At 39.7% G+C, this 576,716-nt stretch overlaps 3 protein-coding genes and 1 long non-coding RNA gene across 6 annotated transcripts; 2 read left to right on the forward strand and 2 right to left on the reverse strand.

The window, feature by feature from the left end:
• Positions 1 to 10,113: 10,113 nt before the first annotated feature.
• LARGE1 (LARGE xylosyl- and glucuronyltransferase 1) lies at positions 10,114 to 294,557 on the reverse strand. Of its 3 annotated transcripts, XM_054062449.1 has the most exons (15): positions 294,424 to 294,557; positions 213,201 to 213,387; positions 155,933 to 156,234; positions 148,731 to 148,813; positions 138,134 to 138,257; positions 118,452 to 118,623; positions 78,038 to 78,142; positions 60,007 to 60,119; positions 58,275 to 58,400; positions 48,653 to 48,808; positions 37,734 to 37,897; positions 33,081 to 33,359; positions 25,955 to 26,101; positions 20,787 to 20,982; positions 10,114 to 16,464 (listed from the first exon to the last, which is right to left on the reverse strand). In XM_054062449.1, exons 2-15 carry the CDS (start codon positions 213,304 to 213,306, stop codon positions 16,267 to 16,269), a joined length of 2,271 nt encoding a protein of 756 aa, XP_053918424.1. In that variant the 5' UTR covers positions 213,307 to 213,387; positions 294,424 to 294,557; the 3' UTR covers positions 10,114 to 16,266. The 3 variants fall into 3 exon arrangements, with proteins under 3 accessions (XP_053918424.1, XP_053918432.1, XP_053918441.1); XM_054062457.1 differs by lacking the exon at positions 33,081 to 33,359; XM_054062466.1 differs by lacking the exon at positions 20,787 to 20,982 and having other exon boundaries at positions 16,293 to 16,464.
• On the forward strand, positions 293,928 to 297,700 carry LOC128849178 (translation initiation factor IF-2-like). Its single transcript, XM_054065541.1, has 3 exons — positions 293,928 to 294,293; positions 294,398 to 296,567; positions 297,335 to 297,700. Exons 1-2 carry the CDS (start codon positions 293,928 to 293,930, stop codon positions 295,379 to 295,381), a joined length of 1,350 nt encoding a protein of 449 aa, XP_053921516.1. The 3' UTR covers positions 295,382 to 296,567; positions 297,335 to 297,700.
• A 180,607-nt stretch (positions 297,701 to 478,307) lies between these two features.
• LOC104065897 (target of Myb1 membrane trafficking protein-like) lies at positions 478,308 to 486,291 on the forward strand. The gene is given in 8 exon segments (XM_054065657.1): positions 478,308 to 478,403; positions 483,215 to 483,466; positions 483,609 to 483,758; positions 483,869 to 483,997; positions 484,275 to 484,421; positions 484,467 to 484,583; positions 485,031 to 485,051; positions 485,054 to 486,291. Coding segments are annotated over 8 exon segments (1,224 nt in total). The 3' UTR covers positions 485,366 to 486,291.
• Positions 486,292 to 486,877: 586 nt separating this feature from the next.
• LOC128853375 (uncharacterized) lies at positions 486,878 to 498,840 on the reverse strand. Its single transcript, XR_008451952.1, has 3 exons — positions 498,615 to 498,840; positions 492,317 to 492,406; positions 486,878 to 491,586 (listed from the first exon to the last, which is right to left on the reverse strand). It is a non-coding gene; the product is annotated as an uncharacterized LOC128853375 (long non-coding RNA).
• Positions 498,841 to 576,716: the final 77,876 nt, after the last annotated feature.

Below are 576,716 nucleotides of genomic sequence, written 5' to 3' on the forward strand. Positions count from 1 at the left end.
GCAGGCAGTCCCAGCCTGGCTTGCTGCTCTGGGCTCTTCCTTTCCAGCTGTGGCACTTGGCACTGTTTCATGCTGAATTTCATAAACTTGCTCTTAGGTCATGCCCTCAACCTGTCTAAGTCCTCCTGGATGGCCACCCTGCCAACATTGTACTGACATGTCCAGCTGCCATTGCCAACTTTGTGTCACTTGTGAACATGATGAATATGCACTTTGTCACCTTCTTCAGGTCACCTATAAAGATGCTAAACAGGTCCCTGCCAGGAAAGACCCCTGCATTACTCCACTTGTTTCTGGCCTCTGGGTGAAGTACAATCCATTAACCACAGAATTGCACCAGACTCTCAGTAGAGACTGGCACACAGGAGTGTGGACCTCCTGACCCCAGGTGTCTGGTGAAGACGCAGAACAAGCCCCTTATCAGTTTCCTTCCACCTACTACCTTCCTTTTCTCCCCAGTTTCTTCTGTACAGTAAAGAGAAAGCAACCTTGCTGAGGAAACTTAATAACCCATTAGTAAAGCGTTGTGTGTCCTCCCACCCCTTTTATTTTTTGGTGTAGAACAGCCTGGAGACAATAACATTTAGGAACTCTTAACTCTTGTCATATATGGATTTTAGTATGACCAAGACATATCTGCAGGCCTTTGTTTTATTATTTTTTAATGGGACTTACTGTCACATTTACCAGCCAGTTAACCTTAACCTACTTGAGATAACTCAATTCTAAAATGGGCTAAGCCTCCTTCCCTGTAGGGGTCTGCATACACGGGGGATGGATATTCAGAGGACACTAGTATAGCCTTTAATGCAGGGTATTCAGTCACAACTTTCTCATCTTGATCCCATCTCCCACACTCCACAGTTGTGATAGGTACAGGAAGGAAAATACCTGCAAAGGTCTCATTCATCTACGGAAACCAGCCTTACAGTACTGCCATCCTGGAAGCCACAAGACCGCTACTTCCCCATTTGCCCACAATCAAAGAGAACCAGAAAATTTTGCATGACAGCATTGCCCCCAAAGGAGGGATCCAGTCACATATTTCTCATCTCTTCTCAATCAATACATGCATATGGCCCTACACCTTTCCCTTCTATTCAAAGTCAAGCAGAGATGTGACACAGGATGAAATACTTTCCTTTTCAATAACCAAATGCTCTTCCTCTTGTGCCTTCAGCTCTGCAACAGCTCTCATAAGACAAACTGAAGAGTACTGGAATCAGCGGTGAAATCCCATTTGATTCCCGCCCCCCTAGGGACAGCTGGGTTAAAAAGTCTTTGACTAAGACATTTTCACTGCCATACTCATCACTTTTCTAAATGAAATCAATGAACCATCCAATCTAAATCTGTTTCTCACAAAACACAGATTTCACAAAGATTCAGGTATGATTAATAACTACCACAACTGAGACACTGAGCTGAAAGGGTCCCCCCAGCTCATGGTCTCTGCCTTTCCTGACAGCCAGAGATGTGAAGGGAGCAGTCACTCAGCTCAGGATAAGGGCTGTAACTGTTCCTCACTGTGTTCGGGAGGGCAGAGGAAGTGCCAGACCTCTGATATATTTTGTTGTAGCTGAGAGGAGTAAGTGTAGTACTGTGGCAGAAGAACTTTTATAGGCTCCAGCTCAGAGCTAAAAATCCTGTTGTTATTTTAAAGGACATTTCAAGTTAAGATCCTGTGCCTTACACTTAACTGGAATGAGCAGAGCTGGTGCATTTCTTCCATTGCCTGGAATAAACCCATCCTCTCTGCAGGAGGAACAACTAAATTAAGCCAGACCATGCATAGGCAGATGTCCCTATAGCAAGATGATTCCCTGTCAAAGAAAGCTCTCATCCATAAGCCACTTCAACATACAGTACCAAACACCCATGCTATACTAGAAAGAAAAAGTGTGATGACACTTTGTTAAGGGGTACACTGCGTGAGAACATAATGACACAGATTTGTGCCTCTGCTACCTCTCGTCAGAGTAACCCTAAGGAAACCACTGAGCCTCACTGAAACAACCAGAGATTTTCCAGACTCTCTGCTAGCATGCAGCGCCCCAGAGGGACACTGTGCAAAAATCATCTCTATGAGGGCAACAGCACAGAAAGCAAGGAGATATTTGCCGTGGCAGTACTTCTGCCCACACTTGAAACAGGCTTCCAGCCTTCCTACCCACAGGAAAGCATACATGTAGCCTTACTACCTGAAGAGCCACTGAGTGATGGAAAGATACAATGAGAATTGAAGAAAGGCTGAAGACAGTGTCACTAAAACAATAACAACTGAGCTTCAAGGGGGAATGTTACTTAAGGCTTGAGAATGGGCAGTATTGGGGTTTTTTTAAAAAATCTTAATAGATAAGTAAATGCTATCATTATGAAGTCATGTTTCTCGTCCTTGAAAGCTGTCTCTGCTCTTTGATGGAGCAGTGTGGCAGCTTTCTGAGCTGTGGTGCTTATTTAAGTCATTTTGGAACCAAGCTGAGTGATATGTGTTAGCAGAGCATCTCATTTTCGCTTTCCTTTAGTCGAACTGAGGATTGAGTTTCCCTGCAGAAGCCTCTGAAGACACCAGTACAGGACCATCCAGCTGATTCCCAAAGAGACACAAAGTACAGAACTTCCTGAGACGCATAGGATTTCTCAGCAAAGTATTGCTGGCTAGACCAAAGCATAAAGGATCACCTCAGTCCTGGGCGAAAGGAGAAAAAACATGTAATTGCTGGATGCCTTGTGACTCAGCTGATGCATGACATGTTGTCACTATGTGCTCTTAGACGACACCACCACCCATCCCCAACCCTGTTCCCCGAGATACAGCCACACTGAGCACTCTGCCAAGTGCTACTCAAAAACCCTAACTGCCTTAACATGAGCAGCTCCTAAAGTCCTTGCAACTAATGTTTCATGCATGCCAGGAGGCAAGCACTCTATTTAGGGAAATATGACATTAATCAAAGAATTAGTTACGGGATATTAGGTTCACTAAGGTGCTGTTACCAAATACGTAAGGCAAACAACATTCTGGGAAATTAACAGAAATCTGTGATGAGGCTGCAATCTGAATAAGGGGTTTGGCTGTAAGTCTCTGGATGTTGCTTTGTTCTTTAAAGATTCCTAATGATTTGTCCAGGTAACCATGACGGAAAGCCTGACTTTACAAATTTACCCTGGATTATTCCAAACCAATAGATCAGGAAGATGTAGCAGTAGTAGTACAGTTCTCCCACTTTCTTTACTATAAACCTAAGTAAAGGTTTCTCACTTGCTGAAAACATTGCTCAAGCTGAGCACCTAATGAGCAAGTGTGGGTATGTGCGTGTGCTCTACCAGCACTGAGAAAGAGTTTAATCAGTTGAAGAAGGGACAAGTACTTGGGTCTTTCCAGAAGCAGTACTGAGACTAACAGGGTGGTAAGAGGTGGGCCGCTCCCTGAAAACAACATGAAAGAGCTATTCTCAGCAAGAAATATCTGGGAGTCCTCAAGCGAAAGAATAATTCAAGGGCACAGTAAGGGAAAGGCAACTGTGTATGGGCATGCACACTTGCTTATGCAATTCAGAAAATAGGAACAATTGCTTCCAAGAACTGTTGTTATGCCCTGAAGCGGAGGATGAACTGAACCCATTACAGTTGTTTCTCCTTCTCCCCAGTGGCCACTTCAAAATACCTGCTTTTGTTAAAAAAAAACGTGTATAGCACTTATAATTGCAAAATTAACCTTCAAAATCAGAACTCAACATAAACAAAGAAGTTGTATCAGCAAAAGTCTGAAACAGGAGCTCTGAGAGTTTGTTGCCATTTACTACCTGAAGTTGCCAGCTCTGGAGCTAGACCAGGGGGAGTATGTCAACACAATGTTATTTCTCTCCTGGAATACAAAGGCTATTTACTGACCAGCTGATGCCACATATTTCATGACAGGCATTATTTGGATTGCTAACACTTCCACTCTCTCTATTTGTCTTTATTGGGAATAAACGGATGCTTTGTATTTATTTTTGTTCAGATACAAAATTACCAAGACTAAAGTTTTCAGAAACTCCCAGTGCCTGGCCTGTGAAATCCAAACTTTGACGTGTAAATTTCCTTTTGTTTGTTCTTTTCCCCGCAGACACTGAGTACCTTACAGATACATTGACCATACAAGGCATGTGATTCACAGTGCCATCATGCAAAAGTTATTCGTGAGGTATAATTTGGGTGGAGGGAGAAAGGAAGGAAATAGTAGACTGTGGTTTTGTGGCATATATAGGAAAGTGAAGAAATGGCAGCCAGATCTGTTCTGTGGAAACCTGAAACAGAAACTGAAGCAGCATACTAGGGAGATAGATAGCCTTCATTTTTAATGTCATTTTAATGGCTAAATCTGTGGCAGAACTCTCATTAACATCTCCAGCCCAACACCTGGCTCTTAAGGTGCATAACGTATCCCAAGCAGCAAACACACACATCCTACATCTGTCCATACAATTCAGTCCCTTGCTAACTCATCTTTTAAAGCAGCTTGAAGGTGAATGCCATTATGTAAAGACTATCAGGAATCACACAGAGAGCCTAGAGGAGGGCTGGTACAGAGCTCGGTAATGTTCCATCCCTACTTCAGTCTTGGGAACTCAACTTGCCCCCTTTTGAGGAAACATAACTTCTGACCCCAGGGTAAACATAGCATAATCTGCCCTATTGAATCTATCCTGAATCTTTAATAATTGACAGAAATCCTAAAGGAAGCTCTGTTCTTTACTACTGATTTGTCAGAGGTTGATGGATAGGAAAGCTTGTGGCTGATATGGAAATGGCATAGGAAGAGGATCCCTTCTGGGAGCCCGATTATTGAAAATCAGCTGCTATTTACACAGTTAATGCCACTCACTTCTTGCACCTGCTCAATCATTCATTTCCCAGTGCAAGCCAGATTTGCCCTGCTGCAAAGTCAGGGAATTTAAGGGAGTTACACCTGCAGGTTTTCTCTTTCTCTCCAATGACTGCAGAGTTCAGCTTATAAAATGCCTACTTGTACATTTCCAGCCTTTTATCTTCCTTTTCTGTGAATTCTTTTTCTAACTATTTATATGTATATATATATATGTGCATTTCCAAGTATTTATGTTTCTGGTAATGAATCTGAAATTCTCTAGCTCTTGTTGAACACCCAGACTGTTCCTGTGCCACACAAAACACATTTGCTTCTTTAATCATCTGAAAAAAAAACCAGAAAGTCTGAACTTCCCAACTTTCAATAGTTTCTGTTTATATTCAGCTCAATCTTTGAAAAAGTCTCAATACTCTACAGCCAGGGGCATCCTATTCTTTATGATGCCCCCAGAAATGTAAATTCTGTGCTGACATGTGCAGCAAACACACTTTTATAGTACACTGTCCTTTGAATTTGGTTAAAAAACCCTCCAAAACAAACCACAAAGGATTGACCCATCTTCCCACTCATGCCACCATCTCCTTTCTTGATAATGAAGTTCTGCAGAGAAGCTTCAGGCCGCTAAGTAAAAAGAGAGAAGGGAAAAAGCTGTAGCCTATACAGTTCTACTAACTGGTGTTAAAAGGTGTACCGGCTGTAAGCGAGATGAGAGGCGCGATTGCAGCTCTGAGCAGCTGGAAAACCTTATCAGCAAAGGTTAATTAATAGGAAAGAGAAGGCGCGCTTTTTTTTTTGTACAGTTTTTTCTATTATGAAGAGAAGGACTTTGTATAATGGAAAATCCCTGCTTGTGCCTAGCAGCTAGAGCATTTACAATACTAACCTGTAAGTTGGGTTGACTTCTGTGGTGTTGGTGAGGTGTGAGTCACTGTAGAGCATCCATCTGTTTGTTGTCTTACTTAAATACAAACTGAATGAACTCCCTCCCACCTGCCAAAGTCTTGTCTTTGATTCCAGAAAGACGACAGCAGGAAGAAGGTCAAGTACGCGTGATTAACGGAGCAGATGAGGACTCACTTGTATTCTGTGGCAACAGACTTGTACCAATGTGTTTGATTGAACCAGGGTTGGAGGAATTAACCAGTTAGAAAGAATGACAATGCAAAATTTAAAAGTAATAAAAAACTTGAAGAAAACAAAACAGTCCATGACCTCCTTTTTTTTCCTTTCCATCTGAAGAAACAACAGCTGGTATGCTCCTGAAATCAGTACATGTCAAGTCAGACACAGGAAAGGAATTGAGAGGATTATTTCACAATTTTATTGCACAATTGAAAATTAACTTTTTTTTTTTCCTAATATTTACAAGCCATTTATTTTGCACACACAATCTAAACAGCATTTTCCCCAATAAAATTGTCACCTAGAAAACTTACACACAGACTGAAGCATACAAGTAAACTAAGTGGTTTGTGTTAAATGCAGTCTAACCCTGGAGGGGGAAACACTGGGAAGATGGGGCAGCAGGAGGAAAAAAAGACTTACTTTTCTTTTTTTCTTTCCTGAAATGTTAATTAAAGACCTTTCCCCAACCTGAGGAAAGAAATGAGGGTTCAGTATTAGTTCAAGTAGAAGGCCAGCCAGTCAGGTAAAGTACTGACAAGGTGGTGAGTTGAAGATTCAAAACTCTTCAGTGCCACAAGCCTTGCAAGAAAATGACAAGTCTTGTTTCATGCGTGGTTTATCTTAAAGGCTGCAACATCCCAGTTTTCCCCTGGAGAATGTAGAGTCACCTTGGTCATGACAGAAAAAGAATGCAATTTGAGTCATAAGAAGAAAGGCCACGAAAGGCTGTGATTGTTGTGTGTTTATCCACCCCATCCCATTCCATCCCATTCCATTCTTTTGCAAAGATTTCTCACCTGCACTTTTGGAAAAGCATGGGCTGACACCTTGCAAATGCTACCCCTGCTCTTCAGGGGTATTATAAGAGCTTCACACTTATAATACAGTGCAACAAACATTGCATAATCTGACCAGCAATGCTGGGGGCAATATTTTAACCATGATTATGAAGTCCACAACTTTGGGCTGAAAACAAGTCATTCCTGGTTGTCAAAATGCATATCACAGCCTCTGGAGTACACAAATCACTCTCCTCCTATGGCTGATCTGCCCACACATTTTCCATTATATAGACTGTTATTTTCAAGTTTGTCAGCTCATATTCAGCATATGGCATTACAGCACTTACTGTTTAGTTTCCAGGAGATTTTGACACCTGCAATCTTAAATGAGTAGGTGGTAGCTCTAAAACTGATGCTTACTGGCCCAGATTCATCTTGTGTTACTTTGGGCAGGTGTACACCTGAGGCACATGCATGGGGACCATCAGCACTGCAACCTTTTCTGCTGGTCAGAGAGCAAAGGGTGACGGAGGGCTGAGGTGAAGAGAAATGCCCTCTCCAGAAGTCTTGCTCGTTCCACTGACTATTGAAGGAAATAAGAAGACCAACTCTGACATTGCAGGTTTACAACAGCTGCCAAGTTGCATAGGATGAATCTGGGCCTGAATGCTTCCAGTTGGGCACCTAAAAACCTAGAGTTTCTGTCATTGCAAGGTACATTTGGTATATAGATCACTTTAGTGCTACCTTTCATCAGGTTTTGGATGCTCTGCTGTAGAGTGGAGAAACAGTAGGGGATGCCACCATGATCTATAGTGAGGTTGGAAGGAAAGGGAGTATTTATAGACTTGCTATACTAGCTGCTCCTTGTTCATTGGGAACCATGCTACTGGAAGATAGCTTTATGAAATGCAATTCAAATGCATAGAAAAAGCAAATCCTATGACCTCAGACCATACTCAGACCATTACTTCTAAAGTAATTGTTTCTTCCAGAGCTACACAGTCACCATCACCATCTTATGCGTGATGCAAACTTGGAATAATGTGTCAGGTCCTAAGCGACCTCATCTTATTTTGGTATTAACCTTACGAAAGGCTGAAGTCTCCCATCCACCTTGCCCCCAGCAGCCAAGTATTTGTTTCTCTCTCATTTTTAAAATAAGTTCTTTTTGGTTTAAGGGAGCCAGCGATGGAGAGATGTCTTTTTCTATGTAGTAGTTATAACTAGACCTCAACGCTAGGTTGAGGTCTCTCAAGCTCTCTATACATCTCTAAAATATTTGCCAGCACTTACCTAAAGCTGGTGTAAATGCAGATTTAGGAATGTAGCAGATTGGGAATGTGGAGAAAAAGCTGAAAATCTGACAATGGACTGCCTGAGGAAGGATTGTGAAATTGAGCCCTGAGGAAATTGTAGCAAATTTGTAAATTGGAGAAGTTTGTGCTAAAACTTTTGGCTTAAGCAGGTTATTTATCTTCATAAATGCTGCTGGTTTTAGGCCCATTGGATCACTTACAATGACTATATTCCTCCCAAACCAATATTTCTCTGGAAGTTATATGAGTGACAGAAAAGTTTGAACAATATGAATATGTTCAAAATAAAACAGAACACCATGATCTCATTCTTACACCAAATTGCTGAATTCTTCCCTCAGGTGCAGCCTTGAAGACTGAAATTGGACACCCTGCCAAGAAATTTGTGTGGAGGCGCAGGTGCCATGCCAAAGCCAGTGTGTTGATACTGCTTTAGTGATGATTTCACACAACAGTCTAGCACAAACCAGCTGTCTTTCATACTTATGGGAAGAGACACAGCTAAGATAGATAGAAATTAAACCTGTGATGGCACAAAGAAAGAAGAATCCCCCAGGCTTCAGGGAAGGCTCTCCCTGCACTAAAGCGATGCTGAGGACATTGCAACAGCACCTCATTTCTATGCTTCAACCCAGACAATAGTGCAATATTTGCAAGTCTGATTGATGTGGAATAAAGCTGTATCAGCTTAAGAAAATAAAAAGGTTTTGCAAACTGTAGGTTCCACATGTGAAAATGGAAATGCAAGTAACAGAAATGATAATATACTTGGGTCTTGAGTGATCTGAATCAGAAAATTGCTTTTATAACAAGTACTTGTTTTGCTCTATGGAGTGTAATCAGAAAGAAGATGATGGTGCCTGTATTCTCTGCATTCTTGACAAAAGCTGGTAGGTTAACTTGGTAAGTATTTTGTATTGATGAATCTCTGTGAATGTTAATCCTTGTGGGTCCTTATATCATTGGGTTTTTTATTTTTTTTTAATTGTGTTTGCTGTTCTTTGATTAAATCCTAATAGTGAAAAGTAAAATTGTAAACTCATCATGAACCATGTGAACCCATATGGCAATATTCATTGATGTCACAGACAAAAAGCATAATTTCATTTATGTGTCTTGTTCTCTTATCAACACAGCCAGCAGAAGCTGACTGCCCACCCTGAACACTGAGCCACAGGCCAGCTAGATTAATTGGTGCTGACATAATTAGTAAAAACTGGGCAAGGTGTTGAGGGACAATACACACATCTTGTGTTCTTTCTGAACCAGCAAACTGCTAAGCCCCATCTCTTCCTAACCCTAAGGGGCCTCTGTAACTCACAGCGAGTATACATCTAAAATGCAGAAAAGATCAGCAAAATCTATCTTCACAAAAATAGATTTCATATTGAACTCACTACTGGTATATAAAAAACCTCAAAGCAGAGAGCGGTGCAGCTTCCTTCATGCTGCTGGTGGTTAGTTCAGACTGGATGAAGAGCTCATGGATCAATCAGCATTGGATAGCTTTTCCTTATAGCATTGCTGGAGAGCACCACTGGAACAACAGATCCACAGGCAGATCAAAAGAAGAAATTCTGTGAACTTCACTCACTCCAGCTTTGCCCCAATCATTGACCCCAGTGCTGACAATTTAAAAAGGCTGGGTCATCAGACTCCTACTGTTATCAAGCTGTTACCATCTTTTTTATTTTTCTTTTTCTTATGAGCACCAAAGGAGCAATGTGGGAATCCAAAGAATTGGAACAAATTAAACATCACATCTTTGAGCTGAGAATGGTTTGATCTCAATGCTGACTTAATGAATTTTACAACCCATAGAAATTACTACAGGTGAGCCACATTGGCCTGTGTTAGATAAGAAATACCACAAAGCCAGAATGAGATCAGTTCGATTCACAGATGCTACCAACAGATTTTCTGAGGCACCTCAGATTGCGTTTGACTTACTCATTCCTCTCACCCCCCTTCCCAGTCATTCACTGTATCTTTTCATTGCATACCCACCAGGAAAAACTCAGTGTGAGCACAAGTGAAAAGAAGTATCACCCATCTGCTTGCTTCCCCGAGTACCATCCACTCAGTGCACAAAATGAAAGAAGAGTCCTCTAAAAAATCCTCAGCAAATGATTATGTAGAGGTTATGTTCTATTACGTATGTGCCAGGGGACAAAAAGAAGTTGTGTGAGCAAATCACCAGCTCCACCAGCAACTTGAAATTTCAGATCCTCTAACTTTCACATGACTGATTTTGCAGCCTTAGCAGGAGTCTTGTGATATAATGGTTAATGCTGAAAACTCACACATCCATCATCTGAGAATTATGGTGCCATAAAACTGAGGAATAGGCTTAGCTTGGCCTGAATTACTTGGTCTTGCATGTTTGAGGGGATTCTCCTTGAATATATTTGGTGAGAGTGATTGGAGCATTATCCCCAGGGGTTAGTACTGTATCATTTGGAGTGAAGTCTTATATCTCATGGCAATGGAACAAGGAGCTCAAACGAAGCCTTTGTCACCTCCACAGCAACTTCACATGAATCCACGCTGCAGAGGTTTAGGATATTTTAACCCTACTGAAACTGTAATTAGCCAGGAGACATGAAACTGTTCTCATCCTATGAGAGGAAAACATAGCACAGAATGACTGAAAAGATACTAAGCCTGGATTTCAGATCTTTTGCATCTTGACCCCCTCAATGACCTAACATTTCTATTGCAGTACCCATTAACATGTCTGGACAAATACATTCATATGATCCATCACACAAATAAATACTTGGCTGGCTTTCTAATTCCCAGATTGTTTTTTTTCAAATGATGATACCAGTTCTACTCTGCAGATCAAACAAACCCCAGATACTAAGTAATTGTAACAGGAAAATGTTCCAGCCAACTGACACAGATGTAGCTCCTTTTGAAATTCTCAGTGATTTCGTGTCTTGTTTTGGGCATGTATAACTACTGACGAAAACAAATTCCTATAGAAGCAAGGCATTTATAAATCCAAGCTTGTAAGCATTTCCTGAGCCATGATTTGCTCTGCAAGGCCAGAAGCTTTTCCAGATTTAATTTTATATTGTGAACCAAAGTAACAATTTTCACACAATCCCCGTTCACCCAAGTGTTTGGATAGAAATATAGTGGCTAAACACACATTATGAATTACTACTGTAAAAATGACTTCGTTTAGCTGTCAATGCTCCCGCATTTTCAATGCTACAGTGGAAACACTACATTATTGGCTGTCATTGTCTACTAGTGTCTTATTTTTTCCAGTCTCACTTGCTGGAGTTGCAGAAACTTAGCTCGTTTCTTTTCCTAAAACTGAAATATTTTTTGAGCTAACAATTGCACATTCTTTTGTTTGCACTCCCACCGTCTAATGTATTAGACTTTGTTGAAAATCATAAATAATGACGCTCACCCCACTTGCTGACCTTGCAGTGGTTTCCTGTCACTGCCCTGAAACGTAAGGAACACCCATACAGTATCTGGCAGAGCAAGAAGGAATGTCTTTTGCAATACCTAAGAGTGATATCTCTGCTGATTTGCCAGGACTCCCAGTGCTGCTGGTCATTAATCTTTCTCAGCCAAAAACAGATGGGGCTATTAGACAGGCTGGAGTAATAAGGGAAACTGGCAAGATACAGAGGAAATGTATTATCTTCTGGATAGAATTGCATGTAAAAATGAGAACATTAAAAACGTATTTTTCGTATTTAATTGGACGATGTATGATTATACCTACCAGAAAATAATGTGCAATGTGTTTTGTGCAGGGCATTTATAAAACTGTCCATCTGTGCTAGGGCCTTATTTTCTCCTGCAGAGAGAAACTGTAGCTACAATTCTGACAAGTTTTTTGTGCTTTTTTCTCTAACAATGGGCTTACTCTGCTGCAACAGCTACTGCAAATAACACTACAAAGTGCCTCCACTTGGTGCAGTGAAAGGAAAATGCATTTTATGATTTACATATAAACCACACAAATCCTACTAGGTAAAAAAATAGTACTTCAGGAATAATGTGACCATATCTGATATTACATCTAAGGGAAGCAATGGAACTGGAGGTACAGCTGCTAATTCCTTTATGTCACTGAGTCCATGATGACGCTTACAAACAGAATAAAAAATGGAAATTGTGAAGTGGAACCAGATTGCTCATGTAGGAAAATACCGAGGCTGGAAGGAATTACTGAAAGTGGGGCTTGGAAAAAAAATCTGATCAATACTAAGGACTACTCGGGATAAACAAAGATATTTTCTAGATCTGTCAGGTAGGCAAATGGTAGATGACTCTTAGTCAGAAAATGATAAGATGGAAACTACAGCCAAACATTTGAAGCTATATACTGTGACAACAGAGAGAAATCATGGAAACATACTGGAGGGTTACAATAAAGCATTAAATATATGGAAGTGCTTTGCCTGAAACTTAAACTTGCAAAGCCTCTTATATCAAAGGGAAAAGCATGAAAATAAAAATAAGAGGATTGGTTGCCAGCCAGCAGATTATTATTTGGAATAATAATTATGCCTGAAATATGGCACCTGGGAAATGCAAAGTTCAGGCTCTGGTGCTGGAAGGGGCTTATGGGTCTGAAAAGTTTGTAGTGACTAATGTGTGTCCATGTTTTGGAGTGGAGGGAGAAAAGGGAGCCACGGAACAAAACACATCAAGATAAGAGCCCAAATTAGAAGAACAAAAGAATTTTGTAGGATTTTATTTCTGATCTCTTGACTAAGAAAAGTCTAGCATTTAGGAAAGAAGAAAACACAGCCCCCCAAAACCTAATGAGGCAGTATTTGATATAAAAAATTAAAACCAAAGCACTCTTTTCTAATTTAAAGAAAGAATCAGTGGCCCTAAATAAAATGAAAAAAAAAATCTGAAATCCTTAAGATTAAAAATGGAAAGGGCTTATGAGCAACCATGGAGTATGATATTTTCTTAGATAAATAGAAGACAAGGACAAGGTAATGACTGAACTGGAAATTTTAGAAGTTGTCCTGGCCAAATAGGAAATCTTCAGAGAACAGAATTCAAAACTTGGTAAAGCCAAAAGCAAGGGTTGTAATAGTTGAGATGGAGTTTGGCAAGCTAAGAGGGAATTTGAAGAATTAATAGAAGGAACTTAAACCTGAAAATACACATTTGTTCAGTACACCGAAAGCAAAAAACTGGAGATAACCAGTAGGCCACCCAAAACAATAAGTAGAAAAAAAAATTAAAGACAATAAGGACATTGCCAAGAATCTAAATGATTTATTTGCATCAGTCCTCACCAGGGAGGGTGCTGGAGTGATATCTAAATGAAAGACTCACACTTTCCAAATATCAAAGATAAGGAGTGGTCTTAGACTGAAGACTCAAAAGAGAAGTTGATGGAACAAACCAGTAAATCAAAGGCATTAAGTCACCAGCATTATCTGATATTTCTTGAAGACTTCAGGAGAAAACTGAGAATTAAGTAACAAAGTTTCTAGGAAATACCTACTACAAAGAGAACTGGAAGACAGTCAGAATTATAACTGAGTTGGAGATTTTTTATTGTTGTCTGTGGTGTTTTTCTCGCAGTGTTGGAGGAGCCCTGGCAGTTACAGACTCTTACCATGTATATTGGCTGAAATGTGTTAAAAAAATCCCAAGACCAAATTATGAAGCAGACAAACATAACGTGACAGATACCAGTAAGTACAGTGTTTATGAGGGTAAAAAAGGGGCTCTTTGAAGCTAATACCAGTCCTTGGGCTGATTACACCAACCAGCACACCTAAGCCTACCTAGGAGTTTCCATGACAGACAGGCAAGTAGCAAGTGATTACCTGCCCGCTCTCCCATCTGCATTTCATGACCACAGATGAGAGAATTATGTCCACGTTGACAATGGCACGTCCAATTAATGCACAGGTCCAGGTTACAGGCTATGCTGCTGCAGGGCAATACAGTGCTTCCTTGGGCAACATTGTTAAGCCAAGAAGGAATGCACATCTGGAAGTTTTTAACATACATGAAACATAATAATGGCAACACTGACGATCTGACTGGAGATTTTATGTAGGTATAACCCATGTTAGCCACTCTTGGGATCAGGTTTTGATAGCTTCTGCACACTGGCTAATCGACAGGATGCTCTGCTGCAGGGTTCTTCTCATTCTGAATAGGCACGGTGACCTGGGCCCTTAATGGTGAGTAATATGCGACTTGGGGAGTTAAGATTTTGTTTTATTTTTTAAAAATATCTCTTAGCTAGGACTAATCATTCATTTCACTTCTTTCCAGCTCTTCTCAGATTTTTACGTAAATCTTTACTTAAAAGTCATTAACAAAAGAAGAAAAGCACTTTGGAAAATTATGCAGTGATTTATTCCTGTACAGCCAACACTCCTGGGGGAAAAGTAAAATTACACATAGCCTCCTGCCCCGTTTTATTTCTTGTCAAAGATGTTGCCTTTTTTGGCTTTTCTTATATATACACAGCATGATGAACTGATATTTGTAGTTTAAATGTCTGGTTTAACTGCGTGGTTTCCACTGTAACAGAAAGCTCTCACAAAATGTCAAGTTAGAAATAAAAGCAAGCTCTAGAGGGATGAGGTGAAGAGAGAAAGAGAAGATCCAGTGGCTGAAAAAAAGGGGAAAAAGTGGTCATAATGCAATGTGGATACATTTCCAAACTCAGGCAGTGGTATTGGTACGTGTGGTTGTATGGGAATCTGGGGTAGGCAGATAGATGCTTTTCTCACTGAGTTGTTTCTGCTTTCTCTATTAACATTGCAACATAAATTACAAATAGCCCTGCAAGGGGTAGTGCATTAAATCTCATCTCTTCATCCCATGTAAACACAACATTAATACTGAAGAATAAAGAACATGGTAAGAAGTCCAGTGTCTTGTTTTCTGCATTTCGATTGTTAGGTTTCCTGTCTGCCCTCCAGCATACTTCTGTGTGTATCAAGGTTGTGAACTTGACCAGCCCATGTTCAAGCAAACACTCACACTCAGATTCCCAACACATTCTTTTCTCCCCCCTGAATGGGGAGTTTATTCCTAACAGTTCTGCTCCTTTTAATTATAAACTCCTTTAACGAAGTAGTTCTGAGACCTTGCAGCAGGCAGCAGGAGAGCACCAAGGCTAGTAATTGCCATGTCTATAATCCCTGTTCAGCAAAGAAGTCCACTTAAAGCCCAAGGCTCAATGCCTTCATGGATGGGCATGCACTGAAATAAGCCTACAAATCAATATCCCCCTGCACAACATGCCTTAAAGGCAAAATCCAATTCTAGCCTAAAAAAGATAAAAAGTTACAGCCAGGCCCTTTATTCTACAAGACACACATGAACAAGTTGCTCCGGTGAAAACAGATATACACTGACAAGTATTTTTCACTTTCTGGCAGAGCTGCTGATCTTTACTGGACCACCAGAACTGAAGTTGGGGAGGAAACACAAGGGAGACATTTCCTTGGCAAGGAAAGGAGCAGCGTTTATGACTGGGGAAAAGGCAGGGTGGGGTATAGGGGACTTTCCTGATAAAACAACCAGTCTGAGAAAAAAAAGACCCATTGATATCATGTATACACCTAAACCAGTAACACATCTTTTCTGGAGTGCAGTATAGTATAAGAGTCCACTTCATCTTCAAGGCTAATTCAGACCTTTGGCTCATCCTGCATTAACAAGGTCAACCATGTTAAGAGGGGCCCTGTGAAAGTTCACAGGTGAAAGTTCCCTTTTAGATTAGTGCAGATTTGAAATTCACAGGACAGCGATCCGAAGATCTTCCTTTACAGATAAAAAGCATGTCAAATTATTAAATAGCAACATGAAATCCTATATTCTGAAGATCTGTCTTTGCTCTGCAGTTAGGAGAGCAGCGTGCATTCCCAGCCCCTGCCCAGTCCCCACCTCCGGTGGCACGGTGGGTGCGTGGCTGGCCCCTCTTGTTGACAGCTCAGGAATGTTAAAGCTGAAAGGCCTGGGGTAGTTGGGGAAGGGATGAATGAGCATAGTCCAAAGACATGTCACTTCAAATTTCTACTGTTAGAACTGCTGGGTATGGATGGTATAAAAACAGAAAGTATTTCTCAGTTTGAAGTTTGAAGACTGGGCGCCAAATGTTAAGTGGTGTCCGTATTTCCTGCACACAGGCTCCGTTGTGCTAGCTGTTGTTCCCTGCCGTGAGATATTTAAGGGCTGCAAAGCCATAGTGGCGCGACATATCCTGCTGGAACTCCTCCTTCAGGGTCTTGAGACAGATGCGGTATTGCTTGTTGGAGCGGAACTTGGTGATGTCAAAGCTGGGGGCGTGTGGCATGTGGATCATGTAGGCGTTGGGCAGCACTGTGAACTCATACTCCTGTGGGAGAAAGAGATTGCTTGTGAGGGTGTTCCCAAGACTTTTTGCAATGCATCTCTCCTGTACCTCTACAGTCAAACATGTTTCATCATGTGATAATGCAGTGTAGGTCTCAAACACCACAAATCCATACAGATATGCCAAATTTATGAAAGATTGACTTTCCTTTTAATTATGTTTTATTCCATATAATCCAAAAAGATGAGGCAGCAGTATAAAAGGCATGCCTGAAGCCATGTCAGCAGTACAGATTTTGCAGTAATGTGCTTGCAACCAACACAGCTGTGACCACACAGTATGAGGGTCTCCAGTGTCCATGTGAAAGTACACCTTTTCTCCTACCACTTATCTTTCTTGGGAAGCTGGAATAAGCTATATTTTCAAAGGCATCCATTGCACTATATATGCTTGCTTTGCCTGTATACTAAGACACTTACAGTGACAAAACTGTCCAAAACTTATTTATAAATCTGAAATAAGGGGAGAATATGGTATCTTTTATAGGCGATGTGTGAATATGGACCTGCTAATTCCATATGCCTCAGGGATTTATGCAAATTAAGCTCTTCACAAAGTATGAGATACTGTGCTAATTCCCCTTGTCCTCTAAAACTACTTTGCTAATTCTCTTTATTTATTTCTAAGTTCGTTGACTGTTTTTGTTGTTCAAAAATGATGGTTCATTTAAGTCTCAATTATTTCTTTTAGATTTGCTCCATTTCTATAATTAAATATATATTTTTATAAATAAATATATGATCATTAGAGGAAAGGTAGACAAAGACTGATTCTTAGACAAGCTGGAAGGCAACTAGTGCAGGATGTGCAAGAATCATATACGTGCTCCTACAAGGAACAGGGCTGAAAAGGCACATGAACCTTAGTATTCAGTAGCAAAGTGAAGTACACTAAGTACTAGGACACTACCCATTTTTTCATATGACATTTAAAGAAATATGACTTGTATGGGATGCAAATGACAAAAAAACTTTGAAGACTCCAAGGCAGATTTTCTATTGTTCTCATCCACTTTCTATTTACATCTGTTGCTGTATTGACTCATTAACCATTCTGCAGAAGACAGTGGGCAGGGAAGGAATAGCCACAGAGCATGCTGGCTTTAAAAGAAATGGTGCACAACTTCCCCTGGTTTGCAAAGTCCAGTTGCTTCGAGGTTTAAGAGTCTGTGCAGAGACACAGAGTATCTACAGCACAGAAGCTGAATATTCCAAACTCATGTTCTTAGGAAAAGAGATATATGGGAAAGAGTACACCTGTGCTAATAAACATGAGTGTTTCACCTATAAATCTTTCCTAACCTGACGAAAAATGATCAGCCTGGAGAAGAGTGAAAACTGCTGGGTTGTGATGCTACCAGAAACCAAGTATTTGAGCAACACAGCTCAAAATGAAGCCCAAACAAAGCGGAAAGTGAGCAGGACGCAATGTGAATGCACTTCCCAACTCAGGCAGTGATATTGGTTAAGCACAAAGTGCAGCAAAGGCTGCAGTGCTGTCCCAGAGACACCTATGGAACAGTTGTACGTGTTGGACAGCTAGAGGCAAATGGAGATGCACGGCGACTTTTCTCCTTAAGGGTATGCCTGTTCCTTGCCAGACACTGCGAAAGTGGTAAACCTTTGTGCCAAATTACAAAGCTGTCATATATGGGAATGGGCCTCACAGAGCTTATGCTTGGGGTGATAAATGTGCAGCCAGAGGAAAATAATCTGATGCTCACAGGCAAAACTCACTTAGAACTAATGGGGAATCAAATGCATAAAACAAAGGCTGGTGTGATAGACTGAGGAGAACTGATAAACTACAAACTACAAAGTATGTCTCTATGGGACCTTAAAACTAAAGGCTGAAGCTGCAGAAGAAAATACATCCCCTTCATGCAATCTTTTCTTTGTTCTCTGTTTGCATCTCAAGTCTGTAATTCTAGAGGTCAGGGAGCACCTACACTCTGCGGTGTAAACTGTTCAGCACAGCGGTGCTCCCATCCCCCCAAAAGGCCTTCCAAAACTTTACAAAGTCTTCTGCTAATAAGCCCCTTTGAAAGCTGCTGTGCTGGGGTTCTGGAAAAAGCATTGCTCACAATCTAGTTCCACAGTCACCAGAAGAGCAGGGAAAGATTTCCGAATAGCCCATCTCTACTACAAGGAAATGTCAGTTGAGAAAGCAATGCACTTGCAGGAACTTTGGTCCTTATCTCACAGATTATAAATTCTTCAGAGACCATCATTATCGACAGCATCCAGCTCAGTGGACATCTGCATGCCCCCAGAATAATAATGATGATTATGTCCACCCTGTGTGCTGCTCTGAAGGACAGTAGTGGCGCAGGGCCTTGGTAAGGAGTCTGAAACAGTTCTCTTGACAGATGCTGCAGCTGTGAGGAGCAGTGAAATAATTCAATTGAGAAGCTGCTCTGCCTGCTGATAACGAAGCCAGCCGAGCAGCTGGCAGAAACCTAGTCAGTGGACACCTTGAAGCTGAGAAATGCCACAGGGGGAAGTAGCTGTGCCATCCCGCATTCCCTCTAGGCTGATTTTCTGGGAGAACTGCCTATTATACATGTTACTACAGATGAAAGCGAAACCTCTTTTCAATGTGAGGACTTTTCTAAGGCTGGTAGAGTGAGAAATAGAATTCCCCAGAGTGTTCCAGCCCAGTTGCCATTTAAAATATCTGCACTACGATCAACTTTGAAAAATGCTCCAGTTCCTGATGTGTGAATCTGTATGCTGGGGAAATGTTTCTGAACAGAAGAGTTAAATTGTGAGTATTAGATGAGAGCTGCTGGTGGGAACATAACCCTTCTTACATAGATTAACAAATAATAAATCATTACACTGGCACTGTCCCCAGCTGATGGTTAATTGATTACTGTTTCAGAAGTGCATTGGAAAATTAAAGTGCTATAGCAGAGCAAAGTATTATTATTAATGATAATGATAATATAATTTATAATTAATAATAATATAATTTATAGTCTGTAATATTTTTTTCTCAACCTAAATAGGTACAAATTTGTTGGGAATGCTCTTCTACAAACAGAGGGCAAGTGTTAGCCAGCCCAAGGTGACTGTGTGGTTTTGTAAGCAGAAGCAGAAAACAACCCTCCCACCTAAGTGGCAGCACACAAATACACCGTAGCCCACACCCCAGAGTCACAACCTCCAAGTAACTTGCTTCATGCCTTGTGCTACTGTGCTTCACATAAACTGGTAAGAGGTGGGCAGAAAAGGATCAGCTCTATTCCAAACCTATAGCAGAAGCTAGCATAGGAGGATACAGATGGTCATAAAGTATGGGGTTTGGTCAGCATGAAATGCTACTAGTCAAAAACTGGTAATGAAATTAAACTAGAAAAAAAAAAAACCCAACCTCCAAAAGGAAAAGGAATGCCATTACCTAGACCTTACTAATTAACAAAGTGGTTAGCTTCACATCCAAGAACAGCAGAAAGCTGCAAATCCTGCCATTTCAGCAAGCAGCAGCACCAGGCTCACATGGAGCCATAGTCACTGTCATTCTAAGATATAGGTTGATGACAGGGACCATGGTAACTTTGAGAGCTCTAGTGCCACTCTGCATCTCTCGAGCTTTCTCTGCAATCTTATTCCTATAGGTCTGCCCAGCAATCCCATTCCAAGTCACAGATCTGGGAGGCAGGTAGCCCAAGGGTCAAAGCCAGGATGCTCTAGAGTCTGCCTCACAGCTAGACTTTGGAAAAGTAAAGTCCTTGTCTTTGCAGAGATGCACCATAAATCCAGGCCAAAAATTGAAGATGCTTGCCTCGGATTCAATTTAAGATTGCTTTTTGAATCCTAGTTAGTATTTGGGACCTTATCTCACAGATTATAAATTCTTCAGAGACCATCATTATCGACAGCATCCAGCTCAGTGGACATCTGCATGCCCCCAGAATAATAATAATGATTATGTCCACCAACCTCTATTTAACTGAAAAACTTCCAGCTTGGTCTACAGAACCCATAGCAGGTGACCTGCAACAAGTGCAGCAATGCTTGGGACGCTTTGGGAAAGGGGTGGGCGCTGCAGGGATTGTGGCACTGCGAGATAACAATTTCTCAGCACTGACAAATAAACTAACTCAGACTCAGTTCTCCTTTTAATGCTTGACAAGGACTAAACTAAGTGTTCCCAACTCCGTAAGCACTCATTAAGGAGCTCAGTAACGCCAGATGAACACTTTGGTGATGCAGTGCCTGGAGCTTTTTTACAGAATACAGATTTAATTTAATGACCTGCTGCCCAGCCCTGGGTGAGATTTGCAGGTGTTGTCTCCTCACCTGTGCATCCAGTTCCATGATGTGAGCTACTTTGTTCCAGCCAAATCCAACAAACCGCCTGTCATATTCCGGGCAGTCCTTCCTCACAACAACGTATGGCTCAAAGTCTGCTTCCCACTCAACGCGGTAGGGGGTGGTGGCTGTTCGCCACTTGGCAAAGTTTGTTGGCGCATGCCCTTTTGTCCAGACGTGATACCTTAAACAGACATAAATGGCATGGATGTGGGGAGACAATTAGATAGAATGCATCTGGGCCAGGCAATGAAATGTTACTCGTTAGATGAAATGCTCAAAAATAAGGACATTAGCTTACAGTTCACATCATCAGTTTCAGGACACATTGGAGGCAATATCTAGGACTATTTCCAGAATGCTTTTCAGAGCCTCTATGTGCTCAATGCTTAAACACATCTAGTTGGTGAAGGATAGTGTGAAAACACTCCTTAATGCTAATGTGAGAAGCTATTACAAAGTACACAGACAGTTCATCTGCACTGCAAATGGCTGTATCACTGCTCTAAAATCAGTATGAAATTCTGCATCTCAGATAAGGTCCCTAAAATTAGCTATGCTACACCACAGTGACATTCAGGATCTGGTTTATATGCAATCATAACTTTTATGAGAGACACCTGCAGCTCTGGATAGATGTTCCGTTTTATTAATGACTGTTACTACTATGGCAGAAGCTAAAGTGGATAATTAAATTAATAAGTAAAATATTACATAAAGGCTTTCTGACGCACTTTCTACATTGTGGGGAGTACCCACGTGATCCTGAGTAAGACAATAAATCTGATTTACAGAAAAAAAACCCTTTTATATTTTGCTAATCTTGTTTAGGTCACAGTAGGTCTCTTCCAAGCACAACTTGAATCCACCCCATTAGTTCCAGGGTCAATGACTCTCTCACCCACTTATTCTTCTCACACCTTTCCAAAAATCAATGAAACAGTCTCTTGCTGCAGATTCATAGATTAAATAATGAAACAAAAGCATAGCAGGTCATCTGTATTAAAATGCTCTCAGATGTGTAACAGAAGAGGCAAAACAAACATCCTGCCAGTTTGTAATGTAAGGTATATTGAATTCACAGGGATGACTCATGTGCTAAAGTAAAGGGATTTGAGTATTAAATATTTGCAGACTAGGACCTGAGGTAATGTTTCAACCCCAGAAATTCTCATAACATTGCAAGCCATGGCTAAAAACAGGGACATAAAATGACAACCTAGGAGTTTCCACTTTGTATATTCATAGGACATAACAGGGAATACAGAGAGGTGTTCAGCTTTATTGACTCTCCTCGTTCAGAGGCAGTGCTGGAGAACAGAATTATTAGGATAACACTGGGGTCTCAGATAATGCATTGTCCTTTGAAGGCTGCATTTCTAAACTTTAAACAGGTTGCATCACCTTCAGATATCTGGGTGGGGAACCTGGAAAAAAAAAGCCCTTCTGTATGAAAAAAAATGTCAGTGAAATAATTCTCTAGAGTTTATTAGAAAGCAGTGCCAGATTCACAAAGATGCTTACAATTCTTACTGCTTTTTGGAATCATGTTCAAAAAGCCTATCCCTTTTCTTTGTCTCTTTTGGAAATGGTTGGTAACCTACTCACTCACTAACGGGCAGCTATCTATCTGGAAAAACACACAATCACAAGGTGGGGTTTGAAATGATATGGGATTGGAGAGGATGCTGTATCTTCCAATGTCCTACCTCCAGCATTTTGAAATTAATTATGATAATAATAATGACTACTAAACACTTATGAAGTGATTTGCATCTTCAAAGCTCCATACAAACTTTGGTTAATTAAGAGACTCCTGCAGAGAAGCAGTCAAATGCTGCTGCTATTCTAGTATTCCAGTAATGCTCTCTCACTGATTTAAACAGGAGGGGAACATGACACTGACCATGAAAACATCAATTTTTTCCCACCCTCTTTGGTGAAAGCAGTGTAAGCAGGTACAGCAGCTCAGGTGTAACCTTTGTGAGCTGAGACAGACGAGCAGCAGGAAAAATAAATGAGGAAGAGACAATGAGGAGAAAATACGGAAGCAAGATTGGAAAGATAAAGAAGAACAGAAGGAACAGACATGACTGCAAAAAATCAAAATAATACCACAGATGATCTGCTTGCCTCTTCAGGGTCACTAATGCGAGTGGGGGGTAAGAGGAAGACAAAAAGATGGCTCAGGTCAGGATAAATTGGAAAATGAGTACAAGACTCCCAGATAAGGTGTGCAACACTAATCACAAAGAAATAATTAGACTGGAAACAAGAACTGTGAGAGCTCAGGATTCCATATATATCTGTAAATACAACATATAGGGATCTGCACACATACATACACACATATAATATGCTGGAGCTAGGTCTTGGCCAACAGCTGATCATCACACCTTTTTACTCGTGGTGATACAGTTACAAGAAGTGGTTCACTATCTGTGTTGCTCTTCCATCTCACAGGACAAACGAAGAAATCTAACTCCCCTGTTCTGGTCCTTCTCACTCAAGATTTAAATGCACTTTGGATTTTATGGCCACACCCCATCTCACTGACTTCCATAAGAACTTTGTGAATACTGTTAACAATATATTTTTCACTACACTGTCGATTTTGACAAATTGAAACCAAATAATTTGATCTTTGGAAAATGATGATGAGTTTCTTTCCCATGGTTAATGGAAAACAACTTCACACCCCACCTCCCGTTTTGGGTCAAATGTTCATTTTACTTTCATTATCAATTCCATTTATTTAAAATAAAATTCCAAAACTATAGTAAACTTCACTACGGTTAGCAAAATGAAATCATTCTTCTTCTCAAAGTGTTCTTTCTCCCTGCCTTTTCCCTCAGTGCTTCCTGTTTCAGTGAGAAAGATGGTTTGGTAAAAGAAAAACATTCCCAGTTCTGTTCTTAGATGCTTAGATTGCGGATGCAATCAGTTAATTAGTTAATTAGTTGTTGCTGGTTATGTTGTCTCAGTACGATGCATCTTCTACCAGCTGTGGTTTCCCTTGTGCCTGAAAGCTGTGTCGACAGTACATTTTGTGGTTCATCGGCCATTAACCAGGCATTGAGCGTGCACATCCTCATGAGGCACAGTCACAGCCAGCACCTGCAAATGAGTCCAGTGAGCTGGCAAACAGAAACCCAAAATCCAAAGTGCCATGGAGGGTTTCCACACAGCACATCATGAGAGCCATAGATGCTCACATGTCTTCCCTTTTCTTCTGGTGGTGACTGAGGATGTAATTGAGAGCCATTTTGTACTTCTTAGCTGCCCAGAGGTAGAAAGAGTCAGCATTTGGAAAAGAGGTGACAAAAGCAATTTCAGTGAGGGAAAGACTGTAATCTACCGTGTGGTGTGAGGGACTGGGATGCTGCAGGCACTCTCAGCAATCACTGTCATAGCAGTCCTCCCCAGCTCACTCCCACTCGCTCAGACTCGAATTGCAGCATTATTAAAGCACCTCGAAGGTGCAGGTGGGAATTCTCAGCCCAGATCACAGCTGTTTTGTAGCTGTTGACAAATTTGAGCAATGAAATGAGCCAAAGTAAACTGGGGAAGCATTTACAAAATGTGTTTTGCATTAATATGCACACCAGCTAAAAAACACATGTCCTTCAGTTTTCACTTAACCTAGCCCTGGCAGAAGTCCCACTGATGTTGAAGAGATTTTTGAGACTTGAGAAAGGACCTGCAAATCCAGCTGTGTGCATAACATGCCTGTATGCCGTATAGCTTGAAGATGAAATCTGTAGCAGAAGGCCACTGCTGTGTAAACTGAAAATTTGACTGTTGGCAGAGTGCAACATCTGAAAATCCTGAGGGTGTTATTTTCCACTGGAAGGATAATTTCTTTCAACTCTAGGAGAAACAATTATTTTCTATCAACAAATCTCTTTTTAATTTGTATGTCTTTGAAGAATGATGAGAGTGAAAGGCACTTGCTGTATTGACATCCTTAAGTAATTTTCCAGAGAGAGGCATGCCTCTCTCAGTCACCTCAAGTTTCTATTTCAAGGCAGTCACTGATAGAGGTTGTGTCAGAATTATGTTTTCCCAACACATACAGTCTCTGTGCTATGACATGTGCATGAGGAAAGTGTGGCTGCTGCAGTGAGAGGTGTGTAATACAGGGAGTGGGAGAAGTGTGAGGAAATCTCTAAAAGTAAGGGAAGGATGAGAGAGGTGACATAGAGCTCCACCAGCCACGGATAATACCTAGTTTTTTAATAGTTTGTTATCTCTGGATTTCAAACTACCATAAAAAGGAGAGGTGAACATCATTACTTCAGAGATGGAGAACACAGATATATAAAAAAGCAAACTGATTTGCGTACCACCTCCCAGCAGAGCAGTAATGGAGCTCAGAAGAGAACACGGGTCTCCTAAGCCCCTCTCTGTGCCATATCATAAGGCCATATGGTGCTCTTCCCATCACTGAGATGCCTTACAAATGTCTGTTAATCAGACCTTACCACACACCCTCAAGAGACAGTTAATCCCTGGTAGTTGGATTTTAAAACTGAAGAGTCTGGCAGATAATCAGTGACTTGTTCATAGCCACAGAAAGAGTATGCTCCAGAATGGAGCTCCATATCTAGGTGTTCTTTGTTTCTCAACTTCTAGTCAGAGTACACTTTTACCGCTGCATTAAAAAACTCTAGCTATATAAGCAGCCAATTCACACGTTATAACAGCACAGGACAAGCCCACATTTGTTTTTTTCAGTAAGTCAGTAAGGAAACAAACCAATGAGCAGAGAGAAATTATTTTTTGTCACATGAGGGACACAGCTATCCAGATACTACTTGGCAGCCAAAAAGCAAATTACACGCACATGAGTGTAATAGTTATGCTTGATTTTGTAGCGCAATAAAAAATGATGAAAATAAAACAAATTCAATTTAACAACTAAAGTCCTTCAGTAGAGGACTATAACACTAGATAAAATGCTGAGCTTACAGATGGAATATATCCACATACGATTCTGTTCACTGCCTCTCTATGAAAAGGGAAAAAATAAATCCAAAAGGTTTCTTAATGGAGCTAGTTAGCTGACAGTGAGAGGGAAAAATCAAACATCCACAAAACACCAAAAAAGTCTTTAAAGGTAATTACACAGGTTTAACAAACGTGCTATCAATTACCTGAATGTGAAGAGGGTTCCCATGTCCAACATAGATAGCAGCTCTGCTTTTGACTTGGGGAACGAAAGGCGGTAGCGTAGGGTCTCAAAAGCAGGTACAATGAGAGCTTTCTTGCTGTTAGCCAGGTCTAGTTGGATGACAGACTTCCTGGCAAACAGAAACAATGAATACAAGCAGGAAAATTTTATACTGACCAAATCACTTGGCTTTTCAAAGTAAAGAGCAGAGTCTAGGCAGTTTGATACTGTAAATGTAACTATGGCCAATATTTTTTCCCAGGGGTGTTAAGTTTTCCTCTCCTTTTGAATCTGCTGTTCTAAGAGCAGGGAGAACAATCACAGTTCAAAAAGAGTTTGCGTGTTTGACTGATCAACGCTGTCCTGCATGTCCAGGGGTGTACAGAGCTGAACTAGCGCTCTGAGCATCGTTAATTGACCACATCTGTAAAAGAAACATAGTTGAATGTTACTACATCCTGTTACTACATTTTGCGGATGACACTAAGCTGGGTAGAAGTCTGGATCTGCTGGAGGGTAGGGAGGCTCTGCAAAGGGATCTGAACAGGCTGGACCGCTGGGCTGAGGCCAATGGCATGAGGTTTAACAAGGCCAAATGCCGGGTCCTGCACTTGGGGCACAAAACCCTATGCAGTGCTACAGACTGGGGGAAGAGTGGCTGGAGAGCTGTACGGTGGAGAGGGACCTGGGGGTAATGGTTGACAGCCCACTGAACATGAGCCAGCAGTGTGCCCAGGTGGCCAAGAAGGCCAATGGCATCTTGGCTTGTATCAGAAATGGCGTGACCAGCAGGTCCAGGGAGGTTATTCTCCCTCTGTACTCAGCACTGGTGAGACCGCACCTTGAGTACTGTGTTCAGTTCTGGGCCCCTCACCACAAGAAGGATGCTGAGGCTCTGGAGTGTGTCCAGAGAAGAGCAACGAAGCTGATGAGGGGGCTGGAGAACAAGTCTTACCAGGAGCGGCTGAGAGAGCTGGGGTTGTTTAGCGTGGAGAAGAGGAGGCTGAGGAGAGACCTTATTACTCTCTACAACTACCTGAACAGAGGTTGTGGAGAGGAGGGTGTTGGCCTCTTCTCCCAAGTGACTGAGGACAGGACAAGGGGGAATGGCCTGAAGCTCTGCCAGGGGAGGTTCAGGCTGGATATCAGAAAAAAATTCTTCACAGAAAGAGTCATCAGGCACTGGAACAGGCTGCCCAGGGAGGTGGTCGAGTCACCTTCCCCGGAGGTGTTCAAGGAACAGTTTGATGAAGTGCTTAGAGACATGGTTTAAGGGAGTGTTACGAACGGTTGGACTCGATGATGCAGTGGGTCCTTTCCAACCTGGTGATTCTATGATTCTATGATACATATGTGGTAAAGAGCTGCTGAGTCAATGGCACTTCTATAAAGATGAGATTTATCCAGGACTCAGTGGGACTTTACAAGGTGAGGAGCTGTAAAGTTTGGTTGCATTTCAGCCTAGCTATTTTCTGTGCTATGCCGTGCCATCATACTTGCTTTCCAACTCTTCTTTAGAGCTCTCTGTATTCTACAAGGTGTGTGTTACCTTAACATCACTACTGACCAGATACTTGCTCTCAAGAACACTGTTGCCATGATGGTTGAGCTTTGTTCATGGCAAGGCACAGACCTACTACAAGACAACATGGTGCAAATCAGTGAAACTGTAAATTAATATTTTTCTGATAGTTGTTAATCATGCATGGTTGTGCACACAGATCAGCACTCTTTTGTGCTTGGCTGTATTTGTAAGGCAAACATGCTCTCTTCTGCAGAGAAGAGCTGTGTGCTACATGTGTTGAGATATTTCTTGCCTTCTTTTGCTGCAAGTTGTTCAGTGCAGAGACTGTTCTGTTGTGTGAGTGTGCGCGTGTGCACCTACTGCATTTGGCACAGAAGGGCCCTTCTGCAGACAGGGGCCTTAGGACGACTGCTGCAGAAGAGTTACAGCTTAGCAATCTTATGCACTGCCTGCCAGAGGTATTCAGTCTGTTCTTTCCTAACAAACCAAAACCCAAAGGCAAAGAAGTTACTTTTCCATCCTCAAACGGTATCTTACTATGCTTGTCATTAGAAATAGCTCTGTCTTGATTTTCCTTTCATTATCTTCATATTTCATATGAGAAATATGTCTTTCTCTCCCTGTCAAACTTAGTTCCCCTTAACAGGATTCATTGTCCTGACTTTTATATCCCTGCAACAAGCAATCAAAGGCAATGTTGACAAGCAGCAAATTCTCACCAGCCTTATAAGGTGAAGGAATTGGGATCACTGTCATAATACTAGAAGGACCAAATAAACCACTTTTCTAGGCCCAAAATACCTAAAATTCATTTGTATTGCCATGAGAGAAAAAGAAGAAGAGCGGGGCTATTTAATAAAATCTGAATTTTAGAGAATTCACACTACCTTATAGGCCTGTTCTATTAAAAGAAATCTATTCCCAGTGCCTTACTGCAAAGCTTGCATCGTTTAAGGACATTCTAGTGAATTTTTTACAACTGAAGGATTCTAACAGCATCTTATTGTAAATTTTCTGTAATTTAGTCACTAACTTCTCCCTCACCATCACCAATATCCAAGATATCTACATATAAATAGAAGACTTCTTCACAATCAGCCTTCATGACCTTCCAGAATCATTGAGGAGTGCCAGCATCCATTCTTTAGAACTCCCTTAATGTTTCTTCCCTTTTGCACCTTCTTTGCAAGCAGGGCATACTAAAAAAGTTTCTCTGATATCATCTCAGGCTTTCTGGACTCTGTGCCATCTATCAGCCTTGAGCAGTACAGCCTTGGGGATTCAGTTCTACCATGGAGCAGGTAATGTTTACAGTGATGCTTACTCTTTGGGCAAGGAAACAGCAGCTTCTATTTATGGCTTTTGCAATCTCTTCATTTGATGGAGAGCTCAAAAGTCTCAGGCAAAATTCCCTGCTGTGCTTGGCACTGTCAAAGAGTAGGAGACAATACTTCCCACCAAAGTTCACAGTCTGAAGCTGAACAAAGGTGAAGCAACTATAGTTATCAAGCAAGGATAGCAGCAGAAATAGTCAAAAGAGCAAGTTGTGTGGAAATCAGTGTTGAACATGACTCATTTTGCAAGATATAGGATACATGAACAAAAATGATGTGGATATCAATAATCCTTTTCGCATGCTCCCTCTTCTTGTCATCTGCAAATTTAACACAGGTGTCAATGGCAGAACTGTTGGAAAGAATAGATGACAGTGCCTTCATGAAGAAATACAAAAGACAAAGGGGACAAACTGATATGAGAAGCTGAAATCACTTGCACCATCAAAAGTCAACAAGGAAAGCTAGTAAATGGAGAGAAGCAGAGGTCTGAAATCTGCTTGTAATGGATACAGTCAAACCCAGAGAACTGGTGGAGGTAGTTCAGGAGTAAAATAAAACAGTGGGACAATCTCTGCAGAAATAATTGCAAGACATATATGAACATCTGAGATGCATGTTGTAAGGTCAAAATAGAGGGGTTCACTAAAACTGAGACAGGAGTTAAGACACGCTCAGTCAAGAAGTCCAGCAGCATTGACCTCCTGCATAGAACAGGCCGCTTTTGATGTGGAACAGATGACGTAAGGTAAGGTGAAGGTAAGGTGAAGGACTAAGGTGAAGGACTAAGGTAAGGTGAAGAATGAATCAGTGCTGACATCCAGGTGTTGAACCTGAGTGACAAAGGGCAACAGAGGCCATGTATGTTGTGATAAAGGCAGGGAGGATTTGCTAGAGACAAAACCACTTTCTATTTTCTTCTGATAACTGGCAGTCCGCTCCTTGGACAACCAGCTGAAAATCTAACCTCTTCCTATTAGAAGCAAATCTACTTTTCCTTTTCTAAGGAGTCACTTTTTTCCTGTTATGAGTGGAATTGCCATTTGCTGATTGACTGCTTCAGTGATACTTCACATAGGAAAATTTTCAGTATTGGTGTTGTAAGATATGTAGAACATAATGAAGGGAACATATTTCATTACTTTCCAGACTAGCACTGGGTAAGGTGTTTAATTCCTGCATTATCCTTATGAGGACTGGGTTTTTGTTTTTTTGGGTTTTTTTTTTTGATTCAGTAATATTGATTCAGTACCTATTTTCCTTTATTTCCTCTTTTTCTGCAAACCCCAAAATAAGGATCTATGACTTTATGAAGAGTTTTCTCTTTGTTAGTGTTGTCCAGGAAAGTTTCCCAAGCATCTTTGTGTTCAGACCTGATGTATGTCATTCTGACACATTGAAGGTTGGGTTAAATTTCTAAATCTATTAATCAAACTTGGTGGTTTTGCAAAGCATGGAAGAAAAGAATCTTAAACCACAAGAGCCTCCTCGTACATGAACTCCAGCATGTTGATACCAATCTTTTAATCTACATAGTACTTTCCAAAAATTAATACAAAATTCTCATCCTCACAGGGGCACATAGTAATATCGCTGCCATTTCGGGACAACAGAGAAGTTCAGATGCAGAAAGGTTAGCAATCTAATCCCAAAGCATTGAATTTATTAAAAAACCCTATAAAATAATCCATTAATTCAAATTAGCTTCCACCATCAGGACTTGGTAAATGCTTGGCTAGAGATTAATGAATACAGTAGCCACAGTTTGTGGTAACAATTGAAGCCTACCTAGTTATTTTGTGTTAGAAGAACCTTTAGGATGATCTGCACACCTTACTTATAGCAACCAGAAAGAGCCTTTACATCTGAGGCAAGGACAAGATGACCTCAGTAACTAACAAGGGAAGGTGACAGAAGGCTCAGCACAGACCATGAAACTGTTTGAGTTTTGTAAGCAGGAAATTTCTAAATGATACATTTCTTTCCTTTTGTACTTAGAAGAAGAGTAAAGTAGGACAAAAAGAGGGTTTGATGGAGATTAAAAGCATTAAAATACTCTTACTTGGCAGCCATGAAAAAGCTCAATTAACACAAATCTAAGTGCTAGTAACAGATACCTAGAGGGATAGGTAACTATCAGCTCCATCAGCTTGTCCTTCAAAACTGGCTGAAATCTTTCACACACAGCACTTTCAAAATATGTTGAAAAAGTTTTTCAAAATTCCTTTCTTTTTGAGAATATATTGTCTGAAGAGACACAATACAAAATACATGTAAAAAAGCAAGCTCATAGTGAGAGGGATTTATTTGGCTCATCCTATACAAAGCAAGCGTGAAACAGCACACTCTTTCTATTTGCTTATGGTTGTTCTGTCTGAGGAAATGAAGATGAAAATGCTCATACATCTCTCTAACAAACAATCGCTGTCATTCAGACAGATAGCAGTAATCAGCTACTTGCAGAGGCAGTGGAAACAGTCAATGCAGAAAGATTCAGGATATCCATATTTAAAATAATCTCACTACCTCCCTGCTATTTTGCTGAGGAAAGTCATTATTGAAAAAGCAACATAAATCCCCCCCCTCCAAAAAAAAATCCCATTTTAAAGAGTTGGTAGTAGTAGATTAGCAATTTCGATATTCCCTCACAACAGAGAATCACAGAGTTAAGGTGGTACAAGCCTCACAAAAGGCTAGTAGAACAACACAAGGTCTCAGATGCAACAATTTTTAGTGTGAATCCGTTATTTTTTTCTGAAACAGCACCAATGAGTGGCATTGCTGTGAATTTAGTCCTATTATAAATGATCATTATAGAGGAATTATTCCTAAGGTGGTAATATCTTAAGTGTATTGTGATATATCGTTTTGTCTGCTCCCCTCTGTTCCTCTCAGTGCTGGCTCCCACCGGTGCACTGTGAAGCAGCACGGAGGAACAAGTTGCTTTTTTAGTACTATATGCCAGAATTAACGACTGCTACTCTTACTGTGTCCAGCATTGATCTGAAGAAACATGAATATGCAATACTAACATCAAATAACAGAAAAGCTAATGACTACTGTCCCTACATGTATCTTGAGACAGCTAATGTGCGTAAGGGACAAAATTATTTTGGAGTCATCATAACACAAGTCAAAAAAGAAATATCCCTAAAATAAGTGGGAAACAAGCTGACACAGTGCGATAAAACTTCAATGACATTACTGAATTCCAGTGTCTTAAAAGCCATAGTGAACTTGGCCCCCTACATGGATGCAGAAATTGAAAAAGGCAATTAATTCTCCACATGAGGGAGACATGAGAAGATGCTTACTGAATTGTTAAGCCTGAAACAAAATAATTCCTCCATAAGTTTATGGTACTGGAAGGTATATTTCCCTTTACACTCCAAAATCCTGGGCCTATGGACTGAAAGGGATTGCCTACAGGCAGACCCTCCTTGGAACAGTTTGATCAACTTTTACCAAATTTGAACAGAGATGAACAAAACTGGTCAGGACTAAGGAACTGAAATCCTCCTGTCTGGCCACAGGGTGTCCTCCTTGCTCTACGCTTTGGCTCAGATGACCAGCCTCTGCAGGGGAAAAAGGTCTTTATTAAAAAAGCTCAGTTAGTGGATCAGAGGTCTGTAGTTTGCTCAGCCCAGCCTGCTCATATTCATTATGATACAATACACACTGTGGTTACTCTTCCCAGTTTCTTTATGCTATTAATTTTGCCTTGACAGCTGCTGGTGTTGCAGTCGTATCTTTGAGGTAGTTAGACTATCACGCTCTTTTCAAACTTTGGAACTGGGTTAAGAGTGTGTCACAGAGACAAGAAGTTCAGTAATGCTTTGCATGTTTTTTCTGTAACTGACATTAAGAACCAGGGATGTTCAGGGAGATCACCCATTTCACATCTCTGCTAATACAGGATGCACTTGCACATGTAATAATACTTAGTCCAGTTCAATTTTCAAATTGATTCTTCTGCTGCTCTGAGGGAATTATTCTCATGGCTAACAGGGCTTATATTTAGAGTTGAATTTTTTCTTTCATAACCATATTGCTTTACTTTCAGTTACAGCCCCTTCCTCTACCCTACGAAGCCTTGTGCCTTGCTGGGCATTGTCACACCTTAAACATTTATAAAGCTGCCTCTTTCAGAACTCCTCAAACTGCATTGTTTTAGGAATATGTGGGAAGGAAGGGGGGTGGAGGGGCTGAAAACATGGGTGTTGGTGAGAATCATTCCACTATCCATTTACCTGAGGTACTCGTAGAGTCCATACATAGGCAAGAAGTCAATGTCGGACAGAAACATGTATGGTGTGCTGATATGCTTCATGGCCACATTCCTTAGCAGATTCACAGGGTAGAACTGCCCCTCCTTGTACACGATATGGTAGCCAACATTGTGGCGGCTCATAAGTACTTCTGAGCCTTGGGCATAGCGCAGAAATTGCTGGGCTTCTGCATCAGAAAGATAGAGTGCCAGGCTGATTGGACCTTCCCAGTGTTTGCAGATAGCTTCAAGCATCTGGAGCCTGAAAGAGGAAGGGTGAGAATAAGAAAAGGCTGCCTCCCTCTCTGGAACTCTTTGCCTGGGTTTATCTGATCAAATGCAGATATCTATCTCTAAGTGAGACAGATTGGGGTCACTTCATATGCTGTGGAAAGCAATGGATATTTCTACAGCACAATTCAGCACATCTAAGTTGATGCCTCCTTCTGGACAGACGGATTGCACCCTAGATATGCCTACTTCTTTGAATACAAGGGAGCCTCAGACAGCCCTAGCTCAGATATGCAAAACCACAGCTCAGATACGTACGGCTAGGTGAAATCAACATCACCCTTTCTGCCTAAAGCATTGAGGCTGCAGGAGAAAACACATGGATGATGGGAGCTTTGAGCAGTTGCAGTGATCTGTCCATGTGGATTTATTTACAGGATAAAAGGGCTCGTACTCTTAAACAGTGTCTACTACCCAATTCACACTTCAGGTCAAGCGATTCTCACACACTAACATGCTACAGTGCTCTTCAACAAGATTGTGGAAGAAAAAGAGACTCGCAGATCATTTTACCTCCTGTTCAGGAAAACCTTCCCCAAATTTTCGGAAGGCGGTTAGTCAGTCTCAAAAGCTGTTAAAAGTGACAGGTCAAGGGATTACTGACTAGAACAAAACACACTGTCAGGGAAAGAACAAAAGGATGACACATCAATAGAGATGGGATTTACTATGTGTAGGGAGTAAGCAGAGAAGGAAGGAGAGACATGGTATTGTTGTGGAATATCAAAAGAACATTTCAGATAAAACTATAATTTAAAGTACTAATTTGCATATATTTTAACAGAATCTCAAATTTCATGAAATAATTTTTAAAACAGGTTGTATCAATTTTAGGTTTTTTTAAACACCCAGCAGTTACAATACTACTGATGAAAATGACAACAAAAAACCTCATACGCAAACATAAATCAAACCCAGCTTGGTCAAAATTGTTTAAGCACTTTGAGTAATTTATAGAGAATTGCCTAGAGATTAAGACATGCCATCCAAAAACACAGCAAGGACTGATTACAAAGCCTCTTGAGTTAATACAAAGGGAAATGAACCTATGCAGCTTAGCCAGATATTCTATTAAAAATTAGGAAAGTAGACTATGCCACATGATTATCTTCTTTCTAAATACACATTACTAGATTTTCCCATTAATATTTATACAGAACACAAGAAAACTTTTTCTGCATCATCGTAATCAGGAAAATAATTTCCCCCTCCTACTATCTCCCTAAGCTCTGCAGCAGAAAGGAATGATATACTTATACCAGCAAACACACATTCTGATTTAACATTAATAGCTTTTTCCTGCATTTCTGAATGCTCATGATGACATCCAAGGCAATATAATAATTTTATCTTAAGATATGAGATACTACATTTAATAGTCTCCACCTGGTACATTATTTTCTTTTTATCTATTACTGAAATAAAGTTCATTATCAGCAAGAATTAGCCAAATTAGAAACACAAATAAATAAAAAAGATCTAAAAAGTATGTGAAGAGTTTAGGCTCTTGATTGTATAAATAATAAATAGAGAATAATATTTTTTTTTCCCCTTTTCCAACACAGTGGAAACCTATTAATTGGGAGACATCAATTTATCAGCATTCAGATTTAGGGCAGCCTTCTAAAAATGGAATATTTGCCTAGCAAGAAATACAGCAAAATGCCTTTCAAGGACTCTATGAAGTGGACAAATGGCACACATAACTTATTTAAACACACACCTGATAATGCCTGCAAAGCTTTTCACAATAGTTTAGCGGGCTTTGCTGGTATAAATTTCCAGCTGGACAGCTTAGTGCCCTTCAGAATGTTCCATTTTGCTGTGTTGTTCTCACTGACAGGCTCCATTTCCACAATTTTGATAGAGGCACTGCTAGTGACGCTCCATGATCTGCTCTCTGTAGATTGTTACATTAGTTTCCTTCAACCATAAAACTTAGAATTACAAGTTTCTAAGCACATCATGACCAAGTTATTTTAGTTTTGTTAGCAGTCTTGAGGTATGTACTCTCTTAAGGACTCTAGAGAAAATGAATATGCTCTTGTACTGCATTATGATGAGTTCATCATTCAGCTAGTCATTTTTTTAGAGGTCTGTTTCAGTCAAGAGAATTTAACTGGAATTCAACAGTATTGTGAGATTGTTTGTTTTCACTTTTCTTCTTAAGAATACCCAGCCAGTTTACCACTCATTCTCACCCCAACTTCAAGCACTGTAATGCTAATCAATGTCTTTCCTTGTCCATATCCTGATCTCACATTTTTGTAACTCCCAGTCTGATTTCTGAACCCCAGGTACCCACTGTGCCTCTTAAAAAGGCTGCCTATCCAAAACACATGCATGAAAAACACAGTGACACAGCCAAGCCATTACTGAAGAAAATGTCACATCAATATAAAAGGCGACAGTTAACCAGTAATGAACCAACAGTGGACAAGGACGGTATCAAAGCTTTTATCTAAAGACATTATCTAATGTTAGCTCATAAACTGCATCGCATTGTTGCATTCTTCCAGCTTATAGCACAGGCAAACATAAGCCTGTCACGATAGTAATGTCAGTCTCATCTCCAGCAGGGCTATAACTGGAGACATTGGGAGTTGCCTTTCTGCCTTTCCACTTCTCAGATGTTCGTTTGAAAGAACGGTGCGGCCATGTAGCTTATAGTGCATTGTTTATGTACATGTCACCTTACATCTGAGACACTACTCTTAAATGTCTGCAGCTATGCTGGAGGAATTTAATAAAAGTGGTTTAAAGAAGCTATAAAAAAAAAATAAGGCAGTAACTGAAAGAAGTGAAAGAAAACAAAGCAGCTAAAGAGTTCTTTGGTATCATATTATTTATTGATTTTAGCTGAAAGAAAGTATTTCCAACTCAAATCAATAATTTATAGCAACACACCAATGAAGTCGGGAAGATTTTCCCTGCACAGTACCAGGAGGGCTGTTCTTCCTGAATAAAAATGTGTGCTTCTGTCTATCAATAAAAACACATGCCCCAGTGAGGACCCAGAAAGGGAAACAGATGCTTAGACTTTGCATCAGTGCCAGTGAATCAGCACTGAGCCCCAGCTCATTCTTTTGAATTAAATTCTGGGGGGAAAATCCACCATGTGCACACATCAGGTTTACTAATTCACTGTGGCACTCACTCAGGGTCTGGCTTAATTTATTTCTTTAGTTTTTCACCCAAAGGTTTGTGAATACTTAAGAAATGTTTCCTCAATTAAAAATCAATAGAACAGACACCAATGCACATAGCAAATCGTGACACAATGTGCAGGATACAGTGCTGAGGCACTGGTGAAACAGAATAGCCCTCATTCGTTCATGTTTATTTTTAAAACAGGTGGTGTATGTTTTGTTGATCTGATTTCCTCTGACTCTCCTGGAATACTGTTGACCTTCCACTGGTGTAGCAGTGGTGATATACAAGGGTCGTGTTGTACCATTTATGTGCTCTGCTAAATGAAATATCAGTTTCTGGTTAATATTCAAGGAGTTCTGACTTGTTTCATAACCCACTCTGATAGCAGTAAACACAAAGTTTGGATTTGAATTGAGAAGTGGTAGGATAAAGGAGACTGACAATTCAAAATTTCACAAAGCTGGCTCATACAGACTGCACTTTAAGAGCTGTGAAAAATGACCACTAATTGCAATGGTGGGAGTCAGAAAGGGGCGTGTGGAACTTGTCACGAAATAGATTTTTTCCCCAAATCAAATACCAGTTAAATTCCACTTCACATCAGAACTGAAAGTTGAAAAGAGTTAAACTAGAAATGCTATTCTGAAAATCAACACTTGTATAAAAATTACTCCTATCAACAGGAGATTTTTTATTTCACAGTAGCACATAAAAAAAATAAAGTTTTGTTTTCAACTTCCCAATTTGAAACTATAACATTTAGTTTTGACTTTCACTATAGGAAAGATCTCTAATTGAAATTTTATGCAAGGGAAATACCAATGAAAGCAAAACTATCATTGTATAAGGAGGATATATGCATAAAAACTCAGTCAACTACAACTGCTTGCATAGGTCTATTACAAATATCTCCTCTTTTTTCCTAAGTTGCAGCAAAACTCCCATGAATTAATAATGCCTGACAATCTCATGAACTCTACCAACACTTGCGTGTGCACTGCAGAGCTGAAGTCTGGATGCATGTATGATATCCACATGTACTTCCACTAATTCAAGAAAGGTCTTACAGTATGACATACAAGTTTCTACGAAAGTGAGTTTTTTCTTTCCCCGAAGCATAACACACTTGGGTTTCTCAATAAGAAGATATTCATTGTCTCACACTTCCAGATGAACTAGAGATTTTCCCTACCTGTCCATTGAAAGTTGAGCCACCAGAGTTACATCAGTATTGTCTGAAGCAGGCTCATATTCATAATGTAGAAAATACAAATGAGTGCGATGGACGGTGAAACGTTCTCGACGAAATTCATAGCATAAATCATCCTCATCCAGCTCAGACAGCTGTTTCTGGAGCTGTAAGGAAAGAGGGGACATAAAGATAAGTTCTTTATAATTATTTTAGCAAATCAGAGAGAATGAGGAGGTTGGGAACTTGCAGCATAATGCAACGGGAAGTGGAACGTAGAGAGTATCAGGGTTTTCCCAAGCCTCACTCCCAGAAGTCACTGGACAAGCGATTAGAAGAAAGAACTTGTAAATAAATTGATAAGGCAGACAGAGCATTGTATTACAGTCTATACATTGCACATATTATCTGTATTACATACTTTCAACATCCAGACTAGCAACGAAACAGTATCACAAGTTTAATAATCACCACGTTTCAGAGTTAATGCTCCAACGTGATGCATAATGCCATTCCTTATTACAGTAGAAGCAGTGTTTCAAACTACTTGTATGCATACAGCTCCAGCAGATAAGACTCAGCAGCAGATTAAGCTTGTACACGCTGGACCAAGCAATTCTTGTTCTGCTGCCTCTCTTGGAGAATAGTAACTGCTGCTAGCACTAAGGACAGACAGCTGGAAAAGTAACATCTTGAACTGATTATTATTCCATTTCTTGAGATTTATGTATCTGCACCAGTTCCATTTTGCAATGAAAATATTCTTTCAAATGCAGAGGTGCCAGAATTAAGCCTACTCTTTTAATGGGATTTATGCTTCTGGATATCTAGTTTGAGAAATCCAAAGGATGGCAGATTAGCAAAGAACAGATATTTTTTTGGCTCCCTTGGAAACCAAGCCCCTTCAAAGTCAAAACGGGCATCTCAAAGCAATTCAGTCCCGAGTCACTTAGACATGTAACTTTAAGAGAACAGAAGTTTAGCTCTGGGGAAAGAAGGAAGAGGAAAACTGCTTATGCAGCTGACCAATTCCATTCCTGAATCGTATTATTTTAAAGCCAAACATCTGGCTAGATTATTTAACATGTACTAATTTAAAAGGAAAAATCAATTATACCTGCTGTAAAAAGTACTACAAAATATAATGAAGATGAAAATAAGATATGGTCTTAACATGTCAAATAAGAAGTTCAATTTGTGTTACTCTAAAATGAAGGTTATTAAAAAAAGGTATCATTTTTACATTTTATTTCTTAAAACCATCCTATTAGAAGAATACAACTGTATTCTTGTCAAAAAATAAGAAAGAAAAGAATATCATAGAAATTTTACAAGTTTTCATAAAAATCACAGTGTACTTCAAAACTGTTTCATGTAACAAACAGATTATTGAATACAGACATTCACTTAGATCTAAAAACCTCTTCTTTTTGTTCTGTCCAGAATGCAGTAACAGTTTCACCATCTTCAAGAAAAAAATGGAAAAAGTAGGTGTTTCTTGTTCTAATGCTGTCTTAAGAACCATTGTTCTTGGAACTATAAGCATAACGGTTGCCGTCAACAATAATGCTTACTGCCAAATGTTTTCCTGTGAAGACTGATGGAATAATTTCCTGATGTTTTGCTGTACGTCACTCTATAATGTTCTTCTAAAAAACAGAAAAACCTCCTTTGATTTCAATGCATTTTGGATCAGGCTTTCATTCTTCTGTGCTATTGTTCTGCACAGATTTTAAAACATCTCTCAAGAGAGATTGCTTTTAGAAAGACAAGAGTCCGAATCTGACCCTCTAAGTCTTTACTCAGACAAAACTTGTATTGAAATCAAGATCTCTTTGGGTGGAATAGAAATCAGGAGTTCTTTTATGTATTCTTGGAGTTCCACTCATTCAGCTTTACAAATCATCATTCAGGTGAGCCTGTACTTTATTTTCCAAGTCATATTCAAACAATATTTGAATTGAACTCAGTATTTACAACAATGACTAGAAAGAATATTGTATCTTTCTATTTCTTCCTTGAAAAGAGATATTAGCAAGCCCTTAATAGAATTATCAAGGAGACGATTGACATTCAAATGGTTAAAACAATAGCTAAGCACATTTCAGGGACACCTTACTATCCTGCTATACGCAAAAATGACCAGGGTAGCAGTTTATAATTGCACAGCAGCTATTAACCAGGCAGTCACTGAATGATTATCAAATTACATTCAGGTTGCAAGCTAAGATGATATAATTATGAATGAAGAATAACATTTGGAGCTAAATTATGGCTTTGCTCACTACAGAGCCCTGTGAGGGGGAAGAGGAGGAGACAAAACTTCTTAGAGGTCCCAGTATTTTGATGTTGAAACTCACCAAGTCACAAAGTTGGGGATTGAGGTGAAAGAGACCAGCAAACACAGAAGATCCCTTCTGCTGCAGGGGAAGGGAAATGTTTCTTTTTTGTGCTGCATTTCACAGATTTTGCCTCTGTCTTATCAGGCTTTTTCTGAGTCTGCAGCTATGCTGATAGTCTGCGAGGTTCTCCCTGGCACTTCCCATGACTCATGCTCAATACTGTATGTAGTGTTGGGACCCAAGAGAAGACCCAAGAGAAGAGATGGGATAGCTGTGTTCATACCTCTTGGAGAGAACAGTCCCCAGAAGGACCGTGGGAGTGGTATGCTCTGACTCTTCCCCCAGCACCCTCCACTTGAGTGCAGGCAGGCTGTTGGGGGAAACCCGAGAACATGCTGTCTGATAGTCTCAGCTAATATGCAGGCATCACTTGGCAGGATCAGACAACACACCTCCATCAACACTTTGCATGAATGCTTGTGCAATCCTTGACTCTGCATACCACGAGTCTAAACTGCCAGGCAGCCTTAGGAGCCACCCTCTGCAGGCTGGGCAAACACACCTTACTTAAAGTATGCTCCCTTGGGTAGGACAACCGGCACAGGACAGGCTATGATTTGGCCTGTAGCATTTCATAGCTATCTGGCAAGCAGTCTGCTTTAAGGACAGACCCATCCTGTAACGGATAGGCAAAAGGCACTTTAATGCAATAGCATGTGATTATCCACATGAAAGCTCCTCTCCGACTGGAAGCAATCCTGAATATGCTAGGCACTCCGGGTTTGGTCTGGCAAAACTCATCAGCTCACAAGCTATCTCACTGAAGCTGACGGTATGACATGGACAAATTATTAGGACCAACAGCTGGGGGCTCACAGTTAATGCAATTTAAGAGCCCTTTTCCCCTCTCTCACTTTCTTTGTTCCCCACATTCCTATATACATTCAGATACCTATGCCCTAGTATCCCATACACACATAAAGGCTGCTTCCTCTTTACTATGAAGAGACTCACCCAACCTATAAATACATATTGCACACAGTCATACAGCATTTTTTACACACTAGTTATCATGAAGAATGTTAAAGATGCATGACATTCAAGAGACAGGGAACTGTCTAAGACAGACACGTATTGATCCTTAAATTTATCTCTTTCCAAGTTACTTCATATTGTTTTTCAGTTACATGACCACATAAAATTTCTCCAATGAAATAACCTTCTCTACAGCAGGCGTATTGCATGGATCCATTATTTACAGACAAAGAAATTATAGCTTGGTTTAAGGCTTGCTCCTACATTATGTCTTGTTGAAAAGATGGGTTTATAATGGGAATGCTGAAAGATCTATGAAAACAGATGCTTACTTAGACAGAGTGTGACATCAAAATGAGGACCTTAATTTCATTTGGATTTGATAAGAATATGGCATCTCTTTTACGAACCCCTCCATTATACTTAGAACATGCCTAATATACCAAAGTCTTCTCGGCTGTAGTGTGACAGCATATACTCTCATAAGTGAAAATCTGCTCAGCATAGGATTCACTGTTTATACAAGATTGTCAACTCTAAGGCTACATGCGACTGACCATTTGGGAAATGTCACCTCTAGGGAACACCTTCACAGTTGAAAATTGTATTATTTTCAGACTGTGTATGGTAGATGTTCTCTTAGGGAATATAGTGGGAAACAAGTGCTTTCATTAACATCATGATGTTAATTGTTTCAAAAATAAAAATGGCAGCCGTGACATGCATAATACCAAAACAAATAGGGAAATATATTAAAAAAATATATGCCAAGTTACTTCTCTGTGCAACCAGCTCTGGCAGGTGATCAGACTTCATCTCAGGAAAAGCAGTCTTTGAAGCTAGGCTGGCCAGAGAGTCACAGGCAGGCCAGAAAGTATTCAAAGTATTCATCTTCATGATTTACCAGATCTACTTGTCTGACAAATACATTTGTATTAGATGAGGTGCTCTTTTCTATCCATGTGACAGATGGTAGACCCATATGATACATGACACACAGCATGTACCTTTCACCAGCAAACTGGTTAGTCTCCCTTACTAAGGCTGTTTCTACTGTAAACAAATTTGTGATTGGGTTTGGGTATTTTTACCTGCTCTATCAGAGAAGCAAATTACTTCCTACCAAAATCTCCAGGATTTCATCTCAGATGAGATCAATCCAAAATCCAGAATCAGAATTACGTTCTTAGGGATTAGAGATATTTTAAAAAACCTGCAAACAAACAATGGTTTGTGTCTAGAGTCTATTTAGATGTTGGGGAAAGAGATAAAATCCCTAACACAGGCATCTTTCATAAAATGTTTAAGATGAGGTGAGATGACACTAGGCTTAAGTCACTCACTCAATATCATGCTAATACATGAGTAGCTTGGCTGAAAACTTTTAACTTTCACATCTTCTTTTCTTCTCCCAGGTGTGTGCAGTTAAGATTCACAGCACAATATCAACTCAGCTTAGTCACTGAGATGAGAACTAACACCAGCCCAGGATGAAACAATAATCTAGTTATAAACTGCAGCATTTTCATTTCCTCCTGTGTAGCTCTCCCAGTTCCCACCAGTAGGCAATTTGGATTGCAAAATTTAGCATTTTCAAAGTGTGTGAATTAACTGTTGCCTTTAGTATGGCATAAACAAAGCAGGTGGTGATGTAGGGAGGAAAAACATTCACTGAGTCTTGTTTGGGATGACCTGTATAAAGTGCTTCTGGCTTCTCCAAAGATTAGTAATAAAAGCCAGACTAATCCCATGCCAACTAAACCTTCTTTTCTCCCATGCCACAAAATTTTGCACATTTGTTATGGGTCAAATTGAACCTTATGTGCTAAGGACAAAGCTGTGCTAAGGACAAAGAGGATAGTGTCTGAGCAAGCTTACCTAGCAAGAGGCGTTTTGCTGCAGCATATGAAAGTAGCTAATCTGGCTAAATGGAAGTAATGGTTTATAGAGACCGCAAACAATCATCACAATTAAAAGCCCAATTTTTAGGCATGCGTATATACAGACAGTTCTGCATATATAAAGTACAACTTCCCTTGACCTCAGCTGCAGGAGTCAGATCTTGGTAGTCTTCTGCATCTCCTTTCCTCAGGTCCCTGCCAAACCTTCTTGGCTGAGCTGTTTCCAGATCTCCCTTGCAAAACAGTGCCTTGACAGGTTGGTCTTCCTGCTTTTGTTTCCCCTCTGTCTCAATTAACTCTTTCCTTTCTGCCTTTGAACTAGCTTTCAACCTTTTTATATGTGAATCTGGAATTTTTTCTCCTCCATACTGTCTGGATATCAGTGAGCACAATGCATTCCCCTCAGAACAGAGATCAAACAAGTTCCTGCTCTCAACTCTACTGTCCAGTCAGAACCTGGCATGGAGCTTTCAGAAAAAACAGCCACAGAAAATACCAGTCTCTGTCCAGGTCCCCTGTGCAAAGCATGCTCAACTCTGCTGTGTCACTTGGATATATATAATCTGGTCAGACATATCCATGCACACTCCTAAGAAAGAGTCTCCAGAGATCTAAGCCTCCTAAGGTCAAAGAAAACACCACTGAAGATGTGTAATCTATGTTTTTTCAGCATTATAATTTGCCTAAGTCTTCACCAGACTGGCAAAAGACATGTTCCTGACCCTGAAGTCCGTTTCTTCCCTGAGGTATAGTGTATTCCATGAAGAGAACTTGTGGTGTGGGCAACTCCATTAAGCTTTTCCCCACGTTTCACTTTAAAAAATCAGGAAAAAGAAAAAAAGAGATATACCAGCATGACCAAAAAAAATCCTAGCCCACGTGATCCCCCATCTAGCAATATTATAAGTAGTTGAAGGTGGTATAATGGCAATTTTCAGGAAACTAAGAGGATGGGCTACCAGCTCAGCATTTAATAACAATAACAGCTATAATAATAGAAACAACACAGCTGGGCGAGCCAGGATTTCACCTCAAAACTCCCATATGCATCTGAAAGACTATGTCATGACAAAATAGAAACTTTAAATCCCAATTCTACAGTGTTCTGAAATCCTGCGGGAGCAAAAGATACTCAAAGCATCAGCCTGACTGCAAGTGCAGAACCCTGATACTGACTTGGAAGGTCCCTTTGCACGCTCTTTTTAGAGACTGAAAAATTGCTAAATTTGTTAGTAGAGATAATACTATGTGTCAGGTTGCTAAAATCTCTTGTTCTTCTGGTGGATGTTGCAAGCTGGCATGCACAGCTGTTTACTAATATTAAGAATCTCTGGTTTTGCACCAAAAAAGTAAATATAAAAACGCACATTTAGTGAGTAAGTATACACCTAAGCAAGTTTCGGATTTAATGCTGTGGCAGAAGTACCTGGTGAGAAGCTGTCTGCAGGAAAGAAGTTTTATGAGAATACTAAAAGGTTGAGTGTGTGCTTGTGTGCTACAATCAGGCTTACAATGTCTATCTAAGTGTAGAGACAGGCTGGTACACAGAAGATCCTGTTGTAATATTTTAGGCTTTATAGTAGGTCCTTTAGAATGAAACACTGGGCATAAGCATTAAAAGCCAATAGGAAATGTTTATATTAGAGATTACTGTGAGCTTTGGCTTTGTGGTTTTGCTAAAATCTTCTGCATTGCATTAAATTAAGAAAGAATGAGTGAGAATGGGGAAACAGCATAGCATAAGTAGGATGGAGTGACTGAGGACGTGCTCCAAAGACCACTTCAGTCAATGGCTGTGTTTACACGAGGACTTGGTTCATATTCTGAACTTCCCATCCAGAATACGCATATAATGCAAAGGGGTGATTGTAATATCAATTTGCAGAGAAGAGTCTGCTCTGTGTAATCTCATTTTGTTATTGAATAAAGGAGATTTACAGTACTGCTCTATGGCACAGTGCATGTGAGAGCCTCCTGTCCACAGCCTGCCCCTGTAACACACAGGGTCTTTCAGCTTGAATATTTCAAGTAAAGGATGAAACATGTATATACACACAGATATACAAATTTTAATATATAAACAGAAAAATTACCACTGTCTGTATTTCTTTGCCTCAAATTCTTCAGTTCCGACCCCTATCTATTCTGTTCATTCCCATTTGTAACATTTTGGAACCTAATAACAATGCTGTTTGGTACAGCTGAAGATCAACAACTGACTAGATCAGGACTATGCAGTACAGGATCCAAAGACTATCTTTATACCTCTGAAAATTCAGTCTGTGATACTATATGTCCTTAGCAAACATTAAAAAAAGAGAAATACTAATCCTTCCATATATAAATAGATATATATATTTAAGCATACATGCATGCACACATATGCACAGAGGAAGAATAAGCGAGATTAATGTAAGGTCTAATTACCTTTTAAGCTAATGCCTTTTACATCTCTCTGGCACTGTAAAAAGTCCTTAAAAGGGGAAGTTACACAATTTACATTCATTTTAAGGCCATCTCGATACTGATGAGAAGTGTAAAGGGGCCTTAGAGTAACAGAACCAGCCCAATGTTACCCACTGCCACACTTTCTTTTCACATTTCACAGATATTTGCATTACAAATGAGATTCCCTAATTAAAAGCTGCATTCTAAATAAAACATCCTTATAAATATTAAACTGTTGAGAAGCAATGGCTGGCATATTGGAGCAGTACCTTAAGGGCAGACGCTGATATAGCCACACTGTGAGTGACAGGACTCACGGCAAGCTGCTGCTTCTTCCACAACAGGTCTCAGTGCATTTACTGCTTAAGTAATTCTGATTATAAAAATCAGCAGAGCTATTCTAACATTTTGTCCACTGGTCCACATTGCAGAGAATCACTGGGAGCTGAAGGAACACCTTTTGCCCACATGAAAAACCTAGCATAATAAAGCCCTATTATGTTTTGGGGCTGTTGATCTCAATTCAGAAAAGAAAGAAAAAAAAATAGGTCTTAAATCAAACAGCCATTTCTACTTCATACATACTTGACTTGACATAAATTATAGCCTTCTATGTAACATGTATGCTTACGAATCCTAAAGTAAATGTAGCTGCATCTTGTCAGATTAAAGGTCCATTTAAAGCAGGCTGGCTGCCTAGAGAGGTATGTATAACCAGGATAAGTGTAGAGAGATGCTTTCTCAGAACACTCCTGTAGTCCTGAACCTGTGTATAAGGACTTTTTGCACCAAAGCTTAACAGCTCCTAATTGATTTTCTCTCCATGAAGAGTCACTTTTGAACATATGTACATTTTTAGGAACATTACCTCCTGCTCAAAGCTTCATTACATCATGGGTAAAACGTCTATCTTTGTTTCGAACCTGCTTCTTGCTATTTCCATCTCATGCCCCCTAGTTCTTGTACTGGGATGAATGAAAACCAGCAGTTCTTTGCTCACCCTACAAGATTGTCTGCTTATGATTAGCCTGCAATAGATCATGGCAATGTACTGTATTTTTGTAGGACACCTGTGACACTGTACGTGCTACGTCAGACAGTGATAGAAAGCCATTCTCATGATAATCCTATTTTTAAGGTCTCATAACTTCAAAGATGAAACTTGCTTTTTGTATTCGAAAAGGACATAGTCAAGTTTAGAGAGGAGCTTACATCAAGGGTAGCTAATAAAAAAAAAGTCTCAAGTGACTTCTCAAGCTATCTGAAGGTAGACTTTTTTTCTATGTGTGATTGTTTAGATAGAACGCTGTTAACTTTTTGGTGCCTTTTGGAAAGTTAGGACTCATGTGCATGTCTAGCTCATTCTTTTCCAGTATCTCTTTTTTTTTTTTTTTTTATTTATAAATGGAAGAATGACTTAGATTTCTTTTTCAGACACAAGCCATACCATATACCATATTGCGTTCTACTTGTCTTGAATAAGAAACAGGCTTGAACAGTTAGTCATTTCCAGTGTCTATCAACTAGACACAAGTTCAGTAAAATGAACCATTTTAAACTTTCAGGATTGCCATTTTCAGAAGCAAGAACTTGCATTCATTGTGCATTGCTCTACAGCAACTTTTCATCTGGAATAAATCTGTTTATTTAGGATTTACGGAGCTATGGAAAATATAGCACCAAATCTGTGACTGCATTCATGCTCTTTGAACCCACATAACCTATTGTGAATTCAGTATAATTTTAACCTGCATTCCTAAAGTGTGATGAAGGTGCGTTTTGTTCTGTGGTCTGTTATTTTATTTTTTATAATGTCTCACTCCCCTTTTCTCTTCCTATCCTACCCTCTACTCGGTCTATTGTATCTTGATGTCTCCAACTGTTAGACTCCTAGTGGTCTTTCATCACGTTCAGTTCACTTGATTGTCTAAAAGCCTCTCACTCTGGCAGAGGATTTGCTTTCACTGTGTACTTGCTCTCTTCCTTATCTCTGCTTCAGTCTCTCCCACTTAAAGTTTATCTCCAGTTTCTCATCATTACCCACTCCATCCAGAAGACAGTGGATGATCAAATAAGTACCTGGGAAGCCATGCCTTGGGCTAAAATATATCTATTCAATCTCTGAGTGCTATAGTTAAAAAATTGGAATGGCATCTCCTGTGGTCATTTTATCAACAGACTAAATGGAAACACTACAAGACTCAGCGATGCTATTGATTGCAAATTACCTCCTAACTGCTAATGTGTACATGATACTGGCTTTGCTTTATTGATTTTTATATAAAGAATGTTGTATATTTTAGATTTTCTTTCTTGCAGATAACATAAAAATGTTACAGATCCCTCTTTATTTCCTTTCAGGCTATATAGCCAAAACTGGTACTTCGTCTAGAAATCTCCATAGACCATATTATACCCATGAGTTCATATACCTCTGTGTATAAACCTTTCAGTTAACAGGTTCTTACATTGGAATTATATGCACTAAGACATACACATCCACAAGAACATCTGTATATAAACATCCTTGATTTCAAGCATTTTCGAAGGATTTGCTTCATCTGAAAGGATCTGATTGCAACTTTTCTGCGGATAAACATAAATGCTGCTGTGTTTGGTTAGGGGTAGTATAGAAAAAAAAATGCAGTCTGACAGCCTATGTATACCTTGGAGTACTAACTCATTCTACAGTTTGCAGTACGGTAAAAACTCACAGATCTAAATTCAGCAGTCCTGATATTTTCTTCTCTATTATTTGAGCATTACTATCCATGCCAAAACTGACATCACTGTATGCTGAACAAACATGCAGCAAGAAACAAACCCTTCTGGAAAGTTTTCAGTCTAGAGGTGAGATGTGCAAAATTGTGTAACGGAATTAAGAGCCCAAATCCTCATTTTCAGCTTGTGACGTTACCTTTGTTGGGGATTTTTAAAAGGCAAGGTAGACAAAAAAAAAGCAACAAAAACCAAGGGAAAGGCAGGATTAATAGGATGGTTTTACAGGCAAGGAACTGAGGTACAGAGAGATTAAATAAATTGCACAGCATCACTCCTGGAATCTGAGCACTGACCTCAATTCTCCTGAGTCTCTTCGCACTGCACTACCTGCACCACCAACTCTCCAGGTCTCCATATATCCTGTGCTTTCTATGAACCACCCTTTAAATCTCCAAGAGCGAGACATCCCACTTACATTTTCACTGTTAACGTCTGCCTCACTGGGGCAGCCAAAGAGTTCCCGTCTTAGCAAATTCCCATCATATTCCAGGAATGTCAGGTAGAGGTTGCGGAAAAACTCCACGTGCTTGTTTTTCACTCGCAGCTTCTTTGGTGAGTTCCAGTGAATCACCTCAAAGGGAAAAGAAAATACATCCTGTGGTTAGAATACAGACTTGCTTTATCTGCTCTTTTTATGTGTGTTCAGTTCACTGTCCTCTTACAAACAAACAAACAAAAAACTCCAACCTCAAAACTACAAAGCCTTCCTTCCTTTTTATCAGGAAGCCGTTGCCACATATTCTGCAAGGAACTGATGCTCTGCAGGTGATGTGAAACTCCTCCATAGGATAACCTGCACATTTGAGTGGGTGTGCTGCTCTAGTTTGTGATGCATCACCTCATAAACACTGCCACAATTCTAATCCCAGACCTGACAGGCTCTGGACTCCGTTGAAGAAGGTAGCAGGACGAGTGACACAGTATTAAGTATTAAACATTAATCTCAGATTTCCACATGACTGTTTCAACTAATGAAATTAATTCACTCTTTCAGGCCAGGCAGACTCTTCTCTGGTTAGGTATTGAGAAGAAAAACCTTGAAATTAATTCCTTTATCCATTTACTCCTTTCAAAAAGGACTGAATTTAATCTGTCTTCCTTTTTGCCATTGCTTCATTTAAACAAGACTGATCTCAGTTGTGTTATACAACACAGCAATGCAGTACAATGCTTCATCTTTGAATTCCAGTTTCTAGCAGGTATTTAGCCTCTGCTAATGGGAGATGACTCTCACGCTGGCCTAGATTTAACTCTAACATAAAGGGCCTGATTCTCCTTTACATCAAGGCAACTCTGTACTGCTGCCAGTGTGAATGAGACCCTAAGGAAAAACTAAGAGGGAGCCAAAAATGGCTTGCAGGAATAATTTCATTTTATAGTGGCTATATTTTAGGCATAAGGAAAAGAAAAACACCAAATGCTTTCTATTCAGTTTTATTCCTGTGACTTCTAAAGAGATTAGGGAAAAAGTCTCCCTGGGAATATTTCCAGGCTAGGAGCTCTGGAGGTTCTCTGAATCCATTAACTTAATTGCAAGAAGGCACCGTGTCACTCACACGCAGCCACAGAGCTGCAATGCCAGCTGCTGAGCCGTCTGCGTGGTAAGCTTTGCTCATTGCATCTGTGGGAGAGAATGCACAGAGCTGAAGCACAGTACGTAGAACAGACACAGCCCAGAGCAGATGAATGCATCTCCCTTGGTGTCAGCAACACATCTCCACAGGAACAGGGAGCCCTCTGAAATCATGCTATCTGTTGCTGAATCAGTGGACTGAATTCTTCCTGTACTAACTTCAGCAAACAACAAACTCTCTTCACTTGAGTAGTCATACTGCCATAAAAGCTATGGCACTCTCTTTTACGTATCCAACAACAATGAAAATATCTTCTGACAGGGAAAGCTTTGTCCCTTCCTGGGAATTCCACTGCTGAGGCTACTAAGATATCAGAAAGCCATATATGCAATTACAGAAAAGCAACTGTAGGGAAATAAAGATCATTTTGAAAGTAGGCAAATCATTTTTTCCAGTTACAGGAACAATTTAAGTCAAGATCACGATCCATATATACACTGTATAAATCTGAGAAATCATTTGGGCAAAAATAATTGGTGTAGGTATTTTTGAAAACAACTTGACATATTTTATTTAACTTCAGCAAAAGGCATTAAATGCATAAAAAAATGTCAACAACTGAATGATACCTCAGGGAAATGGGCACGTGTAACAGAATCACAGGGTTGAGGGAACCCAAAGGGCTGCTGAACAGTTTTACAGGGTACTAGTATGTATTTTTACAAGCAGGCATAGAATGGAAACTGTCTGCCTATAACTTGCACTTATTTAAGAGTGGATTAAGGAAAGCTGAGAAGCAGGCAAATGGGGCAAAAAATACTTGCTAAGAAAAATCTTCTTGGTGTTCTCCCTACACTTCATGAGAGTTTCCTTTTGGATGTCTTCATGAGCGTCCCATTTCCCTGCTGACCACTCACCCTGGGGACCATGAACATATAAGTGGCGAATGATTATAAAGACAGTAACTGTTATGGGACAAGCTCCTCAGTGCTGCAGGAATTTCCCATCAACATATACTATGTCACATCGTAGCCAAGTACTGGTGTTGACGCCTGTACCCAGTTGCGTGGGGGGTGATGTCAAAGGCAGACAACTGCAGTTGTCAGCACAGAAGCTCTTTGCTGCTGTGTTTCAAAATCTGTTGTGTGTGTAAAAGCTGGTAAGTGTCAAGAGCCTAGCTGGTGGTTTAGATCTGATCAGATTTGAAACGTGTCAGGATGCTGCATGTGTACAGATGTCAGAGGAGCCTGGAGTGAACTGAAGAAAACTGAATGAAGCTGATGACTATTCAGAAAAGCTGATTTTTTAATCAAGGAAGACAGCTCATGTCAATGCAGCTAAAGAACATCAAGGAACTATGCAACCATCTGGATGACCTGAGGTAAGAAAACCACAAAACAGGTCTAGCAAAAAAGCAGGCTTCTATTCAAATATAACACGATTAGATAAATATTAAATGATTTATGAAAGTATAAAAAAGAACAGCAGGTTTCAAAAAGAAAAGGAAGACTCTTAGCCACTGACATGCAACACTGCATTCAAAGAGAGTATTCTTCTTTTGCTATCAGCCCACAAACTTACCTTCAGCTCTGACTGTAGCTGTCTGATTTGGTCTATTGCACAGCAGAAACTGTACAGGCCACAACATCCTCGCATAGGCTGTCATGGACATCAGTGAAGTACACAATAAAGACAGTGGGCTGCACAGGTAAAGCTATGGCCATTTTGTTAGAAACTTTAATGTGGCCAACAGTGACTTTATTGGAGAAACAAAAAAAAATTAGTTGGAAAAAGACCAAAGGGAAATAAAAATACGCCCCCTACAAACTTAGAATTTAATTTGCAAACTGAGCAACTGTTATCTCAGCATTAAAAAGAGTAAATGAATCCGAAAACTAAAAATGTGTTTCTTTCTCTGTTTTCCTTCCCAATTTCTAAGTTTTTGCAAAGTTCTGTTGGCTTACAGAAGGAATTGCAGCTAAAACATACGAAATTCCAGTGCCATTATCTAGGTGGACACCCCAGGAACAGTGCCAGCCTTCAGGCTGTCCCATGAATCCTTCCCGCTCTTGATGAAGACTGCCTGAGAACTAAGAAAAATGTGGTCCTTAATCTTCATTTAGCAATTTAAGTACTGAAAGATCAGAACTTAAATTTCCACATCTATTTAACACTTGGTTAGTTGTCATTAAGCAACTTGGCACTATCTACATTTCTGTTAATGCCATCCTAGTTAATCAACAACCGTTACCACTCACTGATTAGGCTCAGCCAGCCTCCTGGAATACTTCCATATACTTGTAACCTAGTGAAACAGGCTAACTATGCTGATAGTTCTTGTTTATTCACCAGGTTCTGACCCATAGCAGTCAAATGATGACACAGTTGGAGCCTCAGAGAGAGGCAATGGGATCCAAGATGGAAGGTAAAAGAGGATGTTACATACTGATGGAATGTAGGAGAGGGCTCTAAGGTCAGTTATCTGCATGGAAGTACACTTAAAATTCACAGAAAACTTCCTTAGGTTTCCAGCTGCATTGTCCTCTCTGGTGAGACAAAATATTTCAAATCTGATATTCAAATCACTGAACAATAAGCTTTGACACAACATTATTTCTATAGGTACCATTATCCATTTTTCCCCTAAATCATCTTCTCTCTCTAAAAGAAGGATTTAGCCAAATGTTTTTTTTAACCACAACCTCTTCCAATTTTTACCCAAGGACACATCTTGGTAATTTCCCACTCTGCTTCAGCACTTACAAAATCAGAGAATACAGGGTATCCCGTATACCCATATACCTACTTTCCAGGCTTAAGGGGCAAAATGTAAGAAAAAATTTAAGCCTAAAGAGGTTTAATTTTGCATAGCACTGAACAGATATTCTGAATTAAGCCCATGAACGCTTTACAATTTAGTGAGATAAGTGGAAGTAGTATTTTGCAGATGGGGAGCTTTCCTTCTTAAAAACTAGACTCCTTATTTAGGTAACTAGGCAGTTTCCAGTAATATCTGCACAGTAAAGCCACCTATATATGCCACTTTAACGCCATCTGAATAGGCTATTTTTCAGGCACATATTACTGAAAAGTTTAAATACACCCCAAGTCATGCTATGAACAAGCACCACATGTTTAACTTATGCCTCAATTAGAGATGTCAGGAAACTTTATTTTAAACTGTCTTTTATCAGCAATTGATAGCTTAATAAAAGAACTAATTTCCTCAGAAAGGATCAAATACTTCACAAAAATGTCATTAGGGAGGTTTCAGAGTGGTATTTCTGAACTGCATAAGTGAAGGAGACTCATTTTGGAGTAGAGTGCAACCCAGAATTCCAGGCACTGCTTTAAGATGTGGGATTAAAACCTTTGCCCTTCCTGATCTGGTGCTCATGGCCCCATGGATTACTTTACCCCACTGCTTACTGCCTGTGCTGTATTGAAACATGTTGACAGGCCATCCCTGTCTTGTCATTTTCACCAGAGTTCTCAGTTCTTCCTTTTTGCAGCTCTCCTTTCAACTCATGTTTAATAAGAGGCCTCCTGACTGAAAAAAAACCCACTCCTATTAATATCGCAGTGCTCCCTGTTTGCAGAGCGGAAGCACCTTACTGACTGACATGTTCATTGAAGGGAGGAGTCTATGCTCAACCCTGTTGAGTCCTTACTCCTCTCAGCGTAGCCCTTCCTTCGTATTAAAAGGTGCAAGGCAGCAGAATGCCAGAGCTGCTTCAGATCAGTGCTGAGGCTGTTGGACAGCATGGAGGGCTCAGGGACTGGAATAGAAAGAGGTGCAATAGGTCAGATTCAAGGCAGATCTGAAATGATGCATTTGGGGACGTGGAAAAGATGTTTAAACTCTTGTAAATGATTTCACAAAGTCATTCTAGTGTGGAGGACATTCCCAGGGAGGACACAGTGAATCATACAACACAATTTCAGAACAGGGAATTTATGAAGTTAATTATTTATCTCACTGCCAATTTTGCAGTAGCTGTGTTAGAAACCAGTTTGAAAAGCTGTCACACGTTCTAAATAATTTTCCTGTTTTGGAAGGGGGCTAAATTCTAATAATTTCATACATTTCCATTGAAGAGTCCAGCATCTGATTTTTGTGATTGTGAACTACCAGGTTCTCTGTGTGTAAATAGCATCTGTATCCTTGACAACCAGACTTCTCTTCATGACTGACTCATTCAATGAGGTCATGATTCATTGTCAGAGCCATCACAATTCATTACCTTCTTTCATAGGATTTTTCTTGCCATTTGGTTGGTGCCAGATCATAGTAATTGAGATTTCCTTACAGACAGGAACAAACTATTAAGCAAAAAGGAAAGCAAACACAGGGCTCAACCCTGCAAAAACAATGCATAAATGAACATTATTTCCAGGCAGATCCGCATAGGCTTTGAAGACCAGCAAGGCATCGTCCTAAAGCACACGTGCTTGTCCACTGACATTGCACGTTGCTGGAGACCATGTGAAGAGCTGAAATAAGCAAGACAGACAGTGGATGCCTACACAGAATAACTACTAGCACTTCCACATCTTTTGGCAAGTCTTCAATAACAACTCCTGAGTATTTCTCCAAGGTGTAACAAATAAACACCTTTAACCTCTACAGAGACTGCATTTGTCACACTTGGCAAAAGGGTGTTCACTTCCTCTCAGCCCACTTTTATTTTCTATTTAAATTTTCCATTTCAAGACATTCTTGATTAATGCAAAGCATCATTAAAGCAGGTGCCCTCAGGGTGGGGAAAATAAGATCTCTATAAGTGTAATTGTTTACATAAGTTTTCGTTCCATACACCATGGACAGAAGAACAAAGCCCATGGACTTCAGTCTAGTTGTGTACAGTGTGGCCTCTAGCACTACACAGTATGACACAGGAGGTTAAGTAAGCATTTAGATGAATGAAAAAAACAAAGTAGTCTTATTTTGATGTTGCTGTAGATGGATATAAAATTAGTGGTCATTAACAATGCAGAACTTGATTTTAAATAATTCTGGTTTTCTTCTGCAACTTCTTAAAGACCCTCACATGCGAGTTCTCCCAAATTTGTATGCACTGCTCAGCTACAGTAAGAAAGTAGAGTTCAGCAGTAGTCAAACATCTGATTTTCTCCAACATAAGACAGTACTAAGAAAAACTAAAAAAATGGAGATTCAAATTAATGAATGAGGCTTACAAACTGAAAAAAGTAATTAGAAACCTCTGCAAGCCATATGAACTATTCAAGTGCTCCACAGGCCTGCAAAAAACAAGCTTATCATCGTGTGTTTACACAAATGTGAGCAAAGCAGCGAAGAAGTGCGTATATAAACGTACACATACGTACACACACACACCTGAACAGCAACCAGCCCTGGGAATGTAAGTTTATTTGACATAATATTGTGTGAAAGAGATGACAAATCCTCAAATTCCATGGACTTTGAGGCCAGATGGAATTAAATCAGTGCCTTTTTGGCCTGACGTGAGGAATGCAGTCTGACTTGATGGAGGAATACTTGACTGGGCCAGCTTTACCTTGGAATTCAAATATCTCCCTGCATTTCCTACTTTTCTATGCTATCTTTCTTAAGCCTCTAGTACAAACTTCACAATCTGTCTTTCTCTCCCTCTTACCCCGGAGGATTCTCTTGCCTCGTTTCTTATTCCAGTCTTACCATGAAATACATGATGTGCCAAATACGCTGTGTCATACCATTTATATTAAATGCCATGGAACTGACTAACTGGCAATTTTAAGAGAATATATTCTTACATTTTCTAACTTGGGCTAATGACATTTGTTGCTTTTTTTGAGAAGACCACATACTAAACTAGCTAGCTTCTTTTCAGTACTAGAATTGTGCTAATTTTCATACTGCAAACTCACAACTTAAATTTATTTAAATCGTAAGGAGAATTTTAAACATTGCTGCCTGAGGGCCAGTTGTTTAAGTGCTGAATATGGGAAGAGCTTTATTGAAACCAGGGGGCTTATATGCACTAGTTAAGGCTCTGGTCTCTCTTTCAAAGCCAAGAATTTCAGCCCCGATTCAGTATTTAGAGGATAATTTTAGCAGTGTGAATAAGTCCAGTTCAGTTGAATAAATTGCTTATCTGTCTGCAACCCTTGTTGAGTTAAATACCTCAGACCAGAAAGCCAGTGGAGGTCACCATGCATCTTAGGTTTTGTCCCCAATGCTGTCATGGAGTTGACAGTGTGATACAATATACAGTATAAACAACCAAACCTAAGTTATACCTGTAAACATAAATTTGTTAATCAACAAAAAGAAAGGATTCAATTTATTTTTAAGATTTTATACTTCTGTTAAATGCTTGCTTATAGCATTTGATCTACATGTCCCTCACCTGATGGGTATTAGTCAATGCAGTCACTGTAGCCTAAAAAGTGGTTTGCTTGATTAGTTGTCAGTTGACTACTCCGAGGTGAGCTTAACGAGTCACAAAAACCAGTAATGAAGAGAACAATTTTGTTGTCCAAACAGAGATGTGTAGTAACACTGAAAGCACCTTAGGGTTATCCTGCCTGCCCATTAGCTGCCTTGCCAAAAGGGTATCGTCTCCTGCAGGTTTGTATTGTATTTGCCAGTCCCATACAGATATCCAAAAGCACCTCTGGTGGCTCAAACTGTGTTCAGCAAATTAAACCAAGCCCTAGATCTTCAGTTATTATCTTCACTATCTTTTGATACATATAAATGTATGTGTCAAGCTTGTCCTGAACCCTATCTGGCTGCCTCTGTGGATTATGAGAATTAAAGTAAGCCCCTAATTCAGAGAAAAATACTGGGACATCTCACAGGTAGTAGGTGTATTTTTCTAAAATTCACGTTTTAGAAAATACTTTCCCTGCTACTACATCTCTCCTCTCATTTCAGGCCTTGCAATTGCTGTTACACATGATTCTCAACATGCGCGCAGAACTATAACCTCTACCAGCACTCTGTTGCACGGTATAAAACCATGATGCTTTAAGTCCCTGTGTGGATCCTGCCTTACAAACATCTATCAGAAAACATTTACTGATCTATGTAGTGACCAGTATACTGATCTAACTTTAAAGGTGCCTTCCACAGACCACATCAGAATAGCTGATTGTGAATATTTCATGTACAAAATTCAAGAAATACTGGCTGGCTTTGACAGGTTAGTTAACCCATGTAATAGATCTGTCTTTTGGGAAGCGCAGCTTTTGAAATCAGTGTGTTGAGGGTGATTAATTTTCTATATTTATCCAGTATCTGGTGTTTATACAGAACATTCCTGCCGTTACTCTAGAAATTGTTGCAATGGAAAATTTTGTTAGATTTAGGAAATATATTGAACCATGATAGTGGTCAAACTCTGGAAAAAGGTGCCAGAGAGGTTGTGGAATCTCAGTCTTCAGAGACCTAACACTCAAATGCACAAGACACTGAGCAACATGATCTAAGCTGGTCCTGCTTTGAGTGGGGTTTGGTTGACTTCCATAAGTCCCTCACAACCTCTTCTATGGTTCTGTTGGTTGTGGTTATTTTATTTTTTTTTTAAACACCATTTACTAAAGCATTCTTAAAACACAAATTGAGTATATGAACCTTAACTGAATTTTAAAATAAATTGCCAAACCCTACCTAATATTTACTGTGTTCTGATGCCACTAGTCTGCTCTTATGGAATCCATTTAGCCAGAAAGTTCTATTCTACACCTTGCAGAAGCTCAATCAGCTTCAATTCTGAACTCCCTTCATGCTACATTTGAGTCTGTCCATTCAAAATGATGATGGCACAACTGGCAGTAATTTACCCATATCTGTTCAAATCCATCCTGCTTTTATATTCTACTTGACAACAGTGAAAAACATGATATTGAACAGATACTATAGCTTAATTTTATTAAATTAATAGGTTTCTAGTCAGCCCTTTTTTTCAGGACAAATCTTGGAAAAATGACTTGGCAGTGTGACCAGGTTAAGTATATGCTAATGCTAAATAGGTAGTGTGTAAGGTCTTTAAATTTTGCCTTGTGTATTTCTGGCTAGGGTCTGCCTAACCCTCTTTGTGAATTTCACTCCAATAAATGATGTTGACTAAAAAGTTTCCAATTTGTCCAGTACAGAAAAGAAGGTTTTGTGTTCTTTGGCTAGGAAGAGTTAAGAAGTGAGTAGGAATAGGAACTCAGCAGTAATGTGCAGTGGCATAGGTGACAGGTAGGGAATGTAAGGTGAAGCATTTCTCTAACACTTTGCCAATCAACAAAGGAGCATCCATCTTTGACTTTTCTGCAGTCCAAATGCACAAAGCCAAAGCCGTATTTGCCACCCTTGTTTGGGTTTGGGTGTCCTCATAAATTATACATGTTAGTTTCCCCCCTATTTAATACATCTTTCTGTCACAATGGAGTCCTGCATTCTCCGTCCCAAAGGATACCACTCATCCAACCTCCTGTGAAACATACCTTCAGGTCAGACACATCTCTGTAGCACTGCTCAGAACGGGTGTGATCAGACAGCTGCACATTCCAGAAACATGGGAGCTGGTAGACAAGGAAAGGATTTTGTTTGATGACCGCATTGAAGATATCCTAGCAGACAAAACCAGAGAAACAGTTGTATACATTAATGCGAGCTGAACTTTGCAAACCTTGTGTCATAATTCCATAGAGGGTGCTATCAATCTAAGGGGCAACATATAGATCTGAACTAGACAAACCGGTTCTCTTGACACACAGAGGTAATGGACTCCAGCAAAGTTTTAAAAACATTTATCTTGTCCTGCTGGCAAGAGATGTGTTCTTCATCTAGTCACCAGAGAGAGTAACATGCAGTAAATGACAAACTGCCTGCCGTTAGCAAGTACTGCATCACTTCTCAATAAAGGGGATGAAAGTGATCCCAGCAGTTGCACTGCTTCAAGGTGAATTACTATGTGAGATTTTTCACCAAAAGGGATGCCAAGCATTGGAACGTGCTGCCCAAGGAAGTCATTGAGTCACTATCCCTGAAGGAGGTGTAAAAGATGTGTGGACATGGCACTTAGGGATATGTTTTAGTGGTGGACTTGGTAGTGATTAGGTTAATGGTTGGGCTCAATAATCTTGAGGGTCTTTTCCAACCTAAATGATTCTACGATTCCATTTTAGCTAGCAGTTTATTGTTGCAACAAGTATTCAACGCATTTCATGGAGAGGACGTGTAAGGCCAATATGCAGAACAGTCTACACCACAGGAGACAGAATGCATCGATGCTGCCATCTAGTTGGAGAAGTAAGTTACAAGGACAGTCTGATGGTTAAGGCACTAGGCTAAGACATGAGCAACCTTGGTCCACTCTGCAAAATTCTGTCCCTTACAGGTATTAGCCAGTGACTCAGGACCTGATTGAAAACACAGTGAAATTGAAAGAACCATTATAGTGAATTTCAGTAGCCTTTGGATCAACATGGCAAGGATACTGCATGCAAGCGTATCTCTTTATGTGCACAGTAAGCAGCATGCTTACTTAGTGGTGACTGGTAATTAGCCAGATATATCTCAGAAGCAGTAGAAATATCTAAATATGATGCTGTATTGAGTCAATACACTCAAGATGTTGGGCAAGACTTATTGGTTCAGGTCCAGTACCACATTAACAGGGTTTCTGGATTTAAAACTGAGAGCTGGCAGGAAGCACAAGGAGGGTAAATATGCATTTCTGTGTATAGGCACACAATTTCTTCTCCTCAGCCTCAGTTTCCCATCTGTGGCAGGGAGATAGCAGCACTTTTGTCTTCGCACAGGATTTGTGGCAAGGAATACATCAAAAGACTGTCGGGACTCATCTGCCAGAAACAGTAAAGAAATATTTGGAGACTCAAACTGAAGTCTGCTTAGACCACAACCAGTAGGAAAAGACATAGTATATTTGGAATTCTAGTGTCTGGAGAGTTTCATGTTAAAGAAAGGAGGACTGACAATTAAAGCTTGAGAATCCCATTTGCCTATCTTATGAATCATCTGTGACGAGGAGGTAAAAAAAAAGAAAATTTATGAGTAAATATCCACTCCTTCATGTTTTCCCCTGAACTATCCAACAAATGGTGTGCTATTACCCTCTCTCCTGTTTTCCCACATCTCATCCCCATTCCCTTTCTTACCTTCTTCAATCCATGGAGCAAAGGATATACCACTCTGCTGCAATCACTCACTCACCTGGTCAGCCAGTGAAGTGGATAGCATGCTCATTAACTCCCGCTCTGCCGTGAGTCTCCACATCTGTTCCCATTTCATCTTCCGTAACTTATCAAGAAGTAGCAAGATAACCCCTGAAGGAAAACACAGTGCAGACAACAAGAAAAGCCATGATGTAGCATGTCACTTTAGGCCCTTTCTGTCTATGTGCTGATTCTACAGTTAAAACCAGTTCATGAGCTGAGGTCTATCACTGGAAACTACAGCTCTTACCCTGCGCTGACACAGCAAGTTGGCTAAAAAACGTTTTGCGTTTCAAGTTGCCTCTATCTTAGGTTTTTCTAAACCCCTGAAACTGCAGAGAAGAAAGGGAGAGATGGTATACAGACAAATGCTAGGTTATACAAGACTTGCAAGAAGGCTAAATTAGACAAAGGGGAGTGAAACTGCAAAGAGCAGAAGCAAGAGATGGATGCTTTATTTCTAGTAGCCTCCTTAATTGCTAAACTTGATTTTATTATGATATGATTAGCATTGGGATTATTCCTTAAAAAATGAAGTAATGAACAATCACTAAATGTGATTCACATGGCGGAGGTTAACTCCATCCAAAGGTCACTATCATTCTAAAGAGAATTAGACAATATCCTATAAGAAAGAAAGAAGGAATCTCCTAACACTCAGAAGTGACTCTCTCCAATCCTTTTTTCTGAAAAGCTACGCAATCCAAGAGGACATTCTACCAAGTTACTGTCTGCTAAGGAAAGGGTAAAGACAATCCTAATCTAGTATGATTCCATTTCTGCCAGCTCACACTGAACAGAGATCTGCTTCTCCCAAAATCCCACTGTTCAGATAAGCTTCTACCTGTCCTGAAATCAAGATCATCCTGAGACTAAGAATTTTGTTACTCCTAAAATATTTTACTCAATGTGCATAGGGTGAAATCTGTCCCTTAATACTTATCACGTAGGATGCAATACATATACTGCCTAAGATGAAATTGCAGCCCTTCATCTCCTAATAAGAAGTTAATCACACACCTGATTTAAATGCCTGAAACTTTTCTGAATAAGAGATAACCAAAGCTGTTTACAACCTAGCCCTCGAGAGAGCCCACCATTAGGGCTGCAAGTGTGCATAGAGCAGGATCGTCACATTGGAAAGTTATACATGAAGGAGGGAAACAGGCATCCCAACATGTATTGCTATTCCTCAGTTGTTTTTTGCCTGGACAAAATCACTAGTGTAGAAGAAGAGAGAGCAGCGGAAGCAATGAAGCTGGGGTGAAGCATCACCAAAATGCTTGCCAGCAGTGTCTCAGAAAATTTGAATTGAAAAATTAATTCAGGAAGACTTAGGTAAGAGCAATGTCATGGGGAGGGAATGCAAACTGGAGGACCGTAAAGGAAAGTACCGATAAACAGCAGCCTAGCAGGTTGACAGGAAGTATCTAGTAAGAGCAATGATAGGTTCTGTGTTGTTTCACGTCTTCATTAGTGGAAGGGGGAAGTGAACAGAATAGTAATGAGATCTGCAAGTGACATTACAAGAGGTCTTAAAAAAAATAAAAATCATGGCAACTGTAGAGAAACATAACATCTATGCAGAGGGATATGAAACACCAAAAAGCAGACACTGGGAAAAAGTGCCCGAGGGAGTCTAAGATGATAAAAGTAAAAGTACTGAGAACAAGAAAGGAAATGTAGACTGAATACTTGAAAAATTCTCCTAGATCCTTTGTGGTGAAATAACTTAAAAACGGCAGATTATATGCATTATGACCTGAATCTTTAAAAATTAAGTCTATACAACCATTAGCAATTATACCTGGAACAATCCTGCACTAATCGGGAAAGAACGAAGGATGGTGCAGGTTATTCCTATCTTCAGTTTTATGACATGGCAAATTTATTTCTAGTAAAACTTGGAACTGCCATGAAACCTCTTCTGGCAGTGAATTTTGTGGCCTGTTTTAGTTCTGTTTTCCATTTCAGTCCATCTGGTTCCCAAGAATGCTGGAACCTGTACTGCAGGGATCCCCTTTCATCTTCAGTCAACCTTTCTGCTTCCAGCTGTTGGATTGGAAAGGGACTTATTGTCAAAACATGCTACAATGTATTTCTGCCACTGTGTTTGTCTTCTCTCCAGCAAAATCGAAGCCTATTTGGAGTTTGTAGTATGCGTGCATCAGTTTCTAAGAGAGCTGTTGTGCATTGTCTGAAATTCAAGATCGATGTGAAGCAGATTCCTTGCACTGCGGCTATAAACTGGGTTGGATAAACTCCACTCTGGCAGTGGATTTTTTTCCAGCTGGCGAGAACTCTCAGCTTTGTTTCAACAGTGAAATACAACTAAGGAGATTCTTTATTAAGAAAAATAAAGACTAATTGCAAGATTCAGTTAACTCTAATATAATAGCATTTATAATTTGTAGACAATAAAACATTTTTTATTAATTTCTTTAAGCCTCCAGTCTGAGGAGGAAAAGGAGAAATGTGCAATATTCTCCAATTTTTTTGTCTTCCACTCATGCTAGCAGCAGATTATGGCATCACAGCTAAAGAGATTATGCTGTCCTGAGGGCCTATCATGGTAGCAGCTGAGAGTAAAAGAGGCAGATGGGGTGGAAAAACTGGAATATACGTGAGAAATAATGCATTAAGTTATGAGGCATTCATGGCTACTAAAAATATTCACAATCTTTTAATGTTCTACCATCAAGATTAATTTCGGTGTGATTTCTGTTTTAATTCATCTACAGGCTTGGGTTTAACACCTTTGCATAGCCTGTCAGGGCTTCTCAGGCTGTGGAATTCTAATTTACTGCTACTATAAAAAAAAACTGCTAGAGGATATTTACAGCAAGTTTAAATATTTACTCATTAGTACTAGTGAGAATAAGAGTTTTCTACTAAGAGGAGAATTTAATACTATTCACCTAATTAACGTGCTTTAGTGTAAAAGCAAAGCAAGAGAACATGTTTCAGGAACTTTTAAATAGTTCGTGCAGAGGAAAAATTACATTTTCTTGAGAACAGAGCAGTTCAGTTTTACTTCTATAACATTTTGTTACCAAAAGCAAACATAACAAATGAACTAACTCCAATCTGTGCAATTAGTCTGCAGGCAAAGTGTCTGAAATAAGGAAAGGGAAATATTTGCCTGAGGAGCCCCTTCCCTCAGAGTCAAACCGACTGAAATCACAGACTAAATTCAAGATGACATACAGCTGAACACAAGGGGAAAAGGGACTTACCCTCAGCTGCTGTGCTGGGGGAGGAAGAGACTGGAGGAAAAAAAAAAAATAATCAAAGGAATATTTCATGAACATCTGGCCCCAGGCAGTGGGATTTCTCATCTTTAGATGAGTGCAGCATTTTCCTGCCCTAACCTACCTGAGAAAAACAAAGGGAAAGCTTGGCAGCAAATAAACAAAGAGAAAAAAGTGGCAACGCAAATGTCTCATGAGTATTAAACAAACTATGATCAGTCACAGAACAATGTATTTTCCTTATCCTGAGGATATAGTTCAGACATATACAGAGATGCAAAAATCTCAGAGCTCTTGGAAAAATAATATCTTATTGCTAAATACATGGAACACATCCTGGTCCAGTTTTTACTTAAATGACATTTTCTGCCCCTGCTTGGTGAGATTTTGCTTGAACTACCAAAATCTGAACAGATTCTGAATTGCTCAAACAAACCAGAAAACAAGAAAAAACAAAAAAAGGATTTTCTACAAAAGTGTACTTTCAGAACACACAGAACCACCCCACCTTCAAAACCTAAAAAGAAAAAAAAAAGAGATTTTGGGGAATAGCTTGGAGAACACAAGGCAATAATTCTGAATTAACATATCTAGATGAAAACATTTCAGTTGCGAAATACTGCAAATTTTTTTTGGCACATTTTAAAAACCTACTCACTCCTAAATAACGTTTCTTACTTCAGAAATAATACAAATTAAAAATATTATTTGAAATGGTTATATGACCTGAAAACGAAAATAAATGTATCATCCTGGCTCTAACAAAACTTTGGGGAGTCACCTGAATGTTCTGTATTTTTCCCATTATTTTCACTCAACTAGAATGAATTTTTTTTGTCTTTCCTATATTTTGACTAAGCAATGGTTTCAGCAGGTGCATCTCAGCAAAAATACTCTGGATTGGTTTTTTTTTTTTTTTTTTTTTTTTTTTTTGTGGTTAATCTGCTCCAGAACAAAATGTTGGATTTTAATCTTCTGAATAGTAAATGGAATGTTTGCAGAAACATCAGCAATTTCCCTTGGAATGCTACCAGGCATCCCCACTTCTTGCTTCAGGAACACAGGCTATGGCTTTTCCTGAAACTCAGAGAGGAAGATAGAGTAGAGTAGAAAGTAATAAACAACATTTTAAGATATAACAGAATCACTTACAGAAGTTACAGAAAAGCTGGACAAGCTTTCAAATTCAATCAGTTTATTACAATGGCCCTTTTAAGGTGATTGAAAAAAACCTAAATGCCACTGGCGAAAAAAATGCAGCTACTAAGAGATCATTTTCTGTAAGCATTACCCTGCCTGTTTCTCTCAGGTGGAACAGGATGCTTTTGTGAGCTGTTGAGGCAACACCACATTATGTGAGCAGCATCTCAGAGCCTATTCTTGTCAGGTTTTAAAAAAAATTGTTCTCAAAACTAAGCTTATAACAGTGGAACATCCAGACAGATAGCAAATAGATACCATTACAATACCTACAAAAAAAGAGGCAAGACATCCTTCAAAATAAAGCGGTAGTGAGTTTTAAAAATATTATGGGGCTTTTGGAGTACCTACCCAGCATGTCAAAGACCGTGCACCAAACCACTTAGTCTTGGATGCTGTGAGAAATAATTCTAAATAGGGCTGACATTATGGAGATTTGCTGCAATAAATAACTGACCGAGAGACTTAAGGCAGTATAAAACCAGTAAGATACCATGTTTAGTGAAGCAGATTTGGCACTAAAAAGCCGAGTTCAGTCTTAGGTGTTATGGAAGGGAGTTGTAGCTTTGCAGTCCCAGGAGAAGCACTATAATAGTGCTGACTGCTTAGCAGTCTAGCACATACTTATGCAAGTTCTTTCAATTCCAGTTTATTGTACCTGAAATCAATGGAAGTGATCACAGTGGATAATGCTAGGAATGTGACTATACCTCTACTGGACCACAGTTCAAATGACCGCTTTTGCTAAGAACTGCATTTGGAATTCACTGGGCTACCCCTCTGCACCAATTGTGGCCTCTGCCCTCCACCCACAGCATCAAGAGTAAATAGAAAACCAGAAGTATATGACTGCTAGGGGTTAAAAACTGAATTAAAGCTGCAATTCCACAAGTCACTGCACACATTTTTAAATCTTCATTTTAAGTTTTGTGTGGATGAAAATCACTGCATTTATTTAACTTGATTTATAGACCACTATCTAATTGCTGCTCATAATTTGATTAGCTGTATCATTAGTATAATAAAACCATAGCTTATATCTATAGCTTTTAACACAGTATGATCAAAGGACTGTCATTCTAACACATTTTTTAAGTATCCTGATACATTATTTAACTATGAACTTACATCCACCAGCCTTTTTCTCCAAAAAAGCCTTCTGCAATGTAAAAAAAAACCCAAAACCCAAACCCTTGTAGAGATGAACAATGTGTTAATCGAGAATAAATGATGGCTCCACATTTGAACTTTTCTCTGAGAAAACAGATCAGGACTGAGAAGCTGTTTTGAAAGGGGAAGTGGATGCCCCCCTGGGCACGGAGACAGAATGCAATAGCCCTTGTTTTCTCAGCACATGAATTGAAAGTGAAACCGTGATAGAGTGCATGTTGAAATGTAGTGCAGTCACTCTGTTGGGAGCCTAGTTCCTCTTGGAGCATTATAAACATTTTGTTTATGCTTCCTGATGACCATTTAATGGAATGGAACACTTTTATTTCCTTTGTTCTCCTCTTCCAAAGTATGCTGTTTCTCCTTAGGCAGAGTTAAGATGGATGTACTGGAGAACGATTCAAACTTCTTACAGAGCTACTGATGGTAGCTCAGAATTTCCTGGTTTCCTAATTGTTTCTTTATTGTTCAGATGCTATTCTTCCTGAGCAACTGGAAAAAAAAAATAAATAAAAAAGGATTCTGGGGGAATTTCTCTAACTTTCTCAAAGCCCCAAAGGCTGCTACAGAAAAATGTCCTTGAATCAGAGGTCAAAATGGTGCACGGGAGAGTTGTCATGATGCACAAGACTTTTACAAAGTCTACAGAGAAAAACCTCGCTACTTAAAGACCATCCTGCCAAGTAACGTGCTTCCCTCCTATCTTCTAGGGTCTTGTGAAGAAAAGCAGCAATTCTACAGGTCTCTGAGGTCAGCAAAGAAAAAAAATCGTCTGTATCTCTGGAGCAATTGGCCTTCTCTTGCACAGATTTCAGTCAGTGCAAAGTCATACACTTTCCTGCCCAAACTGCTAATAAAATTTTCTTAAATCCTATAAAGGAAAACAACGTGGCTGGCAGAAAGACAAATATTAGCAAAATCAGAAAGGGAAGGTAGAATTTTACCCAGCTGCTCTACTTGGTTTGGGCATCAAGGAAGACAGGAAGGACAGTAACCATTCTTGTATCCCTGCGTTTCCTGAATCCCACGCAAAGCGTTGCAGATTAAACGCATCTGTGAAGAAGCTCTTTATGTGGGTTTTAAACACCTCATTTTTCTTATAGCTTTTGTGCTCCATAAACCCTGTGAGCATTAGGGTGCAGAGATTACATTTTAAAGGCAGTGGAGAGCAAATATTTGAAGGACTTCTCAGTTGGTAAACTAAGGCGATGGCTTCAAAGAGGGAAAAAAAACCCAACAGGAGACTAATCATTAAATTTTCTTGATATTCAAAAGATTGGGAAAGGTTTTGCTCAGAAAAACCCCAGAAGTTGTAAACCTCAGGTAACACAGCTAACTTCAGATCAGCAAAGGGAGAAAGGAGGGAGGTTCCAGCTTATATTTGCTGTAGCACAATGGCAATGACCAATCTAAATGGAGCAGAGGAGAGCTGTCTCAAAGATGTGTCTCATCACTGCCTTACACAAGTATCACCCAAGAGCTACTCAGCATGCATCTCTGAACCTATCTGCAAGTCATTAAGGAGGTGCTAAAAGCTGAAACTAACAAAAAGATGACCAGGTACATATCTTATTATAAAGCACTTTGAAATAGGAGACTTAAACAGAAAAGTGACAAGGGGAAATGTGGAAAATTTCTGCAAAGTTTTAAAGAAATTTTCCTCTCTTCAATGCTAATAATGCAGGAAATCCTTACACAGCAGGTTATTTGTGATTTCATTTGCCTGGGTGTTTAGGTGATTTCATTTAAGACGAAAACAAAGTCCTGGCTAAATACATATTTAAGTGATAGAGTCAGAAAGGATAATTTTTACCTCTTGCATAACAGAGGCGATAGGATTTTTCAATGTCAATTTGTGCCTTAAATAGAGCATAACCTCTAGAAAAACATTCATTCTTGATTTAAAAATTTACAATAATGGATAATCTATCACAAACTTTGATAAGTTATTCCAATGCATAAATATCCTGACGAAGGATACTTCCCATATTTCTAATTTGAACACATCTTTGAACTTGCAGTCATTTGATCTTGCTGAACCTTTGTTAAATTAGCAAGCCCTCTATTAAAAAATGTTATTTCCTCCTGCAGATACTAATAAGCTATGTCAAACTATCTCTTGACTTGCTCCCAACTTTATGGGAAATCTTTCTGTATTTTCTTTGAACTTTGTTAATTTAGAAGTCCTCATCTTTGACCTGTGGAAATTAGACATGGACAAGTAGCTAAATCTACATTTTAAAATATATCCACTCCAACCAAGGTTCCCTAGTAACAGATGAGGGACTATGGAGTGGCTGTACACACAATGGTCAGAGTTTAGCTCTCATTGAACAGGGTGGCCACACTCTTGCTACATAGTAGTACATAGTACTTGTCTCTAAGGGCCTAGTTTGATTTCCTTCAGTTTTCAGACAAAAATTTTTTTTTTGCATTTCTCAGTGTCCAATATTATGAGAGAGAGATGTTGCAATTTTCTAGATCAGAGAGTTTTTAGCGTGGAACTGAGGATCTGTGTTGTGCGCACTGGAGAACGTCATCAGGGCATGTGGGAATATTACAGTGTGAAGTCTTCTGATGCAGTGCTGAAGTATTGGAAAGGGGTGCCAGACAGAGTGCAGTCCTATACAAACCACCTTCCAGGAGTAGTTCCTGGATTGAACTATAAACTAATTACATTCAAATTTTTTTTTTTCTTGACAAGAGACAAGTTGCTCCCTGAGAAAGATAAGGTGCTGACTGATTTCTGTGCCCAGTGGATGATCAAGGAGCCAAAGGTGAAGAATGAACTAGGGAGCTATGTTATCTCACAGCATAGACATCCAGTATGTCAGAATTAGAGGGTCCACACACAACAAAAAAGAAACATAACTCCTGTACCCATACTTAAAATGTCCATCTTTATACATCCAATAACCACGCAAAGTATTTTGTCAACCATATTAAACCTGGAGCTTATATTCCTTTGATTAACCTTCATAGACTGATTCTCATGTTCATGAACACTCTCCATTATTTCCGAGTGTACAGTTTTACATGTCAGTGCCTCAAAACATGAAAGTGCGAGAGAGTGTCACAACTCTACATCAGGTCAGAATAAATGGACTTTGAGTGAGCTGTCCTGAACAGGAATCACAGAATAGTACAGACTCTACAAGGTTACCATGCGGGTGATCCAGTCATTGAATCTCCTTGTGCAGGCAAGTTTGGAAAAAGGGATCACACAAAGTCTGTTTTCCGTGGTTAAAATCTGAGGAGGTCTCCGGGAATTTGCTGAATATTTGCCCTGAGGAAAGCAAGTACATCTTCCAAAACGAATCTGTCTTGGACTCTCCAGCAAAGGATCATCCACCTTTGAAGGAAAAAGACCTTATTTCTTGATCCTCAGCTCCTGTAAATCAGCTTAGGTCTATTTAATTCAAGGGTCAGCCATTTATATCAGATCTGGACCGTATTCATGATGTCATCTATGGTTTTTTCCTTCCTCAGAAAGCACCAAAAAGTGAAAGCTAACAGGGAACATTGCTTTAAATTATGTCGGGTTCTTTTTGGTTTTGTTTTGATTCTCTCAAAAGCATCATATTTAATAGCGATTGAAATGTCAACAAGTTTTCTACTTTGGATACATGAAGAGGAGAAACACATCCTGCACTGGTGGTAAATATTTATTATAATATGAACAGTATTTCCCAAGTCTAATTGTAGGGATGGGCATAATGAGTAAACATCAATCCAAGCTTTTCCTAGTTTGGTGTTCAGTCAATGTGGTAGCAACAGTGGAGGAAATATGGTTCATGGGCTGAATAGCCTCTTAGGTGTTTTTTTATAGTTGCATGTAGACAAGAGGTTTGGGGTTTTACATTCAGAAGCAGCCAGACAACTTTCTTTTTCTCCTCTTAATGGGCAGTTTATTGACTGAATGAGATTCAGGAGGAATAGAACGTTCTAGGAAATGGATTAGGGGAAGGAAAGCAGCAGAACAGAATGAACAGGCTTAAAAATTAACCATAGCATCCTTTAAAAAAAGAAGTATAATGTACTTTTATGCAATGATTTCACCCAATGGTCAGCTGCAGGTCAATCCTTCCTCCACTTCTCTTCCAGTAATGGAGGTACAAGCTTAGATTCACAACAGAAATACAGGGATGCCTTTGCATAAGGAGTAAATATACCCGGAGCTGTTTTGAGTGCTCACAGCCAAACTCAGATTTACTTTGGATAGGTGGACTAAGGTGCCTGGAAATTCAGTTGGACTTTTAAGCTCAAAGGGTTCTGTTCAGCAATAAAAGTTTCAGATGGTTGCCATTACAAGTGGTATTCCACAAGAGTGGATACTGGGGCTGATATTGTTGAACATCTTGATGAATGAGCTGGAGATGAGATAGAATGCATCCTCAGCAAAGTCACATATGATACCAAACTGGGGGCTCTAGCCCTGGGGATAGGACTGCTATCCACAGGCACCTTGACAGGCTGGACAAGTGGTCTAAGAGAAAGCTCACAATTTTCAACAAAAAGTCCTGCATGAGGCTATTCCTGAATGGACAGTACAGGCTGGGTGCAACAGTGTGGTTAGCAGGATCAGGGAAGTGATTCTGCCCCTGTACTCTGCACCGGTGAGGCTGCACCTCGAACACTGTGTTCAGTTTTGGGCCTCTCACTATAAGAAAGACATTTCTCTGGAGCGTGTCCAGAGAAGAATGATGAAACTGGTGAAGGGGCTGGAAAACAAGTCTTATGAGGAGCAACTGAGGGAGCTGGGGTTGTTCAGCCTGGAGAAGAGGAGGCTAAAGGGAGACCTTATTGCTCTCTACAACTACCTGAAAGAAGGTTGTAGAGAGGTGAGTGTTGGTCTCTTCGCCCAACTGATTGGTGACATGACAAGAGACAATGGCTTCAAGCTGTGTCAGAGGAAGTTTAGATTGTCCATCAGGAAAAAATATTCACCAGAAGGTTTATCAGGCACTGGTTTATCAGTGCCCAGGGAGGTGGTTGAGTCACCATCCCTGGAGGTGTTTAAAAAGGGGGTAGATGTGGTGCCTGGGGACATGATTTAGTAGTAGACAGGTATGGTTGGAGTTGATGGTCTCTAAGGTCTTTTCCAGCCTAATGATTCTATGAAAAGTGGATAAAAAGGAGTTTTTCAGGAATAGTCCTAGGGAGCTTGGTGGACAGCAAGTTGAACATAAACTAGCAGTGCGACCTTGTTGCACAGAAGACCAATCACACCCTGGGCTATAGCAGCCCCTTAGGTCAAGGAAAGTGATTATCACTCTTTACTCAGCGTTTGTAAAACCACATCGGAAGCACTGTTTTGGATTCCTCAGTCAAATAAGAAACAGACATGCTGGAGTAAGCCCAGTGGAGAGCAATCAAAGCACTCAGAGGCCTGGAGAACATATATGAGGAGAAGCTGAGAGAAACAGGCTTGTTCAGCCTGGAGAAGAGAAGGCTAAGGGAATCTTTTGTTGCTGTCTACAGCTACCTAATGGAGCTAAACTTTACTAGGAGACACACAGAGACAGAATGAGAGTTAACTGACACAAATCGCAGCAGAAGGAAGTCTAATTACAAATTAGGATTTTTTACTTTTAGTTTTTATTTTTCTCAACAAGAAGTAGCCAAATAAAGCAACATGCTGCCCTGAGAGGTATCCCTGGAGAACTCAACTGGAAAAAAAACCTCAGTTGGAAAGGGCCTGTAGAAACCTGAGTTGGCTTTCAGTGGGAAAAGTACCAGAAGACCTCTGGAGAACCTTTCTTATATAAACTGCCCATAATTCTACGATCCTATTTGGGGCAGCTTCTCTTCACCATTTCTGCTAGGCCTTGGGAACAACAGTGTAGGAACTATCTGTATGTATAAAGTATTGCAGTGATCCTGCCCTCCCCCAAGCTCAGTTCAATACAGACTGGTGGAGGAGGGAGGGTTGAGGAGCTACAGCAGGAACAATTAAAATCAGGTTGTAGCTGAACATAAACAGAAGAAAGACAATGGGGGATGGAAAGAATTGGGCTGCTCCTCGTGGGATCTGTGTCTACTCTGTTTTGCAGATTCTTCTTCCTCAAAACAGCTTCAACTCAAAGAATATAGTCTCTTGATACTTTTTTAAAAATGAAACGTTTGTCCTGAATCTAGTTTGTCCGGTCACTAAAATGATCAAAGCAGAGAGATTTCTATAGCCAATAACAACTAAGGGCGTGATCTGACTATGACCAAATTCAATTGTTTTTTGCAGACACTCTAAGAGGTGACAGCTTTGACACAAAGGTGTAGAAAGACATCAGAGTTACTCTGCTACTTTCTGTGATGGGCATCAGGGTACCTGTTAAGAGTCCCAAGATGGTGTCCAACTGTGATGCTTCTTTTTTTGCTTTGGGACTACGGCCAAAACCTCTGTTTCTGTATCTACAAAAAGGAACTGTCTTTACACTATCACTTTTATGACCATAATGAGAAACTGGAAAGTAAACTTGCACTTCAGAAGAAAAAGTACTGGTTTTACTATTACTATACATTTGTCTGGATTGCTCCTGCTATATAATAGAAGTTTTTGTTCTCAGTTTAGGCACCTGGATGCCTTTACTAAGCTTTTATCTGTGAGTCTTTTATCTAAATTTAACCTGCTAATGATGGTCTCTCTACAATAAAGAGAGGGCATTTCAGAGTGCTGGACAACATACTTACTCATCAAGCTATGTATGTTCACATAAAGAACTATCTCCATCAAGCTAAAAATACCACATTTCAGAGTTATTCTTTAAATCATTAGATTGGAATAGGGCATGTATAGGTCCTATTTATGTACATTACATGAAGATAGACTTTATGAACTAAGGTCAGACTAAAAAAGCCCAGAACAATTTAATCAACTAAAAAGAAATACTTTTTATTTAATGCAATACAATGACAACTAGGATCTGGTATAGACTGTCTGAATGCCATTGTTTTCTTATCACAGAGTTCTTAGGAGATGAAAGTTTTTGGTGCTTCGAAGAATGTCAGGTATTGTTTTTTAAAAAAAGAGTTATTGCATGGTCTGATAGATTCAACTGCCAAGGAGCGAAGGATGTATCTCAGAGAAAGCAATGAACAGTAGACTAATTCAGTTGCAGCAATGCCATTATTGTGTGGACAGGCCTCTCAAACTAAAGGCACCATTTTCAAAATCAAATATATATTGACCTGCATTTCAGAAATGTCAAGCATGTTGTAAACAAGTTCTCAGTACATCACATGCTTTAGAAACTGCATGAGAAAGACTGGAAAAGAATCTGGTTTTTTTGAGGGTGGTCAGCTTTAAGATAGCTTATATTTAAGTGCAAGCTACAGACTAGAGCCAACAAAGACAGGGATGTGGTCATCAAAAGCGGAATTATCATTTTAACTTCCCACCATGGATACAAATCACTTTTCCTGTTGAGCCTGAAAGCAGCCGACACTGTGTTGGCACTTCCTAAAACACTATCTGTAGAATGTGCATGAAGCCTGTACTTCAAATGCATCTTTATGAATTACATAATCACATATGTATTAGTATGCTTTGCACTGATAACTATATTTGCTGAACGAGCTCACAGTTATCTTGAAGAAGGAACAATCTAATCCAAGCAACTGTACACTGTGAATCTGAGTAGATGAAGAAACTGCTACTTTTTGCCTCGACATTGCTGTTGGACTTCATTATTTCTTTCTTTTTTTTTTTTTTTTTTTTTAACCACTGAAATGCATTTTTCATTTGTTTGCAAGGCTCCTAACCTAACAATATCAGTTCCTGTACCAAAAGTGACTAATGTTTTACGTACTGGGAGGTAGGAATATTGCAAAGCCCTTTAGAGAGTACATGGCTAAACTGAGTCAGGCCCCAGTGATGAGTATTAAAAGGTTCTGTAAACCTTGAGTTCTCTGACTTCTTCATTCATTGAGACAACTCAGAAAAATCTCCTTTCTCAAGCAACCACTATACTTCTTTCTTTACACCATGGAGAAGAGTGCCACTATTAGTCAGCATCTATGGAATACAATTTGTAAATTAGTGCTGTATTGCGATGGCTGTTACGGGAATCTGACTCTTCCAGGGAGAAAAAAGGCATTTTGGTAACAGATCTACCCAGAATTAGGCAATAATAACTATTTAAAGCATTAATTGTGAGGATTTCTGAAAAACAGACATGTCTGATTGAATTAAATGTGCTCAACACTTCTTAACATCAGATCCATTATCATAATGTCATGAGCAGAAGCCCACAGAGCTTAGATAAAAATGGTTATTGTGTTTCTGGAGCAGGATCGCAGGCTGTTTTGTGACCTCCCCCACCCCCCATTTTCTGTGGCTTTTCTTGTCATTTACTTTCTGCACTGGAGATGCATAATGTCATCATGAAAAAGCATGAGATGTGATCCAGTCTAATTTTACATAAACAGTCTACCCGTGCTTGTCTTTAGCATTCACGATTGTTAAATAATATGCAAAAATGGCATAACATATGCTTCCCACTTCCAATTAATCTTCCATAGGTCCTTTTTTTCAAGGAAATAATAAAGGAAAGAGATTCATTCTAGCATTCTTCCAGTAATTACAACCATGGGAGTAACAACACACAGAGAACACATAGCCTGGTAATCGTTAGGTGCTAGCCATTCCCTTCTGTTCTCAATCCACAAATCCAGTAACGTGACATCTCTCGGTGTGGGAGTATGAATCTTCAGTTCAAGCTGTTGAGACACCTCCTTACAGTATCTAGTAGTTGTACTCAGGCAGCATATTTTAGATATGCCTCAAATCCTCAGGACTGGCTTCTGAAATCCAAAAGTCTGAAATCCCCATGTGGCAAAGTTTTTATAAATGCCTCCCTGGCACCCAAATTACAGGCACAAATCTATCCTAAAGCTCCACGTGAAAGGCGTGGAGTCCATCCTCAGCTGATATAAGTTAGCCAGGCTGCACTAAAGCCAGAGAAGCCAGGAGTGATTCACACCAGCTGAGGAAGCAGCCTGAAATCATGGTGAGTGTGACCAGAATCCGCTTTTAAAAGCTATCCCCCACCACGATAGAAAGTATATGGCAGATAAGGTACTAAAAGCTTGTATGTTGAGAATTTCTTTGACAAGGTATTTTTCTGAGGACTAAGATGACTATTACTTCAGACATGAACATCAAATCATACAGTGCAATTCTGAAGCTGTCAGTTTGACACCTGTAAAGAGAAAAATCATAGTGCAAATCAGGTGATACTCACAAAAACACAGTCTGGCCAGTGAAAGACAATAAAAATTACATAGAAGGAAAAGAGTGCTTAATTAATGTATGATGAATCTGTAAGAGTTAATCTCACCGTAAACAAGCAAAATGGTATGGCTGATTAAGCGGTTTAGTGAGTTTTGGGCAATAAGGTACAGGAAAAAAGCCTGGGTACCTTTGTGGTACAGAAGGAACTATGTTTAAAATGGTTTGAGAAAGGGAATGTTATCTCAAATAAGGAATAGTCTTAACTAAGAACATTCCAAACACCACTTAAATTGTCACTGAACTGACTTCTGATTTTGGTCTGGTTTTCGTATGATTATATCATCATGGACTAAAGTATGACTTGGATTATCTGCCCGTGCAAATGAGGAAGAAGGATGAAAAACAACCAAATAAAATCTTTCCTCAAAACTCTGTATTGGCTGTCAGGAAACTTGGCCTGGGCATACAGGAACAGGAGAATGCACGTGTTTACTGAGTTTAAAGAGGTACCAGAGAAGGAATAAACATAGTTCTTGCTTTAATGTATCTGCCTTCTGAGACTCCTCCAATCTATATGTTGTTCAGAGTGACGTGGACATAAAAAGACCTGAGTAGAAGATAAATTATTTGCTTCAGAAACTGGGATGAAGCAGTGGAAGAATTTTGACTTTGAGGACTGCTTCTGCACCAAATCTGCCAGGCTTGGGTCTGGCTGAAGAGATTTTCCATGAAAATCTCTTTTCTTAGGATTGCATCCTAGGACTGTAATAAACATGCTCCCAAGAGCAAAAGTAAAGCCTGCTTGAGACCTTCCTCCTGATCCAGCTTTGTTTACCTCATTCAGGTTTTAGGGGCCTGTTTTAGTGTTCCTAAGTACAACTCTAAGCACCTGAATTTCTGAGTCTTCCCTTCCCTGGCCCACTGCCTTTCATGTGTGTTTTACTTAGAGTTATTGCCACTCTTCCCCCTCTCCACCCTGCTTTAGCTTTCTGAATTCTCCTTGGTCACAGTGTTGCTTTCAGTGTAAATTATTTTAATTTGCTGAACATATCAAACAAGCTCCAGTTTCACTTGATATTTCATCTCACTTGAGAGATTTATACCTCCAATTTCTGCCAGATTACTGAGGAAAACAATGAATTAAATTAAGAAAATTATAGTAAATGATGTTGATTCTGTCAATAACATTTTCTATTTCTCAGGTTTTGCACTGTTTTACTCAGTAACTTCATGTTGACATACTTGAAAAAACACCACTCCCCTTCTTATTTGTCAATCTTCCATTAATTATCTACCTTCTATTTTCTTTCTTAAGAAAGGGAAGTTTTTATAACTACAGGTGAGTCATCTGAAGAAAGAAATTGTGAGCAGACTAAAATCACGGGCAGGATTATATACATATCAACACATGCCAGGAATTAACACATGCAGTGTATCTGAAGGACTGCAGGCATTCAATTGTTTTTGCTTTCAGTGGAAGATTTTTGTGATGTACTGACATTTGGAACAGTAAATTAAGACAATATAAATTAAAGCTTTGCAGCATTTTTGTTTACATAACTGCATTTTAGATACTACCCACCATACACTCCTGGGTTATTCTAATGTTGTATGGTTGTGATACATTTCTCTCTGTCAGCATTAAAGTGGTAGAAAGGAAAAGGCAAAAATGCAGCAGAAAGACAGTAACTATAAAAGGCGGTCATCTCTCAGTAGAACAAAATATATTGCTTTTTGGTGTAACACTGAACAGAACTGAAATAAAAAAAAGTTTAGTTGTGAATAATTTAAGCTTTTGCAGGGGTTTGGGGCGATGGAGTAGGCAGCCCAAGCCTTTATATATGCAATTCTTCTCAGGCACTTTTTACAAGGACATGTAGTGACAGGAAGTAGGGGAGAGTGCCTTTATATGGGAAGGGGGAAGAATTGGATTAGACATTAGGAAGAAATTCTTCAGAACGAGTGTGGTGAGGCACCAGAATAGGTTGCCCAGGGAAGCTGTGGATGCCCCATCCCTGGAATTGTTCATGGCTAGCTGGATGGGCTGTTGAGCAGCCTGATCTAGTGGCAGGTGTCCTTCCCCATGGCAGCAGAGTTGGAATTAGATGATCTTTAAGGTCCCGTCCAACTCAAAGCATTCTATGATTCTGTAAGTGGAGAACCAGGAAAAAAAAAATCTCTTTTGCCAAAATCTTGTATCCATATCTATCTGTGTTCTGTTAGGCTATTCTTTTGAACATTTTTGCGGAACATAGTTGATCTGCAGACCCTGTGAATTTGTATTGCTATTAAAAAAACCTAGCATGCTTGCTCCAAATATACAAAATATAGACATACAGATGACACAAGCACAACTTATGCAATCCTTTTTCCAGTTACTGTTTAATTCAATATAATATATTTCTGCGAAATGAAACCACTATTAAGGTGAATAATTTCCTGATAGCGCAATGACATTTAAATGGACTCATCTTTTCTAAATGGAGGCTTCACCATCTGTTCTGCCCTTTTATTACAAACAGAGAGGCGACCTAACTGACTGTATCAGCATATAAAGCCTAGCATCAAAATTATTTAGATATATGTGTGTGTGCTTTATGCACCTGGTATGGTTTCTCACATACCAAACACAAATCAGTGTGAAGACCTGTCTCTAGTAATCTAAAAAATTCTCTGATCTACTGCCTTTATTTCTTTCTCACAGCAGCAGAAATTGATGGCCAGTAGTTTGCATTTTATTAGGACAATTATGACACTATTGCTGTCCTGAAGGAGTTATATCTTTATCGGGCTGACATTTTGTGATACCGTTTACCTCTCAAAACAAAATGAGCTTTGATTCCTACTGTTCCCCCCTTGCTGGGCCTACATATGCTTCATCATGCAGAGAAATCTTGTAGGAGATGTGCTGAGGATGTGTCAGACTGCTGAAAAGCTCTGTCCTTCCCCAAAGGATGTCACACAATCTCCTTGAGACCATTTAGAGAAGGAATATATACTCCTCAGAGTTGCACAGGACCAGAAACTCCAAAATACATCATTTTTACTGCTTTAAATGTCAAATTTTGCAGTAGATTAGGAAGGGAAGTGAAAGTTATCACATCTCATATTCTCTGTACGAGGAGACTGATTCCACACTCAATACAAACATTAATTCAAAGAAAATCCTCTGGGCCTACCTGTATTGTAGCCCCTCCCAAGCGCTGGCCAGGGTCGATGATTCTTCCAAAGGTTGCCCAAATACCAATCACTCTGATTCTCAACCAAGCCAAGAACCTGCTGCCCTGGAAATGAGCACATTACAAATAGCTGATGAGACAAAAGACAGTCAATAAATAGAAAACAGACATAAAATCTGGAGAAGGAGAAAGAAGACAGAAGTTCAGGTGCTGACTTCCTTTCATGCATTCGGAAGATGCCTACTTCTGAAACAGACAGCACGTGTGGCACAGCAGGCTCAGCATGGCTCATTTCTTTTCTTCTCCCCTGGCTAGTCTGAGTAATTAAACACTGTGGGAACCTTTGTCATGCTGACAAGAATGTATCACCCAGACAAATCTGAATGCTGCCTGATTTTGGAATGCAATGATGGAGAATCCTCCTAGTGAGAACTGAGTGTTGGTAAAATGATCATCAAATATGAAGATCTGTTTATACTCTGATGGAGATAATATAATCGAAGAAAAAGGCTCAGTATAACAAATCATTCTCTTCCCATGACCCCCCCCCCACCAAGTTACGGCATTTTTTTCTTGGTCTCAAAGGGAATCCTTTTTGCTGAGGAAAATATTGGATTGCAAGAGTTTACCTACATAAGAACGTTACACTGTTATAATTTAAGACAGTAATTTAAAAGTCATTTAGGTAAGGTTGTGTGGAATGCTGCATAGAAATTATGATTTCCGTTTTAGATGGGCTTATTTTGGTTTAGCTTACATTGATTAGCAGCTGGCTTCAGCTACAGTAAAACGCGTTTTAAATCAAATGTGTCTAGAACGTTTGCACTGCTTAAAAATCAACTGAAAAGTGAATGTTTGTATAGATAAGGACTTAATTATCTATCCTGAAACATGCTGTAGAAAATGTAAATAGGAGAAGTGACTGAAATGATGCCTTGGTGATGGAGGATGGAGGAAAGGGAAAGCTGCATTTGGCTTTAGTGAAAGAAAAGAAAAGGAATGCTGTTTTGGCAGAAGGACTCACTCAGTGAGGACACTATGACTGGGATTGGAAATTATTTTGCAACATTTTGAGAAAGCAATTAAGCACCACGCTCTTATGTCATACTTTCAAATCCCAGACGGCTCAAAAACTGGGTGTATGGTTATAGCAGTGCACTGAAAGAATTAAATTATCATTATATGTTGTATATGTAGGACTGTAGCTGTATTAGTAAACTTCAGTATGGCCCAAGACAAGATTGGGCTGAGAAGCAAAACCTCTAACTCCATTAAATGTCTGTAACCGCCACATACGTCTTGAATGCTGATTCAAAGAGTGTGACCAGCAATGAGTGGCCAATGCATATAACAAATACATTAGAACATTACAAAAGCATTCAAGGAATGAATGGAAATCAATCTAGAAATAACCTTGAGAGATTATCAAGTTCACTCTAAACCACTGTTCAGGATCACCCTACTCTATCCTAATAACAACGTGCCAGTGTCAGTCCTCACAGACCTCATTTTCTAATGATGTTTTTCCTTTTCCATTATGTATTAAATGTATTACACAATATATAATATATATATAAAATATCATTTTTTCACATTGTACTCCATGATTCCTTTTTTAAGATGATGGAAAATCAGGGTAATAGAGGAACGAACCATATAAAGGACCACCACATATTTATCACCCCATTGGCGATACTGAAAACTGGTAGTATTAACAAAATGCAATGTACAAGAGAATGAGGGAAGTTACAAGTGAGAGAGGCTGACGCATCCTAAGCAATTGATCTTTTGTCCATGCAAATGAACTGTAGCATCTTTTAACCTATAAGACCCATGGAACATACTGGAGAGCAAATGAGGTGCCATGAGCTATACATTGTGAGGATCTCAACTGATTGAAACAAGCCAAAAAAGGCTGAAGGGCACAATTTAAATCAACACTGGATGGTTCTGTGTTGGAAGACTGCCTGTTCTTTATAACCATTTACTTACTACAACTACAGTAGGATAGACCAAATAAAGAAACTACCATGGCTAGCAAAGGATAAGGAAAAAACCCAAACAAAACCAACAAGAAAAAAATGCAGGTGCAGCTGGGCTGGAATGGATCGACACAGGTGGTAGGAAGAAAGTGACCCTGCCCATAATCTAACAGCACATTTCACAACTCAGCAGTTCACAGATTCTTCTCAGGATAGTACTGCTAACAGCAAAAGAAATGTTAGAATTCCATTTGCACGAAGCAGATACTGAACTGCCTTACCATGGAGCACCAACAATCTGCTTTCATTATTTTAGCCCCATGCATTTCCCAACAAGCCACAGAGTTCAGCCTTCAAGCTAATGAATAATGAAAAATGAGCAAACCATACTGCTTGTTAATGGTTTTTCTTTCCCACCTATCAGTCCAAAATCTCAGCTCTGAAAATGTATCCCTGAAATACTTATTTCTCAGTTATTATTTCTCATGCTAAGACAAACTGAAATGGCTCAGGAAACTATGTTTGCAATTATTTATTGTAGCTGTACTATTTCCTCCCCCTTTTCCCCTTTGCTTTTGAAGAAACCAGAACAGATCAAACCAATATTCCATGAGGTTCAATATGGGATATGGATGGAGGCAGAAATGAACATCATGAAAACTCTAGGGCTTAGATACATGGATCGGATAATGTAACTTACTGTGTATGAACTGAGCTGGAATAAGTGCTTGTACATGCACTTTTAGCTTGTCACAAAGTAAAATGCATTAGCTAACACACTCTAGTTTCCTTTTGCGATGGCCTAGGAACATGCACATGTTCATGTACTGTCCTAGAACAGAACATTACGCAACTTGTCAGGCTGTTGTAACTCTTGCTAGTGTCTAAAAGCCTTCCAGGCAGATGTGGTGGCTTGTCTGCCAAGCCACATTGGAGAAAGTTATGAAGATACATTTTGTATCTTCTATAGCTATATTTCTGTTTTCTTTAGCCTGGTATACTGTTGCTGTCCCTGCCAAAGAAGAAAATATTTTTACTTCCCTTTACACTGTCTCTGTGATCTTAACTTAGGGTAGAAGTGATGAGGGGAATGGAACTTCAACTGCACAGCAAATATTGATGGTTCAAAAAAACATTTCTGAATCAGTATTAAAAAAATCAAATTCAAAAATATTATCTGGAAAAAATCCCAAATATTTTAATCAGAAGATATCAAGTAACCACATCAAGTGCATAATGCTCACAATTTTCAAGAATATCAAACAATACAACATGTAATACATGTGCATAAAATATACCATATATGCCACGTTATTCTATGTATCTAAAGTTTCAAGCAAAATAAAAACATCAAGTTGTGCCCTTCCAATTTCAAACAACTAAAAATGTTTTACTCAAAATCATAAAACCCATTTTTTAGATTAATGAATCGTTGTGAGAATATCTGGCCAGTGTATTTAAGTATTACCGGTTATTTAATTTACTTATTTACTTTTTCAAATGCATTACAAGGTAACAGAAACGAGGCACTGGCCAAAGCAATGCTTGGTGTCGAGCAGGCACAATGAAAGTTTCCCTTGCCCGCCGTGCTCTGACTAGCCATCAACCCCAACGTGTCCCTTTGCCACCCTTCATGCCTTCCCTGCAAGGTGCATGCAGTTCTGCAGAAACTTTGAGCAGCTTCATTTCACCTTCAAATATACCAGAATCTGAATTCAGATTTTCTGAGGAGAAAGACTAGAGTTCCTTGCCACCATGGCCTTTTGTAAAAGGCAAGTGTAAAAGAATTTTATGAGTTATTCTTCAAGCAGATAAGAACACTGTGGCTACCAAAATGAATTTGAATTGGTCAGCATTCTCAGCTGCCTGTTTCTTCTACCTAAGAGTTACTATAATACAATACCATCACTAGCAGCAGAAGCTTTGTCATTGTTTTTTGTTCTGGCCCTACGGTTACGATTAAGAGTGCTCTTCTCACTCTCTGTTACTCCAGGCACAAGTTAGCTTATGAAAATGAAGCTGGCTTTCTTGCTTATTCATACATCACCACTAAAAGCCAGACAACAGAAAAGAAGGCTATGATTCTGGCATGAGTATGGTGAAAAATTATTGAGCCCACAGAATTACAGCTGGATTGTCAGGCTGTGGGATGAGACTTCTCCAGAAGGCAGTTGCACAACTACAGCATCTTGCACAGTACAACTCCCTAATGGCTCTCGCATGATGAGAAGTTCTTCTCTCCTTGCAAAAGCTTAGCTGTCACTGGGAAAAGGTTTCCACGGAAAAAAAAGATACTTCTAAGCCTGACAACTCAATGATTGGATTCTGTTTTGACTTCAAAGATTTTTGGTGGTTAACAGAGAGGAAAGCATGACCCTCTAATTCAGACACTGAAGGGGACTCCAGATCTCAGCTTCTAGGTCAGATACTGATTTCTCGAGGTCGCATAACAACCTCTTGCTCGATTCTCCCTTGATAAAATTGAGAATAACAATAACTTTTTACGCCTCTCTGATTTTGCCTGTCTCACATGTTGCAAGTACAAGCTCTCTAAGGTGTGTTAGTTTGCACTGAAAGCACAGTAGCAGTTGCATGTGGCCAAGCTGAAGCTCTATCCAGCAGTGTAGCATCTCCAGCAGCAGAGAGTAGAAGCTCTACAGCAATGCAGCACAACTGGGTAGCTGTACGGTGGTACTGCTTCATAGTGGTCTTCCAGCTCCCAGCAACTTGTGGCACATGGTATATCTGAAAAAATATCAGCTTTTAGTTATTTATGTCTGGTATTTCCTAGTTCATTTGGTGCCCAGTACAATCTCGGTGCCCGTGAATGGTATTTTCCTATTCTGCCCTGGTTTTTTCCCCATTTTTAGAGAATTATAGGTTCTCTTAGAGTCTTGGGTACAAAGGACCTGAACGTCATCTCTTGCCTTGAGATATTCAGCTATTACAAACAATAACAGTAGTAAAGAATTATAGTTAATACAATTACTTTCAAAATCTTTAGTGGAAGCTTTATTTCTTGGGTTTTTCCTTTTTGTTTTGTTTCCTCCTCTTTTTTTTTTTTTTTTGTCTTGGAAACTACAGTGGCTTTCACATAACTCCACTGCAATCACAATAATGGGCCCACATCAAATACTCCAGGTGAGTTGCACTTTCTGTGGCTCTTAGTACACCAGGTTCTTTCCACAAATAGAAAACAAAAAGGCAAGTTAGAGGGCTGGGAGGGAGTGGGATGGCACCTTTTGATAGCCCACAGCCAAAGGGTGAGATGATATCATGGGAGAGATCAGTTTCAGCACAGTTCTCCTAGTTGTTACATTCACAAGGTTTAGTTGTATTTGCTATGGGCCTCCAAAGTAGAAAGTAAATGCAAAATATTTTTCAGCCTTTAAAACCATAGCAAGTAAGTAATTTCTACATTGAGGACGTTATTGAAGGAGGACTGACCAGAACGCTGTCTTGCTACCTCTAACTACTTCAACAGCCATAGTTTAGATGATTAGGAATTTAATACAAATGCTGGAGCCACAGCCAAGTACTGCCAAATCCATGCACATCTTCAGTATAAAGCTGAAAGAACAGGAGAAGGACTCAACTAGACTTTAGGACTCAAGCTATGCAGGAAACAGGAGAACTGCAGAGTTCTGCTTCCAGAAAGTGAAAGGAGTAAAGGAAGACACTGGCAATGCTGGAATAAGGATCTAAAGCAATGGTATCAACTGACTTAGGGGTGTACTCAGAGGTGGTGATATGGCCAGAGCAAAAGGAGTTACAGCAACTTGGGCCAAAGAAGAATAATAACTCAGCAAGAGTTTGTACAGAAAGAAACGTGACAAGTGTGTTGCAGGTGGCAGGATTCAAAAGGCGCAATCATACACAAAAGGTGATCGAGAGGATGAAATACACAGAATAGGACTGAGAAAGGCTGTGGTTAAGAGCTAAATCTCTGATTCATCTTTATAGAGAAAGATGAAAGAATGAAATCAATCAAAAGAAGAGAATATATTTGGTTTCCGTGCATCTTCTCCTCTCCTCCAAGGAGCTTGTTAGAAAAATGAAGCGGACAGTGAGGAGTCCAGCAAACTACAGCAAAGTTAGCAAATCTATCATTAATGTTTGCAGCACTTTCATCTGCAGAATTTCAGGGAAATGGATTCTCAGCAGCCAAGCATAAGACAGTAAGTGTAGAAAAATCCTTTCACTTTGAAACAAAACTTTTTGAGATTTTCTGCAACAATGGCAAAGCTTTGCAAGCCCATGACAACAGGGTTCTTGTGTTGCCAGCAACTTAAGAAGAATTTGAAGACGTTATAATTGGAACACATGCAGAAGTTTTTCGTAGTTTCTACCTGTTGGAAAAGGTTGTGCCTGATACTTTTTCAAGAAAAGTGCTCTAGCATGAGATTTAGGGAAGAATGAGTCTGTCCACAGAAACTGTTGTGAAATTGTAAGCCAGGCCAGAAGGGACGCCCATATCAGCTTCATCTGCTGCTGAGCCTGTCCTTCTTCGCTTCAGTTTTTATGTCACTGTTTACAGCACAAAATACCCCAGGAGCAGAACTGACATCTCATTAACAGCAATAGGAAACTTGACTTGCACCCTTTCTCAGGTGATGGGTATTGTCTCCTGACCAAGCTGCAGGACGTCAGGTGTTCACTGCTCTGACTAAACACTTAAATTTTTTATCCACACCAAAGGCAGCTGAAAGATTGTGTGCCCTGATGCTGCTTTTTTCTCATCACGATCTCCTTTTTAATTTTTAATTTAGTCAATATAAAAACCCACTCTTACAAAATCTATAACTTCTTGCTCTGAAAGCAGGAAAACGTCCTCATGAACACAGTGAATTCCAGTCCACTAGTTCTAATATTCAGGCATTCATCTGAGAGAAAAGATGACCGTGCTCAGTGTTTCAGGAACGTACAAGGTATTAAAACTATGGCTTGAATTTGCGTGATGCAGGAATATGTGATCACTGAACAAAAATGCCTTCTTTATTGTGTCAAAGTTAATGCAATAAAACTGCCTCAGAGAAGTGTGTGAAGAGCATGAAAGTAACTCCATGCCCCTCGGACTCTGCCTGTTGCAAAGGGATCAATTTTATAAAGGGGGTAAGGTCCTGATATGCACATTTTGGTTGGCACAAACCCCATCTGTGAAACACATCTCAGTGGTGGGGAGCTGAGCAGCAGGCTGCCATGTGTCATCAGTAAACAAACTCTCACGCAATGCCTGTCAATAGTAGCACTTTAAAAAGGACAGGAGAGACCTCCTTACAGCAGGAGAAACTGACGCACATGGTGATGAAGTAACATTCCCAAACTCATCAGGGCAGCGAGTGGTAATCTATGAACAGGCTTCAGGACTTGTGAGACCCAGAGCACTGCTCTTGGATACTGAGAGTCATGGTCCTTCTTAGTAGCCTAATACCTATACTGCTACTGCCAGATAGTAACCATTTAGAAATCCTCACTGAGCCAATTTTTCGAGGAGCTGTCAGCTTACTGGGTCCACTGATAGCTCAGTTTTTCTCACCACATCCCTGAATGCTATATTCTGCAACCATAGATTTAGTCTGGGTACATCCCTTGGGATTCTGGGCATGTCTCTTCACTTTTCTCTTGACGTTCAGGCAGCTGCTGTAGGGACGTAAACATTTAGCAGCCTCCATTAACTGAACAGAAAACTCAGATTCACACCAGGGTATGGAGGTTAGCAGCTGGCGGTTCCTTCCTCACTTTTCTTCTGTAAAATGAGGATAATACCAATGATTCACTACATTTTAGTAGGTTTCAGTAAGCAGTGTTTGAGGTTGTTGGAATAGTAAACTGCTGTTTATTAACAAAAAATTAGAGGCAGAGGGTAAGAGCTTTCTAATATTCCAGAGACTGTTCATGGAAATCATGCACAGCTTCCTACATCATAGACTTTCTGGCAGTTACTGTATATAAATAGCAAGATATTAAGCCCCTTCCTTTTTATTTAAAAGAAACAAATCTTCTAAATCAATGGACACATTGTATGAAAGCAAGAAATGAGTAGGTATGTATCGTCTTTCTCTGAGCATCATAGAAATCCCAGCATGTGAAAGCAGTGACAGAAAAACACCCAAGATGAACAAAATGAAAAAGATTGGTTTTCTGGTATCTAGTAAAAAATCCAACCCAAACCAGAAAAAAAACCCAGTGCCATATTTAGTGGAAAAGGGCTGCAGTTACCCACTTAAAGTGAAAAAAGTTGCCAAGTTATTTTAAATGGTGTTGAAATCTAACTATGTTGACATTATTTTTTCCCTTTGTTGGCTTCAATTCTGTTAGAAAACAAACAAGCTCTGCATTTCCCTTTGGGTATGTAGCTATACCAGTCTATGCAAATTTTTCAGGATGAAAGTTCAGAAGTTGCCTCTTCAGTAGACACAGATTGCAGTAAGATGCTGCAACCTGCCTAGCACTTCTTGCCAATGCTGTTAATGGCACTTACTATACTGACTATCAGTTTATCCTTTTAATTATGAGCTCTAAGAGAGGTTAGAGCTCACGAACACTACAGCTAAGAATTATTTTTGCATCAGGAAGATCAGATGGGAAGACAACACAGCAAACATTTGTTTACATCTAACGACTAAGTGCAATTAGTACTGCATGTGGAAATGCAATAGAGCTCTGATATCAGAAAACAAGCTGCTCTTTTGCATATTGAGCCTTTAGAGCAAGAGATGCTTCTGCCTAACAAAACATCGGGTTTATCAGAAGCCACATGCTTTAGTGATGAGCTCAAGAGTCTTAGGATCTGTTCCTCATTCTGATGTTGACCGGCTGTGCAATCACAGATGGGTCACCTCTTTGTTGAACTTCAGAATCTCTAAGTAGGGCATGATTCTGCAGTCAGGCTAAATAGTGGCTCTTCATATAAGAAGAAAAAACAACCTGGAGAACAGAATGGAAAATTTTATCCTGACACAGTGTTGGAGGTTAGTTATTTTGTTGGCAAGAGATGGAGCACTACAAATATCTATCAAATGTGCAGAGAGAATTGGTCTTAAATTTGAACACAGGCATTGTTTCTCTATGTCCTTCTCTGTCTTTTAACCTGTACCCTGGAGACATCTGGACTTACAGGGGAAAGTGGTTGAGATGTTCCCTTGCTGAAAACGTGTCTACTCATAAATTCAACTTGAAATCATATATAGCATTGACTCAGATTTGCCAGTATGTAATAACCTTGTCCAATACTACAGAATCAAGACTGGCACAAAGATAAAATCACAAAGCTGCCACTGACACAGTACCTTGAGGTCCAAGGTTGAATAGTACAATATGTCTCGTGGATTGCTTGTACACATTAGTTACTGTTTATCAGTTTTCAGATATACGTGCATGACACATTTTTCTAGTATGACAGTGAAGTGGTTAATAGTCTTGATGGAGAATCCCACAAGGCCTGGAAAAAGCAATGAGAAAAAAAAGCACTCTTTAGGCTTTTGCTGAACAATCTTTGTGGATAGTTCCAGAAGTTTTAGGGTGCTTAACTTAAGTCCACCTCAGCGCTGACATTTCCCTTTTTTTCCTGTTTATTAGCTTAGCACTGAGTGATTACTGTTGTTCTGAAGAGAACTTCAGAGTAAAGGGATAAGATAACTGTTAAGAAAATCAGCTTAAGCTCCTTCTCTCTCTGTTGTTTAATTATTTAGTTAGTGCAGGCCTGGCTTTAATTGAGACAAACAGATGAAAAATGTGAGCCCAACAGTACACAGAGAGTGCAGAATTTTAGTACACAGCCCTGAGACAGAGAGACTTTAAAGTCTTACAAAAGAGTTAAAGTCTAAAAGCAAAGAGGTGAGAAACTAGCAGAAGGTGCCAGTTTCATTAAGTAGATATGTTGATGATAACGGGAAGAAAGGGCAAGACTTGCTGTCCACTGAAACACAACTCCCATAATGTATTCTGCACATCATATTGTTCAAGCTTCTAATATTTCATTCATTGATTTTATTGTCAAATGAAAAGGCGCTTGTTCCAAGTGGCATTTAGTGAGACAGATGGAGAGAGACCCAGACTTCATTACTGGGAGTTTGCTCTCTGGGTAACGTTAACATAATATGGCTAAAAAGCAAAAAAGAATGCAAAAATCTACCAGTCCTAATGCTTAGAAAAATATCTTAGGTTTTCTTCCAGGAAGCTGTAGGGCTTTTCACCTGGTCAGACTGTAGCCTGCCTCACATGTCATCTGCACCAGTGAAAAAGTGTCACTCAAACTTCTTACACAGGTGCTTTGAGATAAGCTCCATTAGCCTAGGATTCAGCTTTTGTGTTGACTGCTGGTTTCTGTTATAGGAAGAGAGAAGATCAGAAGAGAAGTCTATGAACTATTAAACTTTCTGTCATCCTGTTTTAAGGAAATATTCTGCATTGTACTTACAAAACAGAGAGGGCATACATATATGTATGAGCCTGTTCTGCTTAGCCTCAGGAGCAAATATCGTCAGAGAAACCTTGGAAGTTTATTTACTGACACTCAATAGTTGCAAATGGTTGCACTGAGAGGCAAAGAAGAGCTCAGAGTTCCTTTCAGGCACTGAAATAAATGTACAGAAAAGCCAAGCACCAGAAAGAAGGAACCACAAATATGTGTGGAGTTCAGAAAGGACCCCAAAACAACCTGCCAGTTCCCAAATCCACCTAGTAGGGGCTAAGAAAATACTGAAGCAGTGTTGGTGAGAAAAAGCACCCCAAACCTTGCTCTCTCTGTAAAGAACTAGAGGAGGAAAATGCAAAAAGTAAAAGCACTTTCTGGAATAAAACCTAGAACTTTCCTTCTTAGAGAGGTACCCTCTTCAGTGAATGATCATTCCAGCTTATACTCTTCCTTTTCTAGCCTCATTAATTTAGCATTTCTGATGCACAGCAGCATAGTCTCACCAATAAGCTGCCTACAGCCAGATGTTACAGATACTTTCTTAAGCAACAGGAGAAGTTGGTTCAAACCTTTACAGGCTGAAGAAGAACCTGCAAGCAGGCCCTCCCTTTTCTTAATCTGTGTTCCTTTCCCCACATTAGTATGTATACTGTAGCGCTGGCACCCCACAAACTCTCCTTTGTACTCTTCTCCTGTAACGAGGTCAATCTGTTTGGATCTTCTGAAAGGTTAGGTGCAGGAGAGTCAAGATGCAAAATGGATTTAGGCTGAAAGTAGCTGGCAGTTGTCTGGCTTGACCAAAATGACAGCATCTCTAGGTAGGCACAGCAGCAGAACTTGAACTGCCTGTGCATTGAGAATAAAAGCAAGGTGCCTGTCAGTGGCTTCGAAAAGCTTTTGTGAACTACTTTGTTAGTTATGTGTATAAAATCCACCTAGATTTAAATTTAAACAACGGTGTCCCTTTGTTAATCTGAGCCTAATTTAAATACTTTTATTTCCAGTGATTTTTATAGCAAGGCTTAAGGTATAAGCTTTACTTCAAAAACACTACAGAGAAGAATCAAAATGATCAGCTCAAATACTGCAAATATCTAGAGAAGATAAACCATACTTCCACAATAAAGCAAGAGAGGCATGGTAGTATTAAGAATTCTGAGGACATCAAAACGCAGTAAGCCAGCTGTGCAACCACTGCAGGAAAGCATGCAAAGGGCAGGAAGTTACAGCACCGGTTAATCCCCTTAATCTCTACTAATGCACGAAGTGTAGGCAACATTTCTTTTATGAAGCAGTAAAATGCTGCTATGAGTTCTAAATCTATCTTGCATCTCAATGAATTCTGTAATCAAAAGGCTAAGAACAGCAAGTCAAACATGAGTAAATTTTTCTTTACTTATTTTCCTCTTTACCTGCCTAGGGACAAGATGGAAAATAATATAAAAATCGAAAGTTCTAAAATGGACTTGGCTAACTCACTCCTTCATAACCACAGACACAGACACTAGATGACACACTGGACTTGCTGTTAAAAACGGAGAGAATGTATGAGATAAGTAAGATAAAGAAAATTATATGCAACCTATCTGTATGATAAGATTCTTTTGTGTATAAAGGTATTACAAAACAATGGGCTTCTTTCTCTGTCTTCCTTGGGGAGAAAAAAAAAATGAAATCCCTCACCTACCAGATGATCACTAGACAGACCCTTTATCGGCTTGTGGTTCAATGTAGTGGAAAGTGATGTCACCTTTTTGTCAGTCATGCCGCAGATCTATTAAGCACCATAATAAATACAAATTACAATAGAAACACATTTAATACTTTAGCAAATTAAAAATAATTGCCTTTCAAGCAGTGAAGAATAGCAACAAATTAATATGCATTTGCAGATCAGAAAGGTAATAAGTCAAAAAAAGGGTTATGTAGATTTTTGGCTGCATATTGGGAAGATCAGTAAGATTCAGTTAAATCTAGTGATGAAATCTTGGCTTCCATCAGATTTAACACTGCAAGAATTAACTCAGACTTCAGTCACATAAATGCTGTAGAAGCAAGCACACTATTTTGGGAAGCTATCATCCCATAGCAGGAGTTTCTGCCTACCTAGTTTATCTCAGTGTACAGCCATCTGGATTAGCTGCAGTCCTCTTCACTGGCCCTCTATAATGGCTGTATGGAGAGTCAGAGGGACAATGAGTCCCCATAAAATCTGTTAATGCAGCTCATGGAAAAGTAATGAAAAGATGATGGCAATAATTTCTTAAATCACTCCAAGCTAAATTGTCAGGACATCAGTTTATGCCTCCAAAAGCATCCAGTAAGTGGGACATTTACAGCTAATCTTTTCTAATCTCTAGGAAAGGTAAATCCTTTGTTACCACTGAGGACAGATTCTATAACCTGGTAGTTTCAGGAAAGTCGCCCTTCAGGACCTCATATTAGCTTTCATGTCTGCCCCTTTAAAAGATAAAACTCATCCTCTTTCTCTAGGATTCTTTCTTGGAGGTGCACAAATATTGTACTCACTCATAAAATCCAACTCTGTAGTCCCAAACAGATGACCCTGCCTAGGATTTACTCTTCACAAAGAAAAGATAATGTAGGTGGCTCTGAGTAACTCTTGTGAAATCATCTGTGCACAGTTTTTTTTTTTTTTTCAAATGCATCCTAATTAACTCTTATTTTAGCCCATCCAGTTCCAGTCTCCTATTACAGTGACTTAAGCATCCCCCTGGGGCATTTAACTCCCCACTTCATTAGTGCTACTTTTAGCCTGGACCTACACTTGTGCTTTATGATACTGTAAGGGTTTTCAGAAATTACCTTCTTTTTCACAAGATTGTTTTATTTATAATTTCTGTGATTTTCTGTCTGTGTACAATGTTGTAAAATACATATTGTCAACAATGCTTTGCAAATCAGTATAAGAAATGTAGGGATCATTTTCAATGATACATACATACTCAAAACAACAACAACAAAAAAGAACACAACACCCCCTCTACAACACGTGAAATGACAGTTTATTTCCTTCTAGAATAAGATATGACTTTCCGACTGAATTTGATGCTCTTATTCTGTCACTTAGGCTTGGCCCATTAATTGCAGGAGGAAATAAACTCCAAGGCATAAATCAAATTCTGGGACAGCCTTCCATTTGTTATGAAGAGGAACTCATCTTCTGCCTTTCCATGAAAGGAAAATAAACAATTTTCCATTTAAGCTCATAAGATCAATGCTGCAAGAAGAGAAATGTGTGAGTTCACATGCACTGAAGGAAAGGAAGATTTATGCAAGATGTGACTTAAGACACAGAGGCATAAAAAAGAGATCATTATCTCTTTTGGACATGGAGGAAAGTTCTTCTATATATCATTATCAGTTTCTGATCAGCTCTAGAAACTGAAAAGTACTAATGTTATTTCATTTCACGACAGATGGGAAGGTTCACCCCTCAGAAAGGCTGAATGAGGGCTGACTCAACAGCAATCATAAATTATTAACTAATTTAAAGGATTTTCCCCCTCCTCTTTTTCTCCAAGTCCTCTAAGCTAATTTTCTAGCTAATGCAAGGACAGATCTGAGGGAGTAATTATCAAGCAGGTACGACAGGATTAAGTAAATGCTCTATGACAAGACAATGCTGGGCTTCTCTCACCGAAACACTACATAAATTATTTGTGGTCAGGATTAAAGTATTTAATTAAATCATCTTTATGTAGATGAAACATGAAAATTATTTTTTAAATTGCTGCAAGAGAGGAAAAGGAACTTCCCCTCATTTCTTGCAATCTATTATTGAGCCCGTAGTTCAAAAAACAAAATGATCAAACCAGCAGTGACTCACTGGCAAGAGCATTAGGATAAATCAACCTACCTTGATTATCTTCTTGCATTCTCTTATCCCCAAACCAAGATGACTGCAGTGTTATACGAATGTGTTACTGGAACAAGGACATCTTCCAGACCAGAAAGATAGTGTCCCTCAATCGGCTGAGTGCTTTATACACAAGAACTCTCCAGAATGGGAAGTTATCAGTCCCTTCAATAAGCTCTTACTAAATATTATCAGTCTGTTAGCAGACTCAAAGAGAAAAGGGATTGTCAAATTTTTTGTTTTACACAAATAAGGGAAGTAAGGAAAGGCTTGCTTTTTAAGAAAAGAAGAAGCCTGTATAGAACAGAGGATTTTTTTGACCCCTGAGAACTACCAATGGGAACCCCCCTCAAATTTAATACATATCTCTTCCTCCTGAGATTTGTTTTCTGCAGTACCAGAAAGGAGAACAAACATCATGGATAGAGTTGCTCAGTTAAGTTCAGTAGGTCTGAAACATCCTCTGCTTCTCTTATTGCTCACAACAGCAACTGTGAGACACAGCTAGCCTAGTACAGGAGAACTGAGAGAGACGTACCTAGACTTTTATGGATTGTACTGAAGAACATCTTACGTTGTAGCTAAGTTCAGGCAGGGAAAAATTTCTTTGCTTCCATGAAAATGTTTTTTGAAGTTATAGTTAGCAAACTGTTCTGAGAAATGCACATCTGAACTTGGTTTGCCTCCATTTGGCTGCAGATTTGAATGAAATAATCTAGTCGGTGGAGAAGATGCAAGGATTTGGATTTAATTCTGTAGTCACTGTCATCTAGGATGGAAGGACTTCAAGCTGTTTCTTGTTATTTGGACTAGTATCTTCTCTGGAAGAAAACCCAGTGGGGAAGAACTGAGTTGGTTATTAATGCAAATCCTTAACATCTCCCCTCAGAAGATAAAGGTGTTGCCATTTTTCATAATGGACACCTACTTACTGCAGAAAGCAAATCAATCCTTTTGGGTTTTTTTCTGTTAGTTTCAAGCCATTACAAAAAGTAGAAAAAAATAATAATTTGTACAAAATCATTACAGATGCATCAAATAACAAAGTACTATGAATTGATTTTTAGGTGTAACAAACCTTGTCAGAGTCCCTTTAAATGACAGCTAAGAGGGAAAATCTACCTCCAGTTAAAATTCATTATTCCCTCAGCAGTATGGAGGGTAAAAAATAACTTTCTGAAGGGGAAAAGAAAGTAAGCTAGGTAGAATAAATACTCTGCATTTTTATTATTATTATTTGTTTGCAACTCTACTGTCTGGGAAATAGCATATGTATACTTTGTTCTCAAGAATAGCAAAACCAGACACCAAATGTTCTACGCAAACAGTCACTAAATGGAAAGTCTGTATTAATATATGTGCAGTAAAACCCATGATCTAACACTCCGTAATTGTATTGACCTTTGCATCACCTAACTATACACATGCACATATATGCATGTGTGGCTGCATACATTTACGCAGCATAGCTGAAGCCAGATAAACACTGCTGAACAATGCAACAAAGAAAGCAGCTTCTTTTAATAACTTTAATATTTTCTGGATATCCCCTATCAGCAAGTCACTGTGAATGAGAAACTAACACAAAAAATATGCCTGCAACTGTATCATGTACCAATGCAGGGAAAAAAATGGAAACAAGCATATGGAACTGCTAATGGAAATCACTTTAATTCTATATAAAGATTATAGAGTGGAGGTATGAATTAAACTATAAGGCATATGATGTTACACATATTAAAATGTTTCCACAGTATAATCCAAAAGTGATTTAAATACTTGCAGTAGCTTTCGTAAGACATTTGATGTTTTTCTTCTGGACCACTTAACAATCATGAGCTGCTGCTTAATTTCTTTTCCCATCATTACTTACTGTCAATAGATGTGTATGTTAAATTTAATTTTTCTCCTTCATAATTACTCTGGGTCTACTTGCTTGACATATTAACTGATTCTACAGTCTCATATTTATGACATCAAATGATCTCCATGGTGACAGATTGAGATACATTCCTGAATAAGACTGGTAAGTGGGTCATATTTGACTGGAAAGGGGAAAAATAACAACAGTCCTCCTTTATATATGCTTGCTTTGTTTAGGCTGATCAGTAAATAAGGGAAGACAGAGTCTAACAAAAAAGTCCAAAATGTTGCAGTTAAATTTCCTTGGGAACTGATAACCATCGAGACTTGTGAAAAAGTTTTTAAGCTTATTGTGGTAATCTAGATTTTCAGAATGTATCAATCACTTTTTTGAAGACTAACTAATTTGATTCACAACTTCAGACTTAGTTCAGTACATAACCAAGATGGATGATTTTTTATTTTGTTTATAGTGGACGATTCTGTAGAATATGAAACTTTATGGCCATAGTGCGGCAGCTTTGATCATTAAGTTCTGTCTAGATTTCACATTACAAAATCTCTAGTCCTTGTGCCTTGAGGACTTCACTCTCTTCCAGGTTTATTTCTGTTTGTTAACTTCAATTTGTACTGCAAACCATACTCAAACAATGAAACTGTTTCTGAGTCTGGATTAAAATTTGATATATTCTGATGCATGGGCACCTGCATTCTTGGATGCTATCTGTCAAGGGTGCTCCAGCAAACACCAGAACCCCCAAGCCCTCGAAACACACCATTGCTGGCTTTGAATGGCAGCTGAATATAGAATACTCAACAGAGTGGTCTTAGATGTCAGCAGTAATAGCTGCTGTGGTTCCTGATAAAATTGATTCAGTGGTGTGAGACAGTGTAATAGGGAATAAGACCCTCTGTTTACACACATTGACTTGAAGGAGTCGATATAGAGATATGGTAAGCAGGTATGACTCTTTTTATAGCAAATGGAGCCATTCCAACTTGTAGCAGGTCGGAATTCAGCTCACTAAATTTATATTACAGAAGAATGAAGCATTTTTCATACATTTTCTCATAAAACCACCGGCTGTTGGCTTTGCTGCTGATTAACAACCTCCCACTTTCCCATTTTGGGCAAGTTGGTGAGGAAAGCTGTCAGACCAAGAACAGGATTGCTGGCAAGCTGTCCTCTGGCCAAGGCACGCTCCATAGAGCACGCGGCTGTGTAGGAGAGGCTTTGCCATTTGGGAAATGGGGCTTCATGAATTCTAATCCATAGGAGCCCGGGTTCAGTTCCTTGGAAGAACAAGCTAAATTAAAACTAACAATTCTCCCAAATGCAAAGGGATCCAATCACTATTTTTTAAATTATACTAGGATGGCAAAGCAGGATGTGTAAATTCCTGCTTCATCGCTGTGAAAGTACATTTAATTTGATGCTTTCATGGGCAGAAACTCTTTGAGAAGAAAGTATCGGAATCATGTGTGGCAGTAAACATTGAAATTCAGAGAAGACAGTATTTGCCCTCTAAAGCTTCTGACAGTTATCACTCAGGAGTGCATGCAACAGCATCTGAGCAACCACAAAGAAATGAGAAAGCTATAACATCAGGTATTCACAGTTAATCTTGCACAATTACTCCACTGAGACTAAATGTGAGATAAATCAGAGGGAAATGTGAAATCCCAGCGTAAAAAGGGCTCAGTGTGGAAAATATTTATTCCTACAGACAATTTATTTGTACAGGGGGAGATTATCCAGTGCTCTGCAGTGTAAGGTGCTGTACAAATACACAGGTTATAACGACTAGGCAAGACAGATCATGAGAAGGAGAAAGGAAACATTACTTCTGCCTGCCACAAACAGGTCCCGGGACTGCAGAGGCAGCAGTAAGGTGCCCATGCATGACTGCGGCAGAGCTGGGAAGCAGAGCCCAGATCCCTGCCATTCCACCTGGTGGAAATGCTCTTCTCATTCTCAACCCAGCTATGGATTTTTAACAACTTATTTCACGAGCAACAAAGTTTGTCAATACACCAACAACATTAATGTGCATAAACCACTAACCTTTTTCCTTGTTTCAGCAGAAGAGTCTAAATAGTTTTTAAGATTGCAAATTAGTTCAGCTCCGCTTAAAGGATTAATTTGTTAGATCTTTTGCAAATCAGTTAATTTGAAAGACAAAACTTAAAGAAAGATATACAATGTTTTCCCAGAGGGTCCAAAGTAAATTCCCAGGGATGTTGCTTTCAACTCCAAGTTCTGCTAGCCAAGTTTAGAAGGAAAAGACTTTTACACTAGCTTATTCATGTCATACGTGACTTTGGGAAATGTTTTGTAACATATCAGGACACTAAGAATATATAATTCAGTAATTAGCAAGCATGCAGAGAGATTACATTCACATTTAATATGTATTAGTGGGTAGATAAACAAAGGAGGGACAGCAAACAGGAGTACTGAAATCATAGAGGGCTGGACAGCCAGTTTGATGAGAGTAGTTAAGAAGATTAATGTATACCCTAAACTGAACTCCCCTAGTCAGCCAGCGCTCAATAATTTAAAAGACAATGCCAGAGCCTTCATTTCAAGGTGACAGAAAATTCTGATGATGAAAGAGGTAGCTGAAAACTTACTTTTAATTAAAAAGTAAACAGACTGAAGCTCCCATGTGCCTAACAGGAAGTAATACCACGTAGGAAACCGTGGGGAGGGATGATTATTTAGATAGTTCATTTTATTACATAAAAGAACTCAAAGACAACCAGTAACAACTTTTCCGCTCCAGTATCCTTAATAATATAAGATGATTACTTGTCATCTTAATGAGAAAAAGTTTGAGGCTAAAGAGAAAGCAATTAAACTGACACATTTATTGCTACCAAGAACAGATACCCACAAAATGCAGAGCTTGGATGCATTAAATGAGCAGAATAATTAATGAACATTCCAAGGAAAATGAATAAGTGGACGACAAAGCTCACATCTTTTACATGATACAAACAAGTGACAAGCAAACTGATAGGTGCACATTCAGATGGACACAGAGGTTACATATTGATAAATCATTAAAAATTATCAGAATTATTATATGAACAGTTTATGACATGTGAGAGCTCAGAAACTGGGCAAAAGAGGCCAGATTAAAACTCAGTTTCTACTAGAAACACTTTTAACCTGCTGAAGTTTAGTTACGAAACTATTTTAGTGTTAAGAACTTATGAATTGTGGGCAAGAGCTTTTTTTTCCTAAGGATTGCTGAGCTCTGTAGCCTCAGGCATGCATCATCTGCCACCGCACATACCAGTGGGGAGCAGCAGTTCATCATGGTCACCTGTGACATTTTGCTGACTGCTCCATCTTTTTTCCCCAATGCTAAACCAAATGGTCTTAAACTTCTGCTTAAATTTCAGCATCAAAGGGCTAATAGGAAGTCAGTACATCACACTTCTCCTCTGCAATTGGAAAGACCACATTTGACAGATACTGTTCAATGAGGGGGATAAAAGAGGATGCTGGTGGGGAGCAGCACTTGGCATTGAATCTATTAGCCAGGACAGGCTCAGACGTTATCAGCCCTAACTCAATGCTGTTATCCCAGTACATCATCATTTTCAATCTTGCTGAAGTCAATGAGACTACTCATGAGCTTTTACACTTCAGCCTATGATTAAGTACTTCACTAAATAAGGTCATTAAATTTAAATTGTAGATGCTTGCTAGGGTACTCCTGAAGGCTGTTCTTTCACCTGCAACATATTCCCTTTGGGCTCATCACTGGCAAAACAAGTGGCAAAATAACATTCCAATCTGCATGTCAGCAATCCTCCCACTAAACTTCAGACATGGGAAATTGATTGATTCAGGAGGGAGCTGTATTTACCCTACTGCTGATGTAGGGAAGAACAGTAGTATGTTATGGCTCTCAGAAAAGGATGAGGTACACAGAAAAGTGTATTAAACCTGGCATACTGCAGTGTCTTGCAGAGATATCTCAGTGTGTTTGAGTAGCAGAAGCCATATAACTGTGTTAATGCAGCATTTTGCCACTGTGTATTTTTGCCACTTCTCAGTAGGACTAAGCAGCTAAGACAGTACTTTGCTAGTGCAGTTGACTAGCTTAGGGACACTCCCATGTGTTGGCCCCCACAGAGACATATCCTGAAGGATTCACACAGCACTTCCAGAAGCTTCAAGCTATTTTCACCTCTCTCTCTGTTCAGTGTGTACACCTCAAAGCAGCCCTCTACCCTGCTTCCGAATCCCAAACAGGCTATCAATCATGCTGAAGTGTATGCTAAAGCCATAATACGGATAACAGACCATTTAAAGCTCAAATGAGACTGCTAAACACATTTCATTAATCATAGCACAATCTAGTCTTGAATCAGGAGCTAGAGCTTTGGCAGGCTGGTAACAGAAGGCTTCCTTCTACCCATTTCTAGTGACTGGAAAAGAGAAAAGGGCTCCTGAGCTGGTAACCTTAAACCTTTATCCCTTCCTCCTCTTCCTCAGGTGCACATGGCCTCTGAGGGTTTCGTTGTGATGGAGAGTGACTAGAGAATAAAGAATAAAAATAAGAAACCTGCTAAGAAGAGTGTGAATGCCTTTCAGAGAGCCTGGATTCTCAAAGGAGACAGAAAACATGCAAGTCACACAGATTTTAATAAGAGTACTTCTGAAAAACTGGCCAAACTGGCTCCCTTTCCCTGGCAAGGGGTCTTTATTTAGGGATTTGACAGGATACCAGAAAAAGGACTTTTCTACCTAGGAGCCCAGACGCAGTACTGATTCTACCAGTATAAAAACATAGCACGTAAAAGCTAAAGAAAACATTGTGAAAAACAGACGCCCCCTTTGCACCACTTCTTGTTGTTACATCTCAGGCTTTTCTCAGTAGCTTCCCAAGCCGTTCCCAGGGAAAGTCAGCAGGTTACTCATTTCCTGCTCGACAACTGGCAGGTTAAAAAGAGTTACCTGCCAAGCACATCTGGCAGTTTAAGACCCCCCCCCACCCTCCAACTAAAAGGATCTAACAGGAGTGAGTTTTACTTTAATCGTAGTGGAGGAATCAACAAACTTCTTGCAAGGAGGCAAGGTTTCTGACCTAAGTTTCACCTCATTGCAGCCATGCCAAACTCCCCAGTTTAGACTTCTAGGCTCCTCCGAAAGAGTAGAGAGATCAGTTACTGACATCGCTGGAAGGAGTTTACTGTACAATGTACAAAACATATAAAACGTATAAAAAAGGGAAAGAAGTGTTGAACAAGATCTTTCAAAACACAGTAGCAGAGGCTAGATTATGTCAGACATCAGATAGCCTTATTTTTGAGCTATTCCTGGTCACAGAGGCATGTATTCAATATGTTATCACATAATTCCCGTATACTAAAATCGCATAACTCCTATTCCTTTGTCATGGGTAGGACTCTGAAGCAGTACCAATTAAAAGACAAAAATAATATCCTATTTTAATGATCCCCCGATTCCTGTTCTTTGTTGGGAAAAGAGTGGTATTATAACCATGGTAATGCTTTTGTTGTTTAATGCTGTCTCTTGGATATTTTAAGATTTGTAGTACCTATTGCTTTTACTTGTGCCCCGCGAAATAGAATTGGGTTTAGAGGATCAAAACATCGCTGCAATATCTGCCAAAGAACTTGGACTCTACTGTGAAATTTGTTGAACACACTTTATGTGTGCTTTATGGCAGGGGCAGCAAACATTCCTAAGAATGTGGAAAATGAAATTCCTGTAAATTAATTGTGTTCCTACAGTCCAACATCATTCTTACCCTGTAGGGGTAGACAGCAGGAGCCATACCACATCTTGGGGTGGTTTATTAGTACTGTATATTCTAGAAATTTCTAATAATGTGAAAACTTGCTTTTCTTCTACTTTTTTTTATAAGAGTAAGATTTTTGCTCTTATTATCGTTCTAGAACATTAGAGTACTATCAGTACTGTTTTGGTCAAAAATCTAATGAACAGCACCATATGAGCTGCTATAAAGAAACTTAACTCTGTTCTAGCCAGGCCCAGTACAATATATGTTTAAGAGAAAAAAAAAAAAACACAAACAAATAAAATTCACTCAACTACCATGAAGAGTAACTACCAAAAAGAGTAACTGAACTTCTTGCTAATAGAATGTTACTTCTGTCAATTGGGTAACTTAACCTATTCCTCTTATCTTCTGTCTAATAAGAGGGAAAATATGTAACGCTACCAGAAGGTAAGATAATTGCCTGTAAATATCACTTTTGTTTCGCCCATCGAAAGTACTTGCATGCTGTAAAGGTTTGCCTAAATTCCAGCCACCAGTGTTGTTGTACCAATGCAAAGCACTGCACTAGGCAAAGCCAGATGGGCATCGTATGAAACAACTCTTCACTTTCAAGCAAATGCAAGATGCAGTTCACCTTATTGAGACTACATACAGGTAACATCAAATATTGATGATCAGACTTCAAGTAAATTCCCAATGTGAGAAAGTTGAAATACTTTCACAGACATAAATAAGGTTGGTATCAAAAGGTAAGTCACACTATACACTTCAGATGGGAGAGTATCCAAAGGAAAAACAGGTGACAGCATCAGACGTACCCTCTCTTGGACATTTTTTTTTCCTTATGTTTTGCTGCAGTATGACCTCTTCGGGACACCTGCCATATTACATGGACGCAACATCTCCCCATCAGCAGCTGCCCATCTTTGAAACTGTCAGCTTTCTCTTTCTACAGGTTCTCTTCTGGAGAGAAGGAGAGATACCTGCTCTGTTCAGCCATCACAAACTACTACAGGTGGGTTTCTTTGTTATACTCTTTTGCTAGACATTTCACAGATCGTCATGTAAATGAGACCTAGGCTTTGAGAAAGGGAGAAAAAAAATGTTAAGGGAGGTTAGGAAAATGCAGGAAAAATCTCACCACTACAAGGCTGCATGAGTCGGGAAAGGTTTAGCGATAATTAAACATTAAAAAGAAAGAAGCAGAACGAGTATGGATTAGAGGTGCTTCCTAAATATGGGCTGGAACTAATGAGGCTTTTCTTTTTATCATCAGAGAAAGTTTATTACACGTACTTCAAAGGCAGTTGACTTAGTGAGCAGTGGAGGTGGGTCAGAGATACATTCCAGTGATGCTCAGCATAAAAGCAGAAGCATTCATAATAGAATGGCTGAACTGGCTATGAGAATAATAACCATGACTTGGGAAAATTTTAAGGAGAGGATTAATCCTTAAAATAAAGAAAGGGAAGGAAGGAATGGCATATAATACAAACTGAATCCTGCAGTTATTTCACATCTACAAAAAGCGTGTGCTGATGCCATACGTGCTTCTCATTTGGACCTCTGGTCGGGTTCATAAATCCTGACCTGTGATACACTGGGCTGTTAAAATTCCTCTACTTTCTTTAGCTGAGGCTGCCCAACTGAATTTTAACAGTACTGAAAGTCGGGTAAAGAGCATCCTGATTACCAGTGTGGGTGACACTAAACTGAGAACCACTGCACACACTGCCAGATCAGAAATGTCACAGAGACTTGGAGGAACAACAGTGAGGATGGGGAAATCTTGAAATTTTAAGTGATGTGGAGAAAAAAAAATCTGGTCAGTGCTGCCATTAAGCAGGCTCAGCAGAGCACCTACACATCTACAGTACTGGATATCTAAAATGACCTTGTAACAGCAGTGTACAGCCAGAAAAATCTAGTGTTTTTTTTTTTTTGCCACTCTGTAGCTAGACATTGTGATTCACAAGGCATCACATCAGTTTGGCAAGTAATTATCAACAGTCATTCATACTGCAATGGGATTTCAGGAACAGGGCTATGCCACCATGACATGGACTGTAGTGTATGGAATAAATAAAGGAGGCTCTTAAACTACAGCTCAGGCATAAGCAGACAAATCCCACGATATTCAGAACTAAATGAAAGCTATCAAACTTTCTCTTTCACAATCACCAATTCATATACATATCAGTTTCCAAAAGTTTGGTTCCTGAATTTTTTCTTGAATTTTAACACAGTTTCTATTTTTCAGAAAAAGATATATCTGAATCAACTCTTTTCCTGGGTTTATGTTGAGCATAGATACTACATCTGGGAGACCTCTGCTGCTCACTGAAGTCTGCTATCACAGGAAAAAAATCCCACAGTGTATCTCACATATGCACTGTTTTCTAATTACAAGCTGGATTCTAATCTCATTTTCATGAATATAAATCCAAGGATAACTTAAATGAAAATAATGGAGTTAGTCTGGATTCAGTCTAAGGTAAATGAGACGAGGATCTTGGCCTAATCTCATAAATGTCTCCCTTAAGATCTCCATTAGTAACACCGGGGTTTTAATGAAAAATGCACCACATTTTTGCAAGATCCCCTGGTGGGGAAAAGTATTTTTTAGCACATTAATTCTACACAATTGCATTAAGAATTTTGGTGAGATCTCAGGGGACATGGTTACAATGTCCTGCTATCTCAGTATACTTCCTCACCAACTGCAGTAGAAATACACAAAGAAACTCCGCAAAAATCTTAACATAAAATCAAATAACTAGTTTCAGTTTGTTTATACTGTAAGTCTATAAGGAGAAAGCATGATTCAACCACACCTGGTTTTCCTCATAAGTATCGTTAGTAATTATCACTTACAACTTCACTCATGGCAATCGCTGGATGATATTCAATTGCATCCAATATATTGCTAAGAGACCCTAATGCAACTTGCAAGGCACGAAATAGGTATCGGTAATCAGTAGAGGTGCTTCAAGCTTTTGGGTTAATAATACAATTGTGATAGCACTTTATCCTGATTCATCTGGAAGAGTTTGCCTCCTCTTTGCTTTTTCACAACGCACCCACTATGAGCAAGGTATCAGAGCTACAAAGCTCTAGCTCTCATACAAAGCTCATAGGAAAAAGCTCATGTTTTGCTTGACAGCTAGGCCAGACAGAGGCAGTCTTTGGAGAGTAGAAGAAAATGTATTAGCTGTTTTGGAAGTCTTAAGAAGCATATCCTCAGTGCATTTTTGTAGAGATGGATATGTAAGCATGACTTCTTTTTTTCCCCCCAAAGCTCTCAGCCTTAAATCATAGCTCTCCAGTCTGTTTCAAACTCTAGTTGCAACTTCCTTCAGTTTATCATTGCTTTTTCAAGCACTAGTCACAAGGGGATGAAAATAATGAAAGGTGTTCTCCAGGTCTCAACACACTTTCTAGAGATTTCTAACTCAATCTTTAGTTCTTAATTTTGACAACCTGGAGACCTTATGCATTGTTAGAGAAATGATTAAACATCTTTGTCTTCTATGAGTAGATAAATTAAGACTAATTATAGTATAGTCTTAATTTATATAAATATTTTCTACTTTAAATTATTCTGCCTTGCAAACTTCATCCCAAGAAATTAGCATTCCCACCTACCTGCAATGTGAAAGTCAGATCTATATAGCAAGGTGCCCTAGAGCAATATATTTCAAGAAAGTTAGTCCAAGCCTTACTCCAGAGGTGGCTCTATGTTCCTTAGTATACAAGATCTGTTCATGGCTGAGTCACCCAGCAAAGCAAATCTGATACATGATCAAGTGTGGGTACAGAATGACATTTCTATTTCATTAGCCAGAAAACATGATTTGGAGTTTATGCTGACTTTAAGCTTTCTATGGAAAGTCAAATGGTATCTGATCCAGGTTTGTCACAACAGTTAATTCATTAACATTTTGGTACAGAAAAGAATCAATGAATTTATACCAGATTACCACATAGTACTAGGTGTTTATAACATTTTGATCCAGTCCCAAGAACTCTAGTTTTTTAATTTACTCTCACTAAAGAACAGTCATTATCAATAAGTCTATGCACCTTGTAATTTTGTGCCTTCTAGAGAAAGGTTAATTACAGACCCGCATATCTGGTGAAGTGTACCTCTCCAGTTCAGAGAGAGTGAGTTCCAGCAGGGAACTGCAGATGGACCTCACATGTAGGCTGCTAATGTTCTCAATGCTCTGTTGAAAACACATGGTGATGAGAAGATAGGAAAAGGTTTGTAAGCCAAACGTGAAAAACAAGGCATTGGTGTCACAGCTGCAATGACAAAACAGCCCTGAAGCACATGAAGAACTATTGTCACTGAAACTCTGCTATTCAATGGTAGTGTTTGCTGTTCACACTTAAGTGGTAGTGACTGGCTAGGTCAGGCTAATGCTGATTGTGTGTTCTGTATTGCTAATATACTGAGACTCCCAGGGGATTACGGTGGGTTAGGCTAACTTCTGTCTTGTTACAGAGCTGACAAAGAGTGTATTGCAACCTGCAGCTCTTCTTTATCTTTGCTTCACTTTAAAAGGTAATCTCCACAAATTCTCTTTCTGCACAGGTACAAATCCCAGATCCCAATCCTTCCCTGACATGCTCCCTGTGACTGCAATTTCACTTCTTTATCCGAGCACAGCTCATAAAACAATCTCAGTCAAGTAAGAAAGGAAAAAAATAAAATAAAGTCATGAAACTGAAGGAAGAATTATTTATTGATACAGAAGGCTCCACTAAAAATGAAGCTCATATAAGGGATAACAGCTATCTTAGCATTAGTACTGGGTAAGGTAGAAGCAATTTTAAAAGCTTAGGATATGTCTGTTATTTGGGTTGATATTATTGCTCTTTAAGAACCCATACAAGTGTATGTCCTGCTCAACAGTGGGTTTTCTAATTATTAAACAAGTGGAAAACATGGTGGTTTTGAGCATCTGTGCATAGGCCAGCTCTTAAAAAAATGAATATCTTCCAATTCAGCCATAAAATCCAACCATGACCCACGGAGTTTACAGCAAGAGTGGCAAAAAGAAGAGGCTGTAGCAGCATTTTCTGCATTAGAGGCAGAAGGACTGTTCTGAGAGCAGATTTACACTGAATGTAGCTACTTAGTAAGATTAATGAGTAGAAACCACATTGCACGGTGGTCAGTCTTAAGTAATTTAATTGAAACAGGAACTAATTTCAAGGTGATCCAAAGTCCCTCTGAAGTTTGGCTACAGAATTTTTTCATGGAGTAGAAGTAAAAGTGTTATCAGGATGTAAAGGAAAAGGAGAAGCTCTTATTTAGATTTAACTTTAACCTCTGATTTATTCATTTGAAACCTCTTGACTTTCCCAGAGAAAGGAAGTCAAGAAGAGAACAGAGGAAAAACTGTCCCCAACACATCTTGATTAGATTAGATGGAACAGGTCTCATCTGGAAACATCAAGATCATGGAGGGGACTTCCATTACCATAAAAAAGAAGTATGTCATGTCTCTGAGCAAGTTAGAGGGAGGCATTCAGAAAGCAGGAAAGAAATCCTGTTTCTCACCAATCATCACATCCAGAAATGGATGAAATCCAGAACGGAGCCTGGAGAACTGAGGGTCAAAGGAGAAAAAATAAGAACAGACTTATCTGGGATCACAGAGGGGTCAGTAACCATAAAGCATGTCTGAACTTCATGGCATTCCCTGCTGCCTGCTTGATCTTGGCAAGGGGAACTCTTGTAAGATCTTAGCTGGAAGCTTTTGGTTCTTTACAACATGCATATCAGGAACGAAAAGTTTTTTTATCACTGATGTGAATTATCACAGGAAACTGATAGCCTTTGCAGAATCACAGAATTGTTTAGGTTGGATAAGACCTTTAAGATCATTGAGACCAGCCTCATGCCTCCTCATAAAAATACTATCAATAACAATCTCAACAGCTTTCTGGTTATGTGTGTCTATACTCTTTCCAAATAAGTTGTGTGGCTTGTCATAAAAATATAAACCTGTAACAGCATGCTCTGTACTACGAAGGTTTGCTGGGACAGAGTAAATGGTCTGCGACTGGTCCATAACTTCAATTTTAAGCTTCATAATAAAAATGCACAGCAATATTTCAGAAGTTAGGAGAGCAGATATGCTCCAGTGGTCCACTGTTTTGGGAGGGCCAAGTAACAAAGTAACAAGTAGATCAAGATGCAGATTCGTGGATGGAAAAGTTCTACCATCATTCTTTACAAACCCAAGAGACTTTGCAAAGCACAACTGTTCATATCACACAGGCAAAGGGAAATCTCTCAATATAGAGAGACCCCAAACGTTTTTGGACTTTTCGGGTCACAACCAACACCCTGAAGCTAGCAGGCTATCAGTATGCAGCTGGAACTGGCTCTCAGCATGAAGCAGTGCTATATAAGAGGGCCGACTCATTCAGGACTGCTTAACTTCACCCTCTGAATAGTCTCAAGGAGCAGCCCCATACAGCGAACACTAAAGTAGTCCTGTCTTTTGATAACTACAACTATCATGACAAGCTGTTTTTATACTGACTCCCTGGAACTTAATCTAAAACCTAACTCCTGTTTTGCTGTGTTTTGATTTGAGTATTTACCCATGTGGACTGATTAGCCAGCCCCGCTCTAAGCTCAGTACTTTTAACCTCCAATATAAGCAACAGCAATTTACTTTTACTCTTTCTCTCTTCTCAGTGAACCGGGACCACAGATTTTCTTCCCAGATTTAAGTATAGGCTTCATTTTTGTTATTCATTACGTCATTCTGACACTTTATGGGTAGTGTACTGTCATATACCTGCAAAAAGGCCAGTGTTAAAGACACTATGTGAAGAGGAGAGGAAAAAAAAAATAAGATTCTTGTAAAAACTATCACCCACAACAGCACGTTTCTATGGTAATACAAGACTGCTTTGGGTTACCGTGGCAACTAAACCTTTAAAAGCAACAGCACAAAACCAAAGCAAAAAAAAAAAAACCTCACAAAAATTTGGCTTCATCACTGCTCTTCCCATTTTTACAAATCATTCTCAGCACTTCTACCCTACACAAAGACTTGATTGGGTGTTACAGTGATCAAAGCTCTTCAGGAAGAGGAAGAAAAACATTTGGCTTCACAGCCATGGGTGGGCTGAGCCTCCTTACCACTCACTTTTAGAAACAAGGACTAGAAGTGCTGGTCCATAGAATCATAGAAACATAGAATCATAGAACAGCTTGGGTTGGAAGGCACTTTAAAGAACATCTAGTTCCAACTCCTCTGCCATGGGCAGGAATACCTCCCACCAAATCAGGGTGCCCAAGGCCCCATCCAACCTGGTCCTGAACACCTCCAGGGATGGGGCAGCCACAACTTCCCTGTGCTTGTGCATCACCATTCTCATTGTGAATAAATTCCTCCTTATGTCTAGCCTAAATCTGTGCCTCTCCAGTTCATACCCATTGCCCCTAGTCCTATCACTACAAGCCTTTGTAAAAAGTCCCTCCCCAGCTTTCCTGTAGGCCTCCTTCAGGCACTGGGAGGTCGCTCTTCGGGTAATGGAATGTCACTGCATATATCTTGCACCATACAGTAAAACAAATAAAAAGGTGATAACAATAACATTAGGACTAATTGCTAACTGCAGCCTAGCGGGAATGACACCTGCACTACCCACCTTGTGCATGGCATGGGCCAAAATTACACTGAATCAAATGCTGTGTTAGCTCCTTAATGCTAATTTGTACTTCATTATTTCCTTGGTAAGTTTCTTCTTATAGACTGATGCTGCTGCCAAGGACATGCAGAAAATTTCTAGATATATACACTTGCTTCTATATAGCTTCACAGAAATTTACTGTGGTATATGATGTTCCCAGCTACTCTCTGATGGGTTTCAAGACAAATAATCTTGACTAACTTGGCATGTGTCTCCACTTCTACCCTTTCCTATTTTCTCTTTCTTGCTCTGTATGCTGTATATTCACTTGCACTTTCCAACTCCACACTGTTTTCTCATTTACCTACCAATTATGTCCACTTCCTATTATTATATTTGAAAGAATTATATGATCATGGAACGGAATTGACCATGTGCAAACATCTTCTAATTCTGATAAGGTACCTCAAAACTTGTACCTCAGTAGCGCATCCCTTTGCTGACCTCCCAATGCACTTCAGCCTTCATGCACGTCACAACCTGGCTGAGGTCATCCAACTCTTTTTACTTGTGACCCATACCACAGAGTTGAAAGGAGACCATATTTAAAGATTACTCTTCCAACTATTCACATCTTTTTTTAGTTAGCCTATAAAAGAAGCTGTAAGTTCAAAGCAGAAATATTTATGTAAATCAAGGCATACAGGGACCAGACTTCTTTACTGACATAAGTCAGTGTCACCTTGTTCCCTGCAACATCTTATCAAGCTAGTTTATAGCAGCTGGAGTGTGCTCTCTCAGGATTTTAGGCCACCAGTGTAGCAATATTCAGATCATCATTTCCTAGTAGTATGAGAAAGGACTTGAATCTCTAAGTACTGTAAAAATTGGTGCTAATGTCACTCCAAAGCAGGCTGGCAAAAAGCCTGTACACAGCCCTGCAGAATGCCACTAGGCACCCGCAATAATCGTATCCTGAAGCACACAAGGAAGGAAGTAATACGACTGTCTAGTAAATGTAACATGTGCGGGAAGACATGATAATGCCATGAATTAATGATGTTCAGGAGATCCTGAGCCAGTTTCAGAGATGATGTGCTTTTCACTAAGCTCCTCTGAGCATAAACTGGCAGATATTTTGTGTTGATGACAGAAGAGTAGTAGCATCGAGTCAGCCAAGAAAAATTCTGTATGAGAAAAAGTACAACAGCTCACTTTACTGTAGGGTTCTGCTCAAAGTTACCAGTGTCTCAGCAGGGCAGAAGCAGTAAGCATGTCCTCAGTCTTGGGATGGTTCACGGTCTTGCCTATTTGTCAAGACCATCACTGAACATTATAACACCCTCTTTGCTATACACTGCCACCTCTGTTCCCATAAGACAAATTCTCTTGGCGTGTCACAATTCCACTTATTTGACAGTTTTGCCACTTCCTAAGCAGACAGAAAACAACACAACATACTCAAAGTTTCAGGGTAGCACTTAATTGTGCCAGTATTAAATGGCTCTCAGGAAGCTGTTCTGCTGACATGTCCTAGGTCCAGGATGAATCCCAGAACCATGAGGACCAGAAACAGCTGACACAGGGCTCATTTTACACCCAGGCAGGAACAGCATTTGCTTAGATCTTGAGATTCTTTTGAGCACTTAGGCAGTGCAAAGGAAAAATAAATTGGCCTGGCTCTTCAGCAGAAAACACTGAATGTGTATCTCGCTGACATGAACTTGCATGCCATCTACCATAACTACGAATTTTGCACTTCAGGTCCAAATTCTTTTCAAGACAATCCCTAGTACAATGGAGGTTGTTATAAATCACCATATTTGATACTTAAGCCCAAACTATGAATTTCACTATGACTAAATGCAGGAAATAAATAAAAATACAGAAAAGTTGTGGACACACTTGGTTCCTGAATTTTACTGTAAATTTATCAATCACCTTTTTGTATGTATCTAGACTAGGACAAATATCTTTTTGTTGTTAGCAGCGTCTCAAAGCACAGAAGATTTACTTTGGGGAAAGGATCACAGGGAGAAAAGCTCCTTCGTCTAATTGAACTCCTTGGCCCATGCTGAATGCAAGATAGCGATTACAGCAGAGAATATGCAGTACAGCAAACTTGAGATTTAAGTAAAATAAAAGCACTTGGTAAATGCAGAATGAAAGGGGCCATTACTGATATACCTGCTGCTGTCATTTAGCTAGGGGATTAAAATAAGGGGTTCAAACATCCCCGATTCTCTAGATTGCTTGGGAAAAGAAATCTGTGAGGTTTCTACTATTTCCACAACATTGGATAGATTATTGATTTCATTTACATGTCTAACTTTTAGTTCATGTAAGCGTCCACTGATTTTGCTCACGGTGCATTTATACATAGACTTAGTTCAGTTATGTAAAAGATTGGTTTAATTTTCTACACCCTTTTCCCTCTGCCGGGATTGTTTAGAGAGCAATACCATGCACTCAACTGCTGATGGGACGATCATACCATTGACCTCTGGGAAACACATTCTACCTTTCAGCTTGAGCCTGTGAGACAGATATTCCTTATGCCACTTTACCCTATGCAAACCTAGGTGCTGCCAAGGACAGTATTACAGACATGATTTGCAGCACAAAACCAAAAAGCACAAAAAAAGGTGAAACCTTGAATGAGAGCTTTCTAATTGGAAATGGGGCCTCAGGTCCTTAAAAATATAGATTGCTAATACAGAACAGGGAAAGCTCAGAGAATATGCCTGGTTCAGAGAGAGAGAAAACAGAATATCATGTTATTACAATGCATGTCACAGAGAACTGTGAAAAGCATATTTGCTTGATAGATTGCATGCGATTAGAACGAAGGCCTTAGGCACGGAAACCTACCTATTAAATATCTTTCTTCCTTTGGTCCTTGTAATCTAACTATCAAACCTTAGACTAAACTTTATTTGTTAGGTGAATGACCTATGTGTCTCTTCTGCTTGGCTTTTTCACACATCCAGAGGTGAATCATAATTCCACATTATTAATTGGAATGATGGACAGGTTGCCACTCCCTCAATATTCACTGCTTGCTAATACAGTTGCTCTGCTTTACTGTCACCTAGGAAATGCAGAGTGACTTGCCAAAGCAATTAGTATATGGACTTAATTTGTGTGCTACACTCAAGACAACTGACAGACTGGGGTTTGGGGCTTTTTAATAGCTCTCTAGAAATAAACTAAACAAATTGTGATGGGACAGGGTTACCAAATGTATCTAAGAGGGAACATGTCTGTAATTGTATGAGAAGGTAAACAGATTGCAGGAGAAAATGATGAACCCCAAACATTTATCAGTGGACAGCAACTCCTGGCTGTTTTCTCCTTTTTAGTAGAGATGGTGGTGGTGGTGGTGTTATTATTTTCCCCCTCAGTTTGTTCTCTCCCACTGTTCTCATAGATTTTCATTTCAGCACAGCCTACTGGCATGCCGTTCCCAGAAATACACTTTTCCTCTGCCAAGAACAAACACAGAAAGCAGAAATATTCCTTCTCCAAGCATCTACCGTCTGGGAGCTGGATCTTCCAGGTTCTGGAAAGTCACAGCTTCTGCTAGTCAAGGGAGATGGGGATATGCAGTTTGCTCCTCTAATGCTGCACTCTGCCCAGATTTCTCTCAAGAAACACTTGCAAGGAAATTCAAAAAGCTGTAGGTCCATTATCCATGGTTGGAGTACTTGAGATTAATAGAATTAAAGTCTCTTTTAAGTCCTGAAGAAAGAGCTCAGAAGAGACAGAAACTTTTTTTTTTTCTTTTTGCTTTAACATTGTGTGAGTCATACAATATTTATTTTAGGTGTTTGATACATCATAGCATCTAAGCCAAAAAAGACAGTTGTAGAATGAGTGACAGGTTAACAAAGACTGGAGAAAAATAATGCAGAAAAAGCTTTAGATTGATGTTGAGAAGGTAGAAAGAAGTCCTCAAAATTTCAGTGTTGTTAACAAGACGTTGTTATAAATCTTGTAGTATGGGTAGGTTTTATTTTGAAAATGGCAGTTGTGGTCTCGGAAGACAACAAAAGAATATCACCTTTCATTTTTAATTAAAATATTCTTAGCCGCCATAGGACAAACCTGAAAAAGTGACCAAAGGGCACTCCTTAGATATCAAAACAGAAAAAATAAAGAATTCCAATATTTTATTTTATTTTACTTTATTTTAGAATTTCCCACACCATGAATTACACCCAATTTCTATGCACTGTTGGCCTTCACCCCTAAATATTTCTGCCTGGTGGCAGAAACAGACAAAGAGCCATTCAGCTGAAAAAGAACTACAGATATTTCAGAAACTGCAGCCACTCTGTTTTGGGAGCAATTCATAATCAGAATTTTCTGATTATGTCCCTTGTCACATTAAAACCCACAAACTAGAATGTGCACATGCTGATCCATACAATAAACTCTCTCCTCTGGAGCTCATTTACTGAGGTCAACTTTCTTACATACTGCCTCCTCAATAAAGAAATATCACGGAAAAGCAATCTGCAATTAGGAAAAAAAAAAAAAAAAAAAGAGCTTCCAGCCAGTCACCTTATCTGACATGAGTGGAGAAGTGTTTTTTCCCCAGGCCTACAGCATCTGTAAGCCTTATGTCTTTGTTTGAAGCCCTCATAATTAAAATCAGAAAAACTAATGTCCAATCACAAACTTGTCTTCTCTGCGAATATCATCATAAATCCTTACTTTCTTTGGCTCTTCACCAAGATAAATCTATGCCCACTCCTGTAGATTCACACACAGATGATAACAACAGCATCATGAGACAGAGGAGCACGACACACCCCGACATTTCTATCAGCTATAGCTAACAAATAGGATTCTTTATCAATGAGGCTTCAAAGCTTCTGCAGCAGAAAAGAAGAAAATACCACGATATAACAATCAGGGATAGAAAATCTTAAGCAGATAGAGTCTCCACAGGGACCTTTTCAAAGAGAAAATGTATTTCATTTGAAGAATAACCCTAGAGTGAGCTATATACTGTAGTCTAACCATTAAAAACTTACACAAGACTTGCAGAAACTAACAGATGTTCCTTTTATGAGCAAAGACAAGTGCCATTCGGCCTTTTCAGACACCTATAAAAATTCAGATAATTTTAAGGTATTTTAATAGCTGCCTGACAATTTTATTAATGCACTCTCCTACACTATGATTCTGTTACCTTCACAAAAAGATTGACTCAAACCATAGATTTTTACACGCACTAAGGTACATGGTGCTAATGTCTTCCTCTTGATTATTAAGAAGAGAAAAGCAACTGTACTGACCAGAAGGAACAGAAAGATCTCTGCAGGATTTAACACAAACAGTGTGTCAGCCTGTAGAGATCCTATCTCAAAACGATCTGCGGAAGCTTTAATGATTTACTCAGTGTAAACTGTTAGACTGAACTATAGAACCTCCTCAGAATCAATTCTGTGGCTCAAATCCTGGCTTCAGCCATAGGTGACAATGAATTTTCAATTTTAATCTTGGCAACAACCGAATATTTTACATCATCATCATAAGAACATACCTATAAAAAGTACGGTCTTTGCAGAAGAAAAGCCTAGGTCTATGACAGGTATAGTTTAAATGGTGCTTCTCTGATAGAGCCAAATTCAGGGAAATTTATACAGCACCTGCTGACTCTCCCTGGCTCTCACTGGTGCCATCAGCATCCTACTTTCTGGCACACTAAATTCACACACAAATGAAAAGTTATGCATGCATTTGATATTACAACCTTATGCATAACAGTTCTTGTAGGAATATCATTACTAAACCACCTACACAAGATGTTGAATTTTGTGAAGACTGTGATTTTTTTTTGTTGTTTGCTCTTTTTCCTGAAGAAGCTGCAAAAATAGAATGAACCTAGATTGTTACCTCAGGCATTCTGCAGAGCAATATGCCAAAGCACCCACATACTGAGTGTTTGCAGATTTTAAGTTTGGGATTGACTATGTGCCAATCCCTCTTCAGCTGTGGGCACTTGATTCTGCACCAAAATTGCTGTTGACCTTTTCTGGTATTTATGATGTCAGTATGGATTTGTATGATTGTTTGAACTCCTGACACAAAGAAAACAGCTTCTATAGCCTGTTTTTATTCATGCAAAGTATAAATATAGGGATCTCAGTCTTCTTATCAAGCCTGCCACTTCTCCTTGGATGCTTAGTTAATGGAGGTAGGCGATTCTGCCTTAACACCTTCATCAGTTACCAGAGAAGACTTATCTGAACAGATGAACGCTAATTGTAGCTTCTATTCTCTAGATGACTTAATCTACAGGTAGAGTTATTTGAAATACACTAGTCATGTACTACCCAGGCTCTATTGTTAAAACATTCATCACACCAGCTAGCTGGATTGTGAGACTAACATGTTGTAGCAGTAGGACATCACTGTTCAGTATAGCCTCTGAGTTACTATAGGTCCTTAGAAATACTTAATACAGAGGCCCTCAATACCGACCTCTGCAGGGATTATTCAGGTCACATTTGTGCGTCCCAGCCGTAACTCATAACTAGATAGCCTAAAGGAACCAGGCAGACAGAAGAATTGTCATTTGACACCAGGTAAAGCACAAAGACTGTCTTTTGCTATGTCTATGTACAGCAGCCAGCACAAAGAGGCTGTGATCCTGACTGGAACTGCAGCTTATAACACAAATAGTTATGACAACTGTTATAGTCAGGTCCCAAATAAATTCACCATACAATTTACAATGAATGTTCTTGAGAATCCATATTTAACATACAGTTCAAGTAAAAATCAGAAGTTTGGAAAAAGACCCCACATTTCAATACCAAAAGTTTTCGTGAGCAAGAATAATAAAACAATTAGCTAATGTGGCCTTTAAAAGAACTTTAAGATTGATGGCAAAGAGCATAGCTGTGGACAGCTTATTCTCTCAGAAGAATTCACTCAATTTCTGCAATAAAAGCATATTGGTTACACTAATCCTTGCTGTCTGAAACGCTTTGCAGCACTTCATCCCAGAATGCATATGATCTCCAGTCCCAATCTTTTGCCCTCAGGCTAGGTGCTTTCTTGAGTGTAGAACTGCCAAAATCCAGTGAAAGATGAATAGAAAACATAATCAATGTCAACTAAGTCACACAAAACATGCATGACAGGTTATCTTCACCAGTCTGGCTGTGGACTTACACCTTTGAAGTAAGTATTTTGGGGATATATATATATCTGTCTTAGAGAAACAGGCTGCTTATCTTTGGGAGAGCAAGAGAGAATGAGGCTAAAGCAGAAATGTCCAAATTCGAGCTGAATAGCTGGATCTGAATCTTGAAATTTAAGTTATTGATTCCAAAAAACATATTTATGCATAGAGATTGAAACCTGCATATAAAAGGAATAATAATCATACAACCTCCAGTAATGGCTAAGAGAAATTTTTAAATGCTACATTGGTTGAGAGACACTTTTTCAGACTACTGAAGAGAGGTGTGAATTTCTTCCAGAGCCTAAGGTTGCCACTTCAAAGAAGAGATTTTTAAATAAAATCACATACGTACAGCCCCAATTTGTGCAGTCAGTTACAGAATAGTTGGATCATTTATTGTAAGGGCATATGCAAGTAGCTTATCTGAAAAGGGCAGAAGAGCAATAATTTATAAAGGAATCATAGTCCTTTTTTTTTCCATCTACAGAGCGAACGTAATAGTAGCTTTACTATTGAAAATACTAAGTTACTATGGAAGGGTCTGATCATTTCAGCAACTCTTAAGATGACTGGAAGAAGAACCTTTGCAGAAGAAAGTATTGTAGGTGACATTTAAAACTTATCATGGGCCATTCTACACAGCAAATTGAACCTGGTTAAACTGTAAGACAATCTTGAATCTGAGTTTCTTCCAAGCATGGTGTCCTATAAAAATGGAATCTGAGCTATTGGTCTATCTTTGTCACTGGTTTGGTTGAGAAGTCTTCTGGGCACAGAAAGTACCCTAGGCTCTAGCACCTTCTCTCTCTTTAACCGATCTGTGTGGCTGTAAATTGGAAGAGGCTGCACTGGACTGTCTTATTGATTATCCTGCAGCAACCTGCTGCCTTTTCTGAACGATTGTCAAAAATTCTTCTACTTGCTCAAACAACATCCTTAGTGCAAACGTGCAAGCAGGTTGATAACAGCTACTTCTAACTAACAACTGGGTGTTTGAACATTTCTAGAAGGAGAGTCTGTGGTTCTAAAGCTGCCCTCCAGGCTGGGGTTGGTCATAGTGTCAGGTTCCTTTGGAAACTAGAACTTCCCTTCATAGGAGTTTTATTTCTCTTCTGTTTAAGTAATATTTCAACAAACACAGTAGATTTGTCCCAAAGAAATCTTCATAAACTTACTTGGGACTTGTGAGGGAGAAACAAGGAGAGGATTGAAACATTAGTTTAAAAACAGATCCTTTAGAGGAATATTTGGAGCTAACGACATGAGACATCCTTTTAATCTTTCTCAGTGCTGGAGGAGAAATAAAGAGAAACTGAGGACAAACTGAAAATCACCATATGATTTAAACCAGTCTTTTACAAACCAGAAAAAGAGCAACAGCATCCCTCCAACTGACTTGCCTTTGTTTTCCAGAATAATCCATTTCCATCGAGTCTTTGCCGGATGGGACTATGCCCTATGACATAGGCTGGAGAACAAGCTCTTGCTCTTGCTTAGACACTTTAATTTCCCCCTCCTCCTCAACATTTAGGATCACTACTTTGGGTGTACATGCCTTCCAAAACCCTCTCCCATTTTGCTGGACTCCTGAGGCTATGAGATTGTGCCATTAATTCTTTCTTTGTGCATGACCATCTGGGAGATGAGCAGATGTAGACACCGACCGATCTATTGCCAGGATTAAAAAAACTGTGGTGAAACAGGTGGTCAGCCAGAATTAAAAAGACAGACCAGACAACTTACAAAATCATACATTTGGGAGTTGTGATACGCATGTTATGAGGGCTGGCAGTAGCACAGGAATTCTGTTGCCATATGTATGTTAGAGCTTTTCATAGCTCTAATCACCAGGAAAACCTTGCCCAGCTCTGTGAAGTTGGACTTACACCCACTTTTTTACTTCAAATAATTACCCTTCTTAATGCTTCCACATTTTTTGTCTGTATATATTTTCAGTCTTAGGCCTGCCTATCCTCCATAGTTCTTTCATTACAAACAGTCTTTATGCTTAGTTTCTTTCCCCAATAAAAAATAAAGGAACTTCATTTAAACTATGGCAGAAAATATAAGCAATGAGATGATCCCCCTCGTTGCTTCAATTTGGACTTTCCTGTCTTTGACCATGCACTACTCTATGCCCAAATTCCATTCATACACATTTCTTTACCTGCTACATCATGCTAATACACAATATTCAGTGAAATATTACTATTAATGGGACAGCAGCACACAGTGAGACACTACAATAGCACAGCATTACTCCTTCTGCATACATTTATGTAAATTATGGCTGTCAAGGTATGTGTTTATATGAAGCTCAAGGTTCAGTGTAGGAAAAAGCTTGGTGAAGAGGTCTGAAAAACACTTGAAGAGGAGGAAAAACTTTATATTCCTTCATGAAGCAAATTTGTGAATAGTTCAGTTAAGTAAGGTGATTCTTTTGGCCTGCTGAAGGGACACCAATGTATCCAGAGAAGGGAAAGGAAGCAAATGTACTGAGAAGCAGTTACTAGCACCCAGTCCTTGACTGCAGAGATGAAGATAATAGCTCCTGCCCGTTAGCTGGATACTGGGAAAGGCAAAGAGGCCTTGTGGATGTCAGCATGGGATAAATATAATAAAAGTGCTCTTTTTTCTGTCACCTTTCTAACAGAGTAGTTTATTTTGGCTTCTGTAAATAAATAGTACCATTTGCTTAGGCTGACTTTGCTTGAGGTGATTTTAAGAGTGCTGATGATATGCATCAAAGCTACACTTTTACGGGCCTGTAAACCTTCAAACCAGAATACTGGAATGCCTCTGCACTTACCAGCGTGTCATTATATATCTGAGGGCAAGGGGAGAACAGTAGGGCATGTCTCTGACTCTGAAAAGCCGGCAACACTGGAGCCTGGGAGAATTAAATGGTTTTAGCAGTGTGTTAGCCAGGAAAGTGCTCTGTTTTGTGGCAGGTTAGTAGGGGACTTTTTACGTGACCATATTCTTACACAGTTACTCTGAAAGTGGCCTTTCTTGGTTAAATTATCAAGGAGTTTTTCAAAGAGCTATGGGAAATGGGGGCAGGTAGAGAAAACTACTTTAGGTAGATACTTCAAATCCAGCACTCTTTATCAACTCATTAAAAGGCACAAGAGTAACTCATTTATATTCACATGTATAAATCTGCTCTCTTCATCCTCCTCCCTGATCCAAGTATGATCCTAACTTCATTAATTTTCAATGGTTACATGGAAAAATTATACTGAAAGTAATAATTAGGCTTTATTAATAAAAAGCAATATAAAACAAGTTATTCCAAGTATTGAATACCAATAGGTGTTTGAATGGTAGGTCACTATAGCATCATCATGATTTTCTTTATCACCTGAGGTATTGTCAAGTTCTCACGTGTCCCAAATAATTGGACCAATAAAACCAGCTACATCAATAACCAGTGTTGTCGATCATTCCATATGGAACATTCTTGAGGACAGAGCTTGTAATTATAAGAATTATATGCAAAGACCAAAAGATTGAAAACATTTAACAAATCTCAGATAGCCCTTTTACCCCCACTGTACTGTTTGCTTTACCATTCTCCCTCCCCTACAAGTAACGACAGTGAAAAAATTGTTAGAATACCTTTGAACTTGTGAAAGACGGCCCATAGCTCAGCAATGTCAGTGGCAAAAGTTATGTCTGTGTCGAGGACAATGACTCGCTCAAGATTGGAAGGTAGAGTCTTAGTCAGAACCAACTTCATCAGCCCGTAAATCCCAGAGTAGTGTTTGTTGGGGATCCAAGACACTTCCGACTAACAGGAAATGGAAAGTAGGAAAGAGGAAGAAAAAATAATCTTCATTAGAGAGAGAAAATCTTCCTGCAACTAGTTTCTTGTAACAGTGTAAGATCTCTGAGTATCAGCAATATAAAACCATAAAATGCCAGGGAAAGAAACATCTAAAATCCTGGTTTTAAATTAACTTCAGGAGCTCTGAAGTATTTCAAGTGTCTGAAAGCTTGAAATAAAAAAGTTCTTTGAGGCAACCACTTTACACAATATAATTAAAATTATTTCAGTCTTTCCAACTTGGTACAATCCATTCTGAGACATCAATGTATCCTGATAAAAATGAAATACATTTTTAATACAAAACTTCAGGTATATTGTACATAGCTTTCACTTTCAAATGAAACAAAAGCTTTTACATCTGCCATTCCAGAATTTTCTGATTCTGAAGTAGAAGCAATAAATATAATTTTTTTTTTCTTGTATATCTTAAAGATTTTTGAAAGGCCAGTCATTTGGAATAATGGGACAGAAAAATGCAAAAAATTTGTTTCTTAAACACTCAAATTTTCCTTAAGCCTAACATATTTAATTTATAACTACTGACATCACACAGACTTAATCAAAAGTGGAAGAACGTGTTTAGATAAGTGGTTTTCTTTGTTATGTATTGAAAGGTCAAACGCAAACTTTTACATTTCTTCAGTGAGGTCTAAATAAAACATTTGTACAGCTTCTAGGTGGAAAGACTAAACTCAGTCTTTCTTTGTGCTACTAGCATGTTCCATGGGCTACGTTTCATTTTCTTTCTGTGAGACTCAAGTTCTCAAATACAAAAAGTCACTGCTGAAAGTGACCAGGGCAGGGCTTTCTCCCACTGCGACATTCATTAAAAAGACTGAGGGTACTAGAGCAAACCTTTAAGGAGAAAGGTAAAACTTTTAAGAAAAAAGGCAGAAAAAACAAGTTATCTTAAAACAACCCAAACAAAAGGGCAAACTTATGTGTGAATTTTTGGTTTTCTTCTTAGAAATACATTTGTATGTTTCCTTGCCTGTGCATATAATTCATATGTAATCATTTGCATGTACAATCTGGCTGGCATTGTCACCTACACACATATACGTATTATATACTTGTGCTCTTTATATGTTGTGCACTGTAGAATGCCAGAAGTAGCACAAGCAAGGAATCCTAGGACACTGCTATAAACCACTAGAAAGGAAATTAGAGAGTAAAGTAACACACGGTGTGGTTTAATATATGGGTCTGACGAGTCATCATCCTTATTTCATTCTTCCTTGCTTGCCCTCTCTGCAATTTCCATGGTGCTTAGAAGAGAAATCTAGTTTCTATCTCCCATATAGAAACAACAGCATTATGTTTCTAGTTATACAAATTTATCTCCAGAAATGTCTTCTCTGTGTGTAGCAGGGATAATTCCAAATCCCCACCATCAAAGCCCTAGTTTCTTGCAGTCCTAGCTTTCTCCCTACAAAGGGATTAACACAACAAGGTGTCAGCAAAGCAGCATTTGCCCTGCTTCCCTAAACTCTGCATATCATTCTGAATCTGCTACTTGACATCCTTGTGCTTAGACCAGCCATGGAGATAGTTCTCTAGTCATACTGACACAGTAAAAGAGTTAAAGTAATTCTAGACTTGAGCTTGCTTTTATTATTACCTATTCCTATGTTATTAATTTTGGATGGCATGTTCTTCATCTAATTAGTCTAAAAGCAATATTGCTCCAGAAAATGTCCTAATGTGCTTACGGAAATAAGCCTAATAAGGCAGGGGTTCAGATGTTAAATGGATAGCCTGAGACAAGCAGGCAAAGTATAAGGTGGCTGGAAAAGTAAGAGTCACTTTCAAAGAGCCATTACTTTCCTTGCTCTCAGGATTTCCAATATCTAACACCATGGTAAAGCATCACTGCAGGGAGGAGACTGTTGCCTTCCTGTTCCTTCTGTCTGGCACAAAGAACCCAAAAGCCTCCCCTCCTAAAGCCTGATGTCTGCAAGAATTGCTTCTGAAAATTGAGGGAGCAGTCCCTATTCCAAATGCTCCATTACAGCTGGCTAGCACGTGTTTGATTTGAGCATATGTTGAAGCTTGAAATGTCAATTGGTTCAATATACCTGAAATTTTCTCTCCTCTGACACAGACTTGACTAAGACATAAACAGAGGTCCTAATTAGGTCCAAGCATAATTTCTTCATGGCTTTGCTGTTCATGAATAAGTAACCATTCCAAATGCGTGGCAAGGAAAACTCTTTACGCTACTCAACAGCACTGTGAAGGCTCACTCTTTTTGGGTATTACATGTAGTCTTACTAACAGGAATACAGGAACACTGTGAATAATAGGTGCTTAGTATTGTGCCAGATTGAGATAGCTAAGGTGGCTTAATCACAAACTGTTGCAAAATTCTGCAAGCTCCAAGTGTCTCTACTTTTATATAACTGGTAACATTTAGCCATTTCATTTATCTAAAAATTGTCTAAATACTTTCTATAAGTCTTAATATTTTTTTTTTCTCTAGCCTAGTTAAAATGGCCCATATGCAGAATGTTTGTGAATGACTGGCTTTACAAGCTCTATCTGAGTTGCCTTCAGAGAACAAATATTCCTAGAAGATACAGCAGGAAAAAAAACCAAAACACAACAGTAAAAGAGGAAAGTGACACAAAATAGTGTGACATCCTTTGCCCCTTGTATAGTTCCCCATTCTGCAGAAATAGTACACCTCAGATCTCTAGCTCTCAGGATCTGTATTTTTGTTCATGAGAGAAGAGTATAGAAAGGCATTTAGGTGATGCTGACTGATTCTTTCAAGTAAGCTAAGTGAAATAGTAAGTTCTCACTTAAGATCTTTCATGAAAACTCTTCTTTATTCTTTCCATAATTAAAGAATGAAAATATATTAAATTATCTAAATTGTTCAGTGCTTCTGGCTATGAATAAAGAAATTACATGCCTATGAGCCTGCACGCTGTACACAGCTGATCACTCTGGTAAACACCAGAGAAGCAAGAGCAACAGCCTCCACGTCCAGTGATACTTTACCAGAGAGTTGTCTTCCCTAACTATGCACTGACTATTTCTGGAAAAGCTGGCTAAAACACAGTGGCTGCGCACAGCCTAACTCAGCTTTCTCACAGTTGCTACCACTGTATAAAACGTTCGTTAGAGTTAGCAGAAGCATCTCTTTGAGGAGAGAAGTCTAATATAGAAATATCACTTAAAATCAAGTTTCCCTGCTTCTGTGATACAGAGGGAACAAAACAAAACATTAGCTTCTTCTCTGTTGGTGAATTAATTGAATAGTGACTACCTTCCCAAGTAGGCAGGTATTTTTAATCTTAAAAACACCTGAGTCTGGTTTATATATATATTGAGATGAAAGAGCGCAGCTCTTCTACCAAGTCATCACAAATATCCTCAGCCAGACTTCAGTTCTTATACTGTATATCTTTAGGTAACAGTAGTGATTTTTTTTCCCCCCAAGTATGCTATTTTTCCCCTCTAAACAAGTGATAGGGAAATTTGCCCATGCTTCCCAGGTGATTACTGATTGCTCTGTAGCTGTAAGTGAAATCTGTATGTTGAGTCTCTCTGAAGGGGTTGAAGACTTGGTCTTGTAGACTTAGCAGAGAGCAAATTTGGAAAACACTACTGGCATGAACAGAATGACAGTGGGAACACTGGCCAACAAGATAGGACAAACAACTTATGAGTGCCTGTATTATTTCAGATCAAAAGTCCATCAGGCTCAGTAGCCAGCATCTGATAGTGGGTGGTGGCAAGTGACTACTGAAGAACATAAAACCAGGCAAATTCTACAGCAATACCACCCACGTATGTACTTCCATGATCTGGCACTGAAATTCAGAGATAGAGGTGGTATTTTTTTCATTAAAAGCTTTTGATGCATTTTTCATCTGTGAATTTTGTTGATTTTTGAACTCCTCTAAGTTTTTAGCAACCACAACCGCATTTTGCAGCAGAGCATGCCACAGTTTATTTACTACTCCTGTTTGTTTGGACCTGGCTATCTACCAAGTTAATTTGGGTCACATTTGTTTTCACAGAACTACCAGTACAGCAAACTTATTTCCCTGAGCAGTTGTGGCTAATTCAGAACCCATTACTGTACACCTAAACTTAGGATTCTTTTTTCACATGTGTCTTACTCTGCAATTACTAACAGCTGCCACCTAATCCTCATTGGGATAAAGGCAAAGAAAGCAGCTCTTAGAAAGTTAATTGTGGGAAGTAGGGTGCCGGGATGGGTGCCAGTCATGAGCATAATTGTGGAACAGAACAGGGCAAGTGCTCTGGATGAGCGAGGAGAAAAATGCATTTTGAAGTTATGTGCCAGGATGAGATATGGTTTCATATTAGTTAAAAGCCCAGTTAATTAAATTAAATTATTGTTACATTTCCATTTAAACCTCATGCTCTGGAAGGTCATCAGTCTTACAGGCTAAGATACATTGTTTGCAAATAGATTTTGCTGCACTCGCCTTTCTCTTTGGTGCATCACTAAATTATGGCAAACAGCAATAAGGTGAAGCACATGAAAAGAGATAATGCATTTGCTGTCTTATCTTATTGCTGGGTTATGTATACACAGACTGGAGCATAAAAACAGTCAAGCACAGAAGCAGAGGAAAGTCAAACTAACATTCTGTAGGACTGTTACTGTTATTACTTACCATCTTCTCTTAAGTAGTGGAGGTTGACAGAAAACTTAACAACCTGGCTTGCTATACGCTTCCTGGACTGGGAGAGGGTGTACAACAGTACCGTTAAACAAAGCACTCAAGTTGTAGCTAGACAACTACACAAACCTGAGGGATTGCATTTCTCTTCCAAATGCAGCTCTTCCCCTGTTGGCCAGCTCTGGTTACCTCCCTACAAGGAGAAAATTTATCCTGACTTCTCCTGTTAAACAGATTGCAGTCCATAGAGCATCAGGAATCACAGAATGGTTGAGAGGAATTTCTGGAGGTCACCTGGTCACCCCCTCTTCTCAAGCAGGGCCACCTAGAGCTGGTTGCCCAGGACCACGTCCAGATGTCTCACTATCCCACAAAACATATAGCAATGCAGCAGCCCCTAAGCTACAAAAACTGTTTCCTGTGCAGTGCAATAAAATGAGGGAAGTTTGGCTGATGAAGCGTTTTCCCCGGCAGCATGTCCTTAAAGACTTCACACTGGAAAAATGCAAACTTCAATACTGCATTGATTTTCACACTACATTCACTGCATCTTTCCTCGAGTAAAAAATCAATCCAAATAATCCTCAGCTATGACATAATATCCTCAACCCCCTCCAAATAAAAGATGCCCTTTCTGCTCATCTGACTTCACAAAAGCACCACTAAGGCCTGTATCTTGCAAGAGCCTGAAGGTCAGACAGTCTGTGTTGATACACCAGGCAGAGAAACAGCACGTGTGGAAGCAGAAGTTGTCACTTGTGTGCACCTCTCTCAGAGGTGGGTTAGACTTAAATCTCACTGTTAGACTTAAATCCCACTGTCACCCAGACTTAATGACTGCAGTTCACTGTGGTGCGGAAACAGCCAGCAGCAAACAGGAGTTAGAGAATAGAAATGTCTGGGAGAAGTTGAAAAGGCAGACCATATGTAATACTGCTTCTGTAGAGCTTTCACGCAGGGTTTTGCTATAAAAAATATCCAGCATCTAGAATACACTGATTAAAATAATGAGAACTATGAGTCAGGCTTTGTAATGAATGACTGGATAGAAGCTTGGATTTCCGAAAGTCTTCAGCACCTACTTGCTCTCACCAACTTCGATGTAGGAGCTGTCTTCCTGAAGATTAGATTAGTCAGGAGATAAACTAACTTCAGAATCTTAAAAAAAAAAAAGGCAAAGCAAAAAAAAACAAAACAAAAAAAACCACTTCCAGGACACAGCACAACGAATGTTGTAGATCTGCACAAATTTTATCTGAATTGTTCTGAATTGTATCTGACACTGATCTGAAAACCAGTGCAATCTACATGGTGCAAAAACTTACAGCTGGATCTCAGTGATCTCAGTGAAGGAAGACCATCTAAATTCTTTGGTAGCTGCTGGTTTCAGGCAGCCCTTACAAATGGCCCAGGCATGGGAAACAGCCCTGGAAATTCTGATATATGAATCAGACAACAATAAAAAATGTTATTTCCTGAAACCCGATAAATAACTTCCTAGACACAGTTGATAACATGTTTTCACAGCTTTTTCATTACTTGTTCAGTGCTTTGCTGCTGCTTTGCTGCTTCTATGAACACTAGAAGTAGCAAGATTTTATTTTTTTTTCTTAATCACATGATCCTTACTTAAGACTAAGCTAATAGAACTGGGACTTTCATGTCATTTCTGAAGTGGAGAAAAATAATGTTGCCACTATTACTAATTTTTTTTTGTAACACAAAGCATAAAAAGAGGGAGAAAACAAACTATTGTATTGGTGACGTAGGACAGGAACTTTCCTTGATGCATAGCTTTTTTGAGCACTTTTTTTCTGTTTAACACAGGGAGAAATTTGTACTGCTGTGAATTTTGGACGTACTTCTTCTCACATTCATCAATACCGAGTCACAATTCCAGCAGCACTAGCACAGATCAGGGTTAGTTTCAGGATAATCTTTCCCATTTCACATCGACCTTATCTCACAACACATAAACTCATTGCAGGGCGCATCTCACTCATCCCCTTTCTTACTGTCTTGCTTCAAGGAGAGCAGCATCAAGATCTTATTGCTGTGATTGGGTTAAGTGAATCATTGAGAAAGGAGGGGAACAGCAGGTTAATGTTTAAATATGGGTAACATTCATGCCTGTCTTTAGCACACCGTATTTTTTTTTTTACAGATAATAATAAAAAAAATAATTGAAAGGGAGAGAGAGACCAATTCCAAGTGACCAAAGAGCCTGGGAGAAGGAAGGTGACTGTCACTTACAATAGTTTCCTCAGGAGGAATGCCAAAAGGAATCTCCTTGCGTTTCACCTTCGAAAATCACTGCCTTTGCTCAATACTTGTCAGCTATCCAATAAACATTAACAGAAGAGCTTTATTTGAATGAAAACAGACACTTCTCTTAATGTTTGGGGGACACCTTGTAACTTCCACCTTGAATTTAATTTTTTCCTGAGTGATTCACAGGTTTCGATTATACTGATGCTCCACCCTGCCCCAAAGGACCTTACTATTTATATGAATGGTTGTCAAGGAAACCCGAAATCCAGCAATGCTGGGTAACTTTTCTAGATTCAGAATTTCTGGTGCCTGAGTATTTAAAGAAATAATAATAATTCATAGTGAATAACAATTATAAGGAGATAGGAATTTATACATTTTTGCTAAAATTATTTTTCCATTTCTGCTGGCCTTTTCTGCTGTTGTTCCTACTCATCACAGAAGCAGTGGTGACTTTAATAGAATTCTGCCTCATCTCTCGCTTTATGAACAGATGATATCTTCCACACATACATGCAACAAGTCTGGATACAAATAGCGGTAAGCAAAAAAGGTTGAGATAGAAATGGATGATTATCTGAACCTCTGGGTCCTGGATAATGTAGAGCAAATGCAGAAACCATGGAGCTAGTCGCAACTGGAAATGAAGATTAGATATTAAAAAGGCAGAACAAACAAAACCTCCCAATTCAGCATCAGCATACAGCAAAGGAGAATAACTGCAAATTAATTCTCATCTCTCTAGCAAAGTCTGTAACATAGTCTGACTGATTCTGATGCTTGTTTTCCTTGCTTTCTAAATCTCTCACCAATACACACATATGCACAAAGGGCAGTAAAGTGGGAAAAACCTGATATAAGAGCGCTTCTTCAAAACAACTTCCTTAATAATAAAACTAACTGAGGGTGCCAAGAGTTAAGCCACACTCTGCATTTGGAACCAACATGCTTTATACAGATGAAACTCCAGGCTGTTACATAAAGTAAAATGGACGCTTTTTTTTGTCTTAGCCATTTAGGTAACAAGACATTCAGCTACACAGGTTCTTCAGAAAAGGAATGACAAAAGGTAATTCACCTCCTGGGATCTTTGAAAATTATGTCCCTCCCCTTAAGTATTTGGCTAGCTTTTTTTCCACAAGGTTTCCATTCCTCCCTCCTTGCTTAGCCCTACCAAATGCAAATGACCAGTTTCCACTAGATCGAGTCCTTTTTTCACTACCATTTCAGACATTCTTCATTTTTCTGCTGTTTCTTGCTACTTCAAAAAGGCTGAATGCTTCCTTTGTTTTTCTCTATTCATTTGTGCAAGAAGAGACTGTAGCACAGAAAAGTCTGGCCAGTCTCAATTAGTGCTGTTTCTTGTTCCTTTGGGTCCTATTGCCTCAACTCCAGCTGTTTTCAGTGTGGCAGTCAAGGTCAGAGGACCTACAAGAGACAGACCATCCTGGGAGAGGTCAGTGAGAATACACCAGCCTCCCAGTCCAACATCTCCAGCAGAGACAAAAGTGCAAATCCTCCCTAGAAGATAAGATAAAATAAGTCCTTCCCTCCGCCCGCCCTTCTTGATGGCAGTGAATGAGTGAAAAGAGACACACAATCAAGACTAGATAAAATGGCAGGAAGCCAGAGCTTTCTACTAAAAACTGACTGACAGGTAGATCTGGCTAGAATTTGGCCAGTGGTCAAAAGCAACTCATGTCTACCATTCTCACTTCACCTGTATGGAAAGATAAGAAAGATCAATTGCAAGCTTTAATTGCTAGTGAACTCAATCAACAAGCTCTTTGTACTAATTCACAAGGGAAGATACAAATCCATGAAAATATTATCACTGCCAGCTTTTTAATTTGAGTAACTATGCAAATACATGCACATTAGCTGCAGCCCTTATAATTGCCATGCAGCTCTTGGGGTCAAAGTCCAGAGGCACCCAATCTGTATTTTGCATAACGATAGGATATTAAACAGGTGCCATCAAAACGCACTGTCCAGAATAAAAGCAACACCATCTCCCTCATAAACACATGCAATATTGGACAGTCAACAGCCTCAGTTCAGTGACAAAAATGTATCTGAAGTGGGATTCTTCTTCCTACCCAATTTCATGCAGGCTTTCTTTTTTTAAGGATGATGAAAGAAGGCAGCAGAACAGTTACAGTTACTATTATTAACCAAGTAATGCCTGGCAGGAGACCACAGGTCTAAAATATCAGTTATTACGTGCAAAAAAATCACCAACCAAAACCCAAAATATTGAGGGAAGGACTTCTCACATTTCTATGACTGAAAGGTATTATCCTGTTTGTGTCCAATACAAAACAGAAAGTACTTCAATACAACAGCCAGAGTTGCAGAAGATGATAATTCATGGGAAGGATATGGGAATGCAGCAGATCTCTGGCATCCTAATATGAAGTCAAAACATAGCAAATATATGGGAGAAAAAAAAGGATTAATTTTTCTATTTAGAACAAAATCACTAGCTGCTATATGGCATCTCAACAGTCAAATCACTTCTCTTCAGACCTGAACTTTTACTGTTTCTACCTTCAGAACAACAATGGTGAAACTTCATCAGCTGAAAATGCTGCACCGAGAAAGAGACCATCAGTAGGTGAGACACACATCCAGATGGTGGAATAAATGCCATATCCCATAAAGAACTATTGATTCTCTTATTTCCAGCAAAATCAAAGATTTTGCAGGAAAATAAATCATCCTCCATCCTCCAGAGTTGGAGGCCAGGTGAATGGGAACTTCTTATATAGCAATTATTGCTCCAAGAGAACAAAAATTACATGAAGCAGTGCTTTTCTCCAATGGTAAGTATTATTATAGATAAAATCTCCTGGAAACTAAAAAGCTCCAGGAATACATCTAGGATAAAAAGGATAATAAAGGATAAAAAGCATTACAATTATGAACAAGCAATACTAACAATAACCTAGTATAAGGAGCACTGAATGCAACAGAGGGAATAAAAGTATTATTTTTCTTTGTTATTAGAAAGAGATAAGATGTCTCTCAAACAATGCAACATTAACTAGAGAAACAATCTGAAGAAAATAAAGACATTATTGCGAAAGCTGGCCTCCTCCAAAGCAAGAAATATTGAGCTTGATGACACCCGTCTAGCTTCTTGCTGAGGTTCTGGTTAAATATTGGTCCAATACTTCAGCTGACAGTGAATTCGTGTGGGTACTGTTTAAACAAAGTGTCCATATAGCAGGCATGTATGTCTTGCACTTCTCGAAAATTTTGTCTGTGGGCTAAGGCTATCAATGTCACCCTGATTTTAGATAAATTTGTAGCTTCACTCTAAGGACCATCAGATAAAAAAAATGCAGTCAGATAGACAGGTGAACACAGATCCTAAATGGCTGATTAAAACAATACAACTGGAAACATTTTATAAAGACTTTCAACTGTATCAGCTAAAAACTGTAGAATCCATTCAACTGTGAAAGAGGTCAAACCTGAAGTAATGGAATAGTATATGAGGAAATTATCAAGAGATCAAAAGACTGCTGAGTTTTCATCTTTGTTGCTGAAAGGGTGAGACCCAGACCCCATCATCTTACACTCAAAAAAAAGAAATATTTGCAGGATTAAGTCAGTTTGATCTGAAAAGTGTTATCTTCACTAACAGAAATGAAATTTCACAATGTAGAAATTCTCATATCAAGTTGACTCAAAAAGAGGTGCCATCAGTGGCATCTAATTAAAAACATTATATATCTTTCCCTCGAAGCATGTACTTAAACTCCAAATCGGACCGATGCCCTTACCCAGGCTGAGATGGTTTCGGAAGACCTATGAGAACCATAGAATCACAGAATGGTAGGAAATGGAAGGCCCTCTGAAGATCATCTAGTCCACCCTCCTTGCTAAAAAGTAGCTTCATTTCGCTGTGTGCTTGTGCTGCATCAGATGCACAGCATGGCCTGTAATTTCCAGTGCTGTCAAATATTACTGTAGGAAGAGGTGTGCCCAAGTAACATGAACATAATTTTTCACAAGATTGACCATTTCAGCCCTAGTCCTTCAGAATACTTTCAGGCTACACTGCCTGCTGGACCGCTGTAGGATTTTCACATCTGAATTATCATTCAACACTTCCCTGAATCCCAGTGGTTTCTCAGAAACAAGACAACTCCAAGTACTTTATGAAAGATAAATCCTAACAATTCCAGCTCCCTGATGGTGCATCAAGGATATTCTCGGAGTCCTTCCAACCTGCTATCTTTTTTCAGCCTATCAATCAGACATGGAAATGTATACATCTCAGTGCTTTATAAATCTAAAAGCAAGGATCACTGAAGATTTTTATGAGATGCTCACACCAATACCAATCCAGAACAGGAATGCCTTGAACAGCAACTGCTATTCTTCTATCAGTAATTGAATGCGCTATAACAGAGAGGTGTCCTTATGAGCAAGTGAAAAGCCATTAAGATATAAGACCACAGCCATTATCTGTCTTCCCAGCTTCTTACCTTTAGTGTGAAGAAAAGAAATTGTGCTGGAACACAGGATGACCATTAATTGTCCCCAGCAAGTATAGGGGATATACAATCTATAACCCTTATGCAGACCAAAGTGATAAATAATTGACACAAGTCCAAGATTAGGACAGCAAAATGGTTGCATTTCCCATGGATGGGTCATAAAGTTCTGAGAAATCCATTGCTGTAATGAGGATAGATAGCACAAACAATAGTTCAGTTACAGGAACTGCCTGGTTTTAACTTCTCTTTTTTTCCAGGGCACATTGGATAATTTTTGTCAAACTAAGTATTTTTTTGAAAATCTTATGTCATCTTTTTCTCATTCTCTGCTAAAATAGCCTTTTCTGGGGGTGCAAGCACGTGTTCTGCAATAAGAATGATGTTTAAGAAGCTGCATGCCAAATAGGAATCCTTGCTGTTCAAATGTCACAGTCAGCTACTGTGACACAAATGTGGGTGATGTCAGTAGAAGAGGGTTGGTTCCTCATTCTTCACTTCACATATGTTACAAAGAGCAGCTACCCTGGCTTCCTGGTAGAGGTAGTACATAGTGATGTACTGCTGTTCCCTAGGATCACGAAAAAGGTGGAATTACAGAGAAGCCCACAACAGTTAGAGATAAATTATGAAATTAACAAAGGCCACCAGTGTTTCCAAAACACCAGCAACAGTAGGAAAGAACAAGGGGTTTATAAAGTCAGGCATGAGGCTTGCTTTTGGAACAGCTGGTTGGGTAGTAGAAGCTCTGCGCAATATAACATAGCAGGCAGACCAGGACCCTTTAAAGAGCCCCAGGAAATACTGGACCTTCTTGCATCACACTGGGCTTCATCCTAATATACTAAATTCTTACAGTTCCAAATCTTAAAGTAACTGACAACACTTGTAAATCCAAAGAAAAATTGCACAAAAATCTTCAAAAAGCTAATCCACCTTTTGCATCTTGCCTGCCTCCACAAAGTCAGAGGTGAGGCTGCTCATGAAAGCTAGATGTCACTAAGCAGATGACAACAGCTCAAAGTCAGTAATGGCACCATGACTTCCATTCTCACGACCACCTTCTGACTAGCCTCTCTGATTTTCACAGTATTTCTTGATCATCACCTATTTTGAACAGGCATAAATGTAAGACCCAGTGTAATTTTTTGTAAAATTACCTTTTTTCATATTCTAGGCCCAAATAATAATGAAAAACACATCTAACAATAATTTGTAATGTTGCATGGCTTTTTTTTTGTGCAGAAGAGGGATCAGGAGGGCAGAGGAAGTACTGCTTAGGCTACTCAGTCTGCATGGATAGATTCTGACCACGTTACAAAGATTCCACTGTGCTGAGGAGTTTGAATTGCTATCTGTTTCTTGGTGGATACTCATTTCCTCCCAAGCAGTCTGAAGAAAAATATCTTAGCTTACAAAACCTGGTCTGTTAATGTCATCTGTACTGAAAACAATGCATAAAAGACCCTGTTCTTAGCAGGGCAGCATTGTGTCATAACAACAAGCACATTTTACCACCTGAGACCTCACGTCTCAAGTATTCAATATATTCATTAGCAAATACACAAAATCTCAATTATAATGTGGAAATTTAGTTTAGAGCTAAGCTGTGCAAGTTATGAAAATCTGTACCATATTTTGATTGTAGACTTTGGTTTTCAAAATCTTAAATTTGCACTTTTTTTAATTCATTCTTTAAAAGAGAAAGGGATAGGGCAGAAAGAGATGGCAGTCTACGCTATTATCTTCCTGACATGTGCAGCAGCTGGCCAGTTTACAAAAAGAAAAAAGTGTGATGAAATGCAGGAGCACTGCAAACCCACCATAACATGTGACCACGGCACTGTAGAAATGCTTTAATTGAATACCCACCGCTGCGTAAATGAATGTAAACATAAACAGATGCCGTGTTTCACATCCTGTATTGCATTAAGAGCAATTAGATCTTGCATATGAAGTGGAAAAGAAAGGAAGGAAAGTAACGTACGTCTGCTTCTAACTTTGAGTGTCTGCCTGTGAGGCATACAGTGAACTACTTAACAGATAAACAATCATGCACCGCCCTTGCATGATTTATAAGTGTGTGCAGTGCAATGCAAATACAGTCTAGCCATTACAATTCATGACAGTTAGTAGCCAGTCACTAGTCTTGTGAAAATAAATCACTATGGATGGCTGCTTCTGCAACATCCAGTGGAACTGCTTGACCAGGAAGATGGTGGAATGCAGGAGAATGATGACCAGTGTTTTGTTGAAGTTTTTGAAGGAAGGAATTATTTGTTATAAGATATTAACTTATTATATATTTGAATATTATGTATAGTTTTTGTGATTTTAGAACTATAATAGAGGATTAGCTTGAATAATAACTTTCAGCCAGCCTGTGCCTGGTTGCTTACGCTTAAATAAATAATTTTAACAAGGCTGCAGCTAGAAAGAATGAGAAAAAATGTGACTGTATCTAACCAAGCCAGATAACAAGGACCAGTGCAATTGTAAGAAAAAGAAGAACCAGCTAGGACCAGATACAGCCTTGAAAAGGTGCCCAAGGAGTCTAAGACCATGCGCGAGAAGGAGAGTTGAAAAGTTCAGCTGTGAGGAAAATCTATGGCCTTCATCCAGAGACCCCTGAAGAAGACCCCCGGAGGGCAGAGCACGCACGCCAAGCCAGGGAAACTTATGTAAATAAATTCTAGGAACTGATTATAATAGACACACCTGTTCCAGGAATAGTGATGAATATGTATGCTTTGACTGTATATAGCCTTCGTGAATTGTACTGAACGTTGCACACATGTTAGGTGGAGCCATCCCTCGCATGCCTGGCATCGCATTGAATATCTTACTTAATAATCAAATTGGTATTGATTGTTGAGTCTGGCTTTTCACGGCATCACTTTATCAACACTACCAGTGTTGTTACTCTCTGCAGTTGATGTGACTGACACTAAGCTAATAGTATGTTCATTAAATACCATCTCACACCTTCCCAGTTGTCAATCAAGTCCCTCTCTCCCATGTTCAACAGCTGGTATCTGCAGTTCTGTTGGAGGTATTTGCTTGAACATAGTTCCAGAACTGGTATATGACCATGTACAATACAAACATTCCCACCAATGCTACCAACCATTGGGAAAGCCTCCACTGGTAGCAAAAAGTTTCATGGCATCTGATTTGCTTTTGGTGGCATTTGTTGCACACTTACAAACATAGCATACTTTAGAACAGCTAACATTACTGTGATATAGGCTAAAGGTAACTCTTGTATGGACATATAATCTGTCAAACAGGACACTTGGTTGCTATCTGGATGGTGAAGGGAGTCTCCATGGTAAGGGTCCATGCAGAGGCATGTTAGTTGGATTTGGTCAGACTCTCGAAAACACTGTTCTGTCCAAATTTTGTAAGTCAGCTGTCCCATGGTCCTACATGACCACTGCAAGAGATGCATAATCCATCATTGCAGATTACTTTAACCTATATACAAACCACCTCCTAACTATCTTAAGTATGTACAAAAGGTTTTGCTATGTGATCACTTCTACACATGGAGGAGTTGTTTCTACTGATTTTCTTACCCTTATACAATTAATGAATTTTGCAGAAGGAACTGCCTGGGAAGGTGGGACAACCAGATCCTCCACCAAGGATGTTAATCAACACATTTAAGCATACAAATTGGTCTAGGAACAGCGGAGACCGCTGGGGAAATCTCAAGAACTGTCTGAAATTGCCACTGGGACAGCTCCTATAACAATGTCGCAAATACTTGTGCAGATGGCCAGAAGTTCAGTCACTCACCTAGTTTGAACTTGGTTGTCTGTCTCAAACCAGCCCTACATCTCATCTATGCTGCTGACTAGCCTGGGAGTTGGGATTGCGCACAGGCATGGTCCTGAGACCCAGCTACACTACAATTACAATTAAAGAATTAAACTTTATTTTTCTGCTTAAATCTCATAGCCCTTGCCCATCCATCTGAACAAATGATGTCAACGTTTGACCTAGCGAACTACCTTTGCAGTCCAGATGGAAGTGGCTAAGGTGTGACTCATCTCATGCTTAAATAAATGCCTAATGTTAGGTGATATTTATGTCACTCATTATCCAAGCTTGGTTTTGCTCTCTGAATCACACCACTGATTTTGACTGAGTGTTCAGACTACATCAACATTTCTGATACGAAATCTCCTAAGGCAGCGCTGGTTGTGAGATTTGTGGTCTGTTGCTTCTGGGAACAGTGAAAGCTGAAATATTGTACATATATGCAGCAAAGTATGGAGCTTTATACATTTTACTTTCAGGTCAAATGCTCATCTATTGCAAAAACCTATTCACTATCTCCACCCATAAGTTCATATGTTAGTTTAACCACGTTTGTGGGCTGATCTATTTAAAGGACATGTCTTTTCTGCTTTACCAGTGATGAAGAGACTATGTTTATCTGGACATCAACACACACAGCAGAGCAGGCAACTGGTCATTCTACCTTCGGCTTCTCTCAGTTCACCTGATGTTATCAGCAGTCTGTCAGGCAAGGTCTGGGAAAACAAACTCACCTGATCCATATTCCATACATCATACACACTGTACTCCTTTATCAGGTGCTCCTTTTGCTCTGGGCCAATGCAGATTGCAATGGGTTTAACACCTGTACTTCCTTGTGAGCAAAATGATATGAGATTCCACCTTAAATAATGAAAGTAGAAGCTAAGCACTCCCATTGCACAGTCTCAACAATTAACTCTGGAGTTTCTTCATTTAAGACTGAACTGAAAAACACATAATATCCTGCAGCCTAGTATTTGCAAGCCACAGCTGTAACGGGTCTTTCAGATCAATGTTTCATAGGTATGTTTTGGTATTTTTATTTAATGTTCAAAGGAAGCAATATCCGTTTTCCAGATTTTATGGGATGTAATGCTGTAATAGCTACATCTACTCCACTAAGACCAAAGCTGAATAACACGACTAATGTGACCCTATAAAGCTGCCCTCACTTCAAGGATGCTTATTGCTGATTACTAACTGCATGCAGCAAGTTTAGTTAGCGGGATACAGTTGCACTGGCAGTACAGTTCACAATTTGAACAGCTTCTAAGTTCAGGGAGAGCTTTCAAGTACAGAGCTCCCTTGTGGTTATTGGCAAGGCAACGAGAAGACAGGCCACATTATGCTAGCGGAGGTTACAAGCATCTTAGTAAAACTGGCTATTAAAATTGTCAAATTAGATGTTTATAAGAAATATATCCAGAAGGCTCTCATCTCAACTGCGTCTGACCCTCTTCCTGGAAATGCTGTTATCTTGGCTCAGCTCCACAGCCAAGGCTCCTCCTCTTTCACCCCATCCCTTATCACGCGCCTCAAGCAAAGATAGACCTACTTCTAGCCAACCTTTCCTGTGCTCCATCCCTCTTCCAAGAAAGCTGGTATTAGTTTGGCAGCACCCGCCTCAAGGCAGAGAATGAATGTAGGCTCTTTGTGGTACAAGGTGAACATGAACAGCTGTGTCACCTAGCAAAAGCAAAAATAAGTCATCTATGAATTTTAAAAAGAACATCTGACATGCTCAATTCACAGCAGCAGACAAAGTAGATATGTCAGTTTGCTGGCAGTAGGAATTCTGGAATAATCAGTGGTACCTTGTCTTCCCTTTCTTCTAATGAAGCATTCAGTTCTCCTCCAAAACCCGAGAGAAAACAACATCTACTGCAGTCTTATTTTGCATGTCTTCCTTCAGGACACCGGTTGGTCTAACTCTAAGATAAACAGCAAGTATTTTAAGAACTGACGGACATCTTAAAAAGCATACGCCAAATATTTCAGTCTCTAAATTCTGCCTTTAAAAAAACAATACTCTAGTGGAAACTGTTGCCTAAATTCTAAATAGCTACTTGAAAAGAAAAAAAAAAAATGGCCATACTATTTATGGAGTATCTAACTATATGTGCTCCCTTCCACTGTCTGAGCAGGAACAGGAGCAAGGGCAGAAGCAGGACTTTTCCCAGGACTTAAAGGCTTAAGCTAACATGCCAGCTCCTGCTGTATTGGAAATAAGAGGCTGGAATCTCATGTATATCCAAAGGGAAAAAGACAAAAAAGAGATAAAATGTTTTCTGCAGCAGCTAAAGCATGTTCCAAAACAATGAAACATTGGTGAATGGAAGCTAAGCAGAAAATTCTCAAGCTATTGTTCAGTCTAAACTCTTTTAAATGTCAGCAATTTGTATTGATTACAGGTTTAAAAAAGAAATCTGAAGGGTCATTAAAACTGAAACATAATGTATACTGTAATGCTGGATTCATAGATCATTTTAGAGAAAGGTAGACTTTCTAGTAAACATTTCAGCATCAGCTCTATATTTTCCCAACACTGGACAGCATAATGTAGCTCCCAAGAGTACAGGTGAAATACATGAACCCAAAACAATCATTAAATCCTCTCTAGACGCTATGTAGGAAACAAATGAGATGAGGTCCTACACCTGTCTGTAAACAGCTCCTCTCTCTTTGCTAAAACTTGTAGAATGATCTGGATATGAGCCAGCATCATACCTGGCTTTTTAAAACTCTATTTATTTTGCAACTCTTTGTTGTTCTTTGGCTGTCACATTCACCTATTCTGAGTACTACTTTATAGTGTGTTTTTTTGGCTATTGAAATCAGTAAAATTGTTTGATATGCAGTATGGTGAGCTCTGACGTAGAATGGGAGATCTGGAAAGATGTATTTACTCATTAATACCTGCCTCCATTAAGAAAGTGTTCCCCGATTTAAACTCTGTGGATTACGTAAAAGATAGACCAGTGTTGCTTTAGGTCACCAGCCACACAAAAATTAAAATTGAGTGAAGAGGGAGGGACAAAACAGGACTTTGCTCTGTATCCTCATATCTGCACAATGTTTTGCCTATAAATCAGCAAGTTGGGGATCACTGAAGTAAGCTCTCTTGGTTATTATTTACTTAACTAGATTGGACTGTACCCAAATGACCAGAAGGAAAACACTTAGAGGTCTGTCTTCCCCAGCTGAGAGGCTAATTAAGCAATGTAAAACCCTGCAATTTGCAGAAAAGTGCATGTAATATAGACACGCACAAGATTTACAAGAACAAACCTCCTTCTCTCTATGAAGCTATAAAGAACAGAAGGGAGATCTCTAGCTAATTAGGTTAATATCAGCTTATGGCTTCATGTAGAAGGAACAAAAAAACAATTTAAAAAAAGCTAGAAACAAAATACTTTTCTCAAGGATGATTTTTTCCCTTTTCCATCTCTTTCTAAAAATTTTTGTACTGAAGATTCTGCAAGATGGTGTGCTTTGAATTTAATCCTTAATTAACACAGCAATTTGCTAAATTTTGTTTTTAACTTTTTTCAGGGTGCTGTTCAGAATAGTCTGATAAGTCATACAAATTATTGCCACCAACTCCAAATGGTAAAATCTGAATATTTCATTCTACCTCCACAGCTAAAAAACGTGCAGCTCAAACTCAGTGCTGTGCCTCTGTGACCTAATTTAAACTTTCTAACTATGAAAAGATAATTACTTTATGCTTTGAGTAAGTGATTTTTTTTCATCATTCAACTCTGCTTCTTAATATTCATTCATTTCGAAAGGGCATCCAGATAAAAAGGTAGCTATTTCAAAATGTAATACTGATACTTTGTTAGAGTGTGTGCACTTATGATAGTAACACGCCCATGCTTAAGGAACGCAGGGAAGTTGAGTTTTTCTACTAATAGACTTGGACTTATCAAACAAGATATTTAAGATTCCAGCATCGCTACTAGAAAGAAGTATCCTTAGAAAAACATAATGTGATCAAATTCAACCTGTGCAGCCAGAATCCTCCTTCTAGCTAAGTGTAATTGGCGTTACAATCATGTGGGTTAGAACTAGTTATAGCCAGGGAGAATATTTTAGCCAGCAGTTCTCCCACAAATCACCAATCCAGAGTGATGAATAAAAGAGGGATGACATGAAACCAGAAGTATATGGGAAACATTTGTGTTTGTCTTTCTTTACCTTAAGCTCATCTGCATCGTAGAAGTCTATGCGCACAGCAGGGACCATCCACGTCTGGAATAGAGTTGCCAGGATCTGTTTGGCAATGGCATCTGCGATGAGGTGGAAGTGGAGCGGGTTTCGCCTAATATGAAAAAGGAGAGAAATGCATTAATTCAAAGATTTGTAAAAGGACAGCATCAGAACTTACAAAGCTTTCCCTGTGTTTAAGGTCTCAAGATAAAGAGTACAGCATGTTCAGTGGAGCTTTGCTGAGTGGCCAAAATGGTGAGATAAAAGTTGAATAAACATGACAACAATAGAAATACTCAATCCGTTTCTGGGTGGCTGTAAAGAAATGTAGTTCCTTTGACTTCAATGGCATGTGATGATTTAGAACGGCTAAGGATCTAGTCCCTTCTACCAGCTCCTTAAAAGAAGGCCAAGTTAATCTCCCTTTGGGGACTTGAGCTTTGAAAGGGATTGCTTTTCCTTTCTAGGTCAACCCGGTAATTTATCTTTATGGTAGGAACAGTTGTCTGTGGAAGAGTGGGGGTGGAAGGAAAGGTTAAAATATCATCATCTGAATGAGATGAAATTCCAGGATGATTGAGTTTACAAGCTTCTTTTGTACAAAGCAAACTTGAGGTATCAACAGCTGTCCCATCGGAAACCAGAATTAGATGTTTCAGATGAGTGTCTTCTAGGTATTGGTACAGTGATTGCTGGTAGAGTGAATAGAATGGAGATCATGAAACCATCCCCTTGTTCCTAAGAGGAAGGAAGGGTTGAAGAAAAGCAGGAAGAAAGAAAATATTTAATTCAAAACACCGGTTTTGTGTTCACCTCTGTAGCTGTAGGATTTGGCTAAGTGAAAAGCTTCAAAACAAGATGAGTGAAGCCAGTATCAGCAAGAATGGCAAGGTTTGACAAAGTGTATGGATTTTTCTATAGTGATGTGAAATTGGATGTTACAAATACCATGTTTAAATCCCTTAACATTGCTTCATTCTTTGAGGGACAGTAAGCAATAAAGTTCAGTCTGAACTCAACCTTCATATTCAGGAGTATGAAAACCTGCCAGTGGAAGTTAGTCACAACTTGTAGTCTTCTATGTCAATCCCTAGATTAGCAACTTTCCCTGTCAGCAGAGAAGGACAGAGTTTGCAAAAGCCACTAAAGAAGACAGACGGTTCATTTGGACTCGATGTTCCTTGTGGGTTCCTTCCAACCTAGGACATTCTATGATTGTACTTAGGTTTTAGCATTAGTTCAACCTTTATTTGATTCTTAGGGTGGAATAGTGCAGTCTCATTTCTGTGAAATTTATAAAGGTAAATGTATGTACTTGTTAACTGATATTTTTCATTAAAGAAGAGGAGCATTTAGTTTCAGATACTGGTTAAAGCATAAGATGACTGATGTTAGTACATTCTGTTGTGTGAAAGGGAAGTGAGGACATCTATATTAGTTCAGGCCAATGTACTTTCCATTACACTTAACCCAGAAGATGAAGGTTATCTCTCTCTGCACTTCCTGCATTAATGAATAATATATGCCCCTCTCTTTTATGTTACTCTTCTTGCTTTGATGAGTAATACTATTTATCACTGAACAAAGTCCACATGAAAACTTAAAACTACATATAATGGTTTATAATATCACAACACACATCTCAGCAGAAATAGCAGACTGTTCTGAGAAGTAATGTATGGCTGGATTTTGCAGTGATAGAAATTCTGCAAGTAAGATCCAATTCAATATCCAGGGATGCCAGTGAAGCTGTTGTATTGGCTTCAAGGGCACTGTGGATCAAATTACTTGCTTACAAGATAATCAGAAAAGGGCTGGTTAGAAACCTTATATATGAGATCAAGATGGCAGAACAAACTCACAGCCGACTGACATTTAAAAACATCCAAAACACTAAGCGACAACATGCTTTCCAAAAAGACAAAGGTCTTTCAATCTCCAGGTTGCCCCAGAGAGAGGAGGGAAGGAAAGGTGTAGGCTGCCAGCTGCTGAGCATCCCATTACCAAGCTGAAGAGATCACAGCAATTATATCTGCTTCACCAGCCCAGCAGGAGAGAAGAGGACATCCTGGCTCATGCAGATTCCGCAGTAACCAGGCACCATGCCAAGAAAGGATCGGGAAATAGCAGCCATCAGGAAATACATTTCATTAGCAGAGAAAAGGCCAAGAGAAACAAAGTACAACACCAGTGGCTTTAAGTACAAGCAAAGCAATATCTCAAGGCAAACAGGTGTTGAATGTCAACATATACATTCCACATAGGTCCCTCTGCTTAGCAGAGGCTTTTCTTTTTTTTCATTGTCATTTATCTATATATTGCAAAATAGAATAAGAAGAGTAAAAAATCAGTTAAGACCAAGAAAACTACATCTTGTTTCAAGCCATCATTTAGTTAAATGGAATTGATATAAAATATTTGAAGATGAAACTTCACTAGTTGAAAAGAAAAAAATCTGATACAAATACAGATGTTCCGTAGCAGTTCATACTTATCTGAATGACCCAGAGTGTCTGAAACTTAATTGGGAACAAGTGAGTGACATTTTCTTTAGTTCAGCTCCTACTGGGAAAAGAAAAAAAGGAGTAGTTGTACTCCTACACAGAAATCTCTTTCAAGTTGTTAGTTTCATGGTAAAGATTCAGCTGGAAGGAAAGCATGTGTCAGAGGCAAAGCAGAAGATTAGCACATACTGAAATATATCCCCAAAACAGAAGAGTGATCTGCTGACATCTATAACTAAATGTCCATCCGTCACAGAAAATGTTACTCCAGACAAGATTTTATGTGAAATGTGAGGTTTAGCATGGTACTGGAAGCCAACAGAGCACAGACTCGAACCTGGAAGCCCTTCTGATGGTAAGAGCACTAGCATACACACAGATGACATCATTTACCTCTTCTGGTGTTTGCAATATGCAAAGCCTAAAAGATATGGATTGCCTCAATGTGTTTATGCAACAAGCCAAGAAGCTTAAAGATCAACTAGCATCCATTGTAAAAAACAAAGAAGAGCTTCTGTAAGATAAGAAATCTTTCTCAAGAGATATGAGAAAGGGATGTAATCTTTCCTCTTAATTATTTGCCAACACGACTGAATCACTGGCTGTAAGAATAAGGGATGACATTCAAGATATTGTGAAGGATTCCACTGCAAGCCACATTTCATGAGACTCTTGACGTTTTACTGTATCATTTTGTGTCGGTGAAAGCTTTTCTGTTCTTCAGATTGGTCTTTTTCCAGGACTGAGACATTTTGGGATATAAGGTTTCTAAAACTGAAAACAAACTGTTCCTATAAGTGAAGGGATACCCACATGGAGAGCTATCCTTCAGAGGCATTTAGCAGCTACAGTTTACAAAGTCAAAGAGATAATGTAGTCTTCCAGAAAGAGGCTTGGGAGCCTCTCACTTGGGTGACAAGGAAGGGTGGCATGGCCTTTGAAGAATTTTAACAAGCAGCTGAAGACACTGATTTTACTAGTGGAAGTTGAGTGGCATGAAACTGAAAAAGATGATGCTCTGGTTAAAGAAAAACCTGAGTTCTTTCTGTTGTGAAGGTAGATCAAGGATTTGAATGCTGTGTTTTTTTCTGCCATAGCAGGGGAGTTAATGAGATGGCCCAACATGTTCTTTCCAACTTCCTGAGCCTCGGGACTTTAGGGCAGGACACCTTTCTTGGATTGAAGAGAATCTGGAATAAAGTCTCAGAGACAGCAACAACCAACACAAACATCGTCCTCTCTCATTCTAAAAGTGAGATGCACTTGAACTTCAACTTCTCTAACCACCTCAAAGCACAGCTGTGTGTTGTGTTTATTGTTAAATTATGTATTATGCCACATAATTTATTTTCCAGTGGGCAAATTAAGAGAGAAATACACATGGTAGAGGCTGGTTATCTCTTGTACTGCTAGAAAGCACTATACTGTAAATGGTGACAGTATATGCAACTATGGAATAATACAGGTAAATATATGACAATTTTGATAAACATCTCTTACAAAATTAATAGGTTTTGAAATTTCCCACTATTATGTGAATGAGTATGTTTGGAAGTAAAGGTTTCTAGTGTCCTGAGTTTCAGAACAGACAGCCCTTGAACTCTGAGCCCTAGGTCTTCCAGACTCCTCACCACAGAAGCAGGTATTGAAACAACCAGATAATTTCTCCCAAGATCCAGAAATCACTTAATCTTATTTACCTCAAAGATTTTGAACATTTGAATTTCTGGCAGCTATATCTTTTCACAGTTTCTGGTACAAAGAAAATGCTGATATGCTAGTGCCTTAATGCAGAAGAATGCCATTTAGAAACATGGGCATTTTACATCAAGTGGAGACTCAAGGTTTTAATCACTGTACTTAAAAAACTGCAGATCTTCATATATTAAATTATTTCCACTTATCTTAAGATTAGAACATTATCTGACAAAGTAAACCACACATAAAGAGCACACATTTATTTTCCTAAATTGCTTTCCTCAAAAGTGAACGAAGACAGATTCTGGCCAAGATTGTCAAGCATGAATGCTTAAATATAGGCTCTTAGGCCTAAATATAGGAGCTTAAATGAATGCTCTCATTTTCAAAATTGCTGAGGTCCTATAAAGTTTAGTAAAATGAAAAGAAGTCAGTAATTTTAAAAGTCAGGCTATGAGTTTAAAAGCCCATTCCATGGTACCTGTTTCTATATATATTTTTAATCATAATGTCTTATTTTTACATTTCAAAACATTATTTTTCATCAGAGTTTTGATCCGCTTGCTAAAGCATCTGTAGCCCATTCTTTTTGAACAGCCACTGCCACAGAGTTAAATACAAAACTCTACAATTGAAAAGGGAGTAGTGAACCAAGACTCACTCTTTCTTCCTGTATTACTCCATAGCACAATTGTTAGCAATTCAAAAAGCAACTGCTTGGTTGCACAGTTCTCTCTCTGCAACAGAGGAATTTTATTTTCTAAGAATATAAAAAGGTCAGTAGCCCAGGGGGTTTATTTCCAAAACCTATACTTTATTAAGGGAAGCACAACAAGGTAATACCTTTTATATCTGTAACAAATGGTTACAAGAACTTCAAAAAGAAATTACAAAAGGCAGCTTGGGGATTATTTTTTGTCCTAATGCCCAGATGACAATCCCTCTCTTGTACAGGGAGAATTTTAATGTGAAAATCATTACAAATTTTTCATACGCCTACACATCCAGTATTGATTAAAATGCTCCCCAAACTATAGGGAGATCTTAAAGATGTACTACCTGCCTCATTCATGGTTCTTTCCTTGTTCTGTGCTAACTTATGGAAGCACTTTGGGAAACAATAGTAGATTTCATAGGCAGATTTTTTAAAACACTGCTTTCTGCATTATGCCTCCATTATTAAGACAAATAGAAAATATAAAAAGAAGTGTGTATTATTGATGCATGTATATGGATCACAGAAACTAGTTCATGCTTTACAGGTTTTGCCAGAAGAATCTCCCACAGAATAGACTGACACATTAGAAAAGCTGGAAACAATGACAGAGGTTTTAAACTCTCAAATTAACTCTATTAAGGCAAAGTGGTCTCCATGGAATACAGCCATTAGATTACATAAGCTTTAATTACCAGCCAGTGTTGACTTGTAACTTTTACTTGGAAATTACATGTCATTCTTTTTATTTAATTTAGATTTTCATTTGGCTTGCCTTATTCTACTTGTTCTAAGAAAAAAATGTTTATTATTCATACAGAAATCTATAACACAGCTTAATATCCTGATTTTAAAAAAGCTTAGGCATATCTTAACCTTAAAGTTATAAGCAGCCTTCTCAAAGCAAAGATTCTACTCCAGATTAGAAAGCGTTTGTCTAGTTTACTGGTTATGTTTACGCTATGATAACCTATCACCATTACTATGCCACCAGTGCTGTATGGATGGATGGAGGTTACAGCTAAAGAAGTAACCACAATGACTTCTCTGAAGAAGAGGTATTAACATAGGAAAAAAAAAAACAAAAAGGCAGTATGAACTGGCACAAAAGAGCAGTTAATTTTTCACAGATTCTCAGTTGACCTAACCGCCAGCAACATGTTAAAATTGTCTAATTTTGGCCTTTCTTTGTTCCCAAATGAAATATGGTGTTTAGTGTGTCTTTGGAAAAGAGACGTGCACATTAAAAGTCCTTTTATCTCTTACTCAAGTTAAGGCTTTCATGAAAGGAGAGAGAAACTACTACTGAATATAAAACTGTTACTCATGGGCTGTTTCTGTAGCACTCTCAAGCTTTACAATTTTCAGACATGTAGTAAAACATTGAAAATAACTAATGTAACTCGGACCAGTAGTTGCAAAAGTTTCAAGGAGAGTTAATAGCTGCAGGACACTACTTCAGTTTTGAAAAACAAATGTAGGTGCTTTTTTCATACTACTATATACACTGTTTCCAAAAGCACCTGCATTTGGTTTTGCCCATTTGACCCAGTATCTTTAATTTTTAGTGTTTAGCCTTTTGCTTTGGAAAAACTAAAGTTAAGTTGCACTTAGGACACAATGATATGAGCTTGGCTGTGTTAAACTACATCAGAAAGAAGATTTTTTTGCCCCTGCAACAGATTTATAAAATCTGTCATAATTAGGTACTAGATGCCCAAGAGAAAAAAAGTAGGAAAGTTGGAGACTAGGACTACGTACTCACTTCTACAAGCTTCCCTCTGTGCGGCACTGCCAATGCATATTTATCACAGTCTGCAAACCCTGCACTATCCCAGCTCTGCTGAGACTTCTCCTGAGAACAGGCTGTCATTTATGTCAAACTGGGTGTTAAAAGCTGCTGGGATTTTGTGGTTTGAGCATATGTTTTCTAAAGACTACAGTGGAATCAAGCTCCTTTTCCATTGGGAATGAAACACGTTTCTGAACTGTAGTGTTCTTACAAGAAATCAACCACACCACCACTTCCCTATCCTCTTTCCACTTTCTGGAACCCAAAGATAGACATATTTTCTCAAATGATTTGAACAAGTAGCTTGCCTAAGTCTCCTAGTAGATATGGTATAACTAGGATCAGCAACTTACTTTTTTAGACCTGAGGAGAGCCAAGATGTTGAATATGTAGGATTTGCTGTACAATCATGCAACAGAGACAGCACAGAACATCTACAGAAACTGTAGTTTTTATTCTTAATGACCCAGCACACCTGCTGGTTTGCATCTCTCTATCTAGCACTCTAGCTCAAAGTTGGGGTATAATAAATAAATTATTGCATGGAGGGAAGATTATTAGACTGACATGGCCTCCTTTTCTCAGAATGTTTCTATTAGAGAAGCAGGGATTCCCTACAGAAGCAGGGAATTTAGTTACCTCTTTTTGTATCAAAATGCAGAGCTAAAATATGCTTCAATTAGTAAATTAGATGGAAATTCCAATAAAAGCTTGTGACATCTCCATGAATTCCAGAAAGATTAGCTGCCATCAGTGCTGTTACAACAAACATCAAATGATTTTCAGCAGGAACACATGAGGATATCAAGTGTGATTGCTTTGAGGAGCCAGTTGTTTAACCAGTAGATTGCGTTCGAGGTGTGGCAGGGCAGGATAGGGGTGTAATGGTACAGCTGCCCAAGCAGAACTCACAGCGTGCCTGGCTACATAAAAACAGCTGTGATTTCTACACAAGCCTGTATCAATCATAGAATACGCTCTCTTACACTCCGGTCACAGGTAAATTCTGCACTTGCTGTACCAGGTTTGGTTGAACATCGATCATCAGAAACTTGAAGAAAAGGGAAAAAAATCTTTGACAATATGTTTGGTGTTATGTTCATTCTGTTCTTGCAAAACTTGATTTGAGATCAAATGTGGTGGTTCTACAAAAGAAGGACCAGTAGCCTAACCTTAGAGATTAGGATAGAAAATGAAAACTTCTCCTCTGGAAACATATAGCCCTTGCAAAAGTCTGTTTTCCCTGGCTTAAGCTCGTATGTATTCCCTGATGCACATTTAGGGGATAGAAGAAGAGACATTTCCATGCCGGTTTTCACTGATGAACCTCAAGTCAGACAGTGAATTTGCTACCGATGCCATGAAGCAGCCACCATCTGAACAATCACTTCCAACCTTTTTAACTCATTCCTGCTAATGCAGTATCATGACCTGTCTCCACCCTTCTTTCCTACAATTGAACAGATCCTAGCAACTAAAAGAAGGCTTCTTTCCAGTCATCATGATTTTTGGAATGCATACTAGTCTCCAAGATGACATTTGCACCTGGCAACCAATGCAAGGAATCTTGGTTCTACACCAATTTTCAACTGAGTTTGTTGTTTCTTTGTTGTTTATTTTCCAGTCTTTTTTCACCACTGCCACTCAAAAGACAGAGATCCATGAAAACAGTGTTTCTGAGGCATGACACTTTGCATAGGTAGCCATAGCATCCATGGATGCTTAAGAAGCTTGTGTTTTCTAGAAAAAAAAAAGGGAAAACATAGTGGTAAGAAGCATTTGTCTTCTACATGCAAATGCTCTGCCTCTTCTTTGAGAACATCTTTCCTTTCCAGTGAACAATTTTAATGCCTAGTGAGAAAAGCTAGTTCTAGACAGGAATGTTCTTAGATTTGTCTTTAAGTATGTTTTAAGCAAAAAAGCGAGTTAGGTTATCTTGAATGTAACTAAATGTACTAAAGAACACTGGACTTAATGTTGATCATCCCTGGTGAGATAGGTACATCCTCTGAGATGAGCAGCAAGACTATCCGAACATCAAGTGCATTCTTTACAAGGGCAGAGTCCCTTGTAAACCAGACGTAGAAATACCATGTTACTTCCCTTTGGTTTTGTTTCATATTTTTAATTAACTGCATTTCCAAATTACGTAATTCTGCCATATGTAGAATTATGTAATTTGGAAATAGAGTTAATTAAAAATATGCGATTCTATGGCAGAATTGTTTATAAGTTTGATAATTGTTCAGATAAGTGGCTTATGCAAAACAGGGACATCTCCTTTAAGTAACAGAAGAAGACTGCTTAAACCTTAGAGCTGTGAGATCCTTATTATTTACAGTACATTTGGAAAAATACAGAATATTAGAGTCTTCTCAAAATGGAAGCACAACAAAATGCTGAGAATCTAAGCACTAGGATAACTCATGTCACCAAAAGAATGCATATATGCAAGAAATCCCTTAGAAACTACAATCAAAATAGACAAAACACCCCACATCTTTGCAATATAAAGCCAGTTCACACTGAATAATTCAGAGGTCTAATTGGAAATAGATATAGTTTTAAAATTTAACAGGATTTTAACATTCCGAAAAATTCTGCACAGAGCAGAATACAGAATTTTACTGCTGTTTTTCTTTTGTTATGTTTATTTTAGCATTGTTTTTCCTGCTTCTAGCCCCCATCTAACATGAACATGCTACTTCTGGAAAGACCTGCAAAGACTATGTAGCAGCCTGCACTCTAGTGTTTTTCCACATTGTACAAGGTGAGCATTTACATTATTTTACAAAGCTTACAAAAAATGGGTAAAAGATAAAATAGTCTACTAAAACCAGTGAGAGAATGCTTATTAAGACCGTTCAGCAGAGTAATGAAGGCGAATGTAAGAGTAATGTGGGGGACTGGAATGCACCACTCCAATTAGCTATAAGAAGATACTATAAGATACTAGCACGTGACATAAACAAGAGTCATCCTCCCTGGTATAAAGTATCATTCAGTATAATGCATCATATTGAAACTAACTCATTAGTAAACTCTTTATATTCCATACATGCTTTATCAGTCTATTTGTCCTGTTTGGGTCAAAGAGTCTGATTAGTCTCTCACTTCCCTATTTTGACTCACTTTCTGCAGCCGCATTGGAAAACATCTCTGAGAGACATTACTAAACTGGACAAAGGATATACACATTTATGTCCGCACACAGTTTAACATAATTTCTCTTTTTATGCTTTCTATTAAGAGATTGTTTCTTTTCTCTTCACTGTACATTCATGACTCTCAGTTTTGGGATCTAATTGTGCTCCATGTGCTAAAACCAGGTTGCAAAGCCTTCTGAGGGGCTGCAAGTAGCTATTCCAAAGCCAGAATAAATAATCTGTCTTTAATGAAATAATACCGACTATAGTAATAGGTTTACTTTGAAAAATGAATGTCTAAATAGGAAGCTGGGACAGTCAAGTAACCAGTGTGCATTGCTTACAAATGTGTATAGCTTACAAATTACCATCTACACCTGTGCCATAAATGATACCAGAAACAAGCTAAATGAATACAATGCTGTTAGTACTATTATTATGATTTTACAACATTCAGGAGCATGCAGATGCTTTACAGTACAGATAGATACTGTCTCTATTCCCACAATGCTACAGGGGTAGCAGGTGGATCTCTAATTTCTCTGTTTCACTGTAGGAATCATTACACAGGTGAATCTATTTATGGTGGTCATAAATTTTGTGTTTCCTTCCTTCGAAAGAAAAAACAATCAGGGATGGGAATCCGACTTTCTTCTGAAGTAAGAAAGTAAATGTTAAAAGAGCTTATTTAGCCATAATCAGATACACAACAAAAGAAAGATACCTTTACCTGTGAAATAAGACAGACTTGACAAGTGTGACAACATCCCGACTGGCATTGTACCCTGCACAAACAATGGCAACATGGATGGTCTGTGGGAGAAAGAGAACAAAAAGAACAAAAATTAAAGCTTGCTCCTGTGTTGCATCATTCATTAAAGAAAGCACATACGTGACAGTACTATTATTTAGTGTGGTGATTGTTAAAGATTTGAGTGGGTGTTTTGCAGCTGTTTGCAGCCCACTTGAGGTAGCTTTTTTAAAAACATCTTAATTGAGTTATAACACCATCATCATTCCGAAGTCATTACTATCCCTAAATTACATCAGACGTCTGAACAGAACTGCATTTATTGGCTAAGAGCATATGTATGTACTTGTGTACATGCACACACACATTTAGCAGCACACAAAATTCTGAGTATGCAAACACGCAGGCACTTCAACCCTCTAAACTGAAATTTAAGATTATGTCTGATAATTAGAAGCAGAAATGCTTTAGAAATTTTGCATCATTTCTGTCAGAGGGACAGCTACTAAAGAGAAGGTGAGCATCCTCTGATGGATGAGCACGAGTAGGACAATCGGTTTGCCAGGGGCTGGATACATTTCAGTGATAAGACGGGACACAAGCTGTGCAGGCAGGTGGTGCTTCCTTGCTTAATCACTACCAGTATGGGCTGTACCGGCCAGTGTTAATGTGAAGTTAAATAAAGCCCCCCACTCCGGCCCTGACACATTCTCCCCACCCCTGCACCTCATAAATTATCACTTACTCTATACCTTCTTACCTCCCTTTTATTATGAGGCAGAGGTTTACTCATCCCCTCAAGAGGAAAGGGAAAATTGAAAAAGTGCTACCAGTCATTATTATGAAGGTGCTAAGTAATAATTTGAAAAATGCCATTAAGTTATTCTTGTCTGGTTTTAAAATTAGCCACTGCTATTCCCTGGGGATAAAAGAAAATGAATCTTAGCAAGTTTTGACTCCAGCTTCCATATTTTTCTGTTTCCTAGTGGTTACAGAAATGAAGGACAGTTCACCATGCTGGCAGCACAAAGCTGCTGATTGGGGACACAGCTGTGAAACTGCAGGGAAGCCTCATTTGGCTTCCATTTGAAGCTTGGTTAGCTGGTTTCTCACACACACACAGCTCTCATTTTCCACAGAAAGCCCACTACGCAGAGAACAAATGAGGAATTCTATCTCCTCACATAGTGATAGATTCCCAAAGTCTGTCTTGTTACAGAAGCAGATTTACACAAGAAGTGGCATGTGTTGGGCACGTCTAAAGAGTGCATAGCCCCATCCATTAACTTCACCTGGTACAGGGCACAATTTCAATCATATAATTACCAAGTGGCTGTGCCATTGTGCTACCCCTACATGAACACTGCACCTGCCTCCAGCCCTAGTGTGCCTCACAAGCTGAGGCACAATGAAGATGTGAGGTTTTAAGAGGACTTGAATTAATAAGGCAACTGTCTGTTCAGAGAGGTGTGAGAAAGAAAAGATATAGCAGTACATTTTGGCAGCATCTCTGTGAGGTGTTCAGCACTTCAAATTTATGATAAAGTCAATGGGAGATGAACATGCTCAGCACTTAGCAAAAAATTGTGTTTGTCTCTAGTAATAACAATAGGGGCGAATAGAGGCTGCTTATTAATGACTTTTATTGCAGCAGCGGTTTGTACCATACTTACAGGCCTGGGTTCCTGTGAATGCAGATTCCTGACACTGCACACACTGTTTCCTCTCTGTTTGCCACCTGGTCTTTTTCAGGCTTCCGGAAGACCTCAGAACCTTTCCTTCAATGCCAATTAAAATCAAATTAACTGAGAATGGTTTCATGCTTGCTTTAAACACTTCTCCTGAAGATGCTGGACCAGAAACAAACATTTTTTGGATTCTGAATGAATAGGACTGCCATGTCTCTGTCAACATCATTTCATACTGCCTCTCCTTGCCAGAAAAAAACATCTACTCAAAGCTTCTTTACACCCACAAAATCAGAGTTTATTTGTCAAGGACTTAGAGAATCACAGAAACATAGAATAGTTTGGGTTGGAAGGGACCTTAAAGATCATGCGGTATCAAACCCCTTGCCATGGGCAGGGACACCTCCCACTAGATCAGGCTGCCCAAGGCCCCATCCAATCTGGCCTTGAACACCTCCAAGGGATGGGGCAGCCATGATTTCTCTGGGCAACCTGTGCCTCACCACTCTCATGGTGAAGAAATTCTTCCTTGTGTCTAGTCTAAATCTGCCCCTCTTCAGTTTACACCCACTGCCCCTAGTCCTATCACTTACAAGCATTTGTGAACAGTCCCTCCCCAGCTTTCTTGTACCCCCCTTCACATACTGGAAGGTCACTATAAGATCTCCTCTGAGACGTCTCTTCTCCAAGCTCAACAACTCCAACTCTCTCAGCCTGTCTTCATGTGGGAGGTGCTCCAGCCCTCTGATCATCTTTGTAGTCCTCCTCTGGACCTGTTCCAACAGTTCCATATCTTTCTTATGTTGAGGATTCCAGAACTGGACACAATACTCCAGCTGGGGTCTCACAGAAGAGGAATAGAGGGGCAGAATCACCTCCCTCCACCTGCTGGCCACGCTTCTTTTGATGCAGCCCAGGATACAGTTGGCCTTCTGGGCTGCAAGCACACATTTCCAGCTCATGTCAAGCTTCTCATCAACCATCACCCCCAAGTTCTTCTCGACAGGGCTGCTCTCAATCACATCATCCGCCATCCTGTATTTAAACTGCACACTGCTCCAGCCCAGGTGCAGGACCTTGCACTTGGCCTTGTTGAACCTCATGAAGTTCTCAGAGGCCCCCCTCTCCAGCCTGTCCAGGTCCCTCTGGATTACATCCCGTCCTTCTGGTGTGGCAACTGCACCACTCAGCTTGGTGTCATGGGCAATCTCGCTGAGTGTGAACTCAATCTTGCTGTCTGTATCATTGATGAAGATATTAAACAGCACTGGTCCCAGTAGGGACCCCTGAGAGACTCCACTTGTCACAGAACTCCGTCTGGTCTTCGAGCTATTGACAACCACTCTCTGAATATGACCATCCAACCAATTTCTTATCCACTGAACCATCCATCATATCCATATCCATATCCATATCCATATCCATACCATATCCATATCCATCTCTCCAATTGAGAGAGAAAGATGTTGTGGAGGACCGTGTCAAAGGTTTTACAGAAGTCCAGATAGATCACATCCATCAGTTTACCTGTGTACACTGCTGTGGTTACCCCATCATAGAAAGCCACTAAGCTGGTCATACAGGACTTGCCCCTGGTGAAGCCATACTGGCTATCATTAATCACTTCCCCATCCACCATGTGCTTTAGCATGTCTTCTAGGAGGATCTGTTCCATGATCTTCACAGGCACAGAGGTGAGGCTGACAGGTCGGTAGTTCCCAGGGTCACCTTTTCTACCCTTTTTAAAAATGGGGATGTTACCCTTCTTCCAGTCACCAGGGACTTCTCCTTATTGTCACGACTGTGTGACTGGAAGAAGGAAGCCCTTCAAAGAACTTGCATCCTCCTGAGTATACTACTGTAAGAATCAGTTCCCAGATTATGACACTGGTCAGCAGTTTCACAGCTCCCTCAAAGGCCCCATTTTCTGTCTGCAGATGGCTAGACGACTGTATCCCCATGCCACCAGAAGTGTTCACTGCGATACAACCTCCAGACTTGTTGACTGCAGCAACACCCAGAAGTGAAGGCACATAAGCCAAGAATGTTCCAGCTTTCACAACCTGTGACAGCCTATCTGCTTTGTTCTACATTTCTCTCCAAACATCTTACACCAAGGCTCTGCATGCTACGCTTGCTCTTCACTGTTTATAATTTGTAATAAATCTAGTTGTCAGACTTTAGCCTGGATATTCAGAAGTCACTGTGGGACTGAATTGAGCTCCTTGAAAATGTTTACCATCCTACAATCTCTTTTTAAGTTGAATGGTAGGTATGTTCATCACTAGTAGATGTAGCAAGAAGTCTGGACACAGGCCGTTCACTGGAGCTGCTTTAAGATAATGGAACTGATTGGAGAAACAGATTAAATGATGAAATATCTTGTTTTCCAGACTCAATGAATCCTTCCTCTGCTTATATATGAAGATATGAATAGCTAATTAAACATTGTGAAAGTTAACCAAGCTGTTCTTCCTATAGATTAGGGATCAGGGACACAAAGAGAACTACTTTTTAGTTTAGATAGCTTAAGGAGCACTCATGCCCAGATACTGAAAGACATTTAAGAATAGCCTTAGCAGTTAAGTAAGTTAAATTTCCTGTGGAAGTGGAGTTTAAATAATCCAAGGTGCATGCTAATATGATATAAAAAATATTACTTCAGCCACTACAGACCAGGAAAGACTGTTTCTGAAAGGAGTATTTTGTATTAGTCCACTCTGGAGTAACACTCATGGGATGAAAATATCCAAAACCACATGAAGAAATCAGCCTTAGATCCAATGCTGATGAGGAGTATAAGGTACCTAGATAAACAGATGTTATTTTTTTCCCCCACAGGCTACTTTTCTAATGGTGAAATAATGAACCTAACAAACTCTAATTAGTTCTTACATCTAAAAATAATCTTTGGTAAAACATTTCAAACTTCAATAATTTTCCAGTAGTACTAGCCAGGCCTTCTATTGCAGTTACTTACTTCTTCATAAATAATTGTTGAATGTGGTTAAGAGATATTAAACAAAAATGTAAATATGCTACAAATGTTTCCCTGAGGCAGGTAACATCTGCCATTCCCTGTGTTTTACAGCGCTTCAGTTGTTGGGGCCTGTTCTTGGTGGTTATTACTTAACCTTATTGAGCAACTCTGTCGAGAATAGTAACAACACAAATGTGACTGTCAAAATGCTTCAGATGCTAAATATTCTGCTAACCTACTAAATGCTATAATGCTAATTAACACTTTTCTACTACATAATGTCGTTTAAAAATATTTATAAATGCACATTTAAACCAAACTAAAGGCCCAATTTATGGAGGCACAAACTGGAAGGATACTGAGATAACATTGTATGGAAGTGTCATATAATTCTGTTAGCTTCAAAGAACATTATGCTTTTCTACTGAAGCCTGTTATTTGTTATGTCTCTGTAAGGACTACTCTTACTTATATTTCCAAGGTTTGTTTTGAAATTGACTCCTATTGGGAAAGTATGACAGGGTTCTGCTCCCTCCAGGGAGAATATCCTTGGCTCAAACTTCTGGCTTTTTCTTGCAATGTATTGCTGGTCCATTTTATAATATCAGAAGAGCTCTTCTGCAAAGCAACAGAGTAGGAAGTGGTGGCTGGAATGAAATAAACCCACTATTTTTTTTTAATACAGATCACACTTATTGTCACACAGATTATGCTTTATCAGTTATTTAATGTTAATTCATTGTAACTGCATTTTCAAATGTTTTAATCATCACTAATCTCAGAGAACTGCCTCAATGAAACAAACAACGAATATCTAGCTCTCTTTGTCTTTCCCTAGAGCCCCAGTCTTCTTCCAAGGACGCTTGTCTCTCTACCCAAGCTGTTGACCCTTGCTGTGATATATTCCAGGGTCAGAGGCTAAAAAAAGATTTAGTTTACACCACTAAAACACTTAAAACAGAGGGTGAATGCAGTCAAGATACCACTCACACAAACATGGAACCAGAATCTACAGTAATAGGATAAATGATGAGACCTCTGGCAAATCTGATAATAAGGAAGTTTAATTTTAACTTCCATTGCTGTTACTGAATTACTGAGTGAATTCCATAAGAAAAAGAAGAAATAGCTGTTTTGTTATCAAAACAGTGTGCGGTGAGATAGGGAGTTGGCAAATAAAGTGAGGTTTCCTATTTTATATAATCATTGCCTCCAGCACAATGCTAAACCCCACTGAGTAAGTAAATTCATTGGCAAAACACATTATAAACTGAAAGACCACTTAAACTTTTCTTCCTTTAAGCTGCTATTTTTGTGTCCAAAATTGGTTTGTACATTGAACAACCAAGAGCTGAGATTCAACTCATCACTGCTTGGCATGATAATAGGGGAGAAATGAGGTTTGCTTATTGATGGCCTGAACTTTCCCTTATTGAAAGAAATGCCAAAATACTCACAGGGAGGAAAATCAGACCTTCATTAATTGGAGGAGGGAGAATGAAAAACAGAGTCCTCTTGTTCTCTCTCCTTAAAATAACATTGGTACCTTTTTCCACACTGATGGACAAAGATGTCCAACTGGAAAGCAATAATTCATTTTTAAATTATATTTAATATTTGCCCATTAAATAGACTTTATTTGAAGAGATAATTAGGACATCTTTTTCTCTCCTACTTATTTTCTTTCAACTTCTATCTTCCTAGTAGCAGAAAGCAAGATAAAAGGTGATACGGTATTACTGTCTTTGTAGAAACACACGGAGGAATTATTTTTGATATCTTCACCAGCTGGGATTGGCACAAGGCCTTTAAGCAAGACTTTCTGGTCTGGTTCTATCCATACTTGGAACTGTCACCACTCAGATATCTGACGACTAAACAGCTGGATGACAGCGACAGAAGTACTTGCATAAAATGGGGAAAACCAAACCAAAACAACCTCCAAAACCTTCTCTGAAACACATCTCCTGTTCCCTGCAGCTAACCACACCTTTTGTGCATGGCCCACGCAAAGCAGGAGGCTCCACAGTAGCATCCAGATACACTCCTGAAAGTGACTCAAAAGCACAGGCCACAACTTAATAAATGGTAAATACTGAACTATTCTAATATAGACACACAAATAAAGGAATAAGGCTTTTCAAAGCACTGTGGCGCTTTAATTTAGAAGCACAAGGGGTCAGTTTGCTGCAGGTCTTCATCAGCACAGCTGTACTGAAGTTAGCTTGGAACGTGACTTTGATTTTTACACCAGGCTTGGGACATGAGAACGAACAAGACAAAGAACTCTGATCAAATAACCACTCAAAATATATTCAGGTGATTAAATATTTAAAAGTTTTTTAAAAAAAGAATCATTAAAAACTATCTAAAAAGTTGCACCCAGTAGTTCTTTAAGAGGCTAGTTTCTGAGCAGAAAGTTTCAGGGGTAAGGAGATAGAGGGATCTGCAATGTCCTGTGAGGACCGAACCTATCAAGCTTTGTTTCTGGCAGGTTCCTTTTGTTTATTTACCTCACATTTTTCCACTGCTGGCTGCTGCCCACACTCAGAGCTGTTCCCCGCCACAATGCCAGCACGCAGGCTCTCACTGTCACCTGTCCCCTCTTCCATGGAGTAGGTTTTGGAGTGATTGCCACGGTGGTGCGAGGGGCTGCGACTCTGTGCCAGGCTGAGCTGCTTGCGAAGCACACGGTTCTCCTCCTCCACCTCTCGCATGCGAACTTCCAAGCTCTCACGCTCCCGCTGGCTCGACGCTGTGTACCGAGGACTGTGGGGCTGGGATTCAAGTGGAGACAGTGACACTGGCTTCCCATCTGCCAGACAAGGAAAGAAAACACTTCTGTCAGAATATACTTGAAGCTGTGTTTTCCTTTAACATGAGCATTGTGAGGCAGAAATGTGTTTCAAATTCACCCAGGTTCTATGCAGAGATGGCACTTCAAGGCAATGCTTAAGAGCATGGTAAGCTTGGACAAATGCTGAAATTCTATGATCTACAGGTCCAACTAATTTTAAAAACACACAAAAAGATAAGTAGGTGTTTATTTTTTTCTGGATAAGGCTGCCTGCCAGTCTCTAGTCTGGGAAGACAGTCAAGAAGAGAAGGATTTAATTCTAAAGACAGTTAATATATAGTCAGATATATTTTAGAAATGTATGCAAGACAAAATAATTTTTCAGCTCCCCATTTTCTCCACAGTCAAGCTACAGCATTTTGATTACCACTTTGTGCCAAACAGTAGCCCCAGCTGAATCACATGTGAGGAATAGATGTTTTTTATTCAGCAACAAAGTTTGACATACTCGCCGAGAAATAGAAGGTCAGAAGGACAGAAACATTCAATACACATGGGTCAAATTCTAGAAAGTATTTTGGCTGAAAAAGACCAGAAAGGAATTTTGAGAAAAGCAAAATGGTTCAATAAAACACTTTTAGTTGAAAAGTTATATTCCATAAATATGAAACACTTCATTTTTACATTTTCAAAAGATATCTCCAGCATTGTTTATTTGCAAGAAGAGGGATTGAAGCAGTGGAATATTCTTACATACAACCTAAAGGATAAGCATTAACACCAAGTTCCTAGTTATGTAGTTATCAGACTTGGAGAAGTGATAGTCTTGGAAAGGACCCAGTGACATTAGAGAAAAAGCCACAGAGAAAACAAAGTTTAGCCAAAGGTTAACTGCAGGGATAACGGAGAAAATAACACAGTGTAGGAAAGAAAAATTCACCCTTTTTTCAGACAACTCTGATCTTAACTCCAGTATTTAAAGTTTTGTTAGGAACTAACAGGCAGGTAAATTTATATAGTATGTTGAGGGATTATTTTACTTTATTTTTCACATTTCTTTTGCTATCTTAAGTACAAACTTAAGATGTCATTTTTTGACATCTTTACAAGGTCTAGACGTTATTATGTGTTTTAGCTATTATTCATCCCCTGCCTAATAGTATGTAATAACTTTATAATGAATTAACTGATGACAGTGAACTCTAGGCTGCCTCTGAGATAAGAGGAAGTCTTGTTGCTTACAGAAAATTTTCAGTCTGACTACAGATACAAGAAAACAGCACTCCTCCATTTCACATCTGTTCACATTTGAAAATTTACATTATCAGTGCACCCTCTCAGGACTAGAAGTGTAAGAATTTTAACCAAAACCAACATTCTGCAGAAAGAACTGCGATAGCCAGCAACCACCCTCATGAATTTTCCCATTAAGGCCATGAGCAAAATCATCTGAAGTTCATTCCACAATTATTTTTTCCTCCATAAAAACCTTTGTAGAGAACTCCATCGACCCAAAGAAAAAGAAAAATATGACAACTGCAGTCAGGACTATGGAGACATAAAAGCTCTGTGTAAGCAGATAAACTATCCCTTTGCTTTTGGAGCTCTAGCCCAGCTTTAATCATCTAAAACCTTAGTACTCTATCCACTTCTGCTCAGCTGGATGCTCTGGTAGGTATCGGTTAGGTAGGAACTACGAATGAAGTCCTTTATGTTAACAGTTCAGTCCTTTAAGATATATGCCTCCACAAGTAGGTGCTAAGGCATCCCAAGGTGTCTATTCTCGCGCTCAGTAAGGCACTTTTCTCTTTGATGCCTTTTTGTGAATCACTGCAGTGTGATCTCGGCTGGAAGCAGAAAACCTTGCCCAAATAACCATATTAACAGTGGAATATAGTCTAAGAAATTTACTCCAGATCTATGAACACAGAACTTCTTCATTCTAACATGACATGAAGCAATTATGTGCATATGCTTCCAAGTTTCAGTGGTAGAAAGCTGTGCCATTGAAAGATGACACAAGAACATTGAACATGGTCTACACTAGACAGAGACAGTACAAGAAATCAACGCTATGCCTTTCCACATGCTGTGGTTTGAGGTAAATTAGAGTCAGTTTTCTGACTAACCCAGTTGCTCTAACTTCATTCTCTGGAAACTAACTGCACATTTTTGAGACAGCGTTCTTCTCTAAAACTGGTAACACAGGGCATTGGTATGCAAAAAGGCCAAGGCCATCCTCAAGCTGGTGGAAGGGGGCCACACCTGTGAGGAGGGGCAAATAGGGCAGGTGACCCTAAACTAACCAACAGATCCCACTCCATACACATCATATTCGGTATAAAACTGAGAGATCACAAGGTTCTCTCTCTCGTCTGCGATGGCCAGCATCCAGTGAGGAACTAGTCTGTCTGGTTGTTCCTGATCCCAGATCCATGTGTTCTTGAATCCAGTCCTTGAGTCCAGCTACCTCCCAGCCATGGACCCATTCCCGCATGTCTGCTCTAGAGTATTTGTGGTGACATATAGTCATCGAGGGGTGGGGGCGCAATCTCATATATTTCTATATATTTTAGTACTTTCTAATTATGATGATGATCATCATTTTGTTAAAGCTGTAGTTTTATTTTCCAACCCACAAGTCTTTTTCCTCTCATTTCCCCCTCTGCTTTTCCTGCAGGGAAGAGATTTGGGAGCTCAACTGCACAGTTATAGCTGCTGAAATTTGGTTGGGTGGGGCTAAACCATGACACCATACTGCCCAGTCTGTTTCCTCAGCTCTGACAGAAAAGCTGCTCCCATCAGTATTAAGCACAAACCCTTCTTGGGATTTGGCACAGGTAACATACATGCTATATTACACGTTCTTTGTAAGAACGGAGTGCTTCCACATGAGTTGCCAATCAACCATCAGCATTGGACTTAGGCAACAGCAACTGCAATTAGGCACTTAGGCACTTAGGCAATTAGGCATGTGCTTTTAGTGCTGAGTTTGTGCTCACTTCCACTCCACTGCTGTTAACGGTACTTAAGAACAAACTGCCATGTTTTATTGAACCCAAACCCGAACCATTCAATTCCACTGCATGTCAGCCTTGCTTAAAGGATCGCATTATTGCCTGCTGCTCATACACAGTGAGATGACCTCCCACTGTCCTTTCCTTGAACAAAATAGCCCTCTACAATCAGTGGATTTGGAAATTAAATGTTACACAAAAACCCAACCCCTACAGAACATCTGGTTTGCAAAGCGTATTGGGTTTGTGCCGCAAGGTTTTGGTAGCAGTGGAGCTATAGAGGTGGCTTTCATGTGAAGCTGCTAGAAACTTCCCCCATGGCCTAACATGGAGACAAAGCCAAACAGCTCCAAAACCGAGCCAGCTGGCAATGGTGGTAGCACCTCAGTGATAACATATTAAGAAGGGGGGAAAACCCAAAAGCCAGAAGAGAGGAATGAGAGTTGTGTGAGAGAAACAAATTTGCAGACTCCAAGGTCAGTGCAGAAGGAGAGTCAAGGAAGTGCCAGGTGCCAAAGCTGGGATTCCCCTGCAGCTCATGGTGAAGACCATGGTGAGGCAGCCTGTTGCCCTGCAGCCAATGGAAGTTGACAGTAGAGCAGATATCCACCTGCAGCCAACAGAGGACCCCATATTGGAGCAGGTGGATGCCTGAAGGAGACTGTAACCCTGTGGGAAGCCCATGCTGGAGCACGCTCCTGGCAGGACCTGTGGACCCCATGGAGAGAGAAGAGCATGTTGGAGAAGATTTGCAGGCAGAACTTGTGATCCTGTGGGACAGATGCTGGAGCAGTCTGTTCCTGAAGGTGTGCATCCAGTGGAAGGGCCCTGTATAGAAGTAGTTTGGGAAGAACTGAAGCTTGTGGGAAGAACTCACATTGGAGAAATTCGTGGAGGACTGTCTATGGGAGTGACCTCATGATGGAGAATGGGAAAAACCCATTCTCTTCCCATGTGAGGAGGAGGAGCAGCAGAGACAATGTGTGATGAAGTGACTGCAACTCCCATTCCCTGTTCCCTTGTGCCACTTGGGGGGAGGAAGTAGAAAAATTGGGAATAAATTTGAGCATGGGAGAAGGGAGGGGTGGAGAAAAAGTGTTTAAAGATTTGATTTTATTTCTCATTACCATACTCTGAACTGATAGACAATAAAGTAAAATAACTTTCCTGAGTCAAGTCTGTTTTTCCCATCATGGTAACTCATGAATGATCACCCTGTCCTTATCTCAACCCACAAGCTTTTAATCATATTTTCTTTCTCCTGCCCACCTGAGGAGGGGGAATGATAGAGTAGCTCTAGTAAGTACCTGGCATTTAGCCAAGGTCAACCCACAACAAAAGTCAAACACTCAGAAGTTTGGAAATGTGAGAATAAGTGTCTTCTCTCTAATCTTTGTTGTCATTCCTTTGTGCCTGATGACAGGATCATTAATTGCATGATCACCACTTTATTTCCAAAGAACTTTAGCATCATTGCATGCATAGAATAGATGGTGCTCACAGCTGTTCAGCGGCTTATTTCAGCTTATCATTCAGTTCATGACCACACATACCCTGCTCTGAAAAAAAGTCCTATTTATTCCCTCATTGGCCTATGACGCTCATCACTATAATACCTGAATATGCCATAGCGATCAGTGACTTATTTTTTGAAGTTATCTGAGGGAAAGGTGGTACTATCAGTCCCTTTTCACAGGCAGGTTTGGAGTCATTAACACCAAAATAAAATACCAGTTTTAGATGCACAATTAAGATAGTTCTGATGTAGTTTTTCAAAAAGCACCTTTTCTGCACTCCATTTGTTCAGAGAACAGACCTCAACACCTGCATACGCAACAGGATACACTTAAGATTTCTGTAATGCAAGAGTCTGAAAGCTGGAAACCCAGAAAATGAGAAAAAGAATAGTTAGCAGTCACTCATAATAGCTTTGTTTTATGAACATCATGTAATGAATCCAGTGGTAGAGATAGAAACAATTTTCCAGGGTAGATTAGATGTCATAAACTACAAAGCTTTCCTTATTCTTTCTACAATTCCCAGCCTTGTTCATGACACACCTTCCGGTCTCTTTAATTAATTACACTGAGTGATCCAAGAATGATTTACTGCATTGCTGCATTTGGTCTGCACACAAAATGAGGAAGGGGTTGTGACAAAGAGTTAGCTACTGTGCTGTCAATGATGGCATCACATGGCAGAGCTGCAGACAAATGCTGATGTGATGTCTGAATGAATGTAATTCTGGTACCTCTAACAGGAATAATAGTGATGGTAAACAGTAAAAGACTCTAGGTAAAGAAAAAGTATTTAGCGATAGAATGCAGGAAGAAAGAGCGAAAGAAAATCGTAACATATCATACACCTTTCCTGAAAATGGATGTGACTTTTTAAAAAACGTTATATTTTTAAATGAAATATTTGCTTATCAGCTGATGTTATGGTTGTTAGTTTATTAGCAAATTTAAAACAACAGCCCATAAGTCTTAAAATGATTTGTTCATTTCCTTGTCCCCAATACAATGACTTTTTTTTGCTTTCTTCTTTTGTCTTCTCATTCTTCCTTTGCCTGCTTTGCACTGCCTTGGTAAAATATACAACTCTCCAAGAAAAGGACTAAAAATTACATTTCCCCACTTTACACTGGGAGTGGAGATGTAAGAAAATAATGTCTATCACAGTAAGCACTGAGTAAAACTAAGATTTTATCAGTGACTTGGCTTGGTGAAGATAACATGTTATCAAGAGGCGAACTTGGCAAAGATAACGCATTATCAATATCAGGAGTAAAGCTTGGGGAAAATAATGTTTTAATACCTATTAGATTCTAAATAAGCCATCTGTGCTCTTGATGAATTGTTATTTTCTCCAAGCACCATCCCTATAAAGATGCTGAATTTTTGGCAAACCACTTCTGTAGCAGTTGGGGAAGAGAGGAAAAAAAAAAGGAATCTCTTATCTCCATCAAGCTAGAGGGATATCCTCTTTTCAAAAGCTTTTCATACAGGTAAAGCCTGCCAATGTGACAACTCAGAAGACTCAAATGTTCAGACACCAAACAAGTATTGCAGGGGAAACTCCTACAATAACACTCTGCAAGTATACTGCAGAAAATCCCGTAACAGGAGAAGAAAGTAAATACCCCTTCTGTCCTTGACCACCCTATCCAGGCTCAGAGGTGCTGCCTAAAGTATTTTTGGCAGAAGCCAATGACCAGCCATCACTTAGCAATGACTTTTTTGTCATAAACAACCACATCGCAATTAGCAGTGATCACTTGGGGCACAAATAAATGACCCCTTTTAGATCAGTTGCAGGCCTTATCACCGTTCAGTTAGAGGTCATTCCCACAGCTTAGCTAACCCGAAGGGTCATGGAACACTTCCTACCTCCTGCAGTGCAAAGCATCCAGCTCAGTTTAAACAGTCAGTGGACCTGTTTTGAGCTAGCCCGATTGCCTCTGCTCTGAAGCATCCCCCTCTGCTACCTTCACTACGGAAGCAGAGACAAACCACTGTGTTGTGGGTGCATGTGCCCTGAAGCTGAAACCTTCTGCAAATCAATTATAAATCTTCCGAGTTACAACATGGGTGAATTTAAATAAACTGTGGCACCTCCTGGATAACAAGAAATCCCATTCATAGAAGTATGGACTACTAACTGCCTTAAATGGTAGAATGTGGGTGAATGCTCTGGTTATTCAGAGGAAGGGGCAAGCAGGGAATAATTAGAAGGGAAGCTGTGGAGGGACTGTAGGAGTGCGATGTGAATAATACAGCACGCTTAGGAAAAGGCATATGAATGATATCTGCAGGGTAAGTATTTGTAGCCAGCTGAATTTCCCTGGTGTACAGTAGGAGTGGGAGAGAAGACAATGGGATCTGTTAATCTGAAGATTTCCGATGGAGGAGCTGCATCTCCTTTTTTTTTTTCATTAACTACTTGGATATCTTACGCCCAGAGATTTCTCTGTGTTCAAACGTGAGCTGGATGTGAGCTTGGTGTTAAGGTGACTTCTGAGGCCCTGATATAGCAGAAAACATAACCAAGAGCAGACAGCCATTACAGCTCTCTAAGGTAAAGCACGTGCCCAAATGCATCCCTGTAGCTGTACTGTGACTAACAGTCATGGCAGTGGGATATAAAGATTGAAAGTCTTCTGTGGAGCTCCTGCTCCATAAAACCCTGTGGAAAAGACTGGACTGGAAAAGTCTAAAATACAGCATTCTAAAGTGTTTTCTAAGAGTACAGAAAGTACAAGAAATAAGTATCTATAAGCTCAGAAATGGTTATAAAAATACCCATAGGTTTCTACAATTGCCACAGTAACCACAAGTATGAAACAAGTACGCTCAATCAGAGCCTAGTAGTGGTTAATTCAGATTCTGTTGCTGATGATTAGCCTCAGCTGCTCATCAATACAGCCTCCAGCTGATAATTATTAAGTTAAACTTCTAGGCAGTATTTGCATATGTAAAGCATGCTTTCCCTGCCGAAGCAACAATGGATGCTATAATGCATTTCCGATGGTACAGCACTTGGATTTGGGGAACCTGGGCAAGAGAGTCTGCTTTGCATATCCTTCCTTAGCCTCATCAGTCCAACCATTCAGAAGAGATGCACTTCTACATACTGACATCTACAAACTAGAGCAAAAAACAGCCCTAACCCTGCATAACATGAAAAATAGCAAAATTCATCTCAACCAAAATATCTCTAATAGGAAAAATATAAGACAGAGCTTCGCATATTTCTTCAAAACATTTACCTAAGCTTTATTACAACCTGAAAAATGTGTCACAGCTCTCTGTGATAAGACAGCTTGGTCACCTTAAAAGACATGCAGAAACTCCAGCGGACAGATTCAGCCTATTAATTCCAAGTGACCTCCAAATTTGACCCCCTCTTCCAAAGGAATATTATCATTATGGAGTTCTATGTATAGCCTTTTCTCATCTTGCTTTCTCCAGATGAGAACTTAATTTCCTGAGTGTGATTTTTTGATCATCAATCATAGCCATGCCCTGCTCTGGTTACCTGTAGCATCGAGAATACACACAATGTGTAGATTACACTAATGTGTGCAATTCTGCATGTTTTCATAATTATAAGACAGACAGGGCACGCACAGATCTGCTTAATGCCAGAGGAGTTCAGAGGCACATTTGCATCAGGAGTAAGAAAACGTTGAAGAGTTGAGAAAACCTTTATGGAATCCATAACACAACTACCTGCCCCCATGCAGATATTGTATCACTTTGGTTTAAGAGTCCATCATAGGCTTACTATTAGCAGACACAAATGTTTTCTTATCAGACAGCAATGAATAGTAAAACAAAAGATGAATGAGGTTGGCTTTGGTTAAACATGTGAGATGGGTTGAAAAAAGGAGGTCTGAGGGAACACAGGTGGTCAGCCTCTCTGAAAGCCAGCATTTGGGCTCTTCAGTCGAGGTTTAAAATTTAGCTATAGCAAAATTTATATGTATTGCTAGAAGCCACCTGGTAGCACTGTTACACACTATCTCAAAAGTTGGTATTTTAACACATCTATAGAAATGCTGCAGTATTAATTCAGGCTGGTTGATGCTGCTGAAACCTGCTTGTTATATCCCTTACTCTCCCGGGGCACAGAGATGCCATCAGAAAACCACGTGGTGGTAATTTGATTGAGGCCGCTGAAAAGGAGGTTGTCTGAATACTGACTGACCATCAAGGATTGTTCAAGGAAAAATAAGTAAACTAAAAAAAAATGAAAATTCTGCACCACATTGTTTCTTCCTTAGCAGGAACCAGATCTGTAAGAACCTTCAAATCTTATAGAGCTCTAGCCAAGAACAGATATGAGCATATAGATAGCAGCAAAGCAAAGAAACTTTGCTTTTGCAAAGCAGCAAAGAAGAAATTTTCAAGAGAATGATTTCTTTTCTTTTGAAATGTATCTGAAAATTATGTATGCAGACAGAAATATTGCAAGTTTATATTTCTAATTTAATATGATGTTAGGAAATAAAATGTTATTTTACTGGTGACATAGCAGTGTATAAGTTATTAATATCTTTCAGGATTGAGTCTTCTATTTTCCCTACATATTCCCAGTACTTTTCATTTGCAGCACCTGTCATTTCAGCCACTTCAGTCCTGAAGAACAGTGAGGGGAAAATGTGAATAACTGCACATTCAGAACTCATGAAGGCTGATCAGTGTTATGACATTTATCTTCACTTACAACAAGAAGTAAAATAACTCATGAGTTAGTTTCTGAACCTCCTCATGAAGAAAAATGTCACAACAGATTGTCATGTGCTACATATAGAAAGATTTCTAATACACCTTGCAGATTAAAAGAACATCACAGCAGTGATGCAAATGGTAGGTTACATGTCATGGCTATGACATCAGAAAGGAAACACAGACTATTTTATAATGGTAGAAATAAAAATAAGTCATAAAAAAAACCCAAGCACAACAGTTCGCAAATTAGTTAAAGGCAACTAGTTTAATAATTTGCAAAGGTTATAGTTCCATTAAATAGCTATGAGTTGTCCATGCAGTTCAGTAGAAGTCTAAATAGATTTTCTAACTTTCCCAACATTTTCCAAATAGAAAGCCACAGCCAGTCAATATATTGTGTTTGACAAAATAATACTTTTCTCCTTAAAATCTTTAAACCCTTTCATATATACAAAAGGGAGTAATGAAATGAAAAGGAACAAACAAACTAGAAAATACATTCTTAATTCTCATGACAAAAGTAGTATCTTTATCCTGTGGAAGTCAGCAGTAGTTTCAGAATTAGCTTCAGTGTGGCCATATATCTACCCCGCGACTACAATCTGATTTTGGTGATCAGACTCCATTGGCATGTAGTATGGAACCTCTTTCTTTGCATTAACTTACTTAACATTTACCTTTAATATATAAGAGATGCTCCTTCTACAAAGACAGGGTAAGTGTGTACAGAACTAATTTTGTATCAGATAGATCGTATCAAGTAGATAGATTTTATTTCTATCAGTGACCTAGGGTTCTGGTGAAACATGAGGAATTAGTCTTTTTTAATGATATCCTTTTTTTTTTTTAACAAAAGTGAAGAAAGCGTATCAGAAACATAATTCTATTTCAAGTGAGCCAAAGGAATAAACAAGCATAGGTCTAATATTTCATTATATGTATACAGCAGAGTGTTCTAAGTCATTTTTATGTTGTACCATAAAGGTACACAGTGCTGTACTGTGGTAGGTCAGAATGTGGGCCAAATCCTCTGTGCCCCATTTCACATTTGACAAGCTTCCTGTGTAGCAAGCAAATGAAAATTCTCATTTTTGAGCAGCCACAAGTTTATTAAGGTTAAATATCATCAAGTGACAGGAAGATTTACATGTTCTGCCTACTAAGATTTTGTCTTATAGTAGATGACGTATATCTTTGAGACTAATTCACATATCTAATCCAGTGCACAGAAATATCTTAATGTATGTTTAGCATCCTGAAGAATATGCCTATTCTTCTGTAAGCTGACACTGAGGTTAAGCCCCACTGACATGCTTACTATTCTAAAATAATGTTACTTAACTCAATCAGGGCAACAGTGTTCAATATCTGTGGGATCCATGTGTATTTAAATAAACACTTCCTCTTTCTTTATCAAGTAGATCTCTTGTATTCTAAGTTTTCATTATCTCCAGGAATTTCTTTCAAAAGCAGAATATACTGTGGGACACCTCTTCAATGAGTACAAATTCAATACCACAGTGTGGCATTTTTAATTATGCTTTTTTGGGGTAGCCTGACATCAGGGCTGACAGCTATTGGCTTTACAGACTCATGTATACCATGAACTGGTTGATGATGGTAACAAGTATTTTTGTTGCAGTAAAAGGAAGATGGAAGTGGAAGCATTTACAAAACAATCTTGTAGTGTTTTTAAAAACAAATAAGTTTTGTGTAGTGGTCAATTACAGTTTTGCAATTGCCTCATTTCTGTGGATAGACTTTCATTAAGATATCTATTCATCTCCCTTTGTTAGTGCAATTATAGATTTATTAATTTCTACAATTTGAAATCTATTTTGTATCTTAAATTCTAAGCTGAATAGATGGAGATGACCAAAATAGTTTCACACGAAAAAAAACAAACCAACAAATTGACACACCTCATGCCTGCAGAACAACCAGACATAGAAAAAAACCCAGTAGGTCAGCTACATAAAATCATGTTAGAACTGGGAAAGTTCTTTAAAATTTGTGCTAAGGAAGAAATAACAACGGTAAAAAAACCACACACAAACCAAAAAAAGCCTGAGAAAAAGTAACTTCCCTTCCCGTCAACTCCCATCTTGTTCTAGGAAAAGGGAGGAATCTTAATCATTATTTTTAATTACACATTCCATATTAATTTGCATAAATGTTGACAGAGGAATTTGCTGTTCAGAACTGGTGTAAGATAGGGTTGAGAAGTGAATGCTAAGAGGACATTGCTTACTTCACCAGGATGTTGCAATACATACCCCTTAGAGCAAATAATAAAACATGCCCTTCTCTCTTCTAAATTATGACAATCTGCCCAGGAAAAGCTGAGGCAGACAACGGAACAAGAATACTTTATTGCGGTACTACTATCAAGTCTACTTTTTAAAGTATGCCTTCTTCTGGTCATAACTATAATTAAATAGTATATATATATTATTTAATATATACTATATATATACTATTTAATATATATATACTATTATACTATATTATATAAATATAATTAAAATAGTACAGATATTGAGTTATTCCAGCTCTGACTTCATGTCCTCCTCTGAAGAGAATCCTACATTTCTACCAATATATAATATGCATTTTGTCCCTTATGGTTAAATTCTACTTGGCAGGACTTCTGAAAATGATTTCTTATGTTCTGAGAGTCAGTCTTTCCTCTTTTGAGAAACTATAACTTCACCAGATGTATTTAAAATTCATACTAGCACCTTATCATAGTACCTATTATAGAAACTATTCAGTTTCTCCCTTGATAATCACAAATTTGTATTTTAGATTCTGACAGACTATGTTTTCCTTTCTTTTCCTGAATAGTCTGACTGAATCCAATCAACAGGGAAAATAAAATTCTTTGCATGAAGATCATATAGGTCTATTCTACTCTAATATCATATGACGGTCATTAAATCTCATTCCAACCTGGAATATTAGGAAGCCCACAAGATGTAGGAATGAGCAAAGAATTTGATACTTGTGTTCAGTATTTCCAGTTCTTAAAATTGTTTTTGAAGTCTTGCAATACTTATATTTATTGGAAAGTCAAATCTTGAAGTGCTTTTTTCTTGTTTGTTTCCTTTGCAGTAAGATCTCATTTTTGTCTCTGCAGGAGAAAGCTGAAAAAAAGTGACCTATTATGATGAAAAAAATGGAGACAAAGCTCATAAAACCTGATAATTTTAGCTATAATGAATGATGATCTTTTAACACTTCAAACTAACAATGCCAGTTTTCTATTATGACTGTTCAAATGACTTGTGCTTTACTCTGAAGGATACATTCTGTAATGACAGACGTATTAGCCAGGATGAGTAAATTGAAGGGCCAACACTCTTGTGACAGCTGTGGTGCAGCCATCAACTTAGCTCCAAAAGTGCTTACTAAGACAATTGTGTTGTTGGGCATTTTAAGGAGCACTAACTATCCTGTGGTCATCTTCAGCAGAACTTCCAAGACAAAAGTACTGCACCACATAAATACACAAAATTAATACGGATTTATCATCAATTATCTGAATTACTGGTTTTTAGTTTATTTTTGTTGGAATTATCCTAGAGAGGGCTCTGCAGGCAAAGTTTTCACTGATAACATCCCAGTATACATAACAGGGTTTTCTCCTTCTGCATAGTGGGGAGTCAAAAGGTGTCCAGATCTCAGGAAAAATTGTTCAGAGAAAAGTACAGTGATATCAGTTCCACCTTGTCACTTTATAGCATTTTGAAAGCAGAAGTTTAATTCTGACGAGAGTATAAACCCCCAAATCTGTTAGGTATCAATTACTACGTATTTAATTTCACAGCTGTGCCTTTTCCCTTCCTGATTTTTCCCCTCTTTTTATGCTTCTCTTGTTCGAGCATTTTGGATCTGGTTCTTAATCGGGTCCTGATGAAACTTAATGCCTTAATTTCTGAGCCCAGCATTCCCCAATTCCCTTCTTCATTTTGAAATTTCTGCAAATTCTATATTCATCATCTGCGTAGCTGTGCAGACTGTAATCCCTCATAATAGGCTGATGCTGATCCTGCTGTATGGATTAACCAGTGTAAAATGCTTATCTAATGACTTTTCATCAATTCATGCCTTCCAAACTCATCCCTAAGCAGCCCAGGTATATCTAATCTAACCGACTGGCTTTTATCAGCTGCAAACAAGAGATGTGAAAATAAGCCTCATTTCAAGCCTCAGTCGCATAGCTACAACCATGTTATTATTTATTTTACTTCACAAAATGAGTATATGTGAGGAATTCTAAGGTACGCTGTATAGTTAGACATGCACCACACCAAATCCGGTGATGTTTCTTTAAAAATTGCACATGTACAATATTTCCATGTCTAGCTTTTCATTATTTCTCTGAAAATGAGAGAGGAAAAAATATTGCTGAACTTCAAGTGTAATTCTGCTGCTTTCTTCTTGTGAAATCTATATTCCCATGCCAGATGGTGTCTGAGTTATCAAAGTTATTATCCTAAACTCAATTAGTGAAGAATGAAAGTAATTAAGTAGGGGATGAAGTGACAGGAGCATTCAAGATATAAAGCATCTAATATAGGTGAGGATTCTCTAAATTAGATAGAAACTAATCTATAAATTCAGCCTAAACCGTAACCGCTTGAGCCTTCATTTTACAATATTCTAAGAAATTGTGCAAAATTCAGTACTTGATCAAGGAGGCCCAATTCCCAGTGAAACAGTGGTCTATAAAGGTGAGAGTTGTTTTTATATTCTGGAGGAGCTATCACTAGCAATCATCAAATGCACTCTGAGGCAGTTGTTCTTCAAATGTTCCTGTAACTGTCGTGGGATGATTTTTCAGACTGTTGTGTGACCTCAGAAATTATTGTTTCCTTTCTTAATCCTGGCTGGTTTGTACCCACCACGGCAAAAAAACAATTACAGTAAATACTTTTTACCATAAACCCTGTAAAGCAGACACCATGGAGGTGCTGCTAACATTTAGTTTATCTTACATTTGCTTTTTCTGTCTCTATTTGTTTTTCTTTCAGTGAAATAAATCTAAGCGAGTTGACATTGAGCTACAGGCATGACTGAGAGCTACCACTACAAGTTTTAAATGCAGTGGCAAAGTAGCTAAAAAATACTCCTTAATTTCCTAATGACAATCTACTTATAGGAGAAATATGTAAAAAACCCTACTGAAAAATCTCTTTTATTTATCAAAACACATTTCTGTAGTTTTTATTGAGAAGAATCATGCATTTATGGATAAAACTAATCAGGATAATTTGTTAAAGCTCTGCAGGCTGTTCACTCATTTTCTCCTGTCACTCATTTTCTCTTTAATGTAGATATATATAGTCAGATTCACAAGGTATGTATACGTGAAGACAGATGGTACGGAAAATACCATTATGTTCTGGAATGCTCCGAATTGGGACTGCACAGCTGAAAGAAAAGAAACATCTATCAATTTGGAGAACATGGATGTAAGCTTGTGCTACTGGTACAGGAAAAATCCCTGGCCAGAAAGGGAAAAAATTAAATTCTAGGAATGCATGCACCTCTTGTTCCTGCACTGGCGATAGATGTAGTAGGAGGGAAAGGGCCTTTAAGAACATATGCTGTACTAGGACCATACGATACCATACCACACCACATCATACCATACTGTACAGCGTGGAAAGTATTTTTAATTTTAAGCACTGAAAAGTTAGGAAATGCCAGAAATACTCCTGCCCTTTTTTGCCTTGTGCAGGTAAGGCACAAAGCTCTCCTGCATGTACGAGCAGCTGAGGTGCAAATACGAACAATGGTCCCAGTTTGCAGAGGCGATGACCTGATAAACTGAAGCATCGTGATACACGTGCTTAAGGTACCCTCAGCCTCTTTTCCCCACTGCCATAAAGAACTGGCTATTTTTAATGCAGACTACTTAAATCTTGTTTTTAGCAAAGCCTCACAAAGGTTACAAATTTATGCAAGAAGGGAACAGTGAGAACGAGTACTTGCTTAGGAGAAAGAGTAGAAACACAAGCAGGGAGTGTGAATGTCAAAACCAGCTGGGCCAGGGTCTCGGGGAGATCCACATTTGGATACCTCCTTTCAAAACCAGTGGTACACAACCTTTCTGAGCACGGCTGCTTTCAGAGGCTTTATCAGGACCAAAAGAATGTATATTTAAAAGACTCAGATTTCTGCAGCTTAGGAAAGAGCAGGAAGGGTTGGAGTATGGCCACAGCAGAGGCCCCACGCAGAAGTCCTAGTAAATAGGATGCGTGAGGAGAAGTCAAGCTGATTTATGCCACAAGAAATTACAAATCATTGCTGACAAGAGTAAGTTTTCAACTGTATCTGGAAGCACAAGATTTGGTTTGTATTCTGAATCATATGGGTTTTGAATTTTTACAGAAGAACTTTTCAGGGAGATAAAAAAGAAGCTACCGAGCTCAGTTGGTGATTAAACAAGAACCAAAAAGAACTCACATAAATCCTTGCAGGCAGGAAGTTCAACAAAAAGATGGTGACAAGGGTGACAGTGTTCTGCTTGCCTGGGTAATATCACTTCCTATCCTTTATTGCTCATACTAAGCACTTTTGTCTCACCTGGAAACTGAAAGATCTCTGCTTAGTGGACTAAAATTTGCAAGACCTCTGAAGACTTATACAGTCCGTGATCACAGTTAAAATGGATCATGAAGAAAATGAGAACAATTGACTCTGGGGAAGTGATCCACTACCGTCATGTATGGGATGTTAGGGTACATACAGGACTGGCACATGCACATTATATGCACAGCTATGAAAGTGTTCTAGAGCAAAAAAGATCTCATCTGGAACTATAAGTTCAGCTGCAACTTTACTGAAAATACAGTAAAATATCATGAGCCATGATATTTTAATGACCATTGCAGGTCAGGGTAGGTGAGGCAATGGCACTTCCAGGTGGTGTATGAACACTCGTTTTATGTCACATCAGTAGCATAAAGGGCAGACCGTAAATTGTTCCCTTTTTGACCACTCCTACCCTATGAATTTAATCCACCAATTGACCACAATGAGTGTATCTTGCTGATTGAATTCCAATGTATGGAGAACTTTGAACCTGAGGCATGGTATGATGACTGGTTTATATACGTCTTAATGAAAAGGAGCTTAAACTATTAGGGCAATGGAGTATGCAGAGAGCAGTGAAGTGTTGCTCCAAGAAATATGAAAATCAGTAACTTAAGGTCACATTTCACACATGACACTGTAAAATGAAAATAGCAAAAAAATGAGAGGCAAAAAGCCAATTTAGAATAGAGAACACATGAACCAGAAAAAGAGTGTAATGAAACCCCAGAAATGGAGCTTTTAATGTGACGATGTCAAAAATATCTCTCGAGTTTAAGACAAGCATAGCAGATGCTGACTTTAGTTTAAATTTTACTAAGAAAAAGAATGTCTAGCAGACTTTTGGTCAATTTGTTAAAGAAAAAGTGATCATGCACTCTTAAAACTATGAAATTTTGGGGAAATCTAAAAAGCATATATATTACTCTTACCAAAGTTACCTACCCCAATTTCAGCTGACAATGAAACTCTAGAGAACTATTAAATGAGTTTTTTAATGTTGACTTACTCAGACGTATGAGAAATAAATCTAAGCCAATGTACGTGTCTACATAGCAATTCTCCATAAGCAGTGACATATCCACCAATACTTAGTTTGAAAGAAAATTACCAACTTCAGTAAAAGAAGCAGTGGTGATTTCCTTTGTAATACAGATGAAGGTGAATCCCACCACTCATTTAGCAGGCCAAAATTAAGACAGTTGATTCAGAGCTCTTTCCTAGAACAGCTTGCTGTATGAAAGCTACTTTTTTATCTTAATTTGAAATTAATTTATTCCTCAGCTATCAAGAAAAGGCTAGCAATCAAAAACTTCTTAATTTTCATTTTTCCCTGTTTCTCATTCCTTTTTCCAGTGTAGACTGGGGGACGGAAGAATTTTTTAAAAAACACCTATATTGATACTTTCAAAGGAAATACTATTCTCTGGAATATGTCTTCCTATTGTTTTGACAGAAAATAAGGTCTTACAGATCATTTAGGTGATTTAGAAATATATTCTATTAAATGAAACAGTCACTGAGGAGCCTCAAAGGCTTGAGAGGACCAGATTTTCAAAGAAAAGTAGGCGTCTACAATGCAGGCAGGTATAACTTTCAGCATCAAACTTTACTCAGATTGCTTAAATGACTTTAAAAAGAAAGTCCTAACAGACTAACTTTGCTCTTGAATATAGGACTTCTTTGAAAATGCTACCCCAAGACTAATTATGAATCCATTCTGCCAGTGCCCTGTAAGCAGACGAGCCTCAGGCAATGCAAGGGATATTTAAAGAAGAAAACCCACAAACCTGGAACATGCTTTGCATATGTCAGTGGCTTCTGCTAAAGGATTTGACCATATCCACTTCAAATTTCTGTGCCATACTGCAACAGTTTGGCTTTGAACATGTTGTTAACTTCTGCTTTACATATATTACATTTATAATGACAATGCTGCCAAAATTGAAATTTGAGGTCCCTTTCTTATTTTAATAAATGAGAAAGAGTATTGCTTTGTGCTACATAGTGAAGATTTGCTTTGTGCAGTTAACAGAACAAAGCATTCGAGTCAGGTCTTAAATATGAGTTTTGATAAATGTAACTAGTTTTAGGCTGATCAGTTCATCGCAGTGACTCTAAGGCTGTCTATACTCAGAAATCTCAGAATCAGAACAAAACTTATTGTGCTACTAATTCAAAGCCACTATGCAGCAGCTAAGCCAAATTTGAGAGAATTATGCTGAGCACAATATTGTATATATCCAACACCTTTATGTGGATGTGTAATGTGGATACAGAAACCTAACAGAAAGATTTTTTGAAAAACAACTCATTAATTTCTTTTTAAGTAAGATCATATTGATGAAAATGAAAATGTTCCCCATTTGCTTCACTAGCTCCATATAGAATAGGAGGTACTAAGATTACTTTTTTCACAGCAGAGTTCAGGAAAATTAAAACAAAACAAAACCAATATTACGTTATATTAAAAGCCTTGTTATCTAAGAAACAAGCTAACAACGAAATTGTTGTTCAGGGGATTTTTCAGGCTTTCAGGCAGCACACCTAAGCTTCCAAGGAGACTTCTTGAGCCATGAAATGAGGTATGAAAATGTTTAATCCTTGACTGAACTCTTATCCTTGTGGAAGCACTGTGAGTACATACAATTACACCAGAAATAACTCATATTCACCAGCAGTACACTTCATTGTTGGGAAGCAGCTTATATCGATATAGAGTCTTCTTTTACTGGTACTGTTCCCTCCGTGCCAGAGATGCATGTTACAGGAAAAATCTTGCCAGAGCATACGTACCACAAGGTTAGTCACATTCACTCCACCCAAGACTTCAACCGCTAGGACCAAGGTCTATACACAGTGGGCGGCTCCAGTGAAGTGACTTCTGGCTCTCTTTACCACTCACTTGCTCACTTTCTGTCAAATTTCTCCTGTTAGCTTAGCCCTAGGTTACCCGAGGCACAGTCTAGAACACTTAACCCTCCAGGCTACTTTGTTCATGGTACAGCATTGTCAGGTTACAGCTCGAGCTGGGTGCCTCAAGAGAGGGACCTCCAACACAGAAATCCCTGGCAATTATACTCTCACAATCTAAGATCCCCCTCCCCATATGCTCTTCCTCCGCTGTCCACATGAAATTTGGTCCAATGGTGTCTTAGGGGCCGGGGTCTTCTCCTTTTTCATTGAGTTCTTTCCTTGTCTCTAGGCAGGCTGCCTCTTTTCCTTTTTGTGAGGTTTGCAGCTGGATTAGCTTCTTTATCTTCTGTCTTGAACAGGTTCTAGGGTGAGGCTTTTGGTGTAACTCAGTAAAAGTTCAACATACGTTTAAGGCGTCTACGTGAAAGTCCTCAGCTTGGGGCCTCAGGCTTCACAGATTCAGCTACCCACGCTAAGCAAGTTCTGCTGTGTTACGCCTCTCTGCAGTTTCAAATGCTTCATCTGTAGTTCATTCTTACAGCTCAGTACTAAGCAACTAACATGAGAATGTTGGACCGGTTATATTCCAGACTAAAATGATTACTATTCTTCAACACCAATGTAATATACAAATGGTTTTATACTGGTGAAGTGTCTAGAAAAGACAATGTTTAGGCCACTGCAGTTTTGTGTGATTCCTTTACCACTTTCTCTCCTTTACAACTCTATAAATAGCATTTTTCAATTGCCAGCAATTTAACATATATGTAAAATTTGGGAGATGGAGTGGGATTTTCAGAACGGCATTCATTAGTTATAAGAACAAATAGTATGTGCTCACCTTCCTAACCCTCTCGGATACTTTTGAAACAGTCATGTAGGCCCATTTCCCTAGATTCCAAATAATATATGGACAATTGAAAAACTTACCCCTGGTCAAAGTAAATTGTCTTCAGGACTCTCTAAATAAGATGACAAGATTCAGCTTTTAAGTCAATATTTAAATTCTGATATGAACTGAAAATATATTTAAAATTGTTTAGTTGCTGTAGCTTTCTAAACCTATCAAAATATAAAAATTAATTTTGGTATTAACAGAATTTAGTTTGGTATTAACAGAATTTAGTCCAAATACTTACAAAAAATTAGTAGTTACCCAAAATAATGGATTTGGTTTTTTCTTCAAATTATAAATTTTGCAAAATTTTTAGGCCTTAGAAATTGTTTTTGTCTTTCCATTGGAAGTTGGAAGACTACAATTTTTTACTTCAATTAAAAAAAGAAGCTGACCAACAATCATGTTAGTATGTGAAGGCTTTTTTTTTTTTTAAAGCATATATCAGAAACAGATGGGTTTACACTGATTGGTTTCAGGCAGCCATATGAACAGTAGGAAAGAAGATCGTTCTTGCTAGAAAAACAGCATAGCTTTTTGGCATTTCTTGCTGTTACCTATATGAACCTATTTTATAAACAAAACTACTAGCTGTATAGGAATACCAGATTCTGTAAGGCTCAGTTTAGTATTAAAACAGTATAAATTGGACGTCTTCTATATTGTCCTTCTTTTGTTGTTTTTTTTTCTGGTAGCTCTATAGAAGAAAAGCTGGAAGAGAGACTACATTAAGCACATGCTATTTTGCAGCAAGGTGCCATACACTTTTACTCAGGTAATGCAATGTAATTCTATTTTGATGATGGAATCAGTTCCCAAAATAAAGATATGGAAGAGTAAATAAAACACATCAAGAAAACGTGACTTCAAAATTTCCTAAGCTGCAATCCACTTGAAAAAGTTCTGTTAACACCTATAGTGAATATAGAAAATCCTCCTTCGATGTCACTGAAAAAAGCAAGAAAACTTTACTCACTTTTGTAGGTTTATGATGGTGAGCTATGGAGGGGGATATATGTAACATTTGGATTCTCGACTGTAATTTTGAAATTCACTACTTATAAAATCAGTCTACAAGGAGTCTCATTTTCCTGTAATGAATCAGCTAGAAGTATAATACTCCATCTTTTTAGTTAAAATTAATTTCATGGCACAATTGGACAAAGCCATCTGCTGCCAATTGTCTTGGCAACTAATAGCATTGCTGCTGGCAGCTGCCACAGAACAGCACATTGCCATACAGCTGTTACAGTCACTATAAAGCAGTTAGCTAGCTTCATTGCTCCTCTCCATTGCTTGCTCCTCACAAATCCCCGAGGGCTAGGTCATGGACAAAGTACCACCAGCGTGTCAGAGCAGAAAGGAAGAGGCCACATCCCCATCCAGAATTCTAGCTATACTGGTAAGTATGCAGCATCTGTCTCTTAGCTTTGTCCATCCCTCCTGACTGCTGTGAAGGCAGAGAAAAACTGTGCTATTATGCCCAGAAGTTATAGCTTCCCTTCCGATACTTATTATTTGTTGATGTGCTAAAAGGCTGCTGGTAGTCATAGGCTATTTCGGATTGCCAGCTCTGGTCTGCTGAATTTAGGTCGTGTGTCTTCCTCCTTCTAGCAGCTATACAGGGAACTGGGGTCAAGCTGCTCAGACAGATGATCTGAGACGTTCATTTCTCTCTTTAACTTCGATGCTGTGATTTAGGCACCTAGGCAGCTAAGGTGAACTTAGCTCGTGTTTTTAATGAGGATTTTGATTGGTACCTTTTGAAGCATGCTGAGAAGACCCCTGAAAACTTCTTCAGGAACAAATTTGTGAACAAATTCGTGAAATTTTAATTTGCAGTGCAGCCAAGAGTGGGAAGATACATACCCAGTCCATGTGTCAAACACCATCAATCATTCAGGAGAACCAGATTATAAAGAACTGTCATAACAGGAAACAATGGTGAAGTATCTAGACATTACAAACACTGCATGAAATTCATACCACGAGTTTCAAAATATTTGCTGATGTTCCCTACTGTCTCACAACAGCCATAATGGAGCTATGTAGGATCTTCAGCCCAAAATGAGCCCAAAAACACACTTGGCCCTGCTAAAGGTAGAAAAAGCCTGAAAAGTAGGTCACTAAGTTTATAAAAATGAAAGAGTAAATAAACCTTCTCCCTCATCACCCACTAAGGTTTTCTGAAAGAAGTCCTAATTCACTGATACCAGTGGTAAAACTTCTAATTTTCTGACACTATCTCTTTCAGTGTTTGCTAAATGACAAAAAAAAATACTAAAGAAAAAAAAACAAAACAAAACAAAAACCTCAATATGCAGTCACAGCTGCTTCTTTTCACATCACTACATTTACTAAATATAGACAAAGAGGCCAGACAAAGTTCCCTACATTTTACAGCTTTGATGTGTTCTTAAAAGTTTCACAACAAAACAAGCATCAGCAGAAAGGTCATTGAAGACTTGAAGAAATATCCATTTGTTCTCAGACTATACATAGTTTAAAAAGGAGAAATAATTTCTTACTGGTCAGGCTGATTTGCTGCATTAGAAGAAAATGGAAGTCAATTCAATGTATTTATAAACTGGCCAGCTAAACATGTCAGAAATGAATGCAAAAATGTGTTGGCCTGACATTTAACAGAGAATGAATCAAGTGGGCACAGATTATTTTATAATACACATGCTCTGAGCAGCAAAGGGATGAATGATAGGTTAAGGAGAGAGTATAAAACAGAATACTTATTACTCTTTATTATAAACTACTATGACTGCAGGGAACAAACACTTTGCACGGGTAATAGTAGAGACATCAGCACTACATGATCTACAGGCTGTAAAGGCCCTTAGTATTAAGTGAATTAACTGGATTTTAGCCAGTATTGTTAGCTAAAAGTAAAAATTGTCCTTGATCTCCTCTGCTGCTCAAGATGGGGAGTTCAGGAAGCTAAGGCCATACTGACAAACGAGCAAAAACCTTAGCCTAGCTGGCTGGAGAGAGAAAATATATTTTGAGGAGCAGGGGCAGAGGGAAGGGGGGAAGGCTACTGTCTTTCAAGAAAATGTACAGTGCCTTTCAAAGCCACTGGGAAGATGGTGTATATCTTTGCTCCTCGCAGCACAAACAGAATTTGCTGGTGACCACAGAGGCAGTCTTTAACCCCACAGGATCTTCTATCCTTCCAACCACACATGAGATGACTTAGACAACTATTTTTCTATAATTCAGTGGCCCTTCCCTCATCATGCCACAGACCAAGGACTCATGCTCTTTGCATCGCAGTGCCCAAGGGTGACTATGAGAGCTACTTAGATTAGTTATGCTGGGAACACGCACTGTTCAAGTCACATTTACCCCACTCCAGACAAAATACCAATGCTGCAACTTGTCTGTGCATCAGAACTTCAAAACTCTGGCCATTCTGCTCTACCTAAGGACAGTGGGAATCTGTGAGCTCCAAAGTTGAGTGATTCTGAAAACATACAAGCTCCAACTTTGCGTATTTTGTTCATTTTCAATTCTCGGTTTAAATTGTTTCTATGAGGCCGGTAACTGAGCCAAGTAAAAACTTGTACGCATGTTAATCACATGAGGAAGCTACAACAGGCAGCATGGTTACTTAGATGCCTGAATTTATGTAAGCACTTAAGTTTATGCAGAATCAGGGTCTTGTATTTTAGAACAGGACATAATTCATTCTATACCTTACATATGCAGTGGGAAAACAGCTGCGAATGAGTGCAGTCTGGGGGTTCTGAATTTCAAGTCCAGAAATTCAAAGTCATACATGGTTCCCACAGCTTCCATTACTCTCTCCACTGGCACATATGTAGTGTTTTGCATTGCTGTTTATGCTAAGAAATTTATGCCCTGAAGTCTACGTAAAACATTACCAACTTATGTTTCCCACAGCTGCTGTAACTCTAAAGTTCTTTGTTTCTGTGCATTTAAATTAACAGTCGTAACAATACACTAAAGCCTTTTCTTCCACTGAAATTCAATTCAAGATATTTTTTTCTTACAGTATATAACCAAAACACTCATATTGATCTCTTGCTGAAATAGCTCTCCTTCTCATTATCTTCTGAAATAACTGCAACAGGTCATTTACTTCTGCACAATATCTGATTTTCATACCAAACATTTTCTCAACGTGTGTCTTTTTTGCCAATGTCATGGTCACTTGCCCTTGTGAAAGGTCATACTCATAGCATATATGAAGTTTTCCAGTTAAGCCTTTTTGAAATCATCCACTCACAGCATATAACTTAAGAACAAAGCAGTTCACGTACCGTTTCATCCCCTATCACGTGCCAATCTGCATAGCATGAGTTAACTCTTTCGTACCTGTCCCCTCCTCAACATGAAATCAATAACCTTGAAGTGAAGAAATACTAGAAATCTCAGTTCAATGGGTAACTACCTTTAAGTCAGAATTAAAAAATGGGGACAAAGAATGGAAGTAGTTACTGTTACAATTAAACAACAATTGAATAATATTTGAAAAATTAACTTTCTTACCAGAAGGACCACCCTCCCCATGTTACTACAACTTCCACAAGGAAGAAAAGAAGAGTCATACTTGTAGGAGACTCCCTGCTGAGCGGAACAAAGGGTCCAATACTTTGAGCAGATGCTACTCATAGGGAAGTCGTCTGCCTCCCAGGAGCCCGGGTTAGGGATATCACTAAGAAACTCCCCAGTCTGGTAGAGCCCTCAGGTTACTACCCATTACTGCTCTTCCACGAAGCAGGTGACAATGCTGCAGTATGTATCCCAAGGATGATCAAAAGAGACTTCAGGACCTTGGGATGGATAGTGAAAGAATCTGGAGCACAGGTGACTTTTTCCTCCTTCCTGTTGTGGGCAGCGACATTGGAAGGAACAGACAGACCCAGTCTATTAATAAGTGATTCCATGGCTGATGTTACCATAACAACGTTGGGGTTTTGACAATGGGATAGCCTTCAAAGCATCAGCTTACAGGCATCAAATAGGAGCCACCTTTCTCAAAGTGGGAGGAAGGTCTTTGCTCAAGAGCTTGCAGGGCTCATTGATAGAGCTTTAAACTAGATGTGAAGTGGGAGGGCTTGTCTATGACAAGCTGCAGGAGAACACACAATGGTTAGAGGGATGGGGTGCTGATATGGGCCCTCCACCTGTTGCACCAGAGCATGCTGGGGATGCTGAAGCACAGTTGATATCTTGTGGAGATGAAGGGGTGGCTCCTGAGGTATTAGGAGCCAATAAGGAAACTTCCATGGAACACCTTAAGGGATATAAGGGGCATTCCACTAAGAAGGTGGTACAGTCAGCAACCAAGATGATGTGCTTCTGCACAAAGGCATGCAGCTCAGGTAGCAAACAGGAGGAGCTGGAAACTACCATGCTGCTCATAAGTTATGACCTGACTGCTGTTGCTGAAACTTGGTGGGATGAATCTCATGACTGGAGTGTGGCTATCGATGGCTACAGGCTGTTCAGAAGGGACAGACCAGGATGGAGGGGCAGAGGTGTTGCCCTCTATATCAGGAAATAGATAAGAATGTGAAAAGCTGTCCCTGAAGAATAGCCATGGACAGGTCAAAAGCTTATGGGTAAGGATAAAAGGCTGAGGCAACAAAAGGAATCTTGTGGTTGGTGTATACTACAGGCCACCGGATCATGAGGAACCTACTGATGAAGCCTTCTTTCTCCATCTAGAGAAGCCTTCAGACTCATAAGTTCTCACCCTACTCGGGGGCTTCAGCCACCCTGACATCTGCTGGAAAGCAGCACGGCAAGCTTTAGGCAATCCAGGAGACTCCTGGAGTCCATCAAAGATTTTTTCTTAACCAAGGTAAGTATTGCACCCCCTCTGCCTAAGGGGGTGCAATACTGGACCTGATCACCACCAACGCAAGAGAGCTCATCAGTAACATCAAGACTAGAAGCAGCCTGAGCTATAGTGATCATGCATTGGTGGAGTTCAAGGTCCTGAGGGACATGGGACAGGTGAGGAGACACCAAGCTCTTAGAAAATGTCAATCTGCTTGAGGGTAGGGAGGCTCTGCAAAGGGATCTGAACAGGCTGGACCAATGGGCTACAGACAGCTGGATGAGGTGCAGAGTCCTGAGTTTGGGACACAACCCCACGCAGCACTACAGGCTTGAGGAAGAATGGCTGGAAAGCTGCCTGGCAGAGACGGACCCAGGGGTGTTGGTCATCAGCTGGCTGAACATGAGCCAGCGGTGTGCCCAGGTGGCCAAGAAGGCCAACGGCATCTTGGCCTCTATCAGAAACAGCGTGGCCAGCAGGACCAGGGAAGTGATTGTCTCCCTGTACTCGGCACCAGTGAGGCCATACCTCGAATACTGTGTTCAGTCTTGTGCCCCTCAATAAAAGAAAGACACTGAGGTCCTGGAGCGTGTCTGGAGAAGAGCTATGAAGCTGGTGAAGGGGCTGGAGAACGTGTGTTATGAGGAGGGTGAGGGAACTGGGGTTGTTCAGCCTAGAGAAGATGAGGCTGAGGGGAGACCTCACTCTCTGCAACTACCGGTTGTAGTGAGGTGCCTGGTGGTGTCTTCTCCCAAGTGGTAGGTGATAGGAAGAGAAGGAATGGCCTTAAGATACACCAGGGGAGGTTCAGACTGAACATCAGGAAAACAAAAGGGTTATTAGGCACTGGCACAGACTGCCCAGGGAGGTGCTTGAGTCACCATTCCTGGAGGCATTTAAAAGATGTGTAGATGAGGTGCTTAGGGATATGGTTCAGTAGTGGACAAGTATGTTTGGACTCAATCTCAAAGGTCTTTTCCAACCTACTGATTTTATGACTCTATGGAAAAGAATATCTGTTTGAATGATGGAGGTTTAAATAGATCATCAGAGTTTGAAGTGCGTTTTACTTTGGGAGCAGGGCTTGAGAGGGGAAAAAATGTAATTCCCTGTATGTAATACTTTCCTTGGAGTCTTGGGTTGTTTGAATTGCAGACAATGCCTGTGTGACAAATGTCTTCCCAGAGCAGGAGTGCATGTTACCTGAGGAGTAATGAGTGGTTTGAGCTTGATAAACAGCAAACAAAACTCTTTGTGTGTGTGTTATGCCACAGTTGCAAACAAGTAGATTCTATGTACAGATAGAAAACAATACTAAATGTACTGTATATGAAATGGCAGGACACAGTCTTGTCCTAGCTTGACAACTGGTTTGGTTATAGAGGGATTTCTTCAAGCCGGGATATGAAATGTAGCTACGCTACTGCAGAGCCTGACATCGGATCCCCCTTCTTGTCACAGAACTGTGCCACTTTCTTCCAGGCATCTTTCTGAGATACTGAAGCAAAAATGGACATGTGGCAAGACACCCGGTTTTAGAGAAAGCTGACTGACAGCTCTGTATTTGCAATTAAGTTTTTCACAAGTCAGTATCTGTAAAAATGTAACTGTTGCTTATTTCCTAGTCTGTAGCATCAAATGAGTGTAAGACTTCTTGATTGGAACGAGTTATCAGATCACTTGAGGCAAGGAAGGGAGGACACAGAGATACATTTTACCAAATAAATCCAAGTCGCCTCTTTATTTTCTTGAAATTTATCAGAAAATTCAGTACTACTTTTTTTTTAAAAAAAAACCAACCTCAGTTCCATTAATTTCTTTAATAAGGCTTTGAAAATCTTCAAACTTCAAGGGTAATTATTCTCTAACTCTTATCCATTCTTTCCATTTTCTAGATATTTTTCTTCCTTTAAAAAAAGAAAAAACTGATTCATTATAAGAAGATGGATACTTAACTAAGCTTCAGGTTTCTTGGTGAATCCCAGCCTGAGCTGATAAATGTTATCTCTGGCAATTTAAAGAGTTTTTTTAATTTTAATTGAGTTTTTAAAAAATGAGGATATGTTAAAAATTGCAAGACAAGGTGATACATAACTGTCATGAATGAATTAAACTCACTGTTAGGAAAGCTTCCTTACATACCCATTTTCAATACCAGCAAAATAAATAAAGATTATATCTGTCTATCTCTTTGTGAACAGAAAACCTTCCTCTTTTCTTAGTCTGTAAAATAAGAAAATCTAGTAGTAAAATCACAAAAATAGGCAGGAAGAGAAAAAAAATGATGTAACTTTTAAATATTTTAAATATTCTCAATTCCTAAAGATGTAAGAGAATTTAATTTGACTGATGGTGTCTCTTTTGCTAGAAAAAATATCATTATAGTCTTGCCAATTCCAAATGTCCTAATATCATGAGTTCTGGATCACAAAAATCATGACATTCAATTTTCAGTTTTGTTTCTAAAGCAACTCTGCATCTGTTCTCCTAAAAATAAAAGTGCTCATTAGTTGCCATTTGGGTTATGAATTATTAGATCAGAATTTATAACTAGATAACAATTTCAAGCTTTGCTTTGGTGTTCTATGGAACAAGAAATCTACTTGCTATAAAATAAAAAGCAAACCACGACTCTTTGAGTCCACATATGCATTCATATTAATGGAGATTGTATACTCTAAGCAGTACTCATAAGGCAGGTAATATGGGCTTGTCATCTAAATGATTGCTGAATTTTCTTCTTTAATCTTTCATACAGCCCCAAGGAAGATTTGTTGAAGAATGATGATGAGTCTCAAGTAGTACTTGGGATGTGCATCATTTTTCCTGTTCACTATGCTTACCACCCTACTGCATGAGAGTGCTGAGTGCTGCATTTGTCTTTCTCTAACTCCAAAACAGACTTAAGAATCATTAGTTTTCATATGAAAGGTCCAGGGAGTGGGAGCTCTAAGGAAATTCTGTGACATTCTGTGCCAATTTGCACTGCAATGTGCAGCTACCAATGGCTATGCTGACATCTGGCAGCTCAGTAGGTTCTATGGAACTTGGCCACAGATGCATGTGGCAATTGCCTGCTTGTTTACTTAGCAAAAAGGTTGTGAAGTATCTGCTTCCTCTCTTGATAGGTTGCCTTCCAATTAAAATGTGGCAAGAGGGACGCTTGGAGATGGACAGCATGGAATTAGTTAGACCTTGTATGCAGTGGTGGTGGAGTAGGTAGCACAGAGCCTGGTCCTCCTGACAGCAGCAAAATCTTTAGGGAGGTTTTTCAGCATGCACATCTCAGAATCAACTATAAACCTTGATGGAAACCATACGTTCCTTGAGTTCAAGGCTATTAAGGACCTCCCAGTTGTCTGAGCTGGTCTTTGTGTCACGTCATTGTATGTTACCTCGAAGTTTATTGTAGTGAGGCTGACTACTTGGGTTTCGCTGCAGTGTTACTTCTGTGAGGCTAAAGCCTATCCTTCAGAAATGTAGTAATGATTCAAAACACAGAAAATTTTCAGCCCCATGGGAAACTTGTGCAATGATTAGTCATGTTTAATGACAAAAATATGTACCCCACTTGTAATTTCGAATTGTCCAACTGCAGCTTCCCATCGCTGGTTCTTGCTATATCATTTGCCACTAGATTAAAGAGCTCTTCAGTACCTGCTATTTTCTCCCTGTGAGGGAGCTTATACCATTTAATCAACTCACTTCTCCGTTTTCTTTTTTGTAAGCTAAGCAGATTGATCTCTTTCAATTGTGGGGCATTATCTCTAGTCTTCAACTAATTTTCTGGCTCTCTTCTGAACCCTCTCCCATTTTTCAGCATGCTTTTAAAAATGCATGTGACAGAAGTCACAGCGGTACGAAGTATCATTCTTGTCAGAACTACATACATATGTTTCTCTCCTCCTACTCTTTACTCTCCCAATTATACTTGCAAAGATCTTAATACTTATACTCCCTTTTATTTTATAGCTTCAGCGCTTGAAGCTCTTTTTCAATTGACTCCTTATCTACTCTGATTTTTAAGTCCCTTCCATGATTCTTGTTCTCCAAAATACACAATTCTGTTTTATAGATATGGTCTGCATTGTTTGTTCTTAAAAGTATACTTTTGCAATTGGACATACTCAACTCATTTTGTTTGAGAGCAATAGGATTGCCCTGTCTTCAGCATAATTCACGCTATTAACTTTGTGTCCTATGTAAAGTTTGTTTTTTTTTTTTATTTCCAAAGCATAAGTGAAACATTAAAGAGGAACCAGCAGAGTACTGATGCCTTTGAGATCCCAACAGATACTCTTCTTTCAGTATTTGACACCCATTACTTGCATTCTGTTTAGATAGCCAGTTTTTAGTTCATAAAATAGAATATCCTGGTGCAGTATCTTTTCAACACAAAAATTTGTTACTAGATCAGACACCTTGCAGATGCCTTAATATATTACATTTATGCATAATCCTTATTTTCCAACTTTAAATCTGATCAAAAGATCAATCAGAATCGATCAATACTAAAAAAAAGAGAAAAAAAATCCAACTATGTAGCTTTAATTGTATTCCTATCAATTAATTTTCTATCTACTGATTTCTGGATTAACTTTTTCATTACTTTAAGTGCATTTGGCATCAGCCTAACAGGCCCAAGACTCATCACGATCATTTTGTTTCCCCTTTTTGGGAACTGGCAGAAAGTAAACACTCAAGTCAATAAATCAGTGTATCCTTTCTGATACGTATTATGTAGTGTTCTTGGCTGTTCCCTGGACAAATTCCCTCCCTTATTATTGAGCACACTGTCTTTCCCTGCTTATTTAGTATGGACCACTGGATAGAAGATTTCCCGGTTCGTGTTCCTGTTAACAAAAGTCAAGTTTTAAAGTTGCCTGTAACACAATACTTGTATTATGTAAAATTAGAGTCCTTATTGTGTTAGAAAATTACAGGTTTTCTAAAATTTTTAAGTAAGCAAAAAGGTCAGATTCAATGTGACTTCAAGTACATTTAGTTTTCCAAGCATGCAGTGCTTTCCAAAAGTTCAGTGTGTGACGAGTAGATATATTCATATTCCTCCTTCCCCATCAGCACATTAGTTTCCTTCATTTTTTTTCAGTTATCTTTCAAAAGCTTTGCTTGAGGGAATATTCTAGCTTGAATCATCTGGCTTCAAGACCCTTTTTGAAATTTTGCCAAAGCCCCATTTTAAGACTGTACTGGAGCATCATGGGCTGAGTTTACACAAGGGGATACTGCATTACAAAGAACTGAATGGATGTATCTTTGCTCAATAATTCTACTTCAGTATGACAAAAATGACACTTCCAACTATGTACCACAATAAGGCTTCACAAGGGAAAAATTATGAACTCCTTTTAATCATCTCTTCTTTGTCTTTCTAGTTCTCCATATTTCTGTTTTGTTAATGAGCACCTTTAAATCTTGCAACTATCACTGGAACTCAATGGATGACATTTTTTTATAGCTCTTAAAATAAATAAACCACAGAAATTTAGAAAGGAAAATGGAAGAATCTTTAAGCTTTGTTACCAAACTGCTCTTCCTCCTACTACATTGTAGTATATTCACCTGACTTCTCTGCTCACTGTGTTGTGACAATTTCTCTTGAAAATGAAAGTGAATATCTCTAAAACCAATAGGTGCTACTTTTTGCAGTCAAGTCAGTCTTCGAACACCTCCACTAGTACGTCTGTCATAGTTTTCCTTGAGTCTCAGACTTTCACAGGAATTTAGCTTGTAATTCCCCTTGTTCTTGTTACCCACAGACAGACATCATCTGGACACTGTTATGTTGTAATTGTGGAGAGCCTGATGTTTTGGTTTGTTAGGATTAGGGGATTAGTCTGGCTTTTAAATGATGTGAAATAGACATCTTCTCAATAACATTTATATTGCTTCTTTCCTTCTTTTGTTGCAGCCAATAATATTAAAGCATAAGGTTCGTCTAATTTAGTACATTTTTGAAACAACCTCGCCAGTTTGCTGCCGTGAGATATGGCAGCAGATTAATGCAGAGTTTGGCTTTGGCTAGCTTCACAGTGGAAGTGTGGTAGAACTGCATTAGTTCCCATGCCCTAGACCTTTGAATTCTCATACTTGCAAATTCCTCTTTGAAATTGCAGAAATGTTGTCCTCCAGGCAGGGGCTAACATGCAGTGGAGATCACTGAGCTTTGAGGTGCACATTCTTGAGCTCTGATAGTACTCTCAGTCCTTCACCAAAATCACCGATATAAGATAAATTTCTAGCATACCAAGCAAAAAGACACAGTTGCAGTTTTCCGCACGGCACAGGCCACAGGATTTTTTTTTTTATTGCCCTTTACAAACACTTCTTGATTTTAAAATTTACTGAGACAGAAAACTGGTAGTGATGCTTGCCTAGTTATTTCAATACTTAATTACTTGCCTTGCTCAAAATTTGTACCTTGCTTATGTCACATTTTTGAAAATTACCCACTGGTTCTTGTGCCATTCTCTTACAACTGGAACAGTCTTCCTGGAATTAGTTTTAGTATTTCTCATAAGTACTTAACATTATAAGCAAATCGCTTGTTTTGCATACTTTTGTTTATCTGAAAAGATTTCTTTACTTCAGCAGTTCTTTCTGAAATATGTTTTCTAGCACTCGGGCCATTCTGCAGCTCTTATAATCCTTCTTATCAAGTTCCTTGTTTAATGAAGATCACCAGAACAGTGTTCCATATTCTTTGTGTAAGTATACTTGTTTATATGCAGATAGGAAAATACTGAAGTTAAAAGAATAAAGATTGTCAACTTTTTCCATTCTAAAAGTCCTTTTTAAAGAGCCTTATGGCTTTTCAAAGACTACGACTGTTCAGGCTAAAATTTTACATTTTTGATGCAAAGCCAATGCAAGACTTTTTTAATTATTTGAGAGAACTGATTATTTTTCAGAAGATCATAGAATCATGGACTTGCAGAACAGTTTGGGTTGGAAGAGACCTTGAATATCACGCAGTTCCAATCCTCCTGACACAGGCAAGGACATTTCCTGCTAGATCAGGCAGCCCAAGGCGTCATCCAACCCAGCCTTGAATACTTCCAGGGAGGGCGTATCCACAACTTCCCTGGGCAACCTGTTGCAGTGCCTAACCACCCTCATCGTGAAGAATTCCCTCCTAATGTCTAATCTAAATATTCCCCCTTCCAATTTAAAGCCATTCCCCCTTGTCCTCCTCGGATTTCCTGTAGCCCACTTCAGGCACTGGAAGGCAGCTACAGGATCTTCCCTTCCCTCTCAATCTCCTACATCTGGGGACTGAGCGCTCTTGCACTTGATGGAAAGCACCCTTAAGTATTTGCCAGCTCTGTTCTGCTCCCTTATCCCTGAGGACTTTTTCCCAGGGCGTCCTACCGACTAACTCCTTGAAGAGCTGGAAATTTGCTTTCCTAAAATTTAGGTTGCTGGCTATACTCCTCACCTGTCCCATATCCTTCAGGACCTTGAACTTCACCAATGCATGATAGTTGTAGCCCAGACTGCTTCTGGTCTTGACGTCACTGGTGAGCTGACTTCCACTGATGATGATCAAGTCCAGCATTGCATCCCCTCAGGTAGGGGTGTCTGTTACCTAGGTTAAGAAATTATCTCTAATGCACTCCGGGATTCTTCCAGACATTATGTATGAAAGTGGTTAAATCAAATCAACTTTCTTTTAGACTCACTTCCCTTTTACTATGCTTTCTCTGATGCTCATGAAATGATTTTTATTAGCTCTGGACACCTATTCCATGTATAAGGGGATGAGTAGGAAACTATCCTGAATTGAATATCAGCAGAATTACTAACAGCATTCTGATAAGCAATAAATTTATTGTTGCTGAAAAGAGAACTCTTTTGTGATGCAGGTTGAGTTTTTGGTATTTCTAGTTCCTGAAACTAATTTGTATGTAAACCAAATTTCTGAAACAACAATTGAGGATCAAAAAGCATTTAAAAAAGTATGTCTAAGTGTGTATTCATAAAATATGAAGACATGTTCCTATTTGTTCAGCTGTCTTTGAAAGAAAAGGTCATTCCCATTTAAAACTGAAATAGAGAAAATTTTACTTTAATTGTATTTAATTAATATTTATAATATATCCTGTAATTATTTTTTTAGAAAGCTACTGATGAAATGTAGTCTATTAGATCCAAATTTGAGACTGGTTAGGTACAAGTAAGGCATTTATTCACCACATAGATCTTCAATAACCTTCAAAATACAAATGAAACTATAGGAATCTTTTATTATAGCTTTTCAAGATTTTGTCATGAATATGACAAATTGGATTTTTCATAAAATAAATATGACTGTAGAAAGGTTAAATGAAATCAGTATTTTTGAGAGTTTGAATGTTCACAGGGAAGTCATCCAACCTTTTTGCTTTAATACTCTTATACTCTAATAATCTTGAGGCTGTCTTTGAAAGAACAAAACAAGCAGTTTCTCTGTCATTAAACACACAAAATTAAATAGCTCCCCATCTCTTTTACTTGTCATTTTGCATAGGTGGAAATTGTTTTAAAACTCTTGGAAAGAATACTTATATTAAAAAGAGGCATTCTGTAGTCTAGATATGAAAAAAAATGTGCAGGAGATCCAACAAGGCTGTTACTAGGATAAGCAGAGCAATTTGAGCACCATAAGTGTTGTTATCCAGAGAAATATTTGAATACCTGTGTTTCTTTCAGGGCTTTTTTATGTGAATGGAGAAACATTTCCTGGTTTCATATATTTCTGTAATTACAGCTGTGCAGTAGCTCTTTTATTTAGCTATCTCTTACAGGTAGTTGTGCCTACTGTCTGTAGTCCCTAATGTTTCTGTCCCTAATTATTTGCTTAAGATTTTTTTATTGTGATCCTATACATATGTTTGGCTTCACAGTGGACTTGTGACAGTTTATCACATTAATGAGAAAACATTCAACTACTCAGCTGCAATTTGGAAGTTATTGGTTTCCCTTTCTTCTAGTTTTCTGTTTTGCAAAGGACATGCTGAATGGTCCTTCTGACCATCTCAGCTTGGTGGACAAAATTGAGCGTAATTTCAAATTTCTTGTTTATTCAGTTTTTTTTCTTTGTAGTTACCAAGTCTCTTGTTTCTTGGCTACATCGCTGTGTTTCTGAGTAACAGTCTCTCTTCTGAAAAATGACGAAGTAAATGCAACCAAAAAAAGTAATTCATCATTAAAACACTTCTCTGTTTTTCACACTTTTTCCATCTCTTACTGCATCACATCCTGTCACCCTGCCATGCTCTATTGCTCACTTGTATGCTCATTCATATCCCTATTTGTTCTTTCAAGTTTATGCTTGATTTCCCTCTATCACTTTCAGCCTCACTCAAAATCCTGCTCCTGTTTTCTTCTTGCGCTTGCACTGGTTCACACATCCCTCACACTCTTACTCTTTCCTCAGTGTTTTCACACCTTGAGCCCTTTTAAGCCTTTTGTGTTTTGCTTCTTTTTCATGCTTCATTTCACCCTGACTCTGTCACACATGTTCAGTTTTCTCTATTTTGTCACTGAATTCCTGGGGGTATATTTGCAGTGCTGCCTAGTGGGAATAAGGGCTGTTATTCTAGTACTTCTCTAATTGCCTTTATGTTTCTTGTTCAGCACCAATGATGATGTGATCAGAAAATCTTAATGGCTGCTAGTTTCCCTCCACATGTACATCATTAATTTCCTTTCTCTCTCTTTTTGAAGGAAAAAAAAAAAAAAGACACAATGTCATTTTCTTCCTCTTTTTAAAATTGATTTTCACTAGAAAAACAAGTTTACTTTGGAGATAGGAAACAAAGCAACATTGTATAGCAAAGTTATAATGCTGCAAAAGTCTCAAGAAGCCTGGAAATAGAGCTAAAATAGTAGATCATTGCTTCCTCCGAGTTATAACAGGCAAGATCCAACATGCTCAGATACTCCTTTCTATATAACAGTGACTTTTAAGAATGGAGAATTTGTACGAATCAGTTGTGCACGGTCCACCTGTCTATTTTTTCCTTATCCCATATATTCCACCATACCTGCTTAGCTATGCTTAATATAAAATCCCCACTGACTGCAGTTTCTGTTACTGTACTGGGACTCCTTCTTATATGATAATTAATCTTGCTCCTAATGAGTAAACCTCTCCTAACCAACTTAGCTTTCTGTTCTTTTTTTTGTAACGTACACTTAAGCTGTATAGTTTTTTTGCATCTTGTTTATTTGCACAAACTTAAATGCTGGTTAGGAAGATTTATATTTAGGGCTTCCTCTGCAGAACATGTGATTTGAAATTGTACTGCCAGCCAAGAGTAACTAGAAAAGTACAAGATTTTCAGATAGTTTAAATTTTTTTCACAAATTCATGTACTGCTTCTCTTTGCTTAGAGTTCATGACTTAGCATGTTGGGTAATGGTGGTGATGTTGGAGGGTGTTTGTACTTACAGTTAATTGCTAGATGGTTTTAGCATTATTTCACTGTAACTGATGCAACTAGGAATAAAAAGGCAAAATATGATCTTCCTTTAGAAAGAGAAGAATCTCTGTCTGCTTTTCAGTCATTTATGATAGGATCCCAGGCTTGGAGAGGAAGAGGTGCTCAGAGAGAGATGTCCAGATGTTTTATAGAAATAAGCAAAGCAATTTACTCTGACAGGATAGTGAAACTCAAAGTATATCTGTGTTGCATTTAAAAGCACAGTTGGAGCATTGCTGTTGCATTTCCAGTATCTTCACTGCTGTTGGTACCATGGCAGCATGGATATTTTGGGATTCTGTGAGCAGCCCGAGCTGATACAACCTCACTGTCGTCAGTGTCTGAATTAGTTAATGAAATCATTGTTGGTGTCCGCACTTCACGAATGCCATTACCCATCACCAAAGTTACAGACATAATGATTTGTGCCATAGGAGAAGGGGCAAAAAGGGAGCCTAAGAGTAGCGGGACTGAAAAAAAACGGTGGAGAACGAGGCCTTTCAAAGTGATCAGAACCACTGATGCATCCAGTTATGTCCCGAGTCTGAGCCAGCACTGTCTTGCTTCCAGGAAAGTTCAGATCTGCTGAAAATAAGCTCAGAGAGGGCATTTCCCCTCCTACCCCCTAGTTCCCACTGTCAGAAGTTTGCAAAGGCTTGAGACAAAGTTTCAACGAACCTCTCAAATTATTAATTAGTAACTATTGGAGTAATTCCTGTTAGTAAATGCTGGGCATTATATTGGTGTGGTTTTTGTAGTCAAAATAGAATTTTGGAAGTTTGAAAAGCAATTTAATTTAGAAGATAGTTAAGGAGCCACCAATGGAGGACGTACAGATATGTCTACTTTTGTACAGTGAAGCAGTTACTGCGTGAGCAACTGGCTACCACCAGCCTGGACAGGCACACCCTCCGCTGAGTTAAAAACTGTCTTGATGGCCAGGCCCAAAGAATGGTGGTAAACGGAGTTAAACCGAGCTGGAGGTCAGTCGCAAGTGGTGTTCCTCAGGGCTCAGTGGTGGGTCCAGTTCTGTTCAATATCTTTATCAATAACCTGGATGAAGGGACTGAATGTAGAAACAGTCCTCAGGAAAAAGAGAGCAGAACAGAGCTGGCAAATACTTAAGGGTTCTTTCCATCAAGTGCAAGAGCGCTCAGTCTGCAGATGTAGGAAATCAGGCAGGGAAGGAAAGAGACCAGTGTGGCTGTGTTGAGACCTGCTGGTCAAACTGAAGAGCAAGGGGGAACTGCATAGGCAGTGCAAGCAGGGACGGGGAAGCTGGGAAGAGTATAGGGATGCTCCCTGGTTGTGTAGCGAGGGGATCAGGAAGGACAAGGCGCAGCTGGAGCTGAACTTGGCAAGGGAAGCAAAGAATAACAAGAAGGGCTTCTGTAGGTATGTCAACCAGAAAACGAAGAGAACATACCCCCAATGATGGACGAAAATGGTGACCTCATATCAACAGATGAGGAGAAGGCTGAGGTACTAAACAACATTTTTGCCTCAGTCTTCACCAACAACTGCTCTCCTCACCCCTCGTGGGTCAATGGACAACAAGATGGGAACTAGGGCAGTAAAGCCCCTCCCACTGTAGGGGAAGATCAGGTTCGTGACCACCTGAGGAACCTAAACATATATAAGTCTATGCAACCTGATGAGATGCATCCCAGAGTCCTGAAGGAATTGGCTGATGTAATTGCCAAGCCACTCTCCATAACATCTGAAAAGTCATGGCAGTCACGGGAAATCCTGGTGACTGGAAGAAGAGTAATATTGTGCCCATTTTTAAAAAGGGTAGAAAAGATGACCCTCAGAACTACTGACCTATCAGCCTCAGCTCTGTGCCTGGGAAGGTCATGAAACAGATCCTCCTAGAAGCTTTGCTGAAACACATGGAAGATGGGGACGTGATTCAAGACAGTCAGCATGGCTTCCCCAAGGGCAATTCCAGCCTTACCAACCTAGTCGCTTTCTATGATTCAATGACCACATCAGTGGACACGGGAAAAACAACGGATGTAATCTATCTGGACTTTCTGTAGAGTCTTTGACACAGTCCCCCACAACTGCCTTCTCTCTAAATTGGAGAGATATGGATTTGATGGGTGGACTGTTTGGTGGATAGGGGCCTGGTTGAATGGTCACATTCAGAGAGTAGTGGTCAAAAGCTTGGTGTCCAGATAGAAATCCGTGACAAGTGGTGTTCCTCAGGGGCTCATACTGGCACCAGTGCTGTTTAAAATTTTCATTGATGGTATAGACAGCGAGATCGAGTGTACCCTCAGCAAGTCTGCAGATGACACCAAGCTGAGTGGTGCAGTTGTCACACCAGAAGATTGGGATGTCACCTGCAGGGACCTGGACAAACTGGAGCAGTGGGCCTGTGTGAACCTCATGAAGTTCAACAAGGCCAAGTGCAAGGTCCTACATCTGGGTTGGGGCAGTCTGCGTTTTCAATACAGGATCGGGGATGACATGACTGAGAGCAGCTCTGTGGTGCAGGACTTGGGTGCTGGTTGATGAGAAGCTCAACATGAGCCAGCAATGTGCGCTTGCAGCCCAGAGGGCCAACTGTATCCTGGGCTACAGCAAAAGATGTGTTGACAGCAGGTTGAGGGAGCTGATTCTCCCCCTCTTCTCCCATGAGACTCCACCACCTGGAGTACTGTGTCCAGTTCTGGAACCCCCAACATAAGAAGGATATAGAGCTGTTGAAAGGGGTCCAGAAGAGGGCTACAAAGATGACCAGAGGGCTGGAGCACCTCCCACATGAGGACAGGCTGAGAGAATTGGTGTTGTTCAGCCTGGAGAAGAAAAGGCTCTGGGAGATCCTGTAGCAGCCTTCTAATACCTGAAGGGGGCTACAGGAAAGCTGGGGAGGAACTTTCTAAAAGGGCATATAGTGATAGGATGAGTTGGAATGGCTTTAAATTGGAGGGGGGGAAGATTTAGATTAGACTTTAGGAAGAAATTTTTCACAATGAGAGTGGTGAGGCACTGGCACAGGTTGCTCAGATAAGTTATGGATGCCCCATCCCTCGAAGTGTTCAAGGCCAGGCTGGATGGCGCCTTGAGCAGTCTGGTCTAGTGGGAGGTGTCCCTGCCTATGGCAGGGGGTTCGAAGAACTATAGGATCTTTAAGGTCCTTCCCAACCCAAACTATTCTGCAATTCTATGATAATATACAGTTATACTTCAACAAAACTACCTTCTCTTTCTGTTAAAAATCTATAGACTGTGGACAGCATAAATTTAGTTCTATGATTGCATAAAAAATGCAACATGAGCCTGGGTCTAGACTTTAGGGTCACCTGACTTGAACAAGCAATAAAATATATGAGCGCTACATCAGTGGACAGGTGCCCTATATCTTATAAATCCAAGTTGGATCAAACAAGAGACATGCAATTGCACCTAAGGAAATGAGAGACTCAGTTAGCAACAGTATGTTCAGTCAATATAACTCAGTGGGGTTCAGACAATCTCACTGTATTTTTTGAAGGACTGAGATGTTTGCCCCTGCATTTTTGTCTAATCTTAAAATAACAACTTTACTCATCTTTAAAATTCCTTCTTCTATGTCAGTGTGCTATAGTTTTACTACTCACACCTATTCTCTTTTGCAATGCTTCCAAGGGGCTTTTTATGTTTGATAATGATGAACACTAACTCCCCACAAATAAAATCTAAGTCATGGGGAGCAAAGGTTCTCCGCATCTCTCAGGATGAAGTCTGTATTTTGCAGAACATTTCTGTGTCCTTCAGGGCAGGAAGCATAGTAGGAGGATAATCAATGTGCCAAGCAAGGAAATAACAGGTAGATCAGAGCTTTTTCAACACATGCTGTGTGTTTCTTTACAAATTCCAGTCCCTGAACCACCCACTTTGAAAGAAATCCACTTTCCCACACAAGTGCTTTGAGTAGTTCAGGTTACACAGAGAGACTGTCAGTCAAAAGAAGACTTACAAGCAGCACTCCTGAAGCTTAACAGCATTCCTTTTTCTCCACCCACGCTTCTTTTCCTTTGCCTAAAAAGGCTGGTGCAAATAATTAGTCTCCAACACTCTATTATAATTACAATAATATTACCTAGCTACACAGTGTTTTTCATCAGTAGATCAAAAAGTACTTAGTAAAGAAGGCAAGTGTCATTACCTCATCAAGTAATACCCACTAAATAATCAGCTCTGCTGTTGCTTTAATCCCTAAAAATGGTGCTTTAAAACCATGAAGAAACCAAAAACATAATCTCCAAATAATACACCTTCTCTAGCAAAGGAGATTATTGCCTGTTCAGTGGAATCCAAGAGCATTCCACAAAGCAAAAAGGGAACATATTTGCAAAGATACCACACAGGATTAGAAGGGACCTTTTCAGTTATTAAGGTAAGGCCCAGTTGTCCCATGCTGATATACTACATAAGCTCTTTCTTAAACAGCTCGAGTTTTGCCTGAGAAGTAGTGAGAGCTTTATGCCTTTCATTAATCCCACTGAGAGGCTGTGCCAGAAGTGTACTGATCTGATGAACAGATATTTTCCTCCCATTTCCATCCTAAATGGATCTGATAAAGGTCATTTGTTTTGGTAGTAACAGTATCTGTTCATCTGGAAAGCTCTGCCCTGCCTTGTGTATTTAGAAAGCTATCAATTTGGTAAAGGAATGGAAAAATACAATTAAGTCTCCCATTCTAATAACTAGCAAGGTCTATCAGTTTTGCCTGTGGCTGTTGACATATGGGGTCTGACACAAAAACACTCCAAGATTGTGCCTGTAACACTTTTTATTGAACAAATTAATAAAATCAACTATGACAACCTTCAAAATAGTTGACACACAGCTGCATTTGATGTTGCCAATATTGAAAGGAATTCTGCTCATCATTTTGTGAAAGGCTGTTGACGTTCTGTGCTGTTTTTGCTTTCACATCTTCTACCAACAAAAAAATGGGTTACTTTGAGCACCAACTTGATCTTTCGTATCTCTTCACTGTAAGCCTCAGCCAATAATTGAAAAGTTTCCATCACGGATTTCTTCAGTTTCACAAGAAACTTGATGTTAACTTGCCATTTATTCTTGCACACTGACATTTTCTAACCAAGGGTAAGAAAACTTCCATATTTGAACACGCACGCGCTCATACTGAGAGAAGCAATCGAGTTGAGCCTTGTCTCACTGTGACAGGTTAGAATATCTTCTATATCCATCTCTTTGTCTCTCCCCTTCCACTTTTGGTTCCTGAGCTATGGGGTTAGTGTTGTTTTTTTTCTGTTGAACCTTGTATGCACATTTTACCTACTACCTCCCAGTGTCAAATTCAGCCTTCTTAGGAATGTTTATTAGAAGTCCAAGATCTAGTTTTGGAGCAGTGACAATCACTTGAAAGTCCACTGTACTGAATTAAGATTATTCTTAAAGTGCCTTACTTTGCACTTACGGACAATGAAAGTAATTTGCCATTGTATTGTCCTGCTTTAAAGATCTCATGGTAGAGATTCCGTAACTCTTGTTAGTGATCTATTAAGACACTTCACACTCCTTATTCTTAGAGCCACTTTTCCTCCTGTCAAACTCTACCTGAATCCCCCATTGCTGCAATTTAAGGCTGTAACTTGTTATGTTCTGATCAAATCCTCCTCTGTATGCAATGAAAAGTCTAGTCAGCTTGCAGCACTGAATACAAATGTGCAGTCCTCATCTTCATGAGAATTTCACTACTTTTCAACCTGTTTTCTCTTTCAACAGCCATGGAAGAGGTTTGACCTTCCACCATATGCTTTAGGACAGCACTAAGATACATTTCTTTCTCAACAAACATCTTCAGAAACAATTCTTCAAATGTCTTGTGCTACTGCATCTGTGAATTTTTACTCGTTTTTACTCTATTTCTGCTGCCTGAAAAAGACAAGACCTCTTCATATACTTTTTCCTCCTGTATCCTTGGCTGATATTGACATCAACTTGTTAACAGTTCTCTGCTGTTTTCTTTGGAGATAAATGATCAATAGTATTAAGCAGGAATGTGGTTTTGCCTGTATTCTGGATTCTCACAGCCATTATCTTATGTTCCTGCTCAATCAGCCATCTTGAAATAATGACAAAGCTGACTCTTTCAGTTCAGTCTCTAAATTTTTCTTCCTTTTCTTCAGATTCAGCATCCAGAAGTGTACCTGCCCTTTAATATATGCGGAGAAAACATTACCCAGAACTTAAGTGTTCTAATTACTTCTGAGGTAGATTATTTTGTGATACAGTGGAACTGTTGATTACTGTACAGAGGTAGAATACAACCTCCTTATCGAATTTCAGTCATTGTCTTTCAATTATTTTATTATTCACATTTTTTTAGCTACATAACCACCTGTTGTCTTGCTGAGGGTGGGTGATGTAAAACTCTTCTCTTGAGCTAGACTGATAATAAAAAGAAGCTGGGAAATCTAGAGACACTTAATCAGCCTTAAATAATCCTTGCACCATCAACCATCACCAAAAATGCCACACCTGCAGGATCACATTTCTGTTTCTCTTGAATATATTGTTCATTCATGAGAGGGCCAAATAGGTGGGTTTTATGTATTTCTTGTAACAGTAAATTCTCTGTTAACAATACTTAATGATTTCCTTCACCACACTGATTCAGTTAAATCTACAACTAACGCTTGATAACTACCAAATATCAACTATCCATTTGCAAGCTTGAAGCTTGACTGGTATCTTTCATGTTTAGGATTAATTTCAGATACAAAAAGTCATTGTAATTTTAAAAGATTGAAGCCTAAATAAATAATTTTGAATGAATAATAACATACATGCTTCCATGGTGTTGAATCCTTTCACACATATGTGACGTTCAAATACAATAATGAGGTTAGTGTGAGGCATGATGACACTGCTTTTAGTAACACTGCAAATTATGCTCTCATAAAGGAACTCAGTGGCTTCCTCACTCCTCAAGATAATACCCTCTTTTTTCCATATGAATTCACTTTCCTACTACATAGCAGTATTTGCAATGCATGTACATCTTTTCCTTTGCCTTCTCTCCCCACCCAGATTATCACAAAAAAGCTAGCTCTCAGTACTCCATTCAGCTTCATACCAAGAAATTGTTAATGACAAATGACCATATTACCTGATCACCATTCTTTCCTCACTCTCATTCATAAGATTCTCTATGCCATTTTAAGCCCTCACATCCTCAGTTTTTACCTTGCCATTAGAACATCTCTTTTTTGAGACCCACTAAAAACACCGCTCCCAACCTTCATCCATTAATTTTGCAATTCCTACTCTCACTCACTGAAAATCAGGCTCTTTCAACAAGCACCACCTAAAATTACCATGGATAATTTTTCCACCAGTAGAAGCTTTCCATTTCCTGTCTGCTTCTAAGCAGAGTCTCTGTTCTTTCACAGCTCCTAAATCAAGTATGTTACTTCGTGCAACCAGACTGTAATTAGCACAGAAACATCCCCTGCTCAGTAATGGCTCAGATTTTTCCATTACTTCTCTGCAGTCAAACTATTACAGAAGTACCAAGAGTTTAGTGGAATATTTCTAAGCAATATCCAAATAATATAATATAATATCTTTCTACTCCTTGTGATTTACTGCTGGATACATAAGATAAACAATCCTTTAGTTATTAAAAATATAACAGTCTTTTTATATATGAAAATATTTTCCCAAACAGTATGTTTCCAGGGGCAATACTTTATCCTTTAAAACATAAAGGAAATTACACGTCCTCCTCTTTACATCAGATATGTTCATAGAGTGCATTCCAGTATGCTGTAAATATTTTTTCCCCAAATAACATCCTTATGCTTTGCTTCAGGTTGATAATGTTATTTTAGATCTGTGTCCCCTTTGTCAACCTGTAAAAAAAAAGTAACATGTCCATTAAAAGAAAAACAGTACTAATTGTCAGTTTGTTGGAGGAGGAGGGTCTGCCTTTTCTTTAGTTGTGGCAACTACAACAGCATTTTTTTCTAAACTAATGTCATTTTGTCTTGATTTAGTAGCCTATTTGTGTTTTCAGTCCCCAAAGTGGAAAAAGTGGCTATTGATAGACAAAAAGTTTTTAAACAGCCATTTTTAATACAGGTCATGAAGGTTCCGTGACTAGAAAACTTAGAGTTCTGCTGTAGTTATAAGGCATATCCCAAGTGAGCAGTGTAGATAGATACGTCTCTGGAAGCTTTTGCAGTTAAACACGAATCTTCCTGCTAAGAGGGAATAAATCACACAAACACCAGTACAACAAAGTATCAGGCTGGCGAATCATCTTTTATGCAGAGATTTTTAAAAGTGATGACTGATTCTGGGTGAAAGTTCTTGGGTGCTCAACTCTTCAAATTTGAAGGGGCCTGTTTTTTAAAGAGGAGAAACACTGACACATTCAGAGCCAGCACACCAAGCAGGGTAGCATCCACAATTATGAACTGCTTAATTTTTTACTTAAGTGCTTTCACAGCATGGGCTGTACAAATCAATCAGCTACATCACTGTTCAAATAACAAATTCACTTTCTAATAAATAAGACTATTTTGCTGTTGAGCTCCCTGTGTTGCTTTGTCTTAGTCTGATCTATTCTTTTCTAACTTACAGACCCGTAACCTGATGCTCCTAATGGAGAGCTTCTGCATTTAACATCACTTAGAAGCTGATAAAACAAGCCCTCACGTAGATGGGATATGCAAACTGCACAGTAACACCTTTGCAGACAGTACTTCACTGTCTTATTGTATTGAACAAGTGACAGTAGTAGCATAATCTCAGTAAAGAATTTTGCTACGTTTAGGACTTCTGTACAAGATAAGCCTCTGCTAGTCCAAGATATGCCATTTTAAAAAGCTGTTGCTTTGTCAACTAACATAGTATCCCACCCGACTACTTTTATTGGTACATATGTCATTTTGGAAGCTGTTTTCACCTAGCTGGTAAAAGCTATCCCTACACTGCAATAATGCTAGCTATGACAATGACATAGACTAGTATAATTGTACTGGTGTAATTTATGAAGTTTTCTATGTGGATTCTTCCTTGTTATTGCCTGATTCAATATGCTGCACATCCTACTGGCACCACAAATCTAACCATACTTCTGAGGCATGAATAAATAAATGCATACAAATAGGAGCTGGGGACAGAGAAGGTATGACGTTCTTTAAGGGAACAGTTAGTGAGTCACATACCAAAACAAAAATTCCCATAGTTCAATATCTTGATTTAACCCATCTTTCTCCTGAAGCCAATAAAACCCATGAGTCCCTGAACTAGTTTTGTTCAAGAAAGCATTTTCTTCTCCCCATTTCCTGACAGTGGTCTTCAGTTAAAGCCTGCAATGATGAAACTCACTGAGATCGACAGAGGAAATAAAAGGAGAGAAACCACTGAAATGCATCTCCAGAAACAGATTATTAAATGTCCCACAGACACTGGTGCGAGTGACAGCAGCCAGAGCTTAGTGAAAAAAAGAGAAGCAGAAAATTAAACTTCTCATTGGGCCTGATGATGATTAATATCTTGTCTCTGATGAGCTGAAACTGCTTAATCTTTGCTATTAATACCAAATCACTGAGGTGCAAGTACGGTAGCTGAAGAAAAAGGGGGCTATATGAGAATGTTTAAAATTGGGGAGAGGAAAAAAAGACAAAAATAACTGAGGTACGTTTTGCTCTTAAATCTCCTAAATCAAGAAACTCTGAATGAAGCTGAGAGTCACCATCAGCGGCTCTGAAGTAAGGTTACTACAAGACAGCTCTTGGACAAACAAAGTCATACAAATTGGAGGAGATAAATAGTAGATTTTAACTGTTTGGTTAAAGGTATTCGAATTCTGCAAGAAGACTATTTAATTCATCACATCTCCATTCAAGTGTATGTGAACAAGCAACTAATACCTTCAGTCAACTCAGATATGTTAGATAATTGTTATTTTCAGATTTACTTACCTCTGCATATATTGGCAAAGCTTTAAAGAGAGTTGGAATTCTTTGGAAACCAATAATTACACATAGCTGTGCAGACTGATTTTTATACTTCGTTCCTATAAGAATGTCCTCCAAACTATAACCTTTCTGTTGAGATTTTTGCCTTAAACCCTTGGGTTTGTAATGCACTGAAGCAAGAGGTAAAAAAGCTAAATCAATTATAGTTAATACTCCTAGAAAACATCCTGGGTGTATTAAATTTTCAGACCAAAAGAAACCTCTGTTAAAGTCAGTGTAGATCACTTGAGATACACATTAGAATAGTTTGATTAGTAGAGAACAAAAAGCAGACTTTTATAGCACCCATTTGTTGGAAAACATTATTCCTGCTAAAGTTAACAAGCAAAATCATGGAGTTAGTTTAAATTAAATCCAGTGTCAGGCAGGAGATTTACTGATTGTGAAATATTAAAGCTGTGGTATTAGTTCAATATGATTCTAGAATACAGAAGATCCTAATGCAATAAAAAAAATTGAAGAGAAATCTTTCATTTCCTAATGTTGTAAAGGCAAATTGTAAACACTGTACTTTATGTTTTATTTGGAGAATCAAGATTACAAGATTGATACAATATAAGTTTATGAGCCTTGAACTCAATAATAATTAGCTCTCAAATTAGTGCTCAAATAAATCTTAATTTAATTCTTAAATTTAATAATAATACTTAAATTGTAGTTGAAACCGTGTTTGATTTGATCCTTTCTGAAGGGCTTTTATTCACAAGTGAAAAGGTACAGTAACTTGGAACTCAAACCAAAAATCTTGGGAAATAAGGTTTTATGGCCTAGGATGGCAAAAATCATCCTGATAAGTACTTTCTATTAGCTATGGTAAGATTAGTAATTATAACACAAATTTATCTCTTTTTGAAAGAACTATACGTTCTGTTAACTGCAGCACAGTAGCCCTCTCATCTACAGTTCTCAAGGTGGTAACTCTTGCTGTGCACTTTATGTACTGCAATATCATAGTCATGAATGCTCTTTTTACACAAAACTGAAACTGTTAAAATTATCCTTTTTTAATTATTTTTTTCCTAATCTACCTCTCATCTTTCACTTCCTACCTTGAAGCCAGAAAAATCTGGGCAAGGATTAAAGCATGCATTTTTTAACAAGGTGGAATAATTTATTCAGAGATGTGCTAAAACCCTCCACCAGTTTTAAAATCAAGTTCAGAAATCTGACTAGGAAAAAAGCTTTAGTGTATCTAGAGAAGGCATGGGTCAGATGCAGGAATTGCCAGCCAGTATTACTCTATCAACTCTACAATAGAATACAGCCTGTGCTATGCAAGATGTTAGAGAAATTGATTGTTCTAAGTCTCTCTGATGGCAAAAATCTGCAAATCTTCACAAGTCAACAAAATATCAGTAACTTTTCTGTGTGATTTTGGGAGAATCTACAAATCTGTCTGCCAGTTCCATTTTGAAACAGAAATTAATCAAAACACTGCTGCAACTACGCTAGAGGAAATGTACTGACATGTAAAGAAGGAAAAATGATTGATAAAATAGGGAAAAAAGGAAAGGAAGAAAATGGTGGTGAGAAAAACAACTATTTTTGGATATTTTTTTTTAACTTAATCACCTAACAAACAGATAGCTCTTTCATGTTTTTTATTCCAAAGCAATTTCTTCAAGACCTTTCCAGCATATAAGAATACTTCTATCTTATTAGCTATGGCTTTATTTCAGCTCCAGAAATAATCCTCTATATGTTACACGAATGCTACATAACATTCTTTGATACTGAACCACACCATGACAACCTCAATCCTGTGTCTAGAGAGCTAAATGAAGATGTTATTGTAGCACCAACAGCCATAAATGCACTAGTTTTAATCTACTTAGGAAGAACAATAAACATTTTGAAGATTCTGAGGCCCAGGCTTCACTGCCTGAAAAACAGTTTACATGCTGACCAGGCTTCATCTGCTTCTCATAGTGGCCCATCTTTAATCCTAACACTATCTGTGCTCACTTAATTACAGCAAACAAAAAGAGGTCTGTCTGTACTACAATCACACTTCCAGTTTATTTTGTAAATATACATTTTGGGTTTTCTAATTCAGGGCCTTAATATGTTAAATTCAATCTTGGTGTCTGAAAGTGTACACTGGTGAGAGTGATTTCATCGGACAGCTACAAAAGTTTAGGAATCAGTAGGCGGACAGCAGATCATCCATCTTTTCTTTACAGTAGGTATAGACATTATTACAACCTCACTCAGAAGTATCTCACTGTGAAGAACATAATTTAGACAGTAGTCTCTTTTAACTTGGTCCTTAAGTTGTCCTCTTTTATATATATATATATATATATATATGAAGAAGAAGAAAAAAAGTAAATATATCAAAGAGAAGCGCATTGTGTAATGGGTTGTTAATTTAACTTAGGAAAGTGTAATGAATCCATTATTTTCTCTAATTTTAGCTTCACTACTTTAAAATCTACCCCCTTATTACTGATCTCTGCAAACTCTGACATTTAGAAATTTAAAAGCAGTTTAATAGAATTGTAAAGAAAAAAAAAATGGAGGAGCTTTAAAACACTGATGTTTACATCTTGGATTTTGATTCATGTTCTACAAACCAATGGAGAAGTACAGTCATGCTACAGGTTACAAATAATTACTACAGTACAATATGTCAAATGGTTTGAACATCATTAAACTAGAAGGGAATCTCAGGCTAAAAACATAGAATTCTGCAGGTCATCAACTTTTCTTCCTGTTGTTGGTATCTACAAAGTTGAGTGAACAAAGATGATTGCTGTCAGCCGACGTGTTTTGAAGTTTGCTGTGGATTTCACTCAATTCTCCAAGGGTATCTAGATACATTTTTAAAAAATCTCCTAAATTCAAGTCTCAAAGCAAGAACTGTATATGACAAAGCAACACAAGAGAGGTGAAACTCCAAAGGATGGAAATAACTACTCAACTGGACAATACAATGGTTATCATGACTGAAAAACATTTGAAAAGAGTAAAGAGGCAATAAAGACTGCTGAAAATACTGGTATTCTTAAGCTAAGCATGCCTAAAACATGTCCATCCAATATCAGAATATTAACCTACCCCTCAGTTGCTTTTCCTAAACCATATCAGAGAAATTATCTGCAGAATATAAGAATAACTATACATGATGTGTGAAGTGCTTTGAATTTATTTTTAACTTAACTCCATCTTCCGCTATAACACACATTGAAATAAGTATTCAAAATATAAGTTTCAAAAGTAATAGAAGACACTACAGACATAATTTGCTGCCTGATTTCAACCTTTTTACCGATCTGAAAAAAACCCCAACAAATTTTTACACAAAAACTCCAAAAAATGAAATATAAAAACTTCATTGTTCTGATTTAAACATTCAGCAGAATCAAATTACCAAATATTCACCTCCATCTTTTGAAACATTAATATTTCAGGTATTTTTTCGATCCTGTACATATACATTTGTTGACCTGCTTGCCTGTTTGCCCTCAAAGCTCATTGGTTAATTTTAAATTACCTTGTTAGAGGGAAAGAAGTCAGAGGTAACGAAGCTTCCACAATCATCAGGAACACAGAGAGATTACAGATGCTATATATTTTACCATTGTGAAATACACTGCAGCATATGCTAAGGATTTATTTCAATATCAGGAGACCTGCATGGGAGCTAGATTTCATAAATGCCCTAACTGTAGGAAAAGCAACTTCAACATCAGTCAGCTGCATGACATCACAGCAAGTCAGGCTACATTAGTTCCAGCACTCAAGGAAGGTCTTGTGCACTAATAAACCACATATTTTGTTTCAAAAAGCCAAAAGAAGCGTTTAGGCTCATCTTGTTTTTCTCTTTTTCTGCAGAAAAATATATTTTTACTATGAAATGTATCTTTACTATGAAGATAGTAAGTAGCTATCTTTGAAACAGAGAAAGAAGAATAATCAGGAAATAGCTTTCCTACTGCTAGTCTTCCACACAGCCTTAAAAAAATTTAGGCATCCAAATGTCTCTTCTTATTGGAAGGAATACACTCACCTTTGCAAAATGCAACTTTTATAGACTGTATTTTTCAAAAAAGTTTGTTCAAAGAATGAGGAAGACAAAGATGAAACAAAACCCTTGAGAAATCCCATAGATTATATTGAAAGTAAGCTGCTGTCCCAAAGAAGCTGGGAACGTATTCCCCTTCAAAGACTTCCTTTTCATCCTGACCTTTATGCTTCTGCCAGAAATGACAAACTAAGAAACAACTAGAAGAAAAAAGCCAAGATAAAACTGGCTGACATATGTTTAGAAATAAAATAAAATACTCTATCCAACCAAGAAATGTACAGAGAGGAAAGAAGGAAAGCCTAAAGCTTACTTTACTTTAATGAAAGAATAAGCTTATACTTAAAAATGTGAGTGTCAAAAAAGAACGTGTGTCCCCTGTACTGGAATTCAAAGAGCAATATGGACTTGCTTTCATTTGACACAACTCACTTGACAAAGGTAGTGGCTTTTGCAAGATTCATGATTTTTCCTGAGACAGTATTATGTTGGTTTAAGGATGTGAATTCCTGGCAAGCTAAGGAAGAAACAGCATTGACACCAGCATTTAGGTGTTGAGCTATTCAGTGGACATTATTTGTTAAGGATAAAATTGTATTGCAGGATTGTAAGCATTTAGTTTAATTGACAGAATGGTTGGGAAGAAAAAAAAAACAAAACAGTCCTCACTAACTCTGCAGTTTGACCTCCAAAAGCTTCTCAAGACCATGTTACATTTTGGCTCACATTCTTTGTTTGAAGGCCATTCTCATTTTGCTGCAGGCACTCCTTCAAATTTCCAGTCACTGCTCATAACAGACTGTTTCTTTATATGAAGGGGAGTAAAAGTCTATTTCCTTACATTTACTTCCTAATTTTATTTTCTTAGATGATGGACAGACAAGGGTTCTCATGTCTGTAAACATAATCATAATGTAATACATAATTATGTATCATACATAATTGCGGTAACACTGACTTGCAAGCTAAAGTTGAACAGAGAACCAGACTCAGCTTCCACAGAAGTGACCTTTTGGTCAACAGCATATTTCAACCAAAGTTTGTTAGTACTTTGTATATCCAGATCACAAGAGTTTCACAGAAAGAAGTTTTCCAGGATAAAGCAACAAAACTTGTCCTAAATCTCATGTCTTTTCTATTGTGACTGAGTTTATTCCTGTAGGATCCCCAAGTGAAAACTGCAAACATGCTTAAAAAGCTGTCTCAATTGCAGATGAGAGAGAGGTGCTTAATTGACAATTCTCAGCATATCTCCAAAAAAAAAAAAAAAAAAAAAAGAGAGGAGTAGATGACCACCATTTACTCCAGAATGGAAATGTACACAGAAGTAGCTTTCATGAAGGAGTTGCTACAAAGCCAATCTTAACTAAAACACACCGCCTGTAAACCCGTTCAGGCACTCATCGCTGCAACATTGTGGTTATATGCAGAGGTACCCTTTCAGGACCTCTTTTCTCAGAACTTTATTAAAATGACAGGATCAATACAGAGGTTGAAATTTCTGCTTTAAGTGGATTCTGGATTAAGTGTTCTTGTTTAATCCTGTTGAGACACACAGCAGATAAAATTCAGGCAAACTGAGTGAATCGTAATGAAAAAAGCAATTTTAGATTTTGCCCCTTTCTGATTACATTGTCTGTGAAAGGATTATTTTCAGATGTTTGTTCATCAGTTGCAAGTATCTGATAGACATTTTAGCAATTAATTATTTGTTTGCCTCTTCCTATGTGCATCTTATTGCAAGCATTAAAAATTGAGGCAGTTTTCATCATGCACATAGATCACATGATAAACTTTTGGCACTTAACTGGATAAAGATAAACTCTCAGAATCAGTTTTCTGATTCAAGCATTCACAAATATGATTTCAAAATCTGCTTCCCATGAATATTAAAACTGGATATTCATTGTTTCTGTAGACAGTCTTCCCAATTAACATATTCACTAGAATATTTATGGAAAGCATACACAAAAAGAGTGTGAACAGCATCAAAGTGAATCCATTTAAATACTAAGATGAGTATTTTCAGCCTTCCTTCATTTTATATTATCGTATTTTATGAGGTGTTTGCCCAACTCTGGCTTCAATCATGTCTCTACAGATTACTTGGACTAAAATATGCTGTCAGGGAATGGTAGTCATACAACACTGGAGTGTAAAGAGGACAATCGAGGAAAGCAAGTCCCAGGAAAGAAGGCAGGCTCTATTTTTAAAATGTTACCCTGGCAGTGAAGAAAAAGAAGAGTCAACTTCTTGCTCTCTCACAGACTCCCTGCAAGATTTCACATAGCTTCACAAGTTTTCATCTTAAGGTTACATTACTGACTTTTCCTTTCATCTTAATTATGTTCTACACAGGAGCCCTACACAGACACTTTAAGGCTTTCAACCTCAAGTGGATCTACCACGAAGAATCTGATAACTCTTGCATTTTTATCCTGTAAAAGTGGGGGTGACTGAGAATCTGCTAAAGGACACATAGCCACAGTGGGTATTTTTTTGAGAAATCAGTAATCAAGAGAGCATGTGTCAAATTACAGTTCCAAGTTTCCATTTTAAATTACCTTCATGGTAAAGGAGATAGAAAACTGCTACATATAACTTGGAAAATTATGCTGTTTCTGGAGCTGCTGTTGGCTAGTGGAACTGCTATTTTTTTTGTAATGAAAATTCATCATTTATTATTTGGTTATTTCCTCTTCTCTGTTTTAAATGCAATCCACCCTCCCTACTCTATTACCTCGACTTTTGAATGTAATTGAAGAATGCTGAACAATTAGCTTTTTCAGTCAAAGTAACTGATAACTGAAATTATGCTGTCCTTCTGAATTATTAAAAACAACAACAGTAGCCAGATATGTTCAAAGGCCATACAATATTCAAATTCCTCTTTAATATTCTGGTTCATAACCTTAATAGACATTTATACTTGATTAATGAGGCTTTTAGTAGCTGTTGCTGTCACAACTTGAGTAATGCCACCTCCAATGAATATTCCAAGGGAAAGGACTTTCTGGCAGCATCTGATTGACAACTATGAAGTAGCAGGCTGCAATGTAATTTCTGACAAGAGAAACAAAATCCCAAATGAAACAAAATTCTGTCCTAAAGAATTGCAAAGTATTTGAAAAGTAGAACATGGGAATTGACTATATTAGAGCATATTTCGTATAACAGATTGACTAACAAAGAGCTTATGACTGGTTTCTAAATGTGATCCCATTGTCATGCAATAGCAAATAACTTTATTTCTTAGATATAAACACATGGATGAGTAAAGCAATTCCTAATTACATCAAGAACACATAATTTTCAAACACAGCACTGCAGATAACAGTACCGAAAAAGAGATATTTGATTCTAAATCCCCAAAACATACAAACTGCAAAAGATTTTAAAAAGAGCACAATATTTGCTATAGCAACTCAGTTAGCTCAACCTTTTTAACTTAGTGAAAAAAAGACTGAGAGGTGATTATGACTATATTTAAGTACATGGAAACATACCTAGGCCTGACAGGGAAATAATTAGCATTGATTTGCCAAGGGTAAATCATGCTTGACCAACCTGACTGCCTTCTGTGATGAAATTACTAGGTCTGTGAATAAGAGAGGACCAGTAGATGTTATCTCCCTTGAATTTAGCACAGCATTCAACATGGTCCCCCACAGTATCCTTACATTCAAGCTGGGATTTTACAGACTATATGGATGGACTACTAGACAGGTGAAAAACTAGCTGGAATGTTGGGTTCAAAGGGTGCTGGTTCATGCTCTGTCTGGAATTCAGTTACATGTGGAGTTCCTCAGCAATAGGCCTGCTGGGAAGGACCGGTAGTCCTGGAGGACAGAAAATTAAACATGAGCCAGCAGCATGCCTGGACAGTGATGAAGGCCAATAGCATCCTGGGCTGTTTCAACAGGAACATAGCAAACAGACTCAGGGAAGTGACCATTTACTTGGTACTCATTAGACTACATCTGGAACACTGTGTCAGGTTTGGGGAATATAAGAATACATTATAAGAATACAAATACAGGAATTACATTAATGAAGTTCAGTGTAGGGCTATCAAGTGGTGTGGCGGTTGAAGTGCTTACCATGGGCTTGTTCAGAAGAGAAGGCTCCATGGGACTTACCAGCAGCGCCTCAGTACCTACAAGCAAGTTGCAAGAAGACAGAGCCAAGCTCTTCACAGTGATATGTGGTAAGGGGATGAGAGACATCATACATAAATTGAAGCAAAAAAGGTTCAAAACAGATATAAGGAGAAACTCTTCCACCTGAGGACAGTCAAGCAGTGGCACACATTGCCCAGAAAGGCCCCGTAGTCTCTATCCTTGGAGGCTGTCAAGACACGACTGGATAAAAGCCTAAGAAATCTTGTCTGACCCAAAAGCCCATCCTGAATTAAGCAGGAGTTGAACCAGTGCACTCTTGACGTCCCTGGCACCCTGAGTAATTAAATGAGTCTATGCAGATAACGGGTACTGACAACTTCTTGAGAGAAGTACGAGAACCATTTACCTGAATCTAAACCCAGGTGAACTGAAAACTACTAGCACTGCCAGTGGTTAACCAAAGAAATGAGTGCTAGAATTCTGGCAGAGAGGACTCTCCACTCCCGCTGGTTTCAAATCAAGGCACAATGCTGTTGTGAGACATTTTTCACTCAAGTATACACAGAGAGGTTAAAAGATAAGTAAACTGTGTGAACCATAGTGGAATATGAAACAAGAAGTCAGACAAAATGACAAAATGGCTTTAACTCTCTGTGCATAATACCTACAACTTAGGGAAAAAAACAACTATTATTTGATTAAATAAATATTTTAATTGATTTTTTTTAACCAGCAAAGATTATATCATGTTTTTCCAAAAATTAAAAGGAAAAGAAAACAGATACAGTAAAATGACAGAAAGAATTACTAACTTTATGTAACTTCCCATCTTTTTTCCATTGTAAGGCTTCTTAATAGGTAATGGGCTTTGCTCCTTGGTTTGCATTTAAGATTAATACACACTGAGAGCTTTAAGTCACTTCAAATACCATGTAGCAGCAAATTTCAGGATTTGTATTGAGCCCTCTGTACAAACAAAGCGTTCTACACATACAGGAATTTAAAGCAGCATGCCGTTATCAACCGTGGATATAATTAAAATAGTCATTACAACAAGCCAGCATAATATTCTTCTAAAACTGAAAAGGTGAAGATTGCATTTGCTCAGCTTTTAAAAATCAAACAAAATCAGTACCGTCCTGCCTGCCAGATCATTAGTTTTCAAGTACGTAGCCAGCAGCCCTTATATTTCCAATTTAACACAAATCCCATATCTGTTTCATTCTAGAATAAGCTCATAGACTTACTGCCCATTAAGGCAGAATTTTAAGTAACCAAATAAATTTGCATAAGTAAATATTTTACCTGGCACGTTACTAATTCAGCAATATATGCAATATACAGTGAAAATCTTTACATGTTCTTACCTGTAATTTAACTTGGAATCCAATTCTATTTTGAAACAAAGCACGAATTTGTTCAGCCAAGGTTACATGAAAGAAGCTTGACATTTAAACAATGCCTTTTTAAAATTATCAGACTGTAAACTAGTATTTGAACAGTTTTTAAAAGGCTGAAACACCTTTGTTTGTACTAAGATAACTACAAAGGCTGAACAGCTTTTTTACTCCTGCCAAAATAACACACCTATTGCCAAACACAAAAAGTTCCACCTCAAAAAAAATACAACCAAAACCAACAAAACCAAACCCCCCACCACAATCACCAAAATCTCCCACCACAAAGTAAGAAAAAATAGCCAGCATCTTCAAACTACATATAACTGAAGTATCACTGCTGAAATCCTCTAAGGCCATAAAAAAACTTCATCAGATAGATAATTTAAAAAACATAGAGGTTATTCCAAGTCTGATTATAAAAAGTGTTAGTTATATAGCTGCAAGTCAATAAACCTATAAACTTGAGGATCTCCACCTGAAGAAAGAAGAGGACTGAAAGATATTCCAGCAACCCACTGCCATCCAGACGGACATGGATTCAAACTGATTTTATATAAAGAGGTTTTATATAGGAATTCATTGATTTGTTCTGTAACAATAAGCATAGAATCTGTGGCCAAAACTAATGAACTTAACACAAAGGCAAGAACAGAACCTCAGGTGCTTGCAGGTTTTGGCCAAGTAGGCATCTATATAACTAAATCAAGAACCCATTAAACATTTCACAGAATTCTTTGCTGATGCATTTACACCTCATAGATCAGAGTCCCACCACTGTCCAACATTCCACAAACTAGGTACTACTATGTCCTCCCTGGTCCAGTGAGCAGCAGCACACAGGGCCACAGGACAAGAGAAAGCGTGCAGCTGAGTGACCATGACTTAGTTGATCTCACTGTGCAACGAACCACTCCAGACATACATTTCCCTGACTTGTACTGTAGGCTAGATACAATTCCTGCTTCAAGTCCTAAAATCAGACTCAGTGGTCCATGTCATCCATACATATGAGGTCTAACACACATGTCCATAAAAACAAGATCTGTATGAGAGTGCCCGAAACACGTAAGGACGCTTTTTAAAACACTTTTAAATAATATTAAGGGAAGATCTGCAATAAGATGTTAGTTGGAAGTAAAATCTTACACAGCATAGAATAGATGAACTACTAAAAATTAGAAAACACAGACAAGAAATGAGTAAGTCAGGGGGTTTGCTGCATTTCTTAAAGATGAGAAGAAAATCAAATAAATGGGGCCAACAATTAATTCCTCTTCAGCAGTGAGAATATGGCAACGATGGCCCTTCATTGAAATCTGTACTTTGGGAACTACTTCCTGTGCAAGCAAAAAACTATTTATTTAAGTAAAAACAGTGATCACTGATCTGCACTTGTCTGCTTTGATACAAATCATTCAACATCCCAACTCCAGCCATTATTCCCCTCCTACCTTCAAAACTCCCAGCAAACAGATAAATCCATGTGATGGCTGGGACAAAAAGGACGGTCAGAGAAGCAGCCAGGAATTTCCGTCGCCCTCTGCAGATTCCCAGCATTCTCTCAGGAGTGCAGATTCCCAACCCAGTGCTGTTCCTATGTTGGAAGCAAATAGTCCACAGCCTCCCACATATTACTCCCTGAAAAAGAAAGGAAAAAAATATTTTAACAGCTCATCTTTCTATAGAAAGGCAGACTACATCACTGCTCCTAAAGAGTTAAAAAAACAAAGCTAAATATAGGGTTACCACAATTGCAAAGCAGTACCTATTTCAATATTATCCATGAATATTTAATAATGAAGCAAGCTTTAGAAGTCAGACCAAGTCAGTAAATTCATAAGTCAATAAAACACATCATATCACCTAAAAACACACAGAGCTAATCTTACAAAGAGACATCACCTTAATTTGTTTTTCACTACCCTTTTACTCTACAAAACTCTGGGTTCTTTGATGCCTACGTGTGGTGGTGCCCCTGGGCAGATAAAAGAAAGCCACCCATTTTTCTTCACCTGCTCCCAAAGAACAAAATTCATACCAGTGGATCAATGAGCTGGCTGTAGGTGGTCATGCACTCAAGAGAGTGAACTGAAAAATTACTAGTAAAGTTTGGGGGCAGAAAGATGTTATCAAAATGACCCACTTTGCTAATCAAAAGCAATGCTGATGAATTGCTGTATAAAGAAGAGAAAGACCAAAATAGGCAAAATAGGCAACTTAGTCACAAAAGGGGATATCAGTAACTTTAGACTGTGTGCTATGAGAAAAGAAGAGAGAGTACCACAGTTTTTTATGAGAGGAAAAAAAATCTCTGACCTTAATTTGTTTAAAATAATTGTTCTGCATTTCACAGAGGCCAAGATGGCACAATAATCTTATAGTTTTTATTCACAGAAGACGAATACTCCCACACCAGTGCAGGCATGCCGGCCACAAAGATAATGTTTCACATTTTTTGTGAAGGTTAGTGTTAGACTGAGAAGTTAGAGAAGGAAAGAGAAGTATTAAGTCCACGCAAATCTAGTTTGGTTTTGTGTGAAAGGGCTTATGTTTTCTAATTAAAAAAAAAAAAAAGATTTGGTCTACAGGAATGATAGCGAAAGAAACACACTCTGGCAGTACAAGGTGTTTAATAACAGAGCCCTTTGCTTAGACAAGCACTTGAGGTGAAATGAGCAACTAAAGCATTTCTGCACTAACATTAACAATGACTACTGCGTGTCTTGAAAATATATTTGAGCTCTATAACTCCATGTGTATTGCAGTGAAAGTCAATTCTGAAATCAAATTACAGCAAAAATGAGAATTGTAGACAAGAAAATTGTATTCAGACAAAGAACTGTTTCTGGAGATACCTGGCTGCAGTAATCAGGCAAACTTACAGCTGTTCCTTGAGCATTCAATAGAGCCCGCTTTATGACACTACAGTTTAAGAGTCATGATAGTACTCCTGACCTTGGAACCGATAAAATGGACTATAATTTGTCCAGAGCCAGCACAAAAAGCATTCCATTGTGTCGGCTTTTCAAGGCAATGAATGCCTCACCACAGCGATTTTGAAAAAAATATGTGGACAGACTTAATACTAACAACTGTAGTAGTAGAGTCACTGTGTTAGAGAGAGACACACATTCGGTAGCTATGTTGTGGAGAACTCTTATCTTTATTTGGATAACAATTACATTTCATTTTTTTTCCTTACATCACATAGCTTGTACGCCTATTCTGAAAAGAGTCCTTTACATGCCTACTTGAAAAAAAAACAGATAATATTCCTGGCTTCTGGGTTTCAGAGTTGCTATCTGCATGTATATTACAAAGTAATACAGCGTTAAGCACAGAATTAAGTAGACTTTTTTTTTTCTCCTTTAACATCATAGTGTGCACCATTGATAACTGTGCATGGCAAAATAAATCTATGAAAAAATAAACTCACAAGCAGGGTCATTCTCAAATATCCACATCTTATAACGCAACATGTACTTGATATGTACTGCTCCTATCAATGATACCTGTAAAAAACCTACAAGTAGCAAAGTAATAGTGAGCACTACATGTTTCTGAAATCAGGCTATTACAAGGACACTGATATAATTTTTGGGGATAAAGACATAGACTCTGAAGCTTGTTATGGTAGTGGATTACTTCATCCTGAGACTGCAAATTTAGGAAATAATTCATTTATTCCTATATACTCTATTAAATATCCATGCAAGTTAAGTTTCTGAACAGGTCCAAGATGGAGGATGAAATCCAGCTTTTCTGCCCCATAAATGTAAAGTACCTTAACAAATAAGAGAGTATAACGAGCAACACTGAAGTCCCAATTCAGCGACAAAGGAAAACTAGGATGCAGCAAATTCAGTTTTCTACAATTTGTGACAATTCAGACAAAAAAAGTCAAATCACTCTGCACATTCATGCACATCTTGGGAAAATCTTAGTCAGCTTGTGATAGATTACCCTAGGTAATGGTGAAATATTTCTTTTAATGGTGCATTAAGAGAGAAAAGAGTCATAAACTATTTTAAAGGAAATTTCTACTATGTCCCCACTTTCCCAAAGTTGTAAATAGCTTCCCTTGAGTCTTATTCATTTTCAATGTATAAAGTTACCACACCTGCTGAGTATTTTCTTCCAAACTAGGCACTGAATCATATACAAACCCTACACAAGCAATTGTACAAAAGGTTAATGAATAGTAATAAAGATACTCAGCTTAAAGTAAAAGCTTTGGACTCGTTCGTGTATTTATTTTTGGGTTCATTTGTAAACACAACAGACCATTATCAAATAAATTTAAAGAAGACACTGCAGTTCTTTGACTTGGTTTTCCTTTCAATTCAACAGGTGCCAGATTGATATCAATCATGAAAGGAGCGTGACTGACAACACTGGCTGGAGCAAGGGCCAAGCACAGAACAAAACAGCACTGTGCACATTTCTGCCATGTGAGCCTGCCATTTCTATCCGCCTTCTCCTACAGCATCCACCCCTCCTTAAGCCACAGTGGTACTGAGTCAGACTGCCACCCGCCTAAATTGTCTTGGAAAGCGGTTTCATGGTATAGGTTAAAAATGAAGCTTCTCTGGATGTGACATTGCTAGCTATATTAATCTTTTCAGTAATAACCTACTCCATAAGATGGTCCACTTCACTTACACAAATCCATGCAGCGTTGCTCCTGATAGCTTTCAGTCTTAACATACAGGCTAACTAAACACCTGCCCTCAGAAATACATAGCATGAAATATGCTGGGGAAAAAAAAGAAAAAAAGAAAGGGTGAGGAAATAACTGGCCAATTGAAGGTATGTTTTAATAAAAATACAGCTAATGGCCCCTCTTAATCTCTTGCTCAATGTTAGTACCTTCAGATATATCTGAGTCACACTGAACATCTGCAACTTTAGCCACATTGACTGGATTTATCTCAAAGCAAGGATGATCGAAATCAGGCCAGGAGTGAAAAGGAACAGTGGGGGGAAATTTATGGTAAGGGGGTTGTAAATTGAAATACAGCCTCAGCTTCACTTCTCCAGATACAATTTGATTTTCTACCTGTGTCACAGAACTACAGAAGGTGTATGCCTTTCAGGATATACTTCTGCCTTGGTCTTCACGTTTAAAAACATTGAATGTGCTCAAAGAGCATGATATAATTATATTTCAGAAATCTGATTAAATAAGTAATATCCACAAAAAGTTAGCTGTATGTACATCCTGCACATACCTCTTGCTGCCATAAGTCAGATGCTCTACACTTTTAAAATATACCTAGTTCAAGATTTATAAAACCTACTGCACATGTACAGATCAACAGACATTAATACAGTAACCTCAGGCCAGCTCATCCTTGATTACTGCTAATGGTGCTGTAAAAGGCTACTAGGTAGGACAAAGCCTGTGTGAGGGGTCACAGTGGGAATTAAAATAAATTGGGTTTCTCATCACAAAGACTCACTCATGACCTCCTTACCACACGGCAACGGAGAATGAAATGATTTTCATTACTTACACACACAGCCAAATGCTTCCATTAACTACACTACCTTGTCAGAGTGGTTGCTTTGTTTTAAATCAAGGATCATCTCCTTAGTTAAATATGAAGCAGTTCTCAACCAGTATGAGCAGCACATATATTAAAACATGTAACACAACACTAATTACAATGGTATTCAGTTTCTATTCATTTATTTTTTTAATTATGTCATGACAGCTCAACTATGTCGGACATTCCGCAGTTCAGTGGAACAATGGAAGTAATTATGAAAACAAAAATCAAACACAATTAACTAGATTTAACTGCTCTACTATAAAAACCTTTTCCAATTGCTTCATACATTTCCTTGCATTCGTTTCAGTTAATTTTATCCCAGTAATCTCCCATTTGTTTTCAGAGCCCCTGAAATGAATATATACAGTTAAAGCTGTCTATACACCAATCCCATGCCTTGTCTTTGTTGTGTTCCTTGAATTAATATTATCTAATTCTTTCTGCTTTTCCACACTTACAGTCACAGAGTCAATGAACAATTTCTACTGTAAAGCTTTTCCCTTGGCTCTGTGTCAATCTCCCTTATGAGAGATTTTTCACAGTTTTTTGCCAGACTCAAAATATAAATAACCTAAAGAAAAAAGTAGTATCTTAGCCAGTATTTTCTGTTTTTCTTTAAAATGTTGCTAACATGGCATTATAATGAGTTTAGCACTTGAGAGTCAGGTTTTTATCTTGCAGTTTTCCAATTATGGAAGTTAGTTGTCATGTGGCAGATTTTTTGTCGTATTAGACAAAAGTTTAGTACCATAAAGGCAAAGTGTGGAATAAACCCAAAATTAGGAAATAAAAGATTAAATAGTCACATGACAAATCTTTATTTAAATAAACAGTCCTTTGAAACATACTTCATTTCTCACGTTCTTAAAACAGAAATAGCATTTTGAAGGCAAATGCCATCTCCTCTCTCAATCAACCTTTTCTTCTCCCACATGACAGAACGTGCTGGAGAAACAAATCTAAGGCTCCCTTTGCTTCCAGACTCTGAGTTTTCTGGTATTGGAGACCCCCCAAATTAAACTCCTTAATCCTATGGAATTGTGATTCTATCCTGACAATGGAATAGTCACAGACAGAGAGAATTAAATAGATATTCTTTCACATCTTTCCTTTTCATTCCCATATATTCCATTTTAAGTATATACATGTATTTATATACACATTTTTAACGGCATTCCTTTTTCCTTTCAAGTCTAGACTGCTCAAAATAAGGAAAGCCTGCAATTCTAAAAATTATTATCAAGGAATAACACAATTTAAGATCAATATCTTAAGAATCTTTTGCTAAGCCTGCACTAAAATGTCGCTGTTAATATGAAAGGGGGGGGGGGGAACAAAACACAATCATCACAGAAAGATCAATCTTGCCTATTATTCACATTTCATTTGTGACCCAAAAGTTATTCTTATTTTCAAAGTAGCTACTGACCTGTTTTTCAATGAGTTCTCCAAATCCAGCTTTACTTTACCCCCTCACCTATATGGGCATTTATGCCCTGACTCCCCAGTCTATCTCAGGACTTGGCACAGTTCTAAATGAAACAGAGTCTGATTCAGTTTGTGTATGGCAGAAGACTAACAAGCTACTACACATATGTACTAAAATTATCTTGGAACTGGAGATTTCAATGTAATTAAATTATAAACATACAAGAGACCATGGCCAAATAGCAGTAGTAACTGTGAATTTTTCAGTAGTTACTATTGAGCAATTCTGCTCCAGGATCGTGGTTTACACACAGACCACAGCATTATTACCTGTATGATTTTCAGGCTTAAAAAAAGGACAAAGATACACATATTTCCAAATCCAGTCCTCTCCACTTGAAATAATGGCAGGAAGAAAAAGTAACTTACTACCTGTTCTTGGCTGGAAGAAAACATGAGTATGTTGTTGCATCACTGCTCTCTGCCTCTATACCAAGGCATCCTTCTCCCTTATAATCAAATATCTAAAAGTCAGGGGTTTGTCTGTTCATTAATTCCCTTTCTTAGGTATTGTGTCCATGCAACCACATAGAAAACAAAATGGTGTTTAAATCAGAAGTAAGGTACTATGTGCGATATACATAACTCTCAAGAATTTTGATGCTAACACCCTGCTTCTCAGCTAAAGTTCCTGGATGCTTATTCAGAAGCAGTGTTTACCTTCACAAGAATCCTCTACTTACAAAGCTGCTCTAACAAGGAAATTGATTAAAGAATCATAAGTAAGTTTTACACAGGAGGAAACAATTATGGCTTGAAGTGTTCATTCCTGACAACAGAATCCATGTCCCTCTGTGAAGCAAAGTCCTATTATTATTAGAAAAAAAACAATAAGGAAGCTCTTATTTTACCTCATAGATCTCAAACTACACGTTATTATAGTTTTAAGTGGGGATTTGTAACACACTTAGAGCAGCTACTTGCTTGTCAGATGGAAACAGAAGTTGGTATCATACTCACAAATCACTCTTTATGAAATACACACAATAAATTAAAAAATAAAAAGAGACATAAATAGGCCGAGGTGGCTCTCTCCTCAGCCCCGACAGGGAAGAAGCTGAGGAGGAATGGATGGATCTTACAGCTCAAAAATTGTTCACGCAGCTGGTATTGAGAAGCGATATTCTGATTTTACAACCACAGGACCCCCTTGAGAATGGACTACTGCTAACAAGAGACATTGAATGATGTGGACAGATACTAGTCTGCAGTAACTAGGCAATGGATGGTAACAGGCTTTCTTAGGAAGGACTGGCCATGAAGGCAAGGAGGAGGAATTGTCCTGTATGTGAGAGCAGCAGAGATGCATGCAGCTCTCCTTGGGACGCTTCCTCTCTAGCTATCTCTAATGAGAAACATAGAGAGTGCTGTGTCCAATTCTGGAGTCCCAAGTGCAAGGAAACAGAGAAATTGTGGAGGTTTCATCCTTGGAGATATTCAAAATACAACTGGACATGGCCCTCAGCAACCTGCTTTGAGCAGGGAGTTGAAATAGACGATGTCCAAAGGTCCCTTCCAAACTCAATTCCATAATTCCATGATTCTACAGTTTCGTACTGTAGTTTTACATTTACGTAAATTTACATCTACATCACTATGCATGGACAACAACGTGCATGAACAATTATACTGAAATGCAGAGAATCTCAGGTTAATTTTTTAGTTAGTATAAATAAATATAGCTTTACTAAATTAAATTCAACCTGCATCAATACACAAAAAAATATGGACTAAGTCTCTCATCATTAATAGACAAGAATTTGAATTTCTATATAAGCACCAAAGTTCTCACCTCATCACAACATATTGCTGAAATATTATGAAACCCACAAATATTTCTACCAACTTATATAAAATTAAATTAAATTATGTAATGAAACTTCCACGAATTGCTGGGAATTTCATATGAGTAATCAAGGAGTAAGCAAAAAGGAAAAAAATGTAATATATATGGCCATGATCAAAAGCAGAAGACAAATCCTTCACTACGATTGCAGTGGTGCTTTACTATGCACATTACATATTCTCAATATTTCTTTGATGCTACCACAGAACATCAAATAGCACCATGAGTTCTGAGCCACATTTTTCAGTCAGTTTCCTGCTAAAATCCCTGTGTGTCAAGGTCCAATATTTATTTCTTCTTAAATATTATACCATCCAGGCAGCTTACAAGGACTATCCATTTCTCTAGGCTTTCCCAGGGCTGAGTGGGTTCCATACAAGTTGATGAGAAAGGGGATTCCCCTTCATACTCCTCGTTTTTACTTGACATAGAAGCAAAGCTCTTGTAGAATAATTTGGTGTCAGGCACGTCTTCAAGTAGCTGAGGCAGCTGTGGATTTAGGTTATTTCACACAGGACTATTGTTGAACACTGGAACACTGCAAAATGGATTGATAAACTGGACTTTATAAATACAGATTTCTGATGGCTTCTAATCTGGCACTACACAGAATAATGTGGGTATTGGACAAGAAGAGCATGGGATTTTAATACAATTATAAAAGGCGTATGAAAAGTGTTGTCAAAGCAGAACAAAGCTTTAGAAACTAGTCTGAAGAGGAGACACTGGCAAAAGCATGTACTAAAGAATCCAAATTTTCCATGTATGGAGTTAGCATTTCAATAGAGTCATAGAATCATGGACTAGTTCAGGTTGGAAGGGACACCTGGAGGTCATCTTGTCTGACTCTGCACAAAGTAGGTTAAATACTGTTCTTTCACACCAATCTGTAATTTGGATTGCTCTTTACTCTTCATTTAAAAACTATCATCTGCCTAGAGCAAAAGGGCAGAGGGCTAAGGGTTTCTACGTTCTCTCCATTTCCTCAAATTGTAGTGATTTTCACTGAATGTTTCATTATTCTTCTGCATGAGAACTTCAGTCTTTGTAATCTCTTCTGGATCTCATTATCTTTGTCATTGTTCTCTGAAGTTCCTATAATCCTGCAATTAGATGAAAGTGCAGAAATAATAAATATAAAATATTTAGCAGGTCCTTTGTAAAGAACATGAATATACTGAAAAGAATGACCTTAATCAAATGCACATAAATAACACTTCCTTTTTAAATTTGATTATAATTCATCATTTTCAGGGCAAAAGAGAGGCTGACAGATTTTTTCTAGCAAAACAAAAAGAGGATTATGATGATGCTGAGGATCATCAAGGGTATTGAGAACTGTGTAGTCATGGACATGTCATATAGAGCATGCTTTGCACTGGCTAGTGTTTTGAAATGAGGGGAAGCAAAGAGAGGAAGAATGCCTCTTACTGTCTCTGCTAACGGTGCTTCTACACTTTGGTATCTTTTAAGACAGTTGGACTCTTTCAGTATTGTAACGGCAATCAATAATTTCAATCCAGAGTAAAGGTAGGACTAACATCTAGTAACTTCAACAGTGGATCTTCTGAGAGCAGGACAAAGGTTGGGTAAGAGTCTCAAAGAATGAAGGGGAAGGAGTTCCTCACTCTCTAGTCTGAGACTGTTGTTTGCTGGATGGAAATACTTTACCAGAGCCAATCAAGTAGGAAGGACTGAAAGTGAATTATAAATATTCACACTATTGAAGGGAATTCTGAAAGACACCTGAGCTTTCTGTACAGAAGACTTATTCCTGCAACAATTCTGCATATTAGATCTTAATAACAGTTTAAAAGCAAAAGTTCATCAAATATATCTTTATATCAGTGCATACATAAAACCACATGTATACAAACACATACATAAATGTAATTTCAACTGATACCAGAGTCAAAATGATACATATGATTTGAAATGTATTTTTAAGTAAAGATAGTCTAACCAATGGAGTTGCAGTTAAAATAACCTCATGTGTACCAATACTGGTTAATACTTTGCTCCCTTGCTTGTTAAAGATCTGTGATCTGATATGGTTCTCCACATATCTCTTGTTGCTGGGCTCGCTTTCAGGGTGAGGCCCCTAGGTCTTTCTGATACAGAATCAGAGGAACTTTGAAGAAGATTCACTAGATGGATCATTCCCTACACAGATCATGAATAAGACCATTCTCTGTGCACTATGACAACCCCTCAACATTGCCTCAGCACGTTTGCTACTTTCAGCCACTGCCATCAAGCAAGACCTCAAGAAATGCAACACACTCCCTTTACAACATGTCATGATTTGGGTGAACTGTGGCAGTTCTCATATTAAGAAAGAAAAATAGCAACATCTTGGGATCTAAGCAAACCATGTCACACAACACAAATGCAGCCACTCCTGTCTACAGGGCTGGGTACCGTGATTAATGGCCTTTCTCCACTTCTTGGGCTGCAGATCAGGATATCCTCTCTGGAGGCAATGCCTTTGGCAGTATAAGTGTCGACACTATAATGTCTGGTTTGTTATCTACAGTCTACTCTGTTCTTGCATCGTAAGAATTATCTTCTAACACAAATATAACGATATTTAGAAACTACTGGATTACGTAAACTGCAGGTACACAGGAGAAACAATGATTACAAATTATAAGGGAGTCAATTCAGTTACACAAGTACAGAGACTCAGATCATGATAGTGACCCCAAAGCCAATGTTTCACCAACAACATAAGAAATACTTCAACACATATTGCAATAGACGACAATGATTACTATAGATCACTGTATTTCATGCAGAATTTTCCCAGTTGCTCATGTGGAACTGTCAGCAAGACAGCATGAAAATATAATGATTGTGAAAACAATTCTTTCACACTTCTAAAAAACAAAACTTTTTAGAACTTCTTTTGTTGCTAAGAGATACAAAAACATAGGACATAACAGTGCAGTTATTGGAAGGTCAACAAAAGTAGTCCACAGTATTATCAAAAATTATCAAAACATTATTGTTAGCTACCATGACTTACACACATCAGTTGATTTTGACAATAAACTAGATAACATTGTTTTTCCAAGATGCACCCATAGCTATGAGGATACATGTTGGCAGGACAAATTTTGCACACTGCCAAGGTAATGTCACCTACTTTTTCAACTGACGAAAAGATTTAAAGAAAGTGCTGAAAAGGGTTTGGGTGTCTTTTTTTCTTCAGAGAACATGCTCAAATCAAATAGTTTGAACTTTGATAATAAGTCATCGTTCACACATCATAGTGCTAGGAGTATTTTTTTCACTATCAATGACTAAGAAAAAATAAACATTGCATATATTTAACAGGCAAATTATAATTTGGTCTTGAGATTTCTGAAGTTAAGTTTTGAATTACATTTCCTTATTTGTCCAAAAATAAGGAAAAAAAGAATTGTAAGACATATTTTGTCTGCCTTGTTTTATGGAAATGTCAAGGCAGACTTTGTAGTGACTACATTTTTTATACCACGCGATTAAAAGAAACTTAAATGTATTCCAGTTATTAGAAGTTGTTCTTCTGTACATCAGGTGAAGACAGCTCAAATGCCTGGTTTGAGCGTGTTAAGAATGACAAAGCTGGAGATGGGGAACAGATCTAGACAGTGATGTAAGGCTATTTATAACTTTCTATAATACGCTAAAAATGTCTTGTACGGTCTTAAAAATAGCTTCATCTTATGGGTTTTGATATTTAGACATAAATTTGTAATTACAGGGTAAATCATGACCTCTGTGGCTGATTCTTCAGCCGTAACTGTATTTCTTATATAATCTAAAACATTCCCTGTGAAAGCAGAAAAAAATGTGAAGGCGTTTCTTTCAGTAATATACATTAGCTCTAAATGCATACCACTGAATTTGAATTTCAATGGCACTAAGCAAAGTCTTCTTTATTCGATTCAATTTCTCTAAAATTATGTATTTTTTTAAAAGAAAACACAAATATTCCTGGATGGTTTTAACTTGATATAATGCTAAATATTGATTTTGTTTGTATTTTCCTTAAGTTAATGTACTCTTTTAGCATTGTGTAAGGAAATGGAGCAATGTTTATCATTTGAATACTTGTGAATTGTATTCATTTCTAGCTCATATACAGTAGTCAAAAGAAATTTTACTTTTTAAACAGACCTGAACTAATTAAAGAAACCTGTCAATATTGATTGTTACAGCTGACCTTAAAATTGTATTTCATCTCTACAAGTAAAGACTAAACCGATTTTGAAAGAGAGACAGTGAAATATATTAAAAGTGACAATGAGTAGCATTTTAAATAAACTGAAGCTTTAGATAATTCAATAGTAGGGCTGAAGGCTGTAAAAAATTATAGTTGAGTGAAGAATATGCTAGAGAAAATGGTGTTTGTAAAATGCCCCTTAAGTGCTGGCAATATGTCTTATCTCTGCCTAAGTGGCCATTTTAACAACAAGCACTAGCATCCTGACAACCTCAGGTGTCTCAGAATTGAAAAGAGGCCTCACCAGCTGGATGAGAGGGAGAAGGGGCTGCTCTTCTCATTTTCTTAAATAGCATCTTCAGATTGGAAAGCTTTAAAAGTTCATATCTCAAATTATACTTGCAACTATGAAAGCCTAGAACTTTTCATTATTTTAAATGAAACCTGAAGTTATATTAGAATTTCAAGAATTGAACTTGACATAAATGCAACCTTCTTGTGGCTCCCAAGAAATCTGTACGGGTTAGCAATACTGTTGTAGGTATTACTGAAAATGCACATGCCTGTTGCAAGAGGCTTCAAGCCATTACTGGATATTGATCACAAATTCAGGTTGTTATGCAGCTCTTGAAATTTCTGAGTCCGATTCAGGCAGATACACATCAGCTGGGTCTGCTATGTTGCACTGTCTTCCAAATACACATTATAGTGAAAACCTGTTTAATAAACAGATGTGTGGAGTAGTCCAGTCAAGATAGAGGTACTTTAATACTTCAACAGTTCAGAAGACTTTACCAAGTACTCACATGGAAATAAGACTCCAAGTTAAGACCTTTTCAGATCAATATTACACATGGGTAGCATGAAGTAAAGTAGAACTTAATAAGTTGAATCATGCCCTTTTGGTGTCTAAACGCTTCAGAAGAAGTAATGTTGAATGTGCAATATTTCTTGAGGTATTCTTTGTCATCTTCAAAGCTATATTCAATAATATGATCAAACACTCTGTGTGTCATTCTTCTAATACTTACAGCGATGCTGGCAAATGATTACACAAAAGAGTTCAGGAGGAAAACTGGCTTTTGCACAGAAATGATGGCAGGATTTTATCAGGCTTTAAAAATTGTGAAACACTCAGTTCTTTGGGAGAATATAATTTCACTACTTGTGATATTAAAATAGTTTAGCAGTAGAAATGCGGGGGGAGGGAGGTACCTATTCTCAGCCTTCATTTGAAGGTCTCAACTTTTCTATGTCATTCCTGTAACGTACCCTGATAATAAGACAGCAGGATCTCTAAATTAAATGTCATAATATTTACATGTCTTTGGGAGTCCTTGGGTGTTTAAAGTAAAAAATTTAAGAATGTAAGGAAAATTGAGTTTACTAGTTACACATCAAGTCAATGATAAAGTCAGAAGAAACATCAAAACATCCAAGAACCTAACTGCACTGAAAATATCTAATCTAAGCAATACCTCAGTGCTCATTAATATTTTCCCACAGTAGCTCAATAATATTGCCTAAGTGCCACTAACAAAGATTAATGAATCAGATCTACACATCTGAGGACTGTTTTTTGGGGTTTTATTTTAATTTAGGTTTTTTTCATAATGACATGCTGGATTTTCTGTTTACTTTTTAGTGCCATCTGTGAGGTTAGGAGATTTTGGATAAGAGCATCTAAAACTGTTTCTCTGTGTGAGTAATATGAAAGACTTGGAAGCATTAAATTCTAAAAGTTTATGGGGAAAAAAGTTCAATCAGCATGCTAATAGCAGTAACATTATCAATTGAAACCCTACGGCTACCATGACATATGTCCCAGAAATTCAATTTCCATTCCTTTTGGTGAATCAATGTGTAAAAAAAAAAAAAAAAAAAAAAGGCAGGGAAACAGGCAGTTTCAGATCCAACTGAGAAAGAAGTCAGTAAGCGAGTTTACATCAGTGTTTTAATTCAGAAGAGGAATACCTTCATCCATTTGACAGAATCTCCCCAAGCGTTCCTGCTTATTTTAGGCTGAGCTGATTGAGGAATCTGAGAAGGCACAAACTGGATACCCTGAGGATGAAACAAAACCAGAAGATGCATTCCAGAGTGCATGCCAAAGGATGCTACGCATGCTTAGCTGTTGGGACAAGACTGTAACTAGCCTACTGTAAAAACCTTGAATGAATGCAGCCTGTGTATCAGGTCCTCGGCACCAACTATTTCATTGTACAGATCCACTCCTGCTGGGCCTCAGTATTTGCTAACATGGACAAAGCTGTACCACATCAAGCTACAGAAAAAGGCAAAGCCACACAAAATGTGATGTGAACTGAAAAAACCCAGTTTCATACAGCTGTATTAATGAGGAACAATTCACAGGCTGTGGCACTGTCAGGAAAATCAACAGCTGTGATCAAATGCAAGTTTTTTCTTCATCTAAAAATTAGGCTATAAAAGAATGCCTTTTTTATCATCCTATTCATAACCTGTCTCATGTCGAAGCATAAGAGCACAGCTAATTAGGTTCTTGATAAAGGTAGCTTATTTGGGGCATTTTCCTGCTTTTGCACTTACAATAGGTAAAGGAAGTAAGATAAATTAGTTATTTAATGTCCCTCAAATGTCACTTTTTTCCCCTCAAATCTACAATTCTAAGCAGTTATTTCCTCAAAGGTGGTAATGAAAGGAATTAGATGTATTCTAACTTTCGGTGCTTCAGAGAAATTTTTTAACTAAGACAGGCTGAAATTACACATCCTGATGTTGTTGTTCTAAATGCTTCAAAGAAAATAAATGTGTTTCAACTAAAAGAGCGCTTCATTTGAAAGTCAGCTATATAATTCCATAAAGTGCTTGCATTTTTCAGCAAAGCACACTGAAGCGCTGCAATGCCACAGTAAGACAGCAGATGTCACATTGTTTAGCAAGATGACTACTAGAGAGGAGCCGTCCCTGATGCCTCAAGGAAAGGGGAGAGGTGAGTGAGAATTAATCTCTCTGACAATGGTAGGCAATAAAAAGTAATGACACACATTTGCCAGTTGCAGAAAAATATATAGTAGCCAGGCAATGAAGAAAAGGTTCCACTGAATCCTAGAAGAGAGTGGCTGTCTTACCTATATAGTTCAAATACCAGTAATAATGTGCAAACAAAAACTTACTGGCAGTCAAAATGGCAAAAAAATTTTGACATTTTTCCTCCACACAGTGCAGAAGCTTCTTGGACAACTATGCTGTGGGCTTTACCACGGGAGGCTCATGCCTGACAAGTGACCTGCAAACACAGTAAGTTCTTGTTCTGCTTAGGGAAATGGTTTTTTGGTGGAATTGGGAGTGTTGGTTTACAGTTGGACTCCATGATCTTAAAGAGCTTTTCCAACATAAATGATTCTATGATTCTACAGACCTTACATTCTAAAAGTACCCAGAAAGAGAGTATCAAGGCAGACCGATCAAGTGCCTTGGGTATCAACAGACTAAATCTGAAACATGAGCTGAAAAATGGATTCTGAAGATCAAACCCATCACTTTTACTGGGAGTTCTCCCTCTCTAAAAACATTATTACTACAGAATTCTTCAATGCCATAATCAGTCCCTACCTCCCAGTCGACTGCAGGCTCAGGCTGTCTCTCTCACTTACTGACAGTCTTTAGCAGCACAGTTGAACACCACATGAAGAGAAAAGCTAACAATTGAGAAGACACCTTTTAATAATTCTCCTTTGGTTTTTTTTGCATTTAACTAACCTTTTGAAGTCATGACCATCTGAGGGTGAATTTTTTTGGAAGTTCTCAGTGTCACACTTGAAGACTCAATACATTTTTTTTCTCACAAACATTTTAAAACACAGGAAGGTCTAAGGCTTTTTTTCAAAAGTCAATTTTGCATTCCTGTGATCTGGCATGTGCCCAGTACTTAGTGCTGAATTACAGCTCTGGGAAATAAATGAAACTCCATTTCCAAAAGCAATGGCAAATTTCACAGCAGTTTACAGATATATTGAGTCTAGCTTTAATGAGCTGGTCAAAGTCCATCGCAAAACAGCAAACTCCAACACTATTCTATACTTGCAGTCAAAAAAATCCAAAAAACAAAAAAAAAAACCAAAAATTCTTCTACAGCAGAAAACACTTGCAAAACAGCTCTGCATCATATCATTCAAATAGCAAAAGAAAAATGTTCTTTCTGTGCTGGGGGACAGGCAGGGCTACAGCCTCTACCCTAAGGATCATAAAGGTCTGACCTTTTCTTGTCTGTCTTGTCTCTAGCTACGTATGAAGCCAGTGCAGACCTGGATTTTACCTACCTATTCATATTCTTTCCACTGACAATGCACATTCTTTTAATATTTAAAAATTGATATTACAATAATTGTCTTGTTCTTTCCTTCCAATTTTATGTGGGTTGATTTAAGTTAACATTGGTCACATTATGCATATGAATAGCAACACAAGCAGCTATGTCATGCCTATGCGCATGAAGAATTTTTGTTTTACAGTTACTGAAGGAAACGATTCTCATTTATGAGTTCTGAGGCTGACTTTCACAATCTAAATCCTAGGAAACTACACACATAAATTACCTTGTTTGGTTAAAAGTCTCATGTTTTTAGGACATGGCAACAGAGTTGTGGTCACAGAGGGAGAAAGTAGTGAAGTCTCACACAGGAGCTATGTACAATCCTAAACTCTTGATCTAGCATTACTTTTCTTGTGATAGCATCTGACTTTGCTTTGCAGAGAATTACAGAAAGGGAGATTACAGCCCGAATAGGAGTTTTGCAAATAAAACACTAGAGTAATGTTAGCACTGTCTTTCATTACCCAAATAGGGTAAAGGAAAAGGGACAAGTCCACTGACGAGGCTGATAGGAATGACCTTATAAGCTGCTGCTAAGTCAAAAAGATCATCTCTGTAATGTCCGTGCATTGTTAGAAATCACTACTTTTCTTGGTAACTGGCAACTGCAAAGCAGAGAGACGTCCTTACATGCTAACACAGTTCATACTTTTTGCCCGCTCACACGTAAGTCTGACACTATGATTATTATTTTAGATCCCCATAATTCTCACATTTAGGCAGCATGAAAATGTTATCTGGCAGAGTGAGGGCATCATTCATCTTCAAATCCTTCACAGATAGAAAACACTGGCTGAGATACATCATTGCTTATTAGGAAGGCAGCAGAAAAATCAAAATCCAAACCAAAGAAATAGAATAAAGATGGAAATCTATATTCAAATTATACAAGACAGACTATTATTTACTTATTGAAGACAGTCTTCCTGCTATCCTTTACACAGTCCCTAAAATATAGTACCTTAAAAGTGGCCTATTCATTTTGCCAGTCTTTGGCTTTGTAGAAACAGACAGTGGTAAAAATAGTTTAGGTCAAAAATGAACTATTTTTTCAAAGGTTGTATCAAGAGGCAAATAGTGTCTGAAGTCCAAAAATAAATATATATTTCTTAAAAAAATCTGCTTTGCGATTGTGGGATGTCCACGTTTAGCAAACCCACTTTTGAGAAGATTCAACAAGACGCAACTGGAAAAGGTGCTAGATAATCTCATCTAGGCTCGTTTTTCCACAAAATGTTGGACCAGGCAATCCTTTGAGGTCCCTTCCAATCTGGGGTGTTCTATGATTCTATGAACAAAAATGCCCGTTTTGTATTCAATACCACAAGTTCTAGACTTAGAGACATTCATAGAAGTTATGTGTACTCAATACTTTTGTAAAACAAGGTCTTATGATGTTTCAAATTCTTAATTAAAATTAATACCACTAGAATTAGCAACTAGCTTCAGAAATGTAGGTTCTAAAAAGTTATGACCTAAATTATAATGCAAAAATAGTCCCAGAAGGGAAAGGTCATAACAATGAGCCACCCATTCTGCCTGTAAAAAGAAGGCAGAGCTCACAGAAGCACTAAAAATATATTTTACTATTTTATATTAATTTTAGTATTTTTTTCATGCACTGTTTTCAATAATTTCTGTGTTGTTTGGCAAATACCAATAGTTTGGGAAAGGAAATGAAAGACCTTTCCCCTACCTGAGCTCCAATAAAAGAAAGGTGGCATCAACACTTGCTAGCTATGATCTTAGCCCTGGAAAAGCAAAGGCTAATCATAATAGATAAGATTCTGTAAACAGGAAAGAAACATGATCTACTATCACACATACATATTAACAAGACACAAAAATCCTCTATAAAAAGGAACATAACTTTAAATGATAACTCCCTTCTCTTTTTTTTTTTACTTAAGCGGCAATTCATAATTTATTTCACTTCATCATCACCACAAATTTCTTTAGGAAAACATTTAACCAGCTCACACAAACCAACAAAAGATACAGAATACCCGCAACCCCAACAAAAAGCCAAAGCCAAAATATCACATCATTGTAGATGTCTGAGCCAGCTACTCTCAAATGATTAGCTGTTATTGAAGAATAGGTATGACGACTCACATTTCTATCACTGATAACATCTTTTAGGAAAATAAATAAACATCTTTCAACCTCACAAGAGAAGTTAATTTTCCATATAACACATTCTCTACATTGCCTATTGTGTATGTCATACGCTTCCTCTCTCAGATCATTTAATTGCAATATAAGCTAATGAAGTGAGTATCTTCTAGTTTTTTCTTCATTCATGATGCTTTTACAAGGAGCATAAAGCTCCTGTTTTTCAGGGAAAGATTTCAAATTTTAAAAAAAGCACCAGAAAAGATAAACATAGAAGGCACGACATGGAAATTTCTGCATGTGCACTGCTTGTCATAAGGAAACATGGACTTTTAAGTTCATTGGACGCTCCACACAATTGAAGTGGTATTTTCTAATTGTATGGAGGACAGGGTAAAAGGGGAATGCAGTAGTGACTCCTCATGCTGAGAGTCAACTATACAGAACAACTACATAGCTCTTATGATATATCTCTTCTCTTCGAGGACCAGAGAATTCAAAGGAATTATGGAATTTTCCTGTACTTTGGCAAAGGATGTTGTATCCTGCGAATCAATTAAATGTGTAGAGATCTGCAATAGAACTATTAAACATAGTTTGAGTGAAGTATCGATGGAAATGTATGTGCTGTGAAAGCACAAAAAGAAATAGTCAAAGAAGGAATACGAGATGTCACGTATTGATGGGCACCTCCAAATACACCCGTTATCAACTGCAGTTCGGTACGCAGTTTCTCAAGAAGTCTGGTTTTGTCTGGTAAGGACAAAATCAAATCATTAAAAGAAGGTGACAGGAATGTAAAGAACAGGACTGGAGATATAAACCACCTAGACAAGGCAGTGGGCACAGGGACAGTGAGTAAATCAGCATTGCTGCCTACTGACTTATGGAGATGGTACAGGATGAAAAGCCTAAGATTGCAATCATTGCTAACTCCTAAAGAGCACAAAAGGTGCAGTCAAAAAACATAACATGAACAGAAATCAAGAAAAAAACAGCAGATACAATGAGGACTGACATCTTTTACTCTCCCTGCCACTGTAAGTAATCCTAGCCCCATCACTTGGTAACATCTTGGTGCTTCCAAATATGTGAGTAATATGAGTGAAATTAGTGAAAGAATGAGCGTGAGAAAGAAAAATACGTTTTCTGAAAGCAAAATTATCTTCTCCTTCCATACATTCTCCACATTAAACTTTGCTACACTAGTTGCAAAAATGATAATCACTTATGGTCCCAGACCAGGGCGCTGAAAGAAGTAACAGAATGCTTAGCTCCCAGCAATGAGCTTAGTACTTACTGTCCCTTTCTGCACTAGTCAACGTTTGGAGATGGTGAATAGTATGATCCTACTCACAAATGCATGCTTACCACATAGTCTCATGTGAAAACATATATCACATGTGATCGACTAACTATCCCTAAGCATCTTATATGCTGGAATTTTAATAATTAGGAAAATCTGTTTATAAAAAGGAAAAAAAATGAGCTCTCTCTCACTGAAGTATAAACACCCTTGTCATCCAAGTCTTTTCTTGCTGTCTTCTGTAAAATGAACCACCGGGAAAGCATAAAGCAATTTAATGTTCTAGAGCCAAAAAAAGCCACCAGTTCTACTGTTATTACTGGTATTGATGCAGTGAATTAATTACTTTTTCTCACACATGGTAGACTCTGCTAGTAGAACCCCATACAAGAATACCAAACCCAGGCAGAGTCCCTCTTCCAGTGGCGATGGGCTGGGATTTGAGATGATGGAGATCCAAGTCCTACCCCTGCTGTTGCTGTGAAATTCCATGTGGTCATGGTGAACAACAGAGTGACAACCATGAAGCAGTTGCAGATTTGTTACACTTCAGCAATCTGAGAAATATTTCTGCTCACCCTTCCAGTTCATACTTTTCACAGAATGAACCATGCTGACAAACATAACATCACAGACACTGACTTGATGCTAATGTTTAACTTATTCCCGTTGTTAGCACCTACAGAGAATGGATGAATTCTCCACTGCCTACATGGGACAGTAGTGACTTTTAAGTAACCAATAATGATAGCCCCAGAGAGCTTTGAAAACTGAAAGGCAAAACAAAGGGAGTCAATTTTCCATATCTGAAAAAGCAGTAGTATGCAAAATTGTTGAAACATTGATAAATAAAGGATGTTATTATATAAGTAGCCTTATACACTGTAAATACTTGATGCATGGTTAGTACTTTAACAGCATGCACATTAAGTATTACTGTTTGAAGTTTTAACTCAATAAACTGCAGCTCCACCACTCTGCCTCTTTAAAGAGGGATTCTTCCTTCACAACATTTCATTAACATGCAAGTGTTGAAAATAATAATGAGTCAACACAGTCACAGTTTGAAACACAGACAGACATTTTTATTTTATTTAAATTAAAAAAAAAAAAGGTTGGACAGGAAAAAAGAGCCTTAAGAGAAAAGAAGCAGACTATGTTTGCTCTAACGGGAGGTAAAGAAAGAACAAAGGAACTTCTGACCCCAGGCACAGCCAAAAATAAAAGGAGTAATGTGGCTTCTTTCTTCATACAATTGCTGACTCTGTATTCACTTATTCCCATTACAAATCATTCAGATATGCAAAGGAGCTGGTAATTTCTTCAGGGGAGATTTTTGCCATGTTATTTATTAGCTAGAAAAAAATTTCCTGACACATGCTGAATTTCTGACAGACTTGCTCAGTTTTGACTCAGCCTTTTGGTAATTACACAGCAACGGTGCCTATGAGTACAAGTAATTTCTGTTTGCTTCTTATGCTGTGATTATTCCAGAGTTCTCCTCATAGCACTTACTGAGTCATTTCAAATACCATTCATTTTTTAAAACTTCCACCTATTCATACTACTAGGGGTTTTTTAGCCTGTTTGTTTGTGTTCTCTTAATTTCAAAGAATGGTTAGATTTTTAAAATCCATGAAAACAGCCGTGTAGTGATTAATGGTATTGTATAAATCCTCTGTAAGCAGGAATTCTCTGGTTTTCTTCATGAATTATACCTCAACTAGCATGCCTCTGTCTGACCTCAATATTCTCTGCTACTCCATTCCCTCAATACAATTCCTAAGGTGACAAGGCTTTTTGAAACACTGCTTGCCAGCATCTAACTTGAGACATCCTAGTGGGAGGCCTCATTTTCATCAAGTAGAATACAATATTCCATGAAAATGAGGCCCCTTTCAGGCTGCCTAGCAGCAATGACTTTGGATGGGGGAGAAGGAAGCACACACAGGATGAGAAATAGTCATTTAAGTACGTAATGGTGCAATATCAGTTCTCTTAAGACTCAAAGACAGATTTCTGTTTTTAAATCACCTAGTTTAGGCCAACCTGGAAATGAGATTGTCTTGACATCTTTTATGCCTCTTCTGGACCTGCATATCTCATAGTCTTAGATGCTAGATTTGTAATATTAAGTCACTTCTCACAATTACCCAAAGATATGGTAATACTTGGCTTTTTTGTAGAAGAGCAGCTTGCCTCTTCCCACTTGTGCCAGACATTGACAGTTGGTGGGTCATCTAATCTGATGTATTTAGTAAAGGAAACAAAAAACTTGGACACTGCACTGCACATGGAGTAGATCCCTTCCAGAGCCCAGTACAACACTGCCAGAAATGACACTGCCCACTTGCTAACTGGGATTGAAGCCATTCTGCCAATTCTAGTAAGCTGACTTTGGGCCCTCCATTTTCACAGGAAGACATGTAGCAGACAGGCTGCTCACTACACAACTTGACACAACAGTCTGACATGTCAAAACCAAACATTTCAGTTGTTTGCTCTTAAGGACTTCGGTGCAAATCTGAAGCTGCATGAATGTGAGGCTTCCCAAGATGAATATGTCTCATATGCAACTGTTTAAAAACTAGGCTGATTATTACTTGTTCTGTATTTATCTCAAAAAATGAACTCCAAACTAATATTTCTATTGATCCATTACCTAGCACAGCACCCAGTGAATCTCTAGCAAAACACTGTGGTATGTAAACTAACTGATAAATCTCATAGCTCTACATCAGGCTTAGTTAAACTCACATGCCTGACAGGATCAAAACAAATGCAAGAAAATCAGAGCTCTGTGCAAAGGAACACACTTGCATTATTGTTGACAGAAAATGCCTCACACCTCTAACACACTATGCCACTAAATCTGAACTATTGTCATGAAATGTTGAACCTAAGCCCTGTCCTTGATCACTTTGAGTCTGTAGGCTGCGTATTTTCTTTGATCTCTGCTTGCTTACTTTTGCATCAAAATTTTATTTATTGGAAAGCACATCAGAATTAAAACATAACAGAAGAGTTCAAGTTTCTTTTCAAAGCATCACTGAGAAATCAGCATGAGCACTTGAAGGAAAACGAAGTACTCTAGCATGCAGTTAGGTAATTTAAAGACTAGAACATGACTGAGAAAGGTATAACCACTTGGTCATTTACTTGAGAACAGCATTGTAAACAACCTTTTTTCTTTTACTTTTTTTCTTTTTGGCATAAGCAAACGTCTTCTAACTCCAACGGTGCAGTGGAAGGAAACACAGCTGAGAGAGCAATAAGAGAAGACAGAGAGAAACCTGAACAGAAGTAGGATATCGAAAAGGGCTTGACAGATGCTCTAGCCCTTTGCCAGCAATCCCACTCTGGGTACAGAGACTGAGAGGCAAGGACACGCTAGGTATGACACACAAGCACTGCAGCTAGCTACAGCATTGACAGAGTGACTTTTGAAACAGTCAGTGTTCTATGATTTCCCAGCAGATACGAAATTGTTTTCAAAGGCAGCTCAGCGTTCTGGGAATGGAGAAGAACTGACAGACCAGAGCCATAATGACCCTACTCTAGCTGCCTTCATTGTGATAGGCATAGTTGCACTGCACAGTGGAAGAATACATTTGAACAGACCAGAATCTTTGTTACTCTTACACAGCGATTTAAAGGCTTAACTATTTCTCACATTAGTGGTGAAACCTTCGGCAACAATGGCATATAGCAGATTTCTTTAATATTACAGAAATTATACAACAATATCTCCTAATGTTTAGCATGGGTAAGCTTTGATGACTCTTAAGAGTTTACTGCAATCCATCCTCAGGTAGCTCCTGCATTTCTTACTTAACCTTCAGTTCTGTCTATCCTAAGTAAAGGAAGAAATTACGTACTCTCTCACAGTACTCATGGCGGTGTTAAGCATTCGTATGATGTTGATGCAAGATTGTTGTATGGCAACAATCTCAAAGGGCAGACTTAAAATTGTTTTGCACTGGTAGCAAAAGTCTTAACATTAAATTCTGGAAATTCAGATCTAATACTATCTACTGCAGTTATATATTATAGGGTTAACTTGCAAGATCAGAATTTTTAGGAGGCTGGCTGCATTATATTTATCATGGACATTAAAGCAGCCTCAGCTTGTATCATAGAATACCAGACAGTTATTTTTGATTCCAAATTCTTTTTTAAATGGTGGGAAGAAAAATGGGTAACACAGGCACAGTTGTTTCAACTTGCAGTACTCTTCCATTATGCCCATTGCAGTGAGATCGGCAGGCAGCTGTCTGCACTGAGCACAAGACTTCTGCCATCCCTCTTCTCCTTCTCTGCATAAGCTCTCTGTAGCAAGAAGATGATGGTGCATTCTGCTGATGGCAGCTTCTGGGAGAAACTGCCTGCTGCTTTGTGTCGGTTCAGCAGGCAGTACAACCACCATTACAGAGATCGCAAAACGTAGATACCACTTCCACAGCTACTGAAGTTAGATCACTGTGATCAAAAAAAGGCTGGTAACTGCATACAAATCTTTTTCACTAAAATTTTTGGGTGATTACTAGCTCAGTTCAGTAACTGCTGGAAGGCCATTACTTTCAACAGCTGTTAAGATGCTTTTTGTTTTATTTTGGTTTAAAAGCTTTCAAACAGTAAAACTAACTCATATGAGCATTTTGACTAAGGTTATGTCTGTACATTATGGGAAGCAACTTCCACTGACAAAAATCAGTGACTGCAGCTACACTAGTGTACATCAGAAGAACTTGTTCTTTTTTACTGCATGTTTCCTGTGCTTCTACCCTTCAGTCTTGCAAGTAGCAGTAATAAATGTAGCCATTACTCTCTTTGACAGCATCATATTTAAAGTTGCACCCTTCCAAAATGTGTCTTGGAGAAATGATATATTAAACAAAGTACTTCTGGCAAGGATGGAGCTGTTGGTCCTTCTTAGTTGAGGGAACAGAACAGCATTTGGAACATAAAACTCCCTGAGCACAGGAGAACCCTGTTTCAGTATTCCATGATGAGACAGGGAGCACGAATCATAAATTGCAAACTACTGGGCATGCTGTTGCATCATGGGTGTGTGCTGAACGGGGATGGCATTGCAACATGCAAGAAAACAGGCAGTGTAACTGTGGACTCATTTGTATTTAGAGTCTCTGTTCCAGAGAAATACCACACCATTTTAATAAATGCTGCATCTTCAACGAGGTCTATAACCATGAATTCTCAAATTGATCCAATCTGTCTCCTATGGCAGTTTCAACTGTTCAGACTTTCAGTGGAAAAAGTAATGGCCTCACAAGCATGAACACAGTTCAAAGTGTTGGCCTTGAACCTGCAAATAAAACTGTGCATGAGTTTTCTTCATCTCCTACCTAAATTAAAGGACTCAGGATCCCCATGGATCATGAAAACAAGCCCGCAAATGCACTAGAACTGGCTCTACACAGCTATACTTTCCAACAATGCAACTACAGATTGAGACCAGTCCTTGAGAACATGCTTTCTTACCACTGAGCCAATTCCACTGTTGTAGTAAAGCCAAGTTAAAGACAAAAGAATAAAAAGCCCAGGCAGGGAAGAAAGCATTGCTAAATTCATAACATATTGTGATTTACTCCAAAATCATGTCTGATATTTTACACGTTTTTTACAACCATGTTGTGATGCAGTTTGAAATTTGCTTTTTTTTTGGTATGGATTGCAAACCTCAATAAAATCTAGGTTATTTTTTCCTCCACTGTTAACAAGATTGTCAGTTCTAGAACAAGAATCAGAAGCAGGTACACCCATCCCAGTACCTGTAGTGTTAGCTAAAAAGATAATGAATGGACCAACATTCCATGAAAATCCCAGAGCTTCTCTTGTAGCAGCCAGATGAAGAGCTGAAAGAGCATCAGCTGCCCAACAGTTATTTTGGGGATTAACAGAGCTTGTTTACCATATGCAGAGACCAGATAAATGACCATCCAACCGAACTTTCAGTCACCTGGTTTCAAACCTGTCACTCTTACCATGCTTCCTACGAACAGCTCATTACAGCAATTATCTGTTGCTACTACAGTCAGTTGAATATTGCTAAGTCAAAAAGCCCTAAGAAAGTAACGGTCAGCAAAACTAATGCATGCATAAAAATCACCTGGATTCCTTCAAGATGCTGCTGTACTTGGAAGGCACTATATTGAAAGGCATGAAATAATATATTGAAATAATGTCTGTGTAGTTATTCTCTTCCCTCCAAATGTACTCCAGCCCTCTGCACTTGTGACACAAACATTAAGACTTAAGTGGAGAACAGAAGGGCTGCATGCTTAGCTCCCATTCCTTCTTTCCATGTATTTCAAACAACGGAGTTACATATGAAAGGGGTAAAATCTTGTAAAGTCAATAGTATAATTCCCAGTATAGGAGCTGGGAGGATGCATTTACCCGGTCATTGCTGACATAGTTTAACATGCCTATGGAGTCTTAAGTTGCTGGGAAATCAAATAATATTATTTATATCTAATCAAAGTGGAACGACCAATGCCTATTTAAAATCTCATATTTCACAGCAAAACTACTAAACATTTCAAAAAACAACAAAAAAAACCCATAAAAATCATCCTCTTTTGCAAGAAAATTTGTATACATAGTCTACTGAAAGAATAGTTCTTTGTTGACAGTTTCTGAGGCAAAGCAATTTCATATCCACTGAATTTCCTCATTATGCTTTTGGTATATTAGTAGATAAGAGCGCAAATGTGGAAGCATCAATATTGACAAGGAGAAAAATACTTTGTATATACAATTAAACATATATAATTTTTGTATTAATCACCTCTCACATTACATGATCTTGCCTCTGGCAGCAGATTATATATGGTGCGTATTTTTAAATATTCACTCCAATAAGTGTCATGATTAAAAAGTCTGGTTGCATAAACAATTAGGTCTCTATGTAATCCAAAGTGTTTACAAGCTCCACACACATTCCAGTTTACAAAGACAATAAATGATGAACTAGCACAAATGAAGCCAATTTTAGCTATTTATAAAAACAGTAAAGAACTTAATGGGATTCCCAGGGGAAAAAAAAAAAGAATTATGGTGGAATAAGGTTCAACAAACAGGCAAAAAATTCTTCCATAACAGAAAATGGAACTACAATAACACTTTCAGGAAGGTATTACAATGTTCTCACCCTTAGAAAACACATGCCATGAGCAAAATACACCTTGCTACCTTGTTAAAACTGAACTTCACCTGTGTTTTTAATTAGTTTTCCTAAAGAAACTAAGCTTCTGCAATTACTCTTTGTTGTCCCTAATAATTTCTGCATCTATTGGGCAACTTCTACCAATTCGAAAGAACACACATTTCATTCATTCTCATATCATTCAAAATCAATAACTACCAAGAGGGAGGAACATCTTATGCATGACCATGCAGGGGGAAGCTTGCCTGCTTCTGAAACTGTCTGTTGAAAGGGTTCAGTTAGCCATTTGTTTTTTAATTTTTGGACCAGCTACCCTAAAATTTTAACAAGGCCATAATAGGAAAGGTTTTGCACTGTACTTCTATAGTTTGCACATGCTTCTCAGGGTACACAGATTAAATAGCACTGTGAAGCAGGTAGTGAAGAACATTGAAAATAAAACGTGCATATTGCCAATACACATTTTGTACAAATTGTTGCATACAGTGCACGAAAACTAAAGTGACTTTTCCAATTTTAGATGTTTACAATCTTAGAAAAATTTCATTTCAATCTTTGTAAACCCCTCCAGTGGAGAGTTGCTATCCAAAACAAGTACCAAAGGATCAGCTATGTGGGACATGAGAAGCTGGCAGCACTGCACTGACAGAGTAAAGGTTATCCAAGTAACCTTCACTGTATTTGGCCAGTTTCGTGAAAAATATGAAGAGAGGATTTATTTGGATTGTCCTTCTTTGAAAATCTGCCATTTCCACCCTAATATTTCTTCAAACAACAAATAAAAGTGAGGTGTTCCGAAGTGCCCACTACACGCCTAGCCTTCCTCTCACTGAAAAGGATGACATCTTGCTATTAACTTAGAGGAAAAAAAAAACAATAATGAGCACTCTTCAAAAATACTGTTCTGAAAACAGCATTTTGCTCTCAGTTTTATTCCAAAAGTGTTATTTGATTTCCAATCTTAATTTTTAAGTTGAAGCTTTCCATTAGAAACATAAATACATAACTCAGTGACTATTTTAAGCATTCCTATGGAGAAGAGACACCTTTAACATTTAATTGTTCTTATTCCTAGAATCATTCAGAGCTGTCCATTACATCAAAGAAAAGGTTAAGTATGAAAAAGCACATAAGATCTACAATGCAATGCATGTATATATGTCCTTCAGTTTATAATTACATATTGTTATATTAATAAAAAATAAAGCCTCCTAAATAAAAAGTAGCCTAAGCCAAAGTCTCTTTTCTCCATGTATCAACAAAGCCAGTGGAAGAAAAATTGCAAGTCTAGATTTTAACCAATGCTTCAGTTCTATCCACATTCAATACTGACAGACTTGCCATCTTCTTAAATGCAAGTGAATTTTTAAAGACTAATTTTCTGCAATAGCTGTTCTATGCTTACCTAGAGACTACAGAACACGGCTTCCTTCCCATTGTAACATACATGTTGCTTAAAAATGAAACTTCAGTTTCTGTGCTTACCCCTGAGCCCGTCTTATTTACTCTCCCGTTACTGCTGCTCATCATCCCCCATACAGAAGAGAAACCTGAGATAGAGTTCATTTAGAACCATCAGTGAATCTATAGGAGAGGTCAGATGAGAATTCAGGAGAACATGAATCATGTCCTACAAATGGTAGGACAAATACCCGTTTTCTTTGCAGCCAAAACAACTGTTATTATCATCAATATTGGTTATGTGAATTCTGTAGGGAAGCATAGGAAGACTACCACGAACTCTCCTGCTTGTTCAACTGTTCCACATCCAGCTTACACTCAGTCAAAAGAATGAGGTCTCCATTTAGTCACATTCTCTGTCTCCTCTTTCCTGTTTTTCTGATTCCGGATGCAACCAGCGCTTGGAAAGAAAAATTACTCAAACTGGGTAAATCACTACTAATCACTTGGTAATTTCATTAAGTTTAAAACATGCAGGAAAAGCAGGATTTATTTGCTGTTATTACTGATTTCTGCTAAGATAGGAATATTTCCAATTCAGCAAAATCTACAAAAATCAAGTAACCAAAATTAAACCTTAAATCTCATTTCCAAATAATACACAATTTCAAAAATAGGAACCTTTTATATAGCATCCCATTACTGGGGAACATAATGCAAATTAAAATTTTGTCTGTGTATTAGCCTCTAACATCATCAATCCCACCTACTGAATCACAGAATTACGCACAGAGGAGATACAGAAAAACATACACACTTGATATTCTGTATATACACAGTTTGCATTCATATTAAATAAAACACACACAACATGTTTAAGTCTACTGTATTCACCTTTATATAAAAAAATGTCCTGGCATTTTAAACACTATACGTGTTGTACTCTTAGGAGCAGGTAGTGTAATTCCAAATGGCTTTAGTTATTCCATGTATTATAAGCTCTCTTAAGAGAACATCAACAGCTCATCTACTTTGTGGGAAAAAAAAGAGAAAGCAAGCCTCCTGAGCCCAGTTATCTCAAAATTTGTCTTCTTTCATTCAATTTTATCATTCAATTAGCTTAGAGAAAGATAAATAAATTGGTGAGATTCTGTCAACCAAATGCTAAGACAGTACCTGATTCTTCCTTTAGTTTTCACCAATTGCAGAGTAGATCCAGTAGAATCAGTGAAATCGGTGTAATGCAGTAACAATGTAAGTAAGAAAAGATTCAGATCCTGACTATGTAATTCAGGCTCAGGAAAAAGTAAGTTCTTTATCAGTCCCCAGAGTCTTTCTCATTTGCATTTTCCAATTGGCGCGGAATACCTAAAGTCTGTTAGCTCTTTACTCCTATCATCTGAAACAGGATTTGAAAAAGCTGGATGTCTGAATGCCTCCAAATAAATGTTTTTTACCTGCAGATATCTAGCACAGACAAAAGGACAGCTCTGCTTTTATGTGGATTGAGATGGAAAGACATAATCAGAACTTGTCCCTCCTGCAACACACAGCTTTCTGCATCACCTTTTTTCCTCATGGGACTTCTCAGAGCTGTGTTTGTTAAATTATTTGTGATGGAAAAAACATAGGGGCTTCCACCTTTTCTATTAGGTATGATTGAGACCTGAAGTGACTTCAGATTTGTTTCCTCTGAAGGTGTTTATCTTCATTTCTTGTGAAAAGGAATGTTTGTCTCTCTGGGTATTTCCCATTCATAACTTCTGACTAATTTCATCTAAATTTGATGGAGTGTCAGCAGTTTCAATAGATAAAATGCTTGCTAGTTTTGTGGAAATCAGCAACTAAGGAAGCATAGGAAGAGGCACAAAGTGAGTTTTCTCAGTGAAGGAAGGTAATTACACCTCAATCTTCATCCCACACTTTAGCATGTGAATAGGTTTGCACTAGCCACCCTGTCTGCTAATTCTCCAGCAAGTAAGTAGGTGATATGAGAGGGATCTGAGAATGTTTTGTAGAGAGGTAAATTAGAATAATGGGATACATTTCAATAGAAAATCAGTCCTCATTAGTTCAACTGTTTATGAAACAACCTGTTTTACATCTAAATTCCATGTTCAGTGTGCTCTTCAGAGCTGTGGTTAGCAGAACAAATAGTGTTTTGACATTAGAAGAGATTGAAAACCGAACCATTGAAAAAGAGGGAGAAATTCAGTCAGAATTATGCCAACTCTTTTCTGATATAAACCCCAGAACATCTGTAAAGAGGTATCAGACAGCAGTCTGAAAGGCAACTAGTTGAGGGGTGTTATTATGGAAGTAGAGATCTGAGCTTCCTTGCAGTCCTGAATGAATGCCATATCAGAACATCAGGAACTCTTCGGTTCCGTTTACAGTCTGGGGTTTAAAACAGAGTCCCTGATACCTTCTCAGAAGATGACATTTATGTTACAAAGAAGAGCTTAATCACATCAAATTAAATAACCCAACTATCCAGATAATGCCCTAAACATTTAGTTTCTCTAGCCAAGTAACATAGTAACTTTGTAGCTGTAATTTTTCCTGTTACCAGGTCAAGTGGGGGAAAAAAGATAAGAAACCTCTTATTCTCCAAATGCAGCAATACTCATCCATTCTACGAAGACATGCAACCTTACCAGGGAGTTTCTATGACAGCAGTCTCCAAACAGACCTGAAAAATATGTTCTTGAATCTTTTAGTGAATAATTTGCTCATTTGACGGTAAGGATCAAATATTTAAATGTCCCATAGTCCAACAAAGTATTGGGCAACATGTTTTAGATGTCAAGCATGGCACTGTAATTCCCTTCAACATATCTAACTCTTCCCAGTGCTGTGCCTATTCTCTCCACAATACATTCACAGAGAACAGCGTACCACTCCTTTGCCTCTATTTCAATAGCCAGACAAGCCACAGCAGTACCTTCCCTCTACTTATTTTCTGAATTACATTCACCTTTGCTAAACAGGTTATTTAGAGTTCTGGACGTATAGCACTGCAGATAAGTATTGCACTACAGAAATATAATGGTTTCAGCATTTCCCTATTTTGCAAAAATACCTTTCCTGGTCCTTTTTTGAGATCACATTTGCTCTCCTTCAGCAAAAAAAGCTCTCCTTTACATCACAGTCATAGTTCATAATCAGCTTGCAGTTGACAGCCATTCTATTCCTCAGTCATTTTCAAGCAATAGCATTTCCAAAATATAAAAGAGAGTGTTACAATTGCATGTTATGGGCATGATCTTTCACTTCATGCTGTGCATCTTATTTTTCTGTCCAGTGCTCCTGCCCGCTATTTCAGAGCTCCACATCATCAGCCACTTCAGTTTTCTTATTTTTCATGGTGATTTCCTTAACAGGAAAGCATTAAAATTCTTTCAAATCTGATCTTTAAAGTACTCCAGCATTATTCTCCCTCCCATCTAGAATTCTCTTCAGCTTTACCTATTGATTCATTGCAGCCATTTCTCTTGCCCACCTTTCATTCCTTATTCTAAACTTAGTTTTATCTTGACTAGTATTTCCCCATGTAACTGGGCATCAGAAGTTTTACTGAAATCAAGATAAGTAAGGGCTCCCGCCCCTTTCTAAAAAATCAGTTGTAATGTTAGATAGCAGGTTAGTGTAGCAGAACCTCTCTGTAATAAACTCATGATGCATTTTATCTCATTTGCTGTTCACTGTCATGCCTGTAAGCATTCCCTCCCTTAAATTAATGTTCTAAACCAATACACTGAGATCAAAATTAACAAGTTTGTAGTCAGGCAGATTTCTCTGCCCCATTTAAAAAAGAGACACCACAGGTACCCTTTTCCAGCTATACAAAACAACCTCTTATTTGATAAATTTGAAAAAAAATCCTAACTAGCGGATTTACAATTTCATGTGCTGGTTGCTTCAATATTCTGAGGTAGGGATTATCAGGTCTGTTGAATTTCAACACATTAAGTTCTTTGCGGTTTGCTTCCACCTCAGAAACGGTAATTTCCATTTCTATATATACTCCTTCCCAAGAGCTATCCTGCCTTCCCTACACGCCCTACATTATCATCTTTACTGAAAACAACAGCAGAGTATTCATTTAGCTCTCAAGCCAGACACAGATTACCTTTAATCACCACCCAATCATTTCTGTATGGTGTTTTCAGTTTTCCTTTCTCATCCTCTCATTACATTTAGAGCTTCAGAGCTGTTTACTATGTGTTTTGACTTTCTAAAACAGATCTTCTCTTCTGCATTGGTGACAAACTTGAGCGCTGAGTGTATTGAAGGATACTCTATAAATAGGAGCAGTTTAATTTACCAGTGGGAATCACTGAATTAATCCCAGAAAAGAGAAGAAAGTTTAAGAACTTGTGAAACTGGCACACCCTTCAACCTGAAATCCAGGCTATGGAGATCTAGTAAAGAAGTAACAGAGGAGGTCCATGCAGTGGCTGTGGAGCTTTTAAATTCAATGGATATTTTCACAAATAAAATTGTAGACATGAAAATTCATATTACTAGCTTTTCACAGATTTTGTTCATTCCTTCACGGCAGTGAATATATGAGGAAAATACTAACAGGTGAATTTGAATGATTCGGAAAGTAGCTGTGTTGCTGCAAGATACAACTAAATAGGTTAACTCAGAACTGTGAGGTATGCACAGTCTACCACTAGGCAGGTAGTTAACTTGTAACAACTGCTAATTAACAACCAGTACACGTTTGCATCCTATGCTAAAATGCATTTTAAGCATTAATGCTAAAAGTCATTTTGCCCCTCAGCTGAAAAAGGGATAGGCTACTACACAGATACTCTGTTAAGGACTCAGGGTAAGCGTGTGGACAATCAACATAGGTAGCTGGCATATGGCATCTTGTTATCCATATTAACCTGCTAAGTATCTGAATCCTCTAAATCTCCAAGAAGGTTATTCCCCCCTCCAAACCATTTTGGTAGCTCTCTGCTGGATATAGGTAAATATGGCCTTCTTTACTGGGGAGCCCAAAACCAGGCACAGTACTGTACGCGCTGTCTCATGACCATCTAATAGAGAGGAATAATCACCTATCTCATCCTAATGGCTACACTCTTTCTAACACAACCCTGTATGTAATTGGTCTTCTTTACTTCAAGGGGAAAGTGTTGATGGATGTTCAATCTGCTGTCAAGCAGGGCCGCCAAGCTTTTTTATGCAAAGTTACTTTCTATTCAGTCTGCACCCATCCTATACTTACTGCATTAATTCCACCCCAGGCACAGGACTTTGTATTTGCCTTTCATTCTTCCCCTCTTGATTTTCTTGTTTTGGGTTCGTTCTCATCTCCTGCTACACATCTAGATTGGGAGCCACAGCTAAATATGGCAGGAATACAGAATTTCCAAGAGAAAGATATTGAGGTGTGACCCTTTCCTCCTTCCTCAGCTTCATAATCAAGGAATTCTTACTGACTACATGACTATTCCATACAAAAAATGCACACAGCATAACAACTTATTCCAAACTCTTAATCTATCAGAACACTGCCTGTATCTACTTTTACCAATCTTACTTTTCCCTTTCAGAAGCTCTTAGGTTTTATTGCAAGATAAATAATGTTCCAAGAGAAAGAAAAACAGAAACCCTCTGTCCATCTACTATCAGTCTTCCTGGCATTGTGTCTTAGTCATCCTTATATCTTTATTTTCCCTTTATCTCCTAGATGACAACTAGTAATTTGACTTATTGTCAGGATGTGGAAATAAATTTGGTCCCTTACTTCAGAATACAATTCTAGATTGCCACTGGTGCTGAAATTTCAACTGCTTTGTTTTAAATCGAATTGCTACATTACCTTGATTTCATAGCTAATGGGGGTGGGAGGTGTCCTATTTCTGAACATGTGCTATTTACAGAACAGTCTCATGTCAGTGCTAAAACACAGAAGGAGTGAGTCATCTGTATACTGTACACGAAAAACTAAAATGATTGCTTCAGTACTTATAAACCCTTTGACCAGCTCGTCTATTCTAGCAACACAGCAAGAGCAGCACAGTTATGCATCACTCGCGTAAGGAGTGAAGATGAATTTTTACCCTACGAGGCATGCCATATGTAGGGCAGTAACTTAAACTGGGGCAAAGAAGATTTACATAATAGCTTTATACGCTAATCGTATAGTCTTCGGACCTCTACAGTTGGCAAATAAAAAAAAAAATGGTGCCCTATTTATCAGGATAATTACTTAGGGGATCCCACAACACAAGAGAAAACCTATATAAAATAAGTATAAACTTTTTTCCCAATTCCCAAAATATCTGTCAGAATCTAGATACTACCATTATGGGAAATTCTTGTGTCTTTCACACTGTCATCCAAATATCCTGTAGCATACACCGCAGGAACATGTAGACTAATTTGAAGCAGTTCAAAGAAGGTAAGTGGGAAGAATGGATGTACTGTCTAACGGCTTAAGTTTGCTTGTTTAAGATTACTTGTTTGGGGAGGAGAAATACTGTCAGTGAGGAATACAGCAGTGCTAATACAACCCAAATTAAGGGAACCAGGTTGAAAACAGTGCAAAATCCCTGGTAAATACTCATCACAATTATGCTAAAAACAATGCCGTAATCTCCAAGGCTGAAAAGATTGTATTTATTTATTTATCTTTAAATTGATTTGTTGGTTACATAAAATGAGGAAACTGCAGCATTGCCTGAAGAAAAAAATCCTGCAGTATGCTGCTTACTACCTCTGTCCTGATCCTCAATAACTCTTCATTTCAGTTACAGACAACTCTCAAAAAGGGGTTCTCAGTTACGCCACACAACATAGCAGACTAAGGTTGGGAAAAGAGGCTCAACAGGATAAGAACACCTAACTCTCTTGCTTGGAGACTCTTCTGGAGTTCAACATTGAGTTATTGATCTCTTCCCAAAGACATTTATAGCATTGAAGGCAAAAGCTAAAATTTAACAGGAGCCTATTACTATTTACTAAGCACAATCAACTTACATGACACTTGGCAAACCACTGAACTCTGTCCGAGCAAATTTAAAATATGCAATAAAATGAGAGAATATGAATTAGGTATTCAATACAGTACAGGCAGTAAAACTGAGAGATTTTAGTTTAATGTATGTAACATTATTCTTTTATTTCATGCACACAGTGACAGGGAGTTGCAAAGGATGTGTGTTTTAAGGAAGGATCTGGTCAAAAGAAATAGGTTACTGTCTGGAATATGTAATAAGTGAGAACAGCATTCTGATGCTTTAGGAGAGAAATTCTAAGCATAATGGTCAGCATCAAAAAACAGGTTAATAAGCAAGAAGAATCTACAACAAGGCTGTAATGCAGAGAGGGAGAGAAGAATGGAGACTAAAGCTACAGGCAAAACTCCTGCCAGCATCCTGGAATACTGCTGTCAGATGTCTTGATGACTGTTGTGTAGCTCTGAGCATGGACAACAATTAGCTCAATAATCAAGGTATTTCAGGACATGAATGGTTGTTCTTTTTACACGATTTGGACCAGTCAGGGACTTAGAGGTAAGCATAAAATAAATTATATGTGAATGAGGTAGAAATCAATCAGATGACATCACAAGTGTTTCTTCAATTGAGACAACACAACTCCCCCACACTGATACCCATCCACAGAAAAAGCAGGAGATTGTTCAAAAGTCTTGCAGGAATCATCTCCAGTGTAAAGTCAGGTGGTTATTCTTTATTCAGGTAAAGACCTTCCTTCCCTTATCTACACCACTGTTGATTTCAGATTAGATTCTGCAAGCCACAATTTACAGAATCATAACTTAAATCTTCATTATCTAATTTGTAGCTATACAACCAGATCATAACTATGAGACCCCTATGCCCCAGTCGTGAGCTGTGACCACAGCAGCCAAGATGTGGATAGTGACAGGCATGACACCATTTAATCCCCATTACTTCTTATACAATGCTGCTGTGGTGGCAGGTCTTGCTCCAAGTAGCTGCCCACATATACAGAGAGAGTCATTTGGCTTTCAAGCCCTAAAGAGTCACTGTCCACCTTCTCTGACGAAAATGTGAAAGGATGAATGAAGCCATGATACAGGCCAAGTCTAGCCCATAAGCTGCCATTTGGATGAAGCTGCTGCAAATAAGAGTCACAGATGAGATGGAAAATTTATCACTGAGCATATTTAGCATCTTTCTCCTGTCCGCCTGCTGATGTTGGAAAAAAGTCCTAGACAGTCAAACCCCTACTTATTCTAAAGAGCACTTCACCACACAAGACAGGTTGCATATGCAGGATGTTCACCTTAAGGGGATTTTTGTTATCACCCTTTGGGATTTTCCTTCCTGTTTTCCCACACCTTGCTGCTGGAAAGCTCTCTTTTGTTCTACCACAACCCACAGAGCAGACACTTTTGAGCTAGCATTTTTGCAAAGATGAGACTCTTAAAGAAGGTTAAATTGGGCTCTTAAATCCAATACCTTGACAATCTTGAGTTGGGAGCAGCTACTGACTGGATTTGGGTGGCCTGTACTTACGCTTCATGGAATAAAACAGAGAAAAAAAGATATCTAAACCAAAATGAATACTTTTAAAATAGTCCGTATTTATTTTTTATTTAGAAAGTCAAGATATCCAGGTGATGAAATGCTACGTACTAGTATGCATAGAAGTGAAGTCCTCCAAAGTGCAGAAACTGCAACTAAAGCTCAGTGAAAAACTACAAAACTTGTGAAAACTTATTTTCCCATTTTTTCATTATTTTATTATATCATAGCCCTTCTTTACAAATTTGGTTACATACACAGACCTCAACAAGCACTAACTTCATGTCAATGACTGCCATTTCTTTGTTACCCACAAAGAAAAGATCAAAATTTACTGTACTTTCTATTCCACTTATTACTGTGGAAAAAGTATGTTTTTATTAAGACTCATGTTTCATCATAGAATCATAGAACAGCCCAGGCTGGAAGGGACCTCAAAAGACTAGCTGGTGCAAACTTTTGTGGGAAAAGGAGCCTAGATGAGATTATCTAGCATCCTGTCCAGTCACAGTATATAACTAAAAAAGTCACATATCTGAAACATTTTAAGAAATGTCACCCAATAAGATCAATGAGGAGCAAAACATATTTTTCTGAAAATTTATAAGTAAATGAGAACAGGGAGCAATATTTATTATGTTTCCCTTCTGTCATTATCTTATGCATTACCAATAATGCCATGATGGATTCAATAGTATTTACAAATCAATTAGAGACTTTAGAAACTGGTACAGGATAAAATATCAAAACAAATTACTAGATAAAGTGAGAGTAACAAGAAATCCCTGTGACTAACTTTTTGGTTAAAAATCAATCCCCATTATAAAAGAATTTAGGTAACGTGCTAAATGTGGATAAAGTGTGCTATATTGACTATCCTCATTAAAAAAACAAACAGCAGATCTAATAAACAGCAATACTAGTAATTGGCTGGATGGTTTCAAACCAATTAAGAGCATATCAGAAAATCCCCCTGAAAGGAATGTAGGGTGCCTGGATCTGGAATCTGGCAGGGAAGCTCATTCCATGAGAGAAAGTAAAATTGCCTTCTCTTGCAAAATGCAGTATGACAGAATTGGTGATAAATAAGTAAGTTCTGTTTTGCAAATTATTGGATGCAAAGCGAAGTACTTTGGGCATGTCCTGCAGTGGTTTACATCCCACTTCACTGACTATGTTGATTACCATTTTATGAGCATAGACAAGTCCTTTACTTGTCCACATTTTCTTAGAATAATTCTGCTTCTCACTCCAAGATATAACTGAGCTCCTAGTCGCTGCTCTGCATAATAGTCTCTTTTATTAGCTTTGTACTGTTTAGTTTTGCAGCTACTCAAGCAGCAGGACATTCTAGAGATTGCTATTTATCCCAAGGTTAAAATAACCTGCATTAGGAAAAATGAAAAACTTCCCCAGAAATCCTGGATAAACTGAATGTGCCAAGCAAGTGTTGCTGTATTATAATGAAATATTAAGTTAAGTAAGACCTTACATAGCTCAGCCAATTATCTTCCCATCTTATCCACAATCACGTAGCTTCCCAGAATCAGTTTCTATGCTTAAATACATTTTTTCCAAGTAGAAAATCATCCAGGCACAAGATAAAATTTGTATTTTGCCCATTTGTCAAACTTTTTTAGAAAGCCTTGGATGACCAAATATTAATTTCTCTGTTCATCTCTCTTACTATGAAGATTGGGGTTTTCTTGTGTGAGTAAACAATGAACAAGCTAAAGAATTCTCCTTTCCTTTCTCCTTTTTTTTTTTTTCATTGAAAAAAAATCTAAAATAAGGAAGAGTTACCCATGGGAGAATTAGACTGCCACCTGACTAACTGAGGGCCCTCCTGTTGCATGCCCTCCACATGCAACATTCTCACGCTGGTAACACAGAGAAAAATAATATGCATTCGACATGACAAGTTTCTAGGAGATGGGAATGCTGCTGCTTAACTCCTTCAAAAGCAAGGATACTAGAAACATGCATGAAGCCGCCCTGCTACCATACACTCCTGGGCATAATTAGTCAGACAGAACCTTTTCCTTGGGAATGACAAACAAGAAGAGAACGTAATGATTGCATAAAATTGGAATGAATAATCATGTCAGTAAAATAAGGAAATAACAAACTTCCTGACCTGCCAGGCATTTTTACTTCTGCAATGTAACAGAAAAAGTGCAAGAAATAGATGTGCAAGGATGAACGAGTGATGATGCACCTGTTTTTTTTCACAACTACAAAAGTTCATTTGGGCTGGGATACAGGAATGATGTTAGTTGACTAAGATTTCCACAGCTCTTTTACAATTTTTGAAGCTCAGAGTAGGTTCCTGCCTAGGGTCATGAATAATAAAGGATTAAAATACGGAAAATTAAACACATTCCTGATGAATGGCAATTAGTGCTTGGCCACCCCATAAGCTGGTCTAACATGTCACACCTCAAGCTGCCCCAAATTTTCGAGTAATTCCCGTTATAGTTAGATCCCTACAACAGACAAATACAAACACAACACCACTCAGTATTCAGTTCTTCTACATCTAAAACCGAACAGTTCCTGCCAGCAGAAAATTTCAAAGGTTTTTAAGCCAAAGCAAGCAGCTCTGAGCACAGCCTGCAAGGTCCAGCAGGCCTAAGAGTTTTGTCAGTGGTAGCTAGTTAAAAGATATGCTAAGAATCACTGAATTCATTATTGTCCATTAAGGTACCTTCGAGATTTATCAGCTGAGAAGAGGAGAACTTCAGGGCTACAATTCAGAATTAGGATGAAAACTTTTAAACACAGGCACAAGATATATATATTCATGACTAATGTTGAGGAAACCAAACTGATCCCTTTAACATTTCTCACGTTCTTCTTTGAAGTCTTCATATATTTATTCACTTGAGCTCCATTCTCCTACCCAACAAAAAGCTTTGCACCTGCTGTCTTAGATTCCACACCCCTGCAGAGAAAGGTGTGTTATCACTGACTTGCTAACTTGCATTTCCTCCTGGGATTGCTGACCAACTTAAAATCATAGAATCATAAAACGCTTTACATTGGAAGAGACCTTAAAGATCATCCAGTTCCAACCCCCCTGCTATGGGCAGGGGCACCTTACACTAGATCAGGTTCCTCTAAGTCCCATCCAACCTGGCCTTGAACATCTCCAGGAAGGGGACATCCACGACTTCTCTGGGCAACCTGTGCCAGTGCCTCACCACCATCACACTAAAAAATTTCTTCCTAACATCTAATCTAAATCTATTCTCTTTCAGTTACGTATTATCCCTTGTCCTGTCACTACATGCCCTTGTAAGAAGTCCCACTCCAGCTTTCCTGTAGGTCTCCTTTAGGTACTGGAAGGCTGCTATGAGGTCTCTCTGGAGTCTTCTATTTTCTAGGCTAAACAACCCCAACTCTCAGCCCATCTTCACCAGAGAGGCTCTCCAGTCCTCTGATCATCTCCATGGCCCTCCTCTGGACTTGTTTCAACAGGTTCACGTCCTTCTTATGCTGGGGACACCAGACCCAAACGCAACACTCACAAGAGCAGAGGAGGAGAATCACCTCCCTCAACCTCCTGGTCACATTTCTTTGTTGAAGTCCAGGATATGTTTGGCTTTCTGGGCTGCAAGTGCACGCTGCCAGCTCATCATGAGCTTCTCATCAACCAACACCCTCAAATCCCTCTCTTCAGTGTTGCCCTCAATCCACTCTCTGCTCAGGCTGTGCTTGGTATTGGCCCAATCCAAGTGCAGGACTTTGCACTTGGACTTGTTGAACTTTATGAGGTTCATACAGGCCCACCTCTCAAGTCTGTCAACTTCATACACAGGACGTTTGGGAATTGGTCTATCATGTGGCCTGTCCTCTTTTCCTAGAAATTATTTTTGATGTCTGCAAGGGCACTTGCTTCTCCAAGACAGGAGTTAACTCATGTATACTAGATGGGATTTAGTTTCTTCAGTTTTTGCAGTTGTAAAATGTGGTTTTCTCTTTCTTGCCCTTTCATATCACCTCTTTTTAGGGCAATCAGATTTTTAAATCAGATATACAGAAAGGATATTCAATAAATCTAGAGCATGGGCTCAAAGCACGGTAGTGTTCATGGCAGATGACTAACAGGTAAATGGGGGAAGCTGCCCAAGAAAAATTGTTGAAATCATGGCTTTCTGAAAAATAAAAATAAGTTATTTTCTTTTACAGTAAAATACTCAAGCAATCAGTTTAATGTTCAATCTCAGTTTTATTTATATTTATATGATATATTATTTATATATATTATTATTTAATATATATTTAATATTTATTAAATATTTAATATATATTTATTATATACATTATTTATTTATATTTATATGATATTATTCTAAAGATATCATGAGAGTGTAACCCATGTGTCCCATAAGAACTCAGAACTAGCCTACTTTAAAAGCAAGTGAACAAACCTACATGACACTGTAAGGTATGGCTCAATATTTTTATTTTTTTATTTTTTAAGTAACTGATGCTGTTGTAAGAGTTGTGTGAATAATTGATACTTGGTTAAGTATATGAGCTTCAGAAGATAAGTTCACACGTGATGAAAGAAAAAAAAATTGAAAAGGTCACATTGAATGGAAGATACACTTGATGCTTCTGCATCAAATATACGGAGCCTTTTTGTCCAGTAGCCCAGTGCATTCATAAAGGATGCTGGAGACACTCACAGCTGATTTCTTCAGTTGAAGCATTCTGACCATTTGGCTTCTATTGCACACACCTGCTTAATATACTAGAGCATCCCATGTTGATGGGATATTGAGTAGCTTCCATTCAAGTAGGAAAGGAAACCGAGGCGTTCAACTTTATAAAAGAGCAACACAAACCGTGGGGAAATCTTTCTACCGTTCTTGGTACAGTAAAGAGAAACAATCTGCTCCACAACAGCTACGACACTAATACTGGCTGCTACCTTAAATCGGTTTAAGGTAATCTAAAACTGAACCATCACCAAGAACTGCATTGTTGCCTTCCTTCTTGCTGAATATTTCCTATTTCTGCAAATATTCTGTGAATGGAAACAAAGCGGCCTATTTGGAGTTTGGCAGAGTACACTTCAAAAGGAAGTGACATGACAGAGATGCATGGCCCTATTTGACTGACAAATTTGCACCCAAAGTTGCTGCCACCAAATGCTAATGAACCACTGCCTCAGTCACCAATTGAGGAATCTGAGCCTCAGTCAACTGAGGCTGAAATAAAATGGGTCAAAACTCCTTGTCATACTTACCCACCGTCTACTAGGATACTATGAAAAACTTCAAAACCAGAAGAATACAGATTTTCAGAAACACTATCCATAAATCAGCTCTAAAGGCTCAAATAGAAATAGTTATTTCTCTTTCCAATTTTATTCTTTGCTTTTGACAAAGTTATTTTTCTCCTCTGTAATAAAAATTGAAATTAACTCAGCCCGATTTTATATACTTCCTCATTCACGCTTTACCAAAATGATTATATCAACCACAGAACAATAAATGTCTACTTGTTTCTGTGAGTGATAGTGGTCTAGAATTCACATTTGTTAAATATGCAAGCAGAAAGAACATAAATTCTGTGTGGATGCTACAGCAAGCTTTATTTTATGTGATTCAATAATGATATTTTTCAACAACTGAGCGGCAGGAAGGAAAAACAGATACATACACACACAAACACATTATATGTATACACCCACAAGCACACACAAACAGGCATATACTATACGGAATCCAAAGAATTCCATGTATATATATTCCACTTCAGAATACTCCACTTCAGTTAATAACAATTAGGTTAGTATAGCTATTGAGACTATTTAACTAGTAAATCTAATAGTGTTACCTCTAAACTAGCTGAATGTAAGAAAAATGCATGAGAACTGCACCAAGAGCTTAAGTAATACAGAACAAGAGAGGTCTACAGATCACATATTTTTCTCAAAAAAAAAAAAATCTATACATGCCAGGAGGAGGGACAGTGATTTTTCAACTTAAAAGTGTCTTCTATTTGCCCTTCTCAATCCCTCTCTCTTCCTGTTTTTGTTTGCTACCAAGTCTAATAACTTTTTCACGCTCTTCCTTCCCCCTTGCACTATATCTATTATTTTCTTTATATGACATCCCCCAGCCTCTCCAAGATTACATCCACAAGTCTACCAGAAGTTCTTAATAAGCAATTTAATGAGCTTTTTCTCAGTTTTGAGAAGGGACAAAACTTAACTTGTTCCTGAGGTTTGACCCGAACAGAAACACCCAGAACCCATATGAGCCTTTATTTCCTCCTCCCTCCCCAACTTCAGCCTCTCTTGCCCTCAAGCATGGGCCTTGAATCAGAAACCTCCTCCCTGGTGTCACAAAGAAGAGCTACAACTGAAAAATGGAAGTACCTACACTTCAAAGATCACATTGTTATTTGACATCTCCACTGCTGTACTTGGAAAAACATTTATATTATTCTTAAGTCTCCTAGGTGGTGGCAATGTTCAACCCTGACCCTCAGTTTCTACAAATCATACAAAAACACTAACTGAAAATCTATACTTGTATTAAGAAGTAACCACTAGCATTTCCCATAGTAAAGAAAAGCTTAAAATTTGAATCTTAAAAGATTAAGAAAAGACGGCAACTAAAAAAGGACAAGCACTTGCACATTTTCATGTTTTTTTGCTGGAGCATTTCTGTATATTACATTGATTAACTTGTCAGCTTAACAAACTTGTTCTAGAACTCATTAAGGAAAAAGTATAAACCTGTTAATATCATTTTTAGAGTAATTTTTTTAATTTGTCTTCAATTTGCAATGTTTATTCCCCAGACTTCTTACCATAGATTCACATATTCTTAAATGAGATTATTGTTTAACAGTTCTCCTGGACTTTCTAGAAACAAAACAAATATTAGATTTCCAACACTTCCTATGTTACAATTTGTCTTCCATCAGGTCAGTGTACACTGAATAGTGGCTGTCTTAAAGAAATACCCACAAGTCCTTGAAATTAAATGCTAGATAGCTACATCTTTGATCCTGGCAACACATTTTCAAATGCTTACCTTCATCATCTAGAGTCATCCATTCTCTAGAGTCCATTCTCCACAAGATTACTTGCTTTACTGAAGTGAATGCACGGTTTATGAGTTTGCAGAACTACGGCCTAAGTGAAGAGGAACTGCATTCTGAATATTTTGTTATCTCAGTGTTGCAGCTCTTGCAATTACTATAAGTTGCCTGATATTTGTTTTTCTTCTTCCAAATCACAAGAGCTTTAAGAGCTTGAAGAATTGAACCATAACAGCTCAAACCCCCAGATGTAAATAAGAAGAATCTATTTAAAAATTCTACCTTTTTTTAGCAACTTTCTGATTTTAAAATTGACACAGGAGTGTGCTGCAGGGACTGAGCTCATTTCTCAGTTTGCACATGGATTCTGAGATCAGCTGGGGAACTTCCATGAAGTGTAGTATTTAATATTTTCCCTAGCTATCATTAACCCTTTAAATAAACAAAACATTACAAAACCTTAAATAGAATTTCCTAGCACAATGGAAAATTGTGTTTCTTTTTTCAGTTAAAAAAAGGAAAAAAGATACGTACTGGAACAGGAGCAAAAGCAAGCATGGCCTACAGTAGTATTTGTTCAAACATTACCTTTTCCAATAAAAAAAAGAAAACATATATTACCCTACATTACGCTATTTTACACTGCCATTACTGACTAATACAGACAAAATACTGAACTCGACTAGCTATTTCCCCCTAAATCCAATACTGTCCCCACTTCATTACACTCCTACAGTTCATTGGGCATGTGGAAACAACGGCTGCTCTTGAGACCACAAGGAATTCGAACAGCTCTTTTAGACTTTGAGAGGTGGAATCCTCCACAGAAGTAATAAACATACAGATATTTCATTGGAAATTTTCACACTTGTCAAATTAAATATTCAATAACAAAATATGAAACATCAGACGCAGTCAATCAAGACTTTTTTGTCCAGTGTTCTGTGACTAGCCAAGTCTAGCAACATTCAGCAAGAGTATGAACACACTTGAGACAAACTTTTCCAAGGCCTCCTACCAGTCTTGAAACTGGGAAGACAACTCAGATTAACATTAATCAAAGCTATTCAAAATTTAGCTTTCTCTGAGGCTGCAATTGCTAACACTCCAACAAAAATTTAAATATTGACAGGGAACTACTCAAAACAGATTTATGAAGACAGCTGATGAGATATTAGCAATGAATGACAATTTCAGAGCCTAGTTTTTGCTCATTCTGCATTAACAATTCCAAGAAGAGTGGCACCAATTCAAGTTCCAAGGGATCAAAGGAAGAAATAGAAATATATATCATATTCTAGGTGGGAAAATAAGAATGGGCAAAGAAAACTGACCTTTTCTGCAGGCACTTCTTTTCCATACCAGTTTTAGCTTTTAGACAAGCTCCCCCAGAACCCAGAGACAGGATACAACCAAAAGCCATAAGCTTTCCCATCATTGTAGATCCCTTCAGTGCTCCAGAAACAGATTTAAAGTCTGGACAATTTTTTTCCTTCCTTTTCCCCCACACACCTTTTTCTCCCATGTGCACAGTCTTGCTGAATCCTCTGTATTTGAAATAGATTCAGAATCTCCCTTGTGAATTCCCCTATGATAGGAAGAAAATAAAAAGCTATTCCATGAATCTTTAACCGAGTATTGTTGCTATGGCAACAAACATAATTCAGAACTTTTAAAGTATTTTCTAATGGAAAGTATTTACACGGACAAGTTAGTACATGACTTTAAAACACTCAGAAATGTGTAATCAATCAGGAGGGATTACTTGCTAAAAAAAAGACAAAATGAATTTCAAATATAACATTGGAAGGTTTAAACCACTACTGTTTGACCTAGTACTTAGATAGGACAGTGACGATTATAAAAATGCTTGCTTGACCAGGTAAACGAACAAGCATGGCTTTGGGCACTGAAGTATAGAAATTTCTACAATGATCAGGTAATGAATTCAAATGAAAGAGCTGTAAAATGGCTCCTTCTCTGGTTTGATTTTCCATACAATTTTTACAATTGTACTTTATTGCAAGTTTCAGTGGCACAGAAACTCCTCATTAGCTTTCTTAACTGACAGATTACGATGGTCTTCTAGGAAAAGCAATGGTCTGTGACTCAAGAGATATGAGTTCTATCGATAATTCTGGGTCAAGACCTACACAATTTGGTCAAATAACAGTTGTTTCAGTTTCCCATCTATATAATGAGATAATACTAGCTTTCTCCAATTTTTGGTCCAACTTTCCTTTTTATTAGGTCATAAAATTTTCCAGGCCAGAAATGTTTTTATGACATGGTTGTAGAAGGACAGCGCACAGATTTCAGTCAAGATTCCTAAATGCTACAATCAGCAGGTTTCAAACTGTGTATCATAGTTAAAAGACTGGAAGTAAACTAAAGTGTTGGTGGTGGCCCTAATGATCCAAGAGTCTGTGGCTGCAGTACCACCACATCTAAACATTATTTGGAACTGGAACTGAGAGGAAAAGGTAACAACAGAGATAATCGCAATTGGGTTTGATCAATAAGTTTCATCTGTGCTACAGAGAGCACAGTGACCACCTGTCTGTAAACTGCTCATGATAGGTGGAGCTGAGAAACAAGCTGTGCTATTACTGTTTTTTTCTGTTCTCCCCCTCCTTTCCTTTCTGTTTTCAGAAGAGCTAAGTCTAAAAATATGGTGATCGGCACATGGCACAGCACTGCTTATATGGGATTTAGTTTAGAGAAACAAACAAAAATGTTCTGAGAAACTCTTTATTACAGTTACCACAAGTTGAGTTCATAGACTTGAGATCACCTGTTTTTCTACTAAATATTTTATACATTATTACATATATTACGGTTTCTGATTCAACTGTGTAATTATTTTAGAAGACAGAAAAGCTGATCTTTCAACACTCATTCTAACCTTATAAAGGACAATTGAAATACTTCAGTAAAACCAGATATCAAGACCTACATGTGATAAAATGCACTTAATTCCCCTACTTTAACCTAGCAAGGCAATTCTAGTACAGCTAACTGTATCAGAAGGATGAAGGGAATGCAATGCTTTGAAGAATGCGATTTATAGAGACTCTAAGTTCACTTAACAGTATATGGAGGGTGGAATTTTACCAGTGCAAATCTAGTTAGAATTCACACCAAGAAATAGCCCAAAGAACAATATCTGCTGCAGCAAACCATTGTACGATCAGCATGTATTTTCTTGAACTACCAGATGAATTACATTTCTATCACTAATCTAACAAAGTCGAAAACTAAAACATGCCCAATGCTTTAATTGCAGCAAGTTTGTAACTCATTCTGACCTAGATATGCAGCACTGGGCACTTGCTCAGTTGCACTTATCTGACAACAGTGCTTGTTATGGTGGTCATTCATAGTCTTCCCTTTCACAACTAACACAGTAAGCAATGGTTAAAATAACACCACTTTTAAATGCCTTAAATAACAACTGTAAAAAAATGTAGTGGGAAAAATTTTTTGGACTCCAGAAATCTGCTTTTAAAAGAAAATAATTCTCTTGTGTTACAACAACTGCTGAGAAATGGATTTTTTTTTAAAGCCCGTTTACATAGGACACACGCAAATACATTTTTTTTTACTTCCTCTGCAGCTGCAGCTAAGAAACTATTCCCAGATCTTTGCTGAGATAGTTGGTGATTATCACGTGCAAATAAAAGAAACAAACATAAACATACTGTATGCTACATCAAGTTCTACGCCTGACAAAAACTTTGGGGGACAGAAACATAGTCAAATGAAAAAAAAGAAAAAGATACAATCTGAATGGAACAAAGTAGAAGTTATTTTACAGTACTGAAAAAAGCATTACAAATGAAGCCTAGTAAAGACAGTGCCAACTAGACATTACTGCCACTGTTCGTGGTTCTCTTGTCAATTCTACATGATTAGCATTCATCACTGTAGAGTTCTGGCTTTCAGCATTTCATCACTTTTATTTAAGAAAACTTAGCCAAATGAGTCCATGTTTTATAATTTTATGCAAGTCTGAATCTAAATTTCTAATTTGACCTCACTGTATGAAGAGAAAGAATATTCTCTATCTTTTTAATTTAAAAATAAAACCAACCACCAGTTTAAGAGCACACAACTGCAATGAAGCCTTGATTAAGCACTGTTATGTTCAGCACATGAAAAGAATAAACAGAAATTAAAAAATAATAATAACAAAAGAAAGTCCCAAACACTTCCATCCCCTCCTGAAAAGCACAACCTTCTAAAGGTTAATCTGACAAACTTCAGTGTATGAGATGCAAATACTGAATAGTGGAGATGGCCACTGGCCATTAGTAATATTTACCAATAAAGCAATGTCTTCACATACCTCCTTCCTTCTTGCTCACATACAGATACTGTCCTTGATATCACCACAACAATCTAGTCTAGAATTACTGCAGAATAAAAAGACCACATTGGGGAAAAAAAAAAAAAAAAAAGGCATAACTTAACAAAAAAACACAAATGCAACATTTGCAAATAAGGAGCCTATGCTGCTCTTCCCCTTTTCTTCCATACGGAAGGCCTTCAGCCCTAGAGCAATCGGGTACTGTGTGGGCTGCTTATCGTACTTCTGTAAGTGTATCAAACACGAGTCTGCTTCATTTTGTGCTTCAAAGAATCTTTCATGCTCACATTGTTTATTTTTAAAGCATGTGGCTGGACTTGTATAAAGAAAATTAAGAAGAAAGTTACCCCATAGGAATATCTACTTTGGAATAAATTTTACTTTGCATCTTCCATCTAGCCTTTCACCACCCATTTTTACCCTGGGAAGTTTGTGAGGAAAGGTCAGTGAGCATGGGAGCAAATTTAGTATTCTCAGTTGAGCACCACATTAAAGGCAAAACTGACAGATGCAAGAAGATAAAAGGTAACTCATTTTCATTTGGTTAACTTCTGTGGACAAGGGCTGGTATAGGGTACAGAAGAAACACTAACTTTCTTCACTGCTCATCAGACAGGCATTCAAGAATCAGTGCTAGCAGTAAATAGAAGACAGTCAGTAAGAATGGCTTGTCTACTTAGGGACATTCAGAAAAATTAAACCATGTTACCTACATTATGTGGAATTCAAATATATTAGCTAGACTACATTTAGCGGCTGTGTGAACACCCTTGCTCAGAATCAAGAGAGCTCTACTTGGTTTGATGTAATTCAGTTGGGAAGAGAAGGCCTCCACGTTAAAGATCTGATCAAGTTCAACTAACTCATCTTAAACTCATATGTTTAAAAATACATCTCATTTTTCCAGTGTCTCCATGTATGTAATCCTTGACTTTATATACAAAACTATTACAGAAGCTTAGGCGCAAGGGGATACTTTTTGTTACGTTCATGTGCTGGAGTTCTTATTTACAACCCCCGAAATAAAACCCAGAAAATAATCAAGCGTTCTCACTCACTGCTTGGAAATTAAAACAAATTGCAGTCCGCTATTTGAAGCCTCTCAAGTGAGTATCTAATTGTGAGGGAGAGACAGATTTGGTGCTCATAAGCTAATTGCCTAACCTTTATTGCTCACTGTTGTAGGGCATGGAATTGGAACTCATGGAATGGGAGTAAAATTCACATCCAGCCACCACGCTTAGCTAAAGAACACCAGGAACATTTGCACCTCTAGAAGGAAAAAAAAACTGCACCAAATAAATCTCCATGTGGGTTGCAACAGTCCTTAACTGTTTTGCAAACAGACGCAACACGGTTGTAGCAAAGTGACTGACATACATTTGGTACATGCATATTGAGGTTTTATTGGCCAACTACACAGGAACCAGGACCCCTGGACTAGTCAGTGCCATCACTGCTGAAACCTACAGACTGCACTCTGTTAGTTCCTACACTAGCTAGGTTAAATCTAGTTTTGTTTATCCACAGAAGCTGCGATCACACCTCCTAACTGTAGCTTACATCTGCCATGGCTTTGCGTAACTTCACTCATGCAATCACTTGTATGTGGTTTAGATTCCATAAGGCTCTACCCAGCAATTTCCATATGCAGCCAGAAGAGCCAAATTATGTTCTCACATGTTGGCTTGGATGTGAAAGACTGGTAAACATGTACATTTTTAAATTTCTTATATTTACATATGCATGGATGCTTGCAACCGTATGCATGTAATTAAAGGCATGGCATCACAGTGGCACCTTCAACTGTACCTTTTTTCCTCACAGAGAGATTTCAAGCCTCACAATATAGAGTCTAGATGACAAATGAATCCTGTATTTCTCACAAATACAACTTATGGCTTCAAGACTCCAGTTACTGGCGGGGAGGGCAAAGAAGTGAGTTCAAATTTGCCTCCCAAAAATTTTGATTTTTCTTCCTCTACATTAATATAAAGGACAAGGTAATTCCTTCAACTATACTTAATTTCCAACTACCAGAATGGCAGCTACCTATTTGATTGTTAATTATCCACTTTCACTGTTTTAAAGAATTTCTACTTTAATGATTTATCCTATTTTTTTTATTAGATTCAGTAGTTTTAAAAAAAAAATCCCACCTATGAAACACTACATTTTTATTTTAAGCTTAAACAAGGGGGGATTTTCAAAGGCATAGACATAAATCAAGAATTCAATTCCTACTGAAAGTCACTGGGAATTAGTCTCCTGTCTGAGGTCAGTATCTACGTAATTTCAGTGAAATTTTTAAGCAAGAACCCAAAACATTAGTCTGAGCAGTAATCTATTTCAGACAGCATTAGTCTAGGCACTAAGGGCCATATTTGGATCACTGACTGTACTTGGTGACTTAGTTGTCGTTACTACTATAGCATGTCTCTTGAAGAGAGCAGCAAAGGGTTCAGACACCAGCTATCCAATAGTGTCAGGTCATGGCTTAAGCAACTGAGAAGAGAAGGAAACATCTCCCCAGCTTAAACACAGATTTTCCTCCACACATGGCAAAGAAACACGGGCTTCTAGAACTGATTGAGACAATCTTTGTGACACAAGATAACATGTGAATTTGACTTCTTTAAGGTACTGACATTATTTCAAAAGAATCGTTTCCCATCTAAACTTGGTTTGGAGATTCTGTTAAGAGATAACTGCTGTAACTTCAGAGCATGTAAAATGTATACTGAAAACTCCCCCAAAACCTATACAATCCTAGTAGCATCCTCTTATCAACATTTTACTAAAAACGAAGCATTCACATACATCCTCAAAAGAGCTGACATTATTAAGGATGCATCACTCAGTTCCTATGCACATAAAATTTCCTTCTTCAAAAACTCATCCCTGGTTGAGAAAACACAGTTAAATTTATCTGTTCTTGTCCTGCTCCACTAAGTGCAGACCCTCAGGATATTATCAGAATAAGAACAAATTTCTCCCTCTTCCTCAGCCACTTCCAGCCCTTCTATAATGAAGGCATCCTTTTCGGAGGAAGAAGAGAAAGCTCACAGGGAAGCCTGGATTCACTGACAAAGAATTAATAGTAGTATCCATTTGGAATGAATCACAGTAGGATAAGGAACCGCAGTAGAGCAGAGTAGGCAAAACACAATATATGACCATTTATGAAGGCATGTAAGTATTCCAAGGTACAGAACAAAGATTTTGCTAGGCATTTTTCCAAATCCTGAGAGTACGATAGAATTACTGACAACATTTTCCTCCTCTAGGAATCAATGGAGTAGGTCAAAATGAGGCAATCTACTTGCTAACTACTATGTCAATGCATATGACTAAATGATAAAACTCATCAAGATGTAGCAGAGCCATCACAGGTCAGAAAGACAAATGACTTTTTTTTTGGATGCCTATGGCATGGTAAAATGAACTACTAATATAATTCCTAACCATATCTGGCTGCACAGGACAGAATTAAGCTTCATCACTGAAAACACTCAACCTCCTGCAGCAAGGAATAAACACAAAATCTTCAATGTAATGAAGAATTGCAAATATATGACTGATCATCTGCAGACAATCATATTTGATAGATATGTATGAGAAGAAATTTTGTGTTGTGAGACAATTCCTTGGTGTTACATACCATCTATATAAATAATTTCCCCTCTAAGAAACTGTGGTAAACAGCTTCTAGAGCACATGCATACTGCAGCTACATACATAAGCACAGGACGAAGCAGATTAGGTTGCCAGCTTCAAAGAAGAGAGAGCAGAAATGGAAGCTTACTCACAAGTCACACATACTGGAGGTGTGAGGTAGGAGGAAAGAATAACAGCTCATCCTAAAAACAAGGATCACTGCACATTCCCAAAATTAATTTAACAGTGAATATAAAAATAATAATAAATATATACATAAAGAGAGCATCTAGAAAGTTGTCTTTGATCTTACTAAAAAGGTTACATCATATACTGCTGAGACAGGCAAGCTAGAAAGGCATGTCAAAATTTTCCACATAAAGAGATCTGGGGAAATAGTTTCAGTGACTAAAAGAACTTTGCAGTACACCATCAGTAGAATGAATATCTACTAACAGATATAAGCCTGCCAGCTCCCAGCCAGGAAAACTGATTTTGGCAAAATCTCTAAACTAGTCTAAACCAGAAGTATTTTTTAAAAAACTTTTAGTACTGGGAAACATTCTAGAAAGTTGGATTATAATATCACTTTCTTTAAAACAATTGTGTATTATAGATTTGACAGGCTCTGCCAGTAACAAATACACTCTCCCACTCACCAACTGTGGATAAGAAATTTTGCAAGGCAAATGGACACAAGATTTATTGCCTTCTGCAAATCTTAAACTTTCATTTGCATACATATCTATATACATCATAAGCCAGCAAATATACTCCAAGCCTTGCTGTAAGACTGTCTCTCCCTGAAGCTAGAAAGGCAGTCTGAGACAACAGAAAGAAAGAGGTGTGAGGGAGTTTTTTTGCTTATTGAAGCAGCTTTAGCTTTGCCTTTTCAAATCAGATAGAGGCCTACAACTTTCACAAAGCTTCAGCTATGCTTTTTATCTCCTGAATTAGAGTGTTTAGCTAAACGGCCATCAGTACTTGATGAAGTTTCTACTTCCTAAGGGGATTTGGCTGGCTGAAGGACAGAACTTTAGAACTCACATAAGAGGGATGAAAGAACCTACGCCACAGTACTCTGTCAAAGGTGTTACAGAGATATCTCCTGCTGCATCAATATTTCATGTCTCTTGGCCCCTGAGAGATGGGAGGTTGCACAGCATTCCCTCACAGTGCAAAAAACACTTTTTTTTTTTTTTTGGTTAAAACAAACTGACTACTTTAAGAATCCATTATAAAATCAGGAAGCTTCCCACAATTATTTCTTTAGCTTCCCATCCTTTAACACCTCCATGAATCATACAGTAACAGTTAAATCCTTCCTTTAGATGTCACATATAGCTCCAAGATTAGCAATTATTTCTGTTCTTGCTTGCTTTATTATGAAGCTTCACAGAGTGTGGCATATGTGTGGTTAATGTTTTCCACTTCAGCTTAGTTGACCAAGTACTGAATCTTTTAAAAGCATTCTACTGACAAACATCACCTCAATGGCACAGGTGATAAGTTCTTTATTTTTCCTTTTAGGCTTCTGTAAAAGTAGTTTCTTTATTACAAATACTGGCAACTTTGCTTTGTCTAGTAATTGAAATACTAAAACAACTCGCTTGGTTTCCTCTAAAGCACAAGCAAGTTTTAGTGCTCATAAAAGAGGCAGTAGTACCGAAAAGTCTAAGTATACTGTGAAAAGACATCAGGCCAACATCCTCACACACACCTTGAAACATCATAGGGAACTTTCACTTCCCAACAACTACAAAAAAATCCACCTTCTTAGAGAACTGCCAGATGTCCTGTAGCTGGCAGCACTTTCCCCTTCCTCACTGCAGGAGTTATCTTCTTCATCCTTTAGTACTGTAAGCCTAAATCTTTATACTCACAGAGTCTTTACACACTCTGCCAGCATATGCTACTGAATGCAGTTTCCCCAAATACATTTTGAAAAGGTATCAAACACACTGCCATGCATAAAGATGTTACATGAGTTCGATATCTCCCGTCTCACTTCTCCGTTTCATTTTCCACTGTAAGTCTTGTACCCCCTCCCCTTTTTATCAGTATTGGCAGAGAAAAGCAATCATGGTTCCAGCCGCCTGCAACTTAATAAAGGTCATTAGGCAAAAGCACATCTTTCCATTGCTGCAAAGAGAATAATTAATCACAGAAACAGAACATTCAAGAAAGCATTGCTTGAAAGGGGAGAAAATTAAGGAAGGGAAGAGAAGGAGGCCCATAATACAACAGAGGAGAAGTAAAACATTTTTAAGGCATAGTTTTAAAGTTTTCAGGGATTTTACTGTAAAAATATTCTTGATGTGTAATACAATCGTGACCTAGCAGTCAAATAGTAAAAAGGCTGCTTCTCTGATTGGCTCAATGTAAGTACACCATGAGCCCTGAGGTTCCTTCCAACCTGAATTATTCAAAGAATCAATGATAAAGATTGAGGGAGTCATAAGATTTGCTGTTGGACATCTGGAGACCTGGGAGTAAAAGACAATCAACATTTCTACAGCAGTTTCAAAATGACTTTGCAGGAGGAATGGAAGACAAGGCAGTTTTAGGAAGCTCTTACAGGAATCTCACCAGGTTGACAGGAAGATACGTACAGCTTGCTAGATAAAGTTGTACCCATCTAGATATGATGCTTAAGACCACAAGTAGTCTTGCAGACTAGTAGTTACTTTAAAAATACTTCTTGCCTTCTACTTTTGCTCTATACTCAAAATTGTTCAAGAAAATAAATACACTACTAGCCACATATTTCTGAAGAAAAGGATCAAAGTATGAGAACTTAGTTCAACATAGTGTTTAAAACACAATAATACCAAAGGCTACATAGCTAAGGCTCAGGGGATTTTGAAATTTTACCAAAGGTAAATATATGGGATTGAACTTCTGAAACAAGAAAGGGAACAGAGGTACATATGCCCCTCAAGCCATGAAAGCCAGCTGTCAGGAAAGACAGTAGAAATCTGGTTCATGGTTAGTACAGTCAAGTACAATACAAGATTGTGATATATAGTTTCTTTCTCCCTTTCTGAAAAGCAGCATTGCTGTGTTTATATTCAGGAAGCCATAAAGGAACAACAGAATCAGCATTACTTCTGACTTGTTTGTCTACCTAAAATCATGAGGTCAACTTACCCATCTGTTGCAAAGTAATTTATTAATCTAAGGCCAATTCATAAGATATATCTTAAAAGTCCATTTCTTGCTCTTTGCTACTCTCTGAAGATGGATAATAAGACTCAGTCAAGTCAGATTAACTTTCATATCATCAGTGTGGCAGTGTTTGGGTTTCAGGCAATAATAATTTTGTCATCCTCTAAAATAAGTTTATCACTATCACAATTTTTTTACAATTCTGTGGGCTTTTGTGCTTCTTATTTTAAGGAAAACAGCTACTTCTGTAGCACTTACATAGAGGCTTATTTTAAAGCACTGACATAGAGGCCCATTTTAAAGCTCACACATTCCCTTGGCTTACTTTAGGGACAGATGAAGTTGGCAGTTGTCCACCAAGAGAGTTAGGGGCAATAAAAAAAATTCACAACTTAGTGTTTATTATTCCCTAAACACCATTATCACCCAACAGAAAATGGGCAGACTAGCGGGAATGATGATATTAATTCTTTAATAGTCTGCTGGAGATGTAGGAAGCATTCCTTTCTACTCCAGGAAGTAAGCTAAAACCTTGTGGTACATTCTCCCATGCTGAGAAACACTGTCAAGAGCTGCAGCAAATTCCTGTTAAGACTGACCAGAAAAAAAGATGGCATGATGCCTATCAATTCGTATGAAAAGGAAAAGCACAAATCCTGGCAATAGAACTCACTTTTTGGTATCCTGCACTTAGATACTGACATGGCTGATAGAAACCCCTGGTATATAGAAACCAAAAACTTAAGGAGTTGTAGATGACTGGTCCCACTATTTTGCTACCTGTGCACTGAAGTTTTACAGTGTTGAACCATGGGCAATATCTTCAAAAACATTTCTAAAGTATTGGGTACTATCCCAGACTTCTTGGAAAAAAAAAGTCAAGCAAACTTTTAACATGGAAAAATGAATTTCCAACGCAGGTCTTAAAAGTATTTACATTCATACTTTTGTACTGCATGAATATGGGGACCAAACAGACTCAACTTTTCCTCTAAATGGGCTTCCACTGGCATCTATGCATCTTCCAGGACAAGCCAAAAATGCTATAGTGTTTTTAATACTGCATAACAACAAAGCTTTTAAGTGTAGCCTTGTAGATCAAGATGATCACAAGCTTTAGCCCTCCTTGGCTACATCTACCTTGGCTTTTATTTTACCACTTCCTTTATTCCTTATTTTCCCATTCACCTCACCATCAGTATCACCAAAGGAAAAAAAAAAAATCAGTTTAGTTATGAACAATATCTGTATATCTCTGACAATAAAAAAAAAATTTGATGAAGGAATCCTGAAGTCAGTTACTTAGCTCTTCCCCAGTGCTAGTAATATATTCTGCATACTGTTACAATTCATTTAGATGGCTTGGTATAACTGGCAGAAAGAGAAACTCTCTTACCATGTCAGGCTTAGATCTGGAGAGATCAGTCAGGACCAATTTGTATTATAATTCTGAATTTAAACTGTATTCTGTATTTAAAACACCATTTAAAACACTGAAAAAGAGGAGAAAATGTGATAAATACAGTAATGTTTTTTGCAAAAGACAGCAATAAAAACTTCCTTATCTAATAATGAGGATCACACGTGCTGACTCTTAGGTTGAAAAGTATCACAGAACCTTTAATGCAAGGTCCTGTTTCCATGCATTTATATCTCTCCTAAAACCTCCAAATCGGAGGGGTTTTCTATGCTGTCTGCCTCCATGCACACAGATTTTGTTCCAATTGTTAGACTATGCTTTGCAATTTGAAATCTAGCACAAGGAGTTCACTTGTATAATTTCATTGCTAATGGCTGAGCTTTATACATCTTCTGTCATGAATCACTGAGCAACAAGCATTTGTATGACCGCTTTGCATCAGACAACATGCAATCTAACCAATGAAGTCGATCAACACGCCATTTTTCAAGTGTCTCGGGATGTTTCAAGAAAAGACATGGATTAGGGTCACAGCCACCTGAGTGCCAAAAAGGAAACATTCTGGCCCGTAAAAGAGAAAATTACATTTGCAATTGAGAAGTACCACAGAGGTTCATTCTTAAGCGTCAAAGCATTCTACAGAACAGTGTGTTCCATTGAATTTTCAAGCTGTCAAGTCATATTGTAAGATAAAATATCTGCTTACTGTCTCCTCCAAGAAATGACTGTGCAATAGGTTTTACCAACAGCCGCATAGGAAACCGTAATTCTGATGTATCTTAGAGTGTTTAATTTTTAATTTTATGGTCTTTCACATTTTCTGGGTGATGCATCTTTAAGCAACTTAACAGTTCAACAGTTAAGATCCACTACCTCTATTACTACTAGATACCTAAACACCTATGTTTATTGATTCATTAATTTTAGTGGCACTGAAGTGTTCCAATAAAGATGAGAATTTCACTGTGCTAAACTCAACGTAAACACTCCACGACAAAGTGGATTGTCATTTTTACTCTCTGTTCTGTATAAATTTCAGTAACTATTAATAATAAAATCACAAAAGACAGAAAAATATCCAAGAAATTTCAACACTGATTTCCCTCTTTCACTTAGCTGATATTTCCTCTCTCATAGCTTGGCATCAATATGCTTTTTCAACAGCAGTTTCTACCAGTACAGCATAGTTCTGGCTCAGACTGTCAGTCACAGTGCTAAGATCTCAGAGGTCCATCAGATGGACCTACATTATCTTTCAAGCTCTGTGTCCCCTATGTGGAAATCTGGACAGAATCAAAGCTGCTACACAAACCTGAGGAGGGGGACACATTTTCTCCTGCAACATGGGGGTGAATCACTGTCACATAACATTAAAAGTGAGGGAACGGAGATCCTGGAGCTGCATTTAGCCCCATTGCTTGAACAGTGCCCTCTCTTACAATGCCTAAGGGAAATAATAGTTGCTATTGGTGTGGTTTTCCACCGTGTCTGCATTTCTGAAGGAATAAACTCAGAAAACCCTGCAACAGCGTGTGCTGGAACTACTGCAAAATGTGAAGAGATAGAGTAAAAAAACTTACAATCTAGAGCAGTGGGTCTCATATTCTGAAAAGGCAAAAGTTTCTGAAGAATATACCAGTCACACACACAAGCAGTCAGAAATCTTTTATGCAACACTAGCATACTAGGAAACATCGGCCTTTTCTCTCAGACGAGAACACGGCCACATCACATTGACCCCTGCATCAATCACTTCTAGGCAAAATTATCCTAATTAACTGCAATTAGGTCAGAAAATGGAAACAACTTCTCCAAAATCTCTATTCCAGCTTGGCAGAATACAGCAGCCTTCTTGACTGCAAGAGGCTTGCCTGCTGTGAGTTCACAGCCCAGGTGCAATGGAGTCTCTCCCAGAGTTCCCCAAATCTGTCTCTGCCACTGCCTCAAGGCCCTGGCAGACTAGCAATGGGACAAACATGGTTCTACCGTATTTTATCATCCTTGAGCTGGTTGTGGTCTACCCCCAAAAAAATTATTTCCTTCATCCAATGGAAATGGCAAAAAAAGACCCTAAATAACAACAGAGAGGAATGAAACACTCATGGGACTCATGGGAATTGGCTATGTACTAGTCATTCAAAGGAGATTGTGCCGATTTTACCTTTACTCCTCACTATTAGGATCCATATAATTTATAACACTTCCCAAGATGCCTAAAAGGGGCTGTAAATGTAAAACCAAACAGATAAGAGCCAAAAAAATCCAAACAACCCCAAACAAACTAACACCAAAATAAACTGCCTTCCGTCAAGGTACAAAAATTCCAGAAAGACTCTTATGGGCTTCCTTATGGATTTCATTATACAGACGAATCAATCTCAAGAGTGTTTGCATATGACAGTGACCAGCAGTACAAAAAGTCCAAAGATTAGGAAAAAATGTTGAGTGACGTGCAGAAATAGGAAGCTATTGAACATAGTAAGCACTTTCCTGTCATATTTTTCAGACTTGCATACAATGGATGGTCAAGAGTACACAAACAGTTGAATCGATTACAATAGTCAAGAATGAAGAAAGAAACAAAAACCTGAATTTCTCTAAAAGGAAAGGAAATTAAGTTAAAAAAAAAAAATCCAAGGAAATCAACAAAAACTTCCAAAGCAAATTTCAAGACAATAATTGTATCCACAGAAACACATTGGTTTTATGTCTGAAAAATAACAACTCAAGTCTTACTAAATGTAGCAGTCATTCTCGATGTCAAGTTCCCCAGATCCTTCTTCTTCTGTTGGCACAGGCTGCCTTCTTGGAAATTACCACATCATCTAGGTAACAAACTAGGATGAAACAACCACTCTAATGACAGAAATTTTGAGAGATGGGCCATATATTCTATATAGAGAAATTACTGTAAAATACAGGAACTCCTGGAAGGGAAAGGTGGTATTTGCTTACAAAGTGTCTAAATAAATTGGGTTTATCCACTAACACTCCTTCTCTCATAGATTTTATCCACTTGCATGCTCAAGCCTACTTCCTCACAAGCACCAAGATATATGTGCCCAAGAAGTTCACAGAGAGAAGAGAAGAGATCACAGCTGTTGAGTCTGCACCATGTGTCCGGGGTTCCTTTTCAATGACAAGCCAGCTTTCGGACAGACCCTTTTAAACTACTTAGGCAACATCAGCTGTTCTGAGGTGGTTCTTAGTCTAAAAGTCTCACTTAATTCAGTTTCCAAAAATCTTACTTCAGTTGATCCACACTGCCTGTTTTTTTCTTCACTTGGAATACGTCTGTTTCCCCCATGACCTAACAGGAAGAGGAATGGTACACATGGTATGTCAAAGCCTTTTTCAGTCTTCCTTGTGATAGGATGAGGGTCTTCTGCTGACAAGTCATCCATGCATCTGCTTTATCCAAGCACAGGTCTTTTGGTCTAGAAAACTACATTCCTCAGTTTTACTGATGGGAATATTGTCCTGGTGTTCTCTGTTATCAATAGAAGCCATGATTTAAGTGTTCCACTTAGTTCAGCTGTTTCTTCTGGTGCCTACAGATACATGCATTTCCACTCATACTGCTTTCATAAAATCTTAGTATTTTTTTTTTTTTACAAAGCTCCACTTCTACACCAGCAGTGATCAAGTGTATGTAACAGTGCTGTAATCAATCACTTTCTGGACATGCATTGATACTTACCAGTTTTCACAGATGGATCTGAGGTTTTAACAATCCTCTAATCATCATAGTCTGCCCATGATTTTAAAATAAAGTGTAAGAAGTCAATAACCTGTTTGCTTTGTCATCAGATTTCCACTGGGCATGGATGCATGCGCAAACTGTTGCTTTTCCCCTGCAACAGTCTCAGTGCTTTGAGGAAATTAGTAGGCATAGCTTGTCCAAGAAGACAACATTTCAGTTATCCAAGCAGGATCATAGAATTTACTCAGTCTACAATTTGACAGCAGCAGGTATCAGCTTTTTGAAATTTATATTGCCAACAGCTGAAAAATGCACAATTGGCTAAAAACGTGCTTTCTTTTGTGTTTTACAAGAATCCTTCAGACGTTCCCACTCAGGAATCCAAGGAATATTTACATACTTAATGTCCAGGTCAGCTGTCACCCCAGCAGACCACCTTCCCTTAAGCTATAGTGCTTATTATCTTGGGTCTAATATCGACTTGCAAGTGAATTTATAGCAATGAATTATCTCCCACGTCTCATATCAACTTGCAGTGGAGATAGAGCCCATGCAATGAAGGCAGTACTTTAGTCATGAACCTTTACCAATACACTAGGGAGTAGAACTTTGAACTTGTGGCTAATTACTAACTGGTAGGCTGGTTCTGCATGTAAAAATCACTATCACTTCAGCATGCACAGCAACAGCTCCAATTAATAGATAGAAAAACAATTCTTGGCAGAGAAAGCAAAAACATGGTCCAACATGCTAATGTAGCAGTCTGTTCTTGAATTCACAAGCCTGGACTAAGTAAATGTTTTTAAGCCTACATCAGGTTAAAAGAAGAAAAATACCAAAAAAAAAAAAAGAAAAAAAAAGGAAAAAAAAGGAAAAAGAAAAGAAAAAAAGCAGTAATTTACAGCCATTGAGGCTCTAAACTTCTTTAAGATGAAGCAACTAAACTCATCCTTATTCCTTCATTTGAGTTCACAAATTTTACAGAGAAGGTGCAAAGTAATCCTTGTTCCGTAATTTACTATACCATCTCTCATGACAGAGAAAATACATGGAATGGCTCTAGCACACAATATATGAAGATATAAGATATGCCAAAGAGTATTTTTCACTTGGTCCAGGAGTTACTCCATTTCTGAAACAAACTTGTTCCTTTGCTGGCCCTTTAGATTTTTAAACAAACCAAAACACAGCTTAACGTTTCCCACTTCTGTGCAGACAAAATTAAATACATTTTTTTTTATAACATGAACAGTGCGACTGTTTTGATTAGAAGGAGATCGATTTGGGAAAAAAAAAATAAAATATCTCCATTAGAGGGTATCACCTACTGCCATTCCTAGAAAATACTCATATGGCTTGTTTAGAGAAGACTCCCAAATATGACGAAAAGTTATACACGTGCTGGGAAAAAGAGTTGCGTAATAGACCACTTCATGAAAAGCTCAAGTAAGAACTTGTGGGGTTTTTAATCCTCTATATTCTGAAGTTTTTAACAGTGCTAGGAGGTAGTTAATGGCATTGGTGATCTGAAGAGAATTCCACAGAAATGTGCCTTAGTGCAGTTTTACCTGCTACTAAGTCTCTTGAGGGTAACAGATGATACCAAGATTGAGACTGACTGATATCTTTGCTTCAGCAGTGAGTTTCAGGGAAAGCTGAAAGCTGATCACACACTCCACAGATGTCAGCTGGGGGTGGCTCTAGTCAGATGCCTACCCCAAAACCAGAACACTTAATACTGAAATGCTTTGGGATCTAGCCAGTCTTGCATTCTCCCTTCTTTCTCCTCTCCCCTCATTTATCTCATGCTCCTATAAAAATCATTCGCACAACCATAGAGATGAAGTGACCAATCATTATAAAATCTCCCTAAAAACTCATTTGAAATTACAAAAGAACTTCTATTATAACAAGAAAAAGACCTGTATTGGTAATCGGGTTTTACTTTGTTCAGAAAAATATCAGGTTATTGCATGGGTTAGAGAAGAAATAGGTTAGCTTTACAGGTAAAAAGAATTTGCTTATTTCCAGAGACAGGACAGCTTAGATTAAATCTATATAAAAAAAAAAAAATTAAGAACTCCTATTGGAATATCACCTGTGCTTTTCCTTTAAATATACGTCATCTTGGGGAAAGATAAAGTTATTTAACTGGTAGTACTAAATCTTGGGCCAGGCAAGAAGCAACAAGGAATTTTAAAGTTCAGCAGGGAAAAGAATAATTCCAAATAGCGTATAGTTTTTAATCTTGCTAGAGAAGTTGATTTGAAACTTTTAGCTGGCTCCCATTGTTTGAACATCTGTTGGATATAGTCACCTTTTGTTTTGTTAAGAAATGTGAAGTCTTTTCCTGTTTCAACAGACCTACTGTATTCAGAGGGCTACTGATAAAATGTGTTACCATATTCTTAAGATTCTTTGAAAAACTCTGATCATTTGTGCCATTCAAGATTTGCTACTATTAACCTCAGCATAGGTATAGCCATCCAGTTTTCTAAGCTCCCATGATTTTTGTTTTGATTCATGCTCTTTAAATATATTCTCAAAGTGAGATAGGCACTTGTGCGCAATATTTTTTGACTGGTCTGTGCTTTGAGTCTATACAGATCAATAGGCATTCTACAGAAATATATGGAGAAGAAAGCAGGAAACACAATTCACAATACAAAATAAAACAATCAGTGGGTTAAAATGTGAAATGTGATATCTTCTTTATTACTCAAAATCTTAAAAATAAAGATTGAAAATTTCAGCATTAGATATATCTCAGCTGTTACTTATAGATTATTAATTCCTGGAACCAGGATACCTGTTGGAATTCTACAGCCTGATTCCATCAGGCTAGATGATCAGATTAATTCCTCCGGCATTAGGAAACTTCTCATTATGAAAAAAAAGAAAAATAAGAAGACTAAGAAATTAAGAGCAAAATTTTGAACCCTACTTTCTTGACAAACAAAACAAAACATACCAAACCCATCCCCTATTATATCTCTACAGGATGTCCATCTGGAAAGTCTTACCATCCAGATGCTTTCCCTACTATTTCATTGTTCTGCTAATTTCTCCAACTACCCTACGGGGAAAACGAAACACTGCACAATTTACTGTCAGGCTAACATTCTGATTGATGGACATTACAAAAGGAAATACACTCTGGGCAACAGTCAGTTTCGATATCACAATTGTAAGAAGCAGAAAAACAGAAGTGGATCAATTTGAAAAACACTGAATGCAAAAAAATGTCTCAAAATAAATTAATAGAAACAAAAAGCATCTTACATGGACACAACAGTAAAGAAGTGCATTTGAGGGAAGTAAAAATCACAAGTCAATGAGGAAGCCTATCAACCTCTTCCCCTCAAATAATCAGAGTTTAATCAGAGTTTAATCACAGTAATGTGGTCAAATGTTAAGAAAACTAATATTTTTTTAACACAGAAGCATGAAGTCAATTAAATCAGACTACTGTTATAGCAATTTAAAGAAGTCCGGAAAACTTTCTCCCCAGACTTCAGCAGGATGGTCAGGTTTCTTTCTTAACAAGAGTTAGCCATCTGTACACTGAAGAACTCTGTCAGTGAAGCAAAGGAGAGTCCTTTTATTAAGTTACGTGGGGGTTAGACAGACTTTTAAATTAAGTCCTTTAAAATGGAAAGTCAGCTCTCCTAGCCATTTGTGTGAAATGCTTGGGCTTTGAGTAGCTCACCTATCTACTTGGACCACTTTTTTGTTCCACTGAAGCTGCGTGGCTAGAAACTCTACTGCCTGGTAAGATTGAAACAGATCGAATGAAGGGTTCAGGTGCAGAGATAACCTTCCACTGCTACAGAATATTAATCATTTTAGTCTGAAATATAACAAGTCCAACCTTTTAGAGTTAGTTGCTTAGCATTAGGGTGTAAGAATGAAGCCTCTTGAAACTGCAGAGAAGCGTGACACAGCAAAACTCGCTTAGCTTAGCATGAGTAGCTAAATTCCTGAAGGCTGGGTCTGCAAGCTGAGAACTTTCACATATATACCTTGAACTTTTGTGTTGAACTTTTGCTGAGTTACACAAAAGAAGGCTCCAGAGCCTGTTCAAGCCAGAAGATAATGAAGCTACTCTAGCTGCGAACCTTGCAGATAAGAAAAGAAACGGCCTGCTTAGAGACAAGGAAAGAACCCAATGAAAAAGGACAAGACCCCATCTGCTAAAACACCATTGGACCAACTGTCTCACAGACAGAAACTCTTGTGTCAGAAACTCTCTACCTAGGATCAAGGAAACAAACTTTTTTAACACCAACAAGTTAACACAGTTCTCACAATAAACATGTCTACCAGGTGCTTGACAAAGGATGAGTTTTATTACTATCAGCTTCTTTTGTTTGAAAGATTTTAAGAGTGATCGAACTGACATGGCATCTCTTTCCAACTTCAGGTTGCATTATAACAGTACAAACAAGCAAAGAGTTGAATTAAAATATAAGTAGAACAATAACATACTTCAGGTATATAAATGTGAAAGGACACTCATTGAAGAATAATTTAAAAAAAAAAAAGCACCAGTTTAAACATTTGCCATTCTTTTACTGTTTTGTGATTCTGCAGTCTCAAAAAAACCCTTTGCAAGCCAGCAGCATGCAACTTGCACAACATACTTGTTTCCTATACAATATTTCTGCTTCCCCAGCATCCTCATCCCATGTCAGCTTTACAAATTTTTTTGCTTATGAGCTGCTGAAAATATGAAAATCTGGACAAATATAAGCAAATAAAATGGATACAGAAGATACCAGTAAGAATTCATTCTGTTTTACCCTACTAAGCCAGGCACATCAACACATGAATAAACTAAACACCAATAGCCAACTTAATTATGTCTTGGATATTATTCCAGAATTCCCCAGTACTTCTTGGCTCTCGTTTTTGTCAGTTTCTTACCAGACACAAACAACTATTAGATCCAATTAAAGTAAGTACAATCTTCAAATTCCATGAAGTTAGCTAAATTATTTTAAGGCTTCATCTATTCTATAAATAGTACTGTTACTTATAAAAGATTTGGGTGTGTTTTCAAAGCACACTATTTCATTATTTTCAGTTATGAACATTACCTAAAAAACTCCTTAGACCAGTGGAGCAACATATAAAATCATTGCAGCAAGTTCACATAACAAAATAGAATGTAGAGGTTCAAACTGCTTTTATTCTCCCATGTTGTACAGCATACACGTGTTCCAAGAAGTAAAGCAATAAATGTATGATGCATATTTAGAAAACTGCTATACATTAGTATGAATTTCTGTATGTCATCAGTCTTTCCTCCAGATGGAAAAGGTTTCAGACATAATTCCTACCTGCAAATATACAATGTCTGGAATTTTATAAATAAAACCATTTGAGTTGTCATAACATGATCGTAATCTTGAAACTGAAAAACTTCCTCCCTTATATAGCATTCAGATAACTCAAATGATAGAATATATTTTTACGAAACCTTACAAAAAGAAAAGCATCTTCTAACTTCTCTGAAGAATACAGGCCAAAATCCTCTGCTTTTTTTTTTTTTAAGTTGTAAGTGGCTGTTATAAATTTAGAGATGCTGTAACTTCAGTAGAGCTTGAGAACACAGATTAATTTGTTGTGGAAACATTTACTACAGAAATATTTTTATTTGCCATAGTATCACCCTCTATTGCACAAGTAGCTATCTAGTAAGGTGAAACTACTTGTATTTCTCACCACTGTTATTTCATCTCATAGGTTTTCCAAAGATCTCTGTTCATAAAATGTTTGTCAAACTGCACTCACACATAGCACCAGGCAAGGAGCAGATGAGAGACAGATGCTTCTGCATGTTAATGGGTGGGATGGAAAAGAAGCTGGGGAATTGGCTTTGCATCCAATACAGTATAGCTATTTTCAATCGTCTAACAGCAACTCACAAATTCATCCGAAATGCATTAAATCCTCTGAACTTACAAAATGATGCGTTATTGAAGTCACAGCAGGGAAACCAACACAGTTTAGAGGACATAAAAGACTAGCTCTAGAACAACTTTTTTCATTACAAGGGTGTGGATAAAAAACACAGGTAACGGTTTAATGTAGCGAGAAGATGCACAGCCACAGAAGCAGTAAGGTAAAAGCACTATTTGTACATCTTTCCAGAAAAGTTTCTTCCCAGAAAAATCCCTCACAGATTTTCTATACCCAAAACAGCAAAACAGAACAGCAATGGCTTAATCTCTTCATTCCCTGTTCCAGAATGGTACATCTCTTCCACACATGCTCTCTTCAGCTATCTGAGTGCATGCCTCTTGCAATAAGCTGGCTGCCTAAGCTCTGAAACTCACTTCTGCCCTTTATAGTTTCTATCACTGCCATGTTTACTGCTGTATAACTGAGGCTACAGTAAAGTCTGCAAGTTAAAGAAACAAATTCTGTTTTTCCAATTTTTTCCTTTGTTTTAGATCGCTTCTCTTATGATAGACCTTTACCAGTTAAAATATTTGTTGAAAGTACACCAAGCAGCAAATTCTACCAACTCATATTCACATATGCCAACTACACATATATACACTGCAGGTACAGTACATGCATATCTTATTTGTGTTCCATTATATCAAAACACAAAATGGAAGATACTTCTATGTTGCATCATCATGGGACAGAATTAAGTGAGCAGGAAGTCCTTATCCACCTCCATCCAAGCTACCAATAGTGAAATCAGAGGTACGATGCATATAGCAAGAATGACTAACCCCATAAATGATCCGAAGTTATTTGTTGTATTACATAAATGCAAGGTACTACAATCATATTGAACAGGCTGTTATCAAATCTCTTCAGTGACAAAGCTTTCTGTAGAAGAGGACAAATATAAACAAATGCATAAATCACAAGGACATGTGGCTTAAGGCCATCATCCCAGGGGATTACAGAATAGCTTTTGCATCCTCCCTCTTTGCTTTTAGTACCTCCATCTTCATTTCAATATTGTAGTTATTTATTTCAATACTGTAGTCTTCAGTGCTACCTGAAGACTAGAGCCCCCTGTAGTTGTGAATAGCAAACAGAAAAACCCTCTCACTTGTTAAAAGAGAATCTAGGGTACGCTTTAAAGGCACATTCAGTAACTTTAGGTTAAGAGTGTGGTTTTAACGACCACTGCCAGTCTCATCCAAGTATGTAATGCTTTAGTTACTGAGCACTATAGTAGGCACTATGGACTGCGGTTGTCAGGCACCACCTAAGACCCATGGTTTTGCTGTGCTAAGCATGATGCAAATACCTAACAAAGAAACTATGCCTGTCCCAAGGTTCTTGCACAATCCAAAGGTATGATTAGGGAAAACAAGCGACTGAACCAGGCAATTATAGCTGAAATATAGAGGAAACTGGTCAAGCATGGCAATCAGTGTTCACCACACATCTGGGGATGCAACAATGGTGTAATCACTCCACTGCTTCCACTGATGATATTCAGAGCATTCACTACAGACTACAGTGTGTAAACATCTCATAGTCTAACTCAAAATGAAAACCAGAGGTAAGGAAAACCGCTCAATTCATACATAGTACAAATTAGGATAGCATGTAGTATTAATTAGGATTTTAACCTGGATACCAGATAAAATGAGAAACTGATGCTCTGTGCTACCCTAAGGAAACAATTCAAAGATGTTACCAAGTAGCTCATATATCTCACATAGGTAATCACGTCACCTCACCTCTGTTGAAATTGCAGACATCACTACAGACACACACACACTTCTCAATTTTTTAGACCACTTTTCAGAATATATTCTTATGCACAAATAAGAAAAAATCTCCAAACATGTAGCTTACTATCAATTTTTTTTCTTTTTTTTTTTTTTTTTTTTTTCAGTCAGCAACTGCAAGCTTTTGGTCTCAAGGCAACCCCTCTTTCCCAGAGAAACATACACACATTTGATCCAAAGTGTGGATCAAAACTTGATTAGTCAAAAAATGCAGCTTCTAAGTGGAAGGTGGAGTTCAAACACTAGATACAAAACTGAAAGTGAGAGAGCCAATAAGGAGATTGAGGAGAAACAAAAACATGCTGTTTTAATTAACTAATACAGAAATGTGAATAGTGTTTATAAAACCAGAATGCTCTTCTTCCTGACTACTAAACCACTATTCTCTTAATGATGAGGAAGAAAGAAGTTGATTTAAAATCTTCAGTCCTAAATTTCTGCTTCAAAATTATGGTACTTCTCAGCGAGGCAGTTGCTGACTCAAGTAAAAAGCTTAGCAAAGCTGAGCAGTAATTAAGAGATTTCATTTACAACACAATTTCACATTTGTACAGGGGAAAATGTGCTTCTTATGACATGAAATTTCCCATAATACTGAAAAGATGCACAGAGGTATAATACCATCTAAGTCTTTCATTTGCTCTGTGAAGTAAGCCATAACTTCTTACAGTAACTGAATATGCACTTGTACAATGACAACCACTGAAGGCAAAACTTAAGAGGTAATGAATTCCACTCGGAACCAAAGAAAACAATTCTTGGAGCTTTTTAGGATCATGTATTCAAGTTCTGTTCCAAAATTTAAATCAACAGACATCATGCCCTTACATTCTTAGACAGTTGGAGGGAGCCTCAATGGCTCTGCAATATGCCTAATACAATTTTCTAAGTTTTACTTACAGAAATTAGAACCAAATCAGTTTACACTTTACTACAAATCAGTGGTTTCAGTTTGTGAACCTCTGAATGTTCTACAGATGCACATGTAAATGTATATTGAAAAATAACATATATGAGTTTCCATTTCCTAGTCAATCAAGAACTAAGAACCTTATAAACTGTCTACAGATGAACATTTGTTCCAAATAATTTCATAGGAGTTAAAGATTCTCACCTTAAAGATGAGAATTTTGACTATGTAACATCCCATACTTGCACCTTCACCTCAAAGGGAGTTTTTCCTAATAGATCCAAAGCTTCAACAAATTTTTGGGATTTCACATATAAGCATGTGATGTAAAGTTAGATGTTTCAGTGTTTTAATTAGGTTCTTGCAGAACTTCTTCCTCCTATGTGTAGTTTAACAACATCAAGAAACTCTGCACTACCATGGCCAAGTCTGGGTAAAGAATCTCTCCTTTATTTGAGTATTCAATGTTTTTAAAGAAATAAATATCTATGAATCCAAACCTTCAGTCTACCTGCTAGCTACAGACATGCAGGGAGAAAGGGAAAAAAAAAAACACAAAACCCCTACAAGTCTGACAGCACTTCGGACGTTGAGTGACACTTAGAGAGATGAATAAAATGCACAGAGCACATCCCAATCTGCATTCTAGATGTAACAAGTAGTCTAAGATACACTTCCATGGCAGCCCTTTGCAAAGCAGCGTCTAGAATACAGATACTAGTCTGCATCAAAAAGCTACTCCTGAGCCACAGAATTAGAGCAAAACCTCATATACGTATTTGTTTTGCTAGCAGAGCACAAATATAAGTCCAAAATTCTTAAGATCACAGCATCCCCTTCAGTTTTCACACCAAGTATAAGGCATGACAAGAACATCTTGAATGAAAATTAGTTCCAAATGAAAGCAAGAATACTTAGCACCTTTCTGGTGCGTTTCATCTTCCAAAAACACTTTACAAATATTAACGTGCCAAGAGATAAAAGAACCATTGTTTCAGTGAAAGGAAGCAAGGAAAGAGGATGCAGAATTTGGCAGCGAAATGGATGGGTGGCTGGCTGATACTTTAGTTTTGCATACTGTGATTTCATTCCCATCTTAGTAACGCATCAAAACAAGTTCTGCAGTACTAGAACAGCAAAGGAAAACTACATCACTGTATCCTGAGGGATCCTAGTAGACCTGGGTTACTTTCAACACTAACACTTTTTCAACTGAAATTTGTGTTGCTTTTCTTATGTTAAGACTTCAAAGGTATTTTATTCTGTATCGCCATAAGAAAATCTTTTATATCCTTATTGAGAATAAAGTGTTTTTCCTTTGTTTCTCTTTCATGGTTCCCAGTACTGCATTTCCAAAGGCACATATGCTCAGCACAATCAAACTGCTAGATACAAAGCCATAATGTGTTTAAGTTTGTCCATTGAATGCCCTGCTGAATTAATTTTCTTTTTTTAGGGTGCTTTGTGGATCCTTACCCACAGCTAACAGGAAAGACTAATGCAAAATGATCCATTATGAAGCATTGTCTACTACATTCATGTTCACTTGGAGTGCCTAATACTACTAATGTAGACCAATGCGAGGATGCCTACTGAGAACTCCATGCCATCCAGAAGCACCACTGTATGCTTGCCAATATTCTACTATAGCAAACACTTTTAGTTGATGGATAGAAAGCCAGTATCAAAGATTCGGACTCTGACAGATCCTCATCTATATTGTTTAGCTCCTCACTCACGCCACTATTAGCAGCACTGATTTTGGTGAGATAGCTCATAGGACGAGTAAAGCAGGAACAGCAAAGTTTTTCACTTTCCTAATTAATGTTCAGCTCATTAAAGAGCCAGCTTTGAAGCCCTGCAAACCTGGCAGAAACATCCCTGCTGGGGTTTTGAGCAGGGCCTTGAAAAATTAGGGGCTTGAACTTGATAGAGAAAGGAATAGGAGATAGTTATGAGCAAGGGGCACAGGTTCCATGTCCTCCTGTTGTTCAGCCTAGTTTAGCAGGCTTGGTTACTAGTGGGAATTTGCACTGGGTTACTATAGTCAACTCAGATAAGAGCTCCAGTCAGCAAAAAAAGCATGGATGTTGGCTGCCAGGTCAACATTTGACAGCACTATCGAACTGGAAACATTAGAGGGTATAATCTAACAATCTCCTTGGCTAAAAGCAGAGGATTTGAAAATGGACCTGAGATAGCCTGAACAATTAGAGAGTGATTTCTCACTACAAAGATTGAAGTTGGCATTACAGACAGCTCCTGAAAATGCTTCTCACTCTTAATAATGTTCTCTCTGGTCTGATAGAATACCAGCACTCAATCCACTACAACTTCAACAGAAATTCCATTTTGCTCTGATTAATCAAAGTCCTAAAAATGATAGCTGTACCTGACTCAAAACAAACCAAATAGAACAAGTTCTTAGGGATCAAAAAAGTTGTATCATGAAGTCAGATGATTCACATGGTGAAAACAGGTAAAGAAAAAGACACAAAACCACAAGGGGACCTGGATTTCTTGCTGTCTGTGATGAATGTTTCAGTTCCTGTCATGTTAGATACATTTCACCTTCATAAATTAACATCACATGGCAGATGCAGTGGGATCTGTCTCCATCCTGCTAAAGGTTTCTGTTTGGCTAATCAAAAAATTTGTTATATGCTATTGTATGCTTTTACTTTAGCACTTTCAAGACAAATATTGAAATGTACTTAAAATATCACATCAATTAAAACCCAACACAACCTGATAGAGAAAACCACATATGCCCTAGAACGACCATGACTTTTTTCAGAATTGTACCATCTTGCTGCTTCCAGTGGATCACAACACAAGACTTTAGGGGTTGTTTTTCAAATACATTTAACAAACAAAACTATCAATAAGTAAGCCAGTACTATACAAACGACAAATTCTTGAGATTAAAAGTACAATATAAGAGAAAAAAATAAAAAAAAGACAAGTACAAACTATCTGTTTTCAAACACACTTCGGCACACTCTTACTTCTCTCTGTTTTGTAAGCTTTTTTGGGAAAGAATGGTTTCTTACTTCGGGGAATTTCAGACACTCCAGCTATGTTGGTTGACAGTGTGAAGACTGACTTTTGATTGATATAACTTAGCTAGCAGAAGCTGCCACAGCAGACACTGTTATATTGACAAAACCAGTGCTTTTATCTGAATTGCTTCCATCATTTCTGGAATTTTGTTTTGTATGAACAAACACGAGGAGAATAAACAAAAGGAATCGCAGATCTGTGTGCAGTTGCACAGCTATGATCTTGTTGAGACCTCCCACCAGACTAGGGATGGTGGGATGGCTTGAGTGAGTGCTGCAATGGAGGGACACAGGCTCTTTAGGAAGGACATTTCAGAAAGACAAGGAGATAGAGTTGCTCTTTACATGAGAGAGGAGCTGGAAAGCATGAAGCTTCGTCTGGGCATGAATCATAAAATGAGATCTTATGGGTAAGGATTAAAGGATTAAAGAGAAAACAAGTACGGGTGACATTGTAGTGGGCATCTGCTATAGGCCATCTGACCAGTCAAAACAAGTGGATAAGACCTTCTACAGACAGGTAGAAGCAATCTCACACTCACAGGCCCTGGTCCTCATGAGAGACTTAACCCATCCTGGTATCCCAGCAGGGACAACACAGTCGAGCACTGATGACAAATTCCTGACCCAAGTGGTAGAGGAGCCAACAATGAGAGAAGTTCTGCTGGACCTTACACTTACAAACAAGTGAGGGCTCCTTGGGGTCATGAAGGTCAAATACAGCATTGAGTTGCAGTGACCACTGTGGCATTGAGGATCCTGACAGGAGGGAGCAGGGAAAAAAAAACAAGATCACAGCCCTGGACTTCAAGGAGAGCAGACTTTGGTCTCTTCAGGGATCTGTGTGCAAGGATCCCATACGATAGGGTCTTGGGGAGGTCCAAGAAAGTTAGCTGACACTCAAGGATCACCTCCTCTGAGTTCAAGAACAGTTCATCCCAATAAGAAGGAAGTCAGGCAAATGGCCAGGAGGCCTACATGGTTGAACAAGGAAACCCTGGCAAAGCTCAGACACAAAAAGAAAGTATACAAAAGGTGGAAGAAGGGATGGGTAACCTGGGAGGAATACAGAGACGCTGCTTTAGCCTGCATAACACTACACCACCTTCAGACACTTGTTGAATACAGATTTAGCCAAGTGCTATTTCTCTCTCTCCTCTCCATGTCTCTCCACTCCCTTCACGCTTAACAAATTTGCCCAGCAGCACAGTGGGATACATGTCATACAAACATGGTTGTAGCCTCCTATTCAGACAGATCCTGTGCCTGCCCCTGCTTATCACTGGTCAAAAATGATGTCATCAATGAAAGTGTGTAACATTTTTAACCCAGACAGCATATGTCAATAATACAGTGGAGACTCTGTTCTCCTTAATGCTCACTTACAGTGACTTCTGCTAAATGGTAGCGGGCTGTGCCAGTTTCCCTTCTCCAGGTTCTCAGCATGGCCTGCCCATAGATAAAACTCCATGTATTTAAAGAACATTAACCTACAGCCTTTAAAGACCAAGCTATATTTGTTTACTCCATCAAGGATTCTCCTATTTCCTTCTCCTTTAAATGTTGTACTAGTTTCTATTTTTGAGAAGTAAAACACAGTTTTCTTCCTTTGCTTACAGCACAGCTACTAAATCAACAAAGACTATCTGTAAATTCTACTATGATGAGTTTATTTTGTCATTTATTCAGTTGTCATTTAACTTTTTTTTTTTGGTTTAAGACACACAGATGTTCAGTATATTCACAGAAAAATAATTGTTATATGCCGAGTATCATCAGGGACTTGGGTTTATCATCCAAGGCACAACTATATTAAGCAATAGTTCTTGCTAAAGACAGTGGGGTTTTCACATGCTTAAAGCATAGGACAGTGACGCACTCAGGAAACCAGAGTTCTGCTCTTTGCTTTTTCACTAACCGATCATGCAACTTTGCTCAAATCACTTCACCTGTAGTGTATCAGTTTATTTTTCTACACTGTCATTTTCTTCTCTCTTACACGCTCTGCGAAGCACTCAAGAAATTACAGATTTATTTCCACAACATGCCTGAAACTAGAGAACTGGCGAAGTTATTCTGCATATGAAAAGTGCCATCAATTTCAGTTCTTTACATACTAGTGGCACAATATTACTATTTTTGTTCATCCTGATGAATAAAAAATGTTAAGAACATATTTCTTCTCAGCCCATTCACCAAAGCAGCTGACACTGGCAGTATGAAAAAGCTGAGATGTTACATTCAGCTGCCCCAGCAAGGCATCCAAAATAACGGGGCAAGGTTCTGGGCAACAGCAGTAAAGATGTAAATTCCAAGTTTGATAACCACTTTGCAAGGCAGTACCATACATGGTTCTCCACTGTCCAAAACAGCTGACAAGTGACCTGATTTTAGCCACACAAGATTCATAGAATCATAGAATCACCAAGTTGGAAAAGATCTCTTGGATCATCAAGTCCAACCATTCCTATCTGTCACTAAACCATGTCCTTGAGCACCTCGTCTACCTGTCTTTTAAATACCTCCAGGGATGGTGATTCCACCACCTCCCTGGGCAGCCTCTGCCAGTGCCCGATGACCCTTTGTGTGAAATTTTTTTTTTTCTGATATCCAGTCTGAACCTTCCCTGGTGCAGTTTGAGGCCATTCCCCCTTGTCCTATCACCTGACACTTGCCAGCACCCACCTCTCTACAACCTCCTTTCAGGTAGTTGTAGAGAGCAATAAGGTCTCCCCTCAGCCTTCTCAAGGCTAAACAACCCCAGCTCCCTCAGCCGTTCCTCGTAAGATTTGTTCTCCAAATCTTCCACTCATTCCCAAAGGAATGCCTTTAAATGGGACGGAGGTGTTCCAGCAATGAAGGACCTGCACCACTATCTATACAATGTGAGCCTGAATGACCTCAGAAGTTTGGTAGAAGCTACTATTTAAATCTAGCATCCTTTAAGCTGTACTAGGACTATAATGAGAACAAGAGAGAAGGGAGGCAGAATGCAAAGTTTCTAAGGAAATGTAGTAACCTAAGCCATACTCTCCTCTTCAAAACTAAGGTCTGACAGCAACTATGGAAGGATGTGAATTTATTCCTTTACACGTCACTTCTTCATTAAAGTCATCTAAACTGCAAGACAACTGTTGGACAATGAGTTTTACAGTTGCATCTATTTCTCAGTCTGTACATTTAATTGTTAGTCTCTGAGGTAATAGCACAGACAAAATTATTGGTTTGGTTGCATTCCAGATAGTCTGAAAAACTTAACAAAAAAAAACCAACAAGTACAAAATCCTCCCTTTCCTGCCCATCACCAGATGGTTTGGTTTAGCCACTAGCAAGTCCTATCTTCCAGTGGACACATAATATCTCTGCAATATCAGAACTGATTTTTCCCCCTTTTTCTCCATTTTTAGCATCTCACATTTTGTCAGCTTGGGACAAACTAAAAGCTTCTACCATGTCTTTAAACTGATCAGTTTTTTGCTTTGTGGAAGCTAATGTCAAAATACAACTTTACTACTGTTTACAACATTATCACCTACTGATTTCAACTACTTAGAAGAGTCACTGAAGAGGAACAGATTTCTCATAAATGTAGTTGATATTTAAGAGCTCTGGAAGACTAAGAAAAAAAGACATCAGTTGTAAGGTATTTCAATAATAACACTATAAAATGTCCCCTTTTTCAGGGTTCTCATTCTTCAGTGCTCCAATTCTTTACTTTGATAAAACAGCATCTAGTTGTATGGTACACTAAACACTGAAGGATCCAAAAATACTGATAATTGTACCCTTTTAAAGAGGTAAGAACTGTATCTTATTTAAGAATTCACAAGCACACCAGACAATAGTTTATCTCAGAGGACTCGTCCTATATGAATGATAACCTCCCTGTGTTTAAATCTGAGTCACACTCTAGAACCAGTCTTAAGATTGAAAAAAAGACAGAACAACAGAAATACAGAATTTAACTCCTGCTTGCAGAGCCTCAGAGCTAACATCAATTCATTTCCTATAAAAAAACAGGAAGCCTATGAGTCCCTTCTGTGAAACCTAATATTCTTAAGAAAAACATGATCTAAAGAACATACAATAATGCTAGAATCAATGGGTTTAATTTCTTATTTCTATCCAATGGCACACACTTTTCTAGTATCTTTGGCCTGGAGAACTGAATTAAGCAGATTCATACATTGAAGTCCAGTAACTTCTGAGCATAAAATTCAATTTGTAGTATTGATTAGCAGCAGCATTAACTGAAGAAAGAAGGAAAACCAATCACCAATGGAATTTGTACTGAGGTAGCTGAGGTTCAGGGGCACAGACAGGAAGTTGGAGAGTGGAAGAGAGTGAAACCCAGTCAGGAGGAGCTGAGTTAAGAAACTTGAGTATCAGCTGGAAACAGTATCCGCTGAACAGCTCCCAGTTCTTCTTCATCCCTCTATTTCACCATTCAGAAACACTTTTTATTCACGGAAGGCAAGTATTCTTTTCTCCAAATAAACAAATACATTTCCAAGTTCCTAAATAGGGACTAAAGTCCATCTAGAAATTGTAGGAAAACAAAGAGTTTCATACTTAAATTTTTTTAAAAAAAAATCAAATTTCACAGTTCCTTTCCTCTGCTTCTCTGACTTTTTGCTCCTCTCCTCCCTGCCAAAGAAAAAGCAGAATTCTTCATTCTGTTTTTAAATGAAGACTGCTCAATAACATACTTCCATAGTTTTTCCCTAGTCATAAGTCTTAGCTGTCAAATGCCTACAAGGAGATAAAAGCCAAAAGCTAATGATACAACTGAAATGACAGCATTCTGCATGTAAGTATCAAACTGTGGGATAAACTTTAGAGTACCTATTGAACGATGCAACTGAAACTGACAATTCAACTTCCCTGCAAGTTTTAAGCAGGATAAATTTTCTGGTGAAGGAAGCAAGGGGGTGCTGAGAAAGCTCTCTTTTTGCTGAAGGTAAGTTTTCTTGTAAAAGTGAAACAGCGCCAGAAGGTGAAAAGCCAGTTTAAACTGACGTGAGTGTGATCCTGATTTAAGAATGCTATAGTTTTGGTGTCAGCCTTGCTACTTGCGGTTTTGCCAAATAGCAGCAGATCAAAAATTGCTACTGTCTCTACCATTTTCACAGATACCTGGGAAAACAGTAAAGCCATCCTCTGTTAACTGATGTGACCCTTGACTAGCTGCCCCTGGGAAAACAGTAAAGCCATCCTCTGTTAACTGATGTGACCCTTGACTAGCTGCCCCTCATTCAGCATGCACAGGGGCTGAGTCAACACGTGCAGCTCTTTCCTGAAGACTGAAAACTGTCATAGACATGGAGTAATAGTACTCAGATATCAGTACTCAGATATTCATGGGAGAAGAGTAGAGAGGTGGTGGCATTTATCCCCTCAGAAGAGTGGTCAAGAGATTGGAAGCATTAAGACAAGGAACTCTTTCTTTAAAGAGTCATCTATTTCTTTTTAACATATTCAAGGGTAACTATTTTACGTGCAGGTTAGCAAAAAAGACTGCATTCTGCCTGCACCATCTGAGATTTCCAGCTTCCTCCATCATCAGGCTTAAGTGATTAGATCTGGCTTTTTGCTGCAGCAGTGGATAGACGTTGCTAGGGTTGTTCTTGCCAATTTTAAGGGTAGCTTTTACACAGTTAACTCCATTGTTATAGAAATAGTAGCTATATCCCAGAGAGAACACTAATGTGGATATTACTGTAAGCATTGTTAGATCAGACCTAGTCTGATCTGCAAATTAAAAAAGGTAATGGAACTCTTCTTACACGGTTTGCTTCTAATTCTGACACAGACAACACTTAAACAAGGATTCCAGACTTGGCAGTTTTGCTTCAGTGTCAAGGCCAGGATAATCCTTTCTAGCAATTTTCTCCTTGATTTTTGAGCCACCAAATTCTGTATAAATAGAATTTGTTATCAGCTGCTCCCATTAAACAGCCATGCATTGAACAAGCTTTGACAAGGCATGGGATAGGCCTTCAAATACCGAGCCAAGTGACACCAAAGACAGTCATGAATCCCTACAAGGTACAAAGCTCATTTCTTAACCCTTATCTTCAGGTGGGTGTACCACAAAGAAGAGAAAAGTAGTGATCCAATGAAAAAGCAAAAAAAGGAAAAGTAAAATTTTATTCTTTGATCGCAGTTCTGAATCTCCAGATCTTAAATTATGCAAGGTGTGGGATAATGAACAATGATTGTTTTTTAAAGCCATCATTCACTACGAAAAGGAAGATAAGCCAAACCCAGGCATCTAACAGAGCAAAAATTGTGCATGTGCTTGTATGCGTATATTTCCTATATTTCCCATATACCACTTTTCAGAAAGCTCTTTAGCCCCAGTATTAAGCAAATAATCAAAACAGCTAACTCTGGAGAGAATGGAAACAAACTCATGAAGAATGGCCAGCTGTAAACTTGCATTGGCCAATTTGTCCTCTTCTCATTTATGTCTTTATCTTAATGTTATCAGTGCACATAGGTTATTGGAGAAATAGATATACCATAAATCTCATAACCTTAAAATGGATTTTTTTTTAATCTATTCTAACACAGATGATGAAAGGTCTTCAATCAAAAGCTAGCAAGAGCTCATTAACATAGGCTTTCAACATAGGCTTTTCTGGATCCAGACAAGCACTCCAATCCATGTTGATAGAAGTTTGCATGTAGACCAAGTCTAGCATATAGTGCAAAGACTTTGTAGCCAGGTTAAGAATTTTACCCATTATTAGCCTTCAGTCTATAAATATCAAGCAAAATGGCTTGGATTTTGTTGGCTTTGTGCATGTGTGTGTCTTTTTAAGACTGCTCTTATAAAGACACACATACTAAAAAGAAATCAAACAGAGGATGAAAGTATTCCAGTAAGGGTCTATTGATAACTGATTGTTCACTACAAATGAAAACAATAAATACACATTTAAGCAAGAAATAGTCACACGAGTAATAGTTTGGAGGACTATTCCTTCAAAATCATTACATTTATGAACACTTCAGTGATTTAAGTGCACAAGGGAGATGTCTAGTTTTACCAGCTTTTCTAAAGTAATTCATTCAGAAGGAATACTACTTCTGCTAAAAAAAAAAGTCCTACACACTGAAATTTCAGATCAAACCTCTGACAGATCTTTATGTCGCCAACAGGCATGCAGTTACCCACCACTGCTCTACACTTTGGCTTTCTGAGGACTGTACTTTGAAATTCCAGTAAATTCAATAGCTGGCACAGAGGATTCAATGTATTAGGAATACTGTTTTCATTGTTCCTTCAAAGAAAGCCAGCGCATATTTCTCCAGACCTGAGAAAACTTATTATCATTTTGCTTCATCTGAACAGAGAAGGAAAAAAGTTGTCATGAATATTTCAGATATTAAAATAAATATATATCTATTGCTACATACTGCCATCCAAATACCTCCAAGCTATGCTTTCCTTTCCAGCAACTGACAAGGGTGTATGTACTTTGAACAGGAAAGATGCAACACAACATAAATAAAAACCTGCGAGAATTAAACATTGACAGGATGGAGAAAAGGAACTTGCTACCACAGCGGGCAATTAGAAAACCAAAAAAAAAAAAAAAACAAAAAACTACCAACCTACCAATCCAATTATCCATCAGAGACTCTGCAGTTACTGCGGCTTCTACATGACTTGCAGCCTTGCTGATCAAGGGCCGTCACAGGACAACTAAGCAGTAAGAATTTCACATCTCAAACTTGGAATACTTATCAGTAATTTGCAATTTTTGAGAAGACTAGGGATACCTGTTCCATCTGGTAATTTCTCCAATTCAAAGAAATGCAACACAGTGAAGGTGTTTGAAGGAGAGGTTTTCTGATAACTTGTTCTGATCTTACACGTAAACTAAGCTTTGATAATCTGTCCCTATTTGCAGCACGGAGCAGAATGACTTTGTTAAGAGTCCTCCTACCCTGAACTCATCACTTGATTTTATACACGACATTTTACCACTAAATTTACGGTATAATGATGGAGCTCTATAAGGAAAAAAAAGCCTTTGTTTCATAGGTCCTATTACAACAGTCTGTGCATTTTCACCACTGAATGGGGGGGAAAAAAATCAACCCAAACTAGTCCCCCTAGTGTACCTTTGCAGTAGAAGTCTAAAGAATACGTGGCAAAATCACCAACTACTCTGTCATTCTGTGTGAAGCTAGCTTTTTTTTTTTGTTTTAGTAAAAGACATAGCCACTTACAGAAACTGCAGGAAAACAAGACAACCTTTTAACCCATTTATCAATTTCTCACTGAACAAGCTAAAAAAATAACTGTTGTACAAAGAAAACTGATCTGTATCCAGAATATTTCATTAGGTGAAACCTGCTGACCTGTTGGCAATTGTCAGGTGTGGTTTTAACTTTATACTTTGTTTAGCATGGTGCTTTCTGTTCCTTCTACCACTGAAATAGCATGAAAAAATAAGTTAACGGTGTTTAAAAGACATTTGATTCACTGTCATTTCCATCCTGGCATCCACACCTTTCAGAATACATAAGTGACAATCAGTGCTGTGAAAATGTTTCCTGTAGTAATTTTAAGAGTGCTATAAAAGAAACCAGTACAACACACACACAAAAAGGTATGACCCTGTAACAACTGTTCAGATACCTCCTCTGGCTACTCTTCAGTTAAAAAAAAATAGATGTTGGGAAAAAAAAGTAGGCTTTATCTGCTGTCTAGCAGTACCCCTGTTCCCAGTTGAACGCAGCAGAAGAAAATATTGCACTTAGGTGAAAAAAAAATAAATAAATACTGCTCGTCTGATACTTTACAAAGAAGAGAAATCACTCGCTTTCGGAAAACAAAACCGGACACAGCAGAAGAGCCAGGAATCTCTCCAAAAAGTGTTACATAAGGCATTGTCAAACTTCATGTCACCTCCACAGAGGCCGCAAGTTGCTATTTCCCCCTCCACTCGGTGAGCAGGGATTAATGATCTAATGGGAAATGATAGCAGGAGCCTTCCCAAAGGAGAACTTCCCGGGCTGAGGGCTGGATGCGGAGGGATGGGGAAGCCACCCTCCCGGCCGCAGCGTCCCAGACCAACTCCAGCACCGCCCCGAGCTGCCGCCGGGTCCCGTCCCGTTCGGGCAAGGCGCTCACACACCCCACGGCTCTCCCGGGCTCCTCGGCGGCTCCGTCCCGTCTCTGCCCCACGGCTGGAGCCCCTTTGGAAAGGCAGCGCATCGCGGCCGGAGGAGGAACGAGCGGAGTCGGGAGGGGAACGAACCACGCAGAGTAACGTCCCTCGGCTGAGGGAGCGCGGGGAGGTGCCCCTCTGTGCCAGCGGAGCGTGCCTCCGCCTCAGCATCTCTCCAACTCCAGCTCTGATGGGGATTCAAATGCAGGAAGACAAAAACCACCACCACCACGCGAGCCCTCCCGGACTCGGGTGCCTCCCCTCCCTCCCCGGGCTGCTGGAAGGGAGACACTCACCGATTGTTTCTCGCCCTCCCCCTCCCCTCGCCTCTAAAAGCGGCAGCGACCCGAACCGGCACTTACCTTCTCCGGGACGGGCGCTTTCCCCCCGCAGCCGAGCGGTCCTTCCTTCGCCCCGTCGCTCCGGGCGAGCGGCTCCCGCTCCGTCCCCGCGGCGGCTCCGCTTCTCGGCGGGACAGGGAGCTGCCGAGCGCTGGGAGGAGGCGGGCGGCGGGGAAGGTCCCCGCTCTTCCCGGGATGCGCCGGGGAGGTGGCTGCCTCCCCCCCTCGCTGTCCGGAGGAGCAGCCCCTCTGTCCCGTTCTCCTTCTCCTCACGCCGCTCTCCGCGGCGCCGCGCACCGGCCCCGCCGGGCGGCCGGGAGGACCCGGGGGCGACAGGAGATTCCGCCGGGGGCCTCCTGTCCTCCCCCCGGGGCCTCTCCGCGGGGAGAGGAGGCCCTGCCCCGGCCTGCCGGGCGGCGAGCAGCCCCGGGAAGGTCAACGGCACCGCGGAGCCGGGCGCGGAGAGGCTCCCCCCGGCCCCGCCGCCGCTACCGCCGCCGCCAGCCCGGCCTCAGCGGCCGCTGGGTGCCGCGCTGCGCCCGCTCCGTGCCGGTGCCCGGCGGCCGCCTCCGACTCCGAGTGCCAGGCTGCCCCCTTCCCTTTCCTTCCTTCCTTCCTTCCTTCCTTGTCTCCCGCCCCTTCCCCGCTGCCGGGCTCCCTCCGGTGCCAGGCTGCCCCCCTGCGGGTCTCGCCGCCGCGCACGCCCTGTCAGCCGAGCCGGAGCGCGGCCGTGAGACCGGCTGCCGTGCCGCTCCGAAGGTGCCGGGGAGCGGGATGCTCGGCACCGCTCTGCCCCGGGCTCAGCTGCAGTGCCTGTGTGTCTGTGTCATGTCTGTGCATGGGCGGGCGGAGGCGCGGCGCCGAGGCGGAGCCAGCCCGCTCACACGCCGCCCAGCGACAGGCGCTGAGCGCCCAACCAGCGGCGGCCGCTAACGCGGCAAAGCCCGCTCACCGCCGCCACCGGCGATGCTACGCCTAGGGTCGGGCGGACGGGGCAGCGAGAGCGTCCCGCGGGAGGGGGCTGTGCGAGCAGAGCCGGCTCCGCGCAGGGTAAAGCGGGCCGAGCACCCCGTGCCGCGCATCCCTCGCCGAGCATCCCGTGTCGCTCATCCCGTGCCGCTCATCCGTCGCCGAGCACCCCTCGCCGCGCATCCCGTGCCGAGCACCCCTCGCCGCGCACCCCCCGCCTCGCATCCCGTGCCTCGCGCCCCTTGCGGAGCATCTCTGGCCGCGCACCCCGCGCAGCCGCCGGAGCGCCCCGCCGGGAGTGCGGGAGCAGCGAGCGGCGCTGGCCCGGAGCGAGCCCCCAGGTGCCGCGCAGGAAGGCGCAATCTTCGAACGTCAGCGCTCAGCGATGAAAGACCCAGCTCAGTACCCTCTGGCCGGCAGGAACGAACGCCGCTTCTTTTCTCTTAAAAGCAGCGGAACGTGTCCCTTTGTGATTTCCCTGGGCGCTGGTAACTGCTGGGAGCGAAGTGATAAAGGCAGCTTTTTGGGTTTTGTTTTTGTTTTCCTGCCGTGGGCATAGAACAACCATCCACTCTCGGTTTTTTGTTTGTTTGTTTGTTTGTTTTTATTCATCATCTTTCTTTCACTTCATTATCAGTGTAAAATGAGTCGATGCGATACATTATCATACCGAGAGGACCGCGTGATGAACTGTGTGCGTGAGCGGAGAGGGTGCCTGGCGTGGTGAGGGGAGTGCTAGGAGAACGGGAGTTAGAGGAGGAGAGAAAACGTGCATACCATTCGGTTTAAAAAGGCATTGATACGTTGTTAGAAGAGGAAGGAAAGTATACACGTGCTTTGAGTAACAATGTAAATAATCCGAAGTAGAAATAATAGGGGTACTCTTCAGTACTTACTGTTTCCTTCTTCCAGAGTGATAAGTGAATGAACTTACAGAAAAGTGTTCTATAAAACATGCCACAGGTGCTAATTTCTCTTGTTATATAAACTGCTGAAATACCATGGCTTATTCAGAAGTTGCTTTATTGCAGGCAGAAATCATCTTCTGAGGTACGCTATACCAAAACGTTGTGAATTCTGGAACAGGTTATCCGTGGCAAAAGAGCGTTTGCCAGACTGGATTAAGGCACTGGTCCGTCCTGGAGCTGAGGCCAGAACCACCAGCTTCCTGGTGCTTCAGTCAAGAGTGGTGTCAGGTGAGCTGAAGTAAATCATGAAGTTCAACATGCCAGTGATGTCATATGTAAGTGTTACTAAGTGCAATTTTTGACATTTTACCACAACTAAGAAAGCTTTTTTGGGGAGGAAAAAAAACCAAAAACCAAAAAAAAAAAAAACCCACTCCAGCCCTCTGCATATCTGTAAATAGTTTGATTCTGACATGAAAGATATTCTGGAGAAGCTACAGGTAACATACAGATCCATCTCAAATGTGCTACTTATTTTCATGAGCAAATCAAAGTCAGAAATTAGCTATATTGAAGTGACTTATTCTCTCTGTTCTCCTAAATTAAGCTAAAGGATCAGCCTTCATGTAATAATGTTTTCTTGCTCTGTTGAAGGGTTGTATCTGCTTTGGTGACAGTGTCACAATGAAAAAATTGCTGGGGATGTATGGAGGAGAAAACAGGATTGTGTGTGCAGCATTATTAATAAAACCAGATTGTCTACTGCCTGTTACTGGAATTCTCAGCAGTCCCACATTTTTCAGTCTCATGCTATGTTTAAAAAAAAAATTGGCAAATTGTCAGAGTCTGATTCTACAAAACGTTGAACACCTTTTACAGGTTCTTAATGTTCTTATCTGCTATTAGAGCAAAGAACCCTCAGCATTCACAAAAATTCTTAGGTTAAGAGCAGCATGGATTTTTAGGATTATCTGATGTGCCAGCGAACATGACCAATGATGGAACCTCATACTGAAACAAAGTGTCTTTACTTAAAATTGCTCTGCCTCTGTCAGGTTGGTGACCTACTCGCGAAATGGACAACAGTTGTCCAAAGCCAGAAAAGTGTTTGTCAGAAGCTTTAGCCAAGAATGATTACTGTGAGATCAGGAAAAGAGGGACAGCAGGAGTGACTACCGACGAAGATAGAGTTTTTCAGAAATTGTGTTTATAAGCACGTAATCTTTTCACGTTCATCATAAAATCACTCCGTCAGTCTTTGTCCTTGAAAATTCTGAAGTGGCAATTGCTTTGGACATAGAGTAAACAAGCAACGCAGAAGGATCCTTATGCCAAGGACAGGTTGAAGAAATTAGATGCAAATATTTGCACTTGGGCTTTTGTTCAGCTAGGAGGAAGATTTCTCTAGAAGCTGCACAGTTTCTGGAGTGAGTTGTCTATTTACATTTAAAAAAACAAAACAAAGCAAAATCTATAGTCATGTCGAGTACATAATTTTGAACAAATTGACAGTTATATACTGTTGGAAATCTTTAAGTTTTAACAGTTCTATTATTAAAAAAATATGTAAATCAGACCTTTCTTTTTTAATAGGAACTTTTTATTCCTATTGTCGATTTTGAGATAGTACAATATGATCAAGTTATATTGATTTAAAATGATTGCACAAGTGTTTGCTCTCATTTTTTCCTTATTGAGAGAAGAAATAAAGGAGTAACAGCATACAACTTTAAATATGTCATGGTAAATGGTAAAATATGTATTAAAATATGATTAAAAATATGTAAAAATATGATTAAGCCGGTTTATAAGACCCCAAACACTTAGATATTATCTTGATGAAAAGAACAAAATCATTTCCAATGTAAACATTTTCGATGAAGGGGAGGTGTAAGGCCCACAAGTATTCAAACTTATAAAAGGCATGAAGTTCATCTGCTATTTAACACCAGTGAAATCCTTTTTACTTTCCTACAATTGCTTCATTGTTCTAGTTTATTCAACCACTATGAGGTCTTTTGAGGGAAAAGACCGTGCTTTGTTCGGGAGGTTAATGAAAAGTGCTTTACCACTGTAAAAGTGCTATCTGCCGGCTGCGATAGAAGCTAAAATACTCCTGAAAACCAGGAAGGTGCTCTTGTCTCCATTTCTCTACGCTCCTGTTAATCAGTGATTTGAATACCTGGAGAGGCTGATGCTGCTGTGTCTTATTCAAGATATGGGATATTAATGGACAAAGCTAAGTTCTCCATGATATGATTTTCTGTGGAGTTGATGAAATAGCTACATTTCATAAAATCAGCCATTCAGCGTGTTTTCATGGTGAACAGAAATGGGAATCTGATTTAGCTGTCTGGCTGGGTTATATTAACTAATCAACTTTAACACAGAAGTTTGTGACTCTGTTTATAAACTGCCGCTCTTAACTTCTGGATGCTCAGTTGCACAGGTGTTAATAATATCAGGGCATGAAGAGCAAGACCAAAAGTCTGAAGCAAGTCCTAACCCTTGAGATCCTTGTTATCACTTGCCATTGCAGTGAACACAGGGCTACTGCAGAACAGGCTGCCTAGCATGTTTTGTAGTAGGAAAAGTCTTTCAGACAACAAATAAGTGAAATTTTCTCTACTCTGGAAAAATAAATTGAGTGTGAAGTGGAAGCTCTATTACATATGCTGTCCACAATAGGCACTAAATTAAAATTTAATGGAGATTTTTCTGTGCACGTAACAGAAAACTCAAGAAAACCCGAGAAAGTCAGAGCAAGATCCAGGTTATCTGAAGTTATAGGAACTGGCAAAAAAAAAAAGTACTGGTGGACTGAATGCCTTTAGGTATCTAGAAACAATCATGAGAACCTAAAACTTGGAGAATGGAAATTAAATTAAGTTACTAAACCAGAAAGTATTTCTCTTTTATGCCAAAATAGATTTCAGATGATAAACTGATTTTTCTGTGTTGACTTATTTTGATTTTCACATGGGTTTCTTCCAGAATTCAATTGTACTTCTAGACACAAAAAGGTAAACACCCATGCTAGAATCTTAAATAATATTATACCCTATGTAAAGAAGACTTGAACTAAAAGGTTATTTCCTATTTGTTTACTTTATACCTCTGTCAGAACTTTCTGTGTATTTTTGTTTTCATTGCTGCCAATTACTACTTTCCCTTTGTCGTCACTTGGTCACTTAGAGAATAGCTGGGTGTTTTTTTGTGGTTGGTTGATTGGTCTTGTTTAAGCAACAGTGCTTTTAGACCCATAAAAACTATTGAAGCTATGTAGAATCAATATGCTGCAACTTTAATTTTATGAAATTAATCTGATTTCATTTTGATAGTACTTCTTTAAGTTTGGACTTTGTGCAGTCGAGTCCTGTATTTCTACTTACAGTTATAGTTGATTACTATTTTGTTAATATGAATTACGTAACTCAGAAAAGACTTTATTTTGTACTCCATAAAGTCAATGCCAATGTTTCTGGAGCTTTTAGTAATGTACAACTGCATCCTAAAAAAAAGTAACAAGTGCAATGTTTGATGTTTCTTGCTTTTTTATGAAGGAATCTTCACACTTATGTTATTTGCAGTGACATTCTGGGTAATGTAGAATAGCATAACTATTCTGTGTTAACATGCATCATTCTCTTTACAGAATCTTCTGGGAAAGGAAAGCAGTATTGGACAAATTTTAAAATAATTTTAAACTTCAGTATCTGCGAAGGTGAAACTGACCCAGGCATTCTTAAGCCTAAATCAAGGCATGCTGAGGTCAGTGGAGCAACTGCACTGATTTCAGTGTTATTCCATCTAAACTATCTTTTATGTGCCAGTCTGTGTTCTGGGGAAGTATATATATACATATATCAGTATACATACACATATACAAGTATATATACATATATACACTTTTTTGTCATTTTAGTAATCATTTCCATTTGACTACTTCACCTCAATCCCAGGCAAACAGCTAATATAGTGTCTCTCTCTTCTTACTCTGTTTATTTTGTTACACTTCTCTATTTATTGCCCTGCAGTATGAATGCTAAATAAGACTATGAAAAGCCTTAAATGAATTGTAGACCTGTATAATTTATAAATGCTGTCCTTTCTAGAAGTTTTAAAGAACAGGATGTATCACTCCTCCACTCTTTGCCTTACACATTTTGATTTTAATTCATCTAAGGACACATTTCACTACTCTGGTGAAAAAGAGGATACGCTACCTGATCAAAAGAAGACCTTTTGTTTCTATTAGAAACACCTGTCTTATACATGGAACATTTAATTGTTTTCAGGATAGCTTCATTAACTTCTGAAAATGTCACCAATACAGGCCTCCTCAGAGCCAGAATGCTAATTAGAAGGAAAACTGGCCTTACACTAGTTGAAGAATTGTATCTTCTTTAAGAGAGCTGGAAGGCTCTTCAATCATTGACTGAGTATTTCTGCCAGAACGAAGGAATAACTCAGAGAATACCTGTGACAAATTAGTTATTCTCACAGTCAAATAGACTTTTCATACAACCAACAACAGTAAGCCTAATAATGATTAGGTAAACAATGTTAAGATGTCCATTAAGTTCCACACAGCTAAGCAATGTCCTTTATGGCCAGCATCATTTTTCAGCTCCAATGTCCCTAACTCAGTGGGTTAGGCATTTTTGAAGGTTGTCATATGAATGCTTTGATTGCTTCCTTAGGCAGCCAGAGTGTCTGCAGTAACACTTCTGGCTTTCATCACATTTATGCTGATAATATATTAAAGCTCTTGCAAGTCTCACCAAAAAAATTTACACAGGACTAAAGAGTAAATGTAAATATAAGCACAATATTTTTGACCAAAAATAAATGACCATTGCTATCAGTGAGATAGAACTTCTGTATTTTTTCCCAATAAGGGCCATTCTTTTAAGAATTTTCTAGAGAATTTCTCTAGAAAACAGAAAAGTATTATAACTGCTACTATCCAATAAAGGGAGGGTAAAATAAACCCTAGATCTTGTCTAATAACTCAGGTTTATTTGCTTTTTGGCTATCACAAGTAAGAATCTTTTTTGGCAGTTCAACAAAATTGACAAAAGAAAGGCCACTTTCATGTTCTTGTCAGACAAAGCACAATGGAAATATGTGTGCACGCATCAGAATGTAAATAGGGAACATAGTACAAACAGGCAAGCATACAGACGTGAACTCGTTTAGAGGCCATAAGTGGTTGCATATCTCAGAACTGTGCTGTAAATAAACTAAGCTGTTCCTTGGCACTGACTGAGATGCTACTGTGAGCTGTATCCATGTCTCTGGCCAAGACTGTCAATGCTAAAAGAAAGTTTTTGTGTTCTTGCTGGCGTTTGAGAAGTTCTGAGTTATGATTTGGACTGGCTACGTTGGCAAAAGAAAAGGAAAGGTCACCTCATCTCAGCAGTGAAACTGTCAGTCACAAAAGGATAATCCTCCTCAGTCTCAATAACGGTTACAGGGAAGTTGATGCTAAGGTCAAGCAACAAGGCAAGACCAATACTAGTGCCAATGAACCTGTCAACATTAAACGCCTCTTTTCAGAGAAGTACTTTGAGACTTCAATATTCTATGATTCAGACTGTATCTTGACATGGTTAGTTTTTTTCCATTGATTCTTAGGTGAAGCTAAAGCTGTCAGACATACTAGAGGCCAAGTAGACAAGGCTAGACCCAGAAAAAGGAGAGTCCTTCAAAGTCTGAAGGTGACATTGAAGGAACCCAGCAACAGATACAAAAAAGCTCAAACAGTTCATTTTACACTTTGTGTGTGTTTACTTGCATTCTGGAGCTTGGCAGCCACACAGGTGCTGGCATTGCTACTTGCTCTAAAATTGCAATTTGCATCAGATTATGTACTAAGAAAAGGAATAATCTTTTACTGCCATGGATGGCATCAGAATTCACAGTTCCTGAAGTACCTAAAAGAAATGACCAGATGAAATGAAGTTTCCAAAGAAATTTGCATTTGTTTAAGTCAATTAAAAGAAGAATTTAATCTACAGAGAGGGAAAATAGTTTTAAACATCACTTCCCCAAACAACACACAAGATTTCAGTGCTGGAATTGGAAATTCTGCTGGCATGGTGCCCTTTCCCAGTCTTGATAGTATTTCCAAGTGTGTTGCCTTATTATTTCTATGCCAGCTTGATATTACAGCAATTCCAGTAAGCGGGAATAACTTTAGAGATTTTTCCAGTACCAAGCTTGATGCCAAGAGCTTTTTTGAAACTTTTCCCCACCTTCTTCCACTCACCAAATGCAAAATAAGTGGAACCAAGAAAAATGATCAGCAGCAGGAGGTACTGTATTTCCTTACCTAGTCCCAGATCGAGGTGATAAATATACCACTCCTTGAGAATGGGATTTAGTGGTACAGTGGTAGCTTTGCTATGGCAATTACCAGGCTGTAATATAGGAGTCTTACCCTGGTTTTATCAATTAGATCTTTAAAAAGAAGGACTAGTTGCAAGTCCTCTTTCTGCAGGCTAATCTGTGAACGAGTTTGAGAGGTGGTGGGCCCCGGATTACTGGATGGTCAGCAACTGAAGCCTCAAAGCTAGTGATAGATTAAGAAATCCTCTCAGAATTCTGCTATAGAAAAATATCACCAGTATGTGCACGTAAAAAAAATTGATTTTACTTCTGTAAGCCTTTAAAAATCTGTATGTGCTTAGTAGAGACTTGATAAAAGGGAAGAGCTGCATCTTTAAAGAATCTATGCCTGTAAAGGGAGCTCAGGCCTCTTACTCTTCCTTGACTAACACAACAGCTAAGAAAGCGCACTCTCCTTTCAGTCATTACCAGGCTTTGCACCTGCTGATCGCTGACAGCAAATTATTATGTTATTTTTTTTCTTCTTCTCTGTCAGCCAATGCAGGAGCAAAACTGAGTTTTTCTAAATTGTTTACCCCACTCTACTCACACCCAGGTGGGAATGAAGACTGGAATTAAAAATGGTGAGTTTATTTCTTCCACAGGAGACAGAGTATGAAAGAGATTTGATGGGGAGCTGGGATACAAGATGAAAGACAGAATTGTCTGGATGATGAAATCAGACATTGCTAAGAGGGGTGAGGATACTAAAAAGTGCTGTGAAGTCTGCACTTGATCTTATTTCACATCAAATAAAGTAAGGATTGGATAGAAATCACTTTATGATCATGTAATTAGGAATTGTATCATAACCTGAAAAAAAGTGGTATCAAATTCTTATTGCAAATGAGAATTTAGTTGCCACTTCCTGACTTTGTGTACTTGAGTTTGCCACTACAGTGAGGTTCTGTTAATGTATTTTTCATGTGTAGGGCTGAATACTATAGAAAAAGAACAGAGAAGATGAAGTCTTAATGGATTTATTTTTTTTTTGCTTCAAGCTTGCACTGACTGAATTCCTCACAAGTGCTTATATGAACAGGAAGCTTTTTTGCCTAGTTCATTTCTAGTGGCAACATTTATAGAAAAAAACCTAATATGCTCAAATAAGGATCATGTCTTTTGTACCGTTGAAGGTCTCACAATGTTATGACACAGCAAACCATTTACATCTGTTGTAGGCTACATTTAGAATAGGATTCTGCTATCAGATTTGGGGGGGGGGTCTCCCTGGAATAATACAACTGATTTTCTCCCTTCTGAGCATTTTTGAAGAAACTGGGTCACTAATGAATTACATTTTTTGAAGAATATTTCGACAGCATTAGTATAACAGAGAGAACAGGAAGACAATCCTGTCCACCAGCATACAGATGGTAAGGGCTTAGATGCAAACGATGATTGCATGACAGATTGGGTGCTATAAGAGAGCTGTTGTTGCTTGGTTTCCATCCATCTACCCCATTACCTCCGTAGATAAATTGTTTTATATACCAGTAATCAGTTGCACACAATGATTCTTTTGATAATCTCTCTCACTACTGTTGAGCAGATTTAGACTCAGAACAAAGGAAGTTGTGGCCCCCTCCTTCCTGCAGCAACTTGTAGCAGAATGTCTGTATAACTAACTTCAGGTGACACAAAGTCAAAACCAGCAAAGGTGCAAGCAAAGCGTACCGTCTTAAGACATTAGAAGGCTGACTTGAAAGACAAATTACACCAGCTGAGTTAATATTATGTTCCAGTTGATTTTCTAGATGTTCTTTCTTGCAGGAAAGTAGGTAACCTTTGGGAAAATATAGATTTTGAGTTTCCTCTGCTGCACAGAATAGCCTCAGAAGAAGAATACGGTTGAAGCCAACTATCACGATATGTTTGGGTTGGCCAGAGAGCTTGAGACTTCGGAAATGTGCCTCAGATATGCAGTTCGGTAGAGTTTCCGCATAATATAAATCTCTGATATTATTCATGCTTAACATGCTACTTCAGGGACATTCTTTGGAGAAAATTTCAGTAGACACAGTCTGCAATTCCATGCCAAATCTAGTGAGCCATTCTTCCCTAGAATCTTAACGTGTGTTGGACTGATTAATATCACTTGAATGACAGGATTACACAACAAGGTCAGTATCCCCACAACTTCGTACTTGCCAATTACTTCTGATGCAGACATGTAGATTCCTTTTCATTTTTGATATCTTCTTCCTCCCTTAGCTTTGCAAACAAAAGTTTAAAACTCAGAAGAGAACATTTGCGGCCCCTGGAGCATATGCCTTTCTCTGGAGACTGAAGATGGTTATTTCAAAAGGATAAGTCATCAACCTCTTAGCAGACTGCTGCTAACTCTGAGTGTCTAAAAGCAATATGCGTGCTTCCATTAGGTGTGTGTCATTTCACCAGGGACGGAAAGATATGGACTCTATCTCTAAAATTGGATTAAGTGGGAAAAGTAAATGCAGGAGGACAAGTAGTTAATAGAAATTACTAAGAAATACAACACTAAAAATATCCTCTCCTCACCAGTTTAAATTCACACCTACTTCTCTCTAAGCAGGAAAGAGAAAAGAGAAAATTCCATCTTCAACTTTTGAAACTTTCATCTGTCTCCTGGGTACTGAGCACCAAATCTTCAGCTGGCAAATAGGACTGAAACCTTACCATATTTATGAAGAATCCATTCTTCAACACTACACTGCCAACTTGAGTGTCAAAATCTCAAATGATTCTGAGCACTACTTCAGGGGAAACAGTTGCTTGGGGATCTTGCACAGTATTGTCAGCATGACAAAGCTAAACTGGGTAGTACAGCAAACCATTCTGTAGGCAAGTGGAGTGTACACTTCATTCTTTAGTCTCTTCCTGTAGATACTACAGCTGTTACCAGCTCTGCCTCCAGTAGTGCTGCTCAAACTTACTCCCTTACAGAGACACAGACATCGGTTCCTGGTGAGCCACATCCACAGTACATTGGCAATATATGACAATGACAAAGAAAACCAGACACCATAAATAACACCACAGAAAGGGCTTGGAGGGGCCGGTGAGCAAAGAGGAAGGAACGAAAGAGTTGCATCTGGTGCTTACAAAGTTTGGGTGAAATTAACACAACAATACACCAGACCAAAGTGTAATTGGTAGAAATGTGGGCATAAATGTCTTTTTGACTGGTTAAGACTATTAATGAGAAAAATTACATAGCTTCTAGTTGGCACATATGTTAAAAAATATGTACCAAACAAATGGAAATTAGATAGGATTCTGAACATGCTGTGTAATAAGAGCCGAACAAGACTGAGAGGGGAAATTACAAGTGGATTTCAACAGTCACTGCAAATTATCTTAAATATGTTCTTTATATTTACCTTTTTTTGTGATGTCAAGCAGCAGGGGTGCAGGAATTTTCCAGAGCTTGTTGCAGGTGCTGTTGCTCATTGGAGGTCTGAGACTTTTTGGGACAAGATTGAAGATTCCATCTCCAGCGTCGATGAGTCACCAAAGACTATGGGTGCTGAAATGACAACTCTGAAAAAGCTATGCAGAACTGTTGAACACTGCATGCTGCCAGTTTTCCCAGAGAAATCAAGATGGATTTTATAGGAACATGTAAACCTTGCAGCAGACCAGCCCGAGATGCTGACCAGGTAGGCATTGATCTAGGACAAATGCTTTGTTTATGCCAAGGCCATGGAAAACCAAGTTGACAGCTGTCACTGTAGTTGTTACCACCCAGAGGATAAACAGGATGTCTGCTGTGATGTCCCCTGCAGGGGTTTGGAGGCCTCTCCAGCAGTTCTGTGTCTAGCAACATGCTACCCATCCTCTCAGAGATGCTGGAGTTTGGATAATTTCCACATAGTCTACAGCCAGTCTCTTTCCATTTCCTTTCCCATAGCAGTAGCATCTCCATCCTTGATCCCTCTGCTTTGAGGCAGAACCATTACATTTTGCATATGTTGAGAGAAGTGTTGAGCTGGCTCCTCTTGGCAGACATGGGGCTTACATATATGCCAGAAATCTTCTCTGACTTAATTATAAAAATTGGTGGGCCCTGTTCACCACTTTGGTAGGTTTTGTCAACCAAAAAAAAGGAAAGGTAGCTTCTTGAGAGATTTGAAATGATAGAAGGTGACCCAGTCTGGGACAATACAGGAACAGAAGGTGAGTGGAAATCAAGTGTGGATGAACCATTTATCATTATTAGACATTATCAGGTAGTACTCTACATATATTTGTACACTTAAATGCTTTTTTTCTTTTTAATTCTAGGAAAAGCTTACCACATTTTTCTCTATCAAGAAATACTATCTAAAGGTATTACTTCTACTAGTTCTGTGTGAGAGATACATAATTTTATACAGTGCTATTCACATTCCATTCAACTGAACTCACAACCTTTCTAAAAACAACGGTCAAAAGAACCCCACCTCCTAGTCAGATAGATCCATACATTCTTTAAAACCTTTTCTCACGTTCACATATATACAAAATAAGGGTGACACTGTGTTCTGAACTGTGAAACTCAGTGAATGAGTGATGCAGAATCCCCTCCCAGAGTAGCAAGGTCTCCACTAAATGCTCTTGAGGTATGTCTCATCGAGCACTGAATTTCTCCACTGATTTTTGCAGGAACCTGCCCTGTTCCCCTACGTTTACCAGTCTCTTCATTAAAAAAAATGAACTAAACAGTCTGAATTCATTATCACATAAGTTACTGTTTCAGGGAGAACCAAAAGTAGTAAAGAAGCACTAGTTAGGTGGAATCTACTACTGGTGTTATGAAAACATTGCTTTAGGAAATAGGTTCTTAATTAGTAATCTGTATGTGATGCAGAGGTAGTTTGTCAGCTTGACACAAGTTCTCTTCAGAGGGGAAAAAAGAAATCTACTTGAGTTATGTACTCCTGTAGTGATAAGTACCTCTTTTCTAAATTTGTGATCTATTCACTTCATATGTTTCTAGATTCCCTCGATTTGTTAAAGCAGTAATTCACGGTGCAAGTGGAAATGTCAGGGCAGTGGGAGGGACTAAAAGGTAGCCAGAATACAGAACAATTATATGGAACAGAGACAAGGCATTGAAGAACTTTTCTGCTTATTTCTTGGTTTCATTCCCATGTCCTCCCTCCCCCCAACACATTGGTGGGATTTGCAGTTTAAAGCTTTAACTCACTGCTAATGCTGGTTCTCATCTGGGTGTATATACATTTATATGTTCTGAAAATAAGCAATCGTTTGGGTTTTTTGCATTGCTATTCTATAAAAAGCATAGGGAATGCCCGTAAGAGGATGTTTTCCTTTAGCAAAAGACACAGCCTGGTTAGAACTTTATGCTAATATGCATTTGGTATCTTCAGTATGGAATTTGGAACTCAGAACTCAATTCCTAAGATTCTAGTGGTAACAGCATGCTGGAAAATATACAGTTGCCAGCCTGATGAATTTTTCATGGGTTGTCCAGAACTGATGAGTATTGGTAGGTGAGAAAGAGCGCATGGAAAGGGAAGAAGGATGGCTGCCAGCAGTACAAGAGGCACTGTTGCTCCTTCCTCTACAGCTATGACAAGAAGCCGATGGTCCAGTCATAAACAGGGACAGGTTGGTGGACGATCAGGAACACTGACGGATACCTGGTGTCCAGAGGAGGCTGGGAATGTCTGAGCAAGATGATTTTTGAATGTTAATCCCAAGATGTGAGAACATGTGAGGGGGTAAAAAGAGGTAGAGGAGTATAGCAAGAAGAAGAGATAGCAGCTTGGTGAAAGAAAATGTGGAGGTGGACAATGGACCCAGAGGCCTGTGCAGAAGTAAACACAAAGGATAAGGGTAAAAGATACTTTGCTGTTTCAGAGAACTGAAGAAAGTAATTGAAATGAAATCTGGGGGAAGATCATAGAGGATAAACAGGGAAGATTGAAAACATCTTCTGAATTGCAGCCCATATATTTCCCAGTGTGCTGAATGGGTAGCACAACAAATCTCATCCATTTTATGGAACATTCAAAAAAACCTGTACTTAATTTTGTAACCTCCTCCCTGGAAATGCAGTACACTTTCTACACCACTAAAGATGTGTCTCACAAGTGGAAGTAGTGATTAATTTGACAAGTAATTAACTATTGAGCCCAACTGTCCCATCAGTAGCCAACTTGAATAGAGACAACAGTGAATGTGATGACAGGCAGTGGAATGTTAATAAGTGAAATAATGATAAACCTATAGAGGTTAAGTGGGAATGACAAAACAGCTATGTTGGCTCTTGCCAACTCTGAGTTTCTGCACTAAAGAGATGTATTCATTCAATCTCCAAATGTTACATACTGAAGCACAAGTTAAAATAAGAGGGCTGAGCCTGTCCCTGATCTGATCTTCTATAAAGAAAGGATAGGGCATTTTATGCATATCCACTCTGAGTACAAATGAACTTGGAATTTAAACAAGAACTACTATATTTGATTTATAAATACAGTGTAGAGAACAATCCCTAATTTTTTAAGTTTTTTGCATCTTTCAAGGACTCCTGTGCCTTTTTACTATCCAATATGGATCATACTGAAACTAAATTCCTCTATTAAATGTCAGCATGTCCAAAAAATGCATTAACATCTTATCCAAGCAGATTGTTCTGAGAGATTTTTAAATGGTTAGTACATTTTATATGTAGCAAAGGTCTTTAGAGATGTCTGTTTATCTCATTTCCTTTTAATTTGTCAAGGTCTGAAGTGCTAGCGGCTTCATCACAGACCAGGACTGTGTCAGATAGGATGAACTTCTAATGAACGTTGACCACTGAGACTAATAATATCTAATTATGGCAACTGTTTCTTCCACATGGGCATTCACAATTTGTCACTCAGCAGACACTGAGAATATGCGCAGCTGCTTTTGTACCTTGCTGTAAACTGATGAAGCCCCCAACAAAATGCAAATGAAAATGTTGTCTTCTTCATAGCACTAAGGTCTCATCCTTTCTTCTTCCAGCTTTATTAATAGAAATACTGTTTGGAAAACAAAAAAAAAAATGAACTGTACTAACAACTGATACACTAAAGCAAAGAAACACAGGGCAAGAATTTAGGCTTAGCTGTTGCTGGCTTTCCTTCTTCTAGAACTTCCTCCCAAATACTCTTAAGTCTAACAGTACACATCTGCCTCCAGCAGGCAGCAGGAGACTCTGTCAGGTTCCAGTCTCTTAAAATTCTGGGACAGCAAGAGGCTTCTGCTCATTTGACACTCAGCTAAAGATTTTTGTGTTTCACAGCCCCCTGCCACAGAATGAAATGCAGATGAAACATTTGAATTAGCAAAAGGATATTGCAGAGTTTGTAATGCAAAATTAGACCAGATGATAGAATTGTGGAGGGAGCATTTTTAAGGGAAAGAGAAATAAATGTCACATTGGGGTTAGAGTCCTCAGACAGATAAAATTAGAAGAGCAACTCTGTGACTTCAAGGGTCTTTGGAAAATGGCAACTTATTCCTTGGAGAATGCAGCAACAAACCAGCTGGTAGGGAGGGGTGATGCCAGATGCTGAAGTGTCTTCATTGAGATAGGAAGGGAGCAAATGAAGTAAAGAGAATGTGTTCCTGTATAATAGGCAGCTAGAGGAATATTACTGCAGAAAATAAATTAATAAGAAAGAAATACAACGGTCCAGTATACAGGAGACTGGAGGTTAATGTATATCTGTCCCAAAGATAGAGACATTTTTCTCTTAATGACGATTTTATTATTGTTGCTCATCTCTGTGACAAAGCTGACCATGGTTCTGCAGTCTCATGGAGACAAAGTTACAGCCAGACAGCAACTGTCCCAGAGAGTGACAGAAGAGAAGACATTGTGGTGCCAGTGACAGGGTTTCCATGAAGGATGCTGAGAGGGGAAAAAAAAAAATGCTTTCAAGATGCTGTACACAATCATTTAAGTTTCAGGCTAGAACTGATGTAAATCTTACACTGAGAATGAAGGGTGCAAGGGTTGCTGTGGTACTAGCAGCCAGGAAGGGACGACCCCAAGAAGGCGGTTTTTCACTTTCACATTAACTTCACAATAAGAAGTTTTCAGTCCTGTTGATGGTGATGCATCCTTGTGTTTTTAGCAGCTGTCTGTGCACAGTATGTCTTACGGTAGAGGAATAACGAATCAGAGAATGCTTTCTCATGAGACTAAGCTAAGCAAGATACCTGTCTGGTGGTAGCCAGCTTCTTTACTAATAAAAAATTCAAACCATTACCTCGCCTTCATTCTAGGACTCTCTCCAACAGTCAGTCAGCCTCTGCCTTACAGAGAAGCTGACAATTAGACCAGTTTTAAAGCATATAAATCTCAGACTGGACTGCATTTCTACCAAAAGAAGCAGAACTGAGCTTAAAAAACAGAACAATATACCCTGAAACCACTAGTTTTAGGAGGAGCTTGTCACTAGACAGGTAACCGATGGAATGTTTTAAACCACTTTTCTCTGGCATCCTTTTAACTTAAGACTCTCAACCTGAAAATTGGCACACAGGAGCGCTACCATCATTGAAGCAACAATATCAAGTCCTGATCCCTCTTTTTGGCAAACATGACCAAGGGGATAGCTGAGAACATCATTTGTTGAGGTAGAAGCAGCAATATTGAAAACTTTCATTTCCTTAGCAACTAGGACAACCGCTTCCTTAATTAGCACGTCATGGTCTGAACTTTGCTAATAAACCCTTCCTACACTTTGTGCTAACCATGGGTTAGGTAATCTTCTGCTTGCCAACATATGGCAGCCTACCAAGCTTCTGACATTCTCCACACTAGCACTGTGTTCTCAGGTCCCACATCTGCAGGCATGCTGTGGGTGGCAGTAATGAATGATACATCTTTGCAGGTTTCTCACCCTGGACTCGTGATCCCACATCTCATCACACATTTCTTGGGGCTGGCAGGCACAGGATGCTGTGGAACATCCTCTGCAAACTCTTTTGGAATTTGGGATGATGCTGTCTATGCCAAAGGAATTAATTTCCTGACATTAACTTAGCTGTTACTGTATCAGAATAAGATAGCTACCTCACTGCCCAAGCTCACCCCTTTGACTTTTCCTCCCTGATTACTAGTCTGTGCCATCCTCTTCTGGGGCTTCTTTCCCATAAGCATCACTGGCCAATAGATTTCTGTAGGAAGTCACCAAGATGCAGTGGCACCAGCAATTATAGAATACACTCTTCTAGAAGACACATCATATGGGTTTGTGGTGTGGTTGTGTTCTGCTTCTGCCTCAATATTACAGGGAAAAGGTACTTAAATAAAGACTCAGTTAAGGAAAACTAAGTATCTGTATGAGAGAGTTTTTGAGAAAAAAATAAAAATGAGGGTTTAGTAAACCTTTGTCATAGCTTTAACTACAGCTCAAATAGAGCCATTGGAACTTCTGTGTAGCAATGTTAGTGATAAGTTTAAAACAGACAGCAAAACTGGCCTGAGATACCACATGCTCAGATATTTATTCTGAGCCGAGTTCTATACAGCCATGGATATTGAAGAGGTAGAGTCCAAACCTGGCATGAGTATGCCTTTGTGGAATCGTACCACTTCAGTGGAATAAGTTGCGCTTTAAGACAACAGGTCTCACAGATGAGAGAAACAGTGCATTCAAAAGAGGAGAAAACTAAATTTTGATTTTTTTTAAATTTATTATTTAATAACAATATGAACTAAGGAAACAAACTCTTCTTTTTCTTTGTCTTCATGAATTAACCTTTGGGATTAGTGAAAGAACATAAGACTATGTGCTGTGTTTAGAGACTCTGCTCAGCAGAACAATTGATGAGGCTGTGAGTACTTGTGGGATCAACTTTGGTATGGTTTTACCTACAGTTTACATAAAAGTATATGTCAGGAGGTTTCTTAATTACAAGATTTATATGTTGGAAATGTCAAAGGAGAGTGTTTCACAATAAAGCAGAGATGATTTCTGGAGGTGTTTGGGTTTTCATTTTGTTTGTTGGTTTTTTTTTAATGTTGAACAATTATGAACTGAAAGAAAAAGCTGCTACCATCCTACAAGAATAGCGATACCTATTCAAGATACGAGATATTCCTCATAAATGTACTCTGTGAAAGCCAAGAAATTGCAACTCGGGATCAGTAAAACATCTGAGTGCTCATATATACCGTACAGTATCATGTACATATGTGGTATCAAGCCTATGTCTCAAATATGGATAATACTTGGAACACAAGCAAAAATGTGCGTTTCTTCTGTGTTTGAAAATTTCAGATTTTTAATAGATCATTGTCCCAACAGAATCAGAGATTCAGAGAAGTGAAGTGCTGTGGTCAAATACACACACAGTGCTTGTGAAGAGGAATTCAGGAAACGTAACTTCAGGTGGTATAAAGAACTGTCACTTCTTTGCTCTGGTTATGTGCATCCTTAAATTAGCCGTTAGATAATTCTGCCACTTCAGTGAACTTTTGCACATTCTGCATTGAAAGTATTTATTCTTCCTTATCCAGGAGGAAAGGCTTTAGTGGTAGTTTTGGAAAGAAAGAGGCAGGTAAAGCTCCCATGCAAATCTTATGTTTTGAGCATTTACTATTATTTTACTATAGAAGTGATATTCCCAAAGTTGTAGAGTCAGGGATATTTTAAAAATTCTGATGAGCATCATCGCATTGCTAGCTTAATTAAATACTAGTGATTTACTCATTATAAAGGACAGTTTGTTCCGGTACAAAATCCTTTCTAGTCAATGAAGGCATAACAGGGAAGTGTAAGATCAACTGCATCAACTCTTTCTATAAAACAGAAACAGTGACGCTTACTTTTTCTTGCAAAGTGTTTTGAGATCTACTGATGGAAAGCACAGTGGGGGCAAGTAATTTCATTATTACTCTAAAAGCCTGTTGTTCCTCTCTACACTGGTAGATATTCCTCTCAGCTAATTAAGATGTGGGATTAAAAGGATGCAATCAATTTAGGATATTTTTCCTTTAGCTGGAATAGTAGTAACAGCTTGGAAACCACATGATAATATTGTTTTCCAAATGAAATCTTACATTCTTGAGTACTACCATTTGTTTTCGTGCACTGATCCCTCTACCTGTGGAGAGAGACTGATGACAGTTCCTGCTGCACTCCTGCCCCAGGATACTGATGATGATACCACACTGAACATCTCCTTGGAAGCCAGGAAGCCTCTGTTGCTTCTGTAAGCATGCCTGGCAATCACAGCCACCTCTTGTGTTACTATGCAACAGAAGCGTGCAGGTATATCTCTTGCTTATTGCATCTTTTGTTTCATAACTGGAGACTTAATCATCAAAAGAAGATGCTTACCCCTGTTCAGTTTAAGCCTGTTTCTTTCACATCCTGAGTACAACCGTCACTTCCAGGTGATCCTACATAGAAAGTCTTCTGTCAGCCCACACACTCCAGGGCACCAGCAAGACGAGCACACACAAAAAAGTTGAGGTACTTTGTACATAACTAGAGTCCTGGCTGCTCTAACATAGAGCTTTGGAGATCTGTTGCAAACTTTTATGGGATTTTGGAGCTGTGTTGCTGACTAAGACATGGGAATCTGGGGTCTTGTCAATTGCAATCTGAAATTTCTGCAGCATTTTGCCTTCCACAGATATTTGCCTCTGGAATAGGAGAGCCTTCCCATATTATGATGACTAGTAGGAGAAAGGGTAGAAGGAACATAGCAGATATTTGCTGTGAGGCTTTTCTTGCACTATTTCTGTTGTGGATAGATATCCAGGAGACAGTTTTCAGAGCTCTCCTTATTCTCCAAGTCTCTCTTGTCCTTTCAGAAAAGTCTTAAAGGTGTTAGCACCTGAGACCTGAGGAATTTGGGGTCACTATACCCAGGTTAGGGTGCTTGAGAAGATTTATGAGGTAATTTTATGTTTGCTTGTTAGAGGACACACCTTTTGGGGGTGGATGGAGGGGAAGCCAAAAACAAATAAGTGGTTTGCATTAAAAATAGTTTTAGAACTGTAAACTTAGTTATGAGGGCTCCTGTCAGCAATTTGCTTTAGCACGTAGGTAGTGAATGGGCTAAACCAGGTAACTTTCAGAAGGTTTTCTGGACAATGGACAAATCATATGTGTCTTAAAATGTTCTCTTTCACTGTTAGTGTACACAGGTTTGCCTTTAGCTCCACTAGTTAGAGTCTGACTTGCTGGAGAAAGAGCACTGTGCATTCAATACTTATTTGCCATTGTCATAAAACCCTCTATAATGAAATTGTATAACGTGAAAAACTGGTGAAGCAATGCTAAAAAAAAACATGTTGGTGCTATAATTGGTTGACATGTTTAAAACTTATCCCTGAAATGGATTCCTTAGAGTGATGAACTAACTGCACAGAAGCCACAACTCTTGCCTGAAGCCTCTTTTTTGCTGAAGTGGAAGATGAAAGGCCCCAAAATGTTGTTTTACATTCATTCGCTGCACAGTCTTAGCAGGAGGCCCTCTTTTTTGTACAGTCATGGCACACACATTTGGCCAGTCAAAGGGACTCTTGGGTTCAGTATTCTTGATAGTTTTATAATTGGATTCTTTGTTGGGCCACTTTGTGTGCATTTATCAGCAAAGTCCAGATCAAGAGAGGTTAAGCAAAGCCCAATCAAAATTGCCGCTGGCCTTTCCACAGTTGAGATCATTCCTTCAAACTTTAAAAGACCAACATTTTTCTTTATGGCATCTATGGACTAAGGTAATATTTACTTCAGGTGAAACGTATTTCCATAACATTGACAGAAGGCCCCTGTAGTCTTGCTTGCCTGTGGGAGCAGGGCAAGAGGAAATGCCAAGGGCAAGTCTCTCTCAGACCTGCAGTCATGTTTCTTTTTGATCCAGTGCGTGTTTCTTTTTAATTCTTCCCTTAAGCAATGGATTAAGCTGCTGCAGCAGAGGAATGATTGTTGACTTATAAAGTACGTACATAGTGGAAAGGTTACTTAAATCAGAGAGTGGGGAAGAAAAAAAGAAAGAGAAAATGGTCCCCAAATTGTATGTGTGCAGCTAGAAAAGGAAGCCCTTCTGCTCATAAACAAATGGATCAAAAGAGATCTCCTTTAAGACAGCCCCAGAAATCCTAGACTTTTCTTATGATTTTTAACAGTAACATGAGCACACTTGAGAATCCCACTCCTAGATCACAATATCAATTTCATCCCAGGTACACAAATAGTCCCAGAGTGCCCCTCAGTAGGGGATCTTACAGGTCTTTGGAAAAGCACAGAGACCAATTATCAGGCAAAACAAATATTTGTTTCTAGTTCACCAAGAGGATCATGCAATAAGTATATATCTCAGCTAGACATAGAATAATAAGCTATTGACCCCTCATTAAAGGTTCTGTATGAAGAAAGTTCCTACCTTTTATCTCCAAAATTGCTTGTGAAAATACAGTGTGAGGATGAAGGGTTGATCTTAATTCCTCAGTATGAATATGAACTGTCCTCCTGGTTCTGGGGAAAGCTCAGATGGGAAGAGTCACACAGAAAGTACAGATCTTTAGTAATTATGTCTGTGGATGAGAAAGAATGTAGTAACAACAAGACATTAATGGACTTCGGTAGTGTTTGCAGTCAAAGTATATGAGCCTTGTATCAGCCAGAGTCTGGGAGTGCTAAGGCAATTTTTCCAGCTATGTGATATTCCTTTGACTAGAGCAAGAGGTATATGGGTGGGAACTCAGTTATGAGAACGCAGACTCCCTTGAAGAGTCTCGTGTACACAAGTGTACACAAAAGTTTGAGGTCCTTCCAAGAGCAGGAACAGTGAAAGCCATTAATAACAACCCTTTGATGGGAGCACACATGCTTTAGGACATTTCAAAGGAACAACCACATCTTGGATGAAATCAGTTCTCTCCAATGTTTCTGAATGGTGAAGAGGATGGGTGAGGTGGGTGTGCATGGTGTAGCCAAAAGAAGAAATGATAAAAAGAAGATTTTTAATTAGCTCTTAAAATAGCTAGGGTTAAAATATTTCATATCAACCCTGACAATTTATGTCTGACTCGCTGTCCTTTGAGACAACCTGCCACAGCACTAGTTTTTACATTCCAGAAAGAAATTTAAGGCTGTTGAAAGAGTCCTTAAGCCACAATGAAATACTCATGCAGTCTGGCTATAACTGTGTTCTCAAGCCTGTGTGTATAATTAGTACATTTAAAGTCACCTGTATTTATTTGTATCTGAGTTTTCCAAGACAAATTCAGTCTTTTGTTCACGCAATCCAAAATTCTTCTCAGAGTTGCACGCCCATTGCTTTTCACATAGCAGAGGTATTTTATTTCCCTGTTGCATCGTTTTGGAACTGTGGTTGTTTCTGGAATGATATTGAGTCAAATAGTTTAGGTATCTGCCAAGAGTAAGTCTGTGAAGTTGGAGCAAGTAAGAGTTCAATTCAGAGCCAGAAGCTCAAATAGCTGTATTTTACAAATTCACCTAGTACTTTCCTTATATGAGGCAGACCTTCTCTTCATCTGTCCTTGGACCTTTTAGTTGGGTACCATTTTGCTAGTGCTTTGTAACATGCTAAAGGTGTGTTGGCACATTTCATATATGATTTTGCACCAGGCCATGAAGCAGCCCTTTGCTCAAAAGCAGTCTGTGGCTGCACAGAGGTAAGCAAAGCTTGCAGTCTCTATACTGAATGGGGCTGTTGAATGAAATCTCCATCCACAGATATAGAGAAAACTTATCTGGACAAGACCTTGAGATACCTGATGTAAGTTTGAAATCAGTTTAGAATTAAAGTGTTGGACCAGATGACCTACTGCGATTCCTTCCAATCTAAACTTTTCCACTATTTTCCCAAGGCATGACAATAAGCATGATGCAAAGTAGAATTAAAAGCAGACTGCTGTGGCCAGGCCACAAAACAATGTCACTCCAGCTCACTCACACAAATGTTTGATGAGAGTTGCTATGTAGTGGGGACACTACCCTCTGTGAGTGCTGATCTTAGCTCTTGCGTGAACAGCAGTAATGTACATTCAGCCACATAAAAACACCTCCTCCCTGTAGACTTCAAAGCATCCCCACTCCCACTTCAGGTGCTAAACGGAGTAGTAGTTCCCTGATCGGATGGACCTTAAGCGTATGCAAGAAAGTCTTGTCCTTGTGAAAGAAGTCTTCTGACTTATAGGGCTTGTCTTTCTAAAATCAGTGTCACTGTCCCAAGAAACTGCCAATATAACAGAGTTTAGGACTGCTGTCAGAACAACTATCAGCAGCAAGACTCTTTCCATTTTCTAAGCAAACACAGGTACACTAGCAAATTCTGGAGGTGGCTCTGATTCTTATCACTTGTCGGAGAACCTTATTGGAGGTGGTCTAACTTAGGGAATTTAGAGCAACCCCTAGAAACTCTGCTGCAGTTTCAACAAGAGTTCAGAGCAGTATAGACACGATAGGTATGATTCACTTCTCCAGATTCATCTTGTCTTAGTGTAGGTGTCTAAAATAGGTCAAATGAATCACAGCTTAAAATTCCTGCTTAAAAGGGAGTCTAGTTGCCTTGCTCGAACACACGTCTCTATTATGAATGACTCTCACCAGATATTTCTAACACTAGACCTGCTATAGGAATGGTGCATGTATGTTGCTATTTCAATATACCAAGTAATGAATATAATGACACAAGATATTTTAATACATTCAAAATAATTGGCAATTTTTCTTAACATATCCCAGATTAGAATTTCATCATTTCTGGGGTCCAGAACGAAGGTAAGTTTCAGGATGTGCATTTCTCTGAAGAGCTCCAGACATCAGTCACTTGCAGGTGACCAAAGCCTTCTGCATCTTCCAGATCCCAAGGTCTCTCTTCTATCTTTAGAGTGACCAAATGACAGGAGCTGTGGTTTTTATGTTCAGAAAAAAACAGCTGTAGATATGACAGAAAACTACCTGGCATTCTTCTAAATCTGGTAAATCTTTTCACTAATCTGGTAACAGTCTCTCTTATCTTAGCTGAGAAAGGATTCATTAAGTTGTCTCAAGACAAACAGCAGATAGCTTTTTCACAATGTTCAAACGTCCCATTGCTTATATTAATTTCATTCATAGGTCTAGCCAAATAAATCTAATCACACTGCACTGGTCCCTCATTTAACCTCATTATTCTAGTTTGGTCTTTACTAGCGTGTTTTTAAAGCTGGAGAGAACAGCTGACACACATACATAGAGTCCATCTCCCTTGAAAGCAAGTAGTGTTAGCAATTGCAAGCTTTTACTTCTTGCTTGAACAATTAGTAGTCTACAAAAATGACGTCTTTAACTTCGATCACAACATACCCCCATGCTCGCCCATCACAGCATAAAGGTTTTATGCAGTTGTCTCAGCACTCTGAAACAGTCCTACGCAGGACCAAGAAAAATTTGGGATTACTGCTGAGCAGAGTCTATCAGAACATAATTCCCTTCCTGGAATTCCATTCTGGATGTTTGGTTTACCCAGCTTTGAAACAATCCAGTAAGGTGTGTTAAATGTTCATATGCATATATACCTGCACAATGGAGATAAGAGAAAATAATACCATAAAATAGAGATGCTAATGATTGTGTCTTCATATTTTAGCAATTTCTGTTGTGAAAGACAAAGACCAAGACTCTGGTGATCATCTGTGATTCAGCATTTCAAAGCACACACCACAAAGATTCCTTAAGTCTCAAAGAATTCACTCTGACAATATTCCTGTAAGATATTTCAAACAAAAACAAGCAGAAAAATCACAGTATATACTATATGACTATTCATTTGTTCATTTATTTTTGCCACAAGCTCATAAATTTCACTATTAAACACCTAGATATGTACCAAGAAATCACTATTCACTGGTCAAATATGTCCCCATTAAGCAGAGTTTATGCTTATACTGTCTCAGTTAAGTAACAGTTATTCATTATCCTCAGGCTAAATTGTTTCACTGGCAGATGTCTCATTAAAACAGCTGTTCTTAGAAACCACAACCATGCAAAATATGGGATACTCTACTGTCATTATTGTTGCTGTTATTATTAACAGTGAGCATTTACATAAATGCTTCAGATGTACCTAACTCACTATTACTCTCTACATACTCCTTTACCCTGCAAATAAGGTGATTCAGAGACGATTTGTCACAGTGGAAGCAATTGCTAATTGGTGGTAACACAACATGGCATAGTTTCTTTTGGTAATACTGTTATCCTGGAGCAAGTATTTGACCTTACTTCATGCTATTTTGGAACTTTTCCTCCACAATCTAAAGAAAAGCATAATGAATTTAGAAATGAGAGCAGCATTATCATTGGCTAGAAGAGGGTCGGGGAAGTTTATCTCATTTCTTCTTTTCTTTTTTCTCTTCCTTCCCTCTCTCTTTGGCTTTCAGACTCCTCTCTCTACACATTTATTCCCCTTGGAACCTCATAAACTCCTTTCCTAGCAGTGTACTGTGTCACACTGCTCTCTCCTTCTCCTTGGTGGAGGAATCTCCATGCTGGGAAGGCAGGAAAAACTGACTTCTAACCCTCTGCTTCATGCCCATCTGCCTGCTTAGCCTCTCCTGCCAGGAAGGGAGCCCACACAGGTCTTCCTGGGCACTGGAACAGGCTGCCCAGAGAGGTGGTTGAGTCACCTTCCCTGGAGGTGTTTAAGGGACGGTGGACGAGGTGCTGAGAGGCATGGTTTAGGGAGTGTTAGGAATGGTTGGACTCGATGATCCAGTGGGTCCCTTCCAACCTTGTGATTCTATGATCTATTCTATGATTCCTCGAGGACAATACTTACAGAGCTGAGCTGGTCTCTGCAACTCCCTCAAATATTTAGCAGCCAAGCTCTAACAAGGTTGTAATAAAATGTTTAAAATGCTCAACTTTGCAAAGTAAAAGCAGTTTTCTGTAGCAACACTAAAAGGGGGAACGACCACTTCTACCAAGTATTATGTCCATGCTCCAGAGGATTAGGGCACTACAGTTTCTAAAAGTTTTGCCTACATACTGTTATGGCAAAATAGTGCTGTCTCCTCCCCTAGTCTCATTTCTGGGAATTTCTCAACCATTTTTGCTAAGACTTAAAAAATGTGTATCTTCATTCTGAGATAAAAATCCCACGTGGGAAACATTTGTGCAATTGAAGCAACTAAAAGTTAAAAATAAAGACTTATAAAGTGAAGTGTCAGGAAATCCTTCTAAATGATATTTCTAATGCTGCTGGCAAAACATCAGAAATTGGGAAAGAAGCAGGAATGTGTGCCTGCACTTTCACCTTTCCTAATGGAATAGAGAGTACTCAAGTAGCCCAGATCCTCTGTGACAGGTTAGCAATCAGGAACAAGTAAAGCAGGACCATGCTACTTTTCTCCAGATCAAAATCTGTGCAATCATTCAGGCAGCCTTTGCAAGGTACCATGAGCCTGGGAGGATGTGGACCACCAGAGGATCAGGTCTGAGTTACTATAGAGACATGGGAGCAGGATAACCCAACATGGCCACACAGGCCAGGCAGGGGAGGAGTGGGATGGCAAAAGGAGACAACCAGCAGAGAGGGTCAGCAGCCTGAAAAGGAGCAGAGCTGCCCTGCTTTGCATTAATAGATTCTTATTCTCAAATGTCAGCATGTCAGCTTCATCAGTGAAGAGGCAGATGAGCGAGCAATTGCCTGATATTCGTGGGGGCTGTGGGGTGTGATTCAGTTGTGCGCAGCAGAAATGTTGCCACCTCACCTCTAATGAACTAACACGGTAATGACACAGCTCCCTTTACAGAACACTTGTTTTATCTGTTGAATTAAGCTTGTTAGACAAACCCTAGAGAGGTTTTTCTTGTATTTTTTTTTTCTCTTCTTTTCATAATCTGTGAAAGTTAAAAGCTTGTTGTTCTTTCATACAGTCACAGTTTTGTCTTTTTGCCATTTCATAAAGATGTATTTTGACTGCCTGAAATGTCATATCACCAGCAGTGTCAATGTGAACGCAAGGATCACTGAGAGGACAATTAATTAAGACCATTAGCAAGGTCTCAAGTAAGGCATTAAATACTGGTTTGGGGAAATTTAACTGTGTGGTAATAAACACAACAGGTAAAATCATGATGCTGGTGCTCTGGTTAGTGCAGGAAGAGGTATCTGAAGTTTATATCGCTCTGTTACACATGAGTAAATCAGTTCTGCTCTTTCTGTCTTCAATGATGTGAGTGGAAACTACTTCAAATCCCACAAAATTTGTTGACATTTCAGATTTTTTCCTAAGCTAAGAAAAAAACAGGTAAAGAAATGTCTTGAAAATATTGGTAATGAAAAACCCTCCCCATACACAAAAACTAGTTCAAGTAAAAGAAAAAAGTAATAATTTTCACTGTAATTATTTTTTTTTTTTAAATTTTTACTATCTTATCTCTTATGTAGGCCTGGTATTGTGACTCTACTCTTTCACTAAACAATACTTAAGTAATTTTTTTGAACTTGTACCTTTTGATGCAAAGATTAAAAAAATGTTTTCTGATAATTTTCAGTTAAATATATTAATAGTGACAGATCCCCCCCGACCAACTCTCATTACAGCCATTAACAATTTGCATTATTAAGAGAGAAAAGGGAACCCTGGAGTCAGATCCCATCTCTTTTGTCAGGAGCTGTGAGTCTTATCTATACACATGATGAGCTAGATGCAGCTGACAAGATCTAAAGAAGCTTTTAAACTAATAATTCCTCAGGCAGCTTGGAATCTGGGTGAGAGCCAGCGGGAGTCTGGCATGAAGTCTGATAAATTTTGGTAGCAATATAGTGTCTTTTCAAGCTTTGATGAACCTTGCATCAGAGTATGTCTAAGAGATAGCATCTTCATCTTTACACAGATTTCCCCCAGAAAATCAGCACCCATAGCACAATAAGAATGCAGGAGTTGCTTCTGCCTGACCTTAATTATTTCTCTTTACTTCATTTTTACTTCATTTTTTTGTCCAGGGGGATTCTCCGGTTATTTTGCTGAAGTACAATTTCACCTGCAGATAGAGAGACTGGAGGGAAGAAAGTATGTGTCATGGTGAGCATGACACAAAGGATGTGACAGTCAGGAGCAGGAGCTGCCCATCAAGGTGCCCGCTGAAGCCTGCCGCAGGTCTGCCTGCTCAGATGCCTCCCAGACACCATGACAGAGGCTTCTAATGCCATGATTCGGTGTGGGGGGAGAGGGACACACACAAGGAAACCAGAGACAGCAAAAAGGTATTTTGCTTTGATCTGGCTTTGTTCATGACCCAGATGGGAGATGCACACTGATGTTACTGCAGCAGTGCCGAGGCCTCTGGAGGCATGGGACCTGAGTGACTTTAATGAAGAAGTCTCATAACCCACATCTGTTAAATGATTTCTATTTCTTTCCAAAACTGATCCTACACAGGGTGGCATGGGTTAGTGCAGGATGAGTGCGTGAACCTGATTTACACCTGGACAGATGCACCCCTGCTTCAGAGGAGCCATAGTCAGAGTGGCTGAGAGGCAGATTTTCCCACAAAGCTGGTCACCAAGAGGGAATTTGTCCTACTTAACATGGACATTTACAGTTATTGGAGAGACACAAACATTCTTCTCACCTTTCATTTGATAGGATGAACTTTTCTCTGGAGGAACTCGTCTGATTCCATCAATAATGGAATGAAGTGTAGGATGTGATTAAATTAGGTGCCTAATTTTTATGTGTCTGTGACATGAATTCTGTGCCTAACCACATCAAGAACATTAAAAAGTCCTATTAAGCATTTCCTTGAATCTTGTAATGCCTATAAATACTTGCAAATCCAGTCCCAGCTATTAACCTAAAGAAATGAAATTCGAACTTAACCTTTGTGTTTAGGGTACTCCAAAATTAAAGCATTGTGACTCATGATGAATCATGAGTACTCTAAGAGATCTCAAAAGTTTCTTCATTGTTTTTACTTTCTGAAAGGGAAAAGCTTTTGTAGGAAGAGACAGGCCTAAGAAGCTGTAATGTGGTATAAGAAGAGGAACCAAGAGGGCAGAAGGCAATAAACCGTGGTTAGGGAATTTTTTGTCCTTGCAAATCAAGAGGGTCACATAGAGGTTAAATCCCTGGATAAGCACTTATTTTATTTTCTTCAGCACTGAGGAGTGAAAATAGACAAAATGAGAACTTCTATCATTGCCAGAGTGGGTCAAACTGTTCTGGCACAGTCCGGCACAGAAGTATATACATACTTATTCATTAATTTAGACTAGCCCAGCAAATAGCCTGATTTGTGGCTACTTTTTGCAATTACTTTCAGGAAAAAAAATCTTCCACCGTCTTACAGTAAATAATTCATGAGAGTATTTATTTAAAACTCCCTGTCTCATGGCCCCATAATTACTTGCTCTTCAAACAATTCCTGTGGTTTGTATACATGTAACTGACTGTGTCTCAACTGCCTATGACAATATAATACAGGTAATTTTATTTGGCTGCATTACTCTATCATTACTTTGGCTCTCGCTTAATATGTCACAGTAATGAATGCATAACAATGTCTGGTAACTGCTCTTCTACTAGTTATTTAAAGCAAAGGAAGGGGGTAGAGACTGAAGTCTAATTAATAATATATTCATTTCAGCTTTGTAATGAGACAGAGAAAGAAAAAATATGAAGATGGCTGTTTAATTCTTAAGCCAATACAGCTTCAATCCAAGGTTATGGCTGGCAATGTTACTCTATGTGTCTATTCACTGTGGGTACGTAAAAAACAGTAAAGAAAGTGAAGAGTAAAAAAACCAGGCAAGACGCAGGAGGAAAACATTTCATCTTGTACACAACTAAATGGAAAAAGAGACAAGCAGGCAACAGATGACAGATGAATGGGCCTATGATGGACTGCATTTCTGTGTCAAAACAGAGCCAACTGTCTAACAGTCATTCAGACGGTAGGAGAGGCACCACACAGCATGATTTCCAGTTCAGCTGGCACTTAGAGGTTTAATTATGTACATGGTAAATATTCTGCAAGGACAATATCCTGGCTTCAGATATGAGCACCCAAAGCCAAGGCTTCTTTCTAGCTCTGCTTTTCCTACTGTTTTTAGTTTTCACTTTGGACAGATATAAAACTGTTCTGTGAATTCCCAGAGACGAGGGAAGCTGTCACGAATGCCACAACACCCTTTCCCATGCCTGCTGCATGAAAAACATAAATTCCCCTGTTTGTTCCTTGCAGTGGTCCTGTGCTCTGACATGAGCCCTGCTATCTGTCATGAAGTGGTTTGCAAAGTCAAATAAGGCTGACTTGGCATTAGATATTATGTTGGCAGGTGGATATAACCTGCACAGTCCGCTTGTTTCCTGCTCTTCTCTCTGACTATCCTATGGCCTGAGCAACATAGGTCAGCACAGACGCTTTTCTTAAAACTGAATTGACACCAGGAGTGTCAGATAGAGTCTAACGATGAGGAGCAAGGATTTCTGACCAGTCAGCTTCCAACTTGGAAGGAAAAGCAAGAAGCTTTCTGCAAAGCACAGCAAGAAAAAAATTATTAGTTATGAATACATAATAATACTGTACAACTAGTACTATATGATTAACAGTAAATGGTTTTGTTAAATATATTAGAGTATTCCTGTACACACAACTGTCATTGGTTGATAGAAGGCCATCAAATGGCAGATTGATCAATCACTTCCCATTACTGCTGATTTCTTTCACATTGCCTCTAACTCTGCTTTTGCTGGTGTAAAACCAGCAGTAACTTCACTGAAGTTAGTGAAGCTAAACTTTGTAAGGCCAGTGTTCAACTAGAATCCCTTCAGCTGACTAAGCCCCACAGAGGGTCTGACACCCAGACCCTTTGGTGGGCTTCACGCTTCATTGCTTTCCACAGAGCAATGTTCAGACCAAGAAGAACGAGTTTGGTGTAATGTTTAGAAATATTCTGCTTTGGCTGTTTCAAACCTAAGAAGAGCTTTTCTTCTTATTGGCCATAATCACTGTGAGGCTTTGACCAGTGGAAATATTTGGTCTGCTATTAAATTCAAGATGCTGCTTGTAAGAAATAGGTATCTTCCTAATACAGTTCTAGTCTTTGAACAAGTAGCCTCAGAGTAGGGATGAAAGGACTGGCTCTGCAAGAGCAGAACGATGTCATGCCTTCCCCAGGATGAGTTTCCTTCTGGCTTTTCTTTTTAAGGTTTTCAGGTAGTAGGAGAGTGATGAACCCTGCAGATTAGACTGCTCACAGTGTGTATAGACTGAAGTCATGTGCATACCCCTCAGACCTTGGACTAGGATACTCTTTGGGGCTCTGTAAATCTTTCACTCTTTGCAAAATAACTTTCAGTACTTGAGATCTCACAGATTTTTTCAATTTTGTGCCTCTTAACAAATGTGGCAGATCATTTTTCTATCCTGATTTTTTGAGATCATGTTCCTCCTGTGTCCTGACTGATACTGACAAGAATGGGCAGGAGTTGTCCTTCAGTAGCTCCTTTTCTTCCTTGTTAATAAACACCAACGAAAGCTTCAGGTAGATGATCATTTGTGTCAATGACCTCCAGGGGTATTCCCCAGCTGCAGAGCAGATGTGAGGGCCGTAAAAGTATCTCTAGTTCTTTTTCCAAAGACAAGTTTTCCAGAAATGAGGACTTTCCTATGAATTTACAAAAAAATTCTCATCTTCCTCTTGGCAGTATTTTCCTTCCCATTTTAGTAATCAGAATTACAAAATTACCTCCCTCAGTTCACTGATTCCTTCCTTGGCAGCCTTTCAGTTTTCCTGGAGTTCGATTGATCTATGAAATGTAAAACTCAAGGAAAGCATTCACTTTCTACCTATGCTCTTTGCTTCATTAAAATAAACTGAACCAACTCAAACTGTGATTCTTCCAATACAAAACTATTTAAGTGGAAAATTGTCATCTGGTCCTACTAAAGCTGGTGTGTCTGCATATAGGGCCTAGAGGATGTAGGGGGTGATGAGAGGGGCAAGAAGGATGGCTATCCGACACATGGCCTGCTACCACTTCCTTACACGTTCAACTAAATCTGCTTCTAACAGATATTCTTCCTCTTTTGCCCTTGTGGCTATCCTGCCAAGCTGTTTCCCTCTGGGATAGGGCATGGCTGCCTGTTAATTCCCTTGCTGTTGGCAGAGGAAATAGAAGATCCCTTCTGTACTTGTGCAGTTTTCTCATAGCTTTTAACAACAATTTGAGAAACTGTCTCTGATTTACAAAGACTTTCTAGCTTCCTAAGACTATTTTTATTCATTACAGCAACTGGAAAAAAGCTTGGGGTTTTCTGCCTGTAGTCTCCTGGAGATCTGGCTCTTCTGGCTGCATGTTATTTTTTGTTGGTGCTCTTAAACTCTAGAATTTCCTTTTCTGCTAGTCTAATAGAAGCAAAACATATTGACTCTCACAGCACGTGGCAGTCCCTAAGGGTCACAGGTAAATGGACTTTTAATTGCCCTTCTGTTTGTGTGTGCAGTCGGAGATGCAGAGACAGGAAAAGATACAATGTACTTGCCAAATAAGTGGTTAATTATTTAGCAATCATAGATGAGCTGGAGGAGCAGAAATTGATCTGACAAAGCCGAATAGGAGCTGATTTTTCTAAAGGGAGCAAACAGCTGCTGGCAATCCCACCTTATGCAGCAGTCTGGATGCCTAACTGGGGTAAGGTAATCTGTGCCAGTCTTCCAGTGTCTTCTTAGGGAAAAAAGCAGTGAGGCCAAGCTCTGCTGTCGTTTACTCTGGGCTTCCTCTTAGGACCCTTGCCTGTTCTGTATCCAGAAACACTGCTGCCAGTTTCCCCTATGGCTAGGCAGCTGTGTGAGATTTCATGATGTATTCCCATGGTTACAGATTCTTCCTTCTATATTCAGCATAAGAAGAGACAGACGGAGAGAGCAAGAGGCCTGTATACCTTTAATGTACTTTGCTTTATTGCTGAACTGCATTATCCAAGCTGCCCAGATCGAATATGCAATTTCAGTGAGTTCACAACCGATGATTTCTCTTTATTTGTCAGTTGTTTTCCTGTCACGTGATTCTAAGAGGGTATGAGGGTTGCTGAGGTGTCAGGAGCCAAGGAAATAAATATGCTGATAAAATGACTTATTAGGTCGCAGTAACAGAAACTGTCTAAATTCCTTGCTGACAAAACCTAGTCATGATAAATTACATCCCTGCATTTGAAAACAGTTCCCCAGTTCCCTAATAATATCCTCTCCAGATGAATCTGTGCAGCACCAGCTATGTTTCAGTTTATAGGAGACTCATGCAATGTCCATTTGAAGAATTGATGACCCCGTGTATCTGTTTCAAATCCAATTTGTCCCACACACTGTGACATAAAGATTTTCACTTGTGTTGAGTGTTAACCCAGAGAGTGCTGAACTTCTGCAGCCTTCTCAGAAAATGAGAGCTGAGGAGAAAAGGGGTGTAGAGCTCTGATGGGAGCAGAGTAGAGGTGCAGAAATATGAACACTGTAGAAGCACTGAGTACACATTTCAATACTGTCCTTATAAATTCCATATTAAAATGAAATCATAAGTGTAGTCACTATACTACAGGAAATGCTTATGTTTTAGAAGTTCAGAAAATCCCGAGACAGAACACATTACTGAGACTGTAGAGAAAATTATATGTGCAAGAAAGCTGCCAAAATACTATTACTAGAGCTTCCCAAAGGATAAAGGGAATCTTCCAGTACATGGAAACTTCTTTACAAGGATTTTAACCCCCTCTTTAGTGGCTTAAACAGAAAAGCCTAGGCTAGCACATACGATTATGCCAGTGGCTTTTGTTTGTTACAGAATCACAGAATGCTTGAGGCTGATCTCTGGAGGTCATTTTGTCCAATGCCCCTGTTCAAGTAGGGTACTTAGAGCAGGTTCCCCAGGACCATGTCTAGGTGGCTTTTGGATATCTCCAAGGATAGAGACTCCATGATCACCCTGGGCAACCTATGCCAGTGCTCGGTCATCCTCATAAGGGTTGACTTATGATGTTCAGAGGGACCCTTCTGTGTTTCAGTTAGTGCCTATTGGCCCTTGTTCTGTCATTGGACATCAGTGAAAGAGCATGGCTCCATCTTCTTTGCACCCTCTTTTCAGATATTTATATAAATTGAAGAGGTCTCTCCTGAGCCTTCTCTTCTCCAGACTAAAGAATACCAGCGCTCTCAACTTTTACTCATATGTGAGGTTCTCCAATGCCTTAATCATCTTAGTGAACTTCACTGGTGTCTCTCCATGTCTCTCTTGTATTGAGGAGCCTAGAACTGGAACCAGCACTCCAGCTGTGGCCTGATCAGTGCTGACTGGAGTTGAAGGATCACCTCTCTCAACCTGCTGGTAATGTTCCTTCTAATGCAGCCCAGGATATCGTTAGCCTCCTTTGCCACAAGGACACATCGCTGGCTAATCTTCAGCCTAATCTCCACTGGGAACCCCAGGCTCTTTTCTGCCATGCTGCTTTCCAGCCAGGCCACCCCCAGCATGTACAGGTGCCTGGGGTCCCTTGTAGGACTTCATGAGGTTTCTGTCAAATAATTTCTCCAGCCTGTTGAGGTCATCTCAGACAGGTGCACAATACTCTGGTGTATCAGCCACTACTCCCAGTTTCATGTCACCTGCAAACTTGCTAAGGGTACACTCTGCCCCACCATCCAGATCATTAATGAAGATGTTAAACTGGATCAAACCCTGGGGGACACTGCTAGTTACTGGCCTCCAACTAGAATTTATGTCACTAATGAACACCCTTTAGGCCCATCTATTCAGCCAGTTTTTAATCCACATCACTGTTTGCTTATCCAGCCCATACTTAACAGCTTGTCTATGAGGAACTTATGGGAGACAGTGTTGAAAACCTTACTGAAGACAATTCCCACTACTCTTCCCTCATCTATCAAATCAGTTGTTTCATCATAGAAGTTTATCACCTCGTTCAGGCACCATGTTGGCTACCTTCTCAACACTGAACTAGAAATTACTTAGTAGAACAGATTTACAGAGAACATCTGCTTAACTCTTCCTGCAAGTTAGGATTTTATAGGTGTCTAGGATGTGCATTTAAACTAAGCAGTTTAAATTTTATCTCAAATGAAGTTGGAAACAAATAGCAATTCAAGATGCATGTCTGTCTATAGTAGAAAACATCCTTGCTTTTATGTTTGACGATCAGGGGAAGAAAAATGCTATTAAAGAAAAATCATTCAATTTATGGTTTTCCTTATTAGCACAGATCTATAATATCTACATATGGAGACTGAAAATTATGCCTTTCTGTGTGCTATTAAGTGCTGATTCTTAAGTGTTAGAGACCTACATAAGGTATGATTTAATTATTTAGTATTCCATAAAGTCCTAGTTCCAGCTCCTCTATAAGTCATTGAAAATGTTCTCTTGATCTCAATGTGTAGGTCTCTATGAGTGTTGCTCAGGCTGAAGGCTCAGCTTTTGGAAGGAAGAATTACTGCTTACTGCACATTGCTGAAGCTCTCTCCATCACTCTGAGTGAGTTGCCACAGCCCCTCTGCAACGAGCTGTCGGTCTAATGAGGAAAACAGGGAAGACAGAGCCACAGGAGAAGAATCTCTCCCATCATTATGGCAATAGTTTAAGCAGCCTTTCAACTGACCAACTCAACGGTCTACAAAAGCCCATTTTTTGGGAGGATATTTATCCTTCAGCCACATCCGTTGCCCTCACCTCCTGTATCTGTCAAACCCTTTAACCACCTATCAGCAACGTCTGAGAAGGACTGTGAATAACACATAGACTTGTGTTTATACTTCCATATGACCTTCCTTGGGTGAGAAAACATTCCTCTTTCCACATGGGGAATGTTTACTATGTCCTGACTCTGTAGACAGATCATATTGGCGCTGCGTTTCCACTGTATTCAGAGCCCTGCTACTAACTCTGAAAGACTGTTGAGATTGAGTGGTATCTCCTTTCAGAAGAAAGGAAGATAAAAAGGGGTGGGCTTCAAAGTTTAAAGTGAAACTTAAAACTCCAAAGAGATCTTCAATGCCTGGCCACTGCCCTACCTGGAACTGCAGGATGAACCAGTAGGAAGCAAATATGCGTGAGGATGCTATAGCAGATAGCAAAGTTCATTTTATTTACACCAGACAGCCCAAGTATGAAGACACTAACTGTTCTTTATATGCATATTGGATTATCTGTGTGAATAACTGAAGAGCTACAGCCACAAATTCATGGAATTTTGAGATGGAAGGTTGAAGTCTTTTAGAACATGCAACATGCTGTTTTACGCAGTTTCTGCAAAGTCAGTTGATAACATATGAGATACAGTAAGTTCTACTGTTTTTGCATGTGTGATTTGGGCACTGAAACATCAGTGAAGAACCAAAACCCACTTCAATATTTCTAAAAATTTAAGTAGCTTCTTAACATATCTGTTCTGGAAAGCACTAAATTGTGCACTTGCATCCATGCACATGTTTAAGTTCTATTGATTTCAAAATGGTATTTAAGCACACTCCTAAATGCTTCATTGATTTGCGATATGGAGGAAAAAAAGAATTGTATAGTGGCACAGATTAAAGGGCGATCTAATAAAGCATCCAATACCCATCGATGCCCAATAATGCACTTTACTTTTTAGTGCTATACCATGAAGAAATTTCTTCCTGACCTCAGCAGGTAATAATGTCCTGAAGCATGAGGATTGATAGCCCTTGCAATTGTATTTAGCTAGTGTCCTTGCAGATGTTCTTTTTATTTAGATAAATGCTGAATCACTTCTTGAACCTGGAAAGCCATCCGTCGCAATCTCTGGAGCAGTGGATATCATGGTTTAATTATACCTTTTGTAAATAACATTGCCTTTCACCCACTCACAATGTGTTGCTTTGTAATTTTACTCAATGGCCACCAATTTATTTTTGATTACTGAGAAGTCTGACTAGCAGTGCTCTCTTTGCCTTCCTTTTGTCATCCATAATTCTCTCCACCTTTACTCTAGCTGCCTTTAGTTCTCAAATTATGATTTTCCTTCTTCCAAAGTGTCCTAAACTCAAGTACCTCATTCACATAGAAAATAAATTTCTCAGAACCCTCCTAAGTGCCTGGTCTAGGGACTCAGTTACAGCTTTGGCATAAACTCCAGCTGAGGAACAATGCATGCAGGAGTAGACCAAGAGCTTGGCATCATCCCAGTGTACGTATATGCTGTCAGCTAAGCTGTCACCTCTTGCTCTCTTTACAGACCAGCATTACTGATCATCTAAAGACCTGCATGAAGAAGCTGACACCACGGTTTGTAGAGGAGAAGCCCCAAACATGCTCAGTACTTCAGTGTATGCCCAGGTTCCTCCCCAGGGAGTTTAAGTGCATGAAAAATGATCCAGGCCCATCAACAGTTCTTCTGGTCCTAAACAGAGACCTGATCATTTGAGGTCTTATGAAGCCTTGGCTAAAAGCTATTATGATGGGCAGCAAGCAAATGTCTCAAACGGTTCAATGTGTTCATAGCCTGCTTCTTTGTCTTGCTATACACATACAGCCTCAGAAAGTCACAACTTGGTAATTGCTTCTAGCAAGGGAATAATGAGAGGCAGGAATTCTCTTGCAAAAGCATCTTCTGCAATAGGCTTAGAAAACTTGAATTTTGTGTGGCGGGAAGCAATAAAACCTCTGACTATACTTCTGTCTTCCTTACGTGGAGAGGGAGATAGCAGCCATTTGTTGTCAATTATTCTTCACTGTGTTGCTGTGAGCCAGTGGCACAAATGAATAAAAGTATACTATTTCTTTGCTACTTCATTTCTTCGTCAATGTGTAGAATGACCATATCTTCTTCAAGGCTGATTTCTGACATTCTCTCATACCTGTATTACACATGTTGGTTCACTGACTCAGTGGAGACTTCACTTGGTGGAGACATCTAAAATTCACCATGAGAGGTTATCTGCATCTGGTCCCACGTAGGATCTTTTTGCAGTGAAGGTGCAAAAAGGTAGGAGGATAGGAAAGGAGGAGGAGACGAGGTGATCAGATCCCACATCATCTTTTGCAATTATTAAAGTGCAACATGAAGCGTTTTTAATCCTTTATTCACTTCCTTCAGTTTTTAAAACAGTGAATAATCTGTAAAATGGGACTGTCTTGCTTGATACGAGTGTAATGTTTCCTATGGGTCTTAGTGGATAAGATTGGGATACAGAAATACTGACAGTCTAGAGAGCCTGATTGGAAAAGGCTCCTGTGATAGAGGCAGCTGCTCGCATGTGAAGTGAAGAGACAGGCTGATGTCACTTGGGGAGAAACAAAGTCACAGCAGAGACTGCTAATGAAGATTGGTCAAGGACACTGGATGCAGGAATAGACCCTTCACATTGGAGAGATGATATTCTTGGAGATGAACACGACAAGCACGAGAGGTGGGAAACAGCAAGAATCTGGCGCAAAATAGTTGGGAAAGGCTAAAAAAAAAAGTTGCCAATGGGGACACCAGGTTACAGGTCAAGCCAAGAGGGAAGAAACTGATTCAGAAAGGAAAAATGAAAAGCTTTTAAAAGGGAAAATAAGTAACTTCTGCTACGTCCAATATGACAAAATTAAATAATCTTAGGCATTTCTAATCTTCCTTTCAACGGAAACTCTCCAAGGCTTCCCTGGCCTCTGCAGGCAATCACTTTAGGCTCTGGAGCATGAGATATGATTACCATTGTAATTATCTTAGCTTGTATAGATACAAATGTTACTAATGGTCATAAAATTATCCAGTGTGGGCTCTTTTTTCCTTTCCTTTTAGGCAGCCTCTGCATTAGTGTCCTTAACTTCCTAGGGCTGTGAATTTGAAGGGGAATACATGCTGCACAAGTCAGTCCGCTCCTTGGATTTGTTCTAAATATATAGCCTTTTACAATCCCCAGCCCACAGCTTCCCTTGGGTTTCTAAAGGATTTCAAATAATAAAAAGTAAATTGGGAAATGAACTATTGTTATGGGTGAATTTTATCAGATAGTTTTATGGAAATTGGTGGATTATTTATATATAGTAATTGTAACATAATTCACTAAATAAATTTGAACGTTAAATGTTCTGCTTATTAATTTACATTTTAAGGCTCCCCTTGTTCCTGCATTATGTGGCAATATAAAAAGCACAGACTGATTAGTTTTCACTATTTCTCATATAATTATGAATACCTCAATCAAGTCCCTCCTAGCTCCTTTTTTCTTTCAGGCAAAATACAATAGAGCCCTTAAAATTTTCAGGTTTTACTTTTGACAAGCAGATAAGATTGCCTCATTATCTGACATGTTGCCCTGTTCTTCTCTAAATTGTTATTGGAACTATCAACATGCTATTTAAGTGCATAGGCTTGCGTTGCTACCCCAGGCATCCAAATAGGTTTAATGGCCACTTATGCCTGCGCGGGGTAATTTCCACAAAGCCACCTCACTCCTCACTTTGCTCTGCAAGTCTTTGATTCAACAAGATGTGCATCCAACCTTGTGCCTGGTTTGGGAAACAGCCCAGCTGAAGACAATGGGTTTCTTCAAATGATTTTTATTGGTGATAATCTTAAACTCTGGATAGAAGAAGGCTTAAATGACTCCACAAAAATGGCATGCAAGGTTTTGATGGGCAGTTCTTTGGGGTAGGGGCTGTCTTTCAGCCAGTGCTCTTATGGCTGAGATGCAGTTAGTGCTGCTAACACCGCTATATATATCATGCTCTGAGAGCAGTTTAATTAGTAAAGCTTTGTTTTGCCTATATTTATACACCTGCTTCTAAGCATCCTCCCCTAACTCTCTGTCTTCCCAATTCCTGTACGATGTCTTGCTTGCAGGGCTTTCCACAGACTACCCACCCACCTGGTTGCATCATGGGACTTGCATCCCCCTCCCATGTCCCTAATTCAGCAACTACCCAGAGGAAAGATTTTTCTGCACCAGACTTGCATGGGCAGGCTGAGCGAAGCAAATAACTGTGGAGCTCACTTTGAAACCTTTCCTTCTGTGATGACGTTGATTTGTATCCCTTTCTTTATCCAGCACCAATTTTTACAAAGGCATAGGAGTTTCATATCTCTTGGACCTGCCTTAAAGGTTGATTGAAATTAGGTGATGACTTAAAGCTATGCAGGGAAAAATGTGGGGAAGCAGCAGGCAAAGAGACAGTTTCATAAGACTTGTTTCCTCAGGAAATGAGGATAATAAATAAATAATACAGAGTAAGGCTGCAGATCTTTGTGATTGTATGATCAAAATTAGTTTACTTTTTTTCCTTCATAATCATACACTTTTTAGGATTCTTGCTCTGGGCTTCTTAGACGGCTAAAAGAATTTCATAAACCTGTCTGTAAAAAGAATACAAAAAGTAGTTAACCTGTCAGTTCTTGGATTTCTCTTTGCTGTTTCCATTCAAACTTTGTAGCAAAGAAGTTCAGTTCTACAGAGGGAGAACAAACAGCGCCACCCAGGAGGTGGGAAAGATTGACGGTCTTTCACACACCTTTGAGTCACACTGCAGGTCATGGCTGCCTGGATCTCCTCCTTTCTCAGCAGGATTATTCCATTTGGTCCATGGAGACCTTCCAGGATGGTAATGAGAAAATATTATTCCTGGTATTATACAGCATATAACTGCTAAGGGAACCTCACCATAATGTTAGAGAAAATGCTCTGAGTGAGAATGGGCCCAGTTGGGGAACCAGCTGTGGTGTCCTGCAGGGCAGATGGAGACTCGAGGGCCCTTTCTGCTTTTGGCTTTGTTCTGATTTCAGCCACTCTCGAAAAGCCATTTGGACAAAGAAGGCCAGTTTCCACCATGATCCCTGTTAAAGTTGAAACTCCGGCTGTAGCAGCTATGCTGCAAAGGGCTAAAGCTATAGCACCACACACACCTGTGCCTTTTATGTAGGTCTTTGGTGCTTTCCGCCTCCCTTCTGCTAAGACTTTCAGAAGAGAGTGAGTGAGTGAGTGAGTGTGTGTGTGTCTGTGTGTGTGTGTGTACAAGAGAGACGGACACCTTGAGCTGGACTCTTCCCTGCTGCTGACACCACACTTCTACCTCAGGAAGATGCTGCCCTGTCGGGAGCTGCCAGCCTTCCAGTGAAGCGTCATCCATCAGGTGGAGCATTAAGCTGTTCACTATGGAAGCCAAGCCTATTAGAATACAATCCATCTCAGGGACATAGTGAGAAATGCATTGACCGGTTTCAACATTAAGAGCAGCAGCAGACTTCCTGCAATCAGCATTTCTACCTGAAAATAAGCTTGCTGAACGATTCCTTTGCACACTCCTTAGCTTGCATCCACAGGCCGGTATGTTTACTGTACCTCCTGGCTGCATCCTTAGCCAATTTTTCCTCTTGTGATAAAAAAAATATGAAACTTTACCAAAGAGATGAATAATTCTGATGGACTATAAATGATTAGATACCAGAGGTGTCCCTGTGGCGCAATTATCCAGTCCGCCTTTGCTGCAACAAAAGAGCATCTCTTTATATTTCTGTCAGACGATAATACTGCAGTAATTTAGTGCTCTGCAGGCAAATACTGTGTCTCCGCCCTGCTCACCTCCACCCAGCTCACCCTAGTGGCACATCTCACAGCTGGACTGAGGAGCAAAGCATTATAAGGAATTTCCCCACGTTATCTGGCAGACAAACCAGCAACTGCTACCGTGGATTAACCCAAGAACTCTTCCCTGATACTGCTGAGTCTCTTAAAGCCCAGGATATGGATGTACTTACAGACACTAGCTAAGTTTCATCACTTGCATTCTTAGCAATGCTATTATGCTGGAGTGGTGCTGCTCACACCTCTTTCTGTACCCCTCATTATCAGCTCTCTAGCAAGCCAAAGGTTTTATGAGCACTAGCTAATCACAGCCTGGTTTCCAGTCTTCATCCAGCCATCAGAGGTTGGTTGCTTTTTTAACCACACAAAGGCAGCAGTGGTGGCTCCTCTATCCTCTTATTATCTGTTAATAAATTGGCTGGAGAAATCTGTTACTGATATCTCTGCTGTAGTGAAAGCTTCAGTTGAGGAACAACTTATCTTCCTGCATGCTCAGACCCTTTTTTTTTTTTTTCTCTCTTTTTGTCTTTCATAGGAAACGTGTACACAAATCAACGGAACTCAGGGCAAGCATATTCCAAGCCAGCATCAGATTCATAAGTGGCAGGAGAGAGCTGGGGACAGCTGAGGAGCTGGCCACTCGGGCTTGGAGTGGTGTTGGGGGTATCTGGCTATCCTGCTGCTGGGACCTGAGCTGGTGTGAACATGTTTCTTATCCCTGTCTCTGTGTGAGAAGGGACATCATAAGAACACAGATTACAGCATTACAGAGCCATGTTACAAGCAAGACGATTTTATTTTTGTTTGTATAGTATGTTGTCCTGCAAGTGCCTGCTACAGAATGTGTGTTTGTACTGCTGATGCTGGTGTGCTGGTGGTGTTAGGTAGAAATATCAGAGTGACCATTACTAGGGAAACTATAATAGCTTAGGAGGCAGAAAAGTCTGGCCACAGAAAACGGAGTTTAAAGCATGCTTATTTACCCTGTTTCTTGTAGCAGAGATCTCAGGACCTCACCTGGCTGGTGCCAGCTTTCTATACCCTCAAATACAAGGAATTTAATAGCTACCTCTCGCGACAGCATGTACATTTCTTGAAGATTCAGCAGGAGTGTTACCCATGGCCATTGCACATCCTGCCTATAGCTCCAGGCTTTGGTGATATGGGTTTGATTTGCGATCAAGCTAGGCCTGCAAGCTTATGCTGTTTCAGCTGTAAGACTAGACTTAATCTTCCTTCCACTGGGCCTGAACCTGTGCTCTGCATCTCCATCTATCGACAAATTTCTTACAAAATGAAATAGATCTAACAGGATTTGTGGAGAGATATTCACCACCATGCTTCAGTGAAAGGACATTCCTAAAGGAAATTAATTAAGGGATGTTCTCCATGCCCTCCTCAGATCAAGATATTCAGCATAGGCCTTACCTGTAGTCTACAGAGTATTCAGGAATTACATTAACTCATAACCTCTTCTGGATCTGCTTCCTTTATAAGGAAATATATTTAAATACTCATTGGGATAGAATAACTCTCTGTTGCAGAAGAGAGGAGCAACAGGAATTTCAGGTTCTGCTTAAGTGAGTTTTTACTCAAAGCTAAATCTCATTTAGGCAGAAGCCAAATATTGGCACTTTCCTTTGGCAAGCACTGCCTTGTCTCACCAGCATCTCCCTGGGATCCCCCTTATGCCCACTGGTGCCTGGTGCTTCAGCAGGGCCCTCATACAACAATGAAGGAGGTCCTTCTCACTCCAAATTCACACATCAGTTTTAGTTAGAGTGGCTCCCCAAAAGCCGCTTCATGGATATCCATGCTCAAGAACTTCGCAGATGAAGATCTCTTTCCCAGATCTACACCAGAAAAAGTGAGAGAGAACTGAGAAAAAGACTTGGAGCAAACCCAGCCGTCCCTGTCTGCAGCTGGAAAAGCCTGCCAGGACACAAAGTATAAGTGAAGGGGCTGCCCTGGTGCCCAGTGCAGGTTATCTACCTGAAGTGCTCTCAGAGATGACATCCCTAGCCTATCTCAAATCTTTCAGATTTCCTTGTACTCAACTATGTATGCTTGTGCGTCATCTCTGTCATAAAAAAAATAGGGTCAGTTTCTGTAAATATGGTCACAGACACAGAACTCAGCATTTAACTACTTCCATTCCCCCAAAGAAAATGTTTGGAGTTACCATGGAGCTTTAATTAAAAAATGTAATTAAAAGATTTTACGCAAATTCAGGAGGGGTAGAGATTCTCTCCCTTCCTCCCAAATGCTTATTCAAGCTTTTAATTTTGGGAAATTTCAATCTTTAAATTTTTTTGTTCTTTATGCGTGTTTAGTACAATTTAGCAAGAAACCTTTTGTATGATTATTCTGAAAAGTAGGCTGTGTTTCTTCTTAAAAATCCCACAGACCCCAAATTAACTCTGGAATGTCGTAGGAGGTTAAATTTAATACCACCCTTCTGGCATGCATAGATTGGCAATGCAGCTATTTCTGCTGTATATTTTCCTTCTTTTCAATCTCATTTGTTTTTTTCTAATGTGGGAGGATCTATACATCCTACCTAATTCTGAACTAGGACTCCGCTGTGCTCAGTGTTGTACAAGCACAAAAGAAAACCGCAGTTCTTAGTCCAAGCGTGCAAGGTTGTGAGACAGCAACAAAGAGCTCAGTAACAACATTCCGAAAACACACAGCAACTGTTGTGCCAGAGTAAAGGATTTTGGGGGTGTCACAGCACTAATAGCTTTAATGTGATTTTGGAGGAAGATAATGTAAAGGCAACTGAAGATTTTAATGGAGACTTACAGAAAGTTGAAGGTGCCAGGCAGGGAAAAGTGCAAAGGTATTTATCAGAAATGGTAACATAAGCAGAAAAAGGACCATCACCAAAAGAACAGAGACAGTTACCATCCTGCTCGTTTTGCTTTAACTCTGCTGCTGATGAAGGGAGCTTTGCTCCTTTGATTAGCTCAGGCATGTTGTTATTTCAAAACTCACTATGAGGATGCAACACCAGTAAATTATGAATCAACACATTATCTGAGCAAGTATGGATAAGAGAAATCCCAATATCTAGAGGACAAAATCACTGCTAGCAGCAACAGCTGATTCACATAGAGTGTTTCTCTACACCAGCGTCAACACAAAGCCAGCAAAATCCCATTTAAACCTTTGGATAAAACAGATGAAGGACAACTAAGAAACAGGCCTTAAATTGTAGTCCTGGTCTAGGTAATTTTCATGCTTATGTGTATCATTTTGAAGATATGAGATCTCTGGACTCCCAGTGTCCCAACACCTACACTGCTTTCATTTTTGATAAGCTGAAAAGCTTCTCCAGTACTCCAGACAGCAGAGAGAATGGCTGCATCTATATCCTGCTGGTGTAGTTCTTCAGAGGTTGTGGGAATGCCTGCAAAATTTGCAGGTCATCATTTCACAGTAATGAGTAGATAGAAACTGTAAATTACTTCCCACACTCAAGTTATGTGACTTGCCCTCCACAAGAGTTAATAATCAGATCCGTTGAAAAAACCCAAACAAGAAGCCAAATAGAAAACAACAACGACATTACTTGGGCTTTGTCCTTCACAGCTGCTTTAGTGCAAGCGTGAGTATCTGAACAATCACACTGGTGGTTTCTCAGACTTGAGAGGGATACTAAGGTTCAAGGGGGCAGATGGTAACAATTAGCTGCTGGGAAGTAGGAGCAAGCTTTGCTTCAACAGAACACAGAGTGAACAGGAAGATAGTTATGCAATTGGTAAAAGCCAACCTAATCTTTTTGAAATTGAGACTATGGTAATTTCCATCACCATTCACAGAGAGGCCACTGGACACCCTGTAATGGAAGTGACTCTGCACCAGCAGATTTATGGCATTCTTTGCTCTTTCACTCTTGCTCCTGTGCTCCTGGTGACAGATACTCCCTAAGCTGTAGAAGCAATTGACAATAGAATGTCTCTGGTAATGCTTAGAGGCCACTCTAAGTTTTAGTGCTTCCAAGCAATCCCAAAAGGATGCTACATAGCTATGTGAAGATCAGAACACCAAAAAAAAAAGAAAAAAAAAGAAAAAAGAGAAAAATATAGCTGTAACCCTCCATACTCACTGTGTAAGGCAAAATAAGCTGCTTAAAGTGATCTTCCCAAAGATGTGCCTAAACAAGAGGAAACACCCAGGACTGCCTTATGTTGTCTTCCTCCTGGTGAATCAGGCCTGTTGTATTTATTTATTTCCCTGATTTATAGACTATCTACTGCCATGGCAGCAAGGCGTTTATTTACAAGTAGAAGAACATAAATTCTGACAAATTCCATAAAACCTGGAGAAAAAACAAAGCTTAAGAAAAATCAAAAACTCTAGCTAACACTAAACATCTTGTATTGTATTCTGAGTTACTACACAGGCTATTGAGAGCTCCAGGGTGTTAACAGAACTGACTGATAAAATAAAACACTCTGAGGATTTTATAGAAGGCATTGAAATAAAGGTCAGTGAACATGTTTTCAAAAGAACATACACAATTTAGAAGAAAAAGTCTTATTTTTGAAAGACAATTAAATACAGAATATTATTGGCATTTAACATCTTGTTCTAGTGAAGCCATTGGAGATTAAATAAGATGGTCTCATCTTAGACCATCTGTGCCTAAAATGTCTTGTATTCTTTCTAAATCCTTTAGATGTAGGACTTTAGGTTTAAATTGCTTTTGCAATTAAGCCTTAGGTGCCTCAGTCATTTGGATTGTGTAAAACTATCTTGGAAAACCTAAATGACTTTAGAAATATGAACCTTGGGAAATCAATGTCTCTTGATGTTGGATAAAAATACAGGCCTGAAGGCCACATTCTTTGAGACTGAATCAAGTTAAGTGCCGTGGTTTTGTCAAGGACCTTAGGACCATTGGTCCAAGGAAGAACCTTTCAAAGGCACAAAGAGCTTTAAGGCCCTCAGTGTCGTCTGATATGGCTTAGGAGATGAGTTTTCAAAGGAAATATATCAATAAGGAAATTAAGTTTCACAAAAAGGAGAGAGGATTCCAAATCATATACAACCACATCTTCCAACCTCAGACTATTGTTAAGGAAGAATTTCAACTGTGAATTTTCTTAGCATTTCTTCTCCAAATCTCTTGGAGAACAGAATAATTCTATGAAGACCTGCAGTGAAGCAGGAAACCTATAGTAATGCTTTGCTATCCTTACTGTTAGCAATTTCCCTAATGTTTAATCTGATGTGATCTTCCTTTAAGATTTTCCCCATTATTTCTCATCCTTACCACCATGTACATGGATGAAACCTAATTCCCTTCTTTGCAGCAGTTTTCTTTATATCCGGAGACAGACCATTATGATTTTGCTCAATCCTCTCTTCTTTACAATAAATAAACAAAATTCTTTCGATCTATCCTCGAAGAAATTAAAATTCTCATCTCATCTGTGACTCAAATGATGGGTACGAATCAGTCATAACTGGTGTTAAAGATGGATATCCTCTGCGCTGACCTGGGTTAACAAAAATCTCCCTCAAAAGATGTGGTGGAAAACTGAAACGTATACCGGTGTGAGACTCAATGGCATAGGTAAAGCAGCATCAATCTTTTAGGCTCATAGATCCAGACTACTGGCTGATCTGCATGCCCAACCAGGCAGCAATTCTTTTGACACACTTGCAAGTAGGGCAAACCTGTGAGGCCTAATATTTATGTGAAGGGAACAATGATAAACAATGGCTTTTCTTTTTTTTTCTTCCTGAGACTGCTGAAGCATTGGAGTTTGCGCCTAGTTTCTTCAGAAGTGACAGGGAGACTTGCTGCCTTTAAAAATGGAGTCTCTGATGTCTGTGAGTTTCATTATCAGAATTCCATGTCAAAAGGAATGGATCTGACTCAAATCAGCTTTCACCATACAAGACAAACCCAGTTTGTCCTGTGTGCAAATCTTCAGGGAGGGTTTTGGTGAGGATCTGTGCACTGTGAACTCATTGTTCTCAGTATGTTGAGTTAGGAGGGAACAAGAGATATAAATAAATGTGGTCTTGATGACTTGGTCACAAACACCTCCAGCAATTTTGGGGCTTAGGTAATGTAATTGAGTTTACTCTTCTGATAACTTAGGAAGTATTTTTGAATGGAATGTCTGAGAGATATGCTGGTTTAAAACATAAGATAGATGAACAAGTCATGAAGAAGAGAAAAATATTCATCACCATTTCAGGAAGCACTTGGAGTAGGAAGAGGTGAATTAATATATTGCTTGAAATATATATCCCCAGTTTTTAAAGCATCTAAATGCTTTAACCAAGAGAAAATATTATGTTATGTGATTATGGTACTTTTGAATAGGGAATGTAATTTGTTAGATACATTATATTAAACTCTCCTTTTGGCTAAAAAATATACAACAATTCTGTAAACTGTTATAATGGAAAAATATATTTATAATACGTGGGTAAGCTGTTGGCTTTAAGAACATAATTACTGTTACTAAGCTGTCATTCAGTGGAAGTTATCATATCTAAACAAAATCTATAGTCATAGAGTCATATTAGGATTTGCCATCTAAGGTTGTACAAGTAACTGCAGCTCTTGAAGTTGGTTCACTGACAACTGAGCAAAACAGAAGGATTATTTTGTGGGCTTGGCAAACTATCCTTTTGTTTATACAGCTCAGCAGGATGTTTGCTTTCTTCACAACAGCAGGACACTGTGGATTCATGTTCAGTTTGTGATCTGCTCTAACTACTTTCTGACAGTCCTGCTGTATATCTCTGTTCTGTACTCATTCATACTCCGTGCATGGCTGTCCACTTCCATGTGGCTTCCTCTCTCACATCTTCCTCTTGTTCATTTCTGCTTTTGCCTCCCATTTGAGAATGTATTCATATGTTCTTATCAACAGTGTCAACACCCTTTCTAGGCAGACTTTCTCTGTCTTTGCCAGATGCAGTTCATGAATCTATTTGAAATCATGCCTTCCTAGAAATATCTGCACCAGACTGCTGCAAAGCACTCTGGAGCTCTCAGGCATCCTCAGATTTTCTTTTTCTTCCTGTCTCTTTTAGCAGGGAGTGAGATCAGGAAAAAACAAACATCTTCCTTGGTTGTGAGGACTGGACGACACCTGGCCCTTGGGAGAGTCCACAGAACAGGCTGGGGAGAAAGTCATAACGGTTTCTTTTCTTGTGTGTGGTATGGGCAGAGAGTAAGTCATGGGGTGGTTTCCAGCAGCAGACAATAATGGCTATTGCGTATGGCCTCTCTATTTGTTTCAGCAAGTCCAGAGGTCTGCAAGTCTGATCAGGCTATTTCTGTTGCCATAAAGGGGAGACTAAGAGTTTGTGTTATAAGAAGGAGCAACCTAATCTAGGGTCAGTAAGCCACTGCTCCAAACTCCTTCCAGCCAGGGAAACCAAGCATGTTTCTCCATTGCTTTCTGTCTCAGCTCATTATCTTCTGCCCCAGGCTCAGTCCCTTTACATGATCAGTCTGGTCTTGGAACAGATCTTGTCATTCATCCATGGGCTACAAAAAAAATGCAATTTTGTCTCCCTTCTTAAGAAGCCAGGGCCTGAGGTGAAGGTAATTCCAGCAAGGACATGAGAGGATGGGAGATTCCCATGTGGGCATGGTACCATCCTGCCAGGCAGGCTCCTGGGATGGGAGGGCAACACAACTGGAGCTGTCTCCTAGCCAGGAAGTAAGGTGTCTACATGCTGTGGGGGCAGACATGGTGAAGCTCTGCGTGCTGTGTGACAGAAGAGAATGTCAAAACTTGGGAGAAACTTTCTTGCTGCCTAGACACACCCTACATCTGCATTTGTAACCCCTTGTAGTCTAAAGCCAGTTTAATCTGCCTAAATGTATCCTGACAGATTTATAATTTACATACCCACAAGACTAAGTTTTTGCTGCCACAAGGGAAAAGTGAGCACCAGAATAGAAACACCAGGCAAAAAACCCAACAAGCCCTCAACCTTATTTATTTTCTGAGGAACACTGGAAAGGGGGCAAAGCCTCTCATAGCCTCTGTCCATGTTGCTATGTTGCCATGTTGCTATCCACACAGCTTGTGGATCTGAGATGGAATGAGCAGTAGATTGGATTCGCTATTCGTACCAACACTGGCAAACATTTTTTAAGAATGAAAGTTTTATCTCGTATCGAGCTGAATGCTACATTTGGGAGTTAAACCTGTCTTCTTTTTAGAAAAAAATATAAGGAATTCACCAAACAAAATTATTTTTTAATAAAAAGCAAATTAAATATTTGATTTACAAAAGTCCAAGACACACTGCTTCAACTTCATACTTCTGTATTTATTTTCTTAAGTGTTTTTGTGACACATTAAAATGCAATTGAATCAGTGGGCAAAAATAAAAGAAGGTGCAAATGAAAAATATATCTGTGCCCTATTCACAATGTAAGAAGGCATTTTCTACCTATAAACTGCTCCCCTCAGGTGCAGACAGCAGTCTCTGTGGCAGGCCCAGCTCACCCCAAGTGTTTTGCCTCTTCCCTGCTACTCTCAAACACCACTTTCATGTGGAAAAATGTTAGAGTAGTTACAATCCTAAACCTTCATAGGTCTTACTGTTTTCTTTATGTTTCTCTCTCCCTCTCACTGATTTTTCTTCTATCACATCTATTTCTTTCCTGCATACATTTTTTTCACAGGTTGTAAAAACAACCTTTCTTTCTCTCTTGCCTTCTATATCTGATACTTTTGGCTTTTCTGGCCCTCTTTCAGTTAGTCTTGATATTTTCTGTAAAGAAAACTCAGAACTGTATCTTTTACAGGTAGAGCTCTTCTGCTACCTCTTAAATTCTTCTAGCAACTCACTGCTAAATAGTGAAGATGACAAATGGAGTCTCAGCACCTTCGATTATAATGGCAGACATATTTTCGTCTCCTGACTGGGCACACTACAACCGATGTATCACAGGATCACATTTGTTAGTCATGGATACCTTGTGACTGTTATTTCAGGTAGGTCTCTGTCATTCTCCCTTGTTCTCAAGTGCTGAATTTCTACTTCATAGGAGAAATTTCTCAATGATGTGGTGTTGGGAAATATTGTCAATATACAGGAGAAGAAAGCAACCCTACAGGGAGAAGTGGCTAGCTTTGAGGACTGAAATAATAGAAACAGGATGACAGTCACTACCTTAAAATAAAACATCATGTGCTTAGGGACTAATAAGAATTTCTGCTATGGAGTTTATCAGTTGGAAACAATGTATTGGAAGCAAGATAAAGTTAAAGATTCTTCTTTTCTTCACAAAAAAGATTCCAACTGCAGTGAAAATAGCATTGCCATCAAAACTTTTCAATGACAAATTTACCCTTCTCTATGCACCTACTACTTAGAGGGTCTTTTTCCCAACCTGGAAGATGGCATCGCGTCACTAAATCAACCATTTTTCTCATTATAATGGTGAAGAGGCAAAGAGGCTTTTCTAACCTTATCAGTAAGTTTCTGGCCACAAAGAACATGACAATGGGCAATGGCAGACCCCCACAAACGCTTCTCACACTGCTGTCTCACAACTTCAAGGCCAGGGAGATGCCTTATAAAAACTGGCCCCAAGACAGCTAAACCCCACGGAGGGTATGGGATAAGCTCTGGGCAGTAGTAGCTTCTTTCATTTCCACCACACAGATACTAATTTTCTTCCTGTTAGATCATCATGGTCCTGTTTCATCACAACCTTTTAGTCTTTTCCCTTTTTCTCATGATGTTCTGACTACTGTGCAGCTCACCCTTCTCTTTCAAATCCTCTTAATTTTCATTTGTTTTGCCAGCTACAAGAGCATTATATCCAAGGGAACAGGATGACATAGTCTGGGACTGTTCTGTGAAGCAGACCACGAGAGATGGGCCAGCTTCACTGATCTTTCAAGCTACACTGTAGAATTTTGTTAAGCCCTGACACACATTGCAGCTCACAGAGAACTATGAGGAGTGGAAGGGTACATCAAAGCAACTCACAGGTGGGTAGTTCACAGGGCATCCCATTTCTTTGTGGGTAGTGAGCTGGATCCCTGGTAGACCAGTGATACTGGCTTTAGTTCTCTACGTTCCTTTCAGATAATCCACAAGACAGAGAGTGAGTAGTTCTCTCTTCTTCCTCTCCCTTTTAGTTATGTTATATAGTCCTGGCAAAGACCTATTTGAACTACTTGTGAACAGCACATGACTCAAGACCAACCAGTTCAGTGCACTTGACTTATATCACTACTTCTTTGCTTGATGTTAAGAAATTCTGGTGGTGGTTGATTTTTATATGAATTTACTGCCACTATGCCCCTTGAAAATTAATTTGTAGGACAGGTGGGATCCTAGAAGAGCAGTATCACTGTGGCCAAAAAAACACTTGAATAAACTGGTACAGATCCCATCCTCATGTGGAACAGCAAGCCCCCTTTTTTCATAGCATCAAGAGAATTCAAATACTATTTTTTTTTCTCTTTCTAGGGCCAATAGATCTAATTCCTTCTGATCCATGTTTTACCTCTTGCTTTTCTAGGAATTATCATCAAAGTTTATAGTCACCAACACCCTGAGAGTAAACTATGCTGTAGGTCTGAGAGTTCAGAGAATCTCAGAGACTTGGGACCACGTTCAGATTGCTTTTTAAAAGTCTGAAATTAGACTTTAGAAGTTCTTTTCTTCTTTGAGTGTTTAGGAAGTGAGGTTTCAGCAAACCTAGGTAATGATAGAAAGTCTAAACTGTTCATCTTGAAATCAAATGGTGAGGTAGCTGTGAAGTCTAATTTACATACCTCTAGCACATAGTCTGATAATGACTGTCAGTACTAAAGTTCTATAGAGGCAGCAGACCACACGCATATGTTATTTCCTTACTTTGTGCAAGCAACTTGCCAAACAGCAGAAGAAAGTATCATTCCAGAGGCTCTTTAAACAGTAAGGTTAGGAAAGGAAATTTTAAAGCATAAGTGTCTCAACACAGATGAGTCTTGCTATGGATGAAGTCTGTCCTTGAGTAAAATGTACTATTTGCATGCCTCTCTGAACTCTTCAGTCCTTATTGCATTACTCATTCTTTTCTCCCTCAAAGCTCTTTCACTTGGTGCTGAATTCCAGAAATTCAATAGCCAAGCCATTCCTGTTAATATACTGTCTGTCTCCTTAACTGTGTTTCCTACACATGTCTATAAATAGACTTAGGCACTACATTTTCACTGTGTTCTTTAAAGCTGAGAAATTCTGTTACCATAGAGATTTAAAAAAAAATATTTAGCCACAAAAATACCAATATAGGTTCTTTGGGTCAGGGATCTCCTTTCTGTTCGTGTACTGTCCTTAGCCAGACATGTTGTCAACATCAGATGTTCTATAGGTAAATCTGGTTTATGAGCTTTTCCATAGATAAGAATCTTTCCCATCCTCTGAACTTCCACCACTCTAAGGCAAAGGAATCTTTTCTGTGTGTAATGGGAAAATCCATGGGTGAACAGGTGGTTAGTTGTGCATCTGGGCTGGGTCACACACACACAGGCCCTTTTCTTGTATGAATAACTGAGCCTTTATCTGCATCATTTTTTTTTGTTGTTGTTGCTTCTGTGAGAATTAGACCTAGAAGAACCCATCTGGCTTACATTCAGTACTGGACTAATCTGAATGACGTAGGGATTTGCATACATTTACCCTGTGTGCTATGAAAACCACTGCTATCATGTGCCTCTAGTATGGCACATCTCAAGGGAACTGGAAGACATCTACATTATTAAGACTGAATTGAACATTGACTTCAATTACTCCATCATAATAAATTCTTCACTAGGCAGAAGGAAAGCCTTTATCAAGCTTGAGTATGTACTTAACTTCTGGAAGCAAAAGAAATTAAGATGTTCACCTCCTTTTTACCCTCCTACCTTTGAGAGGACGATAGGAAGGGATCTTCATAAGCTTTCAGACGATTCAGAAGTCAAATGAATCATTCTGTGGGTGTAAAGTTGAAAATCATCCTATGTTTTAGATGAAAACGTAATTGACAGGGTTTTAAACAAAGGAGATGCCACAGAAGCAAAGCTTGTCAAACCATGTCAGTATCTGACTGGTTTCATCTGTTGTGACTTAAAATGCTGTGAGGCTCAAGGAGTGGATAGGAAAAGGACAAGTGAAAGGATAACTCTGCTGCTCTGCTAAGTTCAATAGCTCTAATGAAGTGATTTGTTGAAAGGAATGGAACTGTTAAGGGGAAGCATGTGTAATATGTGCAATACCCAAATTTAGTGAAATTGGTGGCAACTACATTTTTTCACCTCTGGAAACTGCTTAAATACTGAATAAGTTCTGAAAGCATGGGAGACTGACTTACTTTTTCTTAATCCTAACCAAAACCCACTTGCCACAACAGAGTTGGTGATATGTGGTCTTCTCTGCTCTAGAGAAGACTTGGACTGGTATAACTGAGGAATCTCTTAGTTTGGGACTGAGATGTATGAGCACATCCACGTGCTGAAATCTTATTTTTTTTTCACAAAATGATTCAAAAGGGACAGCAGTAATGTGAACAGTTCCATTGTCCCCTGCCAAAGGGCTCTGTAGCAGCCTTTCTTTTGAGGATCAAAAGTTGCTGTGAATGTGCAGATTAGGGCTTCACACGTAAATAATCTGAGGGACACCAAGTTTAAGACTTGAGAGGTAGTAAGGAAGATTTCTTGAGAGGTAGGCACATGACTGAGACCTGTCTTCTCATCACCATGAACTCCTTCCAGTCAATAGTAGGAGATGGACAGTCTGAATTCCCCCCAAAGGTACCCTCTCACTAGCCATTGATTACAGAGTGGTTTTAAGGCAATGCTATTCCAGCTTTTAAGTAGCACAGTCAGGAATCTAACTACCAGCAGGATGAACCTGAGACTGAAAGGGAAGCAAACTGTCTGTCCAACCATACGTTTTTGTCTGCCTATTTGTCTGTTTTACAAGATACTGACATTAGTTGTTCTGTACCGTGAAACAACCAAAAGTGATGTGCTTATTCTGCCTCAATTGCTTTAGGTCTTTCTTTTCCTTCCTCTTACTTTTTTCCCGCTTTATGTCTGTTTCCATTATATACTGTACTATTTCTTCCTTAGCCTACTGTCTTTGTATTTAATGTGACTTCCCTGTGATGTAAAACTATTTGAACACATTTCTCTCAGCATTTTACCTCTAGCAACCTGTCTAGGTTTTTTTTTGTTTACTTCTGCATTTGATATTTCCAACTCTTTTTTGCTGCTCTATTTATCTTTATTCCTTTCCTCGTCGTCAGTGGTTTTCTATGTTTCATCTTTTTCTTACATGGAGAATCTTCTTCATTTACTCCCTTCACTCTTCTATCATCTCTGTTTGCTTTCCTGCTCTCCTTTAGATCCTTATTTCTCTTTACCTTTTCTCCTGCTTAACTCCCTTTCTGTACACATATTCAGATCCTCAGGGATTTGGATTCCTTTTCTTTGTCTTAATCTCCACCTAAAGGAAAACCTTTTCCAGGTGTCAACAAGTCTGAAATCAGTACCAGTCCTGATCATCATGTTGTCCATCTATTCAATGAACAGTAGTATTTATTTCTATTCCTTTTACACAGCAATTTGCTCTTCATCAATGGCAAAGGTTTATGCTAAGCAATCCTCCCTCATCAGCATCATCTTCCAGGGTAGGAAGAAGAAAACAGGCTTTGTAATCCATATCCAAGGCCCACGCAGACTCAGTCATGTCAAACTTGAAGAAGAACTGTATAATTCAGGGTTTTTCACTAATAACATGCTGACACCAGTCTAACCTGTACTGAAAGGTAGGAATCAAGTAGCTCAGCTAACACTACTTACCGTGGTGTACTACAGGATGAAAGATGGTCACTCAAGCAGCCAAAACTAATTGGTAAAAACTTATGTAAAGAAAATCTAAGACTTGAACTGGAACTGGAGGTGAAAAGGAAGCCAACATCTATATATGAGAACCACTAAGTGTTAAGCCTCAGATATGCACATATATGGGAGAATGATGTAATGCATGTTCAGTGGCTGAAGCAGCAGACTCCCCAGCATGTTCTACATCATCTGATGGTCCAGAAAGCAAGCAAGAACAGACTGCCAAGGTAAACGCTGCTACTAGAGAGAAAGACCACTTGGCCAGACGGAGACTGGAGCAAAGATCTCCTAGACACTACTGCTAGCTGAGTTTCTAGGGATGAATGTAAATCCAAAAGAGCTCTAACTTTCTCTGGGAACAGTACAAAAAATGTGAACAAAGGTGATTGGTGCCTGTTCCAGACCCTGAAAAATCTTTTCCTCAAGTTACTATCTACAACCATATTCCATCTACTGGCATTAGTAAAGTAACCTTTATCTTACCGTTGCCCTGGCTAGACACCTGGGAAATACCACATCATATCAACCAGATCTGATGACATGAAATCATATTCATATGTCACCCTTATGGTTTCTCGGTAAAATCACCTCAGCAGTTTCTTCACCAGTTTTACTTTCTCCTCAGTTCAGACCTACTTCTCAGGTGAAAAAATCCCTTTTCTTGATTGGGATCAAATATACTTACAAATACATGCATAAAGAGGGCAAGGGACAGTTTTGCAGAGCTGTGTACACAAGCCCCTTCAGCTGAGATTACTGTCATGAGTCTGCTTCCCAGCTTCAGAGAAAACAATGTGATGGAGCCTTTCACAGTAACCTTTAATTTCTTTCTTCAAAGTCCAGAGAACACCCAGGGAAATAATGCCAGGGTCTTCTGAGAGCCATCAGCAGGGACAGATGGCATTTCCCACAGTTAGGAATTAGTATTAAGGGGAGCAGAACAACCTCCCCTCAACAACTCTGACATTACAAGGTTACAGTGTGGCTGCAGGGCCACTGGGTTTGGTTAGTCCCTGTGACTGAACCCAAGACATAGCAGACATACAGACAAGACAGAGGAAAATGAGTCCTCAGTCCCAGGTGATTGTGCACCTTTGCCTCCTTGTTCTGGTTTCTTGAGGACAAGTGTGCCGCAGGCTCCGTCTGGTTCTGTAATAAAGTATAAATTATTAAAATAAATAAAATATTGATGAAGTGTTCTATAAAACAGAAGGCTTTTAAAGTATTGATTAAGAATTGAGAAAGTCATAATGACTTTTATCTGCAGAAATGATTAGAATTTTTTCTGTTTTGTGTGGTAAGCCTCTTCATGGAGCAGGTGAAAGGCAGTATTCAATCTCTGGATTTGACTGTCATCTATATGGCTTACACATCATCTTACAATAATTTTTACCATGTCATTGTGTTGTCCATCCAAGAATCCTGTGGCAACTCATAAGCAATAACAAACCAATTTCATTACAGCAGTAAGAAATAGATAATCATCACTATAGCAAGGGTAGCATGAAGTAGGAAGATTCAGTTTCCATGCCCTGCAGTGTATATTTAAACCAACAATGTTCAAGAAATCATAGCATCAACAGAGAAAGCTATGTAAAGGAAAAAAATGCTGATCTCTTCAATAGTTAAAAACAACTAAATAATTCTCCCTTAAATAAAGGGTGAATAATTATTATTGGTTTTGGACTTAGCAAGGTATCTTATTCCAAGTTGATTCCTCAGAGCCAGCCAAAAGAGACATGCTTAGTAATAGCTATAAAATTGCCAATTGCACACGGCAATTTTGTTATTCATGCATTTCTTGTAATCTGCTCCTAGTGGCACTCTCTGCAGGCTGGTGCATTTAGGTATCTGCAAGTTTCATCATGTGCTTCCTTCGGTTGAGATCCAACTTCTTCGGACTTTCCCTTGCCATGGCTTTGTCTCACAGGAAAGCACAGCGTTCTCTCACTCAGCACTTGCACACACCCTTTCCCAGAGTCCCACCGTGAAAGCCACTTCAGGCTCAGTTTGCAATGAAAAACACCTGTGGCCAGACACAGTTCTTCCACGTAGCTTTTAGCCCCTGCTGTGCTGTAGGTTCTCTATAGCCTTTGGAGAAAGGCACCTTCAGGGAGTGAGTCAATCTTACCTAAGATCTAAATCAAAAGCTTGGCACTTCCAGAGGGTGAATCAGACCTTAGCTGGAGCTATCTATCAGTCTGACCAGTTGGCTAAGTCTCCTGACTGTGGTGCCTCTGAACTGAATCCAGACTAGTTTATTTTGAGCTAGTGGGATTAATTTTTGTGGGATTTTTAGTCCCACAGTTAATCAAAGGCTCATCTATAAAATCTGGCATTTCTTCTTTCTCACTCTAACCTAAAGATTACTGGCCTGCCTGTGAATCACTTGATTTTGTATATTCCACCATGAATTTCTGGATCTTTAATTTTACTTCTGAGGTTTTCTAGCTTCTACCTCATCCACCTGCAGAGCCTCAAAGGAACTAGTTCTTCTAGCAGGTTTCTGTCAAATAATCCTCTTAGGGTATTTCCATTTCAATAGGCTATTACTTCAGTTAATGACCCACTCTTGCCCCATCTGGCAGATCCACAGTAGTGCCTGTCAATTTTTGGTGGTTTGCTACACGTTGTGGTGGTTCCCAAAACAGCAGTACTTTAATGGGATCCACAAAATTTGTAGAAACCCAACCTGTCAGTGATCTGAAACTGAACATCGATGAATCTGATGCCACTGCATCCATTCATAACATGTCAGAATTTACTTCACCTTCCTCTCTTCATAATCCATTATCTCCTGTCTATGGTATATTATCTAGTAGTCTATTAGAACAGCTCTAGATATGCCCTCTACGTAACTTGCAATGCGATGTCATGTACCACAAGGGCTCAGATTTAGAGGAACAGTGTATCACAGGCAATAAGGTACTCCTGAAATATTAGTGTAGAGATGCCAAGATCCATACAGTAGGATCCATTGGTATAGTTAAGGTTTGCTCTGTTTAGAGTTGTAAAGCCTGGGACACAGATCCATTGCAGTGCTTGCCTCTCAAACTCTTCATTCCTGATTTAATGACACTTTGGAGGGTTGGGTGCTAAGGAACAGAATTCACTAGAGCCAGCATGCTGAGAAGGAAGCTGCTTAAATTAACCAATAGGAGAAAACAACAGGAGGGATGAGTTTTAAATCACATCTCTCTTGGGGACTGAATGCCTTAATTTGACTTCATGGAGATTAACTTGCAGGCTGCATTGCCTATGCAGGGAAGAAAGTATTTGAAGACTCTTTAGAAAAGGTATGATGAAGCCCAATCGTTAGAAGACAAGTGGGAAAAAAATCAAACTGGAAGGAAAGTGTGTATTAAAGAATCAAGATAATTAACTGCTGAATTAACTTATCAAGAGATGTAACACATTTTCCACCGAGGGTCATCACACATTCTGAACCTCTCTGTCAATGCTCAAAAGCAACTAAAATGCATGTTTGATTCAGAAATAGCTGCGTGATAATATTTATCAGGAGCTCAGGGTATATCGGCATGATATACCATTTCCTGTCTTTTTAATAGATTAATCTGCTTTTACCAGAGCTTAATTTGGCCCCACTCCTCTTCCTGAGTACTCAGTGATGTTTTGATATAGAATAATGTGAGTTAGAGATGATATCAGTTTGGCTTGTCTTCTCTCTGCAGCCTTTGCAGAATTGTCCTTTATTTTCTGCTCATTAGTACTTTGACCTGGAGAGTTTTATATACCTGAACTGTTTCTATTGCTTCCCTAGGGATTATTAATCACTCTACCAGAGCTCACTGCTAGGATACTTTTCACATGTGAATTGTCCTTTAAATCCTCTGTTCACCTACATGTACCCTTTGGGTACAGCTCTCCCTCTCTTTTTCATGTTTATTTTTGCTTAGACTTATACTGGCCTTGGTTAGCCAGCCTGGCCCTCTTATTTTACCTCACGTTCTGTATCTGTGAGCCTGGTCTACATGCATCCTCCAGTTTGCAGCTCCACAACAGGATCCCCGGGAAAACTCTAACACCAGATGTCTGTGGTTCACTCTCGGTGTTTCCCAACCCTTTACTCTGCAAGGTTCAAGGAATATGTGCTGCCAGTTGTGACCACCTGATGCTTTGAGTTGTGTGATACAGAGGATCAGGAGAATTGGCCATGCTTAGTGGATGCTGCTTTCCTCATGGTTTAACTAAGCTTGGTATGCTAGTGCACACATTTGGACCAATAGAAACCCTACAAAACCCAACAACCTGATTTCGACCAAGTTAGATCTTTTCATCTTTCCTGCATGACTGCATAACCTCAGATGGAAGAAACGTGTAATCATGTTGGCTTTTCCCTTCAGCACATTGCATCGCAGACTCATAACTCATTTATTCATTCTCACCATCCATCTCTCACTAGTGAGCTCTTCAAGTATCTTTCCTCCAAAAAATTTAGTTTAAGATGAGTTTTCCCCTGTGTGTATTTTCCCAGACTGAATCTAATTTTGTTTTATTTTCAAACTCTATTTCCTTCTCAGCTTTGACAGTTACGGGGCAAGTACAAGAAGCTACATGGAATTAAATGAAATCTACATTACTTCTCTATTCTCCTTGGGATTTGCAACACCTCCTAATTTCGTATCACCTGTGAATGTAATAAGTTGACTCTTTATTTTGGATCAGGGATATAGCTGCTCAGTGAAGAAATCGCTGTGGTGAGATCTGAATAGATTAAAACTCAAAACTAAGAAATTATTTTGGTAGTAGTGTTTATTTACTTGAGATTATTAGGTCTGTTGTAACGCCACACGGTATTTTATGTGTGAACTGAGCATAAACTTCATCTCCTCTTTTCACTAATTTTGCCTTGAAGTGAGAAGTGATTAGATTTATAAGCCTGATGCTTATAAAACCCACAATATTCATTATTTCTTATGACTTTGTTATCAGATATGTGCTTCCACGTTTTCTTTTTTTTTTTTTTCCCCTGAAGGCAAAGGAAGGTACAATATGAACAATGCCAACAGACAGCAGCTAATCCCACAGGCGATGCCCTGCTACAGCAGCGCACTGTGCCCCAGTCCCACTAGCAGATTGCTTAGGCAGACGCCTGTTGCTGATCTGCTATTTCAGAGCCACCAGAGGGAGCAAAAAACATTGTGTTAAGGAGAAGAAAAAAAGTAAAAGAGCTGCTAGTCCTTTGCTTATTTAGGATTTTACTCGTTAAGTATCATCTATTTAAGTGAATAGTTTTCTCTTTTGCTCTCACAGGGATATTTCTCTTGCTCTTATACCTAAACCAGAATCATCTGACCTATAAACTTCCTACTTCTTCTGTGAGACTGTCCCAACCTTTAAGGATATTGCCTGTAGAAAATCAGTCCCAGCTATATCCCATCTTAGGTCTGTTGTAGCAACGTGAAATGAAAGCAGCACTGCAGTAGTGGTGGCAAACGTTACATGGCAGGTGCTGAGAAGCAAGAATATGTGGAGATTGGGGAAGAAGATGACTGAGCATATTGCAAAGTGCAGCTTCATGTCCCAGATTCTCTTTGGTGTTCCTCGGGAACTCCATGTATATAAGCAATAATAAATGAGCTGAGCAGTGCTGGGGCATGCTGAAACTCTAATTCCTCTTACTTACTAGATTTTCAGTAGCTGGGGAGAGAGGCAGCTTGCCGTGCAGCACTGGACAATACCAGTAAACTGAGTGGAGGTCCTGTGCTTATGTCTTGTCATACAGCTACAACAGCCTGGATTTCGTTTTGTGGTCCCTATTGTGCATGTTGCAGCCATTTGTCTCACATCTTGGACAGCTCTTTGAGCCTGGGGTCACCTTGCTGCCTTACTGTGTAATGCTGAAGTCAGCAGGATCCCAATGTCTATTGGGGAAATAATTATTGCAATTAAGAGCATCCAATCACCAGCTTGGTTACCTTCACGGGAGGTCATCCTCAGAGCCTAAGATTCATGATAGTCCTGGTAATTAGTAAACTCATATACTCAGTAAACAGCTGTGCTCTTTGCTCTCTTCGTGAGAACTGGTGGCTAAAGGCTACTACCTATTATGTGGCATGAGGTAAACACAAGTACTGTTTCTCTAAATTTTCAAACAAATTCATTGAAGGAGCAGAAAGTCAAGCCTGGTAAAGTGTAGGATGCATAGGACCCTACAAGTAATTACCTTAAAGTTTCTTATTTCCCATTCAGCACTCTGGACGCAAATGTTGTGTATATACTTTACATTTATTTGTCTTTCTGCTAAATACCATATTCTATTGATTGGAGCCATAAATAAATAATAAAACTGGTCTTAGAAAGAACAGAACAAGCGCTTGAGATTTCTTCATGAATGCAGATGCAGAATTTTGCCACATAATTAAGAAAAGCCAAACCTCGGATTGAGTTAAAAGGCCATTTTTTGCCTAGATATGGTCATGGTGGAGGGATTACTGGGAGAATTTAGGAAAGCTGATATTGGTTAAACAAAAATATGCACTAGAAAGGTACGCAGGAGAAAACCTGGCCTTCTAAATGAAAGAAGGGTTGGATGTCCTAATAATGCAATATTGAACAAAGCTATTGTCTGTTTCCTCAGGAGAATTTCCACTGTCCAAATGGTTTCTAAAGCTTTAGTGCAGTCAGCAAAGATTCTGAAAGGTGACCTGGAGAAGACTTTCTGAACTGAAGCTCTGGGTTCAGACTGCAAATTCGGGTACCAAGTAAATATCCTATATGATTACAGCTCAACACAATTCACTAAAAAGCTTCTTTTCTATCTCTACAAGGCTCTGTAAAATGGCCCAAGAGAAGGTAGGATGGGGTAGGCATATCTATACTTCATTTTGGTTTCCCTGGTTTTGTCATCGCTGTTCTGTTTGCCTCAGAATAATCCACTTCTGCTTTGTTGAAGAAGTGCATAAAATAGAGTATAAAATGAAGAATGCATTGCTCTAAGAGAGAATGGTGGTAAATAGCAGTCAAGCAGAATGGATAGAGATTACAGACACAGAAACAGTACAGGATAACCTAGTCCCTAAATAGAGAGACATCAATAGAAATACTGAATGCAAAGCAAAATCCAAATGTGACAAAACATTTGGCAATCTTCTTGCATCCTGCCTTTAAAAAAAAAAAAAGCTTGTACCTCTCTTCAAGAAAAAGCCACATGAAATATCTCACAACCTTCAGCTTTTCAGAATACATTTGGAGGATGGAACTGAATGAACATATTCAAAGTACAGAGTGCTTGGCACAGAAGCAATTAACGTAGGTTTTTCTTAGTATCTAGAAATGTGAAATGTGTAACAAAACAGGCAAATTAACTTCCACAGCCCATATGAAAAACACTGTAGAAAAACTTAATTGTATTATTAATAAAATTAATTTAAGCAAGATCAGTAGCAGGAGTAGAAGAAATCAAATCAATAAGATAAAGATTTTTTCAGCCATCCTGTACACTGCATTCATATGAGTTTGGATGGAGAGCCATCTCTGAAACATTTGATGGGATAACTGGAAAAAGAACAAATAAGAAACAACTATAGCTTTTGATCTCTGCAAAATCGACTCAAACTCGATTCATAACTTGATATGGTCCTGGTTACTGCTTCGAGGGAAATAAAGCAATTAAATGAAGCTTCTGCATTCAAAAATGACCAAATTGAACAAATCATTACCTATGCCCGTGAGAGTGGGACTGCACATTCTAACTTTAACCATTAGCTCCTACAGGCTTTCTGGGTTTGTGTCTGTCATCTTTCGAAGCATTGTATTTTAGACTGGTAATAGTGATTTTTTTTTTATAAATCTATGGTATGGGTTGCCACAAGGACTTCAATGAGATCAGGATTTCACAGTGTTTGCATGGCGTTCACAAGACTGACTTGAGTCCTGAGTAATGCTGCTTGAGCTCGCTTTGAACTTGGTATATTGGGTGTCAGAAATGACCTTGTCAAGGAGATCCACATCTTAGTACTGAGTGTTTCACACATGCAGCCAAGCAATGAGATTCTCACTGCCTGATTCCTCAAGGTATAAGTGCTTTATTCCCACTGACTTCAACACAAATGAGGTACCTACCAGAGAAGAGCGCCCTCCCTTCCTGCTGTTGTGGAATATGGAAAAAAGCTGGAAGGGATTTGGCAGTGTCTTCAAAATAATTTCCTGTGCCCTGTACCTCTAAAGGGGCTTCCTGAGGCTCTGCTCTGTGATAGAGCTGGTCTGCGGCTGCTTTGCCTTCCCAGACAAAGGTCATGAGAAAAAGAGCTGTAGCACACAGCAAGCCATCCTTCCATCCCAGCATTCAGGCTGGCAAAACCCCTGAGCTCCAAGTTACTTGTCAAGTGTACTTGGATACCTGAGTCCTGGAAGGTCAGAGCCACTCAGTGCAGGTCAGAACCAAGCTGCAGTGTGACACAGGCTTATCTCTGGATGTAAAGGCGAGCACAGCCCTGGGCTTCAAGGTCTGATTTTGCATCTAAGTTCTTCGATGTCTTAAGTTTGTCTTTGTATCTCAAAACCCATTAGGATGCCGGCACTGATAAACCTTCCCGTTTGGCCTTGAATTTCATATCCTTGCCTGGGTGTCGCTTTTGTGATCATTTTCCTGTGCATGCCTTTTATCCTGTCTTCTAACCCTCACTCTGGGGTGTCATAACAGCCAAGGAACAGACAGTGTGCTGTGCTTTACTACCTGCTTAAAATTCACATAGGGTAAACCTAATCACAACGAAAGATTTTGTCTTCAAATACATTAAAGTCTTTAAGAGCAACTATTGCTGCTGAATCCCCCAATTTTCTGAAATATTTAATTCCAGTTGAGTGAAATTCATTAAGGAGACTGTGCTTTTGGAAAAGGCTCCATAAGCTTTTAAAGACTTAGAAATCACTACAAAGCAATGGGCTCTCACAGGGTCATACACACACGCACACATCAACACACGCGCATGCTCAACCAAGCCTGTACTACCAAGGGAAAAGAAAATTTTCAAAAGCTTTGAAAGTTTGTTTTTGGAACTGATATAGCAGGTCATGAAAGGAAGGCAAAACAGAAGGTCCATGGAAGAGTTTAAAGTACGTCTTAAAACCTGCTTCTGATTCCTTCAAGAGGCCCAACACATGTAACATCCACAGCTCAGCTACTCATGCATGAGTTGAAAACCAAGTACTCGGAAACCAGGATGAAGCAGGAGGCTATGAGGATTATTTACATTAACTAACCTTTCTAATTTCCATAATTTCTGCTGCTTAGAGGGCTGACCCCTGACTCTTTTCCTTAACCAGGATTCAGAGTTAATATCTCTGCAATTAAAGCAGTTACAGAGGGACATTTGAAATGCAGGTTTTTTTGAATTATTGCTAATAGAAATATTGAGGAGCTCTGTTAGCTTTGATCTCTTATCACATCATGCACAGAGCTCACTCCTGTCTCTCTCTCCCTCCCACTCTCTCTCCAAGCATGGCTGCTCCCATCATCTCTGTGTGTAATCAGACGTGTCATACCTCCAGAGGTAAATTGGTTTTATTGAAAAAGGAAAATTAAATTAAAAGTGTTTCAGAATTAATTTTGACTGCTTTGGCTTAATATATCATATTATCCCATTGTGGGCACATCAGGGCAAAATATCAGCTAACCCAGTTTTGGATTGAGAGGAGGATGGAACACATTCACATGCACCAAAAGAGGCATCAGTACCTTTTTGGATAGAAATTATTTATTCTTATGAAGTTATTATTCTTTTGAAATAATAAAGTATGTTGCATCAGCTGCTCCTTTTTAACAGCAGAATCTGTCATTTTATTTATGGAAAGACTCACTGTGTTGTTTCTATGTCAGCAAAAAGATGTTATGCATTGCCTGCCTGACAAACTCTTGTGCACTTACATAAAGTGGTCAATGTGCCTGAGCCAGGGAGTTAACTATCTCCACTAAAAATAAAAACCACTAAGGCATAGGTTATAATATGCAGGCAAAAGAGAAATAACATTGCAGCGTAAGTGCTATGAAGGGAAAAAAAACCCCAATTTTCAACAACACAGTTGTTGTGGAAGTGAAATACTTTCTCCTCAGAATGTTATCGTCTTTCTATGCCATGGCCAGGGTCTTGACGACACGCTTTTAATGACAGATGGAAAGTATCACTCCACGGGGAATTGTAACAGCTCAAAGAAAACTCAGTTTCACAAGTGCTTATCAAAATGTTTCTTGAAGCAACAAGAAAATGAAGTCAATAAACTGTCCTCAAAAATTAATGTTAGCTCCATTGCTGTAATTACTTAATTACTTCATCTATTTAATGTATTGCAGTTTGTAAACTCAGAATTCTAACAAGAAAAATAGCATAGTTCGTTGAGTTAAAACCATTTTTGAGAGTCATTTACCTTAGTTGACCTAGTATGCATGGCTTTGGTCAAGTCACCTTTCCAGGTACCAGCTTCCACACCTGTAAAGTAGATTTGATGTACTTGAGGTGACACCACAAGCCTGAATCCAGTGCCATACCTCTGACACTCTGAAGATATCAGTGGTACATAAATACACAGGTCTGCCTGAAATACTAATGCTTCTCTGGTAATGGCAACACAACCTACTTTCTTGACTTCTTGTCCATAAGCACCTCAATGAGAACAGGGCATTTAGGGTGGTTGTAACAGCTCAGTATTCAGAGTGACCTACTACCATGCAGTGATTTAGGACTGGCTCGATTACAGCTGAAGAGCAATCCCCATCACTTCCAGATGTCTAAGATACCAGAGTCTGTTGCATACTGGTGGTGAGTGGAAGAAAATCAGTGCAGAACTTTTCTGTCGTTAGTGAGGCTATAATAGAATAAGGCAGCTTTATTGGTGGTAGAAAATAAGCAGGCGCTCTTGTTCTAGGGAGAGGATAAATCTCTTTTGTTTTCATGTAGGAAAATGACACTTTAGCTGCAGCCTTTTGTGTGGGAACAATAGTCTACAGCAATGAGAAATAAGGAAATAATTCTATGGAGTGCCTTAAAAATTCTCTGCAGTCCAAGTGAAATTGTAATATAAAGCTTGGGAAAGAGAGACAGGAACGGGATACTGAAAATCTGTTTTAACAATGCAAACTGTGCAATTCTTCCCTGTTACATCAGATGTCTTGTGACTGGGACATTATACACACAAAACCTGTGATCTGTGTAGACCACTAAATCAGGGTCAGTCTTTGCAACACAAGATTTTTTTTTCTTTAAAGTAATCTAGTCAATTAAACCTGAATAAAGTGAACCACAAAGAGAATGGAATTAACCTCTTACTGAAGTCTGGATCTACATAGATGTATTTCTACAAATTTGCAAGAAAATTGTAAACTTTGCTTTGAATCTCACTGAGCTAAACTTGAATGTGACAAATTAACTTTGGATGCAGTCCCAGAAAAGAGTCAAAATTAAATTAGCGTCTCATACCTGATTAAAATGGATTTAATGTCACCCTTGGAAGGAGGAGAAAGAGCCCGACTCTGTGATTAGCTGGAATAGATGAAGATACTTATCCATCTGTGTGCCTCAGGAACTTCAAGACAAGCTTCTTCACATTATCAAAACAGTGCAGTACTGGATCGATAGAGCTGGTGAGTATTCATCTTTAAGTTATCAACTGTATTATATTCTTGGTTCTCTGTCACATCAGGTCATATGTGATGTTGATCTTGACCAAGGGGAATAAGTAGAAAGGATGGATGAAATTAGAAGGGGCTAATGACACAACCCATTTTGAGATCGGCTTAGATCAGCTGAAGGGAATGGATCAGCATTTTTTGACCAGAGGCAATCAGGATATCTGCTAGTAGAAGGTAATTAGACATCCTACAATCATGTTGCCCAGCTGGAAGCTAATGAGTTATGGAGCCCAAATGAAGGAGAAACAGAGCCTAATTAGGCTAAATAGAAATTCCCTCAAGAACAAGGAAATGTCAAGGAGCAGAGAGGAAAATCGTCTTCCAGTGGTTTTTAACCATTTTTTTTAAAAAAATGTAATATCTAGCATAATTATTTCTATTTCTATTGCAAAATTGAAACCACCTTCTGTCTTTCTCTCCCACCATCATCTTATATCATCCAACCCGTGTCCTCCTTTTTCTCAATGTAGAAGATCCATCAGTAACTTTCCAGTTGGGCATCACAATGTCCTATCACGGAGATTATGGTTGGATTCGATGATCCAGTGGGTCCTTTCCAACCTAGTGATTCTATGATTCTATGATTTACCTCACAGAGAATGGAAACAGAAGGGGAGTATAACGGCAGGTATCAGTGAGGACTGACTCTCCTTGAACACAGAAATCAGAACTTTACCATTCCTGAAGGGAGTCTTATACTAAACTGTGAAAGACATCCTGTTTGGAACTATAATTCTGCCTTCATGTTTTATAGTCTCTTAGGCTCTTTCCAAACCTGCTGTCTCAATACTTACTGCATAAATCTAGACAACTGTGAAACTTGGATAAGGTTTAGTTTGGATCCAAATGGCTTAGAAAGGAGACGTTTGGACCCAAGTAAATCTTCAAGTGGTGTGTTGAACTTTGAATGTGGATGCTGGTCCCAAATTACCTCCAGACCATGCATATATTTAAATAAGTAAGTATAAAGCAGAAACTACGCTCTCTGGGAATATACTAACCTGTTCTCTAGCCACAGTTCCTTAATAGGCAGCATCACAAATCCCTGCACAGCAATAACCTGCATGGGAAGAAAGAAGGGAGCTGAGAATGCCCATACACTACTGACAGTGATGCCTTCAGCTGCGTTGTGGTGTTGTACGAGGCTGAAAGATGGTTGAGAGACAATGGCGAGAGAGTAGCAGCTGCACCAACAGATAACACCTATATTCAAGGATGCTAACATTTTCAAAATGATTGCTTAAAATGAAATACATAAATAAGTGGCCTTGATTAATTTTTTCAGTAACAGATGGTTCCCTTGACGTGGTCTATTGATTTACTTATGTTGACCGGAATGTAAGAACTAAACTTCAGTCAGCAAGTTTTGAAACTGCTAGACTTCCCTGTGGAAAAGTGTAGTGGAGTGAATGAGAGCTCTCCGGCATTCTGCGTGTGACAGCTAGTCTCACTGAGGTGCATGCGTGACCAGAGAATGTAGGAACAACCTAGGTCAGAGGGCATTCTTGAATGTCTCCTGATCTAAGACCCTTCTCAAGGGAGGGCTAATATCCAAGGCAGAGCAGGGTGAGTTCAAACACAAGCCATGAAGGGATGGCTTCTGCTTCCCTTGGCCAGAGACACACATGCATTGCATGCATGGTGCAGTGCTGTTGCCACTGCTGTGATTTGCAATCCCATGTCACCACAGGCCAAGGGTGATGTTGCCTTCATTCCCAGCCTAGACATGAACACTCACTCTGGTCACTTGGTCCAACGCACCATTTTCTCACGTTTAAATTGAAGGTGTTCTAGAATTCAGTATAGAAAGTCTGATGGATTATTTTGGGGGTCCCTATCTGGGCTGACTCATCAGTTTAATGTTGCACATGACCGCGTCTACAAGGGCTCTGCTGAATCTGATGGCAAAAGCAGGTCTACAAAAAGAAATAAATGAAATATAAAAACCTTGCTGAAAAGAAAGTAGATTTTTCCTTTGCCATATTTATTCACCTTGCTAAGAAATGGGAGAGAGCTTGAAGTTTTCAGTGAAACTCGGTGGACAGCACAGACAAATGGCAAAATGACAAAGCTTGCGTATGAGAGAATACAAATGACAATCCTTTCTCAAGTTTAGCCTGCTAATAACACAGACATAAGGCAGGTCCCAATGTGAGAAAATTTCATGGTGTATATTCAATTCCAGATAAGTCTTCAGATGTTGATGACAAAGAAAAAAACCAAACCAAACCAAATCTAACAAAAGAATCTGCTAAGAAAGTATTGTGAAATCCCTCTCAGTGCAAAAAGAGGAAGAAATGTTAAAAGGGAGGAGAGAGAAATCTGAGATCAACTGTGTAATATGTAAAACTCACAGGTGTAGCCTATCCTTTCCTCCAAGAGGACAAAGAGGGATAAGATGGACCAAAACTTTTTTTTCCTGGGCTCCCCCTTCTGTATTTGCTCCCACTGAGAGGGAACATTTATCCAAGATAGTTTCATGGCTACCCTAGGACAGCCAATTTGAAATTTCTAGTTTCTGTTCCACAAGTTCAGAGCTGGAGAAGGAGTGGCTGCATGTCACTATTTTCCATTTTACAGTGAGGAATGGAAACAAAAGAGTATCAACAGCTTTAGTATGGTCTTTTTGTATGGTGTTTGGGAAACCTGGTACTTAGCCTATCCTCCTGAGTTTAGTAGCACAATGACTTAATTTCAGGGTCAACCATGTTATTAATTTACCTGGTGGGATATTGTCAAGGCAGCGGAAACTTAGACTACTGGACAGGACCTCCTGTTTGTGCTTGCAGGACAGACCTGCAGTAAATATAAGACCTATATATGAACTGTTCTGTTAGAAAGGTTAGCAAGAATGATATGAATTTCCTAATGCAGCCAGCAAAGACGATTGTATTTTTCTGTGAAAGTGCAAATTCAACAGGCTGTTTGTCTTTATGAGGAGGCTGGTGATAGCAGCTTGAAAGACAAGTATAATTTCTTCCCTGAGGTGAGGGAAGTAGAAGGGAAGAGCATGGCTCATAGCAAGTATCTTTGATGAGGGAGATATAACATTCCTTCTTTTTGTTTTGGGGGTTTGTTTTTCCTGTTCACTTGTATCATCCCCTTCATCCAAAGTCCCTCTTTCCATGGTTGTTCATCTGTTCATCCCTCTTTTCCTCCTCTTCACATATCTCAGTAACACTATGCACCCAAACTCAAACTCTGAGCTTGCCCCACCGGCTCCCCAGAGCTCTTGAGCTGAAGCCGAGGCCTGGATTTTTTGCTCTCACCCTGCCAAATCCACTTGCTTTCTTGCCTTCATATGTCTGTGAGCTGTCACCAGTGCTTCTCAGATGCCCCAGCCAGCTGTGTATACAAACCTGTCAATCATACTGACATGGCTCGGTCATAACGCCTGTTGGGATTCCCAAACAGCAGGAAAGACAGCCACCAGCAGTGGTGACAAGAATTGTCAGCCTGCAAGCAGGCTGTTGGAAACCACACATGGGAGGGAAAAGAATCAAAGTAGAGCCCAGGGCCGGACGGTGCCGTAATCTAACTGCAAAACTGTTCCTACACTCTTCCAGCGTGCACCAGCTGCCTCCTGTAGGGAGCAATGACACTTCCGTGCCTACTTGGGCTTATCAGCTTGCATTCGGCCCCAACACCAGTCTGCTGACTGACTATTTGAACACTGCTCCCTAGCAATCACTGCCTCATACTATGGAGAGGTCCCTAGATGTCATTTGCCAGATGGGAACATCATGCAAATTAAGCTTCACCACTCATGGATGAACCAACATTGAGGCTGACTTACTAAACATCAGTAGTGCAGATAAATGCCTCTCATATTCCTGCTTAATTTAAATGCAAAAATGCACTTCCTTTAGCCAAAAGCTAATGCTGATAGGCCAAACTCAGACCTGAGTGGTTTTGAAGAAACTTAGCTGACTTCTACTGTTGTCAGATCTGTTGTGCGCAGATGATTTTCCCCTGTATCTCATCATCGTCAGATGCAAGCATGCCCACGAATGCATATTAATTTATCTTCACTACCTCCTTTATGCTCCTTTATCCTTCCTGGATATACCATAAAGGAAAAACAAAAAAGCAAAAGAAAATGGGAATGCTGTGGAAAAACAGAGATGAAAGTGGAAGGAAGGGTACCAAGAACACAAGTTGTGAAATACTAAAGCCTATTTTCTCAATGACAAGTTGATCTGGACCTATTATTGGCAGGATGAAAGGTGACAGCAAAGGCAACATCACCTACTGGATTTGAAACAGGACTCTGGCAACTGATTATCAGTATGCTGTCAAAACAACAATAGTAAGCAAACATTCAGGGAAATCCCTGGGTTCATATTAAAGTGAAAAAAACCCTGTCACTACATATATTTCATATGGCACTCTGTCTTCTTCTCATGGTATGCCTTTCACACTATTTCTATTCAGAGAAATTTGTAGACTGGTTGATCCAATTCCTCTAGTGTGGTGTTCCTGGAAAGATCAGAAGGACCCGTAACTGGTATATCACCATCTTAGCAGCTTAGGCTAAAAGACCTACATGATACCCCAGGTTTTGGTAAATCCAACAGCATCTAAGCTGGATGTAGAAGCCACTGCTGGGGTGCTCTGAGCAGCATGAGGAGCTATTTGGATTGCATGGAGTAGGTCTTTTATTTTATCTTGAATCCTGCGGAGTTCTGGAGTCATATTCCTCTTGACCAGATGCAAGCACATCTTCACTTCCCCTAAGACTTCAGAATAAGGAAAGAATGAGATTTTGCACAGCTTTTTGGCTATTTTCAATTAAAGATAGCGTATACACCATGAAACATTTTTTTTCCTACTGTTTTTCATTCCTTTCCCTATCTCTACTCTATTTTTTCCTTGTTTTGTTTCTCAGGTGAAACCCACACTTTCATTTTCAGTGTTCCAAAAAGGATCTGAAATAAAACCATACTCAGCAAATTACAGCTGCATGGTACATAGGATCTGTGGGATCTTTGCTGCATTTATTACAAGGTTTATATCAAAGTGTTAAATGCAGCCATGTAAGTAAGCTAGTGAACCTGCTAAGCTGAAGATGTAAGATCTTACTTTTTTTTTAAGGTATACGACTTCCCACCAGAGTTATTATACACTTTCCCTAGTGTGATCCTTCTTAAAGAAACTCAGAAACAACCTATAAGTATTTTGAAAAAGGCCCAGTGAATCTTTGAATCTTTCTCTTACACGTATGCTAACAGGGATAAAAGTGTTAGGGCAAGTTGTTTATGGATTTTGAACACTTTCTTTCTATTCTCTATTGAAAAGATGAGCCTCATGTACACAAAGAGTAGCAACACTTTCCCACTGAAGTCATATGAATATTTAACTGTAAGAAGTTTATCTTTGCCTAGTCTGGAAAAGCAATCTCTGGGGGTAAAACCTGCAAGGACTAGAGACTCCTGAGCAGGGACATACAGTGCATTCATACACAGGATGCTCTTCCCACCTATCCCTGGAGAATTGTCCCTGGAGAAGTTGATCTGAGTGCAGGTCTGGGGACAGCTAGTCACGTGCGGAACAGAGAGACTGTGCAAAGTATGACATATCAGCTCTGGAGTCATCTCAGAATTGCATTGACATGAAGTGACATAGAAGGGTTTATGTGCTGAAATCTCTGAGTGAAATCTTAGTACTGCTCATGATCTACCGGCTTCATTCAAAGAAACAAACTGTTGCCAGCTGTGCTGATCAGTGCCTGGGGACTGTCGAAATATGAACCTCAGAAGTCTCTGCTGTATCACACAGCTTTTTTTTCCTCAATTCTACCTCCTGTACCTACCTCTGTGATTTCTGTCTCTTCTTCCTCAAGCCCTGAAAGAAGGCACAAAGACTTCGAAAACATGTCCTGTTAGGTGAAGAAGATCAAGAATCAAAATATAAAATGCATCAGAGGCTCTGAAGTGTAGAGTCTGAAATTTTCCCTGCAAAGGCACAAGTCGTTGTTGGAAAACGACTCTCAAATCCACATTTTCATGCAGTTTGATGACACTGACAGCTAATGCTGATGCCACAGGAGCTGGGTATTAACTGCACCACAGGTGTGAGGCTGTTGCTGTGGGCCAAAAAACTAACACCTCAGTGGGTTTCACAGAACAAGCAAGCTTGCTAAGGTACCAGGCAAGCAAGGAGCTGGTGGCAGTGGCTGCACCCTGCCTGAAATCTGTGCAGTTCTACATCAAGTTTGAAAGAAGAAGTTGTAAGATAACAGACAGTTACCTTCGATTTTCTCTGAGTTTTATACCAGCTGATCTGGTTCAGCTTTGTCAGTTCATCTCAATCCTGAATGCCAGAACCATTTTTGTTATGCTGGCCTCTAATCTAATGTACTGCTCCCTAGGTGATATTAAGTTGCTTATGCCATGCCAGTCTTGTTTCTCTCTTGTGTGTACCACAGTTTCTCAAGCTCCCCAAGTTCAAGTCCAAGACTTAACCGTACCTCATAGACCTGTGTCAGTAAATGCCTGCACCTTTGCTATTCTTGTTCTCTGTCTCTGCCAAGGAAAGTTGTTGATTGCACAAAACCATTTTGTGATTTTCTCTAGTGAAGGGTAAACAATTTCTTGCACAGTAACTGAAAGACGGAAGGAAACTACTTTACTAAGGATGATAACTTGAAACTAAGAAAAAATAGATGTCTTTGCCAAAACATGCTCTTGATTTTTCTCTCCACCCAGATAAAACATTCAATAACTATCACTATATTTAAAACTGGAAATAAAAATAGGGAAAAGTGTTCCACTTGGTCTCAATATAGTCATCAAGATTTTTTAAAAAACAAAACATATTTCTGGGGAAAATGTTGAAGTGAAATATTTCAGCTTTACCTGCCCTCCCTCTCTTACATAATTCTTTTATTCATTGTGACTAAAGCAGTCCGCAAATCTAAACTGAATTTGCAAAAAGCCTCAGTCATTTTCAAACTGCATTTTTTAGTTAGAGCATAATCATATATTTGAGAAATGTCTCTGACTCAGGCTTTGTAAAGACAGGCCAAAGAAGAAACATTAGATTCGTCTTTATTCCTGACAAAAATATTTTCTTGGGATTCTTGCTCATCGCAGTCAATATACTTCTCTGGACTTCTTTGCTATTCTGCGTTTCCTGGCTACTTCTGGGTGAAAGGAAAAAGGAGGGATAAGTCGTTTAGTGAATTGGATGCCCTTGTTGGATGACTGAGTCCAGAGAGTGTTAAATCCAGCTGGTGGGTGGTCACAAGTGGTCTTCCCCAGAGGTCAGTACTGGGGCTGGTTCTGGTTAGTACCTTTATCAATGGATGACGAGATCGAGTGCACCCTCAGTAAGTTTGCAGATGACACCAACTTGGGTGGGAATGTTGACCTGCTTGAGGCAAGGAAGGGTCTACAGAGGCATCCAGACAGGCTGGATCGATGGGCTAAGGCCGGTTGTATGAGATTCAATAAGTCTAATTGTCAGGTCCTGTACGTGGGTCAAAACAGCATGCAGAGCTACAGGCTTGGGAACAAATGACAGGAAAGGAACTGCCTTTTTCACTGCCTGGTGGAAAAGAACCTGGAGGTATTGGTCAATAGCAGGCTGAATATGAGCCAGCAGTGTGCCCAGGTGGCCAAGAAGGCCAACAGCATCCTGGCTTGCATCAGAACTAGTGTGTCCAGAAGGGCAAGGGAGTTGATTTCCCCCTGTACCTGGCACTGGTGATGCTGCATCTGGAATACTACGTTCAGTTTTGGGTTCCTTGCTACAAGAAAGACCTTGAAGTGCTGGAGCATGTCCAAAGAAGAACAGTGAAGCTGGTGAGGGGTCTGAAGAACAAGTCTTCTAAGGAATGACTGTGGGAACTGGGGTTGTTTATCTTGGAGGAAAGGAGGCGGAAAGGAGACCTTATCATTCTTTACAACTATGTGAAAGGCGGATGTAGTGGGGCAAATGTCGGTCTTCTCTCCCAAGTACCCTCAAAGTTTTTTTCCAACTAAGAAATTCTGTGATTCTGTAACATCGGTTTGTTTTATTTGTGTAAATATTAAACAACAACAACAACAAAAATGTCAGATACCCTTTTTTAAAGGATAAAAAGGAAAAAAATCCATGAGGTATCATGGAAAAACAATGGTGGCAAGACAAAAATATTCGGTTTAAATGTTCCTTGCACTTAGTGGATGCTTTGCTTTAACTTCTGACTTTAGCCACAGAGGTACGCATTTACAGATACCCGAATTTAGGCACTTGATAAAAAATAATCAGAATCTACAGAAGCAGATAAGATTGAAGAGTGAGATGTGAAAGAAAATGCTTCTCTCCACAGTGTTGGTGGAGAAAGTGTCAGCTGCGGCTGAGATGTCATCCCTGGAAGGTGTGAGAGATCTAATTGTCTGTCATTCACATGTGAACTAACCTATGAGAACCAGTGTTATGATTTATTGTATGTGCTGTATTGATGTGGGAAAGCTGCAGTTTCTGCAAGCAGTGCTAGGTGTTCTGCAATTGGAAATTTGTCTGTCTAGGCAGGGTTAAAATTCACCTGAAGCAAAGCAAGGCAGAAAGATTACAACACTATCCTTCAGTGAAGCAGAGGAGCAAGCATTCTTCTTAAGTACCCTGATGGTATATTTCCTTGTACGTTTCACATTATACACAAATATATAGGGAATGTTGTCAGTAGATGTGTTGAAAAATAGTTGCCGGTCAAGCCAAAACAAAATTTGCCTTGGTCTCTAGATCTGACAGGGATCCCTGCTGGTAACCACTCAAGGGCCTTGATAGTCCAAGTACTTCTTCATACTAACAACTAGTGGCTGTTCAGTAGATGGGCCATGGGAGATTATCACATGAGATTGGGCACAATCAAATCCTCCTAATTGAATAAAGGGGCTTACACAGAGGATTAAACTCATAAACTTTCTAATTTGCTGATCTGCTTCTAATAATGACCTTAGAAAGATGTGTGGAGATCTCCAGAGTGGGCAGAATATCTTCTTGGTATTGGCCTACTTTCAAAAATCTACAGATCTAATGCTGGAGCGTATGAGGCAGTTTGGAGATGCTGAATTAGGAACTCAACTGTTCCAGAATAATGGCCCTGCAGAACCATTTCCATTTAACCATTATAACCTGGAAAGAAGGGCAGAGGGAAGGAACCCACCCTCAATCTTGCATCTATAATTACTTTTTTGCATTTTCAGTGTCAGTAGGATACAGGGTGAAACATGCATGGACACACTGAATTCAGTTTTGCATGTCTAAATCCCAGTTTGTGAGGATTTACAAAAATATCACCTTTTCAACACATCTTATGGCAGAATTAAACTAAAGTTTTCCAGAGTAACTGTCAAATCCAGAAGAGTGATTGAGTGACAAAAGGGTAGTAGAAATCAGTATTAGAGTAAGGCATGCAAGAACAAAACTACACTGTGATATAAATTGATGTTTTAGTATAACGGCTGGTTATACTAAAGTATACTAAAGTAAGTGCTGATTCATTATCTGTTGTTGCACGTATTTAAGAGCTTGCAGATCCTTTGTCCTCATGTAGTCAATGTAGCATATTGATACCTTTTTTCCCTTGATTAACAAATTGTTCAATTTACATGTCTAGCTCTGGAAGCAACGCTTTGATGTAGTAGCCAAACCTAAATGTAGAGGGATGGAGGAATGCAAAGTACATATAACCTAGCATAAAGCCCACAAGGGTTAATGTGATAAGCTACCTGTGTTGGTGCAGAAAGACTGACACTGACAATGGTTTTACCTCTTAATTTTCCCCATCAACAAATAGCAGCTACCTTCGCTCATCCAACCTTCAGCATACTGCAGTGGTTATACGGGTTAATATGCATAACACATTCAAGGAATGTACAGTATGTAAAGTTCAGGACTGGAAGCTTCTGGAAACAATGTTTGCCTTTCTGTTGCGTGGCAGTACAACACAGAACAGTAGCACCAGTGTGGAACAGGGCCGGGTTGCTAGGCACTGTGTCCATATAAAAATTAAGTCCTAATGAAATAGTAGCAACATACATCACTAAATGTTTAAAACGCATTTGCTTCAGCATGCCCTTAAGTGCTTTTCTGAACCGAAGCCATGAGTACTAAATGGCTAATATGAATAGGAAAATGCCAGAGGATAGTGGTCTTAAAAGAATAAACTCAGATTGTTATTGCAAATGATAAACAAACATATATAAAATGAACCACAAAACCAGTTGTAATAATGTTGTGAGTGGAGTGAAGATAAAGGATAGGAAGTTATAAACACTAATGCAGCTCTGCGAACTTCGGTGGATACAAATTTATTCTCAGTGAGGATTTGCTTTGATCTGGGCCTCCCACCCCACTGGCAAGCATGATTCAGAACTCACAGGGCATCAGGTACCCCATTGCTAAGAGCAACAACAGAAATCCCTTTCTGAGCTGAATACAGTATGCAGAGCTACTGTGACAGGGCATAATGCTCATTGCTCTGAATTTCCAGCTGGGAATCCAAGAGTACAACCCATATGGTCAAGGATAACTCAGAGGAAGCCCACAGAAATGAGCCTGACTCTAAGGTCTCATGCATAAATAAATATTGTAAGGGAGCCAGATAGCATTATCACTTTTAGTTGTATTAAATATTGCTCTGCCAAGGTGTGGGGACAGAGTGGGAGATGCATAGTTACTGTTCAGGATGTAAAAAGGAGGGAAATAGAAGGCAGCCCCAGAAGAAATGGACAAGCAGTAGTAAAGTCCTGACTCTGACACCACAGGGAAAGACTTGTGAGAGAGAAAGACTTATGTCCTAGGCCAAATCACCCTTCCAAACTTGTTAGCAGAAAGGCTAAGCAATAATAATTTATAGATAGTACTTTATGCCTAATATACATACTCTCCCCTACATTTTTCTCTCTTTTCTGTCCTTCTTTCTTTTTTCTCATTTTCATTAACACTAGAAACTCAACAAGACATTGCTACTTCTGAAAGTGAATCAGAGTATAAAAAAGATCTCATAAAAGTCACTCTCTCAGCCCTTATTATCAACTCCCAATCCTAAACTTATTCATTGCTCCAGTCTGAAAATTAGTTGCAAAATTTAAATGAAGCAAAAGAAAAAAAGATTGTAGAGATAACTGAAGTCTCTTCAGGAAGCAAAGACTACTCACTAGAAAGTGAAGTTTTGGGAGTGACTGAACCTGCAAGAAAATCAATTGAACTAAACTGCTTACTATGGAAGTGCTCAAACAAAAGGCAATGGAGGAAACTCTGATACTATTAATTTCAAAAGGTTAAAAAAGTCAATGATCACTCCAGAGAATGTGGGTAAAATCCAAAGCCAGCCTGACTGCCTACTGAAGGAAATGGTAGAAAGATAGATAATAGGCTTACAGTTTTTTTGGATCTCACACCTCTGTGGGACTGAAATAGCCAGAGCGGATGACAACCAGTTGTGGAACTACAGCGTGAAACCACATGTCAAGAAGGAGTGGAAATCCAATGAGATTACAGAACTTGTTCTCATGCTTTGAGTAATAGTCATAGTCTAAAACCAGATCATTATTAAATACAAAAAAAAAAGCTCTTTTAAAGAATTTTCAGAGTTATCTAATGTTAATTGGTGGTAAATGTACTTCCCAGCTAGCAGTGCTATAGAATTTATGTTAACATGGTTGTTTGCTTTCCATTTGTGTGGAAGGACACAAATCATTGGGCGATCCTTTCTTTCTAGTACTTCTGTAAAATGTACATTTTCCTTTGGAATTAGAAATAGTATATAGAGAATATGTAATTTCTTCTAAGATGATTAGCAGAATTTAGTCTTAATTTCATTTTGTTATGAGTTGTAAATGTTTATACCACTAAGATATGTTCATTGTATTGTGTTTTTCCATATCTTACATTTTGACACTACATAGAAATCCTAGAAGAAACTCTGAGTCAGAGGTAGCTGCTGGGTGCAAAGTTCATTCCATGTGCTGTGCTGGAAGGCATTGGTAGTACATCTGCACTGTCTTCTCTCTCAAATCTCACTTCCCACATGTCCTCACTGCAGTCTGTCTGTTTACTGTCATTTTGGTGTCTTCTAGCATCTTTTGCTGAGGTATGAATTTCTACAGAAACAGTCTTTCTTACTTCTTACATAGTGCATTTCATGTTGTCCTTTCACACCTTTTTCCTATTTTTGAGGGTTTTTTTTCTTTTTTTTCCTTTTAGATCTTCTTTCTGGTATCTCTTCTCTCTGCTCTTCCTTCTCTACTTGTCTATCTTCCTTTTCCTTCCTATTTACATGCTTTTATATTCCCTGTTCATTGTGGCCTCTGAATAATCTGTGCTATAATATTTTCTTCTGTATCTCTTTCCTTTCAGTCTCCTTTCATTCCATCCTCCTTTTTTTTTTTTGTTTCTTTGTATGCTCCTGTCTCTCATATGTTTCACCTTTTTCTCCCTATGTCATTCCTTTGAGGATTTTTATTTTGACTTCTCCCTTTCCCATCACGCACACACGTGTCTCTCGTCCTTTATTTCTTTTCTCTTGGTTATGTCAAGTCCGGGACACTCATTCCTCTCTTTCATCAGCTTCACTGACAATTTTTGGAAAGGGGGAGAACTGTCCAAATTCATTTGTGGATTAAAATATAGAGTACGATGTCAATTCTCAGTAGAAAGATCTCCAACACTGAGAGATTAGTGAGCGTTGTTCATGGAGGAGCAAGGGTGCTGCAGGTTTCTTGGAGATATCTGCGTAGATCCAGGAGCTAGTCTAGCAGGAAGGACTGATTCTCAGTGCTAGAGACTAAAATCTTGAATGAATAAAACTCTAAGATCCTGTGTGTGATGGAGTCATTCTCTCTCTCGTTAACAGCAGCGGTTTAGTTCAAGTGCCCCGAGGCATGCAGATATTTCAGACATTGATATTTTATCTGAATTTAAAAAATTTTAGTCCAATCTCTCTCTTCACCTTTTCTTATAAGGGACTTAGTCTTATTTATAGGAAGGCATGTTCAGAGCACTGCTGCAATGGCTGTGGGATCCTCTTGTAAATGGTAGTCACTATCATTAATGGCTGATAAGGACATGAATCCTCTTGCTGAAACTTTATCCTTCTTCCCAGGGCATTACAAGCTATTTTACTCTGTATACAATGATATTTCACTGTGTTCTTTTAAAGCCTGCTGTTCTTCAGAGACCATTCTTTGAACATACATACATCATAGAAAATAGAGGCAGTAATATATGCTTTGCTCTGTTTCTACACCATATGGTATTTTAGAGAGTTTTCCTACCATACTTCACTTTTTTCCTTGCCAGATTAAGGGATTGGATTCTTTTATATCTTATTCCTATGTGAAATATTCCCTTGTTATTCTAATAATTTTCACTTGCCTTTCTCAACATCTCTTCCAATTTCTCTCGTGGCTTCTTTGAGCTGAGATGACCGAAAGTAAATGTAGTGTTCAAAGTAAGGACACGATGTACAGCAGGTTTTATACAATGGCATTATGTAATTTTGTCCATGCTATTCAACATCTCCTTTTTCATGCAGCCAAACATCTTATTCGGTGCTTCTGCAGGCGGAGCAGATGTCTTCATTGAATGATCTGTAATGATGCCTAGAACACTTTTGCGAAGAAATAACAGCTAATTCTGAATCCATCAGTATCTATCAGTAGCTTGAATTGTTCCTTCCAGTTTTCATTACCTTGTACTTGTCTAAAATGAATCTAATCTGCCCTTGTGTTGCCAATTTTTCTAGATTGATAGGTCTTTTTGGAATTTTTCACCAGACAATACTGCAGTTTGCTTTAGTCATCCTCTCTTCCCAGTACTTAGCATTAACACAGTGGGGTGAATTCATTGCCCATGTCCATAGGTCAACATCTGATACAAAGGCTTGTTTGGAGGTGGTGTGAGAAGTAAAACCATCTGTCATGCCAGAGAGGAAAGAAATGTCTGTCGTCATGCAATGGTGTGCAGCTGTCTCAGGAAGCATTATTATGGGGCAATACTCTAATTAATTTCCTCTCTTAATTGAGCAGATCCTGCATTATCTTCATGAAATTCAGAACAGCACAACCCTGGAGCAACTCTGCTCCGCAGAAACAGAAGTCACTCTGGGCTGTGAGCATGAGGGAACATGCTGCAGTTACAGCAGTCCTGGTCTCTATGTTTTTTGCCATTGCCTGATGGTGTTGACAATCCAGGGTTTCTGATCTGCTTGTTATTTTTAACCCACAGCGAGATTCTGTCCAACAGCAATTGTCATCTCATTATCTCTTGTGAAGGTCAAAACAGGACAACAAAACCGTGTAAGAACTTTATCCCAAATACCGTAATTATCCTATTCTCTTACACTTAGCATTCATTACAGGAAGAGAACGTACAGAAATGGACTGAACCTATAGGATGGAGAAACCTGTTGATGATAAAGCCATGAAGTAAGGCAGGGCCTGGTAGCCACAGCCCATCCTACAGCTCCAACCAGAGAGCAGGGCTTTAGAGGCAACTCCAGCTCCAGGCATTGACCTCGGGTCAGAGATGGGCCACGGGCAAGGGTGAGCACTCAAATGAAACATGAAGCTGTGTTTGGTGGTAGGTTATGACACAAGGACAGCCTAGAAACACTTAAGAGTACCCACAGAGGCAACAGGGCTGTACAGGTTTGTATGTAGATGTAACATTGCAAAACGACGGGGAAAAAAACAAAAATCCCTCACATTATTTTATACCAGAGAAGGTTCCTGACACTGGGATCTCTTACACTGTGGAGCAGTTATGGCAATGGGGAAGACTTGATGTCCTGTCTCTTGGGACATTTAAAATTAACCTGATCAAAGCCAGAGCAAGCGCACTGTGGGGAAGTCTCCAAGTATAGATACATAATGTAGTGATTAACAGGGGTTTTCAGTCTCTTCTTACTATGAAATTAGAACTTGCTTTGCCAAGTAAGAAGTCACACAGTTTCATTATGTACAACTTAAATATTTCAATTTTGTTACATACTCAAGTAACAAATTAAATTCCAACAGGATGTCACCATACAGTACCCATGCCAAACAGCTAAGCTTGTATGAACAGCATCCAAAGTCATGTTCATAATGAATAAGGAACAGAACAATAGCTTGTCAGTTTGCTAAACTGGACTTTCTCCCAGCCAGAATGATGTATTTCATTATTACACTAGACATTTTTACTAGTTGATCCACAAGAAAGGAAAAAAAAGAACTCTTGGTGAACTATTAATTACAAGTGGGCTTAAAATACTCTATCACTAAAAATATAGGGCAAAACCTTGCCCTGGGATATGCATGTAAAACTCCTGTCGTCTTCAGAGTGACTTGCATGCATATATCCAAGGGCAATGATTAGGGTATTATTTTTTGCTCAAAGAAATAAGCCAGTTAATAATGAAGAAGGACCGTATTAGTGGTTTCACCCATAACACTGCAACCTTGAGCCACATAGATTTTCAGATTTAACCTGAAATCTTTTATAGCATGCAATTAGCCTGACAAAATACTGTTTCAAGTCTCATTCATTATGAGATTCCTCAGGGTCTTGATATTTTGCCTTTTTTTAAAAAAGTCATTATTTCAGAGAGTAAAAAGCAACTTTTCAACAAAGAGAAGATCTTGGAATAAATGAGAGAGAGAAGGGAAAGGAAAGGAAAGGAAAGGAAAGGAAAGGAAAGGAAAGGAAAGGAAAGGAAAGGAAAGGAAAGGAAAGGAAAGGAAAGGAAAGGAAAGGAAAGGAAAGGAAAGGAAAGGAAAGGAAAGGAAAGGAAAGGAAAGGAAAGGAAAGGAAAGGAAAGGAAAGGAAAGGAAAGGAAAGGAAAGGAGAAAGGGAGAAAGGAAAAGTAGTGGAAGAGAGGCAAGGAGAGGAGACAAAACAAATATAACCATTGAGGTTTGTAGAGTTGAAATGACACCTCTGTTCTCCTTTGCATCCATGAAATGCGCTCTTGAACTCACATGTGTATAACTGGAAGGTTCTTATTTCTAGAATGGTTTCTTGGATTCTGTTGTGTTTAAAAGATTCTAACAGCAGTTGCCGGAAAGCCATGATAGAATACTAGCTAATTACTAATTACTGAAATATTTCTAAATTGCTACAAAATATTTCTCCACATACTAGGAGAACATACCAAGTTCTAGTTCTGTCAGGATTTACACATGCGCTGACTTATACTAGGTGGTTTGTAGTTCTGCAGTTAAAAAATTCAAGCCTATGTTAAGTATTTCAAGAAAGGTACTGAGAAAATATTAATCTTTTTTTCTTTTTTAACATTAAAAGATCTGATTCCTGAGGAATGGATTAAGTACTTGTTTAACTCCAATTAAGTTGCTGTCGGATCTGGCCTTAGCATATGAAGTAAAGAAACTAGAGACAGTTGTGGTGTCAGTATCAAGTGACAATATAGAATATCACAATACAAATAAAAATATATTCTACAGACAGCAGAATAAAGCACTGTTTTCCTAATTGCCTCTGGAATGCTGAGGCTGACAAGAAAATATATCACATAGGTGTTTGTAGGCAGAATGTGGGGAAAAAAGACAGAACTTGCACAAAAAAAAAAAAAGCAGTGGAAACCTCCTGCCTCATCTTCCTGTCCCTCTGTCCTCAGATATGAGTATCTTATCTTGTTATAGATCACCTAGTTATACTTCATTTGTTAAACAGCTGATGCCAGACACTGCATAGTAGAAGCTATTTGCAGTCTGTGTAAGTCTTAATGGACCTTTAAACCCTAGGGAAGATGCTAAATCTTCTGGACTTCACTATACTTGACTTGTACAAGAACATATCATGTCTGAAAAATCTTAACTCCAGCTTTACCAGCTGTTTGGTCTACCTGTGATACCTCCAGGCTTAGCCTAAGACATATTGACTAAGGTAGCAGCCCTCACATGCTCTTACCTCGGTGCCAAGCATGTCCATGATGTGGTGTGAAATGCTCCTGTTCCATTTTCTGTTGTCCTGTCCAGTTCAGAAGGCATAAGTTAGGGTAAGACTCAGAGAAGCAGGATGCATAGGAGCATGCCTGTGGAATGGAGGGGAGAGATGGCGCTTCACATCACTCTGGCTGCTCAAGTCCAGCAAGGCCTCTGCTCTGCCTTGGCTTCACTGCCTTTTCAGAGAAACACACAATTTTCACTCCTTTTAAGGACACGTTTCTATTTCCAGGGCAGTACAAAAAGCCTCAGGACAACTAGCAATTCATTTATTGATCTATTTTTCACTTCTGTGTAAACAGGATATTAAGAATGGAAAAGCAAGGTCTCTTCATCTTTTCTTTAAATAGCCAAATCATGACACTTGGCAGAATATGAAAATCAAGGAGTAACACCCATTAATACCTTTTTGTTAAATTATTTTAAATTTTCTTTTGTTTCTGCTGTAATACTTTGGAAAAATCACTGACTTTTCACCGGCTTCTGACTTCTGATGCTCTTTTTTGGTCAGCAGAAACTCACACCTACCTTTTTATTAGTTTTTCAAGGTTGACCTTTCACATACTCCGGTCAAAGTGAATGATGAAACTTAATGCATAGACTTCATGTGGAAAACCTTCCATAGGCACTAGCATGATGTGACATCTCAAGCACTGTGCTATCTGAATAATCCTTTCCTGATTTCTGGCTGGGTTCTCAGGTATCAGGGAGGTGATTGCATGACTACAGTAAGAGATTTCAAGTTTTATTAAAGAGTATTGTGAAACTTAAAACCATTTAACTATCTGAAGCTATTTCATGTCCTTACATTGCCTCTTGCATTTTTCCCCAGTTTTAGTGAACTAAGGGTTAAAGAAAACAAAAGTTTTTCCTCAAGGTGCTGTTGAGGTTATGCCTTGCCACTCCCATTCTTGCTGAAGATCTCATAAAGCTTGTCCTGAACCACTGGAGTTTATAGCTTGGTTTTGCTTTGCCATAAAACGTCAGGCTTTAGGCTGTGTCTGTAAATAATAGGAGAAGCTCAGCTATCCATTGTGCCAACCAAGAGTAGAAGCCTTGGCAGCCCCTGCAGTGTCACTGGCAAGCTCAATGTTTCTCATAATTTTGTTTTGCGGAGAGAAGCTGTAAAACACAAGTCAGTGTGCACCAAAGACTCCAAGAACCTAATTCTACTCAAAAGGCATAAAAAGCAACTCAAGATTTATAAGGGAACCATGTCATTTTAGCACATATTTTTTTGATTTACAGGACTAGCAGCTGGAGTTAAGCAGAAGTTGCAAGTGAGACTCAAAACAATTAATTTCACCAACACAGGAGAAGATGCTCTTTCTGGTTTGCGACTGGTATGTACCTGAAAGGACTCTGCACTGGCAGAGTTGCTGTTTTCGTCAGGCAGGTGAGGAGTCTAACACTTGCTGTTAGACTCACAAACCTACAAGCTAGTTTGCAGTGCTTGATTTCCTGTAGGCGATGATCATTCCCAGAGCAAAAGTGCAGAGAAGAAAGTAATCCATAAAAACAGGGTGCAGTGTGTTTGAAGAATTCACAGATGTTGGAATGGCAGCAATGGAATTTGAAGCTCCAGCCTGCTGTCACAGGGAGTAGGAATAGGCTTTGCTTGAAAGGTTATTCTCTCTTCTTCTTCCAGCACCCACTGGTGACCATGTCCGAGCCTGAGCCAACATACTTCATACAGGCACAATTGTGGGTTCTTATGAAGTGAGAAGGGTCAGAAGTGGGTGAGGGGGTTCAGGCTAGCTTTATGCTAGCCCTCAAGGCTCTCGCTGTGGGGACCAGCAGATTTCCTGAGGGAGGCCACTGACAACTGTGAAGGTAGTGCTGAAGGAGGTTTGTTTTTTTTTCCAGTGGTAGCAAACTGCTTGGGCTCACTTTCCTACTGCCCCAGCGGGACAGTTATAAGTCACTCACATGCTTTGTTTCTGGTTCAGATAACCCCCTGGCATCAATACAAGTAACCTCCAGGGCTGGATGAACTGCTGTGCCTCTTCCCTCGTGTGAGAGGCAGTCAGGATAATAAGTGGCTTGGCACTAGCTATATCTGTGGGAAACATCACCTACCCCTTCAAGGGGAGTTTCCCAGACATTTCTTTATTTCAAATGCATAAATGGAAGTGGCAGGGAGAACAAAGCTAAACATCAATGCACACTGCTTAATGTAAGAGAAGGAGCCATGGAGAACACCTTTAAATCTTGAAGATTAAAGCCCTTATTATAAGGGTAATTTAATGGAGGAAGCCTACTTTATTTCACCTTCAGTTCAGAGGAGTAAAACTGCAATGCATAGCTTTCTAGTAGGTTAGTGACTACTTGCCTTTATACACTGTACAGCCTATGGGACTGGAGAGGAAAAGGTGCTTTTTTTCTCATCAAGTTTAGGAAAATAACTTTGAAAGAAATTAACAAGTATGGGCCTTCACTGACATCAATCATGCCTCTCTAAAACAGATACGTGCCAGCGGAAAGCTAGCCATCTCCAAAGCTAAAATAGGTCACAAAACATACAGCTTATGCAGATTTGCATCTGAAATATGCAATGAGTCTTCTCCACAGAATCACTAGATATTATGAAAAAGGCTTGAGATGCTTTTTTGGCAACTTAATTTTAAATTTTAGGGATCTTATGAGCATTCCTTTATGATCATGATGGCTCAGTAAAGGCTTAGTTTTTAAGGAAATATGGTTGAAATCTGTTCCCATCAGTCGCTTGCCTCACACTCTTGAACAAGCTGGCTGGTCCTACCAGAGTCAGCAAAAGAGCAAAAGATCTTCAAGTTACAGATGTTTGACAATTTCACAGAAACTGGCAGCTGTGAAAAAAAATAGATTAGTACTGTCATTGAGGTGCACAAACGCAAGAGCCATCAGCATGGGCTGAACTGACCGCAGTAGTTACATAGCACACAGCAATCGCCCTGAAGTTAGGGACGCGGCAGGGAGTTGAGGGCTTGCAGAGCAGTAGCTGAGGTAATTGTGGTAAGGGCAGGCAGAAAGAGGAGCAAATGTAGGATGTAAATGGATAAAAAAACAGTCACTATTTGTTCTGCTATTACCATAACTGTTTCTTTTTAATGCAAATTAGAATTCCCAAATAGTCATAGACCTCCAGGACTTGCAGAATGAAGTGAAACTCCAAGTTTCATGACACTTGTAATGTATCAAGAGATCTGCAAATATTGCAGTGCTAGAGCTTATTCTTACATCCCCACAGAGTTCACCAGATACAGTAATACTGATCTCATTAAAAGCGTTTTTCATAAGCAGTCCCTATTGCTGGTGTAAGGACCTCATTAAAGAAAACACAGCTTACTAGTGTGACAGTTCACTGCATGCTAGATTTTCAGCAAGAGAAGGCTTATAATCTGTGACCCGCAAAAGACCTTATCTTTCACAAAGAAATCCAAAATTAAGTTCCTGATTAAGTTAACCTGATTAAGTTAACCTGGTTAAGTTAATCCAAAATTAAGTTCCAACCAAAATGGGGCAAAAAGTATTAGAATGAGAAGTATCTATTGTTCTACTTTCTACCATAGATCCCACTTCTGGAGCACTTGTTGCTGCTTTGAATAAAAATTATTATGTTGATACAAAATCCCACAGAGGATGTTTTTGCACCATCTACCAATCTCAAATACCTAGCAACTAGTTCTGATCAGCCTGAGAAGAGAGTCAGCTGATTATAACACAAAGAGAATCTCTCAGACATAGCCCTTGTTTTGCAGAATCGCAGGAGAAGAGAATTTTTTTCCTCAGTAATGCGTATTATCCTTGTGAAAGGAAATGCTCTTCTTGCATTGCTATAGTGCTGAGCTGCCCTTCTGCTGGAGCCTGAAGAGAAAATTGAGTTCTGCAGCTGGTGCCTGGCAGTAACCATGCTTCCAAGGGACTAAAGCCCCACCCAATTAAAATTCTGATCTGTTGCATGAAGCCACATAACTCTTGCTTGCTAGCCCAATCTTGGCTATGGTTTTTGTCCTTGTCGTGCCCTCTCATCATCACAAATGCCTGTTCCTCATCTTTGTCCCAGCCTTTGACTATCTTCTTGCCAGACTATCTTAGTCTGTCTTCAAAGAACTACAGAATAGTTAGGGTTCAAAGTGACCTCTTGAGATCATCTATTCCATTCTTCCCCTTCTAAAGCAGGTTCACCTAGAGCAGGTTGCACAGGAACACATCCAGGCAGGGTTTGAATATCTCCAGAGAAGGAGACTCCACAGCCTGCCTGGTCAGCCTGTTCCAGTGCTCCATCACCTTTACAGTAAAGAAGTTTTTCCACGTGTTCAGGTGGTACTTTCTGTGCTCCCATTTGTGCCTGTTGCCCCTTGTCCTGTTGTTGGGAACCACTGAAAAGAGTCATCCCATTCTCCTGACATCCACGATTTACTCACCTTCTTCCATCCCACACCTGCACACTAATTTCTGACTGTGTCCCTTCTTGATATTGCTGTCTAGGTACTTTTTTATCTTCTCCAGGCCAGACATCAACTTGTACTTTGTTCCAGTGCATCATATTCCTAACCTGTCTACTCTCATCCTGTTTATGCCTTCCTCACACTGAGGATCATGACTGTGTCTAAAAGACAGGGATATCCACTGCGTATAAGCAGAGGTGTAGCTGATCAAATTATTATTCTCTCCATCTTTTTTTCTACTGTTTATTATTGAATTGACCAGCTTCCATCCATTATTTCTCCCTCAGCTCCCTGAACTATGCCAATAGCCCATGTCACTTTCAGTAACAATTCCGGATAAATGAGTTAATTTTGTACTGAAGAAGACTATAAATGCTCATACAACCTCATAATGCAGGTTGGTTACAAAGATGGGGGAAGGCCCTTAACAAATAGCTGGTGAGTAGAAACATCTTAATATACTACAAGCTATTTCCAAGGATATTGTATGTCTATATCATTGTATATATTTGTATATTACAGATAGTCAAAGAGACTAAGGCTGTACATAGAAAATCCTTTCAAAAGAAGCAAAGCTTCAACTATCTCTTAAATCTCAACTTGTGTGCCTTCCTTAGAGACACAGAAGCAATCTGTGATGGAGCAGGAAATTGAACTAAGCTTCCCAGGTAGCAAGTCTAAATTACATTTTTTTTAAAGTAGAAAGTCAAGTTAGAAAAATAATTTGCAACTAAGCACTGTACACTACTGGAATACGAAAGGAATTATTCTGTTTGTTTCAAAGTACAGAAACTTCTGTGAATTGCAGGTGTCACAGATTAACACTTTAATAGGAGCCACTTGCAATGCATCCTTTATGTCTGACTCCAACTCAGGCTGAGAGAGAAAATTATTTTGACACCTGAGGAGGGTATAATGTTCTTTCTGAATATAGATCAGGTTGTTTGTGACATGTAAATTAAACTAATCTGAGTAAATTTTTTAAAAGAAATATTATCAAAAAGAAAAGGCACAACATTTTTCATGCATATCTGCTATCCTGGGAGTCTGCTTCTGATCACATAGTCCCTTTGAATGGACAGCGGCATTGCTTTAACATTGTTTTTTTGTTGAAACATGTGCTTAGGTGTGGCTGCATTCAGAATACCATATAAGAAATATCTAGCCCACAATGCTTTTGCCTAGTACTGGCTGTAATTTCTATTCATTGATTCTGCCAGTCTTGTCTGGTCTAGTTTTTGGAAGATGTTTACGTATATATTCACATGCCTTAGCATTAATGTACACTATTTTTCCCCTTGTCTGTTTAATCGACTTCCTGTTCTTCCAATTAAATATTTCTAAACTTGCTTCATACTACTTCTATAAATTTCCATTTTTGTTTTTCTTTTCATTCTGTTCCTAGCTAATTTTCTCATTTGAAGAAAAAATATTCTGTACTCTAAAGTTTTGTGTAGGAGACAACTATTCTAAACTCTGTAGACAAACAGAAGAAGGCATGCCAGGCAAATGCATCTAGTAGACTCCACTTCCTTCCAACAAACACCATCTTCCCTTCACAGCACTGTCACTTCTCGGACTCTACAAACTTCTGCAATACTGTGCAATGTTCTGCCTCTGTGCACCCTTTTCTCCCTTTTGTGGTAGAATGGTTTGCTTTCCAGCATTAGCCTCTGTGTTAACATGTGTCTTCTTCTCAATGTCAAGTTCTATCTCCTGCTGATGAGCAGCCTGCCCCTCACTAGTTGTCATTTGGTCCTACCCATGCTTTCTTCCACTCTACTGCAACACTCAGGAACAGCATGGAAGTCGTGGACTCAGATGCTCACATCTATACTTGCACAGCATTCTCCCTTTGTCTTATGTAAATCCCTGCATGTTCAGCACTTGGGTACCAACACTTGTCTGTGCAAATCTAGTATTTGTGTACACAGAAACCACATGAAGCAAATTTGTATTTGTCAAAGAGATTGTACACATTCACTAATTCAGTTTCCCAAAAATTATAATGGAAACATGAGATTCTTGGTTTTGAAGAGCTCTTGTAACTTTTCCATTCACAGGTTAGTGGTCCCATCCCTGGGAAAGTCCTTGATTCAGAATGCCATGTGTAGAGACAAGCACCTGGTTTTGTGATATCTCTTGGAGGAGAAGATGGAGCATGACAAAGTTCCAGAATGTGGTGAGACAAAGATGCTTGAGTAGATGGTGTTAAGGAAAATAAAGAAGTATGATGAACATAACTATGTAAAAGTTAGATATCATTGTTAATGAGTTGTGGTAAATAGAGTATTGTGTTAGAGTATAATCAGAACCAGTGTTGGGAAAGTAATCTTGATGGCAGCTATAAGAATACTGCTCAGTTATGCACAGCCTTTTCCATGGCTGTTTTAAAGCCCAGGCCAGCTGAATAAACAGGTTGTGCAAGAAATGTCAGACCTAGAATAGGTATTTGATTTAATGATAATTGATGATTAAAAGGTTAAACTACTTTGAGTATAGGCATAGATTAAGTGTAGGTATAAATTAGTGTAAGTGTAGGTATAAGTTAGTGTAAGTGCTTCAGGTTTTCTTTAAAAGTTTTTAAGAATAAAAAGAAGTGTCTCAAGAAGATAAATGATTTTTATGATCAGTGGAGAAACACGAAGCATCACTTCTGAGGGAGAACTGAAATGAGGCAGTGGAGATGAATTATCAAGGTGGACTTTAAAGAAGAATAATGATCAATTGAGAACTGAGAGCCCATGGAAAAACACCAAGAAATATTCAAAGAAGGAATCCCTGTTGTATAATGTATATAAATATCTGATGACTTTGCTACTTACTGAGGGGATGGCCCAACTCTGAGTTCTTAATAAAGCAATTCTAGAGTTACCTACAGTCTGGTGAAAATCCTTTAATAGACGGGGACCTTCCAGGTTATTCAGAAAAAGAAATATCTGTATTCTGTTCTAAGCCTTGATGCTCTGGTTCTTTTATGAGTATTTGGCAACTAATTCCCCGAGCACTGTGATTTCAGTGCCTTTCTTTTTCTTTCTGTTGCATTTACGAGGGGACCAAAAAAGCTCCCACAAAACACTCCAGATGTTCTGAAACATAAATGCAGGGGATGTACAACATTCAACAATTAACAGAGGTTTGCTTTGCTTTGTAATTTATGTTTATAGAAGCAAAAAACTCTTAAAACAAGGCCACTATTCTCATTATTCTCTGCTTTCCCTCAGGCACATTCTGTGTGGGTGGGAAAAAGGAAGCCTCATAGTCAGACACTGGCTACTTTTTTCTCTCCCCTAGTCTGCCTCAAATTTAAGGTTTTAACAGACCAAGGTGATACATCAGGTGGAATAATCCTGCAGTAGCTTTATCCTGGAATCCAGCTCAGGTGGTTAGGAGCAGAGAGAGAGAGAGAGAGAGAGAGAGCGTTCATGGAGGAAGCACCAGTGATCATAGAAATTTCAGTAACAGACTGATTGTCTTTGGCTGAAGTATCTTCCTTGCAGAGTTGATACAATATGCCATTGTACACTCCTCAGCCCCTGCCAGCACGAGAAAGCCATGTTAGCCATGCTTGAGCAAAGCTTAAAATGCCTTGTGTTCAAAGCATCCAAGGAACCCTGGTAACTGCAGAGATAATGATTTACTCTGCCTTCCTTTTGTTCTCTTGACAGCTTGGTAAGTGTATAACTGTGTTTATGGCATTCAGGGGAGTCTGACACACTCATGCTAAAAGATGTAATGGATAATAAAAGAGGTCATAGCCTCAGTCTCTCCATGAAAGGGAGAGCTCCGTTTGTGTTTACAACAACCTTGCAATATGAAAAATCATCCTAGGGAATGGAATATTTCTCATCAGTCATAGACTGAGCTGCATATGGGATCAGAAAATATTTAACTGCTATTGACAGGTTTAAATTCCTTCTTTGGTCTTTCAAATAGCTTCTCAGAATGAAAACAGGAGAAGGTACACATCAGATTTGTGTCCTATGTTCTCCTGTTCAGTTGGAGAGGGTATGGACAAGCTAAGTTACATATTTGTGATTCGTAAAAGATTCTGCTGCTCTTGTGCTTATCCTCTTCTTTCAGTTTCTGCATCTATTAACAGGGAAGTTTGTGAGGTGAACGCCACTTTATAAATGACCAAGGATAACTTCCATGAATCTGTGGGAATATTACTCATTTCACAGAATCACAAAATCTTTCAGGTTGGAAAAGACCTTTAAGATAGAGTCCAACTGTAAACCTAACACTGCCAACTCCACCACTAAACCATATCCCTAAGTGCCACATTGACATGTCACACGGACTCCACAGTGGAATAGTTAGGGAAGGCCAACAGATATCATTAAACCTAAATGCTCTTTGGACATCTTGCAGCTGAATTTTGGGATCAAAATAAGAGAAGATTTCCCTTCATTTGTGTTTCTGGCATTTAGATTTCATAAGAATAGTTTCTTTTTTATCTTGTTCAAAAGTTAGCTAAAATGACAAGAAATCAGAATGTGAGACTTCTGTAAAATCATGACATTGGGCAGCGCAATGTTCAGCTTTAATTTCACTCTTTTGACTGGGGACAAGGCAGCTTCATGTTAAAAGAAAAAAAACCCATACACAGATATCAGGAGAAAAGTGTCTCATAGGAGAATTAGAAGCAAGTGGCCTCAGAATAGCCACCATCTCTCAGGAATTCAGTTCTCGTTCCAGCTTAGGTCAAACAAATCAATGTAAGGATTTGTCCCAATTCCAATTAGTCCACATCATAGATCAGTACATTTAGCAGGTCCGAAAAAGATCTAAATCACGTATTTCAGGAGTCTGAGCAACCTCTGTTTCTGTTCAGTTAAATGCCAACTGAGCATAGCTGGCACTTTGCAAGAATTGCTTCCCTGGAGAAGATGAAGGCTGACTCTGATAGAGAAGTAAAGGGTGAGAAAGGAGAGACACAAGCAGCTGAATCCCTTAAATATTCCTGAGCATCATTAAAAATAAGGGTGCCCAAGGAATGTAAATGTAAAAGACATCAAGGTCAAAACTTCAAGTGTGATTTTGCAGAGGTAAAAAACAGTTTCTTGGTGCATTATTTAGATGTCGCCCAAGACAGAAGAATTAAAAAAGATTTACAACATGCTAGAGATGGTTTAACATCCATTCATTTGGATGTTTTATTTTTGCACTGAGGATATGGGGCAAAATTTACTCACTGGAAAAGTAAAGTCATTGCTTTTACAAAAGAGAAAAAGGAAAACTTTGAACAAGTTCTGGTCAAGTTTATACCAAAGGTGCTGAACTCTCCTCTGTGAAGAGATCTCATGCAGCAGAGATCATTTTGTACTGCATGCTGGTGTTTCCTCCAAATTAACTTAAACTGGCATTCTGCCTCAAAAGCTGAAAAATATTAAACCTGACAATCTGCTTGTTTGTTCTCAGTTCAGAATGTCTACAGCTACCCCTTTTGTGACTTCCCTGTTGCTGCTGGGTTTCCACTTAGATTGCTTAGATGTCCTTTCCCACTATTCTCAAAATCTCTGATGGCCCCCAAGTGACTTCTGAGCTGTGAGTCATGGGCCTCTTTCATCAGGAGGCAAACTAATGGTCTCCTTTGACACATGCTGGATGCGTTTTGCAAAGCTCCAGGGTTTCTTCGGCTGCTAATGAGATTTTCTGGAGGCTGGTGAAAGATCATTAAGAAGTGGTTTCTGAAAGCCCAATATTAGTTTTTCACTGTTTAACCAGGGGTGCCTCCTCACTGCTCAATGCTAATAATGGCAGAACGGTTGCTTTGCTGGCAGGATGGTCAAGGGTCAGCTCACTCATGTCAACACACAGGTCTATCTGCTAGATTGGGTGGTTTTGAACTTTTGGAGTGATGAATAAAGGAGTGATACTTTCCGGTTTATATCAAGGTGAGTTGTGGAGCTGAGTGGGGAGTGAAACACTTGTCAGAAGATAGTGGTATAACCTGGCTGCACCTAAAGGAAATTCCTACCTTTGTTAGGCATCCCGTACAGCGGAGGGAACAGAGAGAAATACTGAGGAGAGGTGCCTCATGAGAAACTCCTGTTCTTGAAGACAAATTGGATGGTACTAGGTGGTGATGGGCTGGGGAAAATAGAAATTATGCTTGGAAGACAGCCGTGTAGACTACTGTTTGTGGGGTTAGTTAGAGAACAGGAAGCATGGGAAACAGAGCATCCGCTCCTGAAACAGCAACTGTGGAGAGTTCTAGAAGAACTAAGGGGCAGAAAGCACATAAGGGTTGGGGAAGAAAAAGGAAAAGCTCCTTGAGACGCTATTATTAATATGGTCAGAAAAGATTCAAGATGATTGTGGGTAAGAGACCTGACCAAAAGAACAAGTAGAAAGCGGTACAGGGAGACAGAAAAATGCACAATGAAAAATTCTGTTGCTCTAGACTACATCCTTTCCTCACAATCCAGAGCTGACAAAGAACTTAGGTTTCCCTAGTTGCTACTTGGGAAAATGGCATGAAGATCCTTAATTCAGGGAACTGGAAATGCTGAGACACAGAGTTTACTGAGCTAGCTGGAAAATTGAAGACAGTAGGTGAATTGCTGTTTGCAGGACTTCCTTTTATCTAGGAGGGAGTAACACTGAAAGGCATCACTGACAGGGAATGCTTTATAACGTTTTCAAGAGCATGAGATAAGATGACCCTGGTGGGGGCACTGTGTCTTTAAGAAGACCTCGGCAGGAAAAAATTATATTTCAGTTTAAGAGGAAGCTTATATTCTGACATGCTGATCTATTAAGCTTCAAAAACAGGTACACAGTTCACAGAGCTTTCCCAGAACAACGGCAGAACAGTGGCAGAATTGTCCAAAGGCTCAGTGCCAAGGGATTTCTGAATACCACATCTGAAACAAAACAGAGATGTGTCCTTCTTTGTGAAGTGGCTCAAGTAAAATCACTACAGTGCTAAAATACTGGGATTGTAGATGAAAGGTGAAAGTTTGAATTCTGCCTCAGCTTATGTAAAGTAATGGACAAAAGCTGATAAATATTACGCGGTTGCAATATTTTGACAATAGTCTGTTGTCAAACACTTAGCACTTATAAAACTTTAACTGAAGAGGTGGGTAATTATGAAACTGTAATATAGACATGTGCATATTTTCATATCAAAAATTAAAAGCATAAGTAATCATATTTTTTACTTAAAAAAAATACAAAAAAAAAAAAGTGAAAGATCTCAGAAGAATCCAGGGTCATAGAGCTATTTTTACGATTTCTGGGTATTAATGATGTTCCTGTTAAGATACCAGATGGTCATTATCTAATAACAAGGATAAATGTATAAATGATCTTACTGGCAAGAGCAGGGGCCAGAATGGTTACATATGAGGATGTCTTCAGGGACATCAGCTTCAGAGAATCTCTGAGCTTAGTTTAGAGTGGAAGGATCCCAAATGCCCCAGCATAATTGCTGTTGAGACTGTTTTCTCTCCTCCTGTTAAGCCAGAAGATCCTGGAAGGGTTTTAAACTCAGGTGAGCAGAAGTGCTGACAGAAAGGTTATATGCACATGTCAGACAAGGGAGGAGTAAGCCTCTTCTTTGGGATTTACATCTGCACATAAAACAAATTTCCATTAAAATGGAAACACTTCTCATCACTTAGAGATCTTTTTTATTGTTTGCATCAAATATTTTCTTGTCTCCCTGCTGTGTCAGCTCTGTTTCTGCTCTGGATTTCTCAGAGTACTTATGTTTGCCTACATTTAATTCTTGCCTTAGGATATGGTTTTGGCAAACTGACAGTTGGCATGTGTTGGGTACCCAGGGCATTTCCCTGGGAAACAGACTCTCCAATAAAATCTGTTCCACACCGATAACATTTAGATCTGAGGAAAAACAGCAGAAAAGTATGTCTGGGGGCCTTTGGCAACTTTGGAGAGAGCCAGAGCTCCTGGCTACAGCTGCTCAAAAGAGCTTAAATTAACTAAAACAGAGGGAGGCTTTCTGCAAGCCTTTAGCCTTGGAGAAAAACTAAGGCAGTGAGATGTTCAGGTAGTTGGAAATCATCACCTGCAAGCCTGTAGGTAAGGGAAAGAAGGAACCTTTAATGAGACAGTTGCTGTGGAGAAACTCATCTTTAGCCTAGCGATGTGAATCAGCAATTAGAGAGTGCTGCTGTGTGTGTATGCACAGTAGACGAGGGTTGCAAATGTGAGGGGTGAAGAGGGGGACTGGACAAGCTGCACTGTTTGGATGCTGTATCCCACACTTCCATCGGGAGGCAAAGCTGAGTCTGCTTTCAGCAAGTCTTTCTGTGAGCAGCAGATGAAAGGCAATATGGTTACCCAATGAAACCTTGTGGGTCATTTTCTAAAGGTGTGAATCTCTACTGACTTTTCCTCTTGGAGGTGACACCTTTCTCCTGTCTGTATACTAACGGTATCTTTCTCTTCTTCAGAACCATCAACAGCAGTTTAAATGAGTTTAAAATATTCCAGAGGAGTGATTCTCTGTTAATTTAGCTGAAATCCGCCAAAGAGTTCAAAAGTTAGAGGTGCTAAAGGCACAGAGAGAATAAACAAGTCGACTTGCAGAGTGTGATTGTGTAGGTATGATTGTTTTTTCACTTCAGAAAGCAGCCTGAAGTCTGCATAGTGGCAGATGAAAGGCAGACTGTGATTGCCTCAACAAGCTGCTCAGGATGAATCCTGTAGAAAGTAAGTATGGCTATTAGAATAAGAAACCTAGGACATAACTTGTTTCTTTCACTAGTGTAGGAGGCACCTTGCAGAGGTGGGATACAGCTACCAGGCTGATGATTCTTACTGTCATATAAAAAAACAACCCAGGAGTCCAAGGAGTAAGACACGTTGTTTACTGGTAGAAAATTCAAGAAAGAGACTAAAGATATCTTTATACAGGGCTCAAAATCACTGACATTGAAGAAACAAAGACTTGTCACACAAACGAGAAATATCTGTCAATTTAAATAGAGCCTACACCCACTACTTTCAAAAAAAGAAGTTCCCTGGAGCAAAGCCAGCATAGATTTGCGTGGGCTGGAAGAACTATATACCTTTTTTTTTTTTAACTGTATTATTCTCACTTGGCTGTAAGAACTTAGAGACACAAAACAAAAACGCCTGTTTAATCAGACACCGGTTATAAAGTAGAAGGCTAACAGAGGGAAAACGAAAAACAAAACCCAGTTCTGCACTGGATCTCAAGCTCAAGTATGACTTTGTGGACGGGATATTACATCTCTTGAAGGAAAAGAGTGGCTGCATTTCTTAGCCCTGTCACTGCATTCTCCCCACCATCTGGCCACATACAAAGAAATCAGGTGCCACCTTTCTTTGCAGACCAGGAACAAGTGAGATAAGCAGCCATATATTGACCATTCCCGTTCCATCCCGCCCCCCCCGCAGAAGGACTAATAGAAGAAGAAGCATAGCAGTTTGAGAGGTTGTGTACCTGCTGTGTTGGGGCACATAGGGGGGTTTACCCACTTTCTGACAACTAATGTGCTTAGACAAACTATATTCTTATTCCCAGAGCCTCATCGATGTTACTGGTAGACATAAAACACAACTGATGTTTTCTGTCTTCATTTTTGAAGCAGCCTTCCTTTGACTCACTGGCCTTTCATCATCAGCTAAGCAGTTCTCTGTTCCCTGTGTTTAGATATTGCAAATTTTGACAATTTGGTGGGGTTTTCTGGTGATCAATTATCTATGAGTAAGGAGCTCAATCCAAGATATCGCTCACAATCCATTTTTTTTTTTTTTCAGGTTGAGTATAAATCTCAGGTTCTTAAAACAACGGAAAGGCTATGTGCAGTTCCAGTCTAAACTGCCTGTCAGGTGAATAGTTCAGGATATATTTTAGGCCTATGGCGGTTAATGGGTAAAACTTACTGGAAGTAAAATTTAGCCCATGGCAAAATATCAAGAGGAGTAAGGATTGCATGCCTGAAAAATGAGGTTCTTTGTGCTTTGAGATCCTCATCTCAGTCAATGTCCGGTCATCCAGTATCATAAGGTACTTTGGAGAAAATAAGGCCTTCCTTCCTGGTATTCTTACCATTCCCTTGAAGGTACAGATAGTTGAACAAATAAGAAAAAGTTGTGGAGTTTTTGATGCCTTCTGGTTTTGCTAGATTCAGCTGAACCATTCTGCAATATGTGGAAGACCACTGAGTTATTTTTGAATACATTTTAGAAGTTGTAGCTAAAATGTTTTTCCTAAGAGTATTATTGAAAATACAATGTAATTTGAAAGGCTGAAACTTTCAACAAGCTAAACTGGTAAAGTCATCTTTCCAGAAAGAAGAAAATGACAAATACATAATAAATCTGAACCATCTCTTCCAGGCAGAAACTGGTCCCAAAAGTCCTACTGCCCAGGACTGGCACTTGGTTCTCTGGGATCACTTTTTCTAAGGCTTTACACAGCAGTGTGGGAAGATGTTGTCCTTTTTGAGGACAACCAAATTACCTCTAAAGTGCTTTGTGAAGCCTCTTGTGCCAACTATGTCATTTTAACACTTCATGAGAGTGGGCTTCCTCATGGCCTATGGATGGGGCTCACTGCCCAGGCAGTGCAAGCCTGCTGTGGCTCTCAGCGCTTTTTCAGAGCTTGTTGCTCTCCTCCAGTGAGCAGGTTGGGTGGAGGCTTTTGAAGACCATTAAAGTGAACCCCTGAGGCACAGTGGGAGCCAAATGTTCATGTTTGTTAGCAGTGTACAACAGCGTGAAGCCTGGCTGTACATATGTACAACTGTAGACTGTTGAGTGTGTCTTGCGTTCAGTGGTTAATACCTGCATGGATTGCTCCTTTTATTTCCATGCCCTTTGGAGCTTTTCATTTTGACCAAAGTCTTGCATCTCCAAACCTGCCCTGCAGTCAGGCTATATTAGTTTTTTTCTCTTGTAAAGTCATTTTATGTATAAAGTCATATCAGGCTGTGTTGGGGATCCAATAGGATAGGATAGGATAGGATAGAATAGAATAGAATAGAATAGAATAGAATAGAATAGAATAGAATAGAATAGAATAGAATAGAATAGAATAGAATAGAATCACCACGTTGGAAAGGACCCACTGGATCATCGAGTCCAAACCATTCCTAACACTCCCTTAAACCATGTCCCTAAGAACTTCATCCACCCGTTCCTTAAACACCTCCAGGGAAGGTGACTCGACCACCTCCCTGGGCAGCCTGTTCCAGTGCCCGATGACTCCTTCCGTGAAAAATTTTTTCTGATATCCAGCCTGAACCTCCCCTGGCAGAACTTCAGGCCATTTCCCCTTGTCCTGCCCACTGTCACTTGGGAGACAATGTTGATCCTTCACCTCACGGATTGCTGTAGCTATTGTCAGTCACTGCCTTTCAAAGCAAGTGTGATGTTCTCAGTCTTGTCTGTGAGTTTTACACCATATTTGCCTCCTATGTCTACGGTAAACCCATGAATCCTGATTTCCAATATACTCCTGCTGCCTTGCAAATTAGCATTTAACCTACTACCTGTGAGCCAAATCCTTACTTAACAGCTATTCCCTGGAGAAAACAACTGTTTTGTCAACAATTCAGTGACAGAAGTGTCTTCTCAGGACCAAAGGTCTTAATTTAAACATTTCAAAAGACCTATCCTGAAGGCAGTGCAAAGTCTGTGGTATGTAAATCATGTGAACAGTTTTCTTATGAAAGGGAAGAAGCAATGGAAAATTAATTTATTTAATACACGTGGTGTGGAAAAGTAGACTTTAAGGAAACATGGCAGCTGGCAGGTATCCAGCCACTGCCATTCAATAGGGATACCTTACAGTTTCAACACTGCTGTCCCATGCTGATAAGTTCAAAGCTCCAATGTCATCTTAAACATAGGCACCACTGGGCAGTCACTAGTAAGTAAAGGTGGGCAGCACTGCAAAGACTGCCTTTGCTTGAAGCTAGAATGAAACTGAATCCTTGCGAAGAAAAGCTATTCTTTCTGTGTTCATTATGGGACTGAAACACAAAGCTCTACCCCAGGTCCCTGTTGCTCCCTAAAATCAATGCGTCTCCAGGGGATGTCCTGTCTTCCATAAGAACCACCATCTTGATCAGTGCACTGCAAATTGAACCAGGGAATCACTGCAACTAAAAGTATACTTTGGTGCAGCTTGTGTTGGTGCACAGGTCCACATTCAGAGAGGAGGTGCACGTTTTATGATTTCCTTCTGAGCCAGCGGTCACAGAATCTACAAGGAAAGTTTTTATTCTCTGTAGTGCCAGGGAAGCTGGGAAAATACTTGGGGGAAAAGGTCAATAGGCTATTTGCAGAAATGCTGAAAAGTTGTTTTTTACAGTCTCGGTCCTGCAAATGTTGAAGAAGCAACACAGTCTGAAGCACTGAATTGTCAGAGGTTTCATATGTACTTTTAAAGGTGCTGGCTCTGTGGGAGGCATGCATTCATTAAGCCGGTCACTGTACAGTCTGCAGCATGTTTGAGCTCTTAGTCTGAAGTGTCCTGCAGCTACCTGGGTAGAAGGGCTGCACTGGAAAATATCAGTACTTTCTAAAACAGGAAAAAAAAAAGAAAGCACTGTGGGAGAAATTATGATTAAAAATAGTGTTTGCACCCTCAGTACAAAATACAGGTAAAAATTAAATTCATCACTTCCTGCCTTTCTGTACCCCTTGTTGACTGCCAGGTATGAGTCTATCTTGCTGCTAGAAAAAATGCAAAACAATGACCACTTCTGCATTTATGTTTAGTTCACCTCATTAAATTCTGTGGTTCATAGTTAGGTTAGATTTGGCCTTGAGAACTGCTTTGTCCTCAGAAGTCTGCTGTAACTAACAATGGATTTATATTCGCATATCTTGTTTTAAAATGTAAATGGGATTAATGGGTTTTCATTGTGAAACTTTTTCCAGAGAAATGTGATTTTTTTGAGTAAAGCAAGGATTTTTATTTTTTAGTAAATCCCTCCATTTAAAACAAACAAAACAACCATAGAGATATAATAAGATTGAAAATTTTTCTTGTTTTTCAGAAAGAAAAAGAGGAGATAATTTTCTGGCAATGAAATATCTGTTCATATTTATATATGAATCTTAGTTTTGAAAATTGAATATATGACTATTTTTTTTTGTTAGAGATCTTTAGTAAGTCTGTTTTCTTTCGTTTTATTTCTGAAACATGCCTATGTGGAAACTTTAGATGTCCCATTAAGTGAGGGTTATCCCTCCTAGGCTTTGTGCAGAATACAATTGTGGGCCCTTTTGTTTCATTAATTCCCCACACAAATATACATTCTACTCAATTTAGGATCATGAAAGACACAGGGATGAAAAGCTTATTTAGGCTGACTAAATCCTGTGGAAATTTGAAATGGAAAATATTATCACAGCTTGGGTGTTAGAGCTAACAAATTTTTGTCTAAATTTTTGTCAAATTTTTGTCTGGTTAATTATTTGCTTGCGAGGATCCGTTAACCTTCTTGTGAAAGCAGGGAGCTATGGCAATGATTGAAATCTCCAAATCAGAAAGGCAAGCACAGAGTGTTTGTAGTGTAGAATGAGGGGAAATGCAAAGCAGCTGAGGAATAATGAATTTTTTTGTCAGGAAGTTTTTGCTGAAAGGACAGGAACACATGCATAATTAGGAGGAGCAGCACAAGAAGAGAGCTCAGGAAAAATCGTGGGAAGTGATCGAGCACAATTCCTTTGTATAAAAAATGTGTCTGAAGACCAGGTAAAAATGTCTAAAGAAAAGGTGAAAGGTGAGAAAGAAAGAGTGTTGGATGGGTTGTGAGAAGGTGCACAGCCAAATGGCACTGGTGCAGTGGACAGATAAACTCAGGGTTTGCTTCCTTCTGCCTTTAAAGCAGCAGAACTGTGATACTGTAGTTACAGGAGCCTGTCTAAAGTGACCGACTTCCATCACCCAAATGTTTCTGTTCCTGACAACAGTAACCTGCAAGACCCCGGTGGCTGCTGGCTGTTATTTTGTAAGGGGAGCATTAAACATAGCAAGGAAGAGAGAACTTTGCAGGAGGAAGTGAGAAAGGGTAAACCTTGTTCATAAAAATAAATCTGTGCTGCCAGATGTAAATAGGATGGATGAATTTTCTGATCAGCAAAAGACATCTGGCTTGGTGTAATGCTCTCTATGCCTCTTCAGTCAGCAAAAAAGCCTATCTAAAATGTGATAGCATGGCATCTATGAGAGTCTGGAGTTGAGAAATGACCACTTAAATGTTTGTAAAGGTGTTAAAATCACTTGGAACTATTATTGTTTTAGATAACCTAGCTTTAAAAGCTTTTTTTTTTTTTTTTTTTTTTTTTTAGTTTTTAGTGACTGTTTTCTTCTGTCTGAAATAGGGCCTTGATAGCTATTTTTAAGTTATAATGTTATGATTACCTTGACTCGTCTAGCAGCAAGCAGGGATAAACTTGACTGTAAGGGAAGGGTCTTCTTTGGCCAGGGAGTAAAAAGCATGGGTGTGAAAGCCAAAAGACAGAAGAAAGAGCAGGAAGGTACAGGACCAGTTAGAATAAGAGTCTGAGGAGGATGTGTGGGGGCATTTTTTCATGATTATTTACCTGTCTGTCACAGCAGACTTTCCAGTCATCTCTGCAAAATATACAGCGTATAAAATCTGTGAAGGAAAAGTAATTATCCCTTATCAGTAACTCTAACCTTTTACAGAAGTCAGTTAGTTTGAATTATTTTCTGTTCAAAATTAGAAGGCTTTTCAAAGCAACTGAACTGCTGAACGTCTCAGTATGATTCCACACCCATGTGTTTTTTGGCATGCAGTTGACGTTATTCACAGCCTTTCTGAAACAAAAGGCCTCCTTCTGGATATTTTTTCCTCCAAAATCCCACCTCAAATCCTTGTAGTATTTTGAATTTCCAAGCTAATTTCTTTTTTCTTTCTTTCTTTTTATTTTTTTTAAAGGCTAGTGTCTGTGTTAACAATGCAGCCAGCTATTAAAGAAGTGAAAAATTATATGTGTTGAGGGGAATGATAGATGGAATCAGCTTGGGCTATTGTTTTTGAAATTGAGAGATAACGTAATACAACAAGCTTCGATAGGGATAAGATCTTTCTAACATATCTGCTTTCATCAGAATGTGATGTATGACTAGCAGGAGACACGTGTCTAAGAAAGGGGGGAGGAAAGTAAGGGACTACATCACTATCTTCTCTGTACGTGCTTTTCAACTTTATGTATTGTGTAGTTTTGAGTCTATTTAACTATCAATCTGTGTGCTCAGGCCTGGCTTGACACAAATATGTATCTTCAACTCTTCTCTCTCCCCTCTGGGATCATGGAAGGATTTCAGGTGTGTGAAGGTCTCCTTAAGAAAACAAATAAAGCACCAGGGTACTGTTTCTGAAATGGAAATGTACCCAGCAGCAGGTAAAAATCTAAATTTAATTGCTTTAACATTTCTCTCACAGGGGAAAAGAGCCCTGTATCAGGATTTCCTCATCTGCTAGCATGGCAGGGGACTGATGTATTCCAAACTTGTAATTTTGTCTTTGGGGGGGGGGGAGGTGTTTGTTTCTATATGCTTTTCTTCTCTCTGTTGGCCAGAGGATGCTTCTTTCAGGGCTGAAGAGGGCCATTAGCATTCCTGGGAATAGATTCACAGAGGCAGAATGAAAATGGGACATAGCCCTCTATTTCCTTATTAGTGCTGCATGAAGAAAGTCGTGTGCTCCTGATTGTGAGATAGGGAAGGTATTGTGCTGCCAGGTAGCCAGTGCCTCCACATCAGGGCTTCATCTGGTGCAGCTTACGTGTTACTCTCATTTTAAAGAAGCTCATTTGCTTGCCCTTTGTTTTTCAGATGCATCACTGCAGATGTGAAAAGCTGGATTATGCCTGGTTTTCTTGCGCTAGGATTTTCTCTCTGCTGCTTTGTTGAGGTGAAGTGAAAATATTCTCCCCTTTCTTCTCTTTCTGCCACCAAGATTCTCAGGCCAGGTCTCAACCTAAGCAGGTACTTAACAGAAGTAGTTAATGTTTTAACTAATAAGGGATTTTGTTGTCCAAGGAGACTATTAAACAAAACATGTCTTGCTTGTCAACAGTTTTTGAATAAAAGCACAGTGGATGACAGTCTTCTACTGGGGGTAGTCACTGGGAAAGTCTTTTCTTTCTTCTCCATAAGTAAAGGTAGTAAAATCAGGCATCAGTCCTTGAGGGGATGCTGGTGAGGAATAAGAACTGACATTTGGATTGAGGTCTCTATAAATGGCTGGTTGTCATTACATGATGTGCATTGTTTAAGATTTTGCAAATGCCCCTAGAGTCTGTGAGAATCTGACATTTCATGTAACAATGAGTGAGCTTTCCGAAGTGGATTATATGAATTACAATATTTCAAGCTAATTTTAAGCACTGTGTTTACTTTGGAAGGTTGCAAGCTCTTTAAATCCACTTTAAAATGGTTAAACTAGAGCTATCTGATGAAATGTTTTAAGCTTTCTGAAACAGAATCACATGAGAAATTGCTTTTACAAAAAGTCAACAAAAATGTTTTGCCATGCACTGTGTAGAAATATTTACTTACTGCAGATGCCGGGAACAAAAATAACTTCATAGCTCAGACAGCCACATATGTAGATGTTTTTCCTCAGCACCGTTTCTTGCAGAAGGGCAGCATCACTTTCTAACAGAGTATTACACTGCCTGCAATAAGTAACAGCCTGTCACTAAACCAGGGATCCAGGTGAAGGCACTGGGACTGCTGAACTTCCTTGGCAGCTCAAATGAACTGTGTCTTTATTTCCTGGTTGTATAACTATTTCTTTTTCTTTCTCTCCCCTCTCCTCTCCTCTTTCCATCAATAAAAGTTAAGCAAGTACCCTACTGAAAATGTTAGGAAACAAACAAAAAACAGAGTTAATAATGTAGCTCATTTTTTCTCTTTAATAAATAGTTTCCTCTTCTTTGGGATGTCCCTACTACATCTGTAACCTGACCCCAGTTTATAGGCTGTGTTAGCACTGTGAGTTTGGTTAGAGGACTGCATGGATGTGGGTAAAAGAGCTGCATGAATGTGCCTGTTGCCCTGTATCGTGGTCAGGATTGGTGCTGGTTTCATGGCAGTGGGGCAGAGACCAGGGCAGGTGATGCTGCACACCAGGAAGGAGGGGCAAAGGCAAATGTTGTGTACATAAAACTCACCCAGTGTCTCCTGGCTGTCAGGCAGGCTTTTGTCAGTGCTGACAGCCTGTCTCTTTCATGAGCATCAAAATAATCCCAGCACTAAAATAAATCTCAAATTGAGCTGTAGCTGATAAAGGATCCACAACCTGTCCTTGTTCCCTTCTACGTGAGTCTGTCTCTTGTCTCTGCTGGAAGGGCTCCTTAACCAGCTCTCTGAGCAAACAGATGGGAAGCGAGCAAATCTAGCAGTTGTCTCTCCCTCTGGTGCCTCAGCCGCTCTAGGCTGTGACACATGGAGGCTCCCAATGGTGGGTTTTACATGACAATTTAATTTTAAAGAAAGAAGACACGTATGTTTCTGGCAGTTGTGTAATTAGTGCAGTTCCTCAGCAAACCAACCACTGTTTCTTATGCTTCTTATTGAGAAAGTTAGAAACAACACACGGGTTTTAGCAGACAGTGTCTTTCCAGGGTAGGAGTCAAAGCTCTTGCTGGAGTTGGTAAAAGTTCATCCAAAAGATGACTTCAGCTTCATTCCCTGCCTTCAGGCTTATGTGGTCTTTGATTTCCTCACCCAGCTGATGTACCCTATGGACCCTATGGACTGGCTCAGGAAAGGATGTGGGGAATGTGGTCAGTGGGCTCTTATTTGTAGACTGGCTACATATTGACTACGCCCGTGTGTTGTTCTGTTTTGAGCTGACTTAATTATGCTTTCATCCCAAATCTTCATACCTCTACTATATTTGTGTAAAAAAGACTTTTGAAAAGTTGCAGAAAATATTGAGAGAGCAGAAGGAAAGACCTTGCATAATTTAAAATTTCTGATTTTTACTGTTTCTTATGTCAGCACTTCTTGAGGAGCACTAAACAGGGTGGGAGAAATCTGCGTCTTATACCTTGTGTAGGGCAAGGGAGCAATGAGAATAAAAGTAACAAGGCAGAGAAAGCATCTAGTGTAATTCTGAGAAATGGCCTGAATTACAAGAGTTACACCTCTGCTTTCAGTCTTTCAGTCTCCCGAAACCAGGGAGATAAGTTCTGACAAACACCAGCCCACTAGACAGTTTGCACTTCAGAAAATCATAATCATGTGAACTAAATATTTGTAGCTACCTGGTGCTCATCCTGACTTGACTATTGATGAGGTGTTTTGCTGGCCTGGAATGACCACACGTAACAAATAAATACATCTGCATTCAGTCCATTTAGTCCTGAGACATTCTTTTCGGGAGGCTAAAGAGAAAACAGAAAACTGTCTTTGTGTGTAAGTGCTTTCATCTCTTCTCAAGTTGATAAGCCCCCTTTATTTACACCCAACCCATGGTTTGGACTACCCCAAACTATCCCTGCTGATCTGACTTGATTGGAAGAGTTATAGAATAGAGTGTAAAATTTGGCTGCAGATGACCCAGCTTTCTTGCTGTTGTTCTTACTTTCATGCTTTTTTCTTTTTTTTTTTTTTAATTAAATTCTATGGTGAGACTGTGTGTCTCTGCCTCTTTAATCTTCCACTTTGAATTCATTTGCAATGTGATAGATCGAGTTTGTGTTTCAGAATGTGTCAATGGGACCATGATAATGCATCTCAAATGGTATAAGTCTGCATCTTAATTGATTACCCGTGATCCTCCTTGACCAAGTCCTCTACTACAAATTCAGCACCATGGGGCAAAGAGAGAAGGGGCCAGGAAGGGGGAAGGGAATGGAGAAGACACTGATGAGTTTTAAAAGGATTTGTGTTAATTCCTGTAAGACGTCCCTGTGTGATGTTTCTCAGTCAATGGGAGATTAGATTGAAGAGAGGATAGCCACTGCTAATCCTCTTCTAACTATTCCCACAATGGGTATTAATACAGGAAAAAACACACACAAACTTACTGAAGACTATTTTTGTTGTTCTTTTCCCTTTTCAGTACACATCAAGGAGAGCACTGAAGATCAGTCTTTTTTGTTTCATTTTTCCCGGGAAGGTAGTAGTCAAAGAGGAATTTCATATGAGTACCAGACTGTGAGACTCTCAGGCTCCCTCTGCAGCTGCAGACCTCTCGGCCCACAGCTGTAATCGTATCTTCATGCTTTGCTTGAAATTACTTTAGAGAGCTCCTGTATTCCTGCTGTCTTATGCATCTTCCCCAGAGTAAGAATATATGCTCTAAAATAGGTCACTGTGCGTGTATTTTCTTAGGCAGCAGATTGGCAGTGAAGAGGGGACCGAGTGAAGAGGGTAGTGAAGTGGGGAGAAAGAAGAGATTGACTTTCTTTCTTCATTCCTCTACCTCCTATTTTTTCCCTATTGACATTTTTTTTTAAAAAAAAGGAAATTAATGAAATATTAATGTAAGATGCAAGCCTGATCTTTCAGTAGGCTCTGCCTAGATTTTAACATGCTGATCCTTCATGGCAAATTCCCCACATTCTGCCACTATTAACCTTTGAAGAAGACTGAGGTTATGATAATAAGCATTTCTACAGTAACTTTCATCATAAGTTACTGAAGCACTAGCATAACCTTGGAATAACCTTCTAAAACATTTATTTATCAGTTCTCCTCTTTTACATATGGAAAAGCACGGTTGAAGAGCATTGAAAAAACCTTCCCAACGTCATTGTCATTCAGAGCCTGTGGCATAACTCAGAACCAAGACACAAATCTCTAGGCTCCAAAAGCCATGCTTTGAGCACAGGACAGCTCTTCTTAAAACAGACCACTGCTGGGCAAAGTGACAAGTGGAACTTAATTTCTCATTTCCAGTCAGCACCATAGCAGTGGAGAGTCTCTGCTTCCTTTGCTTTGGTCCAAACCTTTTCCCTGCAGGAAAATAAATAATCCATCTGCTGTTTCTGTCTGACATGTCATCTAACATGCACGGCTCAGACATCTAAAACATAGGTGACCAGAAATAGAATCTGTTTTAAATATATAATTGTCCAATTTCTTTCAAGATTCTAGAAAAATATTCCCTATGACACACAGGAACTTTGAGTAGGTTTCATAGGCACCACCTGTCATTTTCAAGCAGAAGACTGATAAGGCCTGGTATCAACTTTATCCGTGGTCTCCTTCCCTCTCCCCTCCTCGGATATGCTTTTATCCTTTTCTGAAAAGGATCTGACTTTGATGAGCTTTCTGTCAGTCTCCAGACTAGGCCGTCCAACACATAATATGTGAGCTACCAACAAAGCAGAGCATGTGAAGAGTAGACCAGCTCAGGGATTATTTCAGTCTGCCGTTCCTAGCCCTGCTCTGCTTCTGCTCTCTAGCAGGGGCTGGAGCTGAGAAGGGAGCATGATCAGCCTCAACACGCTGACCTTTTCGGGCTGGGCTTGAGCTTCTCCTTTGGTTGCAAGCAACCTTGTCTGAACTCAGTGTTTAGCCCAAGTATATAATAAAAATCCCTTCCTGTGTCCCAAACTACGTTGTTTTATTTGCCTTTCTTCCCTTCTACCTCTGTGTAGGTCACAATTGGACAATTCTTCACCATGAAAGTACCAGCCAAGCCTTGAAAACCAACCCTTTTTTATTGTAGACATTGGTGTGCTTTCAGAGACAAGGCAGTTAAGGAATGTTCTCCATGAAAGAAGCATGTCCACACCTTGACAGAGCTCATGTCACCCAAAGCAGCCTTCCCAAAAGGCGCAGAGCTCTTGGGAAGATCAGCAGACTGGATTTGCTGTAATTATTTGTGGTTACTCTTGCATCTATGTTCAACACTTTTTCACTTTTTCCTTTTACCCTGTCAGAGTTTTTATCCACTCCTTGTTTAATCAGGTATAGTTACCACATTCCTCCAGGGAGCTCAGATATATTTCCTTTCAGGTGCAGCTTTACTGAACAATAAATTTAACTCCAGTCACCCATAAAACTCTTAACCAACTTAAACTCTTCCTTCCCTAAATTCAGGAGCTACTCTAGGAAAAACTCTCCTGCATATTGCCTGTCACTCCCAAACCAAGGTCTCTTCCACATGGATTGATTCACTATTCCCTCTCACATTACAGCTGGAGCTGAAAACCTCCGTCTGCTGCTATTACTCAGCAGTAACTGCATTGCACTTTCATGCAGGCTTCAAGCACTTATCATCAGGATGACTCAATAGGGCAGCCCTGCATTGATGAAGAGCCTTATAGCCTCGATCTCTCTTGCACATGCAATAGCCACCTTCTGGATAAACTCTGGTATGTGTTAGGAAGGAGGGGAGAACATGATTTATGATGAATAACTCACTTGCCAAAATTTCTCCTCTCCTCAATATTCTCAGGCTGTCTGAATACCAATCAAGTAATCCTTACAGTCATACATTATTCCTTGAATACCCCAGGGAACATTCAAAATCAAAGCTGTGCGTTTGCTGTGTGGAGTTCAACCTGCAAGTAGCAACTTGGTGCTTCCCAAGAGGCCCAAATTCACTGGCTCTTTCATGTCTGCTACTGGCTACACAGTTTGGGACTCTTCATTTGGGCTTGAGCTCTCAGTGTGGCTACACATACACCCAGGCTTTAACCTGATGTGCTTAAACTCCTCCTCAGCTGCAGCCCCATCTCTGGTCAGGTACACATGCAAGTCCCCACCTTCACCTCCTCATTTGTCTAAAACGGACCAAAGGACCAGGCACCACGTGACACTAATTATCCTCAGGGACAAACAAGAGGAAAAGAAATAGCTGGAGATAAAATGTCCACTTGTTTTACTCCAAAGCCAGTTTCCTTGCTGCTGCAGGAACAACTGTGCACATATGGCATGGAGAGACAGAAATATTGATTGGTTACCAGGTGGGTATTTCTGTTCCTGTGCTCGGCAAATATAACTCCTGGATGAAGTTCTCTAGAGTGCTAAAAATTCACTTTTTATGACCATTATGCAATATTCCCTTGCAGCCGTCTGGCAGAATATTTATGCTAACTAAATCACCAGAATGTATCTGGAAAGCACGCAGAACATATACATGCAGGGTCATTCAACATTTATTTACCACTTGCAGGTTGTTGGTTTGTTTTTTTTTTTTTCATTTTGTTGTGGAATATCATTTATTCAGCTTTAAGAAAGTGCAACTGACTTGTCAGGAGGCAAATTCAGAACCAAGAAACAAAGTACTACCCTTGGCATTGCCACAAGCTCTGTCTGTAGCACCCCATCACCTCCTTCGGTGCCTCAGATCACTCTGGCACTGGACTTTTCTGACCACTGAGGGGCAGTGAGCATGAGGGCGTTGATGGGTACGTTGTGTCAGATGGCATGATGGTATAGCTGAATAAGTGTCGCTCCTTCACTTCTATGGGCTTTCTTTGATCTCCCTTGTGCAGGCTGTGGAACACATCCATAGGTATTTTTAGCCATTTACAGTTACATACATATATATATATATATATATATATAAAAGTGTCTTTAAATATGCATATATAAATCTATATATAGCCCCATGCTGATAATCCTTAACAGTATGAGGAGAAAAGTTTCAAATCGGAAACACTGCAGACATGCATGCTTGTGCCAGTGGGATTGCATCAAAGCTGGCTGAGAATATAAACAGACTTCTTTTTTCCCCCCAAGTATCAACACTTTGAAAATTCAGCCTATTCTGTAACTGATATAACATGCAATGAAAAAAGTATAGCTGCCAAATCTTTCAGGTTGGGAAATTTGAAGGATTTTGTTGTCTTTCAAACTAAAAAATTTAATTGAAAATGTGATAAAATTTTACCTCCTCTAATTGGGAAACACTGATGTCTCTTAACCATTTCAGTCCCAAGTTTTCTAAAACACTTAGAAGCTATTTTGTCTGGAGTTTTAAAGGCATTGCACCTTAAATGTGCCTAAAGATGCAGAGAGGTGTAGATAGTTTTGAAAAATAAAACTAAATTAGTGTTAGGTACAAAAGCATCCTTAGAAACATGGCCTATTTCTCCTCTGTAAGTGGGTGTCACAAGTGTTAGAGTAATTAATGATTCAATGTGTCAGCTGTCATTGAGGCACAGAATTTCTTGATCTTAGCAACTCCAGAATTCTTTAGAGACTTGGTCCTGATTTCCAGAGAGAGAAAAAAAGTAAAAATTCTCCTTCAGTTTTCCTATTTTATACATTTTAATTGTAAAATTTGTACACACTAAATCAAATAGTTAAGCAGAAGTGTAACACAAAATAAATATTAAACCATTTTTTTTAAAATGTATTTGATATGAACAAAACCAATCTAATTTACAGGTTAATCAAACCATTCTAAATAAATTAACAACTTTATGAACTTTATCTGACATACTGGAAGACAGCAGCTCGCTGCCAGCAAAATGCAAAGTAGCATTATCAGCACCAACTGAAACATCTCATTCCGTCTGAATGCCAGAATTAGCAAGTTGCGCTCTCAGATCAAAGGTGATACTGCTGTTCATTAAGATAGTCTGTTCAAATTACAGCTGGTCCAGTGGTAGCCAATATCTCTACTTCACCAACAGAGGTCACAAAAAACCCCTTTCTGGTGTGTGTCAAAATGATACAGGTTTTTACATGCAAAATTAAAATAGAGTTGTACAGAGAAATACTTTCAGGATTAATCACACAACGTTCCCGATCTGAAATTTCATGTATGCATGATTCTGGAAAGTGGCCTTTTAGTTTAGGGGTGCCTTAGGTGTTCAGAGTTTATTAGTTAGCTGTCAATAACAGGAAAATCCTTGGATTATCTGCACGCACACTTGCACACACACAGAGTGAGAATCATCAAGTATCAGAAGTCCTCTTTTATTGAGATTGATATTAGAACCATTCTTCTAAGACAAGTATCACAAAGAGACAACCCCTTAAAGCGTTTTCTGCTTTGCAATATGGTTCCTGTAACTTCTCTCTGAGAGTTTCAGGAATCTAGTGTACTATTCAGAAAATTACTTGGTGGTTTCTTTAAACTACCTATTTCATGTTGATAGCTTTCCTTAAGCAGATTAACCAGGTGTCAGGTCTAATGGTCCCGTGTATTGCAGCACACCTTCCCACCCTTGAGCAACGCCTAGGAAGGCAGAGAAAACACCAACTTCATTAGGAGTGGTGGTTATGTGACTTCAGCACCAGGCACAACCACTTTCATTTTCTCAGGAGCAGAAACAAAGATTTTTTATTTTCAGAAGGAATAGTGTGGCTTATACCACTTCCTCAAAACTCTTGCTTACCAGTTTCTTGGCAAATAGGGGTCTGCAAGAAAGCTGGGAAAGGTCTCTTCATCAGGAAGTGCAGTGATAGGAAGTGGGGGTAAGAGTTTTTAAGCTGGAAGAGGGGATTCTTAGATCATATATTAGAAAGAAATTTTTTACTGTGAGAGTGGTGAATTACTGGAACAGGTTGCCCAGAGAAGTGGTGGATGGCACATCCCTGGAGGTGTTCAGTACCAGGTTGGATGAGGCTTTGAGCAGCCTCATGGGGGGTATCACTACCTATGGCATAGGGGTTGGAACTGGATGATCTTTGAGGTCCCTTTTGATCCAAACTATTTAATGATTCTTTGAATTTGCCAGCATTGCTTAATATATTCTGCCCCTCTATGTAAAAGACAACCCCATATGCTCATAGGGGAAACAAAAATCCATCCCATCAGACAAAACATTTATAAAAGTTTTAATATTTCAGATCATGGCTTAATGGATAGATTAACTTATTGTATCCTACAAAAGCAGCAGTTAAAAATTGCTTGGAAGTGCAAAGCTAGCAGAATGCTGTTCGTAAAGACAGTAATTCTGCCAGCTCTACAGGACTGTTGCAAATCTGGAGAGACCACAGGACTTCTTCTTGACAATTCAGTGCTTGTTTCCAGCTACATTTTGACCCAGGCAAATTTAAGGGAAAATATTACCTTTTTTCATTACCAAATCAAGAGGATTTCCCTGTAAACTCTTTGCTTTTTAAGCAAAGTTCCCTAGGCACAGATCTGTCTCTGCCTCCCAGCACAGTGTCTAGGCCTGGTCCCAGATGGATTACCTTATCCTAACTAGATTACGACGTGTATTAAAAATTGATAATCATAATAATTAATTAGTGAATAGCCCAGATTATATGGTAAAGGGGCAGTATTTGTGAAAATTTCTGCAAGCAGCAAAGGTTCTGCTGTTCTCAATAATGATACTGGGGACCACTGAGTCCTGCTGCATTATAGAGAGTCTTCCTTCCTCCCTTGAAGATAAACCAGACTCATGACAGAACAAGGCTTAAGCTCCACCAGGGGAGGTTCAGGCTGGACATCAGAAGAAAATTTTTCATGGAGAGGGTCATTGGGCACTGGAACAGGCTGCCCAGGGAGGTGGTTGAGACACTTTCCCTGGAGGTGTTTAAAGGATGGGTGGATGAGGTGCTGAGGGGCATGGTTTAGGGATTGATAGGAATGGTTGGACTCAATGATCCGGTAGGTCCTTCTCAACCTAGTGATTCTATGATTCTACAATTATGTGATTCATGTGAAAGGCTACAACAGTCCCTCCCATACAGCTTAGATGTACAGGGTGGTAATGAGGCATGTGGGAGATCACCCAGGCTTTCCCTAGTAGTGCTGCAGGTGGTCTCAGTAAACAAAAAGCAGTGGCATTCTGCGATACAAAGCACAGCTGGACTGTAGCAGTGGTCTCCATGGAGTTTTCTTCAGCATTATTTCCAGAGTTTTTTTCTGTTGCTGGCTGCCCTTGGCACTGCATGTCTTGAGGTGATGACTTTCTTGTGTGGTGAAATATTTCCAGACTGATTGTGAGGCTGGTCAGGTTCCTCCTTCTTCCTCTCACCCTGAAAATATTTGTTCATCAAGAGAAAGCATCTTCCTATATGCATTACAGCTCCTGATTGACAGGCCAGGCAGATAGTGTAATTTGTGAAGCTGAAGTGAAATTGACAGGAATAAACTAGCAGTCTAATTTTTTTTGCTTTGCAACTATGTTAAAAGATAAATTGTTCTGGCTTCTCCATTGTTTTAGCTATACAAGCAGAAGGACTGCTGTGTTTTCCCACAGTATGCAAGTGGAACAGTTAGAATAAGGTTTCACTAGCCGAAGCCAAAGACAGAGAGTAGATCCATATGCAGAGAAGATGAACAAGGTTTTAAGTAGTAACTATCTCTCAAAAAAAGCCTTTAGGAAGATTAGGAGGGGTGTACTTGTGCCATTATCACATTTACAGTAATTTATGATTAGTTTGAAACCTTTATCTGCAGTCTAAAGTCTGCTTCACATTTAAGACAACAGAGGATATGTAGTGATTAAAGGCCAGGATTGGGAATCCAAGACTCCAGGGTCCTACACTCACCTGTACTGAATTACTTAACTTAGGGTGCATCCTTTAGCTTCCAAACACATCTCTCTGTGTGTTGAATTTCCCAGTAAAACATCTCTCTTCCTGTGACCATCATCTGAATTACTTATGCATGGCCATTAGAGGAAGGCATAAAAATGTATGAAAGGCTGTAAAGAGCCCAGAAAAAGAAAAACCGAAGACAAGGTGTGGGTAAACTCCATTACTGAAAAAGCTCACACTCTGAATATCAAAACCCACTATCACTCTGGAAGTTCTTCTAAATGGTGAACATGGGCCTCACAAGCTTTGAAGGCCAAGAGGTGCTCTTTTGTACGGCACCATCTTTGCAGAGTCCAGCGGCACCTAAAAAACGTAGGTGGGAGCTGTGCTACTTTTGCGACTATGTGAGTGTAGGCAAAGAGCGTGTATGAAGGTAAGGGGAAAGGAATAGAGTTCATGCCTGCATAGAAGTGGTAGCAAGAGACTAGCTGGAGAGAGAGCACCAAGTGCAGAAGCTACTGAGGTGAGTCTCTGGTGGGGCTGCTATACCCCAACATTACGCTAGGACCCACAGCTTGGAGGAGGAACCTTGGCTACAGTTTGTATCTTCAGCTTCTGCTATCAAAGGGAATGCTTCAAGAAAAGAAATCTTGGAGTGGTAGTCTTCCTCCAACCCCATAATGATTCCTTCCCCATGGTCTCTTCTTAGAAAGTTATGGGGCTAAGGACATTTTCACCCTGTAGAATATCAACACCTTCACCAGACCTGTCTTACAGCCCCTTCCCATCCTTACATCAATACAGTTAGTTCTACCTCTGTTCCTTCCCTGGACCTTTCTAGCTCTGGAAGATATTGGAGACAGAGGAACATGAGTGGAATTTGACCTTGACATTTGGAGGTGGATAGAAGTAATGGAGAGGGATGGTCACGTTCCAGTGCCTCAGTGGGAGGTGGACAGCTGAAGAGATATGTATGAGCAATGTTCTTTCAGCCTGCCCATACACTGGGATAGAGCACATGGGTCAACTTTAACCTACTGGGCTCCTAAGAAGGGCCACTATAGATCTTCACCAGTTCTTGTTGGACAAAAATATAGCTGCTTCAGACAGGTAATAAGAAAAACTGAGAAAAGAACTTGGCTCTCATGATGTGCTCCAAGGAGTTTGTGGTCTTTTTCTTTACCCCCTTGGCTGCAAATGAAAAGGTGTCTCTCTGAAGAATTCTGTGTGCTTTTTATAATTTATTTAGTTAGTTTATAAATAAGCCTCATTTCTCAGCGCCCCTTATTCTGGATGGAGAGTAGAGAGTTGGAGCATTTATTGAGGCACTGCCATTTCTCTCTCTGTGTATAAACCCACAGACAGGGAGGATAATAATCACCTGCAAGGTCAGGCAGAGGAGGGAAGCAGTGAAACTGAGGACAGTACTGACAGGGAGGGAGAAAGGGAGGGAGGAAGGGAGGGAGGAAGGGAGGGAGGAAGGGAGGGAGGGAAGAAGGAAGGAAGGAAGGAAGGTTGAAGGAAGGAAGGAAGGAAGGAAGGAAGGAAGGAAGGAAGGAAGGAAGGAAGGGAGGAAGGAAGGAAGGAAGGAAGGTTGAAGGAAGGAAGGAAGGAAGGAAGGAAGGAAGGAAGGAAGGAAGGAAGGAAGGAAGTGCGGAGATGTGGTTTATGCTCAGGTGAACAGAGATGGGATAGCGAAGATCACTGCAGTCCTCCAGAGACCTCGGCATATGCAGAGTCTCTAAGTGATACTCTGAACGTTTCTCCTGTTACCAACACATTGATTTCTACTTGACAAGGAAATCAGGCATCAGAGTTTAAATAAAATGGAGTCCTACTGTTTCCATGGTAATCTCCCATGCTTATCAGATTAATGGAGGGCATGTTGCGCTTTGCATAAAAGTAAACAAAGTAAGGTTGCTGCAAAGGCAATGAGTCACCTCTTCCATTCAGATTAAAATTTCCCTATGCTCTCATCAGACTCTCTCTCTCCCACCTCTCTACTTCAGCAGAGACCCCCTGTCCTACATACAGCATATATTTCAATTGACTGGACCACATGGAGAGTCTTATTCCTGGATAACCAGCATAAAATACCTGACAGACAAATTAGAGGACTAATAGCTCAATCCTCTGTTACAAACTACTTTTATCTCTGATGTATCCAGCTCTTCTGTAACAGTTTTTGGGGTTCGCATGACCCAGAGTTGATATTCTTCTCTAGTTATAGGTACTTTGTGTAGCTCGGTTAATATAACATTTTGACACTGCATGTGCTATCCTTTCACTCTCTGAAGCAAATTAGTCTTCTCCTGAAGATGAAACCTTTGGAAGCAAAAAAGGAGCAAACAAATACCATCTTAGAAAGTAGTTACCATTGCATCAGAAAAACTCATCTCCATTGGGCAGCATGGGCAAGAAGATCTTTGGGCTTATCTTCCTTGTATGCATCAGCACCAGCTATCTAGCCTGACAAAACAGCAGGCTGTTCATCAGGCTTTTGCAAACCAAACGATAGCAATTTATTACAGCTCAAGCACTTGAAATAGTTTGCATAAATAATTGTGCAACACAACTTTACCATGGTATGAATTATTTCCTACCTCAAGCATGCATTAGCCTGCCTGTAGCTCTGTGTTACCATAGATGTACCACTTCCAACCCTGAAATAGCTTCAATGTGTCTATGTTCCACCAGATTGTGCAGGGTAGGTATTCTCAGCAGAGATCTAAAGCTGCAACTGCCTCAAGTTTGTCCTTCCAGCCATACAGCAAAATCTCATTTCCCAGAAACAGAATCCTGGGACTGCTCTGGCAGTGACAACAGCCTTCAGATGCTCTTCCTTCCTTCATCCTGGCCTTGAACGTAAGCAGTGATAATTTTTATGGATTGGGGCTCAATTCGAAGTCATTGAAGAATTAAAATGCAGATTTACTCCTTTTTAAGCTTATTCACATAAGGGAGCCACAAACCTAGTTGTTTCTTTCTCAGCCTTTTTTATCATTTAAGTAGCATCAAGTTGGCTCACAACCAAACACTGTGATTTTAGATGATTGAAGTGATTTTATGATTGAAGATTTCAGCAAATTTATTTTCCCCAGACAAAGAGAGATAGACTAATAAGTGCAGATAAAAGAGAAAATGCAGCAGAAATTGAAGTAAAAAAAGAATGAGTACTCTTGTCAGGATGTGGTGATGAATGGGAAGTTATTTTCAGTCTTAAGCATAAACCGGGTATTATCTTTGGATAAGCTGAAGTCGCATGTCAAGGTCAATACCTGAGCTGGGATTATGATTCAATGTCTGGCTCATGTTTCTTCCTCACTCTTCACAGCTGACCCTCCAAAAAACAAGGGCAGTAGGGCAACATTAAATATTAATGTTTCATCTTAGAAATTAGGACTATTTTTAAAGTGTCTAACTTACTAAAACTGTGAAAAAAAAGGTGAGGTTAGAGTAGGCTGCTCAACTGCTTACCAAGGATTTAGTGGGGCTGGATCTCTAATGCAGAGGTCCTAGGATGTTTGATAGCTGGAAAAGGGAGAAAGCTAAAACCAGTAATGAGAGCAAAATACTATGTTGCTTGTGACTTATAACCATGGCAGCATTGCTGCTGCAAAGGCATCAAGGTCGATGAACTATTGCTGAATAAAAAAATCCTGGGCTTATGGTTCAGATTTTCAACACACTGGCAACTCAGACTGAGTTCTACATGACAGCTTTTAGTCACAGAGCTCAAACTTCTATCTTGGATCAAAATATTTTTAAAAGCTAAGGAAATGATAGATGAAAAATGAATGAAACCTAAGATGAACCATCTCTGCTGTCTCTTAACTTACCGTTTTTTAAGCATTCATCACAGTGGAAGAAAAATCATTGGTTATTTTACAGTCCTCTACAGCTTGAGCTGAGGTCACTAAAAAGAAGCACTCAGCAAAGAATAAACCGTCCTTAGCATGATTTTAAGACTTTCTTAGAGTTCCATGGTAGTATTCCACAGTCCTAAATCAATCTCAATTTTAGCTGACTTGGTGTATCCACATGAATGATCCTGCTATTACAAGAATTACCTGGACCTGTATCCATGGAAAAAAATAGAGTGCCACTTGCAAGTTTCACCTTCCATTTAAAACAGTTTGAAAAAATGAAGGGCACTGAAGAATCCCCTGTGTTCACACAAGGGGTGTGAAGCTACTCAAGGTTTTAAAGTCTGTAGCAAATTTTCAGTGAAGCAAAGGAAATGAGAAAAAGACTAAATGAAAGCCTAATAAACTCCCAAAGGAAACAGGGAAAGAAAAGATGTTAATGAAATTACTGCTGATAAAATTTTGAAAGAGTGTGTGTTTGACAGAGAGAAATTAGTACATCATCTTGAAATCCTTAATTACTGGCATGTTAATTACACAACAAAGATATTCTCTTCTAAAGAAAGAAATGAGCAAATGTCAGAAGTGTTGTTCCATTTAATCCAGAAAATGAGCACTGAGACCCAAAGTCGTGTGATGTAAATCTGGAAGAACTCCAAAGAAGTCAAGGGAGAATGCAATCTCCAGCACAGGACTGCAGAGATGCAATACAGTAAGGAAACCCACAAAGTACTGTATCATCTCTGTCTCAGAAGGCTATGAGGCTGATTCCCTTTCTTACCTACACATGGCTGCACACCAGCTAATGTGTAGTTTAGCTAATGATGATCCTTACTCGGATCATTGGCCCCTTCCTGACGGGGTATTGAGTAAGAGGCCCTTGTCTCCATGTCATTCCATGCAGAGGCTGTTACTCTTCTGTTAACAGGGAACCAGAAGTAATTAGGGGAATGGGGTCACATCAGTGTTCAGCTAGTAACATAGATAAATCAAGGAAGAGAATGTTTCATTCAGACCAGATTAGGCTGTTAATTAGGCTGCTGTTGCCTACGCAAGTCTGACTATGTTTAACCTACTCAACAGGGTGTGCAACTTATACTTGGTCTTCCACAGGGAAAAAGCAGGATTTCTCCTTTAAAGAAATTAAAAATACAATGAAAAGAGAGCTTTCTGGTCTCTTAGGATTAAAGTCTGAGTGCTTCTTCCTTGGATATTTTCTCCTCATTGTTTTAAAATCAAAAGGACTATTTTTCTCACGTAGGAGCCTTTAGGCAAAAGGTTTGCTAATGTAGGCATTCTTAAGGTCCAAAACACTTCAGGCATAAGTTATAAAGTAGATACAAGAAGATGTAGAGCTCGGGTTTTTTTTTCCTTTTTTCTTTTTTTTTTTTTTTTTAATTGTGATATCGTGCCCTGAACCACTCTTCCCACCTTGTCATACATTCATGCTGCTGCAGGCCACTTTTTGGTACTTCCAGCTGACCTGAGTGACTTAAAAGCTTAGAATATGCTTTAAAACCTCAACTTCAAATTCCAGCATTATTTTGGTGGTGCAAAATAATTAACAGTCATATTAGTTGCTTCTTAAGACCTATATGACAGCTTGTTTATTCATAGAATCATTTAGGTTGGAAACTGTAACCCTAACAATGACAAGTCCATGACTAAACCACGTCCCTAAACACCACATCTACACAACTTTTAAATAACTCCAGGGGTGGTGACTCAACCACTTCCCTGAGCAGCCTGTTCCAATGCTTTAGAACCCTTTTAGTGAAGAAAATTTTCTACATATCTAATTTTAACTTCTCTTGGTGCAACTTCGGGCTATTTCCTCTCAACCTATCACTTGTTACTTGGGAGAAAAGACCAATAGCCAGCATGCTACAACCTCCTTTTAGGTAGTTGTAAAGAGTGGTAAGGTCTCCCCTCAACCTTCTTTTGTCCAGACTAAACACCCTTCATCAGCTGTGCTGCTCATGGTCCAGCACCTTGATGTGCTGTATTGAGGGGCCCAAAACTGAATATAGTATTTGAGGTGCAGTACCACCGGTGCTGCGTACTTGGGCACTATCACTTCTCTGATCCTGCTGGCTACACTGTTTTTGATACAAGCCAGGATGTTGTTGGCCTTCTTAGCCAACTGGGCACAATGCTGGCTGATATTTGGCCAATGCCCCCAGGTTCATTTCCACTGGGCAGTTTTCCCTAACACCATACCATAGAGTTGTCGTGACCCAAGTGTAGGACCCAAAGCTTAGCCTCTCTTAACCCCATACAGGTGGTCCCAGCCCACTGACCAATCTTGACCAGATCCCTGTGTAAAGCCTTCCTTTCCTCAAGTAGATCAACACTCCCACTTAACTCAGTGTCATCTGCAAAGTTACTGAGGGTGCACTTGATATATTAATCTTAAACAGCTTTTTCCCATTCCAAAAAGAATACAAATTCCTTTGTGTATAACTATATACATATTATTCCTTTAGTGCAATGCTGGCTTGTTTCATAGTCTTCTGTAACCTCACCTCCTTCAGGTGTTGAAGCCAAATCGGGAAAAGTCTATGGCTTATCGCTTGCTGACTTGGTGGGACTAGCACACTTTATTCAGGCTATAGCAGATGGAAATCACTGTCCAGGTGAAAGAAAACAAGAGCCTAGTACACAAAGGGCCTATTAAGGTAACCATAGGAAGACACAAAACTGCAAGTTTGTTCAGATAAGAAGCTCAACTATTATTTAAATTTATTAATAAAATAAAACCCCAGGAAAGGGGTAAACTGTATCTTTTTTTTACAGTCTGTGCAGTTTTTAGGAAGAGTAGGGTAAGGTTGCCATTTTGCTGGGTACTGCTCATAAGCAAGATTTATCTGAAGTTTTGATCACATACAGAGCCAACAGGGTAAACCAGACATTTCTGTACTTCAGAGAAGTTCTTGGGCAAATATGCCCTCATTTCCTCTAGATCTGACTGCTTAGATTTCATACAGAGCCCTAGTATGGGGTAGCTGGATTTCGTCAAAGGTTTCTTTCCCTTAAGGGTTTATTTCTCCCCTGATGTGCTCTTGTGACTCCCACTGACACTAATGGGGAGTAATGCATGCCTGGAGGACAGCTCTGGTCCCCCTCAGTGAGAAAAAAGGCAGTAGGTTTATAGGGGAAGGACGGGAAAAGAACAGAAGGAAAAGAAATGCTTTGAAAGCCATCTAATTATAAGCGTGTGTGTTAAACGCTCCAACAGACAATATGAAGTACAGAGCATTTGGCACAGTACAACTTTGCTTTTCTTGATTACAGAGAAGCATTTGAAAGAGTGTAGAATGAGTGGAGAACACAGCAAAGAGAAAAGTCCACCCTAATGATAAAATGTAAATGTGGCTGCTGAACAAATTCCAGCGGTGCATTAGCAGCAATGATGAAAATCTGGCAGCTCTTTCTATAAGTGAGTGCACACCTCAATCCCAAGCAGGCTGAGTGAGCATATAAATACAAGATTGTCCATAAATGGATCTGGAGAACTGGTTTTCCAAGGTGATAAGTGCTATCACACAGGGAATATCTTTGCCTTTCTCTACAGGTAACCTAAACAGGAGATTAAAGTTAACCCCAGAGGCACACTAGATCCTACTCAATAACAGTCTCACTCATGATTTTTGTTATGGGAGATGTCACTCCGGTCCTCATAGTCAGCTCGTTGGGAAGAGGAGGAGGGTGATAGTATATCAAAATAGAAGAAGAAAGAAATGGACAAGAGTGAGCTTGCACAGCACCAAGCACCTCTGTGTAACGCACCTGAATGTTCATGAACGTGTGCCTACAGTACTATAGTGATCCATTCTTTCAGGTCATGACTGAGCGGTGGAGACAGCTGTGGTGTGTCTGCTTCCAGGAGACCTCTTGCCCAACAGATCATATTATAGACACAACCCCTACATGACAGAGTGCAGAGTCAGAAAACTCGGCAGATATGCGTCTTTTCCTGCATTTAAGTAAACAAATCATTCTTCCCCCATTTTCCTTCTCTATAACTTTATAACCAATTTCTGCTTTACTAAAATGCACATCATTTCAAAGATTTAAAAACAGCATCTTAATATAGATTTTATTTTCACTTCAGTGCTGCTGCCGGACCTCCTTACTGATTTCTGCCTTAGAGTCTCAGTTAGCCCCATCCATTTCCCTGGTGGTCTGTTTAACCTCTACCAGCCACAATTACAAAACAGACTTCCAAGAGGTTGTCCTGGATGCATGGGGGAGGACAGACCTCTCCATATAGAAATGACCCAAAACTCTCCAGCAGGAAAGAAAAGGAGCCGTTTATAAGATAGCGTGTACCCTAGGAGACAAAAGAAGAAACTCCTAAATATGACGATGTGGCTGTTCAAGCCCGTTTGGCCATAAGCCCAGTGAGAACTTTGGGTGGTGCATTAATTTCAGCTATGCAGGCAGAAGAATAAGAAACTTGCATATTACAATAAAGGTTGTATCTGATATCTCTTGAAGGACTGCTGAGTTTGCGTGCTTGATCTGATGTGGATTTGTGTATCTGAACTTCCACAGCAAAACTTGGAAAGGAAAGATGAATGATGAATCCTGAGAGAAGTGTCCCACAGTGCATCAGGGTTCAGGTCTGGATTGAAGTCCTCACACCGTAGAGGGTCAAAACAACCTAATAATATAGCTACTGTAAGTTTTGTAGCACAAACATTTTAAAATTTTTGAGAGTAAGGTTGGTCTGCTCCCATGCAGCTGAGGAGAGCCAAAGCCCTGACAAGTATGTGGAAGCTGCTGAGAGGTACCTGTGAGAGGCTCTCTATCCTCTCTCTGTGCCAGGGCTTCTTGCTTCTGCCACCCCAGGAAAAGGGATATGAAATTCTACAAGTGTTGTTGTCAGATCTTCCCATAAAACATTGCACTGTCCAAATAATCCTCATTGCCGTGATGCTTGGCAGTGTTAGGTTAGATTCAATGATCTTGAAGGTTTTTTCCAACCTAAATGCTTCTATGATTCTATGGTTCTATAATGCAAGGAAATGACAGCGTGCCTGAGGGTATTGCTCTTGCAGAAGTGCTAGGACTGTGTTCGGAGCTTGAGAGGTTGGGTGAGGGTAGGCTGAGATGTCAGCTTGACTGAGTATGGCCAGTCTTTTGAAAACTATTTCAGCTACTTCCACTCTATAATCTTACCATCTCTAAAAGTAGCTACAAAATGGATATAAAAAACCAGACTTTATGAACTCGTGAATGTAAAATGTATTATGTTAATAGCCTTGTAGAATTATTTATCTACAGAGGATAGTAAAATCTCCTATGTCTTCTCTTATTCCATTGCCCAACAGAGGGCAAGTGGGAAATGAAATCTCTGGAGCCCACACAATATTTGGCCTCTGTATTAAAGTAAATGCAGTAAAAATAATTTCTCATTGCATTTAAGAAGTTCCAAACCAGTGGAATCAATTCTGTAGGTAGGTGTTAACAGAAGAGTTTTCTTTGGTGTTTTTAGAATCTGGAATTATACACGAAGGAAAAGTGCAGATGGGAGAAGTCAATACCCTGAGCAGAGAGTCTTCTGAATTGCCTTTGCCAATTTATGTCTTTCCTCCATATTTGAGGCTGTGTGCAGGTTCCCTTTGCTGTGCGTGATTCCCATGGAAAATCCAAACAGGATTTATCTCCACAATGGTGGAGATTGCTGTGGTGCATATCATCTCTAGTCTTCTAAGCGCTGGACAAAGAGCCACCAATTCTTTTCAAGCAGTGATGTAATTAGGGAACTATACTGTTTCCAGCTGCCAATTTTTCACTTTTATGGCTGGTTCAAATAATTTAAAGCCTGCTGCCTGTTTTGCTTTCTAACAAAATACTAAACACTGAATTTCCACTATCTGCATTAATGGGATGGGCAGGTACTACATTTAAATAGCAGGTGCCAGCCTGGAGACATCTCTCCTTTGAAATTTAAAAGAGGTTCTTCTATAGCTAGAGGTTTTGAAACCTTCTCAAATGCTAGTTCTTTTCAGTAAGGAGAGCTATTTCTGTTTGCTCTTGTTTATTCCCCTCTCCTTTTGATTTCCAGAGGAGAGGGTAATGCAACCTGGTTGGTTTATACTCTAAGCATGCCTTGCTGCTTACTGATGCTACAGCTTTATTTTTACTCTCTGGGGCTCTCATGGGTCAGCTTGCAGTGTTGCAGCTTGTCTTTTCCCAGCAAGGCTTTCCAGGAAGACAGGTTGTCCACAGAAAACAGAGAAATTTGAGAGAGTTACTAGAACAGATGTCAGAGCAACACTTAAAGAGTTTTTTTCCGTAGGAGGACTATCATCAGGACTTGTAATTGTCCTTTAACATTTTACAAATGACTTTAGCCTCTCCTTATTTCAATTTCTCATTGAAGTTGTGTGCCAACAAGGCTGAATTCCTCAATCATACAAATTTAGTGCTATCCAAAGGCCTGGTAGGTTTTGATGATTATCAGAGGTAAACACACAGAGCTGTACAGGAAGCATCTGAGCAGTCTATCCTCACACATGCCCCTGGGGTCACAGAAAGTGTGCCTTGCAGAGCCATTCTTCCTCTTGATCTCTGCCTGGAGTTTGCACGTCCTTGGCTCAGTACTGACCATCACCCCATCTTCCATTTGATGTAAAAGAAATCAAGTGGAGAGGTGGAGAGTAGCCAATGGGTTGTAATTAAAGTAAAGATTAAGACATTTGCCAAGTTAATAGACATACTTCGCCTGTCATTTGATCATCTACAGATTCAAATATGCCTGAGAGCAGCCTCCTACTGTGCAGCTGTCACAGATATGGGTCTAAGAGTATCTTTGTTCCACCTCTGTCTTTACCTATGCCAGAATGGAATTTTGCTATTATTCCACTCTAGATTTTGCCCTGTAGGTTGCAACATTCTGATGTAACTGTGCATATGCAGGCTTGTTTCTCATCCCTACTCTTTGTCAATGTGAGAACAGCACATGAATCTAATATATATGTAGGATAAAAAGTACTTTTGGAAACTAATCCTGGGCTGTATTTTTTTTTTTAAGACAAGAAGTCAGTTTTCAAAAGTAGACAAGGGAAAATCCAGATGGTAAAAATTGGCCTAGTTTCACTGAAGTCAGTAATACTACAGCAGTTTAAAAGAAGTGGAGAGGAGATTCTGTAAAGCCAAGCTATTAAAGAACAAATGGATCTGTTCAAGCACTTTGTAAAAGACAGATGTATGACTAAATAATTACCCAGTACATCTTCCTAATATAGGATTGTTCTTGATTTGTTAACTAACACTTTATTCAAGTAGTTCCAAATTATAGGGTTTCTACCATTTTCCTCATAATTTCCCCATGATTAAAAGAAAAATTATAATATAAAGCCCCCAATGTTCAATGCAGGTGCGATTTCTTCCCATTTTCTCCTAGGGCACTCTAATGACTTATGCATACTCTCCTGTCTCTTCTTACATTTTTCCTATTTTTAGAAGTTTTTTTTTTTTTTTTTTTTGCTATCACAGTATCATACAGCTTTTTCATGGTTAGGACAGTTTCCAACTCAACTATCAAGTGAAGGAAATTGTCTCTAAAAATGAAGGTAGTACCCCACCACTGAGAGGTGGTTTTGAATCAGAGAACAAATGTTAGACCATCTTCTGAGATGCAGGGTGCCCAGCTAACCTGTGGGGCAGCAAAGGTCACCTATTAGCGGCACCAGACCTGATCCCACTTAACCACTGAATACCTTTTGGTGCATCAGTGTTTTTAAGTGTCCTCCTCCCATGCTGATGGCATCCACTGCCCACTGTCCTTTCTAAGCTTCACTTGGCACTATAGTTTCCCTGATTTCTTGTCTCCAATATTTTCCCAACTTCCCAGATGATTCCCTGTCCTACTATCATTGACTTTCCTCAAATCAGATCTAGTTGTGCTGTTATTGTTTGACTATTCTTTTCATTCTTCCCTGGCAAATGCTAAGGCTCCTAATCCCACAGCAACAAGAAAAGAAAAGAAAACCAACAAAACTGCTTTGACTGGAGTTTATTTCCCAAAGCTTAGGGACACACTCAGAGATGACTCAATTCCCTTTTCTGGCTTTATAAACTGCTAAGCATAGTCAACATCATCTCTGAGCTAAATCTGTTGTGAAGTTATGGAAACTGCTTTTACAGTTTGCCCTGGCCATGTTTCCCTTCCTCCCTTCATTTCCTGACCCTTCACACCCATCAGGAGCTGAAGAACGAGGTGATGATAGGCACTGAGCATTGGGAAAACAATCACTGACTCTTTGCCATCTGCTATTCGGAAAGAACTACCAGCCCCTGCTGCCAGCTCCTTCTATCATTGCTTGTCCTTTCTGGTGTTTACAACACAGGAGTTGGTGTCAGCTGTAAATGTCACAGGTGTGTTGTTGTTAAGTCTCTTTTACATTGGAGACTGCTGTGAAACAAAACCCGGGAACTGAGGGCAATTCAGAAACTTGAGAAATGTCATTGGAGAGCAGGTAGCAATAGAGGTGGATGAACTATAGAGAAGAATAAAGTTAGTATTTACTGGAGGTGGGAACTGAGCATCTCCGTTCACTTTACTCATTGTCTGTGGGGTCTCTCTCACTCATGTGCCTTTGGAAACAAAGGTGAGAAAATCTATACCACTGGAAGTACAGCATAGGTCTGACCTTAACTACAGACCAAGTAAAGGTGGGCTGAGGACCCAATCTACTGAAGTACCCTGTTTTCTTTTTCCTGCAGCTCAGATTATATTTGCTGCAGTGTTGAATATGAGTCAAAGACAAAAAACTAAGACTCTATTACAATCCTCGTTTCTTCTCTAATGTTGGCTGTAAATGTTTATCATGTAGCTCAATGCACCCTGTTGATCCAGAAGAGAAAAGCAAATAAATGAAAGTATGGTGGTTTTATTAACGTCTCTGTGATCAGAATGGTTTTATGGCCACGAAAGAGCAAAGATATGATTGAAAATAGCACCTTGTTTGAGCTAAAAGCCAAGTTTTTATATAAGACAGTTCAGAGGAATACTTATATAAGTGGAAGTACAAGGGAAGGAAGAAGGAAGGAAGGCTGTGGTCTTGATCAAGCATGTGAAAAAGTAGGGAGAAACAGTGACTCTGGGTAAGAATCTGTCTGGGAAAGTTAATGATTTTTTATCGTAGGATGGTACTCTTCTAGGCTCAGAAGAAACTTTTCAGAAACTTTACTTTTTTTTTTTTTCTGTCAAGACAGACTATTTGACCATTTGATTTGAGCCTGTCCTCCTAGTTTAAAGAAAACGAATACTTTGCCTCGTGCATTGTGATGCCGTGGTTTCACAGAACCAGCTGAGACTCAGGATATCACAGCCTTGCTTTCAGCTCTGTCACTGGCTTGCAGGGTGACCTGGGCCAAGTCGTGTCATCAATCTTTGTCTCGTTTACCTGCCTTAAAGTGAGGCTAGTGGGAATAATCTCCTTTTATTTTATTTTTTTTTTAATCCTGTATTGGATATTAGATTCAAGCTTGTGTGGAAAGGACTAATGATACCTGGTTACATATATTCAAATATTTTTTTTTTTAATGTAGCTAAGGCAATAGACACTGAGCGGCAGCTCTTTGCTCTGATCACTTGAATTAATGTTTTATAACACTCAGTGCTGGAAGCCCTGTAGACCATAGGATCACTAGAAAAGGACTATTCCTATGGTGCCTTTAGAGAATCTCATTCCTTGCTGCCGTGCTCTGTTGAGGTTTGGTGGACTGCTAGCATGAGTCTGCATGTTTGGGAAGACAACAAACATTGAAACCACAGTGTATAGCAGCATTGCATAGTTCAGGAGTATCTATACTGGCTTTGATACTAATTCCAGCAGGAGCTCTGCTTGACCTAATTTTCCCCACTTTTTCAGCATAAGTACAGCTAATGCCCCTGAAATGTTTCCAATGCTTGCACTCAGAGAATTCATGCACTGTGCAGTGCAGTGCCGTTGGCATTTCTTGAGCAAACCAGATGCTCAGCAGCTCTGAATGGCTATATTTACAGCCTATTTTCATCCTAGATTTTAGCCCTGGTCTTTGGCTCTACACACTCTGCTATTTTGCCCAAGCTGATCTCAGATGCCAGGAAGCGATTTAGAGCATTCTGCCTGAGTGTGGCAGGAGCCTGGCCTTGCTGCCCTCTCTTCTCTCTCCCTTCCCACACACGCCTTCATGTGCTGAAGCAGGACCAGCCTGAGAGGTTTAGGCTGCCTGTGCAACAGACAGGGCACTCAAGCCTGGTCTGAGATGGGGAATGGAAGACAAATCGGTGTTCTGACCACAGCTTGCAATGTGGGGCAGTCGATGCTGCATGGCTCTCCTTTTTTTTTGGCAGCTGCTACACAGAAGAATAGGAATCTTTCTTTTCCAGACAGATTTACTCCCATATTCATATAGACCTTCAAAACATAAACATAAGGCTGAACCACAGCTTGAGATGATGTTTTCCTTTTCTTGCATCATGTGCTTCTACTTCTCTCTCCCTCTCTTGTGACTACTATTTCTCTTTGCACTGCCATGCGGGAGCAGCCCCCATATTGGTCATCAAATGGAGACTATACAGACTCACATCTTAGCAATTTTTTATTTTTGCTGGCTTGTTTGAGACTCAAACTACCAATCTGGTTTTTAATACGGCAGGTACTACTAATCTGGAAGTGACTCTGAGTGATAGCTACACAGATTCAGAAAGCTTTTACGTAGCCTCAGCTTCAATATAGATGGATGTCTTTCTCTCTTTATTCCTCCCTGTAAAAATCATAGAACGTGTAGGTGGACTGCTAGTCAGACTTTTGGGTTGTCTGGCTGGGATCTGTCACTCTCCTCAGAGGCTCGGCAGCTGCAGAGAAGTAAATACGATTTGGTATAGATTTTGTACATAGTCTTTGGGCAAACGAAAGTAAATTCAGGACGGTACATTACTGAGCCTTACTTTCATTTTAGCTGGTTTTATTATGAGAAGCCCAGAAGTAAACAATCCAGTTTTGATATTAGAAATAGTATTTAATCAACTGATTTGTGCCATTGCCAATCAAACACATATTCCGTATCTTAAAACCTATTGGAAAGCAGAGGGTGTGACAACGGTGTGATCGACTGTAGACACCAGTAAAAAGTATGTAATGAAACTAAAGGTTAGAGCTGATGAAAGATAATAACACCAAAACTACGTTCATTTGGTATCTGAATCACCTATCTAGACATGGACACAGAATGGTATGTGTAGGTGGCTGCCCTCCCACTGCTGCAACAGAAGCTCGAGCAGGACACACATGGAAATTGAAATTTCACTACCCTTGTTTGGCATCTGTAGCTGATGTTTTAACAGTCTTAAATTGTGTCATATAAAAATACTCTTTAAAGTGTACTTGGGAGTATGGAGGAACTAAAACTTTGTGGAGATATATATATATATATATATGTATAATTTTTTTTTTCCTGGCTGTTTCCCAGTGGTAGTTGGAGACACTGAGTGTATATGCAGGCACACAATCACAGAGTCTCCCCTTAAAATGGGGGAATAAAAAGTATGAGAAGGTCTCTTAGTGCATAAAAACTGGAAAAAAAAATAAAAGAAACCCCATAAAATAATATGTTCAGAATAACAGCAGGGCTGTATTGTTTACATTGCTCACAGCCTGCATTCCAGTGAAAGAGGGAATGGAACAACTACTAAGGGACCAAAAGCAGTTCTGTCTATTTGGCTACTAAGTCATTTTTGGGGTGCGGGTAGATGGGACATGAGGTGGCTTGTCCTGATCCCAGTTTCCTGGATTTCTTCTGCTGAATGTGATCAGTCTCCAGCACTAGAATGCTGTCTGGACAAGGGGCACTGGAGGTGAGGGAATCTCCTTAACTGCTATCAGTCTGGCTTTGCTTGTTGTGCCTCCTTCCAAACAGACAGCCCTCCAATTTTGGGGCGTGGACTGAAGCTTGGCCTGGCAAGGGATGATTTTGGCATGTTCTCAGTGCTTTCCCTAGTTAGAGCCGGAAAACCTAGCAGATCATACTCTGCAAAGCTATAATATCTGAAAAAAAGCTACTCCCTAGATCCTCAATTATGGATGTTCCAGTGGGAACTCCTTCATATATGTTGGCTGAGTTTGCTGACCCTAAAACCAAAACTAATTAGTAAATTTCTATCAGCAATTAGACTGTCTGGAACACTTTTCTGAGCCCTTTACACAGGTGGGCCACATTCATTGCTAGTTCATGCAAGACTTTCCAGATTGTCCCCATGGCCGTAGCTGAAAGTCAAATGGCTTCAGTTGCTCAGCTACCACAGTGAAAATGCCCCAACTTTAGGCACTTAACTGGGCCATAAAAGTTGTTCTGGGCTTCTTTCATTTCCAAAGGATAGCACTAGGCTTCTTCAGCCCATGTATTATATGTAAGCAAGCTGAACCAGAGAGGGCAACACATGCAGCATTGCTCCTGACTTCAAAACACAGCAGCATTACTTCTGTGACTGATGATAGATGAATTCTGAGGAGATAAATCCAGCCTCAACAGCAGAATGATTCTGAGTTGTGGGCATATTATAATTCTCTGAGGGCACTGCTCTGTGGATTTCCCTTCCTGAGGTTTCTTAATAGAGGCTTCATTGCAGGAGGAGGTGATACAAGGCCATGTAATTTCAAAGGAGAGCAAAGGTTGCTGTAGCAGTGTAAGCAGAGACCTAGCAGCTATCTGTACTTGGGGTGATGAGATAACATTTCTCAGACAGTTTTCATTAGAAAAAAGTCTTTGTATTAAGCTCCTTTTTAATGTTTGCAAAAAATCACGTCAAGTTCTGTGGAATTCCTGAAGGAAAAAACATTTATAAAAAAAAAAAAGGATTTAGGGTCCCATTTCAAAATTTCAGTTTGAACTTTGAAAATTGTATCTGTACTACTTTTCTATGAATTTTGCATATTTCTATTTTGTGTATGCACTCTTTCGTCACATCACTGTTAAAATATTCTCATTTTAATCATACTACAATAAAGCAATCTTTTGGATATCAATGAAACCAGAAGTCAATTTGTTTAACAAAAAAGGGGTAAGATACTCTAATTAGTTTGGTATAATGGCCCTTAATAATTGAAAACAGACATTTACCAGGACATTTAAATAACCAGACGCTGTCATACTTCGATATACAAATAGCAGTTGGAACAAATATTATATAGTGTTAATAATGTAAAATAATTTTTTAAAACCTACATAAAATTCAGAATTATTTTTGAAAGCAAGGTAAGATATACTGGAAGGTTAAAAATCCAAACAAATTCTTTCTGAAAGTCCAATTTTTGTGCTTTTGGCTGGAATTCTACATTTGGAATGGAAACCTGGAGGTAAGTAACCTCCAATATATCTGGCTGCAGTGTTTAAAAAGGTGGTGTCCCAGCTGTCTTCTTTCTGCAGATGGAAATAACCATCCTCAGAGAAAGGTTCAATAAACTTAGTTCAGCCCCCTTATTCCTTTCCCCGACACACTTCAGTGGTAGGTCTAGCTTAAGGTGCCAGACTTGAAAAAGAAGGAGCTGGAGCAGGGTCTCATATTGCACCCTGTTGTTCAATCTGTCACAGAAGCAGTGACCTGCAGCAAGAGAATATAATAAAACAGCTACAGGCAAAGCATTTTAGCTGGGCCTCGTTTGCCTCTGCCTGCTAGTCTGCATCCCATAGCCAGCAGCAGCTGCAGGCAGATCTCATTCTGTCTTTGTCTTAATTTCCCCTTTTGTAAAGAATGTAAGTAATAATGCAGCTACCTACCTCAGAGGAGTGCAGGAATTAATTAATGTTAGTAAAGTGCTTTGAAGCTAAGATCTAAGTATTATTATTAATAATTTACCTGCAATTTGCTCTGTGCCTTGAAAGACAGGAATAACTTACCATGAAATGATGTGATACTACCGAGGGCTATATTAAGGTCTTGAATAGATATGAAGGGCTTACATTACTGTTAACGTAAACTACTATGTAGAGATGCCAAAAGGCAGAACTGGGCTTTGTGTAAATACCCAGCTGGAACCTCATTATATCATACAGAATTAGTATTTGTAGGGTACAAAATCTTATGAACTAGAAGTTCCCCATTTCCTGGAACATATACAGATGTACAGATTTTCAAAGGACAGCTTCTTTAAGGACCTAAAAATTAATTAATAATATGCATTTAAAATAATAACAGAAAAGACTTGAAGATTTATTAGTCTGAGAGGCAACACACTTGAGATGTCCTTTGGTTTCCTCAGACTGACATGACTACTCCCTTTGCATGATGTATCTTCCTTCTAACAAGATGCTAAGTGCAATCTTCATTGGAAATAATTACTTTGCCATAACGGTGAAGGCTTAAGCTTCAAGGGAACCAGAGTCAGTACTGAAAAGCCAAGAGACCATGAACAGAAGCAGGGAGACCAAGAGACCTGCGACAGTTCCTCCTGTCAGAAGAACAAAAGATAGGAGAGCCATGAACTTACCTGGCATGCTTGGTTTTTAGAAGAAAAAATGAAGCAGATTTGGCAATGTCCCAGTCCTTTCTGCACCTGGAGAGCAGAGCAATGCTCACAAGAATAGCTCTGCATGGCTCATGTACCTCCGCTCAGTTACATCCCACACTGCAATAACTTGCCTTGGAGTCAACTCTCCTTTGTGTGATAAATGAAGATGATAAGCCACCAGCAACACTTCATGAATCTCTCCTTTAAACATTTTCTGAGGATTAAGACACATTTTACTTCTATAGTTTATGAAGACACAGCCCAGAGGTATCAAAGGGGAGGGAAATATACCCATCTGAATAAAAGATTCTTGGCAGCAGCCACAACTATGATAAAAAACAGGTTGACTCTGGTGTCAGTAGAGAATATCTTCTCTGCCAGTCTGAGGGCCAAGCTCTGGGCAAATTTTATGCACAGAGCATAGCAAGCAGTGTGAGGCACACTTACTATTTTTAATAGCTGATAAGATTTGTCCAAGTTTTTATCATATATGTGACATAACATCTTCCTGAAGCCTTATCAAACTTATATCTCTAAGGTTAAAAAAACGTAATACTAATGAGATTTAAAAGGCAGGAATTATGAACTCTAGCTGCTAAAGAGAAGGCAAGAACTTAAATCATTTTCCTCTGAGCCAGTCTGCTTAGAAGAAAGTGGCAGTGTTGATGTAACAGATTAGACAGTCCTCAGGGGGCCACACGGAGGAGCTGGAATGGATATTTTAAGGTACCATGACATGAACCAAATGTCTCCAATTCTTGGTGGCAACAAGAACCTGAGTTTTCCCTTCCTGGAGACTGAGACATAGTTTTTGTCTCACATTCTTTGCTTAACAAGCCAAAGAAGTAGAATAAACTTCTCTGTTCGTAGTCTGCAGACTTCTGTATCTGAGTGACCGATTCAAGACTGAGAATTTAGGTCAAGCTAAAAAGATTTATCTTCAAGACTTGACCACTGTTTATAAGCTGTATTTGTTCCAATATCTGGATGTGAATGGCAACATGAGGCCCTCTCTCACCAGGATGACTTATGTGATATGATACTACAAAGAAGTATTATGCGCTCACTATAATAAGAATAGTATTATAGCTGTTTCATATAGTCATTAGCTAATATTTACAGGGATTATGAAGCAGGTTTTCCACTAACGAATTAAAACCTGCCATTAACCTCATGCTTCTCAGAGCCTTCATAGCTCACCTTCGAGATGTCCACAAATCGAAGTGATTAGGGGAAAATTAATTTGCAATTAACAATACAATGTTTTAAAATGTTGTTTGTGCAGTTGTAGTTTTATCAAGGAGAAAGCAGTGGTCATTAGAGTAGTACACGAGTGCTATGGCTGCCCCTCAGAAGATATTCTGAGAAGTAGAATTCTCCCAAAACACCAAGAACCAGAACAGCAGCAGTCATGTCCTCTACTTCCATTCAATTCAGAATATGGTCTGAAACTAGAATAACTCTGGAAAATACTCAGCTAATGACAGTATGAAAGCAGTTCTTGCTTTTCTTCTTTTTTTTTTTTTATTCTGCGTTCTACTTTGTGTAGATATAAAAAATTCATTAGGAAAAGTGAGTTGGAAAATTGGTCATAAAAGATCATAAAATATCAAAGATGCATATTCTATTTCCCCATCTGCATCAGGACACAACTACTTTCAGCTGTCTCCTTTTCTCGCTGTGACCTGAAATCCTGCCCTGAGCTTAGGAAACCTTCCTGATGAAACTTTCATAGGAGCATTGATGTTTTTACAATGGGAACTTCTGTTTCAGAGAATATTTTTCAGCAAATCTTGATTTTGTACAAAGCAGTTACTTTGAGACAGATCCAAGTATAGAACTTGCCTTAAAAAATTATCCAGCCTTTCTTTGTCACCAGTGGTCCTCATTCCTCATCCTTATTCAGTAGTTACTGGACTTTTTGACAGACATAGTGTGATTGTTTCTTTCCAAGATGGTGCTTCTCCCCATTTTCAGGTCCAGAGATTCCACAGATGTCATCTATCTTTGTTGCTTCTCAAATCCACATCCAGACATTTGGTGGTCGTGGGAGACAGACTCAAGTGCCACGAGGTTGCAGGTATTTCTTCAACTATTAACATTTATGACTACACTAACCACCATTGCCCAGGTCAAATGTTAACCATATTTTCAAACAGTTCTTTGCATGTTGGCTCAGGTAAGATGGGCAATAGTAAAAAAAAGAAGATAATTTTGCTGAGTTTGTATGCGTCTACTTCTTCTTACATGATGAAGTTGATGTAACAGTGAAAACCAAAGCTTAGACAGAGATGAGAAAATGAGGAATTAAGGCACTGGAGTGAAAAGGCTGTTACCCTGGCCAACACTGCAAAGTCTGAAGGGAGGGGGAATTTTCTTTACGAGAGGAAGTGATGGCAGAGGTAAAATTTTTCCAGACCCAGAGAAAGACTTTTTGAGTTTTCTCTGTTTTTACTTTACTAACATTTCTGATGTATTGAATCTGATTTGCAAATTACTTCCATTATAAACTTTTACTGTCATCCCAGTGTTAAAACTCAGTCTTCTCAAATGCTTCATTATGTCTCAGTCATTGTTACAGTGAAGCATTTTCTGTCAGAGACATAACTTAGGTTTTCACTGTATGATAGCTATTCATGGCAGCCATCTCTGAACATATCTTAAACAAAAAAATCAACCTCATGCAAGCAGTGATATTAACTAGGCCAGAATTCTTGAATTGTCCATTAATCCAGGTGTCTTGGAGGCATGGGATGGAACAAAGCCTTTCTTGTTTCATCTGTTTTACTAGTTCTGTATTGGGATCATATGTTGGTCTACTTACTCTTTTCTAGGTGTGGATGTTTCATCTGGATACATTGAAGATTGAAAATGGAGCTTCCATTACAAAAGAAACATGTTTCTGCGTAACAGACAATGCCTTGAAATCTTTCAAGGTGACCCTCTGGGGAGTGCTCAGGTTGCCCACGTTCAGCTCTGATCCTCTTAATTTTCATATAGGGGTAGCTTTTCAGTAATTAGGGTAAAATCCTTCCTAGACACAGCTGAGCTCTCTGCTACTGTTAACTGAACTTGTGAAGAGGAGTCTTGCTTAAACGTGTAATAGCTGTGGATTTGTGTTAACAGCACAGTGATGTCAAAAAAAAAAAAAAGAGAAATTAAGATAAAATATAATAAAACCCATAAGTAATTGGAAAGCCTATGGCTTTTCTTCCTGTCATATAATGACAAAGTAATGTTGTGCTGTGACAAATGTGAATGCAAAATAGTATCATTGCAAGACACACAATGAGTCAGTTATTGGGAAAAAAAGCTGTGGGTTCTGAAAGAAAATCTAGATCTTCTTTAAACAGATGATTCTTGTTATTGTCATTATTATTATTATTATTATTATTATTATTATTATTGTGGGACTGCATTACTTCTAAAAACAACCACTGACATGTCAGAGCCTTCTACCTAAGAAGGACACTAGGAATTTGCTTTTTTGCATTGTTTAATTAAATATGGTATTAGTAGGTAGAACTCTACACAGCAATGATACATCAGGGTTGTATGCTGTTTTGAATGCCGTTTTAATTTTAAACATAGAAAGTGAAAGGTTTTCAGATTCATGACGTGAGTGAGCACATCAGGAACCTGAACAATCTCACTTCTACTCGTATCTGACTTCTGCTTGGGAGAAGCAAGAATAAAACATTCAGACCATCTGCTGAATAAGGAGCTTCAGAATCTCGAAACTGCGAGATTCTGGGCTTCCAGATTCCCAGTTCCTTGTCAGGTCCACTACTGGGCTGCAGCTCAGCATGCCTAGAGCCCAGTAGCAATGAAAGCTGAACCACTTTGTGACAGGCAGGAACTGGAGACCTGGGCACTTAGAAGCTTAGTATCCAACAAGGTCTGGGCTCTCAATCTCTCATCAGCCTGCCAAGAAAGCAATCTATCAAGCAATGGGAAGTGCAAAAAGTGGGACTTCTTGACCTCCATCTGGGAAGTTGGGCTGGTAAACGTTTGAAGCCTATCAGTGGTTTCACAGCAACTTCAGAGAAATTAGCATGTCTTAAAGAATATTTCTTATGAATAGGCAGTTCTTTTGCAGGAAAGGAAAAGACAACTAAGCAGGGAACGTCCAATGAGCTACAATAATAGGCCTGTTACACACTGAGTGTGGCACTTGGAGTAAATATTTTCTAGTAAACACAGTGGTGGGAATGAGGAGATGATTCTATCTATTGGTAGGTAATAGGTAATCCACCTTGCAAGCTAATGATGGGTACCTTAGAAATAAACACTTACGGTGTTTTGATATCAGTGCAGCTGAGGATGCAGGTAAGTGATTTGCAATGAAGATATAGCAGGCAAAAAAGTCTGTGCTGAGCCTATAGCTTCTGCTGAAGAGATGGTCTTGCTTGTCCCTGCCCGTTGTCTTCAGTTGTACTCTATCCAGCTTTCCTCCAAGCCATGAGCAAGATGATTCAGCTCACTGATTGGATGGAAGGGTGGTTATTTCCTTTGCTTCTCAGTGAATTTTCTGCCATCATTAGGAGACTTTCAATTAGAGCTGGAAGCTGGAGGAGGGGAAGAGGGGAAAAGCAAGCAAGGGAAGAGCAGAACCTTTTTTCTAGTTCCATTTTCCAGGGTTGGTAAGCTCTCTGAGCCATATTGTCTGTGGCCAGTGATGCAGACATGGACTCCGCTACCTGTGGCCAAAAAATGTGCTTCAACAAGAATTTCTAAACATATCTTCATGTTTTCTCATTAAAATTAATCTTTCCTTGCTAGTTCTTCTCAACATATATAACTGTTATGCTTGTCCTCATAATTCTTGGAAAAGTCTGTAGGACAGGGATTCCTCACAGGTCTGTAAGGGAGAGGTTACAGATAGGTCCTATTTTAACATGCCTCAGTCTCATCTGTGGATTCTTTTGGGTACCTTTGTTAACTCTGTTATAAAAGTTAGATGAATAGCACACAAATGTGATATACCATTGCAGTCTGCTGACAAAAATGTGATGTGTGTCCACAAGAAAGCAGTAGGCTTTCTGTAAGACCATTGATACAGAAAACACAAGAATTACAGAATTTTTCTTGTTAGTCTCATTTTCCGGGACACAGATAATTTAATGTATTTCAATTTGGACAGTAAGAGTGGACTTCCCACCACTAGCTTAAATTTTGACTTAACCTGATTTATTCTCTTAGACTGAGAGCAAACCAGGCCCTTTATTACTTCATTCTTCTCTTTTGACATGCGACCATGAGACTGAATATGTCACCAATGACATCAGCAGAGTTGGAAAAGCTTTTATTTGTAACTCTGTCTCTCTATGAGAGTTGTTTGATTGAATTTGGGGCTGTAGCTAATAGATCCTGCACTGCATGACTGTTGAGGTGTGTGTATTGTGGTTTGAGTGTGTTACTTTTTTCACTGTTAGTAATTCTGTAGAGGTTTTTTGTTTGTTTTGATTTGTTTTTTTAATGCCACAATGTTTCAACTTCCTTCTTCCCCTTGAATCTAGTTTCTTCAAAAACTGGTTGGAACTTATTGTCTTGCTCAAGAAATTGGGGCTGTCATTGCTGCCAGAATTGAGAATGACTTGGAATAATCAATGCCATCAATCAATCCTTTTAACTTTACACAAAAGGGGCAAAGAAGTGAGAATTTTAAAAACTGTGAAGAAAAACATTATTCTTACTGGAGCTTGAGGACTTCCCTAACCAAAGATTATGCCCTGGAACAAGGCTATCCACAAAAGTATTTTTAAAAATATCAGTGCATTCTCTAGGATGCACCAAAGAACAATTATGTAATTTTAACCTATATGAGCATGAGCATCTTGCCTGAACAAAAGATACCTGAGGAAGGAAGCCTTGCGTGTTACACAGATACCACTGAAAGCATCTTGAAAAATAGAGGGGAATCACAGAATCACAAAGTGGTTGAAGGGACTTCTGGAGGTCATCTGGTCCAAAGCCCCTGCTCAAGCAGGGCCACCAAGAGCAGACTGCTCAGGGCAGTGGACAGACTTTTAAATATCTCCAAAACTGGAGAGTTCACCACTCTCTGGGAAACTTGGAAGATGCTTCTTTCCCTTAATCATTTTTGTGGCCCTTTATTGGACTCTCTCCTGTATGTCCATGTCTCTCTTGTACTGGACTCAGCACTCCAGGTGTAACCTCACCAATGCTGAGTAGAACCCTCAATAAGCTGGCAAATCTTGTCAAATGGCAGAGCAGTGACAACTTCTAGAAAAAACTATGGGTTTTCATCAAATCCTAGCTCCTATTGTGTTATGTGTGAATCCCAGATATCATATAAAAAAGCTGTCATATGCGCTGACATAAACTCTGAAAAATAAACCTGAAGAGCTCAAGAAGACAGTAAAATAAAGGAATGAAAATGTGAAATTCATTTTCCCTTCAAAAATCTTGCAGTGTTCTTAACCCAATGCATGATTTTGAGGGTTCCTGAAACTTTAGGGTACTTGCATTTGCCAATACCAACTTCAGGACAATGCAGTGAACATTTTTCTTGAAGGTGCAAGAAATCATACCTGGATTCTTGCTAAAACCTAAATTCCTTCCTAAAAAGATTTTTGGTGTGGTAGGAATATTATTACTCCAAAAAGCATGATAAAGGTCTTCAGGGTTTTGTTTTCTGCTAGGCACTTCACGAAAAGTACATGGTATATTCTTTACAAACCTATAAGAACTATTTGTTTGGATTCAGCAAGTGAATTTTTAATAATTCCTGAAGTCTCAACAGAACGGTGAATTTTATGCTAAATTTATTCATAGACTAGATGTACCCTTTTATAAAGTGCATAATAATTCTGATTTGTGTGTTCAGATAATACCATCTGCTCAGACTTGCAAAGGAAAAGGCAGGGTCTACTCCTGTATCTCTAGGGAGGACCTTTACCTCCTGAGTTTATTTTTTTTTTTTTTTTTTTACTTAATTAATTTTGGGAAGGCATAGAGCAAAAAGGGGTTATCAATTTATAGAGCAGTTATGAAAATATAGAAGATTGTTCAATCACCTTTTGCTCAATGCAGCTGTAAGGCTGTTGAGTTAAAAAAAAAAACAACATACACCGACATGAAAGAAACAAACACAAAACAGATAAATAACATTTGTCTCATGGACAGACCGTGAAATCTAGTGTAATAATTTTAATTACCACAGGCATTCCCAAACTTTGGCAGTGACAGAGGCCATTTTATGGTGACATGATGTGTAATGCTGGCAAAAGCAAAGGCTCAGCATCCCAGCCCACTGGTCTGCTTCTCAATCTGGATCGCTCATGGAATAAAACAACATTTCATGTTTTAAAAGACTATGTTTTGCTGTAGTATGTCTATCACACTAACAAGGGCACCTTATGCCTCCAGTTTTCAAGGAACTTTGCAGGGACAGGACCAAAATGGCAAGTGTATGGGAGGACTCAGTACCCTATGGTCTTACTGCCCTTCAGCTTCTTCTGTTGCAAAGTGTGCCTGGTACTGATTTTCTTTGTAAATTACTTTAGGGACAGGAGAAACACATTGTTTGAGCGGGATATCATTCTGATAGAAATAACTGCAAGGAGAAAAGTCCTGCCCCAGAGTGTCTATAGCCTCAGGCTCCAATCATGCACTGCACTTTGTGATCTGTGAGCAGTTTAGTTGACTTCAGTGCTACCTAAAGTGTGCCTTAGAGTGCCTAAAGTTAAACACATGCAGGTAACTCTTTGACAAGTCATGGTCCAAGTGCTGCAGCCTCACAAAATTCCCTTTGCTGTGTATCTCTGGATCTGTGGGAAGCTCCCCTGAACTGAATAAAATCACTTCTAATGCCAGGCTCTCCCTAATGATAAAAAAAGTCAGAGATGAACAGAAAATATACAAAGGAGAGAGAAGGCAGAAATGAAGCACATGGAAACATTATCCATGTCTGTCAAGAAAGGAAGGGCTGCAGATATTCCATGTGGGATAGCTCAAGGTGTGTAGGCATCACTGGGCACATCTATGCACACAGAATCAAAGAAGCTGAGCTGGTTGTGCCCAAAAGTGTGGGTGCATATTTCCTGTTTGGAAACTACATGGCTATACTGACAAGGCTCTGGGCTTGACCTCATATAATCCCCAGAGCACCTATACATCTGCAGATATAGCCTGCATGCGACTCTTGGCTGAGACACGATGGGGAGCAGCCAAGTACAGGGTAGAGATCTGGGTGCCAAATTACCTTTAAAATCATTCCTCCCTGGAAGGCTTGCAGATTTGCTGAGCATCTCCCATTCACACTGGGTTCTGTTGGACAGACATCTGAGCTCTCTTCTTACTTTCTGCTTGCAGCTCTAAGGAACAGAAATCTGCAAATTATTATGTTTCTGGATGTGAGACATTTTTTAAGGTGCACCTCATATGTTTGGGGGAACAACATGATTTTTCTGAATGTTTTGGTCAGGCAATATTGCATCTAGATAAACCTGAACTGCTGTGAAGTTCTTATCTTGAAAGCCCTGAGGATCTCAATCCAGATCTATATTTGCTCAGGCAGACAGCAGCAGCACTGTGCAATATTTATGTCTGTGAGTGTCTCAGGTGAAACTTAAGCAGTAATCACATTCTGCTTTTAAATATTTCTTCTTACACCCTTGTCTCACATTTAGGCTTAATGAAAACCTACAAAGGATTGGCATTATCAACAGCAAAAACATTCTCCGTATTAAAAATCCCTTCCAAAGATAAACCTTTTTGATTGGACCATTTGTGCATTGGGGACTTGAATGGTGCAAGTTATTGCCTTTCCAGGATCAATGGTGCTTAGTGTGATCTGGGCTGCTTTAGGCTCAGTGTGTGTTACTAGTCTCTCTCTGCAGTATGGAAAATACAAACTCAGAACACCAGGAACACTTCTGGCATGGCAATGAGTAAAGACACCAGGAAAGTAATAGTGCTTTTGAAAAGGTTTTTGCACCACGTGGACAATGAAGCTAAAAGGAAAAGATAGATATCGTTAGGTATGCAAAAGGAGCAGGAAGGAGGAAGAAAAAAGAGAGGAAAATGTGACAAAAAAAGGAGAAGAAATATGTGAAAAACAGGGGCCCAAAGAGGATTTGTGTCTTTTAGAGAAGTAGTCTTCAACTATGACTTGCAAAATCTCTGCTGTCTATAGATTTTTTCACAGCCATTAAAAGTACAGAGGAAATACACATTAATTTAATTTCTAAAGTAGCTTGTATATCTACTGGAGAAGCCAATAGCCAAATAGTTGAAAACTGCTCCTCTGGATACTGGCCATAAAAACATTTATCTTGCTGGCCATGTAGCTGTAAAAATGATAAACTGGAAGTGGAAAGAAACAGGCAATTTCATAAGAATGCAGATTATCTCCAACAGAGAAGAGACAATGTACTGGCAACTCAGTAGTAGCTGAAGTAAATGACAGATAGAAACAAAGAGATAAAATAGGTCTTAGAGGAGAGAAAGATAGCTCAGCACAATACTTTTTCTTGATCTGTGTCTTTCACAATGGTGCACTAGGCAATTCAGCCATCTCTGAGCCCCTAGAAAGAGAGTTCAATAATGAGACAGCCCTGGCACTAGCAGAAGCCAGGAGCTGGGGGTGGCAGAGTGATCATTTGTCGGCACCTGAAGCCCAGATCGATACATACTACACAGGGTGAACAACAGAGTGATAGATGTGATGGAGGGACAGGAACCTTAATTGAAGCTCGCGGAAGGGTGAAATACCCTCCCTAGATTTATGAGCTTTTCCCATTTCTTTTAAAATTTTGTACAGTAAAAAATTGTGTTTCCTCCTCTGTCTTTACCTATGGGGGAAAAGGGGACACTCACAGGAAGTACCCTCTGGGGCATCCCTCAGCCACTTTTGTTTCTTCCTGAGCTCAAACCCTTAGCATATGTCTCCACTGGTGCAGTTAAATGTCTCCTGTGTATTTATTTCTGCTGCTGTTTAGTTGTAAGTTAAATCCAAATCTTAGCTCCTTTTCTGACTCCTGAACAGCCACACTACTCTCTTACCCCTAGAGCTGAAGCAACGATTTAACAGCCTTTACTAGATGTTATCATAATTTCTGTTTTGATGTGATATTGCTAATTTGCATCCTGATTCCCTAACCTTCAATTTTAATAGAAGACAAGAAGAGCTGCTCATTTTTATTCCCTTTTCTTTTTTCTCTTAGATTTTTTTTCTTTTATAGTGAGAAAGACATAAAGAAAGTGAAGAAATAAATACAAATACTGAAACAGCACCAGATGAAAGGCTGTAAAATGACTGCCTGCTGCTCTCTCTTGAACTGACTGGCAGCAACTCTGCTTTTCTCCTGCAACTCTGGCATGGAGGATTGGCTGCTGTTGGTAAAGTGAGACTCCTCTCTTTGTCCTGCTGGATCCTTTTAACTGCTCCAGTTCTGGCCAGGAGACACAGCTGCGGCAGCAGCAGTTTTCTCAGGAGATTTGGAGACAGAATGAGATGACATAGGGTTGTCCCTTGAGCTTTCCCAGTAGTATTGCAGACTGGACCCAGATCCTGTCTCACTGTCCCTGCCTTTAAAGGGTAGTGGCTGCCGTGCAAAGACTGAGGGGATCTCATCTATTTTGTCCTTGTCACATTCTTGGTGTGTTGCTTCAATTCCTTTCCAGCACAACTGATCCAGAAACAGCTGGCCCTTGCAAGGTGGCACCAAGGAAGAACAGTGGCAGAATTAAGGACAGAATGGAAAATTGACATTTCACATTTCTTTGAGTGTCCTGTGCCACCCAGTACATCTTGAAAGTGTTTGTGTTTGGAGCCTTCCTTCTTGAAAAAATAAATCTTGTGTGATATGTGACCTATGAGACCCCATGACAGGAGCAAATGCTCTCATGGCTCCCAGGAAAGGTCTTCATGTTTGGGCTTCAAATCTGCCTAGTCAGTCCTGCTCCAGCCCTGCCTTTCCTGTAGTTGTGTGCAGGTGAGAGTGCAGCCAGAAATGAGTTAAATGGTAGAGCATACTTTCCCAGGGATTAGTAATGTCTCTCGCCCATCCACAGGGTCTATACAAGCCAGGGGAAAGATCAAAGTGGTTAGGCTGGTGCTTCATCTTGCAAAAGAAACCATTTATCAGTCTGGATTTGTGGGAGTGCATAAAGGTTTCTGAGGAACTGTCTCTCCCATTCATATTCCCTAGTCTTATGGGCTGCAGAGACAAGGAGGTAGCTGCAGCTCCCCTGCTCTCTTCTCTCAACAGACCTGCTCTTTTGAGCTGACACCAGTGGTAGCCACATCAGAGAAGTCTCCACTCAAACAGTGCTTATCTCTTTGGATTACACTCCCTTGCAGCTTGGGCTGACTGTGCCATCCTCCTGACACCAGAGACGCATGATTCCCCATGCATATCATGTGCCTCCACCCCAGAGACAGTTTCAAGGCCAGCAAGGCAAAAGCTCTATGCAAATTATGAGCTCGTAAATGACAGTGGGGTGCAAATTAAACAAAGCAAAGCTGCTCTTTGCTGAGATCTAACTCTCTGGGGTGTAGGATTCCTGTGTGTGAGAGCAACACGGAAGCTGCCTGTGACCCCAGGCCACGTTATTGCACTAAAGTTAAGCCAGGCATAAGTCAGAGAAGGGCAGGGAGAAACATTTGCCTTTGAACTTAATTGTCCCTGCCTATAACATCCCTCCATGCCGAGTTCAGCCTTCATGCCAGTGAAACAGAGCCCTGTTTAAAAACGCAGCTGCAACCATCACTGAGGCTTTTCCATGAGCACAAATATTCCTTTGACAGTATGTCTGTATCGACTTATCTGGCAACAGAACTGCTGTTCTCTCCAATTTAAGCGAAACGTGAGTCCCTTCCTTTAGGACTTTGAACAACAGACGCAGTCCTGCTCCCCCCAGTTCCCAGCCTGCGTCTTCACTCCCAGACCTTTCAATTCTCTTCCCCTTTTGCCTCCCTGTGGGCATAGTTCCCCCCTTTCCTTTCGCAAGCCCTCTGGCCTTCTTCCCTCTCTTGCATTTTCCCAGATCAATCCCAGTTGTCTCACACAACATCACCCATTGTCCTTTTTTTTTTGTAGCTAGCAAAGCAAATCCAACTGAACACATTCGACTGAATGCTACCTATTGAAAACCATATATTACTGACATGAGTTTTATCTTTTCCCTTCTTTCCTTTTAATCTAATGGGAAAAGAAGAAAAGCCAAAACAGTCATTTGATCACTGACAACTCAGGAAACCTAAAACTCGGGAATCCTTAGGGAATCAGGAGACGAGATATAAATTAAACAAATTACCCCAAACTGTTTCCTGTCACAACTCTAGGAAGTTCAGTGCTCACTAGGGAGGTCAGCTGTGGGATGACAGCCTCTCTATTTTCCTTGCCTTATACAATCACTGCTGAAAGCGGAAATTATGTTCCAGCATAAATGTCTTCAACGAAGAAACAACCAAGAAGTACTCAGCTCCTCCTGTTTTCCAAACGCCTCTAAGTTTTTCCCTTGTGAAGGGGAAGGAACAAGATATCATTCAAAGTGGAAGACACGTTGGTGCCTGGGACAGAGTAAAACGCCCAGACTCCGCTGGCTTTCTGGAAATCCTTGTTTGTTTTAAAAATAGAGCTGTCCTTTTTGCCTGATGGGTCTTGGGAACATTGCCTGAGCTAACTCTAGAGCTACTAAAAGCCCCACAGTACGAAAGTGCTTTTATCCCACAGGTAGTGGTAGGGATCAGTGAAAGCCAGCTTAGGAGATCTGGTAAACTTGGTCTGAATGAGCAGGTGGGGTGGCAGCTGCCTTAGCTCTTGCATTAGGTGAAGAACCTGAGTCACGCAGCAGATAACTAGCTGCTTATTTTATAATGCCTGCTTTTCTTTAAGATTGGGGTTGACACACGCCAGATATCTTAGCTTGAGATATCTTTCCTGATGTGCCTGAGTGTCTACAAATGAGCTCAGAGCTCCTGTTCCATCATTTTTCTCTATGTGAACTATAAAACTATAAAAAAAGGGCAATTTTCTGAACATAAAGATGCAAACTAGTTGGTGCCACAAAATACTAGTCTACTAGTACTTCAGCTAGGTAGAAAGGCTGATCTAAATGGTGACAAAAGCTGGCTTTCTTGCAGACACTAACCAAGCACTGTAGGATCATCCTACCTCCTGATCTCTGGTGAGTAACAGACTGGAACTAGCAACTAAAACCCTGTTCCCTCATGGCAATGGGGCATGCTGAAACCCTTGCCCACAACTTGGCTCAGGAAATGCTTTCTGCTCTGTGCTCTGACATTAATAATTCATTTGTCATATCATGTAATGACTTTCTTGATCATTATGAATTCATCTGAGGCTAATGTGCATGTCATATCCGCTATGACAGGAGACAGTAAAGCAAAACAAACCAACCAGCCGATCAGTATCTTTCTGTCTCTGCTTTATCCATTTGTATGTAATTTATTCGCAGTTGGTTGATTTTTCAATTCAGCTTTTTGAGGTTGGTTTGCAATTAATAATATATTTGAATTTGGGTTTTTTTTGTTCTTTTTTTTTAAAAAAGAATCTGATTTGCATCTTTCTGTGGCTTCCTGCTAGGCATTCTCCAGATATGCAGCATCATAAGACAAACTTTTTCCTTCTCCCTCTTTGTTTTTTTTTCTTCATTTACAGATATTTCGAAGAGTCAGAATCAAGTACCCAAAGGGCTAAGTATACAGGACAAGACTTTTATGAATAGTAGGTTGCCTTTCCACTGAAATACTACAACAAATAGTCAGAACTTCACAACGCTACAGGGCACAGACAGCCAGACTCCTTTGGAAATGTGCTTTCTAGGCAGTCATATGCTGGTGAAGATGTCAGACTAGTTGCTATGTCTGTAGAGTACTTTTGGCTATGCAGCACAGAATCCCTTTGTCAGCACTTCCCAGAAATATCTTGTTGATTGGACCATCTCTCAGAATGAGTAGGCTGCAAAGTAGGTTTTTGCAGTATTTCTTCTACTGCCAAGAATTCAGTAGAAATACAATTTGCATCATCATCTTCTGTAATAGGGAAACCTTTCCACTACAGGTTTGAGCAGCGCAGTGCAAGACAGTATGCAACTGACATTGGTTCCTAATCTTTGCTAGGTTCCTAGTCAATACTAAGCTAGTTAAAAGTAGTGATAAGCCAAAACAAAGTGGACGTAAAATGTTTGCTATTATATAGCTACTCCCCATGCTATTCCCTCTCTCTGTTTCTTCTCCACATGGCAAAAAAGAACCTTTCAGAACATTTCAAGTGCTGCTAGTTAAACTGAAGTGAAGCAGAGTGCTTAGTTAGTTGGTACTAGCTAGAAAATCGAAGTATGATTTACTACTCTACTGCAGCCTGCAACAGCTAAGAAAGGTCTCCATTTGCACAATACAAGCCAGGAGTCTCCAAGAGTTTAAAATTCTATTTCCTGGTCCTTTGTTACTTGCCTCCGCAATTTCCTGAAGCATTTTCTCAAAATTTCCCCCCCGAAACCTAACCGTGTTCCCTTCTCTTTTTCAACCCTTTTCCTTCTCACTATGGAAGCAGTGATCCTGGGTGACTAGGCCTGTGAATGAACATCTCCCAGTTGCAAGTGAGTGGAAGACAAAGGACGTGTCTCTGAGCCCATAATCTGAGAGTGAAATGGAAACAGAAGCATGTGGAGCCTCAGCATGGACAAGGGCAGAGCTCAGACTTGCTCCTGCACTAAGATTGTGCCATCCAAACAGAGCAGGCAGCTGTCTGGCCAGCACTACTGTCAGTGGAGTTCCACAGGAGTCTTGCATCCAAATGTCGGGGGAAAAGTCAACAAAAGATCAATGTCCCACGGTTCATATTTATAGGTCGCTACATCATGATACGTGTGGTGGGTTTGGGTGTTGGGAATGTTTTTGCTGGTCAAGGCCCTTAGCCTGTGGTGCTCAGCTATTGCTGCCAGTTCATCTGAGTACCTGACGTGACGTGAGGCAAACCCAGACACTTGCAGAAACCCACTCTTCCTTGAGTTTCACCTATTGTGCTGCAAGAGCCAGATAATGCAAGTGAAAGTATCTGTCAGCGGGCAGACAACCCAAACAGTCACAGAATTAGACCTGAATGTTGCAACTACCCAGTGGGGAAGTATCTTATGAATACATCATCCCCTTTCCCTCGTGAAACTGCAAAGTGAATCAGTAGGAGTTCTGCCTTAAGCAAGGCACAGAGATACATCAAGGACATGCAAGAGGGGCTCTCCAAAGTTATTTGAGATTTAGGACTGGGCTGTTTCCTCAGTGGTTCTCAGAGTATAAAAAGAAAAGAAAAAAATCTGTTGAAAACTCCTGCTTGGTAGGGACTATGAGTCATTGCCAAGAAATCCACTCTTGTGTGACACCTTCTAGGTCCCCAAAATACATCCCCCAGTATGAGCAGAATGAGCAGAAACAAGAAGAGATACACGCTGACACAAGCACCATAACACTGAACTTCTTGTGTTATGGTCATGTAAAGAAATCCCCTTCGAGTAGATGAAGCTTTTTAAAAAATGCTCTTAACAATACATTGCTGGTAAAGAGCTTTTATGATATATAGGGTCTGAGAAGCTGCAGCACCATCACCATAATTCACTGCTTCTGCTTGAAAATAAATCTTACTCCAAGTGGCATAAAATGAAGGTGGGGAAAAGCAGGGAAAGTGGAGATATTTCAAGAAACAGAAAAAGGATAATTTCATTTCAGGACTGATTTTGTCTTATTTCCACTTATATTTTACAGACTCAGACTCAGCCCTCCTTCACTGGCCTTGCTGGGTCACAAGCTGTCAGTTTTCTTGCAGATGAGATGATTTAGGTATTACAAAGGAACCCTATAAAAGGACAGTCTGGACTGGGCAGCTGTCATCTGGATTCAGAAGATGTGAATTTGGTTCTTGTTTCTGCAAGAGGACCTTTGCATAACCTGGGCAAGACATGTCACCTTTGTTTTCGCCCCCATATTTTTAAGCTTGAGACTGTTTCTCATTAGCTTTGTGCAGAGCTCCTGGCACACAGAGGTTCTGATCTAGGTGAAGATCCTTGGTTAACAACAGAACAACAGAGGTGAAAGGAACTTACAGCTAATAAAAGTAATTGTTCTGAGGGAGTACATATGAGGATAGATACTGAACACTTAATTCACTACCCCAAGCATAAGCATTCAGAATGTTTGTAATGCCCTGGGAGTATCTGGCACAGGACAGCAGCTAGAAACCAGGCAGAATATGGTAAGGCATCCTAGATGGCTTCAGATGCCTTGGGTGAGAGAAACGAACAGAAGCCTGGAGCCTTTCTTCTTTAAGCCTGTTTGGAGGCCTCTGTACAATGAATTGACATACATTATTTTACCTCCCTACTCTCTTTTCTACATATTGTAACTAGTATGCCTCTAACTAGCTCCCAACCAAAGGAATTACATGCTGTAGCTCACTGAAAGGAAGAAAATTCATAACTTCTTCAGATCATATCATAATAGGTAATATCTAAACCAGGGATGATTCTGCAGGCACCACTCTTCATTCCATACAGCCACACTGACAACAAAAGTGCAAGTGTTAACTTTTGTTAACACAAAAGTGTTAAGCTAATGTTTGTTGTAAAGAACTGCTACAGCCTAGAGCTAGGGTAAAGGAGAACCAGAGGGGAACCACAAGTTGAACAGCAGCAGAGAGCACCCACTGTGTATGCAGCGTGCTGACCATGAACTTGTAGGTCATGTTAACAGGGATACAGTAGACATAAATTCTGATTTTTTCCATGAACTGAACCAGAAGAAAAGGTGTTGGTATTCTCTCCCAACCACCAGACTAGAAGACACATGATGAAAAAAATGGGTCTATTGCTTATCTCATATACACAGAGGTGGAGGTCAATCATCCAGGTTTGTCATCGTCTCTCTGTAATTGGTTAATTGTATGTCTAGGCTCAATAGGGAACAGAAATAGTCCATATAAAAAGCAGATGTCATTTTACTTATTTGTCTGAATAAAATAAATTAAGGATCAATAATCCTTGAGAGGAATTTATGAAGAGAGAAAGAGGGTTATTAACCAACTTGTAGCTCTAAGGAAACCTGAAGACAATAACTAGCTACTTTTGTAGCTCAAGGATATCCCCTATATATGTAAGTTAAGATGTAGATTGCCTAATCGCATAGGTTAAATAAGAGTTTTACAGCTTGTCAGCTAGATACAAAGGAAGAGGCCAACCTCTAGATTTAATCTCAGGATAAGTAGATTAAATGTAGTTTTCTTTCCATTTTGTCACTCATGCCTTTATACATATTTGTAACTGTAGTGTCTATTTTGGATCTTGTAAATACATATCTTTTTTGCTTGCTTTTGCCTTCAAGACCTGCTGAGGGTGACTTCAAGGTAATTGCATAGCATCAGTGTGATCTTCTCTAAGAGATGATGTGAGTCATACAAGCTGGTTCCTTGCCCAACCTCAGAGTACCCAGTACCCAAGTGGAAAGCCTTGCACACCAGAGGTTTAGTCAGGCCTTTCATCATGGGCTTTCTCAGCTTGACCTGGGAGTGGATAATGGAGAAAAGCCACACAGAGTCCATATGAGTAGCACTAGCCCAGAGGATCCATTGGTGCATTTCTGATTAGTGGGAAAAGTCCATGATTCCAGGAGCTGCTGAAGAGCTTAAGTAAGGTTAGACAGTAGCCAGCTCAGCACAGGGAGGGAGTGTGTCAGTTGAAACATCCCCAGACCTTTAACATGCCCCACCTTTCCTTATAAAAGTGACGAAATTTTCCATAAAGTCTCCAGCAGAGACAGTTTACAACCTCCATGTTGCTGAAAAGTCTGCTGGATGAGATTATGGGCTTGTTGTTCCTGGGGCTCCTCTCAGTTAGCCAGGCCTAAAATAGAACTTCCAACAGCCAGCATAGCCAGTCACATCCCATATCTACTCACCCACCTCTGGTGTTGTGATGAGCCAGCACTTGTCCTTTGAAATCACCTAGAGAGTCTTAAATTGCCAATGCAAGCAGAGCCAGCACATAGACTGCGCTAGTCTCATAGTAGCAGTCATCATGTGTGCTCCACACATGCCCGCAAAGACAGCTGCTTTCCCAAATCTAGAGCCAACACTGTGAAGAATAAATTAACATTGTCTCCCTCCCTGTCAGGTACACCCTGCAGCATGGCAGGGGACAATAAAGAATAGGAATCATGGGACAAGTATCTATCTCCTCGCGTTTTTCCTCTCTGTGAGGCATTATTCACACCTTTGGGATAATATGCAAATGTTTCCTAAGAACAATTAATAATCTGTAGATCCAGTTTATTGCCAGACAAGGTCATCAAACCAAATGCGATGAGTGGACTTGAAAAAGGAAAGAATGTTTTTAGGGCTATTGACAATATTTATAGTTTTATTAACCCAATAAAAGGGAGGTTGAATCTCATCGGCATAAGGTCAGGGAGGGTTCTGGCCTTTTATACATGGCATAATGCAACTGGTCAGATGCATTAGATTGCTTCCTAACTGCTCCAAGATTATGTGACAGAAGCTACTGGGTCACTGTGAAATGCAGTGAGGTGCCATAAAATTACACAGAGATTATTCTTTTAGTGATAAAAATAAGATAAATTTCTTTTTTTGCAGTGCATGTAGATGAGCAGGATTTAAAAGAACACAGTTCTATTTTTCATATGGTGGCAAAAAGACAGCATTGTAATGAACTACAGTTAGAGTTTAAGTATTTGTTTGACCCCTCAAACAAAAACCTTAACTCTACAGCTTTTAACCTTTCATAACTGTTGATGAAAGACATATTCCTCAGTTAAGTAACTGATATGGGTGATTCATCCCAGGATAACAACAGGACTAGATTTTTAGAGAAGGGTAAATCTACTCATATGAATCCACTTGTAGACTTATAGCCTCAAGCATGAGATGCAACACTATGTAAATGAGAAAATAATGTAAATACATGATTTTGTGTGATGAGATTTTTGGCCATCTTTTCAGAAATCCCACTCCAAAATGTAAGGCATGCAAGAAAAATGTGGAGAGACAAATCTAACAGGTCTCACCTCTCCATTCTAATTTTGGTATTGTAGTATAAATATTAAACTCTTCTGGAAGTAATCTCTAGAATTTGGACAGTCAAATTTTAAATAATCCGAGTTAATTTTGTTCCTGAAATATTACATGATAGGCAACAGCACCACAGTATTTCCCCCTTTTTTTTTTCTTTTCATAATTAAAAAAAAATGCACTGGATATATTATCTAGTCTTCCACACATGACCGTGGTTAGTTTTTGATGATGTAAAGCTACTCTGTGCATGGAATTACTTAGGAAAACCTATTCCACAATTTCTGAATAGCTCTGTATTTCAGAATTTAAGACAGGATTAATCTTTCTTATCTTTGCCTTCTAAACAGTAAGTGATTTCTGCAGTCTGGCTACCTAGATTTGCTCTCTAGTAAACAGCAACTCTCTTAGATGCTGTCTTAGAACAGGATGAATTGCCTTTGGGCGTGGTTATATCTCCCCATCACTTTTACCAGCTATAGAAGAAACCTAAGTTAGCCTAGATGATTAGCTGAAGTACCTAGTTTTACCTGAAAGATTGATTTAGGTACAGACCTACTCAAGGGTAACAGTGCCTGGATTCATTTTTAGTTAATCTGTTTGGACAGTGGATTTAGTTGAATGAAATTAAAGCGCTCTATATGGACACTGAGTAAGCATGTCCATGTACAAGTTATGGGCAGAAACCCAGTAATTTTCACGTCCTCAGCTAATGCTCAATATTAAGCCTCATTATCTTACAAGATCACAAACTACCCCATCAGAGGTTTAGTGTGGCTTCACCAAAAGCTACCACAGGTTAAACTACCACAGTTCGCTGGTGGTGGATCATGTTCTTGCACTAACAGATTTATTCCAGAGTATTTCCTACAATTCAAATGTACGTGCTATTTTAATCTGAATTAAGATTCAACTGGATATATGTTCCTAATACTAGATATACAGAGTAACATTTTCACATGTGCTTACTTAGATTTAGAGTTCATGTCTTAAAAGTTATTTCTATTCAAATGAATAGAACTTACAGGAGTAAATATCTTTGAGGATCTGGAGTTAAGTCCCATTTTCAAAATAACAGGCACTTAAGAGATAAAACTTTATTGAAAGTGAACGGAACAGTGGTTCCTGAATTCTCTTGATAAAGATATCCAGGTTATATAATTTGTGCTGACATACTGGAACATTTTTAAAAGATTTCTTTTAGTTGATTTATAAGGCGTAAATTCAAGGACCGAAGACATGCAACTCTTGTCTCTACCTTTTAATACCTTCATCTATATAATTATAGCTTATCTGAACATAACCAAGACTCATCCCAAAACTAAACACAGGTTCATCTTCTCAAAAATGTCATCTAAGACTATAGTGTTTGGGTGTAATGCTGCACTCTTCCACAAAGTAGCCGTAACCTTAATTCCAGTTATCTGTGTTTATATGCACACGCACACACACACACACACACACACACATATTTTTCATGCTAGGTCTCTGGAACTTGAGCTTATTACTATGAATATAAACAGTAAAATTATTTTCTTTAAGCTCACCTCCATCAGCAAGAAATTAATGAAAGACTAATTTTGGCTGTGGCCAAGGAAAGCAGGACTGCCATCTTTACTCCCATTCCCACTGCTGTTTGCTGTCTTTTATGAAAGGTATATCAAAAGTGGTGAAACAAAAGTGAGTTTGAGATTTTTACCACCAGAGCTCAAACAAGATACTCTAAGATCCATCTAACCTTCACTATAGCAAAAAAGACTATATTAGCAGGATTTATCTGATCCCCACATGGGAAGTCATTGTCATCCAAATATAAATGCAAATTAAACTTGTCAGGACTAATGAGCAAAGTCCTACATTCCTTTCTGATTTTTATCTTTCTTATCCCTCTCAGATGTTCAGGTCTCAGGGATTATAAGAGCGTTTAGAATCACCAGGACATCTTGTCTTAATCTTCTGCTTAAGCAATTTTATTGGCTCCACAGAAAGCCCAGCAATGTGTTTTCTTTTTTTAATTTTTCTGCTTCTATTTTGCATATTTTGCTCTAATGAGGGCAAAATTTGCACCTAAACCTGACAGGATCACACATGGAGTAAGATCTTCTCTGTGCAAAGTAACACAATAGACACAAATCAGAGTGGAAAATGAGATTCCTCATAAATCTTGATTTTCAGGCACATGACCAACTTCTGCTGACCTACTGAGCTGTCAGTCACCTGTAGTTTTCTGTGTACATGTCGTTACCTTATCTAAAATGCAACACCATTGTGAAGTTCAGTCTACTTTTATTGCATTAGCCATAAGCTTAAGTGCCTTTATGGCACCTGCCATGCCACAAATATTATTACACTGCGGAAATGTGACCGTTTGCATGAATCATCAAAGGGTTTTGCTGGAAAGAAATGCACTGCATTTTTCCATGAAGAAGCTGGATGTGTGTTTGCCCCTGGAAGAAAGGTGAGCTGAAGGACTGGCTGTATCTTTCCACAGTTAGTGATGCATTGCACACTTTCCTTCAGAACTCTGTTCCAAATAATGCTATTTCACATCCTTCTGATGCTCCCTGGTTTGAAATCAATTTGTATGCAGTTCGCATCACTTAAGAACAAGAGGAAAGAAATAAGACAGTTGTAGTACACGATAATAATGCTTTTCTCCCACTTTTTACTGTCTTGAGTAACAGAATTAGAAATTCTCTGGATCAGAGAATGATTCTTAACGTGTCTTTTTGAAATGGCCAATACCCCTCATGGCAGAGGCTTCTTGGACTAATGAAAAATATTCTGTGAAAAAGTGGGGAGAGGAAGAATTGCTGTCTAGTCTCTATTGACTGTTTTGACTAGGTCTTGATGAGCTACGAAAGGGAGCCAAGGTCGTTAAGTCAGTTATATCCAACTGAGTTCTAGACTCTACTGTTCAGCCAAATGCAAGTTAGGTAAGATGAATCCCTCAGGAGTGTCTCCTTCCCCAGTATTTAGACAGAAAACAGCATATCTTTCTCTTGGCTGTTCTAACAAATTTGCAGTGATAACTTCTTCCTTCTAAAGCTATTCACAGTGTCTTGTGGTGGAAACTGACAGCTCATCTTGATTCTTGTGGAATTAGAAGTAGCGTGATATTCTCCAAGGTTATAACAAAGCCTCTACAAAACCAAAACTAAATCATCAGGGCTGGCGCAAAAACTAAGGCCCTAATTCATCCTTTTGTGTAATTTTTACTTCGTCTGTGGATCTAGCTATTTCTGGACAGCCACGCTTGTGGATGTGCTACAAAATGTCAGACAGATAATATGGAGACCTGGGCTTCCTAAATCAGTTTTCTTTCAAACAGCATTTTTGGAGAGCTTTCAAAGAAGATGAAGATGAGCAAAAATGTTTCTGTAAATATTACAGTGAACAACTGTGTGCTCCTCCATACCCGTAATGGCAAAGGAAGGAAAGACAAGGGATGAATAAAATCAAGCAAACGGTGAGAAATCAACTGTGACCTTAAGCTAGTAGTGTCTTCACTTCCTTTTCCACGGACTTCTACAGCAACATGTCAAACATGTCATGGCTCCACATGGCTTTCACAATGAACCATATTTCTGACCTGGGAAAGAGTCTGCAATTCTACCAGCTTAGGTCTGTTTCAAAAACAGCTTTCTCCAGGTACTAATTTGTTGTTTGATATATTTTTTTTTATTTGCATTTTTAATCAAAGCCATAATTCTTATAAAATCACAAGTAAAATATTGAGATTGACACCAAAATAACTGTTGTCAACGCCTACCAAATATTTCCAGACCAGATATGAAGACCAACAAAGGAGAAGATTTTGCTTTAGTAAAATCCATTTCTTGAGAGAAATATGGGAAAACATCAAGTAGTACAGTCTGCCAGACAGGAATGTACTGTGTATCTTTCTGAGTATACTAAAAAGATGGGTAAAAAAATTTGACTGCTTTAACTTGGTAATTGATTAATCTCTCCAGCTCTTACTGTGTTAGTCAGCAAGGTCTGGCAACAGAGATTCCTCTGCAGTTTTCACTACAATAGCTAGGGCTTTGTAGGTATCAGATCAGCAATTTGAGGGAGGAGGCGTTAGACTCTCAAGAAATGTCTGTGGAAAAATAAATGCACAGGAAAGTAGGGTATAAATTTACAGCAGGCAATCTACCCTGTGTTAACACTTACAAAAATATTGTCTGTATGGTGATATTCAGGGGAAAAAAAAAAAAAAAGAAAGAGCATTTGCTTTTGAAGCACATTTAACTGCATTCAGACCTGCCAATGCATGCTTCTTCAGAACAAACGTAACCTTTATTCAGTTCAGCTTACTCACTTCCATTTTCCAGAGGCTGTGTAAGGATTTAATACAGTTTAACTAATCCTTTGTAAATGCACTTGGTTGTTAAAGCTGGATTTAACCTTCCTCAATGTCACTGTGTCAACAAATGCTCTAGCCATGTGGGTATTTACAAGAATAATGCTAATATGGGGCGAGTCAGCTTCACTTCACAGCCTGTGGAGGGAAAATGGTAATACTTAATGTTAAACGCCATGAGCTGGCATTCTTAGAAGAGCTCTCTCTCTTCATTGGCCATGGAAAAAGGCTGAGCAGACTAATTTCCCTTATTTTTACCTAAATTACCCTTTAGCAGTACCCTGCAGTCTGCATACTAACATCTTAATGTACACACATACGTTACTGCAGTTTGAAAGTAAATAGTCTCTCTATGGATCCGTTAGCACCAGCATAGTAATATAAAACAACTTGCAACTTCATTGAATGAAAGAGTATGACTACTGAAGAGATAAACAAATGGTTCTGTTGTCTCTGGAAACGTAATAACTCTTAGTACTACAGATGAAAACCTTTTAAGATGTTTGGCAACAATATTTTCTGTTCCTATTTGTTATTACCCTAGGCCCATCAGCTGCATTAATAATAAAAGAGGAGAAAGTAGCTACTAATACAGTCTTTGTCTTCCTGAAGGCATTGATTACAATTCTGTTACAGATGATTCTCCTGAGGGCTGGAATCTGAAGAGTAGACATACATGGCATTTAAAATAAGTTCAACTGATATTTTAGATTTAAAAAAAAAAAAAACACACCTGGAAAAAAAAATATACAGAAATGTAAAAAAACAGTTTGTAGAAATGTTGTGGTCTTGCTGGTCAGCAGTGAAGCTACTGGAAATATATGCCATTTCCTTATCAAATATCACCTGGTTCAGTTTCAGTGACCTGGAGAAGAAGCTGGAGAGCTGATTCCCATCACCCTGGCCACTGGGTGGATGTTAGAGGCAGAACATGCCTTCCTTGATTCACTAGATGTATTTGTTTCAGTTGCATGTTTACATACATATGCTTATGATAGCTTAGCAGCATACGGGCATCTCTCCAAGTCTTCAGTGGAAATTCCAGTGGAAAGCCATTTCCAGCACTGCTTAGGGAATCTGAAGAAAAGCAATTTGTTAAATATTATTGAGGTGAACTACCAACCAATGATGATTCTTGCAAAACCTTTCTCAGAGTATCTTCAACTATTTTTCTTCGGTAGTGTGGTTGAGTCCTTAGTGTTTCTGTTTTGTGACTCCTGTTTTCTCCATCACCCACTTAGCTTCTGAGTAACAATTTCATGCTTATTATAACCATTAAAATATTACTGCATTGAGTTCATCACCAGAGGGACTCATCCTTGTATTTTGAAATCACGTATTCCTAAGTTTTAAGCCCCATCCAAAAAGGGTAATCAGAAAACAGCTACAAGCCAAAATTTGAGAATCTGAGCTATAGGGCATAAATTAATATAAAAACTTAACGTGGGAAAGAATCTTTATTCAATGCACAGGAAGATCTAAGTTTTCCTTCCTGTACCTCTCTGAGCATAGGTAATTCATGAATTGAACAACACCAAAAAGTGGTTGGATCATTGAACCCTAGACATTTTTCTGACATACTGCTTTTGAGCTCCTAAAAGGCTGCAGCTCAATGGCCTCTGCTTTTCCCTCTCATTGTGCATCTGGATGACTTTTCTGTCTAGTATATAAAACAGCTCTTAGACTTTGCCAGACAGTGTTTGTAGAGGTATCCCACCAGAGTTTAGGAAAGGGGACATGGCACTTCCCTTCCCAGCTCACAGAATGAGACTGCCTAGCTCAATACAAAAGAGAGCTGTATCAGCTCAAATTTCCCTTGTGTTTCAACAGACGCTTTCCACAAACTTATAAAACCTTCTGGTGAGTGAGATGAAATGGACTCAGTTATCACAGCAAGGCCTTGAAGACTAAATTTCCCTGAAGAGAGAAGCTGTACACATCTGTGCCTGCAGTGTTGATGCATTGTGGGAGGTGTTGATGTCACGAGGAACTTTTTGATATCTGCTGTGAGGTCCTTGGGAGTGGAGGGCAGCAGGATCTAGGTGTTCTGAGTTGTGAAATGAGTGCTAAGAGAGCAGTGGAGACCATAGGTAACCCAAGGACACTGGCATATGGGAAGGGGGGACCCCAACACCACATGCTGGATATTTCCACAGAGCTTCCCCACAGGGCATTTGCTGATGGCTGTATGTCACAGCTAGGTAAGGGTTCTTGTGGGTTATGGCAGCATAGCTACAAACACATAGGCTACTAAAAAAGCAGTCAATTTATTATTAAAGCCTAATAATATACTTAAGAACAGCAAGACAGTTCAGTAATCATAACTGTTGGTGATAATAACCGAGCAGCCTTCATGTCCCTTTGTTGTAGCATGGTTAGGCACAAAGCTTAGCAGGCATCCCTGCGACGTTAATGTAGGCTGTGGTTTGTTGCTGCACCTTGCCATAAGTTTCAGAGTTATTTATACAGCTTGCATCCTACCGTGTAGGTACCAATACATGCCAGGAGGCAGGCCCTTAAGTTATATAATTACTTCTCATTATTGCTCATGCGCAAAATCCAGTTGAAGGTCTTTCCCTCCTCCTCAGTGTTGTTACTTCATCTTTCTTTCTCTTCCTCACTTGTCTTCTGTCCGCCCTTTACTGTCTTCCCTCTCATTGAAGGTCGCTTACAACTGCAAGTTTCATAACTTGGATGGGAAACACTGCTGAGGAAGCACCTCTTCTCTTAACAATACCGTTTTTCATTGCTCTCAACACAGTCTTTCTCTTCTGATGCATCAATTGCTAATCAGGCGTTTGCTTGAACATGCTACAATTCACCGCCTTCTCAGGCACCTGCTTAAACTCATAATAATACAATACACTGCTTTACCAATACAGATCAAGTAATTTTCCATCTCCAGTACACTATAAGATTCTACCAGAGGGATCAGTGATGGCAAATGCCTGTCTGCTGGCTGGTGCCCTCCTCTGCCCACATGGGACCTTACAAGAGCCTTGTCCATCTGGTCTCCAATTGCTCACATGCTTCAGCCTGTCCCTGGGGGCAGGCCACTACAGCCAAGTGGCTCCCCTTGGAAGGAACATTTTTTTTGAGCTTTCTTAGACTTCTCACCCTGTCATACGTCTTCTCACGAAGCAGGGTACAGAATGCACCAAGCGTACTTCAAAATCTGGTTAGGGGCTAAACTCTCAGAAGACAAACATGTCTCCCTCCTTCCCAGCCTCTGGGTATGTAGCCATTGTACGGCAGTTTCCGTGGTGTCCATGGCTCTCTGGCTGCCTGCTCCCTGGCTCTCGATAGCTGGCAGAAAGCACACTCTGCGGCAGGTTACTCACAGCACACTGTGATTAACGTGGCTGGGAACTCTCTGGCACAATGTCTTAAGAGATTTTAAGAGCCAGGGAGTCTAATACCTGCAAATATATTTATTTTCCTTTAAATATTTCATCAAGTTGGAATGCATGAACTGGATCTTTTACACAGAAGTTTTATGAATTATGTACCAAAATCAATGAGTTTCTACTTTGCCCATATTTTACTTTGCCTCAAAGCCACAGTGGGGATCACAGCCCATCAAAGCTGCTGCAGCAATTAGAGATGAAATGGCAGCAAAGGAAGCAGGCATGCAAAGCCTATAGTATTCCATCTATTCACAGCCCAGGAGAAAAGCTCTGCTTAGTTTTACATTGTAGCCTTGCTTCTCATTTTGCCATATTTCAGTTTCACTTCCATATCTGCCTTGCTGCCATGGGGAACATGGGATTCTTGGGAGCATACTTGCTGCCACCACTCAGCAGCCACGCTTATCTGGCCCTTATCTATCACCCATCGTAGTGGCAGGGTTGCTAGTTCTTCCTGGAGCACGATTTGGAAGTGTGTCCTGTATCCTCCCTGCCAGCACCACCTACGCTGATAGCTTGCAGTATATATGTATTTTATTTGTTTTCTTTCAAAGAAAAAATAAATGTTGTGTTCAAAGATGTTTCAGCTTGCCAGAATGCTTCTGGCTTAGTCACTAGCAAGTCACCATCTTCTGTAGAAGGTACTGAAGATTTATAAACTTACAGTTCTGCATATAAAGTATTAAGCTGAAAACAAAATCCCCCTGTGCATAGGGAGGTGGGAGGGAGAACAAAAAGGCACAGTTACATGATGCTAATTGTGCAGCTTGTGCTAGCGGAAGGCATACTGGTACTGTGCAGATGAAAGCAGTGTAAAAATAAACCAGGTAGAAGCAAAACTTCCACCACTCTCCCACTCCTCACCTCTCCCTTGAACCTGCTGCACTGCCTCCCATGAGGACCACCGACACTGAGTGTTGAGTGGAGTTTAATTAAAACAGAGATCAGAGACATGAGAGACAGGCTGTTCCAGGCTGGCATGCAAAGAATGTTTTACCAAGTGATTCGTACCGAAGTAAGAGAAAGCCTTTTCTTTAGATGTTTCATGCTTCCCGGGTTTCGCAGTTGGGGACTCAAATGTTCCTTTCATGTCTACGCCCAACATCCAGGTCAAACAAAGTTAAATCCAGGTTGCAGTTAAAGACTGAGTGAATTCCTTGTAAATATTTCTTTCTCATATTCTTCTTGCTTCCCAGAGCTCTGCCAAACTCATTGAATACAAACCAGCTCAAGGGGAGCTTGCTGTTTTCTTCAGCTATCTGGACAAGTCCCCTTTCATACAGGGGTCAGCCCTTTATATTCTGACAGTCTCTCCCCCTGCCTAAAGCCTAAAATGGGACTTGGATGTCTTATGGTCCTGGACCAGTTTTCATAGAAAAATAAGTTTCTTGCAGCTTCAGTCATATCAGAAAGTGAACTCCAGTTACCCCTCTGCATTTCTCACATGGTGCCTCAGTGCAGCAGTATGGTGTTTTCCCAGCTCTGCTGCTGGCACAGCAAACTTGTGACCCAGAGCTTGTGTGGATACTGCACTGCCTCACAAGTCAGAAAATCAGCTTGAACAATTGGATTATAAACCTGGAGGCTCTGGTCCTGAGCTATAATATCTAACTCAGATCACAGACCGTCAGCAGAGGCTTCCCTTGTTTCAGTGGCTAAGATGAGGAGCTCATCATGGATTTCATATTTTTGCGAATGCCATTCTATTACTAGCATGGCCTGGCCACATAAATTCTGTTTTCTGGCTACTATCTTGGCTAAGATAAAAGAGAAATGTTGATCCCAAATGAAGGCAGGTTACTGTTCTTTTTTTTTTTCAAATGAAAACCTCTTTCCTCTTAGGACAAATCTTTAGGCAAAGAATGACAAAGGTGCAATTTGTCTGCACTTACAAAGCTAATGAGTCTTGTATGTATTGGTTCTTACATAGCTGAAGTCAAGCCACCTCTGAGAAAACATTGACTGTAAGGAGACAAAAGTGCCTCTTGAGTTCAACGGCAATAACATGGTATTGGATCTCTCCCCTAGGAGATGATGCAGCAAAGAGATCTCTTAAGCCTCCAAGTTCCTGCCTGGCTACTGCAGTGAATGCTAACACTGAAGAATATGTCAGAGTCTTGTGGTAAAGTATGTTACTTTGCCAGTTTTTCAGACAAGTCTCAGGTCAGGGTGTGGTTCAGGTGACATGGAACTCAGTCTCAAGATTTTGTGAAGTTTACTCTTAAATTACATGTGTGGCACTGATTATGTTGTCAGAATATATTGACTATTCCATATGAGTTTGCTTCATTTAGGCCATTTAGGTTGGGGGGGGGGCAGTCTGCTTAGCTGGCAGCCCCTGTTGTGTTGTTCTGTGACATGGACAAATGCACACACAGCACGTACCACTAGCACACTATTTTCCTCTAGTTTTACACATACCATTCAACTCAAGACCTTAAAATTTAATGGATGATGTGAACACATTCTAGTTCTCAGCTCTCCAGTTCTTCCACAGACATCTTTAGGTCATAGTTCATGTACAGCTTGTGCTGCAGAAAGTGCTGAACGGAAGATGAGCAGCAGTTTTAAATGTTCACTAGCAATGTAAGTGAAATAATAAAATAATAGCACAAAACACTGTCTTAATAAAAAGCAACTAAGCAATTGAAAATAAGCAAGATGAGGAATGTAAATTCTTTGTCACTGCAGGACGAATGACATTTTCTGTCTTAAATCTGATGGCTCCAGAACTCTACCAGCAACACTCTGCCAAAGAGACCTCACAAGCTGCTAATAAATACACACGACACACAACATAATAAGATATCTTCCCTCCTCTTTATTATTATTATTATTATTATTATTATTATTATTATTATTATGAGAGGGCAGTGAATATAAATTTCACGGACTGGTGTGTACAGTAAATGAAGCTGAGTGCCATCACTGAGAAATGCCGAGGAATGAAAACAGCCAATAATAAATAGCTGTAAGGATAAAACCATCCAGAAGGCAAATAAATACTGTACTAAAAGGCTGGTGTTCACAATGCTTTGCCTATGCCCTCCTACACACAAAGGAATGAAATTATGGACAGAATAAGGGAGGATAAAACCACAAAAATATGTGACCAGATTCTGAGATGCTGAAAAGCAAGCTGAGAGAACTGGTGATAGGATCTTTGTGAAAAGGCAAAAGGAAATAGTGCAAAAGGGAAGAAGGAAGAAAGCATAATGAATCCTGAAAAGCAATAGTGTGGAAGGAAAGCAGCAGCTCTGGGGATTGTTAGCAGTGAGTTATCACAAGGTTTCTTGCAGATTCAGCCTTGTGTCTCTTTCTGCAACTCTGCATGTGGTCAGAGATGAAATAGCAAACAATTCTTGTTTCTTTACCAATTAAGAGATCATAAAACTACACTTATGACTAAATAATAAACTCCACTTCCTTCTCTACCTAAAAGAAATGCTGGATGTGGTAAACTGCTGATAACACAGGAGAAGATGTCTTAAGAGGCAAGCATCCGGAACAGAGACAACTCAGCTTCTTGCTCCCTGGGAGGAAAGGATGTTGTTTACTACTTTACTGAGAGTCCCTCCTCTGGACCACAGCACAACTGAGAAACCCTCCCAGCCACATACTGCCTTCCATGATTTCTATAAGCCTCATGTGTTCCTGCTGGATCAGTATTTTACAATAATTTTCCTAGTGCAGGTTGGCAAGGTACAAGTCAACACAGAGCAGGACCTCATTTTTAAACTTTTCAAGAGCACGTTGTCTACCTGCCACACCACATACTGCTTCGACAGCCTCAAAGTTTAACACTGACAAACATGCCCAGAAGCACGTGTTTGCTAACATAATGAACTGCAGAAGCACATTCCATCCTAAATAGGTGGAATTTGCTAAATATACCACAAGGGCAAGCAAAAAAGGAGAAATCTTTCCGCACAGATTGAGCCCCAGCTTTTTTTCCTCCCCCCCCCCATGCTCCAAAGAGACTATGCCCTGTCTGAGGGTCTTCAGGGTACAACAGAATATCTAATGGTTAATGCATTACGAGAAACCCCAGTACTAAAATTGGCATTGTGATGAATTCTCCAGGTCTTTGTTTGCCAGGTACTCAACATATTTTCTTCAGGGTTTTAAGTCTACCAGCTCATTTCTTTTGGCTTCCCATCCCTGAGAAGAAAATAAATTTGTATCTCTGAGTTTTAGATATCTGCCCCTTTCTCAAAACAGGGTTATAAAGTGAGAAACACTGGGGTTTGTTGCTGCTGTGATAGAGACAAGTCAACTGACTCTTCGTTCCTCAGCTTCTACTTTTATCAGTAAGAATACCGATATCAACTGGACTTGTGCTTGTTTTCTGTACTTCTAGTACAGGGAAAGGAAGAAGTAGTCAGACCTATGCCCATCTTTGTCTCAGAAGTATGGTTCTGAGGCATATAAAAACTCCTGCTTGGAAAAAAATGAATGTATTTCCAACAGTATGTGTCTTCTCACATCAGTGAGTAGTAAATTACGTGTATAAGGCTTTCTGTTGCAGAAGGAGTGTCTACGCAAGCCAAAAAAAGAACTCTGGTGCCTTGTGCCCAGACCTGGTTTTGTCTTTTCTGTTTCTACAAAAAGTAACTTTCTTATCTTTCTTTTCTCCCCACAGTAAAAAGAACCAGAACTTTTCTGGATTTCTAAAAAGAATCCAACTTCTGTGGATTCACTCACTGGACAGTATCTCAGCCTCTCCCCACTAGCCTTGATCCTAAGGGGGCATTCTCACAAATCACAGTGTGTTCTGTGAATTGTCATTATGACAATCAAATTGTGGCATTATTGCTATTGAATTATGACAATGCAAGGCTGTTGTGAAACTAGAATCCAAAAACATGTTTTAACTGAGTTACATTCTGGAAAGGCATGTAGTCATCTCACTTGATTTCTCCAGCTTCCCTTATTTACTGGCAATTAGGTTTTATTAGAAAAAAAATTGAATCTTGAATCAGCTAGATTTATAAGAAAATAATTTTTTTCCACACAGTTTTGGAGATATATTTCCCACATTTTCAGATTTAACTATCTGTTTGGAAGCATTTTGTCAATGGGAACCCTTGTGTTGAAGAGATTCTTTTGCCCTAACAGTGATTGTCTCAGTGCTCAGTCCAGCAGTAGCGGTAGTGGGGAGGTTTTAATAAGGAAATTGCATTAAGTTAAATAGCTTTTTGAAATGAATCTTTTTACTTAGAGGATAAGTATTGGTATTTTCAGTGAGGAAAATATTTTGCACTTTTCTACAATTTATTCACATGAAAGATTTCTCTAACCCCCTCAGACATTACTGAATGGCTCTAAAGCCTTTTGCTTTATTAAAATGGTTGAAGACTGGTTTCTTGTAAACCAGAACATTCGCCTTTTAGAATTTTTTAAAGGGTGATTAAAATGAGTTCTATCAGGGCAAAATATCCTTTCGTTAGTCTCTGTAATTGCAGGATCTGCTGACTGATAATCTGTTATTGCACCCTAAGCAGCTGTGGTTAGTTACACCACACACCTGGTGATGAGATCAATGACTTTATCGTAAAGCTATCCCACATGCAAAAGGAACTGTGGGCATTTTAGCTCCCACCGGAGAAATGCACAGTTGTGAGTACACAACACCTCTCTACACACGGCCTTTGCTCCGAATTCAAACACAACTTTCATAAAGGGTCTTCTAAGACCCATTAGTCTTTATATCTGTCCTGCTTCTGTGATGTCTATTGTGGATTTGAGCACTTGATGAAAGAGATGGATCAGCTGCTAGAGAGCAGCAGCTTTATCGGGCATCCAGCATGAGCTTGCACCTCCTGGGAATGGAAGACATCGGCTGAAAGAACTGGATAATGTGTGTTTGATCTGTCCTTTGTCAAGGTCACACCTAGCTAACTGCCTCTGCAAGAATCCTGGGTATCAGTAATTTACAACATCCCCCTCTACTCCACAGATGAGTTTTTGTTCTTCCTTTGAAAGTTCTCTTGTCTGCTCCAAACTCTACAGAGAGAAAGTGAGTGAAGGGGTCTCATTATTTTAAATGGGGCTTGACAAAACCTAACAAAGAGAATAAAACAGAGCAATTTTCACAGGCAATCACACCAAGGCAGTTAAAGCAAGGCTGAGAACTCAATTACAGCCCATTACTGTCAGAGCTGTCTCTCGCTCTCTTGCTCTTTCCCTGTCCATTGGTTTCTGCAAGACAAACTTGGTATCGGCAAAGGTCATTCACCAGCTGTAGTATTTGGACTAGTAGTTCCTAGGCACAGATCAGTGTTCTTACAAATACAAGGGGAAAAACAATTCCAGAAAACTGTTTCCTTCTTCACTAATACTGCAAAATAACAGGGTTCTGCCACCTGTAAGGTAAAAAAGCAGCAAATTCTTATGCAGTGTTCTTGGAAAAGTTTATGACATGCACCTGTGATATATCCCACATATACACATCTCTAAACAATGTATGTATATATCCTGGATGAACTTCTTCCTGACCAAACTGTTTTATCCAATGTCTCAGATGATAAAGATGATATAATGTTTTCGTAATTCTTCTGGTGAAGACCAACCAGGATCAGATTCAAATCTTAGCATAGGCTACAGTGGTTTAAAACCTGCTTGATTTCTGCTTGCCCATGAATAGTTCCACAGGGTCATCAAACCGCATTGCGATAGGTGTTAGCATAAGGCTGAGACACTGGGATGGCAGGACTCCCAGAGACGGGGCTGCAGCAGAATGCATAACTGAGCCTCTTGTATGCAACAGATTATGGCTGAACAGCCTGCTGACAGGCATTCCTGAGTATGAGAAACAGACCTATTAACATGTATCAACATGGTTTTGGAAAATATGTATCAAAAGAAATTTAAAATTGATATATTAAGTCCAGAGATAGAAGATTTAAGGTGAATTGCACAATGTAATTCACCTTTTCTGTGTACATTAATCATTGTTACACTGTTTGTCCAGCATCCTATAGAAAGATGGCAACTGAATTTGGAATAAAACTCAGCCACCCTAGGTCCCAGACCAGCTTTTAAAGCAGAGAACATTCCTTCTGTTCCTGCCAGCTTTTGCCTCATTCATTGCCCATCCTGTGTACTGAGCAAGACAAGAATCCTGGGGGGGAAAGCAATGTATGCTTGTTGATTTCACAGCTTCACAATTTGACTTTGCAAACTTTTAATACTGGCATTCTAGCATGTATTTTCCTTGGACTTGCAGCCTAACTCCTACACCAAAACAGCCTCTTGTGGAAAAGGTCACTTTCCTTCCATGGGAGACTGGGTGCCAACATGAGCCTTTACTGTTTCAGCTAATGGAGTAACTAATAAAGTAGACTGTCCTTGTCTGTGTGAACTAAGTATCCGAGGGGAAGATACCATGTGCTTCCCTGCTGTGGTCTAAAGCTATTTTCTAGAAGGGCCAGGTCTCTGCATTGGAAGAGTTCAGAACTCTGGATGTTTTTCCATATTTCTGATAGGGGGTAACATTTAATATGATGACACAATCAGAAAAATACAGAAAATATGGTTATGGGGAGTTTAGAAATGTGCACAACAGATTAGGAACACGAAAAGAGCATTTGATAGCAGCATAGATTTTCTGATTTACAAAATATACTAGATTTTGCCAGTCATAACAAAGAACTTTTCTTTTTTTAAGATTTCCCCTATAAAAAAAATTGTCATGTCTCTATTGCAAAGCAAACAAGCATTAGAAGATTTGATAAAAAATTTAGAATTAATTCTTTAATGAAAAACAAAGAAATAGACTATTTTCCCCTATGGCCTTCCATAAAAGGGTTGACACATCTTTTCCTGCGATTAGAAAAAATATGTAATTGCCATTGAGTACATTACTTTACATGGATAGAGTCTGGTAAAATGCTAAAAAAATGTGCAGACTTAGGATCAAAACTGGTATTTAAGGTTTAGAAATAAGCATTACTGTTTTCTTTGGCTTTTATATAACCATATTTCTGTTACAAGGGCATCAGTACCTGCACTGTGTACCATTTTTCTCAATACTTTTTAAACCTTATAATCAGCTATTTCTTCTTTCAGCCTCCCCCTCATTGTCTTTCCTCGAGTTTCTAACAGATGCATTAAAAAACTTGCCCGATGCTTCCAGGGTTTTCTGTCCAAATAAGAGGTTTCCTGCACATTTTCAAATAAACATGTTTGTATATAAGGGCTAAATAGTCCTGGAAAGACATTTAAACTTCCAATGAGCAAGCACAATGTTCATTTTTCAGTAGAGCAGAGCTGAACTCTGGCTGGCTGCTTGGAAAGACCAGAGTGCTACATGTGATGTGATCTGTGCACAGACACTGGCAAACACTTGGTCCTTCCTCCTGCCTTTCATCCCAAAGCTGGTTTTCAACAGAATGAAGTCATTCAGCCACACATGCATTCTCAGGGTATGTCATTCCAGGAGCCATGATGCCAAGTTCTACAACCAGGCTTTGGCATGTTAGGTCCCAGCCACTAGAAGATTTTTGTGCCACCAAGCACACTGAAAGTTATTTTCGGTCAGGACAACTTTTCTCCCTGGCTTTTGATGGGGTTGAAAGATATCTTGCAGGACTTGGATGTTGTTGAAATCTAAGTAGGTTTCCCTAAGAAGCTGCACAGTCCTTTTTTATGATATCCATCCCTTAAAACATGTATTGTTGCCACTAGCATTTTCAGAGCTCTGACAGTAAATTTGATTCTCCCGATTCTTGCAGGATTTGTTTATTTTTATGCTCCCATTGTAATGGCTATGTTTCTGTAATGTTTGAAATAATGGCTAGCAGACGGGTACACAAACACAAAGTGGGACCTCCAGGCCATGCCACAGTGTAATAAATGTCAGTATTTTCTCTTACAGCTTTGTTCTCCTTCTATTCCATTCTTTTCCCCTCCATAACATCTCTTTCTTCTCTATTTACTCTTGAACAATGAGGGTCCACTTCGTGTCTCATTTCTAGTGACTTTTTTTTTTCCTGTGAATGTTGGAAAATGATGGACTTGAGAGGAACTGATGGGGAACTGGCCATCTCACCTTTCTCCTACATATTCCTACATCTCCAACACATTTTCTGTTGTTAACACAGACTGAGTGGATGGAGTTTTTCCAACAAGTCTGTGGCCCCTGTCTCATCTCAGATGCTCCATGCTCTGCAGTTAACTACTGGTAGGAAAGGAAGAGAACAAATGAGGCCAGATAACCTGCTGTCCCTTATAGTGCGTGACTGCCGGCCCCATGGTGGTAAAACAGATTTTAGTATGCTCTGCCATTTGCGTATCAATAAGTCCTTCCGCTGAAATAATATTTTCAGATTTTAAGCACTTTTCATTTTGTCATGCTCTAAATTAGATTGCTTTGGAAACCACGTATTTGAAACCCCAAAATCCGACCTTTTTTTCATGTAGCTGGATGAGACCAACTGAGAATCTCCATTCAAGTTGTATTTTACCTCTCGTTGAAAACAATTAGTATCATTAAGTTCAGGAGTGCTACAGAAATTGTATATCATGCAAGACTACATCAGCAAGACAAGTAGGTGATTTTCTGAGAGTCAAAATCTAAAGAAACTCAAGGAAAAAAGACATATTCTGTCTTTAATCCCAAAGACACTTTTGAATGTCTTCTCAGAGAATCCCAAAGCTCTCTTATTTCTACCCATTACCTAGACCTTTCTATACATTTCCCAGTAATGATGAACATGGGAACCCCGGTAGACACAAAAGACACAAACACGGTTCAAAAAGCAGGATACACAGGAACTGTGTTTACACTCAGATAGCATTTTTTCCTTCGAGACAAAATATACCTCAAAAGCTTCTCAGCATAAACCGTCTTTCGTCATCCATTATACCAGGATCCTATACCATCAAAGTCTCACCTAGACAAATATGGCAGCATTCAGATTTTAGACCTGGATATACTGTAAATTAGTTCATTTTTTTTTCTCATTTCCTTGTAGCTTCACCAATTCCTATGCTCAGATATCAGCAGCTATTCTTGAAGGAATAAAATCAGAGAAAAATCTTGGTTTAGGGAGCTTATGAGAAGTTGTACATAGTAGGGTATCTATGTTATGTGGTGATGACTTCTTTATCTGACCTAAAACTTTAGAATCCTATATCAATTTCCATCACCAATTTATTAATAAACACCTGTTCATTAAATTGTACGTGGATTTCACCAACCTCAACTTTCTAATTATCACGGTCAGCATTACAAAATAAATGCATTTTACAACATTCATGTTCAAAACCCCCTAACAGAACCACATATTCCTCCACAAACCAAGCAACCATAAAGAACACCAAGTGAGTGTGACAACTTGTATTAAAAGGCACCAGATAGCGCTAGAGAAACAAACGTGAAAAATAACCAGTTTTGTAGATTTGTAGGATTGTCAGGGATCCTACAATAGACACTCTGAAATATACAAAACCTTGCCTTTCTCAAACTGAAACTGTACAGAGTGGTAGTATTTTTTATTAGACAAGCTGAGAAGCTTTCTTAAATTTCTCACTGAACTTTAGCTGGATGTGAAACCTGTCTGAAGACAATACATTTACAAACAAATTTGGTACTGGAATTCAGTAAGTGTTCTGTACCACCCAGCTGCAGTTAATGGAGTCTCATGGGTGTGAGCAGGTCCATAACCTATTAATTAAAAGTGTTGTAGCACAAAGGGACCCAAGAGACTGCAATAGTACCTGATAGACAATTAAGACAAAGTGCTCATGGGTTTGTTTCTTGACAGTAGTGATAAAATAGAACAATCAGAAAACTCAATAAAAATCTATCAGTCTGTGCAGAAAGAAACGTTTTGTATAAGACTGGAAAATACTAATTTATTTGTGAGCAGTGTTACAAATATACTTTTTCACATCATGAATCCTTTGGTGGCAGAGCTGGTTTAAATGATTTACATCCTGTCAAAAGTTACTCCTTCACTTCCATCCATTTCACTATTTGTGTGGGTTTGGTCTAAAGATGTAGAAAATAATCTATTTAACACAAACACACACAGAAAAAAACTTTGTATTTTTACCCTAAAAATCCCCATAAGAAGTTGTTTTCTTTTAGCAAGATTGTCAGAGAAACATAGAATATACAGAGTTGGAAGGGGCCCACAAAGGTCATTGAGTCTGACTCCTGTCTCCGCATGGGACAAACCCAACATTCACACAATGTGTCTGAAGGTGTTGTCCAAATGTTTTTAAATATTGTCAGGCTTGGCATCATGACTGCTTCCCTGGAGAGATGCTCCAGTGTTCCACTGTCCTCTGAGTGAAGAACCTTTTCCTACTATCCAACATAAATCTCCCCAGCTCATCTTCCCTCTGGTCCTATCATTGGTTGCCAGAGAGATTAGCTCCTGCTCCTCTCTCAGACTGTGATGAGGTCTCCCCTCAGTCTCCTCTTATTTGGGCTGAACAGACCAAATTACTTTAGGCACTTTCACATATGGCCTCCCCTCCAAACCCTTCACCACCTTCATGGCTCTCCTCTGGATGTTTTCCTGCAGCTTCCCTTTTATACTGTGGTGCCCAAAACTGCACACAGTACTCATGGTGGGGCTGCACCAGGGCGGAGTAAAGTGGGACAATCACCTTCTTTGACCAGCTAGCAATAGAGGGCTTGATGGACCCCAGATTCTTAAACCTACAGATACAATTTAGAGTAGAACACAAATAAGGGACTGGTAAGCTCCAGGAGAGAGTTGGGGATGAAGGAGGAAGGGAAAAAGGTCAAGGGCAGAAAGATCTTAATCAATCTCTTGTGCTGAAGGCTACTGCATGGAACATTACTCTGACTATTTCCAGGACATTTTTTTTACTAACAGATACAAAAGTAACTATTGGAAATGCCTAGATCCTTTGTATCTCCCTAGGAAAAAGATTTGACTCAGTAAAGCTTATCAAAGTTGAATTGACAATGCATAATGCTATCCACTAGCAAACAGCCCATAGCTTGACACATAATTCAGCCAAAATCAACCTAAAATGAAGTTTAAATTGCATGGCAGTTTAAAAAAAGATCCATTTTACTTTCTGTTTTCCTCTTTGTTTTAATAGTGATAAAAAATGGATGCACCCATTTGAAGAGAAAGTCTAGGATTAGCTGATTTGGCTTTCACTAAAACTAGGAGTGACAACTTGTCATTACAGACCCTGTTTGCACTTCAAGAAATGTAGATCCTATTGCTGTAGATAACCATTGAAACTTTTAACTGTTCAGTCTTCAAATCTTTTAAATATAAGGCTGTCAGGTCTGATTCTGCAATCAGATCCTGCCTTTGATCAAGGCAGACTTGAGCCATTGTGATCACTACCCAGAAGACTTACTTATTTTGCATACACTATTTTTCTTATAGGATCCATGTCAGATATTGTGCCTCTGTTTCCATTAGCTTTGTGGACATTTTGGACAAATTATTTAATGTTTCTTGGTCTTCGTCGCTGACAGAATTTGTAATGTGGGAAAAGCAAGCAATTAAGTCTACTTTGTCTTTGGATGTTTTTTCATAGAGCTGTTGAGCATGGGATGCATTTCTAAATGCCTGACTAGGCCATTCACCTAAATTATGTCACAATTTATTTAATTATCTCTAAAAGCTTCCCTCAAGATGAAATTCCAACCTAGCCTTAAATATCCCAGCATGAAGCATGCCTAGAATTTTTTGCTGTTCTTAAAAATAACAAAACTGTATTTCAAGCATGAGTTACACTACAGAGAGAATTCTCCCTCTTTTTTCATACGAGGAAGGTGGTAAGTACCACAGTCTTGTGAAGTTTTCTGCCTCATTATCCATTCTCTTTAGTGGTACAGATTATTCCCCAGCCCAGATTTCATGCTAAGCCTCCTTAGTGCTGAAAACTCCTGACTCATTATTGTTTCCTAAAGAATCAAGCTGAAAATGATTTTTGCTTCCTTAAGTAAGTTGCTAAGTATATGTGAAAGATAAAATATATACATATATATATATTTTGGTGGAAAAACTGTTCAGCTTGGAGATACATTAAACAGAGCCAAACCACAGTTGCTGCAGGGTAAGATACAACATAGCTACTCCTCTGTAGAATGCATCACAGTCTCTTATACCACGTAAAATGATACATATTTTCCATGGAACTTCAACTAATGTGCAGAATATGAACTTAAAGCAACCAAACTCTATTCCTCACAATGCATTTTTATGGTTATTGATAAATGGGAGCACCCAAAAATGTGTCTATTTAAACATAGATACAGATAAAAATTTATAGATAAGTTTCTGAATAAGGAGCCTTGTTTTTCTACAGAATCAACATTTTTCCAGATCAAAATATTTGTGTGTACTCATTTGGCAAAGATATCTATCTTTAGAGGACAGTTCCAATGGAAATATTTTTAACAAGGAAATTTCGAATCAATACTGCCAAATACCTGCCTTTAGCTATCTTCACGCTGTACCAAAGGTTTTCTCGTGGGCTCCATTCTCTGATGCTCATTGCATGAAGCAGCTTTAGGATTAAGTGAGGCTTCTTATATGTGATGTAAGATGGCCTTAAAACTAATAATGAAATATGTTTCTGAAAAGGAATGGAATTATGGATGAAAGCACTCTCTTATCAGCTTTATTATCCATATCCTTAATGTGTCTGCCATACATACTTTTACTACCTGCTTAGTGTTTGCTAAAAGTAAAGGTGACATTTGATGTTGTTTATACCTTTTAAGATATGTAATATGTAGAAAACTGCAAAAATGTTAAGAATGCTGTACCAAGGTTATTTGAACAAAAGAAGACAATGCCCTTCTCTTGTCTCTCACGTAAGCTGTCAGCTTGACATCTGTTTCTAAATGTCAACAAGACTAGAGTGGGTGAGATGAGAAACCCAACTTTTTTTGCTGTTGGATAGGGAGCAAGGATGGCTAGTTTAAAATAAGAATAGGGAAAGGAGAGACTATATCTGTAAGTCAGAAGGAGAGACTGGTATTGCCTCCTGTTGTCTGTGAGTGTCAAGTTATGGACACAAAGCAGCAAAGATTTCACTCTTAAATAGTCAAAGCAGAAGATGAATGGATGCTTGTAATGTGATGACTGGTATACAGGAAAAACTGGAAATATTGCTCACCCCTTGGGAGTGGTTTAAAGGATCAGCAACCAGGACAACCACTGTAGTTTTGAACAGCTACAGAAACTTCAGAAAGGATCTTTAAGGAGTACGTTTCTGCAGAATCAATGCATAAACTATAACCAGTTTGTTAATGAATTTAAGGAAAGACGGTAAATTTGGATAATTTAATCTCTCAGGACCTTTTTAATCTGAGGCCCCTAATACTGAGGCACTTTTGGCAAGCCTAGAGCTTCAGGGGCCTCTGCAGGAGTTGGCAGTGCCAGAGTCTTGGCTTTGGAGGTGCATCCCTGCTGGCAAACATCAACCTCATCTCCTTCTAGAAGCTAGGAAGGAAAGAGATGCTCTGCAGCCTTGGACAGTTCCAGTATGTGTCCTGCTCTGCCCATATTATTTTTATAAAACTAATTTCATTCCTAATCAAACACAGCCTACTTCTAGCTTAGTCCTGCTTTTGCAGGTTTCTGAAAATGTTCTTAAATGGAGCTATTACTGAATTGTAATTGAGAGAGTTTTTCCAGGAATCTTCTAGAAATTCTGGCAATAGCTCAAAAATTACTTTCTTTGATAATTTCTCATTTGCTCTCCCTATTTAATCTATTTACTCTATCTCCACTCCAATTTTCACCTTTTTTTTTGCCTCTTCTTTACCATCTCCATGTCTTGTGTTGCTCACCACTATGTTTGAAAGAACAATATTAGTCATAGACATATCCTCCTTCCATGAGTAAATAGAAGACTTGAAGAGAGACTGTGCTGTTCTATCTTATACTTTACTTTTTGCTTTTTATCTTGTTCCCCTACGCTCATCATTTACTCCAATTCTTTTTCTTCTCTAGTCCTACTTGCCCTCTTCTTTTTCTTAGTCCTGTTTTCTGTTTGTCTGACAGATTTCCTGGCAGAGTAACTTGCCGCAGGTCAGTTGAAATCAGGAGAATTTGTTTTTCTATTATCTGTACAGCTTTGCACAACATAAGTTAATGTAGCATTGTAGTTGTGATGATATTGCCAAGCTTGAAAATGGCACTTAAATCCTAAATCACCGTCATTTATAACTTCCAAAAAAAATTATTACCTTTGGGGCTCAAATTTTTCATGCTTGGTCTCAGTCCCAGACTAAATTGATTTTAGAAATTTTCATAAAAATCACCACATATTTATTTTTTTTCCCCGAGTTATCCAATCAGGTGAAGAGAAAAGGTGATTTTCACCACTTAAGTTATTTTTCATATGCTTTTCATCCCCCATAACTCAAACCAACTTTATTTTGAGACACCACCCTTGAAAGTGAATGTACTCCTGAATGATACATTGCTTTCTTTGAAGAAATTTGGTTTGGAAATTACATAGTGATAAACATTAGAACATTGTGTGCTGAGGATGCACAAACATTATTTTCCTTCTTTGATTTAGACCTCTACCCAATAGTGATTAATGTTCCCAGGCATGAATATTTGTTTGTGCACTCATGAAAATTAGATATGGAAATGATCCATTGCATCATTTAGTTCATCTTACCTCCAAAGGCTTGATGCCTGCACTCTCTATTTGTACATGTGACAGGAGCTGAGACTCACAGAAAGGTTCTTTCTTGAAATTTCTCTGCAGCACTTTAGTGGAACAAGGACAGTAATTTTAACTCTGAAACACATCTCCCTGTTTGTACCTTGGCTTTGTTTCCTAGAACTTCTTGATATGAGCTTCAAGAAATGGTAGAATACGTACTCAGCACACTGGAGTAACACCCAACCCAGCCTCGGGCAATGGGATCTCCTCCACCTGCTTTGTAATTTTGAACAACCTGAAGATCTCATTGTCAGGAAGTTTCCCTTGCTATGCCTCTGTCAAGATCTTCGGTCTATGGCAATAGTCAAGTCATGACCAGTTAAATTACCATAAACGACACCCCTCTCTCTTTATTATTTGTTCCTTATTATGAATACATATAGCTTATAATGCTGCTGGCAATTGACTTTTGTTTGGACACTGTAGTCATACCTGGCTTCCTTCATCTTTCTCCATAAGCCAATTCATCTAGTCATCCAGTTACCTAACATGATCCTTAGCTCTCATTGCTCTCATTGTTCTTATCTCTCGTATTATCTACGCATAAATGGTTTCTATTGCTGTTACTTGCACTCCCTATTACTTGTCAATAGCCCTTCGTTTTTTTGAATACTGGTGCCTGGAACGGAAAACAGTCCTCATCAGTACCCAGCAGCATCCCATGGCAGGCCTACACTAGGAAAACATTTCGGCAGGTTAGGAAGAAGTAGGCAACTTTTCTGTAATAAATAAATAAATAAATAAATAAATAAATAAATTCTTAACCAAAAACGTAGAATAAAAAAAAAATAATAGACAGAAAAATGAAATAATCCTCCAAAAATTTAATGTCACTGAGAAATCTTCTGAACTAAGACATTTCAAATTGTTACTTATGTTTTTAGAGCAGACTAGCTGATACACTTATTAAAAGAATTTTAACACTAGATTTGTATCTGTGCAGGAATGAAAAAAAAAAGGAGAGAATATATACAATTCTGTTAGCATAAAACAGTTAGTCCATCATTCCTCTGAAGAATTACTGTGAAGAAATGATACATTTGAAGGAAAACAGAAAAAGGGAAAATACTTCTACCTAGCTCCCTGACATGCTACTTCTGGAAGAGCTTATACAATTTAAAAAATAACAAAGCTTTTCAAAATGTTCGTTGTAGGGGCCTCTATTTTCTGAGACATTGAGCTGGAACTTCATTGTCAGAAGAAACTAGGTTTTGCAAATTTGAAAAGTGGGCTTTCTTATTTTTCTCAGACTGGAGATTATAAAAGAAAATACCTAGAATCAACATTTCTTTTTGAAAACATGTCCTAAGTTGTATCACTGTGAGACAGGCAGTAGCATAGTAAGTACAATGTAACATAAATAGTACCTTTGTATTTCTCTTTGCCTATTTGAAAAATACCACATCCGTTCAAAAACGTTTCATATGTTTGAATGGAAGTAAAATGAAAATTTAGCTATGGCTGTCAGACTAGAAGAAATTATTTTTCTGTAGTTTGCTTATCTAAAACCCAAGAAAGCATTCAACACATAATTGCTTACATGACTTCTCTGTGCAGAAACCAGATTTCACATTTTAATTCCAATTTTTTCCAAAAATGAACTGAAAGTGGAAATTTCCTTTGCAAGAGATTTTAAAATAATCTCAAAACCAGGATGTGCTATTGAAAGTATAAGTTGCCAGAAGATGGAATTTTTGCAATTAGATTGTTTCTAAAATGTTAAGTTGACAGTGTTAATCCTATTACATCTTGTTCTCTCTTCTTTGGCTAATTAGAATAATTGGCCTTTGTCATTTTCATAAAATCCCTTTATACATTTAAAGTGAATTATCTCTCCTTCCCAAGATCTCACCACAATCATCTTGAGTCATTGGTAAACATGCAAAGCTGTTAGAAACTCACTCAGACACATACACATTGTGTACCACCTCTTAATCTCTACGTAGATAAGTAGGTGTACACTGATGCACTAAAGTGGGTGAAAATTTTCTTTAAAGTGCTTTTTGCTCGACAAGCAGTCTTTTAAAGAGAGAGGAATTTCCATGAAATGTCTCATGTTCCTCAAAATGCTGTAATGTGATTTGTAAAAAACAGACATGTCTAAAATATTCTCTTTTTTTAAAGGTGTGAATTGTATTTGTAGACTTTCTGCTGTTTAAACCTTAAAGTGTATTAGCTGGGACCTACTGCAATGATCTCATTTTCATGCTGGCTCTCTTTGGACAAGAAACAGGTTGGAGTGGGGCCATTTAAGATTGCTTCACTTTTGGCCAAAATCAGTGACAGCAAGGTGGAGTGCATGCTGTCTGTTTTCACAATTCTCATCCTTACATTCTGCCTAAAAACCAAGATATTAGGGTTTTGTGAGGCTAATACACTTAAAAAGAAATATTAGCAGTTAGCGGTCCAGCATGGTGGTTTGACAGGCCAAGCACACCTGTGAAAAAAAGCTCCTTTATTGTGCTTATGTCATGCCAGCCTTTCCTGATGATTGCAGTTAACGTTCAGCAGGATGAAGCATATGCCACAATCACAGAAGGCAAGCTGACCCATGGTATCAAAGCTTAAATGGAAGACTTTTTCTTTTTATTCATGTTCTTCAACTCCTCCGAAGTATGATTTGTAGATAACAGCTCTCAGAGATCCTCTCAAGAGAGATAAGACTTAAAATGATTGCATTTGTATTGTGTGCAAATGATTACAACTCCGTTCAGCATTTTTTTGTGGAAGGTTCCCTACTTCACTGTTTTTAGAGTATATTGGTGTGATGGCAGGGTTCTTGACCTTGTGGTCAAAGTAATAATCCTCGTCTGGCACTATCACAGTTACTCTCTCACATATTTATATCACAGCTGCTGAAGCTTCAGGATATTACTGCAGTACCAATAATAAATGTTAATATTTCTATAGCAACCAATTGCTCTTAATTACTTTCACCACAGGAGCCAGGTGAAAGAGGAGCCAAGCTCTGAAGAAGAGAGATCCTTATTCAATGAATTATTTCCAAAGGAGAGAAGTAATGCAGAGGGAACTGGAAACTTGCCAACAAAAGGAGACACCTGAAAGAGGAAAAGATAAATATTTAGCCAATGAGATCTGTTAAAGTACAAAACATTATCTATAATTCAGATTAAAATTACTATGTTTAAATATTGTCACAGCTGTACTACAAATAGGCCTGTGCTCGCAAATTAGAAGGCAAGTGTGAGACAAGTACCTGAGTGTGGCTTATTTCTGCTCCTCTGAAGGTATGGCTGTAATAGAATCACTTTTTTGTGTGTTTAGTCACATCTTTTTCACAACTCCAAGCACGAACCTTGGGAAAACTGGAAAACGAGATGACTCCAGAATGAATCTTACAGCAGAGATGTTGATCCACATTTTATGTAAAAGGATTGAGTGTTGGGCGTCCTGTGACTAGAAGAAACGTGATAGAGGGAAGCTGTGGTGGCCAACCATCAGAGCGAGCAAGTGCACTGTACAGCATGTACATGCAGAGGCTTTGTGTAGGGGACCTTCACACCAACATCTCTGTAGCTTTCAGAACTACCCAGTCTGCCCATGCCAGCATCACAACCTGGTGCTATTGGGGTAAGTATGGAAACCGCCGCAGGGATTTAAAGACCCTTGTGCCCCAACAGGATTTTGGAGTAACTAGCTGAGGGGTGATTTACATAAGGAATAACATAAGGAAAAAGGGTTGGAAGAGACAGAACTGGACTTCACATCCTCTGGCTTCTTAAAATGACTCAGTCCATCATCTGACAGTTCATCAGGAATTTAGACAGACAAAAGTCATCCAGAAGTGTTGTCCTCTGACAGAAGGAAAGAGTGAAATTCAATGGCACAGGAAAGCTAGTCCATTTGGACTGAACAATGAAATGATCTCCTAGAGACATGGTGAGGTCTAGAGAGGATTTTAAAATACCCTTTGCTGCTGTATAAATTCTTATTTTATCTCATATTATTTCATGTCATCTTGTGTCACCTAATCTTATTTATTTTTTTGCACAAGGCAGAGTAAATAATTTTGTAATATTGACAGATCTCCTCTTCTGAGAGAGATGATTCTCTGTCTCTCATTGTTATTACCTTCTTATCTAGTTATCACAGAGCACACCTTTCCTTTTTATTTTCCTTCTTAGGAGTAAAATAACCAACTTCTCATGTAGGTGGTGAAAGGAACAGGAAGGAACTGATTATAATGCTTCCAAAGGAGTTTTCACTCTGTCAGTAATTTCCTTATGCAGTAATGGTCCAGAAGTCATCATATATCCTGAAGTCACAGGAACCACAATTTCCAGTATGCCGCTGGTACTGGCAGCGTGGGATGTATCACAGAAGAACTTGGATCCAGGCTGTACAAGATGGGTCCCTAGACACATCCTATGAGGGTGCAAACACAGAATTAAACCTTCTTCCAAAGACTTTGCAGTGCTGCAAAACTTGGCTGTGTTTCTCAAGAGCCTGTAGATGTTTTTACCTGGAGCTTTGATTGTCAGTGGAGATAAAGGGCATTTGTGGAAAAGACTGGGAGTTTGCAGTCAATGTTTGGCCACCAGAGGGGTAAAGGTTGATCAGGGCTGCAAGAAACACCAGGAATGTGCTGAAACCTCTTAGGAGGTGCAGAAAAGTTTTGGCTTGTGTTCTGGAAAGGGTTCCAGGTTTTTTTGTGAAAGGCTGCTTTTATAAGCACTGCAGTGCAGAGTGGTGGGAAATTCAGAACTAGCTGGGAAAGAAAACCTAGTGTGGAATTTATCTGAGACTGGCAATCATATAAGGGTGAAATATCACCACAGAGAGAGCTGTTGCTTCTTTGCCATAATCTTTAAGAATCCTTCTGTCATTGCGGATGGTTCAGATAACAGTCCTTGCTCAGTATTTACCACGTTAAAAAACAGCAGTGAGAATATTTGGGTGTTGAATGGCAGTCTGGGGAATATGGAGAGCTCTCATGGGAGTTCATGAAAAAAAAAAAAATGGAGCTATTGTGTCTCAGCTATCTGTCAAGATAAAATTTCCAAAATCCACTATATCCTTACAGTCCCTTGGTAGGCAATTGTCAGAGAGCTCAGCTTAAAGGTAAACTCTGGCTGTTGAGCTTGCTGGAGAGTGCAGTACTGGTGTTCCTTGCTCAGGAGCCACTTTGGTGGCTGGGTATTTTTGCCATGCTTCAGGAAGTCCCCACAACTTTTGCATTGCCGTGTTCTTCCTGGCTGGTACTTCATCAGCTTAACTCAAAAGGTTTGTTTGATTATCACCAAGTGTTTGGTTATTAAAAACAAGCTGTCAGCCTTGCAGTCCACAAATTTAAGTATAATTAAATTCATGCTATCTTCCGTTTCCAAAACACTGTTGAAATACTGTCAAGTTGTGATAATCTATTGAAATGTGTTGAGGGGCAGGGAGAGTCAAATGTGTAGGATGTTTCTGAGGCTCTGCTGTGTGCATCAGCTGGGGGTATTACAGCCACGTGCCCTATGCTGCCCCACTGCAGTGCCTATGGCAAGAAAATGGCCAAGGTAAAATAGAAATCAAACATTGAGGTTTGTGTGGGAGCAAGGGGAGAGAAGAATGAAGGAATGTAGATTTCTCACTTTTACTTCTGCATAGTCCATTTTTCCTACCAACATTAGTGATGTCAGAACTTTGTCCCTCCTGTTTGTAATGGCAGTAAAAGAGTGGAAGTGGCCTTCCCGGAGGACCTGGAGAGCCACATCTTTTCCTCGTATCATAGGAGGGGTATGTGTCCCTTCTCACATGGTGTGGCAGTCTTCCCATGGCTTTGTCATCTTCCCATCCTCTCGATCATACAGAACCCATCAGCAGGACTTCAGCAGAGGCCAAGTGGTGCTGAGCTTCACCTGCCCATGGGTACTTTCCCAAAGTCACCATCCTGCTGGAGCTGCTGGCAGAACCTAGAAATGCACCCTAGCCTCCCTGAGCTTAAAAGCATTGCCCAAGGGCTGAGATGACACAAATCTCTTCTTTTCTCTCTCATGAGCTGAATTTCCCTGTTTGCTGGTGTAGAATCAACACGTACCACAAAGGAATAATTCAGAGGAAGATACAGCATTAAGGAAAATGCAGCAGCATCCTGCCCATGTTGTAGCAAATCAGCCTTTTATCATCTCCTGGGCTGCTATCAGTTCACATGGTGAATATTCAGCTAAGACTGTCTCTAATGCTGGAAAGAAGCGGTGCCGGTTTCTGCCCTCAGGCTGTCTCTCCTTCCCTTCTGCAATTACATCACCTTTATTTGTGGTAGGTAGTTGATGCTTACTGAAGTCCTCCGAGTCTTTGCCTATTGCAGCTCAGAGGAGAGGCTGGGCTGTTTGATACAGCTATCTTTTGGCCAACTCTTTGAAAGGTATCTATTTCAGCAAACCAGTAGTCTATAGTGCCCTTGGAGAGAGTCTTCTGTGTCCCTTCTCACTCCCTTTGCCCTTATTTCATCATTTTGTCCAGTCCTACTACTTTATTGAACTGGAATTCTTTTGCAGTGATGATGTCTGCCATCAAGTCACTTCAAGGGCTGAGTGCAAAAACATTTAAAGCAAACAAAATTTTATTTTCCCAGCTGCTCTTGGCTACAGTTATCACTGAGCAAGATTTTCCATCTAGGACCTTTGCATAGTGGATCATGCAGCTAGACACTTCTGTGTAGCCTCTCACTTCTTGTCATCAAGAGTCAGCTGTGGGACTTGCACTAAAATGGAAAGTGGTGATTTGAGACTCTGTTCCAGCTAAGCTCCAGTTTACAGCTTCAGGGTGTTCAAATGTCACACCTGTACTCTCTCATACAGGTAATCTTTGCATTCACAAACATATTTTTTTTTGTAGGCTTTCTACTGATGAAAGATGAGAAAGAAGCACAAAGACGTGGGGATTCGCCTTCCCTAGAAAATCTGAAAATCCAGCTTTTCCTTCCTACATGCAATAATCCCTGCCGCAGAGCAACGATCCTGACTTTCAACTACTCCCAAGCAGGATTCTGATCAGAGATCAGCAATACCTGTTTTGCAGGGCTAAGGACTACTGAAGTGACATGACAGCTTTGCACCAGCCTTCTGAGGAAGGATATGTTCCCCTACAGAGGAATAACAACACTATAACTGGTGTTAGAAAAGATTGCATGAAGACTTTCCACCACTATTTTGTGCTTGAGTTGCTCAAGGGAGAAAAAACACGAACTCATAGAGGACTTCCAAAAATGAGGATTGCAAAGCAGCAATGAGGCATGTGATAGTCTCTTTCTTTTGTGTGATACAATGAAATGCTTATTTACAGCCTTTTTGGTTTTCAACTGTCATTGTTTTGGACTCCATCTTCTCTATCTAATATATTATTATTTGATTATATAGTTTGTTATGCATTGGTAGTCTTTGATTTCTATTGCATTTCTGTTCTTTGCCTTTCCTGAGCACCCTAATTGCATTTGCTGCTTGGAACTAATCTGTTCTTGTCCATAGCAGAGGAATGATATCTCTGGATATTTATAAAGTTTCTTTGTATAAATGATTTGGAAGAAGCGCATGGCTTTAGAAACTATATCTCAGACTTGGCTTTCAGGACTGCATGTCAAATGTGTGTTAGGTTTGTGTCTCAAGGCTACCTTCTGTGAGAAGGTGCTAAAAGCTTCCCCTGTGTCCGAAAGAGCCAATGCCAGCCATCTCCAAGATGGACCTGGTGCTGGCCGAAGCCAAGACAATCAATGACAGTGGTACTGCCTCTGTGACAACAAATTTAAGAAGGAAAAAAAAAAAAAACAGCAGAACAACAGCTGAAGAGAGGAGTGAGAATATGTAAGAGATACAATTCTGCAGACACCAAGGTCAGTGAAGAAGGAAGGGGAGGACATGGTCCCGGCACTGGAGCAAAGATTCCCCTGTAGCCTGTGATGGAGACCATGGCGAGGCAGGCTGTTCCTCTGCAGCCCATAAAGGTTCATGGTGGAGCAGATATCCAGCTGCAGCCCATGGAGCTGGAACTGGAATACATGGGTGTACCTGGAGGAGGCTGTGACTCCATGGGAAGCCTATGCTAGAGTAGGGTCCTGGCAGGAATACTAGACCTGTGGAGAGTGGAGCCCACAGTGAAAAAGGCTTGCAGGCAGGACTTGTGACCTCATGGGGACCCACGCTAGAGCAGTCTGTTCCTCAAGGTCTGCATCCCATGTAAGTGATCCACACTGGAGTATTTCATGAGGGCTGTAGCCTGTGGGCAGGACCCCACACCAGAACAGGGGAAGAGTGTAAGGAGTCCTCTCCCTGAGGAAGAAGGAGTGACAGAAATGATGTGCGATGAACTGACAACATTCCCCATTCCCTTGTGCCACTCAGGAAGTCTGGGAAGCAGAAAGGGAGGGGAGGAAAGTGGGGATTCCTTTAAGATTTGGTTTTATATCTCGTTATCCTACTCTGATGTCATTGACCAGAAATTAAACTAATTTTCCCCAAGTTGAGTCTGTTTTGCCCATGACAGTAAATCCTGTACGATGTCTCACTGTCCTTATCTTGACTCACAGCCTTTTTGCTCTGCTTTCTCTCCCCTAAGGTAGTGAGTGATATGGTGGACTTGATGGGTACCTGGCATTCAGAAAGATGCAACTTGCCACAGTGGGTGGTTACTGCATGCAAGAGAAAGTAATATAAGAAAGGGAAATAATGTTATCAGTTTGCCATTTAATGCAGCATTTTGGGCTTTGTAAAATGCCTATTATGCCAGGAACCATCTGAAACAATTTTACAGATCTTTTCAGCACAGTCTTCCAGCTTCCCTCCCTGTCTCACCTTCAAATTTTCTTCTATGATGAATGAAACAATTTTTTTTTTTTTTATCTCCCTCTCTCCAATTACCAGTGCGTGTTCATGACAAGAGAAGAATCATTCTTGGTCAGCAAGAGGACCTTACTCTGATGACCTTAAGCCACAAGAAGTTTAGCTGAAGAGGTTACAGAATGTTTTTCAGCACTGTGGGCGAGGATTTGACTCAGCATAATGTCAACTGGGTTTTCTTTACCACCTCTGCAACCTGTTTTGTCTTGTCTTACAGTTCTATAATTTACTTCCAAAATGCAACAACTTCAGAACTCCCTGGGCATCTTAAGGTGTACATCCAATTGAAACTCAAAGAGTTGACACTCCTGAGTGCCTCTTGCACTTCTGAAAATTTTGCCCAACAGAAGCTAAGAAGGCCCAGATGAACTATTTTTTTTCCTTCTGAAATGGATCCTTCCTGAGGCAGTGGCCTTTCTCAGTCTCTGTAACTGGCCTCGTTTTCAAAGGTTAGTAAGTTGATAAGGAGGTTCTCAACAACTTCTCAAGCTTAGGATGCTTGGAGTTCAATTCAAGCTCTAAATATAGGATTTCTATGCTGTTATTGTACTTGCAGCTGTGCAAAAGATCTACTCAGAACTGGCAGATACGACAGAGAAGCATATCCTTCTGGAAGGACAACTGGAAGTCTTGCAGAGTACCTTACAGCAGTCAAAATGATGAGAATGTTGTATGCATGTACTTTGGCCTTCCGTCAGTATAAATAGGATCAACCACTGGAAGTCAGGAATAAACAGACTTAGTTATGCATCAGTTAACTTTTATGTCCTGTTAACAGGCTTATTTTAAATGCACTGGATTTGTGCAAGTGAATGAACAAAGATGTTGTCCACCAGAATCATAGGTCAAAGGCTGACATAGGTTGAGCAGGATCTCTGGATGTCTTCCAACCACTGTTTCAGAGCACTGCCAACTTCAAAATTACATCAGATTACAGCTTGTTTTTCAGACTTTTATGTATCTCAAGAGAGAGAAAAAGGGAGTCATCCAGATTGGAAATGATCTTTGGAAGATGACCCAGTTCAACATCCCGTTCAGACAACACCAATTAGGACAGGTTGCTCAGGGCCTTGCCCAGAGAAGTTTTGAATTTTCCCTGCATGTCAGTATCTCTTGTACTGGGGATCTCAAATTCCACACAACACTCAGCATGCAGAGGGGAATAATCACTTCCCTTAACTTGCTGGCTATCCTCTTACTAATGCAGTCCAGTTCATGGTTGGCTTACTTTGCCACAAGGACATATTGCTGATTCCTGTTGACCTCTTTGTCTTTTTGTGCAAGATTGCTTTTCAGCCAGTCAGTCTGTGGACTGCACTGTTGCATGGTGTTATTCCATCCCTGGTGGGGGGTTGGCATTTGCCACTCTAGAACTTCATGGTCCTGTCAGCCCATTTTTACAGCCTATCTAGGTCCCTCTGAATAGAAGTCATATCCTCCAGCAGGACAGCTGTTCCTCCTGGTTTGGTGTCATCTGTAATCATGCCATGAGTGAGCTCTATTTCATCATCCTGGCCGCTAACAATCATGATAAACGATATTGGCCCAGTCTTCGTTTACTAGTAAGGGTCTGCCACATGGACTTGTTAAGCTGACTGCCACTGTCTGAGCCCAGATAACTTTCCACCCTCTCATCAACCATTTGCTCAGTTCGTAGTTCTCCAGTCTCTCTGGAACTCCCATTTCAGTGCTTAATTGTACTCACAATGAAGACTTTTTTACTTATATCCAGTCAAATTCCTTTAGCTCATACTTTTCATCATTGATTCTTTTATTTCTGCTGTGCAACTCAGAGGTGGCTCCATCTTCCCCATAAATCCATTTTTAATTTTAACAAACAGAAATTAAATCCCTTTACGCTATCTTTTCTCCATGTTGAAGGAACTCTGCTATATCCACTTCTCCATGTGCAGCATGCTCTCCAGTCATCTAGTCATCTTCATAACACTCTGCTCCAGTATTCTCTCCACTCTTGTAACAGGGGATCCAGAACTGGACACAGTGCTTTAGATGCAGACTCAGGACTGCCAAGCAAAAGAGGGGTGAATGATCCCTTCAACCTCCTGGCTATGTTCAGATCTCTACTTTCAAAGCAGAAGATGCAACAAAAAGGCTCAGGAGGAGACTATCCTGGGATCGCAGTCTCCTCATCACCCAGCTTGGAGAGCTGACTGATGTGTACAACAGCTTTCATTTGGACAATATGGATGGATTTCACTCCTGCAGAAAGCAGGACACAGAGGTGAAGGAGTTGTGTTAACCCCCAGTGTTGCTCCCATATGGTCTCTGGAGGCATCTGGAGCTAGATAAAAGAGCTGCTTGATCCTGCAGGCTATGCTGTAGTGTAGAAGACTGCTCAAAATGTAAAATGGCAATCCCTAACCTTTATAAATAGTACAGAGGTATGGCTGAGAAGACAGAGGTCTGGGGAGTCTTGTTTTGACATACACAGCCCATGCTTATGGGAGTTACGTGGTAGCTGTAAATTTGAATCAGCTGTGTATGACAAATCTTATCTGTAAATTGTGGTTTTCCTTGTGCAACAGAACAGCCTCAGTGGGACTCAGATTATATTTGTATGAGAAGCATAGTCAAAACTAGGCATTTTTCCATTGGGAAAATATGTGTGCTTTGAGCAGACATCTGTGGAAAAGATAAATAAGTAGCATTGTGATCAATTTGGTGCAAGGATAAGAGCTAATTAATTGTATGGTCTTTGGAAGGGTTAAAGTTAATTTCCTAGTACCTTGTGTGGTGCTGTGTTCTGGATTTGTAATGAAAACATCATTGATAGCCCAACAATGTTTTAACTATCGCTGAATGGTTCTTATACAGCATCAAGGCCTTCTTTGCTTCTTACACTGCCCTGCCAGTGAGTAGTCTGGGGGCACACAAGAAGTCAAGAGAGGACATAGCTAGGACAGCTGACCTCAACTGACCAAAGGGATAGGCCATACCATATGACATCATTGCTCAGCAGTAAAAGCTGGGGGAAGAAAAAGGGGACATTTATAAGTGATGGCATTTGTCTTCCTAAGTAACTGTGACGCATTACGGAGGTCTGCTTTCCTAAAGACGGCTGAACACCTCCCTGCTAATGGGAAGTGATGAATGAAGTCCTCGTTTTGCTTTGCTAATGCGTACGGGTTTTGCTTTAACTATTAACTGTCTTTAAGTCAACCTACGAGTTTTCTCACTTTTACTCTTGCAGCTCTCTCCCCAGTACCACCTGTGGGGAGAGAACAAGTGTCTGTGTGGGGCTTAGCTGCCTACAGGGGTTAAACCACAACATTAAGATTCGTGATTACTTCCATGGATAACACATTAAGGACTGGTGCAAGCTAGCTAGTAATTTTTCTTGCCTGAATTAAGTAGTTTAGACTTTACCGAGATTTTCTGGTTTTGAGAAAGTTTTAGGAACACCATCCTTTTAAAAGGACTAAGTAGCTGTAAAAGGAGGGCGGGTACTGATCTTGCATATTGTTGGAGCAAGGCAAGAAAAATAAAGCTGAGGAAAAGCCAAGAATAGTAGTATTTGTTCAGCAAATTATTGGGTAGTCATTCCATTGTACTGGTTGTGGCTGATTTATCACTTTTAGATTGATATTCACGTATGTTTTATAAAACAGAATGAAGATGAGGATTTTCTGTTTGAAGGTTAGGTTTTTTCCCAGCTTTTTTTTTTTTTTTGTTATGCATTCTGTGTAATCCCACACTGACACCTTAATAAAACAGTCTTACCACTCATATAAAAGATTTGTCGTTGTTTTTAATTAAGAAATCATTTTGACAGGCCATTTTCAGCCTCATTACAAATGTATTCTTGATTAAATTTCAGGTATATTCAATATATACCAGAAATATATTTTACTCTGCTCTCTGTTGTGTTCTGTACACCTCGAGTTGTTGCAGACATCAGCACATAAGGCCTCAAATTTCAGTAACAGCTCTCATTTGCAGGACTCCACTCCTCTTGCAGAACCACAGGCAGAAGCTGTTTTACCAGTCATTGCTTCAGGCTGTCCTGAAAACATGGTGGGAAAGTCACCTGCTGAGCAGGAGGCATCCAGAGCCAGTGGCTGGTTTGCTTTGCCTCTTTGTAGGTGGGTCTCAGCCTTCTGATGGTCTTTCTTCATCTGATTTTTCCTGCAGACCCAAAGAGGCTTTCCAAGCCATTGAGAAAACAATTGTAGAGAATAAGAATTTCCATGAAGTTATCTTGGCTTTGATGGTGAGTGGTCAGGGCTCTTTCTCAGCTCTGTGATGCCTTGCTGTAAAGCTGGGTCCCTGGCTGAAAAGACACAGGTACCTAAAGCCAACAAGGGGAACACACATAGGCAGAGGCTATAGCTAATGCTTCATTGCCTTTGAAGGTCCCGGAGACATGTGTCAAAAACTGTGGCCATCGCTTCCATGTCCTTGTGTCCAGCCAGGACTTTGTAGAAGGTGTCTTGGTCAGGACAATCCTGCTGAAGAACAATTCACCTGCCATAGTACATGACAAGTTGCTGACCCTCATCCAGGTGAGCCAAGAAGCATAAGCACCTGTGTGAGTTCAGGGTGTTTGTCTTTAAGTGTTTGTACAGAAGACTACTGTAAATAATGACTGGCTGTACTGTGTCCTTCTTCCCAGTCCTGGGCAGATGCCTTCCGCAGCTCACCAGACTTGACTGATGTTGTTGCCTTCTATCAAGACCTGAGACGAAAGGGCCTGGAGTTCCCCATGACTGATCTGGACGTGCTGTCACTCACACCACAGAGGGTATGTGGTCCACACACCACAGAGGGTATGGGAGCATTGTTGAGGAGGAGGGTGTTGAACAGCTGCCATTCTGGAGCTATGAGGGGACTTCAAGAACTGTAGCTTCCATTTAGAAGGCTTTTGTGGAGTCAGAAGCTCTGGGACAGCTTCTTTGCTGGAAGAGCTATTGAAAGCAGATGGGCAGTTGACACCAACATTTATCTCCTAGTTGCACTGCCTTGTCAGATGTGAGTGTCTAACGTCTTCTCTCTGTCACTTTTCCCACCTCTGCCTGTAGACTGTGTATACCTCCAACTCCCAATCTGAACAGAACTCACCTGCTGTCAACTCCCCTCAGCAGATGGAGTCCATCCTCCACCCCGTCACCCTGCCCGCCCAGAGAGACACATCCAGCGATACGCCCATCACACCCATGCCAGAGCAGGTGAGTTGGACATGAGCTCTGTGGTGCTGCTGAATGTCCCTGCAGATTGGGAAGCTGCGCAGTGAGCTGGAGGTGGTGAATGGTAACACGATGGTGATGTCGAAGGTGTTGACAGAGCTACTGCCATCCCAGGCCGAGCCTTCAGACCTGGAGCTGCTGCAAGTAAGGAACTCTGGCAGGGTGAAGGGCTAGAACACAAAGCTTGATTTAGCAATGACTTGATGAACCGAGGTGTAATGTACTCCAGGAATGGGGAACAATCAGACAGATTAGTGTGGGCCTTACCAGGGAGTGATGGGATAATGGAGACATAGGGGAGGCAAAGTTTCAGCAGCCAAAGGAAGTTGCACACTGAGGCTGGAATCATCTCACAGGGGAATTTGTAGTTGCTGAGCTCCTTTCTTTCTGGGTGATGTGTTGCACAGGAGGCATACACTTACTGTAAAGCTCAGATTCAATTTACCTTTCACACCCATAACTGTTGCCCATCCACCCTTGCTGACAGACCCCAGTAGCCTCTGGGCTGTGTCTGTCCCAGTCAGACTTCCAACTCTATGAGTGCTCAGCCTTAGCATGACCTTTACGGTAACTTTCCCTTGCTGTGAGCAGGAGCTGAATCGGACGTGTAGAATCCAGCCATGCAGCAGCATGTGCTGGAGCTGATTCTCCATGTCCTCCATGAGCAACTCACTGAGGAGCTGCTTCTCATCAATGACAACCTCAACAATGTGTTTCTGCACTATGAAAGGTACCTCTCTCCTCCCTTCTCCACCCTGCTCTTCCACAAGAGTTTACTGCCCCTTGAAGGCCTTCTATCCCACCTTTTTGACCTGCCTGAGAGTATAATGCTCAAGATGTATCAGCCCGCATCATCCATCTTTGCGAACAAATCCAGTTCTCAGGTTTTAGTGATTTATTCCTGTCCCTTCAAACCTGCTGTGTAAGTAACTGATGGAATGAGGTAGAGAACAATTTGATTTACCTGGGATGCAGTACTCCTTCTTGAAGTCACCAACAACCTTTCATCTCAGCTGGCTGGAATGAGTATGTTGCCATTCAGTTTTCCCCTCAGTCCTTTTCCTGTCCTGCACTGGGAATCCTTTCATGCGCTTGAATGACATCCAAAAGTTACTTAGTCATGTTAGTAAAGTAACGTAGACAAATAGCGTGTATTGTCAACTAACAAACTCATGGAGAAAATTGTATATCCCCAAGGAGCAAAGTATATGTCTCAGCATCCACACCTTATGTGTGCGGGAGGTGGACATGACTTAAGAAGGACTTCAGCATGAGGCTATGGCTAAGGACTGGGCCTTCCAGCAGGTGAAGGGATAAAGTTAATCCCTCTCCAGTGCTTAGCACCAATGCAGTTGTCTCTTTTGCTCTGTGTTGTCAAGCTGACCACTGAGGCCTGGGAAAGAAAAGCAGCTGAGCTGCTGACCAGAGGGAGGCGGTCCTGGTGGCTACCGCGGGAGATTTAAATGGCCCATAGGGCTGCTGCTTAAGGAGATATATATATATATTAAAAATACAGCTTAATTTCCAAAAGGCTATGATGTATAATACAGAAATAGTGCCACATGTACGCTTACCACTTATACTTTTTCCAGTGCATTTTCTTTAAACATGTTTTAATCTGTCAGCTTTTATTCCTGATTTGTGCTACAGTTATGTTTTTATTTTGATCAGATTGAAAATAAAGAGAAAGAATAAGCACGGACTGGGTAGATAAATTAATTCATCTTTTCACTGGGACACATGATCCTAAAATACATGCCATTCTGTACTGAACCAGAAATTGAAAACTCACTGCAAATAAGGTTAAATTGATAGGGTTATATTTAATTATTTTGGCTCTTCCTTCTCTTGCCTGTCTGACTAATTACCCTCTATTAATCCCCCCAGCAAGACAGAACTGAATAGCAGAGGTAGGTAAATATCTTAGTTTTCAAATGACAAAATTGAACTGCGCATGAAAGTAATCAACAGAGATGAGCAGGAATATGTTATCCAACATCATCTTATTAGAAAATGCTGTTTTGAACATTGCCTAATGGGGCAGAGGGGAAAAAAATGACTTTTAATTAATGCAATAAATTTCTATTTTAAAGGATTTGTGCAGGAATGTGAAACATTCCATTGTTTCATTTTCAAACAACTTTAAGTTTGCTTATTATTTCATTTAGAAATTTAAACTGGCAAAATAACTTTATACCATTAAATTATTATATTTTAAAAATTAATAACAAGCTTGCAATATTCAATTTAAAAAATATTTAGCATCAAACATGAAACCTTCTGATACCAAGAAAAAAAATTGACTAAGCAAAAATAAAGGCTTCTATTTGCTTTATGTAGCACTTTACTTGTAGCTTTGGTTACCTTAACTTTAAGCAACAAACAAAGGAACACCACAATATTTTGTGGCATGGACAATTTTATTCTTGCCTGGCATTTTTTACCACTGAAATTCACAAACAGAGCTTCTTGAAACAAAATAAAGACATTGGAATTGGTATATTTGACATGCTTTACTTTTCCTTTCTTGCATACATACCATGTGATCTCAATGAAAACTTTTACCTTAAGACTTCAAACTTTGATGTTTGAAATAATCTGAATTGTGTAGAATGGGGTTATATTTTTTTTCTAGTATATTTCTTCTAGAAAATTGCCTGCCTATGGAAATTAGATAAAACAGCAGGCAGTAAATGCTGTCTGACTGCAGTCAGAAATGTGAGCTCTTTGAGGAGCAGCAGTGGGTCACTTTTATCTTTTTTCTGTTAGGTCTTGAAATCCTTGTATAATTTTTTGGGTATTGTGAAGACTCTGTAGCACAGAATGTACATCACTGCTAGCCTGGGTGCTGAGGACATCACTTGTAACCACCAGCTGCTGCACAGTTGGACATACTCTTCTACCCCAGCACCTTCCTTAGCATAAGGGGCATTTAGGAGCATAAGGAGTAAGAAAAAAGGGAAAATACAATTGCCTAACTGAAACTATCCTAGGTTAGTGTAATGAGATATATCTTAACTGAACCTGAGGTTGATTTATACTAATCTGAAGATATCCTCATTTGTGTCCAGAGTCAGGGTGTTCAAAGATGATAGTAAGCAGATCCTAAAATGTAAACTCCATTCTGTAGTACTCTCATGGATTAAATAAATCATCGTATTAGGCTCCCACACAAAGCACTCTGGTTTAGACCAAATTGATTGGATTGAATTGAATTAAAATGAGCTAAACTATATTTTGAAAACAATTCATGCTTCCGTGCAGTGTGATTTGTCTCTTAAAGGAAATAGATATTAATTTATATTTTGAGAACATAGTGTGGGCTTTGCTGAGCTACTTTTGTGCACAGACTGCACTGTGCATTTTCACAAAACATTAACGGGAATTCAGAGGCCTCAGTGCATTCTGTATTGAATCTCTGTCTGATATAGACACTTGGACAAGAGGTGTTGAACTCTCCCAGCAGCAAGGGAGGCCTTGGTCTCAAGGAGATTTGCACAAACCAAGCCTGTAACAGTAATACCTTTAACCATATGTTACCAGAGACATATCTAATAGTACTGGTGTTTGTGCTTGGCTCAGACCTTAGGTCATTCCTTTCGGTTGATATGTAATGCTATATTCTTTAATGTCCTTTTGCTGCTTTGAGCTGTTCCTCTAAGTCAACAAGCCTAAGCTAAAGTTGACTGGCTGGTTAAACTGATTTATCTTTGTTTTTCACCGACAGAAATACACATTTAATCTGAACCATAATTTACAGATACTGAGAGAAGCATGCCACACACATCAACCTTTAATGATGATGGGATTGGCAAGCTTTCATAAACATGTTCCGAAGGGACAACTCTGGAAAAAAAGAGGTTCAGATCCTGTTGTTACCCCTCCGTGGACTGAGATTCTTGTGTAAATAAAATATGACAAGGTTACGGTGCCCTGATATTCCGTTTTATTTCACTACTTAATGGCTAAAAACTGGTGTTGGTGTTTGGACACAGAACATGTAGCTCTTCCTCATCTTCATAGTATATTCCATGGGAAGCAGCTCTGCATCTTCAAGGGTATCTTGCATGTTAAAACACTTCTAACCAAGATCCCAAAACAACAGCAGCTCTCAAAGGTATCTTTTTCTGGATCAGCAACTGAATAAAGATTCAAAAAACCAGCAGCTCTAGAGATTGTCCCTAAGGCCAGGTAATACCTGTCAATTCCCTTCTGCTCTGATGCAGAATGCACATATCTTGTCCTTCTGTTTACATCTTTCTTTGAGAAAGACCTGTTCCCATTGTTTCTTTAGATTCTATTTCAAACTGTAGAAGGGGTCATATTATTAGGCAATAGTTCTTACTATTTCTTCTTATCTGTGCACTTCCCTTTCTCACGAGTGACAGATGCTCTCTTGCAGGACTACTAGGCTTTTGCCTACTATGACATACTTTGAATTCTCGGGGAAATTTGCAGAATAAGAATACATTTGAGTGACTGGCACTTTAATGAGCTAACTGAGACAGACTCTTGCATCTGGCATTTCCTAAGGCAGTCAAAAGGAGTGGTTACACCTTTCTTTCCTTACTCCTGGAACAAGATTACATGATACTGTGCATTAACAGCCTTGGGTAGCTTTAGTAGTCTGCCACAAATGAACAAAGCATTCAATAAGTTAAAAGTATCCGGAATGCAACATGCATTGCTTTCATCATGTGGCTTCAGAGGTAGCAGAAGATGATGAAGGTTGATATCTGCTTTATGGCTTTTCCATGCGTAGGGAATCTCTTGTCAGGGAGACCTGTCAGCCTTTGAGATCTGGAATGCTGTGAAGTACAAAGTACTCCAGACATGTTCTTGCTGTTAGCATTGCCCACTAAAACCTTACAAACACTATATGTTCTTGCATTACTTCTCCAAGCGCACAGCTTTAAGCATAAAATCCATCCCTTTGATTTCAACACAACAAAAATGGCCAAGAGGCATTTTTGCCTCTTGGTCCTGAGGCCCTCTTGGTGCCTCAAGGTCCTGCTCCTCTGAGCACAAAAGTAAATCAATAAATGCATCCTGAGATGGAAGTGTGTTCTCAGTATATCACAAATAAGTCTTCTGCTTTGTTTGTAAGGTCCACCAATGAGTTTTGAGATGCATTCGCTGGTATTTGTGCAATGTCTCAACTCTCTTCTTCATCTGATCCATTTCCAAGAAGGGATTTACATGTGCTTAAAAAACTATTATAGTTCTCTCCCTCCCAAATTAAAGCAATCATCATAAAATACCTATGCTTGTGACTTATGCCGACATTGTTATGTAGATATGTCTATATCACAAATGACCTGGTGGACATTTTTTTTCTGTAGCATTTACTTCAGTCCATAGAGCTGATTATGGAAAGCCTTGTTGTGAACATGGTATGTAATACTCTCACCAGTGTTGCTAGTTTCCCTTTGCAAGTCAGGGTAGGCAGGCATCCCTAATTGTATCTTATTGACAGAAAAGTCTCCAGGGCATGAGGACAAATACTGCATTTGGTATAACCACGCTTGTTTTGGAGAAATGGGGGCTGGGAGGAGCGTGGAGCATATAAAGGAGGAAGAAGTTAGCAAGCTTTCCCAGGGGAAAACTTTGATGAAATTTGAATGTTGTTGTGCAAAGGAGAAAGCAATGTGATACAGCTTGTATTTGCAAAGGAGTCTTTAATGCCATGTGTTTAATGCAGCATTCCCTTTTATCACAGAACTACCTGAATCTCTCTCAGGTGGAAGTATTTTTGCCTCAAGTTTCCATGTTTTTGCATCATCGATACTCCTTCAAAATACTGTTTTTTTCTCAAAGAACTCACAGTTCTCAAAAGACAACTCTGAGAGATCAATGTGGAATGAGAGTTGAGGCACTATGATAGCTGAGTAATAGTGAATCCTAGTCATGAAAATATATGGGTGTGAGAGAGGGTATACTTCATTTTGCCCATATCTGGAGAACAAACACACAAAACAACTGTCAGGCTAGTCAGAATTGGCACTCATGAATATCTATGAGGTAATATTCATTATAAAAATATTCCTATGCTTATTGTTCCCAGTTACAGTAAGAAAGCTTCAGAAAATGTTGCAGTTTGAAGTAATGCTGATGCTATTTCCTATTCTGAAACTCACTGCTCTATCAAGCATAGTTAGCAGATCTTTTGGAGGGTCCTGTGTATGTAGCAGGTGAAGGTGAAAACTGGTGTACTGTATTGTCTGTTAAACATGGAATTCACATTGTCACTCAATGGTGCCAGAGACTGACTTTGGTGCCACTCCGACTTTCATGGGTACATGAGTGCAGATGTCACCCTGCTCACAAAAACAATTTAAAGGAGGAATGATAACAAATGTTCTGCCAGAACATTTTTCTTTTGGAAATGCTGATGGATTGAAAGCTGAAAGTTTCAGAAAGTGATTCAATTTAGAGGAGAGTTTTCTTTTTTAAACACGTGTGAAGTGTTACCTTGGACTTTTCCTGAGTAAAGATTAAAATTTTCTATTTGATAGTATTTTTCCTCCTGCATTTTAGTGCCCTATTACAAAAGTCAGCACTACAGTTCAATGTTCTAATTTTCAATGGTACTTTGCTTGCTGTGAAGTAAAAACATCATTGTTTGTTTTCCATGAAATTTTGAAGATTAAATCATTCAAATTCAGAGTGAGTACTGTTTCAAAATCACATTTTTTTCTGGGTTTGAGGCCAACAGAATGCTCTGGCTTGGAAAAAGTATTCAATGCACAAGGAACATTAGTAGTGAAAAGAGTCCAACAAGGAAGTACATGTTTATGAGTATGCAGGCCCAGCACTGATGTCCTAATCTAAATTCTAATATACCAGTCCCACGTAGATCCTTGGTCTCTCAGCATCTCTCTCCACGGATATTATACGTAACTAATTAAGCTATGCAATTATTTGCAGATGTATCTACTGGCATGATTGGAAAAGCCATTGCAAATGATATGCAGGCTGATGTGACCTTTTTTCATTTTTACCAGGAATTTAAAAAGCATTTGAGGCTGAGCAGAGACTCCATTCTCCTCTCTGGTAAAAGTCGTCTATAGTGGGAAGAGTGGATCTGATTCAAGCTTCCGTTAGGCAATGTAGGATCCTCTTAAGTCTTTGCCTTCTATTCCCAAGCCTGCCAAGGACCAATCAAAACAGGTGGTGAGCAGAGTTCTGTCTCCCACTCAGTCACTCTGCTATACACTTTCTTTTCCTTCCCTAGACTCCCTCCCACTTCACATTCTGCTCTAAAGCATGCATAACCGTGGACTGTAATACCAAATGTGCTACTATCCTGTGAATGCTTTTTATTTTTCTTAACTACAGGTCGTATAATATGTATGAGAGAAATAAGATACATCACGGGAATGGGAGGATGTATCATTATCTCTTCCCCTGTGTTTGTAAAAGCATATCTATGAAAACAGAATGATATTTTTCAATAGTCTCTTTGAAACAATCGTAGTGTGTCCATTATGCTGGGAGCCAGTCCCTAGGCATTGGCTATTGAGATGGATTCCCAAAAAAGATATTATTTTGACATGCCGTTATACTTAAGGAGTGGTTCTTGGAAGGACAGTGGTTCTCAAAGAAGTGGTTCCAGAGCTACCCTTGCAGCACTCTGACCACCCATTTCACAAGTGAAACAAAACCACACTGTAGGAGTAAGAACAAAGATTTGTGTGATGGCCACACACCTACTCGTTGTCACTCTTGTTATTTCAGTATAGCTCTCAAATGGAGTGCAAAAAGTTTCAGGCTTCGGGGTCTCTTCTGCTTAAGTGTCAGTAGGTGACCTTATGTAACAAGGCTGGGACCTTTGTGTTGTATCAGAGTACAAATGAGTACAAATTCATTGCATTTACCTGTTGGCTCCATTTAAGGAATTCTTGATGGTCTGAGTAGAGAGCGGGGATGATCTTGGGACGATTCTCACTAGCAGTCTACTGTGCCTGCTGGAAACAGAGACACATTGTGAGTTTGCACAAGCTTGCGTGTTGCTTGGTCCAGTCATTTTGCAGCAGAAGCCCCTTGACTGGAAGTTGAAGTAAGAAAGTGAAGGATAAGCAATGGCACTTCATGTCTGGCAAAGGAAACTTTTTTTATCTTTGCAGGAAGAGCCCAGGGAGAGGTGAAGAGAGCAAGACAAATCTGACAAGCAGAGAAACTGTGAGAGCAGGCACGGAGAAGGAGATAGCACACAGACAGTTTGAGAGGGAGACAAAGTGCAGATAAGAAGTTGTATCTATCTAATAGATATTCTTCCCCTAATTCTAATGGAAATTCTATCTCCTGGAGCCTGTCAGTGGAAACCTAATCCACCTCCAAGGGATATGCTGCATTGCTCAAAGCAGAATCCAGATGACGACAAGGTCATTTCCATCTCATCAGCTATAACACATAGTCTGGCGTCTTCCTCCCCCTCCTTGCTTTCCCTTCATTGCACAAGCTGAGAAGGAGAGGACATTCTGAATGGCAGGTAACAATTCTATGATGGTTCTTCTACTGCTGAGGAGAGTTTAACTTTACTTTTCTGAAGAGTAACTACTCTTTTGTTTGTTTTGGGATCTACAGGTGACCAAGGATTTGCACTGAACATACAGTTGTTGGAAATGGAAAGTTTAAAGAGCTGGCAGGTGAACTATATTTATGTGCCTTCTGGCAACCCTGGCAATAGCAAGCACAGTGTACGTTACAACCTGGTCTCAATTCAGTGTTAACCCTACTTTGAGGGTGAACTAGATGATCTTATGAAGTCCCTTCAACTGAATAATACTATGACCTCCTTTGATATAAGAGAGAGATATTTGCACATGAATATGGATACTTATACTCCTGAAGTTCTTTGACTATAAAAGTAGGCCACATAAGCATATGAACAAACAATTTCTCTATGCTTCAATATTCTTGACAGAGATCATATGCTAAAACAGTGGTCACATTTCCAGTCATGACTGATAGCCTCTCAGAATGAAGAAGAAATATCTTTCTTCATTTATTTAATCAGTTTTATAGGACTGTAGAATTTCCCAGATTTGTTACAAGTTTATTTCTTCTACTGTTCCATCACAAGGCTACAGTTTTTCAAAAAAAAAGTGGCCAGATGCTCAGCTGTGCTGCCAAAAGAGACTCCACTATGCTAAGAAAAGACTTACAAAAGGAAGCGTTTAAACTTCAGCTCATACTCATGAGAAGCAGATAGGATCACCTTCAGTTCCATCCAGTGGCAAACTCAGTGGTTTATCTTCTCTAGGGACTTGGGGCTGATATTAGCTGTAGTGAAACACACCCCAGGTATCTGCTATAACAACTTGCAAAGTTTCCTGGAAATGGTTTATAGTGCATTGTAGGAAAGCTTGTGTCTACGTCATGGTGTCATAGGAAAATTTGTTTCAGCCTGACACTCATATCACTGAAACTCTTCTCAGTGAGTAGATTTCACTTTCCTTTCTACCTGAGAGCCAATACTCAGCTCTGTCAGACTCGTCAGTTCTTGACGGTTTGTGGAACATTTCTGCAGCAGGACAAAAAATTATACTGCTGATGAAGACCAGCATTTCTAAAGCAGGTAGAAAATCCTAATCTTCAGTAGCTGGGATGACAAACACAGGCTCTGCGATTTTCCTTTGCTTCTGGACCCATATTTAAGTTAAAATTGTTGCACTTGGTCCTTGCTTTATTTATACTGTAAATACATTTAAATGTATGTCTCTGTCTTGCTGAGGGAAATGAGGGAGACCTTATCACTGTCTACAACTGCCTGAAAGGATGTTGTAGAGAGGTGGGTGTTGGTCTCTTCTTCTAAGTGACAGGTGATAGGATGAGAGTGAATGACCTTAAGTTATGCCAGGGGAAGTTCAGATTGGACGTTAGGAAAAATTTCTTCACTGTATGTGTTATCAGGCACTGGAACAAGCTGCCCAGGGAGGTGGTTAAGTCACCATTAGTGATGTGATTTAGTAGTGGACAGGTATGGATGGGCCTGATGATCTCAAAGGTCTCTTGTAACCTAGTGTTTCTATGATTCTATGATTAATATGGACGCAGGTGTGCTTTTGTTTTTTAGTATAGTCTAGTAGGAGGCTTACAGAATCACAGAATCACAGAATCACAAGGTTGGAAAGGACCCATTGGATCATCGAGTCCAACCATTCCTAACACTCCCTAAACCATGTCCCTCAGCACTTCATCCACCCGTTCCTTAAACACCTCCAGGGAAGGCGACTCGACCACCTCCCTGGGCAGCCTGTTCCAGTGCCCAATGACTCTTACTGTGAAGAATTTTTTTCTGATATCCAACCTGAACCTCCCCTGACGGAGCTTCAGGCCATTCCCTCTTGTCCTGTCCCCTGTCACTTGGGAGAAGAGCCCAGCTCCCTCCTCTCCACAACCTCCTTTCAGGTAGTTGTAGAGAGTAATAAGGTCTCCCCTGAGCCTCCTCTTCTCCAGGCTAAACAACCCCAGCTCTCTCAGCCGCTCCTCATAAGACTTGTTCTCCAGCCCCTTCACCAGTTTTGTTGCTCTTCTCTGGACACGCTCCAGAGCCTCAACATCCTTCTCGTGGTGAGGGGTCCAGAACTGAACACAGTATTCGAGGTGCGGTCTCACCAGTGCTAAGTACAGAGGGAGAATAACCTCCCTGGACCTGCTGGTGACCCCATTTCTGATACAAGCCAAGATGCCGTTGGCCTTCTTGGCCACCTGGGCACACTGCTGGCTCATGTTCAGTCGGCTGTCAACCAGCACCCCCAGGTCCTTCTCTTCCGTGCAGCTCTCCAGCCATTAGGCTTAATAGGTCCTAAGTAAGTATCTGAAAAATCCCTACATAATTGCAGGGTTCCAGAGGATGGTCTCACCTTTTAAGTGTTGCCTATGTTAAAACTGGATTTGTTTTGGGCTGCTTTTAATCTACAGATGTACCCCACAGGTGGCATTTGCGGTCAGCAGTGGGTTTCATCCAGGCGTCCTCAAGTTGTCCCATTTCACAACCCTGTGGCAGCGCAGCATGCCAGGGTTCAGTGAAGAGTGTACGGATGTTCCTGGAGGTAGCTGTGCTACATCTACCCTCTTAGCTAAACTGCTGGAACTGCAACTTCCTAGGAAGCCTGCAGGTGTCAAGTCAAACACTGAAAATTGCTGAAGTAAGGACTGAAGGGCTGGCAGCAGTGGATACCTGGCTAAGGTCTGCCAAACCCTACTGGCTTGTTGAGTAAGAGCAGAACAGGAATAATGGAAACCAATCCTTTGCAACTCGATAATCAGAGAATACTCCAGCTGGGTTTTTGCAGGGACTCTGAATCTCTCTGATAAGCAGGCAGACATCTGATAGTGTGTGGTGCCTTTTAATCCTTAGTATCCAGAGCATAGTTCTTTCTAAAGAAGTACATGTGAATAGTATGGCATCAACCTGACTTAGTCACTCAGGACAGTGATCGCAGTAATTTACACTTATGAATCTGTCAATGTCAAAAGACTGAAATTGAAAGTATCAGTACTTCTACCTTTTACCATTCTTCTCTTCAATGGTTATTTTCATTCTCATATAAACAACATGGAGGTCAGAGACATCATTTTCATACCTTATTTTTCATTTAGCTTTTTCCCCAGTATCAGAACTTAAGACATCGCTGTTTGAGTGATATGCTCCATATAAAATATTGCCATTGGCCAGAAATCCCTGCTTTCCTCCTACCATAACCCTCTACATTGTAATAATGAAAGTTAGAATTATAGTAACGTCTTCCTTGTTTCCCACTATGCTATTCCTCTCTGAGTATTTTTCTAGGTCTGCCCTGCAGTGAGTTCCTGGAGAATTTACCTGTCAAGCAGGCTAACTGGTGACGTTCAGGACTCAGCTTGCTCCTGGGATCCTTAGTATGACCCTGCTGCCCTGGCATGGCAGCCACATTGGGCACATAAAGGAGTCGAGAGAGTCTACTGCTTCTGGTCTTTGGACAACCTGAGCTCCTGTGAGATTGTAGAGAGAAAACACACACCTTTGTGGGTTTTTTCACTTAACTACTCCTCGTAAAGTGTTCATATATTTGGTCATGTGGATGTATATGTAACACTGCTAGTCTCTGAGCTGGAATGAGAGCTCATGTTTTTCATCCCCTGATAAATTGTCTTGGCAAGAACACTTTCTCCAGAGAACAGCAGTGATCTTAGTGTCCTCCTCTTGCTAGTTAATTATGTGCCCATAAGAATTCCCTTGATTTACAGAGCTGGGATACAGCTCTGTCAAGAGCAGGCACCACAGACCACAAAGAGTTAATACCCAGCTCAAAAGTGGAAAGACATTTCAAAGAAACAGGAGAAATGGCAAACACGTACAGGAACATTAGTATGAGAATATGGGCTTACATGAATTTACACGGACTTGTCAATGCTGTGTTGGGCTATTGCAAACATAAGCACTTACGAATTTGGTAGCTTCATGCTCCAAAAGCTGCACACTGATGTGGGCTATGGGTCTCCATGGAAAATGATGTTCACCCCAACAACAAATACACTTCCTGAGTGCAAACACCTTGGTACTCTTCTCAAATCATCTGCAGCCAGCACAGCAGTGTGTGGGAAGCTGGATACTCTGCCCCAGTTTGTCATCACCTCTTCCTCTGCATATTCCTGATGTGTGAAAGGAAGATTTGGAGATATATTCCAAACTACATTGAGAGACATCATTACCTCCCCAATCTGATTTTAGATTACACCACTACAGCAGTGGGAAAACCTGGATGTAGAACCAAGAATGTGTGTGACAGTCTCCTTTGAAAGGCAGGATAACAGGCTGGATGTCTCAGCTCCACTCAGAAAAATCTCATATTCCTCTGAGATTGATCAGCTTAGCTAATGAGAACAGAAACACAACTGTAATTAATAGAAATCACAGCTTAGAAAAGATCCAAAGAGTGAGCCATGCTGATAACTTAAAGCTTAGAAGACTCATCAACACTTAATTAACAATGGAAGCACCGCAAGGCTAAATGCAGCTGGAAGAGGCAGTGTCACTGCAAGAGGCAGTGTCACTGCAAAGCTGGTCTTCTCTGAAATCACTGTTACTTCTAGTAGTAGCATTGGAATCTTTCATGGAAGAGATGAGAACTAATCCAACCCAAAGCTTGCTCCAATCCCATATCCCATACTTTTAATTATGTTTCATAAATATATATGAAAAGTGGCATATAAGATAATACACTGTGTTGTTATGGCAACTGATATTCTAAAAAGTGATCATAAAAAATAAGCAAAGAAAAGCTATGGAAGAATAAATGCATCATGTTGTTATAGCAACCTTTTAATTCCAAAGGGGCTGGAATTAAATGTATGGTAAGCATTGCTGGGAACCTGCTCCAGGTGCAGTTGGGGTCTGTTCTTTCCAATTGTGTGCCACAGAAAAACATGTTACATTAAATACTACATATTGCTCAAACTTTAACTCTTTTGGAATTATAAGGTATATCTTACATAAGAAAGTCAGTAAATATAAAGCAAAAATGATGCATTTATATCAGTCTTGTCAATTTACAGTGTTGCTGTTCTTTAAAATCTGTAATACTTTCAAACTGGTTTTCTTTCTGTATCACTGTTTTAGAAACACACTCACAAGCAAAGTCCACAAGATTTATCTTAAAATCATGACATTCCCCTGGGAAGAAATACATAAATATACATATAAATATCTATCTATCCATATTCCTTAGTCTTTTTTACCTACTTCCTAGTGCCAATCAGTTTGTGTCACCTTTTCCCTCATTATTTTCTTCCATCTCTCCTGGTTGTTTCTTTTTACCCTCCCTTCTCCCGGAGTTGTACTCAACCTGAGATAACAAGCTATTTCAAGCCTGACAAGAGTGAAGTTAAATTTACAGGAATCTTGAGATCTAAAGGACTATTGTACACCTATTAACAAATCCAGGCTCTTTACTGATTTTGCTCAGCCAATGCAAGAACACAGAATGGGAGAAATGCAGTGCTGAGGAGAGATACTGTATGAGAACAGAACCAAGGCAGTAATTGAATTTAAATATATAATGGGGTTTCTGCCACTGTATACAAGAACACCCTGAAAACACCTCATTAACAATGAAGTGATAAAAAAAAAGTATCCTAGCAGAGCTCTTCTCAGCCACAAGCCACAGGAAGAATATATTTTTTGCTTACCGTAACCGAGAATAAATTCATCATTCTGTAAAGCTGTTGTGAGAGGAAAACTAGGGCTCAGTGCCTTTTGCTTCACATGCCTGCTGGGCACAGATGTATCGGGAGAGTAGGAGCATGGAGAGTTGTTTCTTCCCATTCACTCTGCCCAGTGCACCAGCTGTGCTTGCAGGCTGTATGACAGTCACGGCTAAGCAGTACCATCTTTTGCTTTTAGATGGGACAACATCTATTTTTGCCGCCTATTGACATGAGAGAACACTGATTATTCTTCCTATGCAGATGGATATTTGCTTCAAAGCTGCAGCCTTTTTTCTTGCTGTTGCTGGTGGGGCAGGATACTCACCCACTTAAGGGAGGTGGCAGCTGGTAAATGCATTTCAGACATAGCCTTTCCATGTCAATGAATCACTTGGAAGCAGAAGTGCACCAGGAATTCAACATGCACCAGTAGTGTGTAACAAGTGCAGCACTTAAGCTGCCTTCTATATAAAAACTGGAATAATTCTGATTCAGGAAGTCAGGAAAGGAACACGAGCATCTGCAAACCCAGCCTACGCGGGTGAACTAGGACCTTCAGCACAAGTGAAGTGGGATGACAACTACAGAGACAACCAGTGGGCAGGTCTATCGTGAAGGTATGTGGTGGAGCTGCAGGGATGTGGAAGGATGCTTTGGACTCCTGGGAGTTATGACAACACCAGGCCTTAGTCAACACTTAGTGTGGGATTAACCTGAGCAGGGGTTTGCTGTACAAACGTGTAGTGAAAAATATGTCGAGGTATCTCAGGACAATTTTCATCCTGCTTATCTTAGAAACTTGTCCACAGATGTTGTAAGCCATCTCTGGAGCTTCTCATCTCACTTCAGTGGTCAGAAAACGAAGAGAACTGGGAAAAATACCCTGTTTCTGGATGTTAGCTGGCTAGGATGTAAAGTGTAAATTTTAAATAGTGAATATAGCCCACCTGAGTGTCACTAGAAAGCACTCAGCTTGAGAAAGACAAAGGTTTACAATGCAAAGATGTAACCCTTGGGTACCAAAATCATCACTGGGAAATGCTGGGATCATAGCTTTTTTAGGATCACGTACAGCTCAGCTTTGCAGCACCTTTAACTGTGCTGTGAGTTTCAGAGGGTCTAAGAAGAGGGTATGCGCAGTACCTGATGGAACATGCATGTTGTGCACACCCCATGCAGAAGTACAAAAAAGATTACTAGGGCCATTTGCCAATGCCCAGACTATGCCCTAGATGCTGACCACAACTAGGATTAGGGAGTAGCTAGTCCAGTCTCAGGTAGCACCACAAAAAGAAAAACCCAGAAGTGGCTGAAATTTTTAATTCATCGTGACCTATTCCCGTGTCTTGGCTTTTATATTAGCATGGACATTTCTGTGGAGAAGTCCACTTCTCAACAAATCTGGAGCTGGGGGCAGATGCTTGTTCAGTTTTCATTTATTGTTTGTCAATAGTGAGAGCCAACATTTGTTTAGATGTGATAGGTGGTTTAATCTTTATCAGTTAAATCCTGAAACAATGATCTCAGTCCATGCTTGTTCTTTCTCTACAAGAAAATATATGGGTAAAAAAACAATTTTCCAATCACTTCTTGTTCTTGCTCCTGCATTTTGATTGCCATGATTCATTGATTTTCACACAGGCTCCTGTTTACGTTCAGAAGTGATTTTCAATTTCCCCAGTATATTCCTTATCCTGTTCATAGTCTCATTTTTTTTCTGTGTCTCCCACACCTGCTTCAATGCCCTCACTCAGTGGAGGGATTTTGCCTTGTGACTTTTTTTTTTTCAATAAAGTTTCCAAACCTGCCAAAGCCCACCTGCTCTTCAGCCATGACTCTAGAAGACTGTGAATCTCCCAAGGAACTGCTGACGTATTTGCCAGCCCCTTGTATTAGATACTGTTTTAGACACCTGAGGGTGTCAGATGCTCATGGTTAGGCAAATTAATCCCTTCTCAAAATCAGCACAATGGTATCACTTCCTTTATGGAGATACAGATGTATCAGTTTCAGGATATCCATTCTTCGTACAGATGGAAACAATCTTAGTCCATTTCAGAGCTTTGTTATGGGGTTGATCATTCTAGAGACTGTATTACTACAATAATTGTATGAGAAAAACAACATTTACAACCAAATATAACTAAATTATTACTGACATTGAATACGGGACTCATCAGTAGATGGGTGGAGGAAAACATGGCTCTATTTTGACCACTTGGCAACCACCTGCACCAAGAAGAAAATGAGCACATAAATGTACTCACCATGCTGAGCCAAGCTCCAAGATCTGGAGAGATTTCACTGGAGAAGAGAGGGTTCCCTCTTTCCTTTTCATTCCTTTGCTAAGCCTGAACACACCTTTCTCTGGAAATGTAAGCTTATCTTAAAGTTTTAAGTGGTAGAAGCACTGTTTACATTCCTGTTTGTTAACTGAGATCTTGAAATGCCTCTACAGAGCAGACTACTCTCAGAGATACTGAATATACTAAATTCCAACAAGACACCTCTTCTCTCTAATCAGACCTGAAAGACTGGCTTCAGAAAACAAATGGGATATTATTTCATAATAATGGTGTTTCATATTTATATCACTAGGTTTGAAAATAATTGCAAAAAAAAAAAAAAAGGAAAAAAAGGGAAGACAATGGAAAAGATATCCTAAATAGTTAATGATCCTCAGCAAGCAATCTGTAATCTTGTTCTGCTTGGTTAGTGTTCCCATCTCCTCCCAGCTCTGTGTTGTAGAGCTTCTATGAGAGTTCATGGAAAGAGAATACTCATTCTCACTGCACTCCCACCCTTTCCATTTTCAAGACACTCCTCCCAGCTCTGTGTTGTACAGCTTCTATGAAAGTTCATGGAAAGAGAATACTTATTCTCACTGAGCTCCCACCCTTGCCATTTTCAAGACAGCTTTTAGCTGATCAATCCTTGCACAGACTGCTAATGCTTTCCTGGAACAAGCCCAGCATTTCCAAAAGGGGTCTAAACCACAGACTGCACACATCCTCAGCTAAAAGTCCAGAATTAGTGCATACAATGGACCTTAGGAAACCCAGTCTGCCTTCCCACCAATATTTAAAGCAATCTTCACATTACTGTAACTTGGTCCAGCTGTTGCACATTTATCAGCCGGATCATTTCCAATTCTAATCTACTCTTCATATAAGCCATTTCTTCAAAGGTTCTCTAAAGGTTTCTTGATTCTTCTGAACATTTGCATTGCTCCCTGAAGAAGCCTTAGGGGTTTGGGACCCACTGCAGAGTTACTGCTCCCATGAAATATCCTTTCTATGCAGTGATGACACTCTTCTGGAACAGTGAAGTGGCTTAAGAATGGCAGAGTATGGATGAATGAGAACAAATCAGAGGAATGCAAAGTCCTCTGTGTATGTGTTATTTTAGGGAGCTACAGGGCAGGGTTTGATCATGTCCAAGTAAAAACATAAATTTGATGAAAGCTGAGTATAATTAATTTCATTTTTATTTTGCACTAGTTGGATAGTTCCCTAGACATACATAAGGAGACCATCTTCTTCCTAGCTATGTCTGTGTGATCTGATCTTCACTGAATTCCTCCTGCCTCTGGAGCAGGGAATCAGTTTTATTCCTGAGTTTATTGTTTGCCTCTCTCGTTCAGCATCCCAATGGGCTTGTGAGGGTGAGCTGCAGGATCTGTGATGCATGTGTTTACCTACATCTGCCTTGTTCCAGAGAACTTTCTACTTAAAAGTAATAGATAGCATATTTGGTTCAAAGTCCTCCTGGTAAGTAATTTCAACGACTAGCAGTAATGGAAGTACTGACAGGACTGCCTGGTGCTATCAACAAGGATGTACAACTTGCCCAACAACTTGCCCAACAAGTTCTGTTGAAAGAGGAAAGTGTTCTCGCAGCCCAGAAGGCCAACTGTATCCTGGGCCATATTGGCTTCTTCCAATTGGCAGGACGGTGAGTACTGCGGTGGGGTGGCCATCTGAGGTGGTGGGGCACTTCCGTGTGACGGGAAAAGCCTAGGAAAACCTAAACGGGAGCGGGGCGGGCGGTGCTCGGCTCCTGACACGCGGCAGCGGACGGTCCCGCGCGGTGCCTGACGGGAGGGGGCGGTCCCGGCGGCTACCGCGGGAGATTTAAACGGTCTCTTGGGAGCACGGCGACTGGGAGCGCGGCGAAGAGGTGCGGGGCACGTTATTACGAAGGGGCAGTTTGAGCGGCAGTTCGAGCGGTCAGGGCGAGCAGGAAGGGCTCAGGGAGAGGCCGGTGGCTGACCATGGTGGCTACCAGGCAGAAGATTAAAACTGCTCCGGGTGCTGCAGCCAGCAGGATGGATACTGCCACCCAGACAGAGCCTCAGTGGGTCCATGCAGCCACGCAGACCCTGGGTTGTAGGCAATGCCCCCCTCCAACACCAGCCCGTGCCTCTGATACCGGCTACGCTTGTGGGAGCTGTGCATGAGTCGCAGAACTCCTTCACATGGTGGCAGAGCTGAGGGAGGAGGTGAATAGGTTAAGGACTATCAGGGAATGTGAGAGGGACATAGATCTTTGGAGCAGTGCCCTCGCACAAACCCAGCAGCCTGCTGGAGCCAATGCGGCGGAGCAGCTTGATCCTATAATCTGTGAGGCAGGGGGAACAAGAGATGGGGGATGGCAGCAGGTTCCTGTCCGGCGTAGGAAACCTGCTCCCCCCACCCAGACAATTAACCCCCAGATAGCCCTCAGAAATAAATATGAAATGCTGCAGGTAGAACCTATTCCCCAGGAAGAAGCAGTGGAAGAAGGAGATGGTCCCCACAGCCTGGAAACATTCCCTAGGCTCCAGCATCCTCGGAGGGCCCTAAAAACATCCTCTGTCAAGAAAAAGAGGAGAGTGATCGTCTTAGGGGATTCCCTTCTTAAAGGAATGGAGGGTCCCATCTGCAGACCGGACCCGCTCCACAGGGAGGTCTGCTGCTTGCCGGGGGCTTCAGTGAGGGATATCAATAGAAAACTCCCTTCCTTGGTGAAGGAAACGGATTACTATCCCCTGTTAGTATTTCAAATAGGTAATGATGACTTACAGCGCAGAAAGCTGAAAGCCATCAAAAGAGACTTCAGGGATTTAGGGAAGATGATTGAGGGCTCTGGAGCGCAAGTGGTGTTTAGCTCCATCCCAATACTAAGGAATATGGAGCAGGAAGTCAGGAACGTACAGATGATTAATGCTTGGCTCCGAGCCTGGTGTGAGGAGAGAGGCTTTGGCTTCTTTGATCATGGGGTGACCCACCCACCCCCAGGTTTTCTTACTAGGGATGGGTCATACTTGTCTCGAAGGGGGACTAAAGTTATCTCTAAAAATCTGGTTAGGCTCTTAAATAGAGCTTTAAACTAGATGTGAAGGGGGAAGGGGAGGAGACCAGGCTAGTTGGGAATGAGCCTGGAAGTGGGAAACCGGCGGCTGAGAAATGGTGTGCTGGAGAGGACCACCAGTACACCACAACAGGGCAAGTGAGGGCGAGTATAAGTGGGGACAGTAAGGATGAAACTGGGTCTGTGGAATTAGTTATTCCAAGGACCAGTCAATCGAGAATAAACTCTCTTCCCTTTATGAGGGCTGAAGGTTCATCAGCCCAGCTGAAGTGCATTTACACCAATGCACGCAGCATGGGCAATAAGAAGGATGAGCTGGAAGCTGTTGTAGGGCAAGGTGACTATGATGTCATTGCCATCACAGAAACGTGGTGGGATGACTCACATAACTGGACTACAGCTATGTTGGGATATAAACTCTTCAGGCAGGACAGGAAGGGTAGGAAAGGAGGCGGGGTAGCCCTCTATGTCAAAGAGTGCTTTGAAACTCTCGAACTGGATTACGGTGAGGACGGGATCGAGTGCCTATGGGTTAAAATCAGAGGAGCCCACAAGAAAGGGGACTTTGTGATAGGAGTCTGTTACAGACCACCCAGCCAAGAAGAAGCTGCTGATGAACTCTTCTATAAACAGCTGGGGACAGTCTCTAAATCTCTGCCTCTTGTCCTTGTGGGAGACTTTAACTTTCCGGATGTCTGCTGGGAGTACAATACAGCAGAAAGGAAACAGTCTAGGAGGTTCCTGGAGTGCATCGAAGACAACTTCCTTGCACAACTGGTTAGCGAACCAACAAGGGAGGGTGCCTTCCTAGACCTGCTGTTTGTGAATAGAGAAGGTCTTGTTGGGGATTTGACGGTTGGAGGACGCCTGGGATTAAGTGATCATGAGATGATAGGGTTTTCAGTTCTAGGTGGGATAAAGAAGGGGGTTAGCAAAACAGTCACATTAAACTTCCAGAGGGCAGACTTTGGCCTGTTCAGAAGGTTGATTAGCAAAGTCCCGTGGGAAACAGTCCTTCAGGGCAAGGGAGCCCATGAGGGTTGGGCGCTCTTGAAAAATGAAATCCTATCAGCTCAAGAGCAGGCCATCCCTGTGTTCCGGAAAAGGAGCCGGCGGGGGGAAAAGCCAGCTTGGTGGAGCAGGGAGATCTCAAGATGCGTCAATAAGAAAAAGAAGCTCTATGTGCTCTGGAGGAAAGGACAGGCATCTTGGGTGGACTACAGGGACGAAGTGAAATTGTGCAGGGAAAAAATCAGGAGGGCCAAGGCCCAACTAGAATTAAAACTCGCTAAGTCTGTGAAAGACAACAAAAAGTCTTTCTACAAGTACATTAACAGGAAAAGGAGGACGAGGGAGAATATCCAGTCTCTAGTGGATGCAGAAGGAATAACAGTGACAGGGGATAAGGACAAGGCTGAGGTACTTAATGCCTTCTTCTCCTCAGTCTTTAATGGCAAAGGAAGTTGTTCCTTCTGTTTACAAATCCAAGAGTTAGAGGGGCAGATTGAGGCTCCCGTGATCCAAGAGGAGGCGGTTAGAGACTTGCTTGCCCAGCTAGACGTCCACAAGTCTATGGGGCCGGATGGGATCCACCCAAGAGTATTGAAGGAACTGGCGGATGTCCTTTCCAAACCCCTATCCATCATCTTCCAGAGGTCCTGGCTGACTGGGGAAGTTCCACTAGACTGGAGGCTGGCTGATGTTGTGCCCATATACAAGAAGGGTTGCAGAGAGGATCCGGGGAACTACAGGCCTGTCAGTCTCACCTCAGTGCCAGGGAAAGTCATGGAACAGGTAATCTTGAGTGCTATCATGAAGCACACGCAAGAGAACCGGGTGATCAGGCCCAGTCAACATGGGTTTACAAAAGGCAGATCTTGCCAAACTAGCCTGATTGCCTTCTATGACAAAATCACTCAACTACTGGATGGGGGAAAGGCTGTGGATGTAGTCTTCTTGGACTTCAGTAAAGCCTTTGACACAGTTTCTCACAGCATTCTGCTGCAGAAACTGTCAGCCTCTGGCCTGGACAGGCGCACACTCTCCTGGGTTGAAAACTGGTTGGATGGCCGGGCCCAGAGAGTGGTGGTCAATGGAGTTAACTCCAGCTGGAGGCCAGTCACAAGTGGAGTTCCTCAGGGCTCAGTACTGGGTCCAGCTCTGTTCAATGTCTTTATCAATGACCTGGATGAAGGCATCGAGTGCACCCTTAGCAAGTTTGCAGATGACACTAAGCTGGGAGGAAGTGTCGACCTGCTGGAGGGTAGGGAGGCTCTGCAAAGGGATCTGAACAGGCTGGACTGCTGGGCCGAGACCAATGGGATGAGGTTTAACAAGGCCAAATGCCGGGTCCTGCACTTGGGGCACAACAACCCTATGCAGCGCTACAGACTGGGGGAAGAATGGCTGGAGAGCTGCACAGAAGAGAAGGACCTGGGGGTGCTGGTTGACAGCCGACTGAACATGAGCCAGCAGTGTGCCCAGGTGGCCAAGAAGGCCAATGGCATCTTGGCTTGTATCAGAAATGGGGTCACCAGCAGGTCCAGGGAGGTTATTCTCCCTCTGTACTCAGCACTGGTGAGACCGCATCTCGAGTACTGTGTTCAGTTCTGGGCCCCTCACCACAAGAAGGATGTTGAGGCTCTGGAGCGTGTCCAGAGAAGAGCAACAAAGCTGGTGAGGGGGCTGGAGAACAAGTCTTATGAGGAGCGGCTGAGAGAGCTGGGGTTGTTTAGCCTGGAGAAGAGGAGGCTGAGGGGAGACCTTATTACTCTCTACGACTACCTGAAAGGAGGTTGTGGAGAGGAGGGAGCTGGCCTCTTCTCCCAAGTGACAGGGGACAGGACTAGAGGGAATGGCCTGAAGCTCCGTCAGGGGAGGTTCAGGTTGGATATCAGAAAAAAATTCTTCACAGTAAGAGTCATTGGGTACTGGAACAGGCTGCCCAGGGAGGTGGTCGAGTCGCCTTCCCTGGAGGTGTTTAAGGAACGGGTGGATGAAGTACTTAGGGACATGGTTTAGGGAGTGTTAGGAATGGTTGGACTCGATGATCCAATGGGTCCTTTCCAACCTTGTGATTCTGTGATTCTGTGAAAAGAAGCGTGGCCAGCAGGGCAAGGGAGGTGATTCTGCACCTCTGTTCCTCTCTTGTGAGACACCACCTGGAGTATTGTGTCCATTTCTGGAATCTCCAACAAAAGAAGGGTATGGTGTTGTTGGAATGGGTCCAGAGGAGGCCTACAAGGATGATCAGAGGGCTGGAGCACCTCCCATACGAAGACAGGCTGAGAGAGTTGGGGTTGTTCAGCCTGGAAAAGAGAAGGTTCCAAGGACAGCTTGTAGTGACCTTTCAGTATCTGAAGGGGTTCTACAGGAAAGCTGAGGAGGGACTGTTTAAAATAGGCATGTAGTGATAGGGCTAGAGACAATGGCTATAAACTGGAGAGGGGCGGGTTTAAACTAGACAGAAGAAGGAATTTCTTCACTATGAGAGTAGTGAGGCACTGGCACAGGTTGCCCAGGGAAGCTGTGGATGCCCCATCCCTGGAGGTGTTCAAGGCCAGGTTGGACGGGGCCTCGGGCAGCCTGGTCTGGTGGGATGCCCCTGCCCATCACAGTGGGGCTGAAACTAGATGATCTTTAAGGTCCCTTCCAATCCAATCTATTCTATGATTCCATGATTCTATGATTTTATGGCTAATATAGGGATAGAGTGTTCTGACATTCAGACTGGAACAGCAACGTCACAGAAACTTATATAAATGTTCTCGGATTAGGGCAAAGCTTTGCAGAATGCAACAAGAGATTTAATCAAAATTGTCATTTTCCTGTATAGCTGAATGACAAGGGAAGCAATTGCCGCTGCCAGCGGTGGAGTCAAACCCAAACTGAAGGTGTATTTGTGGTGGATTTTAAACGCTGACTGTTCAGTCACGCAAACTTCTTTTCTCTGGAAGAGTGAGATGTATGTCAGGAGGAAGGATGACCTCCTGTGTGTCCTGTTCCTCAAATTCTTTCCATCCATCACAGGGCATTACTGGAGGTAGGATTCTATGCCAGAGAAATCTCTGCTTTCTCTGTTCCAACACAGCACGTCTCTTAATTATTAGATTTACCAGCTATCTTAGAGAGGATTCATTACAGTGAATCTAGAAAAGATCACTTAATTGCAATGAGAAGAAAGACCTGGACTAAAGTTTCAAGACACCTGAAGATGCACAACTGAGTCAAAAAAAAAAAAAAAAAAATCAGTCCTAAAGCTTTTCATGGCTTCTCTGTGGCACCACCTCAGTGGACAAAGCTCTGCTGTCAATTTTTTTGAACACAGGCTGCAGCTGCAACCTAGCCTCCTGCTCCAAAACAGAGGTTCTCAAACTGTGTCCCAGAGAGCACACGGAACAATTTGCCAACAGCAGCTGCCTGCTCACATGGTTCTGGCTCCTTCTCTACATTTCCAGCAGCTACAGATGAGTTAGAAATAGTTACAAATACATTTAAGTGCTCTCGCAATGGTACTTTCACATGCAGGCAATTACTACCATTGGCACAGGGTTGTAATATATCAGAGAACAGAAAAGGCACTAGCTATGCAATTGCAGATTGTAGTGCTGATGGTCCACAAAAGCTCTGTTAAAAAAAATCTCAGTATTAATACAAAGAACCCCTGATATAAGGACATCATAATTAGCTGGCAATGCTTAATCTTTTCAGGTCACTGACTCCTATCAGTACAAATACCCTTTGGGTTTCTGAAAGTCACACAGACCTAATAAAGGCTCAGGTTCATTAATTCTCATGCTAATAATGTTTTTAATTTGTCATTTTCTTTTCATAACTAGTATCTGGCTTTCAAAGCTGCAAGTATAAAGTCTTCCTTTAAGGGAGGCTCTGCCTGGAAAAAAAAAAGGCTAGTAATTACATGATTTGTAGATCAGCTTCCCTTAGTTAAAAGGAGAACAAAAGTGAAATTATTTTTCTTTCTGTCAATGTCACCAACTCAAGAAAGAGAACTTAGAGGTAACCTGCATTCTTTTGTTCTCACACTTGGCAACTGAGATTGTACATGTTTCACTCTAGCTGTACGCATCCAAGGGATGTAATGTAAACAGTTCCCACCAAGATCTTCTTTTGCTTCACAGGCACCACATCTGTACTAACACCAAACTTCATCTGGCTGACATGACGAAACATCTAATGAATAAGTTGCTCAAAGGCTCAAACTTTTTCTTGCATATTTTTTTATCCTGAGATTTCTTTGTCCTGGATCCAGCTTTCCTTGTAAACGCTAGGACAACCTTGCAATTTACATCAGCTGCCAGTAGCTTCAATAAACATGTATGTAGGACAAGAATTGCTGTGGTGTATGGATATCACAGCCATTCTAGTTTCTTTGGCTTTGTTTGTGTTCTCCATGGTGAAGAGGCATGCTGCAGGAATGACAGAGTTGACTCTACAGCACTGAGGACTGGATCCACAACACTGAACGCTTGCCAGCAAACACAGGGAAGGGTGGTTTAGCCCAAGGTAAAAAGTTAATGACTCTGAACATCATTTAATATTTCATTTTTCTGTTGGGAATAGGAACTGTCAACAAATGCTTAAGACAATTGATTCCAAGACAGAGAAAGAAAAATGATGTTTTAAATGTCACTTTTCAGCAGACATGGATTATAGAATAACTGGATTTCATCACTGTAAGAAAAATAAAACCATAAGATGATTTATTCTCTATTGCTATTGGTCTTTCTGCTGACTTTTAGAAATAGAGGCAAAACTTTCCCTTCACTGCAATCAGTGTGACCTTCACTGCTACACCGAACAGAGGTATTCTGTCATCCAGTGGAGCTAGCAGAACTCTCCTCAAGACCATGCCTCACTTCCAAGACCGGTTGTGTGGATGGAAAAAAAAAAAAATTATGATGTTACAGCTTTTTCTCCAAAAAATGAAAAAACTAAATATGTAAAATGCACTAAAACCACTTTCTTTTCTCTCACACCAGGTCTCAGCCCGTCAGCACAGTCTGCAATCAAACCTCCGAAAAGAACATCAGAGTTATTGTCAGCTCATGCAGCTCTCCAGTCTGAGTCTGCTGGAATAGATCAAGCAACCCTAGACATTGTTCATAAGGCAGTCTTGCCAACGTATGGGTATTTAGCATGGAGCAGCATCCTTAGCACGATCCAGATGGCTCTTTGAAGAGCTTTTATTGTGCTTTGTTCCGCTGCAACAACAGCTCTCAATGGCATTCTTGTTTTGTTTTGTTATCAGGCTCTGGAGAGCAGGAAGCACATGTTTCTGCTGTGTTCCTCATATATACAGTTCAACTACCGCCCTGTCACCCTCCTGTTCCCAGTGCAATGTGCTAAACATGCTATTAACAGATGGATATTACAGGATCAGAGAGAAATAGCTCTGGAGTTCAGCAGCCCTTAGGGGTAGCAAATAGTCCCAGCAGGAAAATGTCAATTGAGCTTTATTTTCCTGGTGTGGCCAGGCTCTTTTCAACCTACAAGTGAACTGCAGCTTCAGTAAATGCACAATCTTATCACAGTGAAGGCCTTTCAGATTTTACTCAGAATCTGGGTTTGCATCAATATGGTGATGAGAAGCAGTCAGTGGTTATTGTGGCAGTTCTGAACTCACAGGCATGCAAACAAGCTGAGCAATGTTTTAATGTCCATATCCTGGGCCCTTTATGTTCTACTTTACTGGACTTCCTTCGCAAATCTAGAAATGAGTGTGTGCCTGTACCTACAGACAGTCAGGGCTATAAATCTGTAGATCCGCTGTTATCCTAAGTAGCATTCAAGTCAGCAAAAACTTACAAATAGTCTTACTGACAGTGTAAACCTCCCTCAGATTTCTGCAAAAGCACAAGCAATATTTTCATTATTTGTGTAGTGGAATTGCCCCAATCTGTCCTTTGCAATTTTTTCAGCCTACTGCTAAATCAGGAGATATTTCTGAAATGACGGGAAGGCAAACTCCCCCACTTTGCTTGGGCATGGCAATGCAGGATAGAGAAAATAAAGATGATGACCCAGACAGAACTACTTAGTACCAATGTGAACTTTGGGCCACCATCACAGCAATACTGATCTAAGCTGTAAGCCTCTTTCCCAAATACCTGTTGAAGATAGTTGTCACAGCAGCTTAGGATGCATTGCTTTACCACTTGTTTGCACATCTGTCATTCCTTAATGTCTTTTCGTAACATCTGTCATTTTCATACAGCACAATTTTATAAACAGGAAAATTAGGAAGAACATAAGAAATGAGAAACTTCCTAGCAAAAGAGGCAAACCAGACTTGGAGGTGGCACAAAGCAGAGGACATACATTTTTATGACCTCTCCTTCATCAAGATATTTAAGTGGTAAAAATACGTTCAGAACTAAAACAAATCTTCCAGTTTAAACAGCAAACACAAGGATTTCATGCCCAACTGATAAGATTTCTGTGATTTTTTTTTTAAAACCTTTCCCAGCCTTTTAATTTTTTTCAAGTCAGGAACTTTAAAAATCACTACATGAAAGTGTAAAAAAACCAGATCTTGCAGCTGTTTTTAGAGTGTATCTCACTCAGTAATGCCTGGTGACTTGCGTTTTCAAAGAAAAATGTATTGTTATTCAGAATACCTTTTTTGTGTGTGAAAAGAAATAGCTTAAGATGATGACCCAAATCCAGTTGGAGCAATTATCTTCTGCCTGGATATTTTGTTCTAAAAGTGTAATTAGGTACAGCTCTATATTATCAAACTAACAACACTGAACATGCTGCATGAGCACAAATCGACAGAAGCTGTGGAGAGTTTCAATTAAGAAAGATCCAGAATGGTCAAATCTATATGAAGGACCTCTGCAAAACAAGACTTTCTACACAAAAAAACAACTTCGTAAGAAAAAGAGCAAACTTGAAAAGACCAGTAATGACTGTCATGTCTTTTTTGACACTACTGATGTATTACAGGAACAAAAGGGCAACTTCTACAAATTAAAACTCAAAAAATTATGTGATGTCGGCAACATCTCAAACGAGCTTTTGAAACATGGGTCTGAATAAACATAGGATTTATTTATTCTAAGCCTTCAGCCCTAACATGTTTCAGAAATACAATGCAGTAGACTAATTTGCCCAATATATGCCAGCAGAGATACTCTCAAACAAAGTAATTGCAGAGATACTTGTATTAATGGCTACATGAACAGACTATCCTGTCCTTTTCTTTCAAAAATCTGTTCCCTTAGACTATTACTCAAAAAAGGAATGAAACCATCTGTAGCCACTAACAACATAATTAATTAAAGCCACATCAGTTTCCCTTCTGAAAAAATACCCGTGGATAACATATTCACTTTACAGATACCAATAACAAAAGTTTTAACCTCTCCCCATCCATTAAAAAATGAAGAATTTATTTCCCCCATCGCAGACTTTCTTAAATAGCCTCCATAAGGTCCTTCTTTCTGCTAGGAAGTCAAACTAGTGGGCAGAACAGGGATGGTGTTTGAATACCACAGCTGACAACACAAATAAGATAAATGAAATCTTAAAGCTCATTCAAAAATTAAGAGCAAGATGTAATTTCGACTAAGATTTCTTTGATCTAGCTATGAGCAACTTGCTAGTTAAACTGGAACAGCTCTTGCCCTCAACACCAAATCTCTGTCATTTGCTCTTAAATGCAATCAGTCTTCTGAGAATTCATCCAATCTCCCTGTTGAAACCCAGGACAATTCAGTCATAGCTCATAAGTGATATCAAGCTTTTGCCTGTGTGATTTTACAAGGAAAACAATCTGTATATTCTTAAGTTCTCAGTGAAAACAGCAGGAAGTTTTGGGCTAGTGTTAAACTGCTGAAATACTTGCACATTTGAACACATTCAGACTCCTGAATTACTGAATATGTTGAAGGAAAAAATTGTTCAGGCTCCCCCATCAAGGAGAGCAGCAGATATTTTCTTTATGTCAAAGCTCTGAGGCAGGAGCCTCTGCCTGATGGTGTTACATTGACTCTGAGCATACCCTAAGCAACACTGTACTTTGTTTTTCTCCATTAGCCTCAATATTTCACCTTCCAAAGCCACATGCAAAGTCTCACAGCAATTGATCTTTGAGGATCATAGGACTACAGTAACAAGGGTTACATGCGAATGCGACATTACTTATCCACTTCCATTGCACAGTGGGTGAGAATATCAACAAATCTGAAAACCACTCATGATGCCAAGGCAGCAGACAAAAATGAAAGCTTTGGGAAGAGCCCATTAAACACTGTAGGATGCCACGGATTTCCATGTAGATTTATAACACTGGTAGACCTCTGTGTATTATAATATACAAATGTAAGTTGCACACTTGCCAAACAGAATCAGTGGTCATAAACCAGAGATGGAAAATGAGAGGCATAACGCGCAGCTAGAACTCAGAGGAGATAAGACATACAAATCATGGAGGCGGGGGAAGGAAAGTCATTTTTTTCCCTACCAGTATCTAAAATGTGAAAATGCATGAAAATTATAATTCCTCACACTAGCAGAGAATAAGTGAAACATCTTTCATTCAAAAATTACAACAAGAATTTCTTAAACATTAGGAAAAACAGAAAGAATATTAAAAGGGCAATACTGTGTAGCAACATACAATTACATTGATTAGAGTTGGAAAGATTAAGTGCCAAGCGGATTGGCTGGCTCCCTGTCTTGGAAGAATTACATTCCCCAGACCTTTGATAGGTCCCTCAGGAACCTGATTCCTTTTAGGCTTTGACAAGAGCATGTGCATGCATGCAAGAGCACTGTGCACCTCTGTTTCATCTAACAGCAGTTGGTACAGTGGAGACACAAATGGGCCTCTTAGAATTTTGAGCATGTCTCTGTCTTCAGGTCACTCTACCACTGCAACATGTGGCAGTGACTTGTAGTATATCACAAGGTAGAGGGAATACCCCCATGTTAGAAGCACATTTTAGTCTGATTTCCAACAGAAATAAGGTTAATCTGATCATTTGGTCAAGTTGAAGTAATTGTTTAGTCCACAAGCATGTGCCTCTGTGCTGTGGCTTCTTCCTTGAAACTTCGGACCCATCAGTGGACATGACTGCATTTGAGAGAGGGATAGGAGTTTCAAAAAGAGCAGCCCCGAGTATCAGAAGAATCACAGAATCACAACGTTGGAAAGGACCCATTGGATCATTGAGTCCAACGATTCCTAACACTCCCTAAACCATGTCCCTCAGCACTTCATCCACCCGTTCCTTAAACACCTCCAGGGAAGGCAACTCGACCACCTCCCTGGGCAGCCTGTGCCAGTACCCAATGACTCTTACTGTGAAGAGTTTTTTTCTGATATCCAACCTGAACCTCCCCTGATGGAGCTTCAGGCCATTCCCCCTTGTCCTGTCCTCAGTCACTTGGGAGAAGAGGCCAGCTCCCTCTTCTCCACAACCTCCTTTCAGGTAGTTGTAGAGAGTAATAAGGTCTCCCCTCAGCCTCCTCTTCTCCAGGCTAAACAACCCCAGCTCTCTCAGCCGCTACTTTTTTGATGCTCCTGAACTGGATTTTCCTGCACCTGTTATCCCTACTTACAATGGAACAACAGGAGTAACAAAGAGTCATTAAGTATGGTTACAATGCCCGTTTCTCCATGTGTACAGTAATTTTATTTTAGATTTCTCCAGCCCCTTCACCAGCTTTGTTGCTCTTCTCTGGACACGCTCCAGAGCCTCAACATCCTTCTCGTGGTGAGGGGTCAAGAACTGAACACAGTATTCAAGGTGCGGTCTCACCAGTGCTGCGTACAGAGGGAGAATAACTTCCCTGGACCTGCTGGTGACCCCATTTCTGATACAAGCCAAGATGCCGTTGGCCTTCTTGGCCACCTGGGCGCACTGCTGGCTCATGTTCAGTCGGCTGTCAACCAGCACCCCCAGGGCCTTCTCTTCCGTGCAGCTCTCCAGCCATTCTTCCCCCAGTGTGTAGCGCTGCATAGGGTTGTTGTGCCCCAAGTGCAGGACCCGGCATTTGGCCTTGTTGAACCTCATCCCATTGGTCTCAACCCAGCAGTCCAGCCTGTTCAGATCCCTTTGCAGAGCCTCCCTACCCTCCAGCAGATCGACACTTCCACCCAGCTTAGTGTCATCTACAAACTTGCTGAGGGTGCACTCAATGCCTTCATCCAGGTCATTGATAAAGACATTGAACAGAGCTGGCCCCAGTACTGAGCCCTGAGGAACTCCACTTGTGACTGGCCTCCAGCTGGAGTTAACTCCATTGACCACCACTCTCTGAGTCCGGCCATCCAACCAGTTTTCAACCCAGGAGAGTGTGCGCCTGTCCAGGCCAGAGGCTGACAGTTTCTGAAGCAGAATGCTGTGAGAAACTGTGCCAAAGGCTTTACTGAAGTCCAAGAAGACTACATCCACAGCCTTTCCCCCATCCAGTAGTTGAGTGATTTTGTCATAGAAGGTGATCAGGTTAGTTTGGCAAGATCTGCCTTTTGTAAACCCATGTTGACTGGGCCTGATCACCCGGTTCTCTTGCATGTGCTTCATGATAGCACTCAAGATCACCTGTTCCATGACTTTCCCCAGCACTGAGGTCAGACTGACAGGCCTGTAGTTCCCTGGATCCTCTCTGCAACCCTAAATAGGGAGAAGAGACAGTGAGATCCAATCAAAAATTTTTCATTAAAACTTTTATTCTCTGCAGTTCATTTTGGGATCACATGGTGATGGGCATCACTGGCACTTCAGGGGGACAAGAGAACTAAAAAGAAAATAAATACTGCAAGTTTACATGGAGACAATGGAAAGTCCATTTTTTAAAAACTTCATTCATCCAATGAAAATAAATTCTACTGAAAACCGGGATTCCAGGCTCCCTTTCTCACACAAGTGCACATTTTATTCTGTAGGCTTGTGCTTGTTTTGCTAGTAACTTCTTAAAGATTCTCAACTGCATATTATCTTTTCTCTTAATGCAAGAGTTGTCACCTTAGTGACTCATGCAGACAGAGACCACCTCCAAGTACTTGGCAAACTCAGCTGTCCTTCAACTGACCCACAAGGGTTGGCAGCAATACCTTTCTTGGACGGGCTGCTCGCTACAAACTCTGTGGAGCTTTGGGTTTGTTCCCTTTTCCCCTAGTAGACCAAACAAGCCAAGGGCAACGTGATTATAAGTCATTCTAGTATTAGCCCTGATCAAGTTGATTGTCTCAGGTTAGTTTCTTTGTGGACAGAGGTTTTCAGAAATATCATCATTTCAGTTGCTTTTGTCTTGCACTCTGAAAAAAAATATTCAGAACTGAGATAAGATAGCATGAAAATGCAATGATTGCCCCGGTTCTCCCAGCATATAGTTGTTGAACCAACAAGTTGACCAGCAATCGGTTGCTGATCAGAGTAAGAAGTGTAAGTTGCACTTATACTGAGCACACCTGTCAGCTCAAACAACCGTTTTGGAGAGGCACAGATTGCTGTTGTTATTACCTGAAGTCACTGCAGCACAAATGGACATGTCAGATAGGTCGACATGTCCATTTATAGTTATTTGGTCTTTTCTACCACCACTTCTGGATTTTCCAGTGCCAAGGATGGCATTCTGACATAAGCTAGAAGCCTGATAGGAGGGAAAACATAGCCCTCTGACTGGCTAATTTGCGAGAAACTCCCACTGCAGCAGAAAGACCAGTACAGCATCTCAAGAACATTATTCCACAGGACTGTCAGTCCAGGGCCTTTCATCAGCATTTAAATTCAGCCTATTTTCCTTTTTAAAATATGGTTACAGTCTGAAAAGTGAGTCCGTAAAATGAATTCTTAGTGTTCCCTATTTATTCCCTCTCAGTGACTTCCATACCAAACATGCTTCATTTAAATCTCAAAAATAAGGCTTTCACCTGCCAGCAAATACAAGTTCAAAGCAATTTCTCACAATCAAGTTATGTTCTTTCAGTTTCATACATCATCACTAACAACTATGATTCTGGCTTTAAAAAGGAGGAGGAAGAGTGTGTTTTCATGATGGATGTAGAAACATGGAACAGAGCTCACTTTTGCCTGACTGCATTGCTGACACTAGTAAGATTTTATTTGTGTCAGTAAAAAAAAGGCTGCTGTTAAGACAAGGAGACCTGGTGCATGAAATACCATTTTTATCATCACTTCCCTGAGTGTAGCCTCACTTTAAAAAAAAGCCACAAAAGAAGAATGCCTCCCCAATGCTTCATCTTGTTTAATTGAAGTTGCCACAGAACAAGAAAGTTTTTCACATTTGTGTTGTAATGCTGTGCTAGTGACTCATAATTTTAGTGCGATTTAATTGAAGGTCCTAATTACTAGTTCATGGGAACAAACGGACAAAGGCACAACATGTAGGTATCCTTTTGCCCAGTGCCTGCTCACTGTCTACCTGTGCAGCTCTGAAGCTGAAAGAGCCTCTATCTGAATCTGGTGGTTCATAATTTGTAATGTTCCACTTAATTAATGGTGCACTAATCAAAGGTTGAAACATATTTTTCTTGTGTACTAGGCTAAATAAAAGGTAAAAGCAATGTTATTCTCCCTACTTGGTATAGAAGGATTCAGGGACACAAATATGGATCCAGAGTCTTGAAAAGACTAGCCTTCTCAAATCCAGAAAAGCACGTGCAGAGAAAGGGACAATTCAAAATGGAACAAATAGTTTGCTGTCCATGATACCAACTAAACCCAGATCGCTTGGACTTAGATTTAGGTCACAGGTAATACTCGGGACAGGCACATCCTCAGATTTGTCCTTCTCTTTACATCTGTTCCCCTGCAGGTAACAAACCTGATAATATTTTCAGCCTCACTGGATCCCTTAGAGGAAGGATCTTGAACAGAGATGGGAACTGAACCTTTCTTTCTTGAGAGACATGTAGCCACCAGAATCCAATGTATCCTGCATTGAGATGGATGGTAGATTCACCACTTTTCCTATTAACGCCAAGGCAGAGTGCAGCCCAGAAGCTCGCTGCACCAGAAGGAAGTAAGGAAGGAAAAGCAAGCATGTGAATCCAATTATTTTGGCATGTTTAGGGTGGGGGCTATTCCGTGCACCAGTCTCTGCTTCAAAGCCAGGCATCTCATGTCTTTTTCTTATTAATGTTCCAAAATGTCTTGGAGTATGGGCTTTGGGGATCTGATGTTTTCTCAAATATCCTGGTCCTGTCAATTGTTCCATCCTTGTGTGATCCTCTACTGATTTCTCACTTGGGCCAAGCAGGCAAGGTTGCACAGCTCATTCTGAAAATAAGCCTGGAGAGCTCTTGCCCTTACTCATGTGAGTTATGGCATTGGGCCCATGAGAGAGAATGATGGAGGCATAGCTGGGAACTCTGGCATTATTTTTGATCTTTAGAGGAAGACACTACTCCTTCCTCAGGTCTATGGTAGATCAAGCTTACCACTTGTGCTCCATGATCATGGAAAAGCATAAAATGAAACCCTGCTTCACAGCTCCTGCCTTGGACACTGCTTTTTAAAAGCAAAGACCTGTCACAGTGAAGCCAAGGCACTTTAAGAATGAGAAAAGCCTGATTCACTCATTCGGCTCACGGTTTCCACATCCCTGGGTTTTTTAATCAGTTTCATGCTGGGAAGTGAATCAAGCCCAAGATTAAAGCACGTCCACATCTAAGGAAAGTTTATGGGCATGAGTATGAGTGTGTGCATGTGGGTGAGGATTAAAGCGTGAAGGATAAGAAGCCAAAAGTGAAGTGTTTTGGATTACTATGCTCTGCTCAAAAAGCTCTCTGTGAATTGCCCAAATAGATATTCCTAGATGAAGTCTCTTGCATCTGTTCCAAGGCAGGTAATATTATGGGAATAAAGTGTCCTTTTATTGAGCATGGTAATTATTTCACACCAATTTCAATGACAGCTTTCTTAAAGACAGGAAAAAACCAGCTGTGTGTTTTGGCCAGTTTGACTTGCTAGGTATTTCTTGAGAGTATTTGTGATTTTACTAGCCCACATGAAAAGAGCTCACCGCCTGCCTTTTGCCAGGCCTGGGTGGAAAACTCAGTGCAGAAAATTTTGATGTGAATACAAACTAGTCTGCTTTACCAAAAACACATGGAGATATAGTGCTTTTCTCCCTCAATATATCTAGATATGAAATATTTCTTTTGAAAATTCAAATGCTTTCTTTATTAAATGCTACTAATGTAGTAGTTCAGGTGTCTCCTGCTCCTCCATTCTTACTTTAGACTGAGTTTCCTACAAGGATTCTGTAGGAAATTCCAACATTTTATACAATGCATCATCATCTCTGATTTGGTAGGAGCTTTTGATGCTTCACATCAGTTTTATCATCCTAGTGGAAAATGCGACATGGGTCCATCTGAGCCCAGTCTAGAGGACTGACATAAATCGTGTGCTCCTGAGTTACATCTACCTCAACTCACCCCATGGATGTTTTGGAGCTGAAAAAGTCTGTTTTCATTTAAAGTCTTTGGAATAACAACACTTTTCATTCTCCTCCTATTAATAAGATACAACACACAATATGGCATGATGAGTTTTGGAAATAAATTTTTTTATTGAAAAAGCTGCCAAGACTCATTTTGAAACTTCACATTTACTAGCACCACAAATATTCATGGTAGCCACTGTTGAAACAGAAAAGGCCAGGAAAAAGAGAAACTGTCTGCTAGACACAGACTCCACAGCAGACAAACCTCACGTTTTCAAGTCATCTCTAAGCATCATGGGCAGTACCTGGAGCACAGGAGAGATGGACCTGGCAGAACAAGGGCTAAGCTGTAGACCCACAGCCTGTTCTCCTCTGAGGGGTTAAAGACAAGGCCTTGGCCTCCAGTTCTGTCAGCATAGTGCTCATAAAATACCTTAAATGCACTTTATATCTTTCTTTAAAGCAGAAGATGAGTGTGAAATGTGGCAGAGAGGAGTTTTCAACTAGTCAGGTCCTTGAACAACAACTATCTTCCTTCCAAAATTTAAATCTTGTTCCTTTTACTCCTCCAATTCATTCTCTCAGCCTTTGCACCATTTATTTTTCCTCCCTGGGTGTAATTCTAAAAACAGTCATTCACATGAATGATGAGCAGGGGTGGAAAAGGTGTGGTAGCTGAGCTTTATCTTCTTGCAGTTATTGCTTCAGTTTCAGCTGCTTTCTGTTAACGGCTTCACTGAGATTGTAAAGGAGAAAGAACTTCACAGCATGTTCTGCTGAATAGAGTAACTGCAGCTCAGTCTTTGCCATCGAGACAATGATGGGGAAGATGAAATTTATGAAATTTGATGACATTTACTCACAACCAAATTACAAAGTTGTTTCACCTGTAGGAAAACATCTAATTACTGTGAAACATAGGGCTATTTTTGTGCTGGAACAGTCTGGAACAGCATACTGTAATCTGTTGTGTGTCAGCTAAGTTACAGCTTCACTCCACCGCGAACATATACTAGAAATTCAGTATCTTTTTCAATACAAAGTGCTCTCTAGTTCCCCCTAAGGCACCGAGTCCTTTAGAATGAAAGTTCTATTTTAGGGAAAATATCTCTTGGAAGTGTTCTTGTGAGATGGTGTGCCTCCTGTTTTCCTAACTGCTAAGAGGGAGACAAATAAGAAAGAGATATCACCCCCAGGAGATTCAGACCTTACAATTGGGTCATTGGCTTGTTATGATAGCTATAATATTGAATAAGCCACTTCATGAACCTCTCAAGACACACCTTGTAAGATTTAGGTTTCCTACCCTCTGTAGTCTTAGTGGTTCCAGGCACTTGGCCTCCTGATTTCTGATCTACATTGATTTTGTATGCATTACTTTCCTGTTACTAGGTTGGATTCCAGAGAAACTAATAGGAAGAAGAAAGTAGTTGCTGAATTTGACTTTATATTAGATTGTTAGCAGTACATTAGGGAAGTCTAGACATGTTGTGCAACCTTCTTCTAAGGATCATGACTACCACAATACAGCCTGGACACCTGAGCAAGATATAAAAGGCAATGTCTTCTCCACTTGTTGCAGTCCACTTTCATGTCATACTTAATGAAAGAGGTGCTTCCTAAACTGGTGCTCAAGGAAAAAGAAGTCTTGGAATATTAGGAACTTGGAGATCAAAACTTGGGATTTAATTTTGATTTCATGAAAGTACTTTTTTTCTCCTTTCCTCTACCTCTTTAGTACGTTTGCAAATATTGTTTTTTCCTTACTACTTTCTTTTTTTTTCACCTATCCACAATTCAAGATTTATTGCCAGGGAAGGACTTCACCCTCCCTGTTCCCCATTATTTATAATAGAATTGCAAGTAGCAGATATCTCAACGTTTTCTGTCCGCTCTCTGAGTTTACTGTTGTCTTCTGGCACAGCTGACTTTCAAGTCTGAACAAGATTCTAGGTACTGGTTTAATATTAGAACTTTCATTCTTCAGGTTAGCTGTCCTTGGCACTTCTGGGTGTAATGTCTCTAAAATGACCCTTCCCAGTATCTGCTACTGTAACCACAAATCCTTATGCTGCTGTATACCATTGTTGCATTCCTGCAAAATTCATTCACAGAGCATTCAGGTTGCTCCTTATTTTGTGAGAGGACCTTCCACAAACATTCCATGAGAGCTGAAGGTGCCCTTCTTACCTCTTGTTGTTGCATTACATAAATAGGACCGCTTGCAGACCAAGTGAGGCCCAAAACACTTGTGATATCTGCTGTAAGCAGTGTCACAAGGTTTCAATAGGATCTTTAGAAATCAGCTGGCTGGTCCCAGCTGTTCTGTCACACCAAGAAATAAGGCTGTTGTAACGTGCATCAAGTTACAATGGGCACCAAGATTAGTTTTGCAGACAGAAAGGAGATCCAGCCTGCAAAGGGCTTTATGCTCTGAAGTATTGTTTCCAACATCAGCAATGAACTGAGGCAATGGACCGGCCCTAATACTTTGTTTGTGTCTCAGCTTTCTATTGGTATTTCAGAGTCACAATTTAAATAATCCGAAAAAGGAAAAAAGTAATTACCTTCTTTTAGTTTTCCAAAGTGACTCTTCTACTGCTCTTTTAATGGATAGGCTTATAATAATAGCATCGTTTTCTCTTACAGCAACTTAAAGAGGAGGCAATATATTAAAGTGACAAACTTCACAGTATCACTTGAACTAATGAGTATTGGTCTGGTCAGAAAGAAGCAAAGGAAAGAAGGCCCTTTGTGGCAGTTCAGTGGCTCAGCTGCCGCTTTCAGCTTGGAGTATGCTAATACAGAGAGATCTGTCTAGAAGTGCCGGTGGGCAAAAGTGAAATCCAGCAAAAAAGGTTCAACGACTTCATGCCATGTCTTATTTCCCAGGCTGATGAGTCACGGCACAAAGAGGCAGGGTCCCTGCAGATGCTTCTCTTTAAACTCCAAGGAGCAAAATTGCAGCAGACTGTTCTGGGGCAGGTGCATTGCTCTAGAGCACCTATATTTTCTTCTAGCCAAGTCCTGAAATTCTTTCTGGAGAAATTACATCAAGGGAACCATTCATTAAAAGCCACACACGGTGCCTATTTATAATGCCCTGACAGCGCAGGCACAGAGCCCTGAAGCATGGCTGTAACTGACAGATGACAGACAAAGATCTGCGCAAAGAAGTGTCTGTAGTTGGGGTTCTAAGTCTTTATTATGTTCCCAAAATAAATGTATGCATATTTTCGAAAGAGTACAGCACTGAGGGGGATCCCATTCAGAGCCTCATTCTTAAGTATGGTTACCATTAAGAAGGATATCCAGATCCCATACTAGGAAGCCCAAATTAGCATAACCACATGCAAATTTATACACAGCACAGAAAAGAACCAATTTTGGAGTATAAAATTAGGCTTTTAATAGCTTTTCTTTATCCTTATATTAAAAACTATGTTGCCCTCATGAGCAGTAGGGCTAACAAAGCCCGGGTTTCCATCAATTTGTGTCTCATGACTGGATTTCCAGGAATTTAACAACATGAAAACCCCAGCTGGAGCATTTTTCACTCTGGAGGGCATGGATAAGGGTGCAATCCTGTGTGTGGGATTCACACGGCAGATTTGCTCATAGGGGACACTGGGAAAATCTTTTTGGACATGCAGTTTTTATGAAACTTGTAGGAACAAAACATATTTGAGACGTTTCTTTTCTTTTAAAGTTGGATGCATTTAGAGAAAATGGCTCTGAAATTTTGGAGATGAATAGATTGAAACAGTGATTAGAGAGATTTCTTTTACTTAAGAAAGAAGGACAAAGATTGATGTAAGTTTATTTGCAAGTTAATATTGGACAAATAGGAATATTAATTGTCAAGCATCAGTAATTGCAATACATTACTCCATTTAGTTTGTCTGTAGAAATCTGTCTACTACAAAAAATAATAGATACCCTATCCTCTGCTCTATTCACCAGCTTATACACATTTTTCTCAGTGGCTATGTATTGGAAGGTTCCTCAGGCAACTTCTGAAGTTAAGAGAGGTCACAAATACTGGAATGTTCCAGCCAATAGCACTAAGTTGCACAAAAACAATTTAAATGTTGTCTTTTCCCTTCATGTTTTCTAACAGAATCTGTAAGTATGCACACAATTTGTCAGACTTTGTGACCAGCATTGCCTGTGTGATTCCAGCATCTCAGAATTCTGCCACAGTCAGAAATAACCTCTTGCTGCAGTGCTGTGACCCATGTTACTGTGACAATTCTTTCACTGACTCTCCAGGTTTTTTGTGCAAATTCTGCTTGGACAGTAAAAAAAAAACCCAAAACAAACAATCCAAAGGTTATGTTAATAATCATTCTGAACAGCCACACTTATAAGCTTTCCCGATTGACAAATAACAAACATAAGTCCAAAGGAGTAACAAGCTTCTGGCATCCACGCTGTAATTTTGTAAAGTCATTTTTCATAACACCAAACATGCTCAAAGAACCTTCAATTACAATATATGATGCAATAAATAATAGCTCGTATCTACTTACAGAAAAAAAGAACATAGAGTGAAAACTCCTGAAGTGTTTGATGTTTGCTAATTGAAGCAAATACAACTGCCTGTTTTGTTATCTCTTTCTACACCTCACTCCTGCTATCTGCTTGTATCGTCTCAAAAATTTTGGCTTTGTGGCTCTCTGGAGCTGGCACTGTCCCTGTGCTGCCTGTTTCGTACAGGACCTGGAATCACGAGGTATTTATCAGGGCCTCCAGCTGCTACCACAATATAAGTAATTTTATCAACCTAATGTTTTATTTATCTGCACTTAATGATCCTATTTAAAAGGGACAGAATGTAGGAATATTAATGAAAATATTGGGGGCAGGGAGCTGAGATGAGTTATTAAAAGTTTCACCACTTGATCTTTTAAGCTTCTCTGTCTGAGGATTCTCAGATTGATGCGAACGAATCCATATTTCTCATGCAAATTGTCCCACAGGCAGCTATTTTGGGCCGAGTGTAGATTCATTGTGGTGTCATGAAAGGCCGATTAGGTCTGCCGAAATTCTTAGTTGATGCTGATTAACTGTGAGCGACATTTAAGTCTTTCAGACTTCATTATCTACCCCATTCTCTGCATGCTGAACATGGATGTGCGCCTTGTACAACCTCACAACAGACACTCCTAGTTGCAGATATAGGAGCTTTTTAATTATCCATGTGTAAGAAGGCAAAAAAACCCGTGATGACTTTCTTTTCATGCTGAGGGGAGTTCTTTTCAGCCTGCTGCAGGAAATGACAAAAAAATCCCAGTGATATAAGTAGGACTCTGCTCCCAGAGTACAGAAAATTGAACAGATTTTCCTCAAAACACTCTCACAAAAGCACACCTGTCAGCTAACAATGAAGTGGAAAAGCATCTTCACCTGAAAATCCATCTTGTCATGGAAAGCACTAACCAAGTGAAAAGAGAGGGATGAAATGGAAACTCTTTTGAATGCTGAAGTCTGGTGTTTGACTTCATATGGATCCCGTAATTTCTAGCCAACCATGGCAAGTTATTCCAGTGCCATATATCTTTACTTCACTAATCTACTTTGCAAAACTACCAATTTTCACTTCATCTTGCTGAAAAGAAGAAACTTAATTTCTACTGCAGGAATGTATTTTTGCAAAGAAAAGTCATCTGCTGCTTGAAAACTGCACATTTTGGAAAATGAGTTCTGAAAAAACTATAGCGATGCTGCGGCCCAATGCATAGGCACACATACATATGTATATATAATCATAGAATCATTAAGGTTGGGAAGGACTTCTAAGACCATTTGGTCCAACTGTTTGGAAGTTAAAGGAAAGGAATACTACTGTCTGCTCTTCACTTTCTGTGCAGACTGCTGCAGGTTAAACTCTAAGACTTGGCAGGATTGCTGGGTCTACCAACTAAGTGATTCGGTTTGAAATTTACTTCTGCAAAAGTGCTTGAAGATATAGGTGAAAAGGCTTCCAGCAACGAATATACTAAAAGCGGGTGGAAGGTGCCTGAATTCCTTCTTCTGAACTTCCCACACACCCCTTTTCTGTGAGTAATATGGTCACCTGTGGCTGTGCAATTTCCAATATTTCAAATAATGCCTGGAATGCTAAGCACCTGTTGGTTTGGTTCTAATGATTGGCAAATTTTGGCAGGCATTTAAGAGATTTTTAAACAAACCTTAATTCCTCACAGCTGTGACTGAATATAGACCAAAAGAATTGGCATTCCCTCTGCATCCTTTCACTTTAAATATAATCACTGTGTGGCAGTGATCGTGTACATTGTTTTTAACAGTGGAGGAAATTAGCTTTAATTTAACGAAGTGATTGCATCTTGGCTTTCAGTGATGCCTATTGCAAGCACTATTCAACACATTTCCCAGCCCCTGGGGCCTAGAAAAGCACCATAAGCAGCAGAAAACCACTCCACACACTGCATCTGTAAGTATCCGCTTGCACAGCTAAAGACAGCTTTGATTTAATGACTTGGGAAACACGGTACTTCTAACAGTGCTCCTTCCCACTTTGTCCAGCACTATGAGTGTGTGAAACCAGACTTTGCTGTGGGACTTTGTTGTAGGGCATGATCCTGGAAATAAGGGGAACAGGTAGTTTCACCTCAACTCTGCATTTGTTCCCAGTTCTTTCCCTTTTCAGTCAATAGAGCTCTTTCCCTTTGTATCCTGTTCATGAAATTTCCCTGCTTTGGGCTTTTTAAGTGCCTGCTTTGTTGTAAGTATGCATTTATTTGCTTTCATGAGTCAGAGGACAATGAGAATTATAAGAAGAGCATAGGTAAATACAAGTGTAATTTCAAGTCAGAGGAACCTTTAGCAGTTATAGTGAGAAGAGAGTAAACATAATCATCACACAGTCAGGCCATTTTCATTTATTTATAACACCTCAGGGCAATAACTGGTTTGATGGGGCTATTTTAAAACCATTATCCTACTATTTTTGTATCCCATCCATTCAATTTCCCACTAAAGATTAAATAACCCACTTGGAGGAAAATCTCTTTTTGTTAAAGTAGCATTGAAGAAACAGGTACAGAGCTTTTAAGAAATTAAGTAATTACATTCATATGAAAGAAGAATTGTAACAGAATGAAGTATCTTTTCTTTCAAGCACTGAAAATAGAGCTATGATTTAGAGAATCCTTTCTCTACCAGAAAAGAAACATGCTCTTTCTCTCACACATGAATTCCTCCTCTCACAGGCACGTTGCACTCTTAGCCAGAGCCAAGCAAAGATCATAAATGAGTTAGTCAAGTGAGCTTTTCCCTGTTAAATTTTGCAATTGACCCCACAAACCACAAAATAACTAAGTGCAAATACATGTTGACTAATTGAAAGGAACAAGTCAGCAAATAAAACACATTAAACCACTTTGTGTATTCACCATGCTAAAATAGCTAATACAATGTGTACAACTGGTAGGAAAGCAGCTTGTATTGACTCTGTGAGCAGTTGTCCCTGTGACATCATGACCTCAGCCCACACCAGAAAGAGCTGCATCCCCTCAGCACACGCCGAGCAGCCTGGTACAGGGTGCATAGCTGGGCTCACGGGGGGCTTTCTCACAGGCATGGGCACTAGCGGCTTGTAGGGAGGGTTAAGGGTACGCTTAAACCCCAAGCACTTGCGGTTCCCACAGGAGAAGAGGGACTTGCACATTCCTTGTGTGAAGTGGAATCCTACTTAAGAGTGTGGGATCTGAAAATTTGCACTAGATGTAAAAGGATGTTGCGAAATCTTTTTCTGTGTGGTACCATCTTTTAAGTGTCTGGTCTAATGGTTAATCCACTGTATTGCTAATACTGATTCTGAATGTATAGTTGACTGATTGGCAGTTAAATATGAGTCATTAACAGATAGGTAGAATGCTTCAATACTGATCGAATTTAAACAACATGAATGGATTTTCACTTCAGATATCCACTACACAATTTCACATTTTTTGCAGACACGTGGAAGTTACATCCATATGCTACACTTCATAGGGCAGATCAATTACAGATGTACAGTGGTGAGAGATATACCCACAAAAGTGTAATCCCCTAATCCCCCTGTTTATTTCCCCATCCCCAATACTGCAACAAAATATATATATTTTTTACCCTCTTTTGAGGGCACTTTGTGTCACTTGTGGTACCCTCTGTGGTAGTGCCCATGAAACGAGCAGGCAAGGGACCAAGGCTGCCTGATGTCCCACCAGAGTGGTGGCAGGTTTCAAAGCAGTGTCATAAAATGTGGCCGTGCACGACTGTATTGTCTGGCCTCAGCTTTTGCTATGCCACAGGCACCTTGACAGATGCCAGCAATGCCGAATATCTTAGGTCCCAAGAGGGCACAGGTGACTCTTAAAGGATCAGAACTCCATACAGTGCTTTTGGTCATAGTAGGAAGGCTTTTCAAGGCCTTTTTATTTCTCTGAATGACACCTCGTGACCTTGGGAGATGTGCTCACAATGCAGCCTCTTCCATCTCACTTCAACTGTGAGCACTGTTTGTGCTGCGAGCTTGAATTGTCCCTTTGCTTGCAGAGCCCCTGATGCACTTGAGCGTTTTGGTGTCTCCACATGTTTGCACAAGCTATTTCCATTGCCATCTTGAGATGCTCTGTTGGATGATGATGTGATGTCAAGTTACATTACATCAAGAGAGATGTGAAAAGATAGGCTTTAATATACGGTGTCACTTCTTTATCTTAGTCTGTGGCAGCTCTGACGATTAATGCGCCAGCACAGAGGTTCAAACTTCTCTTTAGGGCCTCTGGGAAAACTGCTTTTGCGAACTCTTTGAGAGGGATCATAGAATCATAGAAGAGTTAGGGTTGGATGGGACCTTAAAGATCATCCAGTTCCAACCTGCCTGCCATGGGCAGGAACATCCCACTAAATCAGGGTGCCCAAGGCCCCGTCCAACCTGGCCTTGAGCACCTCCAGGAATGGGGCAGCCACAACTTCCCTGGGCAACCTGTGCCATTGTCTCACCACTCTCATGGTGAAGAAATACTTCCTAATGTATAGTCTAAATCTGTCCCTCTCCAGTTTATACACATTCTCCCTCATTCTATCACCACAAGCCTTTATGAATAGCCACTCTCCAGCCTTCCTGTAGGCCCCCTACAGGTACTGGAAGGTCGCTATAAGATCTCCTCAGAGCATTCTCTTCTCCAGGCTGAACAAGCCCAACTCTCTCAGCCTGTCCTCATAGGGGAGGTGCTCCAGCCCTCTGATTATGTTTGTAGCCCTCCTCTGGACCCGTTCCAACAGCTCCACATCCTTCTTACATTGAGGATTCCAGAAATGGACACGGTATTCCAGATGAATTCTCACAAGTAGAGTAGAATCACTTCCTTCAACTGCTAGCCACACTTGTTTTGATGCAGCCCAGGATACGGTTGGCCTTCTGGCTGCGAGCACACATCGCCCGCTCATGTCGAGCTTCTCATCAACCAGCACCCCCGTGTCCTTCTCTGCAGGGCTGCTCTCAATCAGATCATCCCCCATCGTGTACTGAAATCAGAGATTTCCCTGACCCAGGGAAAGTGCAGGACCTTACACTTGGCCCTGTTGAACCTCATGACGTTCTCAGAGACTCACTTCTCCAGTCTGTCCAGGTCCCTCTGGATGGCATCCCGTCTTTCCCCTGTGGCAACTACACCACTCAGCTTGGTGTCATGTGCAAACTTGCTGGGGGTGCACTCAATCTCGCTGTCAATATCATTGATAAAGACATTAAACAGCACCGGTCCCAGTACGGACCCCTGAGGGACACCACTCGTCACAGATCTCCATCTGGACTCTGAGCCATCGATCACTTTTCCTTGAATATGACCATCCAACCAGTTTCTTAACCACCACACCCTCCACCCATTAAATCCATATCTCTCCAATTTAGAGAGAAGGATGTTGTGGGGGACCGTGTCAAAGGCTTTACAGAAATCTAGGTAGATCTCATCTGTTGGTTTACCTATATCCATTGCTGTGGTTACCCCATCATAGAAAGCCACTAGGTTGGTCATACAGGATTTGCCCCTGGTGAAGCCATGCTGGGTGCCATTAGTCATCTCCTTGTCCTCTATGTGCTTTAGCATAGCTTCTAGGAGGATCTGTTCCATGATCTTCCCAGGCACAGAGGTGAGGCTGACAGGTCGGTAGTTCTCAGGGTCATCTTTTCTACCCTTTTTAAAAAATACGCACAACATTACCCTTCTTCCAGTCACCAGGGACTTCTCCTGACTGCCATGACTTTTCGAATATCATGAAGAGTGGTATGACAACCACATATGCCAATTCCCTCAGGGGTCTGGGATGCATCTCATCAGGTCCCATAGACTTATATATGTTAAAGTTCTTCAGGTGGTCACGAACCAGGTCCTTCTCTACAGTGGGAGGGGGTCTACCCCCCTGTTCACCATCTTGCTGTCCCATGACCCAGGAGGAGTGAGGAGAGTGGCTATCAGTGAAGACTGGGACAAAAACGTACCTCAGGCTTCTCCTCATTTGTTGATATGTGATCCCCATTTCCAGCCATCAGTGGGGGTACGTTTTCTTTGAACTTGCTGTTTTGGTTAACATACTTGTAAAAGCCCTTCTTGTTGGTCTTTACTTCCCTTGCCAAGTTCAGCTCCAGCTGAGCCTTGGCCTTCCTGACTTCATTCCTACGCAACCAGGCAGCGTCTCTATACACATCCCAGGTTACCTATCCCTGCTTGCACTGCCTGTGCAGTTCCCTCTTCTCTTTTAGTTTAACCAGCAGGTCTCAACTCAGCCATGCCGGTCTCTTCCCTTTCCTGCATGAATTTCTACATACATGGACTGAGCACTCTTGTGCTTTGTGGAAAGCTTCTTAAATAATTTCCAGCTCTTTTCCACTCCCTTGTCTCGGAGGATCACGTCCCAGGGAGTCCTACCAAGTAATTCCTTGAAGAGCTGGAAGTCTGCTTTCCTGAAATTTAGTGTCCTGACTATACTCCTCACCCATATCCCTCTGGACCTTGAACTCACCGGTGCATGATCACTGCAGCCCAGGCTGCCACCAATCCTAACATCACTGATGAGTTCACTTGAATTGGTGATCATAAGGTCCAGTACTGCTTCTCCTCAGGTGAGGGTCTCTATCACCTAGACTAAGAAATTACCCTCAATGCACTCCAGGAGTCTCCTGGATTGCCTACAGCTTCCTGTGCTACCTGAGACAGGTACTATTCACAGTGTCTCACAGGAGTCACCCACACCCCTTCAGTTAATTTTGCCCCAGTTAATATTCTTCTCCTTACATCCCTGAAGTAGTAACTGCTGTCATTTCGCTATTGTTCTTGTTTTTTTCAACTCTTGGGAAAGTAAAAATAGTAAAAAAAGGAAAAGGAAGAGCACTGCTTTTTTCTTGGGAAGGCTCATGATAGAGTACAAATAATTGCTGTGCCTCAGCAAAGCTTCTCTGCCTCCTCTTGGTCCACAACAAAGGGAAACCTTTTCCTCTAGGGCTCTTTGCAGGAAAAAAATCAGGAGGGCTAAGGCCTAACTAGAAATCAAATTGGCTAAGTCTGTGAAAGATAATAAAAAGTCTTTCTACAAATACATCAACAAGAAAAGGAGGACTAGGGAGAATATTCAGTCCCTATTGGATGCAGAAGGAACAACAGTGACAGGGGATAAGGACAAGGCTGAGGTACTTAATGCCTTCTTTGCCTCGGTCTTTAATAGCAAGGAATGTTGTTCCCTCTGTGTACAAACCCAGGAGTTAGAGGAGCAGGACGAGTCTCCCATGATCCAAGAGGAGGAGGTTAGAGACTTGCTTGCCCAGCTAGACACCCACAAGTCTATGGGGCCGGATGGGATCCACCCAAGAGTATTGAAGGAGCTGGCAGATGTCCTTTCCAAACCCCTTTCCATCATCTTCCAGCGGTCCTGGCTGACTGGGGAAATTCCACTAGACTGGAGGCTGGCTAATGTTGTGCCCATCTACAAGAAGGGTTGCAGGGAGGATCTGGGGAACTACAGGCCTGTCAGTCTCACCTCAGTGCTGGAGAAAGTCATGGAACAGGTAATCTTGAGTGCTATCATGAAGCACATGCAAGAGAACCGGGTTATCAGGCTCAATCAACACGTGTTTACAAAAGGCAGATCTTGCCAAACTAACCTAATTGCCTTCTATGACAAAATGACTCGACTACTGGATGGGGGAAAGGCTGTGGATGTAGTCTTCTTGGACTTCGGTAAAGCCTTTGACACAGTTTCTCACAGCATTCTGCTTCAGAATCTGTCTGCCTCTGGCCTGGATGTGGGCACGCTCTCCTGGGTTGAAAACTGTTTGGATGGCTGGGCTCAGAGAGTGGTGGTAAAAGGAGTTAACTCCAGCTGGAGGCCAGTCACAAGTGGGGTTCCTCAGGGCTCAGTACTGGGTCCAGCTCTGTTCAATGTCTTTATCAATGACCTGGATGAAGGCATTGAGTGCACCTTTAGCAAGTTTGCAGATGACACTAAGCTGGGTGGAAGCGTGGATCTGCTGGAGGGTAGGGAGGCTCTGCAAAGGGATCTGAACAGGCTGGACCACTGGGCTGAGGCCAGTGGCATGAGGTTCAACAAGGCCAAATGCCGGGTCCTGCACTTGGGGCACAACAACCCTATGCAGTGCTACAGACTGGGGGAACAGTGGCTGGAGAGCCGCACGGAGAGAAGAACCTGGGGGTAATGGTTGACAGCCGACTGAACATGAGCCAGCAGTGTGCTCAGGTGGCCAAGAAGGCCAATGACATCTTGCCTTGTATCAGAAACGGTGTGACCAGCAGGTCCAGGGAGGTTATTCTCCCTCTGTACTCAGCACTGGTGAGACTGCACCTTGAATACTGTGTTCAGTTCTGGACCCCTCACCACAAGAAGGATGTTGAGGCTCTGGAGCGTATCCAGAGAAGAGCAACAAAGCTGGTGAAGGGGCTGGAGAACAAGTCTTATGAGGAGCGGCTGAGAGAGCTGGGGTTGTTTAGCCTGGATAACAGGAGGCTGAGGGGAGACCTTATTACTCTCTACAACTACCTGAAAGGAGGTTGTGGAGAGGAGGGACCTGGCCTCTTTTTCTAAGTGTCTGAGGACAGGACAAGAGGGAATGGCCTGAAGCTCCACCAGGGGAGGTTCAGGCTGGATATCAGAAAAAAATTCTTCACAGAAAGAGTCATCGGGTACTGGAACAGGCTGCCCAGGGAGGTGGTCGAGTCACCTTCCCTGGAGGTGTTTAAGGAACGGGTTGATGAAGTGCTTAGGGACATGTTTTAAGGGAGTGTTAGGAATGGTTGGACTCGATGATCCAGTGGGTCCTTTCCAGCCTGATGGTGGTGGTGATTCTATGGCCAGTTGTCACATTTCAGATAACATTTGGTATTTATCTACAGCAGTTTGTTCACCCACACAAGGAAGCAAGGAAAGCAAACAGAATAGTCCTCTTTTACAGCATACATCACATTGTGTTAGCCTCCTTTGTCAAATGCACACTTCATTGCAAGGTTCACGGTGTAGGTTGCTGCTTTCACATGAGATCTCAAGCCCTGTTTAAGGCATTTTCTGTTATTTTATAGACCAGTGAACACCATTTTGTTTTATCCTCCTGCCTTATGGTAGACATTCTTTTGTCCTGAAAAGTACTTAGGTGCAAGTTGTGCACGGATATAAAAAAGAACAATAATCACACTCTGATGGAAAGCTGAAGCCATTTGTATGAGAAAGGAAAAAACCAATAATCATGAAACAAACACAAAATCAATAAAACACATTCATCTTGTTAGTCCTGGCTGTGAAAGGACTCGCTAGTATGGCTGAGAAATGTTGCTTTCATGATTTAAGAATGGTTGTATGGGCAACTGGCATTTCTTCCCAGCCTTGTCTGTTGTCACTGCTTGCCCTTCTACTCAATGCATGAATTCTCCTTAGAAGTTTATCTTTCCTTCTAGCCTGTGCTAAGAAATTTTATTGTTTTACTTTTAACCTGCATCCCCTATTTCGATCCAAAAGCTTTGTTTCCCTTCCATCTTATGTATAGAAGAATCACTGAAGTTAATATGCCTGTGTGGGTGCAGAGATTCTCCCCGGGCTTTGGCATTTCTGGTCATAGCCAAGGGAATCAGAGAAATGGCATGTGCAAATTCTGGCCCTAGATCTTACCTGAATGCAGAATAGGGGCAGTAATTTATGGACAGGTCCTTGAAAATATTTCAGTGTCACAGGCTTTGCTGAGACTAGAGTGCACACAACATGCGTCAAGGGAATATTTTAACCAAGGCCAAATCAAACTCTTAAGATATTTTCATCGATAAGTTCTTACTCTTCATAGTTAATTCTTAAGAGTTCTATTCTGAAGGCAAAATGGGCTTATCTGCAAGGTAAGAAAATGCCTCCATCCGACACTCTATTATGCAAACTAATTTGCTTGGGAAGTACTTCAATATTGCAGTGAAGCAGCAAAATTCCTTGTAGGTGCTGAACATTCATGGCCTTGAAATTTATTTAGATATGTTTGTTCTCGGGATCATTCATGTACTTGAATTTAGCAAAGCACCCTTAGCACGTACCTAGGTTGGGCCCAGAATTCTCATCGTATATAAAGTGTGAGTTGGTTCATCTTTAAAACTAATTTTGAATGTTGACTTGTGTAACCTTCAGTGTGTACCTCCAAATAAAAATGACTCAGTCTCACCCCAGTAGATAGATCTCCTTGAAAAGTTCATGCATAAACTGTATTTAAGGAAAATAGCTTCTAATTATGCAAAGATATTAACAACCATCCCATCTGATTGTAATGAGGATAATTTGCATTATTCCCAAACAAAAAGCTTTGTTAGTAGAGAGTTATGCCTGAAATGCATTTTGCTACAGTCCAACTAACGATCAGAAAACCATTATTCTACTTCCTTTACAGAAGTTCTATCACTCAAAAAAAAGTTGAAATGGCTGAAGATGAATAGTTAACAGTCTGCCAGCTTATTCCCCATTGCTACATAACTCTCTATCATTCACCATCACAGTTTCGTAATTTATTTGTCTTTTACAAGCTTCCTTCTGCTCTTTGGTTCTGATAGAAATACACCTTTGGACTTGCATTGCAGGTTTAAATACAGTCTTCTCAAAAGTGCTGTAAAGGGCTTTGAACAGACTTTAATCCCAGGATTAGTTTGATTGTGCCAGAGGACAGTAAATTCTTGTGCAAGTATTATATGCTGAAGATGAACAATTTAGCTACTAGGATCAGAGTGATCAACCCAGTTGTATTATGAAATGTATAGATTATATAATCTAGGGAGATGTTGTGTATGTAAATTTGTGTTTAATAATGTGTTTTATGAGCCTATATGGGATGAATGCACACATTGCATAATAAATAATCTCTTAGTGTTACGAGCTGAAGTTTCAAAGTAGCTTAATAGAGTCATGCATCTAACTCCCTTATGTCTTCAAAACCCTCGACACAATATACTAGAAATAGGAAAGGGACTTGGATAGTAATTACAAGCATATTTTGAAACCCATAGAGGGAAAAAAGTAGATTAAGGGCATTGTAAATTGAGGAAGGAGAGAGTGATGAACTATGTTTTTTAGAGCTAAAGAACCAATATACTTTTGTGGCCCTGAAAGTTTATATGAATTATCTAGCAATTGTACAGCATGCTTGTAGTGTTGTTTCCTTTGCAGAAATCTCTAACTCTCTTCAGGGTTTTACACTTTATTTCTTTTTAGGGAAGTATAATAGGACAGAGGGCAGAGATAAATAAATGCAGCTGGTAGGTATGAGGGTTTCTTCTTGTTTTGTATGAACTAAATATTATTTAACAGGCCATAACCATACTAGGGGCTGTGGTGAGGGATGATGAAATCCTTCATCTGCACACAGAGAATCAACAAAAGGTTGTAGCTTCTCAGCTATTGTTAATTGACGTCAATGAAAATCAACAGAAAATCAGATGAAAATCAACAGAGAATTAGTGGTTTCACTATCTGAGAATCTTATCCAGAGTGCTTAAATCTCTTCTGAAAATGTACAACAAACTTGTGCAAGGTTTGTGACATATTACAATCATGTGGAAGTCAGCTGAAATTTGCAAGGTTTATTGCAAATATCTGTAATGTAACTCAGTTAGAATTAACACGGAGTGTATGTGTACAGGTATGAAGACAGAGAGCTGAACTTGGTTTCGTGTTAAGCTATATATTGCTTTATATATAGACATTGAAATGTCAAGTACTTCAGGGACTATTTTACTGTCTAAACACTTTGTATTTTTCAGTAGATATTTGCTTTGGCAGTCCTAAACAGAGGTATGTGGAACTTCTTTGTGCATTGCCATTAGTAATCATGTTCAAAAGGTACAGAAGTAATTTCTATTTCTGGGGGGAAGTTCCTGGACTACATACTAACTGCAGGGCCTGCAGCACTGAAAAACATAGCCCTGCTATTAATATAATTTCAATATCCCAGTGAGGGTACTTGAGCTTTCATTGATATAATAAAGAACAAGTGAACATCAGCATCAGCAGAGCCCATATTTCTAAGAATTTGTGTATTGTGCTCAACCGCAATGTCCAAGGGAATATGACTTTTGACTGAAGAATTGCCTGTGATTGGGGAATCAATCCAGGACGAATTGTACATGGATTCTCTAGTCTCTAATAAAAGATGGGCTTCTCTTGCAGTTTTTCACACAGCTATGGCCCTCCAAGTCTTTTCTTTCTAGCCAGCCATTTACAATAAAAATTAGAAGCTTTATTACCTTCTACTTCTGGGTCCTTGTCTTCCCTTTCTGTTAAGTTGGATTGGAATGTCTCAGAAGGTTCAACAGTCACTGTGAGGAAGGGATTCAAAGTCATGCAGACAGGCTGACTATATGAATACTGTGTATATAAGGAGAAGGACTAGATAAAGAATTTCCCAAATCGTACACCTGAATCTGCAATAATTCTGTGACCCGTCAGCATTGCTTCCCCTTATCTTCCTCACAATATTTTGCTGGACCCTCTCCTCTAATTCTTTGTCTCACAGATACTACATATTTTCCTGTGGCGTGTTGCATGTATCTTTCTCTCTGTTCCTACTCCTGCTTTTCTCTTGGGAATATTTTTCTTATCTTTTCCTCCCTGGAGTTTCATAGCTCAGCCGAGTTGCTTTCGCTCCAGGGCTACAATCTTGAAAACAAGGCAACACAGGAATTTTGCTTTGAAATGAGAAGCTTGCCTGAATGCGTTCAGTAGCAATGCTTTTCCCTCCCCCAGCTTTCCTACATACATTTGGTTCTCTTAATTGTTCATCTCTATTCAAAGCAATTTCCTTGGCATACAAATTTTCATTAAATGTAATGAAGGAAGGGCAATTTAGCATCCCACCTGTGACAACTCAACTGATTCAGATCGTGATGACCTATTGTGAATACTTGGGCTTCAGTCAAGATTTTGATTAGTGGGAAGAAGTAACCTCTGCATAATTAAGATTGTAGCTAGAATTTATTTGTTCTCAGCCAGTTTAATTTAAAAGTAGAAGTCTGTTAATTAGATAAAAGATGAAGGCACCTGTATAGAACTCACTGGAAGAATATCTGAGAATTTAGTTTGTCTCACTCCATATTCTGGAAAGTTTGTCATGTTTGTAGTCTGCAGTAGTAGGATAATTTATTCATTGATACACTATAAGAAAAGCAGAGAGTCAGCCTATAAAATATGGATTTTGAAAAATTTGGTGTAAATCATATCCAGATTTGAAATTATTCTTGCTCTACTGTCATGCAATAGCTCATGAATGGTTTGGCCTAGAAACTTCAAATATGATTTATTCAAAAGGCCCTCATCCCTCCCACTCAGCATAAAAGGAGAAGAGGGCTGGTGAGCTTGGAAGTTATCCCCTGGAAAAGTGGAAACAGCAGAGCATCTTGATGGGATCTGAAATAGCTTATTGAGTTTGTCACTGATATTATAGGCTTCTGAAGTCAGAAAATAGGAGAATGGACAGCAGCGGTCTGTATTACTTTTGGAGAGGGAGTTTCAGCCTCTTTGCAGCCAGCTGTACTTTCAGTAACACATCAACACTAAGTCTTAATAGATAGTGACTATTAATACCACCATGGAGTTCCTAATCTGTGACCCCTCCGTTAGCTCCATAAACCTCTGTGCCATGAGACACACAATTACTTTCTCATTGATTCTTAGAATCATAGAATCAGAGAATGGTTTGAGTTGGAAGGGACTTTAAAGACCATTTATTTCCAGTTCCCCTGCCATGGACAGGGACACCTCCCACAAGACAAGATTGCTCAAGGCCCCATCCAGCCTGGTCTTGAACAGTTCCACGGAGAGAATATCCACAACTTCCCTGGGTAATATGTTCCAGTGCCTCACCACCCTCATCCTGAAGAATTTCTTCCTGATGTCTAATCTAAATCTTCTTCCTTCCAATTTAAAGACATTCCCCTTCATCCTATCACTACGTGCCCTCGTATAGAGTCACTACCCAACTCTCTTATTGGTCTCCCAGTCTCATATCATCATGGGAGCGCTCAGGAAACATTTAGGAGTGAAGGGAAGGAGTTTTTCCTTATGATGTACCTTCTACCATCACTATGTTGCTGCTGATGCCATCCAGGGTTAAAAAATTCACTGCAATAACGTAAACAGCATAGCAGTGATAATAAGCAATTTCAGCTTTAGTAAGAAGGACTACACAATGAAATATGAAAAGTGGCTGTCAAATAATTACAGAGCGTTATGCTGCAGGTTGCACATATGAATTTCTTACAATATTTATTAAAAATAAGTACATTGCAACAGGAAATGTTATTTGGTTATATTTGTGAATGTACCCTGAAAATTTGGAAAGCAAATGCTACGGAGAAAAACTTTTTAATATACCTGGTGTTGAGGACAGCGTTAAAGCAAAATTTACTCCTTCCCCACTCAATGAAACACAGAGGAATAATGTGAAAACACAGAGGGCTCCCCAGTCAATAATGTTTTTGTCTCCATGGTTGTTCTATCTTCTCCACTCTCCTCCAACAGTAACACAAGCTTGTTACATGTATTCCAGCTCATTAACATTTCAAATTTCCTTTTAATCAATTTAATTATGAATAGATCATTGTGCATGGGGGGGGTATTAATTTCAATGGCTGAAACTGATGGTCAGAATTGTATCTCAAACTGTTTTCAGCAGAAAATTGGGAACTTCAACTGTAGGAATGCCTACTTCTGGGACTGTGCCAGGTCTGCCTATGAAATATCTTTAAACCTAGTTTCTCTTGTATTTTGCTTGCATCACCTGCTGTGATATTTCATGCTGTAGTTGATTTCCTTTTTTCATCACCTTATTCATAAAGGAAGTTTGCAGAAGCAGAGCTTCCGCACTTCCACAATTATAGACACTAGATAAGTAGATGCTAAGTTATGTTATCTGAAAAATGAACTTGCTACACAAAAGCTGGAGAAGTCAGGGACCTAAACTAATTCTCAAGTGACTAGTAAATAAAAGTATTAGTGAATCATATTGTTTGGGTGTGTGCCAAAGTACTTTGGCCTTTAACTTTTCACCCCCTAAAAAAAACATAAGATTTTTTTCCCCTTTGCATTTTTACAAAAAACTCTTGACTAGTTCAGAATATAAACAAGCCTCATGAAGTTCAGTCAAATCATGAAAAGAAGGAAGACAGAAAGAATTTTTCCAAAGCCTTTCATTCGATGTGAATTTTGAACAGAAGACAAAACAGCTTCAACCTTCTTTCACTGATTTTTATGCTTCCATCCAGCAGCCTAGAGCTGTTGAAACTGCCAGTAAATGAACCAAACTGGAGTTATTATTTTTACTCTTCAGTGGAAGAAAGGGAGGTTATTGTGCTTTCCTGTTCCACTTAATGGTTCTGTGAATCTGCTAGTGTGCAGGTATGTTTTGAAAGCTTCAAATTACACACCAATTGTTAAGTGAATAGGCAGCCAATACTGTGCAGAAACTGGCAGTAAGTGCAATTTGGAGCAGTTAATCACTAATTCTATGTTAATGTTACATATTTTTAATCCCTTTAGTGTTGACTGATATAAAAAGACATCCATGGTAGTGAATTAATGAGAAGGGACCTGGAAGTCAATTAGAGTAAATTCTCTTTACCACACAAGTGTTTATTTCTGTTACACATAAAGCTCAAGATAATGTTAGTAATCCTAGCTAAAATCTCATTGTGTATGTTTCAGGGAAATCTTGAATTCTCAGGAGTATGTTTTCATTTCTGGAGACTGATATGTCAGATTCTTGAGCCCTAGGCAGTAGCTTGCAATTTTCCCGTAACAGATTTCTTCCGTGTTTGTATTGAAGTAGCTGCTTACTATGTCTTCTAAATCTACCTTCCACTTCTTGAAAATTTGGAAGCAAGAATTAAATGCTCTCTTTTCACTCTGTAGAGCTGTAAGGGAGGTGTGTTAACATACGTTTATTTCTACAAACTGTTGATGGTGAATATTACATGTAAGTATGTATTTGTGCAGTAGCTCTCAGTCTGTAGTCTGTGATGTCTGGCCTATTTTTAGGTGAATAAGCAAGTCTTTTACATTCCCTGTACAGAAGTATTAAATATATTCATTTAGAGATCACAAATCCATAGCTTTAAAACCACAGTATCTGAGGAAGCAGATGAGTAAAAGGTACCATCTGTAGGTCTAGATAGCTTCATATAAACCGCCCCCGCATGCAACCAAAAACTCAGATGAAAGCTCAGGCATCCTTCCTTTTCTTCTGCTACTCACTAGTTTACCCCCTTCTCTATTTCAAGGAGGCCAATAAAACCAAACAACTTATTTTGTCTCTTCTAAAGGACTATGGCTTCATCCTTTCTAATTCTTCTCAAAAAGGTAATCTTCTGTGATGGGATATGTTTGAATAAATATCTCATATTTTCTCCTTTCCTTCAATGCTGTACTATGGACATCAAGGCAGAAACAAGAGCTCTACTATGTTTGCAAACTTCCATCATGTGATTAAAGACAGCACAGCAAATAAACATGAAAGAGCAAAAAGGGGAAAAGAAAGCCCCTTCATGCTGCTAGTGACCAGCTCAGTCCTTGCCAGTATCTTGTTTCAGTTTTGTTCCTCCCGTTGTCTTAAAGTTTTAGCTCTGACATCAGATTTGGAAGGGCAGCTCATTCCAGTATCCAAACTAGATCTCACTTGCTTTGCAGGTCCCACAGGCAGAAGTTATATGAAATAAAGTCTTGAACCCAAGCGTCTGCTCTGCACCTTGCTGTGCTGCAGTAGCCCTGTCCAATTGCCTCTTCTGCTTCCATCTTCCCAAGGAACAGAGAAGACACATGCTCCCATTCCTCTTTAGAGGCAGAGGCTTTAAGGCCCCTGGTGTCTCCAGAGCAAGAGTCAGAGACCCTGCAACGTGTTTCCATGGGAAGACAAGGTCACCTGGACACCCGATTCCCCTTGAAGGCCACAGTTTGTCTCTGTAATGAATGTTTGCATAAACTGTATGACTAGTGTGTGTCTGTGTTTTCTGAGCCTTCCTGTGTGCTGGTGTTTCTAATTTGAAGTAACTAAGCTAGTTTTGTTGATGCATGAAAACAGACAGTGACATGCTGCTCCTTTCTTACATAAACACATACACAAGAAAAGGCAGAGGGAATAGAAATACATAAACAAATGCACAAAAATGGTAAGCATAAATATTGCAGATGTAGATACGGCAAAAATATATGGCAGGCAACTCTCTAGAGAAACAGATGGATGGCTCGAAGCAATAAGCCGTACTTGTCTATGAAAGATGGGCAAATGCAGTGGTAAATGTCTTGTGACTCTTCAAAATTTAATTTGCCATGAAAGCCCATCATGAATGATGCAAGGGCAATACCTGGTGGAAAACTATCCAGCATTACTTCTTTTCTTCTTAACCTGTGGGATGGAAAGTTGTCTGACGGGTTACAATAAGCAAACATGAATGCAGATAAGCAGAGATATCTCAGCACTTGACAGCTTTCAAAGTTTATTGTCAAACCAAATTAGCAAAAGTCTGCCATGTATGAACAGGCAGAACAGCAGGCAAGATGCTAAAATGTCTACACTGAAACCATTGCCTTCTGTGGTATTCTTACAGCCTTCTCCTTCCCCTTGACCTCCGTTTACTAGTTCATAAGATATTAAGGTGTCAGCAATCAAAAGCAACTGCTGGAGTAGGTTACAACAACCTTATTTACTCCTCAGTCTCTTTCCTACTTAATTTTCTGGTATCTTTCAGATGTGATATGCCTGAGGACAGGTTAAGGGCCTTATTTTTTTCTCAGAAAAACTTAAAGAACACTTCTAAGCACTGTCTCCAGTCTCTGATAAGCATATTACTGTTGAAGTTGTTTTGGAGCCAGTCTTGTTTAATATCTTTATGAATGATCTGGATGAGTGGATTGAGTGCTTCTTCAGTCAGTTTCTAGATTATTCCAAACTGCGTGGGAGTGTCAATCTGCTCGAGGGATCTGGACACTGAATCGATGGGCTGAGGTCGGTTGTATAAGGTTTAACAAGGCCAAGTGCCAGGTCCTGCACTTCAGTCATAACAACGCAATGCAATACTACAGGATTGGGGAAGAGTGGCTGGAAAGCTGCCCAGTGGAAAAGAATCTGCAGGTGTTGGTCAACAGCTGGCTGAACATGAGCCAGCTCTGTGACCTGTTGGCCAAGAAGCAAACATCCTGGCTTGTATGACAAGCAGTGTGGCCAGCAGGGCTAGGGAAATGATTGTCTCCTTGTACTAAGCACTGGTGAGGTCACATCTTGAATAATGCATTCAGCTTTGGGGCCCTCAGTACAAGAAGGACCTTAAGGTGCTAGAACATGTCCACGGGAGGGCAACAAAGCTGAAGGGTCTGGAGAACGAGTCTTATGAGGAGTGGCTGAGGAAGCTGGGATTGATTGGTCTAGAAAAAAGGACGCTGAAGGAAGACTCTCTAGAGCTACCTGAAAGGAGCTTGTAGTGAGGTGGATGTTGGTCTCTTCTCCCAAGTGTCTAGCAATGGAATGAGAGGAAACGACCTCAAAATGTGTCAACGGAGGTTTAGATTGGATATTAGGAATAAATTCTTTGCTCAAAGAGCAGTCAGGTATTGAAACAGGCTGCCCAGGGAAGAGGTGGATTCACCGTCCTTAGAGGTGATAAAAAAAATTGTGTAGATGTGACATTGCAGGACATGATTTAGTAGGCACAGTGGTGTTGGGCTGACGGTTGGACTTGATGATCTTAGAGGCCTTCCATAACCTTAATGATTCTACAATTCTATGATTTTATACAGTTGAGTTACAGTACGTGGAGTGGAGAAAAATTACTCACAGAAATCTGGTTATCATATGGCTGTGGAGGGACTGTAAAGAAGAGCAAAGTAAAGAATTGTGCCATTACATATATGTGTTGGTCATCAGAGATCTTTTTGTCCTCAGTTTCGAACCCTTGTTCTCCATATACCTTATTGTATTTCGGTTTGGTAGATTTACACCTGTAATGTGCAAGTTTTCCACAACATGGAATGGGAACTATTTTGTCCACAAGGTGACTGGACCTGCCCTACAGCTGATGTCTCTGAAGTCACCTGCAAGTTTCTCCCTTGTGGTCTTTCTACGTCATGTGTGGCTGGTGTTTCAGTGCTTTGCTAGATTGTCCCACGTGAATGTTTTTAAGTGAAATACACATTTCTGTGTGCACAGTGCTCAGCCCTAGCTGGTGTTATGGAAAAAACTCTAAGCCTTAATCATGCTTCCCAATGAAGAATCCCAAAGCTCTTCAGACAAAATTATCCCTCTCTGTCCTTATTTCACTGCATGCCACCAGACCAGCTTTCAGAGATCCCTCTCCTCTCAGCATTCAGTCTTGCCTGATGTCCTCAGGGAAGTAAGAAATTAAATGGAATGTATTTTTAAAACAAAAACAAGAGTATTCTCCTGCTGGAGCTGAATAAAGTTGAGACAGCTCTGTCAGCTGCATGTCTTCACTTTGCAGGGAGCTGTCAGTAAGCTCTTTAAAGTTGGGAACTTATGCAGGCAAAACAATTGCGTGTGTCACTTGTAATCTACATGCTCAAATTGCACTGTGTTGAATGCAAAAGAATTCATTATTCTTTATATAAATAGATCTTGTAGATTTCATTAAGATTAAGTCGGGCTTTGGCATTATCACATAGGCTTGTTTGCACTTTTGTTAATCTTCATTTACAAATGCTGATTAGTGCCACAAAACTCACTTGCTGTTTACTGCAATATCCTGCTTCTCTTCTTTCCTTCTTGTCAGGAAGACTCAGGAGGAGGGAGAGGGGAGGGAGGAAGAGAGAGAAGAAGGCTTCAAAGCCAGCAGCTGGAACCAGAGGGAACACAAAGGTAGATTTGCTTGAATCAGGACAGGAAGGGAAAGCAGGAGAGAGAGGCTCACTTGCTGTCATGACATCTGGGTGGATCTAATTCAAGCAAGACTTCCTAATAATGAGGCACTGGTGCCAGAACAGTGCGGATGACTGTGATTATACTATAGCAGATAATTGTTCATAGTGTTAACTCTGATGACCCTGATGAGAGACCAAAGAAATGGAATACTGCATGAAGGGGAAGAAGAGACAGAACTGGAGTGCCAACAAAGTGTGAGAAGCAAGAAGGAGTATAAGTAGGGTCATAGAGAGGCAGTGAGTGATGCTGTGGGGCATCTGTCTGTGTGCATGTGTAGCAAGTGCTCTTACACCAAGGCTGGAACATGACCCTTGCCTGGACAAGGTTCCCTATATTTTTTTTGTTATATTTAGATCCAGTTTCTGCTTACTGCCATGTTGTATCATAATCTCATATGAATCACCAAAAATCCTGTCTCTTCTTTTTTTTTTCTAAAACTTTCCTTTTTCTTAGATACCTCTTCATATCCTTGCTTAAATGCTGACTGTGTTTCAAACTCTCTCCCAACAGTATCTGATAACTAGGTCAGTTTTTAGCATCTAATTTTGTTGCCAAATTCTGAACAAGTACATGAGGGGTGGGGATTTGCATAGTCAGCATTCAGCTTCCACAAACTCTGTTCTAGAATAATGTCTCTGGATTACTCTTCAGTAACAGAGTCCATTACTGCATGGAGGAAAATAAAACTGTTTTGCAAAGATCCCAAAGGTGAAGACTGTGGGAAACATGCAGTGGTTTCTCAAAGAATGGATTTACAGCAATTTTTTGTTTCTTTTATGCATAATATGCTAGAATAGAATTTTACTTGTAAGTAAAAACACAAAATTAAATTTGGTGAATGTACTGAGGTTAATCCTTAGAGAAACTTTATCTATCTTGAATATTCAAACACATCACCTTGTTTGGCATGATGGCAATTACTGCACTATATATATTCAATTTGGTCTTGTATATACAACATTATCTTCCATAAGGAACAGTAAACTGCAGAACATATTTCAGTAAACACTATTCTGAACAAACAGAAATGGCTTGGGTGTGCACTTCTGTGCATATAATGTAGCAATGAAATATTGCTCTGACATAGCTGCTGAATGTAGGGGAAATCACATCCTCTGAGAACTTTCTTGGTGCTAGCAGGTTCCTCTTTAAAGACTGGGAGAGATGGCCTTTAGGAGTTCTGATGTCTCCTAACCTGGAATGGGAGTGTGGGTTGCTCCTTTTGTTCAGGTAAATTAAAGGAAATATGAGAAGAGTTCCTTTATTCTTCTATAAACTCAGCTACTAGGAACAAATCCAAAGACAGCCCAATCCCTCCATAAATACCCATATGGATGCATGTAGACATATGCATATATGCATGTGTGTATGTGTCTATATATATATATTCATATTTGCAGCGTTACAGGTTCTCAATCTGCAAAGGTGCCGTCTGAAACCTTAAAGCACAGGTGAATCTCAGCTGGCAATGGAGGTTTGTAGAACCACCTTGTTCTGGTTTTGGTTTTTTTTTCATTCATATAACCTTTTCTGTACTCTTTATATGACTTCTCTTCATATTTCAGCTGCATATCCAACTGTGTGGTAGTTTGTGCAAGCCACTCTTTTTATGTGACTTATCACAAGAGTGCACAGTTATCCATCAGCCAAATATATCCAGCAAGCTGGAGGCAATCTGCTGTACTGAATTTGGAGAACCTGCATTAAAGAACCAGTATTCAGGTCTGGACCAGAATAAGATTATTTTGACTGAATACTTGTTGTCAGAAGATGCTGATTCATCAAAGTTATGATTTTTCCAGAAAAGAGCTAGTTCCTCTGGCATTTTCCTTTGGCATTGCATGTTGGCTTCTTTTCAATGAAAATGTTTTATTTGAGACATCAAGATGGCCTTTTTGTTTCAGAATAGAAAATAATATCTAGTTTAAAAAAGAGAGAAAATAACACATCTGTTTAAAAATGCTGTATTTTGAAATATTCAGGAGAGACCAGTTCACCTGTCCAACTGAATACGTGGAAAACTGAAGTAAACTGCCTACTGGAAAAGGACAGGAGTGTTGGTCGACAGACAGCTGAATATGCCAGCAGTGTGTCCAGGTGGCCAAGAAGGACAGCAGCATCCTGGCTTGTGTCAGAAATACTGTAGCCAGCAGAACTAAGGAAGTGATCGTCCCTCTGTACTTGGTACTGGTGATGCCACACTTCAAATCCTCAGCACTAAAAGGACATTGAGGAGCTGGAGTGCATTGAAAGAAGGTCAATGAGGCCGGTGAAAGGTCTGGGTCTTATGAGGAGCAGCTGAGGGAACTGGTGTTGTTTAGTCTGGGGGAACGAAGACTCAGAGGAGACCTTATCACTCTTTATGACTAATTGAAAAGAGGTTGTATTGAGGCAAGCATTGATCTCTTCTTCCAAGTAGCAAGTGACAGGAAGAGAGGAAATGGCTTCAAGTTGCACCAGGAGAGGTTTAGGTTAGATATCAGGAAATATTACCTCACTGAAAGGATTGTCAAGCACTGGAACAGGCTGCCCAGAGAAGCAATGGAGTCACCGTCCCTGGAAGTATTTAAAAGATTTGTACATGTGGCACTTTGGGACATAGTTTAGCAGTGGGATCATGAGTGTTAGGTTTATGGTTGGACTCAAAGATCTTAAAGATCTTTTGCAACCTAAACAGTTATGTGATTCTGTATGCAGTGATATTTTGAGCTATAATTCAAGGGCATGAGCATGATGACTTCTCTTAAAAGGTACATTTTGTTTTCAGGAAAATAAACTGCCACAGAATGTGCTTATACACTTTTTGATGTGTATGCTTTTCTCTCGGCTTCCTTCCCTCCATGTAGACCATGTGTGCTATGTTAAAGATTTCTGTACCGAATTCTTTACTGATACAAATGGATTAAATTTCATTGTAATCAAGACGTCTGCAAAACTTTATAACAGTAAAGAATTTGCTCTCTTTTACTGGGTTTTTTTCAAAGGTGCCTTTTTTCCTGCTGCTGCTGTCCAAGTTTCCCTTGACTGAACCTCTTCCCACCCCTGCTCTTTTTGATACTGCTTCTCCATGGAGGTCAGCAAGCCATGAATTCAGTGGTGGAGGAACCATGGCTTTTCTTTTTTAATTGCAATGCAGTGAACTGAGGACACCTGCAAAGTCATGAGGGCTGAGATGGGATGAGAGGTTCAATTTCAGCTGACGCATGGGGGTGCAGCGTATGAAATTTGCAACAGAGAAGATGGTAGCCTTCATATGAAGAGACAATAACTTCTTGACATGCTTTAATTCAATCACTTATGATTATCTGACTCTACCCTTGAGCAATAAGGATAAAAGCTTCTTTTAAATTAACTTAAAGTCCATATAAAAGGCTGAACAGTTGCATGAGTTCAGTTAAATCATTTTAAGCATGATTATTTAAATCAATGCCACTTTTGTGTGCAGACAAGATCTAAGTGTTATGCTTTGTGGATGTATTGAGTCCTACAGAGTGACCTGAAATGGCCAATTTTCTCTCACAATCATATCCCACTAGGACTGAGAAAGCAGTTTTAAAAGATTGAAATTTGGCTTTCCTGGACAGTTTCCTATTCAAGGTATTCCAAAGAGCTTTTCAGTTTTAAGCTGGATGCTGGTGCTACAGAGATTGCACAAATACAGAGACTGTTAATTCAGCAGCAGTAGCTCCGAAAGAGTCATGGAGGTTAGAATCTCTATTACTAAAAGGGAGACTGCTGGCAACCTGCCTTAGAAGTTGCTTCTGTGGGAAACTCCTGTGGATGGTCTTCATCCTAATGAGCCTAAATTTCGATCTGACTCCAGGTGCCATGCAATATTCAAGTCACTCTTTAGGAAGGTGTACAGCAAGCTTACAAGCATGGGATGAGTTAGGGGAGGATACTGTGACAGAGGACAGGAATAGAACCCTCCTAAGGAGAGCAGATATGGAGACAGAAACCAAGAGAACAACTAGCATTGCTGACATGGAATGAATATGTTATGGTTTCTGCCAAATCCAAGCTCTGGTGAAGGACTTTCAAGCTCCTTTTCTTGGGCTGTCTTGGTGCTTGGCAGCTAGACAGAGACTGAAGGCTGCTGCTGGGTGCATAAATAGTCAGAATCAGGCTGCAGTTGTGACATATAAATGTGCGCACCCACACACAAGCACAATTGCATCACCTGGAGGCATCCCAATTAAATAGAATTACCATCCACACCAAGCATAGCTATCACTATTTAATATCATTAGGCTTAAATTATGTTTGCTCCAAGAGATGCCCTGACTAAACAAATTTCCTTATTAAGTCTAAGTGGCATGTACTTTAATACACTCTGCTACCATACACACGTGGTTTTCCTAATTTTATTGTTTTTTTGACTCCAGGTATCTGGCTGTCATAGCATTAGGTCCTAAGTTAAAACCTTAAGTACAAAAGCTCTGCATACAAAAGCCCTTTCATCTTTATAATGTCGTTTTCCCATTTTATTAAAGGGAAGAGAACCGGTTTCAAAAATCTTCACCTTGGTCAGGTAGGAAAAATGGTATTTGCAAAGCTAAAACTAGTGCAGCTGACTTGGGAATCAACAGAAGTCTTCTTCAGCAGACTGCAAGCTATTGAAAGGGTGAGTGTAAATTGTGTACAAACAATCAAATGAGTATGACATATTTTTAATTTTCCTATCAGTATTCCTGCTCATTCCCTTACACTGGAATTGAAATGAGTCAAGTCTAACTTTTCTTTCCATGGACGTTCAGGAATGTTACAGTACGAGTTCTCTGCTCCTCCAATCCTTACCTTTTCCTTCCTCCATACCTGATTGCAAATTACTGAATTAGCAACTTGAAAACTTCTGGCATTTGGCCATTGAACTAAATGGATTTCCAGTGTTTCAGCTGATGGTTTGAAAACATTGAAGAAAAATGCCAGAAATCAAATATTTGTAAAAAGTTGTTTGTGTCTGGAAGGTTGGAAGTACAAACAGAGGAGAAAGGAGAGCAGAAATTCCTTTTCTATACTGGTACAAGAGGAAACAGGACAGGAATATAGTGCAGAGTGGCATAGGAGCTTCATAAAAAGCAGCTACTTTTAGAGAGGGCTTGTTAGAGGCCAAGGTTGCTCATGACAATCTTGTGTCTTACTCTTTTCATCTATGCAGCTCATGAAGGCACTGAACATCTTTAGTCCCATCTGAAGAAATAAAGAGAGAATGTCATAAGGCATTGCAAAATTGAATAAAACTTGCCTCCATCACAGCTCTCTTCTATCACAAACTTTACTCACATAGTATTCCTCATTTTACAGACTGAGAAAGTGAGGCAGTTTGGTGATTTGGTCCAGTATTGCCCAGAACAAGGAACTGAATCTCATTTGCCTCACCTCTAACCTGGTGACTGGTGAAAATGTAAAAAAAATAAGATCTGATCTGAGTGAAGAAATTAATTTTCTTGACTCAAGCTGCCATAGTAGATTTTTAGGCTGGCTTAAAGAGAAAGTAGAGCAAACATACATTGCCTTTGCCAAGAATACCAAGAATATGCTGTGTGTCACCTCACTGCATGGAGGACACTTGCCTGGATTATGCCTCTGGCGCTGTCAGTCACAGGCAGAGTAGAAATTATAGCTCTTTCTTTGGACTTATGTTGTTCACATTAATGTGTTCAAAATAAGCTTATTTATTTTAGACTTTACACCTAAAACCACAATCCGGAGGCTTCTTTAAATGCCCTTGTACAATATAAATCCTTTTTCATCCTTGTGATTCTCCATAGCTGCCTCAGGTGTCTGTACTGCTGCAAACAGCAATTAGAGGACAAGGAACTTGTCTGTCAAGCACAGATCCAAAAGGCTGTGTTTATCCCTCTCTTTATTTGCCTTATAACTGGCACAAAACACTCTGTGATCAAGGTACACACTTTTCTTTGGGACTCCTTTTTCTCTTAGAAACATAAATATCATTCATATAGGAAATAATTGAATCCTCAAGCCACTCCTTTGAGTGGACAAATATAGATTGAAGGCTGCAAAGTGATGCCCTAATATGTTCACCCAGGTCCTGTGACTAGCACTTTGTTTGACTGCCTTTAGGCTGCTCTCCTCTCAGCATCTTCCTTAGATCCTCTGGATCACTTCTCATTGGCAATAAGCTTTTCTGTACTAAGTGAGTCTAGGTATTTCTCTCAAAGATGTACTTCATTCAGGAAAAATGAAAAAAAATTAAAAAAGCTGGGAAGGCTCATAACTCTCTTGCTTTTGAAGTAGTGCTAAATTGCAGTATGTATCAGAGCTAAATTACAATGCATCGTCTGTCCTTGTGTATCTTACAAAATAACGTAAGCGGGTTGGAACTAGATGATCTTTAAGGTCCCTTCCAACTCTATCTATTCTATGATTCTATGAATATGTACTCAGAATAATGACGCAAATGATAGGACGTCCAGCTATGCTTTCCATTAGATTAACATTGAACACAATCGTCCTTGGCAGGACAGCTTTTGAAACAAGCAAAAAGTTTGAGGTACCCACATTGTCTTTAAAAAAACATAAAGTATGCTATGATTTCTTCTTGATTGATACTGCTATACTAATGAAGTAGCATTGTCTTTATTTATGCTCTGGAATACAGGACTATCTCTTCCCTGTTGCATTTCACAAAGCTCATGGCATGATTTTGGTGAGCAATATACTGATATATTGTTTTTCTGAGAACAAGAGCTGAAAGCCTTCTTATACTTGCATCTACTAACGTCACCTGCAATGAATCACAAAAAGCACCAGTGATTTTGATTGCACTTTCCACAGCTCAACTTCATTGTTTGCTTATTTACATCCACCATGAAAACAAAACAAAATATAGCCAAGTCATCTTTACCAGTTTTCCTACACGTCAAGAAGATAGAACCAGGTCCTTCACAGTGGTGCACAGTAGAAAGAGGCATAGGGGACATAAACTGAAACAAGAAAGGTTCAGATCAGGTATAGGGAAAAACTTCTCACATTGAGGACAGTTAAGGAGTGGAACAGGTTATCCAGAGGGACTGTGCATCCAGTTCCACATCTCTGGAGTTTTTGAAGACCTGAATGGGTACAGCCAAGAGAGATCTGGTTTGACCTTAGAACTGGCCATGCTTTGGGCACAAGGTTGGACTTAGAAGCCTCCCGAGATGTCTTCCAGCCTGAATTATCCTACGGGCCTATGAAAAGGCAACTTTGTTGTGTGCTGTAATGATCCGACAACAGTAAAAGAGAAAACCTCCTCACCATATGGTTGTACGGATTGTGAACAGTACCAATACAGGGGGATGGTTTTGTTATGATGCTCATGAGCTTCTTTTCCTTGGAATGCTAGTCCAAGGAAAGAGATGCAATGTCTTTATGTTTTCTTGAAAGCCGATATCCAGCCAAGACTGAATAGTTCTTGTGAGTGTATCGTATGCATTAGTCTATTCTCCTGTTAGGCAAACAGAGCTGTTACTGTCCGACCGGGACATCTATGTTCAGACGTGTATGGTATCCGAAGATCCTCTTACCGTGGGTTTGGAAAGGTTGGTCTCTTTTTAGGAGCAGCCTGTCAAATGAACAGTAACAGAGAATCATCTTTTTTTTTAATCTGGTACCACCAAACAGGCCACAGATAGGATTTTACTTTGTCTTTCTCAAAGTAAAGTAGATGTTATTAGGACAAATATCTTCCAGCTGAACTAAAATTTTTTTTGATGTGGTAATTTACTGCCATAATACAAATGGCAAAGGACTGTAGGCACCTAATGGAGGAGTCAAAGAGGAATACAATCACAGTTGCTCTCAACTGACTGTGTAAGGTTTAGCAGCTTTGATTAATTAGCAATCTGATTCTTTCAGCTTTCTACTAAACATTAAGCTATATTCAGATTATCTTCTGACATCTAGGTTCATTGCTTGCTATCAGATGGAGAAATACTGCTGGCTTTTGGTTTGGGTTGTTTGGGTTTTTTTCCCCTCCACCTTCTTCTCCAGATCGGGGTCTAGAGCTGCTCTTTTCCTCACACCGCTACTACCTGAGCACTGAGGCAGGCTGTGATGAATGCTTCCCTACCCAACCAGCCTTCTGTTCTGCTGTCATCACTCAAGTACCTACAGTGGAAAACCAAATCAGCTTTCCCGTTCTGGGCAAAGATGGTCCAAAACTAGACCACAGGAAAAGAGCTATTCCATAAAGTTAGTTGACAGAAGCCAACTTTTTGTAGCTTATTTTTCTAGCATATAAAGAAAACAGAAGAGTTATGAATATTTTTGGACTATGACACTAAATGGAAGGTCTAGTATACGTTTTTTTGGAAGGGGTAACTGAGGGATAATGTTAATATAGGCCATCTTGGCAGCATTCCTCTGAAGTAATGAAAATTATCTCTTTCAGACACAGAATATGAATTACATGACTGTACCAAGGGTGAGATATATACATTGTTTATATGGAAACAACAAGTTAGCTACTTCTGTCCAAAATAGGAGTAGAATGCAGCTCCTCCAGGATATTTTCCACACACTCAGTAAACACTGACTTCACAGCAGATAATAAAAAGTTTGTTTGAAGTATCTCCAATCACAGGACTTCCCTGGGTTAGTTGGTTCACCTCTGGCTCTAGAAATACAATTTGCATTAAACAACTCAAATTATTTACAGAGTTTACCCTCATGAGTTTAGTTCCTGCTGCGTCAACTTCACCCAGAAATGTCAAGATTATAGCCTATGTGCTTGAACATAAAAGTGTGCTGTGTATTACAGTGTTGAATTAAGTTTTATGGGAGAATGTATGTGCATGTGTACGGAAAGCACGTTTTTATCTGAGAAAGACTATGGTTGTGAATAACGTATGTGATAATATGTACAAATGCAGCAGTATGTGTGATTGCATGTGGATGCGTGAGGCAGTTGACATGTCCATTTAACTCCAATTTGCTTTTTACCTTCCTTAAATAGACTTTTTGTCACTGTTTAATGAATGAATGTAGCAGCTGGCATTGTTGGGATGATGTTCTTAAATGCTATGTGTCTACTTCAATCTCATATACTGTGTTTATCTTGTCTGTGCTGTGGTCATTATCCATGGTTGAATGACTCTCTGCTTCTGGAAAACCAGAGTTTGTCAGTGCTTATCCATCATTCCTTTTGGCAATTTCTCTTTCCTACTAAACCACAGGTATTTTGTGGCCTTTTGAAAGATATGAAAACATTGTGTGGGCCACGATGGAACTGGGAAATCTGAACAACAGCCTTGGCAAACACTTTGCCTCTGCTCCCCAAATATTCCTGCCAGGAAGCACAAAAAGTTGCTCATGTTGATATGATAGCACCAAAGGAGATATGGGTCAAGATTATAAATGCTTAACAAGAAAAGTGAACACATATCATTTAATTTCTGTGTGGAGCTGTTAGTGCACTCCGTCTTAGGGGGGCTGCAGATCAATGCAAAGCAAGTATTCAGAAATGGAAAAAGAGTAATCCAAAACCTTTAATTTCCAGGAAAATGCACGTTAGTTGAAAGTTTCCTCATGTAATGACGCGCCTGGTTTTGTTCCCTAGTATGCTAGTGGGGATCTCCCAGAAGCTGAGGGCAAAACTGACTTGGCTACGGGCACTTACTGAAGCATTTGAAATAGAAGGGGCTGTAGAGTTTAAGGGCTTGGCCAGAGCCTTTGCCTAGCCTGTCTGCATTGTATGGTTTGAGAGACATAAATGAATTTAGCACAGCAATCTTGTGTCCAGTCCAAGCCCCAGCTATAGTCTTGGTCTCTGCTAGCACTAAGCATATAGCCCTCCTCCTCCCTGGAGCTGCTGTCCCTCCTGCCCTTCCCTGGGAGGCTGTACCCTCTCTTCCTATGTGGAACAATTCAGCATCCTGCTATCGTGACTAAAACTTCTGAACCTAAGCTGCTTCTGGGCTCAGCAGGACCACAGCAGTAAGAGCCTTCCTGATATACCTTTAACACTGCAGAGTTTTTTCCTCCATGAAATAAACTAAGGCTTAAATGTTCAATTTCTTTCTGTTCTGTGCACATTTGTGTTTTCTCTAAATGAGGCCACATACCCTACTCTGTTCCCCGTCTTCCCCTGGAAGTACCTACCCTCTTATTATTGAGGGATCAAACCTGATGCAGTAGATCTCTTCTTTCAGAACTGTCATGTTTTAACTTCAGAACACAAACACAGTATTTGTTCCTGGCATGCTTCCTTTTTAATGCTTTAAAAGCTGTTAGAAATGTCTTGTTTCCTCCCAGCCACAGCTGTATTAGATTATCTGTTCTGGCTTTGGTTGTTTCTTTCTAAAGAAAAAAAAAAGTGAAACACCTGATGCAAACTCAGCCCTTTGGAACAGCAAATGATTTATGACTTTGTACTCCCCCTACCAAAGGTTAACCCCTCTCCTCAGTTATTAAAGGTTGAATTGGATGCCAGGAAGCAGCAGCATTTGTCAAGTCAAGATTTCTAGAAGCAAAATTGAGACATGCTATTTCTAGAGTGTACCAGTAATAGGCAGCCTGTGGGGGAAAAATCAGGTTTGTTAAAATTGTAAAAGGATGAAGACAGAAGGCAAAAGGAAATTGACTGCAAAGGACTATATGTCTCTTCTCCCATGGTTGCCCCAGGATGTGATGGCAGAAGAGAGCTGCCCTGTGATCTGTCTGTTTTAGGTGGTAGAAGTAAAGAACTAGCATAAAAAGCTATCAGGAAGAAGAATGTAAAAACAAAATCAAATATTCCCTACGAGCTAACTCAAGATTTTAAATTGTACAAAATTAACTTACTCAAATATGTTTCAAACAGTGCCAGAGGAATACAAAATTACCTTGATTTATCTGCTAACAAAGAGTACTATTTCTTTAAAACCACTGCTTTCCTGAACTCCAGGAAAATAAACAGATACATGATCTCAAATTTTGGTTTTAACTTTTTAAAAAAGCTCAATGGGATCCAATAAAACTTATGCAGATGTACCCTAGTGTAGTAGATAATAACTTCATTATTGAAGCTAAAAATGTAAATACGCCTGGATAAGGACAGTAGGAACAAAGCAGTGTTACTTCTGCCAGCGTAAATCCATCCTGGTTAACTTGCTAGAATATTGCATAAGAATGGAGAATATCATGTGTAATGGTGGATTGATAAAAAGAGATAAATCATTCCCCCCAAATGATAAAACTGCTGACAGGAGAGTAATTCAAGAAATTTGATAACCACATTGTGAAGCAAAAAATTCTGTCAAGCATTTGAAGGCTAATTATGGGGAAAATTTTTTGAACAAGCAGACAGTACGTTGTGTTATTGCTGAGATTATTGTAGTGCCAGTCTCTGACAAGGTATTTTCTGGATGGAAGGCTGGAAAACTCCTACCTCCAAGAACACCATGAATGAATGAACAGAGTCCCATTTCAGAGCAAGGAGAAGGAGTGCAAGCATTACGATCACAAACCAGGACTGAATCTTTCTGTATCAGGGAGGAAACGTGCCCCACTCAAGAAAGAGTTCCTTACAAAGAGAAGTCCTTGCAGAAAAACATTATCAGCAGCACCTGCACTCTAGAGATAGCGGTGAGGACATTAACCTGCTCATTACATGTTTGACTGACAAGATGTGCCAACCTTACACAAACTGTGCTGGGGACGGGCTGGCTCTTCTCTTCTTTGTGCAGACTCACATTGAAAGGAAGACTCTGGAGGAGTGGACTCCAGTTTGTCTCCTAGGAAGCAGAGATTGACCATGGGAAGGCTGGGCCTCACCAGCAAGGTGGATGGGAGCTTATTTTTCTGTTTCCTGCTCTAACTTGCTCTACTTCCTTATCACAAATGAATGCTTTCCATTGAGGGAACATGGACTGCTTTTGCATTTTTTCCTGTTCATACAGGAGCAGGCATAAGGAATAGAAGGATGTTCTGAAACAAACTTCTTCCTGTCAGAATCTCAACATCCTTACCCTAACCCCAAACATAGGCTCATCTACCAGTATCACAGTCCAGCATTTCTCACTGCTGGAGTTCTCTGGAGATTTCTGTTGCGACACTCAGCGGACACTCAGATCAAGTTACCCTTTGATAAAAAATGAAGAAGCTTTCCCATACTACAAGGAGGCATAGAGAGAAAAGGAGTCATTTTAGAGGGACAGGTGAAACTAGAGGGGCTATGTTTGCATCTCTAGGTGGCCATGACGCTGCAGAGCTATTTCCTAACTGATTTTCATGGCCCACTGGCTTTTGTTTTGGTTCCTGGCTTAGGCACAAAACAGGCACGCCCTCTGCCTCCTGCTAATGTTGTTTAAAGTAAACACTGCATGCTTGATGCTAGCCCTGACGTGCATGCTGGGGCTTCTCTTTCCCTCAGTTTGTAGTGACTTTTATTTAGGTCCTCTGCTTGTTTATGATTTATGAAGCTTTCACTCTGTCTATCGCATTTAACAAGCACTGTGAAGAAAAGAGAAAGCTTTCAGCTCCAAGGTGAAAAGAGAAAAGCAATGGTTTCTTCTATTCCTTTAATGCAATTTAAAGGAGATTGCAATTTAAAAAAGCCAGGAAGTTAAAGTTGGGATGGCAGCTGAAGAAGAAAGAATACCCTAGACACCTTTAATTTTCCCTAGAGGAGAATATTGGGAAAGAAAAAGATGGCTTTTCCCCTCCAGCCCCAAACAGAAGTGGTTTTTTCAACACACAGATTGGATTTGCAGCTTCCCCAATTCAGCCAGGCAAGGTAAAGATACTTTGTACTATCCTCATCTTGTTTTATTATCTTTACTAAACCAAGTCAAGTGTTATTTAATTGAAAGAGACATGTAAGGGTAAGTCAGGCAGCTCAAGCAACAAAGACAGATACCCAAGGCAGTACCTGAGTTTGGTTGAGATGCTACAAAGCTTAGGGATGAGAAAAAGAGGCACTGCAATAAATCACCTGTTGTTCAGAAAGCCACTCTTCCTGAGGAGTGAAGGAAATGAATGGACCATCTGGGAAGACTGCAACTTTGGCTCTGAGCAGACGCTGTTCAAAGAGCTTGAACATAGATTGTAGTTTTGTTTCACTGAACTAAATGGTGTTTTCTGAACTCCCATGGAACCGAAACCATGTGCACCCCTGTCAGTTTTCCAGTACATTCATCCTCCAGATGTATTGAGCCATTTTCTAGATGCAGTAATACAAAGACAATGAGCTAAGTCTTTGTACTATACACAATGACATATCAAAGAGATAAGATGCCAGCCAGTGCTTGGAGGCATAGGACTTGGTTTTTATCCTTAGAATTATCCATTGTGAAGCTTCTTGCTTTTGCTGAAGGCCTCTCTAAAGTGTGGAGAAGAATATAAATGTGGCTTCGAACCCTTATTGTGACCTACAAAGGCAGATGATTTCATCTCTTTTGACTGATAAAAAATTCGGGTTGAGTAGTCTATTCATGACATGGGATGCCAGGCTTGCTGAAAATAAACCAAGAAGAAGTACACAGGATTAAGAGTTTGGTTCAAGACCAAAATGATGAGACCTTTTTGGTGATGAAGAGGGAACCTCTTAGAGGCATTCTGCATACAATTATCTTTTTGCTTTGTTATAACTTTGTTACAAGTTTGTTACCATTCAAATACCTCAAACTCTGAGGAAAAAAAAAATATCAGTATTAAAATGCCAAAAAGCACAGCACATTTATTACTGATAAGTTCTCACCTTTTCAGTCTTCTGAGAAGCCTTCCCTAAACACTTTTAGGAACAATGTTACATAGTCCCCAAAATTCCAAAATTGTGAAGGTTATAAAAATAAAGGAACAGAAGGAAAATTAACATTTCTTATCTTCTTTTGTGTCAGAAAAAAGGAAGAAAGACTCATACAGAATTGTTTTCCATCCCCAGGTCAGCTTTGATCTCTGCAAACATAAGTTTTAAGCCCAAAAGGTATTGTTTTCTGAAAATTCTAAGCACCTGCAAATAGAGGCTTAGGATGAAAGTACCTTCTCAATCATAATTAGTTCATGAAAGGGACTAAAGTATTTAAATGAGGTTTAATTATGAAGATTGAGGAGATAACTTCAGGATTGTATTCCTCAGAATTAGACAGAAATAAAAGTCCAGCCAGAATATTAAAAAAAAAAAAAAAAGACTATGCTTCATATTTTTCATCAAACTGGTTGCAAAGTTGTATGGATAGCAATCATTGCATATACACTGAATTTGCGATGTAAAACAGCAGGACTTCAGTACCAGCAACCCCTGTTATTCAGCCTGGGGATATTAGGGGGCCTAGCAAAGTCGCCAGCATCTCTCCCTTTGATTTCTATGGGCTTTGAGGTACAGAGGAAGCATTGATTAATGAAGGCATCTCCATTTTATTCATAATTCTTCCACCTGGCCACTTCCTAATTGTACAGTTTTGCTGGTATCTAATCTCTTGCCCCTATATACAGTCAGGATTGATGGATTTCTTCATCTTGGGTATCCCACTCACTCCAAACCTCTGGTTCTTTTAGTGCATTAAAGGTCAGGCTTCAAGTAATTTTCTTGCCTGGATACTTCTTATTCAGTCTCAAGTGTTTCGTAATTAGATCATACAGCACTGTGATGTATGTGAAAGCTGTTTTATAAATCAGTATGTAATAAAAACATAACAATACTGCATCCATTTGTTAAAGAAGAGGGTGGGTATTCTGGCTATCTAGAACATAATTTCCCCAAGGTGAACCTCAGGACACCAGGCCTAATGAACACTGCTGCTGTGGGCAAATTGCTATCCATTTCTTTAAGGAGAGGGTGCTGCAGAGACCTGAAGCACAGAAGCAGGCACTCTGTCACCCTGGTTTTGTGCCTGGAGTTGCTAGTTATCTTATGTGTGAATTTGTAAAGTCACTTGGAAGTCAAGAGCCAAACTTGAAATGGTGTCAGGATGTCTAAGGGTAATCAATAGGCACAGGGATTTTCACGCCTATGTCCAATTGCAGTGAATGAGAGAAAGTGACTAAGTGCTCTTCAGACACCCTAATGCCTCTGAAGACCTGGCTTTTCATTTCTCTTTGCTTTTGCTTCTCTGTATGGCAGAACTAATGCTGCCACTCTGGCAAAGGGCTAATGGTTTTCACCTTGTCAGAAGCAAATTTAGATCTGTGTCAGAAAGGTGCTGTTTAAAAAGCAGAAAGTGTTACTGTATTTGCAGAAAGTGTTAATGGCTATCACATGCTGGTCTTTGACATACAGGCAACTACAAACACAGCTACAGCCAGCTGGGGAATTAAACCATCATTCCTCAGGTAAGCCTACTTGTCGCAATGCCATGCTAAGCAGAGATACCTAGGCACGTCCTGAAGCAGCTAACCTTGGCAGCAAGAGCAGTCTGGTATCTCCAGACCACAAGCCAACTCCCTACTGGTAGCGTCCAGTCTGGGTGTTGGATTCTGCCTGACCTCCCGGTCTCTGTGAGAAGGAAACCCAGACACATGGGCTGCTGGGAGCTGCAGCATTTCCTGGTCAGTTCTTGAAGACAAACAGTGGGGATTCCAGGACTGCAGCCCATGAATCACTTTCCCTCTCAGTTCAGATGCTACCTCAGACACTAGAGTTGATCTTTATGTCCTGTCATTACTTCTGCTAAACACTTGCTAAACTTTGAGGCACTCCCTGATCTGCAGATCAGTTCATTGATCAGTTCACTGATGGTGAGGATAGTGAATCAGACTTCATATATACAGACCTTTAATTTCTAGGGAAGGACCAGTTTAGATTCAAGACATATCAGCTCAGATCTGGGAGAAGGCTGTGTTTCCTTCTCTCCCACCACAGCACCTCCTCCCAAGGCTGCAGGGAAAGGGAAGAACTAAGAACAGCCTATGAAGTATCTGTTTTGCTTATCTGTATAGATCCTACAGGAGTCAGATAACAGGTAGAGCACCGAACCCAGAGTAATATATACTGCCCTTCTGCAGAGTTTAGGAACATGAATCCAGGCCTGAGTTAACACAGTTCCCATACAGCAACAACTCACATGTTTCTCCTCTGTATTTTAAGCTCTGTGCTGTCATACCTGCTTTGCTAGCAGCACCTGGCCTGGTTTTTATCTAGCTCATGCACTGAGCAATAGTAACATAGACCAACCTCCTGCGTGTTTCCTTCTTTCGATGCAATTGGAGTGCATGCTAGCAACTGAGGAAAAGTTTAACTTTCTCCTTCATTTCTCCTCAGCAAGGATAAGCAATGGAAGCAGCTAGCCCACTTGTCATGTGCAGGTCCATCTGCTGCAGGGAAGGAGACTGAGGACTAGGACTTCAGCATGTGCTCAACTGAAGTTCTGAAGAATTCTCTTGCTCTTTTACCTCCAAAAGAAAACCTCATTTATGATAGGGAGTATTTAAATATGCAGTTTTAAGGGCATTAAAATTTTAATTCATCTTCTTTAAGTTTATTAATGCCATAGAAGAAAGGTGATTATTGTAACTGGCAGGTTTCATGGCTTAAGAACACACCATCAGCAGATGATCTCACAGCTAAGTAAAGCAGAATGTTCAGGCAGTGAAAGTGGCTGAACTGTACATGGATAACTCAGCACATAGCACATGGCAACCAGCCTGAGGGTAGGAAGCACCCTGACACTGGAACAGCTGCTTTCAGGAAGAAGATGAAAGCGTCCTGCAGCACAGAAATAAATACAGAAATACCACATCCACAAGTATTTGAGAGAAAAAACATGCACTCCCAAGACTTCCAAGATTGTATCCCTTGCTTATCACTTCTCTCATGCTCCTATTCATTGAGTTGATCAATAAACACACTGCATGTGTTTGATGCCACAGATGAAGAACACACAGTATAGCAGGAGCTTATTGCTATTCCAAGCTGGGGTCTGGAAAATCTTCTGAGCTCCTGGTTAAGTCCATCACTTTGGATACAACTTCCATTTCACTAATGCATCACATGTGACACCCTCAGTCTAATGTGAGCTAGTGAGATGGATCACCTGAACTACCACCTGGATCCCATTGCAGCCACCCAGTGATAGCAACTTCTAACAGCTACCACACTGGCCAGAACTGAAGGTTAAAGGCTCCGGGTCTTGCTAGCTCATGACTGAGCCACACAATCCCCTATGAAAACATGACAGATTCAATAAAATAATATTACTGATTTTTTTTTTTTTAGCTATTTACTGCTGTTGACATTGCTTACCTCTGTATTTCTTCTTTCTTTTCCTGTCTAATAAGTTTTCTGAAGTCTTGCTGAAGTGTCAGCCAATAACAGTTGTGTGTGTGTTTCTGGTTGGTGCAAAACTTTTCCCAGCACTTAGACAAGCTTCCTGTCTTTTCATGCAGAAATATTTGCCCATTGGGCCTTGATCTTTGTCACATTTAAGCCCTATTTCATCTCAAAAGCACAGGGGCAGCTGCATACCGGCAAGTGTTTAGATGTTATGACCAAAACGTGTCATTGTTGAAGTAACATGGAGGAAGAAACACTTAATTCTTCAGTGAAAAAGAAATACTTGAGCAGATTTGAGTGTTGTATTTGGCTACTAGGGTGAGTGAACAGAGGTTAAGAAAGGCTTGTATCAATGTTTCTCCTACATAGCTGTTCTTACCCAGAAACCACACTTCTAGGAAGAAGACAGGCTTAAGTATTTTGTTACTAAATACAACTTTAGTGGATGGTCTGCATTATCCTTCTGCTTTCAGCACAAACACCTTTATCTTCACTGAAAGATCTTTCTAAAAGATACTTAATCAGAGAAATTAGTAGACTTGGTGATGCTGGGTGAAGATTCATAGTAAAATGCAAGACCCTTTCTGTCTTAGAGTTACTGTTTTCTTGGTGAAACTCGTTCCCCGCTTGTTTCTGTGAATAGGCTTTGTAGGAACTAAGAGATTTGCATGGGGAAATAGTCAGCAGAGAAGAACAAGTCAGAGAGAGGAAAATTATGTATCGAGAGGTTGTGTCAAAGTCACCCTAGAGCTAGGCAACAGATCACAACAAATGATACCTCAAGGCACGCCTGATCTGCCTTGAGGAGGAAGAGCAAGACAGCCTGCACTTCGTGAACTTCCTGAGCAATGGGTAGTTTTCGGAAAGTTTCACCATTTTTGTCTTTTGTCCATAATGTTCAGACGCCCCTTTATAAATAGCTTCACACTGTGGTAGGTGTCACATAACAAAAGGGTTCCCAAAAGGTGCATACTGGCCACCCCTGAGATATTACTCCACTACAGAACACTGCAAGAGCAGACAACTCATTCGACGCAGGATGAGAGATTGAACTCTTCCATCTCTTTTTTTCATCTTTGTAGTGAGTGGGGGGTCAGCTGTGGACACCGTTGAGTTTGCTGCTCCAGACTGCTTACATCTCATCTATATTATCGTCTTTGCCTCCTTTCAGAGGTACCTGGGAGTACACAGCAGAAAGGAAAGGTAGGTTCACTATTTCCAGGGTCCTGCTCAACTATTAAGCCTTCTAAGTGGAAGTTTAGAGTCCCTTCTCACCATATTCATGGCATATTGAGATGCTTTATTGCACTGTGAGACCATGAGAAAGCTTCTAGGAAGAAAAGAGTACACTGTTTCTGTGCTAGTAACCCAGCAACTAAGTGTGCGTGCGAGTATGAGGAAAACCAATTTTCACCCTTCAGCCTCTGACGATTCCTTAGGCAGTCCCGCTCTCATATCACCTTTTTAACAACTTTCTGCATGCTGAAAGATTTATGCATCTCCCCATCTCTGTCTAAATCAGCTTTTCCTTGCTTTCAAGGTTTGCTACATTTTGTATTTCTCATTATTCTCCTCAAGCAGCTTCCCTGCATGCTCCAGTGCATTCCCTCCCCTACCCCCTAGTGCAAATAGCCTTCTGGGCCTTGTTAAAGCTTTTTTCAGTCCTTTCTTCACAGAGGAAGCCTATCCCACAATTAAACGAATGAGGCTCTAGACTTACAGTTAGTTTGAGCCACTAAAGATCTTTCATACTTCCTTGCTGTCCTGCCGCCTACTCAATTACCCTTCATTACTGTTTTTACTGTGAGAAAATGTTTCCAAATATTTAGCATGTGTCAGATTTCCTTAGTTTGTCATGTTCTATTTTGAACAAAATTTTTAGCTGAAAGAAGATCAGAATTATTAATGTTGATTACTGTAAGGTATGCCTGTAGAAATATGTGCATCCACAAGTATGTTCCCTTTAGTTTGGCTAAACACAAATCAGGCCCGATTAAAGAGCCAGAGTCATATTAATGGGATACTGCATCCAAGGTTTGGGGCTTTCCTGAGAGGTGGTGGTATAGCCAGGCCAGTAACAGCTTTTATTTGGTTATTTGCAGTAGATAGGCAGCAGGAGTATGCATGCACTATACATTGGATGTATCTACACCTAAACATGACTGTACCTGTTGGACCAAAGGATTGATTGTTTAGTATATACGCTGTTTGCGGCAGTGGCTAGAAGTGGATATCAGGGACACCTTCAGAGCAAGACAGTTATATTTTTATTTTGCCAGGTATTGTTCCAGCCACTAACTCTTTCAAACTCAGTGACCACCCATAGAAGCACCTACCACAGAGAGAGGAGTGACATCTGACTGATGTCTTGTCCCAGATCCACACTTTGACTTTTTAACAGAAATAACAAGCAAACAATCTCCCTTTTGCTATTCTAGAAGCCAGAAGGACTAATAAACTGAATTTCCAGGGAACTGCTAGTCAGTTGAAGTCACATCATCTTTTGTTTCCTACCTACAACATCCTTGAGGCACACAAATATGGAAAGTCAGACTCATGCACACTCCAGCAGATGCTGGGGCAGGTTCTCTAAATATTTAAAAGGGTGATCATCTTTTTTTGTGATTTTGAGACTTCTTATCACTTCAGGAAGCACTTTTACTGAAAAAAAAACCCAGTATGTTGCCCAAGACACTATCTTCAGTGCCCTCAACGTAGTTACAAAGACCAAAACCAGAGCTGAACTTCACTGTAGAACTCTGCAGTGGGTTTTTGGGTACTTTAATGACTGCAGCATCTCCATTCGTATTTTGACCATAGAAAGGATTCAAATTAAGTGAAAAGCTGTTTCTCCAGTATTCCTTTATCTACTCATACTTCTGCTGTCTTGTGAAGGCACTCAGTTTCCTTTGAAAATGCTACAGTGTTCCCCCATTCTGAAGGCAGTTCATCCCTGACTGCAACAGCTGTGGAGGGCATAGGGGAGGATTTGACAAGTGCTGGGAGGTGGTAATCGCTCTTTACCGGCTACAGAAGGATTGAGACCTATACTACATGCCTTTCAGATCATTTAACACAGGTGAGATCAATCCCTAGGCATCTCAAATGGTTCCTTTGTCACTTCTGTTTCCCAGGATTGCCAAAACACATTTCCATGGAGCTGGAAATACACATCAGCCTCCTAGGGTGGGGAGTCTGTGCCATGGAGACTTATTTCCCCCCTTGACAGGGACATTATTATTTGCTGTTTCTCTAGAGGGGAAGGGAGGATTTTATGCGTTATCATTCAAGCCAGCAAAAGAGGCCAGCTGTGCTACAGAAACTGTCTGAGAGACAATCTGATCCACTGAGACCAGCAGAGAAAAGAAGTTTGGCAGGTGTAAGAGAGCAGTTATTTTAATTAAGCAAAAACCTCTGCGAGATTTTCAAACTGACTCTCCCTCAAGCATTCCCAATGCCATGCTTATACAAGACAGGCATCTGGCATTCTCAGTTTTTTCACAGGAAGGTGCTGACATTTTGAGTGTTCATGGATCCTACTGCTTACATGGGATGTCAGAGCAGAGGGAATGATCTGAGAACACACGCCCACCAAGAGGTGCAGCTTTCGCTCCTAATATTTTGCTGCCTTGCATAGCTCTTCTGCCTCATTTGCTCTATTTTATTATCCAGAAAAAAGAATTACCCAGAAGACATTATTGCCAAATTGGTGACATTTGGTGAAACTTTCCCATTTCTTTTTACAGACCATTTTTTCTGTACTTTGTAATCTTTACCTGAGATCTGCTCATATGGATAGGAATGGAGTTTATAGCACTAAATAAGGACATGAAAGGAACCTAAAGATGGGTTGTCAGTGGTATCAAAATTGGTGTCTATAAACCCAGGCGTATGCATAGATTTGTCTCAGATTTTTTTTTTTAATTTACTATACTTCCTTTAAGATTCTCCTGGGCATTCAGTTTGCAGGGTGTTTTTTCACATTGGAGGAGACTGGAGACATTGATCTTTTAGCCTTACACTTCGCAAGTCACCTAAGGCTTGTGGAAGTGATACATACTTCAGACACTGTTGCTGAGCTTTTCTCAAAGTGAAGTGTGCAATGTCTCAACAGGTTTTGTAGCTGGTTCATCTCTCTTATATTTAATAAATGCTGTAAAAGAAACCTTATAAAAGAAAAATCCAGGCAGATGTATTGCTAGAAATGAAAAGTCACTCAATGGTAGCAAAATTCACTTCAGGCTGCTAATTTGTAAACTAATGATTTTTTTAAAAAGACACAAAAGCCACTTTAAGCATCTATTAAAGTGTTAAGGAGAGAAAGCAACCAAGTAAGAGATGGCATTGTGTCTGAATTTCCAGAACACCAGATACTATATGTGCCTGAGAGTGTGGCAGAAGGAACCATGATATTGCCCTATTCTAGATTATACTGGAAGTAAAATTAGATATAAAGACATGGCTTGACTTAACAGTGAGAGTAAGAGCACCATGAAGAGGAGATACTGAAATACTAGAAATAATGCATCTGAGTCTTTTCTGGTCACATGAGAAGTTTGAAACAAAGATGTAGTCCAGAGGGAAGACAGCCACAAGGACCAGCTGGTGCTCGCTGCTGTCTAAGTCTATGCTTCCTGGACTCTACAGCTCTGCCAAACCACATGTATGATGATTTGTACAGCTGACTTCTCTCATTATTTTGCCCTCTTTCTCACCCCAAGCTTTCCTTGTACAGCCACAATCTGTGGCATCCTGTGGTGGGAGAGAGGTTGTGCCACTGCACTGCAGAGGGGTTGTGCCAGCCTGCAGGGCAGCACCTTCAAAAAACCCCTGCTGAAGATCATCCCATGCGATGGCGGTATGGCGGTGTGGACCACTCTTGGACAGATGACCCAAGGAAACAATGTTCAGGCCACTCTGAGACAAAAGCTGCAAGAGCCCTTGTTCAGAAGAGCTCAAAGGAACTGAGACAGCCCTCCATGTGCAGCAGAGCAGTGTGAGAGACTGCGCCTTCTGTAGAGGCTTTCCCACAGCGCCTGCTGTATTACCCAGGACACATTTCTGTCTCACTTTCCTTATTCAGCTTCAGACAGTGAGAGGAGTTTGGTTTTTTTACAGTGCTTCAGGGAGGCAATAGCATTACTAAGAAAAGTTGGATGAGGACAGAATATACAAAAGGAAAAAGTGCAAACATGATCGCTTAAGGAAAAGCAACTAGGAGAAAGTGTCCTGGCCATTTGCACAAACAGGATAAGCCAGTTCAGCACATTTTTTCCATGATATCTTTTGCATTTAATTGCTGGAGTTTAAAATTTCATTTATAGATCCACACTTCAAAAAATCCCAAACATACAGATCCTTAATTTCAGAATGTAACTTCAATCTCAGAAACTCAGCTTGGTCTCAAAACAAACAAGAATTGTTCCTTGTAAAACCAGTCATATTGAAGTCTTGCATTTTCTGAACTGAATGATGCTGTTGCTCTGACTTCTGTAGGAGTTCAATACACACTTAAAGTGCTGGTAGTGTGTGTGAGTGTTGCATTGAGTTTGCATCCGAAGCACTCAAAGTCAGCTGAAAAAGGCTTCCTTGGACAAAGCTGCTAGAGTTGTCCTGGGAAAGGACCTTCTGTGTTTCCCTGATTAGAGGAGTGGAGGCTGCTCCAGGCCACACTCTCTGAATTGTCTTCTGATGGATAAAACACAAAGAACCCTCCGGCTTGTAACACCAAGGGTTAAAGGGAACCTTACATTTAAGGGAAACCTCATCATGAGTTGAAAGCCTCAGAGGATACTTCTGCTTGGGTGTTCAGAGGTTTCCTTTTGACTCCTGGAGGGTAATTCTCTGCAGCAGTGGAAGGGCCCTTAAGGGTTTTGTGGGAGCTTTTGTTCTTTTCAAATGTGTCTTGTCCCTTCTCTTGTTTGTCATTCAGACAGCAGCATCCAGGGAAATGCTATAGGCAGTAACAGAGGTTCTTTCACAGGAAAATACACATTCATTCTGCTCTCTGCTTTTCCACAGCATCTTGGCATATTCAAAGTTTTGTTTGAGATTTTGGAAACGTTATTCTGGTAGAGGTCTTTTGGAGAAGAGTTTTCAGGGTGGAATAGTGATAGGAAAGAGCTTTGCCCAAAACCTGCCTGGACAGAGCAATGGTGAAGAGGAAGAGATCTTTCCCATCAATGAAAAAGAAGACCATGAAAATCAGTGCAATTTTGTCACAGGCATAATCAGACATTATGAGACATTATGCAAGCATCATGTAGAGAAGATTAAAAGAACCGGGCTATCCCTTAAAGGCTGAGCCCTGTGACTACTGTGGGACAATACTCACAAAATTTTACTCTATTGATATTTTTCTTAGTAAAATCAGTGGTGCTTTCCGAGTCACTTGGAGGTTTTACTTCAGGGTTTTGAGATGCTCACCCAGGAGCTGGGGGAGATCTCTGTCTGGTCTGAACAGTTTGCCTTTGAAATTCCCAGAGCTAGTAGATGCTTGGTTCTGCAACATTTCATGGGTGGGTGGCCAGGAGAAAAGGAAGTTGACAGGAAACCTTTTTTCCCTCAGACTGTGTTAGAAAATCAATAGAGTCTCCTGACACGCTCTTATTTTATTGCACTGAAAAAAAAGGAAAAAATCTTTTGCTGAAAAAGTTCTGGCCAGATTTTGGTGAAGGACATGAGGAAGAGGAGGTAGATAATGTCAGTGAAAGGCCACTGATCATGGGCCTTGGCTGTTATCCAGTGTGTGATAAGATGAATCAATAGATAGGAGCTTCTACTGTAAGGAAGTGGGCCTGGAGCTTAGTATATTGTCCCTCGACTGCAGACAACTGCCCATGAAACATTACATCACTGGAGCCATACAAAAGCTTTTCTGTCTGGGTCTGCCTCTCCAAAAAGGTCATGCTAAGGACAGGTTTTCTGTATTCTTGGGGAAGCTGGTGCTTCAGAACAGCCTGAGCGGTTCCCAGGACAGTGATCTGCAGCCTCTGGGCTGGGGTCCCCTGGGGTCTGCTCCTGTTTCTAAGGGACTGATGAAAGCTGGCTGCCATGGTTTAACCCTAGCTGGCAACTAAGCACCACATAGCCGCTCACTTACCTGGAGTCAGGGAGAGCATCTGAAAGGTAAAAGTGAGAAAACTCGTGGGTTGAGATAAAGGCAGTTTAATAGGTCGCGCATGCAGGCAAAGCAAAACAAGGAATTCATGCACTACTTTCCATCAGCAGGAAGGTGTTCAGCCATCTCCAGAAAAACAGAACTCTCCATCACACACAATGTTTACTTATTAAGACAGATGCCATAACTCTGAACATTCCCCCTTCCTTCTTCTTCCCCCAGCTTTATATGCAGAGCATGTCATGCTGTAAGGAATATGCCTTTGCTCAGCTTCGGTCAGTTTTCCAGCTATGTCCCCTCCCAGCTTCTTGTGTACCCCCAGTCTGATCCCTGGTGGGGTAGTGTAAGAAGCAGAAAGAGCCTTGACTTTATGTAACCACTGCTCAGCAATAATGAAAATATCCTTGTATTATAAACACTGTTCTCTGCACAAATCCAAAACACAGCCCCATACTAGCTACTATGAAGAAAATTACCTCTGTCCCAGCCAAAACCAGCACACTGGCTCAGAGTGGAAAGGTCAGTACACTTGAAGCGATTTTTCAGGAATCTCAAGTTCTGCTGCAAACTGCAGGGACCCAAAAGTTGTCACTGCAACTATAATCATGGAATTAAACCATGGACTTAATTCGAGCACTGAGGCTTGTACATGTGAGCCCTGTTGTCTCAGCATCTTTCATGTCTGAACCAGAACTAGTCACTCCTCTCCACCATATACTCGTGCCCATTCCCCTAAGCGATTCTCCACATCTCTCTGTGCTGCTGGGCACTTAGCTACAAAGAGGCTGAACATTTCAATGCTCATTATTTTCAGTGCTCCTGTACAAGTTTGTGCCAGTGCTCTGCAGCAACTGAGACCCCAATTTTTAAGTCTTTCGCACATATCCTGACCAGGCTTTTAAAGAGCTCATCTCTGTCTCCTTGGCTAGGTTTTCACCATACCTCAGTTTGCTGGCACAGCACACATCAAAGACCTAGTTCTTATGCTTGTGCCTTGAGAACTAGTCAAGAATTGCTATAACTCCAGGTAGAACATCCAGAAAATCAACTTGGGCTCCTGCAGTCAGACTAAGGATGAAAGGATCATCAGGTATCCATACTTGGATGAAGTGTCTCTAAGGACTTCTGTGAAACCAATTAAAGTTTTGCCACTGACCTCATTAAAAGCAAAATTAATCTCTGAAGTATCTGCTCTTGAAGACCAGAACATGTGACTGCTCAGTCTGTACAACATCTAGATCGGTCTATTGAGACCTCTGAGCAGCACTATTATATAAATATTAAATAATAACTCTAAAAGAGAAGGGAAAGAATTATTCAAATTGGACAGGAGCAATAAAACAAGAAATACTACATTAAAGCTGAAAAAATTAAATTTACATTATTTAATTCTGTAACTGTGTGATTTAAGTCAGTAAAGTGCTTAAGGGTCCATTTTGCATGAAAAGTGCTATAAAAGCTGAGCTTTATTGTCTGCCATTTATCTCAAGTGTTAAGAAAAGTTTTCAGAGGCAGCAAGTACAACCAAAGACTTGAAATTTTGCCTAGCAGAGGAGGTGAAATTTGAAGAAGGATGAGTCCATGCATCCTCTGCATAGTGCAGGTGCACTAATGGCAATTTAAGATCACGATTTGGGTTTGACTTCCACCTCAGAAGTCTTAACACATTCTTTGACACTTGTGGGCACCACACTGTGCTGGCTCTGTTTCTTTTATCCTGTGCATTCCCTCTTGAGTACATCAAAAAAAGGAGATTCAGTCAAGTTCATTGTTGTTCAAATCCAGCCCAACTCTTCTTTCATTCTTCTGAGACATTCTACATCATGTGAAACCTGTGTTGGCTCTCAGAGAAGTTTCTTTCTTATATGATCTAAAGTTAACCTTGAAGAGCAATTTGTCTTCTCCTTTTAGTATGGGGAGTGATTGAGAAACTATTTGGTAATTAGAAGCATCAGCAGTAGTAAAACTGGAAGTTGTAGCTCCAAGTGGGTGGCAGTAACTGTGCTGCTCATGTCTTCCAGCTAGAAATTACTGATAGACACACATAACTTTACAAACCTTACAGTATTTCTCCTGTCCTGTGGGTAATTTATGCACGGACATTTTTACCTCTCTTCGTTTAGTGAATCCAGAGCTTCAGATTTCCAAGCACTACCAGCCTTACGTAAGACTAAAAAATCCTGACTTCAGAGAGTTTAAGATGGGGCTTTTGCTTATTACCCTGTATATTTGCCAGAAGGAACACTAAGAGGGAGAAAAAAAAAAAAAAAGGAAGAGATACTGCCTATGTTTATCCCATGACTACCTAAACAAACCCCTGATTTCTCAATTTACTTTCAAGTGTAATGATATAAATAATAAACAACAATGGGTTAGGCTTGCCTCTGTCTTTCCCCTGTGTAGTTCTGGTACTGTGCTAAATTCACTTAAAATGGGAGTGAAAAATTTTTCAGTCCAGGTGAAAATCATACTCTGATACAGAGTGCAGGACTATGGCCACCAAATGATTCTTTATCCCAGGTAGAAAATGGGCATTTCTGAAAAGTTACTGACTAACCTATCTCTTTTATAATAATTATCACCTTTCTATTTTCTAATCAGGAATGATTCTGAAATCTTTCAGGATCCTATGCGCCTTTGCAGTATATTATTCTTTCACTAGAGGACGCTGTGCAATCCAGCTCCCAACCTCCTTGGTCTACAAGAGAGAGAAAGCTGAAGCTCCAGTGGTGTAGGATCTTTTAGTGTTTTCTATTCCTACAGCTGTTTTTAATAGCTGTCTCCTTTTACATACATCCTGATATTTCTATGTTCTCCACACCTTCAGGAAAGGTAGGGAACTCACTGATTTATCCACATTCAGCAGTTAAAGATAATTAAATTCCTGTTTCTGGCTTAACTGCAATACTTCTCCCTCTATGTTAAAATGTGCAGGACAAAACCACAATAGCTTACAGTATGTTTTAGCGGCCATATACCAGAGGCGATATTTGCTTTCAGTATGTTGTTCCTCTGATGAGAAATTCGTAAAGTACTTAAGTGTCTTTGAACAGAGTACTACGTTCAAGAAGGCTGGAATCAGTATAGTCAAGTTATCAGTTAAAAGTGAAAAATTGCAGTTTTGGTAACAGTTAATAAGGTGACACTGCATTTCATGTTTCTTTAGACTTCATTGTTGGCACTTGTATTTTTTTTTCTTTAACAGCGCTAAGCTTTAAACCAAGACCATAGTTCTTTTTCTTCCCAGTTTTCCCTCAGTTCTTGAAAAAAGATCATGAAAATCTCCTGAATTAGGTCTTCTTGCTTTCTTAATAATAACAACAAAAACAACAGTGGGATTGAGCCCTAAATCACAACATATGAAAGACACTTCATGTTTTTTGGACTTCCTTGTCTTATTCTTCTGTTGATCCTCTATCTGAAGGATGATTCCAGCTTGCAAAAAGCTGTCAGCTCCTTGAAATAAAGAAAAGCTTTCTTCTCTGCCTGGGCACTGTGATGGGCATGGCTCTTGCCCACTCCTCTGCCTCTGACACAGAGGAGTTTTTCCCCGCCACAGCTTTGGCTGCTTCATCTTGTGCTGGCCCCCTCCTCACTTTTCTCACATTTTTTGCATTTCCCACTTTTCCTGTCTTTCCTGCCCTCTCATGCAGTATTTTCACCTTCAGTAATCAGACAGAGGGGGTCAGGACATTGTTTGAGAAAGCATAGAATTGTTGGCTCACACAACTGGCAAAATGGCAGCGGAGCAACCCCAGCCAGCCCCCTCCATCAGCATGTATCATATTGAAGGCTAAGTAGGTAGGACAGAAGACTAGCGAGATGGACTGCTAAGCTGCGCCTTGCTGTAACAGCTCTGTCAGCCCAGTGTGCATTAACCATCTTTCTAATAGCAGGATATCATCTTTCATTTTAGCACACTGCACTCAGCACCTCGGGAAATTTCGTCTGAATGAATCATAAAAAATAATTTCATTTCTAAATTACAAATTAAATAAATGATAATTAATTGAACAAATAGCTAGCTGTATTGCTGCCCCCTTTCCCGCTGCCTCTGGACCTCCTCCAACTTAGGCTTCCCTTCTTTCCTTGCCTTGTGATTCAGTCCTGCAACCAGATGCAGCTTTTCTCAGTCCCTTCCCTTGCTGGCTCAATATTTTCTAAACCCTCAACTCAAGACTAGTTTTGTTCTTCTTGCTTACTTTCCTGGCTGAAAGGGAGTGCAATGGTGAGGAGGGGTGAGAGATCTGCAGAAGTTTTTCTCCAGATCATGTCTGATAAAGTTCCACAAGATGTTTCACAGCCATATGGCTTCCTAAAGTCTACCTAATGCTTGCTGTTGGTTGCAATCACTTCTCCTGTTGTTTCTTTTGTCTATGACACACAAGCAGATTGACTGATAAAGCCCTTCTTTTTGCCAAAGCTCCCCAAAACTGGACTGTTCAGAAGGGACAGGGCTGGAAGGAGGGGTGGAGACATTGCTGTCTAGATGAGGAAGTTGATAGAGTGTGAAGAGCTGCCCCTGAAGAACAGCCACAAACAGGTTAAAAGCTTATGGGTGAGGGACGAGTCACCTTCCCTGGAGGTGTTCAAGGAACGGGTTGATGAAGTGCTCAGTGACATGTTTTAAGGGAGTGTTAGGAATGGCTGGACTCGTTGATCCAGTGGGTCCTTTCCAATCTGGTGATTCTGTGATTCTATGATTCTATGAGCCAGCAAAGTGCACTAAGGCTAGCCGTATCCTGGGCTGCATCAAAGAAGCATGGCCAGCAGGTCAAGGGAGCTGATTCTCCCCTTCTACTCCTCCCTTGTGAGACCCCACCTGGAGTACCCTGTCCACTTCTGGAATCTTCAACATAAGAGGATATGGAACTGTTGGAACGGGTTCACAGGAGGGCCATGAAGATGATCAGAGGGCTGGAGGACCTCTGCTATGAGGACAAGCTGAGAGAGTTGGAGTTGTTCACCCTGGGGAAGAGGAGGCTTCAGTGAGATAAGGAGACCTCATAGCAGCTTCTCAGTATCTGTGAAGGGGGCCTACAGGAAAGCTGGGGAGGGATAAGGGTGTGTAGTGATAGGATGATGGGGAGTGACATTAAATAGGAAGGGGGAAGATTTAGATTAGACATTAGGAAATAGTTCTTCATGCTGAGGGGTGGTGAGACAGTGGCACAGATTGCCCAGAAAAGTTGTGGATACCCCTTCCCGGTATGTGTTCAAGTCCAGGTTGGATGGGGCCTTGAACAGTCTAGTCTAATGGGCATGGGGATTGGAACTGGATGATCTTTAAAGTCCCTTCCAACCTAAATCATTTTATGATTCTATGATTGCACTGGATGTTGCCACATTGCCAGAAAGAGTGAGGAGCTTCTTGGAGCTTCCTGAGAGAGGCAGTGGCTGACAGAGTGCTAGAAGCAGAAATAGAGCTGGTGGGATTGATTGGAGAAAATTTGTTCCTCTCATGTCTTTTCAGCTGAAACTGCAGGCTGCCTTCAGTCTTTTCTTACTCTTTCAGTATCTTCTGGAGTCTGTCATTTTAAAGGTTTTTGAGTTTCCAAGAAGTATGTTCCCTCTGAGCTTTTCCTTCTCTCAAAATTGATTCTAAGACCTTTCAACTAAACTTCATCTGAAGTTTCTAGGACAAACTGGCTTGCAGATAAGATGCAGTTGAAAAAAACCACAAAGCAACAGAAAGAAAATTCAGGATGCCACATTGGTGAAGTTTACATCTATTTGGAGACCCAGCCAGAGGCTATATCAGATATTAAACCTCCAGCTGGATGCACCACCTTTACTCCCTGATGAAAATAGTGGTGTCTTGACAGTAGCAAATGGTGAACAACAAGAAAAAAGCTGGTTTATTTTATTTTTGTCAGAGTAGTTACGGACAGAATCCATTCTGAGGAAGGAGAAATCTCCTTCAGAGGCTTGTGTTAATTCCAAGTGAGCACATAAATCCAGTTTGGGATTTTCTGCTTCACATGACACTTCTCTCCTGAGATTAGATATTGGTAAATCTTGAAATATAGCTTTGTATCCAGCTCAGATAGATTTTTGCAGAAATGTAATTGAAGTTAGAACACAGACATCCATGTGGGAAAGAGAGAACTAGAGTTATAAATTCTAAAAAAAATAGAAAAAGAACTAACTGATGAGGAAAATGGGGTATTATGGGATGCTGGAGTCACATGAATGCACTAAATGATGGAACATGCCCCCTGCTCTCAGAATTAGCCGCTTCATTAGCAACGGCTCTGCTCAGTCAGGGAAGTTAATTAAAGTCTGCAGCCAGGCATGTACAGAGAGCAGCCACGGCACAAAGACGCTGCTGCTGCTCCGTGCAAGCTGGCAAAAGAGATTTTGTCCTCTTTCACTTCCATGTCTGGAGCAGACATGTTCATCTACCTCCATTAAGGAGACAGCAATGAATTTCTGCATCAACTGCCTCATCACTGACACCGTGTGCTGTGCCGCGTGCTCTACCACAGAGGGAGTATCAGTGGTGCAAGGGCACACACAATGTAAGTATGAAGCCTTGTGGCAAGCCCATAAAGGCACATGATATATGTTTCAGTTGTCCAGATAGAAAAATACAGCCAACTGCACTGTTGATGCATTCTCCTAATTTCAGTACTGTTACACTGAGGCAGAATTTATCCCAAAATATCTGCTTTCTGGGAAGATAAGGTCAAATAAAGCTCCATTGTTTACAATAAATATTGATTGTATTCATACCACCAGCTTTGCAAAAGCAAACAATCCAGAAGGAATATACCCTCCAGACCCAGACGAAGTAGCAAGACAGGACTGGATTTCCCAGGCATTATTAGCAAGTGGCTTGTAAAATTTTGCTGAGAATTAGCAACACTGGGGTTTAACTATAGATGAAGGATATGGCCTATTTTTTTGTGGTAGCTCAGCACTGAGCCAGTGCTTTTCATGGACACATTTGGACACTCATAGACAAATGGCAAAGTCTGATTAAAAATCTTGTCTCCAGTTTACTGGTAGATCAATACAATAGCTCTTCCAGTCTTTCCACTCTCCCTCTCCACAGGTCAGCAGGAGATGAGAAGCAAGTGGGAGAGTGTAGTATTTCGAGTGATGCCATGATTTTTAGCCACCATCTTACCTAGGCTACTCTGAGGCTTAGAACCAAAGGACTTCAGCTACAAAGAGTGGAAAAAACAGCAAAAATTCTCCAAGATTATAAAACAACATGAAAACAACTAAACTGACTTACTGCAGGATTTGTAAAAATAAATAAATAATGTCATCAGGGCTTTCAAGCTTTGCTGTACTTTGCTTGAGTGACTCAGTAGAGCTCAGCTGTGAAGGAATTAAAAAAAAACAAATCCCAAGCCAGCAACCTTCAGTTTCTCGAAGGATTGCTCCTAAGATGTTAGCGCTGCACTACACTTGGCACTATGGCATGAGTCTGGTTTGCTGGCTGTCCCATTATGCTTAGAGGTTTGCTCAGCGATGGAAAGGATCCAAATGACTCTCTCCTTTCCTAAAGCTTCCCTAACATGGGGTCTGTGCAGGCAGAGAAGTGCCATCTGCACCCTTGGGGCACCAAAAAGCAGCCATGGAGTGCCTGCCAAGTTCTCTCTACTGCAGGATACAAGGGGAGAAATTAATTTTAAAAAAGGAATTAATTTATATGTTGCATTAATGAATCAAAAACCAAGGTTAGTGTGGAGTGTGGAGTGTGGAGTGTGGAGTGTGGAGGGGAGACTTCGAAAAAGGGCAGAGGCGATAGCTGGGGACAATCGCTATTTCAATCATGCTGTGCATGATTTGGGGCCCTGAATCACTGAGCCAGTGACAGGCTCACGCTGACATTTGTTCCATCTCCCTGTTCCCCCTTGTCTATGTTTAAGATCCTTTTTGGTGTTTGCTTTCCAGAAATACTTTAGCAAACCAACTTTGCCAGAATGTATGCTCATGAAAAATGAATGTTGAGACTGAATCTGCAAATATTCACTGAGACTAAATTTCTCATTGTGCAAGCAATTGTAAAATTCATAATTTGCCCTGTATTTTGTTATATAAATTATACAATCAGAGCACAATAACAATATGAAGTGAATTATGTATCTAACCAACATTGCATGCATTCCAAATATCCTCGACAAATTGCTGGTGAACAATCTACAAGCTAAGAATTATTTGCTAGAAAAATGCATGAATCATTTCAAATAACAAATACATTTGAGGAAATCCTCATCTATTCCCAGACAATCTGTAAATAAAGAGAGTAAAAATGAAAAAAAAAAAGATCTATTGTGCTTAACTCACTCAATCCAACTCTGTAATTGACCATTCATCTGATTAAAAAGCTATCAAGGACAGTCTCTTGAGGATGGAGTACCTGGTGTAGATATTTGACTGTGACAAAATCAGAGGCTTCATTTAGACTGTCACATGGAGAGCCACATGCCAAAAAGTAAGACATGACTGTGTAGAAACGTTTGCAAATAGTGGCCTTTGGGATCCCACCTCAGCCTAGGCAGACCAGATTTC

The sequence above is a fragment of the Cuculus canorus genome, chromosome 1, assembly GCF_017976375.1.
Source record: "Cuculus canorus isolate bCucCan1 chromosome 1, bCucCan1.pri, whole genome shotgun sequence".
Taxonomy (NCBI): Eukaryota; Metazoa; Chordata; class Aves; order Cuculiformes; family Cuculidae; genus Cuculus; species Cuculus canorus.

Bases quoted from the DNA above. Each gene is read 5' to 3' on its own strand.
- LARGE1 (XM_054062449.1), bottom strand. From the start codon at position 213,306: ATGCTGGGAATCTGCAGAGGGCGACGGAAATTCCTGGCTGCTTCTCTG. The intron at 48,809-58,274 runs GTATGTTTCACA...TTTCCCTTTGAG, and splicing joins GAGATGTGTCTGACCTGAAG to GTGATTCACTGGAACTCACC. The intron at 33,360-37,733 runs GTAGGGAAAATC...TTCCTCTTTCAG, and splicing joins GCTCAACTTTCAATGGACAG to GCTCCAGATGCTTGAAGCTA.
- LOC128849178 (XM_054065541.1), top strand. From the start codon at position 293,928: ATGGGGAAGCCACCCTCCCGGCCGCAGCGTCCCAGACCAACTCCAGCA. The intron at 294,294-294,397 runs GCGAGCCCTCCC...CGCCTCTAAAAG, and splicing joins ACAAAAACCACCACCACCAC to CGGCAGCGACCCGAACCGGC.